At 41.7% G+C, this 576,716-nt stretch overlaps 4 protein-coding genes, 2 long non-coding RNA genes and 6 pseudogenes across 28 annotated transcripts; 5 read left to right on the top strand and 7 right to left on the bottom strand.

The window, feature by feature from the left end:
- Nucleotides 1-55,144: 55,144 nt before the first annotated feature.
- LOC101708560 (large ribosomal subunit protein uL6 pseudogene) lies at nucleotides 55,145-55,728 on the top strand (annotated as a pseudogene).
- A 37,597-nt stretch (nucleotides 55,729-93,325) lies between these two features.
- On the top strand, nucleotides 93,326-458,965 carry Pld5 (phospholipase D family member 5). 5 transcript variants are annotated; one of them, XM_087194271.1, is made up of 12 exons: nucleotides 161,365-164,840; nucleotides 180,621-180,787; nucleotides 254,628-254,764; nucleotides 309,460-309,628; nucleotides 333,028-333,139; nucleotides 368,960-369,087; nucleotides 371,527-371,607; nucleotides 427,667-427,864; nucleotides 436,653-436,789; nucleotides 441,843-442,011; nucleotides 445,830-445,944; nucleotides 451,859-458,965. In XM_087194271.1, exons 3-12 carry the CDS (start codon nucleotides 254,712-254,714, stop codon nucleotides 452,104-452,106), a joined length of 1,410 nt encoding a protein of 469 aa, XP_087050397.1. In that variant the 5' UTR covers nucleotides 161,365-164,840; nucleotides 180,621-180,787; nucleotides 254,628-254,711; the 3' UTR covers nucleotides 452,107-458,965. The 5 variants fall into 5 exon arrangements, with proteins under 5 accessions (XP_087050395.1, XP_004853577.1, XP_087050397.1 ...); XM_087194269.1 differs by lacking the exons at nucleotides 161,365-164,840; nucleotides 180,621-180,787 and adding an exon at nucleotides 93,326-93,694; XM_087194270.1 differs by lacking the exon at nucleotides 180,621-180,787.
- LOC101704473 (uncharacterized protein C9orf85 homolog) lies at nucleotides 115,714-116,844 on the bottom strand (annotated as a pseudogene).
- LOC147823062 (uncharacterized) lies at nucleotides 120,291-135,836 on the top strand. The gene is made up of 3 exons (XR_015444505.1): nucleotides 120,291-120,498; nucleotides 124,003-124,536; nucleotides 125,187-135,836. It is a non-coding gene; the product is annotated as an uncharacterized LOC147823062 (long non-coding RNA).
- On the bottom strand, nucleotides 208,002-208,932 carry LOC106010065 (cyclin-G1 pseudogene; annotated as a pseudogene).
- On the bottom strand, nucleotides 253,011-255,295 carry LOC106010084 (uncharacterized). Its single transcript, XR_001184030.3, has 3 exons — nucleotides 254,952-255,295; nucleotides 254,604-254,700; nucleotides 253,011-253,213 (listed from the first exon to the last, which is right to left on the bottom strand). It is a non-coding gene; the product is annotated as an uncharacterized LOC106010084 (long non-coding RNA).
- On the bottom strand, nucleotides 296,941-304,395 carry LOC110350888 (eukaryotic translation initiation factor 2A pseudogene; annotated as a pseudogene).
- On the bottom strand, nucleotides 356,132-358,547 carry LOC101704118 (eukaryotic translation initiation factor 1A, X-chromosomal). Its single transcript, XM_013075402.3, has one exon. The coding sequence runs from the start codon at nucleotides 358,136-358,138 to the stop codon at nucleotides 357,704-357,706; it is 435 nt and encodes a 144-aa protein (XP_012930856.1). The 5' UTR covers nucleotides 358,139-358,547; the 3' UTR covers nucleotides 356,132-357,703.
- A 7,040-nt stretch (nucleotides 458,966-466,005) lies between the features above and the next one.
- Map1lc3c (microtubule associated protein 1 light chain 3 gamma) lies at nucleotides 466,006-514,148 on the top strand. 3 transcript variants are annotated; one of them, XM_087194266.1, is made up of 6 exons: nucleotides 466,006-466,109; nucleotides 510,061-510,149; nucleotides 510,253-510,308; nucleotides 510,385-510,491; nucleotides 511,613-511,735; nucleotides 511,910-514,148. In XM_087194266.1, the coding sequence occupies exons 2-6, from the start codon at nucleotides 510,089-510,091 to the stop codon at nucleotides 512,166-512,168; spliced, it is 606 nt and encodes a 201-aa protein (XP_087050392.1). In that variant the 5' UTR covers nucleotides 466,006-466,109; nucleotides 510,061-510,088; the 3' UTR covers nucleotides 512,169-514,148. The 3 variants fall into 3 exon arrangements, with proteins under 3 accessions (XP_087050392.1, XP_087050394.1, XP_087050393.1); XM_087194268.1 differs by lacking the exons at nucleotides 466,006-466,109; nucleotides 511,613-511,735 and having other exon boundaries at nucleotides 510,004-510,149; XM_087194267.1 differs by lacking the exon at nucleotides 466,006-466,109 and having other exon boundaries at nucleotides 510,004-510,149; nucleotides 511,613-514,141.
- Nucleotides 471,699-472,996, top strand: LOC101708914 (large ribosomal subunit protein uL4-like; annotated as a pseudogene).
- Nucleotides 514,149-532,829: 18,681 nt separating the features above from the next.
- On the bottom strand, nucleotides 532,830-555,023 carry Psen2 (presenilin 2). Of its 17 annotated transcripts, none has more exons than XM_087194256.1 (12): nucleotides 554,952-555,023; nucleotides 554,550-554,683; nucleotides 545,921-546,085; nucleotides 543,971-544,185; nucleotides 543,262-543,451; nucleotides 541,536-541,603; nucleotides 540,637-540,857; nucleotides 539,971-540,069; nucleotides 537,007-537,090; nucleotides 536,573-536,674; nucleotides 534,295-534,413; nucleotides 532,830-533,499 (listed from the first exon to the last, which is right to left on the bottom strand). In XM_087194256.1, exons 3-12 carry the CDS (start codon nucleotides 546,059-546,061, stop codon nucleotides 533,344-533,346), a joined length of 1,395 nt encoding a protein of 464 aa, XP_087050382.1. In that variant the 5' UTR covers nucleotides 546,062-546,085; nucleotides 554,550-554,683; nucleotides 554,952-555,023; the 3' UTR covers nucleotides 532,830-533,343. The 17 variants fall into 17 exon arrangements, 15 of the variants coding, with proteins under 15 accessions (XP_087050382.1, XP_087050386.1, XP_087050383.1 ...); XM_087194260.1 differs by having other exon boundaries at nucleotides 543,262-543,403; XM_087194257.1 differs by lacking the exon at nucleotides 554,952-555,023 and adding an exon at nucleotides 550,535-553,538 and having other exon boundaries at nucleotides 554,550-554,798.
- Nucleotides 555,024-568,530: 13,507 nt separating this feature from the next.
- LOC101706044 (large ribosomal subunit protein eL39 pseudogene) lies at nucleotides 568,531-568,792 on the bottom strand (annotated as a pseudogene).
- Between the last annotated feature and the right edge of the window lie 7,924 nt (nucleotides 568,793-576,716).

Genomic DNA, 576,716 nt, shown 5'->3' with positions numbered 1-576,716 from the left:
TGCGGAAAGTAGGTAGAGAACAGGGCTAGAAAAACCTTGTAGAGGCTTGTAGGGCATCAGGACTGTATGGATAAGAAGAGAAGAAAGAACTAAGATAAGTTCGATCCATGACTTAAGGGAACTGAATTACAAAATAGAAAGCCTGAATTGTTGTCTAGTCCACAAGGAGAAGGTAGGACTTGAGGTGAAAGATCAAATGAAATCCCAGAACTAGAACAAGAACAAAGTCAAGAGCTATGAAAAAGGGCAGATGAAATGCTTTTTTTGAGTGGAGTTGGGGCTGAGATTCATTTATTCATTTATACTGAGCATCTTGGGGCCTCTTAGATGCCCAGGGACACCTGAACTAAGCACCCAATAAAATCCAAAATTAAGATAAGCCAAAACAAATGAAAATAATGATGTATGTTAAGTGCTTAGAATCTAATCTCTCTTCCAATATTTTAACAAAAATTAATGCAATGTATATAATATTTACAGAATGATTATAAATTTCACTTAAAAACAATCACCCAAATCTGAATCTGGAGCCCCTCATGCAGGTAAGGAGTGGGCAAACTGACTGCCCTGCCTCCTCACCCCACCAAGAGAGCCCTGGCTTCCTGCTGTGTGGCGTTAGGCTGGGCCTACTTAAAGGTCGGAAGTGGAGGTAGGTAAAAGCGTGAGTGTGAGGGAAGAAGGCATTGGGAAGGATGGAGCCAGTGGAACACATGCTGTTCCTGGGCTGTGGGATCACTTAGAAAACACAGATTTGGTCACCTCCGGGGTCCTTTCTTAGATATTGTGTTTTTTTAAAAAAATTACTCAATTTATTTCTGCATTTCTTGATTTTCTCATCATAAAGTGGAGTATGCTTTAATCCCATGCTACAGCTGGGATCTGGAATGTTCCCTAAAGTCCTCTGTGTTAAGAGCTTGGTCCACAGCCCACACACTATTCTCTGTGTAAGTTGATCACCTCAGTTGATTTGTTACAGTAAAGGACAGTTGACTAATACATCTCATAAAGAAATCTCTCTATGCAAAGTGAAGCCAAGCATGGTGGCACACACTTGTAATCCCAGCATTCAAGAGGCTAAGCCAGCAGGGTCACTGCAAGTTTAAGGCCAGCCTGGGCTACATAGAGAGTCCTCGGCTCAAAATACATACATGCATGCATACATACATACATACAAACAAAAGTAAACAATGTTACTGGAATAATTGGGTGAAGAATTTCAAATTGTGTCAACTCACTTGGCAATCGAAAACTATTAATGTTTTTATCCCTCATTTTAGTTATGCATAATGAGTATCATCTCTGCCCCATAAATAATGCTTTCTACTGTATTTTCAAAATTAGGAAACATTTCAGTTGTTTCATTGAGATAGTAATTTTTCTCAGTATGTATGAGGGACAATAAGATCTTTGTGTTACATTTAAAGTGTAGGTAAAGTATCAGATGTTTCTAAAGGGCCATGCAGAATGAGTTTCCATATGTGTCCAGAACCCATTACTGTTAACCCTGGGGCTCAGATACAACAGCCTAGATGGCTTAGAAGTGAGCAGCAGCTTATTAGGCCCCCTGGAGAAATGCTGCCTTGTTTTCTAAGGCCTTTTACAAAGGACTATAAACATCTGATCATAATAGCCATGAACTTTTAAAATATGCAATGCAATATAAATGTCTCATTAATAAAATAATGTTAAACTCTACCATTATGTAAGTGATTTAAAATCTGAACTAATTGGAATAGCTAGTGAATCTCTAGATTTTTCCAAGAATATTTTAGAATTGGCATGATGTGGGGAATAAAATTTGTTTCTTTAGATCATAAATCTTTTAAGCTCCATTTGTTGACATTATCTGTGTAGTTGGAACGTATGTTCTGGTGAACACACACATATGCATACAAACACACCAGTCTGCCTCGTGCTTTCTGGCTGGTCAGTGTCGTTAACTGTCAGGATATCTTACTGTTCAACACACAGGGGTCAGTGTACTGAAACTGGTGGCCAGAAACCTTCCTGGAGCAGCCTCCTGTATGGCTTCTTGGGCTAGTTTGTTCTGGCAACAGTGATATGAGGGAAGCTTATCTTTCTTGAAGTGTAGTTCAAGGGCATTCTGCATTTTACTTGCCTTGTCGGTATGCAATCATATTAACTAAAATTTGTATCATATCTTAGAGTTGAAAAATCAGAAACTACTCATTACATTTTCTGGTCATGATAATTCTGGGCTCACTTCACATAACATTTCCTACTCCCAATTTTTCATACTGTAATTTCTAAAAATCAGGTTGAAAAATTTTAACCTTTATAGTGAATTACATAGTATTCTCATCGTCTAATCCATCCCAAGAGTACGATAGTAAATTCTCAACTCTGAATGTCTAATGCAATTCAATATCTAATGCATTCTAAGTTCTGGATAAACTGAACAGCATACTAAAGTCCATGTTTAAAGTTCATAAGGGCTCCACTTGATTAGCTTACAGAAATTCAAAGTAGTCCCCTTTGAAAGTTTAGTAAGTCTTCTACAATATAAATTTTCCAGGAAATGATAACACCAAACAGAAAAACAATGGTGATGTCTGTCGTTGTCACTTTAAGTCACCTATATAATGCAGTGAAGCTCTTTCTTTAAGTCTCAAATACTTTTCTTGGCAGTCAACGTCTAAGAGAGAGGGAAAGAGAGTGTACAAGGAAAGAGTGTACAAGAGAGTGTACAACTCAGATCAGAGGGTTGCACAGAGAACCAAATGAGGTGCCATTTGTTTAGCACTCAGCACAGTGAATGGCAGACCAAGCACTGAACCCATATTCGTTACAACACTTACCTTTTTATCCACAATAAGGATTATGAAGCCAAAATCTATCTCTCTGTAACTTCCAACCTCCCAAGAGGGTATGTGGGCACCTTGTGAAGATATATACATGGTGAGTATTCAGCTTTCTCTTGTAACTGTAACAAATACCTGAGATAATCAGTTATACAGAGAAAAGCCTTATTTGGGCTCTCAGAGGAGAAAAGTGCCCTACTGCCCTATTCAAGGGCACACCAACTTTCCCAAGGCCCTACCTTTTAGTTTTCTCCACTACCCAGGAGCACCATGGGTTGGCCACCAAGCCTTTAATGCATGAGCCTTCTGGGAACCTGCTACATCCCCTGCACTCTATCTTGTGTCCCCTAAAAGGACATTCAGTCCTCTCCTCACTAGAACACTAGGTAATTACTAGAATAAGTCAATGTGCCAGTATTTTTCACTAGTGTGTGCCAAGCACCTAGAAGAATCCTAGGAATATTATAGGTATTCAAGATGTGTCATATATATGTACCAACTTCATAAAAGGAATCTAAACATTATGTACTACAAACATGTATTATTAAATATTTTTTAAAATACTTATGGCAAGATCTCTACATTTGAGAGGCTTGCCAACAAGTTCAAACATGTAGACTATGAAGAAATAAGTTACATCAAGAAGGAATAAACCGAAAATTCAAGATTTTCACTGAATAGGCCTTTTGTTTGGGGAGAATAAGCAGCAATGTTTTAAGAGGGAGAAGAAAAAGCTCAGGAGGAAAAGGTTTATTTTGAGACCTGACAGCAGAAAAAGCCACATGGAAGATGATGATGAAGGAAGGGCTGTTTATCATGCTCTTGTGTGGTACTCAGTCACTGTATTTTTTAAATAAAATTTTATATCAAAAGAATTAGAGAATAATAATAGTTAATACATTGTGTACCATAATCTTAAAAGAAGAGTCAAGATGTTATTCAGAGTACAAGTCATAGACAAAAAAGACTCTATTACAAAGAAGAAACAAACAGATAAGAGCACAACACTTCAATGAACCAAGAGAAACTAGTAATATAAATGAAACAAAACAGCATATATATTAAAATACTTTGGAGACAACAGAGTAGATGATTTGGGGAACTATTTGGACTTCTCCCTAATATATATTACATATATTATATTATATATAATAGGAGAGAGAAAGAGAGACCATATGACATTTAAACTTATGTGTCTAACTTATTTCTTTTATATTTTTAGCTCTCCCCAGTGACTATAAGACTTGGCCAAAGTGGAGAACCAGAACCTTTGTGGAGTGAGTGTGAGTGTAATGGACTCCAGACCTAACCCTGATCACCACACCATATCAAAGAAGACTCCTAGGATTTCATGGCAATTGTTTGTAATCAGATGCAATAAAGCAAAATATAACTGTAACAACCACTACTGTTACAACCATGAAAACCAGCCCAGCCTAAAGCACAGCAGCATGGAATTCATTAGATGTGTGTTCATTGTGATAGTTAACTGATTGCGTCAATCTGAGTAAGAAACACCCAACTAAATCGGATCAGCATAGTTGAGTGTAGCTGAGGGCATTTACTGAAGAGAGAAGACCAACCTTTGTCTGGATTGTTGCCTGAATGGTGTAAAGGGGAAACTAAGAAAGAAGGCTCCCTTCTGTTTCTTCAGGGGAGCTCCAGGCTTCGCCTTCCCCTTGGATGTGGCCTCCTGGCTTCCATTGCTGAGTCTTCAGCCTTCATTGCAGACCCTTTGGCCTCCTGATACAGACTCAGTTGGGATACTACACTGAGCTCCAGGCCTTTGACTGGACCCTGTGGCTCTCCAAAGCACACACAGCCCTTTAACAGTCTCCCACACCTGACTCTGTGGGCAGCCATTATAAGCCAATCTTGTAAATTTTTATATATTTGTATGTCCTGCATTAAATCTGTTCCTCTAGTAAGCGCTAATTGATACACTCAAATATCTGTCAATACATGACCTGGTAAATCTGGGGCTCAGGTTCAAACCTGCAGTTCCCCGGGTTTCCCTTGGAGGAATCATATGGGATGACCAGTCCATATTCAGAGGCTAGATTGGAGTTGAGGCACTTTCTATGTACTTCTATATCCCCTGTGAAAGCCCTTGTTACATTTGGAAGAAAAAAAAATTCTTGTTTAATATCTAATTCTTCCATGAAGTCAACTTCCTGAAGGCAGAGTCTCTGTCTTGCTTATTCACTGCCATACTCCTAGGACTTAGCAAATGCCTGGCACTGAGAAGAAATTCAATATATGAAAAATTAATGAAGAAGTGAATAAATGGGTGGGTGAAAGGCCCCATTTATCACTCTTTCTGTTTTTAGAAATGCATTGTCAGAGTCCCAGGATCTGAACCTCCCAGGGATAGAGGTAATCCTGCCACCAGTTGTGGGATTCTGTGAAGATGTTACTAACTCTTTCAAGGGCGTGATTCCAAGTCAATAGAAAATGTAAGCCTGGCTTAAAGATAGGATGGGTCTGACTCAAGTCTATATGTTCCCTAAATATATAGCACAGTGCTTCATGCACAGTCAATATTAATATTAATAATGCCATTGAATGAATAGATGAATATAGAAGTATGTGTGTGCATCATAAATTGAAGCAGTCACAAAGAAATCTCGAAACACAAATCTCCAAAAGTGAAATTTCAGACCCTTTCCACTTGGATGTAAGAGATGCTGTGGAGGGCAAATTCATAAAGATTTATGAATCTGCCAATTTGTTCACTCAACAAGTATTTACCTACTGATAGCTGCTATGTGCCAGGCACTGCTCCACATACTTGACCTCGGTAAATGAAAAAGACAGACAGACATCCTTGTCCTTCTAGAACTTACATTTTAGAAGAAACAACAGCAGTAAGATAAGATAAATAAGTGAATTATTTAGTGTGTTTTAAGGGTATAAGTTCTCGGCAGAGCTAATGAGGAGGTCTGAATGCAAGGAACAGGGTGCTGTGGCCTAGGGGAGCTGTAGGGTGATCTCGGACTCTGTCCATGAGGACAAGGATAGTAATAATCTAGGTAGCTAGATTTGCTCAAGGAAATCTTGTGTGCCTATAAAAAGTAGCTTGAATCTACAGAACCCAAGCACCAGTTCCAAACTAAAGAGAAAGACAGAGGATAAACAATGACATGAAGTTTTAATAAATTCTATTTACAAACACTTAAAGAAATAGAGCAGAACAGAAAGAAAAAGTAATTTGTTTGGACGAATACTTGGTATAAACTTTAATCTATGTTTTGGGTAATTAGAAGTTGCCTTCATAATAAGTGATATCCATGGCGACTGAATGAATGATTAGAAAATGAGCCATTGTTAACAATATGAGTATGTGTTTGGAGACAGTCAAGGCTTCCCTGAGCTGATGGACTGAAATGAAGAGCCAGAATGGGCCAACATCTATTTTCAATAAAGAAATCCCTAGGTCCTTTTCTTTGCCAGCCCAGCAATGGGAAAAGCCTCATAGCAGTTGCAGAACTATGATATGTAAGAGCTAATCATGATACACAATTTCTCTGTGCTTCCATTTGGAAGATATTATTTAGCACTTACCTGAATGGAAAATCATTTAGTGCAATGGCTCTGAACACACTTGGTTTAGTTACTGAAACAGGTTTTAATTCAGTAAAGATACTGGGAGATATCGCCAAGATAAGGAGGAAAATGGTGCAGAACGGTTACCTGTCTGTAGCCTCAAGATGGAGTTTGTTTGGTTCATCCATGGAGTGGGCTTCCCTTGTAAGACCAAGCCATGCAGGTCCTATACTCAAGATAACATTTCAAAGAGGCCAATGATGAAAATAGTACTTAGGACCTTTGTTCTAACCAGATTGACATTGAAAGGGGATTGGTGAAGATTTCAAACAAATTTATGCAATAGAAGAAGTTTTGTAGAAATATGATGACTGGACAAAGTATTAGGATCTAATAGTGTATCTTAAAGGGAGGAGCCCAGAAAGACCTGTCTTTCCAGACTCTTCTCCAAGTCTCTATATAACACTTCTTTTTCCCATGTATTGGGTGGAACACCTCTAGAACAAGGGTCTACAAGGAAGAAGAGAGAAAAAGACCTTTTAGGATCTGTGCCTTGCCTTGGGGAAGAGGAGTTCTAGATTCTATGACCTATCTTGAGGAAGATAAATTCTAGTTTCTGTGGTTCATTTTAGAGGAGAATGAAGGAGAGGAGATGGGTGGGGTGGAGAAAGTCAGAACGAGACTTGTCTCTGAGGCTGCTTCCAACCTCCTTTAGTTCAAAGTAATCATTGTAAAGAGACATACTCTGGGATATCATTTTTCTGGTCCCCAACAGAGTAAAAACAATAAGAGAAATAGAGATGGAATAAATGGAAAAGAAAGTGCAATAAGCATTGCAGGACCAAAGGAATTCATAACAATAAGCTAAAGTGAAATATAATCAGCCACTGTCTCATAGTTAAAGACCTTATGAATTATCATATGCCTCAGAGATGTACCAAGTGCTGCTTATATAGAAAGCATAGATATGCAACTTAATTCAATGTTTGTGGAGTCTTTACAAAGTACTAGAATTTTTGGTAGGTCTTTGGGGTTCAAAGATTGGGAGGTACATGATGCTTGTCCTCAGATGATCTGGTGAAGAAACAAGCACTCCAGCAAATACAATTCAAAGGTTGTTACAGTGGAACGCTGTATAATAAAGTGCAATGGCAACCAGAAGGAGGAGCAACTAATTCTGCCTAGGTTTTTCAACAATGACCTCCCAACTCTACCTTCCATTTGAGCTACAGTCTTGCAGGTGAACAAAAATGAAGATAGTTTCATGCAGAAGCATGCATGAGTAAGTGCAAAAGAAGGGGGTGAATATACAGAGGAAGTTCAGCCTATAGAGAAAGTCTAAATGAAGATGACAGCTACAGAAGAGAATAATAATAAATAAGGCTGGCAAGGGTCAAACAGAGAAGGACAATGCCAAGTGATTTTTATTCTCATCTATTTGAATGGAGAGCTAAAGTGGACCTTTAAGTATCATGTGGTAACTGCTTTGGGCCCATGCCCAGGTCCCCTTTAGTGAGATGCTCACTTCTTGGAAGCCAGGAATCAAAGAGAATGAAAGAAACAGAACTGGTGTACATGTTGACTGACAAATGTTAAAACTGTTTCCCATCTTTAGAGAATTGTCTTTGGCAAGCCACCTTGCCAGGATAATTACTCCTACCAACACCGTGGACAATCCACAGCCTGTGATGGAATTGCCTGATGACATGTAGGCAAACTCCTTCCCTTCAGGGAAACCATCATGTTTATGCTCATGTACTGAACTACACAATGAAAGAGAAGAAACACATCTGAGAAGCAAAAACCAGCAGAGGTGAGATTGATATGTAGTACTTGGATGTGGGTCTATCAAAATAAAGTGCCTCGCACAGACTCATTGATCCTCAAGGCAGCCATGTTTATAAGTGGGAGATAGAGAAGTGACCAGATTGTGAGAATAATGTCATCAATGCATTAACCCATTGATGAATTGACAACTGAATGGGCTATTACGAGGAGGGGCCCAACTGGGGGCATGACTTTGAAGAGTGTATCTTATGTCTGGCTCCTTCTTCTATTGTTGGTTCTCTCATTCTCTCTGCTTCCTGGCTGCCAAGAGGTAAGCAGCTTTCCTCTACCATATCTTTCCACCATGATATTTCTGCCTCTTCATAGGCATAAAAGCAATGGAGCCACCTGACCATGGATCTCTGAAACTGTGAGCTGAAATCTGTTCTCCTTAAGTTGGTTATGTCAGGTATTTTGTTACAGCACCAAAAAACTGACCAACACAATTCATCATCTTAAACTGACCTGATAGGGCATCCAGAAGATGAAAGAGTGGAGGTGAGAGGGTTGGGTAGAATGTAGTTTGGATATATAATTGGCTACTAAAGCATGACCATGGGTGAGGAAGTGTGAACCATGGACAAAGCTTTGGAGACCTGATGCTTGAAAAACTATTGGAATAAGGAAAATCAGCTAGAGAGATCATTGAGGGAGAAGCAATTAAGGGAGAAGCAATTCCCAAAAAGAGCAACTGCATTTGAAGGAGAAGAGATACTGTGCACAACAGAGAGCTGAAGTCTATGAGTACCAAGAATAGGGCAATATGTTTGGCAGTTTGGAGGTTCTGGATGTCTTTGATAGAGTACTTCTGTGCAGAGGACAGAGCTAAGTGACATTTAATTCTGGGGTGAACTGGAGACAAGGTGATAGAGGCCAAATGCTCACGTTATGGCTCATGTGTTCAGAGGTGGGGCTTTGGGGAGATGATTAGATCATGAGAGTGCTAACCTTTTCAATCTGTTAATGAGTTCACTATTGATAAGTTCATAATTGAATGTGCTATTTGGAAGGGGAGCCTGATTGAAGTAGGTCACTGGGGCATAACCTGGAAGGATGTATTTTCATTCCAAACACTCTCCCCCCCCCCACCTCTCGCTCTCCTCTCTCTCTCTCACTCTCATCCACAGTCTGTTCTGGCTACTATAAGGTAAGCAACTTTCCTCAGCCATGTCCCTCCACCATGATGTTTCTGCTTTGAAACCAGTCAACTATGGACTGAAACCTCTGAAACAAGAGCCAAAATAAATCCTTCCTCCTTTAAGTTGTGTATATCAGATATTTTGTTCCAATGGCAGAATGCTAACTCATCCTGTGATTTCTTCCTCCATATTAGACACTCAAAGGTGTTTTTATTTGTTCCTTAAGCCAGTTTGTTTGGGCTGTGGAAGTGCATTGTGTACCTGTTGGAAAGCAAGTCCATCCCTCAGCTGTGAGGCACAAGAAACCTGGAAATGTTTTAAAAATGAAAAAGTGAGACCCCATCTAGCCTTCTTGCCCTGCAAACAACAACTCTACCAGGTCCTGCAAAAGCTTAAGCACATGGATTGTGTGCCTGATCCAGATGCTGGAATCACAATCAGCCTCCCAGCCTCCCAACCAGAGGCCATGGGGTAATGCCCTCCTACTCCAGGAATTAAAAGTCACAGACATTCCAGTATATGAAAAATGTATTTCCCATGAAATCAAATTGACTCAACATCTATGGGAGAATAAGCAAGAATGAGGAGACAGTAAATAGATGAAACTATGCTTCCCAAACTGCGTTTTGTTTTGTTTTTCTGTTTTTGTCTTTTAATTTCTTTCCTTTCAGGAAGACTTTCTTTGTATGTGGCTAATTCACTCTTTGTGTTCCTGATTTTGGGTTTCACCTCTGCAACATGCTGCCTAAAATATGATGATGAATAGAAAGTTCACACTGAGGATTGAACCTACGTAGGAAATAGGCATTGATATGGTCAGGATATACCACTGGACTTAGCCCATGTGCTTCCTCAGTTTTGCTGGACTCTAGTGACCTCAGAGCTTGGTCACTTGACCAGGTAAGAGCCCTAACTGTAGCCACCTGGCTTAGCTCCCCAACATCTTAGACTTTTTAAGATTTCCTGTAGAATGAGGAACAGCTGGGGCAATATCTTATCTCACATGACCTCATTTGACCAGGCAGACCATAGCTTTCCCCAAAACCTCTACATGCAGACAAAGATCCATACCACAAGACATAGGATTCTAGATTTTTAGCAAGTCTGCTGAAAGACCAGGTAATACAAACTTTGGGAGTCCATGGGGCCAAATTTCACCAGTAAAAATTGGAGATGAAAAATGCCAGCAGATATTTCTTCCACTCTGTATCTGACTGTATCTGACCACAGTGAGGCATAGTACTTCTGCAAGCCTGGCTGGAAGACCTTCCACCTGGCCAAGTCCTAGCTGTTTTTCCTGCAAAGGTATTGGCTAGCTGGGTATGGCATCCCTTTGATTCAGGTTTCCTTTATATAAAAAGAATGAAATTACAGTCCTTTCCCCCTCACATTGGCTGTCTTAAAAAGACAACTTTCAACAAAGATTTAGGAATTAAGTTTTGCCTCAAGTTTTGTTCTCTGTGGAATCCTGGCTAAGTCAGAGTCATAAACTAAGAGATACTATACAGTGGTGCCTCAGTTCATGAACTTAATTTGTTCTATGATTTTGGAAAAGATGACCTTGTTTGTGTTTGTCTGAGAATGATGGCCACAGTTGTGTCTGTCACCAAATGTAGAGCTTGCAAACAACAACCAAAATTTTGCCAAGTACTTCTGTTTGTGAACCAAATTGTTTGCAAACAAAAGCATTCAAGAACCAAGGTACTACTGTACTCAGAGTTGTAAGGGGCTTTAAAGATTATCAAATTTATAAACTACCACCCAGCAGAGGAACTCATCTTTCACATGCTTGGGCATGTTGAATGAAGGGATACCCACTTCCTGGATAGCTCCTCAATTACACTGTACAGAACACAGCATATGAACATCTCTTTATTCTTTTGGGACCAAAACTTGCACTTAAAATTGTTTTCACCCATTAGTTCTAGGATTATCCTATTAAACAAAAATTAGGAAGGCTATTGTCTTAGACTGAGCCCCTACACTAACCCCAACAGACAAGCCCAAACCAAAATAGAGCCACTCATGCTAACCTGTGGAGGATAACACGAATTTTGTCATAAAGGCACATTCTTTAGAATATTTCTATTGATTAATTATTAATTTTATGAGTTTTATTATATTAAACAATGAGTATTTAATAGGAAAAAAAATCACAAAAATAAAGTATTGAATTTTTAATATTTATTAAGTGTTTATTAAAAAAAGCACCAAAATTTTCAACATTGACTGTTTTCTGGTGCACTAAGTCTAAAAAAGAACAACCTAAGTCAATTTTTATATGTACTACAATGAAAATACCAATACCACTTTAGAAAAAAGAATCTTTACTTCAATTATCACACCTAAGGCAGTCTACACACAGGACAACAGCAAGTTTCATACATACATATTGCTTACACTGACAGCACATGTGTTTTGCTTTCCTGAGCTTTTTGTAAGACACACTTGACAGCTCACTAGTCTTGCTGTTTTATCAGAAGTTTCTTATTATATTATACAGTATGTAGTTAAAAGGAGCATAAAATATCAATAAAATAAAGTATTAAATTCTTAATAAGTATTGTGTTTTTAGAATAGATATCAACATTTTCACATCAGCTATGTACTTACCTACAAAACCTAAAAGATAACATCATAAACAAATCCTTATATGAACTACAATGAAAATACCAATAGAACTCTACAACAAAAATAAGCTTTGCTTCAATTATCACACCCAAGGCAATCTTCACACATGACAACTGTATGTTCCATGCACATATCTCTCTTACATTGACAGGAAATGTGCTTAGCTTTCCTTTCTTATGTGGCAGTTTGGTCACCACTCTTCTTGTTTTGTCAGGAGCTTCCTAATATATTGTAAAATATGCACTTAGCAGGGAAATAAAATATCAATGAAATAAAATAAAATATCAAATATGTAATGAGTGCTTAGAATAGACATCAACATTTTCACATCAGCTTTTTACTTGCTTAAAAAACCTAAGAAATAACATCAGAAATAAAAACCTATGTGAACTACAATGTAGCCACAAACAAAAGTCTGCCACAGAAACAAACAACAACCTGTCACACCCAAGGCAGTCTTCAAACTGACAATTGCATGTTTCATACACAAGTATCACTTACACTGATAGCACATGTTTTGTTTTCCTGTCCTTTCTTGTAGAACACAGTTGACATCTTTTTGGTTTTCCTGTTGTCATAGTAGGTCTTTGGGGTGCTGTGCCTGCCTGTTCACCTGTCAGTTCACCAGTATGCTTCATAAATTTTTGTGTAGTTCCCTGGGCAGAAAGATTTTGTTTTTCTTCTGCTGTAAATGATCTCTTATGAGTTCCAGTCCCAATCCTCTAAAAAAGTTTCCACATGATATTTTGCACTTGTTATTTTCTTTGTAAACTATCACAATATTTATGCCACATATGTTTAGGATTGAGTAAAACACAACCATTGGCCAATGCTTTGTGTTTCAAGTGACATCACAGTTGCCGCATAACTCATCAACAACATCTACTCCACCTTTGGTTTTGTTGTAGAAATTTTCCATCTTAGGCTTCCATTTTGTCAAAGTTTCTCTATCAAAATTTCCATCATGGTGCAATGTTGACATCAACAGTACCAATTTGTTTTTCTTTGTCATATATGAGGGCAATGTAAATCTTTCTGAAATCCAAAGATTATACTACACAATTCTCTGTTTAGAAGTTGCAACATTTCATTTGGAATTTCTGCCTTGTTCCTGTGTACAGTTCCAGTGCTGGTCAACTTGTGCTCTGTTAGCAAATGTAACATCAATTGGGTGGTAAATCCAATGGTAAATCAATTGTCAAATGTCACATTCCAGTTAGTTTGGGAGATGGGAGCAACATCTGTTTGCAACATCATTTGGTTTATTACTATATGAATAAGGACCTGATGGCTGAGTTCCAGGGTAAATATCTAAATTTAAAGTATAGTAAGTCTTCACATCTACAAGGACATAAATTTTTATGCCATATTTTTTCCCATTGTTTTTCCATAAGGCTTACATTCCTGTGATTACCATGAGAAATCCCTGCTAAGTGCAGGAGATCTATGAATGCTTTCAGTTCAGCTAGTGAGGTGTCATAATAAATACATTTTTAAATATAGGTACTAGTGCATACAGAACATTTTACTTGCATTTCAGCCTTTGCGTATTTCACAGCATCTTGCAGCATTTCATCTGTTACAATTTCCAACATTGAATGGCAGTGCTGACATTCTGTCCATTTCACCTCTGCCAAGACCCTCACTATATTTTCAGACCTAGTTCTAACATTGGATCATTCCATTTGGTTGTGTGACCATTTTACAACATCTTACAACATTTCAACTCGTCAAATATGTACTGAAACATTGCTTTTTCTTTGTCATATGAATCGAGAAAGTCTGCATTCACTGTGTCTTTATCAGTCAATTCTTGCTCCATTTCACTGTCACAGGAATTTTGGCTTATATGGCCAATGTCAAAGTCGTTGTCATCATCATCATCATCATCATCCATCCACACCACTCTTCTGTTATGAAAACATGTATTTTACCATAATGGATGATCTTCATCAACCATGCATGAATAATCTTATGATTCATTTTTTGACCTCCTCTAAAACTTGCAAAATCTGATTTTTCATGTGCCATTGTACTGAACTGGGCTACTTCTGCCAGAAAAACAAAAAGAAAACATTTTTTAACAAATCCTGGAATGGTGTGGGTCTATTGGACTCTCTGTGATGCTTGGGGAAACATATGCAAAACCAGTGGGATGGAGCATCATATGGGTAAAAATCCTGTTTGGCCACTTTTCCACATGTGCACACTCTTTGTCATTTGTCATACTAAGTAAATAAATTCATAGATTGCTTCCTGTATCCCTCAGGAAAAGGCACTGAGATGCATAGCCAGCTACTATTATCCTAGAGTACAAATTTACAGTAGAAAAGTAAGGGATGGGTCCACTGAACCCAGTGTCATACTTGGTGGTTTTACCACATAACCACACTAAAACTTTATGAAAGCAGATAGATCCCAAAACAGACTATTTTTCCTGAAAACATGAGATTCCAGTCTACCTGAGTAAGTGTCATAAAGAAGTCCCTTCAACTTTAATCCTTAAAAAAGAAATGGTAACCTAATGTTAACCATTACCTGTTTTTTCTATTGTATTATTTCTTTATCCTCATCTTATAAAACTCACTGTTCTGCTATAATACCATAAGAACTTTCATTCTGATTTGTAGAATGGAACTTGTCCAGATTTGTAAACTCTAAATGAAAGCCAATTTGATCTAAATTAAAATTGTTGTGATTGTATCTTTTGACACTTGTTTTACTTACTTGTCAGACTTTAAAGAAAACCACTGATTCCAGGGCTACCCATGTGGGAACACTAATCCTGAAAAAAAGAGACTTAAAATTACTCTGCTTCTCTTGTCTATTTTTATCCTATTTTGAAAATAGGTAGCATAACTAAAATAAATTACTTTATTTAATTCCCTAGTTAACCAATAAATGAGTGGTAATTACATCTTCCCAACCTGCATCCATCTCCCTGTCAATGTACCAAACAAAGTTTGTGTTAGTTGAATAAAAAGAAGTTATGCCATCATATAGTGCTTCTCTAGAGATGTTACCTCAAGCCTGGCTGGTCACTGAAGCAGCCACATCATTCTCCTGCAGCCACTACCTGTTCCACTCCTGTATTCCCAGTCATATTCTACCTACCTGTATCACCACAGCCTGCTCATTTTGTTACAACTCTTTCTGCTTGTCCTTCCCTCCCCACATGTAAGAACTGTCACCTTCCTACTTCTGGTCCACTCTTTGATAAAACCCAGCATCCTGTACAAAATTGTAATGCCTGGGCAAATTAATTTACTATTTCTAATCTGTGAGATAAGAGTAGAAACAGAGATCGACCTACTTCCCTGTCAATTTAGGGTGATTGTTGCTAAATGACTAAGATAAAACATCTGAAAAGTGCACAAGTTTTTCTAGAATTATAATAAAAAACATAAAGTAGAAATATTTTGACATTTCCAGTAGTGTTTTGGTAAGTGACTTAAGTAAGATTTGTTGGGGGGGAATGTTAGCTCTTAATTCACTTCCTTTCAATCTTAATTCTGTGGCTCTTCTTTGTTTCCTTGACATCAAAATTTTTTATCCTCCAAACAGACCTCTTCTTTTCCCTTCATGAAGGCTTCAGGGCCAGAACATGTAGATCATGCTGTAAAGTTTCCTGTGCAAATTGTGCTTTTCAGAAAAAAGAAAAAACAGATTGGCAATGCAAGCACAATGGTACTTTTATTTTCAACATTGCTTATCTTGACACATTTCCCAGAACTAAAGTTTTAACACAGTTATCATTTTCTCTCTTCTCTTGTAAACACGAAGTGAAGAGGCATGCTTATAGATGAAGAGCTGGTTCTTCAATTTCATTTTCTTTCCATGGTGATGGATTTCTGCCTCTCCATCCACCTTTATCATTCTTCCCTCTTGTGGTGAACAATGTACATTTATTCAAAAAGATAGCTTCACTTAAGATTGGTCTGTGACTTTGCAGTAAAGCTGAAGTTACTCCAAGGCACATTTTACCTGGCTGACATGAGGACAACTACCTGATCTAGTCTGACAAATCTTAGGTGTCTCTAAGGAAAATTCACTTTATCTCATCCAGAGCAACATTTTGGGAATATACATTTTCAAATAAAAAAGTGCTTGAGTCAGCTTTTCCTCACTGTGACAAAATATCTGCAATAATCAGCTTATAAGGAAGAAAGGTTTGTTTTGGCTCATGGTTTCAGTGATTTAAGTCCATGGTAGCTTGGCTCCATTGCTTTAGGCCTGTGGTAGCACATCATGGCTGAAGTGTGTGGTGGAGGAGCTGCTCATCTCATTGTGACCAGGAAAGAGAGAGAGAGAGAGAGAGAGAGAGAGGGAAAGGGTGGTGGAGTCCCAACATTCACTTCCAGGGCATGACCCCAGTGACATAACTATCTCCCACTAGGCCTTGCCTCTTACAGATTCTACCACTTTCCAGGAGCAACACAGGTTGGCAACAAAGCTTTCCATACATGGGCCTTTGGGAAAACATTCAAAATCCAAACTGTAGCAAACAAATACTCTTTTTAAATGCACAAACTTTCCAGCCATTAATACCTCTGTTCCTTTCACTTTATCAAATAAGCCAATAGTGCGTTTGGTCCCTAAGAGATTTGGATATAGCAGGGGCAAGAAATGTCAAGATTGTCTCTGGAGCCTGGGATAATGTTAAATAAGTAAAATCCAATGAGGTGCCACAAAAAGACCTGTGGCTATAAAATGACAGAGGGCAGCTGATTAAGGAGCATTGGATGTAAGAACAAGGTCTCTGAAGGAATTTTACAGGGATAATTACCAGCTGCCCCAGCACATTGCTTGAAACCAAGGGAAACTGAAGAAACCAAGTAAGATTAAATGTAGTATTTATTTCAGTTTGGAACTCAAGCCTAACTCTGTTCATTAGACAGGGTGTTTGTTGGGGCTGCTGGAAATATACCTGGAAACCAAAAACCACACACATATATATATAGACATGCACTCCATCACATACAACCTGGAAAAAACCCACTTAAATCATGTATTTCACGTTTAATGTCATGTGTAGTGGATAAACTATTTGCTCAGGAGTTAGTTTTTTAGATTTTAGAGTTCACTATCTTTCAACCTGTGAAGTGATGTTGAGCAAAATTCTGCATATTTTAATGTGAAGAGGCAATGAGTTTAGAGGAATGAATTCTGGTTTGTTCTGTGCTCATTTAACAGCAAGGAAAGAAAAGTGTATGGGGAAATGCTTTTTGGTCTTTGTCTCACTTTAATATGGAGCTGTGACAGCGCCCAGCACAGAGGAGGTCTCTGGGTTGGCGTGCCATGGCTCCCAGCCCAGAGGAAACTTCCAGGTCAGCGTGCCACAGCTCCCAGACAGTAGGAGGCTTCCTGATAGGTGTGCCACAGCTCCCAGCACAGTGGAGGTGAGCCGCACACACACACACACACCCCGCCCACAAGCGTAGAAAGGAGAAGACAGGTAAACAAGCCTCAGAACCAGACTTCAAGATCACCTACAGCAACCCCAAAAAGAAACGAGATGGAACACTCTGTTACTCAACTACCTGGACTACCTGAACTAGCAATGAAAGAGGATCTGGAAAAAATGAAATCAGAAATAATTTCTCAAATAGAAACAAAGATTGTGCCCATAGTGCAAGACATGATTAATAAATCTACAGAAGATACAGGTAAAAAAATAGAGGAGCTGAGGAACACGATGGAATACCAACATAGGAAACAAATCGAATCCATAAAACAGATGCAAACAGATTTCCAGGAGATTAAAAACTCCATTGAAAGCCTATGCTGCACAATGAGCCAATGTGAAGACAGAATTTCAGATATAGAAGATAAGATTGCAATTAGTGACCAGGAAAAGAAAAAATTCTTTAAAATTGTAAAGGACCATGAGAAATCAATCAAGCAGCTGCTAGATGATGCAAAGAAAAATAATACAAGACTGATTGGAGTCAATGAAGAAACAGGAGAGAGTGCAGATGACATTAAAAAACTGTTCACAGAAGTGATGACAGAAAACTTCGCAAGCAGGGAAAAAGAATTTGACATACAGACAAGTGAAGCATACTGGAATTCAAATAGCCTTGATCAAAATAAATCTACACATAGGCATATAATTGTTAAGATTCCAGAAACCTAACAGAGGAACAAAGTTCTACAAGCAGTTAGAGAAAATAAACAAATAAAATGCAAAGGAAAGCCCATCAGAATCACAGCAGACTTCTCAACACAAACCATCAAGGCAAGAAGAGCTTGGAGCTTCAATCTTTGGCAGGTTGAAATCCAGTTTTTCCAACACCATTTATTAAATAGGCTATCTTTCCTCCAATGAGGGTGGTTGGCTCCTTTGTCAAAGATGAGTTGGCTGAGCATGTCTGGAGTTGTTTCTGCATCTTCTAATCTATTCCACTGATCCTCAGGTCTGTTCCTTTGCTAGTACCATGCTGATTTTATCACAGTAGCTTTGTAGTATAGTTTCAAGTTGGGGATTGTGATACCCCCAGCCATGTCTCTGTTGCTTAGAATTGTTTTACCTATTCTAGGTCTCTTATGGTTCCAAAGGAATTTTTGGATTGTTTTCTCTAGTTCTGTGAAGTATATTGCTGGAATTTCAATTGGTATTGCATTGAATCTATATAGTAGTTTTGGAAGTATGGCCATTTTCACTATATTGGTTCTTCCTACCCGGGAGCAAGGGATGTCTTTCCATTTTCTTGTATCCTCTTCTATCTCTTTTTTCAGAGTGCTGTAGTTTTCAGTGTAGAGGTCTTTTGCTTCCTTTGTTTGATTGATTCCTAGATATTTCATTTTTTTGGATGCTATTGTAAAAAGAATTGTTTCCCTAATTTCTCTCTCAGTGAGTCTGTTATTTGTCTACAAGAAGGCTATTGTTTTTTGAGTGCTGATCTTGTATCCAGCTACTCTACTGAATCTGTCAATTAAGTCTAGAAGTCTTTTGGTGGAAATTCTTGGGTCTTCTATGTAAAGTATCATATCGTCAGCAAATAATGACAGTCTCACTTCTTTTTTTCCTATCTTTATTCCTTTTATTTCTTTCTCTTTTCTAATTGCTATGGCTAATGTTTCCAGAACTATATTGAACAGGAGTGGTGATAGTGGGCATCCTTGTCTTGTTCCTGATATTAGCGTGAAAGTTTTCAGTTTTTGACCATTTAGTATGATGTTGGCTGTTGGTTTTTCAGAGATAGCCCTAATCAGGTTAAGATAAAGCCCTTCTATTCCAATTTTCTGTAGGGTTTTTATCATGAATGGGTGCTGGATTTTACAGAATGCTTTTTCTGCATCTATTGAGATGATCATATGGTTTTTGTCCTTGACTCTCTTAATATGGTGTATTACATTTATTGATTTACAAATGTTGAACCATCCTTGCATCCCTGGGATAAATCCAACTTGGTCAGGGTGTATGATCTTCTTGATGACTCTCTGTATTCTGTTTGCCAGTATCTTGTTGATGATTTTTGCATCTATATTCATTAGGGAGTTTGGCCTGTAGTTCTCTTTTTGGGTTGGGTCTTTCCCTGGTTTCGGAATCAAAGTAACACTTGCTTCCAGGAATGAATTTGGAAGTATTGCTTCCCTTTCAATTTCCTTGATGAGTTTAAAGAGTAATGGCATTAGTTCTTCTTTAAATGTCTTGTAAAATTCAGCAGTGAAACCATCTGAACCTGGGCTTTTCTTTGCTGGTAAATATTTTATTACATTTTCAATTTCACTCATTGTAATTGGGGTGTTTAGAATTTCTATATCTTCTTCATTTAACTTTGGCAATTCGTATGTATCTAAGAATCAGCCCATTTCTTCTGTGTTTTTCATTTTATTGGAGTAGAGGTTCTTGAAGTAGGTATTGATGATCCTCTGGATTTCTGTTAGATCTGTTATGACTTCACCTTTTTCATTCTTCATTGCATGTATTTGTGCCTTTTCTTTCATTTTTTTGAAAAGGTTGGCTAAAGGTCTGTCGATTTTATTTATTCTTTCAAAAAACGAACTCTTTGATTCATTGATTTTTTTGTATTGTTCTCTTAGTCTCCATTGCATTGATTTCTGCCCTAATCTTTATAATTTCCTCCCTTGTATGAGCTTTGGATTCATTATGCTCTTCTTTTTCTAGGAGCATATCACCATGCACTAAACTAAGATTGAAGTGGATTAAAGATATAAATATTAAGACAGAAACACTAAAATTGCTGGAAGATAAGTTAGGTAGAACTCTTGAAGACATTGGCATAGGAAAAGACTTCATGAACAAAACCTCAGCATCTTGGGAACTAGCAGAAAGAATCAACAACTGGGATCTCATCTTATTAAAAAGCTTCTGCACTGCAAAAGAAACCACCAACAGAGCTAAGAGACAACCTACAATATGAGAAAAAAATTTTAGCAGCTGTTCCACAGACAAAGGACTACTATCTAGAATATATAAAGAATTGAAAAAAATCATACCCCCCAAATTCAAAGACACAATTCAAAAATGGGCATCTCAAATAAACAGACATTTCTCAGACAAGGAAGTTAAAGCAACAAACAAATACATGAAAAAATGTTCAACATCACTCATCATTCGAGAGATGCAGATGAAAGCAACACTGAGATTCCACCTCACCCCACAAAGAATGGCTGCTATCAAGAAATCAACAAATAACAAATGCTGGCAGGGTTGTGGGGAGAAAGAAACCCTTCTCCATTGCTGGTGGGAGTGCAGACTGGTGCACCCACTGCAGAAGTCAGTATGGAGATACCTCAAAGAACTAGGACTAGAGGTCCCATTTGACCCAGCTATTCCCCTGCTGGGTATCTTCCCAAAAGAATTAAAAGAATTATACCACAGTGATATATGTGCACCCATGTTCATAGTGACAGAGTTTGTAATAGCTAAAGCTTGGAAGCAGCTCAAGTGCACACCATCTGGAAACTAGATAAAGAAAATGTGTTTTTTTTTATATAATGGAGTACTACTCAGCCATAAAGAATGAGAAACTAGAGTCATTTATAGCTAAATGGATGCATATCGAGGCCGTACTCAAGTGAAATAAATAGGACACACATGTGTAAATACTGAATAATTTCACTAGTGTGAGAAACTGGTAGTGTAAACAAGAGTTAAAATGATAAAAATGAATATTCTATAATTTGAAATAGGAAAAAAAGTCCAAAGATGAAGGAGTGAAGGGAGGGGAAGGGGAAAGGAAAAGAGGGAAAGGAAAAACTATGAGAAAAGAAAAAAAATGGAAATTAAATCTATGTAAATAGGGAAGGGTGGAGAGGGGGAAGGGTGCACAGGTAATGGGGAAAAAAATAAGAACCAAGATATACCATGTACAGGTATAAGCACCCAATGATAAATGTAAACAAATTGTATACCTAAAGTGTACCAATAAAATTAATTAAAAATAAATAAATAAATAAATAAATAAAAAAGAAGAGCTTGGAGTGATGTATTTCAAGCCCTAAAGGAAGACAGCCTCCAACCTAGATTGATGTACCCTGCAAAACTATCTTTCAAAATTGATGTTGAAATAAGATACTTTCATGACAAAGAGCACCTTAGGAACTTCATGAATAACAAACCAGCACTCCAAAAAATTTTAGACAAAATCCTAGGAAAAAACAATGAGGCTCACAACCCTAGGAAGCCCAGCAAATGAATCCACCAAGCATGACAAGAAATTAAAAGCAAAGGAAGAGGCTCAAACAAAAAGAAAAATCATGACAATGATAACTCAATATGTATTAGTTATAATCATCAATGTTAATGGTCTCAACTCACCAATCAAAAGAAATAGATTTGCAGAATGGGTCAAGAAGCAAGATTCAACAATATGCTGCATATAAGAAACACAATTCAAGAAGAAACTCATAGATTGAAAGTTAAAGGGTGGAAAACAATACTCCATGCGACAGGTACCTGAAAAAAAGGAGGAGTAGCGATCCTCTTTGCAGATCAGGCGGATTTCAAACCCACACTAATTAAGAGAGACAAAGAAGGACACCACATCCTTCTAAAGGGAACAATCCAAGAGGAAGAGATGACAATCATAAATATCTATGCACCAAACACTAGTGCACCCAACTATATAAAACAAATACTATACAGACATTAAAAACCATATAAGTACTAATACAATAGTAGTGGGGGAACTCAATTCCCCATTGTCACAAATGGATAGATCAACTAGACAAAAAAAAGGAAGGAAATACTAGAACTCAAACAAACTCTTGAACATATGAACTTAACAGATGTTTACAGAGTGTTTCACCCAACAAAAGTAGAATACACATTCTTTTCAGCTACACATGGGTCATTCTCCAAAATAGACCACATGCTCACACATAGAACATGTTTAAGTAAGTGCAAAGGAACTGAAGTTATCCCCTGTATATTATCAGACCATAGTACAATGAAGTTGGAGATCAATAGCAAAAGAAACCGCAAGAATTTCATAAACACATGGAAATTGAACAACACATTTCTGAATAACCAATGAGTCACAGAGGAAATTAAAGAAGAAATTAGACAGTTCCTACCATTAAATGACAATGACAATACAACATATCGGAATCTGTGGGACACAATGAAAGCAGTCTTACGAGGGAAATTCAGAGAAGTGCATACTCATATTAGGAAAACAGAGTAAGCCCAATTAAACAACCTGATGCTGCACCTCAAGCTTCTACAAAAAGAAGAGCAGGAGAATCACAAAGCTAATACAAGGGCAGAAATTATAAAGATCAGAGCAGAAATCAATGCAATGGAGACTAAGAGAAAGATACAAAAAAGTCATTGAAGCGAAGAGTTGGTTCTTCAAATGAATAAACAAATTTGACAAACCCTTAGCCAACGTTATAAGAAAAAGGAAAGAAAAGGCCCAAATCCATGCAATTAGGAATGAAAAGTGTGAAATTATAACAGACCCAGTAGAAATCCAGAGGATCATCAATACCTACTTTGAGAACCAATATGCCAAGAAGATGGAAAACACCAAAGAAATGGACAGATTCCTAGATATACACGAATTACCAAAGTTGAACCAAGAAGACCTAAAAATTCTAAACAATCCAATATCAATTGATGAAATTGAAAACGTAATTAAAAATTTACGAACTAAGAAAAGCCCGGGTCCTGATGGCTTCAGTGCTGAATTCTACAAGATATTTAGAGAGAAACTACTGCCACTACTCTTTAAACTCTTCAATGAAATTGAAAGGGAAGAATTACTCTTGAATTCATTCTGGGAAGCAAGCATCATCTTGATCCCCAAAGTAGAGAAAGACCCAACCAAAAAAGAGAACTATAGGCCAATCTCACTAATGAGCATAGATGCAAAAATCCTTAATAAGACACTGGCAAACAGAATCCAGAAGATCATCAAGAAGATCATGCACCTTGATCAAGTGGGACTCATCCCAGGATGCAGGGATGGTTCAACATACACAGATCAATAAATGTAATACACTATATCAATAGAGCCAAGGACAAAAACCATATGATCATCTCAATAGATGCAGAAAAATCATTTGACAAAACCCAACACACATTTATGATAAAAACCCTACAAAAATTGGAATAGATGGTTTCTACCTCAATCTGATAAAAGCCATCTATGAAAAACCAGTAGCCAATATCATACGAAATGGTCAAAAACTGAAATCCTTCACACTAAAATCAGGAACAAGACAAGGATGCCCACTATCACCACTCCTGTTCAATATAGTTTTGGAAACATTAGCTACAGCTATTAGACAAGAGAAAGAATTAGGAGCAATAAAGATAGGAAATGAAGAAATCAAATTGTCATTATTTGCAGATGACATGATCCTCTATATCAAAGACCCCAAGAACTCCACCAAAAGTCTTCTAGACTTAATAACCAAATTCAGTCAAGTAGCTGGACACAAGGTCAACACACAAAAATCAACAGCTTTCCTCTATACAAACAATAGACTCAGCAAGAGAGAAATAGGGTAAACAATTCCTTTCACAATAGCATCCAAAAAACTGAAATACCTAGGAATCAACTTAACGAAATCAAAGACCTCTTCTCTGAAAACTATAGCACTTTGAAAAAAGAGATTGAAGATGATATCAGAAAATGGAAAGACATCCCTTGCTCCTGGGTAGGAAGGATCAACATAGTGAAAACGGCCACACTTCCAAAATTGCTATATAGATTCAATGTAATCTCAATTGAAATCCAGCAGCGTACTTCATGGATCTTGAGAAAACAATCCAAAAATCCATTTGGAATAAGAGACCCAGAATAGCAAAAGCAATTCTAGACAACAGAGACATGTCAAGGGTTGTATAAATCCCAACTTGAAACTATACTACAAAGCTACTGTGATAAAAACTGCACAGTATTGGCAAAGAAACAGACCTGAGGACCAGTGGAACAGATTAGAAGATGCCGAAATAACTCCAGACACACTCAACCACCCCATCTTTGACAAAGAAGTCAAACACCCTCACTGGAGGAAAGATAGCCCCTTTAATAAAAATTGGGTTTCAACTTGCCAAAGACTAAAACTAGACCTATATCTCTCACCATACACTTAACTAAAATCTAAATGGATTAAAGATCTAAATATTAAAACAGAAACACTGAACCGACTGGAACAGAGGTTAGGTAGAACTCTTGAAGACATTGGTGTAGGAAAAGACTTTATGAACAAAACCTCACTTGCCCGTGAACTAGCACAAACAATCAACAAGTGGGATCTCTTCTTATTAAAAAGCTTTTGCACAGCAAGAGAAACCACCAACAGTGTGAAAAGACAACCCACAATGTGGGAAAAATTTTCACCAGCAGTCCCTCAGACAAAGGTCTACTATCTCAAATCTATAAAGAACTTTAAAAAAATCAGACCTCCCAAATTTAAAGACCCAATCCAAAAATGGGCATCTGAAATGAACAGACATTTCTCAGACAAAGAAGTAAAAATACCAAATAAACACATGAAAAAATGTTCAACCTCACTGGTCATTCGAGAGATACAAATGAAAACAATGCTGAGATTCCACCTCACTCCAGAAAGAATGGCTGCTATCAAGCAATCAACCAATAACAAATGCTGGGAGGCTGTGGGGAAAGAGGAACCCTGCTCCACTACTGGTGAGAGTGTAGACTGGTGCAATCACTGTGGAAATCAGTATGGAGATACCTCAAAGAACTAGGACTGGAAGTCCCATTTGACCCAGCTATTCCCCTGCTGGGTTTCTTCCCAAAAGAATTAAAAGCATCATACAACAGTTATATATGTGTACCCATGTTCACAACAGCACAATTTGTAATGGCTAAAACTTGGAAGCAGCCCAATTGCCCATCTACTGGAGCCTGGATAAAGAAAATATGATTTAAAAAAAAATAAAATGTAGTACTACTCAGCCATAAAAAATGAGAAATTAGAGACATTTATAGCTAAACAGATGCACATTGAGGCGATACTCTTAAGTGAAATAAATAGGACACCCATGTGTAAATACCAAATAGTTTCTCTAGTGTGAGAAACTGAAAGTGCAAATAGGGACTGAACGGTATAATAGATAATGTGAAATAGGAAGAAAAGGGGCAAAGGGGAAGGGGAAGTAGGAGAGGTAGGGGAAAGGAAAGAAGGGAATGGAGGTAATATGAGAAAATGGAAAAATGGAAACAAAGTCTTTGTAAATAGGGAGGGATGGAGGGGTTGAAGGGAGGACAGGGGAAGGGGGAAAAAATAAGAACCAAGAGATTATGTAAAGGTGCATATCTCCTAAGATGAAGGTCATTATATTGTATGCCTAAAATGTACCAATAAAAGGATACACACACACAAAAAAAACCATGGAGCTATGCTTTACTGCAGTACTTGTGCTTAATCACAAAGTGATTGGCTGGGGGACTAGGGGAATATGATAGATAGAGTCATCCTCCTTCTATCTGTGACAGAAACCTGTACTTAGCACAAATCTGTGCACGTAAATGTGGAAAGGGCGGTTGCATGGCGGACAACATAGCTGCAAAGTGAAGGCATGTTGTAACCATTCATTTCAGTTAAGTTCTCTCCTTAAGGCAAATCTTCTATGTTCTCCCGTGGAGAAAAGATGATAGTGGAAAAGATAAAGTGGATAAAGTCCCTAACCAACATATCTTTCATGTAGATCATTAGAAGATTTCCCATAGTACCTCTGGTTACTCTTTATGATTGTAATAGTTGTTGTGATGTAACTGATGAGTTGACTGAACCCCTACCCATTTGTCTCCCTTCTTGCCCCCTTCCCTTACTAACTCCCACCCAAGGTCTAGCCAAGCAACTCTTGAGAATGAGTGGTGCACGGTTTGAAAACTTGTTCTAAAACAATTCTCCCAGCTTGCAGGCTGACTTTAGAATATGATGAAAGAGTCATCATGCCATTTAAATTTTGTTTTAATGTTTCATTTCTAGTAAGTTATGTTTAATCTAAAAACCTAGGAAGCCTAGCAAGGAAAACACGTTTACTATTCTTTCTACTACACCATTTCAGTAAGAATAGGAAAGTACCTGGGAATAAAATGCCTACATAATATATCAAAGTTAACACAGCTTACCAAAGCTTTATTCATCCCATGTGTGTACTAACTTAACCTCCTATATGGCACCATTCATGGTTTGAGACTTTGTTTTACCGCTCGACTGTCCGTTCTTTGAATTTATAGTAACTAAACTCCTGTCTTCAGAGTACAGCTGTGAGGATATGCAGATAACTCTAAAGTCATGGGGAGCATTTATTGCCATCATTATTGAACTTGAGTCATCAAAACTATAAAATGGAAACAATCATACTGTGAAACCTCAGGAGCAAAATGCTGACCAATTAATTCTGTGTATGAAAGTGGCGGATGAAATCTTCTTAATATGAACGAAAATTAATCCAGCTGTGCTCCACTCTTTGTGATATTGAGAAAAAAAATGCTAAAAAAATATGGCAAATAAACCTCCATCTTTACCAAAACTCCAGAGGCACATGAGATATTGTTTTTATACAAGCAAAATACTACTAAGCTTTGTGTGTCTGTTGCTCTGTGTAGATCTTGAAATGGCAACAATGCAGCAATATTTGTTACGATTTGCCATACACATGAGGGACTGAACTGAAATAAAAGCATTAGAATCAATCTTCTCATAATCTTGGCTTTCAGCTTCCTTATTTATAAAACGAGGTTATTAGACTAGATAAACTCTGATGACTTTAAATATTAGAAGCTTTGTGCTCACTAAAAGTCTGCTGAGGCTAATCCCAACCATAACCAACTTCTCCTTGGCATGTCCTTCATTGCACTTAAGGATGGGAAATATAATGAAACAGAATGGGGAGAAGGGAAGATGAAGTGAAGCCCAAAGCATGTCTGAAGTCAGTAACAAAAATTAGAACAGCAGCTGGCTTCGTTTCATCTGTCCCAGGGCGTGTTAGATCTCGAAGAAATATAGGATAAAATATCAAGGGCCCAAGAAGTCATTGCCTCCTTACCACTGGATATCTCTTCAACGAAATTAAACAACAGGAGAAAAGAAACCAAGGGAGGTTATCCACAAGGCTTAGTTACTTTCCTTGTCACTAGGACAAAATACTTGACACCCCACCAACAAAACTGAAAAGAAGAGGTGATTTTGGCACATGGCTTTTAGAGAGTCAGTCCCGGGTTAGCTGGCTCCAAGGCAGGAAGGGCTTGGTGGAAGGGTGTGGTAGGGGAAAGCAGCTCCTGCCATGGCAACCATGAAGCAGAGAGCGCGGGGAGGAGTCATGGAGGGAGATAAACACTTTCAGGTCACACCTTCAGACCAGGCCTGCCTCCTATCAACATATTCTGCTGATATTGAACATATCAGAGGATTAATTCACCAATAACCATAGTCACCAGCATAAGCCCATCACCTTCCAATCTCCCCCCAACATGAGGCATTTAAGGGACATTTTAGATCTAAACCATAACATCCTGCATGGCTCATAATTTGCTATGACATTCCAGTCTTGTACTTGGTCTAAACTCTGGATCAGGTTTCAATCTTTCAGTCACACTGTCCCTCATTCTTTGAATACGTAAGAGGGGCATATAGAACTTTGTGGCTTCCAATGATGTGGCTCCATCCGGCTATGTCACCCAACCTACAATGTTCTTCATAATTCTGAGGTGGGTTTCCACCAAAGGAAAGGAAAAAGCAGAGGCCAAGAAGACATGAACACATGCTTCTCCTGGTCCAAGTGCAGTCGTGGGGAACAGGCTGCAAGGCAGTCTTCCTAGGAACCAAGAGAAGGAGGAAACAGCAAGATTCCTAACCCCAAGGGGTACAGACATTATGATGCCTTGAAACTCAACTTCTTGGGGATAGACTAAGCTATGTGAGGCTCCAGAAGATGGACTATGTGAGATGAAGGATTAGGAGGAGGAGCTGATGGGGGTGACATTGACCCTTAAACAGTTGTTGGTAAGACGATTCTCTATGAGTTGGTTTTGTCACCTCTATCTGGACGCACAATGGAAAAGTTTAAAAAATGATTATTGAATATCTGCTTTTTCCTAGACACTTGGACACTGGCCTTAGGGAGCTCATACTAGTGAGGATGATAGACATGTACATGGTCACCCAAGCACTAAAGCAGACAGTAACAAGAGCTACATCAAAGACACAGCCAAGAGCTGGGGTGCAGAGAAAGGCAAGATTGATCACCTGTCCTCTTCTCTTACCTGGGGCAGGATCACCTTCCTCTCATGTCTGCTGCATTTCCTGGAATGGCCTCACCCTTTTCTATAATTCTAGTCATTTGTCTTTTCAAAACTTCATCATTGCCAAGGATCCTTTTAATGATCAACAAAGACAGAATTGACTGTCATTTCTCATTATAGGTGACATGGGATTTGCATTACTAACATAAGGAATGTTGATTGATAGAGAGAAGGTGGGAATCCCTTTCCACCAATGTTTCACCTGGACTGTGCTCCCCAGAAGCTACAGTCACTCTTATCCAAGCCACAGCCTCTTTCCTATTCCTGGTCAAAATCTGTCGGCCCTGGGCAGGAGAACGTATGAACATATGAACATATGCATATGAACATCTCATAGAAATGACTAGCTAACCCTTTAAAAGAGGAGGGTGATTTAGAGTGTAAAAAGGGAAAAGGGAGAGGAGAATATATACCCCCAAAATTGCATGCTTCTTAGTGATTATATTCAGCCCAAGTTTTATACTAAACAAATTATCTGTAACATGTGTTCCAAATTGCCCCTGCTAAGCAGAACATGTCACCACTGTCCTGCCTTTAGGGGAAGGGGAAAGCTTTGAGATGTCCATCTCAACCACTTTTGCCTCTAGTAAACATATGGAGTTTGAGGATAGCCATCCTGGATTTGAGTCACAAGTGTAACATTAATAGTAGGACACATTCCTTGTCTTAACCTCCGCATCCTTTTGCACCTCAGCATTCATCCATAGAGTGGGGATGATCGTTGTAAATATTTCATAGGGTTGCAATGAATTTTCAAGGAATCTATTTAAAATACTCAAAACAGTGCCTGGTGTATAGAAAGCACTCAGAAAATCTGAACTATGGTGATAGAGTCTGGTGTGCTTGAAGGCCCTACTCTTTTAGAGGAGAAATAATTTAGAGCAAAATAATTTCTTTAGGAGTACTTTTTCTGCCACTTTCGGGCTGCATGATTTAGAGATTAATCTTGTTAAACTTGATTTTCTTTTTCTACAAAATTAGAGTAATAACTACACCATAATGTTTATAGAAAGGATTAAGTGAGTTACTGTATGTGACTTAGCAGGCCACTTAGATAAATTGTCCAACCATTGTTTCTGCTTTACTAAGGAAAATTGTTCTTTGCACACTCCCTAGAGCAGACTGGATCTTAAGCACCCAAGTCATGTACTTTACAACAACATCATCATCTGCACTGGATTGTGACTCAAGGTAGCCATAAGTTAATTTGGTATAAAAAGAAACCTACATGAAAATGATAAGTTGAACCAACCTAAAATGTATCTTTACAGGCTGGGGATTTAGCTAAAAAAAAGAAAAAAAAACCATACCTTTACAACTTGGAGTTGGAGAATCCCAGGAGAATTAACTGTCAGCAGTGGAATAACAAAACCAGGAATGGTGATGAAATATAGTTCATGTACAGTCCATGACAGGGCATGGCAAATTTATATTATGAATAAGCTAAACCTGTAATTGTGAGAAAATATACACAAAGTAGAGCCAAGCACCGTGGTGAGAAGAGAATTGAAAAAAATTGAAGGTATGAGTTCCTTTAATGTGGAATATTTTTAAAAGATCCACAAAATTTGATCATTGCCTTCCCCAGAGCAGCTCTTGATGAGACCAGGTCAACCTCTGGTTTCTATTCTTGGTTTCTCACATCTATGTTCCTAGACTTTATCTACCACGCTCCTTGTCCTCTTCCCATGCCCTTCCTCTCACCAGCTAGTTTACAGGAGCCTGTCTCCCTGGCAGGTGGAAGAGCCTAACTGAAACACATGCACACAAGGGACCCTCACAAAACAATGCCTATTATCACTACCATGGAAAAGTGTGAGCCTCTGAGAGATAAACCAGCGAAACCAGCAAGAGGAGGAAATGGGATATGACTGCATAACTGAAGGAGAATTGCAAAAGACTGTGTTTAAATATGTATCTTAAGAGTTTAGGAGCAAACTCCAGGGACAGTGAGGTAAAATGAGATTGCCATTTCTTTACCGGAAACACCATTATAAATTACCTCATTTGGAGCAAGAGTATATGAACAGAAGGTGTGGCTTGTCGGCATAGAAAGGAAAGGTCAAAACCTGATCCCGGCTATGTTCACTTAGTACCATCCGGAAAGAGAGAGAGAGTAAACTCTGGAAAACGCATGTTGCAGTTACTGAAGAAATGAACTTTGACCGAGCAACGTGATTCTCTGGGTCTAATTCTGTGCTCACCAAGCAGTCTTTTGATGGCTATTTTGGCATCCCAGGTATTCTGATGTTGGAAAATGGTATCAAAATGGAAGACATGAGCATCCAGTGACAAGAAAAGAAAAGGTTCCTGCAAATTAGTATGCAGCTGGTCTACTTCAAATGTTTCAGCATTTGTGTCACTGGCAACAAAGTTGGTCTCTCTGATGAGAACTGGCAAGACTGAGAGACAAGATTTTTATGATGAGATAAGAATGCCCCTCCTGTTGATGTGTTTGTAGAAGTTTTGCAACCTAGTGATTGCATATGTAATATATTTGTTCTGGACCTGGTTCTGGACACAGAATCTCCTGCATGTTAAGATTACTTTTTGTCTGTTAATGAGATGACTTCTAGCAGGGGTCTAGCCTCAGAATGGAGGCAGGCCACCATGAAACCAGGCCCTGGTTACAGAGTTGGGACTTACAGCCCCTTTCTTTTTAACCCTGTAGCTTTAACAAACCTCTTCAATGGAATGCCCCAATACAAGTTTAAAGAAGACGTGTCCAAAGTGGTGCTCATTACAATTCTTTCCTTCCTAATTTTCCCACCTCCATGCTTGGTGCTCTCATCTGCTGGGCCCAAACCTCAGAATGACCCCAGACCCCACCGGTCAGCCAGTACTCTGGCTTCCTACTCTGTATGCGCATCAGCTGAGCCAGGAATACAACCGTGCAAAAATCACAGCTTTTTCTTGAAACCATTTCTATCTCCACTTGAAAAAGGGAGATGTGGTTAAATGACCAAAGGCTCCTCCACCAATTAAGCTTCTCTTTCAGACCCTCTCTCACCTCATTCTCTACAGCACAGGGTGGAAGGGCAGTTTCCATTCACCCCATTTCCGCAGCATTTCCATGGCTAGCATCAGAGAGGGGCTGCATATTAATTACAAATGCATGGCAGCAGCCCTAGTGTTTACATCTTGCATCCTGATTATTGTACTGAGGCTATCAGTTCAGTGATCAGCTTTCCCCAGGAAAGTGAACAATGGCACAAGCTGCAGAGCAGCTGGCAGCATCTCAGCTCAGCACAGGCTGCTCATTATGTATTGTGGTCACAACCCAGCCACCAACTGCGTAGGGCAGAGATTCCCTCTCCAGAAACCTTCCACGTCACCACGCACAGCAAAGCGAGGCTGCGATTTGTCAGAGCCGGCTTCTGCCGCATCGGGCTGCTCTCAGGACATTGGCATTCTCCTCAGCCTGGCAACTTTTCCCATTCCGTGTGCAGGGCACGAGGTGCCTTCTGAATGTGGCAGCAGGCTGAGGCGAGGGTGACGAAGTGGAAACGTCGCTCTGCAAATTGGAGTCCACTGAAAAATGCTCTCAGACACACATGCATGTGAGGAGGTGGGTGTCATTATAGATTTCCATTTCCTCAGATGCTCTGTTTAGTGAGACCTTGAGAGAAAACATAAAATGCACTTTATCTTCCAAAGGTTGACGAGAAATTCTTGGCAGTCCTCAAAGGGGAAAAGGTTTTGCAAAATTGTACTCTCTCAAATGCAAATGAAGTCAAATCCTTGGAGAAAATTAAGATGTATGCTGGATGTGTACAAACCTAAAAGATCTAATTCTGTGTTAAAAATCCAAATCCACAGATTTCCTCCAAAATCTCGTGTGTCTTCTTACAGATTTTTAACTCAGTCCTAAAAATAAAATCTGCTTTTCCCATAGATAATTCAGGATGCCATTTACTTCTCCATCTAAACTTGTTGCCACTTAGACATTAGTGTGAGAACACAGGAGCTTGCTCCTGGGTGTCTGCCTGCATCAGGAAGATGTATGTATGAGTGAGCAGAAGGACAAGCAGATGAGCACAAACATCGCAAGAACAAAACTCCAAAGTCAGTAGATGCTATTTTCATTTTTCAAGTACAGGACAGATCAAGTTCTAAAGGGAAAAAGATGAAGTAATGTCTTTTACGTGCTTCTTCACAAACACTCAGAAGTTATTTCCTCTGCAGTTTAGTCTTGTGTATTCATTATTCTGTCTCTTTCATCACTAGTTCTCTCTTTCTTTCCAGCGTAAGTGGAGAATTCTTCAAATAAAATGCTGACCCAGAGGGTAAATGCATACAATTCTTGCTAGATTTTCCCTAGCTCCCATAACCAATCCATGTGGTGAGTTTTAACCTAATAACTCTGTGACTTGACGAGAGAATTTTGATTGTCATTCAAGCTTCCTGTGTTAAACAGCTGAGAAGGAGGTGGGCCTCTTGGGCTGCTTAGTGTCCCAGGGACCCAGGCTGACAGAAGTTTCTACAGTCTTGGATGCCACTATCTCAACACTCAAATTTCAACAGTGAGAAGGATCTCAGGAAGAACTCAGCCTTCTAGGCTGCGTCCATGCCAACTCATGGCCCATGACCAAAACTAGTCATGTAAACCTGCTGAACGGCAAGACAGGGAGGAGATAACCTGAATATTTGGCTCCAGGATTGTGCTAGATAGATGCTCCTCAAAGAGCAATTTATAATAGAAAGGAAGAAAAGAGGAAGGGAAGGGAAGAGAGAGTAAGAAGGGAAAATGGAGGGAGGGACAGAGGAAGAAGGAAGGAAGAAAGGAAGGGAGGAAAGAGGGAAGGAAATTAGAAAGGAAAGATGAAGAGTTGATTTAGAGACTTAACAGTAGGGAAGGTTTATATATACTGTGGATTGTGCATACAAAGGGAAAGCTGCGTAATGTGACTCAGGGCATAAAGACTTGGAGTTAGTTTGCTTGGATATCAGCTCTGTTTTCTCCACTCTTTAGATACGTGAACTTAAATTTACTGTTTAGCTAGACTTTGATTTCTTCAGGCATAAAATGAGAACATTAATAATATCAACTTTATAAAGTTACTATGAAGATTCAATTTTATTTTAATTTTATTATTAATTTTATTGGTACATTTTAGGTATACAACATGACATTCATCATTGAGAATTTGCACCTTTACATAATCTCTCTTGGTTCTTATTTTTCCCCATTCCCCTGCCCTCCCTTCAATCCCTCCATCCCTCCCTATTTACAAAGACTTTGTTTCCATTTTTTCATTTTCTCATATTAATCCCATTCCCTTCTATCCTTTCCCCTAGCCCTCCCACTTCCTTCCCCTTTGTCCCTTTTCTTCCTATTTCACATTACCTATTATACATTTAGTCCTTATTTACACTTTCAGTTTCTCACACCAGAGAAACTATTTGGTATTTACACATCTGTGTCCTATTTATTTCACTTAAGAGTATTGCCTCAATGTGCATCCACTTAGCTATAAATGTCTCTAATTTCTCATTTTTATGGCTGAGTAGTACTCCATTTTATTAAAAAACACACACACATTTTCTTTATCCAGTCTCCAGTTGATGGGCATTTGGGCTGTTTCCAAGTTTTAACTATTACAAACTGTGCTGCTATGAACATGGGTGCACATATATCACTGTGGTATGATTCTTTTAATTCTTGGGGGAAGATCCCCAGCAGTGGAATAGTGGGGTCAAATGGGACTTCCAGTCCTAGTTCTTTGAGGTATCTCCATACTGATTTCCACAGTGGCTGCACCAGTCTACACTCCCACCAGCTGTGGAGCAGGGTTCCTCTTTCCCCACAGCCCCGCCAGCATTTGTTATTGGTTGATTTCATGATAGCAGCCATTCTTTCTGGAGTGAAATGGAATCTCAGCGTTGTTTTCATTTGCATCTCTCGAATGACCAGTGATGTTGAACATTTTTTCATGTATTTATTTGCTATTTCTACTTCTTTGTCTGAGAAATGTCTGTTCATTTCAGATGCCCATTTTTGGATTGGATCTTTAAATTTGAGAGGTCTGATTTTTTAAAGTTCTTTATAGATTCTAGATAGAAGATCTTTGTCTGAGGAAGAGCAGGTGAAGATTTTTTTCCCACATTGTGGGTTGTCTCTTCACATTGCTGGTGGTTTCTCTTGTTGTGGTTTTTCTTGCTGTGCAGAAGGTTTTTAATAAGAAGAGATCCCACTTATTGATTGTTTGTGCTAGTTCTTGGGCAACTGAGGGTTTTTTTCATAAAATCTCTTCCTTCACCAATGTCTTCAAGAGTTCTACCTAACTTATCTTCCAACTGGTTTAATGTTTCTGTTTTAATATTTAGATAGATATTTAATCCATTTTTATTTTAGTTAAGTACCATGAAGATTCAATTTTAAAAGGGGAATGAGCACATAGTTGGTTCTAGAAAAATATTCTTTTTTTAACCCTTACATTATGTGCAAAAACATTTACTGACATAAAGACTCAAATTATGATTCTGAGTGAAAAGAACTCTCAAAACTTTTTGTTCATTGAATTAAATGTCTGTTACTTTAAAATCACAAATAAATGCATAAGAAAATCTGTAATGTACACCAAAACATAGAAAATGTTTACCTTCAATTTATACTTTTATGAGTTTGTAAAAGCAAAGTAAAAGTTCTCTCAAAAAAGAAAAAAGAAAGAAACATAGGTTAGGTGTACAGTGTGAACTATATTGCTTGTAAATTTAAGTTTCCTCCTTCAGCTTCCTATTCCTATATAGCTCATTAAAGAGCATAGAAATGTCAATTACTCTTTCAAAAATGTGAAATTTATGTTCCAGGAAACTAGCCTTCCATACCAGCAAATACACGGATTGTGTCCAGACACCTTTGGCAAGTCTCTTGGACTATTTCAGATGGAAAACTCCATACATATAGAGAGTTGCGTCCAGTTTTCTCTTGTAATTGCAATGCTGTTCTCTACCTCTGCTGCCATTTCTTTTGCCAGCATCTCCCATAGATAGGTACTCCAGACCCTTTCATCCCTACATATATGGCTATCTCCCTTTGAAGAATCTCCTGCCTAAAAAGATTCAAGAGAAAGACATATATACCAGGGTTTCAATCATTGCATGACTCCACCACAAAAAAGATCACAAGTCCATGGCCAAATCATTAAATACTATTTCAGGCTTACCTTTAAAGTCTCCCTGTAGAAGCATGACCTCTAAGCCATTTGTATGTAAATTAAGATGCACCTCTATTTTTACAAAAGCATGCCAACTTTTCCCTGAAGCCCATTTTCATACTCTCACTGAATGAAGATGATCTAGCATTTGATATACCACTACTAACAGTACCTTGATTCTCACAGCTAACATACATGTGTTGGAAATATGCCCCCAGACTCAATTTATTGGCACAGATAAAGCACTCAGACAACAATAAATCTCAATGAAGCTTTTCACTTCTGCAGAAGGGTGGGAGCACACTCCACCGTGAGGTAGCAGGCATGCAGAGGTGCAACAGCAGGCTCCTTTCATTTCCTAATGCATGAGAAGCAGCTGACCTTCTCCCCATTGGCTAGTTTGAAGGTTCACAATCTATCTGGATTGGCTAGTTTAAGTGGCATGAGGAGAGGGCCTGAAGGGTTGCTAGGCAGGGTTGCTAGGGGAAGGAAGATTGGGGTATGGGGAACTGAAAGTCCTTGGCTGTTAAGTTATCTTTTGTGGTCAGTCATGTTCCCAGAACCTAAGCTGAGCAGTCATTTCTGTAACTCTAGTGAAAGGGGTGGGGAGGACAGTTTAGGATGGACTAGAATTTAAGATGGTGGCACTCTTGTTTATATCTTTGATACAAAAGACAGGGCTGGTTTCTCATACATGTAAGTCCATCATATCTTTTTTTCAGTATATGACTTGTTATATGAGATAAGGAGTAATAAAATGGAATGCTTTTTTCCATTTGGAAAAGGGAGTATCCATAGAACTGCACAAATATTCCTATTTTCCAAATCTAACTTCCCTATGAGCTCAGCATTGTTTTTCCTACAATACAAAATCATAACAATCTTGCAGCCTTTAGTGTCCATCAGGAAGCTGCTCATGTTAACCACTATTTGTCACTTCTCTTTTCTCTCAGTGTCTTCTTTACTATCTTGTGAAGAACTTCAATGCAACATTGGTTTTTCTTTCATGATCACCCTCTCCAGTAAGAACCTCACACTTTAGGGTAACCAAAAAATACCCACTCATCATGCGAAAGGCAGTCTGCAATAAAAAGTTTTAAAATGGGAAGGAACCCCAAGAAAGGTTAGGTGGTCCTAATCTTCAAGCATGAAATAAAATGATGTCCTATTTTTAAAGGACAAGAGGACACTATCCTGATACTATCCAGCACCACTAAAAACTAGGCATATGATCTTCAGAAAGTTATCTATTTGTGCATCTTAATTTTCTTATTAAAATTGGTGAAGTTATAAAATGATCATGAAGATTATTCCCATTTCTAAAATTCTATGATTCTACAGGCATTTGACTTCCTTAAGATTAGCTCTGAGAAGCAGGATTTAAGTTTGCATAGTAAAATCTGAGCTGAACTGACAGAGACACATTTATAGTATAATTATTATACTTAGGCTTAATATTTAAGTTTCATTGTAAAAATTGTAATGTGTTTTATTAGAGGAACTTCCCTGACACTATTGGGATTGCTATAGTGTATATATTCTATATACATTACATTATACTATACTATCTGTATCTTTATCTATATCTATATAGTGATACCTCAGTTGTTGAATGGCTCCAAGCTTGAACTTTCCACTACTCAAACCGCAAAGTTCAAAATAATCTACTCAGTGTCTATAACTTTGCTTGATAGTCTAACCGAAAAATCTGACTTGAAAAAACCTGTACAGGGCCAAGCATGTGTCTCAGCACAGACACAAAGGGGTGATGCTTCAGTCTAAGCCCACTCTCGCCCAGACAGCACATAGTGCTTGTGTTAGTGCCTTAATGTCATCGTGCTTTTTTTTTTGCACTTTACTGGCATAAAATATACAACCATGGCTCCAAAGAAGGTTAGTGATACCAGCAGTAAAGTTAAGAGGAAAACTGTAAGAACCATGATAGAGTTAAAGAAAGAAATCATTGTGAAATTTGTTAAAGTCCTGGAAAAATAAATTTATAAGTGTAATTTTGGGGTCTCAGAACCAATTATTTTGTTTTCCATTATTTCTTATGGAAAAAAATACATTCAGTTCTGGAACTTTTCAGTGTTTGAATGCAAATTTGGAATGAATTGAGTTTGAAAATCCGAGGTATCACCTTTTCTGTATTTTAAAACATATTTAGCCTCAGAATTTGGATAAGGGATTAAAACTTGATTGTCACTCTTCTAAAAATGAGGAAACTTGGCTGGGTGTGGTGGCGCATGCCTGTTATCCCAGCACTGAGGCAGGAGAATTGCCGTGAATATGAGGGGCTCCATAACGAGTTCAAACCAGCCTGGACTATATAGCAAGACCCGGTCTCAAAAAGCAAAACAAACAAACAAAAAATGAGGAAAATGAATCATAGAATCAAAAAATGTAGTTAACTTTTCCAAGATCAATCAGTTAGAAATACATGGCAGAGGAGGATTCACTCTGAGTCAGTCTAATACTAACCACCTTTCACTGCTAAATTGCTATTTTTAACAGTCATGGTGCTAGAAGTACGGTACTACAAAGCTGACAAAGCAATAATTACTTCCACATCTCACATATGTTCTCAGCTTTTGGTATAATTTGATTTATTATATTTCTGTTTACTGCAGTGTATCAGGCATCCTATGACTAATAAAGAAACAGTCCCGGTTCTCAAGATGTACGTTGCAGTGACAAGAGATAGAAAATACCTCCGCAAAAAAAAATAAGTGCATACTCTCTGCGCTAGAGAATAATAAGTTGGGTTAGGATGAGTTAGTTCAGTTAGGTCAGGTCTTCCCTTGACCTGGAGAAATCATCTTTCATAAACTGAGCGATTAGTTAGAATTGGCCATTCAATGAGCCAGAGGCAAAGTAGGTGGAGGAGAAAGCTTGACGTGCTCTAGATACAGAAGCTCCTTGGATGAGGAAACACAGAAACAAAAAAGAATGGAGTTGAAGAAGTTACAGGCCAGACCGTACAGGTATTTCAACCATGAATAGAATTTAGACTGTATTCTAAGTGCCATGGAAAGCCATGAAAAAGGTTTAAGTTGGGAAATGACATGAGCATAACTGTGCTTACAAAAAGAAAATCACTATAGTTTTCCCCTTCCATGATTAGCAGAATAGGTAATTTAGATAAACTGCCTGGACAATAAGTAAACCAAGACTTCCATGAGCTGTAGCCCAAATATAAATTATCTCAATCTGAAACTGAACTGAAGTGATTCTGGATTGCTAGTGATCCCAGAAGTTTGGCAGAAGACAATGAAAGTCCTCACTGAAAGACTGCACATTTATCCTACTCTCAAATTTTTCCTACTAATAAAATTCTAGTTACTATACCTGAGACACAAAACATACCAGGCACACTAAAAGCCATCCACACACAGTAGGAAAAAAAGGAGGTGGGGAAGGAATATAGCTCAGTGGTAGAGAACCTGCCTAGCAGGAGCAATGCCCTGGGTTCAATCCCCAGTACTGGAAAAACAAAATTTAAAAAAACAACCCATCATTGAAACCCCAGCAGTTGAAAGGCTAAGGCAAGAGGGTTCCCATGAATTCAAGACCAGCCTGGACTACATAGTGAGTGCAAAGCCAGCCTAGGCTACATAGCAAGACCCTGTCTCAAAAACCAAAAGGAGGAGAAAAAGAAGAACAGCAGCAACAACAGCCACTACTACCGGGATTCCACATATTAGAACTATATTTCACATATTTTAATTACATTTAGTATGTTCTTATCTAGGTAGAAGATTTTAACCAAGAACTAGACACATTTAAAAGTAACATAGATTTGGAAAAGAATCAAAAAGAAAATTTACATTGTAAAAAGACAGCCAAAATTTTAAAAAATGTGATGAATAAGTTCAACAGCAGATTGTAGATAGCTGAACAGAGAATTAAAGGGCTAAAATTTGAGCAGACGCAAATATCAGAATGGACCATAAGGAGTCAAAAAAAGCCCACACTCACTCATGTGTACACACATGAAAGGGTATATAGTGATGATAGTCTAATATATATAAATAGTTCCTGAGAGAAATAAGACCAAGAATAGATCAATAACAATACTTAAGAAAAGTTTTCTAAATTTTTGAAAGACAAAAGACCCAGCAACCTTTAATTGGAATGAACACACACATGCACACACACACGCACACACACAATCTACACACTTCACATCTACATAAATCACTAAACTGAACATAAGTAAAGGTAAAGAGAAAAATCTGAAAAGCAGCTAGAGCAAAACATCATATTGTCTTAGAAGGAGAAAGAGCTATCACCTGTCTCCTCAACTGAAGAAACTGTAGCCAGAAGATAAAGAAGTGTAAAACTTCAAAATGTTGGGAAAAAAATAACTGCTAATCTGGAAGAAATAATTACAGATCCTGTAGTCATTAAAACATAAGAGGTTATGAACAATGCAGATACATTTGAAACTGTAAATAAAAATAACAAATATGTGTAGAAACCCAAGGAAATAGAAAAACTTTGTATCCCTATAATGATTAAAGGCATTGCATCCATAATTAAAGTTTGGACCAGATGATTTCACTAGAGAATTCTGCTCAACATCTAAGGATTAAATAGTATGGATAACATATCATCCATCCCAGAAAAATTTTAAAAAGGGAAAAGTCCCAAGCTTGTATTATGGAGCACTAGCATGACTTCCATTCTAAAACTCAAAAGAACATAAGAATTCTAGACAAATTCCACCCATATTTTATTCATGAATGAATTTTTTAAATATCAGCAAACAGAATTTAGCAACATATAAGGATAAATCATGATCAAGTTTTGGTTAGTCCATCAGTACTTACTAGGTTGACAGAAATTTAATCAATGTAATTCTCTATATTGACAAAATAAAGAAAATATATGATTATTTTATCAGATGCAGGTAAAGTGATAAAATTCCATTTCCTTTTTGACAAAAATTCCTGTCTTGACAAACTAGGAATAGAAAATATATGATCTGATAAAGGATATTTATTTTAAAAGTTTACACAAAACATTAATGGTGATATTGAATCACTTCCTTAGAGAACAGGAAGAGTGATGGGAGTGTCTTCATTATTCATGCTACAGAAGTCCTTAAGCTCCACCTTAGAGTTGATTCTCTTTTTCGTCCCCTCAATACTAGGTATTTAAGCCAGGCCCCCTACACTAAGCTACATCTTCAGCCCTTTTCTTCTATTGTATTTTAAAATAGAGGTTTAAGTCTAAGTTGCCCAGGTTTGGCTGAGACTTGTGTCCTCCTGCCTTAGCCTCCCAGAGTCCTGGATTACAGGTGTCCATTGCCATGCCTAGCCATGAATTGATTTTTGTTAGCCCAGACTTTGTACAAGGATGGCTAGAGATTGAGTTCAACAACATCAACAGTGAATATCTCAGGCCTGCACAGTGAAGCCCCAGTAAAATTTCTGGACTCAGAAGCTCAGGGGAGACTCTTCAGTTGGAGACACTCTGTACGCATTGTCACACATGGCCAAGAGGAATTAATGGCATCCATCTATCCAGAGAGAGGGGGCAACCCGGAGCAACATACCTTCTCAGCCTCTGACTTGTGTGTCTCTTCCTTTGGGTAGTTTTAATTTGTAACCTTTTCCTTAATAAACATGACTATCAGTATAATAGCATTCAGTGAGTTCTGAGAATCTTTCTAGAAAATTTTCAAATGTAAGTTTGGTTTTAAGAAACCTCTGAACCTTTTCTTGGTGTCAGAAATCTTGAGAAAACCTGACAATTTGGAGAGCTATGTCCTTGACCTCAACTAATCACATTTGGCTAATTCCAAACATTATTCATAAATTATATGATTGTGCAGGTAGAAAAATATATAAATTGGTGAATTATTAGATTTGTAAATTTGCTAAAGTTTGTGGTTTTGAAGTCTATATAAAAATTTTATTGTATTTAATTTTAATACCATCAACAAACCTAAAATTTCAATTTAAAAAATACTATATTCAAAAACAACAAAATTTCATGTACCAAAATTTCTATGGAGAAAACTGCAAACATTTTTAAGGAACATTTTTAAATGACCTGGATATATCAAAAGACATGCTACATTTTTGGACTGAAGACTCAATATTCTTTAGATGTTGATTAGTCACAAGTTGATCTAGGGGGCCAGGGATTTAGCTCAGTGGTTCCGCTGCCTGCCTTGCTAGGACGAGGTCCGGAGTTTGATCCCTGGTACCAAAAAACAAACAAACAAACAAACAAGTTGATCTAAAAATTCAAGATAATCCCAACTAAACACCTGAAGAATTTCCTTTGTATATCTTGATCAACCTGTTTCAATTTGTAGAGGAAAATACAGAGCCCAGAGTAGCCAAACAAACAAAGAAAAACAATCTGAACTGTTGTTCTACCTGGTTACAATATTTATTAAAAGTAATTAGCCAGTCTATGATTGTCATAGACATATACAAATAAAATAATAGAACATAGTAGGAAGCCAAAGACAGGTTCACTTATACACTCATACTTTTTAGACAAATGTGGCATGGGAGAGCAATTGGGAGAAGATCACTTTGCACAATAAATGGTAGAGGAACAATCAAATGTCCATTTAGGGCTCTACTTTGCAGAAAAAAGTAAGTCCAGATCTAAGTGTAAAAAAGCAACACAAAAAATTTAGCAAATAATACCTGAGAGTATTTTTTTTATCTCATGATAAGGAAATAATTTTTAAGCAAATAACAAGTACCAAACATTAATTAAAATCAAGTACTTCTGTTAATCAAGTCATCATTAAGAGAGACAAAAGTCAAATCCACTGAATAATAGAAAATATTTGCAATATACATCACCTGTTTTAGTCTGTTTTCTGTTACTGTAAAAATATCTGAGAGTGGATAACTTATAAAAAAAAAGGTTTATTTTGGCACACAATTCTCAGGGTGAGAAGTCCAAGTTTTATAGGATCCATGAAATTAGTGTCACTTACTGCTCCAACTCATGATAGAAAAATGAAAAAGAAAGAAAGTGTATGTCAAAGAGAGGAGTGAGCTGAACTCCCACAGTAATGAACCCGTTCCCATGAGAAAAACATCAATAATTTCACAAGGACTCTGCCCCATGACCCAAACACCTCCTGGTGGACTCCACCTCCCAATACTGCCGCAACTGAAATTAAATTTCATCATGAGTTTCAGAAGGTCAAACCATACTCAATTAAAGGGCTAGTGATCTGAATATCCAATGAACTACAAAGTAACAAGAAAAGTCAGACCTCCCATTAAGAAGTCAGACAAGAGATTTGAGTAGGAGCTTCACAAAAGAGCTTCAAATGGCTAGTGATCATATGGTAAGATGTTAGTATTATATCAAGGAAAGATGAATTTAAATCATTATGAGATATCAAACATGATAAAGAAAAAAAAGACCAAAAATAGCACAGCATTGGCAAAGATGTGAACTAACTAGAGCTATCACACACTTCTGGAAGGTCAATAAATGGGGACAGCCACTTAGGAAATAACATGGCATTACCCCTTAGACGAAAATATGTTTGAAGAGTCAATTGCTCACAAGTATACACCAAACAGAAATAAATACACATATGCGCCAGGCAGTGGTGTGCTGAAACCAACTTGCACCAGCTTATGAGAGCTGTATGTACACATATCTTCCCACTCGTGTGAATCAGTGACTTCACATTGGTGGCTTGAAATCAGCATGCAGGAGAGCTTACACCATGGAAATAGGCACATGCTACAATGAGGGCTTTTATTTTTGGAAAATCACTTGTTAAATATTTACCAGCATTTCCTACAGTCTCTAGGAAAAATGGACAAGAATGCTCTTACAAACATTGCTTATAATACTCACAAACAGAAACCATTCAAGCGCCCTTCAAGGAAAGGATGGTAAATAATTTATGAATGTTAATACACAGGGATACTATATGCAGTGGAATGAATACACCAGAACCACCTAGAGCAACACAGCTAATTTCTCTCAAGTATAATATCAAATAAGAACACCAACAAAAGTGATCACAAAAGAATTTCGATGCTATGATTCCATTTATATAAGCTACAAAGCTAAAATTTTAGGAATGCAAACTAAAGATATAAAACTGAAGTAATAACCATATTTGTTGGGAGAATGTTCTATTCAGAAAATAAAAAAGGGATTTTGATTGGGAATGAGGAGTGGTGGATGTACTTCAATGAACCTAGTAATGGTCTCTTTATCTTATGTATGGTTCATATAGATGTTTGTATTTCATTAAGTTGAATATTCAGATAATTGCATATAAGGGACTGTAGTCAACAATAGCCTGCCTCCAGGATGAGGGTCTATAAATACATGAAAATTTTTGAAACATGCTTGAAATACTGTAAGCACTGACTCTAGCCAAACAAATGGTAGTAATAAAAGTAGTAGTAGTAGTATAAATAAATGGAATCTGCTCAAGGAAATGGTAATCTTGGTATAACACTAATATGGCATTCCAATCAGACATGAAAATAATAAAATATACATTTTATGTTCATATAAGTCACCTTCTTTTCTTCTCCAGTATAAACCTGATCCAGTCCTGGGAGCTGGTTCTACACATCCCCTGTCTTTGAAGCCAGAGCCTACCAAAGATAATCTGTTCACTTATTTATACATTTTTCAAATATTTGCTTGGCCTGCACTATGTACCAGGCTCTAGAGATAGAAATAACTGTCTCAAGAAATACACATGCAATCCTGGAAGCACACATAAATCAACATCTTACAACATTAATGCAATGTCATTGATAAGTGCACAGTGCAATGGAGAAAAGAACTAGCTGTGAAGCACCAGCTACATAAATGGAGAGATATTCTGAATTAACTCATTCTACCTTCCTTCTGTACTCATACTAGTTACAGATATTGAACAACTAAACATAACACTTTCAAGGACTCCCTTGCAACAGGGTTCTGAGTGCAAATCAGTCTCAATGCATTCATGAGAAGTAGAAGGTGGACTTAAGGTGGAATCATTGCAATCATTGCCCTTTCTGCTGTAAAATCAAGAAAGTGATGAGTTTCCTGCTATCCATCTTCTGTGGTCTGAATGTGGCCTCCCCCCAAATTCCTGTATTGGAAACTTAATCCTCAATGCAACAGTGCTGATAGGTGAGACCTTTAAGAGACAACGAGGTCCTGAGAACTCCCCTAGGGAGTGGGGAGTGGGTTATTTACTGTAGGAGTGGGTTCAGCCCTGTTCCCTCTCTCACCATCTGATCCTTTCTCCCAGGTTATGACACAGAAAGAAGGCTTCCACCAAATTCTGGGTCCTCAGTCTTGGACATCCCAGCCTCTAGAACTGTCAACCAAAAGCATTTCTGCTCCTTATAAATTGTCCACCCTTGTGCATTTTGTTACAGCAGCACAAAATTGACTAAGATGGTATCCGTGTGTCCATTCCCCAGTTTCTTGGGCTTTGAGAAGACAGTAGCAGTTTTGTGACCTGGCTCCCTGGGCTCTGGACTGGTCCAAATGTCCATTCTCCATCTGCCTTGTTGTTGAGAAACAGCTGAGGCAGCAGAAGCCCCCTTCTGCCAACTCTGGAGCGTCCTCCAAAGTAATAACTCCACCAGAGGTTCAGCTGGGGTTTTTTCTCTAATGTTCCTGAAGGCCACACCGAAGTCAGCCCCTTTAGCACTTCTGAGTTGGTTAGGACCTGCCTCCCTTTATTTAATCTCTGTTTTGAGTGATTTCTATTTTCTGCACAGGATTGAGGAATAATAGTACAGATTTTCTATTTACCAAAATTCATTGGAGTAAAGAAGTTTGTACATTTCTCATTATAATTGACACTAAAATAGCATCTATTGTTCTAATTACTATTTTTCTTTTGAAATTCTACAAATGCACCATCAAATATGAAACTGAATTATGTCTTTGCTTACTACCTGTATACAGAAGTACAGCTTTCCTGTTGCAAAGAACACTTTTTCCTTTGCTGAAGTTGAAGGCTGATACCTGCTATGATAGTGTCAAGAATGCTCATGTCATGCACTTTACTTCCAAAGGGTGAGTTGACTTAAATGACTGAAATGTACACTGATCAGTTTTCATATCCATTTTCAAGGATGAGTTAGATTAAACTGATAAATACAACATATACTCTAGGTCACTGTGTTTATTCAAGGATATGTGAGCATACATTGGAAATTTTCCTGGAAGAAATTTGTTTCTTGATTCCCCAGAGCTAAGAATAAACTGAATTGGCAAATCCTGATTCACCAACACATTTTCTTGCAAAGCATGGTCCCCCTGAGCACAATAAGAAATCATCCATCCAGGTAGAATTCACTTCCAGGCTTTCTAATCAGAGAGAAACATATCTCACTTGTTAACAAGGTTAGGAGTTGTCTTACTGTCTCCACACAGCTTAGAGGTACAGAATTTTTTAATGTCTTTCTTCTCTCCTTGGGTAGGATTCAGGAGAGAAAAACAAAGCATAGAACTTGTATATAGTGACCTCTCAAAAAAAAGTCTCTTGATTCAGTTATTACCCATGATCAAAAATACAAACCAGCCATCCAACCAACCATTTCCTAGCTTCTCTTGAAGGACAAGAATGCTCTCTGATTACTGAGCACCTACTATGTCAGCCCTTCTGATATATTGTGCTTAATCTAATTCTTATAGAAACCCAGCAAAATGGGTTTTATTGCAATTCCCAGTATTCAAGATAGTGATTTTTGCCTAGGAAAATAATATTTAGTTTCTTGCAAAAATTTAAAAAGTAACTATCTTATCATCCATGAATCCATCCTCTGTGCATACCTAAGCAAGTGAAACCAACACCTTGCAGAGACATCTGCACCCCTATGTTCATTCCTCTGTTATTTGCTGTTTCTTAAACCAAACAAAATTATAGTCAGTCATAGATTTAATAGCAAAGGTATCACATGACCAAGGTTAGCACCAGGAAAATAAAACAGAGTTGAGTTTCTTTAGAAGGCCACACTGCTGGGCTGTGGGAATAACAGACCTGAGATGTGAAGCCACAGGTGTGCAACCACAGCTGAGGCTCAACTTCTCTCACAGTTGTCAGACACCTCATAAAGGCTCTGGAATAGTCAGAGGCCACAGACTACTATTTCCAATAGAATCCACGTAAGGGCAGCACAAGGCCATGGCCACAGCTTGTTTGGTTTAGAAATTCAGGCTATAAGGATGCACAGAGTGAATGATGCAAGAGCTTCTGCACTGCTTTGTAGGATGAGCTTTGGCATGTGCACTGTGAGGTGGGAAGAGTGAAGTACAGGAGTAGGCATCGCAATCACCAAGTGGCTGTGCCCAGTGTGTTGAATTTAATACAGAACTGCAGTAATGCCAAAGTGAAAAATCATAACACTAACACAAATCAAGAGCTGAAATTCAAGGTTAGTCAGTTATGTCAATGAATTCTATTTTGTTAAACCACTACTTCTTTTCCCTTTAGGCACATGAATCTTACTAACTTGAAAATACCATACAAAGAGAATTTCCATGGACTAGTGAATTACATCAAATATCTGTCATCACAGCTGAAACGTTCTGAGAAACTGTCCTATTGGAGCTCATATATATCATGCTTACCCTAAGTTTGAGAACAGATATTATCAATCCATGCATACATGGAGCAACGGACTCTTATTAACTCAGCATCTATTATGTACCAGCCCTTTTCTTTTATGATGAATCATCATGGGGTACAGCAGTCATTTATCGAACTGCAGGGAAAATAAGGATTCATGGTCAGGCAAAGACTATTATGATACTTTTACAAGCTGAAGTATTATTACACATTGGAGCTTTTATTTAATTACTGTTTTTCTTAGCTCCCAGATTGTATGTGATTAATAATAAAGCATGGTCTGGGTAGGCATGACACAGCGTCCAGAGTGGAGGAGGCTTCCAGGTCAGTGTGCCATGGCTCCCAGCTCAAAGGAGGCTTTCTGGTCAGTGTGCCACAACTCCATGAACAGAGGAGGTGAGGCATGTGGGCACCAGCAGCACACACACCCCCGCCACCTGTCCAAATGAGAAGACATGTAAACAAGCCTCAGAACCAGACTTCCAGATCACCTACAGCAACCTCAAAGGGAAACAAGATGGAACATTCTGATACTCAACCACCTGGACTCCCTGAACTAGCAAAGAAAGAGGATCTGGAAAAAATGAAATCAGAAATAATTTCTGAAATAACAGCAAAGATTGTGCCCATACTGCAAGACATGATTAATAAATCTAGAGAGGACACAGACACAAAAAATAGAGGAGCTGAGAAACATAATGAAATAGGAAACAAATTGAATCCATAAAACAGATGCAAACAGATTTCCAGAAGATTAAAGACTCCATTGAAAGTCTATGCAGCACAATGAGCCAATGTGAAGACAGAATTTCAGATATAGAAGATAAGGTTGCAATTAGTGACCAGGAAAAGAAAAATTGCTTTAAAATTGTAAGGGACCGTGAGAAATCAATCCAGCAGCTGCTAGATGATGCAAAGAAGAATAACAAAAGACTGATTGAATCAAAGAAGAAAGAGGAGAGAGTGCAGATGACAAAAAAAACTGTTCACAGAAGTGATGGCAGAAAGCTTCGCAAGCAGGGGAAAAGAATATGACATACAGATAAGCGAGGCACATAGGATGCCAACTAGCCAGGATTTTTAAAAAATCTACACATAGGCATATAATTGTTAAGATTCCAGAAATCTAACAGAAGAACAAAATTCTACAAGCAATTAGAGAAAAGAAACAAATCACATACAAAGGAAAGCCCATCAGACTTCTCAATGCAAAACCTCAAGGCAAGAAGAGCTTGGAGTGATGTATTTCAAACCCTAAAGGAAGACAACCTCCAACCCAGATTGATGTACCCTGCAAAACTATCTTTCAAAATTGATGGTGAAATAAGATACTTTCACGACAAAGAGAACCTTAGGAACTTCATGAATAACAAACCATCACTCCAAAAACTTTAGACCAAAACCTAGGAAAAGACAGCAAGGATCACAACCCCAGGAAACCCAGCAGAATGAATCCATCGGGCATGACAAGAAATTAAAAGCAAAGGGGGAGAATCAAACAAAAAGAAAAGGTCATGACAATGACAACTCAATATGTATGAGTTATAAACATCAATGTTAATGGTCTCAACTCACCAATCAAAAGAAATAGATTCACAGAATGGGTCAAGAAGCAAGATCCAACAATATGCTGCATACAAGAAACACACTTACTTCAAAAAGAAACTCATAGACTGAAAGTTAAAGGGTGGAAAACAATATTCCATGCAACAGGAACCAGGAAAAAAGCTGGAGTAGCTATCCTCTTTGCAGACAAAGTGGATTTCAAATCCACACTGATTAAGAGAGACAAAGAAGGATACTACATCCTTCTAAAGGGAACAATCCAAGAGGAAGAGATGACAATCATAAATCTCTATGCACCAAACACTAGTGCACCCAACTATATAAAACAAATATTAAAGGACATGAAAAATCATATAAGAACTAATACAATAGTAATGGGGAACCTCAATACCCCCATTGTAACATATAGATATATCAATTAGACAAAAAACAAGCAATGACATACTAGAACTCAATCAAACTCTTGAACAAAGGAACTTAACAGGTGTTTACAGAGTTTTTCTCCCCCACAAAATCAGAATACACATTCTTTTCAGCTGCACAGGAGTCATTCTCCAAAATAGACCACATACTCACTCCTCGAACATATTTAGGTAAGTGCAAAGGAATTGAAGTTATCCCCTATATATTATCAGACCATAGTGCGATGAAATTGGAGATCAGTAGCAAAAGAAACCACAAAAACTTCATAAACACACGGAAATTGAACAACACACTTCTGCATAACCAATGGGTCGCAGAGGAAATTAAAGAAGAAATCAGACAGTTCCTACAATTAAATGACAATGACAGTACAACATATAAGAATCTATGGGACACAATGAAAGCAGTCTTATGAGAGAAATTCATAGTAGTGAATACCCATATTAGGAAAACAGAGTGAGCCCAATTAAACAAACTGATACTGCACCTCAAGCTTCTACAAACAGAAGAGCAGGACAAACTCAAAGCCCATAGAAAGGAGGAAATTATAAAGATCAGGGCAGAAATCACTGCATTGGAGACTAAGAGAATGATACAAAAAATCAATGAAGCCAAGAGTTGGTTCTTTGAATGAATAAACAAATTTGACAAACCCTTAGCCAACCTTATCAGAAAAAGGAAAGAAAAGGCCCAAATCCATCCAATTAGGAATGAAAAGAGTGAAATTACAACAGACCTAGTAGAAATCCAGAGGATCATCAATACCTACTTGGAGAACCTATACACCAATAATATGGAAAAGACAGAAGAAATGGACAGATTCCTAGACAGGTATGAATTACCAAAATTGAATGAAGAAGACCTAAAAATTCTACACAACCCAATATCAATCAATGAAATTGAAACTGTAATTAAAAACTTAGCAACCAAGAAAAGCTCGGGTCCTGATAGACTCACTGCTGAATTCTACAAGACATTTAGAGAGGAACTACTGCCACTACTATTTAAACTCTTTAACAAAATTGAAAGAGAAGCAATACTCCCAAATTCATTTCTGAAAGAAAGCATCACCTTGATCCCCAAAGCAGAGAAAGACCCAACCAAAAAAGAGAACTATAGGCAAATCTCACTAACGAACATAGATGCAAAAATCCTTAATAAGATACTGGCAAATAGAATGCAAAAGATCATCAAGAAGATCATACTCCAAGACCAAGTGGGATTCATTGCAGGGATGCAGGGATGGTTCAAATATGCAAATCAATAAATGTAATACACTATATCAATAGAGCCAAGGACCAAAACCATATGATCATCTCAATAGATCCAGAAAAATCCAACACTCATTTATGATAAAAACCCTACAATAAATTGGAATAGATGGTCTCTAACTCAATCTGATAAAAGCCATCTACGAAAAACCAACAGCCAATATCATATTAAATGGTCAAAAACTGAAATCCTTCACACTAAAATCAGGAACAAGACAAGGATGTCCACTGTCATCACTCTTGTTCAATATAGTTTTGGAAACATTAGCCACAGCAATTAGACAAGAGAAAGAAATAAAAGGAATAAAGATAGGAAATGAAGAAGTCAAACTGTCATTATTTGCAGATGAAATGATACTCTATATAGAAGAGTCCAAGAACTCCACCAAAAGTCTTCTACACTTAATAACCAAATTCAGTCAAGTAGCTTGATACAAGGTCAACACACAAAAATCAATAGCTTTGGGCTGGGAATTTAGCTCAATGGTTCCGTGGTCTGCCTTGCAAGCACAAGGTCCTGAGTTCAATCCCCAGTACCCAAAAAAATAATAATAAATCAATAGCTTTCCTCTACACAAAGAACAGACTCACTGAGAGAGAAATAGGGCAAACAATTCCTTTCATAATAGCATCCAAAAAACTGAAATACCTAGGAATCAACCTAAGAAAAGAAATCAAAGATCTCTTCTCTAAAAACTATAGCACTTTGAAAAAAGAGATTGAAGAGGATAGCAGAAAATGGAAAGACATCCCTTGCTCCTGGGTAGGAAAGATCAACATAGTGAAAGTGGCCATACTTCCAAAATTGCTATATAGATTCAATGTAATCTCAATTGAAATCCAGCAGCGTACTTCATGGATCTTGAGAAAACAATCCAAAAATCCATTTGGAATAAGAGACCCAGAATAGCAAAAGCAATTCTAGGTAACAGAGACATGGCAAGGGTTGTATAAATCCCAACTTGAAACTATACTACAAAGCTACTGTGATAAAAACAGCATGGTACTGGCAGAGAAACAGACTTGAGGACCAGTGGAACAGATTAGAAGATGCAGAAAGAACTCCAGACACACTCAGCCATCTCATCTTCGATAAAGGAGCAAGACAGCCTCTTTAATAAATGGTGCTGGAAAAATTGGGCTTCAACTTGCCAAAGATTAAAACTAGACCTGTATCACTCACCATGCACTAAACTAAAATCAAAATGGCTTAAAGATCTAAATATTAAAATAGAAACTCTGAACCAGTTGGAACAGAGGTTAGGTAGAACCCTTGAAGACATCAGTGTAGGAAAAGATTTTATGAACAAAACCTCAGTTGCCCGTGAACTAGCAACAACTGGGATCTCTTCTTATTAAAAGGCTTCTGCACAGCAAGAGAATCCAGCAGCAGTGTGAAGAGACAACCCACAATGTGGGAAAAAATCTTCACCTGCTCTTCCTCAGATAAAGGTCTACTATCTCGAATCTATAAAGAACTTAAAAAGATCAGACCTCCCAAATTTAAAGACCCAGTCCAAAAATGGGCATCTGAAATGAACAGACATTTCTCAGACAAAGAAGTAGAAATAGCAAATAAACACATGAAAAAATGTTCAACATCACTGGTCATTCGAGAGATGCAAATGAAAACAATGCTGAGATTCCACCTCACTCCAGAAAGAATGGTGACTATCATGAAATCAATCAATAACAAATGCTGGTGGGGCTGTGGGGAAAGAGGAACAGTGCTCCACTCCTGGTGGGAGTGTAGACTGGTGCAAGCACTGTGGAAATCAGTATGGAGATACCTCAAAGAACTAGGACTGGAAGTCCCATTTGACTCAGCTATTCTCCTGCTAGGTATCTTCCCCAAAGAATTAAAAGAATCATACCACAGTGATATATGTGCACCCATGTTCATAGCAGCACAGTTTGTAATAGCTAAAACTTGGAAGCAGCCCAAATGCCCATCAACTGGAGACTGGGTAAAGAAAATGTGGTTTTGTTAATGGAGTAATACTCAGCCATCAAAAAGGAGAAATTAGAGACATTTGTTGCTAAATGGATGCACACTGAGGCGATACTCTTAAGTGAAATAAATAGGACACACATATGTAAAAACTGAATAGTTTCTCTGTTGTGAGAAACTAAAAGTGTAAATAAGGACTAAAAGGTATAATAGATAATGTAAAATAGGAAGAAAAGGGGCAAAGGGGAAGGGGAAGTGGGAGGGGTAGGGGAAAGGAAAGAATGGAATTGAATCAATATGAGAAAATGATAAAAAGGAAACAAAGTCTTTGTAAATAGGGAGAGATGGAGGGGTTGAAGGGAGGACAGGGGAAGAGAGAAAAATAAGAACCAAGAGAGATTATATAAAGGTGCAAATTCCCAATGATAAATGTCATTATATTGTATACCTAAAATGTACCAACAAAATAAAATTTTAAAAAAGTAATAATAAAGCATGGTGAGCTCTTAATCTAACATTTATATCTAGATCAAATTAGCTCAACTTGTTATTTTGGAGTGGAACACTATGCTGGCCTCTTCTATGCTGTTGAAGACCCAGAGTCACAGGTGCTGTGGGATTCTGCAGTGTTGGGGCTCACTGGGTTACTTGCTGTCATCTATTGTAGAACATGACTGTCTGGCATGTTTTTCCATCTTCTTAATTCATGTAAAGCATGATTTGCACCTTGCGTTGCTGGAGAAAGAACCCATGTAGCAGGTGGTGGAACGTAGGGTCCTTCGGTTTATGGGCAGAAATACCAGAAGCTCAGTGCTATGGACAGAAGGTTTGTGTCCCTCCATAATTCATATGTTGGAACCCTAGCTCCCATTGGGATGGGAGGATGAAATTAGGTCATGAGGGTGGAGCCCTGAGGATGAGGTTAGAATCCCGATATGAAGAGACACAAGTGCTCCCTACCAAGGGAAGAAACAGAGAAGATGGCTATCTGCAAACCAGAAAGAGAGTCCTCATCCAACACCAAACCTACTGACACTCCGATCTTGAACCTCCCAGCCTCCGGGACTATGAGAAATGAATGTTTGTTGTTGAAGCCACCAGGCTTAGGGTATTCTGTTACAGCAACTCAATATGCCAGCATTTCCTAAATCAGAGCTTGAGAGTTAGATCAACAAGCCATATCTCTAATTAATTTTCCCTTCATCTTTTATGGAGCATATGGGCTTTACCTAGGTTTGTTGGGAGTGGGCTTCAAACAGGACAAATATAATATATTTGGGGTGAAGCTCCTTGACCTGTAAATGTAGGCTAAACCTTTGAGACAAGCTTGGGGCACAGTTTTGCTTGTTCCATTAATGTTCTTTTGTTGCTCAAAATTAAAGCTTCCAAATATTATGATAAACATAAACTGCCCTTTGTCTTTTCTGCAAGTTTCATCAAAAATTCAAAGGGCAGACACAATTATCTGCAATCAGTATGGACCACCAAAACACATCAATATTTCAACCTTGAAGGAGTAAAGGACTCATTAAAGATACCACCCAATGAAGAATTCACATCGTGGGGCAGAGCAGCCTCTCCCAGGGGAAAGACTCTTGAACCTGATCTGGAGCCATGAATGTCCCCTGTGATCAGTCTCCATCTGTACCCTGCCTCCTGCACCACACCCTGATCACATTATTGCAGCAGAGTTAACCCTAGAAGGCTGTTTGCCTTAGCAGACACCCTGGATGTACAGGTGCCATTGTTTGTCGCGCAATTTACAGTCTCTGCTTTCACCAATCTGCCAGCTCTCTTCAGTCGTCAGGAAGTGGGACATCCAGGGAACCACAGAAAAGGAAGCTGCCCCTGGCTGCACCTCCCCCAGTGGCCAGTAGCTTTTATCAATTTGTTAGAACTCATATCCATTCAAAGTCAGATTTGAGTTTAAGTTCCACCTCTAACACTAGGGCCTTGGGAAACTGAGTAGTTAGTGGATCTCGCTAAGATCACGTTAGCAACACACCTTCTCCTGGACACTCACACTGTCATACTGCCCTCCAGCCCTGCCTTCTTTGCATGGCTATGTGGAGCTGCCACGTCCTTTCATGAAGCCTTCTGTTGGGCTACACACTGATGGGGTTCAACCCCAGATCTGGAAAACTAAATTCTCATTCTGTTCAGTGACAAAGGATGTAGAACTTGGTAGCCATCAGACACCATATGTGCCACCACATGAAGGAACATAATCTGTAGTGTAACACAGTGAAAATGACATCCTGAGAAATGCTAGGAAAGTTCCCAGATGCTTTTGTGTCAATGATTATAGTTCTTAAGGCTCCAATGTATCCCTGCTGTTCCTACCATTTGGTTTTTCCGTATCTGTTGGTATCCTCTAAGATGATAAATAAACAGTCGGAGTCAGAATTGGGTCACATGAAGCCAAGAATCCTAACTGTAATAAGATCTGTTACTTACTAGCTTTGTGGCATCTACTGTGGGTATGAAGACCATTCTCAGCAGTCAGGGCGTGGATGTTCCAGAGAATGTCCACGTCACACTGAAGGGACTGTCAGTGGTTAAGGGCCCCAGGAGAACCCTGCAGAGGGACTTTGATGTGAAACTTGGGCTCCTTGGGAAGAAAAAGAAGTTCTGGGTCAACAAATGACAGGGAAATAGAAAGGAACTGGCTACTGTTCACATAATCTGTAATCACATTCTGACCATGGCCAAAGGTGTTACACATGGGTCCTTTATAAGACGCGGTCTGGACGCTTACTTCCGTCAACACTGTTACGCAGGAGAATGGGTCCCTTGTTGAAATCCAAAATGTCTCAAGTGAAAGATACATCAGTAGTGTTCAGATAATGCCAGGTGTTGCTTGTTTAGTATCACAAGCCCAGAAAGATGAATTAATCCTTGAAGGAAATGACATTGAATGCCTTTAAATCAGCTGCTTTGGTTCAGCAAGCCACAATAGTTAAAAAGAAGGATATCAGAACACTTTTGGATGGTGTCTATGTACCAAAAAGTATAGCTCAGAGGCTGACGAATGAGATCTAAGAGTTGTCTAACTACAGAAAAGAATCCTGGGTTGTCAAACCAACTTGTGATTTTGTGCAGGGGAGGGTACCGGGGATCGAACTCAGGACCTTGCACTTGTAAGGCAGGCAGTGGAACCACTGAGCTAAATCCCCAGCCCTCCAACTTACGATATTTTAACAAGGCAATAAAAGACCTCAATTGATTTGGGATTTTAAAAAAACTGCTACTTCTTGAACACCCATTTTGTTTCAGGCATGGTACCTTGTACATACTTATCACCTGGCTTTAACAACAAAAATTCAAAGCTTGAAATTATGATCCATATTTTAATGTTCAAAACTGTAAGTCACACAATGTCACAAATAACCGACTCTGTGACTTGAAGCATCAGTAACATCTTCATAGAATTTTTGAGAATCAAATTGTTTTTTGTGTGCAAAACCTCTGAAAACTGCAAAAGGAATTTTTACCGAAAATTTTAAAAAATAGTGTTGTTCGAGAGCGGTAGTTACTCTGGGCAAACTTAGGAACATCTCTTTACTGAACATGTTTCAGCAATTCCAATTCTGAGATTCTTTTCCTTTAAAACTTGCTTCTGCTCCTAGCTTTGTCAGAACAAAGAGATCAGGGTCCAAGATGCTGTTTCTCTGTCGCCAGTGTCTGCACTTCTTTCTCCCTGGTCTCAACTGCTCTTTTCTTGTACCAACTCATGGATGTCCCTTTGTGCTCTGTGATTTACTCAACACCTAGCTATCCTACTACCTGGGTGCTGATACACAGTACTCCTAGTTCTTAGAGTTGTTGGGGGAGTGGATTCTGCTGCAAGTCAGATCTGCTCTACATGCCACATCATCTCTTACAAGCTGTGTGGCCCACTGGTCACCCACTCTTTCTGTATTCCTCATTTCCTCCTCTACATTTAGGGTTAGCAGTGTTGACTTCATAGCATATCAGGAATCTAACAAATATGAAGAGCTTATTACAGACATGGCTGTTTGTTTGTTTGTATTGTGGTTTTGAGACTATTCTTTTACTTTTTGTATTACTCTTTCATTCCTTTGTACTCTTCTCATTCTCCTGTAATTTCACTTCCCTACTCTTTCTGTATTCTGTGGTCTGTATTGCAGTCTCTCTCCCCTGTTTAGTTTCTTCTTCTGTGGATTCACATTCAGTGTTCTTGCACGAAATTGCACTTGCTGTTTCTTCTGTTATATGCTACCACTGTTCCCTCTAAACTTCTACCTGGCCACTACGACTGGAGTGGGCTTCTGCTGAAGCTCCACCCACTGAATTCTGCTGCTTGCATTTTAGTTATTGAGTATTCGCCTCACAGCATGAGCAGCTATATTAGTTGTTTGCAACAGCAACATGGGGAGGGATGTGGAACATGGGGAACTTGGCACTGGAAGATACAGTACCAATGCCGGCCTCTGCTACTGACTGTGTGGAACTTAGGAAACTTGCTTAGCCTTCCTGAGTCTATGAACAAAACAGATGCTGGTCTCATCAGCTTTTATAAGAATTAAATGAGGTAGTGGATGTTCAGCATTCCGTAAAGTGGGAAAGTACCTCACATAAATGAGTTATCATCCTCTTGGAATACACTATTATTTTGGAGAAAAGAATATCATTCTGGAAGGAACCACCAAGAATTTCATATCTTTGTTAAACTTAACAACAAAAAAAAACCTTAATAGGTAGCACATTCCTGTAATCCCAGCAGTTTGGGAGGCTGAGGCAGGAGGATTGCAGATTTGAACCCAGCTAGATAACTGTCTCAAAAATTGCTTTAAAAGTGAGGATGGGGGTGTTGATTGGGGACAAAGTTCAGTGCAAAGACCCCAGTTCAATCCCCAATACTGGAAAAAAAAAACTTTTCTCACAATGTTTCCCATGATCGGATTTCAAAGTGTTTTACAACTCACAGAAAAATCATTGTATTTTCTACTTCAAAGAGTATCCTCCTGGGGCAAGAGCAAATTTGCCTTGAACCTTCTTCTGCTTTCTTCCTCTTTAGAGATTATTAGCCTAAAGTCCTTTACTGAAGCATAATATTTGCATCACTCTCTTAGGGGAACTAAAATACAGAAAAACCCATATTAATTTGAATTCATTTCTTTTGGAATTCGGAATAACCGTGGATAGTACCTAGATATAGTTTACTTTCATTCTATCTATAAGGTGCCATGTTTTCTCAGAAGATAAGTGCATATTACAGATAAATGTAGCAGCTATTTTTGCATACAAATATTGCTGAAATATTTGTTCATCAGCTCTAACAGTTATATTGAATTGATATAAGAAATTAATAATAAGGAAAATGGAGGAGGAAGAGGAGGTTTGGGGGAAGTCCCTGTACTTTGAGTTTAATTTTTCTGTCAGCCAAAAAGTGCAAGTCTGTTATCAATAATAAATATCAAGGTGAAATGTCAAGGTGAAATAAAGCATTTTAATACTTAAAAATTTAAGGTGCCATGCCCACTGCAAGAAAGACCTGTGAAAGGGAGTCGTAGCCTCATGACAGCCTCCAGCTGCAGTGTCTTTAGGAGATGCTACAGCATCCACCCAAGAACATGTGCATCTTTCCCGGACAGCTATAGCCTGGGATAAAGAGGGGATGGGGGTGGGGGAGAGGAGCTGCAGGGAGAAGGTAAGGTAGAGTCTTGCAGGCCTCGGAACAGTCTTGGATTTTATTGTGAATGAGATGCAGGGTCTCTGGGGAGTTGTGAACATAGAAGGATGATTGGCGTCCATCTGAACAGGATCTCTGGGTGCCACTCTGAGAATGGGGGATGGATGAGTAAAGCCTGAATGAGCAAAGCCCCCTCCTCTGTGGAACCTCCGTCCTGGAAATTTCTGCTAAATACTCTGCCTCCAGACACCCGCATCTTGAATGCCCATTATTTTCAGGAATTGATTCCAAAGTCATTCAGTTTGCTAATGAAAGTCTACTCAGTCCTCCTGTGCTTTGATTTGTTTCTATTTGGATGCTGGTTTAGAATGTTTCTTCAGCTTCTACAAGCCCAGAAATGTATAAGAAGTATGCCCTCCCACATACGCACCCCTAGCTGTTTTGTGTCAGGTGGACACTGCTTTAGAAGTTTCTGTATTACAGAAAGCAGAACCAAACCCCCCTCCCTGGAATTTGTTCTTTCCAAGTTTAACAATTGGAATAACTCAAGAGAGGCAGAATTTAAGCCATAAAAGGCTAAGAAAAAAAAATCAGGAAATTGAAATTGGAGAAATACGCAAGTTAAAATTTGGAATTGGAGATTGATTCAGTTATGGATCCGCAGGGCTCGACACAGGTAACTATAAAGCGGGGGGCTGTCCTGACATTTAGGGTACAACTTTTTTAGGATACAACTTTCAGAGTCAGTCTCGTTGAATCTAAATTACAGGTTGTGTGTGGCCCTGGGCAAGCTATTTTAGCTGTTGGCCTTTCAGTTTCTTCACCTATAAACTTGAGACGTTGGTCACTGTACATCTTACAGCAGGGGAGGGTTAAGCAAGGTAGCTGGGAGTACTTTGATGGCCTGGGACAGTGACACATGGAGAGTGCAGTGACAGTCAATTTCTAATTGCCTATCACTTTTAAAATGTAAAATACTCCCTCTCTGGCTTTAGACTTTATCCTTTAAGTAAATTACATTTTAATTTTAAAATTTCTATTTTAAACTCAAGTAAGTTTTAAATTGATTTCTGTCTCATGCATGCATGTATATTACGAATATTCTGTCTATAGACCTCTTTTACCTAAAATCGATATATCTTCCTTTATCTAAGAGCAGCTGACCTTTCGGTAAGGACAGCAGGACCCAGCAGATCTGAATTTTATTCCAGTTAGAGAAGAGTTTCCGGTGCTATGCCCACTGCACTACGCAAAGTCTGACATTCTTGCTCACGTGTCAGTCCAAGCTGAAAGCAGACTAAAGGCGCAGGGATTTTACTAGGGGAAAAGTCTATGGGGCGGAAGGAAGGAAGGGAGAGGAGCTGGGAGAAATGTCCAACTGCGATAGAGTCTGGTCCCGGGAGAGGAGGAAAGGTCCTGTGCTAAGGGAGGCTCCGCAAATCTCGGGAAGGTGGGCGCTCCAAGGGCGACCATCAGAGAAGTCCTCTGTCTTCCGCTCGCCTAGTTTCTGCCTTGGAGCAGGTGTTTCTGACTCGTTCAGCCATTGGCTGAGAGCCGCCAGGGGGGCGTGGCTTCCAGATGGCTTTCAGCAGTTGCTTCAGTTTAGTCAATGCCGCCCTGGGAGGCACTTTGTCCTGCGGGGTCGCCGCATCTGAACCAGGAGCAGAAAGTAGCCAACTATCCGATGCGGAGCACTGAAGCAGTCTAGCTGTCAACACTGTGTTCGGCATGTCTGTTTACCCGACTTTGTTAATTGGCTTAACCTTATTTTAACCGGGATATTTAACATTTTCATCCCTTACAAAGGTGTGCGCTATTCTAATGAGCTGATAGCTTCCCTTTAGAAACTAACAAAATGCTCTTTGCCTGAAAAGCCTTGGTCTGATTTATGAAGCCCTTGAACAAGCTCATTTATTTCACAATCAAGTGTTAAGCTCCTCCATGTGTGAGGCAGGAGCTTCAAGGGCAAAAGAGACAGCACAGTACCTGCCTTTGAAAGGGATATCGTTATGGTTCTTTTGTAAAGTCTGCAACTTTTCTCCTGAAATATGATGACCTGAGACCTCAGAAACAAATCTCTCTAGAAGTAATGTGGAATGATTATAACATGATATATTTGTAAGAATTTTTTAAAGAGCTAGTGTCACACATTCACGAATTTTATTTTTCTCACTCAAAACTCCTGGCAGAAGTGAAGGTAATCTGACCATTAGGAGCTCTGTCAGCCTCAGGCCCTGCCCAAGCTTCTGGCTTCTCTGCCAAGAATCAGTTTCTCTGGATTCCAGTTTAATTTGGTGCCAGGTTTGATGGGCCTTACAATAATATTTACACCCTTCTTGTCAAGTTCTGTGCTGCCTGATTGAAACTCAGGTCACATTTTGATTAATTTTAGCCTTTATTTATTCTGTGGACTCTCCTGGTGGAATTAATTATTTCTAGGGCCCCAAATGCCAAGACTGGCAGCACAATTGATGTGTGTACCTGGAGTCCTGAAATGGTGTGTGCTTTCCTGTGGCCCATTCCTCAAGGGATGTATTTGTCAACAGAGACAGAAATTTCTTCCCCAGATTTATGTACAAGTGATCCCCAGTAGTGCAGGAGGTAGTGAGTGCCATAAATCTGGAGAAAACTTTACATATATTTCTACCCTGGAGCTTTTAATATCTTTACACCTTCCTACTTACTAACAATATCACTCCTTATCAGTCATCCTGAGTTATGCTCTCAGATCTCAAACACCATGAGAGTAGAAGATGTGATTACCAGTCGTTTGAACTTGATAATCAAGGTTCTGAGAACCTAGATGCCCGGTGAAACCAAAATAGGTCTATTTTTCTTAGGTGTAGAAATTGAAGTCCCCTCTGCTGAATGTTGTGGAATCCTGGCAACACTCTCACATGTTGGATGCTCGATTAAAAGTACAAATGAAGTCAAGAAACCAAGGAAGATTTTCATCCTTTAAATGAGTCATACAGTAATCAATCTAAGTAGTGAACTTAGTCCTTGATGAGTCGAGTTTCATCATGAAATCCCTGGGGATAGTCACATCTGGTTGGAACCTCAGTGTGGTTAAGCCAATTATTTAAGGGAGCATTTCTCTGCCCACACCCCACAGTATACATCTTTTTTCTCACAGGACATTTCATTTATAATATGTGACAGCCTTTTATCAGAAATCAAGGACTACATTTTGGGGGCTTTCATTTACCTAGGGAGCACAAGACTTAAGGCCAGACTAATTTTTCCTTGACCATCACTATTTTTTTGACCTATGAGGATCATTTATGACAGCAGACAGTTTTACTCAAATGCTGGCCTTTGCTCGGTAGAGAGGAGTTGGTCGTAAGTGCATCTACACGGACTCAGTTCTGGGTGCCTGCCTCTAAATTCTTACAGGCAGATTTGGGATCACTGAATAGCCCTCTCATGGACAGACATGTAAGTTGGCTTAGCAGGGGGAGAAGTTAAAGGATGCTCGGTAAAGGCAAGTGTGGTCTTGCCTTAAACTGCCACAGTCTTCATGCCGAGGGAATTCCGGGAAGAACAGCAAAAGTAGTGCCCAATCTTCCCCTTGGGCAGTATTAGAAGATGCAAAGTCTGGAAGGGACCATTTGAGTCAGCTCAGTTCTGCATAATGTATAGGAGGTCTCAGAGTGAGGGGCCTTTGGTTGGAGGTGGGTGAAGTCAGACACTACTCTCAAGCTCTGGAAGGTCCTGCTGTGTGTCCTCTACACGTGCAGCTCCAGAGCCCTGGCTGCTCGGATCTCATTCCCCAACCTATACTCTTGAAGAATTGGGATCAGGGACATCAAGAACTATCCATTTTTCTTTGTTTCCTTTTTAAAATTTAACAAATAAAATTGTAAATACATATCATGTTTTAGAGATTTATCTTTTCTGAGGACAAAGGAGGCTGGGTAAAGTCAGAGCTGCATGGCCAGCCGTAGGCAAACCATTCATTTTGGATCAGCCACCTCCCTGTCCACCACTGTCTTGCTTTCTCCACTCGCATCCTTTGAGGAGGAAAGAGAGTTGATATTAAGAATTTAAGGACCTACATACTCACCTCAAATTCTACTCAACCACTGATGTCTGATATTTCTAGAAATGCGAGGAATTTTTTTTTTTTTATGGTACCGGGGAATTGAACTCGGGTCCTTGCACTTGCGAGTCAGGCAGTGGAACCACTGAGCTAAATCCTCGGCCCTGAGGAATATTTTTAAGTAATGCTTAAATCTACACTTTGTCAAATGGAGCTTAAATCAGTGGTGTCCATTTAGGTATCACATGGATCTTAGGTTAAATTTGGGCAGGAATCAACCTTCATGACCACTGGATACCTGGTAGTTTTCATCTTGCAAGGGCACTGAGTTAGGAGCTGGGTCCACACAGTCCACAGGGGTTGTGTTGGAGGAGGAAGAGGCCATAAAAAGAAGCTGGTGGTTAAAAAGGACAAAAAAAAATAGTTGATGGTGTCATTGTCTTCTTTTCTTAGCAGACATAGGACCTTGGAGAGCAGGTACCAGGACCCTCAATACAGAAAATGTCTCTCCTGAGCTGAGACAGAGGTGTCTGTTAGGGATGTAGCAACATCAGCTACCCTTGCCAAGAATTACTTCTCCATAACTTTCATTGACACAAGTCAATAGAGGCACTTTTATATTGTACTCTTCAGTGGGAACTTCCCTAGATAACACAGTAACCCTGCTTCATGGGATTATTTTTAAAGTAAATTTCATTGTGTACAATACTTTTGTTACGAAAAGTAACAAATTATATTGAATTATACCCATTTTTTATCTTTTGTTGCTTTATAACCATTCTTACTTTTAAATATTATGCTTGTGAATTTCCACTGTAGAGATGGAAAGAACAGAGCCTTTGGACAGCGATTTGAGTTTAAAAACCACAACCACTTACATTAAGAGAAGTGATTTGGAGAAGTAATTTGACTGATTTCCTCATTGCTGGCAATTGGAGTGCATGGATTCTCCTCTCAGAATGGTGGTGCTAATTCAGAGAGATTGCAGATACGAAAGTTCCAGATATGTAATGGACTCTTTATAAATGCCAATTTTCCATACCTTCATTTATCTTTTAAGTTTTATTGAAACTTCAAAGAAATAATCTTTGACCTTGGAATCTATCCACAAAGTCTAGACCATGGGTTGACAAATTAAGGCTTGACACTTCTTTTTATAAATCAAGTTTTGTTTTAACACAGACTTGCACGTTTATTTTATATCATCTGTGGCTGTTTCATGCCACAAATCTGAGTTGAGTAGTTGTATTCCAGGTTCTATGTGATCCCTACAACCAGAAATTCTATAAAATATCCATTTTTAGAAAACATTTGCAGATCCTTGTCTTAGAGCAATGGTAGGGCTAGTAGGAATTTCATTTGGTAACTGAGTGATTAACAATGTATTTCTTCTATTGATAATACTTTCCTCAATTTTTTCTTAACAGGCTACTCATATTCATACATAGATTAATTTTGTTTCTCTTCTTTCTTCTTTTCCCAAGAAGCTTAAAGTTAAAATTATTTTCAGGCAGATATTTAGATAGTTTCTTTTTATAAATGAAGATTGCTGAAATATATTTATATCTGAGATCATATTCAGAATTTGTTTCCTCATCAGAATAAAGAAGTGCATTTTGACAAGTATTTTAAGACAGAACTTTGGAAAGGTTCAGTAGAGTTTAATTTGTGGATGTATATGGTTGTAGACATGGAAGATCAAGAGCAAGACACCATCAATTTATTCATCAGTGTTGAAATTTTTCTGAATAATGCATTGTTTTCTGTAGTTTGTCACAAGGAACTGAAGATATGGAAAAAAGGAATATTAAGAGGTACAAATCTTTACTTGCCTTGATATCAGTTCTTCCTTCCTAGGTATCCCACATCCTCTTCTTTTAGCATAATTAAATTGCCATCTGCTACAATTTGGACCAAGAATGTCCCAAAGGCCAGTGCATTGAAGGCTTGTTCCCCAGAGTTATGCTATGGGAAGGTGGTGGAACCTTTAAAAGGTGGAGGCTGGTGGAAGATCTTGGGTCATTGGGCATGCACTTGAGTGGGACTGTGGGATCCTGGTCTTCTCTTTTATTCCCAACTGTGAAGTCACCAGCTTTGCTCCACCATGGGCTCTCCACCATGGTATGCTGCCTATGGGGATCAATTGACCGTGGGTTGAAACCATGAGCCAGAATAATCTCTCTTTATCAATTAATTATCTCAGGTAAGTGTTACAATAACAGAAAGTTGATGTACCATTATAACACAATAGAGGAACCGTGATTATGTCTAAAAAGCCATACAATAACCTAGATGTTTTGTAAACTTTACACCACTTAATCTTTTAATAATAGAAGTTTATTTATCATATACATATTTTTATTACTTTATTCATTTATTTATGATATGGTTGAAGAAACAAAATTTCCTCCAAAGGCACCCATCATCTAAATGACAGATCATGAGTATAAGAAGACTGGGTAACTTCAAAGCCTCATTCATTCCATGACTGTACTCAACTGGGAACCTATCCTTGAACAGGATTATCTGAAATGATGCTTCACCAGAAGCATAGAGGGCCCACCATCCTCTCACAGGATTTCACCATTCATGCTTTACTTTTGTTCGTTTTGAGTAATAAGGCATTTTTAGAGGTTACTTGGTCCAGCTACCTACACATCATAAAGATCCTCTCTACATAAACAGCCTAAGGTGCAGACCCCTGACCTCATGAGCCAACCCAATCCAATCCAGGTTGTCTTCTGGTTCCTTTTCTCCAACCCTAATAACTTCTGAGATCTCTAGTATCTCCAAATCTCTAGCACCTCAATCTCTGGTACCATGTAAGTCTATGGATTCTGTGACTCTACAGTGCCAGAGACTTTGACACATTTTCCCAATAATAGATTATATATCGTTCTTTCCTGCTAAAGACAAAGTGGGCTAATGGGAAACTTTTATTCTAGCAAGCAGTAAAGGGTGTCTTCCATAATGTACCCTGGGAGTTCAGACTCTGGCCACAATGTGTGGAAATTGGTAAAGTGTGATGACTTCAATCACTACATTTATGACACCAAATGTGTGAGCTTTCTTCCACACCAACAACTAGTTCTGCCCTTTTCCAAACACCAACTCTCGGGGTAAATTAGTGTCAGTATTAACCCCACAGGATCAAGGACTCAGTCCTACAGGACAACCCTCACCTCAGATGTCAGTTCCCACTATTGGGTGTTCAGGGGATATGCACTTCATTCTGCCTTAGCTATAAAGTCAGGGGTTCCCACAGCCGCCTCCTTTCAGGTTTGATAATTGCTAAAATGGCTCACTGAATTCAGGAAAATGCTTTGCTTGTTATTACTGGCTTACTATAAGGATACAACTCAAGAATAGCCCCATTGGGCTGGGGATTTAGCTCAGTGGTTCTGGCGCCTGCCTTGCAAGCTCAAGTTCCTGAGTTCAATCCCTGGTACCAAAAACAAAAACAAAAAAAGAATAGCCCCATGGAAGAGATGCACAGAGCAAAGTACAGGAAGGAGGTGGGGCATGGTGGGGCATGGAGCTCCTCTGCTCTCTGGGCACACTGGCCTCCAGGAAACTTGATGTATGTGTTCAGTATCCCCAAAGCTCCCAACCCCTGCAGTTCAGAGGTTTTATAGAGGTTTCCTCACAAAGGTGTGACTGATTAAGTCATCGACCATGGGTGATAATTCAATCCAACCATTCCCCTCTCCCCAGGAGGTGGAGTCTTTGTCTTCCTGGCCCCAAACCTCATCCTGAAGCTATTTAAGTTCCAGCCAGCAGTCATCTCATTTGCAAAACACTCCTCACACCAAAGATTCCAAGGGTTTTAGGATTTATGCCAAGAACCAGGGATAGAACCTGAATACTTATTTCTTATTGTATCACAACACCAAATTTATAGCTTCTCTTTCCTGGACACAGACACATCCCAATCAGATTACTCAATATGATCTATTTTTTCAGAGTTGTGACAAACTAGAGCCAAATTAAAGAATCATATTTAGAGGCCCGTGTTTTCTGAAAAGCAAGTTATTACTGTATCATGAAGCCAAACTTGTTGCAAGAATGAGTTTCCCATAATCAGAGGCAGAAGCACATTGTCTTATCCTGATACAGGTCAGTCTTGGCTTTCACTGGGGCTGCAAATGGCCTCAGATTGATGTTTTAATGGCAGACACCAGTTGGCTTTATTGGCTGTTTTAGCTGCATGTCTATCAGAATAAATTAATTTATGCTACAATCCAAACTATTTCAAAGTCATAGTGACTTATAACAATGCGCATTTATCTCTTGTTCACATTATTCATCCATCTTGAGTTAGCTGGCCTTTCTGCTACTTATCTTCTCGTGCCAAAAGTCACAGAGAAGCCACCATCGCAAATGCTGCCGGCTTCCATGGGGGAGGGACAGGACTCTGGATGGTCTTGTGGTGGCAATAAAATGCTCTGTCCTGGCAATGACACTTGTAACCTCATCACACAACTCATTGTCCAAAACTAGCCACCCTTCTCACTGTTAGCAGCTAGGCAGGTATTGCTTTTAGGGGCAAACTCATTTACTTATGGGGAAAGAGTCCCTGCCTTTTTAAATGATTGTTAACCTTTTTCCAGTCTTTCTTTTGTTTCAGATAAGGCCTTCCACAGAAAACCACAGGGAACTGGTTAAAACCAAGCAGAGCCATCCAGGCCCTCTTCTAGATGACTTACACTAAAGTTTTCTTATTATGATTTCATTACAAAATTTAATTCCCTGCCCAAGAGGGATGCTCCCATCTGGGATGTGTGTGTGTGTGTGTGTGTGTGTGTGTGTGTGTGTGTGTGTGTCTGTGGTGCTGGGAATCAAGTGCAAGGCCTTGCACAAGCTAGGCAAGCACTCTTGCTGTATCTCCACTGAGCTGTATCTGCTGTCTTTGAGTGTGTAATATGTGGAGAAACATGCTGTAGAGCTAATATGCTCAGGAATGTCCCCACTTTCACATGTGATGGTGAGCCTTTCCTATATGAATACATATGTAAGTTTTCCCAATAAAAGGCCCTTGTTTCCTTTGTTCAGGGTTGGACACTATTCTGAGAATCGTCAGTATTCTCCTTACTTGCTACAAGTCATAAGCCTTTCTTCACTCTTTCAACTCCTGGCTGTGTTTATAAGCTTTACCCTCATCAAAGGGCAAACCATTGTGTTTGGTTATACTGCCCAAGCAAAAAGGATGGAAGGGTGAACCTGTCATGCATCCAAAAGGTAGAAAGCTAGAATGCTTGGTGATTAACAATTATCACAAGTTGCAAGTGACAGAAATACAATGCAAGAAGCGGACAGAGATATTAAAGTACCTAAGGAGGTAAAAGTGACCAGATCCCAGGAACCACTAGAACCAGAAAATAAAACACTTCCCTTTACTTCTCCCTTTATCCACCCCACCCCCCTTACACATCTCTTTCATTCTCCTTTTGTCCTTTATATTCTTGCCTCTTCTAATTCTTGAGGACACATGAGGCAGATAGCCAGCATGGATCCCTAGCTTTACATCTTACGATTATTTAAACTGGCTTCTTTCTGTCAATTCCAGATGAAAGACCTTGAATGATTATGTCTAGGTCAAATGCTCACAAATAAACTGAGCAATCCTTCCATGTGTCAGGGACATTTTGAAGAAAAGCAAAAGCAACTGCACTTGGCACATGACTATGAGCAGCAGTAGTTCTTAGAAGAAGAGGCTGTTTGTAGGATTTTTTTTAATTTGAAGTTATTTAGTATAAACCTCTTTGTACATAAAACTAACAATATGAAGAAATGCTCTGTCAGCCTTAGGCATAAGAATGTAAAGGAAAAAAGATAGCTATTTAAAAAAACAGCATCTGAGCTGAGCACCTTGGTGCAGGGCATGCCTATAATTCCACCTACTTGGGAGGCTGAGGCAGGAGGATCACAACTTGAAGGTCAGCCTTGGCAACTTAGCAAAACCCTGGAGAGAGAGAGAAGGGCTGAGTGGTAGAGTCCCCCTGAGTTCCATCTTCAGTACCCACCCACCAAAAGAAAAAGAAAAAGAAAACAGTATTTGAATAGCTATGTTTTTGACCAAGTTTTCATAGTCTTTGAGGATGAAGATTTTCTATATGCTGCCACTTGCTCTACCCTCTTTGTAGTAAATATAGAAACAAATAATAAGCAATTCTTTGAATAATCATTTTCAATTTTATTTACTAATAATATGGCCTGAAAAGGCATACAACAAAATATGAACAAAACTGTAAGTAGAAACATGAAAATCAACCATTGTGGTAGAGTATTTTTAACACATTCCTCTTGATATAGGTGGAAGAGATGTAATTCCCAAACCTGCTAGGTATCCAAAACTCAAGTTTGTGTTCTCTAAAATCAAAGAATGAATTTTAGGAACACTGAAGGTTGAGAGTAGGAAAAATTTACTGAGAGAAAGAAAGCTTCTAAGAGAGACAGGAGGGGGACCAGAAAGTGGGTTGCCCGCCCACCCCACTTTTCAAACGTGTTTTATACAGCAAAGCTACGTGGTGAGGCAGGTACAAAGTGGAACAAAACTATGAGACCCAATGGAAATTGACAAGGTGGACATGAGGTGGGACAATACCATGACCAACCAATAAGATCACAAGTACAGTCACCCAGGTAATATTGATGAAATGGGGACCAAATGGGAAAACAAGTCACATACAAGGCATGTCCCATTTAGAATATCAATCACTGCTATGGATCTCTAGGGGAAGTAATGCCTCCTCTTCTTATAATGCTAAGCAGTGAATGTGCCTCAATTGTTCTCCATGTTGGCTCCTTCCTGTGTTGGCTTCTGGAGGGCTGGCGCCTTGAGAACTGGAGCCTTGGGGACTGGTCCCTTGAGAGGGCCCCTGACTAACTGCCTGAATGATATCTAATTAACTTACCTATCTACAATACTCTCATTGATTGACAGAACAAGTAGACCAAAAATCAGCACAGGCATAGAATATGTATTTATTTATGTGTGTATTTATTAACTTATCTATTTGTTTATTGCAGCACTGGGGATGGAACCCAGAGCCTTTGCACTGGACTACTTCTCCAGACCTCTGTAAAAAAAAAAAAAAAAACTTTTTAAAAATTTCAAGACAGGGGCCAGGGATTTAGCTCAGTGGTTTCACCGCCTGCTGTGCAAGCGCAAGGACCCAAGTTCGATCCCCGGTACCAAAAAAAAAAATTTCAAGACAGGGTCTCACTAAGTTGCCAGGGCTCAAACGCGATTCTCCTGCCACAGGCTCCCAGAGTGCTGGGATAATGGTCATGCTCTAGCACATGGGACTAGAATGTTTAAGCATGAAAAAACCAGAACTGACATACATATATATGTATTTCACCTCCAATTGCTGAATATATATTTTTCTCTAACCATACATAGAACAACTACAAAAATTATCTCTATATTGAACCCTCAACTTAATGTTTTAACAAAACTTCTAAGTCCCCCTCTATATTTCATTATAATGAAACCAATCAGAATTTACTGAAAAAAATAAAATTCTCATATTTTAACAATCACAATGCACACCTGTAAATAATACTTTAGAAAAAGAACAAATTTTAAGGCAAATCTGATTATATGCAAAAGTGAACAATAATTAAAATATTATTAATTTCTATAGGATGTAGCTAAAACACTAAGAAAAAATTGAATGGCTCTTAAGTGCCTAATATATAAATTTTTAAAAGATGAAAAATATGAAATAAACATTCAATTCAATGAGTTAGCAAAAGCAGCAAAATAAATCAAAATGAATTTATGGAATAAAATAATAAATACAAATGCAGGAAGTAGTAAAATACAAAATAAAATTGATAAATACAGCAAAGCTAAAACTTGTTCCTTTGAAATAACTTAAAGTAACTCTACCCAAGGATAAAAGACAATCTAAAAATAAACAAGAGGACAAAGGGAGTACACGATTGTAGATATTGTCATCGTTTAGGATATGGAAGAGGCTATTATGAATAACTTATGACAATATATTTAAACAAAATGGATAAAGCTTAGAAAAATGTGCCAGACTAAAACTGATGCAAAAAGAAATAGAAATCTTCTTGGTTTTATACCTATGTGCTAGACGTTTCCAGAAAGCATGTGTCTAACACAGGGGGCCAAGTAAAGACACCCTAATGCATTCGTTCCACGGAATAACATCACGGTGAAAACAAGGAGACTGCAGCAGACCTAGGAGCGAGGATGAAGGTCTCAAACAGTAATAACCCAGCAAAGGCACAGAAAAATGCCTAGAGTGTGATTTCATTTATACAAAGTTCATAAATAAGTAAAGCTAAGCAGTATTTGTTTAAGGATACGTAAATAGGCAATAAAACTGTAGAGCAATGTGGGAGGTGATTACCCAGGAGTAAGGTAATGACTGGCAGCAGGAGGAGAAGGTGATGTGATGGGATGTGGAATTCAAGTCAGCAGTGTTCTGTTTGTCAAAGACATTAAATCAGCAGGAAAAGAAAATCTCTCCACAAGGAAATGGCTACTGCATTTTTTTAATCAGTGAAGTCTATGTTTAAAAAGAAAGTAACTCCAGTCTTACACCAATTCTGCCAGAAAGTAGAAAAGGAAGAAAATTTACCCAACTCATTTGATGAGGCTAATCTCAATACCCAAACTGAACATGAACAAACATGAAGTTGAGAAATTAAAGTCCTATCTTATTATGAAGGGAGATGAGAAAATCACCAAAATAAATTAGTACATCAAACCCAGTAATATATAAAAATTAATGTAAGGACATTTGATTTATTAAAGGAATGGGAGGTTTATTAACAATAGTCTAAATTGGCAAATTGTCAAAAATATAAGAAAAATACAAGAAGATTGACAGAGAATATTCAATATCTAGGGCCAGGGATTTAGCTCAGTGGTTCCACCACCTGCCTCGCAGGCACAAGGTCCCTGAGTTCGATCCCTGGTACCAAAAAAAAAAAAGAACATTCAATATCTATTCCCAATTTCAAATGATCTTAAAAATTATGGACAAAGGGACATCCCTTAATGTGACAAAGGGTACATAAGACAAATATAAAAAAATTATATTTAATGACAAAACATTCATGCCATTTTCTAAGAGTCCGGGAGCAGACAAGAATGCCTACTATCATTAACTAGCATGAGAGGCTAGTCAATGTGGTTGAGAAAGAAGAAAAAACAAAGTAAACATATCAGAAATAATATGATTATGAACAGGTTACTGGATAATCTGCAAATAAATTACTAGAATTAATAAGAAAATTTACCAAATTTGTTGGTATACAATCAATATACAAAAGTACATTGGTTTTTATTTTTTATTGAGCCCAGGTCCTCACCTATGCTAGGCAAGCACTGGACCATTCAACTACATCCCCAGTGCTACATTGCATTTTTCTATGTCATATATAAAATGAGATAAGTAGAAGTAGAAGCATCAAAAAGTATGAAGTAGTTACAGGTGAATACAAGATGTGTCTCTCAGAAAGAAAAGTTATAACACTCTGGACCATCACTAATACATATCCTATGGTTTTGTATTGGAGGGAAATGTTTTAAAGACAATTCCCACCAAGCATAGATTAAGTGCAGTAACACTCAGCCAAAACACCAGTATGTATCACATCGTAGTTCTTTCTGTATCTAAAACATATCATCAGTAGGTATACAGTCTGAATACTCATTTGAAAATTAGTTGGATTAATATGTTTCTTCTGATTATTACAAATTGATCTCTAGGTTCAACTGTTTTGATTGAAGTAAATTTTAGTTTTTTAAAATCATTTTTGTCTTGTTGAATTTTAAAAATATGTAATGCATTCACATGGTTCAAAAACAAAACCAAAAAAATGTTTAAATGTAGGTAGTGCAAGAAGTCTTTTTCTATTCACCTGTAGCCATTTCCCACCCATCTCCTGGGTACGTAATTCCTGTACCTAGGAATTACTGATTGCCTTATTAAGTTTCTGATTGCCTTATTAAGTAGATACAAATAGAAAAGAAGAAAATGATTAGCACAATGGGCTGAGTAAAGAAATTGTGATATACTCACAGTATGAAATGCTATCAGCAATAAAAAGGAAGAGATTGGAGCATGGATGAATCTCACATGGATGAATCCAACACAGGAGCATGGATGAATCTCACAAACAGAATTAATAAGAATTAAGGAAGAGGGGCTGGGGATTTAGCTCAGTGGTTCACCCCTTGCCTGGCAAGTGTACGGTTCTGAGTTCGATCCCCAGTACCAAAAAAAAAAAAAAAAAAAAAAAGAATTAAAGGAGAAAGAAGCAAGTCACAGAAAAATGCCTACAGTGTGATTTCATTTATAGAAAGCCCATGAATCAGTAATACTAAGAAATATTTATTTAAGAATACACAGACAAGTGATAAAACTATAGAGCAATACAAGGGAATGATGATCACAACTTAAGGTAATGGTTGTCTTGGGTAGGGAAGGAGTTGTGTCAGTCAATTTTCTTCATTGTGACAAAATATCTGAGATAAACAACTTAAGGGAGAAAAGGTTTATTTTGGCTCCCGGTCTCAGAGGTCTCAGTCCACGGTCAGCTGGCTCTGTTGCTTTTAGGCCTATAGTGAAACAGAGGCATGACGGAGGAAGTGTGAGGCAGAGGGAAGCTGCTCACCTCACTGCATCCAGGAAGAAGAGAGGATGACACAGCCAGAGAGAGGGAGAGACTGGGGACCAGATATTCTTCTGAGGTCACATAGCCACAATCCACTTCCTTCAGCTAGGCCCCGCTTCTGTTCCCATCAATGCATTCAAATTTATCTCATTAATGGATTACACCGCCAATAAACTTAGAATTCTTATGATCAAATCATTTTTAAAAATCCACCAGCTGGCAACCAAACCTGCCACACAATGAGTTTCAAGGGGGACATTTTAGATACAGCCATAACAGAAGTGATGAGATCTCTAGATTAGTGGCAGGAGTGGTGGTTACATGGGCTTTTGGAATATATTTTACTCTTTAGAAATGTTTAGGCTTTGTTTTTTTCTTTTTGCAGTACTGAGTATTGACCCAAGAGGCACTGTACTGCTGAGCTAGAGCTCCAGCTCTTTTTTATTTTTATTTTTTATTTTGAGACAGGTCTCACTAGTTGCCCAGGCTGGCCTCAAACTTGCAATCCTTCTGCCTCAGACTTCTAAGTAGCTGAGATTACAGGCATTCATATAGACATATTTTTAAATAACTTTCATCATGTATATGTAAGGCATACAACATGTTGCAATGGAATACATATGACAATAAAATGGTTACTATCGTGAAAATTAATGTAGCCATCATCTCATACTTAACTGTGTGTGTATGAGTGTGCATGTGTGTGTGTGGGTGGGTGTCTGGCAAGAGCAACTAAAATAGACTTCATCTAGCAAAAATACTTAATATACCATATGTTCATTACCTGCAGTCCTCCTATTATACATTAGATCTCTAAATTTGTTTAATCTGTATGTGTCTTACTTTGTATCCTCCCAGGAACATTTCCTTATCTCTTCCTCCATATTACTGTCCCCTGGGAACCATGGTTTTATTCGTTATCTCTGTATATTTGACTTTTTAAAAAATACAGTCTTCTGTATGTATGACACATTTTGCAAGTTGAAAAAAATTATATCGTGGATATACTTTTTGACTGAAAAAATACGTTTCTTACTAGAAATTAAACTCAAATGTAAGCATTTTTATCATCTTTTCTGCTCCGATTACTTCTACAAATTACAATGTATTTATTGAGTATTAGCTCCCCGGTTCGTGGTGAAACTTACATTTACCAATATTAAATTGACAAGAGTGGAAATGAAAAGTTTATTTATGCCTCCTTGCTGTCCACTGGGTAGATAACCAGACACAGGTGCTCTTCTGTTCTGGGATAAAGGCAATAATCAGAGGTTTGGATAAGATTGTAAATATTTCACCATGACATTTAGGACCCGGCTAATCACATTATTTCCACCAATATGCCCAAGAAGCAGTGGTCAGATAAGAGGGGAAAGTTTTTCTTTCCTTTGATCATTTCAAGTTATTGGCTAACAAATTCATTTAACAGAAACAAACAGAGATATTCCATACAATAAAAGCAGTCTATCATCTTGATTGCACTGGGATGTGGTTTTTATTCTCAGTCCCTTCTATCTCTTGAGTACTTTAACGAATTGGTCAGCAGGAAAAGGGCCCTGAACACAGTATAGCGTGACTTAAATTGTAACGCAGTCACTGGGAGTAGGTGACCCTTACACTTGCAGAGTTATCACCGGGTCAGAAGCAATGAGATTAGGTACAAAGGACCAACCTGACACCTCATGATGATCAATCACTACCTGGAGTTGAGAGCTCCATGCACCACTCTAGCCTGAAGGTAGAGGGAGAGCAGAATTCACTGCAGGTTTCCTGTGCTTCACCACTTAGCCTCCCTATGAGCTAGGGCTCTCCCTCCAAGTGTCTTTACTTTCCATCCCAGTGTTAATAAAAGAGGAAAGTGGCAGTTGTCCACTCTCTCTCTTTCCAAGCATTAGAATAATAAAAGGCTCAGGGAACAGAAAACCAAAACACTTATCATTTCATGAATATTCTAGAGCTGGCAATGAGCATATGTTTGGGCATTAAGTATCTGTGTGCATATACACACATGTGTGAAATAGACACGTGTGCTCCATTTGTGTGTTCATGCATGCAGGTGTGTATTTACACAACCATTAGAGGCTCCTGTTTTCATAAATTCCATTCATATTGATATTGACTTCAAGGCAAATTCTGAAAGACGTGATAGCTATATTTTTAGGGAGCAAAAAGTAGTCCGGAATTTTTAAGTTGATATGTACTTCTGTATGGTTTTTTTCTTTGTTATTTTAAAAATTATGATCTTGTTGAAGAACATGCAGAAATGACAAAGTAAAAGTGAATCAGTTTGAATGAATGTGAGTGCCAGACACCAGTGATCATTAGCGTACGGTAGCATTTCCTCCAGCCTCCACCTTGACGATTTTTCTCTTCAGTACCTTTATCTTTACAACTCTTGCTTATAGTATATTAAATCAATAAAATAACTCAGTAATCTAACTGCCACTTTTAGTCCTCACTTCCTCACTCCACAGATACTAAATTCCTTGAAGCAGAAACCACATCTTATTTTCACCTTTCTGCTTCTGAATTTTGTTCCCCTCAAGGTCTCCCACAGTGACTTGTACCTACCAAATATTCAATAAGTGCTGCTGAATCACATTTTGCATGAAAATTGTAGAAGACCCAAGAATTTCTGGGCTTCAAGATTGAAGTGTCAAATGAAAGATGAGTTTTAAATTGAAGATATAGTAGTAAAAGTATCTGTGCTATTCCCAGGAGTCCAGCCCCATTCCAGAATGCACTCAGCACTCTGAACCCTCCCCAAGGTAAGAACTTTCCAATTTACTGGGTCCACTCCCAGCACCCGCCGATTCCTGTCATTCAAATCAAGTCAGCCTACAGAAATGAACTTATGCAATAGGAACATGCAAAGTAGATTTTTATTAACAAATGTCTCTGCTCAGTCTCCAAAGGAAACGGCAGAACTGCTTTCTCATGATAAAGAGGATTAACCAAAGGAAGACTTGCAGTTATTCTCTGAGAAGGCCCTGATTGTTCTTGAGTGCTCTGCTCAGAAAATAAAATTGGGGAGTCTTGATTTCACTTGAATTTTTTTCCTTGCAACTTTATTCAGTCTGCAAAATGAATTCCAAATGTGGATGTATGTGAGACAGACTGTCTTACCTTTGTCTGAAAATTTTTAATTTCAAAATGTAATAATCATACGACCACAGTAATATGAAATTTTAATAGAATTATGCTACCTTGGGCTTGTCATCTCATTGACATCTTCTCCCAATATTTAAATTTCACAGCATTAGTCTTTCAGCCTGGTCTTCATTGTTTTAAAATGTCAGGAAATTTACCCTCCCAACCCCAAATCAATATTGAAACATAGAAAGCTCTCCTTTATACTGAGCTGACACCTGTCACCCTGTACCTTCTACTCATTGATACTATTTCTAAGTGACACAGCTAATGAGACAGTTGCCCAATAAAGCCCACCTGAAGCAGGACCCCACCTCTCTGGATCCACCTGTCCTTGGGCTATCACAGAAGCCTATAGATCCTAGACATTAGCTGAGAGAGCTGGATGACAGACACAGATTTGGGGAAGGGGTGTCGGAGCTGGATAAAAGAGTTTCCTGGAAAGACAGAAAAGAACTGTACAGATAGAGCAGGATTGGACGGAGTGTGTGTATGGGGTGCAGGGAGGGGATTCATTAGAGAACAAAGGAGGAATTACAAAGCTTTGGAATCCAAGAGGATGTGACTATTGTCTGGCAACCTATGTTCGCTAGGCCTGACAGTACTTGGCATATTATTAGTACTTTTATATGTTCCTTCAAACCTGAAGCCCAGACCTGTGAAACACTTGTTGGAAGTAAAACAAAATGATGACTAAGCCAGAGGTTAGATAAGATCTGCTGGACCCCAGAGGCTAAGATCCACCGTTTCCCTCTCACTGCCCCTCTATGGTCCTGGAAGTGGCAGTGGCATAGATATGGAAGTATGTTCAGAAAATATTTAATATCAGGCAGCAAGTTCCAGTATAATCAGGCTATTAGGGGAATGGAAAGAGGTGAAAACTTACTGAGAAGCAACTATGTGCTAAGCAGAGTGCTGGAAGCTTAATAAAATAATAAATCATATAACGGATATGTAAACTAAATAACCTATCCCTTGGAAAACAAAGACTCTAGGCATATTGGAACTATAGCAGAATGATTTTCTTGAATTTCATGTACACATAAATCTTACTCTAATTTTGTGTGCTTAATATATTTATCTAATTAACAATAGGTAGTTTTTCCCTGCAAAAAGCAAAAGATGGTTAAATTGGCACTGCTTAGGAGCATCCATGGGATACTATGCTAGAGTGACTGGGGATGTGAAATGAATAAGACATAGCACCCCCTCCCTGCACACATAAGACAAGATATGTGCATGAATCTGCACAAGATGACATATGCTATGTATTACACATGAATAGACAAATGAGAAAAAATGGAGAGATGCGGGTTTTAAATAAAGGAGGAGAATAAATGAGAGCCATTTCACTGTCCTTGAATTTCAAGGCTCAGCTTTGCAAAATTGGAAAAAATAAAAATAAGACCTTTTGTTCTTGCACATAAAACAAGTCCCAAACTACCCACCACAATGACTAATGATCAGTGAGCTGCAGACGTGCTTTGGGAGCCATCTGGGAAGACCCACTGCTCATATTTGTGCCAGTGGGATTTACAAGAGGCAGAGTTGTTTGCTGGCCTTCAGAAAAACTGCAGGTTGGGAATAAAGGTTTTCCTTCACTCATAACTATGTCCTAGTGAAATAAACCTACATTGCTGTTGTCTCTGTGGCCTCCCAGTTCCCTTCAGGGGCAATTTGTTTAACTCTTAGAAGACAGATACGGTCGTATTTTCTTAAATAATTCTTAAAATATTGGTAAATTCTGATTTACTTATTCTGGCCATTCCATCCTAAGATTCTGATCTTCTGTCTCTACCATTTCCAAATGCCTTCAGATTTTCATGTAAAACAGCAAAACTGGAGTCCAGGAGCACTGCTGGAGACTGTAATGTGATACATGCTGACAAAAGAAGTGGCATCTGTGAGTCTCTGAGTTTATTTTCGATAAAAATGGACAGAGTGAAAACCAAAGTGCAAATGGTGTGAAGCGTGTTCACTGGGGTGACGGGGTTCTTGAGAAGAGGCATCTGAGTGCACACAGCGATGGGTCCCCCAGTGGGTGGTATCCAGCATCAGACCTCAGGACGCCAGGGTGGCACTGGCTGCAGCAGTCACACTTTATCCCACCCTTTCCTAGTTTTTCTTCATGGTGACAGGCAAGGTGAAAGCTATAGCTATTTGACACTTTTGTCAAAAATAATATTCCAAAGAGTCTTCTGTTCATTTTCATCAAGTAACTATTTTAGGCAGATAAACAACATACTAATCTTCACCCACATTTGTATAAAACATGACCTTTTTTAAAAATTTTGCAGTGCATCCATGTCCTTACACATGCCAAGCAAGCATTCTACCACTGAACTGCATCTCCAGCCCTGTGGCCTAATATGTTGATAAAACAGGACCATTATATCCTAATGAAGCCGAAAAACTGGGCCCTATCTGTTGTTTTCTTCTCCTTGTATAGTGGTATCTGGTAAATGTTTAACAACCAGCTCTTGGGAAGGAACTGCTGGGGAGAAGTCCTGATTTGTAGTGTTTGCTGATTCCCCTGGTGTAAATACACACATTACTATTGATTTCACCAGTCTGAAGTCACTGTACCGAGTCAGGAAGATATGTGTACTCACAATGTTATAGGCACCAGATTGGCATGACACTGCCTGTATATCAAACCCAGTGAACAAGACTCTATAAGCAAAACTTGTCTCTAGTTTTGGAAATCTAATATTCTTCATGATAGAGTCCTGACTTGGCCAGCTATTACATTCAAACTAAGATAAACTCTGACTATGATATCATTGTTACAAGTATTGAATTTTATATGCATTTCCTGTATGAGTAAACCATAACACTATGATTGACTCTAAAAATAAGTGCTATCACTTAAGGCTGACTTCATGTTACCTATATTCACACATCACTCAGTGCTTTCCTGACAAGTCACAAAATCAAATGCTTTGTGTAGCTTGTTTTGGTAAATGATGGTAATTTCTTAGGGGTCATTTGTATCCCTTGGGGGATTCTGGGATGGAAATAACATAATGTAGTAGGGAATCCCTTTTGAAGTATTTTTCCAGAGGATTCTTGCTGAGTTTCTTAAAATAATTTCATCTCCTTTTCTCTGGAGATCGAATAGTTATGCCGGAGTGTCTACAAATAGGGACAAGAAGACAGGCAGAGAAAAATAAAAAGACATGGCCTGTAAATGGAGTAAACATCTTTGAAAATGATTCTAAGCATTTGAACTTGAAGGAAACAATAAAATTCATTAGGTTTTAAATCCACAGATTTGTAAGTTAACTAATGTTCCGATACTTTGAAAAAAGGAAGGGAGGGAGAGAGAGATTTGATCTGAGAATACTCAGAGAGACTGAGAACCTTTTGATGATAAACTTCCCCCGGGCAGATGTTCTTCTCTTCATTACCTTTTCCTTTTACCCTTACAAAGCCATCTTCATCCCCTGAGCTCTTTCTAGGAAGCACAAGCAGAATCTATCCTTCTCTTTGGTTGACCTAAAATAATGTACGACATCATACGATATTAGTCATGAAATTCCATCTACTCTTTATGTACCTTTTTCTCTCTTCCTCCTCCCTTGCATCTTTTACCCTCACCAGACACAGAATAAGTCATGATTTATGCAGCTATTTAAAATAGCTGTACTGCACTCTCCCATCCCTGCCGGCTGGGACTTTACTTCCCTCCCTGTTTCTGCGCTTTAGCTCCCATGATCATTGCTTTCTCTAGTTTCTTGGTTGTAAGAGCACATGTGGAGCAGAGCAGGGAGCCAACACTGCTGGTGCATATCCATCCCGGGAAAGAAAAGAGGGGACTCAGGCAGAGACAGGCTGCATGTAACCAGGGTAGCAAAGTGGAGACAGCATATTGTAAGGAACTCAGGGGTTTTTTTTAAGATGTTGTCCTTATGTTCTTAGATTCTTGACTCATTTTTAGGCAGCTGAATTTATAATCCTGCATGTCTCATTACTGCTTCTGTAAGCATTGGAGTACAATTGTGACTTTCACTACTAGTTACACATTGCACTCTTGTTTTATTGCCCCTCCCGATCACCAAAACAATAAAGTTCCTTCCTTCCAAAGACCAAACAAGGTGATTAATGGTCACTGCTCTTTCTATTTCTAGTTCATACTTTGAAGAAATACAACAAGAAGCATAGTACTGTAAAATAAAACCAGAGGAGAACACTCTCAGGTCTTCTTTGGCAATACTTTACAGTGCCTTAAAGCCCTATGACATTCTTTGGATCTTGCACAGTGTAGTTTTTTGGTAAAAATTGACTTCTTGAATCAATGAATTAATGGATGACCAAGTAACAAAGGGTTGCATCACCTGGAACCAATTTGGGGGTTATTACACAATCTGCCTTCTCCTTTGTGCGAGAGGAGCATGCTGAAGGTAGGATCTGCTTTTCTGTGATCTCTAGATGGTGGTTATGACTTGGGTGTGATCAGCACATGGTTGTATTTTTCAAGAACTAGAAATATTTGGCAATTGTGAACCATATATTTGTTTCTTGACCCTGACATATCTGAGTATCTGCTCTTAGCCTTGCCATTTGTGATTTCATGGTGACCATGAAAGGATCAATAAACACACATCTATGGTTTTGTAACCAAGGCTGATGTGACAAAAAGAACCTTTGGTCAAGGGAATTCTCCTTAATGGACAAGAGCAAAGTCACAGTAGGATGGGGACTGTTTCCTTGCTCAGGTTTGGATTATTTGAAATTCTAAGTTGGATGGAGCTAGTGCATGGCCACAGATTTGTTCAGTGACATATGGTGGGGCCACTTGCTCCTACATGATTTGCCCAAATATTTATTTAGTATTATTGGGAAAGGGAGTTTCTAGTACATCTTATAGAGCTGCTTAATTGTGCATTCTTGAAGTGATTGGTAAAAGTCACTTTAAAATGTTGAGTTCTATTCCCATGTATGTCATTAATGACATAACTTGTAGTGATCATTGTAATAGTATATGTCCTGTGCTTCATTTGACAACTTTTCTCCTCTAATCTATTGCTGATGTTACCCGATAGCCTCTTTGACTTTTCATCTTCTGGGGCAGAGGCTGAACACAATGCTTTGGTATTTTTAACGCTCTGGTTCACAGAGTGAGAATTGAACTGATTCTCTAAATCCCAAAGCATTGATTGGAATTGAATGGAGACTACAAAACGTAAGTATGCCGTGGTACTTTCCACTTAGTATTCAAACATATTTTTGCCCTTACCAGTTGGGTAGACACTCCTGTCCTGCTCATATATTTTAAGGTCTATGCAGATTCAAGGTGTGCAGATTCTACTCCCCCTTGGCAGACTATGTAACCTTGTGAAAATTTGTTATCACAGCCAGGGAAAGGAGGGAACTGACCTTGACTTTTTCCAAAATGAGTATGCAGAGGCAAGGCCCAAAGAGTTGGGGGCAAATCATCAGATGAAAAGATACATGTCCTTGGTCAGGGAGATTGCTCAAGTTCACATCTTCAGAGAGTGACAAGTTTTTTTAAAGTGTGTGTATATATACTGTTTATTAATAAATATTATTTACATATATTTTGAAGGGATAGGAAGGCAGATGTAGTCAACACATAGGATTATGCGGAACCCATCCTACATGAAGCCTGATCACTTTCTCACACAACAGATGAGCTGTTTTTGCCACCCCAAAGGAAATCCTTTTTTTTTTTTTGAAACAGGAATTGAACTCAGGACCTTGCCCTTGTGAGGCAGGTGCAGGACCACTGAGCTAAATCCCTGGCCCTCCAAAGGAAATCTTGACATGGCTGTGGCTACTGTCTTTGTCATGTCTTTTCACAAGATTTCCAGAATCAAATAATTCCTAGCCAGAAGGTGAGAGCATTCTGTTGGATATTCAAAAGGAAAATGAGAGCACAACCAGATTTCAAGAAGAAGAATCGCTGTAGGGAAATAAAGATGGAATTGTTCAAAAGACCTCTGTGATGGCACCCACATCTGTGACAAAGAATGGCACAGCCCCTCACTTTGTCCAGCTGAAAATATCACCATAACACATTTGGATGTGATTGGTTAGAAAAATCAACATTGACACTTTTTTCTGCATTGAGTTAATGAGTTATAAAAGTGTGAAACCATTTGGGATAAATAAAGTAAAGATTAAATAGGGATTAATTACCAAAGCTAACACTCAAGGCCAGTAGTTAGCTGAAGTGTGATGCTTGTAAGAACTTCTGTTAGACCTGGATAGTAAGCAAGCAAGCAATTTGGGCCAGCCTTTGACAGCTGAGGTCCATTCTAAATCAAATAAGTGATGGCATGGCACAGACGCATCTGGGTCCTGTCCTATCGGTCACTATTTTGGAAAGATATTGTCAATCCTATAACCTCAGTTACGGCAGGGAGAGTGCTTGGGAAAAAATCTGCCTGTTGGGAGTAAATTTCCCTATTTACCATGTGTGTTCCCCTTCCCTGCTTCCTTCTTCCCTCCTCCTCCATTCCCTTCCTTTTTTCCCTCCCTTCTTTGTTTTCTCAAACTTGGGTGAGTTGTCAAGGTAGAAGGAACCTGTTATGCCATGGGTAACGTTTAAACACTCCTCTTTGCATTAGGATTACACAGGCTTTTCAGGCCAATTTCATCAGATGAGTGTGAGCCATGGTCTAATGAAACTTCATGTCAAAGGCTTAAGGTCTCAAGGCCAACGAGACCTTATCAGAGGATAATGGCATGGTATGTTAAGTACTCCTGAGATGCTAGATCACCCATATAACCACCTATTTCAAGACCAGTTTTTTCAGTATTAGCCAATCACCTAGTTCTAAACTAAATCAGAAAAGGTAGACAATTCCTTGAGAAGTTAGGATGCCAGGTGGAGAAGACTTATTTAGAAGGGATAATTTCTCCATCTATTTAATATCAAGTAAAGGAGGTTTCCAGAGAACCTAGTTTGGGAACTCAATTGGTAATCTCTTAAGCCACTAGACTTGGTAACCCCTGCATTCCTAGAGAAGTTTCTGGGTGGAAGTTCATTTTTTCCTCTTGAAGAAGAGACAGGGATACACTGGAAAGGTCTGCACATATGGAGATGGAGGGACAAAGATGTACAATCTTATGGGGCTAGAACAATTCCCAGGAGAGAATTTCTGTCATGGATCATCTCTGAGGGATCCACCCAAGGGGAGTGCTTGGAGGACAAAGTCGTTCAGCAGGGAGATGCACCTAACAAAGCAGAATGGAGGCATGTGAGAGGGACGATGTAAACAACAAGCCTGGATGCTTAAGAAGAACTGTGGAACAGTTCTTTAGTGATGGGAAGAACTCTAAGAACTTTGAAGTTCCCATGAAAGGAAAACCAGCAGCCTTGTTGGGACACCTCAAACTCCCTTTTGGCTCCCCCCCACAGGTGTTGAGCCCTATAGCATTCCTTGCACATTCATCACCGTCTCAAAATCTGCTTCTAGGGGAACCTAACCACAATGCTACTTAGCCTACACCGTACATGCAGGTTTGAAGGTCACAGTTAGCAGGTGTAGAAGAGACGGAGCTACATCCTTCCCCCTTCTGCAGGTTTCTAAGTCTGAATTGGACCTTTCAGGGAATGGGAGAACCTTTTAATCGCATGTGATTCTTTGACTGCACCTTTTAAAATTAAACAGTGACCAGAATACACTACAAAACTGGACACATGGCCTTTATGAGCAGGAAATAACAGGTCCATGGTGCATGTTTAAGAGGGGCACAGGGCATAGTTGTGTTCTGCTCATTTAATGGTCTGATTACCATAGTACATGTTATAAGAACCTGGGTTTTGAAATTAATCTGGGGTTTAACTCCCATCTTTTGTGACTTACTTTTATGTGATCTTGACTTTAACCTCTTGAAGCCACAGTCCCTAGCAATGAAATGGAGAGAACCAGTGAATGATATGAGGGTTAAATGAGAATGTTAGCTCATACCACAGCACCTGGAAGACTTGCTCCCTTTCTGAGTTGCTCTTAGGGTTTCTGTCCAGGAAGGCTCTCTTGGGGCAGCCAATTGCAGAAAGTATCTCATTTCACATACAAAGAGTTCAAGAGAGTAAACTGAAAAGAGAGTTTATATAAATCCCATTCCATCTTATTTCCCACAATAAATTATAAATAGAGACAATGATTCTTTGCAGCTTCAGTTGGCTAGGTGCAATCATACCTTTTAAAAAATTATTTCAATACACTTTGTGTTCAATTTACTGGAGTCACTTATCAGCAAAACCAGCTTTTCACCCCCAACTGATTGGTAGATTATCACCTGTTTATAAGGACCAGATTGGGATCTGAAGATTTTGTTGATTTCTTTCTGTTCATCCCTTCTTTTCCCACTTCAATTCCTGGTCTGAAGATATGTAAGTTCTCCTACCTCTCCCACACACTAAGGGACTCCTCAGTCATGTTTTCTAGATACAACTAATTCTTTGTCCATCGGACTCTGTCCCTCATTGACAATGACTCAGCTGGGATTTAGAGCTTCCCCTGTCAATCACCTAGAGATGATCTCGGTGATTTCCACTAAGTCAGGGAGCTTCCTTCTTGGAACATCTAAAACTTCAGATTGCCTTCAGTTTATGGTATGAGCACTGCCTTTGACATTTCCTGTTAAAAATTTTGGAAGTGCATCTATTTAGGGGAAATCATAGATTTTAGCAAATAGTTCACAGTAATTTGATTTCTTTGAGTCAAAAGTCAAATTATACAATCTTATGGAATAAGCCAAAGTATACTGATTGTTTAGATTATTAGAATTTTAGTATATGAATCTATAGCAGTCAAATAAGTAGTTAGGGAATTCACTAACAAATTAAGAGGTGAGAAACTGCTTGCACATTTTACTACAGTGTTAAATACAGCATATTCCTCACATGTCCATTCATAATAGATTGAACCCTGCAGAGTTTACTTAACAATTCCAAAGCTGTAGATTATAAATTATAACCCCAAATCTAGCTGAATATCGGGCTTAGCCAGTTAGTTTTGAGATGTCCAGAGCATGCATCTTATTCCATGGGGATATCTTAGCTACATCCAGTAAACTAGTATCTCTTTTCTAAAGAAAACCTTTTTATTTTATATTTGACTCAAAAACTAAGTACCAACTTCCTGTTTACAACTTACTGGCTTTTCCTGACCTCCTGGATCCACCTTCTCAAACCATGTTGTGTACCCCAAATCCTGGAAATGTATATTTTCCAACAGTATAAAATGCTCTTTTTAGAACTATTGATTTATGATTTATTTTCTGTACCATTAATCTCAACATTCAATCATTATCATATTTATGGTTTCATTAGAGTGTGTCTGTAAAACTGTAAATTTCTTTAAGTCATGTTTATGGCTTCTCAGAATTTTGAGTCCCTATGGCATTTATCAAATTCTAAGTATACTCAAAAAACTCAAATATTTGTTAAGCTGAAATTTTGAGTTTCAGTCTATCAAAGTCAAACTTTCTTGGCTAAGAGCATGTAAATCTGTAGCCATGTTTTCTTTTAGAATCGTTTCCCCATTTAAGTAATTTTCTCTGGTATTTTCCCCTGGACTTACCCTTCATCTAACCTAGTTATCCTCCTCCTGTAACTGTGCTACAACATTCACTTGTCCTTTTCTCCAACCAGATCAAGCTGAAATAATTTTTAATCTTGTTTTGTTTTATTTATCTTGTGTCTCTATGGCTCAGCACACATCAATTGCATAAATGAATGCTTTTGGAAATTAGTGAAAGTGTCTTGAGTATAATTAGAGGAGAAATGTTAAAAAAGGGAAATGACAGATATTTAATGTGCCTCTTCCAACTCTGTATATCAATTTAATACTTTTTACAACTCGGAACCTATCCATCAGTCTGACATGTTGTTAGCCAGTCTTGGTTCATGACAGATTAACTAATTCTGCATCTATTATTTATACTCTGTCTATATTTTTTAAAACATTGTAGCTTAAAGTAAAAACAAAGACCACAAAAATAGCATCAGTAAGACAAGGGTATAGAACGAGAACCGAGGACCTCATAATAGGGAGGGAGGAGGAGATCATTGGCTTAGAAAACCTAAGACTAAAGAAAGCATCAGCCACTGAGCATAAAAATGAGCTCTTGAGCTTCCTAAATTTCACTGTTGCAAAATGAAAATGCCACATTCTACCTGCAGAAGATGTTGTGGAACATATAGAAGTGATGGATAGTGAACCTGAATAAGCATTAAGATGGTATGTATTATTTACACTTGTTCAAGTGATTTACAGTAGAGCAGTTGCTCCAATTGTCAGGAATATTGAAGTTCTTAGGAGTCAGCAAATCCCTGTTTTGCACAGGTGCACAGATGGTGGATGTCAAAGATGTTCAAATAGCTTTATGACATTTACTAATTTTGTATTGTTGTCCCCAAAACAATACGTTCTTTGAAAAGAACAAGAAGTAAAAACTGTGATCACCATTACAGTCAAAGTCCATTTTTACTGGGTGCCTAAATGCAGTAAATCCACATCTTTCTCCACGTGATTTTAACTTAAAGTTAGATTTAAATCTCGAGGGATAAGAAATAAATACAATGTGGCTTATATTGTCTTCAGATGTTTTCTCTTTTACTGTTGAGTTGGACTTACTTTATACTAGGTTCCAAATTAAGTATGGAAAAGATCATCCTGGACACTGTATGAGTTTGGATGTTGAGAAGCACCCCCAAGACCTGTGTATTAAAGGCTTGGTCCTTGGGATGGCGCTGTTGGGGGGGGGCGTTTTGGAGGTACGACCCAGGGGAAGGTTCCTGGGTCACTGAAGGTGTACTCTACTCTTGAAGGGGGCTATGGGGCCCCACCCTCTTCTCTTTTTTGGGTCCCCTGGCTTGTCATGTAAGTGGTCTTGCTCCACCACTCATTGCCCGCTTATTACCATCCAGTCCAAAACAATGGGGCCACTTGGTCAAGGACCAGAAACTCCAACACTGTGAGTCAGAATAAACCTCTTTCTTCTACAATTTAATATTCTCAGGTATTTTGTTGTAGTAAGAGAAAGCTGAATCATACAATAATCAATGTGAAATGTAGGATTGGGCCACGAAGTATTCAATTAGTATTTCATAATTTTTAATCATAATTCCAAAGCTGTGGTCACAAAGGCCAGATGAAGTGGTAATTTAATCAACTGTATGATTAGTTTAATCAATCAACACTATGAGTTAGGAGAATGGAGCTTTTAGTTGTACTAAAATATCCAGGTAACTAAAACATCCAGGTACTAAAATATCCATCCTCCTGGTGTATCTATTTGCCAGTATAAACATTGTCTAGTTCTCTGCCCTGATGTGATGCATCTGTCCAATGCTTACCTCCAAAGCCACACTTGGAGGTAAGTGGTCAAACTATAACACCTTGCCAGATAAACTAGGCAAAGCAACCTGACTGAGTCTCTGCTGTTAGCAAGCTGTCCACTGAGCTGGCCCAAGAATCAGGGTGTCTAGCCCCCGGAAATCCTCCAGTGCCATGAGATTTGGTCCTTTTTGGACCCTCTGCATTACAGAATAAACTGACTCTACTAAGGTCACATCTTGGGGACAAGCTGACCTCTTCCACCACTCCTCAGCTCTCTCCAGATCACTGCAGGGACTATCAGCTCAGCAGAGCTGTCAAGAACCCAAACAAGGCCGGGCGGTTTGGTGTCAAGGAAAACAATTTGGAATTGAACCACCTTGAGTAACAGCCACAGGGGCACCTCTTATACTACAGTGGTGTCTCTTGGCCGGTTAGTCTTTCAAAGTTTTTATTTTCTCATCTGTAACAGTGCTGTGGTTTTCATGTATCTTCCAAATTCAGATGTTGGAAGCTTGGTCCACTTACCAGTGATGTTGGGAGGTGGGGTCCATGGAGAGGTGATCGAGTCATGAGGGTGGAGCCCCCAGAAACGGGCTCATCTTTACCCCGGAGTAGGTTGATTATCAGGAGAAAGAGTTCTTATAAGAGCAATTTTATGTCTCCTGCTTTCTCTTTTGCATTCAATTTTATCTTTTACCCCGTTATGATACAGCTTGAAACTCCTGCCAGATGTGGCCTTTATGCCCTCAGACTTCCCGGCCTCCAGAACCAGGAGTTCAGTAAACTTCTTCTCTGGATAAATGCCAGAGTCTGTGGCATTCTCTTATAACAGCAGAAGACAGGCTAAAATACACGGGGATGATTGTGGGGGGTTTTTTGTTTTGTTTTGTTTTGGTTTTGGTTTTGGTACCGGGGATCGAACTTGGGTCTTTGAGCTTGCGCAGCAGGCGGTGAAACCACTGAGCTAAATCCCCAGCCAAACTATGCTTACTTTGCAAGATTTTTGTAAGATCAGCCAACACTGTGACCAGCACAGAGCAGGTGCTCAAAAAACAAGAATTATTAATCTAAAATAAGTTTGTGGTCCACTTTGTTAGTAATGTAACATATCTTAAAAACTCTCTTCATCTTATAACTGATCAATAATTAAATATTTGGGTAAAGGAAATAATGTAGCATAAAAGATCCTTCTTCCTGACTAATGTACCAGATGAATATTTTGTACATCCTTTCAGAACACATTTTAAATCTGAGTCTGCTTTAATTTTGTTCAAATGATATTACTTTATTCAAACTGTCTACAGGATAGTCTTATCATTCACACATACACTTACAAACATATGCTATTTTAAGCTGTTACATCTGCTTCTTGACAACAAAGGATAGAGTCATTCTTGGGTCAGTGTTTTAATATGGCCTTGCACAGTGGAAGGCTAATTAGGGAGGACAGAACATGTACCATCATGGAAGATCTAATTATTGACATGTTTTATTCATCAGTAATGAACCTTGACAGAACCCAGTAATACTTGGTAAAAGTACATATGTGAAAAATAAAACATATAAGAACTAAAAAGTGTTCACTTGGGGTTTTTTGATCTGAAGTGGTAGAAAAAAATATCTTTTATTTAGAGCCAATGAGTCTGGTTTCAGACTACATACTCCATAACTTAGAAGACATTGGATTTGGGTGGGTCATTTAATCTCCATGAACTTTGGTTTCTTCCTTTGGAAATGTGGAACTGGTAGCAAATCCTATTTTCAGATGAATTTCTATGAAGGAAACTGATAAAGAGGATAAACACGTGCTACAAAGATAAATATTATGGAAATACAAGATATTACTGATATGCAAGCTTTAATAAGATACTCCCAATCACTTCTTGATACTCTCAGTCTTAGAGTTCATGCCATGCAAATGCCTAATTCAGATAATATTAACAATTCTTGATCAATGATGTCTGTAAAGTTTACTGTGAAATCAACAGATAAATATTTCATTTGAATATTCTGTATAGTTTGCCTTGCATAACATACCAATAGCAACTTAGGTAAAGTATTTCTAGAAAAAATATAAACATTAATGAGATGTAAATTTGTGACTAAGTGCAGTTTCCATAATTAATTATAAGTAGTCAAGATTAATTAAGTGATATAAATGTTGATGAAAAAGACAACTTATCATTACAATAATGTAAAGAATATTCCTGGGCTTGAAAATTCTAAAAATAATAACAGAGTTCTACAGTTTACACAGTGTTTTCTCCTGTATTATATAATGTTATCCCTACTGGTTGTTCCCCTATTATGGTGTGAATAAGTGCTTCCCAAAGACTCATGTGTTTAAAAGATGGGTCCCCAGCCTGTGACAATATTGGTAGACAGTGGAAACTCAAAGAGATAGGGCCTAGTGGGACATCTCCTGGTCATTAGATGTGAGCCCTTATAGCAGATATTGGGACTAGCCTCTTTCAGATCTTCTCTTTGCTTTCTCACTCTGATCCTAGCAGTTTGTTCTTCAGCCTGCCTCTTGCCATGATGTGCTGCTTCACCACAGCCCCAACAACACTGTGGCCAATTAATCAATCAGATTGAAAAATCAAAAACTGTGAGCCAAAATAAACCTTTTCTCTTTATAAGTTTGTTACATATTTGTTACAGTATCGGAAAGCTGACCAGCACATTTCCATTTATAAGATGAACTTGAAACCAATGGAAATCAAATGAAAACAAGAGAAGTATAATTTAGGCATAAAAGGATCTGCTACTAAAATCTGGATATTTTAATGTCAAGTCTAGTGATCTTGAAGATAAAGAAGCAAAGTAGATGCTGAAATTTTAGCATCCATCCAGTATTTTTATTCACCATGATTTATTGTAATTCACAAAGAATCTGGCATGGGTCTGGCTCCCAGAAGCCAATGGGTCAGAAGGATTGTGCCCAAAACCTATGCTGCACCCAGACAGTGTAACGGCTATGAAAATGTTCAGGAACAGGTGCCATGGGAGTTTAAAAATTCAATAATTTTAAACATTTCAGTAATAATTTTGGTGCCACAGTCACATATTATAATTGATCACCTTCAGAAGTACTTTTCTTCCTTCCAATAGTTTGAATTGAGTTCAGTTTTATATAAAATGTTGTTTTGAAGGCCAACCAGCAAGTCCCACGTTACTGTTTCAAACAATGACCTTAGACGAGAATCCAAGATAGAAAAGGGATTGTGAATAAGGATGCACCCAGACTTATTTGAATTTGTGAGTTCACCTTAATATCTGTCACACTGTACTAAGTGGTTAAGTACGAAATAGTAAAAATTTATGCTTTGCTTGTTATTTTCTGACCATGTTAAGTATTATCTATGAATTGATTATAAAGCTCAATTAAGTAGATTCTTGTAATATATATACTATCTTTGAACTCTTTGCAAAAGAGCTGGCAGAAACTACCACTGTGTTTTCTCTGGTACAAATATAATTTAAAAAGTCAATTCAATTTGAAAACTTAGCTTGATATAAGAACCATTTGTTTAAATTCTTCAAAGTAGAACACCTCATTATTACTCTGAATTGAGGACCTATCACATGTCAAGGTTTGGATATATCAATTAGCTTCTATATAATCTCATAACATAAAAGAAGTATTCTTTGCAGAAGGGCAATTAAGTTTTTCTAACATAAATATCACAAAAGACCATATAATTGTAGTTATTTAAATTGTGTGTTTATACTTAAAAAGCCAAAGGCTATAAAGGCTAAATTACAACAGTAAAAACAGGCAGACAATGAATAGTAGTGTCTTAGTTATTCTCTTGTGGCTGGAACAAAATACTCAACATCCATAAGTTAAAGGAGGAAAGATTTATTTTGGCTCATAGTTTGTAGAAGTTTCAGTCCATGGTCAACTGGCTCCAAGGCAGGGCGCCATGGCAGAGGAGAAACAGCTCATGGCATGGCAGGAAGGAAGCAGGGGCAAGTTCTAGAGGCATATATACCATTCCAGGCCACACCCACAGTGACCCACCTCTTCCCACCAGGCCTTACCTCCCCACATCACACCCAGCTCTAAACCCCTCAGTGGACTAATCCAGTATCACACACCCAAGATCCAGTATCATGTATCTATCATCCAGTCACCTCCCCAAGGCCCCACCTATGACCACTTGAGGCTTTGGGGAAACAGCTACATTGGAGCCATAACAATTAGAGTAATTGTAATAGTATAAAATGGCAGATACTGTACAATGGAATGCCTGATGTTAGCAGCCTTTTAAAGCTGGTTGGAATCTTTGCTTGGCAGTGTAGTTTCTGCTTTGGCCTCAGTTCTCTCACTGAAAAATGGGGTTAAGAGCATTTATCTTCCAGAATAGCTGTGAGACTTAAGAGATAACCTCCTGGTCAGGGTAGATAGTACACAATTCAGGTTCTAGGAAAACCAAACTAGTACAACCAAAACTGTGCATGTGCCCGCACACGTGTGTGTGTATGTTTGTATTTAGTTGCTTTAGCCTCATACTGACTGCTCATGGGATTTTATTCAACCAATATTTTTATGATATCATGTTCTCTTTCTTTTCTTATTAATTTGTTCAAGAGGGGATGGGACTCAGGACACTTTCTTTACCACTCAGCCACACACCCAGCCAATACTATCTTTTAATATGGAGACTGAAGAGCTATGAGACACAATTCCTGACCTCACTGAAGTCTGTGAATCCAACCTGGAGTTTGTCTGACAAGGTCATCCAAGCAGGAGAGTTAGTTCAGTTTGCCCTCAGCGGCTCCCTTCAAAATCTCCAGTAAGCTTCTCAAACTATGCACTTTCCCAAGCCTTTAAATGAACCTGACAAATCCTTAACACCAGTTATGCTTCAGCTTTTTGATAGAAATGTTTTGAGATGCTGATTTCAAAGACAGCAAAATTAAATTATGAACAGATGACCTTTTTCCTAATAGTCTTTTGCTTGGTTGTTTCAGATTGGAGCAAGAAAGGAGAGCAGATACACAAGCCTCTGGCAGAGTAAAACCTGGCCGCGGGGGCCTAGATACGGAAAAGAAAAACTGCACCGAGCTCGCGCCACAGACACCTATGAAGCCTGTCCACGCAGTATAGAGGGGCGCGGGATCACTTTCCAGCATCCACTGGGGGGGGCCCCTGGGAGCCCCGTCCAGCTGGACCTTTAAGGCTGGAAGCAGCAGGTCCAGCCAACCTGGCCCCGGGGCCGTACCCTGGGATGAAAGTACAAAGCGTGGTTTCAGAAAACACAAGTCCATTTCCTGGGGGTTCTGGGTTGGGTGGAATGGGCTCCCGAGGTAGGAAGTTAGTGAACTTCCAGAATGGGGGCGTGCAAAGCCCGGGCCAGTCAGCGGGCGAGGGGCGCCCCGGGGCGGGAGGCGCGGGGGTGGCGTCCCCGTGCTGCGGAGCAGGGGAGGCAGGAGCAGCCAGCGCTCACCACGCTCCTCGGCACAGCGGCGAGGGCGCGGCCAGGGGCGCGGGAGGCGGGTCCGCAGCGGGAGCGCCCCGGCCCGGGCCGCGCGGGAGGAGCGGTGGCAGCTCACTGCGCCAACCTGCGGGCGCGGGTGCGGGTGCGGGCCCCTCCCAGCGCACCCACCCCCGCCGCCGCGCCCCGGCCCGCCGGGTCCCAGTCGGTGCCGCAAGCCGCCTGCGAGCGGAGCGCCCGCCCCGGGGCCACTTCCGCCGGAGCCATCCCGGCCTCCGCACCCCCGCGACCCCGGAGCGCGCGCCCCCTCCGCCCAGGCTCCCTTTGTCCCACCCGCCCCTCCCCCTCCGGCCCCGCCCCCGCCTTCCGAGCCCGTCCCCGCCTCCCGAGCCCGCCCCCTCCCGCCCGGCAGTGCACGCTCCCTGCCGGCGCCCGGCACCCCGCGCCCCGCTGCCCGCTCCTTCTCCGCTTCCCGCTGGGCCTCTTGTCCCCGCGCGCCCGGCCCCATCCCGAGTCCTCTGTGCGCCGGCCGCCGCCTGGTCATGTCAGGATGGAGATCCGGCAGCACGAGTGGCTCTCGGCCTCCCCCCACGAGGGCTTCGAGCAGATGAAGCTCAAAAGCCGCCCCAAGGAGCCGTCGCCGAGCCTGACCCGAGTGGGCGCGAACTTCTACAGCAGCGTCAAGCAGCAGGACTACAGCGCCAGCGTCTGGCTCCGGAGGAAAGACAAGCTAGAGCACGTAAGGGCGGCTCGCTCCGGGGTCTCGGCCAGCACCTGCTCCCCTACCCCTTCCCGCGGAGGTGGCCGGAGCGCGCGGGGCGGGGGGCGGGGCGCGGGGCAGGTGGCCCGCCGCGGCGGAGGGAGCGTGCGCGTCCGCCGCTGCCCGGGGGCTTCGCCTTCTGTAGTTTGCTGCCTTCCTGATCTGGCAGCGGGAGGGAGAGGGGAGGTCTTCTTTCCGGCACAGCTGCCCCCGCGCACCCAGACTCCCCGCGGGTCCTCCCTGTAGGATTCATTTGCACTGTGTTCTTGGGGGCATCTGCGAGGTGAGCTCAAAGTAGAAGTGACACAAATGTGGCTCCCAGGAACTCGGGCATTGCACTGTAAGGGATTGTAGAGGGGCGTTTACTCGGGTCTTTGGAGCTATTTCACTCTGTCCAGAAACTACAAATTAATGAAACTGAAGTTGTGCTACTGGCAACGCAGCTCGGGTTTGCGCACAAGCCATTTAGAGTTTCCTGCAGAGTGTACGCTGGGATGAGCAGTTGGCGATCGCTACTTGAGCCCAGCCAGGGAGAGATTTGCGGGTTGCAAGGAGAAAGGGGGGGAAGAAGCGGGTCGCCCTGCACCCCAGAAACTGGCCAGTCTACGTGTGGGAGCCTGCGAGTGAGGAGCCCCGCTCCCAGTGCGTGCTGGCTTCACGCAAAGTGTTATTAGCTCTGGGGTCAAGCCCCTGAGGCTGGCCATTCTGAAAGAAAAAAAGTCCTTCTCATAAGGCGTTTCGTGGACCCACAGATGCAAATCTGACCCATCAGCATCTTCTAAAACCAAATGTTAAAATGAAACCGAGAGAATTATCTCGAGTGCAGCACCACTAGGTAAGAAGAACTACTTTTCCCGCGGAGCTGCAGGATTCAAATTGAGTGTGATAATGGAATGTGGAGGTTCCCTTATATTTGGGTCGCGACGCTAATAGTGATAGAAAGATAAAACCCAAAACTCCCGGAACTCACACATCTCCAACTGCTGCGCCAACCTGAACACTGCCTGCTTTTCGTGGGCATTGCAACACCACGGGCTCTCGGAGGAAGCGTGTAAAGGGGTTTTTCCTCTGTTACAGTCTGAGAGTCTTTGCTCACCCAGGTTCTGATTAAGTCATTGAAATGAGTAATTCCAAAGCTCGAATTTAAAGCTTTGAGTTGAGTGACAGGCTCAGTCTTGTGTTTAGAGAGCCTTTTGCTGATGCCGGAAGGATGCCTCGATTCTTAAGGCTGTGTAAGGAAGGAGCCAAAGGAGATTTCCAGGAGGGCAAGTTGTTTGTTTGAAAGGCAACAGCAACACTGATTTAAAGTGTATGCTTCAGAATAAATAAAGGGACCCGTGATGTTTTGAGTTGGTGAGGGGGGTAGCATCTTCTTGTAATTTGGTTCTTGATGCTGTAGATTTCAGTGCCAGGGAAAAGTGGCCCAGCCTTTGCATGGTGATAGAACATGTTTTCATTTCAGCTCCACTTCGAATGTGTGTTCATTTGCAGCTTGTGCTTTTAGCTGATCTATTTCCTTTATTCTCTTAGTGAAAATCAATAGTGCAACCTTCTATGACTGGCTTCTTGAGGCACAGATCCTGCGTGCATCTTCACTGCTTTTTCACTTTTAGCTTTTCACCGAAAGTAAGCAGGTCTACCATGTGGCCATGACGGCCTTGCCTTTCTACCTGAGGATGGGATGCCAGGGCACTCTGGAGGGTTAGAGACCACACAAAAACAGATCTGGTTGTTTGAAAACATGTATGCATCTGTGCTTTCTTCTTCACTCAGATGCGTCAAAAGAGAGCATTGCCTTCACTTTTTAAAAAAATGAATCAGCTCATTTGTTATTTATATTGGTATACCAGTTGTTTAGCTTTCTTAACTACAGTTCATGAGAGATGTGTATTCCAATGTTTTCCTCTGTACTCACTTTTAATTAGAGATTGGGCTTTGCTTCAAATGAATTTTGTTATATTCTCTTGGCCCTTTGAAATACCCATATTTCTAATGAGTTAATATTTGTGAAAAGCTATAAAAATGAAAGTCAGAAGACATAAATTTCATTTGAATTCAAGTTCTCAGTATTTATATGTCATGTTTCATATGCCATGATTGTTTATTTCTAACTCAGTACTCAGTATTTCTAACTCAGTAAGTCTCAGTACTTGAGATTTAAAAACCTGTCATAAATGTAACTAGGTATATGGTTGCTACACAAAGCATGAAAATGTCATGTTAACTTCATTATAGACAATGTTTTGAACCTACGTGGTGCTTTCTGGTTTGGTGCTGCAGGGATTAGGATGAGTGTGTTGTAGAAGTTCAAAAGTGACGTATGGTGGTTTTAAAAACTCCTTTCCAATCTATCTAATCAAGTGGATGACCACCATTTTTATTAGGATGAGAAAAATGAATTAATTATGATGGAGATCATATGCCTGAAAACAGCCTACTCAGTTATTTTTGCTGGTGCTTTAAAAGCCAGTCTAAGTATTAAAGGAATAAATAAATTATGGCTTCAAATGACACACGTATTTAGTCATCACAGTAACGGGATTCCCTGAGATGAAATGTGGCAGTATGTGGATTCCATCCAGACTTCAGAGTCCTGGCTTAATGTGAAAGTCAATAACAAGATGTAAAGTGACAGCTAAAGAATATATTTCCACCCGCTTTGCTAAAAGTGAGAATAATTTATCACTGCTTTCTTTTTTTTCTGGTTTAAAGGCTACTGGATGAATCCCTGGGTTGGATAAGAGGAAAAGGACTGGTTGAGGATTGTAGTACTTCCAGTAGATCCTTAGGTACTGTTTGTATTATTGGTTGGTTGATGTTCAAGATGAACAGCTATTAAGAAATGAATGTATGTAAGAAATTCTTCCATTCCTAAGTTATGATCAGAAGGTACAAGGAAATTGTGTTCTGTTCCTTGAATTTTAGACCCTGAACTTACTTGAACATGTTAGGAAAAAATAAAATTGCTGGCTACACGCAGAATGTTGTCTTGTTAGCTACAAATAATGCTTTTGGTTCCTAGAGTCTTTTGCTTCCGGTTCTGTGTCACAATGCCTACGGCTTTAGGAGGCCTTAGGCTTGGGAAGTAATGAAAGCTGTATTCTTTGTAGAATCCAAAGTTTACATTAGGTATAATGTACAAGTGAAGACTTATGTTGTAACAAAAAAAGCGAAAAGGGCAAGGTACTACTCCTGAGCCCCCAATCACTTGGTCCTGGCTGGGCCACTTTGGGATAACAGGATTTGACCATCTTAGAGAACTGCACGACATTAGGCTGGTGGCCGTTTGCACTATATGCCCCTTTTGAACTTTTTATTTTTATAATTTTTTATGTTTTAGAAAGCAGTAGAGATGCAGAAACTAAGCTACTTGGTTCCCTGGTTTTATGCCACCTGTGGGTGTAAAGGTTTCCTGGTGCAGCTTATGGAGATCAGGATGCTCTATTTTCTTTCCTGTATATTCAGTTGGCTTTTGCTAACATGTGGTTAAACGTTAGGGGTTCTGGTTAGACAGACTTTCATTTAGACTTTGATTCTATTTCGTGTTAACTTTGTAACCTTAGGCAAAGGACTCACAGTCACCAAAATGCACATTCTCAGTTCTCTTTAAAGAAATAGGAGGTTTGCTGTGATGATTCAGTGAGACAATCCACATCTGTATTGCAGGAGTAACCGTCCCCAAATGTCAGGTACCCAACACCACAGAAGTGTGTTTCCCTTGCGCTTCTCCTCTGTGTGGGTTGGTGGCATGGCTCTCCTCTTCTTCATTGGCCTGCTGGAGGGAAGCTCCATCCAGATGCCTACTTTCAAGGTTACCAGGGCCGCTCAAGGTAAATTGGTGGTTCAAGTGATGGGTCTTGGTGCTTCCACCTAGGGGTGATCCATCCATATGGTTGGTCCTTATTGACCAAAGAAAGTTTTATGGCTAGGGCTCATTTCCAAAGGGATGGGAAAGGGCAATCCAGCTGAGGCCCACAGGAAGAGAAAGAGCACATGTTGCTAGCCCTCACTAGGACTGCCAAAGCATGTATGCTCTCAGTGCTGTTGAGCTCATAAAAATGCTCAACAGAGGTGCCTGTAGGTGTAATTCCTTCTCAGTTTTGCCTGTCTCTCTCCCTGAACCCTCTCTCTCACTCCACCCAGAAAGATCCCAGACTTCACTTCTGAGATGAGTATTATATATATATTTGAGAGCTGTATTGTAGTCCTAGATCCACAGCTCCTTTGAGTGAGAATGCCAGCTCACTCACTGTACAGGGCCTGTTAAGCTGGCTCTTTGTCTGGTTTCCACCCATCCATCCTCTGGTGATCGGCCTCCTCCTGGACAGTGGCCTTTTGCTGACTCCTTCCCTGGTCATCTTGAGGCTGCATCTTCTGGTCCTCATGCTCTCTGCTGGCCTCTACAAGGAAGCCTAGCTTTTTGCCCTGTCCTCAACCTCTGTCTTCGCTCCCAGCCTGCACTGGTGGAACTAAATTGAGCAGTATTTGTTTAATCTAGAAAATAGCTGAGAGCCTGTTTAAAATGGAGAGAGAACGCCGAAAGGAGATTTGGTAAAGAGTAGACACTCAAATTCTTTTTTTTTTTTTTGGTACCGGGAATCAAACTGGGGACCTTGCACCTGCAACACAGGCACCAGAACCACTGAGCTAAATCCCCGGCCCAACACTCAAATTCTTAATGTGAGCCATAGTGATGTCTTGGTTTAGTAAGTGTGTTACACTTAGAGCATAGTTTTCTCTAAGTGTGATTTTTGTACCTACTTTATTTGAGTTTAGGTTACCAGTGCATAGTAAATAAATGCCAAATACACACTCGCCTCCTGGAATAAATTATTCACATGATGATCGAAGAATAAAGAGCTGCGATTGTTTCAGCTTATGTTATATAATGCCATTTATGTCCCACAGAGCAGATCCATGAGAGTAGTATACCCCACAGAGCAGATCAGCAAAGCATGGAAAGACAAAGTTCAACCTAAGGGAATGAATCTTTAAAGTGCTCCATTAGAAAGCAAAAGAACAGTCTGGCAAACACTTAAGAACAGTAACATTGACCACGATTATTTCCTGTGATTTTTAGATAAACAAAACAGACAGTTCTATACAGGGCAGTATTTTTAGCTTCTCTAAGTCGTCAGTGGAGAAATGAACGTTTACCTTTCTCCTGAGTATCATCTAATGGATCCCAGTGTTGTGTCTGTTTATTGCACTTGTCACTAGGGCAGTTAACATGTATTTGCCCACTAACAGCCTCCTCTCACTGTGGGCTAATTCAGTAGTCTATTTTGAAGAAGCTTTGGCTTCTTTGAACTCTATTGGGTGAGGCTCATTGACTTATTTTAATATAATTAGAGTCGGTGACATCAGATTCAATGTATTTAATTTGAGAAGCTCAAGATTATGGGATTTAAGATGTTATTTTCCTTCTCCGATTCCATATAGTAATCACATACCTGTTTCTGGCTAGTTTTTCTAAGAGCTTCTACTTCTCTTTACACATTTCTGTGTGTAGCTCAGGCTTAAAGCTACATAGCATTTCTCAGTGTTTCTATTTCAGCTGTACAGATCAAGAAATCTGATGCATTTTTTGAACTTCTATTAATGGCAGTAGCTATAACATGTTCTCATACCTACTTCACAGAGAGATGACAGCGTTAGACAGGTGGCTCTGTGTTAAGATCTCACACCAGAAAGGTTGTTTAAACTGTGTTTACTGGGGCATTAAAGATACCTAATTGCCTAAGAATCATATATGCACAGATTATGGTGTGAGAGCTTAAGGTACAACATAAATGTTGAGGTGATGTCAAACTGTGATAGTTCAAGAGACAGACTTTTTAGCCAAAGAAAGTACATTCTGGTTTTTCTGAGAAACGTGGAAGAATAAGCCCAATTTAAAAAATCACAAATCCAGCTCTTAAGGAAGGATTTAAATGAAGAACGTGGCATGCTTTCCTAGGTACACTGGCCTGTGTTGGAAAGTCACACTGTTGCCTGGCATCCAAGTTGAAATACCTGCCTGGGTATCTTGGAACTGGGATTGGTGACTTTGGGTGATGGATATGTTTCTTTATTCTCCGAGTAGACAGTGAACCTTGTGAACGCAGTGTGTCTCTGAAATGTGGTATTATTGTGTTCCTACCAATAAGATTCAGAGTAACATGAGGAGTTCAGCTGAGATGAGATTCACTGACATCAAACAGACAGTACCACTAGTTGGCAAACTCACCAGTTGACAGATTTGGTGAGCGCGTCTTTTTTGTGAAAGGCACTGTTAGGAGGACTATGAGTTTAATTCAGTAAGCGTTTATCTGATATATACTGTGTTCCATGCATTGGAGAATATGCTAAGACCACAGGCCCTTTTCCCTTAAGATGTTCAAAGTTTTATAAATGCAGTTACAATATGATCATTTTACAATATTATATTATACATATTATATTATGTAAAATTATGATTAAAATGCAATATGTATTATTTTGTACATACTGCATATGTATTACATGTGTATTACATTGTACACATTACATATTATATTACATACAATAGTATATTATACATAATACAGACAAAAGCAAAATAGTATAAGAATACTACTTTCAAGAATCTCATTGGGCTGGGGATTTAGCTCAGTGGTTCTGCTGCCTCCTTCGAAAGCGCAAGGTCCCAAGTTCAATCCTCGGTACCAAAAAAAAAGTCCCATTGTTTAGACAAAGAGAAAGTACAGTTACAAGTAAATAATGAATACTGTCCTATATAATGCTAATCTGTCATAACAAATTTGAATTTTTTCTAGCAATGTAAAGTTGATGCAAAATTTTTAAATCAATAGTAATTTATCAATTGCAATTTATCATGTTAACAGACTAGTTTGCTATCTATAGTTAGATGAAGGAGCATTTGATTATTTGATGAAGCCCTGTACCATGCATGATAAACTTTTCAGTGAACTAGAAATAAAAGCAACCTTTAGTATTCTGATAAAATATTTCTTTGAAAAGGACAAGTAGTGGTGAAATATTGAAAAATCATCTTCATAGATTATGAGTGGGAAAAAGATATCCAGCATCATCACTATTATTCATTATTGTATAGGAAGTCATAGACAATGCAATAAGGCAAGATAAAAAATATTGAATTTTAAAAGGGAGCAATGAAATTGTATATCAAATTGCCATATGATGAGACTGCGTACATTTGAAAATCCAGCATTAACTACAGATACACTAGATAAATTAATTTCACTGAATTTGTCAGAGAACTGAATACAAAGTCAATATGTAAAATTAAGTTAGTAAAACAAATTCCACAATAAAAATAAAGACATTATCATTTATATTAGCATAAAATAACAAATATTATACTAGGAATGTAGCTATTAAAAGCTGATAAGACTACTTTTTTATTCTAACCCTGACTGATCTACAGAGCAGAACTAAGTCCAGTTAAAAACTCAACAAATTTGTAAATGTATATATGTGTATTACAAACGGATTCAAACATTTATGTGAAAAGCAAAGGGCAAAAACCAGCCAAGAAAATCTTGAAGAAGAGCATGGCTAAAGGACTGCTTCCAGATACCACAGCTGTTATAAAGTTAGATTGGTTGAAGTTGTGTGGATGTAGTGCAGAATAAACAAATCAGTTGATAAAGTAGAGAGTGCATAAACAGATCTGTGCATAGTTAGATACTAGATTTATGACAGAAGTGACACTAAAATACAGTGGGAATGCGATGGTATTTTTTTAAAAAACAAGGGGGCTGGGTCAGTTGTGTATTTATTATTAAAAATTCATTGTGATTTTTCTTTCACACCATCCACACAAATAAGTTTAGCTTGAATGATAGACCTACATTGTAAAGTCAAACAATGAAACCTCTAGAGAATAATATACTAAAAAATTATTCACTAACTTGGCAGGGAAAAGTTCTTAAGCAGTATTAATGATCCCAACTTATTACAGTTAATAAACTAGACAGATGTGAAATCATGTGCACCAAACACATGTACACAAATGTTTATTCGAGTGTGTGTGTGAAAACACAGTAGTACATCAATGAGCATGAGCACTTTGAAAACATCAAGCTTTATACTGTAAGTAAAGAAGAGATATATGAATAGGTGCTTTATTCAAAAAGTCCAGGTTTCAAAAGACAGTGCTGGCATGCAGTGTTGAGGAATGAGAGCCTGCAACTGGAGAGACCAGCGGAGAGCCAGCCTTTATTAGTGGCCCAGGTGAGACTAATGGAGGAAATGACAAGAAGGCAGTGAAAGTAGAAAAAGTGAGAAGGCACAGATCCAAGATGTATTATGAAATGAGAAGTCCTAGGACTTGGTGCTAGAATGGGTGTAGAAAGTGTGCACAGTCTCATCTATTAAGCAAACATTTATTGAGTGCCAAGGATGTGTCACAAATTTCCATTGGCACGATGGCTACAAGAATGAACAGGGAAAATTTCAAAAGCTCCTTGAGAGTTGGAAGTCTGCCCTGTTCATCTTTGTATCTTGGACCCAAGCCATTATTATTGTCTGGAACTGTATTATCAATATCATTGTGATCATAATTAACATTAACATTCTAACATTTCCTCTCTACAATAAACTGAGAGCTTCAGGCTTTGGAAAATTCAAATATATAGGATTGGACCTTTGACCTCAGCTTGGTTATGATCTAGTTGTCTTTCGGGACTCAGATTACATTTTGTCATCTCTAAACCCAAGCATGATTGGGTGTCCTTCCTGTGTAGTAGTGTTTTTTTTTAATTGCTCAAAGTAATTGTCTGTCTTCTGCCCTCAGTGGAAGGCTTGAGGACTGTGATGTCTTAGTCACAACAATGTGCAGTACTCTTAATGCCCAGCGTGGTGCCTGGTTGACACGCAACACTGATTAACTTCACTATTGAAAGAGTGAATTGATGAGCAAATATGTGCTTAGTGAGGCAGAACTCATACACGTGAGTTAAAGAATAGGTGGCTTATTCTGCTTACCAGGTAAATAGTATAGATGTTAAATACAACATGAATTCAGTAGGAACATCAGAAATGCCATGAAAAATATAGTTGTGATTAAATGCAAGAAGATAATTGACGAGGCTGTATTCAAACCATTGTGCAGGTTGAAATTCCACTCATTGTTTTAATACTTGGGAAAGAAAGGTTTCATAGCCACTTTAGAAATATTTCTATTACTGTTTATGAGTGGACTATTTTCTTTTCTTTTCTTTTCTATGTATCTCAATTTTAATTACTCAAGAGGCAACATTAACTTTTAAATTTTTCTCCCAGTACTTTCCTCTGACTTCTTGCTCTGCCTGACTCTGCTGGTTTGTTATTTAGCTCCCATCCTGTTTTGACTGAATATGCTTGATCAGAGACCCAGAGACACTGCAGCAGGAAATGTGTCAAAACTGCCCAGATCTCTTTAAAGACATGCCAGTGTTGATCATTAAGATTCTCCTTTGATTTCCAGACACCAGTATTTTCAAACATTTTTCATTCCCTAAAGTCTTCATGCTTTAATCCGTGATGTTGCAAGCCTTCTTAAATCTATCCCATAGATTCTTGATAATCTTTAAAATAAGCTTTTCATTTTGGAATAACTTTACAGATTTACCGGAAAGAGTTGTAAAGATAAGTATTTCCTGTACACGTCTCACTCAATTTCAGTTTTCCCTAATTCGTGCATCTTGATTCCAGACTTTACTCAAATTTCACTAGTTTTTAAATGAATGTCTTTTTTCTGTTCCAAGACCCATCCAGGACACCATATTGTCGGTAGTTGTCCTGTGTGCTTAGTCACCTCTGTTTGGTCTGTGACAGTTTCTCAGCCTTTCCTCATTTTTCATGACACTGGCAAGATACTCTGTAGAATGTTCCTCATTTTGAGTTTGCTGCATTCTTTTCTTGATGATTCAACTGGGATGGTGGGTTTAAAAACAAATACCAGAGATGACCTGCCCTTGTTACGTTATCATTGCAAGATGTACACGCTAGCCACATGCCAAGACTGTCGCTCTTGACTACTTGGTTAAATTAGTGTGATAGCTTTCTTCACTGTAAAGTTACTGTTTTTTCCTTTCTACACTCTAATTGTTGAAAATTAAGTCTCACATCCCGGCATTCAGCAACATCTAGGCCAAAAAAAACTCCATTTGTCATTATTAAGATTTATCTCTTCTTCCCCAATAATTATTTATCCAATGGTTTATTTATATCAGTAGAACTCTTAAATATTTGTTTTATTATGTGGATATAATCTGACTAATTTTGTTCGTTGAGGTGTTTCCTGCTTTGGCTCCTGAGAGCTCTTTCAGGTAGATTCTTGCGGGCCTAGGACAGGCTCGAATGCTTTTAATTTGGGGGAACTTCCTTTCTTTCTGATACTACAGAATCCTCTAGGCTCATCTTGTATGTTTCCTACCCTTTCTTTTTTTTTAAATTAATTTTATTGGTACATTTTAGGTATACAATATAATGACATTCATCATCAGAAATTTGCACCTTTACATAATCTCTCTTTGGTTCTTATTTTTCCCCCCTTCCCCTGCCCTCCCTTCAACCCCTCCATCCCTCCCTATTTACAAAGACTTTGTTTCCATTTTTTCATTTTCTCATGTTAATTCCATTCCCTTCTTTCCTTTCCCCTAGCCCTCCCACTTCCCCTTCCCCTTTGGACCTTTTCTTCCTATTTCACATTATCTATTATACCTTTTAGTCCTTATTTGCACTTTCAGTTTCTCACAGTAGAGAAATGGTTTGGTATTTACACAAGTGTGTCCTGTTTATTTCACTTGAGAGTATTGCCTCAATGTGCATCCATTTAGCTATAAATGTCTCTAATTTCTCATTTTAATGGCTGAGTAGTACTCCATTTTATAAAAAAACACACACACACATTTTCTTGATCCAGTCTCCAGTTGATGGGCAGTTGGGCTACTTCCAAATTTTAGCTACTACAAATTGTGCTGCTGTGAACATAGGTGCACATATGTCACTGTGGTATGATTCTTTTAATTCTTTGGGGAAGATCCCCAGCAGAGGAATAGCTGGATCAAATGGGACTTCCAGTCCTAGTTCTTTGAGGTATCGCCATACTGATTACCACAGTGGTTGCACCAGTCTACACTCCCACCAGCAGTGGAGCAGGGTTCCTCTTTCCCCACAGCCCCGCCAGCATTTGTTATTGGTTGATTTCATGATAGCAGCCATTCTTTCTGGGGTGAGGTGGAATCTCAGTGTTATTTTCATCTGCATCTCTCAAATGACCAGTGATGTTGAACATTTTTTCATATGTTTCTTTGCTTTTTCTACTTTTTTGTCTGAGAAATGTCTGTTCATTTCAGATGCCCATTTTTGGATTGGGTCTTTAAATTTGGGAGGTCTGATTTTTAAAAGTTCTTTATAGATTCTAGATAGAAGACCTTTGTCTGAGGAAGAGCAGGTGAAGATTTTTACCCACATTGTGGGTTGTCTCTTCACATTGTTGGTGGTTTCTCTTGTTGTGGCTTTTCTTGCTGTGCAGAAACTTTTTTTCTTTTTGGTAGCAGGGATCGAACTTGGGTTCTTCTGTGTGTGAGCCAGGCAGCGGAACCACTGAGCTAAATCCTAGGCCCTACAGAAGCTTTTTAATAAGAAGAGATCCCACCTGTTAATTGTTTGTGCTACTTCACAGGCAACTAAGGTTTGTTCATGAAATCTTTTCCTATGCCAATGTCTTCAAGAGTTCTACCTAACCTCTGTTCCAGCCGGCTCAGTGTTTCTGTTTTAATATTTAGATTGTTAATCCATTTTGATTTTAGTTTAGTGCATGGTGAGAGATATAGGTCTAGTTTTAATCTTTGGCAAGTTGAAGCCCAATTTTTCCAGCACCATTTATTAAAGAGGCTATCTTTCCTGCAATGAGGGTGTTTGACACCTTTGTCAAAGATGAGGTGGCTGACTGTGTCTGGAGTTATTTCTGCATCTTCTAATCTGTTCCACCGGTCCTCAAGTCTGTTTCTTTGCCAGTACCATAGTGTTTGTATCACATTAGCTTTGTAGTATAGTTCAAAGTTGCCTGGCCATGTCTCTGTTGCCTAGAATTGCTTTTGCTATTCTGGGTCTCTTCTTGTTCCCAATGAACTTTTGGATAGTTTTTTCAGGGTCTGTGAAGAATGTCGCTGGAATTTCAATTGGGATTGCATTGAATCTATATAGCAGTTTTGGAAGTATGGCCATTTTCACCATGTTGATTCTTTCTACCCAGGAGCAAGAGATGTCTTTCCATTTTCTGATAACATCTTCAATGTCACTTTTCAGAGTGCTATAGTTTTCAGAGAAGAGATCTTTGATTTCTTTTGTTAGGTTGGTTCCTAGGTATTTCAGTTTTTTGGATGCTATTGTAAAAGGAATCATTTGCCCTATTTCTCTCTCAGTGAGTCTGTTCTTTGTGTAGAGGAAAGCTGTTGATTTTTGTGTATTGACCTTGTATCCAGCTACTTGACTGAATTTGGTTATTAAGTCTAGAAGACTTTTGGTAGAGTTCTTGGGGTCTTCTATATAGAGAATCATGTCATCTGCAAATAATGACAATTTGACTTCGTCATTTCCTGTCCTTACTCCTTTTATTTCTTTCTCTTGTCTAATTGCTGTGGCTAATGTTACCAAGACTATATTGAACAAGAGTGGTGATAGTGGACATTCTTGTCTTGTTCGTGATTTTAGTTGAAGGATTTTAGTTTTTGACCATTTAGTATGGTACTGGCTAATGGTTTTTCATAGATGGTTTTTATCAGTTTGAGGTAGAGGCCATCTATTCCAATTTTTGTAGGGTTTTTATCATAAATACATGTTGGATTTTGTCAAATGATTTTTCTGCATCTATTGAGATGATCATATGGTTTTTGTCTTTGGCTCTATTGATATAGTGCATTACATTGATTGATTTCTGGATGTTGAACCATCCCTGCATCCCTGGGATGAATCCCCCTTGGTCAGGGTGTGTATCTTCTTGATGATCTTCTGCATTCTGTTTGCCAGTATCTTAGTAAGGATTTTTGCATCTATGTTCATTAGTGAGATTGGCCTTTAGTTCTCCTTTTTGGTTGGGTCTTTCTCTGCTTTGGGGATCAAGGTGATGCTTGCTTCCAGGAATGAATTTGGGAGTATTGCTTCCCTTTCAGTTTCATTGAAGAGTTTAAATAGTAGTGGCAGTAGTTCCTCTCTAAATGTCTTGTAGAATTCCACAGTGAAGCCATCAGGACCCAGGCTTTTCTTAGTTGGTATGTTTTTAATTGCAGTGTCAGTTTCATTGATTGATATTGGGTTGTGTAGAATTTTTAGGTCTTCTTCGTTCAACTGTGGTAATTCATACATATCTAGGAATCTGTCCATTTCTTCTCTGTTTTCCATATTATTGGCATATAGGTTCTCCAAGTAGGTATTGATGATTCTCTGGCTTTCTGCTGGGTCTGTTTTAGTTTCATCCTTTTCATTCCTAATTGCATGGATTTGGGCCTTTTGTTTCCTTTTTCTGATAAGGTTGGCTAAGGGTTTGTCAAATTTGTTTATTCATTCAAAGAACCAACTCTTGGCTTCATTGATTTTTTTTTTGTATCATTCTCTTAGTCTCCATTGCATTGATTTCTGCTCTGCTCTTTCTAATTTCCTCCCTTGTATGAGCTTTGGGTTTGTCCTGCTCTTCTGTTTGTAGAAGCTTGAGGTTCAGCGTTAGGTTGTTTAATTGGGCTCACTCTGTTTTCCCGATATGAGTATTCACTGCTATGAATTTCTCTCACAAGACTGCTTTCATTGTATCCCATAGATTCTGATATGTTGTACTGTCATTGTATTTAATGGTAAGGAACTGTCTGATTTCTTCTTTAATTTCCTCTGTGACCCATTGGTTATTCAGAAGTGTGTTCTTCAATTTCCATGTGTTTCGGAAATTCTTGCAGTTTCTTTTGCTGTTGATCTCCAATTTCATTGCACTATGATCTGATAATATACTGAGGATAACTTCAATTCCTTTGCACTTACTTAAACATGTTCTATGAGTGAATACGTGGGTCTGTTTTGGAGAATGACCTGTGTACAGCTGAAAAGAATGTGTATTCTGATTTTGTGGGGTGGAACATTCTGTAAACATCTGTTAAGTTCATTTGTTCAAGAGTTTGATTGACTTCTAGTATTTTGTTGCTTATTTTTTTCTAGTTGATCTGTGTATTTGTGACAGTGGGGTATAGAGGTCCCCCAGTACTAGTGTATTAGTCCTTATTTGATTTTTCAGGTCTGTTACTATTTGTTTTGTATAGTTGGGCACACTAGTGTTTGGTGCATATATGCTTATGATTGTCATCTCTTCCTCTTGGATTGTTCCCTTTCCAAGGATGTAGTGTCCTTCTTTGTCTCTCTTAATCAGTGTTGATTTGAAGTCCACTTGATCTGTAAAGAGGATAGCTACTCCTGCTTTTTTTCAGGTTTCTGTCATATGGAGTATCGTTTTCCACCCTTTAACTTTCAGTCTCTGAGTTTCTTTTTGAATGAAGTGTGGTTCTTGCATGCAACGTATTGTTGGATGTTGCTTCTTGACCCATTCTGGCATCCTATTTTTTTTTTGACTGGTGATTTGAGACCATTAACATTGATGGATATAACTGTACGTATTGACTTAACATTGTCAGGACTTTTTCTTTTTCTTTTTGTTGGATTCTCCCCCTTTGCTTTAATTTCTTGTCATGCCTGATGGATTCATTCTGCTGGCCTTCTTGGGATTGTGATCTTCTTTGTCTTTGCGTAGGATATTGTGTAAAATGTTTTGGAGTGGTTGTTTGGTATTCATGAAGTTCCTAAAGTGCTCTTTCTCATGAAAGTATCGTATTTCTCCCATCAATTTTGAAACATAGTTTTACAGGGTACATCAATCTGGGTTGGAGGCTGTTTTCTTTTAGGGGTTGAAATATGTCACTCCAAGCTCTTCTTGCCCTGAGGGTTTGGGTTGAGAAGTCTGCTGTGATTCTGATGGGCTTTCCTTTGTATGTGATTTGTTTCTTTTCTCTAACTGCTTGTAGAATTTTGTTTTTCTGTTCAGTTTCTGGAATCTTAACTATTATATGCCTATGTGTAGATGTTTTTTGATCCAGGCTAGTTGGAGTCCTATATGCCTCCCTTATCTGTATGTCAAGTTCTTTTCCCCTGCTTGGGAAGTTTTCTGCCATCACTTCTGTGAACAGTTTTTTTATGTCATCTGAACTCTCTTCTGTTTCTTCATTGACTTCGATCAGTGTTTAATTATTCTTCTTTGCATCATGTAGCAGCTGCTGCATTGATGTCACGTGGTCCCTTACTATTTTAAATAAATTTTTCTTTTTCTGGTCACTAATTGCAATCTTATCTTCTATATCTGAAATTCTGTCCTCACATTGGCTCATTCTGCTGTGTAAACTTTCAGTGGAGTTTTTAATCTCCTGGAAATCTGTTTGCATCTGTTTGATGGATTCCATTTGTTTCCCATGTTGGGATTCCATCATGTTCCTCAGCTCCCCTATTTTTTTTCTGTGTCCTCTCTAGATTCATTAATCATGTCTTGCAGTATGGGCACAATCTCTGCTGTTATGTGAGAAATTATTTCTGATTTCATTTTTTTCCAGATCCTCTTTTGTTGCCAGTTCAGGGAGTCCAGGTGGTTGAGTATCAGATTGTTCCATCTTGTTTCCCTTTGGGGTTGCTTTCGGTGATCTGGAAGTCTGTTTTTGTGACTTGTTGACATGTCTTCTCATTTCTACGGGGGTGGGGAGGTGAGTGGGAGGGAGATTTGTGCTGCTGGAGCCTGCGAGGCTCACCACCTCGGCACTGGGGGCGGTGGTATGGCACCTGGGAATGTTCACCTCCTCTCTTCTACCCTTTCTTACTATGTTCTTAAAGATGTTTTTCTCAAGTTTTCTCATCCCCAGGTGAATGTGTTCTTAAAAGGCTCTGGTAAGAGAAGTAGTCATTTAATATATCGAATACAAACTCAATACACATAGCTTGATGAAAATAAAATTTTCATTTAAACTTGCTTTAAAACTCCTGAAATATCCTTAATTATAATCCTAGCTTATAAACTCTCATTCACATGGTGGCAAGAAGCTTTCAAAGCAAACAATAAGTCATGCTAAGTGGAACAATGACTTTATATCATACCATCCTGTAGTGTGCACGTGTGGGTGTGTGTGTATGCTTGTGCTTGCATACAGGTACCCCCATTCCTGTTTTTCCAGCATCAGTGTCTGTCGTGAGAGATCAGGTTCTGCACTTCACTATTAACTCGATCCATACTCCCTGATTACTAATTTGAAAGTATTTTCCAACCTCTTTTTTTCATGCTTGGAATATTTGGTTTATATATAAAAAGAGGGTCTTCAGTGATCAGCGATCATGGTTTCATCTTTTCTGAGCCACAATCCTGTCCCTGAGGCTTCCAATCCTGTATGAAAACACACTTGGGAACTTTTCAGCATCATTCCATTCATATTAAGAAAACATCTCCAAAGAGAACCAGAAAACCTGAGTACAGTGAGAAGAGAGCATTTTGAGTTAGTCATTAAACTGATGACAAAGCACCGCACTCAAGGTGTGCACTGACCTTCGATGGGGCGCTGCAGCAGGGGGAAAATGTGAAGAAGATATGTTTGTGTCTGGAGCCTGCCTATCTCTCTTTTCAGGATGCTTCTCTTCCTCCATGTAGCCTGCACACTGGGTGTGTTGTTCTGATAGGCTGCCAAGTAACCTGTTTTCTTGTCCTTCTAACTGTCTACGTGTGTAGGCATATTGGGTGCTTGCTTGTAAGTGTATCCTATAAACCAAAAAATGAAATCAACTATCATTATGCAGTGGCTTTTTTTCACTCTAGGAAATACTATGAAAATGAAATAATGGTAAGGCAATTCCCAGGGCTTTGGTGAAAGTGGCTTGTGCAAAGGAGTGCTTTCCTACTGCCCTGCCCATTTCCTTCAGCAAAAAGCAGAGGTGAGTTGGAAGTGCGTCCTCTGAGTGTAAAGGACAACGTCAGAGTGGCAGATGCTCAGGAACCACGTGAAACAGAGCAGTCCACTGCCAGATGATGGCGACCATATCGAAGGCACTCAAAAGAGCCAATGTTTGCCCTGTGAGCCTGTTACACTGCTTTTTTATTTTATGAGGTGAATTTTTTTTGTTTGATTCCCTCACTTTGCTTCATTTGCACTGGGTTTAGAATAACTGTGGTAGTGAGGACAGTGATGGAAAGCTGAAATCCTTGAACAAAATGCAAGTGTTGGAGAGAACACATTCATGCAGAAAGGTTTGGGGGGAGGTGAGTTAATAGGTGTGGAGAACTTAGTAGCCTTAGTACTTCTTGAAGGAACAGAGCATGGTAAAAAGCTCCTCAGTGTAACAACTTCACTAATCTCTGGGCTTCTGATTACAAACTTTGATGATACACTTGGTCATTTTTAGTTGTTTACCTAACAGAAGTTTTGGAAGATAAACACCCATTTCTTCAGCTTATTAGCCAGCTGTTGGTGGAAGGCTATCTGAAGAAGATTGCTGGTCAACACTGAAAAAGAAAACAGACTAAAAGTCTTCATCAATGAAATTACCAAGAAGGGAATATTTAATGTCTTTCATGGAAAGAATAATTCCTTTAACTGCTCATTAAATTTAATTCGCATTGAAATAAATAGGCAGTACCTAGCCCAGCACCTATTCTGAATCCCTTGCTTACATGTTTCCACACTAAAATACAGCAAGATAAATGGGCTTTAGGATAAACTGTTGAGTTGTTGTTTGCACTATTAATCTACAAAGACATTTTCCTTCTGAGTGGAGATTTCTAGTTATGTCTGGAATTGTTTTTTAGCCAATGGCCTTGTTCAAAGGAGAAAGAGACAACATAATAATTGCTAGATGTAATTTCAAGATTAGTTGTCCCGTTTGAGAAGGATATTAGGTGGACAGATTTATCTTTGCATTAATATTTATACCTACAGCTCAGAGTAGTCAACAACAAGGTATGTGACCAAATGAATGATTTGACATTTTATTCCCTGTCACTACAGCTGTAGTGAAGGGATCATCATTCTAACCAGGAAGGGTTTTCTTGGTATAGCACTCCCTAAATAGAGCTGAGGGTTCCAGGAAAACTGCATTGAAATGCTGAGGGGCTGGGTGGCCAGCTATCTTTGCTCACTCCTGCACAACACCCACGATTCAAATTTGTGTCTAAAACTATACATTATTACATTTATAGCTTTAAAATACTGCATGAATTTCAGGGTTCATTGTAAAAAAAAGATTTTTTAACCAACTATATTAGATTGATAAATACCAAAGACCTGTTGTTCTTATAGCTTTCTAAAACCAGAAACAAAATTGTTTGATTATTCAGATTTGTAGTGATTAGGGATCAAAAGAATTTCTAGACTTTAGCTTTGCTAAAGATCACTCTTCTAAAGTAGCTTAGCTGGCTGGGGAGAGATAACGAACCCCAGAGGTAGGCTCTTAAATCTAGGAACGGTGCCCTTGCCCAGGGTACAGCTTCCTGCTGCCCACAGACTGCTGCACCCCCTCCCTGCTCCTGAGGATGGTAGTCCCTCTGGGATCCCTTTGCCTCTGGGGCTGCCTGCTAACAGGAAGAATCTGTTTCCACCCAGTAGCGAGCACCACAGCTCCCTCTTGCTTACAGGGTACTGCTGCTTTATGCTTCCAGAGCCTGTGAGATTGTCTGTGGAAGCCAACTTTACTGTTCCCTGCTCCTTTATGGAGACAAAGCTTTAGGACAGAACTCCCAGATAAGAAATGTTGTTCCTCTCCTCCAGTGTCCAGGGCTTACTGGGTATCTTATTTTTTCTTTCAGGGTGAATTCCTTCCTCTGAAGCTCATTATTCCTCATGCTTCAGCCCTTGGCCCTGCCCTGCAGTGTATGAGTTAAGCAGTCTGCTGGGCTCCCTCCTGGACCCCTCCTGTCTCTGCCTGGGAAGTTTATCTTCTTCCTTAACTTAAATCCTCACTGACAGCAGAGGTGGATGGCTCAGTAAAGTGAGAGCATCACAGTCCAATTGTCCTGCACCCAGGCGTTTTAAAAATAGCCAATAGATAGCATGTAATTTAGAGTTAATTTCTTCAGTATAGATCATTAAAATCTCTATAGGCTTCTTATTAATTGAAATCAGCTTGTCATTATACTGTGAAGAGGAGGGGAATATTATCTTGTCAAAGAAAGTATTGAAGTACCAGAAGTCATCCCATCTTAAAATTCTACATGTAAGTGCCTGACACATACTAATTGTTGAGCAAATGATCCTAACATATACCAGAACTTTACTACTTTTGTACCATTGGTAACAGCATTGCTTATAAATTCTCAAGGAAAGTGGGAACTTTTATACTGTCTCTAGAAAGTTCTGTTTATTTGTTTTTTGTATACCGTGTTTTATTAAGGGCTCTTTACTACTCTAGTTTTTGACTCCTGCCCTTGTAATTCGCACTACTCTTTGGACACCATCATTCTGCCTAGAATTGCTGGTGGCTGAAAGGTGAGAAGGCAGTGATTTCCCAGCAGACCAGTTTGCCTGTGAGTGTGGGTGTGACTGGGCAGTAACTGTAGGGAGAATAACTACGCCCATCACCTCCGAATGCCTCTGGCACCTTGAGATCTGCCCTTGTCTTTCATTTAGAGGTCTGAAGATGCTATTTTAAATTTGTAGTTTAAACAGTACGTCTCCCTTCCTCTGATCCATTACATGGAACCTTAGCTGCGATGAGATGATACCACTGGATCTTGTATTCTATTGCAGAATACAATAGAATCAGGAGAGTGTGAAGAAACTGTGCCCATCACAGCCTGTCTGAGAAGTCCATGCTTACTTTCTTTATCGCTTTATTTGTTGATGAGCACATGGGTTGATTTCATATTTTGACCACTGTGAAGGATGCTGCAGTAAACAGAGTATGCTTCATAAATATGTACAATTATGATATTTCAGGTTTCAGTTAAAAAAAAAAAGAAATGTATCCTTATTTAGAAATCTCCACTGGATGTCTAATAAATCTTTATTGTTACAGATAAACCATTTACCCATTGTTCTGACCTCTTTAGAGAAGTGTGTTGTGGCTAGAATCTTAAATGGCCCGGAAAGGGGCATATGCTGAAGCTTGGTCACCAGTTTGTTGGTGCTACTTGGAGAAGGTAGAATCTTTAGGAGGTGGGTCCTAGTGGGAGGAACTTAGGTCCCCAGGGACACAGAAGGGTATTGGGACCCTGGCCCCTTCCTGTCTCCCTCCCTCCCACTCCCTTTCTTTCTCTCCCTCTCCCGCCATCTGCCATCTCTCCAGTGAGTGCGTCCATCATGATGTACTGTACCACCACAGACCCACAAATGACAGAGCCAAGTGTCCGTGGACTAAAACCTCCCAAACTGTGAGCCAACATAATTCTTTTATTAAGATGATTTTTCTTAGGCGTTTTTTACAGTGACAGGAGGCTGACCATTATGAACCCAATAAAAAGTATGGCTCTGTTGATAGTTTTTTAGGGGAAGCACCTTCAACACATGAGTTTAACTTTGTAGTAATATTAATTTTCTAATCTAAAATCATATATATTAGCCTGTATTTCAATGGAGTGATGATTTGCAACAAAGTTTTTAAAGTTCAGAATATTTTTTAAAAACTAGCTTTTTAGGAAAAAAAAATCTTTGGGGTAGAATTATATTTTACCTAGCAGTAAAAAGCCTTTTCCTTAAATATTAAAAATAGATCTTTTGGAGTTTCTTTTTTTTTTTTCAATCTCCCAAACTTTATAAAAATGAAAAAGAGACAAAATAATATAAGTAATATAAGTCTGTTCATATAAATTTCAAAACCAATGCTTTAAATAGTTCAGCATATAAAATACCCATCTGTAGGGCTATAAAGCAAGTGTGACAAAATGCTAACAACTGGGAATTGAGGTGAAGAGCATGAAAAGGTTCATTTTACTTCTTTGCTACTTTCCTTCAGGTTTGAGATTTTTCAAAATAGAAGAGTAGGAAAGGGTTAAAAATCAGCTAAAGCTAATGTACACTGCTTTGGAGTAGTTTGGGTCCTAAATGATAAAGAAAATCATCATCAAGATTCGGCACAGGACAGACTGGGGAAGAAGGATGAAGCAGTGTTGACAGAGAGCCTGGTGGGCGCCTCTGGTGCTGGCCGTTTCTTCCTCCCCGTGTAAATGCTATGCATTTCCTTTATAATTAATTACTTATTAAACTATACATATACATTCTATGCATTTTAGATGTATATTTCACAAGAGGAAAAACGTAAAGCCTGAGAAAAATTGCTATACATTTGATCAACATTATTTTTAAAGAATAAACTTTTTGCTTTGTAACAAGTAAACATTAAGTAAGGAGGCTTTGGCCAAGTGGATCTTTCTGTACTTGAGGATCAATCATTAAAAGGTACTTTCCATGGACTAATTTTTTAAGGCTAATTAAAATCATGTCTCTTAGTTTTATATTAGTTTGTTTTTTGAGACAGGGTCTTGCTGTGTACTTCAGGCTGGCCTTGAATTCACTGTGTAGCCCAGGGTGGCATTGAACTTGTAGCAATCCTCCTGCCTCAGCCTCCTGAGTGCTGGGATTATAGGCATGTGCCATCACACCTGGCTTAGTTCTTATACAAGCATGAATTCTGAATCTTACAAAATTTGATATTAGGTAATACATTCTTCTAAGTAATTCCCATGAACTGCAGCATGACACCCTGATTTTATCTGCTTTTTGGCAGGTATCCTAGTATATGCAACTTAAAATTTTCTTAAGACAACTCTAGATAAAAGTTTTACAATTATGTAAATATCATGCCTATTCATATTGTTCATGTGACTTGCTTATTTTCTATAGCTTTTTCTGATTCCTCATTGGGATTTAACAGTATTTTTTTGTGTGACACTGTCAAAGGCAAAAAGTGATCAGAATTTCACATTCCTAGACTGACTTTTAATGTATATTACATTAATCCACTTGATTTTCACCTGTGTCATCAGAATCATTATCAGTATCTAAGTCATCATGATATAGGGGAAGAGATATAACTCCCAAACCTACTAGATATCCCGAACTCGAGTTCGTGTTCTCTAAAATGGAAGAATGAATTCTAGAAACAATGGAGGTTAAGAATAGGAAAAATTTATTGAGAGAAAGAAAGCTTCTAAGAGAGATAGAAGGAGGACTAGAAAGTGGGTTGCCCACCCACCCCACGGTTCAAAGATGTTTTATACAGCAAAGCTACGTGGTGAGGCGGGTACAAAGTGGGACAAAACTATGAGACCCAATGGAAATTGACAAGGTGGACATGAGCCGGGACAATACCGTGACCAACCAATAAGATCACAAGTACAGTCACCCAGGTAATATTGATGAAATGGGGGTAAAATCAGGGAGCAAGTCATATAGCAAGTGTACAAGGATTTTCAGTAAGGGTGGGTCAGGGGTATTTCCTGGAAAGGCTGGATTAAGACCTTGGTCCTCCACCCAGGTGATTGATACCTATTTAGAATATCAATCACTGTTATTCATCCTACTTGGGTGTGGTGGTTTCTCTTTTACAATTTTGGCCTTCAGTGAATATGTCTTCACTGTCCTCCATGTTGGCTCCTCCTGGGCTGGCACCTTAAGGGAGGCCCTGTCTACCTGCCAACAAGATATCTGATTAACTTACCTATCTATAATAATCATCACTTTCTTCATTCCTTTTGCAGCTTCTTCTATGATTGGATCTTTGATTACTTTCAGTATTTTCTATCTTTTCTGATTCTTTATTAAACGGAATAACAACGTCTTCTTTCCACATTTTGCACAAACTTCAAGTTCACAGGCACATGGTCTACACGTTATATGGTAAGACTCCCTCATGGTCTTCTGTAAACATTTAACGCATTTTTTAGGTTTTGATAATGGTTTATATTTGCTGTATTTTACCCGCCATTCAAGAACTTCTTCACAACATTGACATACTCTATCATGAAGTTTTGCATTAGTTTTCTTGGTCTGAACACTCTTAGCAAACTTGTCATTTTTGGAGGTAAACGTATTCTGGTGCTTCTGCGGCCTGGAAGAAGCCACAATGCCTTTCTGGGAGCTCATTGTCGAAGTCGAAGTCGCCACCAGCCTGCACCAGGTGCAGTGAAAGGGTCTCAGGGGAGAGGGAGGAGCTGGCCCTGAGGTGCGGACCCACAGGCAGTGACCCCGGAAGGTTCTTTTGGAGTTTCTGAAGTAGAGATAAATAAATATGTAAGCTAAAGAGTAGATGTACATTATAAGATCATTTTTGGGTGACTTTAGAATTTACTGTTAGAAGTCGCAGGACAAAAATGCTTGGAAGAAGCAGTAATTGGAAAAGATCACTCTGCTAATGATTGCCCTGTGATTGAAGATTCAGTTTGTCTGTTTAAAAATGAGCTGAAGAGTCTCCTTGGCTTTGTTCCAGGATGATTACTCCAAAGTGAGCCCGGTAGATGTAAAAGTCTGGGAGATTGGAATCTCAAGCAGTTTAACAGGACCTTGAATGACAGTAGTTAGTACTTCTGTTTGTCTGTTTTGTCATAGGAGAGCCCCAAGAATAAGTCAGCTGAAGACAAATCACCTACCTGCTTTTGACAGAACTCTCAGGACTGCAATGATTGGAGCAGTCCCTTTTGAGAGGTGCTTTAAGCTTAAGCATGCAGCTCCTTTGGTCTTTTTCTTTAAGTGAGCTGGACCCTCTTCTCTCATCATTAGGGTGTTAAACTCTGATTGTCTTAAATCTAGAAGGGCTAAAATATGTAAAAATTATTTTCTGCAGCTCTCTCTTATGAGAAAAGAAAGGACAAACGTATTTTTGTACTGTGAAAGTAATACAAACTAAAAAAACACTAAAGTTTATTAAGTCTTTCTCAATTCTGATACACTTAACCTTAACTAAGAGAATACTCGTGTCAGAATGTTTTAAATAGTAAGAAAACTTTTGAACTCATAAAAAATCTGTTGGACTGTTTAATTCCGAAGCTCTACAGTGCGGTCAAGGTCCCTGGGTTCTTTCTATCTTTCTGCTCTGCAACCTCAGCTTCTAGCTTCTGTCTCAGGTGACAAAATGGCATCGTCAGTTCTAGGCAAATTTTTTAAAAATTCAAGTGCTGGGACAGAGCACTTAACCTTATTTCCTTTCTTAAGAGTGGTGAAATATTTTCCAAAAGCTCCTTCCCATTGGCTTTAGCTCATGACTCACGGCCAGAGTTCCACAGGGCGGTTCCTAAAGCAGGTGCTGGCAAGGAAAATAGAAAACTTCCATCCTGAGGCCAAGGTGATCTGAACCACAGGGCTGCTTATAATTCACCAGAACTGGGAGCCCCTGATACAGGTGGCAGAGGGGAGTGGGATGGAGTGTTTGTTAGAAAGAATATCAGAACTGCAGCATAGCTCTTGGTCCTCCATCTTTATTGTCTTTTCCCCATCTTAAATTGGTTTCCAGAAGTCAGTGCACACACAGGCACACGTAGCAGATGCTTGCAAACACTCATGCATGCAACATGCACAAGCACCCAAGGATGTGCAGTGTGTATGATTTGATGATAATTTTCTTTTTTCTTTTTTTTTTTTGGTACTGGAGATCGAACTTGGGACCTTGCGCTTTTGAAGCAGGAGTCGGAACCACTGAGCTAAATCCCCGGCCCTTGATGATAATTTTCTTGGGACTTTTCTTACATAATAAAAAAGTAGAAGAAAGATTACCTTATATTTAAGCAGTTTTGTGTTTTGTTGTACTCTAATTATTTGAAAATTAGCAGTTTTAGTAACTGTCAACTAGAATAGGTATTTGATTATATAATCCTGTTCTGTTACTATTCTGCATAACCCAGAGTTTATTAAATATATGTGTTACACGAATTCCTTAAAAGAGGCAATGTGTTCTTGGTTCTGTTAGACCTGGGAAGTAATCAAGAGGATCAGTCCTGTATCACTCAGTTTTCTCCGCTGCTTCCTACATGGGGATCACCAGCATCATAAACCTAGAGGAAGGACGGGGTTTGAGGGGAAGATGATGAGTTATATTTTGAATGTGTTAAATTTGAGGTTATTGTGAAACATCAAGATAGAGACATCCAACAGAGAGCCAGATGTTTGTCTAAAGTTTAGGAAGACATAGTTAGGAGCAATCAGTATATGTTGTTGGCTACAATCAGGACAAAGATGAGATTAAAAACTGAACTTTGCCTCTTAGACTACTTCTGCATCCAGACTTCTGTTCTGACCCTCCTTTGCATGATGTCTTTAAAGTTACTATGTCTTAATTTCAGAGGGAGGAAGTGAAGATCTTAGGAAAATTAATGAGATTTTTAATGATAGTAATAATAATATTATTTCTGAAATGGTACAAAGGCGTGTGCATTGTAGGCAGATGTAATCCAGTGCAGCTACTTTGCTCTGTGTTCAGTTTTGAAGGTCTGAGATTTCTGAAAGCACTTGTGGTGAGTGAGTTTAAGAGGTACAGATATGTTGTAGTGTAATGTGGATCCCCTAATGAACAAGCAGTTTCTTCTTTAACTCTCTTCTGATCCTGCCTGTGTAGTGAAGGGGAAATCTCAGTTTAGTGCTAGTGAGTCTAACAACTATCTACCACTAACTTCCCCTTTAGAAGGATTGGAGGAGGGAAGGATGGGGGGAGAGAGGTATACTAGCCTTCGTGTATAGTACTGATACGAACATTCTTTTTCTTTTTTATATAAATATTCACTTGGACCTGTATGTCTGTGAGTTCTGTATCATGAATTCACCCAATTTTAAATCAAAACATTTATTTTAAAAATTGCATCAGTACTGAACATATTTTCTTGTTGTTGACCCCTAAACAACATAGTGTAACAAATCCTTACAGAGCATGCACATTGTGTGGTGTTGTAAGTAGTCTAGAGGTGGGTAGAGGGGAGGATGTGCATAGGTTAGATGCAAATATGTGCCATTCCATATAAGGGACTTGAGCATCTGTGGGCTTTGAAATTGGAGGGCATCCTGGAATGAATCTGCTGTGGATGATAAGGGATGACTGTACTTAAGTTTAAAAACAAAAAATGAATTTTTAAAATTAATAAATACTACTACTATATGTGATATGTGGATTTGGCTCCTAGTGGCTGTTCCTAACCTCCAGTCTTCCCTGTTTCGTCATGCAAAGGCTGACATTTAGTCATTATAAACATAGCTTCTTTATAAATATTTTTAATAACCTCTCTTGAATGGAGTCGGGCTTCGTCTTCATTGTTGATCCTCTGTCTGGCTAGCCTTAAGACTGACAACATCCCAGTCTACCCGTCCAGCTTTACCTGCTCCAGGGCCCCATATCCTTGCTCATTCCTCTCTTCCTTGCTTCCCTGACCACCTCACTACAGGAACTAGATCCCAAATTCCACCCACACTGTCCAAGTGAGGCTCCAGTGCCAAGACCTCGGACTGCCCCAGCCATCGCCACTTCCTTGCTTTTATGAATTTCTGTTGCATCTTGGACCATTTAGCATAGTTAAGCACTTAGTTGCATTCCCATTGTTTCAGGTATTTTTCTGAAGTCTGCTAAGCTGTAGGCTGTGAATATGGTATGGCAAATGTTATGCTATGTGCTGTGCAAGATTTGGTCATCAAAGATCGAGCGGCTTTGAAAACATTATCGTTGGAGCTCTGAGTGACAATTTGAGAAGTATGACTGCCTTGTTACCACCATGCTGTGAGGAAGCCCAAGCTGTATAGACAGGTCATATGGAAGAACTCCAGGTAACTGTTTCAGCTGGGCCCAGAGTTTGATCCTTCCAACCAAGGTTCTAGACAGGTGATGGAAAGCATCTAGATGATCCCTGTTTCTGTGTTCAGCCTTTTGAGTCTTCCCCAGTGGAGGCTCTGAACAAACTTAAGCAAAGGTAAACCTTTCCTACTATGTCCTGCCCAGGTCCCTGACCTGCGGAATCCATGCACATTATCAAGTGGTTCTTGCTTTATTTTACCGAGTTTTAGGATAAATTGTTTCACAGCTACAAGTAAATGGAATATTTTCTCTAAAAAGGGTTCTTCATAGTTAATCCCCAGTAAATCCATCTTATTGTTAGTCACAATTATACTAAAACAAACAAATGAACAAAAGACAAGGAAACAAAACAAAATATAAAATAAGGAAAGGAGACTATCTCAGAAGAAAAGAAGGGGAAAAGTGGCAGAAAGCAATGACCAAAGATATAGATAATATAGTACATATAGATATATAAATAGATATACATAAATATAGACATAGCTAATACTCAGATACACTATTAGCATTACTATTATTAGATTTTACTTACTAATTCTTTGTAACACTACATCTACTTACAGACTTTTGCTGCAATTCTTTCTGCTAAGTTTTGCTTGTCCATGGTACCTACCTACTACATATTAAAAGCTGAGAAAAAGAGACTGTGTTCAAACTTTTCTTTTAATATTTTTTTCTCAGATATTAATGAGCAATAACACATGGAAATGGCTAATTTATGATAACCAAAGAGTTGAAAATCACCAGATAATAAAACTTTTAATATTTTTAAAATAATAATACTAAATACTAAAGATGATGCAGAGAAATGGGCTCTTTCTCTTTTAGTGAAAGTATATTAGAAAATCCTTTGTTGAGTACTTTAACAATTTACATCAAAAGAGTAAACACTGTTTAAAACTGTCAAAAGAGTTAATACTCTTTGACCTGGGATTTTTTTCTTTAATGCATTTGTTTTAAGGAAGTTGTTGTCTATGCATAAAATTTTATTTGAGAATGTTTATTGCAATATTAACCCTTGTTCATTCATTCAATGAATATTTATTGGCCAGGCTGTATGCCAGGTTGTGTTCTTGACCGTAGAGATACTCTAATGGAGAAGCCAAAGTTAGTGGTTGTGTTGGGCTTCATTTCTGGTGGTATAATAAGCAATAAACCCATCCACTTATGGTTTAATTTTAAAGTTTTAAATGAAATGAAGGAAAGAAGGAGGGAACATTTTTTTGGAGAGGAAATTATTTTAGAGACAGCAGAAAAAGCTTCTCTAAGAAAATACCACTAAACAAGTATTAATTTTAATAGAAAAAAAGAGAGAACAGGAAACAACACTGAAATATCCCAAAATAGTGATTGTTGAATAGATTCTGGTTCATACAAACAAGGAAATATTATACAGCAATTGAAATGTTAATGATGTACATACAAATTTTTTCATGAAATTAAAGTAGGAAAGAAGATTAAAATATACTATATTTGGATGTTTTCTATAGCCTTTACATTTATAATATGATTAGATACTATAAAGATAAAATGAAAGATTGGAGACATATACTCCCAAATATTAACAGTGGTTATTTCTGAGTGGTAGGATTAGGAATATTTTTAATCTTTACTTGCTTATCTGTATTTCCTAAAAGCTTGGTAGTCAGCATGTATTGCTTCATAAAAAGAAATTTAAAAATTTAAATCAAGATGTTCATTCAAACTACTTGCCCTCTGCTTCTACTGTATTCCTTTACTATTTCCCAAGAATGCTCAGTGAGAGCAGTCATCTCCTTCTGAATTATTTACTTTCTTTTCCAATATTAGTATAGTACCTGGTACATAGTATAACCTTAATGAATAAATCCATGACAGGAAAGAAAGCAGATTTATTAGGCACTCTTACATATCAAGTTCACTGTTATATACTTTAAATATGCTATACCAATTAATTTCTGCTGCAACAGTATGAGAGAAGGATGAAAACTTCTTCATGACTAGGAAACAGGTTTATAGAAGATAAACAGTTTGCTTAAATATTGAAATAGGGGAATGGTTATTTTTGCCCAGTTACAGTGAACAGCTAAAATCTATTGGATGCCTAAGTCTCCATTTTATTGCCTCTTGTATCCTATGACCTTTTTGTGCTCCCGTTACATGGACAGGCGTGCACACACGTACACACACACACACAAACACACACACACGCATGCATTGTGACTCATGAAGAAAATATAGAGGAAAAGAAAAAGAAAAAATCTTTTTAGAAAGGTGCTTTACATTTGAAAATTATTTTCTCCTTCATTAGTAAAAATGTAAGTATTGTTAGCTTTCTGTTATTGTAACAAAACAATTGAGATAAACTAAAAGGAAGACATATTTAGGCTTACGCTTTCAGGGCCATCAGTCCATGGATGTTTAGCCCTGTGCTTTGTGCCTATGGTGACACAGTATATCATGGTGGGAGCTTATGGCAGAGGATGCCAGTTCACCTCCTGGCAGCCAGGAAAAAGACAAGTCAGGGGGAAACACCAGTGTCCCAATATTTCCTTCAAGGGCACACCTTAGTGACTTGAAGACCCACTAGGTCCCACCTCTTAAATGTTCCATTACCTTCCAGTAGTGCCACAGTCTGGGGACCAAGCCTTCAACACATGGGCCTTTGGGGGACATTTTAGATAAAAACCATGGTGATAAGCAAGAAAGAATGAGGTCTAATTGGACCTTGGCTATAGCAAAATATTAAGATATTAATATTTTTTAAAATACAGCAACAATATTTTTAAAAATTTACCAACTGTTTAATAAGACTATCTGCCTAAATTGAAGGAACATCAGATTTTGTGAGATTAACAGGCCTTGGCTTACCTCTAGCCATTTCCTCATCTGTGATATCTTTGTGCACTAGTTATAATTTTTACTGCATGTAATAGAGCTTCTGAAATAGAACTGGTAGTTTGTTTCCCTTTTACATGAAAATTCAGATATATAGACAGCTCATGGGTTTATGTGAAGTCCCTGTCACCTGGGATCCCTTCAGTTGTCACTCTGGCCTCTGTAATGCATGGTTCTCTTGCTCAGAGACCAGTTTACTTTCTCACCTTCAGGATGGAGGAAGGGTGAGAAGGGGCATCTCCTTCCTTTAGAACATATCATAGAAATTACACCATCACAGCCACCCATCCTGTTGTCTAAAACCGAACATACTGTACCTAGCTGCAAGGGAGGCTGACACACCAGACCTTGTTCTGGGCAGCCATGTGACCAGCCAGCATCCACAGATGTTCTGAGAGAGCAGATATTGACGAACTCTTAGAAATCTATGTCACATTCTCTTACAGACTGAAATAGAACTTTTTAATTCCTTAGCTATCTCCAAGAACACTAGTTTTATAAATTAGTTTGGTATATGTGTGTGTTGTGTATATGCGGGGCAGGGGGGGATAAAAGAATTATAAATGATAATGTTAATTTTAAAATTGTCATTCACTCAGTTTTCTCATAGAAACAATCTCCCAAAGTCTGATGAAGTAAAAAGATTGTGAATCCATCCAGAAATGCTTTTTTAAAAACAGCCAGTAAGAACATAATCGAGTGATGTTTGATAAGACTGCAGTAGAAGCTATTAAATCCTTACCTTATATGACATTAAATAGCAGAAACCTCCATTAAAAAAATTACTGAAAAGGATGTCAATCTGTGCCTACTGAAGTTTAAACTGGCTTTTTAAAGAGTAATTGTATGGAGTATTTTCTTCAAAGCTGCCTTCCATCTAAGGAGAGCAAAACTTCAAGCAACACAGCCTTCCTTCACCCTGGCTTTATCTACCTTACATAGTTTAAAAGAGAATTAAACTTATTTTAGTTCTCTGATTATTTTTTTCCGTTCCAAGAATTTTTTGGTAGAGATGTGTAATTCAGTGTTGTGAGATATTACTGGTCTGAGAAGTGTCCCTGGTTGTACAGCAGAGACACTGAAGAAAAATGCTTTCCTTGTCAAAACCACAGAAACTAAAGGAATATCTGAATGTAAGTGCTGGCAGTAATTTCTTCTTTACTTATATTAGTTTGATGCCAAAAATTAATGAGAGCATTATGGTTATACAGTTGAGCATAAAACATGACAAAATGTGGAAGGTTAGGACCTAATGCTAACTCTTCTAGATTTTATAATACATTAAGTTATCTTAGGGGTCTGGTTATAAATGGCATATTTGGTGCCTTGGTAGCTTCTAACATTTGAATAAATAATCAAAAACACTGCTGCTTTAAGTCAGCATTCACTAAGCCACAAGAAGACTAAGTGCAGATGAGGCTGGGTTGGATTTTTAACCAGTGATTGTTAGGATTGCAAATCAAACTAATCCAATTTAACCTCCAGATCTTTTCTTGTTCACATCTTCCTTTTTTTCCATTTTTATTCTTCACCCACTTATTCATTCAGCAATTTTCCTTGAACGCTAATATGTCTGTAACAAAATTATGTTAAAGATATTCTAAAGTAGAAGTAACAGCTGAGTAATACTGAACATTATATTTCCCTTCTAATTTTAGAAGGGTTGCTATGTCTTTGCTTATGTTTCTCCCTGGGATACTGTTTGTATCCTGGGTTTTCTTGGCTATTTTCATTTATGGATTTGTTTGGAATTCAATTCTGGAACTTTTTTTTTTCTTCTTAGAAAAGAAAAAAAAAAAATCAATGAACTCCCTGATGGAAGAAGTGGACTCCGTACAGTATAGCTGACAGCCCTCAGCTAGCCTGTGGGTGCACCATGTGGTGAAGAAGCATTTGTTGAACATCTGCAAGCTTCACAGCCAGGGCTAATGGGGGAGACTTAAGAGGGGCTCAGAGATTTGGTAAGATAGAGATTCAGTTCCTGCTTCTAGAGGCGAGAGATAAAATTCAGTTCTTATCATTTTCTGCTAAGTCTGTCCTTCGGTGGAGGCAGAAGTGTCTGTTTGACTTGGCTAAGAACATGTTCGTAAGTGTGAACATTTCTTAAATTAGTTGGAATTGTTGCACAAATTTCTCCTGTCTCTTAGGAATGGGGTTACTTGATAATACAGGCTCCCGTTTTCGAAGTGAAGGGTCTTGGGAAACCACTGCGTGACACGATTCAGGGAGAGAAGACTGACAGAGGACACAGCCAACTCAAGGATGCAGCAGTGTGGCAAGGACTGGCCACCAAGAGGCACCAAGAGGAGGCCCTTCATCCTCCAGCTGTTCTTACTTCAGCCTTGGCAGAGTTGTAAAATAAGTCACAGCTCAGCGGGAGTTAATATAAACCACAGTAAAAGATTGAAGTAATAAAAACAGGCAAGTCAGGAAAACTTGGATATATTTACCAACAAAAGCAAAAAAAAAAAAAGAAAATTTATGATTGTATTAACTGATTTTCAGATACAGATTGTCCTTGACTTGTGGTAAGGTTACATCCTGATCAGCTTATCCTAAATTGAAAATACAGGAAGTTGGAAATGTATTTCCTGGCCCTGTCCTCTGGACATCCTAGCTTAGCTCCATAACCTGTGGGAGGAGGCCAGTTCTTTCCCCCTCATGACCATGTTGCTGACTGGGAGCTGTGGTTGCTACTAATGCTGAGCTTCACAAAAGAGGATTGTACCATGTATCACTAGTATGAGGAAAGATCAGAATTCAGAATTTGAAGTATGGTTTCTGCTGAACCTGTATCACTTTTGCACTGTCATAAAACCAAGACATTGTTCGAAACCATCATAAGTCAGAAACCATCTGTAGTCCCATAAAAGGAAGATTTGCAGAAAGAAATGGAGACGATGAGACTTGGAGATTATGTAAGAAGTCTCATGTTGAAATAATTGGTGATGATCAGGTGATGCTCTTTTTCTGTTACTTAGATTCCCTGGATAAGAGAGTCAGAAGTGAGTTTGGGGCAGTTTATGGCCATTTAGGGACATGAAGTAAACCTTGGCTGGGGTTTGAGGTCATAGGCAGCAAGTAATTCCAGACAACAGCCATTTCTGTTATGTAAAGCCTGATGCAGAGCAGCCCTGCTGGCCGGAGATGTGCTGTGCAAAGGTTCACGGTGTACACGGTAAATAAACAGTAATCCCTGTGATAGGGACAGATGCAGGCAGAAGCAATGGGAAACCTGTGTCCACAGGACCTGGGGTGAAGCTTCTGCTTCAGTCTGTTAGCTGCAAGTTAAGGGTGCAGACCTGCGTGTGGCAGGCAGTTCGTGTAGCTCTGTGGAGCATTTAAATAGGGGCTGTCACACGCCTAAGTGTGTCAGATGTACAGAAGAGGGCTCTGTAGGGCACACGGTAGAAATAGCATCTTGCATAATCTGTGGAAAGGGTGTGCGAGTGTCATTTGTCCCAAATTGGGAAGGAAGAAAAGTCAGGAAGGGCACCTAACCTTAGAATCCAGCGGGAAAAAATAGGAGGTGCATGGATACAAAGGCAGATGTACTTATTAGAGGTGATGAAGGATAAAAGGGGAGTTTTCTAAAGTGCTTGGGTTCACTCTTAAGGATCGCATTGTAAGTTTAAAAAAATTCATTGCTTAGTTCCTTTTTGGCAGGGCTTAGCTATGAGAAAAGACTTCACAGGTAGGAATGCTAAGAAGGAAGCTGTAGGGGGTATGATTTTGAATACTTTGGATTACTGGGCTCCTCTCCACTGGAGCACAGCTCCTTGGTCTGGCACCTTGGGGAAGGTGCCCTGCCTGGCACTGCAAGCACAGCTTCCTTCTCCCTGCCCCTAAAGGAGGCTGAGCAGGAGTGGTCTGTAATTGGCAGATGCCACAGGCTTCTGAGGGGTGGACCGATGAGGCAGAGCTCTGGGTCCCACAGGGCCCGTCCTGGCTGATACCTGGATCCGCCTTGCCAGAGAGGTGGCCTCTCTCCCCAGCCACCTTGGAGGGACATGTGGCAGCCTCCAGCTTTGGAGGTGGAGAAGGGAGTGTGATTGCTCCTGCCTGGCCAAGGTATCTCATTTGTTCTGGGCTTCCCATTCCCTGATCTGAAAATTTCCCTCTGATGCTTAAAACTGACACATTGAGAAGCACAATCCCATACCCACCTGTCCTCCTTCTGCCCTGAGCCTTGATGCTTGGCCTGAGCTAGGATTTGCTGTGTACCTACCCTCTGTATTTGTGACACTAGATAAGAACTTTAGGAGGAGAGAGGGTCAACCTTCATTCCTGAGGGTTTTCTCAACTTTTCTTTTTCCCTCCTCAGGTCCATAGGTTGCTTTTCTCATTTCAAGAAGTCAGTGGGGTGTGACTAGGGTCACTGTGTGTATGATAATAATGGTAACTGGCCAAGTAAGACATTTTGAATACATTGCAGGAAAATTGCTACCTCTTAAGGTAACATTGATGTACCCTAAGGTAGTGTGTTTGTCAGCTTTCCATTGTTGTAACATGCCAAAAATAAATTAAATTAAAAGAAAAAAGGTTTATGGTGGCTCACAGTTTTAGAGGTTGCAGTTCATGGTCACTCAGCCCTGCTACTCTGGGCTTGTGGTGGCATGGTGTGTCATGGTGTCTGCAAAGCAAGGGAGAGAAATGGAAAAGGATGGGGTTCCAGTATCCCCTCAGGGCACCCTCCAGCGACCTAACTTCTTTCCAGTAGGTGTCGCCTTCCAAAGGCTTCACAAGCCTTTAGCATGTGAGCCCTTGGGGGAGCATCCAAGATCCAAACTGTAGCAGATAGTGGAAACTGAAATATTTCTAACTTCTTTTCTTCTAGTGAGCCTTAGCTAGAAATGTGTATTTCCAGGTTTGTAAACTAGAAAGTGTCCATACCAGACACTGGATCCAGTGGTGCCTTGGTCTTGGACTTCTTTGCCTGCAGAACTGTGAATAAAAAGTGTTTGTTATTAAAGCTACCCAGTCTATAGTCATCTGCTTTAGCAACCTGAGGTATATGGTAAACATGTGGTTTGCTTTGCAAATCCATCAGAACATGGTGTTGTTATACTTTGTGGTCCTATACTGTGCAATACCATAGCAACAAAACATTGTGTACATTATCACTATATTGTACTATGCTTTTACACTGAGGGCTGAGGAGAGACAGGGCATCAGAGGAGAGTGAGGTGTGTTCATGGAGCTCTCAGCTGTATGCATGAGCAGTAGACAGCCTCACAAGAGACTGTTTGGTGCATTGAAAATCTGTAGACTATGAAGATAGTAAGAAATAAGTAAACATGTTGAGCTTGATAAGATGATAGTGATTAGCAAAGAAATAGGTTGTGAATTTCAAACCTGTGATAAGTATCTAGAACTCTTGAGCACCTAGGTCAATAATATTTAATAATTTCAGATCTATAAAAATTAAGGTAGAAAGTAAAGACACAAATGAGCCAAGTTTTAAGAATGTGGGTGGAAACTTACTCCCACAGTTTCATGGAGTCAAAGTCCCATTGACATCAAGGGGGAGCATTGGATGGAGGTTAATGGGGTCAAATGATGGCCTCAAGTTCATTGTCAAAATTGAGAGCACAGTGCCACGGAATGAGGATGAATAAAACCCTGAAGTTAGTTTCTGGAATAAGAATAAGGCAACATGCAGTTGAGAAGTAAGAGTAGAGAAGGTTGAGAACAAAATAAAGCAACAAAATGTCTGGAAAATTTCTTGGTGGAACAGAGCCCAATTCATGGAATATCTTAAATATCTGAAGTACTTAGATATAGTATATGACTACTGCTTTTTATTGTTTCACCATTTTATAGAGTTGAATTTTGTGTCTAATGGAGCTGGACTATATCCAGTGTATTTGCCTTGTGAAAATTTGACCATCTTTGATGCTTTCTTTCTTTTTTTTTTTTTTGGTACTGGGGATCGAACTTGGGTCCTTGCGCTTGCCCGGCAGGTGGCGAAACCACTGGGCTAAATCCCCGGCCCTTTGATGCTTTCTTAAGCAGCTCTGTGTGTACATGCAGAACCATTTCTGTGTGTATCTATGTATACTTCTCTGTGTACCTCTGACTATCATCTTTCATCTGTCTGCCTATAAATAGTATAGAAGAGAGGAGAAAATTTCAATTTCCCTTGTAGATTTATAATTGACAATTTAGGAAAGTGTTTTAAAAAAATAATGATCTAAAAACAGAGTGAGTATGGATTTCAAAGTACTAATAGAGAAAACGATGGTCTGTATGTAAGCATACTGAACTAAGATACAAAAATAAAAGAATATTAAAGGCAGGGAAGATGGCAAGAAGCTGTAAACATGTTAGATTAGCAGTGGGAATTAGGAATATAACTTAGATCAGTTGAACCTGAGAAATCTCCTAGTCAAGGGCAATGTGATAAATGAAGGGAAGACTATCATGGCCCAAAGGTATATGTAGGGACAAAATCAGTCTGGTGGGCATGCAGTTCTTGCTCAGCTCTGCTATTTAAGATGTCTTCAATAAGGAGGCAATCTGAGCATCTTGTGGGACATCTTGATAGAAATGCAGGACCTAAGCTGCCTTCTCCCACTTGACTGAATCAGGATCTGCTGGCACCAAGATCACCAGGTGATTTGAGGGAACGTTACAAGTGGAGAAGCACTGTTCTTAGGATGCTGAATAGCAGTAGGTTTGCTGGGCATAGTTTTTGGAGGATATTGAAATCCTCAAAATTAAAGAGGAGATGAGCAGTGAGAAAATTCCATAAAGCGGATATGGGTTCATTACAAAGGGTTGCTGAGAACTGAGGCTTTGCCATTGTTCCCAGTATTGAGTGTTTTAGAAATAACGTTTGTACAATAAACCAGTAATGAAGCCAGACTATCAGTTAAAGAGAAGAATATTGTACAGCTCTTTGTTAAGAAAAATGAACAAAACTGAAGAGGGCCAGGTGTAGTTAGTAATCTTATGCCCAAGTTATGGTTTTAAAGTTTTGTTTTTAAAAAAGCTAAAGGAAAATCTTTATGTACATACATAATTGCAACACAAGAAAGAATGATGCTTGGTTTATTTTAGAACACTTTAGCCAAGCAGGATCTCTAAGGAGCCATGAAACAGCTTGCTGAGTTTGAATTTCTGAGTTCATTACAAATGAATATGTAAAGCCTCGAGGTAAGAGGTGGACTTCTTGGAACAGATGGTGCAGAATCACCAACTGAGACCATTTCAGAAGTCATGGTTCCCACATCACTGCTTCATCTCATGGTGGTGCTGGAACTCCAGACTTCACAATTCCTGTGCAAAGGAAGCTGCAGGCAGAATTTTTCGCAGAATGGACGGCAGCCACTCTGTTCTGGTGCATCCCTTCCAAAACTTCTCAGCCGGAAGTCCCCCCACTGCTGCTGCCCTGAAAGATCCACTTAAGGGAAACCTTTGTTGCTCCTTTGGTCAGAAATCAAGTGACAGAGAAGCCTCATCTTTTCCATTTCGCAACCTGAATGTTCAGTGTTAAGCCCATTTCTGCAGATTTACCAGTACCTCCTTCCGCACACGCTTTTGCGGAACTTACTCCTTCTCTGCTATCTTTTGTGAAGTCCTGTGTGACTCCCCCTTCTGGACAAAGTGGCTCAATGACTTCTCTTTCCTGCTCGCCCTTTCGTTTCATCTTAACAATGGTATGGTTATTGCTTTTTCGATAACGATATTTTTACTGAATACACCTTCAGTATCAAAGGATGGAAATAACAGAAAAGTCTTCAAGAGAAAAGAGCAATGATCTATAATTTACTTCCTAAAGTAATTATTACTAATATTTCATTGTAATGTATTTAGTCCTCTCTCTGCCTCTCTCTTTTTCTCTTCCTTTTCACTGTCTGGCTAGAACTTCTGTTTTTCCCACTCTGGTTGTTGAAATATCAAATATGTCACAGTATATGATCTACATTCAACAAAACACATCCATTTCTAGTGTACAGTTAGGTGAGTTCTGACAGACATGATGCCCATGTGACCAACACCTTGATCAAGGTGGACAACGTCTCCCTCATCCCTAAAACTCATGGGTGATGGGAATCCCTTACCCTCCCCAGCTCCTGCCCCACTCCTCTGGCTCCTCCCACCGGAGACCAGTTTGCCTGCTTTAGGATTTGGGGAAATGGAACACTACAGCATGCACTCTTTTGTGCCTGGGTTCTTTCACTCAGCGTAATATTTTTAAAATACATCATATTTTTGCAGATGTCAACAGTTCATTCCTTTGTTTCTAAAGGAGTTTCGCTTTCACAAATATTTGATTGCTTTCATATTCTAATTCCTATTAGAATTCATTTTGAAATTTTTATCATCAGTGGTATTTTTAAATTTCTTTTTTTTTTTTCCTCCTTCAGTGCTGGGGATTGAAACCAGGGCCCCACACCGCTAGGCAAGTGCTCTACTACTGAGCTATACTCCCAGCCCAATGGACTTATTTTCTAAGCCAGTTTGAGGTTCACAGAAGAATTGAGCAGAAAGTACAGAAAGTTCCCAAATGCTCCCTCCTCTTCCAACAGTTTCCCCTATTCTTGCTTCAGTGTGTTACATTTGTTATCCTTGATGAACCAATTTTGATAGTGTTGTTAGCTAACTTTACACTTTACTTAAGGTTTACTCACTGTTCTGACATTCTGTAGGTTTTGACAAATTTATGATGGCATACAGTCATCATTATAGTGTCATACACAATAGTTTTACTCCCCTAAATACCTCCCTGGTTTCTCTCACTCCTTCCCCTTCCCTGAGCCTTTGCAAGCAGTGATTGATCTTTGTACTGTCTCCTTAGTTTCACCTTTTCTGGAAATGTCATATGGTTGGAATCATTTAGTAAGTACCACCCCTTTTGGACTGGCTTCTTTGCTTTACCAATATGTATTTAAGGAGCTTCCGTGTCTTTTTGTGGGATGATAACTTACTTCATTTTAGCACTGAATAATGGTGAGTTTTATAAGAAACTGCCAGTCTTCCAAAGTGGCTGTACCATTTTGCAGTTCTACCAATAATAAATAAGAGTTCCTGTTGTTGTACATCCTAGTGAGTATTTGGTATTGGCAGTGCTTTGGATTTTAGTCACTCTAATAGGTGTCTGGTGCCATCTCACTGTTGTTTTAATTAGCAATTCCCTGAAGACATATCACAAAGAGCATCTTTTCATATGGTTATTTTCCATCTGTATATCTTCTTTAATAATGTGTCTGTTCAGATCTTTTGCCTATTTTTTAACCTGGTTTGTTATTTCTTATGGTTGCATTGTAAGAGTTTTTCATGTATTTTGAGTATTAGTCCTTCATCAGTTACATTTTGCAAAGATTTTTTTTCCCCATCTGCGGCTCGTGTTTGCATTCTCTTGATAGTATCTTTCATGGAACAGAAGATTTTAGCTTTAATGAAGTCTATCTTGCCAATTACTTCTTTCTTGCCAAACCACGGGCACCTCAGTTATCTTCTAGGAGTTTTATAGATTTTGTTTTACATTTAGACCTATGATCCATTTTTAGTTAATTTTTATGAAAGGTAGAAGATCTGGTCTAAATTCCTATTTTTGTTTTGGGAGTATTTTATTTTGTGTGTATGGCATTTACTCCTTTTTTGGCCAATAAGTATTACCAAATAACATTTTCTGGTATTAATATTGCTACATTTTGCTTACTATTTGTCTGTTGGTAGTCGTTCTCATTTTTTGTCTGTTATTAATAAATGCTAATAAATCCTTATGCCAGTACCGGCTTGCTTACTGTGGACATTCCTATAGAAGTCTTTATATGGACATGTTATTGAAGTTGAAAACCTAGGATTAGAGTAACCTACTAAGTGTACTTTTATTTTATTAAAAAACACAAAACATCTGCCAAACTATTATTGGCAGTTGTATTATTTTAAGCCTTCCACTATCTGTGTAGGAGAATATTATTTTCTCCATATCCATGCCAATACTTAGTACATTAAACCATCATTACTTTTAGACATTCTAATGTGTGTAGTTGCAGTTTATTGTGGTTTTAATTTGCATTTGCCATATAGCTAATGACATTGAACATCACCAGTGCTTATGGACTGTTCAGATACCTATTTTTGCAAAGTATCTGTTCAGATTTTTCTGCACATTTTTATAGATTGCTTGCTTTTTTCATTAGCTTTAAGAGATCTTTATATTTGCATATACATTTTTTGTCAGCTATAGGTTGTGTGAATATTTTCTCCAGCTCTGTGATTTGCATATTCATTTTCTTAATGTTGCTTGTAAGGCAGAAATTTTCCATTTTGATAACATCCATTTTGTTTCAGTTAGGATAGTGGTGTTTGGGTCTTACTATTTTCGCTTAATGTTGCACAGATTATCTTCATTATTTTCTTCTTGGAGGTAATATTAGCGCTTAGAGGGTTTAGAGCTGTAATTTGTTTTGAGTTATCTTGACTATGGCGTAAGATAGGGGTCGAAGATCATTTCTTTTATCAATACTGCTGTCCACTTATTCCAGCACTATTTTTTGAAAGGGCTAACTACATACTGTTAAATTTTCTTGGCTCTGTTATAAGAAAATAAATTCACCATGTTTGTGTTGGTCTGTTTCTCAACTCTGTTCTGGTCCATTGATCTGTCGGCTATCTTTATGCCAATACTGCACTATCTTCATTACTTCTATGTTTTAGTAAGTCTTGAAATCAGATTATGTAAGCTTTTTATCCATGTTCCTTACCTTCAGAGTTGTTTCGGCTATTCTAGGTTATTTTCATTTTATATGTACTGCTGGGTTTTGAATAGGATTGTGTTAAATCTGTGAGACAATATTGGGAGAATCCATATCTTAACAGTTTCCACTTCTCAATCTATGAACATAGTATATTCCTCCATTTATTTAATTTCTTTCATATCTTTAATTTATTTCAGCAGTGTTCTTTGATTTACACTGAAAAAGTCTTGGTAAGTTTATCCTAAATGGTGTGTTTCAGTGGTCCTATCAGTTGTTTTATTTGCGTTTGTCAGATGTTCATTGCTTGCGTATATAGAAACACAGTTCATTTTTGTATGCTAATCTGTAGTTCATGACTTTGCGAAATTTACTAAATAGTTCTAGTGGCTTTTTGGTAGATTCCTCATGATTTTTCTGTAGACATTGTTATGGTTTAGATCAAGAATGACCTCCATAGGCCTCATGCACTCATAGGTGAGGTCTGGTTGGAAGGGACAGGTCACTAGGAGTGTGACCTGGAATGTTCTATCTCTCCTCTGCTGCTCTCTTCTCTGCTTCCAGGTCACCATGATGTGGCAGCTTTCCCTGCCCAGCCCTTCCATCATTCCGCTTCCATTCTTAAGTTCGCCTACCATAGACCGAAACTTATAAAACTGCGAGCCAACATAAACCTCTCCTCCTTTAATTTGGGGGGGTGCCAGATATTATGTCTTAGCAATGAGAAAGTAACTAAGACAGTAATGTCAACTGTGATTAGACAGTTTTGCTGCTTCCACAACATGGTGAATGTTTAAATACAAAAGTACAGAAATTATTATGGTAAAAAACACATTGCCATTAATCCCCTCATAATATTCTCCCTCACATCGAACATACTTATCCTATCATTCCCATTGCTTCTTGGCCTTTTGGCTAAGATCAAGTGTATCTTATCATTCCTACCGCTTTCTGAAGCAGTTGTGGAAGTCCTCTTTTCATGAGTGTCTTAGAAAGTTGTGATTAAAAAAAAATACAGGCAATGCTATTACTTGATGCCATGCCACAGAAAGGCGGGCTCATAAAAACATGACACTGTTCTGTTCCTCAAACAAAGATCTGCTATCTAGAATCTATAAAGAACTTTAAAAGAATCAGACCTCCCAAATTTAAAGACCCAATCCAAAAATGACCATCTGAAATGAACAGACATTTCTCGGACAAAGAAGTAGAGATAGCAAATAGACATATGAAAAAATGTTCAACATCATTGGTCATTTGAGAGATGCAAATCAAAACAGCTGAGATTCCACCTCACCCCAGAAAGAATGGCTGCTATCATGAAATCAACCAATAACAAATGCTGGAGGGGCTCTGGGGAAAGAGGAACACTGCCCCACTGTTGGTAGGAGTGCAGACTGGTGCAACCACTGTGGAAATCAGTATGGAGATTCCTCAAACAACTAGGATTAGAGGTCCCATTGGACCCAGCTGTTCCCCTGCTGGGTATCTTCCCAAAAGAATTAAAAGAATCGTACCACAGGCATATATGTGCACCCGTGTTTAGTTTGTAATAGCCAAAACTTGGAAACAGCCCAATTGCCCATCAACTGGAGACTGGATAAAGAAAATGTATAATCGATAATGTGAAATAGGAAGAAAAGGTCCAAAGGGAAAGGGAAAGTGGGAGGCATAAGGGAAAGGAATAAATATGAGAAAAGGAAAAAAAATGGAAACAAACTTTTTGTAAATTGGGAGGGGTGGAGGGGTTGAGGGGGGAGGGCAGGGGAATGGGGAAAAAATAAGAACCAAAATATATCATGTAAAGGTACAGATTCCCAGTGATGAATGTCATTGTATTGTATACCTAAAATGTACTGATAAACTTAATAAAAAACAAAATATGACACTGTATTCTCATCCACTATTCACCTCCTGTGGCACCACACAACCTCTGGCCCTTCCTCAAAGTCCAAATGACCATGACAAGTAAATGTTTTTAATTGATTCATGACACTGAGGCAGACCCAACAGCACAGCAAAAGACACTGGTGAGAAAGAACTTCCAGAACCTCTTCAGAAATGGCAAGAACCGTAGGACAAGTGTGTTTGAAGTGAGGGGTGTGTTTGAGGGGAGTTAAAGGCAATGTGTCTCTCAATAATTTAAAACAATTTCAGCATTCACTGTATTTTTTGAGCACATCTCCTATGTCTAACCAGTACTGTGCCATTGCGTTTCTTGCCTCCTTTGCTGTGCTGCCTGTGGTCCAGTGTCTGAAAATAAATCTTCTATAATTTGCTCAGTTTCCTGAGGAAATATAATGGGAGGTCTAATCTGCTACAATAATTCATCAGAGCCAGAAGATGGACTGAGTTATCTTATTCCAAGTATCTTATTTTATTTTCTATGCTATTTTTTCATTAAACATTGTCATTAGCATTTCCTTATGTCATTAACAAAGCTTCTACTTAATGGCTATCTGATACTCTACCTTATGAATCTTTTGTAATTTATTCAATTACTGTTTCATTGTGAAACCATTAGGTTACTCTTATTTAAATATTTCTTTTTTTTTTTTTGGTATGGAGGATCGAACTCGGGACCTTGCGCTTGCAAGGCAGGCGCTGGAACCACTGAGCTAAATCCCCAGCCCTATTTAAATATTTCTATCAAATATTTTTACATCGATTTTTGCATTTCTTATACTTGTACTTATTTGTGGTATAGTAATACTCTCACTGCATTATACAGTTTTTTTCATGAACTTCTGTCTGAGAAGAACAATGGATTACAAGTCTTTACACTGCTCCTTACCTAGTACTCCATGGAACATAATAAAAACTAAGTTTCCAGGAAATAGGTGGGACTTAATGCTCCTTGAGAACTGATAGTGCTGAAGAAATCTTTTCATTTCTGTAAGCTTAGACCTTTTCAAGAAATGTAACTGTGTTAGTCAGCTTTTTATTACTCTTAACAAATAACCTGAGATAATCAACTTATAAAAAGAAAAGATTGATTTTGGCTCATCTGGAAGTTTCAGTTCATGATTTATTGGCCTCGTTGCTTTGGGGCCTGAGGTGAGGCAGTGCATCATGGCAGGAGTAGGTGGCAGAGCAAAACTAACTCACCTCATGGCCAGAAAATGAAAGAGCGAAAGAGTAAAGGTGCAGAGTCCCATAGTCCCCTCAAGGGTGTGCCCCCAATAACCTAAAGAGCTCCGGCTAGGCCCCATCTCTTAAAGGTTCCACCATCTCCCCCCATAGCGCCAAACTGGGTGCAAGCCTTTAACACGGCTTTTAGGAACATTTCATATCCAAGCTATAGCACCTACTGTCTAAGAGAAGTTAGATTTCAGCACCACTCTATGGTAGAAGCGATCGTGTGTGCTGAGACACAGAGAAGTAGGAAGTAAGGCCAGCGAGCTCCTTGCTGTCAGCAACAGGATGTAGGTCTCATGCTCTTTTTGCTCTGCCTTTTCTACCAGCTAGGTATGGGTATTTGAGCCAAGCCTGCCACCCATATGTCTTCTGAATTTCTGTATTCCTGTTCTACATGTTTCCCAGTGAGCCAGCGGCCTTCCTATAACATAGCCTTCCTTTGGGAATTTGGCCTAGGGGCCGGGCCCTTCTGGAGAGCCCTCAGTTGCAATTAGTGGAAATGCTCCAGCTGCCCTTGAACATCTTCAGACCCACACTTTTCTGTCATCTTCCATTTGGCAGTGAGCCCAGATCTTACAGCATTTCATGGGAGTTGCTCTCTAAGTATACGCTTTGAAATGTGCTGTAAAGAACATATTCTTAATGTAGAGCTTTTGCCTGGTCAATGTCCCCAGATGTCACCAGCTGTGAATGCCAGTAAGGACACCTACCTGGCTCAATCCACTGGGTTAAAACCCAATGCCTGGAGCTTTTACTGTTCACCCACACAGCAGAGGGAACACAGACCTCATTTCCACATTCCTCAAGTGTTTTCATAGCGGTCTGTACTCAAGGTCTGCTCCGCGGCTCCTGGAACAGATTGTTCCTGGGTTCCATTCATACTGCTCTCCCTTTGCTCCAGGCTTATCTGCAGCTCCTGCAGCCCCAATCTTCACCCGTACGAACCCTGATGTCCTGAACCTGGGCCCACGCTGCCCCCTATAGTGCTCTGGAACTCTAGTTAATGATGCTGGACTAACAGTTGCTCAGCTTGGACAGTCACTGTCCTTCATACTCTGCTACCTCCTCCATAGCCCTCAACTATGTTCTGATACTTTTCCCCTCCAGGATGCTGTTCTATTGCGCTCTGCTTTGCCTGTGGGTGTAGCTCCGCACTCTGGGGATATGCTGTGTAGAATAATCTTTCCCAAAGGGATTGGCAAATTATACCTGTACTGCACTCCTTGCCTTGCCTTGGCCCTGTGCATGTTGCTAGGTCTGAAAGTGGTGCAGAAATAGCAAGGCAACTTTACTGACCTTACGTGTGTCCTGCTTTGTGCATGATATTAGTATAATCAGTGAGCAAAGCTGTGTTCATAGGACTCAACTAAGAAGCACAGTGCAGTACCCAGAGCCAAAGCTTCCCATCACACTTTGGTCCTAACTACATTGTCTTTCTTAGGGGTTCTTCATTCCTGCCTTAGGGTATTTATTCTGTTGTTTCCCTCACATAGTCCATGCCACGTTTCCACATCTGTGCGTGTATGGTGGGCAGCTGTGACTTCCTCCCCCAGAAGTCTTTTGACCTGTATATTATCAAGGGAGGAAGATAAATCTGGGAGAGGAGGAAACAGGAAGGGAGGTCAAAATGCCAGAATTCCACTTTTGGACTCTGCCATCCTGTGTCTGTTTAAATGTAGTCATCACCTAAGATACTGGTCTCTTGAGAAGATGTTTTGAGCTCTTCAAGGCAGTCTTGATCCTATCTGCAATTGGACATCCTTTCAGGAGGAATGTCTTTTTTAATGATCATAGGTTATTTTATTAAGGCTAGAAAGCACCATGAAGGTTAACTAATCCTGGGTGTTAGTCCTTCATTATTCTGTGCCAGACTAGAGTAATCCTAGAGACAATGATTATGATTTCTTTCCCATCTGCCAGCCTTTTGGATACTTGAAGACAGTCCTCATACACTGCACAAATGTGCATTATTATGCAAGGGCATGACAAAATACCACAGAGTGCATAGCTAAACAACAGAAATTTAGTTTCTCACCATTCTGGAGGTTGAGAATCCAGGGTCAAGATGCTGGTGGTGCTGATTTCCTCTGAGGGCTGAGGGAAAGCTGTTCCATACCTGTCCTCTTGGCTTGCAGGTGACCCCTCGTGCTGCTCCGTCACAGGGTGATGTTTGAGCATGCACTAACCTGGGGTCCTTTCCTTCCATGAGCACCAGCCTCATTTTAACTTAGTCATCCTTTAAAGAACTGACCTCCAGCTATGATCACATCCCGAAGTACTGGAGTTTGAAGTGTGAATCTGGAGAAAGGACACAGTTGAGCTGGTGACAGTGTTTAGAGTCCCCTTGCAGTTCTGTTTATTGTCCACTGGAGGTGCTCTTGTGAGCTGCCTTGGGCAGGATACCTTGGGAAACAGGGATCAGTAATTTGAGGCACAGGTTTTATTTTTAAAATTATTGGTATCTACTTCCATTTTTCTCTCAATATGGAGCCTCACTTTTATTGTTTTCTTGATCTTCTTTCCACCTCATTTCTGTTGTGTTTGTGTATGTGCATGTGTGTACGTGTGTGCATGTGTGCATGTACATACATACATTTTTATCTGTCATTTGGGCATAAAGGAAGATTTCCCTCTCCTTTGACACCAAGGGAAACAGCTGGCCTCTCCTTCCATAGTGGCTCAAGCTTTTCAATTCACACTCATTTCTTGAGTGCTATTTTTGCTAGGCACTGTGCTAAACATGAGAGGCACACAAGTAAATAAGCAGTGCTGCCTTCTGAGCTCATAAATTATGGGACGATTTACATATAAATGCATATTTATAAAGCAGCATGCTAGAAGCAGTAAAAGAATTTGGAGCAAACTACAGGGGTAGCACAGAGAATGTTGAAATCAACAAAGAGCGGGTAGAGAAGACTTCTCCCAGAAGGCAGTTTCAGACTTGGGTTTTGAAAGACAATTAGGGTGGTATCTGATGGTTGCACTAGCAACTATATAATGTATTCCAAGAATGATGATATTTATGGATATAAATGGAAGATGAGAGGTGGCCGAAGTGATGCTATTCAGAGAAAGGAAGGAGCTGGATCGAGATGTATGCTGTGCTTTCATTAAAGGATTTTCAGCAAAGGAATAACTTAACGAGGTTCCGTATTTATTTTTCATCCATATTCCAGGATGATAGCTTTGTGACAAAGGGGTAAGGGATATAGAGGAAAATGGCAGAGAACTCAGTGAGGCTATATTGTAATATTTTTGATAAGGGATGATGAGAAGCTAAGTTAAAACCATGGCAGTGGAAATTTAGGGGAAAGGGTCATGATTGGAGAGTAGTGAAGAAGGGATTTTGCAGGGACTTGGTGCCCCATTGGGTGGGTACGACCAGGGAAAGAGGAGCTGAGAGGGAGCCCAGCATCTCTCTGACTTCTCAGCTCAGATTTTCTTCCCGGAAGATGCCCAGTCTAGAACAGTGTCTTCTTGGAATTATTTCTGTAATGCCTATGTGACAGAGCTATTATCACATAGCTTAACAGTCCATTTGGTGCTGGGTTTATTTGTATTTTAGACTCAACAGATTTACAGGTAATTACATTCTACAAAATTGTTGTCTTGGGAAATGGAATATTCTCCAGTAGTTGAAACTCATTTTTAAAAAGACTAAACAACACTCATTAGTTTCTGTGGTTGCATTTTTTAAGTTCTTACTATTTTGAGGGGTGTTTATTAGCACTTTGATGCAATACTAACTTGTATTAGCCCAGTAAATCCTTTTAAAGCACACAGCAACTTTTTATTTTCTTCTCTTGATGTTTTCAGGAAGATTATAGACATTCTTGCTGGTACCCTAATTACTAGAGTTAATCTATGGCTTTTGGTAACCATCTTTCATGTATGTACGCTACAAGATTATTTTACTTTTGAGGAGAAAAACTTTTATATGACTTCTGTCTATATCTTTTTCAGTAGACTTCCTGCTGTCTTGTAGAACGCACCTATATTCTTAGTAACACTGGAAATAAAGATCGAGTTGTTTTTTAGTAGCGTTAGTGTTACTACTAGCCTATGTCATGTTGATCTACTTTTACATTTTTTGTACGTACTGTGTATTGTCTCATTTATCTTCACACTGGCACTGGGAAAGAGAATAAGTGTCATTCACCTTTGAAAATTGAATCCAAATGGAGCAGTCGCACTGGACTCAAGGATGCACTGCAAATTTGTATTGAGTCAGAGCCTGGACTCCAGTTTCTTTTGTCTTCCCAATTCTATTTCTAGCTCCTTGTTTTAAATTCCTCTACCATTTTTGGTTATTTTTAACCTAGAGGAGTGATATCTTAGTCTTTAAATCTAGGCTTGGAAACTCCAACAGGATGGAGATGTATTGCTAATCGGAATGTGCTTTGGGGACATTATTGGGGACCTCTTAATTGGTCACCATTGTACCGCTGAACACCAACATTCTGTTTAAGACTTATATTTTACCTTATATTCTTGCTTCTTTATATCTTCTCCTGTCTCTCTTCTCTATCTTGTCCTTTCTCTTTTCTTATTAAATCTCAAGGTGTTGAGAACCTAACATAGAACATTTTCTTTTTTCATTGAGTTTCTTTCTTAGGACATTCTTCAAAGCTCAAACGATTCCACTGTTTTGAAGCCAAGCTTTGAGCTTGGATACATGTAAATTGTTCATCTGATGGACTCTGCAATCTGAAATCATGCCCGTTTGGAACACATAGATTTGATAAAGTGGAGAATTGACCAGGAAAAATAAACAGCTTTGTTGTCATTTTATTTTTTAATTTTTAATTAGGTAAATTTATGTGTAACTCTTACATGAAAAACACAGAAATTGTGCATATTAGTGGGGTTTCATGTGATGTTTTGATACATGTATATTACATTTTGCAGTGCTTAAATCAGATTAAACATACCCATCTCCTCAAACATTTATTACTTCTTTATTGTGAAAACATTTAAAAGTTTTTCTTTTAACACTGGGAAAAATACAGTGTGATATTGGTACTGTGGTCACCCTACTATACAGTAGTACACCAGAGCTTCCTAACTTAGTGACCATTGTTCAGCCTTTCTCCATTCAGTCTCCCTCTCTCTCTCTCTCGCTAAAAATAGTTGCAGATTTAATCACTTGATCAGGTAAAGTCACAGATAAATTCTATTCAAGCCAAAGAAACTGTTCCATTTAACAAGTTAATCTAATATTTAATTGAGAATCCAAGTGTACGGCATCATACTTTGATTCCAGCTTTACACACTTGAAAAGAGCTGCATCTTAATTCTGACAGCCATGTGAATGAAAATTCACTTGTATACAACAAGGTGTAATCAGACCTTGCCGCATCTGGCCGCAGAGACAGACATGGAAGACCAGTTCTGGGATTCATCTCAGACTCAGAGGGTTGAAGAGCAGGGTTCACCTTCTGCTCTGTCACCCCAGATTGACATGAACCAGACTGAACCTGGTCATTCAGACACATCCAAAGGCAACCAAGCGAACAAGCGTGCTCCTGATGCTTGGCCATCTGAGAATATTTTTGGAAACTGTGAGGTTATGGAGCCCCTACATCCTTGGTTCACCAAGATTCCACTAAGCCCCAAGTGGTTTAGCAGCGGGAAATGAATACAGTCTCCATTCTGGTCTGTAAACATGCCCAATTTAAATATGAACTCCTGCCCATCCATGAACAAATCAGTAATGCTTTCTCTTCTTTTTCTGTGATTTTAAGTTCAAAATGCTCAGATAGTTTTGCAACACCAAGGAAAATACACAGTATTTTTTTGTTGTTGTTTGTTTGTTTTTTGTTGGTACCTGGGATTGAACTCGGGTCCTTGTGCTTGCACAGCAGGTGGTGAAACCACTGAGCTAAAGCCCCAGCCCTAAAATACACAATCTTGTGGGTTATTAAAATCCAACAAGTTGGCCTCTCAGAGGCCTTGAATTTCAAAAAGGATGGATTGTGAAAGCAGCTTAGGAAGTAATTCGCTTTCAGATACTCCATGAACTGGGATAATTAACGGCAGGAATGAGAAGAAAAATTGAAATCTTGAATTTTCTTCAGCCAGTTATTTGACAAACTTGATTGGCTTCAAAGTTTGGAATACATTTTGTTTTTAATGCATGCCACCACCAAAACAGTCAGAATTCATATAAACTATTTTACAATTTTGTCTGGTGTCATCGTTTATTGTAATGCAGATATCTGGTTCTGTGGTAGTAGATCCAGAAGAATGACTGAAACTGAAATCTCCAGCAAGGAAGGTAACATTTTATTCCGCTTTGCTCAGGTTTAACTCCTTAAGCTCCAAAGTGAGTCACAGTCACGGAAGTCACCTCCTTCACTTTCTGCTGCCTTGTTTGCAAGTGGAAAAGGGTAGGATCCTCGTTAGCTATCTAGATCTGGAGAATTCAGTCTCTTGTAAAATGAGAAGAGGAAAAGGTATTCTAGAGTGACTGGCATTGTGTTTTCCTGAAATAATTTCATATATCCTGTAATAAAAAAGACACATGAACAGGGTAGAGGTAGACTTGCGGGCTGAGTACAGAAATTGAGAGGTCTAAGGTGGGGTAGATGCCCTGGGGTGGGAAGGTGACAGACATATTCTCGTGGGGTCTGAGGAGACGAAAGTGGAGATTCCAGGCCAGCTCCACACTGGAGCCCTCGGGTGAGTTTAATCCCATGTCACAATGGCACTCGGACTTCCTCACCATTTAAAGAACCACCTTCGGTTTGAGAGAACAGGTCGTACTGTCTTGGAGAAGGAATGTTGGTGGAGGAGCCTGCCAGGCTCAAAGGAGAGCAGTTAAATCTGTGGCCAACACCGAAAGATACGAGCAAGCCAGACTAGGGCTCTGAGCACAGCTGAGACGCCTGGATGTGGAAAGAGAATGCAGGGGGTAGATAGGGAAGACCTAGACTGCTTACTCACTGGATAGGTTGGGTTAGCCACGAAGGGGTTTCTTAATCCACAACTAAATGAGCAAAGCTTGCCATATCAGTTACTTTGGGCAAGTTGGAATTTCTACTTCCTCAATCACCACCACCAAGAGTAACCGTAATATTGTTAATAGTAGTGGTGATATTATTATTGAGTACCAGTAATTGGATACATGTTATGTGGCAGAGTCTAATTAAAGCTTATGGATATTTTCCTGGATTATTTGAACTCTGCATGGTAGTTTTTTTGATTCCTGTTCTAGGAGATTGGTGGTAGGAAAAAGTAATCAAATGGCCCAGAACCATCAGCAAAGTAAGTGATGACTCCAGAATTCAAACCCAGGCCGGTCTGCTTCTGCATCTTCTCTGAGATATTTTGAGAAAGCATCTGGCTTGCTTTTCCTGGCACATCATGTTGAGTCCTTTAATAATACTGCAACACAGGGCAGGTCATGAGCTGTAGCCTTGATAAACATTCTGTCTATTAAGCAGGTGACTTTGCGCTGGAGAAGCAACCGTGACTTCAGGAGCTCTGTGCACAGTTCTTTCCTCTGGACCTACACAGGAGCCTGTTTGGATTGTGCAGCTGCAGCTCCAAGTGCTAGTGGGGGGTAAGGCAGGGCTTCCTGCATGTTCACTAGATGACCAGGCACATACAGAAAAGAACTACTACAAATCCATAAAAGAAGATAACTCAATAGAGTAATAGGTCAAGGGATCAGAAGACAGATTGAGATGGGAGAGGCCAGTAAGTATTAGAAATACTGCTCAAACTGACCAGTGGAGCTATGCAAATTAAACATTGTGATGCTATTTTAGCTTATCAGATTATCAACAGAAAAATGATTCTAGGGGCAACGTAGGTAGATAAAGCTGCCCTGGAGGTCAATTTGGCATGATATCTACCACGAACTTTTTGAATACCCGTGTATGCAATCATGCTTCTAGAGAGGTACTTTCAAAAACAATATTTATTTGTATGATATTTATTGTGGTCTTAAATAGTAAACATTCCAAATGTCCATTTCCAAGGAGAAGGATGTTTACAGCATAATCACTCACATGTGGTATTTGAGATGATGAACTTTGGTACCAGATGCCTGAGTCTGCATCACAGCACCACCTCTTACCACCTCATGACCTTAAGGAAGTTATTTATCAGCTCTCCCTCTCAGTCCTGCCTTCTGCAACTGCAGTGATAAATTGTAGCTCTCCTATGAGGTGATTGTAATGAGTGAATGAAAACATGTAGAGCCTTGGAGTCTGACAGGCAGTAGGCATTCTAGAAGGACAGCAGTCCCACCTTATCTGCAGTGTGGCTGTCTGTGGGTTCCCTTACCCATGGCCAACCTCAAACAGAAAATAGTAAATGGACAATTCCAGAAATAAATGATTCATAATTTTCAAATGACTTCTACTGCAGTATTTTGTTATAATTGTTCTTTCTTAGTAGTATTGCCATTCATCTCATACTGTGCTTAATTTATAAATTGCACATTGTAATAGGTATGTATGTGTGGTATAGGAAAAAATATATTAAGATTTGGGGCCCCTCTCAGCACCTAGGAGCAGAACCATCCCCAGCACTGAGGAGGAGCCTTCTGGGGCACCATACCACCACCCCCAGTGCCAAGGAGCAGAGCCACTCCAGCGCCAGCAGCACACACGCACAATCCCAGCCCCCACTGCAATGAGAGGACATGTAAACAAACTTCAAAACTAGACTTCCAGATCACCTGAAGCAACCCTGAAGGGAAATGAGATGGAACAATCTGATACTCAACAACCTAGACTCCCTGAACTGGCAACAAAAGAGGATCTGGAAAAAATGAAATCAGAAATAATTTCTCACATAACAGTAGAAATTGTGCCCATAATGCAAGACATGATTAATAAATCAAGAGAGGACGCAGATATAAAAATAGAGATGCTGAGGAACATGATGGAATACCAACACAAGAAACAAATGGAATCCATAAAACAGATGCAAACATTTTCAAGAGATTAAAAAATCCACTGAAAGTTTACACAGCAGAATGAGCCAATGTGAGGACAGAATTTCAGATATAGAAGATAAGATTGCAATTAGTGACCAGGAAAAGAAAAATTTCTTTAATAAAATACTAAGGAACCACAAGAAAGAAATCCAGCAGCTGCTAGACTATGTAAAGAAGAATAACATAAGAATGATCAGAGTCTATGAAGAAACTTGAGAGAGAGTGCAGACAGCATAAAAAAACTGTTCACAGGAATGATGGGAGAAAACTTCCCAAACAAGGGAAAAGAACTTGACATACAGATAAGTGAGGCATAGAGGACTCCAACTAGCCTGGATCAAAAAAATCTACACATAGGTATATAATAGTTAAGATTCCAGAAACCAAACAGAAGAACAAAATTCTACAAGCAGTTAGAGAAAAGAAACAAATCACATACAAAGGAAAGCCTATCAGAATCACAGTAGACTTCTCAAGGGAAACCCTCAAGGCAAGAAGAGCTTGGAGTGACATATTCCAAGCCCTAAAGGAAGATAACCTCCAACCCAGATTGATGTACCCTGCAAAACCATCTTTCAAAATTGATGGAGAAATAAGACACTTGCATGACAAAGAGCACCTTTGGAACTTCATGAATACCAAACCAGCACTCCAAAACATTTTAGACAATACCCTAGGAAAAGACAATGAGGATCACAACCCCAGGAAGCCCAGCAGAATGAATCCATCAGGCATGACAAGAAATTAAATGCAAAGGGGGAGAATCCAACAAAAAGAAAAAGTCATGACAATGATAAGTCAATATGTATCAGTTACAACCATCAATATTAATGGTCTCAATTCACCAATCAAAAGAAACAGACTGGCAGAATGAGTCAAGAAGCAGGATCCAACAATATGCTGCATACAAGAAACACATTTAATTCAAAAAGAAACTCATAGCCTGAAAGTTAAAGGGTGGAAAACAATATTCCATGTGATAGGAACCAGAAAAAAAGCAGGAGTAGCTATCCTCTTTGCAGATCAAGTGGATTTCGAACCAACACTGATTAAGAGAGACAAAGAAGGGCACTACATCCTTGTAAAGGGAACAACCCAAGAGGAAGACATGACAATCACAAATATATGTGCACCAAACACTAGTGCACCCAACTATATAAAACAGATACTAACAGACATGAAAAATCAAACAATGACTAATACAGTAGTAGTGGGGAACCTCAGTATGCCACTGTCACAAATAGATAGATCAACTAGACAAAATATAAGCAACAAAATACTAGAACTCAATCAAACTCTTGAACAAATGAACTTAAGATGTTAAGAGAGTGTTCCACCCCACAAAATCGGGATACACATTCTTTTCAGCAGCACACAGGTCATTCTTCAAAATAGACCACATACTCATTCGTAGAAGATGTTTAAGTAAGTGCAAAGGAATTGAAGTTATCCCCTGTATGTTATCAGACCATAGTGCAATGAAATTGGAGATCAATAGCAAAAGAAACTGCAAAAATTTCATAAACACATGGAAATTGAACAACACATTTTTGAATAACCAATGAGTTATAGAGGAAATTAAAGAAGAAATCAGACTTCCTACCATTAAATGACAATGACAATACAACATATCAGAATCTGTGAGACACAATGAAAGCAGTCTTACGAGGGAAATTCATAGCAGTGGATACTCATATTAGGAAAACAGAGTAAGCCCAATTAAACAACCTGATGCTGAACCTCAAGCTTCTACAAAAAGAAGAGCAGGAGAAACACAAAGCTCATACAAGGGAGGAAATTATAAAGATCAGAGCAGAAATCAACGCAATGGAGACTAAGAGAACGATACAAAAAAAATCATTGAAGCCAAGAGTTGGTTCTTCAAATGAATAAACAAATTTGACAAACCCTTAGCCAACCTTATCAGAAGAAGGAAAGCAAAGGCCCAAATCCATCCAATTAGGAATGAAAAGGGTGAAATTAAAATGGACCCAGCAGAAATCTAGAGGATCATCAATACCTACTTGGAGAACCTATATGCCACTAAGATGGACAACACAGAAAAAGTTGACAGATTCCTAGACACATATGAATTACCAAAGTTGAACAAAGAAGACCTAAAAGTTCTAAATGTAACCCATTATCAATCAGTGAAACTGAAAACATAATTAAAAACTTACCAACTAAGAAAAGCCCAGGTCCTGATGGCTTCGCTGTGGAATTCTACAAGACAGGTGGAGAGGAACTACTGCCACTACTGCTTAAACTCGTCAATGAAATTGAAAGGGAAGCAATACTCCCAGATTCATTCCTGGAAGCAAGCATCACCTTGATCCCCAAAGCAGAGAAAGACCCAGCTGAAAAAGAGAACTATAGGCCAATCTCACTAATGAACATAGATGCAAAAATCCTAAATAAGATACTGGCAAGTAGAATGCAGAAGATCATACACCCTGACCAAGTGGAATTCATCCCAGGGATGCAGGGATGGCTCAACATATGCAAATAAATCAGTGTAATGCACTGTATCAATAGAGTCAAAGATGAAAAAACCATATGATCATCTCAATAGATGCAGAAAAGGCGTTCAACAAAATCCAACATGCATTTATGATAAAAAACCCTACAAAAAATTGGAATAGGGCTGGGGATTTAGCTCAGTCATTCCATCGCTTGCCTCACAAGCGCAAGGACCCGTGTTTGATCCCCCGGTACCAAAACAAAAACAAAGACAAAAAAAAATGGAATAGATGGTCTCTACCTCAATCTGATAAAAGCCATCTATGAAAAACCAGTAGCCAATATCATATTAAATGGTCAAAAACTGAAATCCTTCACACTAAAATCAGGAACAAGACAAGTTTATCCACTATCACCACTCCTGTTCAATATAGTCTTGGTAACATTAGCCACAGCAATTAGACAAGAGAAAGAAATAAAAGGAATAAAAATAAGAAATGAAGAAGTCAAATTGTCATTATTTGCAGATGACATGATACTCTATATAGAAGACTCCAAGAACTCTACCAAAAGTCTTCTAGACTTAATAACCAAATTCAGTAAAGTAGCTGGATACAAGGTCAACACACAAAAATCAATAGCTTTCCTCTACATGAGAAACAGACTCACTGAGACAGAAACAGCAAACAATTCCTTTCACAATAGCATCCAAAAAACTGAAATACCTAGGAATCAACCTAACAAAAGAAATCAAAGACCTCTTCTCTGAAAATTATAGCACTTTGAAAAAAGATATTGAAGGGGTATCAGAAAATGGACAGACATCCTTTGGTTCTGGGTAGGAAGAATCAACATAATGAAAATGGCCATACTTCCAAAACTGCTATATAGATTCAATGCAATTCCAATTGAAATTCCAGCAGCATACTTCATGGACCTTGAGAAAATAATTCAAAAATTCATTTGGAAAAACCAGAGAGATAGAATGGCAAAAGCAATTCTAGGCAACAGAGACATGACAGGGGGTATAACAACCCCCAACTTCAAACTATACTACAAAGCTACTGGAATAAAAACAGCATGGTACTGGGAAAGAAACAGACCTGAGGACCAGTGGAACAGATTAGAAGATGCAGAAACAACTCCAGACACACCCAGCCACCTCATCTTTGACAAAGATGCCAAACTCCCTCACTGGAGGAAAGATAGCCTTTTTAATAAATGGTTCTGGAAAAATTGGGTTTCAACTTGCCAAAGATTAAAACTAGACATATTTCTCATCATGCACTAAACTAAGATCAAAATGGATTAAAGATCTAAATATTAAAACAGAAATGCTGAACTGGCTGAAATGAAAGTTAGGTAGAACTCTTGAAGACATTGGTGTAGGAAAAGATTTTATGAACAAAACTTCATTTGCCTGTGAACTAGCAGAAAGAATCAACAGTGGGATCTCTTCTTATTGAAAAGCTTCTGCACAGCAAGAGAAACCACCAACAGTGTGAAGAGACAACCCACAATGTGGGAAAAAAATCTTCACCTGCTGTTCCTCAGACAAAGGTCTCCTACCTAGAATCTATAAAGAACTTTAAAAACTCAAACCTCCCAAATTTAGAGACCCAATCCAAAAATGGGCATCTGAAATGAACAGTAATTTCTTGGACAAAGAAGTAGAAATAGCAAACATATGAAAAAATGTTCAACATCATGGGTCATTCCAGAGATACAAATGAAAACAATGCTGAGACTCCACTTCACCCCAGAAAGATTGGCTGCTATCATGAAATCAACCTATAGCAAATGCTGGCGGGGCTGTGGGGAAAGAGCAACAGTGCTCCACTGCTGGTGGGAGTGCAGACTGGTGCAACCACCATGGAAATCAGTATGGAGCTACCTCGAGGAACTAGGACTGGGAGTCCCATTTGACCCAGCTATTGCCCTGCTGGGTATCTTCCCCAAAGAATTAAAAGAATCATACCACAGTGATATATGTGTGCCCATGTTTATAGCAGCACAATTTGTAATAGCTAAAACTTGGAAACAGCCCAATTGCCCATCAACTGGAGACTGGATAAAGAAAATGTTTTTTTAAATAAAATGGTGTACTTTTCAGCCATAAAAATTGAGAAATTAGAGACATTTATAGCTAAATGGATGCACATTGAGGCGATACTCTTAAGTGAAATGAATAGGACACACATATGTAAAAACTGAATAGTTTCTCTGTTGTGAGAAACTAAAAGTGTACATAAGGACTAAAATGTATAATAGATAATGTGAAATAGGAAGAAAAGGGGCCAAGGGAAAGGGGTAGTGGGAGGGGTAGGGGAAAGGAAAGAAGAGAATGGAATTAGTTTGAAAAAATGGAAACAAAGTCTGTGTAAATAGGGAGGGGTAGAGGGGTTGAAGGAAGGGCAGGGGAATGGGGAAAAATAAACCAAGAGAGATTATGTAAAGGTGCAATTTTCTAATGATGAATGTCATTATGTTGTATAGCTAAAATGTACCAATAAAATTGATTTTAAAAAAAGATTTGTTCCTCTTGGTGGTTTTAGATATCACTAGGGGCCCGAGGGACTTCTACATAAGTAGTAGTAGTCTGTGAAATACTGGATTAATCATCTTTCTGTCACTGTAGCAAATTTACTTGCTGCGGGCTTCTTTAAGAGAGGTGAATTTGGCTCACATCTTGGGAGTTTTAAAATCCAAGATTGGGCAGCCCCATTGGTTTGGCCTCAGAGGAGGGCAGCTGATGTAGACCCATTGTGGCAGATGCGCTTGTAGAAGTGGATCACATCTCAAAGGAGGAGGAAGAGAGGGGAAGGGGGAGGGAGGGGGGAGGAGGACAATGAAGCCCTCCCACAATGCTCCAGGTTTGAGAAGTCCACAGTGCCTCCCTCTGGACCAGGCCTCCAATGACAGTTGACCCTGGGACAATGCTCAATTAAATGGTGTTCAAACCATAGCGGATGCCATTCAGTCACTGAAGAGAGTGATGCATCTGGACCCCTCTACCATAAACATGTTAAATGAAGAGAAGGCCATTTAGAACAATGTGTAGGCAGCATCCTACTTACTAACATGAAAAATAAAATAACTTTAAAAAAAGGTCTACAAATATATGCACAAAACAGTTCACAGTAATTTCAGAAGTTATTGAAGTAATTAGAGAAGTGGCACAAAGTAAGGTGAAACAAAACTATCACATTTTATTTTGTACAGTGCATACTGTAAGCTGTGTCCTTTTGAAATGAAAAATAAAGACCATTGAGCTACCTGGCCGGCATATTATAAGCAGGTTACATACGATCAATCGCAGTACTGGAAATGCTGTCTAATATTTCCCAGCACAGCTTAAAAATGGATGTGTTTAGAAATTGGTTAGGTTGGAGCTCATGGCAAATGCCTGAGGTCAGTAAATCTCTATGAAAACTACCACTTGGGAACTTGAGCTGTTTTAGAACTCATAATTCTTTGGCTAAATTAAAAGGCCTTGTTATGAAAATAACAGATTTTCATTTCCTCTCTAATTTTGTACCTCTTGGCAGTACAACCTTTGTTTTGCTGTAAAATGTTTGAAAAGGAAATCCATGTACACACTGAGTTTTACTTTCCAAAATGAGTACAATTTTTATTTTGCCTAGAGATTGTAGGACTCTGAGACATCGGGATATTTTGGGAAGGGACCTTCGGGGCGTGTGCAGAGGGTCTTTGGAGCTCCCGCCGTAAACACCTAAGTCACTCACTGGAGTAGCTTGCTCACAGTCGTAGAGCAGGATCTTTAGTGGCGGACACGCGGGAGCCCCGGTCCATATTCGCGACACTCGTACACGCGCGCCACCTCGTGGGCCCTGCCGGTAACTTCAGCGATTGTGCTAGCTACGTTGCAACTTGGATTGTGAACAGGGCCTATTAAGGAACAGTACAGTATGTATCGCAGCTCTGCTGGTTCCTTTCTCCAGTGAGGAGAAAGGGGTGAGGCTGTTGCCAAAGGGCTGTATTTGGTCAAGAGAAGGGGTTTTTACTGGAATTCTTAAAAGACTACTTTTGTTCTTTTTGAAGGAACAAAGGAGTGTTGTTGCTATAAAAATCATACCTTTCCCCTCTTGACTGTCTTTAAATTTTTTGAGACATTTAAGCAATGCAAAGAAGTGTACGGATTACTATAAACACCCCCTAAAGAATATCCAAAATTGACAAGCATTAACATACTGTAATTATTAGGGGCCAAGGATTTAGCTCAGTGGCACTGCGCCTGCTTTGCAAGCAAAAGGTCCAGAGTTTGATCCCTGGTACCGCAAAAAAAAATTGTAATTACTGCATAGACATTAACATAATACTTCATACTTTTTAACTAAAAGAAAAAAACCTAAAGATGAAGTTCTTTTAAAATTGTTTATTTAAACATTTTTACTTTTAATTAGCAGGTGGTAATTGTGTATATTTATGGGGTATGATTTGATGTTTTGATATATGCCTGTATTGTGGAATGATAACATAAAAGCTACTTATCCTAGCCATCATTGTCACATACTTGTTTTTTGTGGTGAAAACCCCCTTAAAATCTTTTTTCCCAAGTCTGAAACATACAATACAGTATTATTAGTGATAGTCACCACGGTGTGTGTGGGGGGGGGGTGGCAAGGGATCTCTGAAGGGAATTTCTTCTGTCTAAATGAAACTGTGTCCTTTGAACTAATCTCCCTGTCTCTTTCCCAACAGCCCTCAGCCCCTGCAAGCCACCACAAGACTCTCCATTTCTGGGAGTTTGACATCTTAGGTCCCACATATAATAAGTGAGATCATGCAGTATTTGTGGCTGGATTATCATATTTAGCAAATTCTTTTCTAGGTTCATCCATGCTGTTGCACATAATAACAAATTTTTCTTCTTTTTAAAGTCTGAGCTGTATTTCCTGGTGTATGTCTACCATATTTTGTTTGTTCATTAATGAAGCTTCTTTGAACCTATCTCTGACCTAATGGCTCTTCCTAATTTCTCACTGTGATTAATTTGGTGAATATTCTTATGATCCATTTGGAATATTTTGAATTTTATTAAGGATTACTGAATACCTCCTGTGTGCCAGGTACTGGGTTACACATCTGTGATACATCAGGGAACAAAATGGACAAAAACTATTTCTCTTTATGAAGCTTACATCCTAACAGGGGGAGACAAATAACACTTGCGTTTCTATTAGAAGAGTTCTATGGGAAGGAGTTTAGAGTGGGATAAGAGAAACCAGAATGGTGTGTGTGGCGTGGGAAGTTTTCAGTATAAAATGGGCCATTGGGATAAACCTCTGACAAGATGAGACAGCAAAGACTCCAAGGAGGGAAAGGACCCGGCTTTGTGGTTTTCACAAGGAACAGTGTCCAGTGCTACACACAGTCCACCTGGCGCTGCTGCTCAGCAGAGGCCGGTGTGGGTGCACTGGAGGGAAGGAAGTGGGACAATCAGAGAGGAGTCTGAAGAGGGGATGAGGCAGTGGGGGGCCCAGGACCCTGGATCATGTGGAACCTCCTGGACCATTGTCACGACTTTGGCTAAGAAAAATGGGAAACTTGCAGGGTTTGGAGGAGACAAATGGCCCCATCTGACCAGCGCAGCACTGAGAGTTCATCCTGGGGAGGCAGCAGCAGCGTGAGGGAGAGCAAGGAGGAGGCTACTGTGATAATCCAGGCCTGGGCGGAGAACTGCTCGGGTTCGAAAGGAAAGCCAGAACGATACTCTGGCAGATTAAATTGGGAGTAGCAGGAAAAGAAAGGAGTCGTGGAAGATTCTTTCATTATTGTTCCTGAGGTGAAATTCGCAGAGCATAAAATGAGCCATTTTAATATTTGCGACTCCGTGACTGTCTTGTACATGCACAGTGATGTGCAGCTGTCACTTCTGTCTGGCTCCAAAATATTTTCATTCCCCCTAAGGAAATTCCATGCCCGTAAGTAGTCAGCAAGTAGTCACTTACCATTGCCTCATTTCCCAAGCATCTGGCAGCCACCGATCAACTTTCTGTCCCTTCAGATGTATTCGTTCTGGTATTTCATGTAATCATGGAATCATACAGCAGGTGATCTTTTGTGCCTGGCTTCTTTCAGTTAGGATAAGGCTGTCAAAGTTCAACTATGTTGTAGCATGTGTGGTGGCATGTAGCCTTTTTATGGCTGAGCACCGCTTCACTTCACGGATGTACACCGTGTTGTGTGTATTCATTCATCCACGGATGGATGTTTGGGTTGTTTCCATCTTTGGCCTTTGTGGTAGTATTGCTGTGTATTTACATCTAAGTATTTGTTTAAGTACCTGTTTTCAGATCTTTTGGAAATACACCTAGGGGTGGAATGCTGGGTCCTGTCGTGAGTCTGCGTCAGAGGCCGGACCATTTTGCATACTTAGCAGCAGTGTCTGAGGGGCCCAGATTCTCTACATTCTTGCCAACTCTTCTCATTTTCTGTTCTGTTTTTAAGTTTTTATTATAGCAGCCCTGGTGAGTATGCTTTCAAAGGTTTTAGCTCCCAGTTGTCATAACTAGGAGAAGAAAGGCTGGGGGTGAAATAGAATAGGTTGGGATGATGAAGAAGAAAGTAAGTGGAGGAGGAGGAATGAGTGACTGAAAGGTTCTCGAAGATGCAGGACAGCGTGGAGAGCACAGGCAGCTCGCTGGGAACAGCGACATGGAGTCCGGCTTCACCACGTTCCAGATTCTGTCACAGAGGGAGAAAAGGGGCAGCGGGTGATGGGGAAATAAGAAGCCTTTTTTATTTCCTTGTTTTATTTTTTATTTGGGAGAAATGATAGTGTTTTTTATATATGGAGAGGGGGTGGTTACTGAAGAGATGTCTTCGGGTAGACGGGAGGGAGGCGGGTGTACGTGTCCAGGTGGAGGGACCGCCTTTAAATCCAAGTGTGGCTACTTCATCCTTGGCAGTGGAAGGGACGGCAGCGCTGTGCAGTCCGATCCCGAAAAATGAGAAGACGGGCTCTGGGGGTGTGGAAGTGGAGGAGGAAGAAGCCCTTAGCCGAGGGGAGCCCGAGGTGGAAGGCGTGGGAAGCGTGGGGAGAGGCCAGGAGGACGGGGCGGCCACTAGGGCAGGGAAGAGGGGAATGAGGGCTTGGAGCACGGGGACCCACGCGCGAGGCAGGCGTGAACTTGACGCTTGCTTTTCCCCAGCCCCACTTAACCGCGCGCGCGCGCGAAGTATGGGAGTTTGGAGGGCTGGAGGACGAGCGGGCGCGAGAGAGGGGTTGACCCAGATCGCTCTGATGGGGAGGCGCCGCTGGGCTGGATCTCATCTCCATCTCGGCGCCTCACTCGAGCTAGGCATGTGCTCCTCCACTGGGCTACATCCCAGCCCGTCTTGGACGGAAGAAAGAAACAGCCTCGGGGATGGAATCTAGTGATGGTGGTTACCGGGACCCACGGATTGCAGATCCCTGTAGGGGCAAGCAGTGGTTCCAAGCGTGAGAAGAAAGACGCTTGTGGCCGAGAGTGGGGGGCGAGGAATTGAGGCTGCGGAGAGTCTGGGGCTCGAGGCTGAGCAGGGGGTTCAAGGACCTGAGCCCCAGTGTGCCCGGGAAGGTGGGGTGTGTCTGTGTCGACAAGTAGCACTGGAGGCAGTGACAGCGAGAGAAACGGAGCTGAGCTGGGGGACAGGAGGTAATCGGGGGACTGAGGCATATTGGATGATCGGTATGATGACACCGGATGGAAGCTGGAGACTTTGAAAAAGGGAAGGGAACTGAAGGGCCTCACAGCGGCAGCGGGAGCAGGAGGCACACCTACGCCAGTCTCCTCTTCCAGGGGCACCCGGTCTAAGGGAGAGAAAACGGCTTCCCCCGCAGAGGACTGCAGCGGCCCCCAAGGGCAGCCCGGGTGCTGTCGGGGCGAGCATGGGGAGCCTGAGGCATAGGTCCTCAGGCACACACTGCGGTGTTGTTTCGTGTGTATGCAGCTTTCTAAAACGCCCATGCAGTGTCTCAAACCAGACTCTTCCCCCATGATCGCAGTTCTCTTCCTGAGCATAACGACCCGTGCCCTAAGAGGATCAACTGCCGCATGCTAAGTGCAGCTGCAGCAGAGTCCTAGCACACGAAAGGCGTTCAGGACCTGTTTGTTGAATAAATTAATATAAATATTATTGTCAGGTTGAGATCAAGAGGATGTGGCAGAGGCTTAGAGCTTTGAAGGGGATATTCTGTTCCCCATGAGGGCTCTCTTATTCCGTCCAACAAATATTTATTGAGAACTGAGTACCAGCTCCCTGCTGGCGTTGAACAGGAACGATGATGCAGTTCATGCTTTATTTGTGGAGATTAAATGTAAACGGGTACAATTCATTGGCAGGAGACTAGATTTTGAAATGAAGAGACTTATGGATGATTGAGAGTATTTGCATTAGGCTCCAAATACTATGGAAAATCTTATTCTGAAGGGGACTCATTCTTATTTAGGCACAGCTAGGCCTTTTTTCAGTCCCATCACACTGGAGGAAAGTGTGTGTGTGTGTGTGTGTGTGTTGTTTAGATGTTTGTGTATGGATGAGTGGAGTGGGAGAGGAACACTTCTTCCCACTAAGGTTGAAAGCCTAGTATGTTGAGTATGAAATTATGGAAAAGTATGACGCTTTCTTACTAAGTATGAACTACCTTATTTTGTAATTCACTAATTCCATTCCTATAGACCAAGGAGTACCATTTGGATAAGCGAATTATGGAGTTTATCTGTTTAAGGAACAAAGAATAAACAAGAATGTTCTAGGTGTCCTTAGTGAGGTTTTGGTATTGCTTTTCTGTGAAACAATCTAGAGACTATTTTGTTTCTCATTCAAAAGTGTCTGCAGGAGAAATGAGCAGGTAACTGTTGGACTTGGAGACTGGTGGGGATCTGGGTGAGCTGCAGGGACACCAGCTCCTGGGCTCCATCTCTGGGCTCTAGTGCCGAGTGCAGTCCTGGAAGGGCCAGGTCTTTGGATTTTTCAAATCAGAAAACTAGATTTTAACATCCTATTTTTTTAAATGTTGAAAACTAATTGCACCATGTGTTCAACACAACAGAAGACATAAGTATTCATCCTGCAGGCGGCTAGTTTTATAGATCATCACCAAACACATGATACCATTTATGATGTCTAATAACAGTCAGAGCACTTGAGACCTGAATCGCACATATGCAAGCTAACCTGCTGATTTGTGCACTTGTATGCAGTTGCTCCAATCTTCCCATCTTACGCTTTCTCTGTTCAAAGCCTCCCAAGGCAGCACCTTCCAATACAACATCCTGCAAGGATGGCGGAGATAGAAATGGGACCATCGGGGACTTCCAGTGCAGCTGATGTGACCAAGGAACTAGATGTTAAATTGTATTTAATTGGAATAGACTTAAATTTAAAAGATCACATGTAAGCAGTGTTTACTAAGCCTTACCTGCAGGTCTCTGCATAATTCTCATCACCACAGAAACCCAAACAAGCATTAGTGAATTATTGAACCAAACCAATGTATGCCTTTGATTATCCAGTGGAGTGAGAAGGGAACACATTCACCTCAACCTTGGTGGGGCCCGTGACAAAATTTCCTAGCTAAATATTTGGAACTTATGAATAAAACTGACCTACCCTGAAACAAAACACGGTCATCCTCATATCTCTTACCCTGTGAAGTATTCCTTCAGAGTGGCTAAAAGGCCAGGTTCAGATTTAGCTTTCCTGGACTCACAGGTGTCTGCCCTGGAACATGGTGTTGGGAGGGGCCTTCTGTCCCCACCCTGCCTCCACCAGGCCCCACACATAGCCTTGTGCCTATGCCTGGAAAGAGTAGGACTTGCAGAACTGGAACTCAGGACCACTTAGGGGACACTTCCCTTGATCCTATGGTGCTCTACCTTTCTCCTTTCTCCCAAGGGGCTGTAACTGCATTTGACTTTGAGACATCTTGCACAGCTTTGTAGAGTTGCCACATAAGGTGAGCTCCTGTGTTGATTTGAGCATAAAGCTCCCCTCTGGGACCAGCACTGTGTTTGGTTGATGCCTCCTGGGACCCTGTGTGAGTGCCTGCCTTGTTGTCTACAAATTGAAGGATAATCACTTTTCTAAGTAGGCTGTGCTGAACACTTCAGAGGCAAATTAGAACTGAATTTGGCTGCTGCTTTTAAAGTATTAAAGAGCCTAAGTAAGGAATGGGTACAGATGTGACTTTGGCCAAAGGTTAATGAGGAGAGTTACTTCATTAAACTGCTTGTTTGGCATCACTAAACTGTTCTCTTCAATAGGCCTCGGAAGACTCTGGGCTCTGAGTAATCATTTATGCCAAAAAAATTAGAGAGTGGAAGATAAATTACAGATTGCTTTTAATCCATGTAAAAATCAATCCAATGAGTTCTCCGTGATTAAAGTCATTAGTTAAAAAAAGTCAAACATTTTAATGCTTAGAATGTGTATTGGGATTATCTTCATTTTGGTGAAACTTTTCAAATATTTTGTGCATTCTGATATTAAGGAAGAGAAAAGAAAAAGCCCAGTAGCCATGCTTTATGCACATATATATGTCGGGGGGATTTGAACAGTCTCAGCTGGAGGACAGCCTCTGAAGCTCATTTTGAGCATTTGATTTATCACATTTTTTTCTGGTTGGAGGCATTCACTCCAGTTACTGTCACTGGTGATAAAAGTCATTTTGTTACCACTTAAAAGAGTTGAGAACTACCCTCATGCCTCAGCTCCCTCTTGTGGTGAGAAAGAAGAACAGGAACATAGGTAGTTGGTGGAAGGGAAGAAATACAGTCTGGGGTGTAGACCTGCAAAGATGGAGGTCTTTTTTTCAGTTCTCTCTGCAGCTCAGGATAGTCTGGGAAATGGGTTCCGTGTTTTCTGCTAGATCTTTTAGATCCTGCAGAGCACTCTGATGACCACTTCTACTTAAGGGCACTCACATTTTACTGCTGTCTCCTTACATTCCTCCCTGTTGGAGCCACCTGTCATGGTTTAAAAGTATCTCGTTTGATTTTGTGCCTCAACAATAACACTATAATTGGAATTAATGTAAATATCTTACTTCTGAAATAGGTTTTCCCATATCACTCTTTTCATAAATTCAAATGCTTGGCAAACTTGGGGGAAGTTTTAGGAAGTGATAGTTTCTTACTCTCAGCGCTTTGACCTAATTTTGCCTCTGCCATCATCAATTTAAGTCTATGGACAGAGAAACCTTTGAAATGTTATTAGAAACCGAAGGCCATCCCTACATGCTTTAGATTCTTAGACGAAGTGTGCTGGAGATTAAACTGAATGTACATGTTCCTAAGGGACTCTGCATCGCTGGCCCATGCTGAGCTCCCCCAGCGCTGCTGCCCCCTGAATTGGCTGCAGAGGTGTGGCGGGATGGGTGGCTGAGGCTGACCATCTCCAGCGTGGGAGAAGACAGAGGCGCAGCACAGGCAGATGGGATTTGGGCTTAAAACTAGAGGTGAGAGGGCCGCTGTGTGGCTCAGTGATCCAGTGCTTGGTCCAGCATGTGTGAGGTTTGATCCCCATTTTGTTTGCAAAAACAAAATGCAAAAGTGGAAATGGGAGAGACAGGGAGAGGTGAGCAGCTCTCAGTGGTTCCCTCTGTTCTGTTTTGTGGGGTACAGAGTATGGATGTTATTTTGCTGCTATGGAATAATTAAAAGTCTACTTTTTTTCATTTCCTCCACATTTTAAATATTTTTTAGAAATGTGATAAAGATATCATTGAAAAAATAAAATAGGTTTGCTTGTAAGAAAAACCTAGATGAAATAGTTGCTTTTCATATGTATTTTTCTCTTAGCTCATTCTGGCTGCTATAACAAAGATACTGTTAAATTGAGTGGCTTATAAATAACAGAAATTTCTGGTTCACAGTATTAGAGGCTCAGTAGTCCAAGATCAAGGCACGGACAGATTAGGTTCCCATGCGACATTGGGCCTGGCTTCGTAGATGGCACCTTCTCACTATAGGTGCACGCGGTGGAAGGGCAAGCTCCTTGGGTCTCGTGTATAAGGGCACATGGCCTTGTCATGACCCAAAGGCCTGCACTCCTAATACCATGTCAATGGGGCATTAGGTTTCAACGTGTGGATTTGGAGGCGAATGTAAACATTCAGACCACGGAACATTTGCAAAGGATTTCTCTTTCCTTGAACCTCAAAGCAGCAGCTCTTCTGAGTTTCTTACTCCTTTGGACTCAGGCATTTTACTGCTGTACCTGTTAGTGTGTGTGGAGGAAGAGCGCCCTGGTGGTTCAGAGGAAAGCACTGGCTTTTTGGATATCTACATTTGTTTTTACAAAAATATATGAACTACTACTTTATAGAAAATTCTACCTTTTTTCTATTTCCCTCTCAAGAAATTCTTAATATTCTCCTGATGATGTCTGGATGTAGGTGTCATTGAGGTGGCTGTGATTCAGTGGGTTTCTTATCAAATCAAGCTGAGAACTCCAACAATTTCATTTAACGCAATTGTCTGAAGAATTTTTTACATCCATAGAATTCTGATTCAGTCAACGGGCAAGTGATTATTCATGGGACTTTGCATGGTCCCATAATGTTTCTACTAGGTTAATTTATTTGAGAAAAAGTCATACTTTTTTAGGGGGAAAATGCCAATGCACTTTTTGATCACTTCTCATTTCAGAAAAAGCATGGATTCTAAATCTATTTGAGTTTGTGCAAGACAATGAGAGGAGGCTATTCATCAACATTTAATATACCTGCTACCTCCAGCTTGTCAATCAATCCTTCAAGGAGGATGAAGGGAGACAGCACAGAGAGTGAGGATTGACCAGGAACTCCAAGAGGATATGATAACAACTGTTCCTGAAAAAGAGTACTTTGTGTACAAAGGCCTGGAAGCATGAGTGGGCTCAGTATATTGGATGCACTGCAAAAAGCTCTTTGCAAATAAAGCAGAAGATGTGGGAGAAGAAACTTCATGGAGCCCTGATGTGTTGGTTCAGCCTGATTGTGTCAACTTGGTTGGCTTGTGAGCTGTCAAGGGTATTGGTGGAGCGCACTTCTGGGTGTGTCAGGATGGGTCATGTAGACACAGCCTTGGGTACTGTATCTGGTGCCTCACCCCTTTCTCTCTGGTGCTGTTTTCCCACACTGCATCCTAGCCATCTTGAACTAAACAGCTTTGCTTTCTCATGCCCTTCTACTACGATGTTTCTACCTTGGAGCCAGTGACCATGGGCTGAAAGGGTGAAGATGTGGGATTGAAGCCAAAGAGAGACCCCAGGAAGTTGGAGATGCCAGGAATATGGACTGTCTGAAAATGAAAGCTGCAGTCTCTGAGCAAAGCCATCCCAAGAGAGAGGTGGTGTGGGCTACAAACCAGCAAGACCATGTAGGTGGAGGCTGCCCAAGCTCTGTGGAACTCAGCTCTCACCACTCAGTGCCTTGGATGCAGACATGGAGCTACAGGATTTAATGCTTGACCTCCTAAGATTTGGTCTTGCTTTGGTCTTATTCATTGGTATCCCCTATTCCTCCTTTTTGGAATGGGAATGTTTACCCTGTGCTGTTGTAACTTGGCATTATGTACCTTGTTTTTTGTTTTACAGAGGTTCATAGTTAAGACTTTGCCTTGAGTCTCACAAGAGACTTGGATTTGAAGTTTTGAAAAATCCTGGAACTGTTGAGTCTGTGAAGAAGGGATTATTGCATTTTTCCTTGCATCTCTAATAATTGTATTGTGTTAGGCAGAATTAATGACTTCATGTTTATTGGTTTAAGGAGATATGTTTGGGTATCATGTTGACAAGGAGTGAGATTTGATGATTAAGCTCGATTGTGTCAACTGACTGGTGAGCTACCCAGAGGATTGGTGAAGCACATGTTTAGGTATGTCTGGTGGATTGTGGAGGCATAGTGTATCCAGAAATGGAAATGCTGACTCTTGTACCCTGTATGGAGAACATTAATGCCATGGTCTTACTTTTATCCTACAGTGAGAGGAATGCCACTGATGAGTTTTAGAAGGAACTGAAGGTGCAGCTCAGTGGTAGAGGACCTACCTGGGATATGCAGGGCCCTGAGTTCCATTCCCAGCATATGAGAGAAAGAGGGAGAGGAAGAGAGGAACAGGGGAGAGGGAAAGAGTAAATTTTAAAACAGAAGTAATGTGTTTACAGTGTGGCTAGATGGTAAAATATACCTAAAAAAATTTTTAAAAGCCAATGGCATCAAGAAGTGTCAGAAGACGACATATAATTAAATGCTAAATCCTTGAATGCTAAATGGTTAGTGCAGAGATGAGTAAGAGAGAGCAGAAAAATTGTGATGGGCTGAAGCTATCAGAGGCATCTTCCTGAAGAGGAAAATATTGTTGCACTTTGAAGAACAGGTGGAAGAAAAAGAAGATGCCTCATTGATATTTAGTAGGGGGTTTTCATCGTTCGCAAAGACGGAGGCTAGTGGGAAATGGCAGTGAAGTCATCTTCCTGGTCAGGCTGCACCATCTCATTCCATATGAGGAGATGTAACTGGGCACCAGGGACAATTGAAGCAGTATGTCTTGAGTACCCTTGAGAAAGGATGTAGGGATAGAATCCTGAAATGAGACCCCAAATTAGGCCACATTGGCTCATCCCAGCCTGGAGAGATGAGCCTGATACCCTTGAGCTCCACAGCAGTCCATTAAGGGGCTTTGTGAATCCACTAAGTGTCTAGAACCTACTCTGCACAAGCAATGGCTGCACCTTCCAGGCGTTGTGGTTTCTGGGCTCCTGGTTTGCATGCCATATCTGCTGCTCTGTTTTAAAAGGCCAATGCCCACAGGGAGTAAAAATGTGAGTGGTTTTCTTGGACTCTCTTGATTCACAGCTACCTTTTGATGCTATCAAGCCTGATAAATGCCTTGGAGTCTTCTGACAAGTCAGATCCCTTGGATGTCAGCATGAATTTTATTCCTTGGGTTCACTTAGCTCTGGAACAAGCATTTAGCTTTGCTGGAAGTTATTTCTGCCCTTTCTAGACCTAATCATATGAGGGAATATAAATGTTACCTTTTTTATAAGTGGAAAATCAGTCATGAAAGGAACTCAGTCTAAGCCTAGAACACATTAGACTCCAAACAAAAGGAATTTTACTAATTTGTGGGACTTTGCCAACATTTCCAACCACTGTGAGATAATAATGAATTAGCACAACTAGAAAATATCTCAGAATGGAAAAAACGCTGCACTGGGGATACAGCAGTGAACAAAACAGACATAGTAACTGCCTTGTTAACTTACAAACTGGGTAGAGAAGGCAGGTAAACAAGGTGGCCACTGTTTTTGTTTATCGTACTGTTATTCTGAAGAGCCGGGTTCTGCTCTTTGGATGAGGTCCATTTCTTGTTCTATGCTAGTTGTGTGATTAAATCTTTTCTGAGTTAAAAAAAAATTTAAGCAATAAAATGTGGTAACGCATAGAAAAAGCAAAGAGCCCAAATAGTTTAATACAAAAGCACAGACTTGATTTAATGCATCTAAGAAAACAGTATCCTGCATTTGAAAAACTTCAAGTTTATTCCATGCTCCATAGACCACAGCGATACACAAAGAACTTCTCTTCCCACCTGTTCAGATTTCTTGGCACTGCACCAAATGATTTAGTCTGGACTTTGCAAACACCTACTGATGACCGAGCTGCTGTTACCATGGAGTGCGCAGCAGCCCTGTCCCTCTTTCTCCCTCTGTTTAGGCAGGATTCTTTTCCTTTGGCTGGAAAGCAGCCTTCTCTGTGCAGGTTGGATGCATATGGACATCTTTCCTGTGCCTGCAGCCCCAGGGTCAGCTTGAACTCTCACTGTAATTTCAACCCACAAGCAATACAACTCATCTTGTTTGGAAAAGAAAAGAGAGATAAACAGCTGAACATAGCTGTCCTCCTCGGTGTTGGCTACAATGCTCAATGAGGGGCCCACGTTTTTAAGGGCACATACTTGGGGAAATTCTGACACTGCAAGCTGCAGCCCTTTCTCTTCGCGCTTGACTTGGCTGATTTCCAAAGCACCGAGGCCAGCAATTGAGGGACTGAAATGTAATCGGTGGCAGTACATTTACACCACATGAAACCTTCTCTGCCTCCAAAGGCTCCAGAGGCTGTGGGAAGCAGCATACCAGCAACAGCTCCCAGCCACAGGACTCGTACAGGAGGGAAGATTTTATCGCAATGGTAAGAAACTCTGGAGTTTTCTGCAGACTTCATTTGTTACCTGGGAACGGACAGTTAGCATCTGTGGGTGAAAATGGCTGTTGGTACTGGGAGACTGAACAGCCACTTGAGCTCTGGGACGCTCGATTTTTCACTAGAAGAAAGAGAACATCTTTGCCAGCCAGAGCACTGATTTTTGAAAAATGATTTTGTGTAGGGTCTGTGGTGCCTTGTAATTAATAAGGACCATTTGCTGAGCTCTGCCAGGGAAGGACAGTCCCATGGTGACCTCAGACGCAAACCCTGATTAATGCAGTCTCTGAAGTGCACTCTTTCCTCAGAACGTAACTGTAATTTCCATTAGACTTCTTCAAAGAAATAATTGGCTGTTTCCTTGATATTTCCATGTGGGGGTATAAACCCATTCATGCTAAGGCAGCTTTCTTTACTGGCTGATGAGCTATTTCCTGGAAGCATTAGACATTACTGGAGCAAACTCTTAAGTGCTTTTTATATTTCTCCTTAAAACTATCATGTGCAGAGTGACAACAGGAGCCCACAGTTTAAAAAGGAAGTGATGTGTGACTTTGGAGGTTGTTTGATTCACTCCAGCGAAGCAGACATTGCCAGGGTGAGATGCACCTTCATGTAAATATGAGCTCTTCGGAAGAGGCTGTAAATTTCTCTACTGTCTGAGTGTCTTTTCCCAGTGCCTGTGCTCAGTCATCCATCCATGGTATAAGGGGGAGAGGGGAGACTGCAGGTAGAAGGAAGAACTGCTAACAATCGCACCCCTGAATGTTTTCTCTAAAGAATTAATGGTTGAAGGAATTTGGTAATAATAAGATTATGTAACATTTCAAAGAAAATAAAACCTATTATTGCATAGAGGGGATGTGTGAAATACTGTACTCTTCTTGGACTGCACAGCTGATGTGTGGGAAATAGTTCTCCTGTTTCTAATCCAGATGAATGAAGCCACTGCTGCTGAAGTGTGGGAATGTTTAGAAGTGGGTCTGCCTTTCCAACAGCTCAGGAAAGGGGAAATGGGGTTTCTAAGACTCTTTCCCTTCTCTTCCTGCCCTCACTCTCTGACCCTAGATCACTCGAGAGCACACAGACCCTAGAAAGAAAGCTGCAATGCCAAGATGAGGTGTTTCCCTCCTTTGTGCACATCCAGTGCCATGTATCATCCAGTACATTTTAGCGGCTCCAGCTCATTGAGAACTACAGACCTCACCTATTTCTCCTCAGCCAATGGAATAGATTAAAAAAACAATCAGCATGTGCAGCCTGAGGATGAAATTGTACCCTTTGTCCTTTGGCATGTTCGCCTGAATCCTTGAGGCATAGTAATTCGTTTCTTTTCTGATTAGCCTGAGCGCATTCCTGCATGGATTACCAAGGACCAGGGTGATCAGATAGAGTCCCCTACCAGCACCCTTTGCTCATGCACACACATAAACACTGTGACAGCCCTGTGCGATATTGACATTCAGAGAAAAGAAGGACCCGGCCAGGGCTGAGATTATCGAAATGTAGCAGTGCAACTGAAGAATGAAAGTAGCTAGGGCTCCAGAGAAAGAGGACTTTCCTTTGGAGTTGGGGAGCACTGTGATGTGGAGTGTGACTACAAGCTGTTTGCATCCAAGTCAGCCTCTGGAAATACTGACTAATTACTCCTTAGAGAGTTGGAAAGAAATACCCAGTTATACATTAAAATAAGAGCTCAGGCCTAAACAAGCTCTTCTTAATGACAGACACCAAAATGGTTAACTCTTTTACAGGGAAGAGATCCTAACCAGCTAGCTTTCTCATAAGGGACCCTAGTTCATCTTTCATTTTAGTAGGGACTCAGTAGGAGAGCATCGGGTTGGAAAAACAGTCTTTGATTGGAACAGGGGAGTGAATATATACATTAGCTTTTCATTAAGTCCCTTCCATGATGAAAAAAACCAATCATGTTTCTCATCATGCAAATGTGATCAAATAGCTCACTGTCAAGAGAAAAGACACTCTGTTCAAAACGCTCTCCTTGACCTCATTAGAATCAGGAGCATGTCAGCACTTGCTGGGTTTAAACCAAATAAGGCAGCCCTGCCAGAGTTCTGGCCTCTGATTACTTTTTTGTTGTTATTTATAAATGTAAAGGAAATGTAAATAATTAAATCTAGCCCACATGATTGCAAACAACTTTAAGTTATTTCAAAGCAAGGAAATGTGTGGATGTTCTCAAATAACATTTCACAAATATTAAGCTGCATGCCGTGTGTTTTTAAAACAGTAATTCTCATCATTGCCTTTGAGTAGATATTTTTAAATGATTGTCCTCCTTGTATCCAGGTAAGATGCACAGGAGTTAAGTGCTTTCTGGAGGTCACAAAGCTAGTAAGAGGGAGTGGCAGGGTGGGAACAAATGTAAGATGGCTCAGGAGGAGGGACCTGTTCCTTACAGCACCTCATTGTACACCTGAGACCCATATGGAGGAGGAGAGAGCCAGCCTAGACAAACGGTGCCCCCATGTCATGGAAACCTTCAGTGACCCAGCTCCAAACTTTAACTAACCTTGGACGTTTCCCTTCTGTTCTTTCTTTTAGTGTCACCATTTTTCTCTTCCTGTCACTTGCATACTGTATTTGTCTATCTTTGTTACTATAATGAAGTCCCTGAAGCAGGCTGACTTTGGAAAGGAGGCTTACTTATCGCTCAGTTCTGAAGGTTCAAGGTCATGGCGCTGGTGAGACCCATGTGGTGGATGACACCATAGTGGCAAAAAGCACTTGTGGAAAGGGAGATCACATTGCCAAGCAGGAAGCTGGAGGGCTATTCAGGGTCAGGCTCAGGCTTTTATAATAACTTGCTTTTGTAAGAACTAACTCAGGGTCCCTGGAGAGCTACCTTGATCCCTCCTGAGGGAAGTCCCCTTCCTGCCAGGGCGCACTTCTTAGCTTTGCCACACTGAGGACCCAACTTGCAATACGGGAACCCTTGAGGGAAAAACTGCACCCAGCCCGCAGCACTTACCAACACCACATGTTGGTGTTGTTCCTGTTCTGGCCACTCGCCCCTAAATAGATGTTTAACTGGGAGATAATCTAATTTTATGGAAAGATGGGTTAAATTTAATGGGTTAAATGTCTGTGTCACCTCCCATTATTGGATGATTTGGGACACTATTTTTATTAAACTCTCCTACCTTTCTTATCTGAAAGATAGGACTAACGATTCTTACTCCAGTGGATCATTGTGAGGATTCCATTAATATGTTGGGTAAAGGAAGACATTTAATTAGGCCGGAGACCATGTCAGGCACATGAAGTAGAAGAGAGCTTTTGAAATTATCTAGATACAAGATGCTAAAGATGTAAATTAGGATCCTGGAGAGAAAATTTAAAAGGAAATAAAAACAGAAGATGATGTGAAGGAAAAATTCATCTGTAATGGCCACTGATTGGATGAGAAATATGAAAGAGAAAAGCAAAGACTGACATTTGAAGCAAGTAGCTAAAGAAAAGGGAATAAAATTCTCATTATAATTCCTACATTACCAGGCATGGGCGCCTGGCTTGGTCTATTCAGACTGCAATAACAAGACTCCTTCTCCTGGATATCTTACCAACAGCAGACATTTATTTCTTACTGTTCCAGAGGCTGGGAAGTCCAACATGGAGGCTCTAGAACAGTTGGTTTCTGGTGAGGTCTCCCCGTGCTTCCTAGATGGCACCTGCTAGCCATGTGTATTTATGCTGGAAGGGCCTGATATGCTCTCTGAGGTCCTTTACAACAGCAGTAATCCCTGCATGAGGGCCAACCCCTGGGGACCTCATTAGGGTTCAATGTAAGAATTTTTAAAGAAACCAAAACTCAGACCTTGGGTTATATGAGGTCTAACATATAGGTAACATGAGGTGAAACATAATAATGAATGTTTAAATTTTTAAAAATTATTACAGGAAAAGACACATTGCCATTAATCCCCTCAAAACACTCCTGTCTGCTTCGAACACAATTATCCTATCATTCTTGCCACTTTCCAAAGCAGTTCTGGAAGTCTTTTTGCATGGGTATCTTTAGTTGTGCTGTTATGGCTGCCTCAGTGTCCTGAATCTGTTCAGAACGTGTACCTTTCATGGTCTTGTTGACTAGGAAGGAGCCCAAAGTCACACTGTGCCAGTCTGGTGAATAAGGCAGACACACTGAGGTTTTTACGAGTCATTCCATTGGATTACACTCCATGGATGGCACTTGGAAGCAGCATTCATCGTGTTTGGTAACTGCTCATAAAGATCATGAAAAGGTTTTGTGTAGTATTAAATAATAAAGGTATAAGTTAAGGAAGAGAAATTCTGGGAGTCTATACAGCATATATGTATGTTATGCATAACATGCATTTATGTAACTTATATGACATCACATATCTGTATAATATATAATAGCAAGGCCATAGGGCTCATCTCATATAGTATATATGTGTGAAATACAATAATGTATGTTACCACATTTCTGTTTCTCTGTCTCTGTTTCTCTCTCTCTCTCTCTCTCTCTCTCTCTCTCACACACACACACACACACACACACACACACACACACACACACACAACCCTAAGTAAGAGATTAGACCTATGGCTCCATCTTACCCAAAATCCAATAAAGTGTTTCTGAGTGACAATGTAGTGTGTTCTGGGAGGACAGCATTGGCTCTAGATGTGAAGTTGCCCCTTGATTATGTTCCCAAAGATAAGATCTACAGGCTCAGAGGAGGTTACCATGAACTATATTCCTATGTCCACAGGTTTGAAAGCAAACTGTAGAGGACAAATTGGATATAACTAAAAATTACTAATAGCTTACAGTGCCATTTCTTAATATTAACTGGTAGCCACATTAATAAGACATGGAGGAAGAATAGTTGAAAGACATGAAGGAGAATAGGTACATACAAAATCCTCCTCTGCCCCCTGCAAACCAAAGTGTATATGATAAAAGTATGAGTGATCATATGAATAGGATGGATAAGATACTGACTGTTGGGAAAAGGGAATCGAAGTGTTGATTGACTTTGAATTTCTTCTTAAAGATGGTGTCACCACCATTAAAAATTATAAACTACACCGATCAAAAGCATAATGATGCATAATCTCTCTCCTTTGTTTTCCTGTGGTTTCCTGTGAAGGAAGCAGTTATGGGGGCAAGAGAAGGGAAGAGCTACAGTGAGCTTCGTTTAAATCTTCATCTTGTGGGTCAGCCTCAGTATTGATACTCACTGTGGAGGCTACACCAGTTCCGGCAGGTGAAAAGAGAAAAGAACCACGATACATGAGATGCTGGAGAAAATGCCATTCAGATATTGATGATTAACCCTAATATTGATCGTAAAATCAGTGTGGTAGATAGAAGACCCAGAATAAAGACACTAAATAGCTGGATAGCCTGGAAATGAAACGGGCTTGAGATGGATGAAATCGCTGGAGAGATGCTCAGAGGATTGCAAGAGGATGGTTCATATTTCTAGCATTCAGTGCAGCTTTAAACTCCTCCCTGTAGGTGTGGACACGAGGATCACAGAAAAACCCTCATTAGAAACCTCGGGGCTGGGGTTGTAGCTTGGTGGTAGAGTACTTGCCTAGCATATGTGAAGCCTTGAGTTTAACCCTCAGTACCACAAAGAGAAAAACAAGTTTTCCTTAGACTTGATACCATTGAAGAAAAACGAATATCCACTTATCCAATCTAGGTCTTAGAAGAATTGCCTGTTAAGTTTGTGTGAAAGTGGATTAACAAATAATGGATTTTTTTTAAGATGCTGAAAATTAAATACTGGATAAAAATGGATTTCATTGGTTCGAGGATTATATGTTTCTTCTGTCAAATGTTCATTTATTTGGAGTGTTGACTTAACCAAAGGATTTTAAGTAAAACAGATTAACATGACACAACTGAAAAAGTGCTTAAATCATCAAGTGTACAATTCACATTTTTGCAGAATGAGCAGTCTTATAGTGAGCTCCCTGTTCAAAGAACAGAGCATTGCTGGCTCCTCCCTGAAGCCCTCATGCAGCAACTCAGAATCCTGATTTATAACCCTAAATTGAGACCTGCTTATTTTAAAGCTTTACATACCCGTCTTCAATTTTTATTTTAAAATAGAACCAAATGATCCCATGTATGTAAAATTACATCAGTAGTTCACTATATATACATGGAGAGAGATAAGAAGTGTGCTCACTGTGTTACTGACAGTGGTAGAATGTGGGGGATGTTTTAGAATTTTCTTCTTAGTTTTCTTCGTTATTTAAATAATGCTCCTATGATAATGACTATGTGCCTTGAGAAAAAAAAATCACATATGCATTGTTACCCATACTGTTCAGAATAAGGCCTGGGAATGTTTTTGGATGGGCAGTGCCCAGGGCATCCTTCAAATCACTGAAGGGTGAAGCTCTTTGATACTTTGTGTCCTTTGTGGGGAAAAGTCAGGATCTCTAAATTGTCAGCAAGAGGAGGCAGCTGGAGTCCTTCCCTCATATTGGAGCTCTAGGTTTAGCTGCTAAAAGCAATGGAGACCGTTCTAAATACCAGAGGTAGATTATAAAATATCTGTATGTTTTTGCAAAGGCTTAGAAATAGTCTTTGAAGACTTTACTATTAAGATGTAACCATTGCTTCAGCTTTAGCAGAGAATTGATTATAAAAAAATTGCCAAGAATGATTGTCATTCCCTTGGGCCCCAGCAGAAAGTGAGTTCCCCTGCTTTGGATGCAACCTTGTCTCCTGGGCAAGGATGTCTGCCAGACTACTCCTGTCTCAAACCTTTCTAATACTGCTACTTTCAAATGTGTAGAAATAATATATCCCTATGCATGCTAAAGTCAGGAAATATTGATTCTTGTTTTGCCTTAAGGGAGGATGCAAAAGAGCTGGTTACTATAAATCTACAGTTAGCCTGACATACAACATATGAAGAAATAAGATAAACTTTAGGCCTAAGAAATGTTTTTAAAAAGAGTTTTTATCTGATTACCAAAGACATGGGATTTCTTTGATTCACAATTTGCTGGAAAAAAAAAAGTGAGATCATTTTTCTTCAGTTTTATACTCATAATATCCTGCATTTTACTTCATACCCCTTTCAAATTGTATTATATACCCCTTTTAATTTATTTACACTACTAGTTGATTAACATCTACCTTCTCAATTGACTATAAGCTCTCCTGGGTAAGAATCAGGTTCCCTATCATAATCTTAATGACAAGGACATTACTTGCATGTTAAATATTTGTTGAAAGAAAAATAACAAAATGAATATGATGCATACTGTTTAGCTCTGATTTTTAAAAATAAATAATTAAAATAAATAATTTGTGTTTTAACATAACACAGAAACTGAAAAAGCACTTAAATTGTTAAGTGTAAAATTAACATTTTTGCAAAATGAGCATTGTCTTACAATGAGCTCTATGTTCAAAGTAGAGAACATTGCTGGCTCCTCCCTGAACCCTTCGTGTAGCAACAGCGCATCAAGTTGGCTTTCTGTGACAGTAGAGCTGGACTGTTAACTTGATTGGCCTGGGAGCTATCCAGAGGATTAGTAAAGCATACTTCTGGGTGTGTTTGGGTGGGTTAATGGAATAGCATTGGGTTCTGTATCTTGTCCCTTGCCTCTTCTTCTCTGGCACTGTTCCCCTGCTCTGCTTCTCAGCAGCCATGAACTAAACACCTTTGCTCTGCCATGCCCTCCACCATGATATTTCTGCCTTGGAGCCAGCTGACAATGGACTGAATCTCCTGAAACCATGAGTCAGATTCAACCTGTCCTCCTTTAAGTTGTATCAGGTATTATGTCCCAGTGACAGGAAAGCTGAGTAATGTACTATCATTTCATGCCAATAAATATAGCTTTCTATCATCATTTTGATGCACATGAGATTTTCCAAATTTCTATCAAAGTTATCTATGATATCAAAGTTATCTATGATAAAGCTAACTGAGCATATTTATACATACAAGTTTAAGCAATTGCCCACACTGGTTCTTTTGATATCTTACTCATAAAACATCAAGGAAGTAAATGACCTAATTTTAAAAAGTATTAAGTAAAAGAATGGGCAGAGAAGGACAGGAAGTGATGAGATAGTGTTCTGAGATTAATATGGACCGTGTTTGGTCTGTGAGTTAAGAGGAGGCCTGGAAAGCTGAGCAAGAGCAGCATGTGGGAGAGCCCAACAAAGCTGGCTCTCAGATAGCTGTGGTTTAAACATCTGTGGTTCTGAAGTGGGGCCACCTTGACATGCAAAGGACTTCCTTGTCCGACTTTGCTCTTCATTTGGTTCTGTTGGACCTTGAACTTGGTCAAATGCATACAATTTTATAAATGGCTTATAGTCCTGACTTGGTCAGGGTTTCCATACAGTCATCTTTGTGTGAGTAATAGTCATTCTTTGATCATTCCACATCAAGCACTGATGACTTAGGGACAACACTCAGGTGGGGTATATCTTGCCCTAACTCAGAATGGAAGGTGTCATTCCGGTCCACCCACTCAAGACAACATAACTGGCTGGTCCCAATCAATTCTTGTGACCAGTGCCCAGTTTCCTATTCAAAAATATGCTACTGCCTGTAACTGGATATGTGAAAATATCTCAAAATAAAAATTCTTTCTAAAAGGCATCCTTCATGAAATTGTGACTTGTGTAGGTAATCTCAGACTGAACTATGTACTGGAACTAATTTTTTGCTAATATCTTTGGAAAGGAACCCTATTTTAAATGGTTAGTGCTTCCAATAATTGTTTTCAGGGATATCTGAAGGATTGAAATAAATCCAGAACACACAGTGCTGGTCCCAGCATGTAGTAGGTATTCAAGACCTTGTGATGTGGAGCTTCCCAGACTGAACCATATTCCATGGAGAATTTTCAGCTGTTTGGGGATTCTACTATCTTTTTCCCATTCTCTTAATATTTATGGAACAGAAGGCTTGCACTTTGTTCTCTTTTTCCCAAACATGTATTTAGCATTTATTGCAGGCATGACCTTATTTTAGGAAGCCAGAGTTTAAGCAAAGAAAGCTGCAGATTTTATGGAATTTGCAGCCTGCAGAAGATATGGCAGCCACACGCTAACACCTGCAATTCATGTTGTGTACTTTATAGCCAGTTGGGTACTGTAGGAATTCCAATCGTAAATATCCCTCAAAAGCCCCTATCTTGAAGGCTTAGTTCTCATTTGGGCACTGGTGGGAGGTGATGGGACCTTTAAGAGGTGGGGTCTAGTGAGAGGTCTCTTTCCTCATTGGGCAAATGACCTCCAAGGAGATCATGAGACTCAAGCCCCTCTCACCCTCTTTCTTTCAGTTTTTGGCCGTGAGATGGGAGCTTTGCCATTTGTGGTCTTACCACAGCCCCAGAGCAACGGAGCCAACTGTGCACTGAAACTTCTAAAAACTGCGAGCCAACATGAACTTTCTCTGTTAATATGTTGATGATCTCAGGTATTTTTTGGAGTGACAAGAATCTGGCTGACAGATGGTCAGATAGGGCAGCCGTTTATATTCCCTGTGTTATAATAGGAAAAGTCTTCCTTCTTCCTTCATTCTCTCTCCTCTACCAGATGTCTGCAGACTGCTAGCTGCTCTCCAGCTCCCACGCTCTTTGCTCTTTTCCTGCACATACATCTGACCTGTGTTTCCCTTGATTTCGTGCACACACACACACACCCCTGCCTCTTTGCTGTGGCTGAGATTGGGCCACTTGCCTGGGAGCTACTCCAAGCCTGCCATAAACACCTCCCATGCTTTCATCTGCCTCTTGTTCCTTTTCTGCTGACCAAACGCTACTGGCCAGGGTTACTTGGAAGCCACATGTTGTTGAAGATGGCAAAGATATCATCAGCCTCATCTCTGAATGACTCAGTTGAGTGATGAGCCTTTCTTCTTCCCCACATGCAGCTGACTTGAATTCTACTTGAGCAAAAAGTAAACTTTGCTTGGTTTTGAGTCATTCTCATTTTGCTCTTTTGTGAAAGCAATGAGCTAGCTGTTCTAATTTTACCGAGTTCCTACTGTGTTTTAGCTCTCTGCTACATGATGAAGATCCATCGGTGGCCAAGAAAGACAAGTTCCCTGGGCCCTGCTTAGGTCTTAATGAAGGAGAATAACAATTAACAATATGAACAGATAAACCAGAAATTCACATAGGGAGATAAATGCGTGAAGGGTGGGCAGATGGCTGTGAACTGGGCTTTGAATCAAGGGTGGTCCTTGGGTATTAAAGGAAGATGTAGAAAAATCAAAGAAACCTAGAACAACAGCCCAGGATTCCCTTCAAAACCCGTTAGTAAGAAATGATAAGAAAATTCCAAACAACTCCAAGGCTCATGTTGTTCTGATTAACCAAAGAGGACCATTTACCTTGAGTCAGGATGTGTCGGTTCAGGAGAGTGTCCTTGAGTTCTTTTAAAGATCACAAAGGCAGAGAGATTTGTGCTTAATGGCTCCAAAGGACATTGTATTGATTTTTGTCCCTTTTGATGCCTTTAATGATCAAAGGAAAAATGTCCTTGAATGAGGAACTCTAAGGGATTGCGGTAGAGTTTGAATGACCTCTTGGGAAGTGGGAAATATGAAGGGGTAATTCTTTTTTTCTTAATGGCCTTCAGAGTATGGTAAACATAAGGAATTTGACTTTTTGCTAAAATTACAAACTTACCTATGTTATAGGTTAGACTCTTATTCCTGGATATTTTTTGTATCTAAGACACAGAAACATACTTAAGTTGGGCTAAGTTAAAACTTGTTTTTATTATAAGCAACCAGGGGATCCTAAAGACCAAGAGTCTTCAGAGATAAATGGGAGAATGGACTGGACATCGTTAAGCAGGGATGTGGAGAGAGCCTTGGCCATGATGCTGGACCTGACTACGGAGGCTTCCCGGAATCAAGTGACCCCTCCGCCCTCACCCTCCACATCTCTGCTTCACAGTGTCCGGTCCAGTCTCCCATTTATCCCTGAAGACTCCTGGTCACAGCTTCTTCATTTATATGATGAGACATAAGCCTGTCCCCCACTGGACTCTCCCAAATGCCTGGCTAACCCCAGTGGCTGAAGAGTCTGCACACCACTTCCAGATTCCCAGGCATGAGTGTCAGAATGCACACCTCAGCCCTTCTCGCTGCTGTGACCCCGACTCAGCGACGTCCAGCAGTGCAGCACACACGACTGAACTTCCACCTAATGTGGGCTGTGTGAGGACCATCGGAGAACATAGGGCATCAGCACAAACACAAGCATCACATTCCTGCACCCAGCACCTACTCTCCTTGCCATGCACACAATGCAAAACATACCCTCTTGGCCCAACCTTACTAGTAATGCCCAGCAACCCTCTATGCCATCACTCCTCCCCGCCTGGAGGTTACGCGAGGGGACTACAGATACGTCATGCGTCCAGACGAGAATTGGGGATCTTTTACAAATTCCTTGTTAGTATGGAGCACCAAAGCCAAAGATGTCTATCAGTACTCCAAAATGCACGCCACTCTTCGCTATTTTGCAACTAACAGAATAAGTGATAAGCTCCCCTAAAGTTAAAACAAATTGGGAGGAGGAGAAAGAAGTGCAGTTTTAAAATGAAGGAGGTAATACTACTCCGTGATGACATCATACACAGGTTAACAAATCCAGAGACATACAGCAGAATAGTGGTTCGGGCGTGAACTCCAGATTTGAATCTCTCTTCTGCCGATCGCTTAGTTTATGATTTCGGGTCCGTTACTTAACTTCTCTGCCTTTCTTCATAATCATAACTACCTCATAGGGTGAAATGATAATTATATGAGTTAATATTTATGAAATACTTAGAATAAGAAGCTGACACACAGTAAGTACTTACATAGATGTAGGTGAGCTGCATTTTTACAGATAAGAGAGAATTCCGGTGATGAGAACAAGTGAATTACAGGACATTGGTTTTCTGAGATTCTGAATTCTGCCAACAAGGGGGTGCCATGGCCTTAAAAACTGCTCTACCTTCTGCCCACTGGGGAGACAGTGCAAGGTGCTTTTCTCCAGTATCATCCTTTGCCATTCGAAGAGGGACAAGGAAGATTTCCTATGTGTGGGGTTGCCTTAAGTCATTATTTGTTCTGAGGACTGCTCCGGAGGCTAGAACTCCAAACCCTGCATGCTGTAATAAAAAACCAAAGATTTGTTCTTTGTCTGTGGTTCCTGGCACAAGATCCTAAAACTCTTGAATCTCCCTAGCGATAGGCATGTCTTTGGTATTCATAATGAGTTCCTTTCCACAGTACCTGACTTTATGCTAATGTAGTGATTCAGGGCAGTCCCTAGATAGCTGTAGGAGGTGGGGTGGTCGCCAGAAAGACCAAGCATTAGATTACAGTGTTAAGATTGGTCAGCCACCCACTCCTAGTGCCTCTGGGAAGAAGAGAAGGACTAGAAGTTCAGTTCTGTCACCAGTGGCCAATTATTTGCTCATTTATGCCTGTGTAATGAAACTGCAGTAAAACCCTGTGAAACCAGGAGACTAAGGGAGCCTCCAGGTTGGTGAACACATGCATGTGCTAAAAAGGTGACACACCTGGGGAGGGCGTGGACCAATAACCCCTCTCTCATTGCACGTCCTAGGGATCTCTTCCGTTTCACTATTCTTGAGTTGTATCCTGCATAATGAAATTTTAATTGCAAATACAGTGTTTTTTGTGTTCTTTGGGTCATTTCAGAGAATTATCAACGTGGAGGAAGAAAGTCATGGGAACGCAAGTCGGGCACAAGTGCGGGTGATCTGATAACCTCATTTTGTGCTGATGTCTGCACAACAGGGGAAGTCTTGTGGGGCTCTTATCCTAGTGGTCTGTAGGAACTCTGGGTAGTTCATGTGAGGATTGACAGACCCTGGTGCAGTCTGCAGTAACGATAGTATCAGAATTGAACTGAATTATAGGACATTCAGGCAGCACTGGAGAGCTGGTGTTGGAATAATGGGTTGAGGTTGTTGTAAAAGAACACAATGTCTTATTTGAGGCAAGCCTAGAATTCATCTCTAGACTTGAGGTGTGGGACCTTATGTCCTGCAGGGCACTTGGTGGACCCTATGGAGAGGCATGTATGGGACATGCAGATAAGAGTATCTTATCTACCCATTTAATTTAGATTTGAACAACTGTGTGATTTGTGCCACTTCTGATCTGTACTTACACACTGTGCTCACTATAAACACAGAATTTTGAAGCAGTAGAGATCTTAGAGATCATCTGGTGCCTCCTCTTCATGAGGACATTTAGATTCCACAAGGTCATGTGACTAATTGGAGGCCACACATAACTTTCTATAAAGGAGTCCAATTTCAGGACTCCTACCTGGATTGATACCCTGATTCTGCTTACTCTTGTGGCTTCATAACACAAAAAGGCTTCTCTTCTTTGTTCTTTTAAATTCCTAGACTCATTTTTAGAAAATTTCTTAGAATCATTATTCAATGTCCTAGAAATATTTGACCTGGAGTGGTGGTTCGAGCATGACCTAACCTCCTGAGGGTCAAGATTTATGTTTTTTTTCAAACATTGAACAAAAGATTTTTTTCAAAAAGTTTCTTTTTTTTTTTTAGCCCAAAAGTTAAAAAGACAATGACAAGACACATTGCCGATTAGGACTTAAAACAATGGCACCTGAGCTTTGACCCAGATTGCCAGACCCCAAAGTGAGTAGAAGTTCAATAAAGATCAAATCTCTTTATAAGTATCTTGCATTTATAGGTCGATTGTCTTCAGTTTTAATTTATATTTTTTGTTTCTTTTGGATTACAAGCCTTTTCTGTCTGCACTTGAGCTATCGTCTTCAATAATTAACCTGGCTTTGCTATAAATACATTTTTATTTTAAAGTGAATCCTTATGTTGAAGGATCAGGATAACAATTATTAATACAGTTGCTAATGGAGGTTTTAATATGAAACGATCCTAGCAGATACACATTTATGACAAGTGTATGGGCTATGGAAGCAGCAAGATGGAAATTGCAGTTGTGAATAGATTTTTTTTAACAGGGTAAAAGATGGCGTGACTGTCCATGTTTCAAAGCAGAATGAATGCCATTCAGATGATCAAAGGATGGAAAATAAGACCTAAGAAAGAAATTTTAAAGTGAATGGTAATATTTTACTTGGAGACTGGATAAACACCAAGTTATTTAATACGTGTTTGAGAATATGTAAGATTGTTACAACAGAAGCACATGATCATCAGGTTTCCATTACTATGACGAAGACAGAGTGGATAGAGTTTTAGCTGGGTTGGGAAGGGTTTTTTTGGTTTTTTTGGTACCGGGGATCAAACTCAGGACCTTGCGCTTGCAAGGCAGGCGCTGGAACCACTGAGCTAAATCCCCGGCCCTGGGTTGGGAATTTTAAGACACATGGATACTTTTCTGACAGGGAAAGCTTTTTGTAGCCCCATGGGTTTGCAGAGCTGTTAGTTGGCGTCAGTTTTTTGAGTCCAGTGTGTGCAGCTAAATTATTGCACCTGTTAACGGAAGACTTTTCCCCTTTCTCTACTGCCACTTCTTCAAATGGGTCACAGCTCTCTCTTTCTCGATTTGTTTTCTTAAAGCATAGAATAGCAGTAGATGATGTCTGTAAGTAAATTCAGTCTTATGGTTCCTATGTCAAGGGTAGAAAACAATTAAAAGCCAGTAAGTTGAAGTCTCATTATTTGCCACGTTAATGGTCTGTAAAGTGACCAGGGACACTGAATTAGTGCATACTGACCCATTGCTTCTTTGGGAAATGTAGGGTTCATTCAGTTCCTGCAAGTCTCTGGTCACAGCATTTTCTTCAGTCAGTCACTACATACAATTATTTAGTGTGTGTTTTGGTTTAAAGTCACTATATATCATATATGTTGATTCATTAACAGCACTCTTAATTCATGCTAGAATGAAGTGTACCTAACATGCATATTTTCTCTGCAAGGCACATCACAAACTTCTTACCTTTAGGAACACTAGACAGCATTTCAGCACTTGGGCCATTTTAAACAGTAAAATCACCAGCAAAAACACAAAAATGTAAAAAGTGTAACACTAGAAAGATCACAAGAAAGGTACTTCTTTATATTTCAAGAGCCAAAACAAGAAGAGAGAGTGTCATCTTGTTTGACCTCAGCTGGGAACATATGCATCAGGAACTCGAAGCTGTAACCATTCTACACATGACTGTGAATGGCCATGAAAGCCAGAAAAGCGGCACTGATTTTAGGATCACAGATATGGAATCCACAAGTAATGAAGATAAACTGTACAATGTATTTGGACTTTTTTCTCAAAGCAGTTCTCATTTCAATTTAATATTAAAAATTTGTCATCGTGCAGCTACTTAAAAAGAACAAGGGAAGTCTAAATAGATGGTGTGACCCCACTTTAGATGCATGTCTCAACACCGTCAGTGTGCTGACAGCTCCATCTACAGCCTCTCTCCACTCTCTCCATCCCGGAGACTGGTATCTCTTGTGGTACCCTTGACATTTCCATCTGTGGGTCTTACCTGAATTCTAACCTTGCCTGGTTTAAACTCAATGTCTTCCTCTCCTTTCCCAGCCCTGCACCTTCCATTTAAGTCATGGAAGCTCCTTCTTTACAATTACTCAGGGCAGAAATCAAATCTTCTCTTCTTTTCCACTGCCCATCTGCAGTCAATCCATCAGTACCTCCTGGAAGCCCAGCATTCACGGTGTATCTGGAACCCAACCACCATCTGCCATTTTCTCTGCTCCCCGCCCTGCTCCAGGTTGGCACCACCCTTTGCCTGGACTATTGTGAGACTCCCAGTGGTTCTCCTTGTTTCCAGCCATGCTGCCTGCAGCTCCTCAGCAGAGCAGTTAGAGCAACCATTCCAAAATGCACATCTGATGGGTCCCTCCTCCTCTTGAGACTTGCCATCCCACTTGGACTAAGGTAAATATTTGGCCACAAACTAAAAGAATTTACGTAATCTGGCCATACTCTTCATTCTCTGACCTCATTTCCTGTCTCTCCCTTGCTTGCTTTAGTGGCCTTGCTGACCTCCCAGTGCTCCTTAAATGTAATAATCACACATCTGTCTCAGGACCTTCGCATCTATCTGAATAGATATTCCTGATAACCACATGATCTCTTGAGGTCACTACAGAACTGTCCTCACATAAAGCCACTATCAATCACTCTGTCTTCAAACCCTGCTTTAATTTTTTTAAATAATGCTCTTTGCCATCTGATATAGTGTACTGGACACTAATTAGTTCTGTGATTTCCTCTACTAAACATAAGCACCATTTGTTTGTCCATTGCTGTACTGACCCTGTGAATAGTGGGTGTTCAATAAATATTTTTTGAATGAATGAATAAATGTAAGAACAGTATTCTCAATATAGTAAGTGGAAAGGAAAAAAAGAACAATATGTTTAGATCGCACTGTTTGTATAAAAAGAGGGAAGACGACACAACCATGTATGTATCTGTATCCTAGATGATTTTCTGGAGACGGACAAAAATCAGGTAAGAATGGTTGCTTTTGAGGAGAGGAACTCTCTCAAGGGTGAGACACACACCTGCTTTGCTTTTCACTACACACTCATGCACATTTTACAGTTGCATCGACATCTTCCCTGAAACAAAGCAACTTAACAAGTGAGAGAGAATGGTACTTTCAGCCACTGCACTGAACAGAAGCTGTATTTTGTGCAAGAGTCAGACCTCTATTGTATCTCTCCATTATCTGTATCTCTCTATTCCTGCAGAAGAAGGGCTCCCAGGCGGTGTCTGTGATTTTTTTTCTCCCATGTTTTGTGTTTATTTGATAGCTTCTCTTTATTATAAGAAAAAAAGGATTGACATTTTTGGGTCATTTTGCGCCTTGCCATCTGCCATGGAAATTTTTACACAGGGAAGAGATAGGCACCATGTCAAGTTGGCAGCATTTAGAGCGTCATTTTTCATCTGAAAAATCCATACCGTGCCTCTCAGACTCATTTTACATGGTCACAGTTTCCTGCAAAAGTCTGCCTTTTGTCTTTTTGACATTTTTTCTGTTCCTGTGGCTTTTCCCCTATGGTTCTCCATTTAGGTTTCTTGCTCCAAAAATTTAATTGGGAAAATGGACAGAAATGCTCAGGAAGGTGGCCTTTGTTAGCCCAATTCCCCCTTTTGCCATCATGCCCACCCTTGTGACTTCAAATACTCAGCAACCTACCAGGCTTTATGCCAAGCAGTCTTCCTGGGCAAAAATAGGAGAAATTCATTTGCTCCTTTGTGGTTGTACTTAAACTTGCATGCCTTAAGGATAAATCTGTCCATGGCCTTAACCTTCAGCTTTAGATGACAAATTTCTTAAGACATGCCCACTTAGGAACATGGTGGGGGAGTGAAGACCCCTCCTATGTTATGAGGTGGTACCTCAGACCTCAAGGAAATCCCTTACCTTGGCAGCTTCCACTGTGGCCTTGTCTATAACAAAATAATGTTCCCCTTTGGTTTCCAGTAGGACTGAATAGCTTCTTTCTAATATTTATCCTGTGTGATGTTAAAATTTCCCAATAATGCTTTTCAATTTCCTTCCTCTTGTCCCTTCTAGTCATCTCTGGAGTCTTTGAATTTGTGTATATTGTAGATTAAAAGCATAAAACAAAAATATTGTGATACAGTCACCACTGTAGTTCTCCATAGTGTGTTACACATAGAAAACAGTCCCATAGACCATAATGCAGAACTAATTAGCACATGTAGTTTGATCACTTTCAAAATTTTATGTACATTCCCCCTTTCCACTTCCACTATACTCCCCTTTTTTAAAATTAATTTTTAAATTTTTATTAGTGCATGTTTGCAGTACATAATGATTACATTCATCATGGAGACCTGGAACACGTACACAACACATCTGAATTCCTTTTACTTCCCCTTCCCTTTCCCTTACTTCCCTTCTCTTTAAAAAAAGGTCTATCTCCCTCTTTCTTATGATCAGCCTTTTCTTTAGCTCTTTACTTTATTTATGCTTTGTGTTTCTCATGTAAGAGAAAGCATGAGATATTTAAGCTTTTATATCTGATTTATTTCATCTAATATTGTCTCAAGGTGCATCCATTTTCCTACACGTGACTCAAATTTATTCTTTTCTGTGGCAGAGTCCTACTCCATGTGTATAACTATCACATTTTCTTTATCCACTAATCTGGTGGTGGACAGCGGATATATAGGATACCTCCAAAATTTAGCCATTATGAATTGTGCTGCTATAAAATGGGTATAGATGTATCACTGTTAAACAGTGTCTTCAACTCTTTTGGGAAGATACCTAGGAGAGGAATAGCTGGATCAAATGGAATTTCTATTTTTAGTTTTTTGAGGAATCTCCATACTGATTGCCGTAGTGGTTGTACTAATTTACTTTCCTACCGGCAATGTAGAAGGTTTCCTTTTAACCACAGCCTCACTAGGATTTGTTATTGATTTCTTGATGATGGCCACTCTTTCTGGAATAAGATGAAATCTCAGTGTTGTTTTAATTTACATTTCTTTAATGGCCAGAGATGTTTAACATTTTTAATGTATTTATTGGCCAGTTTTACTTCTGACAGGTGTGTGTTCATTTCAGTTCCTGTTTCTTGATTCTTTTATTTTTGTTGGTCTAATTTTTTGAGTTCTTTATATATTCTAGATATTAGGGCTCTGCCTGAGGAGTAGATGGCAGTTATTTCTCGTGTGCTATAGGTCAGTGGTGGTGAACCAGTGGCATTCATGTTATTGTAATTTATTTTATAGACAAAATATGTTAAAGTAGAGTTTTTAAAAACTAAAACTTCAGAATTCAGATTTAATTGCAGTGTTGGCACTTTGCAATAAATAAGTGGGTTTGGGATTGCAGTTTGGCTCTCGGTCTCTTAAAGGTCTCTTCTGTTTCCATATGAACTTTAGGATTATTTTCTCTAATTCTATGAGGAATGCTGTTGGTATTTTAATTGGGATCTCAGTAAATCTGTGTATCAGTTTTGGTGGTATGGCCATTTTGACAGTATTGGTTTTGCCTATCCAGGAACAGGGGATATCTTTCCATTTTCCAATGTCTTTGCTCCTTTATCCGAGTACTGTAGTTTTCATTATAGAGATCTTTTACTACCTTTGTTAGGTTAATTCCTAAATATTTAATTTTCTTGGAAGTTATTGTGAATGGTATCGCTTTCCTAATTTCTTTCCCAGTTGGTTCATTATTGGTGTACAGTAATGCTATTGATTTTTGTCTGTTGATTTTGTACCCTGCTACCTTACTGAATCTGTTTATTGGTTCTAGGAGTCTTTCAGTGGAATTTTAGGGTCTTCTATGTAGAGGATCCTGTCACCTATGAATAAGGATATTGTAGTTTGTCTTCTTCCTTTTTCTATATCTTTTATTTCTTTCTTTTGTCTGATTGCTCTGGCTGAAGTTTTGAGTACTATGTTGAATAGTAATGGTGGTACTGGACATCCATGTTTTGTTCCTGATTTTAGAGGAAAAGCTTTCATTTTTTAACCATTTAATATAATGTTGACAGTAGATTTTTTATAAATGTTTTTATCAGATTGAGATAAAGTACTTCTATGCCTATTTTCCTCCATATTTTAATGATGAATAGATGTTAAATTTTGTCAAAGGTTTTTGTTGCATCTATTGAGATGATCATGTGATCTTTGACCTTCCTTCTGTTTATGTGATGTATTACATTTATTGATTTGTGTATGTCGAACCATCTTTGTATTCCTGGGATGAAGCCTTCTTGGTCACAGTGTATGGTCTTTTTAATGATTTGTTGTATTCTTTTTGCCAGTATGTATGTTATTGAGGATTTTCATATCTATATTCTTTAAAGAAATTGGCCCTGTCTGGTTTTGGAATCAAGCTAATGCTGTCTTCCAGGAATGAGTTTGGTGCCAGTACTCCTTCCCTTTCAATTTCATTAAAGACTTTGAGGAGCATTGATGTTAGATCATCCTTGAAGGTCATGTAGAATTCAATGGTGAATCCATAGGGACCTGGGCTTTTCTTAGTTGGTAGGTTTTTTTGTTATGGTCTCAATTTCATTGCCCATTACTGGATTATCTGGGAGTTATTTAGATTTTATTTTTATCAATTTTTGTATTTTTAGCCCATATTTGTAGTAATGATTACATTCCTTGTAGAGAGTTAGTACATGTAGATGACACATCTTCATTCTTTTCTCATCCCCTTCCTCTCCCTCCCATCCATCTCCTGGTTCTCTGCTCATTTGCAAGAGACCTGCCTCTCTGCTTCCTGTTATCTGTATTTTATTTTGCTCTTTATTTATATTTTCGATTTCTCATATATGAGAAACCATGTGACATTTAAGCTTTCTTCACTTTGGGTAATTTATATGTATCTAGAAATCTATCTTTCTCTTCTGGATTCTCCAATTTACTGGATTACAAGTTTTTGAAGTAGTCACTAATAATCTTCTGGATTTTGATGGTGTCCATTATGGATTTCACCTTTTTCATTTCTAATTGCACTGATATGGGTCTTTTCCTTCCTCTTTATTGGTAAGATTGGCTAAAGCTTTGTCTATTTTGTTTGTTTTTTCCAAGAACCAGCTCTTCAATTCATTGATTTTATATATATATATATATATATATATATATATATATACATATATATATATGTGTGTATATATATATATATATATTTTTTTTTTTTTGGTCTAAATTTCAACTTCTGTTCTAATCTTCATGATTTCCTTCCTTGTACTTGGCTTTAGAGTCAGATTGTTCTGTTTTTCTAGGACCTTGAGGTTCATCTTTAGGTTATTTGGGCTCACTCTCTTGTTCTAATGTGGGCATTCACAGTTATAAACTTCCCTCTTTCAATTGTTTTCATTGTGTCCCATAAGTTCTGGAATGTTGTGCTGCCATTGTCATTTGATTCTAGGAACTAATTTATTCCTTAACTTCTTTAGTGACCCATTGACTATTCAAAAGTCTATTGTTTAATTTCATATGTTTGCATTATTTCTGTGGTTCTTTTGCCATTGCTTTCTGGTTTCATTGTGCTATGATCTGATAACAGGCATGGCATTATTTTGATTCATTAGTATTTTTAAGCATCCGTGGCTCTTTTATATTGCTGGTAACATTGGATCCTTTCAGTTTAGCTTCAGATTGCATTGTAGGATTCTTGTGACTATAGTTGACTTACTTTTGAGGATGAGATTTGGATACTTAGCATCAGCAAGCAGAGGTGTAAAGAGCTCCCCTGACCCTACTAACTTGCAGCTCCTCTCCCTTCATCCTCTAACACAGTTGTGACTTTGCAGTCCAGTTTTCATTCGCGCAGATTGTAAAAAGAATTCTGAAGACATCTGATCCTATTGGAGCCTCAGTTAAGACAGATAAAGGGATAAAGGGAACCTCTGAAATAACCACATGATTCACTGTTTCAATATTTGTGACTTTAATAGAGTATTAGCCCGTTGGCAAAGTTGAATCTGTTAGACAGGTCACACACAGATGGAGTTCATAAATGTTGTTTTCCTTGTGTTTGTTTCCTCTTAAAGGTGCTGAAAGAAAAGATTTGTAAATAAATCACAAATGAGCAGGACCATTATTATGGTCCTCATGTGGTCATAGGTGGCATTTTTTCAGATGTGGCTTAATCTAGGGTGTGTGCTGCTGAATCAAGGATATGCTACTGGGTGTGATGCTAGGATTAAGGCTGCCCCATCATGGGTGTGGATGCTAGCCACCTTAAGGGTGGGTAGCTTGGATGGGATAGAAGGGACAGAAAGAAGGTTGCTGCTTGCTGCCTTCTGCTTGCTGCCTGCCATGGACTGTTTCTCCTCTGTGATGCCCCTCTACCACGCCACTCTGCCTTGGAGCCAGCCAATTACAAACTGTGAGCCAAATAAGCCTTTCCTCCTCTAACTTTGGGTGTCTGGTATTTTGTCTCAGCAACAAGAAAAGAACCATAGTGTACTTTGAGCGGGTACCACACAAACCACACATTAATCATTTGAGATCTTAGTGGCAGTGAAATAGGAGGACCTTGGTTGGGATGGAAGAGTCACCTACCATATGGAGTTGATTCAACTCTAATCTTAATTCCCTAGAAAAGTTTTTTCTAATTCTGTGAGGAATGCTGTTGGTATCTTAATCGGGATTGCAGTAAATCGGCACATCAATTTTGGCAGTATAGTCATTTTGACAGTCCTGGTTTTGCCCATCCAGGAATAGGGAATATCTTTCCATTTTCTGATGTCTTCTTTGATCTCCTTTATCAGAGTACTATGGCTTTCATTATAGAGGTCACTTTAAAAGAGATTGTATCTGCATAAACTCTTAAATATCTGTTCTTCAAAGCCTATGGGTTGAACCAGGCTTGTTTTATGCAGCAACTTTAAATCAAAATCATGTATCTTTGGGGTAAGGAGGAAACAGTGAATTCTTTTTTTTAACCTGTGTTTATTTTTATTTAATGAATTATTTTTTCCCCCATTAAGTTTATTGGTACATTTTAGGTATAAAATACAGTTACATTCATCATTGGGATCTTGTACCTTTACAGGAGTATCTTGGTTCTTATTTTTTTCCCCTTCCCCTACCCTCCCTTCACCCCCTCCACCCTTCCCTATTTGCAAAGACCTTGTTTCCATTTTTTTTCCTCTTTTCATATTTTTTCCTTTCCCTTTTGTCCCTTCCCCTACCCCTCCCAATTCCCCTGGTCTTTTAGACCTTTTCTTCCTATTACACAGTATCAGTTATACATTTTTTAAATTACAGTATTAAGATCTAGGAGACATTACCACAGATTTTACAGAATTTAAAAGGATATAGAAAGCATATTACAAAAACCTTTCTTGAAATAAATTTGACAACTTCTAAGAAGTACCTTAGAAGACAAATTAATGAAACTAACTCTGAAGGAAATATAAAATTTGAATAGCACCTCTTAAAGAAAGTATATTCCTACCTTGAAAACCTACCTATATGACAACAGCAGGCTCATAAACATTTTAACTGATAAATTATATCAAACAATTAAAGCAGAAAAAAGAAGGAACACTTTTCTCCTCATTTTAGGAACTCAACATTGTGCTAATCCTAAAACTAGATAAAGATAATAGAAGAAAAAAGTATGAACATAGATAGAAATTTGTTTAACAAAACAAACCCTTGGAAGTCAGATCTGGCAGGATGTAGAAAGTGGTTTTATTATAGGGATGGCAGTGTTGGTTCAGCGTTGGAAGACCCACCCCCAAAAGTCATCATTTTAACACAGGAAAGGAAAAAGCCATATGATCCTGTCACTAGTTGGAGAAAAAGTATTGGACTAAATTCTACAGCTGTTCATGGTAAAAGCTATCAGGAGCCTAGAAGTAGAACAGAAACTCCTCAACAGATTAAAGACATGTACTCCATACTTACAGGGAGAACACCTTATATGAATGGAGAAGATACAATGCTTTCTCCTTAAGGTGGGGAACAAGGGCAGATATACTTTTTATCTGTATATTAAACTTTGAAACCTAGGCCCCACCAAAATAGTCTGGCAATAAAATGACACAATTATGATAGGATTGGCATGGCAGAAGCAAAATCTTTATATGTAGATGAAATGATCATCTCCAGAGAAAATACTAAGAAATCTCTAGGAGCCCCTAGAACTTGTACTTGAATTTAGCAGGATTAGAAAACACAAGGTATATATAAAAATTCAGGTCTGTGTATACTTGCTATAAATGAAGAATTGGATATTGAAATTTAAAAGTTATGTAGGAGTACAAAGGTCCTAGAAAAGTTAAAAAACAAAAACAAAAACAGTGTTGTAAGATGTTTAGTACCTAATTTTAAGACTTCTTCTAAAGCTACAGTAATCAAGGCAGTGTTGGTGTAAGGAAAGACATATAGATCATTGGAATAAAACAGAGAATCTAGAAATAGAACCACAGCTACATGGTCCACTGAGTTTTGAAATATTATTTAACATTAGCATTTTATAGAATAGAAACTCAATTCAAGAGCCAAGGAAGAGATAGTGTTTGCAGCAAATGGCACTAGAACACCTGGTATCTGTATATAAAAAATTAACCTTAACCCTTTATTTCCATACATGAAAATAACTTGAAGGGATTTATGAACCTAAATAAGAAAGCCTAAAAGTATAAAACTTTAAGAAGAAATTATAAGGGAAAATATTTATGAATTCAGGGTAGGCAAGAACTACCTAGGATACAAAAATAATGATGTATAAAAGAAAAAAAAATGATAAATGGGATTCCATCAAAATTTAGAACTTTAAATGACATCATTAAAATGAAAAGTAGTCCTTAAACAGACCATATTTACAATCCATACAACCTATGAGCAGAATATATAAAGAATTCTTAGAGCTCATTAATAGACAACCCAATTAAAATGTAGACATAAGATGATAAATAGCCAGTATAGCACAAGGAAAGGTGTGCAACTCTAGGATCAGAAAAATACTAATCAGTACAATAATAAGATTGAATTATACACTCATTAGGGAGATGAAGTTAAAAGTTTTAAAAGCCTGTCATGACTTTTTCTTTTTGTTGGATTCTCCCACTTTGCGTTTAATTTGTCACGCCCAATGGATTCATTCTTCTGGGTTTCCTGGGGTTGTGATCCTCATTGTCTTTTCCTAGGGTATTGTCTAAAATTTTTTGGACTGCTGGTTTGGTTTTCATGAAGTTCCTGAGGTGCTCTTTATCATGAAAGTATCTTATTTCTCCATCAATTTTGAAAGATAGTTTTGCAGGGTACATCAATCTGGGTTGGAGGCTGTTTTCCTTTAGTGCTTGAAATACATCACTCCAAGCTCTTCTTGCCTTGAGGGTTTGCATTGAGAAGTGTGCTGTGATTCTGATGGGCTTTCCTTTGTATGTGATTTGTTTCTTTTCTCTAACTGCTTGTAGAATTTTGTTCTTCTGTTGGATTTCTGGAATCCTAACTATTATATGCCTATGTGTAGATTTTTTTTGATTAAGGCTAGCTGGAGTCCTGTATGCCTCACTTATCTGTATGTCAAGTTCTTTTCCTCTCCTTGGGAAGTTTTCTGCCATCACTTCAGTGAACAGTTTTTTTATGTCATCTGCACTCTCTCCTGTTTCTTCATTGACTCCAATCAGTCTTATATTATTCTTCTTTGCATCATCTAGCAGCTGCTGGATTGATTTCTCATGTTCCCTTACAATTTTAAAGCAATTTTTCTTTTCCTCCTCACTAATTGCAATCTTATCTTCTATATGTGAAATTCTGTCCTCACATTGGTTCATTCTGCTGCACAGACTTTCGATGGAGTTTTTAATCTCTTGGAAATCTGTTTGTATCTGTTTTATGGATTCCATTTGTTTCCTATGTTGGGATTCCATCATGTTCCTCAGATCCTCTGTTTTTTTTAATCTGTGTCCTCTCTAGATTTATGAATCATGTCTTACACCATGAGCAAAATCTTTGCTGTTATCTGAGTAATTATTTCTGATTTTATTTTTCCCAGATCCTCTTTTGTTGCCGGTTCAGAGAGTCCAGGTGGTTGAGTATCAGATTGTTCCATCTCGTTTCCCTTTGGGGTTGCTGTAGATGATCCAGAAGTCTGTTTTTGAGACTTGTTTACGTGTCTTCTCATTTCCACTGGAGGGGGTGCTTCTGGCACCTACATGGCTCCTCTGCCCTAGGAGCTTGGGATGCCAGCGGGGGAGCTTCCTTCCAGGTTCTGGGAATAGCTCAGCTTCTCTGCCCTAGGAGCTTGGGATGGTGGTGGGGGAGCTTCCTTCTGGGTGCTGGGACCGCCTGAGCTTCTGTGCCCTAGGAGCCTGGGATGGAGGCTGGGAGCTTCCTTCCGGGTGCTGGGACCTGCTCACCTTCTCTGCCCTAGGAGCCTGGGATGGCAGCGGGGGAGCTTCCTTCTGGGTGCTGGGACCGGCTGAGATTCTCTGCCCTAGAAGCCTGGGATGGGGGCGGAGCTTCCGGGTGCCTATTTAATGAATTATTGTGCTGCTAGGGATCAAACCCAGGGTATTGTTCATACTAAGCAAGCACTGTACCACAGAGTTACACTGTGCATAGAGCTACACCTCCTGTAACACATACAAGGTTACAGTTTTTCAGGATGAATAGAGTTCCAGATCATGGTGAGGGTTGTACAACATTGTAGATGTAGTTGATACCACTAAGCTGTATGCTAACAGTTTAGGTGGCATCGTGTTCGTCATGTATATTTTACCACAGTTTTCCAAAAACTCATTTCATTAGAGACATGTAGAGTGACTCGGGCTTGGACAAGAGGCTTGTGGTTAGCTTGAGGGAAGGTAAGGAAGTCAGAGCAAGAAAGTTCTACATTCAGGATCAACTCTGCCACCTGAGACAGAGCAGATGATGAGAAATGAGACAGGGACCCAGGTTCAGAGGCTCACTCTAAAGGTGCTGTGTGGCAGGCGGGTGCTGTGATGCTCATGGAACCAGCCACTTTGGAGTTCATCTAGATCTAATGTTTGATGAGAACACAGTGGTGGGAGACCCAGTACTAGACTCCGAACCTGAGCAAGCAAGTTAGACGTGTGCTTTGGGCGACCACCTCACCAGCTGGGCTCAAGCCTTAGGCAGAGGAGGCAGAACAGCAGGAGAAAGATGGCATCGTGGCCTAGGCAGCTCAGGACAGAGATCTTATTTTAGGAAGGGACAGATGCTACACAGAGAAACTAGCCAGCCACTAAATGTAGGAAAGGGGTGGGAGTATATGGCAAGTGCATGGGTCATTTGTGGTCATTCTGGGTGTGATGGACTTGAATGTTTGTGTCCCCTCCACATGTACATCTTGAAACGGGGCAGGGGTAAGAACGTAGTGTGATGATATTTGGAGACAGGGCTTTGGAGGAATAATTATATTTTGATGATGTAACGGGGACGGGAGGAAGAGAGGCAAGGAGGCCTTTTGCAAGCCAGGAAGAGGGCTCTCATCTAGGAACTGAATTGGCTGGGACTTGATCTTGGTCCACTCAGGCCAGAATTGTGAGAAATAAATTTCTGCTGTTTAGGGTGTTTTGTCACAGCAGCCCGAGCACACTAGGACACTGAGGATGTTCTGTGCTGGCCAAATGTCCTGCAGGAGACAGGGAACCACATGAGCTTGCAGTGTTGCTTCTGGCTTTCTGCTCCCTGAGAGACTTAATGAATTCTAAAGTGGCACACAGGCCACTAACATGCTGTCTAGGCAGCCTGGCTTGGGGCGCAGCTAATGCTTTCTGTAGTCAAGTTGGGGATCAGAGAAGAGAAACTTTGTGTCATTGTGCGTTGAGGGCAGCCAAAAAAAATAGTGGTGGTTGTGATGATTGAGTAGCAAAACTACTTTAAAATGAATCTGGGAGAGAGAATTTTTGAAAAAAGAAGGAAACCAAGAAATGGAGGGAGAAGGGAGGGAAAGGAGGTGATGAGGCTGAAAAAGAATTGAGGTGTGTGTTGTTCGTGTACCGACTCCCAGCAAGGAATGCAATCATTGTGCACTGCAAACATGTACCAGTACAGAAATGAAAATTGAAAAACTGAATTTTGAATTTGCTAGAGAAAGAAAATTGCATCTGAAACATGAATATTTTCACTTCCTAGATTACTGCATCTATAAATGTTATTTGGAGGAACAATGGGGTCATGAACATTTTAATCTATGCATTCATGTTTCTTCTTGTACTTTATGGTCAGAGCCTTTGGTGATTTAAACATACAAAAGCAACCATTCATCTTGATTATAGGAAGGAAAGAATGATTTGTGAATGTATGCATGATAAGAAGTAAAAATGATAATCAGAAAACTGGTTGACACATATCATGCAGTTTTCCAGGCTGTTGCTGATGTTGAGAGCCATGTGATAAATGCATGAAGAATATTCTGTTATTGTTCACAGCCTCCACCCTTACATTTGATTTGCTTTTCTGTGGGTTATTTCTGGAAAGCTTTCATTCTCGATCCTAAGAAATGCATAAGTCTCTTGCCAAGCTGAAGTTAAATGGCTTTTGACAGATTTTGAAGTTGGATCAGCATCCAAAGAAATTCTGTTTGGCTTGGAGCGTTATTTTCAAGATCAAGTCCTTCTTTTCATTTTAATGTTCTTTGTGACAACTGATTTCCCATCAAATGACTTTTTCATAGCCTTTCGCCTTTGAACTGTAGCTTGCTATTCACAGGACCATGGCATCATAAGGCTTGAAGGGGCTTCGGATGTCATCCAGGACCGCATCCATCTTGGAGAGGGTTGGCTGCCTGCGCCTGAGACAGAGCTGAGAACCTCTGTCTGTGTCCCCATCACTGAGGAATAGGATCACTGACCCTGTGAAATGGACAACTTTGTCACCTTTCTGCACCCTTTTCACCAGCATTAATGATTATCATTGGATCTTGAATGTTCTCTAAAAGCTTGGGTTTCCACTTGTGGTGCTGATGGGAGGTGTGCAGCCTAGTGGGAGGAAGTTAGGTCATTGGGGACGTGCTCGTGAAAGGGAGGGTGCGATGCTGTCTTCTTCCCCCTTCCTCTGTTTCCTTCCTGCCACTGTGAGGTGAGCAGCCTCCTCCACAATGTGCTCCTGCCACGACACACTGGGCTTCCATAGGCATAGAGGAACAGGGCCAAGAAACCATGAACTGAAACCATGAGCTGAAGTAAACCTTTCTTATTTTTTATTTTCTCAGGTATAGGTCATAGCAGTGGAAAGCTGATTAACACCATCATCATGGTTTCTTCTCTCCTGCCTCTTTTCCACTGCTGCTGCTTCTAACCGTAAAATTACTACCATGAAAAATTTGTCCTACAAAGGCTTTTTTTCCCAATACAGAGTCACAGTATGTGCTTATAAAGCACTAGGAAAATATAGGATAGGCAGCTTTGGATTGGGTTGTGGAAACAGCTGCTTAGGTTAAATATGACATTAAATGAATAAATAAACTGCAGCTGAGAGCTGAGCTAATTGAGTCCATGGATTATGCTGTTGAACTTTAAAGATAACCTGGCACTTTGCGAAGATTAGAGACTTAGTTGGTTAACTAGTTTAAGACATTTCTGTATTAGGGCTGAAACATTAGCCACTTTTTCCGAGACACTCTTCGCTGGTAACTATGTACTGAGTAAGCTAATTTTTGTTTTATAATAAATATTGGGAGAGTGGTTGAGCTATTTTTCTAGCCAGAGAATAAATATTTCCTCATATAAAACAAAACTGAGACTCTGCAATTGGTTTATAAGCCAAGGCAGTCGAAGGCAAAATAGGAAGTGACTTTGGCTTTCATTTCTGTCGCCCACCAGATTTCAGTGAAGTGCATTTTCATTTATTTTAAACGCTTACTGTACCAAAAAGTCTAAACAGTTGCTTCTTGGAGGAGGCTTTGGCAGCACCCTGTTCTTCCCAGCAATCTGTTGGAACTCGGTGTTTCTGCTGAAAAGGCAGACGACAAGCTGATAGAGCCTGCAGCCATAGCACTCTGAGCAGGCCCGACCTCGTCTGATCTTGGAAGCTAAGCAGGGTCGGGCCTGGTTAGTGCTTGTATGGGAGACAATAAGCTGGTAGAAAAAAATAGCAGCTATACAGAAGCGTATTTGGAAGTTTCCGAAAATTTTGTAGCATGAAGCTTCTACCATTTTAGCTCTAGAGAAGCTCATACGGGATCCAGTTCTCTTTGAGTCTGATGACAGTTTTTTCCCCTTGGTCCTCCCATTTTTATAGCCAGTTTTGCTGTGTAGACTAGACAAGCACTATTAAGAACATTGAAGTGGGCCGGGGATTTAGCTCAGTGGTTCCGGGCTCCTGCCTCGCAAGTAAAAGGTCCTGAGTTCGAGCCTCAATACCAAAAACTAACTAAATAAACAAACAAACAAATAAATAAATAAAAAGAACACTGAAGAAAGTTTGTTAATTGGATCAACTCTATAGAATGAGTGAAAAAGATTGCAGCACATATCCCTTTCTGATATATGTTGGCCGTTAAAGTCACTTTTCAAATGCTCTCTGCTATCTATTGGTTCCAGTAGACAAGATGAGACAATTTTGTCAGCTAATCATCAGTCTGCTCAAAGGAATGTGCACACTGGGCTAAGAATAAATACATTAAAAAGGAAAGCAATTAGCTTTCCATATGGGATGATAAAGTCTCCACTTTGTAAAATTTCCGAGAGTTAAAGACCTGCTGATTCAAAAGTACTAAGATGAACTGGAAAGCCTTGCTTGCTGCCTTCTGCCACCATTGTTCTTTTCACTTTTCCTGTAGTTAACATGCAGTGAAAGTGGTTACTGAGTCACTGCAGAATGAACTGTGACAAGATTTCTGTGGTTGTAAATACATCCGACACATACTAGTTGGGATAATACATACAACACACAGTGATGCCTCCCCTTAATAAATGGCTTAATGCACTGGCTAATTCATAGATGTAGTTCAGGACTGCATGTTAACTGGAGTCATTTCAGTTGTAACAATTCACGTACCTATGAGTTTAAACAATGGAGGATTTCTTTGCGCAGCTGAAGTTCAAAGCGTGTTGACCAGAGGCAAGTGGCTTTCCTGTGAGCAGTGACTCAAGGGCATTCTGCTGTCACCTTCACCACGTGCCTTCCAAGACGCTGATGATCCTTAAGCCAAAGCATGGAAAGGTGAAAGCACGGAGCATTGCTCATGGAAGTTCTCATCGGTGAGGCCTGCTGCTATGGTGCCTGTCACTTCTGCCGAACTCAGGAACAGGTCACACTCTGCCTACTGACCAGGAAGGCCGGAAACACAGCTCCCCTGTGTTCCCAGGCAGAGGAGATGCTTTGATTAATGATTAGTCTCAACCCTAACCATCTAAGAATAAAGTTATGTTAGCTGTATACAAGTAGTTTTTGTTGTTATTAGGTTTATTCCATTTCCTAAGCTTTCAATAAAAGGAGTTTGCCACACAGTTATACTTAAAATGATGGGAAATCTTTTGCTCAGTGAGTTGGGTTTTTTTTATATATACTATTGATAAAACAGATCAAAAGAAGAGACGGGGCTGGGGATTTAGCTCAGTGGTTCCCCCGCCTGCCTCGAAGGCACAAGGACCCGAGTTTGATCCCCAGTACCAAAAAAGGAAAAAGAAAAGAGAAGACGTCTCCGAGCTACTGTACAAATATCCTGAAGCAAGGAACTTATTGTACAAGATTTTGGAAAGAAGTTAGCAATTACGTCCTCTAAACCAAGTTAGCACTAGTGGGTCTGAGAGAGGAAACCCAATTTGAGAGAAATTTATCAGGTGCGAAAAGACAGGATGTGTCGTCTCAGTAGATGAAGTGCCAGTGAGAGAAGAGTCAAGGATCCTTGTGATTTATTGTTTTACTTGGGGGGAGCAAATTTGGGATAAATTTGGAAACTGGAGAAAGTGGAATAAACTCAGCTTTATACATATGAAATCTGAGGTGGCTGGAGGAAATGTTCTGGAAACATTTAGAAATTACAAATGTGATTTGGGGCAGATAAAGGGCTTGGGTCATCTGAATATCAGTCAGAGTTTTGAAGCCATGGGTTTGATGCAGTTCACCCAGAAACGTGTGAAAGGACCTTGCTGTAGAGACCTCAGGCAGATAGATGACTGAACAGAACCACTGGGTTTAGCATTTAGAAGAGACCCAGTGACATTTTCGGTAGAACAGGGGAGGGCAGAAGTCATACTGAGGAGGATTATAAAGTGAATGAAAAATAGGAAGGAGGTGAGGGGAAGCAGATGCTGTTGGAAAGGGAACGTGTACACCTATCCTCATTCTCAGGCTCAAGAAGAAGGCAAAAGTTTGGCTGAGTGCTGCTTTTTACCTAGGCAGGAACACACAGTAAGGAGTTTGTTGGCCTTAATTCTGTTCAAGGAAGGAATATTTAAACTCTGCCTGCCTAGGTAAGGTTTTAGCAGGCAGATGGTGATGCAAGTGTGAGAAAAAAACCATGTCACTTCTATGATGGGGTAACTTTTACCAGCCCCATTTTGCCCACAGTCATTGAGCTGTGGTCCTGTGCTGGTCACTCTGCCAGGTCTATGCCCTTCTCAGGGAGCCTGGCATTCCAAGAATTGGTGGGAACGTTGAGGTGGAAAAGGAGGCTTTCTGTCAGAGCATTCACACACAGTGTGCTATAGATACCAACTTCTGGTGAGACAGCTGGTGGGTTTATTCCCACTTTATAAATGAAGAAACTGAGACTCAAATAGCCTGAAAAGGGTTTCAGCGTTACTAATTCATTAGAAACGCACTATGGAGCAGATATTCAAACGAGGCTTCCTGCTCTTCCACCATGCACAACTTTTATCTACACATCCTGTTTCACCTTGCAGAATTTCACAAGACTTTCCACCGCCCAGACGCCTTCTTTAGCTCTTATTTTTCAATGCATTTATCGTATGCCATACACAGCCATTCTTTTTTATTTTACTTCCTTTCTTTTGATCGGTGATTTTGCAGATTTTAGCCTTTCGCAGATACTCTTGGTTAATACTTGTTTTAACCTATGCTTTATCTGCCTGCCGAGACTGTCAGCTCATTTTGGGAAGGAACTTCACCTTTTCCTTCTTTTTTTCTGTAGTGCTCAGTACAGGAAGGCAGAAACTTGGGTTATACTTTATGCTTAGACTTTCTGTGGCACTATTATCTAGTTAAATATTCTAGTTGCAATTTAGAGACTAATAATATGATATACAGATTATGGGTATTTGAAATATACTTTGAAAATCCTGCCGTTACTGGGAAATTTACCTTATAATAGTTTGTTTGGCATATTCATTTTTTATAAAAATATATTTTCCAAGCTGTCTTGCTCAGAGTAGTGAGCCGTGTTTTCTCTCCTCGTCCCAGGAAGATGAACCAGAAAGCCAGCATTACACAGGAGGCAGCTTTCTGATAATGGGAAACACCAGCCAAATGCTTCTTGCCATGAATTTGGCAGTTGGCTTAGCAGCAGATGTTGTCTTTCTGTGCGTGCTCTTCCCCTCCTGCCCTCCCTCCTCATGGTAAATATGTTGGGAACAGTACATATATATTTAGTGCTTTTCATTTATCTGGGCCAAGACTAGTGCCTTGCATGAAAACTAAGTGTCTCCAGCAAAAAAAAGGAACAGACTGGCTCATAAAAATACTTAGGAAGCAGACTGAAAAATGAGGACTTTCTAGGACCTGCCTAAATTAGAACATATCTGAGAATTGGACCCTGATTTTTTTCAAATCCATCCCATTACCACCTTTCCCTCTAGCTGGGCTGTATTGTGTTTGCACAAACAAGATGGCGTGTGCCCTGCTTTAGGCAAACAAGGTATCACCAGACGGGCTGCAAAACACATGCTGTGGAAGAAAATATTTGCATCTTGCAAGGATTCCCCATTTCATCAGATTTTCGTGTTGCCTTTAAAGCTGAGTTCCTTTAGTACATTCAAAATATATTTAAATTTACCGAAAGCAAAATCATCAGTGAGAAAATTACACACTTGTGACCTGTGCAGGAATTTGCACTTAACACTAAATCAGTCACAAGTAGAACTAGTGCTCAGGGACCTCATCCAGAGCACTGCCAACGAGGTTTCCAGATGTCGCCAACTTCATTTCTGTTTTTTTCTTTTTTCTTTTTATTTTGCTTAAATTCTTTTATTGGTACATTTTAGGTATACAATACATTTACATTTATCATTGGGTGCTTGTATCTGTATGTGATGTATCTTGGTTCTTATTTTTTCCCCATTCCCTGTGCTCCCTTCCCTATTTACAAGGACTTTGTTTCCATTTTTTTTCTTTTCACATAATTTTTCCTTTCCCTTCTTTCCTTTCCCCTTCCCCTCCCACTTCCCTTACCCCTTTGGACCTTTTTTTTCCTATTTCAAATTATCAGTTATTCATTTTAATCATTTTCATCCTTATTTACACTTTCAGTTTCTCACACTAGAGAAACTATCTGGTATTTACACATGTGTGTTCTATTTATTTCACTTAAGAGCATGGCCCAATGTGCATCCATTTAGCTAAAAATGTCTCTAGTTTCTTGTTCTTTATGGCTGAGTAGTACTCCATTTTATAAAAAAACCCACATCTTCTTTATCCAGTCTCCAGTTGATGGGCACTTGGGCTGTTTCCAAGCTTTAGCTATTACATATTGTGCCACTACAAACATGGGTGCACATATATCACTGTGGTATGATTCTTTTAATTCTTTTGGAAGATACCCAGCAGGGAAATAGCTGGGTCGAATGGGACCTCTAGCCCTAGTTCTTTGAGATATCTCCACACTTATTTCCACAGTGGTTGCACCAGTCTGCACTCCCACCAACAATGGAGAAGGGTTCCTTTCTCCCCACACCCCCACCAGCATTTGTTATTGGTTGATTTCTTGATAGCAGCCATTCTTTGTGGGGTGAGGTGGAATCTCAGTGTTGTTTTCAACTGCATCTCTCGAATGACCAGTGAAATGGGCATCTGAAATGAACAGACATTTCTCAGACAAAGAAGTAAAAGCAGCAAGTAAGCATATGCCAACTTCCATTTCTACGGTGGGCCAGGACTGCTTGATTGTTCCTTCTACCAACTTTCCTGTCAGCTCCCTATCAGGAACCTCAGTAGTTTGTCACCCCGCACACCAGAGGGCCATGTCCTGACAGGAGTTGTTCTTTGAGCCTCAGTACCAGAAAAAGAAGATGCTTGCAACAGATGCAAACCAACCTGCAACCCAGAGTATCTATTTATGTATTCAATAAATCTTTAGGAAATGCCCTGGCAAGGTGATACAGTGATAAACAAAAAGTATCTTTATTCTCATTCAGCTGAGAATTCAGTAATTTAAAACATCCTTTTTGATACTAAACATAGCTGAATAATATCGGATGCAAAATGGATGTGAATTCTTTTTAAAGATAAAAGTACTAGAGTGCTGAGAACAACCATCACTGGGATGGTCTCTTCCCAACAAACTGCCCAAGCTGCCAAGATACATAAGGTTGCATTTATTTCAGTAGCAAAGTTGGGATGCTTTGACTGGCAGATACCAGAATGAGATTAGGATAGGGTGATTCCTGAACCCAGGAATGCACAAGTAGGAAAAAATTGGGAAAATTGGAACAATTAGAGTATATATACATATAACAATCATCGATTCTTACAATTCTTCCAGTGCTGAAATTGATTTATCCATACTAGAGAAAGAATCATAGAAGGCAGTAAAGCTTCCATCCAGTTGTATCCGAAGTGGATGAGGAAGTAATTTGGGAGTGGGTATTTATTATTAAAATATGTGTTCTTAAAGATACTTTTCATATCAATAGAAAGTTAATAACAGCAATAAGAAATCATATAACATCACATTTGCTGTGTAATCCGATTGTAGAGTTTGGGACTGTAAGAATGTAGTACCAATTTTCATCACAAGAAACTCGTCCTAACAGCAGAAGTGATGGAATGACTGACAGCGAGGGCTCTGGAGGCCCAGTATCAGGGTTCTGGTCCTGTCTCTAGGGCTTAGCAACTGAGAGCTGGAACAAGTACTTAATCTTTTAAAGTCTCAGTTTTCTCACACATATGATGTATCCACCTCACAAAGCCTTTGCAGGTATTAATGGCATTATGCACATAAACCATTTGGAATGGTGCCTTGTAAGTGCTCCATACAAGGTAGTATTATCTTCAACTGCAAAACAAGGGCTAGAAGATCCTCTGCAAAGGAAGCAGGGAGCCCACATGCAACAAGTTTACTGAAGGGTTTTGTAAGAGTCCATGATAGTCTTAGTTGTAGGTCTGAGATTCCTTAACCTGAGGACCTTTTTAATGGACATTTAAAAATTTCTCTTTATCATCAAAACGTCCCATAAAGTAGTTGGATTTCTTGAACAGTTTTTGTATTGTTCTTCCATTTGCTGGTTACCACCGGTTCTTTCTATAGCACTCATATGCATACAGGCTTCCCACATCACATCTTCATAGAGCTTTTTTGGGGGTGGATTCAGCAAGCCCATTCTGCCTTGGTAAAGTTCACAGCTACATCCTCAAAGGTCACAGTCTCCATTGCGTGGCTTGTGGGTCCCCCAGGAACCTTTCAATTCAGCTAACATCCAGTAGAAAATAGAGAAAAATGTGGTAGCTGAGGACTCTCAGCAAACCTGTCACGGTGTACACTTGGCCGCCATGATACAGGAAGGCCCATAAAGTAGTTGGAATCTGTAAGTCTTGGATTAAAAGCTGGTTGATATAATTAGATGCTAATACAGTGGTATGAGGTGGGCCACTGGAGCTGTGTTTGAAATATAGGAGCGTAGTTAGTTTTTCACTGCATTTTGAAGGGCTGTAAACAGCTTTGTACTTGGGCAGCCCACGCCATGTATTTCTGTTTGTTTGTAATAAGATTCAGGATCACAGTTAACTTGTGCCATATAATGGCTCAGTCCTGGGACAGCTTAAGACCACAAGTCACATGACTGGTCTTTTCACTGTGTTCCTTGCTGGTCACAAGGGAAATCCCCTGCTTTCCTGACGTTATGAGAAGTGTCCTGCAGGAGATGTGAATACTCCACCCACCTGTCATTTCCACTTTGGGCACAAACCCAACTCGATGGAGATGTGAGAGTCTAACTGCTCTCTGGTTCCAAATCATCCCTTTTCTTCCTCAGGAGTACCACAGGAAGTGATATGAAACCTGGCTTGAGCTTTATCTGTGCTCCGTGATTCCATGTCTCTGAATGAAGTCTCTCTTATTTAGAAGAGTAAGAACATGCTTCTACTCCAGTCCCAGAAGGAATCTTTTCTACTCAGAGATCATTATTCCAAATTTTTTTTTTTGTTACCGGGGATCAAACTTGGGACCTTGAGCTTGCGAGGCAGATGGTGGATTGAGCTAAATCCTGGGCCCATTATTCCAAATATTATTTGATATTGACATTGCCTCTTTACACTGTCAGTCGAGAACCTGTGGCCAAGCTTCATACACGGCAGAGGTGTTACGGGATGTGGTGGACCACAGGGTACAGTCAGGTGTGGAGGCTGAAGGAGTATTGAGTTCATTTGGCCATGAAATTGTGTAAAGAGATTGAGTATGACTCAGGCCACACGGTGCCCAGTGCCATTTCACCTACTCTACTGGCAGCATTTGAATCTGATACTACAGTGGCTCAGCCCTTGTCCCAGAAGCACTTTCCTTGCTGATTTCTGAGATTCCTCGTTCTCTTGGCTTTTGTGCTCTTGGTTGCTAATTTTACCTCTTTCTGAGGACTAGTGATGTGCCTAGGACACTCCATTTGATGGAAGCCCGTCTCGGTAAATTCCATTTACACACTGATACCTCTGACATTTCTGCCTTTAGTCTAGACCTCGCCCTTGAACTCCAGACTCAACCTAACTTCCTAGCCCTTTGAGGACACCGAATCTGTGTGTGTAGTGGGGACCTCAAACCTAGCACATCTGGACCACAACTCCTGATCTTCCTTCCTAAATTGAGTTCTCCTGCCCTTGTTGCTCATATCATTAGTGGAAATTCCGTCCTCCCAGTTGCTTGGGCTAAAAACTTCAGAGCTTTGCTTGGCTCTTGTCTTTTCTCTTAGATTGCAGATCTAAGTCTATAAATAAGTACTGTAGTGTCTACTTTCAAAATGTGTTCAGAGTCTGACCACTTGTTTTGGGCCATTTCTTTTCCTTCCCATACCAGGGCTTGAACTCAGGACCTTGTGCTTGTGAGGCAGGCACGACACCACTGAGCTACATCCCCAGGCCCTGTTTTGGCCACATCTCATAATGCATTCTAGTTTTCAAGCTCCCGTTCTGATGCTCCCCTGGATAGTGGCAAAAGCTGCCTGTTTCCACTCTCATCCCCCCAGGGTGTCCTCAGCACTGCAGCCTGTCTCTTTGGTGACTGTGTTACGTCAGTCACTTTTCTGCCACTTGTCCTTCCCTCAGTGGTCAGTTTCCTGTTTCACTCAGTCAAGTTGAAGTCCATGCAGTGGTGCACAAGGTCCTGCAGGATGTGCCCCTTTATAGCCTCACTCACCATTTTTCCTCTCCCTCCCTCCCTCTCTCTCTCTCTCTCTCTCTCTCTCTCTCTCTGTCTCTCTCCCCCCCCATCTCCCCACACCCTCTGCCTCTCTCTGGTTGCACTTACATCCATCTGAAATACAGTGAATTTTATTGACTTTTTGCGACTATCGTTTCCATCTCCCATGAGAAGGGGCAGACATTTTTGTCTGTTGAACTCACTGCTGAGTGTCTAGTGTCTGACGTACAACAGGAGCCCCAGTAATTAAAGACTGACCGAGTGCAGGAACATCTGTGAATGTTAGTGGTGGTGTGGATGGAGACACTGACATCTTGGCTTGGAGAGCAAACTGCTTAGAAAAGAAATGATCAGGGTAATCTGTTGAATCAGTGCTTTATTCACAAATGGAAACTTTTGTTTGCATCCAGTGGAACAAAGTTTTTTTCTTCGTTTTGCTTTTGAAAGTGATATGTTTAATTTAGCTGAAGGTATTTGGTTTCAGGGCTGTCAAAGCTGTAGCTTGTTAAGAAGCCATATAGGAATCTGACTAGAATGAAAAGAGGATAAATTATTGGCCTGTTTCAAACTGTTAAAGGTATAAGTTACCTTCTGTAAATACATATGAAATTTCCTCTAGCTCAAGAATCTCTTCCTATACCGGATTTTGTGATGTAACAACATAGGCCGTAGTGCAAGTGAAACAGCAGTTTGGAACCAATGACCAGGAAGCTAAGATTTGTTTTTTGAGTTTTTTTCCCCTTTACCAGTGATCAAACCAAGGGATGCTCTACCCTGGAACTCTCCCACCAGCGCTTTTTACTTTTTACTTCAAAACAGGGTCTTGCTAAGTTGCTCAGGCAGGACTGGAACTGGAACTTGTGATCTCATGTCTCAGCCTCCCTCAGAGCTGGGATTACAGTTATGTGCCACCATACCTGCCTAAGAAGTTGCTCTTTTTTAGCAGAAGGAGGGTAAATATTCCCTGTAGGGTAATAATATTTATTTTGCCAAGTTTTAAGTTAGTGTTATTAGCTGAGTTTGTTAAATTCTTGCAGTTTGTGACCTGCTGATTATAGATGCTGTATTAAGAGATCTTAGCCTTCCTTTAGACTTCAGCTGGAAGGGTCATACTACACATCCTGTGTCATATGACATACCTGAATCACCTTAAAACACCTGTAGAAAATTATACTTCCTCCAGGGGTGATAGTGTCTTTTCATTTTTAATATTAATCTCATAGACAAAACAACTATACTTTGATGTATTTCTAATTTGAATTTCTCTTAGTCTGAGCAAAACCTAACTTTTTTTATATAATTGTCTTAGTTTCTCTTTCTCTTTGCTGAGATAAAATACCTAACACCAAAGTTAAGGGAAGAGAGGTTTATTGTAGCTCACGGTTTTTGGCTGTTTCAGTCCATAATCGGCTGGGTCCAAGGCAAGGTGACATGCCAGAGGGGCATTGCAGAGGAGAAGCAGTCCATGGCAGGCAGAAGGCAGTAAAGTAGCAAGCGAAGTGACAGCAGCAAGCAACAGCAGCACCCCACTTTCTGTGCCTTATATTCTATCCAGAATGGGACACCCTTATTCCTAACATCACACCATGAATCAGTCCAGCATCACATCCCTGATTCCAGCATCACTCAATCGAGATCCAGCCACCTCAGAAAAGTGCCACCTGTGACCGCACAAGGCTTTGGGGGGACATCTGGACCCAAGCTATAACAATAGTTAAGAGATATTTACACTTCTTTGTGTGTGAACTGTCTTCTTCAGCCCAATTTCCTACAGAGTGGTTGTTTTCTCCCTTTCCTATTTTATTATCTCATCATTTGTGATACAGGTAGAAAAAAATTCCCTCAATTCATCACTAGTCTTTTACTTTGCTTATTATGTTTTTTATCAATAATAGTTTTTAATATTAAGTATTTTATGTAATTCATCTATTATTTTCCTATTCCTTCTGGATTTAGAGACACAGAGAAGTTCCTTCTCTTAGATTATAAAGAGATGCATACATTTTCTTGTAGTTTTATGATAAATATATTTATACCAAAATCCTGTACCATTGTATTCAGTAAAGAAAACAACTAACCATTTTCCACACAGTTTTCTTCTGTCCTAACACTATTCATTACAGTTTTCCACTCCCCACAACTGACTTGAAAATGCGGCCTTTATTGTATCATAAATTTGCATTTGTAATTTAATAGTCCTTTATAATGCTTATTAACTCAAAAATTATTCACCTACCTGACCTATATTATGTATGCATCTACTAGAGAGATTTCCTTTGGGAAAAATGAAGATGTGACTACAATCTTTAATTTGGTACTTTTCCATATGAGTAAAAGTCAGAGTCAGATTTCCCTTTAGTTTTAATAATCCCAAACTTAAATTGCTCCTTCTAAGATCTCTTTCTTCTGTCCTTGTAACCTTTAAACAATCAAATATTTAATCCTATGTTTCTTAAGTCATATTTCCTTGTCAAATATACTTCTTTCTTCACTTCTCACAAAGTCAGTACCCAGTCATGATTTCTGTCTCTGAATTATTTCTTAAGAGCCTTTCCATGCCTTCCTTCCTTTGTTTTCAACCCAAGCACATCTCAGATGGACAATTACAGTAGCTTTGACCTGATAACTCTTCTCAGTCTTGTTCCTCTCAGGTTCCTCTTCCCCACAACTACCAAAGAGGCCTGTTTTGCATAGAAAGCTGAACTGCCTGGCTCTGGCTTCATGCCCCGTTATCTGCAGGACAGAATCCCCATTCCTTAACAAGTCCGAAGATGCCTCCCCATTTCTTCTCCTACCTTATCCTCCGCCTTTTGTCCCTCATGAGTTAGGCTTCAGCAATCCCACACCACTTGTAGGTCAAGTGATGCTCCTGATTGCTTCAGATCATTCAGACTTGCACTCCTGTGCCCAGCTAATCCCACAGCTTGGGATGCCTGCCTCTGCCTACCTTTCCATCCAAAGGCCTCTCTTGCTCACAGCTCTCCCTTCCCTGACCCCATTCCAGCCCACAACTCTACACTCCATGCTATCACTATGTCTTTTAATTCTATGTTGAAGAACTTACTCTTCATTTGACTGCACATATTGTGAAAGGGAATCAAATATTTGTGAATGATAAAGTTGGTCCTCAATGGCCAATACCCATCATATTGATTATTGTTGGTATATAGCTCTATAAATAACACTTACTATGTTGTAGAGCGTAGAGTGGTTCATCTTGAGATGGAACCTTATTTCCTTATTTTATTTGTCTGTATTTTCCCAAGCCTATGACAGAGTCTGTCATCTGTAGAAGGACCTAAAGAAAGATAATTTGTTTTGTGAAAAAGAGGCTATGATAACAAAGGGGTTGCAAAACATGATTTTGCAGAAATAATTGGATTGAGAATGCCAACCTCAGGAAGGAGAACATGCTTGAGAGAGGGAGAGAGGGGTGTTGACACAGAGAGGGTATGGGGCTCCTGACAGCAGAATGGGGCCAGGTCAGGGATATTATCAAGGGGCAGATCTCGGTCTCATACAGCATAAGTGGAAGGCTTCCTTGGGAACCTGTGAGGTTTACGTCACTGGAGGTTTCAGGAAAGTCCTAATGAAAATGCCTAAAATAAAAAATAATGAAAATATCAATTGCTGGAGAGGATGCAGAGAAACTGGTCACTCAGATATTGCTTTTGGGGAATATAAAATGACATAGCCCCTTTAAAACTAAATATGCTATTAATGTACAGCCCAGAAATTGTATGCTTGAACATTTATCCCAGAGGGATGAGGACTTATGTGCACACAAACCCTGTACACACAGTTACAGCTTCTTTATTTGTTGTAAAAACCAAAAACTCGAAATCATCTCAGAACAAGTGAATGACTACACAAATTATAGTACATTCAGCTATACTCATCACCATTACCACTGAGCAGTAAAAAGAAACACTTAACACAAGCAACAGTCCGGAATTTTTTTTCCACCTTTTCAGGCTTGCATTAAGTGTTTCACGTTTATTCTTTTAGCTTTACAGATGAATTCACATCTAAACAATCCTATTGCAGCGTTATATTAATTACGCAGTTTTCCCAAGATGGAGAACATCATACTAATCTAGTTGTGATGTTTTAATGGTTTATAACTTAAATCCATTATAACATTATGGAATCCATAGTTCAGGGTTGTTGAGAAAGGCTTCAGAGAAATTTTTTATTGCTGAAGTAATACTATTTATGTAAAGAACAAAACCCCCCAATTTATCAAAAGTTTATCTAAATATTACTACCCATTAAAAATAAATTTTTCATACCTAAGTTTCATAATCATATGCAGATGTGTTAAATGTTACCATTTAGTTTTGAGTAGAAAAACATAAATCATTACTGTAAGTTAATAAATTTAGATGGCAAGAACATACAGAATATATGAGTGACTGAATTTACATTTTTTATGAATATAATTACTTTCTAGTATTCCAATTGCAATAGCAGTATGTTGAGACATATTGGCAATTTTCAGAAACCCAGAAGAGATCGTCTGCTTTGTATTACTTTTTCTTTACGAGTAACATTCAAGTTCATAATGCTTCTGCTTGTAAGCTAACAGTCTCAAATTAGTTCATATATGGATCAAACTTTTGGTCCTATTATAACTTTAAATGAGCTAGAGCTTGGGGATACATTTAGCAAAATGTGTAATTAAAAAAAACATTACTTCAGCACTACTTTAAAAATTCAGGTTATTAAAGAGGATGTTGTTTTCTAAACTGCTAATTTAATGAAATGATTAACATAAATCAGACATTGGACATTCCTAAGGGTATTTTTTTAAATCATTTCTGAGACAGGGTCTACTGTGTGGTTCAAGCTGAACTTGAACTCGCTATGTAGCCCAGGCTGGCCTCAAACTCATGGCAATCCTCCTGCTTCAGCCTCCCAAGTGCTAGGATTACAGGCATGTGCCACCATGCCCAGCCCTTAGGGTGTTGTACCTTATATATAGCAAATGCCTTCAAGAGTTAGCTGACTAGATTGGTGATACCTGTTTTTCCCTTTTGCTATTCCAAGTCCAGTTGGTTTATCTTGAAGATAATATTTCAAACTTCAATTGTAGAAGAAAATTATGCAATTTTCTCTATACAGAGAATTTACCAATTAAGAAACCGTTTCAGGAATTGTTGGAAGGTGAGTTATTCTGTAGTAACTGTACTTCAGGTGCTGTGCAGTATGCTCAGAAACAATCCACTTCAACTTCTGAACATTCACTTTGGAACACTTGTTAGATGAATATTCAGTTAAACATTTGGATACAAGCTCTTGCCAGGAGGTCAGATCTCTGCTATTAATCTTGGAATATTTCTGAAGGCATTCTACTCCTTCTGTTAACTCTACACACTTCTGTGCTTGGATCTTCAATGCAGTGATAGATAAGGCCAACACAAGAAGGCTTTGCTTTAGAAAATATGATCCTGCAGTGACATGCCTTAAGCTGAGCTCCTAGTCTTGCCAAATTTAGGCTATTTTTCCTTTGAAATGGCAAGCTCTCTTGAATGAATGAATAAAAGAGTTGTAGAAATTGAAAGGCAGTGGTAGCTTTGACTTTCCAACACAATTTCTCCAATAAAATCTTTTCCATTGGCATCAAGTCTGAAACCGTGAACTGATACTGACTTATTCAGATCAAGTCAGTTGCCAATGGGACATTTCTTTCCTCTTCTGTTGATTTTACAGCCAAACAAAAGCACCTCAGTCCAATACACCCAAGGTGTTTGGGCTGTACTTTCATTTTAGACAGGAATCTGTCCAGTAAATTCACAGCTAAAGTGTCTCCATATCAAAGCCAAAGAACTGAGTTAGACTAAGAAGATCTTTCACTTCAAAGTCCCTCAGTCTTGCAGTCATTCTAAGGCCATTGTCATGTGCAGATTCAATTAGTTTCAAGCCACAGACCCTTGGCTGACATCTAGCCTCCTGTTCCCATAGGGTATTCAGCTGGTGTGGCAGTTTCTGGGAGTCAGTTGTCAGGACTTCTGTCATCTTGGTAGAGACTGCGGCTCCTCAGTGTGACCGCCCTCCCAGACCTGCTCTCACCTCACCCCACGATATCGGATAGGAGAGGCCTAGGAGGCGAGGACACTCGAGGGCGGGAGGGGAGAGGCCCAGGGAGGGAGAACTGTCCTGGGTGAAGATCTCCGAAGCACACCTGGGTGTATACCGCCCTCCTCCCAGTCAGACCGCAGCGAAGCCACCTGGAAATTTTTTGATGCAATTGTATTGAGGATAAGAAATCTAACCCCAAGATAGGACATACTCTATGCTTTCATTTGTATATTTTTGAAATGATAATTCAAAATTAGGAACTCTTCAGTATTTTGATTTTGGTGGTGAATACATGAATCAACAAAGATGATAAAGTGGTAATAAAGTCACAAATGACTACAAATAAAGCTGGGGAAATCTGAATATGATTGGTGGATCATATCAATCTTGATACCTTGTTACTGATACTGTACTATAATTTTTGTAAGATGTTACCAAGGGAGGAGCAGAGCATTCAATCTACATTTGTAGATTACAGATTATTTCATTAAAAATTTCACTTGAAACATTGCACATGGTCAACAGTGGTAAATTATGTTGTAAAATTCCTGAAATAATTCATAAAATGTGCTGTACAGAATTGGTGCTCCGTGTTTGGGCCTGAAATTTAGACTCATTCAAACACAATGCTCAAAGTTGGACAAACTGACAAACAAGAAACACAAGCTAAGCAGTCCTTTCTCAGGGACCCTGTAGAGAGAGGTCATGCATCAGTTACTGTTTGTCTTAGTTATTTTCTCATTGCTGAGACAAAATGCCCGACAACCAGAGTTAAAAGAGGAAAGGTTTATTACAGTTCACAGTTCACAGAGTTTTTAATGCATAGTTGGTTGTCTCCAAGGCAAGGTGGCATGGCAGAGGGGCATCACAGAGGAGAAACAGTCCATGGCAAGCAGAAGGCGGCAGACAAGCAACAAGGGGCAAGCGACAAGCAACAGCAGCCCTCTTTCTGTCCCATATTTTATCCAGGCTACCAGCTCTTTAGAGGGTGGTACCACTCACACCCCTAATCCTAGCATCCACAGTGAGCCGATCACAGCATCACATTCTTGATCCCAGCATCACACACCCTAGCCACCTCCAAAAAGCCCCACCTTTAACTGCATGAGACCTTGGAGGGACATCTAGACACAAGCCATAACATTACCTGAGTGTGTAACCCTCAAGTGTCTTACTATTTAAAGAATGTATTACTTTTTGATTGTATTAATTGTAATCTATTCCCCTTATTTACCAAAGTCATACTGGATCATTATTTTCTCTTAAAAAATATTAGCCCACACTATTTCTATCTGGAATAATTTGCATCTCTCAATCATCTTTTAAGAATATATGTTTTTTATTATTGGTAAAATTGGTGTCGGTCACACACAGCACAACACTCCCACTTGTCCACTGAATTCTATTCTCTGTTGGTTAGTAGAACTTGACCCCTAACTTTTGCCACTGGATCATAGAAGCTCAGCATCACAGGGCTGGGGCTGTAGCTCAGTGGTAGAGCATTTGTCTAGCATGCATTAGGCCTTAGTTTGATCCCCAACACTGCAAAAACAAATAGAGAAATGAATAAATAAATTTTAGCATCACAGAAGACAACAACAGTTCTTGAATTCAGCATTCAAGCCATCTGAATCAGATTTCTATAATTTACTGATGAATATTTAGTGGGATTTATTTGATTCCCTTTAGTTCCTGAGGGAGGGTGGTAATTGCATATTAGTATAACAATTTTTAAAACTCTTTCGATAGTAGCTTTCTTACCACCTTTTCTTCTACCATGCTAGTTAGTGGTGTTTGCTTTCCCTTTGCCCCTTTGAGATATGATGGAATGAGCCACATAGCAATACCTCAAGATTTGGAAACAATGACACTATATTACAGGTAATAAATTCTATAAAGTAAGTGGGCTTTTCACTTGGGACTGTCCGAGAAGACCTACTTATGTCACTGTAGAATCCCTTATGTGTTAGTCGGTTTTCCATTGCCTTAACAAATACCCAAGATAAATCACCTTATAAGGAGGTAAGGATAATTTTGGCCCAAGTTTCAGGCCATGGATGCTTGGCCCAGTTGTTTTGTGCCTGTGGTAGCACAACATGTGGCGGGGAGGAGATGGCAGGGATGGATGACTGTTCATGTCATGGTGGCCAGAAACAAAAAAGAGAGATGGGAAGAGACCAGAGCCCTGATGTCCCTGACGACCTAACTTCCCTCTGTCAGTCTCACCTCCTCCCAGTAGCACCAGAGCCTGGCAATGAAGCCCTGGACACATGAGCCTTTTGGAGACTGTAGCACGGTGGATGGTGATTTGGAGTGGCCCTTATAGTACCTTGGATGACCCTCAGCTGCCTGTTCTTGCCTTGGGTCCCTCAGCTGGTTGCTTAGCTGCCACGAGTTCTGAAGGTGGCTTTGGATCTCAGGCTTGTGTGTCTCTTGAATGCTTTCACTTTGTGCTTGCACTAGTGACACAAGCTGAACAACTTTTCATTACGTCATAAAAACGTGAGAAAGGAAGGTCTTCCTCTTTAATTACTGTTGGGTTTGCCATTATCGTAAATGAAATGCACTGTAAGAATCATCTAGTTCAATTTATTGCCACCAAAATTTAAGTCTGTAGGGCAATTCCTATGTCTTTGAAGTATGTATTGATATGTAGAGAGTGACCAAGATAAATAATGGATAAACAGGCCAGTTGCATTGAGCTGAAGACTGGTAGGTGAGCAGACAAAACCAGGTCTAGAACCGATGGCTGGAGTCATCCTCCACGTGAGCTTAGATGGAAAGATACGTTGTCTAAAATGTTCAAAGAACAGGAATAACAGTTTTTCTGATTAGTCTACAAAATTATTAATCATTTTTCTCTGTCAGAAAATCTTGACTTCAGAATTTAAACCATCCTCCCTTCTACTTACTCTGGAATTAGGCTGAGGATCATTCTACTAAATAATCCTTCACTAAGGCATGTTATTCCTCTTTTAATAAAAATAAGATCTTTAGTTTCCACACAATGTGTGGTTTTGAATAAATTTACAGGAAAACTTAGTCTTTGGAGAATGTTCATTTTCAATGTTTTGATCATTAAAAGAAATTGTGAGCATCAATCATATGCTACGGAATAGTCTTCAGCTACTAAAAGAATTTTTTAAAATGCTGTGTGTAACTGGGGATTTAGGTCAGTGGTTCCACCGCCTCCCTTGCAAGTGCAAGGTTCTGAGTTCGATCCCCAGTACCAAAAAAACAAACAAGAAAAGCTATGTGTAATGGTGTAGAAGATTCTAAAAACTTATTAGATGAAGCAAAGTTGCAAAAATAGATATTCTTTAGTTTGATTATGTTTATCAAGCATAATTGAACAAAATGAATATATATGTATATATGTAAGTATAAAGATGCATGGAGATCTCTGCAGAAATATAGCAAACTTCTAGCTATGATTATTCCTAGAGAAGAAATAGTAATGAGAATAGGAGCAATTTTACTATAGATTACATTTAGTCCTGTGTTTAAAAATAGAAAAGTATTGATATATTACTTGAAAAATTTTAAGTCATTGTAGGACCCAAAAGTAGGCACCCTCACAAACAAACAAAAAAACCCCAAAAATCTTAACCATAGCTCACAAAACACATACCCCTGTTAAATACCTGTTCCATGTTGGAAGTCCTTTTACAGTCCACTGATGGCTAATTGAAGGCTCTGTTCTTTGTTAGCCAACTACAAGCCACTTCAGCGTCTTCTTCTAATCCTAGTTCCAATATCCCCAGTTACACTTTATGAAGTAGAATCTTATTTTTAAGTTTCATTCAGTTCTCACTTTGGAAATACTTTTGAACACTTGTGCAGAAAGTCTTTGTTCAAAATCTTTATGAAACTGAGCATATCTCTCAAAACTAAAATCAAAGGGTTGAGAGTTCAGTGGTAGAGAAAGCCCTTGCATCTGTGAAGCCTGTGTACAATCTCCAGCACCAGAAAATAGGCAAAACAAGACAAACAAAAAGCATATTACATCAGAGTAGGTTTCTCTGAATTTTCTCAGATTTTTCTAGTTTTTTATCAAACACTTCCTTGGCAATCAGCAAGAAACACAAAGCATAGATGGTTGGTTTTATTCTGCTTAACACATATCTAGTGGTGCATTAACATTTGGGGATCCACAAAAATCTCTGGCTCTCTCTATATAAATAAATGTTTCACTAGCCTTTGGAAAATGCTAATTATTTTTCTTCACTATAATTACATTGGAAGACATTTCTTAGTGACTAAGGGTCACTCTCTCAGTGGAGAAATGGAAGCAATTGGAAATGAGAATAGGCAATTTTGTTCTTTTAGTTATTCTTTACATTGTAATTTATGGAGCAGTTCCTACCTGCCAGACGGTGGACTGAGCTCTGGGTAGACAGTCAGTGGGGCTGTGATTCCTGGCAACGAGTCTCTCCTTGCTCAGCTCTGACATCAGCTGTCCTTAGGAAACAGAAGTGTCAGGAATGGATGCCGCGGGAGCACAAAGGACGTACACAAAGGCTTCTATGTCATGATTGCCACTCATGGTAGGGCTGTTTGGAAGGTGAAACTCACTCTTAAGTTTTGAAGATAGGAGAAAGCACTAAGAGTGGAGTGGATTTTAGATGGAAGAAACACAGTTACTCTCGAGAAACCAAACCCTATTGAATCATGAAAGCATGAACTTGCTGGGGGTTTGAGGTCAAAATTGTCACATATCGGCAACTTCCTGTGAAGCAGCTAAATAGTTCTCTGTGACTGGAGGAAAGAGTGCTGGGATGCAGTAGCCAAAGGTGAGTGGAGACTGATGAGTAGGCCCAGCTGCAGAAGAGCCACATCCACCCTGTTGACACTTTGAGCCAGATGCTGTCTGTCATGAGGGCCATTCTGTGCATTGTAGGATATTTAGTGGCATCCCTGGCCTCTACCCATGGATTTCAGTACTTTCTTCACCAATTGTAACAACGAAAAAGTCTCAGATGTTGCCTGATATCTCACAGGGAAGGGTGTGAAATCTCACCAGTTTGGGAATACCGAGAAAAATGATTTGAACATAACCTTGAAAACATGGAAAAGCATGGAAGCAGTTCATGAAGAGTATTAGATTTGCTCTGGCAGAAACTAAGTTGGCAGGAATCAGGAGATGTGGGCACATGTAGAGCTCTTTCCCTCATCCAAGGAAGAAAGATGGGAGATACTGAAACATCAGGAACAGAGGTTATGCAAGTTTGGAAACTGAAACTATAGGAGTGTGGGAGAGAAGTAGGGGTAGGGGTGTGAATGAAAGGAAGGATTCCGTCATGATTCCAAAACAAAACATAAGATGGTGAGAATAATGGAAGCTCTTGAGAGGCCAGCACTATGAGGATGGGGAAGGAATCTCTGGAAGTGTTCTCCTTGAAGCTCGGGAATACTTACTTCCTACCTCCTATCAGGTGGACTGGCTGTCTGCGGAAACCACCTATAGACCTTCCATTGTTAATTGCTGACATTGTCAGGTTTTGCATTTCCGTGTGGATTGAGAGTCATTCGTTTCCTGATACCATGAATGTGTTATGCTTTTTCCATGCCAGATCATCTCAAGGGCGATCCTTCTACCAGTAAGCTCTTCCTACCTCACTTCATCCACTCATTTCCTTAAAGTCTTAAAAATAACTTCACCAAGAAGACATTCCATGACCTCTGTCTACACCCTGAGGCTGGGCTAGGTATCCCAGTTTTATTCTTTCATAGTACCTGGTAATTAATGGTGGTACTTCACTCCTGTCCAGTTGTTCCCTCAGGATGACCACTGTTTCTTTACTGTACCTCTCCCTGTAGGCGGGAAGCTCAGTGAGGGCAAGGACTTTCTTGTCTGTCACCATGTTCTCTGCAGTCCCTGGCATACAGCCTGCCATTTATGGGCAGTTAACATACAAGTTTCACCAGCCATCCCAGTTTTGAGGTTGGGGATACTCAAAATTGAGTGGACACCAGATTATCACATCTGAAATGTGGCTTCCATATATGTTTTTATAGTCTCAAGTTGTGTCTATTTAGCTAGAAATGTCTTGTTTGTCCTTCTTTATGGCTGAATAGTACTCCTTGTTTAAAAAAACCCCCACATATTCTTTATCCATTTATGGATTAATAGTAATTTGGGCTGTTTCCAAGATTTAGCTATTACAAATTGTGCCACTATAAATATGGGTGTGCATATATCACTGTGGTATGATGTTTTTAATTCTTTCAGCAAGATACTAAGAGGAGGAATAGCTAGGTCAAATGGAACCTCTAGTTTTAGTTTTTTCAGGAATCTCCACAGTGGTTGCCCCAGTCTATGCTCCCACCAACAATGGAGGAGAGTTCCTTATTCCCCACAGCCCCGCCAGCATTTGTTATTGGCTCATTTCTTGATAGCAGCCATTCTTTCTGTAGTGAAGTGGAATCTCAGCATTGTTATAATTTACATCTCTTGAATGACCAGTGATGTTGAACATTTTTTCATATATTTATTTCCTGTTTCTACTTTTTCATCTGAGAAGTGTCTATTCATTTCAGATGCCTATTTTGGGATTGGGTCTTTAAATTTGGAGGGTCTGATTTTTTTTTTTTAGTTCTTTATATATTTTAGATATTAGTCCTTTGTCTTTCACTTAAGGCCATACTCTTAAGTAAAATAAATTGGACACACATGTGTAAATATTACATTGCTTCTCTGGTGTTAACCAAAATTGTGGGCCCGGTATTTAGCTCAGTGGTTCTGCTGGCTGCCTCACAAGCACAAGGTCCTGAGTTCGATCCCTGGTACCAAAAGAAAAAAGAACCAAAAGTGTAAAGAAGGACCAAAATGTATACTATATATTGTGAAATAGGAAGAAAATGCTCAAATGGGAAGGGGAACTAGGGCAGAGGGAGGGAGAAAGGAAGGAAGGGCAAAGAAAAAAAGAGAAAAGAAGGAAAAAATGGCAACAAAGCTTTTGTAAATAAGGGGAAAAAGGGTTGAAGGTAGGGGAATGGGAAAAAAAGAGGAATCAAAGATATATCATGTACAGGTGCAAACTCTCTGTGATGAATGTTGTCATTATGTATATCTAAAATGTACCAATAGACTTAATTAATACATATATGTTCTTTTACTTATTTTTTTTTTTAATTCTTTTACTGGTACATTTTAGGTATACAACACATTTACATTTCTCATTGGGAACTTGTACCTTTACATGATGCATCTTGGTTCCTATTTTTTCCCCTTCCCCTGCCCTCCCTTCACACTCTCCACCCTTCCCTATTTACAAAGACTTTGTTTCCATCTTTCCCATTTCTCATCATTTTTCCTTTCCCTTCTTTCCTTTCCCCTGCCCCTACCACTATCCCTACCCCTTTGGACCTTTTCTTCCTATTTTGCATTATCAATTATTCATTCTAATCATTGGTACATTTTAGGTATACAACATAATGACATTCATCATTGGAAATTTGCACCTTTACATAATCTCTCTTGGTTCTTACTACATATATATTCTTATAACACATAGAATTGGAAGGAACCTCAGAGTTCATTTCGTTCCGACTCCCACTGAGTGAGTGAGGGACTGATGCGAAGGGGAACAGGACCGAAGGAAGAAAAGCCCACACAGGGTATGTTATTGGAGGGCCAGGGATTTAGCTCAGTGGTTCCGCAGCCTGCCTTGCAAGCAGCAAAGTCCCCAGTTTGATACCCGGTACCAAAGAAAAAGTACAGAGTATGTTGTTGGGGTTCTCCTTGTGGGTGGATGGAAGCCACTCCCACCTCTCAAAATGGCCTGTGCAAGGACTGACAGGGAAGAGCCTGAAGCACTGCCTCCTGTCTCGTTGGTGGGGAGCTTCCCTGGGTGTTAATGCCCACCTGATTGGGGCTCATACCTGTGTGCTCGCTGGCCAGGCTCTCTGGGGTGGAGGGAGAAGCCACCTGGTATGCCAAAGGAGACCTGCTGTCAGCCAGAAGGGAGTGAAAGACCTCAACAGCCACAGCCACAGAGACTCTGAGGGCCCTGGAGACCTGTAGTACGTCCACACCCCGGGGAAACGGCCTTCTAGCCTGGGAAGCGTCAGTTGCTAAACCTCCCGGGCCAGCGCCTTACTTTCCCCCAGACGGGATTAAGCATATTTCAGAGGGAAAAATCAGCCTCTCCTTGGCTTCTCTTTCTCAGGCTGCTGCTACAAGGACTGGGTAGGTAAATTGGGAGGAGGTTTCCAAAAGGGAACACTATAGACAGGGTGGGGAATGGAGCTTCTGGTTTTTTCCCCTATTATTTTTATTTATCACTGTAGTAAATTGTTTGTAGCTCCTGGAATTATTATTGGATCTTAAGGATGTGTACCTCCATTTACTAATCACAGTATAGCTTGATTAATTCATACAAGAATTAGATTCACCCTCAGAATTTCCAGTTTCCCTCATATTCACTGCATACTAGATGCAATGCTATTTTTCAGTTTTAATGGGAACTTTCTCTTGAATGCTCTGTTATTATAAGGAAAAAATGAGCTTGAACATTGTGGAACAAAATGTTTTGATTCATAGGGAAAAATTATCTCATGTGGCCATAGTAAATAAAAATCTATCTTCCATGAACACATTAAGTCTATATGTTATAGAATAGTGCCATATATATGTGGATATATATGGATAGACATATCCATAGCTACCTAAGTAATAAGTTAAAACTAAAGCTTCCAATAAATTAGAAAGTGTTATATAAAATAGAGCTATAATTTTTTTATTCACATTTTAAATTATTTCCTTAGTATTTCATAGAGCTACTTTGATGTAATCATTTTCTTTATAATTCTAATTTTGTCTTTTTACAATGCATAAAGTATCTTAAATTTAAACAATAGCTCTTTGGAAAAGTTGATTAATGCAATGAAGGTCAGTGTGGTAAAGATTTTTGAGAAAAAATGTGTCGTACTGGTATTGTTTTGTTTTTATTATAGGAGATATAAAACTATGCATAATCTTATTTATTCCATTTATTTTCTAGTTTTTATAAATTATGTCCGACAGTTATCCTGTCATAAACATAACTGACTAACCTTGTGCCTGCAATGTATTCCATACCATTCTCTCAGCATGAATAGGCTTGAAATCTTTTAGTCATTTTCTCAGCAACCCTGATGGTAAGGAGAGTGCTAAAGCACTGGAGAAGAATAGAAGTATAACAAAGACTGAAGCCTGTGTAGGAGGATATTCTATGTGGAAAACAAGAATGTTCCTTTCCCTTTACCTTAGAATCAGATTCCAACCTCATTCATTCACCTCTCTACCTATTTATTCTTTCAGCAAATTTTTCCTGACTGCCCTTATGTGCCAGAACTGCTCTACACATTGAGAATACAGAGGTGCATGGGACAGGCAGGTCCCTGCTCTCAAGGGGTCTATGAGCAGGAGAACAGGGGTGGGTGGATGGAAAAATGTCAGCATTCAAATCAACAGCTAGCATGGAGGAAACAAAGCAGCTCAAGGAGAAAGAGTCCAGGGACATCTTCTTGGATAGGACTGTGAAGGGGGCTTCTCTGAAGAGGTGACATGTAAGCAGGGATCAGAATGATGACATTCAAGGCTCTGAAAGGACAGCATTCCAAGACATGATGTGCAGAGGGCTGACAAGGTACTGTAGTGTCTAGGTGGAATCACATCCTCCATGTGGCTGGAGTGTCCTAAGGAGAGGAACATCATAGGACACGAAGTTGGAGAGACAGTAAAAATCAGATCGTGGTGGCCGTCCCAAGCCATAGCAAGGAACCTGTGTCTTATCTCAAGAGTGCTGAGAAGTCTGGAGGGAGCAGCGGGATGGACACGATCCTGTCTAAGTTTGGCTGATGGGTGGCTAAGACCATGGGGAGAAGAGTGGACATGGATGAGTGTTGCAGTTCTGTGGGAAGGAGGTGAGGGTGACTTGGATGAGCCCACCATTGGTGGGACTGGAGAGGTGTTCCAGTCCTGGAGTGAATTCTGGGGTACCACTGAAAGGGATCAGTTATGGAATCCATGCAGTGGAAGCGACAGCAGAGACTCAGGGATCACCCCCAGGTTTGGGGCTTGGGCAGGGTGAGTGCTGTCACTGTTAACTGGGATGGTGACAGTGAGGGAAAGAGCAGACCTGTTTCACACCTGTATTTGAGATGCTTGCTGGACATTGGCTTAGAGATGTCAGGTGGGCAGGTAAAGATCGCGGTGTGGAGCTCAGGGACAAGCATGCAGATATTTATTGTTACGGGGTTGGTTCTGCAAATTCCAGGATTTCCTTCTGCACCATGAAAAGGGATTCCCTCATGTTTTTTCTAGGTCTTTTTTCCCAGTAATCTTTGCAGAATAGGCTCCTGTACATGGAGGCCTCTTTAACAGAAGCTTTCGGGGAGCATGGGAGGACATGCTGGTGCTAGGGTGATCCTGAGATTTAGAACCAGAGAATATTGGCTTTCAGTTCTTGCCTGGCCACTCCCTTCTCAACCTTCAAATTCCTGATCTGAAAAGCAATGATAATGATAATGATAGCAGTCAGCTCGTGGGATGACATGAGACTTCTGTATATAAATATAATTGTGTTGTTTCATAATCAGATATATCCCAAGAGGTGCATCATTGTGCAGACATCATAGATTGTACTTACACAACCTCAGTGGTACACATCTACCACTCAATATGGCCCCTGATGCAATCAAGAGATCTGGTGGTGAACATGAGATTTATGAGGCTGCTGCCTACATAACACAGCAAACTGCTTTACTGTAAACATGTTTTTCTAGTAAGTAGGAGTATACTCTAAAACAATAATAAACAGTACAGTATAGTAAATGCATAAACCATAACATGCCATGTATTTTGTACTAGACTTTTGTATGACTGGCAGTGTAGTAGGTTTGTTTACACCAGCATCACCACAAACACTTGAGTAAGGCATTGTGTTGTCGCTCAATGATAGGAATTTTCAGCTTGGTTAAAAATCTTGCAGAACCTTTGTAGCATATGTGGCCTATCACTGACCAAAACATTATGTAGTGCATGGTGGTATATAAATATATTTGGTATACAGTAGGTTCTTAATAAAGGTAATTAAAGCTGTATTTTAATCTATATACAGAGCGAAGATGGGAAACTGCATTTAACCTTTTTACATCTGAAGCCTTTTAAAAAGCTTGCTTTTTATCAGAAGTTTTTGGGACTATAGAGTTTCTTCATTTATTTCTCATTAAACCTGAATAGTTGGGTGTTCAGACTCAAACCACAATAATGAATTAGTATTTTTTATATATTTACTCTCTGTTGCCCTCCTCACAAGTCTTAGAGGCAGTAGTTTAATCAATAAGAATCCTTTCTGTTTTCCAATGATTAAAAAATGTTTTGAAATCAAATATGGTGTATTCTTTCTCTAGCAGCAGCGCAGCTACTTCTAGGAAAGAATGAAAAGACTCAGCTAAATAAGTTTACATAGCCAGCATTTCTTAATTGTTGTCATGTGTTTGTGTCCAGAATGCATTTAATTTGGAAGCATTCCCAAGACATGTAAAAGTGAATGCCAACATTTTTCAGGCACAAATTGGACTTAATAATGTTTGTATCGAATGCAGGCATTTGGGGGGTTTTTTTCACAGAAATTCTCTCTGCACATGCTGAGAATACGTCTGGTACAGTGACGCTTATTAAAGCTTTTCTCAGTCAATTAACCTCCATTTATTGAGCCCCTACTATGTGTAAAACATAGAACTAAGTGTGTGAGGAATGTAGATAAGAACCATGCATGGTCCTAATGTCTAGCTTGCAGACTCATTATTGAGAGAAAAGAAAATCCTCACAGAAACTTCGTGCTACAAGGAACCTGGGCTGCTATCTCCGTGCTTCTTGTTCAACCAACGTGGCCTTTTCTCTAGCTTCCCCTTGTGGTGTTGTCTTCCTGGGCCTGATCCCTGTTGGTGAGGGACTTTCTAAATCCATGGATCTCATGTTAAAACTTGAGACAACTTTGAACCTTAAAATTTTATCCTAGTATTATACAGAGATCTCTGCAGCTTCTACCTAACCTTTCCATTCTATTCCATGTCTATAAAAATTGGAAGATCTCCATAGTCTTATGTCTGAATAACTAACATTTATGCAGTGCTGGAAGTTTTCTAAGGGCTTTTGCATATTTTCTCGTTTCAGTATTCATGGCAGGTGAGTTAGTGAACTTTCTGTCACTATAACAACATACCTGAGATAATCAGCTTAGAAAGAGGAAAGGTTTGTCTTGGCTCACAGTATTGGAGATTTCAGCCCATAGCCAATTACCCTTGATGCTTTTGGGCCTGTGGTGAGGCAGCACATCACGACAGGAGCTTGTGCTAAAACCCTTCAGCTCATTTCTGAGAAGTGAGAAGAGAGAGGATGAGACCAGAATCCCACAATCCCGCTTGAGGCCCTACCTCTTAAAGGTTTCAACGATTCTTATGAGTGCCAGAAACTGGGCGTCTAACCTTTAATACATAAGCCTTTGGGGAACACCAAATCCCAGCAAGGACTGAGTCTTATTCTCCCTGCTTTAAAGATGAGGGTGCTAGGTCTTAGAGTTAAGTGGGGTAAGCTCAAGATGGCCAGTTAATGTAATAAAAATTTTAGCCTTAAAGTTAAAACTCAAAGATCCATGTTCTTTCCACATCATTAGCTAAATACTATCTTCTCTTTAGACTTTTTGAGTGAAGATGATTATAGGGAAAGACAGCAACACAAACTGGAAGTGGACACGAGGTTTGGTGGAAAAGGATAAACACATTTTTTCTTGTTGTGGACTATGTGATCTCAGTGGAATTTTTTTTTCCCAACAGATGCCAATATTTTCAACAGAAAAGGATGATTGAACAATAGGAAGTTTTTCCAGAGAAACACAGTCCTTACAAAGTTAGTATAGGATAGCTGGGTTAGCTCTATGGAGTGGAATGCTCATTTTCCCTCTCAGCCTTCATCTAATGATCTGCATTTCCGGGTTGTACGTGCAAGTGCTATATTGTAGGGCTTCTGTGGCTCCATGGTAAAAACACAGAAGAGGTTTTCAGATGCTATCCGCCCCCCATGATATTTAGATTTTGGGGGGGGGGTCTGGCTATTATTTATCACTATTTCCTTTGAATCTGTTTTTGTTGTTTGTGATTAATAGGGAAGCTGAAAAATACATTACCAAGAGCTTTCTCCAGAAAGGTTTTTGAGGTTAAATATATCTAGATTTGGAACTTTATTTTCATTTCTCATTTAGCTTCTCAATCCATTTTTGAGCCTCTAGAATGGCTTAAATACAATATCCGAAGCATTGGCTAACTCATACTTCTCGATATATTTGTTGTTCTTTAGTGGATATTTGTGTACATTCCTGCTGTGTTCCTGGAACTCAGAGAAATGTTAAGATGCCAAATAAAATGCTCAGAGAAGAATTCACAAAGAAAAGGACATGAAAATAGTCTTAAAGGATCTAGATAGTGAATGCATTGTTTTGGAAAGACATTCTCTCTCCTAGCATCTGCCCTGACTATGAGCAAGACCTCCATCCTTCTCTGACCTCCTGTTGAAACGAGAGTACATATCATGGATGGTTTGCATCTGTTGGCCCGTAAGGGTATTATTGTCCATAGTTTCTTTATCTGACATGTGTGATAACTTGATGCTTTGTGTTTCTTCTCTAATAATGGAGATTAGGACCAGGTTGATAACATTCTAGGTCATGCAAAAATGTTGAATTCTGAGTGTAATTAAAGTTAGAACACTCAGGACTCTGCCAAAAGTCAAGTGACTGTAGATATTTGGGTTTACCTCTAGAATGTCTATTCTGTCCCATTGGTCTGTGTGTGTTTTATCCAAGTGCTATGCTGTTTTTGTTACTACAGCTTTGCACTGTGTTGTAGTCAAGTAGTTAATGTTTCCTGTTTTGTTCTTTTTGCTCAAGATGGCTTTGTTTATCTAGGTTCTTTATGGTTCCACATAAAATTTAGAGTTGTTTTTTTCAAGTTCCATGAAGAATGTCACTGGATTTTGAGAGGATTGCATTGATCTATAAATTGCTCTGAGTGGTATGGATATTTTATTTTATTTTATTTTCATTTTCTCACTTTACTGAGTCTTTGGCATTAGGGTTCTTCTAGTTATTTACCTCATCAGTATAAGATCCACCCATTATTTTCTCAGCCGTAGCACTAGGGTCCCCGAGTTCCCCGTGTTCAGGACTCCAAGTGCTTCATCTCTAGGAATATTTCAAACACAGAGACAAAGGAGTTGCTTCTACACATTAACTAGTTCCCAGAAACTACAGCAAAAAGAGACTTTCTTTTGGAAGATAAATGCACTAAATTTGTTGACACTAACTTACAGCAGGGATTGTTCCAGGACTTGGATAGCAGTGATTCAATGTCTTCCACATGGCCAAGAACAGTATGTTGTTCATTCCTAGTTGTTCTTGATTCTTCACATTAGAATGTCAACAAAAGGACTAGATTGCAAAGTAGCTCCCATGTCCTTTGAGCCTAGGATAGATGTGGAATTTCATATTCAAGAAAGGCTTTCAGGGCTGGGAATTTAGCTCAGTGGCACCACATCTGCCTAACAAGCGCAAGGTCCTGAGTATTATCTCCTTGGGGGGCTTTAATTCATCTTTTCCTTTGGACATACCTGAAAGGGGGGGGGGATGTAAATTTTTTCTTTGAGTTCTTCATGAATTCTTAGTTGGAATGGACCCCCAGTAACATGCCTAGAGTGTCCGGTTCTTAGAGCCTGGCTTCCCTGGGGGAGCTCTAGAAGGATCAGCCCCGCCCATGGGTGGTCCCAGAGTCTGGTATGGATATTTTAACAATATTAATCCTTCCAAACCACGAACATGGGATATTTAATATTTCTCCACTTTTTTGGTCTCCTGAATTTCTTTCATCAATGTTTTATTATTTTCATCATAGAGATCATCCATGACTTTGTTTAAATCTATTCTTAAGATTCATTTGCCATATAGCAAGTTTACTGATAGTTTTGTATGTTGATTTTGCATCCTGCAGTTTTGCTGAAATCATTTATCAGTTCTGATAGAATTGGGGGGGTTTGTATATCAGATCATATTTTCTGGAGATGACAGTTTGATTTCTTCCTTTCCAGTTTGGATACCCTAGTTCTCACCAGGACATCCAGCACTAAGTTGAATAAAAGTGGTGAAAATGGGCAACTTTGTCTCATCCCAGACCTTAGAGAGAAAGCTTTCAGCCTTTCCTCATTCAGTATGTCAGCTGTTAATTTATTCCAAATAACCTGTAGTATGGGAGAAGATCAGGAGCATGCTGTCTTCAAAGCTAACTAAAGACAAATTTTACAGGAGTAGGAAATGGTGTCATTGATGGGTCAAGTAAGATGAAAACTGAGAGCTCATCTGGCAGCATAGGTTGTTGATAAGTCTCCTGTTGATAACCTTGACCATCCTCCCATGAAATGGGAATTGGAGGCAGTAAATATACACAAATATTCCTAAGTAGTTACTGTAAAGGAAAAAAGGATGGAGATGTTAACTGGAAGAGAAAGTAGAGTCAAGAGGACATTTCTTTTATAATATTTACTCTTTGTAAATATTTCTGTTATTGACTCTCAGAAAACAACTTTTCTCTTTTCCCACTCATTAGAAATTATGTGCTATATTAGTTATTTTAGTAACTTTTTCTTTATCCAATCAGTTCACTTTACCTTCTGTGTTAACCATAATCTCCTTTCTCTAGGTTCTCAGGTTACATCTCTTTATGTTCTGTCGTCCCATTAGCCACTATCTTTCTTGTCTTATCACTTAAAACTTAAGACTTTTTGCCTGCCTGCCTCTCTCTCTCTTTCCTTCTTTCCTTCCTTTCTCTTTCCCCTTTTTCCCCAGCCCTCTAAGCCTTGTAGTATCTCTAACTTGTAGTAATATTATTTATTTATCATCAATTTCTACCTGTAGACGCTTGCACATATCTCTCTCCTATTTCTTGTTACCTGATTCTTTGATGAGTCTTTAGAAAAAAAGAAAGTAGCTATATATTATGACAGAGTTTCCTCCATGTTTCAGTTAAATTGTAGTTAGCATGTACTTATGCAAGAAGAAATGGAATCTATCTTTCAAACGGGAAGAAACACCAGAAAACAAATTATTAGTAGAGGATGGGAATAAGATGTAGATGGAAATTAAGGTCATTCTATGTGAAGTGAATACATCAGGCACTGAAAGATAAAATGCTGCATTATCTCACTTAAGTGAAATCTAAAAAACCTGACCTTGGGATGGGGATTTAGCTCAGTGGTTCCACTGCCTGCGTCACAAGCGCAAGGACCTGACTTTGATCCCCAGTACCAAAAAAAAAAAACAAACCTGACCTTGTTCACATTAAGAATACAATATTGGTTACCAGACACTGGAGAAAATTGGGTGGATGGAGGAGAGAGAGACATTGACCATTGACCAACCAATATAATATTATTGTTTGATAGGAGGAATGAGTTCTGGTGTTCTATGGCAGAGTGAATATAATTAACAATAATCCATTATATATCTCAGAATAGTTAAAGGAATTTGAATGTACCCCCCATAAAGGAATGATAGAATTTAGGTACTGGATATCCTAATTATCTCATGTGATCACTACTGAATGCATACATGAATCCAAGCACCACATTGGGATTAAGAGTGTAGCTCAGCCATAGAGCACTTGTTGCATGGTCCGGTGTTTGGTACCTAGCACTGCCAAAAATCAAAATAAAAGCATTGCCTTGTACCTCATAAATATATGTAAATATTATGTGTCAATCAAAAACTACTAATTAATTTTAAAAAGGAAATCATACCTACATGCCAAGTTGAACATATTGAAAGCGAATTGCCACCTATGAAGGAAAATTTTAAGAATTAGTTTTGGAATTATATAAATGAAAATACATATCTCGGTGTCAAAGATGTTATTTTGGACTTATTTCTATGAGCACATTTTTATCACTCACCTTGTGCGACAGCTGTTTAATTCCTTCACTGTAAATCTCAAGTTAAGTAGAGAAAAAAGACACAAAGTGTCCCAAAAGCTTATGTTTTCAAACTTCTCTGACAGAATCCCTCACTACTCAAACTCGCCAAGCGATTTCCTGTTTTACGCACATCCCTTCTTGCCCTCTTTTCTACCCACTATGGGCTTCCAGCCCTGAGAGATGAGGGTCTGGTCAGCAGAGACACTTTCAGGGCAGGCTGCCTTGAGAGCTCGGACCCATGGGGCATGAAGAGTGGCGGCCATGTGCCTGTCCCATCCAGACTCAGTCCCTCTGAGTGGCAGTTCAGCCCTGGACTGGGGTGACTGACAGTTCTCACCACAGACAGAGCTCTTGTGCAAGGCTGCTTCTAACCCAGGTCACGAGAGATGCCGCAGTCAGCATAAAGAGGACGCTGTTGCAAGCTGGAACTGGAACTCTGATGGTTGCCTTTGGCATGTCTTCAGAGTCCCTTGCATGGCATTGTCCTTTGACAGCAAGCAGTGTTCCTCCCCAGCTGCTCCCTAAAACATGGCCCAAGGCAGAGCTAAGTATGCCATGAGCGCCCTTGCAGCTGATTACTATTTGTTAATACCCACATTAAATTTCCCTTTCCAGGGGGAGGAGGGTAGGTGGAGAGGGGAAGGGGAATAAAAATGAATCCAGATGTGTTGTGTACACGCATCTACTCCCTAACATGAATGTAAACTTCATGTACTGCAAACACATACTAATAACATTTTTTAAAAATTTCCCTTTCATAAGGTAGATTTCCTAGCTCTAGGATAAACCAATACTGAGAAAGTATCGGAAAACCCTGTGGAAAGCTTTGTGGTCAAATTATTTTTTGATTATTGACAGTCTTTGCTTGTGTGGTTAAAAGAATGTAAACCTTTCTACAATTAACAACTTGATGCCTACCTGTGCTCTTGCAAGATAAATCCCTTCTCCAAATAATTCTTCATCATTGTCCTCACTTTAACATCTTTCATGTTTTAAAATTTTTCTTAGTTTTTAACAATCAGTCCTTAAAAATAATTTCCATTTGTCCTCCCTGTTTTCTGCTTGTATTAGTTTGCTGCATACTAACAGTGAAATAATGATCACTCTATTACAATAATCCTTCATACAAAACTGTAAAAGAATCTGCCACCAATGCCTTCTTCTAAAGGCCTTGACACAAATATGATGGCCAAGCGCCAATGTTGGATCACCATAGAAATGGCAGCACTACCCTTTGCTTAGCATTCCGGGTATGGCCATCCTTCCTGTCACTTCTCAGGGTCTTCTGCATGAGGAACTGAAATTGTCTCTTGTTGGGATGGACAGGACAGCCCTACAGGCTAAGCCAGCCATGCCTCTCCTGCGTGCAGTTGAGGGCTGACTTTGCAGCAGGTTGCATGCTGAGTTGCAGAAGCTGTATTGCTGTGACAGTACCAATATGGAATCAGATGTTTTTATTCTGTTACTTTATCTGTCAGCTGTGTCCATCATCTCTATTATTCTCGACCTTTCAGTAATCAAAATAAACAATTACATCAGGGCCATTTCAACCTTGGCATCAAATAAGGTATGCTTTGTACAGTTTTGCTCATGGAATGTTTTAAAAGGGTATTCTTTTATGTGCCACTGGGATAGAGAAGACATAAGATTGAATCTAAGAATTGAGGGAGAGTTGAAAAAATTCAAGAAGACAACCAGGGAAGAACTAGAGGTCTTTAGTTTGTCTCTTGCTTCTGTCTGACTAATTCCAATTTAAGCAGCACTGCTTTAAAGTTTTTTTCAGTTGACTTGGGGTCTGTCCTTATCTAGACAGGTTATATAAGCCGCACCTTTAATCATTTGTATGGTTTTGGTACATGCTAGCGATGGTATACAATAGAGTCTAAGAGTATCCTGTAGAATCCCAAACTTGTCCTGTCGATAAAATTATATGACCTCCTTAGCTCATAAAAAGGAAAGCTGCCTACATCCAGGTTCAGTGAGTTCTACATGCCTGCCTGCTCCTTGAAGCTGTTAAAGGATGCTTAAATACATTATGGTCCTGCCATTTATTAATCTCCCTTGAAACATAACTGGGGTCATTATGGAGAGACTGCTGGTGCCAGTGGCTATTCTTTGAGCCAGTTTGGCCTTTCTTTTGTGATTTTACATTGCCTGATGAAGGGTATAGGATCCCTAAGTGGCATATTTATTTCTAGATTGATTGAACAGACACAGGCGAGAAAATCTTAAATAGATATTTTTCCCTCAAAGAATATTTAAGAGATGGTTTATTCTAGCACAGCGAGGTATCCATCACTCTTTGGGGATTTTATTTGACATTGTTTTAGATGCCATGGGTGACAATGCCTGCATCATAAATAATATCTAAGCAGGGTACTTTGTGCGTGTATCGAAACAGATATAATTTCTTATGTTGACGACCCAACTTCTGCAAATTATTATAGATAATTGAAACCTTTTGAGACTCTTTGCAATTAGACATATATTAAATTGAAAATCTTCATATTAATTAGAAAATTATCTAGAAAGCAATTTGTACATCAGGGGCTGGTATTTAAAATTTATGAATAATTACATTTTCAAACTTGAAAATATTGGGTGTCTATGAGGAAATGCAGCCACACATGGAAACTTCCTTATTACTTGGTAGGTGTAGGAGAGAAGAATACAACGTAACGATGCCTTTTCTTCCAACTCAGAACCAGGAAAACCATGTTTATCAATCAGCACTTAAAACTGTGAAAAGACTGGAGTTCCTGGGAAGATTGTGAAGATAAAATGAAATGCAAACATAAATTCTATATTGCAAAGTGGAATTGTAAAATCCATGGCAGGAAATAGCCATTCCTGAAATAAATCTGGTTTTGCAGTCGATTCCACTAGCAGTGCATCCTGTGGGAGACAGCCCCTGTCACAACGTCAAGCTCTGAGATTATTTTCCTGAAAGAATCATTCATCAGTTTCCTTTGCATTTTAACAAAAAAAAAAAAGCAATAAAAATAGTTCCTTGAGCTGAGGGAGAAACCTCAGAAAAATGCAGTGCATCTCTCCATAAGTTTTCCTGATCCAGGCACAGATATGCTTGAAAAGCAAATGAGAGGGGTTTCTTGTGTCATAGGTTTAAGATTATACAAAGTGTAATGCAGCCTCATCTTCCAAATAAAGAATCTTGATTTTTCTAGGCTTGGCAAGATTTTGCCCTCCTGAAGGTATCCAAAATGCTAGAAGTAAGGGGAAAGGAGTTTGCAGATTTTGTGTCTATGGATATTAACACAGACAGCTTCTACTGAAAGATGAATCTAAACTAAAGTTTAGGTGGAAGCTTCCAGAGCAGCAAAGAAAAGAAAAAAATAAATAGAAAATGAAAGGCAAAATAAACAGAAAATCAAAGCTTGGTCTAAGCAGAAGCCCAAAAAAGATTTTTAAAAAAGAAGAGAATAAATAAATGAAAAACAATAGGAAAGGAGACTTTGATGTAAAGAATGAGGACATAAAGGAACTTCTTAAAGATGCTGAGGTCTTCAAAGTTAAAAAATAAATTGAATTAATGAAGGAAATTATTTGACAATTGCTTGCTATTGACTGGAAGGAGAAAATTCAAGGTAAAAAATATAGGTCTCAGAACTGAGAGACAATTGCTGATTCCATTTCAGTAGCTGGTGCGCATGAGAGAACAGGAAAGTGTAAGAGAAAGATGTGCTAGACCCACATTTGCTAGACGGCTGACATTTATTTCTACTGCAAATCAAAACTACGAAGAAGCTAATTCTGTTCTGAAAGCTAGCACTTCAAACCGAAGAGAAATAATTTCAGGCCTGTGACTGTTTGGCTAAAAACATATCCATCTTTGAAGAAACTTAACAGAGATTTAAAACCTATCTGAATGTAATAAACAAACGTCCATAATAATTTTGATGAAACATTTATAAATAAAGCTCTTATTTTCCTGAAAAAGCTTTATGCCTATGTTGATGTGTATTTAGAAAAACTAAATATTTTCTGGACTACTTTATGTGTTTTCAACCAAGAATGTTTCTCCTTGTAAGTTGCTCTCCATATTATCAGAGAAAATATCTCTAATTCACTTTTCAGTGCCCTTCAACCACCCTTATCGCACCAGTAAAAATGTTTTTACTGAGGTTTTCCCAATAGTCACCAGGAAGCCCAATCCATAGGCGCTTCTCTTTCTTGACCTACTGGATGTGTCAGAAACTTTGGACATGGCTAAATGTTCCCTCACACTTGAAATGCTCTCTTGGATTCCAGGACATCATTGTCTCTTGATTACATTCCCGCCTCACAGCTTCCCCTCTGTCTTTTTGCTGTTGGCTCTTCCTCCTCTGTCCTACTCTCCATGAACGAAAATTTAAGTCTTGGCCTCATGTTTCCTTTTCATTTTTTATCCTTAGAATTTCCTGGGCTGTTTCTTTTAGTTCCATGCAATTAAATGCCATGTTCAGTGCTATCATGATAATATGCCACTGCTTACGTGGCATTACCTGTTAGAGATTAGCAGGAATCTTAAAAAAACAAACAAACTCCATAGTACTACTCTTAGTAACTTACCTTTCACCTAAAACCTTTTCTGTTCTCAGTTTTTCTTTTCTTTGTTAACATTTCCACCATTCTTTCCCCAGTTGAACTCTGGAAAACGTGCATCATGCCTCGTCTTTCCCCACACCCTCACCCCTCAGCCACTTGTCCAGCTCTACTTCAGGCGTTTGGATTCTTCCACTCATTTTTATCTCTTGCCATTTATCTTCTCCAAACTGGTGCATCAGTGGCCTGACTGCACTCTTGTCTCTTAAAATCTCCGAGGTGTGATTGATAAATACAATGAATCGTTAAATTTTAAATTTTTTGTTATAGTAATAATCTCCTCAAAATACACCTTTCTTTTTGAATATACTCATCCCATCATTCTTGCCATCTTTCTGAACCAGTTCTGGAAGCCCTCTTTTGTGAGTCTCTGTAGTTTGTGCTGTCATGGCTGCCTCACTGCTTTGAATCAATTCTAAATGTTTACTTTTCATGTCAATTCGGCTCTGAGGAAGAAAAATCCACCGAAGTCACACAGTGCTAGACCCAGTGGATAAAGCAGATGAAGACACACTCAGGCTTTCAGGACCCTGATTTTTACTTTAATAATGTTTGACGGCGGCGCTCACCATATTTTTGATCACATCTTTTTATTCTCATAATGACACTCATGAAAGAGGATTTCCAGAACTGCTTGAGAAAGTGGCAAGAATGACGGGATGAATGTGTTCGAAGTGGGGGGGGGTGGATTCTGAGGGCAGTTAACAGTAATGTCTTTCACTGTAATAAAGTTTTTAACTGTAAACATTCATTATGTACTTTGACTACCTCTTGCATTCTCTACCAACAGCTGGACAAATTGTTTTGAAAATATTATATTTCTTTCTTTAGTACTTTTTGGAGACACTGTCAGGTTTGGAGCTAAGAGAAGAAACTGAGGGTCAGACAGGCAGGGTTGAGAGATGAGTTACATAACATTCAGGCTGTGGCATGAGTACTGCTGACTGCTTTTAACAAGATTTAAAGTGAGAATCAGGCAAACATCTTTAAAACTTGCAGTTTGGCAAGAAAAAAGTATGTGTACAGTTGCAGGCAAGGAAAGTGGTTACAAAGATTAAAAAGAAGCCAAATACTTTGCACTGGGACAATTAAAAAAAGATGGCTTGAGGGCATCTCAGGAATTGGCCAAACAATCCATCACAAGGTCAAAGATGTAAAAGTGTAAACTCTTGTAAAGACTTTGGGAAGAGAATCTCAGGTCACTGTTCATTCAGGGCTGCCTAAGGAAGTGTTTCTCCAAGTTCACCCGTCTAGGCACTCAGAGGCCACAGCATCCATGGTCCAAGGGGCCCCAGTCACTATTACACATGGGCCTTGGCATCATCCAGATGATGCTGGTTTGGCAGGCATTCAGAATACAAGAGTTATGAGGTCACAGGGTCTTCCACCCAGATTTCAAGGAAAGATCTGAGAAGCTAAGCACAAGGTCACAGGGTTGGAGTCCGTTCCAGGAGCCCCTAAGAGGGTATGATGCTGTGAGAATGAAGACCCGTGAAAGTTGGAGATACCGGAAATGTGGAACATCTGCTAAGGAAGGCTGCAGGCAGTATGCAGAGTCAGCCCAAGAGAGGCTATGTGAGTTGCAGCCACAAAGCCATAGGGGCAGAGCTGCCCAAGCCTTTTGGGTTCACATTCAGTACCGTATGCCCTAGATGCTGGACATGGAGCTACAAGAGTTGATCTTTTCCCTTCTGGGTTTCAGTCTTGCTTTAGTCCAGGTCCTTTCTAGTTACTTTTCTCCCTTTTGGAATGGGGACAATTACCCTGTGCCATTTCATCATGGAGGTATGTGACTTCCTTTTTAAAAAAAATATTTATAGAGGCTCAAAGCGAAGAGTTGCCTTGAGTCTTAGAAAATACTTTGGACTTGAACTTTTAAGAAATGATGAAATTTCAGAAACCCTTAGGGATGGACTAAATAAATTTTGCATAATGAGATGGACATGAGCCTTTGGGAGTCAGGGGAGAAATGTTGTGGTTTAAATAAAAGTGTGCCCCAAAAGGTTTATGTGTTCAGAGACGGAGATTTTGGAACGTGATTAGATCATGGGGTCACTAACCTTATCAGGGGGTTAATCCATTGATGAGCTCATAGCTGAATGTGCCATTAGGCAGTGGGGCCCAAATGGAGGAAGCTGATCACTAGAAGTATACGTTGAACATGTACACCCCATTCCCAGTCTTCTCCTTTCTCCTAAGCTCTTCTCCCCAGTCTCTGCTTTCTGCCTATCATGAGCTGAGCAGCTTTCCTTCACCACACTCTTCTACCATGATGTTCATGCCCTGGAGCCCAGTGCCCATAGACTGCAACCTCTGAAACTATGAGCCAAAATCAACTTTTCTCCTTTAAGTTGTATATGCCGGATTCTTGGTCCCAGAGAAATACAGCTACAAAAGAAAATGTGACTTGATAGTGGAGAAATCTGGCAGACACCACCTTAATGAAGTCATTAAACATCCTCAGGAATGAGGCAAATAAAAACTATATCACTTCTGATAGAATGCAGTGAAAGAAATGCAGCATCACTTGTGTGATTCTCCCAGAAATGCATAACCTGAGCCTATTCATAAAGAAACATCAGACAAATCCATTTTGAGGGACATTCCACTAAATAGCCTGTAATTTTCAGAAATAATGAGGTTATGATGGTCAAGTAAAGGCTCAGAAAATGTTTTGGATTGAAGGAAACCGGGGAGATGTAATAAGTAGGTCCAATACATTATTATCCTGAATCGGATCTGTTTGCTGTAAATTAGCAAAATTTGAATGAGCTCTGTAGAGTATGTGATACTATTGTTATTAATTTTCTGCTTTTAATAATTGCGCTATGCTTATGTAGTATGGCTGAATAGGGGAGTGTTACTGTTTTTCAGAATCATGCACTAAAATACTTAAGGACAATGGGACTTAAAGTCTGCAACTTATTTGCAAATGGTTCATAGCTGAATGTAAAAGCAAGTTATAGTACATCATATCAGTTTCCTTCCATAAACAGTTCAAATTTCCTTTTACTAAGAATAAACTGCTAATCATTAGCTGTTATGGTTTGGATCTAAAATACACCCCACAAGGTTCTTGTGTTTAGACATAGAGCTCCTAGAATGTGATCGGATCGTGGGTGTGCTATTCTTATTAGTGGATTAAGGTAGTAAAGAATTCAGAGCTGTATATGCTGTTAGCTGGGGCCTGGCCCCTCAAGGGTGACCTGGAATGATATATCTCCCTCCTTAGCTTCTCCTTTCTCTCATTCTCTCTGCTTTCTGGCCACATGACATGAACAGTTTTTCATTCACATGGCCCTTTGTTATGACCTTTCTGCTTTGGAGCCAGCTGACCATAGACTGACACTGTGAGCCAAAATAAACCTCTCTCCTCCTTTAAATGTGTGTGTTGGGCATTCTGTCCCAGTGAGGAGAAAATGGCTGACATTAGCCATGGCATAGACAGTTCTTATGTTCTAACCCTGCTTCATCAATGGTCTTATGTGTGGAATTCCAGGATAGCACATTTCTATCTAAAGTTCTTCACACCTGCTGTTTCCACTCCCTGGACTCTCCCTTTTGACTTCACTTGATTCCTTCAGTTCTCAGATAAAAGGTCAGTGCTTCAAGGAGGGCCCCCTTAACCATCCTCCGCAAAGTGCCCAGTCCCCAGTCACTGTCAGCCGGCATACATTCTTTCTATATATGCTACATCAAATACTATTTACCTATTTATTTGCTTGTCCATTTACCATTTGTCTTTCTTCCTAGAATGGAAACTCTAAGAGGAAAGAACAGATCAGTTTTTTGTACCACTAAATCTCTAGGGCCTAAGATACGGTTCAAGATTGGTATATTCTGAATAAACATTTGATTCACAAATGAATGTCTTCCACCTCTGCATCTTAATTATTAGACAGTCAGGGTAATGCAAAACCTACATTCTAAAATATGTCTATGTCAATTATCCTATTAAGTATGACTTAATTAGTTTCTATGCTGGGGAACTGAATATACGCAAACATTTCATTCATTGTTTTACTGTTCCTTTTTGCTAAGACAAGTTCTTATCCATGGACCTGCTTATGATGAAATGATTAACGACATCGTTAAAAGGCTCCAACTCTTTACTGGACCTTGGCTGGGAAGAGAGGTTCTTTCCTGTTAATGACCCTTTCTGGGCTTTATTTGTTTGTTTGTTTGTTTTGTGATAGTGTGAATTGAGCTCGTGTTTTTCTCACTGAGCTACATCCCAGAACTTTTTCAGATGTTTTAAAATTTTGAGAAAGGGTATCGCAAAGTTGCTAAGTTGCCCAAGCTGGGCTTGAACTTTTGATCCTCCTGCCTCAGGCTCCCAGAGTGCTAGGGCTATAGGCTGTACTACTACACCCAGCTCCCATTCTGTTTCTTGTACATTCCCAGCATCCAATGACCAAAAGTAAACTAATAGTTTTGATATCAGTTCTGTGAAGAACATAATATTTAAATAATTATTTTTCAACTCAGTATAATTAGGCAAAATTCTTTTACTTGTGAGTGCATCACTCAATGTTGAATATATTATAAAAGATACTACAAAATATTTGTTGGTCAACAAGATAATACATAACTCAAACCTCTGGCTTTGGCCATTTCATCATAATTTTGGCATAGAGAATTACATCATTCCATGTAAATTGGATTCTAATGCCAGTGTTTTTTCTTCTTAATAAAAGAAAGTTTTTGCTGTCATTATGATGCATTATCCTTTCCATGGTGATCTGTGTGTGTGTGTGTGTGTGTGCTCATGCACATGTGTTTGTGTGTGTGTGTGTGTGTATTTATAAGCCATAAACCATGGAACTGTGGACCCAGTGGGACTTATTAGTTAACACTCTTTTGTCTATACTACTTATTTCTGAAATAGGTAAATATGTCATAATATTATTATAGTAATCATATTTTTTGATGCCTTGACATGTTAAAGGCCTTGCTAGTCCTAGAGACTGCATCTCTATGGATTAATTTCTAGACATAGAAAACTTGTTTACAGACATGTCTTTCCTGTGTAAACCAGCCAACCCAAACCCATCTCCTGACCACCTTCTTTTTATTTATTTATATATTTATTGGTACATTTTAGGCATACAATACATTTACATTTATCATTGGGTCTTTGTACCTGAACATGCTGTACCTTAGCTCTTATTTTTTCTCCCATTACCTGTGCACCCTTCACCCCCTCCACCTTTCCCTATATACACAGACTTTGATTCCATTTTTTTTTCTCTTTCATAATTTTTCCTTTACCTTCTTCCCTTTCCCATTCCCCTCCCACCACCCCAAACCCTTGGACCTTTTCCTCTTTCAAATTGTCAGTTATTCATTTTAATCATTTTCATCCTTATTTACACTTTCAGTTTCTAGCACTAGAGAAACTATTTAGTATTTACACATGTGTGTCCTATTTATTTCACTTAAGAGCATGGCCTCAGTATGCATCCATTTAGCTATAAATGTCTCTAGTTTCTCATTCTTTATGGCTGAGTAGTACTCCATTTTATAAAAAAAACCCACATCTTCTTTATCCAGTTTCCAGTCGATGGGCACTTGGGCCATTTCCAAGCTTTAGCTATTACAAACTGTGCCGCTATGAACATAGGTGCACATATATCGCTGTGGTATGATTCTTTTAATTCTTTGGGGAAGATACCCAGCAGGGGAACAGCTGGGTCAAATGGGACCTCTAGTCCTAGTTCTTTGAGGTATCTCCATACTGACTTCCACAGTGGTTGCACCAGTCTACATTCCCACCAAAAATGGGGAAGGGTTCCTTTCTCCCCACATCCCCACCAGCATTTGTTATTGGTTGATTTCTTGATAGCAGCCATTCTTCCTGGGGTGAGGTGGAATCTCAGTGTTGTTTTCTTCTGCATGTCTCAAATGACCAGTGATGTTGAACATTTTTTCATATATTTATTTGCTGTTTTTACTTTTTTGTCTGAGAAATGTCTGTTCATTTCAGATGCCCATTTTTGAATTGGGTCTTTGAATTTGGGGGGTCTGATTTTTTTCAGTTCTTTATATAGTCTCGATAGTAGACCTTTGTCTGAGGTACAGCTGCTAAAAATTTCTTCCCACATTGTAGGTTATCTCTTAGCTCTGTTGGTAGTTTCTCTTGCAGTGCAGAAGCTTTTCAATACGATGAGATCCCAGTTGTTGATTCTTTTTGCTAGCTCCAGTGCTACTGAGGATTTGTTCATAAAGTCTTTTCCTCTCCCAATGTCATCAAGAGTTTTGCCTAACTTATCTTCCAGCAAGTTTAGTGTTTCTGTCTTAATATTTAGATCTTTAATCCACTTCGATCTTAGTTTATAGTGCATGGTGATAGGTATGGGTCTAGTTTTAATCTTTGGCAAGTTGAAATCCAGTTTTTCCAACACCATTTATTAAATAGGCTATCTTTCCTCCAGTGAGGGTGGTTGGTTCCTTTGTCAAAGATGAGGTGGCTGAGTATGTCTGAAGTTGTTTCTGCATCTTCTAATCTATTCCACTGATCTTCGGGTCTATTTCTTTGCCAGTACCATGCTGTTTTTATCACAGTAGCTTTGTAGTATAGTTTTAAGTTGGGGATTGTGATACTCCCAGCCATGTCTCTGTTGCCTAGAATTGCTTTTGCTATTCTAGGTTTCTTCTGCTTCCAAATGAATTTTTGGATTGTTTTCTCTAGTTCTGTGAAGTATATTGTGAGAATTTCAATCATTGCATTAAATCTATATAGTAGTTTTGGAAGTATGGCCATTTTCACTATATTGATTCTTCCTACCCAGGAACAAGGGTATCTTTCCATTTTCTTATATCCTCTTCGATCTCCTTCTTCATAGTGCTGTAGTTTTCAGTGTAGAGCTGACCACCTTTTTTATATCATTGTCTTCATTACTTTCTTGTTGCTAATACATAATACCCAATACTCGCCCCCCTGTGGGGAAGAAAGGTTTATTTTGGCTCATAGTTTGCAGAGGGTTCAGTCCAGAGTCAGCTGGCTCCAAGGCAGGGCACCATGGCAGAGAGGCATCATAGAGGAGAAATAGCTCATGGCATGGTGGCAGGAAGCAGAGAGAGATCAGAGGAGTAGGGAGAGAGATAGACCCTTCCAGGCCACACCCCTAGCGACCTCCTCAGACCAGTCTCCACCTCCCAGCACCACATTTAGCCATAAACTCATCAGTGGACCAATCCACACCCCCATGATCCAGTCACCCCCAAAAGCCCCACCCATGGTTACATGAGGCTTTGAGGGGACATCTAGGTGTAAACCATAAAAATAATTCTCACACATCACCAATATGTCTCCTGCTGTAAATCACCTCTGGGGCAGGTACCAGACCACTGGAGACTGGTCTGTAGCCCATAATCCAGCAACATTATTCAAACTATCCGATCTTAAACTCGCTTGAACTGCCTCACTCATTCCTTCCCACAACAGAAGCTCTGGTCCATGCTTCCCCTTCTCTCTTGTGTCTCCTGGCTGACTCTGCTACAATCCCACATGGTTACTACAGCATGAGATGCCCCTTTTTTAGGGAACTATAAGCAGTGAATTTTCTCAAGGCAATACTCTCTATGCCTGTTGACTTACCATACCAGATAAAGCAAATCCTGGTTATATTTTGAAACCATTCTACAGCACAGAGAAATAAAGTACTTTTCAACCCATGATCAGAATCTCCAAAAACATCTGTTGTTACTGTTGTTTAACACTCCCAGTAGCATACAGAAACTCTCTCCCTTTCTCATTCTTTGTTGTTCATTATTTTTCTCCTTTTGTGCAAATTCATACAGAGCCCTGAGCTTTGGCTGGCAATAGGATTTGATTGTATTGTAACCTCCAGAGGGATGTTATTCTCCAGTTCACACACACCTGGAGTTCAACAGGGAACACAGATATTTGTGTACAAGCAAGCCCATGACTCGTATGCCAAGGCCGTGGAATATAATTTGTTTGGGAAATAAAGCAGATCAATTGGAGGTACAGAATATATTTCTTTCCCAAAAGCGGTAAGAATGCAGTCCCTGAGGATTTCATTGAATATGATTATAGAAAGTGTATTTTTAACAAAGGTTTGAGTTTTGAAAAGTGTTATGGAATACCAGATAGCAGGAGTGAAAGGAATTACATTAAAAGATTCTCAAGTGAATGTTTCCCAAGGTACGTTGAACACAGATAGGGTAAAAATTTTTTAATGAATTAATGTGCTTCAGTCTCAAGAGCTAAAGATCAAAATTGTTCAGAGGTTAGCTAGGCTTCAATACAAAGTGTAATCAAAATATATGGTGAGTGCTTAAGTAAACAAATTATAACAATAAAAGACACATTGCCATGAATCCCCATCAAAGCACTCTTCCTCGGTAAAAGCAGCAAACAAATATATGAAAAAATGTTCAACATCGCTCGTCATTCGAGAGTTGCAGATGAAAACAACACTGAGATTCCACCTCACCCCAGAAAGAATGGCTGCTATCAAGAAATCAACAAATAACAAATGCTGGCGGGATTGTGGGGAGAAAGAAACCCTTCTCCATTGCTGGTGGGAGTGCAGACTGGTGCAACCACTGTGGAAGTCAGTATGGAGATACCTCAAAGAACTAGGATGAGAGGTCCCATTTGACCCAGCTATTCCCCTGCTGGGTATCTTCCCAAAAGAATTAAAAGAATCATACCACAGCGATATATGTGCACCCATGTTCATAGTGGCATAGTTTGTGATAGCTAAAGCTCGGAAGCAGCCCAAGTGCCCATCAACTGGAAACTGGGTAAAGAAAATGTGGATTTTTATAAAATGGAATGCTACTCAGCCATAAAGAATGAAAAACTAGAGACATTTATAGCTAAATGGATGCATATCGAGGTCATACTCTTTTAAGTGAAATAAATAGGACACACATGTGTAAATACCAAATAGTTTCACTAGTGTGAGAAACTGATAGTGTAAACAAGGGTTAAAATGATTAAAATGAATATTTGATAATTTGAAATAGGAAAAAAGGTCCAAAGACGAAGGAGTGAAGGGAGGGGAAGGGGAAAGGAAAAGAGGGAAAGGAAAAACTATGAGAAAAGAAAAAATATGGAAATGAAATCCATGTAAATAGGGAAGGGCAGAGGGGGTGAAGGGTGCACAGGTAGTGGGGAAAAAAATAACCAAGATACATCATGTACAGGTGCAAACACCCAATGATAAATGTAAATGAATTGTATACCTAAAATATACCAATAAAAGAACTAAAAAAAAAACACCACTCTTCCTCACTTTGAACATACTTGTCCCATCATTCTTGCTACTTTCTGAAGTAGCAACTCTGAAAGTCCTCTTTCATGAGTGTCTTTATAAAGTGTGATAAAAAGTGCAACGAATGGTACCACTGAGTGCCAACCAACACAAGTCAGGCTCATAAAATCATGAGGGTATGTTCACATCTGCATTGTTCATCGGATCTGGCACTGTGTGACTTCTAGCTCTTCTCCAGAGTCAAAATGACCATCAAAGGTAAATGCTTGGAATTGATTCATGACATCGAGGCAACCACAACAGCACAACTAAAGACACCCATGGGAGACAACTTCCAGAACTGCTTCAGAAAGTGGTGAGAATAAGTGTGTTCAAAGTGAGGAGGTATTATTGGGGGGGGGGGATTAAAGGCAATGTGTGTGTGTGTGTGTGTGTTTTACTTAATGAATTTAATTTAAAAAATTTGTTGTATGTTTTCCACCATACTTCATAAGCAATGTAGAATTTGGATAAAGAAATGTATAGGCTGGAGTGGACTCTGGAATGGTGGGATAAAGTAAAGAGGGAGGAAGAACGTTCCAGGAAGGGAATTCCAGAAGGGAGCTCTTGGTGCCTCTGGGGTTTTATCTGAGGATATTGCCACTGGGCTCTGGCTCCATGAGCTTGCTGTTTTGGGTTTGCATTCAAGTTCTGCCCCTTTCCAGAGGCACATCCCTGGCTAATTACTCCTTCCTTGCTCACTTCCTAATCTGTGAGTGGGACAGTGACTAAGCAGTGGTGTGGAAAGGGATACATTTTCCATTGAAATCCTCCAAAGGCAGAAAAGAGCACATGTCCCTCCCAGCAGCTTACAGATCTAGCCACTGTACATGGGAAATGTCTTAGTCATCTCATATCTTATCTGAAATACATATGAAAAGTTTACTCGGCACCATATTTGGAGCAGTGAGGACATTCAATGAATGCTATCTGAGAAACTTCATCTCCTGTGTCTTCCAGAGAACCCCAGGTACTCCCCTAAAAGGATAGCCAGGAAGGCCACAGATAATAAGTGAAGTATGTTGTATAAACTTGTTAACATACATTAATGTGGTGGTGAGGAGTTGTGTGTTTTGTAAAAATTGATGAGATGGAATTGTACATCGTAAGTTGGATGGATGCAGATTAAAAGCAGATGTTTGGGGCAATAAACAAAGCAGAAATAAAAAAGGAACTACTACTCCTGTATGGTCAGTGACCAGAGGAAACCTTGTGGCGTAGTTATGCTTTGTTCAGATTTTTTTCCAGTGCTGTGGATGAAAGCCAGGGCTGGCAGCATGCTAGGCATGTGCTGTACCGCTGAGCTACACCCCTGCCCCAGATACTCTTACACTCTCTGGCTTCTCAAAGCAGTGCCCTTATAGATCTAGATATATAGACCTTTCGGTGGGTGGCCAGAGCTATGCTGTGTGCATGGCTTATGGTGAGTTTCTGCCTGAGTCTTTGAAAAAGAAAGTTGGTAAGTGAATGGTGAAGAGGCAGAGGATTTGGTATCTCCAGGAGCACCAGGCTGCATTTATCCCTACATTGATGTTAATTGGATGAGATTCCCTACATCTGTTAAAATGTACTGAAATGTTTAACCGTGCCTTTTCTCCTGGTAGTAGTGACCACACTGGTACCTATTATAAAACTGCATTTCTTTATCCATTGCTTTGGGATATTATCATTTTATCTGTGGACCCTTTGTAACAGGACAAGCCCCACACAGCTCAGTTGTGGATTGGGAGTCTCAGCTCAAGGAGGTTGGGGTAAGGAAGCAGCACTGGGAGATCTGAATGGGAAAAGGGCAGTGGCTATTCTGGAAAGGTGAAGGGATAAGGGAGAGAGGAAGGTTCAAGAGAGAGATAAAGGAGGGACAAGGACCAGGGTGGGCAGGAGACAGCCCAAAGTAAGTTAGGACAGGAATGAAGCCCTACGTGCTTCTGTTCATTGAATATCTTCCCATGTCAATTAGGATATTGTTAAAGTTAGCACTGTCTTGTGAACCAGTAGCTTTGGTAGCTAGAAATGTCCAAGCCGAAAAGAATGGCAATGCCCGCCATGGGTACCGAAGGGAAAGGTCCCTGCGATGACCATAAAGCTGGATTTGATGGCTTAAAGCTGCCCTCCCTCCCCATCTCTAAGGTTCTCTAAATGCACTCTTATAAAAGTATCTGTACTCTGTGTGTGTTTGTGTGTGTGTGTGTGTGTGTTTCCTTTTTAAGGTAAAGAGGAAACTGATCACCAGGGATACCAAAGAGAAATGTTTTTTTACTTGCTTCATTGTTATACCCAAAATCAACTTTGACTTTTTCTTTACTTTTTGATTAGTTTAAAGATTATTGAGTTTTTAAAGATTATTGAGTTATTGTCAACAGTGTTTTTCTCCCCATCAATTGGTTGAAATATCAGCCTTTTCAGTGACCAGGAGACAAATAACTTTAAAAGAAACATAAAACAGTTGCAACTCACTACTTCAGAATAAATCTCCCATTGCAGTAAGCTGAAAGAACTTGGACTTATTGTGATATATTGAAAGATTCAAAGCTTTTTTTCCAGCTTATTGAAAGCAGAAGGTAGACTAAGAGTTGCCAAAATGGTCCTCAGCTTATCAAATACGAACTGGCAATTTCTTGTCATTTTTTGTTCACTTTTATCTATAGTGTGGTGGAGAGAGAACATGAAAGTATAGCGTTTTTGCTGCTGAGTATTGACCCTGACAGAGTGTTCTTGTTCATTCACTGATTTTCAAAATAACTGGTTTTATAATGACTGCAGAGGAAACCCTTATTTCTGTATTATAGGAAAGGTCTTCATGAAAGGGAAGATGGGAGGCTCCGGAAATGGAGTCTTCTGCGCCCCTTCTGTGGAATGGATCACTAACCCACCCCTCCCTCCAGCTCAGCCTTACAACCTTGCAATGGTGCGTCCATCTTTGCAACACGCGCGTGCGCATGCGCACACTCACGCCCTCAACTATGGGGCTCTTAAGGGCAGAGGCTTCCTTAAGAACCAGGCTGCGTTTCTGAAGTGCCAGTGTTATGACCGTGTGGGGGCGATAAATGCACATTAAGTAGTTTTAAATTGAGTGAAACACATTTTTCCTTCCTTGCCCAATGCCACAAGTGACTGCGGGGCTAGCAAGGCCCTTGAGAAGTCCATTGCGCCTCTGGGGACCCCCTCACCCAGCTCTGCTGCAGTGTGCCACGGCGCTCACCCCCAAGTCACACCTCTTTTTGGCTATGCATTTTCCCTCTTGCTGGCTGGTATGTCCCTCAGTTAATCAGGCAGTGACAGAGAAAGGGGTGTAAAACGGGGCCACAAGGTCCTACTTCCAGAAGTTCCCTTACCCAGAAAAGGATAAAATGGCGGTTAGACTAGGTGATCTCCAGGTACAGACATTCCTTGCTTAACCACCTACCCGTTTAACAACTGTTCGGATTTACGACCAAGGTGTGCTGTTCAGATTTATAACCTGCCACTCCGACTTAAAACCTGTCTTTTTCTTTTTTTTGTACAGTTCTGTACATCTTGTCTTTTCTTCAGTGTCTTTTCATGTGCAGTACACTTGACTTTTACAGTATTGTAATTTCTGCTGATTGTAGTGTACAGAATAACATTGTAGTTTTATGCTCCATTATGCATTACAGTAGTGCACGTATGGGTTATGCAAATAAAAGCAACGTCATCAAGTTGCAGTTTCCTTTAACCATTTGTTCTGAATATTGTAATGTGCATACTAGGTACCATTCCTCATTTAGTGACCAATTCATTTCACGACCTCAGGACCAGAACTCGGTGGTTAAAAATAAGGAATGTCTGTATTCTTTGTGTTCAAAGTTCCGTGATTCTCCAGTTGTCCTCTGTGCTGTGTGAGATTTGGGATAGTATCTGTTCTCTGCTTAATAACTTAAAGTGCTTTAAGTAAATATAAACAATACAGGGGTAGGAGCTGATGATACTCAGTTGGGAAAATTGACCTGTAGATAAATAACTTGCCTTGAGGTGGAAACAGTCCAGTGCATAACTGTCTTCCTCATTGCTGTAGGAAACGATTCAGAACTCCTAGAAAATATCCATATAATACAGTAAAAATGCAAAGTGAATTCTCAGCACCTCTAACCCTGTAACCCATATGACCTGACAAAATTTCTTCCTTCCTGATTGTTAAACACTGCAGAAGTCCCCATGGAATCTTTCTGTGTCCCTTTACAAACATACATCCTACTGTATGTATTCTATACCCTGCAGCCTTTATGTATGAATAGATTATCTCCCCCATTTTATTTCTTTTTAAATAATGCTCTAGTGAACGTCCTTATTGTTACATCTCTGTGCATGGGTATAAACTTGGGGTATAAACATGGGTATAAACTCATTTCTGTAAGTCTTGCAAGTGGATTTTAGGATTCAAGGATATGTACATTTTAAATTATGATAAAGCTATTATAAAAGCTGCCAAAATCCCATCCAAACAAGCTCTGCCAGACTGCCTTTTTGAGCAGTAGTGGCCTTTCCAGTCAGCACCAGTTAGTTGTCAGTTTCTTCAATGGTTTCCAAATTTATGTGCAAAGACATGCACAGTACTTATTTGGCAGAAATACAGTTTAGCTGTTAAAGTCTCTCTTTCCCTGTTTCTTTGATTATTTACAGCTGCACATTCTCACTACTCTTTAATTGAAGAGCCTTGATCTAGTGGGTACTGGCTTTCCTGGATGTATTCTCTGTTTCTCTTGAATTTTGTCCTGTGCATATTAAGATTTGCAAGATAAAAAAAAAAAAGATTTGCAAGATAAACTGAGGCACATTAAATATTTAACAATCATGTGAATAAACTGTGATTTCTGAATTGAGCAGCTCCAGAATGCAGTTGATTCTTTACTATTTCCTTTCCTTTGCTTATTTTGAAATTAATCTATTTTTCCTTTCTGCATTCTTTAAAATGTATGTTGAGGTCATTTAAGACCACAGGTGTTTAGTCCTATAAATTTCACTGTAAGTATTTCTTTTGCTAAATCAAACACATTTTGTGTCTTTATTTTCATTAAGTTAAAAATTCTCATTTTCGGGGAAAGTGGCGGATGGAGAGGCAGGAGAGGAGAAGCCTGAGAAGCAGAGCTGCCTGAGGAAGAAGGAGAAAAACCTGTGAAAGCTAAGACTGCTTCTTCCAGTAATGGAGGGCAAAGTTCCAGTCGCAGCGCTGAGAAGCCATTAGCTGAAGAAGCTGCAGGCCTCCCAACAAAGCCCACAAATATCTCCACTTTTGGATTTGCCACTAGGTAGTCAGACAACAAAGAAAGCATCAGCTATATCCGTCAAACTTGAATCAAGTAGTGAACCAGAGGAGATGCCTCCAGAACAAAGAGGAGGATGAAGAATATTGGAAGGGATACACCAACATCAGCTGGACCAAACTCTTTCAATAAAGAAAAGCATGGGTTTTCTGAAAACCAGAGTCTGTGGGAACGAAATATAAAATCTCGGCTTGGAAATGTCCATGACCAAGACAATTAAATGACATGTTCTGAATTGGGGTGTGGTGTGGGTGTAAAGTTAAAAGGAACAGTTTCCTTTTTTAAAGAATGGTATAAGACTATCTTTAGAGCCGCTTTTCATTTTCTTTTTCTTTGTTTTTTAAGATTGAGTGGTACACTAATAAGTGAGAGTTTGAAATTACAGGTAATTTATGTTTTATACACAGATTTCAAGACATTTGCTAATTTTGTGGTTTCATGTGATGAGTTTCCAAAGGTTACAGATAATAAAGAAAGCAGAAATGATACCTTTTTAAGAATTGTGTGTTTTTTTAAACAAAATTATTAGTACATTAAGAGGGAAGTAAAAATTAACTGTCTATTTAAAACTGTCAGCAGTAACTCCTAAATTAACTCCCTCATGACCTAAACTGACTGTCTGGCTCACAGGAACAGGCTTACAGAGAAAGGGGAAGTATTGTACTGGAAGGAAAATGTTGCTGGACTATTGACTGAAAGTAAATTTAGATAAAATTAAAATAGAGGTTTTTTCCTTATGGGCATTTGTTTTGTTATCATATTATTAGGTATTGCATTGCTATCAGTGGATACAGCTGCTTAGCTTTTACTAAAAATAATTTTTAAAAAAAATTTCTATGTGAAGCATCGTATTTGAAACAGCCCATTTCTCTTTAATGGGCTCATCTCCCTTCATTAGTCTTCAAAGAACAGCCATTTGCTGCCAAAGTAAATCAGTATTTTCAATGTGCTTCTCTTGGTTTTTGTTTATTAGCTAGTTCTTATAAGCATTTCCACCAGAACTTGAGGCGAATCATAAGGAAGCTGTTTCTTTTAAAATACAAACCACCACCAAAAATTTAAATGTACATACTGCTTAAGTATTTGACTGGTTTTTATTTTTTAAAAGGTATAAACACCAAAAAAATTTTAACATTATAGAAGATGGAAGACAATAAGATGCATTTTCTGTAACTTTGTCTACACATTTACATTACTAAGTTGTTAAATCCAATTTGAATTGAACTCATTACAGGATTTCTTATTAGAACAATTATATGGTTTAAGTGTATACATACTGCCCAGGGGCCTGGGCATATTGTAGGGACTGAAAATGAAAGAAAATTCATCTTCAAACACATTTTATGGAATTGTTCATCACATACACTGTTAGATTTGTGTACTGTAGGGTGTTTTGTTTTGTATTTTTGTATTGTATATGGGCTTTTTTAATGTGACAGTTAAACATATCTTTGAAAGCATAGTCACAGACCAAAAAGAAAAAAAAGATACAGTGATTTCCTACAGTGTTAAATTTGGAGGCAGCTTCAGACTATTTTATTGGTGGTAGTTACTTGCTGATCTTTTTTAATAGTAACTCCGAGAAGAAACCTGCACATATGCCTAATAAGTTGTTCTCTTACATTAAAGCTTAGATTAAGCCCCAAGTAAAACAATGGAAATATATATAGAACTATTAGTTCTTACATGATTTAATTATACCAAGATACATGAATTTAACTTTAACTTTACTTTTATGTAGGCAAACTATTCATTTTTGTCCATTTTACTGTTTGTTAAAATAACATCCCTCTCCTACATAGTTTTGTTTTTTTTTTTTCCCTTTGGTACCAGGGATCGAACTCCGGTCCTTGCGCTTGTGCAACAGGCAGCAAACCACTGAGCTAAATCCCCAGCACTACATACTGTCTTCTTGACCCAAATGAAATACTAATCTAAAGTCAAGATGAGGAGAGAAACCACTGAGATGAATGTCTTTACTAAAACAACCAATAAATTTTGTCAAACACAAAAGAAATTCTAATTCTTTTTTAGTTTTTTCTTTGACCTGTGGACAATGCAATTTTGTTTTTGTTTTGTTTTGTTTGGGGGGGGTTGGTACTGGGGATCGAACTCGGGTCCTTGCACTTGCACAGCAGGTGGCGAAACCACTGAGCTAAATCCCTGGCCCAATGGAATTTTGTTTTTAAGTTTCCAAATATTGTAGGATTTTTCAATATCTTTCTATTGATTTCTAATTTTATTCTATTTTAGCCAGTGAACACACTTTTTATGTCTGGAATTCTTCTAACTTTATTGAATTTTGTTAGTTAGCCCAGAACATGATCTGTTTTTGTGAATGTTGTATGAGCTTTCAAATAAAAGATAAATTTTGCAGGCCCGGGGATATAGCTCAGTGGCACCACGCCTGCCTAGCAAGTGCAAGGTCCTGAGTTCAATCCCCAGTATTGCAAAAAATAAATAAATATAAATAAATAAATAAATTCTGCATTTTTCAGTGGAATAGTCCATAAGGGTGACTTCCGTGAAGTTGGTGAATAGTTGATAGTGTTGCTGAGTTTTCTACATACATATTGATTTCTTGTCTACTGGTTCTACCCGTTAATGAGAATAAGGTTTGAAATCACTGAATAATTGAAGAGTTTTAATTTTTCTTTAAGTTCTATTAGTTTTCCTTTATTTATTTGAGGTTCTCTTATCAGGTGCATAAATGTTTACTGTTAGTCTGTCCTTTTGATTAATTTACCCTTTTATTGTTTTGGAATGACTCTGTTACACCTTCTTCAGATTTTAACAAATTTTTTTACCTTTTTTCCAAATATTATTTTCCCCTCTTCTCCTTCAGGGGCCCCAAGAACATGACAGTGCACTTCTTGAATTGTCACTGATATTCAGTTCAGTTTTTGTACTGTTTTTCCCTCTGTTTCCATAGAGTTCACTAATCTTTTTTTATGTTGAATCTAATTTACTCTTAAGCTCATCCAATGGATTTTTCATTTCTAAAATTTGGATGTGTATCTATGTTATATCTTATCTCTCTTTAGCATTCTTATTTTCTTGAACATATGCAATATAGGTTATATTTGTTTTAATCCCTGTGTCTACTGATTCAATCATGTGTTTGATTTCTCAGTTGAGATTGCTTATTCTACTCATGGCTTCTTGTTTCTTGGCATGTCTGGTAATTTTTACTAGATTCTAGATAGTGTGAGTTTTATTTTCTTGTATGCTGGACATTAATGGTACTTTTACAAATATTTTTTAGTTTTGTTCTCAGATATAGTTCCTTACAAATAGCTTGGGTTTGCTAAGGATTCCCATTTATGATTTTTTTTTTCGGCGTGACCAAAGCAGCCTTCAGCCTAGGACTAACTTTTCCCATTTGAATTTTCTAGACCATACCCTTACAAGTACTCTACATGATGCCCCATGTGTTACAAGATTGTTTTAACTCTGTGTATTGGGAGCACTAACTGTTCCTCACCTTGTGTGGGTCAGGGACTATTTCACCTGTTCCGTTCAGATAGTTATTTCCCAGGCTACAGGAAGGTTTGTCACATATGCATGCTGATTGGTGCTCAGCTAAACAATACGAAGATCACAAGATCTCTTTCTCTTTGGTGCTCTCTCTTTCTCTTTCTCCCTCCCTCCTTCCCTCCCTCCCTCCCTCCCCTCACTCTAGATTCTGTAGCTGTGTTGATTTTTTCTAAAACTGTACCTTTCTCTCCTCATCTTAGACTGGTGGACCCTTCCAGTGCTCCCCTTTTCTATACCTTGGCGTGGATGCTTATTCAGTGTAGTCTGGTTCTCAGCAGGATACTCTGGGCTCTTGAGATATGTCATGTAAGCCAGTAAAGCTATACATCTCTCAAGAAGGGGATGCTTAGTGAGAAGAGGAAAGTTCTAAGATAGATTCTTAAGGAATATGAAAGTGAAGTGATAATTATAAAGATTTCCAGAGAAAAGCTCTTAAGCAACTTGCCGTACAGATTTCTTTCATTTGATTTCAGAGTATCTGTTATCCTGAAGCTTGATAGATCATGAGATGAGATTACTCTGATTTACTGGGTGGACTGTTTAGAACTCAAGAGAGCATCATATCCAGAATCATAGGAAAATCCCACGGGCCCTGGAATGCCACATATCTGCAGCACATGGACAACTATTCAACCTTAATTTCTACACTAATGTACCATGATGGGGATTTGTTAACTAAAACTAACAATAAGAAAAAAATAAACATAGTTGAGATTAAGCAGAAAATAAAGAAACAAAAAAGAAAATCATAAAGAGAAATACTTGAATCTATAAAATATATCTAGAGATCTTTTGGGATTTAGAGTCCTGAATTAAATACCCAAACTGTTTCCAACTGGTTGGATCACCTTGGACTGCTCAGGAATCAAATATCTTTGAGGCTTAGTGTATATGTCTCTCCTACAGAGAATAATTGTACCAGGACTTCTGGCTTTGTAGAGATTATGAGCTGTACTCAGGAAACAGGTCATGGGCCAGGGATTTAGCTCAGTGGCACTGTGCCTACCTTGCAAGTGCAAGGTCCTGAGTTCGATCTCTGGTACAATAAACAACAAAAACACGTTGTGTGTTTAAGACTGCTGTGGTTTTGTTTTTTTAAAAAAAATTGCCATTTCGTTTAAAAGAACTTCTAAAAAAATGAAAAAGAATATGAATAATTTTAAGTTTTGGTCTTTTTTTGCACATTTACATTTTACCTTTAGGTACGTGGTGTAAACTCACAAGAGTTTGTTAAATGGTATAAAACCCCAGATTAAAATATATAGTACTTCTGATTTTCAAGTTTAATATTCTTTCTCTAGTCAGGAATAATATGTCCTACATCTTATTTGAAGTAAAATGTATTTGGTAAAGAAATGACATTACAGACATTTTAAATGTTAGAATAATTTCATTTATTTCTTCATGAAGAAAGCAATTCTTTTCAGTTTCTTTGTAAACACAGTTAAAAGTAAAGAGTCACTGATGCTAGATATTGTCAGTACAGATTTTATTTTCTTAATGTGTTGAGCTCACCAATGAATTTTGAATTTTAGTTATGTTTATTGGTTCTCCTTAAAGTCTTACTTTCCTTGATGCAATTCAATAAAAACAGAAACGTGATTGAAATTGATCTCTGGAATGATCTGTTAAGGACTTGAAAATGAGTAAGTCTCCTGGTAACCTGAAGTTTAGTCTTATTAGGCTCTTATAGTATCATTTGAATAGAATCTTTCACTGTAGGCAAGTTAGAAATTAAATGAGACCAAGAAATTAATGATATGACTTTATATTGATAGAGTACATTGTTCCATGAAGTCATTTTAAAAATGAAACCAGAGTCTGAATTTCTCATCTTTGCCAAATTAAAATGAAAATAGTAACTTAGCTGTTTTTAATAAAGTGTAATAATATAGAAATAAATTATTAGATGTTAATGGAAAATTGTAAAGGTTGCAGCATCGAAGTACTTACAACAGCACAGAATTATCTAGTATTCTCTTTTACTATTTACCGTAACATTCAGAATAAAAGGGAGCTGGGGATTTAGCTCAGTGGTTCCGCGACCTGCCTGGCAAATGCGAGGACCCAAGTTCGATCCCCAGTACCAAAACAAAACAGAATAAAGGGAAACAAGTCAATATTGCTGAAGCTTAAGCATAGTATGAACTTCACTAGGACCATTCACTGAGTACCTGCCGTGTACCCGCCATCACATATTTAAACTGCTGACTTCAGGATTCTTTTTGAGATAATGCTGAATTATATTGTCCTGGATTAGAGTCTCTTTTGGACATGAGTAATATAAATATCATTACATTACTTTATACCTCCCCCAAAAGCTTTTATTTTTGTTTCTGTTCATAGTTTCTAGGGAAAATAGATAAAATGAAAAAAAAGTTTAATAATGTTTTTTGTTAGAAAATGAGTACCTTTTTGCTTTAGATTTCTAAAGGAGTCAATAATGTGTTCCTGTAGTGAAAAGCTATGCAACAACTCAAAATATGCTTTAAAAGAACATTTAATGACTTAAAACATAATCAAGAGCCAAAAGCAGAGTATAAAACCTTGTATAAAACTTGATATAATCTTACCACATTGTTCGAGGGCAGATGTAATGCGGGAAAGAGTTAATATAAAAATTAATATCAGTTAGGTCTCAGTAAGATTGTGAGTTGTTCTACTTTTTTATATTATATATTTTTAAAGAGTTAGCATTTTCTGATTATTCAAATAATAAATGTTATTAAAAATTTTAAAGGCTAGGGGGAAACTCATAATGAAATACATACATATTTAAAATTATTTTTAAACCATCACAAAGAAGATCAATTACAAGATTTATATTTAAATTACTGCATTTATTTTCATCCCTTTAATGCTTGAAATGAGCTAGCAAAGGCAGGTGGGTTCCAAGGATGAACATGTATTAAGCAGAATTTATTAGAGATCATATACAGTACTCCCCCTTATCCACAGCTGCACTTTCGGCAGTTTCCCTTATCTGCAGTTAACTGTGGTCAGAAAGTATCAAATGGAAAATTCCAATTTTAAATTGCACGCCCTTCTAGGTACTGTGATGAGTATCACACACATCTTGCTTCATCACTCCAAGGACATGAATCATCCCTTTGTCCAGTGGATCCGTACTGTATACACTACCTGCCCTTTGGTCACTGAGTAGCCTTCTCAGTTATCACATCACCTGTTAAGGTATTGCACTGCTCCTGTTCTATTAACACTAATTTTACTTTAAAATGGCTCCAAACTTCAAGAGTAGTGATGCTGGAAATTTTATTACAGTTCTTATTTTTCTCTAAATTTTTATATTGTCATTAGATATTGGTGTAATCTTTTATTGTGTCTAATTTATAATTTAAGCTTCATCATAGGTATGTACAGTATGGGAAGAAACATAGTATATACGGGGCTTGTTACTATCCATGATGTACCCTTCAGGGATGGACAGGGAGGTGAGGAGGCCCTGAACCTCAGTGTAACCTCAGATATAAACATCTCATGGGAACTTGTTGCAGTGCACAACCTTGGGTCCCACCCTAGAACAAGTGAATCAGAAACTCTGGAACTGGATCCCAGCAATGCGTATTTTAAGAAGGCCTCCAGATGCATGCTGAGGAGATACTACTTTAGGATTCTAAGTATTAAAACAAAGCTAGAACAATTTCTCAAAAATTTTGTCCTAGAAATTTTCCATCTAGTATTCCCTCTCTTTCTATTTCATTTCTTTCAGTCCTGTTTCTCACTCTCTCTCTGCTTCTCTGTCACACATGATGACGGTTTTGTTCTTTCTTGAGGCAGCTTATAAGGTGCACAAAATACAATATACTAGCAGAAACAGCCATGAAGTCCAGTTAGTGTTTTAAGTATTTTACCTACAGTATCTCATTCACTGGGAAGCAGTTATTACTGTTATCCCCACTTTGCAGGCAGGGAACCAGAAGCACAAAGGTAATGAACTTGTCCATAGGCATGGAATCAGTAAGTGGCAGAATCCAAGCACTTTGATTGCAGAGGTCAGAGCCCTCCACCATTTCACCGTGTTGCTTCTTAAAAACAAAACGAGTGAGGAATAAAGGGTGCATGAAAAATCAAGGGGCAAGACAAATGTACAGTCCATTCTGTAGTTTTACGTCGTTGCTAAATATGGCCCATGATTTTGCCTCTGCCCCCAGGAAAGAGTGAAAAAGAATAACTCCAAAATTTACCTTCATAATAATATGGAAACACATCAATTTTCAAGAAAGGCACAGTTGAGTCTTGAAAAGAACATTTTGTATGACCACATTCTCAGACAAAAACATTGTAATTTCCATTTCATTCATTTTTAATTGATAATACTATAATTATTTCTTGAGCACCTTCTATTTGTTAGGCATTGTGCTGGTTGCTTAGGGATAAAAAGAGCAAAACATAATTGATGCCCTTAAAGATAATCAGAGTCTCGGATGAAAGAACAATGATGCGTCTTCCTTTGACCTTCACCTTCTTCATCTTTGAGTGTGGAATAAAAGAAATACATAGTGACAGGCAGGAATGGAACAAGGCCATAGCAGGAAATCAGACCTGAGGGAGGATTGGAAAGCACAGAATGAGAGCACTCACCAGGGATGATGATGCCTGGGCACAGAAATGCTGATTCTTTTGGTTAACATTTTGTGTGTGTGTGTGTGTGTGTATAACCTGTAGTTTGAAGCTGCTTCTTGGAAGAACTGGACTCTGAGCATGGGAGGCTGCTTGGAGTCTTCAGAGATTCCATGACTGTAGCAAGAAAGGGCAGGAGGTCGTAGGAGAAGGCAAAATCAACAAATTCTGAAAGCATATGTGCATGTGCATGTGTGTGTGTGTGCACTCACGCATATATTTATCCCATCACCAAGGTGGTATCCCTGGCCACCTGGTCAAAGATCACACTTTCTCCTCTGTAAATAACCTGTAGTTTCACATCGATTTTTAAAAATTACTTTCTCTTTTCCCCATTCTCATTTATCTAATAAAGAATAACTTAATTCTTTTGGGCTGCTACAGCAAAATACCGTAAAGTAAATGGCTTTTTGACAAGAGAAATTTATTTCTCACAGTCTGGAGGCTGCAAAGTTTGAGATCGGAGCACTCGCTCACAGGTTAGGTGTGTGGTGAGGGCTCAGTTCCTAGTTCACAGACGGCGCCTTCAGCTCCATCCTCACATGGTAGAAGGGAAACAGGAGCTCTCTAAGGCCTCTTGTAGTAAAGACCACCAGTCCTATTAATAAGGACTCTGCCTTATCGCCTAATCATCTTCTAAAAGACACCACCTCCTAATTTCATCACCTAAAGGGTTAAGGTTTTAACATCAGATTGAGAGTTGGGTGCACGAAAGGTTCAGACCACAGCAGAGAGAAAGCAGACAAAACTCTTTGTCCCAGTGGTCACAGCTCCTACCAGTTAACATGGCCTTATCTTCTGCCAACTTCAGCCGTGGGCCCCTGGAAACAAGGGTGTCTCCAGTTATAACATTTGGGCCAGAAGATAAGGACATGAGTGGTTTTAACCATCTGGGCTTTGGCTTGATTTTCTAAGTGAAAATCAAGAGTATGAATGTTGTTCATGCTTCTGCTCAATATTTTGAAATAAACCATGTCAGTTACATTATGTCCTGATGCTAGCATCTGTATTTCATTTTGAATTCGAAACAATAGATCTTATGGCAATGTTTTTCTGGACTACTTTTGATCAAAAAGAGGAAGAGAAAGTGGTTCAGAAGTCTGAATATCACACTTGAATTATTTAACAGAGTCAAACCAGTCCGTGGGGTTTGAAGTCTGTGTTGAGGAACATGCCAAAGGTCCTGGGTAATTTCACCCACAGCACTGCCCTTCTCTAGAAGTGATAAAAGTAATGATGCCCCAAAAGTACTCCCTGGGATTTGCAAAAACTGTCTGCTGTTCAGTTTGCTTAGTGACAGTGCCCAACTTACATGTGTCCCCTTCTTTCTCTTCAGTCCCAGCAGAAGTGCATCGTGATCTTCGCCCTGGTCTGCTGCTTTGCTATTCTCGTCGCATTGATATTTTCAGCTGTGGACATCATGGGAGAGGATGAGGATGGACTCTCAGAAAAAAATTGTCAAAATAAATGTCGGTAAGAGGTAACAAACAAAAATTATCTTTTAGGGGGTGGGCAAGAAAGGCAAGGAGGGCCCTGGACGTTGAAGAGAAATACACCATAAACAGTGATCATCCGACTTTCCTTGGCATGATTCTGCCCATGGCTCCTCTTGCTTTTGGACCATGGTGGTGAACATGAGCAATGATTTAATTTGGCTTACCATTGCTCCATGTTCTTCACAGAGGGGTGACAACTTTTAACAGTCTGCATTTCTGGAGTCCTCTGTGCATAAAGTTTTGGGTTGTTCCCAATGAGCCAGGCAAAAGCAAGTGCCCTGTGGACAAAGGACATTGTGCTAATTGTTATGTCACATGGACATTAGCACAGACACCTCAGGAAAATTTCCAACTTCAAGTTAAAGATTAAATAAGTCTATGAGGAGACAGAGGCCGTCCTCATTCAGCCCCAGCTTAGCATACAGTTTCTTTTTAATCTAGAAATTATGACAACTTTATCATCATGTGTAGACATGGGCCACATAATGATATTTTGGTCACCAGTGGACCAAATTTATGACAGTGGTCCAATGAGATTATGTTGCCTAGTGACGTGACAGCATAGCCATGTAAGTCCTGTGATGTCACACAGTGACTAAATCCACTAAGGATGCATTTATCATAACAGGTCCCCATCGTGACTGTACTCTGCATTTCAGTTAGATTAGATGGCATTTCCCTGGGTCATTCCTGACTGGCAGAGACATCATGCATGGTTTCAAACCCATGAATCTCTTCATCCAGTGCTTCCCTGAGCTGCTGCTTTTTTTTTTTTTCAGTTGGGGGAAGATGTAGAAAAGTATAAGAGGGGTAGGTAAAGTGGTCTATTTTTAAATATTATCGCTGCAAAGCTGAAATGAGGCCACAAAATTATGACAGTAATTATGAATTAGAGCATATGATGTATTTAAATTGTAGTTTTTCCCATGGAAAGCATTAGTCTAAATGCCCATCTTTTCTAGCTTAAAATCAACTGCAACCTGGTAATGTGTACAGGAGATTTTATTCTGGATATGTTGCCTTGAGGTTGAAGGTTCCAGCGCAGGAAATGCCCTAAGATACATGACTTTTTCTTTCACCCATTATTCATTATAATCCAGTTACCAGGAAACAAGTGCAGTATTCAGAGCCCAGCATATAAGAAATAAATCAGCATACATTTTGAATTTTATTCCTTTGTGTTGGAAAGGTGTTTCATAAGCATATTTACTTCTCAGACTGAATCTTGAAGAAAAATTATACTGGGATTGTTGTAAGAACAACAGTAGAACAATAGCGTTGCTGTCATCTTCTGCTATTGCTATTTGTTACAACGTCAAGGTGGACAGGAAGCCAGTGACTCATATTTATTGAGTGGAATCTCTGCCTCACTCTTTCACCCCACCTTATAATGAAGACTGCTGGGTACTATAAATGCAAATACCAGCACCTACAGAGCAATTTTATAGAGGGCAAACCATAACAACTTCTTAAGATAAAACATTTATGACTTTTCGATCCCCATTACCAGATACTCCCAGGTTTCAGCAAAAGAAAAAAAGAGTGCCTTCTTTGAGTGCTAACTCTTTTCACATAGGGAAAGCTATTATTTACTCAGATTTTTAGTTTTTACTCAAGTGAGTGGAAATTTGGTCTGGTGATTTCTTCTATCTTAATCAAGAACTGAATTCTGATGACTCAACACTGCTTCTTCCTCCATCCAAAAAATATTCTAATTCTCACCAGTCTTTTGCTTCCTTTTCCATGGGTGGCTGGAATTACTACCTAGTTATTAGTTATTAGATCCTGGATGCAGACATTTTTTTCCAGAACTTTCCAGCCCCCTCTAGATCTTTCTCTATTCTGTGGCCTCTTTCCTGAGCCCCATGTTTCTGTTCTGCATGCTCAGCCATTTTACTCAGTGTTCTTTGTCTGTCTGTCCTGGAACAGGCATCTGACTTCTTCCTATCTCCCTGGGAGCCTTCTCTTTTTCTTCCTTTTTCCAATGTGCAGCATGAGGAGGTAGAGTATCTGAGGTGCCTTATATCACAATCTATTTCTGTACCATTATTCTATTCTCATTTTAATTTAATGACTGTTCTTATAGCATTCATCCCCCCGCTTTATCATCCTAGGCAACATCATCTACTTTCCAGGATTCTCTCTCAACTTTTTTTGTGCTTTACTAACAGACCTCCTGGTCATTAGCCTCATCCATTGCCAACATCTTTAGTAACTTGAAAATGTGCTACCCAGCTCCCCAGCCTTACCATGTTTTCAGTGCCCCAAATCAATGAATTTAATGTCCACATCACCTTTGCACCTACCTGGCAGCACACAGCTCCTCCTCCAGGTTTGCCTGTTGTGGTGAAGAACTATGGTCTTTGATACCAGAAAGATCTAAGTTCAGACCTCCTTTCCTCACACATTCTAAATTTGTAAATTTGGAAAGGACATTAATTGAATTATTTCATCAGCTACCAGCAGAGAACCAAGAGATTGAACGAGGAGTCACAGTACCATTAAGGAGATGGCTGTGACAATGTACCAGGGTCAGAACTACAGTGGGGGATGTTAGGGGGCACTGGGAGAGTAACTTGACATGATAAAAATAAATAAATCTGTCCTTGGATTCTGCTCCACCTTAGACAGATTACAAAGGCTACTTTAGTTTCATTTCCATTAAAAATGATGGATTAAAAAATCTATCTCACAAGATTTATGAGGATTCAGCAAGTTATGTAAATCCATAGCAAAGCATCAGGAAACAACAGATAATGGATCCCTCTTCTGTATTCATGGCTAACTTTGCACTTCCTCACTGGTACTGAGTCTACTCTTTATCCTGATTTGAGTCTTTGCTTTTGTGGAAATAGATGAAGGCCAACCACGTGGAACAGAGGGCATTTATTCAGAGACGCCTGTAGCAAGGGAGTCAACCACCATGGGTTGTGTTTTGCAGAGACTCAAAGGCAGGCAGAACAATGGCAGCGCTGCCTCACCATGGGAGAATGGGAGGCTCCAGGAATGATCTGACTGAGGCTGTTTATAGGGAAGTTGGAAGTGGCAAGCTAGAAGTGTGTGCTGTGTGATTGGTTAGGGAAGCATATCTGGCTTTCTCTAGTTGGTTCTCAGTTGAAAGAGGAGGTAAAAATTAGGGAAGCCAGCAGTTATTTATCAAGTCCCATCCATCTGGGACCAATTGTGATAGCAGTTATTATTTAGCTCCCTGGGTTGTTATGAGAGATAGCAGTCTGATTTCCTTCAAGTCTGACAAAGCAGGCTAGCTTCCTGGGCTGGTGACTAGAGCTAAGGAGTTGGTTTCCTGGGCAGGTTGCTCCAAGCTATGAGTCATAAGTCTACTTTGTATGTGTGATCTCACCATTGTCCATTTTTATATTCATTCTTCCATTCTCAAACCTCTTCCTGTGTTATCAGTCCCTTCTGCCTTAATTTTCTTTATCCATTTGCGAGAACATGACTGCCATGTCTCACTGCCTCCCACAGCACCACGTCAGACTTGAGCCCTTGGATCTCTTATCTCAAGCATGCTGCCTTGTGTTAAACTGGTTCCACCCATCCTTGTCCTCAAAGCACCCTTGGCCATTGCCTTACACCTTCAACAGCCTGCAGAGGAGAGTAAGATCCACTGTTCTTCACTCGAGGTTCTGCAGGCCAGGTGCCCCTGGTGAAAAAGATGAGGCTTTTCAGAGATGTGGTATACTCTTGGGGTATACTGGTGCTGATGTAGACCAGCAGGAGACAACCCTTCTGGCTTACAGATATTCTCCAGCCTGTCTGTCTCAACTTCACCCTTCTGTACAAAATTCCAGGCTACCCTTCATGACTTCATCCTTCCCCTGTCTCCAACCTCCCAGCATCCTTCCCCAACTGTATCTCAAGATGGCACCCACTAGACCAGCATCCTTCCCAAACTGTGTCTCAAGATGGTGCCCACTAGACCAGCCTCCTTCCCAAACTGTATCTCAAGATGGCGCCCACTAGACCAGACTCCTTCCCAAACTGTGTCTCAAGATGGCGCCCACTAGACCAGCATCCTTCCCAAACTGTATCTCAAAATGGTGCCCACTAGACCAGAATCCTTTCCAAACTGTCTCAAGATGGCGCCCACTAGACCAGCATCCTTCCCCAACTGTGTCTTAAAATGGTGTCTACTAGACCATGGGATGCCCAGCTCCCAGTGACTCCATTTCACTTGAGTTTCCTCGTTGAGCTTTTCTCCTCCAGGTGTCCATATCATAAAAAGTGCTACATGCTCAGCTCAACCTTTGCTGAGATCTTATTACTTGGTAGTTTAGCTCCCTCTGTGTTTGCAGCTTTCTTCACTCCTGGAAGTTGAAAAGATCCCAGCCATTCTGGAGCCTGTCAGTCTTCTCACTGTTATGACAGTCTCTTCCCTGGCCTGTGCACTCTTTTCTAAATGTATTACTTTAATTCATCTTATTTTATCTCTACTAACTAACCTTTCTATCATCTGATAGATTTGTACACTGAATCATACCACCCACTCAATGTTTCCCCCTCTTATATGTCTTGCTAAATGATGTTTTCTCCCTATAAAAAATTCTAAAGTTTTTTTCTTTCCCTCGTATTATTTTGTTGCTATATTACTGTACTAAAAGTAGATAATGATACCCTCATTTATCATAATTTTCCACCCAAATCTATAAAATGCCAACTACCTCAAAGTTAACTTCCAAGTGCTTTTTTTTTTTGAGATAGGCCTTACTGTGTTGCTCAGGCTGGCTCCAAACTCCTGGGCTCAACTGATTTGGCCAATCCTTCTGCTTCAGCCTCACAAATAGCTAAAATGATGGGCACACATCACTGTGCCAGGCTTCCAAATATCTTTTAACCAACCTCAACTGCTAGGCCCACAAATAAGATTTTTGACCTCACTAAATGACTCTGACCTATTTCTTGACTCTGAGTCAGATTTCTGGGCACTTCCACCATTTATTAATGTGTTGATTCGGCCCCTATTACTTTAAAACCTGCTTGTTCCTTGACTACCTGAGACAGTGAAAAGCAAATGTTCTAGGAAAGTACTCATCATCAGTGGGCTCGGCATCACTGGCTAAGCACAGAACACTTATACTGCTAATGCAGAGTGCGTACATCTCATGACTTGGCCACTTCTTGTTTCACTGGTACCCTTAACTCTCACTGCACTCCATTTTTGCAAGAGATGACTTCCTGCTGTGAGTCTGCCCAGGGACAAGCAGAGGCATTGGAACCATCCTCCAGGGTTGCTCCTGTGCAGGTGCCCTGCCATCACATGGGACCCAACCTTTCAGAGGAGAGCCTCCATTTTGTGTGTGTGGCTGTGTGTGCCTCACACCCTGGAGCCACCCGAAGTCAGTTATGTCCGGTTACTGCTCCCTCACTTGCCAGAGACACCATTAGATGCTGCTGGCAGAGAGCTTTCATCCACACCTTTCTGCTAAGTGCACACAGAACCAGCCAGCATCCTGCTGCTCCTCTCCCTCAGGCTCGGTTCCCTTGACAACAAGCTGAGTAGAAATGAAATCATTAGGGCCAGGGATTTAGCTCAGTGGTTCCACCACCTGCCTCGCAAACGCAAGGTCCCGAGTTCTATCCCCGGTACCAAAAAAACCCACAAAGAAATGAAATCATTAGTGGGCTAACATCGCCTATCACGAAGACAGGCCTGTGTCACCCGTTTTATCCAGTCATTATGCAACACCTGTCCCTGGACCTCACTCTTCGCAGGCAGCCCCATCCTGGTGACTACTGTCCAGCTCCGCTCACTCTTGCCCATAAATCTGCACAGCCATTTAGCCTGGGCCCTTGTCCGGATGCACAAAGGGACAGATCAACTCAGTCTTCATGTAGTTTCTGTAAAGCTGAATATTTTAATGCAGGCACTTGTCACAAAATGTCATCTGACAAATGTTCAGTAAATGTAGGCTGTCATTCTTCTGTAGTAAGCAACATACGTTCATTGCCAGTGTTTGTGTTTTCCTAAGTTTCACTTTTCTTTGCTACTAAAAAAAGGAAGAATCTGGAATCATTTTCCACGTTTTTCTTAAACTATAAACTTTATCCTTTCTCGGTGTTAACTTTGATCTACCGTGCTTTATATTGACAAATCCAACCATGTTTTTAAATTAGAGTGTTATCCCAAACTTAGAAGATTCTGTTTGGTTTGGGGCTCCTTCCTTCATCTTTGAGCACTTTTCCCTGTAAAGAGAAAGAAAAGCTTAAATTTATACTCACCTCCACCCATAGAAAAACACCCAAGAATTCAGAAGCCGAGCACACCTGATTCAAACAGACTTGTAATGCACTAACTGGTAATAACGATGAGAGATGAGTATAAAGGCAAAGACTGGCTCTGGTGACTTCTGGGTTACCACCTCGCCCAGTTTCTTCACTTGAGCCCACAATGAGCCTATTTCTTTGATAATTTTGATGAATTTTTCCTTTTTGTCAGTACCAGTGTCTATTTCTTCCAGAATCGTTGAGCATATGAAGACAGAAGGAAGCATTCATGTTTAACCTGTCATATGAAACATAAGTGAGTCATTTGATCCATTTATTTGTGGTCTCCTCTGGTCTTTTCCCAGTTCCAAACTCTTTGCTCTTTTCTACAACGCTGAGTTTCCTCCTCCTGGGTTTCTGTTTAGAGGTGAGAACGTGGTGTCCACCTGATATAACTCAATTCCTTCTGCTTTCTTTCCAATTCAGAATCCCTGAATGTTATCACTCATCCTTCCCTCCTGTCAGGCGTGTCTCATAGGAAGACCTGTCACTTGTCAACTCTTCTGTCTTTGGGGGGAGGGGGAGACTAAGGTTTGAATCCAGGGCCTTCCCATTAGGTCGTCCTGCCTCAGCTTCCCAGAGCACTGGGATTACAGGCATGTGTAACCACAACAGGGTTCGTTGTACTTTTTACCTGCATTTGTCTGCTCTCTTTCCCTTCTGAGATTCTAAAACTGTAAGGACATTTCATTCTCACGCTCCCAAGAGACTGAGCTCAAGAACTTTAACCTGCTTTGATTCTACATCCCTTGCCTTCTTCCTACAGATTCCAGGCTCTTCCTGCAATGGGAACCTCAGCTTTCTGTTGCTGTTATCAGCATTTTGGTCCTTTCATTGTTTCTCTAACTGCATCAAAAATTCTCCGAAAACAAGAAACCTGTCTTACGCAAAACTTCATGCTTCAGAACTAAGCAGCTCCTGTTTTTTAAGGAGCAATAATTTTCATATAAGACTAGTATAAATTAAAGGGATAGTACTGTTCATATCCTACCTTAGCAGAATTTGCTTTTGAGGGTAAAAACTGAGGATTACGAGAGACTGAAGTTTATAGATTATGTACCTAACGGCTATCATATGGAAATGCATTAGAAACATTTTAAAGAACTGCCAGAATGAAATAACACTAATATTTTCTAACTAGCATTAAATAGGTAACTTTTAATAATACTTAGAAGGTAGAAGCTTAACATTATGAAGGAGAAGAGGAGTCCCCAAGCACATTTACATACAGATATTTTTATGCTCTGGATTCTACTCTCATGAAATGGCACAAAACAACGTTATCATTCCACCACTGAGTCCAGTCAAATTCACATTTCCTGAATTATGAGAGAATTCATTACCCCCATGCCCACCAAGTATTGTCTATAGTTCCATGGCTAAAAATAGTAAAGACTACTTTAAAAATAATGTTTTCTCTTTAGCATTTAATGTGTAAAGGAGGAAATCTGCGTGATACTTCCTGATGGTCTATAATTACTACTTGGGGGAGCAGCAGAGCTAATTATTTTGAAGTTTTGATTTTAATGGTTCTTAATATAAGACTAATGATGTTGACATTTCCTGTTGCCAGGCTTGCTCTCCAAAAAGATTATTTGAATGTGGCGTATATTTCTCAAAAAGTTCATTGAACCCTTGTAGGCAAGTCGTATCAGTTAATCATAACTAATGTTAGGAACAGAAAGTACAAATGTCTTTTTGACATGCAGCCTATTTCAGCCACCTTATCAGGAAGGTACCTGTCTGTGTACAATCATCCTCACAGCCATAGCAACAGGAGAGGCATTAGGAACATGGACCAACATGGCAGCCTGAGGAGAAAAATAAAAGAAGAAAACTTGGGTTGCTGCTTTTTTATAGATCTGACATTAGAAACTTTCAATTTGGAGCTTTCAGTTAAAGCAGTCGCCCTAATCACAAAAACTGTCTTGAGAAAAAAAAACAAAAGTTTTTTAACAGAAAAATATGTCAAAGAATTCACTGGAATTCAACTTCCAAAACTTCAGACTTTTGAAACTGAGAACAGCTTGCCAGTTTGGAATGCAGTGTTTAAGAAGGGAGTCCTGTTTCAGAGTAGGAACTTTGAACTGGGAATCTGAAAGTCATGACTGCAAGCAGCCAGAGATTCTGCAAAGAAACACACTGCAGACCTAAAGGTGGCTTCAGATGTTCCCCACAGTCAGTGTAGTTACATGCTAGGAACAGAAGTCAGCTTCAGATGACCAGGGTCGGTCTCTTATTTGCCCCTTCAAGCTGAGGAAGTCATCTAAACCCATCCACGGCATCTCATTGGTAATGATAACGTTCCTTCCGTGCCATTGTGAGATAAAAATAATGCATGTATAGAAAATTGCAAAGCACTTGACAAAGTGAAGTTATGTGATTCGCTTACTTTTTTATCCACACTCACAAAGACCCAGCATACAGTGCCAGAAACGTCACTTTTTATATAAACCACAGCCTCATGAGGCTTATGCTTTTACCAAAATGGAAACTGGTTGGCCAGAGTCATAACAAGGCATTGCGAGGCTTTGGTGTCCAGGCCCTCGCTGGATATCAGAGGTCAAGATGTAGTGAGTGAGCAGTGCCCCAGAGCAGGCCCAGCTGGGCACCTGTGAGACTGGACTTGGGTCTCAGCTCGGCCTCCTACGGGTGCAAACTGGTCATGTGACCTGCCTGGGCTCTGTGCAGAATGACGGCAAAGAAAACAGTATACAGTCCTCAGAAACCAAGTGAGCTAAACTCTGTAACTTGTTTGACTAAAAGGGGGAAAAGGTCAGAAAGTTCTTCACTCATGGTTAATCCATAAAATTTATCATCTTAGATGTAATTACTGCATTCGATTTTGCTTTACTACACTTGTATTTCTAAGCTAGCCTATTAAACCCTTGCCTTTTTAAACATGTAACTGTTTATGCATCTGAAAAACTATTATATATGTTACAAAAATGTCAACAGTGTGGCATTAGTAATCCCTCTGCTGTGGCAGATCCTGGATATGCTAGCCCACAGCAAACACCATCAACGCATTCTTGTATATCCTTCCAGAAATGTTATTTTTCTACGTGTGTTGTGTATGAGTATGTTCATAGCTTTCCTCTCACAAATGGGAGCATATCAACATGGCTTTGTACTTTGAGCATTGTTTTCCTCAGGCATCTTACAGATATATTGATCTGTAGATATATAGAGCCATGGCTGCTTAGCAGTCATTGTATAAATATAACCTAAGTAATTTAACCAGTCTTCTAGTGATTTGAAGGACATTTTTGTTTTCTGAGGATTTTGTTGTTGCTGTTTCTTTTTGTTGTTGTTACTGTAGCAAGTAATGCCCCAATGCATATCTTACATGAATACATTTAGCCATATGTAGTAGAATACCTTTAAATTCCTAGCAATGGAATTTTTATGCCAAAGGCTAATACTTTTCAAGTTCAGATACCTAGGACAAATTGTATTCTAAAGAGTCTGAATCACTAATATGTAAAATTACTTGTTTCTTCTATTCTTGACAACATTTTATATAATCCAATTATCTTTTGCTAATGTGATAAAAGAAAACTAATAATATTTTATTGTTTTTTAATTATAAGTACTGTTGAAATCTTTTCACATGTTTATGAGTCATATCTATCTTCATCTGTGGCATGCCTGTTTGTGTCCTTTGGCCAACAGAGACAGGTGCAGTATGACTTATTAGAAGATCCGGTAAAATATAGCAGCATTTCTGAGACAAATACAATAATCATAATCATAATTGCATCAGCAACAGAAGTGACATCAGACACAGAGCAAATTAATTTATCAGAAAGGTATAATGAAATTGTTGAGCCTGTCTTTTCTGTTAAGTTAGAATATCAAATTATAGGACATAGTCACAGTTAATTATTAATGTGTTTTACTTCTACAGAGCAATGAAAATTGATCACTTGTGCATCTATAAGGTGAATTTTCACTGTGATCGCTTTGCTTTGATAATTATTACATTTATTGTTTAAAACAGACCAGTCCTATCTCTTGTTAACAGTGCTCAGAATAACATTTGAAAATATTGCCTGAAGAGTCTGGGGATAGATCTCCAGGTGGAAGTGGACTGTGACATTTGTCTATAACAAATGACCGGTTTTAAGATATTATTTGGTGTTAGAATTGCTGTCATTCATTGTGCATCTTTAACTTGCCAGATGCCACATAAGGCACCTTAAGTTATTTTGCTGATTCTTACTTACAGTAAGTAGGCATTGTTATCCTCATTGTGGAAATGGTAGGTTTAAAGTGATTAAATTTTCTACCCAGCTAGTAAGGGATCAAGCTGGTTCTGTGGGGAAGGAAAACCTCTTTCCTCTACTCTTGTAGATTCAGTTTCGAGGGCCCTGAAATTAAAATGGCAGAAGACAAATTAACAGAGGGAAAAAAAGGTTTATTTCATATGCTTATGAGAACAAACTCACAGAGATTAAATGAAAACCCTAAAGAGGTGGTCAGACTTGAAGCCTTTGAAGCCTTATATAAGCACTTAACAAAAGGGCCACGGGTTTGTGAAGAAGTGCCAAGGTAAAACAAAAGGATTTAGAGTTCTTAAGGCGGTACATGTGGAAAGCTAAATATGTGGGAGAAACTCATGGAAGATAAAGCTTATTTAGCAAATTCCTTTCTATAAGCCTGTCTCAATACTGACTTGCTCTGTTATTTATGGCCATAAAATTCCCCCAGCGAGGGGATTTGTGGCCGTCCCCATTCTCAGACATGTCTGCCCTTAGATAAGGGAAGCTCCAGGGTCTCTCTCTGCATCTGTTAATTCCCAGTGACCTTCTGCTCAGAACAGTCACTGTGCCAGAGTGGCATATTTGGGGCTGGCACATTCTAACCCCCTTCCACTCAAATCCAGTCGGACTGAGCCTTGCCTTACTTCTATGTGCTGAGGCTCACGTCAGGACTGCTGGGATGAAAGTGGCCCACAGAAGGGGAGGAGGCTATTCCAGCATCTGTTCCATTATCCAGCACACCCCACCCCGTCGGTCCAGCTGGACCTCAGCTGTTGATGCAGACCCTGTCTTCATTTCCTGAACCTTCTAGGAGAGCACAAACATGTGCAGTACGCTTTGATTAATATTTTATAACTAAAGCAGGGCATGGTAGTTGCCACCAGAAGTCCCAGCTTCAGGGAAGCTGAGGAAGGAGGATTGGACCATTTGAGCCCAAGAGTTCAAAGTCAGCCTGGGCAACATACTATCTCTTAAAAAGTATTATTACTGTAGACCAGGTGTAGACTGTCCCTGAAGTGAGCTTCAGAAAGATGTGTCCGTTCTCAATCTCCGTAGCCCGGCGGCATGGAGCTCGCAGTTTCATGCTGTGTTCTAGTCCATGGCAGTGGGCCTTCTCGCTGGCCTTCCCACCTGCAAACCTTCCCCAACCAGACCCTGGTCTACTCCTGCCTCTTCTAGCCTGGAGACCAGGGTCCTGAGGTCCAAGCATGCTTTCCCCAGGACTCACCCTGCCCAGAGGGCTGAGGCTATTTTGATGCACACATCGCTGACTGTTAGAAGTCTCCATTGATTTTATTACTCTAAAACATTTTTAGTCTGTTTCTGAATTTTTCAAGCCTTTAAGATATAACACACAAATTTATGAATGGTCCATATTTTCTTAAAAAGATATAAATTTTTATACTGCCTACTTTTTCTCTTAGCCCAAACTTCATCTGAAAGATTATATCAGATTTTTTTTTTCACTCAAAGTAGAAGTTGGCTTTCTTTGAAATCCTGAGGGAGTTCATTGCTGAATTTTGTGCCAGATTCTGTTACACGTGAGTCTTAAGTTCCCTGCCATCCTGGCCAGCTCCATCTTCCTTCTTTATCAACTTCCATGTAAGACTGTGGTCGGTCCAGATGGTTTCCTGGGCCCTAGAAGCACGAAGCTCTCCGAGCCTCAGTGCCTTGGTGCCTGCTGCTTTGGGTGCTGGGCACAGCCTTCCTCTGCCTCCATCTCTTGGGCTGCACTGGAGCAGTCTCCCCTCCAGGAGTAAGCACTGGCCACCTGTGTCCCTGGGAGGTCCCTGTGCCGTGTGTTGCCGTGCTCTGCTACAATTCTCATTATCCACTGGTGAACAGGGATTAGTTTTTCCAGTAATTTAGCCAGTCTCTTTAGGAGTCTTAATGTACAAAGTAACTATCTTGAAGTCCTTGGGAATTCTCCTTAGATATATGGACTATTAACTCTCTCTTATATGACAAACCCAAAGTATAAATAAATTAATGAGCAAGATAAAAGATGATAGGAAAAAAGGAGATAGGTCTTTTGCAAAAAGGGAAGGAGACCAGGGTGGGGGAGGATGAAAAAAGAATTAAAATGTGTTATGTACATGTACCAACGCCCCATGAGGAACATAATCATTATGCACTGCAAACATGTAGTAATAAAAATAAAGTTAAAAATAAAACAAAGTAAAATCTCCTCAGTTTAACTCGGTCCATCATATTGAGCTGAGCTGCTTTATACACATACTCTTTGTGAGTTTGTTTCTTCTTGCCTTTTGTGTAAATAAAAATGTAGCGTAGTTATATGGGACTTTCTCCTGTAGCTCTAACATATTAGCAATATTGGACAAAGGACATTCTAGTATTCCAAAAGTATTACATCAATTGTCATATATTTTTCAAAATATTCTTAAATAAATGAATTCTAAGTTTGGACTTCGATTTATCATTAATGAAACCTAAGATTCACTCAGTTTATGTGTGAGTCAGCCTAGTCTAGAAATGTAATATTGCAGATTGATTATGTTGCTTTGTACCTGCCATGTCTCTTTTCAGGAGTAGGTTTCAGTAATTATATCCTCGGCAGCTACAATTTTTATTCTCTCTCAGCAGTCAGGGGATATTAAGAGGTCTTCTTTAGAGATCACCTTTCTCTGGCATTTCTACGACAGGTGAGTTAGGACAAGCTTTCTTATGTATGTGTTCTATTATCTTTCTTTTTATTTACCTTTTGGTCTCCATTACAAATTTGTTAAATAAGGGATAGGTGTCATTTGTCCCTTGTATACATTATTGACAATTTTTTATTCCACGTGTAATCCCAAGTATGTCATAGAGCTAGGTTATTTACCATGTCAAGGAGTGTCCATTTGCTTATGCTAGTAATGCAAATACTTGGGACACTAGATCTTACTCACTGCATACTAACTTGTCTTCTCTGCTAGACTACAAGCTTGCTGGGGTTGGAAACTCTCATCTTATTAATATTTGCATATTTGGCATCTGGCACAAGGACAGGCATCTTGAGGACTCACCTGCTGATGACAGTGGACATGAAGAAATACCATGCTGAGCTAATATGTCTGTTCCAGTAGTGCCCCAGTTAGAGTGGATAGGCAAATAAATTATAGAGTAGACTAAAGGATCAGTGAAGAAGTGGTAAGAAGAGAAGGAAGAACTGGATAAGGGAAAGAACATTTGCAATTCTCCACTGAACCCCTAAATAGACTTGGGAAAGCCATCTCATTCTTTTTGGCTTATATTTTCCCATCTGTAAAATAAGATCATCCAAGATGACCTCCAAAATCCATTCTTCCCCTAAACATTACATTAATCTTTGAAATGCTGAAAGATTAAGATAGTTGGAGAGAAGCTGAGCCGGTCCCAGCACCTGGAAGGAAGCTCCCCCACTGCCATCCCAAGCTCCTAGGACAGAGAAGCTGAGCTGGTCCCAGCACCTGGAAGGAAGCTTCCCCGCCGCCAGCCCAGGCTCCTAGGGCAGAGAAGGTGAGCAGCACGGGCACTAGAGGCACACCCCACCCCCCGTGGAAATGAGAAGACATGTAAACAAGCCTGAAAAACAGACTTCCAGATCACCTAGAGCAACCCCAAAGGGAAACAAGATGGAACAATCTGATACTCGACCACATGGACTCTCTAAACTGGCAACAAAAGAGGATCTGGGAAAAATGAAATCAAAAATAATTACTCAGATAACAGCAAAGATTGTGCTTATGGTGCAAGACATGATTCATAAATCTAGAGAGGACACAGATAAAAAAATAGGGGATCTAAGGAACATGATGGAATCCCAACATAGGAAACAAATGGAATCCATAAAACAGATACAAACAGATTTCCAAGAGATTAAAAACTCCATTGAAAGTCTGCACAGCAGAATGAACCAATGTGAGGATAGAATTTCAGATATAGAAGATAAGATTGCAATTAGTGAGGAGGAAAAGAAAAATTGCTTTAAAATTGTAAGGGAACACAAGAAATCAATCCAGCAGCTGCTAGACGATGCAAAGAAGAATAACATAAGACTGATTGGAGTCAATGAAGAAACAGGAGAGAGTGCAGATTACATAAAAAACTGTCCACAGAAGTGATGGCAGAAAACTTCCCAAGGAGAGGAAAAGAACTTGACATACAGATAAGTGAGGCATATAGGAATCCAGCTAGCCTTAATCAAAAAAAATCTACACATAGGCATATAATAGTTAGGATTCCAGAAAACCAACAGAAGAACAAAATTCTACAAACAGTGAGAGAAAAAAATAAATCACACACAAAGGAAAGCCCATCAGAATCACAGCAGACTTCTCAATGCAAACCTCAAGGCAAAAAGAGCTTGGAGTGATGTATTTCAAGCCCTAAAGGAAAACAGCCTCCAACCCAAATTGATGTACCCTGCAAAACTATTTTTCAAAATTGATGGAGAAATAAGATACTTTCATGACAAAGAGCACCTCAGGAACTTCATGAATACCAAACCAGCACTCCAAAACATTTTAGACAATACCCTAGGAAAAGACAATGAGGATCACAACCCCAGGAAACCCAGCAGAATGAATCCATTGGGTGTGACAAATTAAACGCAAAGGGGGAGAATCCAACAAAAAGAAAAAGTCATGACAAGCCTTCTAAAACTTTTAACTTCATCTCTCTAATGAGTGAATAATTCAGTCTTCTTCTTGTACTGATTAATATTTTTCTGATTCTAGAGTTGCACACCTTTCCTTGTGCTATACTGGCTATTTATCATGTCTACATTTTAATTGGGTTGTCTATTAATGAGCTCTAAGAATTCTTGATTTATTCTGGTCATAGGTTATATGCATTGGAAATATGGTCTGGTTAAGGACTACTTTTCATTTTAATGATGTCATTTAAAGTTCTAAATTTTGATGGAATCTCATTTATCAATTTTTTTCTTTTATACATCATGTTTTTTGTATCCTAGGTAGTTCTTGCCTACCCTGAATTCATAAATATTTTCCCTTATAATTTCTTCTTAAATTTTCATACTTTTAGGCTTTCTTATTTAGGTTCATAGATCCCTTCAAGTTATTTTCATGTATGGAAATAAAGGGTTGAGGTTAATTTTCTATATACGGATACCAGGTGTTCCAGTGCCATTTGCTGAAAACACTATCTCTTCCTTGGCTCTTGAATTGAGTTTCTATTCTATAAAATGCTAATGTTAAATAATCTTTCAAAACTCAGTGGACCATGTAGCTGTGATTCTATTTCTAGATTCTCTGTTTTATTCCAATGATCTATATGTCTTTCCTTACACCAACACTGCCTTGATTACTGTAGCTTTAGAAGAAGTCTTAAAATTAGGTACTAAATGTCTTCCAACACTGTTTTTGTTTTTGTTTTTAACTTTTCTAGGACCTTTGTACTCCTACATAACTTTTAAATTTCAATATCCAATTCTTCATTTATAGCAAGTATACACAGGCCTGAATTTTTATATATACCTTGTGTTTTCTAATCCTGCTAAATTCAAGTACAAGTTCTAGGGGCTCCTAGAGATTTCTTAGTATTTTCTCTGGAAATGATCATTTCATCTACATATAAAGATTTTACTTCTACCTTGCCAATCCTATCCTAATTGTGTCTTTTTATTGCCAGACTATTTTGGTGGGGCCTAGGTTTCAAAGTTTAATGGACAGATGAAGAGCAGGTATATCTGCCCTTGTTCCCCACCTTAAGGAGAAAGCATTGTATCTTCTCCATTCATATAAGGCATTCTTGCTCGAAATATGGAGTACATGTCTTTAATCTGTTGAGAAGGTTCTGTTCTACTTCTAGGCTCCTGATAGCTTTTACCAGGAACAGCTGTAGAATTTGGTCCAATACTTTTTCTCCAACTAGTGACAGGATCATATGGCTTTTTCCTTTCCTCTGTTAAAATGATGACTTTTAGGGGTGGATCTTCCAATGCTGAACCAACACTGCCATCCCTATAACAAAACCACTTTCTACATCCTGCCAGATCTGACTTCCAATAGTTTGTTTTGTTAAACAAATTTCTATCTATGTTCATACTTTTTTCTTCTATTATCTTTATCCAGTTTTAGGATTAGCACAATGTTAAGTTCCTAAAATGAGGGGAGAAGTCTTCCTTCTTTTTTCTGCTTTAATTGTTTGATATAATTTATCAGTTAAAATGTATATGAGCCTGTTGTCATATAGGTAGGTTTTCAAGCTGGGAATATACTTTCTTTAAGAGATGCTATTCAAATTTTATATTTCCTCCAGAGTTAGTTTCATTAATTTATCTTCCAAGATATTTCTTAGAAGTTGTCAAATTTATTTCAAAAAAGATTTTTGTAATATGCTTTCTATATCCTTTTAAATTCTGTAAAATCTGTGGTAATGTCTCCTAGATCTTAATATTGTAATTTAAAAAATGTATAACTGATATTGTGTAACAGGAAGAAAAGGTCTAAAGGAGCAGGGGAAGTGGGAGGGGTAGGGGAAAGGGAAAAAGGGAAAAGAAAAAATATGAGAAGAGGAAAAAAATGGAAACAAGGTCTTTGCAAATAGGGAAGGGTTTAGTGGGTGAAGGGAGGGCTGGGGAAGGGGAAAAAAAATAAGAACCAAGATGCATCATGTAATGGTACAAGATCCCAATGATGAACGTAACTGTATTTTATACCAAAAATGTACCAATAAACTTAATGGGGAAAAAAACTAAAGATAGTTGATGATCGTTAGCAAATGAATCATGCCCAAATGTAGCCACAGAATTTTTAAGTTCTTAGGATTATCTAAAAAGTTTGATGGGTTCTTTTTATTTTCAATGAGTCAGTATCTAATAAAGGTCTAATTAGTATCGGGACTGTGTTAAATTGGAAGACCCAATGAGGAATTTCATCAATTTCTACGATTAAGAATATTTAAGAGGCCGGGGATTTAGCTCAGTGGTTTTGTCGCCTGGTGTGCAAGTGCAAGGACTGAGTTCGATCCCCGGTACCAAAAAATAAAAATAAAAGAATATTTAAGAATAATTAACAAACATATGCAGCACTATGTAAAAATGCTAACATGATGGATGTCCCTACTATCACAGAAGGGAGTTGATGACTCTCGGGGAATGACAGGACATAAGGTAAAGAATTCCAGGATCTCTAAACAAGAGCCACAGCATATGTAAAGACTTGAAGATATGAAAAGATATGACTTTGTCACAGTAGAGCTAGCATTTGACTCCATGTGGCTGGAGAACAGAGCATCAGTGAGAAAGATGGGAGACAGAGTAAAAAAGATAGGCCTAGGGCCAGGGAATTAGCTCAGTGGTTTCGCCACCTGCTATGCAGGTGCAAGGACCTGAAAAAAAGATAGGCCTGCCCCCGTGAATTCCATACACACCAGGGTCTGGGACCTAGACTTTATTTTAGAACTAATTAGGAGTCAGTTAACAAGACTGTGGGCATGATTCTATTTCCATTTCCTAGAAAAATGTTAAAATTAGTATGCCAGTGAAGTAACCAGTTATTTCTCAAAGCATATTCCTAGATCCCTGCTTTAGAATCTTCTAGATGCTTATTTAAATCCACATTCCTGGTCTGAATCTACTCCAGTTCTGTGTGTATGGCTTAGAAATTTATGTTTAAAAAATACCCTCTTACAATTTATGCAGCTGAAAGTATGGGCACCACTAGGTAACGGAAGTTAGTTGTAGGAACCTCAGGAGAGCATAGATTTTGTTTACCTAAGTAAACATTGGGTCTCAGCTGTGTCCCTTAGTTCCTGCTTCACTTTAACCAAGTTACTCAGCATCTCCAAGACAGAGTTGTTCTATCAGTGGGTTTAAGAGTGCCTGCCTCAGAGGATTGTGGTTAGGATTAACTGAGATAATGCAGGGAAGACACCTAACATGGTATGTACTAGGTTTGGAGATGTGTTGCAATCATGTGGAAAAGCTATTCAAACCCTGTGCTCCCCAATGTGCATCCATAAAATACAAAGGACTCAAGATTTAACTTCTAGATGATCTGGATTACAAGCAAACAGGAATCACACAAAAATGTTGGCTCTTGCTACAGTTTGGGTTTTAAGTGTCCACCAAAAAGCCTATATATTGAAGCCTTGGTCCTTAGCTGTGGCACTATTGGGAGATGACATAGTCCCTAGGAGGTGGAGCCTAGTGGGAGGAAGTTGGGTCACTGGGGGCACACCCTCGGAGAGGATATTGAAATTCAACCTCTCTGTCTATCTCTCCCCTCACCCCTGCAATCAGGGGAACGGTTTCTTTCACTACATGCTGCTCCCCCATGATATACTGCTTTGCCACAGGCTCAAACAACAGCACCAAGTAACCATGGACTGAAACTTCCAAAACCATTAACCAAAATAAACCTTTTCTCTTTTTAAGTTGATTTATCTCAGGTGTTTGTTACAGTGATGGAAAGCTGACTAACACGTCTCCCATTCTTCTAAGGCAATGGAAGTGAAGCTGTTAAATGGGGAGTAAATTTGAGATTTACAACAGACTATCAAATTCCTATGTGACTCTTCAGGTTTTAATGACAGGCTGTGTCAAAACTCAGAATGCAGTTCTGCTTGGAACAGTGATATCTTTGGGTCATCTAAATGGAAATATCCAGATGCTAGTGCTAAAGGGTGGGCAAGAGTGTCAGGAAGAACCCTGCAGTGGTGATAAACGTGGTAACATGCCTGCAGCGGGGTATCGCATAGTAACAGAAAAAGGCATAGTCTCCCAGGGTCAAGATGGAGAAAAAGAAAAGGACTCATGCCTCACCTTACATTTTGAAGTTTTTCAAGAAAATTCAGGAAAACGAAAAGAAATACAAGTCTAAAAAAATCGCAGAAGATTTTTAGTTGAGAAACACAAAAAAGTGGCTGCCTAATGCCACTGTAAAGTCAAATGAGCCGGAAATACTTTAAAGCAGAAAGCCTGTCTCGCCAATGGGCACTTGACCATGGTAGTGTCACTGAGCAAGGAGGACTCATTACCTCACACACTAAGACACCAGTTCCCTGGCACCTGGATTTTGCATAGAGCAAAAGCTGTATTGTGCAGTCCAACAGCAAAGAGGTCAAAGCTTAAATCTGACTCATACATTGTTAATAGTGCAGGATTTATTGGAAGGAAGAGGGGAGACACTGCTTATTGGCTGGATGACAAGGAAAAGGCATGTATTCCCGGGGTAGTTATGGTCTGCACAGGGGATTTTGAGCTTCTGGCATCATTGGATGGATGACCTGGCTACTTCTGCTCATTTCCATTCTTAAAAAGCCAGATCCAAACTCTAAGAAGCATTAGTGAAATGCCTGAAGGCTTTTCCTGGAAGACACTTAGGTTAATGAATTTATGTCAGGGTGTGTACAGGCCTCAGTTGATTTCAATTGTTGGGGGTGCAGTAGAAAGATTCTGCAACTACGTGGTTATCTTTGGCTTTATACTCTTAACTGAAATACCTGATAAAGTCTCAGAGGAAAAAACTAATTTACTACTCTATGGGAATAATACTTCAAGCATCTATTGCTCTCTGGAAATATTTTATATAAAGAGTTGACATCATGGGTAACCTTGAAAAGGTTGAGTCCTCTGGAGAATCATGATGATAGAATCATGATACACAAAACAGTACTCACTCCTAATGGATACCTCTCTAGTTGTTATTAATAATTTTATTATCCACCTTACCTGTTACTCTTTAATAGAATTTGGAGTGTGGGTGCTGGGGATTGAACCCAGGGCCTCACACATGCTAGGCAAGTGCTCTACTCCAGAAACACACCCCCAGCCCATTGATAGAATTTTAATATGAGAGGAGGGAAGCACATGTTGGGATGAAGAAATTCACATTGCAAAAATTAAAAATTCGAAGTACTCTGAACTCTGTGTAAGTAGCTGACAATTACACCATACACCAAAATTCATCACTTTGTATATTAAGGACAATCTTTTTTGCCTCCTATTTAATTTAAAGTGTGCAGTTTTGTCACCGTATTTTCAAGGAGTCATTTACCTGAAGTTCTCTATCTTGAGTTTTATTATTCTAAGTTAGCAACATTTAAAACTGTTAACAAATACTGATGGGCTGCTAAGCAGCTTGTGCTATTCCAGTGCTCAGACCAAGAATCCCAGCTCATACTTCAAATTTGGAGCAGTAGGTGCTAAGGAAATCAAGTTTATATTGTGAAAAGATTACTTAGTGCGGAGTGTGGTGGGGCATGTGTGTGATTCCAGTTATTTTGAGACTGAGGCAGGAGGATTACAAATTCAAGGTGAACTAGAGCAACCCCATCTCAAAAAAAGAAAGAAATAGATTATATAATTCACTCACTTACTCATTAAAAAATACTTACATTAAACAGGCTAATACAGATGTAATTTTTGAAGATTGTTATAAGAGATACCTAATAACCAAAAATGTAAGCAAGTACAACATAGTTTTAAAATGCATATTTCAAGCAGACAAAAGGCAGTATTTTTCATTTAAGTTTTTCTAAACCAGAAGGAATGAGAAGGATCTAACTTCTAAGTTGGATCTTATCAAAGAATCAAATGTTTGTACGTCAGGAATTTTAAGTGAACAGCATCTTCTCACACTCCAGTTAGTAACTTTCCCACATGGGAACAGGAGACAGCTGCAGGGCGGAGAGCCCAGGCCCCTGCTCAGGACTCTGGCATCACTTATGGTTCTCCCCAAAGGCAGAACAGTCCTGGACAACCGCATTTGTATCTTTATGCTTAACAGATAGTTTGGACTTTAAGAAACCAGAAACACATCCTTTTGCACTAATGTAAGGGGAAAAGGCATAACATTTATTAAGGTGGCTAAACATGGGACAAAGTGTGGGGCACAACAAAAGCAAAGATGGCTGAAGCCTAAATGCCATTTTCACAGGAGAGGGGGAAATGGGTAGGTGCTGGAGGCCATTTTAGAAGACAGTCAGTGATTGTAGGAAGAATGAATGGGCTGGAAAGACGTAAATCAACTTGGCAGCAATGCTCTTTGGAATTTGGATGAGCCCCAAAAGCAGGCATGGTTAGGTACGGTTACATTTTTCAGCCGCCTTTTCTTTGATAGATAACAAGGTGGAGTGGAAGGCTTTCATGCTGTCTTTGGGGGGGTCCTAAATCAGATAAGGAAATTCTAGAGAGAACCCCTGAACCCCTCCCTTCCTGTGCTCAAGAGTAGGAGAGAAACAGGACAAGGTTAGAGGAACCTTGATTCTGAGGCAGCTTCTGAAGCAACTCTGCATGTCAAAGCATTGGAATAGTATTCTGAGCCCCAAACATAGTGGCTAACACTTCTGCAAAGCAGGACACAAACAACATCAATATGCATAATTTTGTGTCTGATCAGAAATGCTCTATGACTGACTTGTGCTAGTGACATTTCATTTTTTCAGAACTGGGTATTGAACCCAGGGCCTTCACAATAAGCTACATCCCCAGCCCCTTTTTTGGTATTCATTTTAAGACAGGGTGTCACACTAAGTCAGTAGTTAGTGACCAGTGCCCAGGCTGGAATCCTGCTGCCTCAGCCTCCCAGGGTGCTGAGATTTCCGGCGTGTACCTCGGGGCCTGGCCTCACCAGGTGATATTGGAAGGGTTTCCGGTAAGTCCTGAGAGCTTCGGGTTCCTCGGGGAGAAGGGAGAGCTCTGGGGCGGCTGTTGGGTGTTTGTTCAGCCCACTGGTCTCTGTGTCACTCTGATACCCCTGCTCCCCACAAAGCCTTGAGTCTGAGGGCCTGAGGTTCTCCCAACAGACTGGATCCAGTTACCCACCTCCGTCAGGAGTAAGGGAAAAAGTGATGGAGCAAAAATGAATGTATTCACAGTTTGGCCCAAGCAGCAGCTCTGTCTTCTTTTAACCCACAATAGTCTTTAAATTTTATACAGTGAAAACAAAAGCCAGAAAATACGCATAGCAGGTCACACGTCTGGTTTGTAAATCTAATTCTTCTTTTTGTTCACTGGTACCAGGAGTTTGGAGCATGTTCTGTTCATACCGTGAGATACTGCTGGTGAGGGGAAAAAAATTTAAAAGCACAGGTTCCCAAACTGTCCTGAAAAGTCTAGTTTGGGGGCTTCTTTTAAATCTTTCAAGTTTAAAGGGGACCCTGTAACAACTCTCGTTACTGCAGGTGCCGAAAGCTTTCAGGGTCCAGACTTGAGGAACTACGTTAGCTATGTAGTGCAGAGGACTGGGGTTTGTGGGGGCCAGTGTTCGTTCTTGCAGGTGTGAAGAGATCCAGGTTCTTTTTTTTTTTAAGCACTTGCAAGCCCAAAGTCCTTGTCTGTGGAGTCGGCTGGCACACCATCACTTAGACCTTCACTTTACTTTCATAGCTGGCTGGTATGGAAGAGAGCAAACTCAGAATGTTGAGAAAGCTGGAAAATATTCAACAAGAACTTGCACTTTTTTTAAATGGAGGACTCAGGAGAACTTTCTAGAGATGTAGGATGTTTTCAAGCTTTATGCCCAACAAATATTTTGTCAGCACCAATATATTCTCCACAAATTTACTTGCTCTGTTTTTAGCAAAGAGTGATTCTGATTTGCTGCTTTTGCTTAAAGTACAACTTAGTTTTTGTCCACTGAAATGTAGTGCCAGCTTTGATCATTCTAATGAAGCCATCTTGCTTTTTACTTACCTGATATGACAGTATCTGGATTTATTCTTACATCTTCGGCTTGGACTCAGGGCCCTTTTCCATGTTAACCAGCTCTCATTTGCCTAAACAAAGTCCTGAGGGTTGCCTCTTCAAATGCAGTTACAACAGATTGCTTTGTCTCTCTGTGTCAAATTTTTATTTTCCGTATTATGCATCTGGTGAAGATAAAGAGTTTAACACTTGACTGCCAAGATTCAACTTGGCAGAAATTGCCTCCTCTCTTTGTTGAAAATATAGTGATTTCCCAGTATCCTGTCTTAAGCACACTACATTTGTCAACTTTATTTCATTTCCTATCAAGTCACTCTCTAGCTTTCCTGCTTCCTCCTTGCCTAAATAATCAACTTCTGACCATCTGGGAAACTTCTGATCCTAGATGCTCAATCCATTTAAATGTTTTAGTACTAGAAGAGTGGAAAACTTGTAAAACTGGAAAATATTTTTTCTGCTGTTACATTGGGAGCAGAAATAAATTAGTGCACTTCCTTGCTGAGTAAGGCTTTTGTCCGAACTGTGAGCAGCAGCAGCAGTTCCAACACACCTAGAGAATTCGAGAATGGGTTAGAGCCACTGGCATCAAAACGATCTGTTGTGTTCATTTACTGTCAAAACTCCTGACAAACATTAGAGAGCCACATTAACTGTTGAAGGCAGAGAAACGTCCTAAATACATTTAGGCGCAAGTCTGGGAATAGGCTTCTATTTTAAAGACATGCCATTAGCCCCTGTGACGTCTGATTCCAGTCGATAAATTGAGGGAGGTAGCAATCAGGTATCCCCTTCAGTAATTACAAAACTCCATCAACTTAAAGGGAGGCCAGTGAAGATACTTGAAGGCTCAAATCAACCAGCTTCGGATTTCAAGCCACAGTTGTGGCCTTCATATTTCCATGAAGTAAAAAGCCCATAATTTTGTGATGACAAATCAAATACCACCTGAAGGGGACTTTTTCCCCCCTTTCCCTCTTTTTCAATTTTCCCCTTCATCTGGTTTGTCTTCTTTTAGTTAAACAGAGAATAATGCCTTTCTTTTTTAGCACAAAAAATGATTTGTGTTAATCAAAATAGTAAAAAACATAATTTGTTGTAGTATTACCAAATCTTTTTGTTGCTCTTGTTCATTCAACAAATGTTTATTGAGTACTTACTGAATGCTAAGCATGGTTGATCATTGTTCAGACAGAGAGATGCCTGGCCTGTGGGGTTACAATCTAAAGTGGAGATAATAAGCAATAATCTAGTAGATTCACAGACAGATGGATTCATAAATGTTAGAGAGGGAAGAATGCTGTGGAAGAAAGAAAATGTCATGCAGTGAAAGCAATAAAGAATGTGAGAGGGAGAGGTGGTGACAGTGAATGGAATGGTCTTCCCCGTATCCCTGAGGCATATGTTCCACAGCCCCCAGTGGATGCCTGAAACTACAGCAGTACCTAACTCTGTAATTTCATCCCATCCCTTTTTTATCTTAAATAAGTACTTATTCACTGTAGTTTAACTTTTGCAGTTTAAAATGCAAGAACAAAACTAGCACAGATTTCTTTTTCCTCCTCACGATTTCACTGATAGATTTGACCTCAGCACCCTTAGCATAGTTAATTTATTTCCTTATTAAGGAACACAGTACATTGGGGCAGGACTGTGTGGTGGAAGAGGCTGCTCACCTCATGGTAGCCAGGAAGCAAAGTGAGAGAGAGGAAGGGACCAGGGTCCCATTATCCCACTCCAGGGCTCAGTGACCTACAGACCTCTCCCAAGGCACCACCTTTTGAAGGTTCCACAACCTTCCAGTAGTACCACAGGCTGAATACCAAGCCTTTAGGACATGGCCCTTTGGGGAACATCTAAGATCCAAGGTATAATTAATTGTCCTCAGGATCTTTATGACATTGACATTTGGTGTGACTTTGCCTGCATCTATGGCCCTAATGATGTTATTTTGCATTGCACAAGCTATCTCACTGCTACTGGGAAGAGCAAGATGTCTTTCTATTAATCACTCTGAATTTAGAGAATGTTTAAATGGCTGTATATGGAATGTTTTGTTCCACTCCAAGTAGTTTGCAAATTAATCATTTTAAGGATCTCTGATGAGGGAATTTTTTCTGAAGTCTTTTCTCAGCTCTTTAGTTATTCTCAACTTGGCTGTACATTAGATTCAACTGAAGAACACTTTAAGTCCTGCTACCAAAACCCCATCACAAACCAGTTAAATCCCAGCTGGTATAGGTGGAGCCAGGCATTTTATTTCACATGTTCCAGAAGATTCCACTGAGCTATCAGTAATGAGAACCCCTGTTCAAGGGACCTGCCTGAAAATGATCGCCAAGCTCCATATAAATTTGGCGATTATGTTTATTTTTGTCTTATGATACATTAGCAGCACCCTCCCCTACATATCATCATGTCTCCAAAGGTCTGACAATTTTAACACTGTCTGCCTGCAATATTTCTCCATCTTTTCATCACAACTTAATTTGTTTTACCAATTCCAGACGCAGAACCAAGTCTGGCTCATGACCAAGCTTTCACCTGTGTGTAGCATCCTTCCCACACTTTTGGGTTGGGTAACAATTCTCCAGATGTAGTTCTGAGGGGCTCTGAAAGCAGAGCACATGCTGCTGCACCCTCATTCCTGAGATCTTGGACAGCTCTTCCTGGCCACCTCCACTGCTTTCTTCATATTATATATAATGCTTATATTTTCATCTGTAAACCCATGTGCATATATAGATTTAAAATGTGCCTAAGCAAAAGGTCCACAAGTTAGATATTAGAACTGTACTTCATGGTCCGTTGTTCAACATGAATCTCCATGTGATAGTCAGCTTATCATTACTGTGACAAAATATCTGATATAAATCAACTTGTAAGGGAAAAGATTTATTTTGGTTTGTGGTTTCAGAGGATTAAGTTCATGGTCACTTGGTCCTATTGGTCTGGTCCTGTGGCAGTACAGTACATGATGGTGGGAATGTTGACAGGGGATGTTTATTCACCCTATAAAAGAAACAAAGAAAGAGATCCATAAAAGGGGCTGAGTTCCAATACCCCTTCAAGGACATGCCCCCAGTGACATAACTTCCTTCCACTAGGCCCCATGTCCTAGAACTTCCACCACCTCCTAATAGCACCACAGGTGGGGGACCAATTCTTTTAACACGTGGGCTTTTGGGAGGACATTCCAGATCCAAGGTATAGTACCGTGGCAGATCTTTGTATGATTTTTTTTTAAATAGCTTACAATAAGTAGAATGTTAAATTTCTGTATTTACATCTGAAACAAACATATCCATACATAACGGTGTATAAGCACATACATAATCATTTTTATATATTCATATATACCATTACGTATATATATTTATATGTCAGTATATATTTACATAACCATTAGAAATATAACCAGTCTGAAAGTCAGCTGACCTTTATTCAGGAAGATTATTTTTATCCTGGGATTTTATTTATTGAGGTAAGGAGTGTTAAAATAATGTTACATTGATGATATTACCAATGAGGATGTGGGATTTTTTTTTTCCCTTAGCAAAATAAGAAATGAGTGTGTTCTTGAGGTCATTTTTCTTTAATTTTATTAGTTCATGATTAAAAGGACAAAAAACATCCTGAGAACTTCAGGTTACGGCTGTTAACATCTATATCCCAGGAGTTTACTCTGCAGGCTTTCCTGTCCCTGCTCAGCTCATAGTCTGATTCCTTGGAGATATCCTTTGGGACTCAGCTCAGCAAGACAAACTCACTCACTTCCACCCCGGTTCCCAGGGACATTCCAGCACTAGGTGAGATGTCACAGCTTAATCTCCCCGGCTTCTATGACAGAAAACTACTTTTCTTTATCTTTTTCAAACCCTTCTTCTCTTCCAGATAGCAAATTTCCCTTTTCTAATTAAAGCCAAGATTCCCACAATTAAAACATTTTTTATCCCTCTTTCTTTACCAGTTGTGATAGTTCTGTGGTGTCAACTTGAATAAGAAATGTCCAGTGGATTAGTTTTGCATAGTTCCAAGTATGTCTAGATGATGGACTTACTGAAGAGGGAAGACCCACCCTGGATATGGGTGGCACCAACCAATCGGTGTGAAGCCTGGGTGACTAAAAAGGGAAAGAAGAGGGAAGTCTGCCCTTTTCTTCTTCAGAGGAGCTCCAGTCTTTGCCTTTGCCTTTGAACTTTCCTTCAGGCTTCCAGTGCAGATCCTTCAGCTTTCCAACACAGACCCTTTGGCTTTCTGACACAGACTCACACTGGTGACTCTGCAGTGAGCTCCAGGCCTTCGACTTTCGACCAGGTCCACTAGCTCTCCAGGACATAGACAGCCCTTTTGCGTTCTTCCACCCCTGACTCTGCAGGTGGCCACTATAAGCCTACTTTGTAAATCCTTCATATACCATCTATATATTTTTTTGTTCTTTTATTGGTACGTTTTAGGTATACAATTCATTTACATTTATCATTGGGTGTTTGTACCTGTACATGATATATCTTCGTTCTTTTTTTTGCCCCATTAGCTGTGCACCCTTCACCCGCTCCGCCCTTCCCTATTTACATAGATTTCATTTCCATTTTTGTTTCTTTTCTCATAGTTTTTCCTTTCCCTCTTTTCCTTTCCCCTTCCCCTCCCTTCACTCCTTCATCTTTGGACCTTTTTTCCGATTTCAAATTATCAATTATTCATTTTAATCATTTTAACCCTTGTTTACACTGTCAGTTTCTCACACTAGAGAAACTATTCAGTATTTACACATAAGTGTCCTATTTATTTCACTTATGGCCTCGATATGCATCCATTTAGCTATAAATGACTAGTTTTTCGTTCTTTATGGCTGAGTAGTACTGCATTTTATAAAAAAACCACATTTTCTTTATCCAGTTTCCACTTGATGGGCACTTGGGCTGCTTCCAAGCTTTAGCTATCACAAACTGTGCCACTATGAACATGGGTGCACATATATCACTGTGGTATGATTCTTTTAATTGTTTTGGGAAGATACCCAGCAGGGGAATAGCTGGGTCAAATGGGACCTCTAGTCCTAGTTCTTTGAGGTATCTCCGTACTGATTTCCGTAGTGGTTGCACCAGTCTGCACTCCCACCAGCAATGGAGAAGGGTTCCTTTCTCCCCACAACCCCGCCAGCATTTGTTGATTTGTTGATTTGTTGATTGTTATTTGTTGATTTCTTGATAGCCATTCTTTCTGGGGTGAGGTGGAATCTCAATGTTGTTTTCATCTGCATCTCTCGAATGACAAGTGATGTTGAACATTTTTTCATATATTTATTTGCTGCTTTGACTTCCTTGTCTGAGAAATGCCTGTTCATTTCAGATGCCCATTTTTGAATTGGGTCTTTGAATTTGGGGGGGGTCTGAATTTTTTCAATTCTTTATATATTCTAGATAGTAGTCCTTTGTCTGAGGTACAGCTGCTAAAACTTTTTTCCATGTATATTTTATTAAATCTTTTCCTCTAGTGAACCCTAACTGATACACCAATGCATTTAACATTTCCCCATGTCAGGCTTCCCACAGTCCCATTTGCGATCCACAGTGTACAGAATAGTTCCATGTGAACCAAAATGCAAAATAATGAGCCACGTGGTCTAACAGAGTGTGGGGCCATTAGTGGTTGAGACTTTTCCTTCTGCCCCTTGGCACACATGTTTGGGAAATGGCCCACATGTGTCTGGCTCTTGGCATTGCCCACTGGGAGATGTGGCAGCAGAAGAATCCGAAAACTAGCAAAGCTGACCTCTGCTTCCCTACAAGGAGTACAGTGGAACTCCGGATACTGGCATTGAGAAGAACATACACTGCACACCACCCTGCCCTGCACCTCTATCATCCGGGCCAAGGACTGTTTGTAAACCTGGCCTATCTGAGTACTACCCTGTCTTCCTGGCTCACAGTCTCCTCCACAGCCAGGGGACATCATTTTGTGCTACCTTACTGCCTCTGTTACTCCTTTTTTGTTTTTCTTAGGTAAGCCACTTTTCTAGACTATTCCAACGTCTTTATTTCAACATTCCTCCTTCCAACAGGCAAATAAAGACACCATAAGCAAAGCATTTGTATGCCTCCTTGGCCAGGTATCCAGTCTCTGTTCCCATTAACAGCAGTGCTCAGAGGCATTGGGAAGGAGGGAGAGGGAGTTTTCCCTGATCTTCCCTCAAAGGCGGATGGCTTGGTCAGGTGGTCATCCTACTTGGCCTTTCTTCTTGGCCACGAAACATTTCTTTGGCACTTTTTTCTCAGAAACCTCATGATTGCCCTGAAATAGAGAATAGAATTTATTTTGAATGTGAAACACAGCCAAGTTTTTAAACATGAAATTCTTAGCTATGGACCTATTTCGTTTTTAACTACCTCCTTCTGACCTAGTTCATAATATTATCAGGGAAACAGAACTAACACAGAGCTTCATTCTTGCTTCCTGAGTCTGAAACACTAATAGGACCTCAAAGTTTTAAGAGCAAAGTACAGCTTATTCCGAGATGATAGAGCTGGCCTGAGCTTTGTTATAATTGTTAGAATCAAAGAAGCAGGAAGAAGAAATGATAATATTTTTCTGGAGAAGAAGGGTTTAACATATTCTTGGATATTCCTCAACCATAGATTCTTTATAATAATGACTCAAAATTGATATGTCAAATGATTCATAATTATTAAGCGATAATAATTTAAAGTTTACATGATACCTCAATGTTAATAATAGCTAATAGCATTACCAACTATAGACGAAGGTAAGCCATGAAGTGAAAAAAAAAAAAATAGTAGAAGGGATATTTCAAAGTCACGTCATCGAAACTTCCCCCGAGGGCAGGTCTGTCGCCCTAGCCTCAACCAAAATCCCTGAATGTCCACTGGGTCATCTCCAGTGATAAAGCAGTTTCCCGGGAAAGCCAATGTGTGTTACAATATGGAAATCTCAATTGAGAAGCTGTTTGGCCAAATTATGCAGGAGTACAATAAGGAAAATGCATAGCTCTTCTGTGTGTTCTTTCTGATTGCACTTAATTTGCAGAAATTTGGAAGAAGTTTAGGCTGAAGAGGTAACGCAGTGCTTCAGTGTTTTTTTTTTAATTAAAATCAAATCCTTCCTTAAAAATGAAGCTTTGTATCTGTTGACATATAATAGAGGCTAATAAAGTCACTCTGGTCACTTAGAAAAAAATCTTGTCAGCGTTGAAATAGTCTAAATGAGTAGCCAAAAAAAAAAAAAAAATGAGTAGCCATCAAAGCAGAGTTATTACATGATTAGAATTTCAGACTGGAAATTGTGTCTTACTAGGAAAAAAAATAGAAGAGAAGAGACAGAAAGGGAGTCAGTGTACTGCAGAAATACAGAAGAGGCACAAAGACAAACGCTGTTTCACAGAGGGAGTTTCCTAGGAGAAACCCTGTTAATAAGTTGGTTGTTTTAATGAGTAAGATGATATAACTACCTTAGAAGAGAAACACACTTGGAAATCAATGATCCTTTATTTTCCTTGACTCCATTCTCAAATTAAATGTGGGATGCTTTAGCTTCCAAGTAGTCTGTCAACAGTGAGAGTGTTAAGATTTTATTGTATGCAGTCTGTTCTCTTATGTATGTTATCTTAATTTATTATCTCAGCAACCCTGTGAAGTATTAGCACTCTAAGGAACTAAAGCTTAAGGAAAAGTTTAAGGAGAATCACAACAAGATGGTAGAGTAGGAAACTCTAGGCCGTTTTTCTCCTCAGGGAAACAAACTACAGACTGTTGAAGTCTTTTACAGGAGCTCTGAAATCTACAGGAGCTCTGAAATCTTTTACAGGAGCTCAAATGGAGCAACCAAGTGATATCCAATCAAGAAAATTCAAAAGCACAATAGGAGGACATTTTGCAGTGTTTTTAACCCTGGCCTCATTTCAGCGTGGCATGGTTTGGGGATGTTGTGGGCTGCTTCCTAGTTCCCTTCTACAAACTGGAGAATTGGACCAAATTTGCAGGCTTCTATCAGTATGGAGGAAGCTGGAGATTTGGTGTCTGTGTTGCCTAACAAGGACCACTGGCAAGCGGAGGAAGCTACGTAATGCAGCAGACCTTCAAAGGGCAAGAAATTTTTATTTAAGGGACAGGAAAGGCCCCCAGAAGAAACAAGGGTGAGACTCTTATTGAAATTGAAACATTTAATATCAGCTGTGTGTGCACAAGCATCACAATTAGACTCACAGAGGCCCAAGGAAGATGCCTACTGTCTCAGTGACTTTCTCATCCCTGGGACACAATACCTGATACCACAACTCAAAGGAGGACAGGTTTATTTTGGTTCGTGTTTTTCAAAGGCATCAGTCCCAAGTCAGCTGGATCTCAAGCATAAATGGCATGGTGGAGGAAAGCTGCTCACCTCATAGTAGGCAGGAAGCAGAGAAGGGAAGACCTGGGGAGGGAGATTTTCCAGGTCATGCTCCCAGTGACCCGCCTATAACCAGACCCACCTCCCAGCAGGCTGCTGAACTCATGAATGGATGATTCCACTGATATCAAGGGTGCAGTGCCCCCCTTGATCCTGTCACCTTCGAAACACATGAGGCTTTGGGGGACACTCCAGATCCAAACCTTAGCACATTCTCAGAAGAAGCCTCAGAACATGTTAACCTTCTACACAGGGAAGACAGTGAAGGTCCTCCGCTGCCTGGGCCTGGGCTTCAAAGACTAGAAGAGGTGGCTGCGTGTTTTTCAAATACCCAATTTTCAGTTAAAGATAACAAGACATACAAAGCCACAGGAAAACACAATGTATTCAAAAGAACAAAATAGACCTCCAGAAGCTATCCTTGAAGAAACACAGGAATCAGACTTACTACATGTAGGGTTTGAAAATACTCTCTTAAATATGTTCAAAGAGAAAAAGAGAATCATTAAAATTATATATAAACAAAATGAGACTATCAACAGAGATGAAATTAATAAAAATAGAAGTACTATAGCTGAAAATACAATAAAGGGGCACAATGACTGACTTGAATAGGCAGAAAGAATCAGTGAACATAAAGGCAAGTCACTGAAAATCATACAGTCTGAAGACTAGAAAGAAAAAAGAGAATGAAGAAAAGTAAATATAGCCTAAGGTACTTGTGGGACCCTGCCCCATCAAGTAGAACAATATATGCATTCTGGGAATTCCAAAAGTTGAGAGAAAGAGGCAGAACAACTATTTGAAGAATCAACTTAAAGAATCAAGATGTCCCAAATCTGAGAAGAGATAGGGATATATAAATGTAAGAAGCTTAAAGAACTACAAATAAGACAAATGCAAAGATATCCATACCAAGATATGTTAGATTCAAACTGTCAAAAAAAAAAAGAAAATGAAAACAGTAAAAGTAACTTGTCACACATAAGGGATCCCAGTTGGATGATCAGAGGTCTTTCTCAGCAGAAATTATGTAATTTGCCTGGAATCAAACAGTTAAGAAATAGGTTTGAACACCAGTCTCATCAGTCCAAGGTGGCTTATGCTCTTAACTACTGGTTCTCAAAGTTTGGTCCCTAGGTAGTAGTGTCAGTGTCACCTGGGAACTGGTTAGGAATGAAAATTCTCAAGCACTGTCATTGATGTCCTGAATCAGATGGGAGAGAAATGCAGCAATCTGTCTTTTAATGACGCCTCTAGATATGTGACTTGCTTTTAACTATCAAGTTACAGTGACTTTAGTGCTTTATAATGCTTGAGGTTTTTATTTTCCCTACTCAGAAAGGAAGCATAGCTGTATTGGAGGAGAATCCATTATCTTCATATATTGTAAAAATCCAGAAACCTCCAAATACACATGCATGCACGCACACACACTCATGTGTGCGCAAAACCTTTGTAAAAATCATTTGTGGTGACAAAAATCGTATTTAAACTAACTTAGGGTCTTAATTATCCTGATCAGTGTGAATATTAATGATATTAATGTATTTCATTGTAATGAATATTTATAGAGTGTTGCCTCAGAGTCTGGAGAGCATTTCTTTGTTTACAGTGTATAAGCTATACATTGGTCAGTTTCTCTGTTGCTGGATCCAAGTATTCAACACCTGCAACTTAAAGGAGGAAGGGTTTCCTTAGCTCACAGCTTCAGAGGATTTAATCCATGGCCAGCTGTCTCCAGGACATCGTGTTCCACATGATGATGAAAAGGTAGTGGCCAAGTTCATGGTGGTTCAAAAGCACCACAGGTGGGAAAGAGCTTTCATGACCTCACAGCTCTTCCAATCTGCATATCTGAGCTACTAGCATCATGCGAGTTACATCAAGGTCTGCTGCCAGTGGGAGAAGTAGCCAGCCCCACCCACACCATGGCTACAGTGCCCTGGGAATGCCTGAATGCCTGAGCATGATGAAATGAAGCCTGTGGAACTAAGTACCTAGTTGGCCCTTCTTGAGCAAGGAGACCAGAGGCTCCCTTCTCAAAATAAAGTTTACAGGCCCAGGGATTTAGCTCAGTGGTTTCACCGCCTGCTGCGCAAGTGCAAGGACCCGAGTTTGATCCCCAGTACCAAAAAATTAAAAAAAAATAAAGTTTACATTTTGTACACCCTTGAACCTGTGATGGGGGAGGGGTACTCTTCATTCTTGAGATACCCTCGAGGCATCTTATTTCTTGTCCCAGTACAAAGATGTTGGTATCTTTTTAACAGTACTAATCTCTTCAGCAGCAACACTTCCTTGGATCCCAATTTCACATATTATTCTTTTCAGGCCAAAATTTATTTTAAAATCTTTCTGCTCTACTTTTTGGCCCTGATTCTAACTATAAATCTAGCTAAAGGCAGCTACAAGTACTCATGCCAAAGCCTGAACATTGAGCTGCCTTGAAATTTCCACCACTTGATCAATTAGTCTGCCATCCTTAAACTCAACCTCCTATAGTGTCTCAAGACATGGGCAAAATGTAGACAGATTTTTTTCCAGTGTAATAGACATGGCCTCTAGTCTAATTTGGAACAGAATCCTCATTCCTATCTGAAACCTCATCTGGCCTTTACTGTCTACATTGCTATCAGCATTCTGGTCTTCTGACCACTAACCAGAATTGGCCATTAAATTCTACTTAAAATATTCTAGAATCTCTCTAACCTGTATTCCAAACTTTTCCAGTCTCATTCCACAAACTATTTCCAGAGGCTTCTGACCCACATGGTTTACTATAGTTAAATGTCCCTACTTCCCTGGTGACAAATTTCCTGTGTTAGTAAGCTTTCCCATTGATGAACAAAATACCCAACACACATAACTTAGTAGAGGAGAGGTTTGTTTGACTCACAGTTTTGGAGAATTCAGTCTATGACTGGCTGGCCCCAAGACGGGAACATCATGGTTGAAGGGTAGGGCAGAGCAAAATTTCTTAGTTTGTGGTGGTCTGGAAGCAGAGTGAGTGAGAAAAAAACACAAACAAGAGGTGTACTCTCCAAAAGCATGCCCCCAGTGGCCTACCTCCAACTCGCCCCACCTCCTAACGGCACATTCAGCTTTTAAGATCAATGGACTAGTCTGCTGATGAGTAAGAGACCTCTCCAGGAGTCTCTTAATTCTTTTAAGTTGACAATTAATGGTAAGAGGCACACACTATCAACACACGTTGGACCCTAGGAGTTTCACATGAAGAATTATGGATTAGGGCTGGGAATGTAGCTCAGTGGTGCCGCACCTGCCTCACAACCACAAGGTCCTGAGTTTGATGCCCAGTACCGAAAAAAAAAAAGAATTATGGATCAGTTCAGTAAATGTGAACTGCAGGGCTTTGATCCTGGAAGGCTGAGTTCAAACTAGACCTAGCTCTACCACTTGCTGGCCTTGCTACCTTGAAAAGCAATGATTTTCTTTATTCCACTATCTTCTCTGTTAAACTAGGGGTTGAAGTAGCCAGTCTCCATCTCCTCTAGCCATACTTATTAATGAGGACTGCATCTGGAGCACAGATCCATGGCACTTCCTTGTCCTAATATTTTAGCTGGCAATTTCTTCTTCACCTGCCCCTGTGTACCTACCTCTCCTTCACTTGGTGACAGAAGGTGAATATTCTGACCACTTGCAAACTGAAAAAAAGGAAATTTTCACCCCTACCCCTTTACAGAAATTCAATTATTAAAACTGTGTTACGGAACCTAAAAGACAAATGGACAATTCTTTTAACAGCACTGTTGCTACCCACTAAGATCGGGGTAATTTGGGTTCCATTTAGTATCCTGGAAGAGAAACACGAGGATTTCACTGGTCTTTCTGGGAAGATACTCAGGATCCAGGAGTCGCATATGCCTGCCCGCAGCCTGCCGAAGGAAGGAGTGAGAGTGAGCCAGTGCTGCAACTGTGGACGCTCGGTTCACACGTGTATGGTTACGGAGCACAGGACCAGGCTCAAATGCTGCTTGCAGTGGAGTCTCTAAGTCCTGACTACATCTTGTTGCCATTGGTGCTGTTGATTTGTGCCCCAGCCAACAAGAATGCTTTTAGTTTAGAGCCCCCGCTGAGGGTGAGATTTTGATGAAAAAATTCTCCAATAACCAAGAAAGCTTTGCCATTTAAGTGTAGACACGGGAAGAATTGTTGAGCGAGCTATTACCCTAATTCACACTTCACACAGAACATTTTGACTTTCACTGTGCAAGGTGTTCTTTTTGACCTTCTCCAGGTAAAATATGTTTTCAGCCGGGGGTTTAGCTCAGTGGTTTCGCCGCCTGCTGCGCAAGCTCAAGGACCAGAGTTCGATCCCCGGTACCAAACAAACAAACAAAAAAATATATATATATGTTTCCATACTCTAAGAATAAAAATCCCAATAAATTATTCCATTCAGACAAGAGCTTGTTCAACATACTGACACTGAGCAATTATAAAAGCCCTGGAAATTTCCATTTTTTTATCCTTAAATTTAATCAAAAAATGACTGATTGAATTCCAATTAGGGAATCATGGAGGGAAGAATGTTGGAGGTATTTCCTGTAATAAAGCTTGAATTAGAGAAAAAGAGTTTACATATTCTCTATAGACTATTCCTTAATGTAGCATTTCCCTCAGTTGATGATTCCAATTGCTAAATGTCCTCTGCTCTCATGGAGGTGCCAGTTTTCATTTGATTTCTCATACTTATTTTCTCTTCTTGCCTTAGGCTATATTCTCATCCCTTTCTCTCCTTCTTTGCCTTCCTCACTCCTCCAAATCCCCACATAACAAGATAACATGGCATGTGCAGGCTGCAGGGTGGTGGTCAGGATTAAGTAGGAAGAAAAGAGAATCATTCTTTTATTTTCTTATACTTTAGTAATTAGGACAATTACTGTTTCCTTATAGGATAGATAGTAAGGGAAATATTAAAGAGTTTCTAAATACTTTAATTGGGTGACTCCCAGTAGTGGTCAAGTGACAATGGCAAGCTATTTAGAATTTAATGGGTTTTTTTCTCATTTCATGTATTTTAAGCTGGAAGCATATAGCTCACATTTAACTGTGGTTTTATTATGAGCAAGTTATTTCTGATACTTTATATTATAACTATATATATTTGCACACATGCATGTTATCAATAGATACACAAGATATACACCTTGATTTGTAATCATTTTAATGAGTTTAAAAATGTATACTTTTTCACATTATTATAATTTACTATTATTTACCTTTTTACATCACATAGAAGGGACCTTGAAGTGTCTCTTGTACCCTCATCATTTTATAGGTGAGTAAAGTTGTTTGCAAAGAAATAATTTGAGCAGGACACAGACGATGGCCCAGAATCACATTCCTGCAACTCCTAATTCAGCATTCCTTTTACTAGATCCTAATGTCCCCTACAGTGATTTTAATTTTATCTTATGAATTTTTAAACTTCCAAGATTAGAGAACTGCAGGATTGAGGTTTTTCACAGCCTTGTTGTAATGAGAGCAAATAGAAATTAAAGGGTGATTGGAAGTGAATCAGGAGCCCAAATTTATAGCTTCTAGGATGCTACTTAAATTAAAAAGTTAATTATAATGTGAATATGAATGAAAGGTTTATTGCTCATTATTTAAAATATTTACATATTTATAAGAAACTTCATAGAAAGCACTTGGAGGTTAATTTTTCTTGTATCTGAAATGCCTAATAACTATCATATTGTATAATAGAGTTCATAAGTTTTAAAATATATTGAAATCCATTGAGACGTTAAGTAGAGAATTATACTCCTCGGAGCACTGAACACTCTTTTGAAGGATTGATAACAGCTGTTGGAGAAAATTGAAGCTAGATTTGGCTAATTAATTTGGTGCTTGCAGCATTAAAAATTCATCATGTATTAATGGAATATAGACCATTGTTGGTAGAGGTGATAAATATGTTTTATTATATAGCGCACACACACACACAAAACGAAGAAGCCTGGCTCACAGATGTCCCTTAGTGTTAATACCCACACTGTTAGCCTCACTCAGTCTGCACCAGGACTGGTTTTGCAGCTGTTGTCCTAACATGGTCAAATACACACACACAACCAAGGAAGTTTTCAGGGGAGAAGATGTTGTTGAATGAGGCAGATTTTGATGCCAGAGAGCATGAGATTTCAGAACTAGTTCTTTCTACTAATAGCTTGTGATTCAGAACCAATCCTATTATACTGTGATCTGCCAGCCTTACTACTGGCATATACATCCAAAGGAAATAGAGTCAGTATTGTAAGAGACACCTGCACCCCTATGTTTATTTTAGCACTATTCATGATAGCCAAGACATGGAAACAACCTAAATGTTCATCCGCCACCACTGAATGGATAAAGAAAACGTAGTACATGTGTACAATGGAATACTATTTATCCATAACAAAGAATGAAATCCTGTCATTTGCAACAACATGGATGGAACTAGATCATTAGGTTAAGTGAGTTAAGCCAGGCAGAAGAAGACAAGTGCTTTGTGATCTCCCTCACATATACAATCTAACCAAGTTGATCTTATAGAAGTTGAGAGTAAATGGTGCTTACCAGAGGCTGAGGAGAGCAGGAGGAAGTAGGGATGGGCAGAAGTTGCCAAGGAGTGCTAGGTTATACTAAGGGTGAGAAGTTCTGGTGCACTAATGAGCAGGAGGATATGTATAGGCAATGATTATGTATTGTATATTTCAAAAAGCTAGAAGAAAGGCTAGGAGAATGTTTTCATCATAAATGATAAATGTGTGAGGATATAAATATATTTAACCCAGTTTAAACATTACACAATGTATTCATGTACCAAATCATCAGACAGTTCCCTATTCGTAAGTATACTTTTTCTATTTTTATATATCAGGTAAATAAAGAAAAACGGGAAAGCTATTTTTAAAAGTAAGGGTACATAGGTATTTCTGTGCCTTTTCAAGTAGTTTCTAATTTCAGGAGTTTGCACATTTCCTAATTCTCCCTTGCTGTAGGTTGAGCAGCAGCATCCTATAAGGCACAGATCAGTTACTGGAAGCTTCTTTGGGCCAGTAGAGTGTGCATGCTGCTAAAATAGTTAAAGCAGAAGAGGACTCAACTTACTGTCCTGTGTCCAGACCATGAGCACCATTGGTACCTAGAGCTTTTCTTTCCCGTAACATTTTGAATCTCTCACCAGCAACAAATAAGCCACTGAATGAAACTTTGCTCCATAAACCGATAATGCGACAGGAGCAAATGCCCCCAGCTCAAGGCACAAGTCTCTAACTTCCTTTGAGTCCTCCGCTGGGAAGCTTAATGTAACTTCTCTATCAAAAATTAATGGCAAATACAACTTCCTGGCAATGGAGTTGGTGTATTGATGTCATGTTAAGGGTTTCATGGGATGAGTTGAGGTTTACATGGATTTCCTATATTTAGTCTGCACCTGAAAATAGTTTGTGTGCTTGTGTGTGTGTGTGTGTGTGTGTTTTAAGAAGTTCATATTCCTCTTTCAGTGTGATATTCCTTTGTAATATGTGTGAGGGTTTCAATTTTTTGCATGATGCTGAGTTGTTTTATTTTGGGGAGAACTATGAATTTTCACTGGGCATAGTAGTGCCTGTCTGTTGTCCCAGCTACTGAGGAGACTGAAGCAGAATTTGGGGGACTGACTGGGTATTATATAGCATGAACCCATCTCTTTTTGAAGAAAAAATTATGAACTTTAATTTTTATGTTCTTTTTTTTTTTTGTCTTAGGAACAAATTTTGTCTTAGGAACAAATTTTGTCTTAGGAACAAATGATCTTCCGTGCAAGCAGACAAGCGTAGGTTATGCTAAAAATAACAGCAGTTAGAGGCCACCACTTCTTTCTTCGGAGCACCTTCAGGGCTTGACCTCCAGTCTCTGCCAGGATGCACTATTGCAGCCAGAGGTTGTTCCATAGGAAGCGCGGGGCATTCCCTGATCATAGCTCAGCAGTCTGGAGCACCAGAGGGAAATTTCACATGATACATATTATCATCTGACCATCGTAGGAAGACCAAAGACAGTATTTGTGTAGTGATTGTGAATATTAACCCCCCAAACTCCACTCACTGGAAATTCCAGTAACTGTCTATAAATCTTCCTAAATCAGACTCCGGTGTTCTTAAGTGAGGCTGATGACGGGTGGGAATTCATTCTCAAGCCTGGCTGCCTGCGGTTGTACAGAATCCTGGGGCTTTCCCAGCAGCAGTCACTGAGGCTCCTCTGGGTACGAATGCTCTTCCACACTGGCTCCCACTACAATCCGTCAACACAGCACCTGTCCCTTCTTGTGAGAGTTTGCCTTCTTCCGGCTTTGGGTGTGGAACTGTGCCTCTCCTGGGGTCCTGTCTTCCTCCAGATGAATAAATGAAAGGAATGCACGTTTTAATAAAGTATCCCACATGCTTTGAAAGATCCAAACACAGAAAGCAGATAAAGTAATGAATGTGCATGCAGAGAATGCCTCCATTGCAGAAAATAGCAGCTGGTAACAGTAGTTGACCCTGGGCCAGGAATTGTACCACACAGCAACCAGAGTGAGTTTACACCAGGAATCATCTGTACTTGAATTCTCTTAACCCGGGCATGTAATATTTCCTAAAAGTATAAAGACATTTTCTTGAATCTTAAAAAAAATGGGTTAATAGTTTTAAATCAGAATGATTTCCATTACCAAAAGAGTTGTGTAGTAGGAATATTTGGTGAAGACATTTGAGACAAAGCTCTTTGAGGTTTTCCCTCGATTTTTGTTTTTATTTCGAGTTTTTTGGGGGGAGCTAGTACTGAGAATCGAACTCAAGGCCTCATGCTTGCCAAGCAGGCTCTGTGCTGCAGAGCTACATCCGAAGCCCCTATTTTGTTTTTGAGACAGTCTGTTTTGCCCAAGCTGGTCCTAAACTCCGAGCTCAAGTGATCCTCCTGCCTCAGCCTCCCCAGTGCTGGGATTACAGGCTAGAGTCACCACACCTGGCTTTTGTGCTACCTGCCCTTAGGGTCTGCAGGTGAATAACACTGAAGTTCATTTGGTCATCCAGCAAAATCCAGTCCTCACAAAATTGTCCCATTCCCTTTCTCTGTCAACTCAGAAGAAACTTAAGCCATATGCAGACTGTGAAAAGGCACATTTAGAAAAGCTATTTTAAAACTCTGGAAATGTACATGTTCTGCTAGATGGTGCTTATCGTCCTTGGTGGACTTGAAATAAAGCCACCAAAATTGTCTTCTGTCCCAAGGGCTATGTCCCTAGGGGAGGGTTCATGAGAGCGCCTTTGCTGTACAAGTCCCCCGTTCCTCCTGGGACACTGAGTTGACACTTTTTCTACTTTTTCCAGCATCACTTTTTAGTTCCTGAAGTATGTAAAACTGTCCTGAGGTTTCTTCCTAGATCTGGCTTCAGTCTAGTTTTGATGAGTCTTACGGAGTCAAGGAGAATTCACACCAAGTAGCAGGTTAGGCCTGTCAGGTGTCAGTGGAGTACATGTCATGGATATAACTCACGTTGGTGGTCAAAAGGAGTTTGTCACATCATGGGATTTTTTAAAGTTGCCCTCAAATTCTGGGAATTGCTGAGATTCAAGACAAGGGAAGAAGAAGAAAAAGGGGAAAAAACCACCTTGTAGTATATTCCTCTTAGGCAGTCATACCTACCAGCAGTCCTAGCAGTGACAGAGTAGACTTACTGCCTTGTGGGTACTGGGTAAGGACTTGAATCTGCTCTACTCATGTTTTTGCCCCTTACTTTGAAAACGGTTGCCAGTAGTAGCAATAACTGATAACAGGTCCTCGATTCCTAAAAATTTCACCCTGCTGTAATTTATATCAGAGACAACCTGAATCCCAAAAAGATTAGTCAACATTTCATTTAAAATAAACAAATAAATCCAGGAATAAGTCTCTGGAACAACGAGATGGACCCACCTCCCATCTCTTTCTGTGTCCTCCAGGGGAAGTTTGGAGGTCCTTACCTCAGCAGATCTTCTGCATCTCCCCACTTTTCTCCATCCTTGGCATTCATGCCCCTGTTATTTTTACCTCCGTGCTTTATTTATTCACCCATTTATTCCACCTGGTGCTGGGCATTGAACTCAGGGCCTCACGATCTGGGGTACATCCCCACCCTAATTGGTCTCCTGCTGTCACTATTGTCCCCCTGCACTTCTGCAGGTCTTCATTTCCTTTCTGGGCCAGTACTTGGACATAGGAAACCAAGAAAAGTGTGTCTTCCTGTTGCTGTAGATTCCCTGGCCATCATGGTGGCAGGGTGGCCTTAGGGTGAGAGGGGTGCAGAGGGAATCACTTTCCCCTTTTTCCAGACAATGCCAGTATCTCAGCCCAAGGTGACCTTGTGCTTTATGGCGGCAGCCTCTGCTCTCTGCGTCACTCTGCTCATTTCCTCCTAGACCAGAGTGCACCTGTGGCAAACTCCTGGGCTAGCACCGAATCTAGTGTTATCGCATTGCTCTCAAGCTCAAACAAGCACGAGTTACAAACCCTGCCTCTGTAGCATTCTCTCTAGCCGGAAGACACTTGGAGACTGGGACACTTGCTCTCTTCATCTCCAAAACTAGGATCACTGCTCGGGATGATATGTAATGATGTGTTCAAAAGGACTTTGAGACTGTTGGGTGCAAACAGAGTCATAGCTGCAGTCAAACGTCCTCTACTGCCACACTGCCTAATTCCTGAAACAAAACAAAACATGCGTAAACAAACAAAAACTCTATAACTGTTCTTCACTTAAAACAGTAGCCTTGGAATTAATGTGACTTTCATCTCCCTAAATTATCTACATGTATAGAAGCAGGCATCTGCTGTTGCCAACTCAAACTCACTGTCATGTTCATTGCAATTCCTGTCTTTTTTGAAAGTTAACTCTTCCGCTGACAATAAATACAACAGTTTGGGCATCGTAGTAAACAACAGCAGTAATAGTTTGAATTTTTAAAAAACTAGTATTAAAACTAATTAAAAAATAATTTTATAAAAACAAAAAAAGGTGATTTTACAGAAGAGTTCCTGCTAAAAAATATGGAAAAATAATGATTCAATTCTTGTCCAGTTCAGTATTTTGAGCAGAATCGTGAAGAGAATTGAGTTCATGAAGCGAGGTGCCTCTGTATACAGCAGTGGTCCTTGTGTCAGGTTAAGAATCATCAGGACATTGTTAGATAGGCCTTGCTGCTCTCCTGCACCATCTTTCAGAAGTAAATTCACACTGACTCAGATCCTCAGAGTAAATGAAACCTATCTATGAGCTGAGTTCAAGTGATCTCACTTGGTCTGGGTCAACTATTTCTAGGTCCAGGTGTCAGTGAATCTGCCCCACAGGTAGCAGATCATCTGTGTCAAAGTCAGAGATCCCAGTGTCCTTTCGAGGTTCACCTTTGTCTTCTCAGTCATGGGCTTTGATTGCAACCAAACCACCACCATGGGGCACATAACCTTGAGTGCAAATCGAATTGTTTTGAGGAACCAATGCCATGTGCCAGCTTCCTGACTAATGCCACCAGAGAACCAAGATGTAAGGAATGAAGGTCAGTGAACTGACTGCCAACCACCAATGGAGATCAGGTCGTAATAAGTGGTTCATAGCATGGCGAACCTATGGCACTGCTGTGTGCTGCAGCAGGCAGTTTGTATCATTAAAAGTTCTAAAAGGTTCTCCATCACTGCACTAGACAATGAAAAGAAACTCACTTTCCCTTTGCAAATACCACACACGTTCTGGTCTGTAACACTGCTTTTAGCCAAAATATGTGGAACCTTTATCGTAACTACGTTATATTAATTTGAAAACCTGGAAAAACTTTTTTAAATTATAACTTTTCATATTATAAGTTGCACTTACAAATAATGTCCTTTATTTTGTGCTTACTAGGAAGCAGGCACTGAGCAAAGTATCTTACATAGATTCTCTCCTCTAATCCTTATCTTACCTTTTATCTTTTCAGAAGTGGAAACAAATTGAAAGAAGTTAGTAACTTGTTAAAATTCACATAGCTCATAACTGGCAAAACTGTTTTAACTACATTATTTCTAATTCTTTTCTTCTAAATATTTCTCTGCAATAAATAATACCAAAATAATGGTGAAAAAAATAATGGTGAAATGTAATATTTTGTAAAAAAGCTTGTAGTTACCAGCAGAGAGAGAGAAGCTAGCAAAAAAGGACTTATTTTTTCCTAGTTTATAAAAGAAAGAACTATAATTATTTCTTTGAGAAATAATTGGATTAAAAAGAAATTTTGATGACTACACTGAGTTTGAAGAATAAACACATACTATTAATAAAGATAGTTAGAATTCTATTTTAAAGCTATAGGCTTTTCCTCATATTTCTTCCACCTAGCTCCCTAGACTCACAGTTCAAATCATTTACAGTTTATTTGCAAGAAAAGAAGCATAAAGAGATTTTGGCTCTATTGTTTCCTGCATTCTTAGCTTTCCTCCTGGTTATTTGGTGGCGTAACAGTGGTAGGGCCTATGGATAGAAATGGAAAGCACACATTCCAGGGATTTGCCCAAAGGTGAATTTTAATGAGATCTGCCTACTTCTTTCTTTTCTTGAAGGAGAAGGAAGACTATAGCAAGGGTTGTCATGGCACCTGAATGAGTCCTGTGCATATACTAATTAGCTAAGGCCCCTGGTGAGTAGCCAGCTTTTGGTTGTTAAAGGAAATAAAATGACAGGTCACAGAAAGAAGGCATTTCAATGCTGATTTCTGCAGACCTTTTCTAGCAGGGTATAGGAAGCCGGTGCTGTGTCACACAAGGAGCAATCACTGCCTTCAGGTAAAGTGAGAGAGGGCACAAGCCAGGAGGAAATCAGGACCTTCATTCCGGGGCTTTTCCCCTCAGAATTCATTATCCACACGAAAGTGTTCTCCCCAGACCTTGACTGCTGGTTCTGTTTTTATTTTTACTACGAATTCATGATTTATTTTGACACACAATAAAAGCCAGCAGTAACAATGGTGATGAAGTTGGTCTTCCTTGCTTTCCAGGGACTCTCACGCTCCTCTTCGTTGCTCTGGAAATTCCTTGCCTGTCTTCCTCACTTGCTCCACTTTCTCCACCACCCAAAAATGATCAGACACTTCCTGTCTGTCTTTGACCCAATTCTTGTCTCTTGAAAATCTCTCTTGATAATCTTACCCATTGCCAGGCCTTCGGTCACTAAGGAAAAGGAAAACAGAGGTGTGAAATAGAAGAAAAAGGACAACTGACAAAGTCTCTGCATCCACCCTTGAAAAGTAGTTGCAGATGCAAAAGTCAAAATACAAAGGACTGCAAAGGAAATCAGTAATGGTGAAATAAAGTTATTAGAATATTTTTTAAAAAACAAATTCATGACAAAACCAAATTCATGACAAGGGAGTATATATCTTGCACTGCATCTTCATGAAATGATCATGTCTGATCAGTTTTAAGCAGTGCTGGAGGCTTGGAGATGTTGGCAATAACTGGACCACTGTATGAAAACTCTGCTCTTTTATAGAATTTAAAACATCTTTATTCATTTACATGGTAAATACTATCCTGTACTAAAATTTATCCTTCAATCTGTCAACCTTAACTGAAAAAAACTCATGTATCTCTTTTTTTTTCATGTACTCATATGATATAGGATGTAGAAACTCAATTTCATAGATACACTTAAATAATTTCGCACAAGTCAGCATGGTGGTGCATGCCTGTAATCCCGCCTACTTGGGAGGCCCAGACAGGATTGATTACAAGTGCAAAGCCAGCCTGGGCAATTTAGAGAGACGGCCTTAACGCAAAAAAATAAACAGGGCTGGGGGTGAAGCTCCGTGGTAGAGTGCCCTGAGATTCACCCCTGCCCCGAACAGCGACAACAAAAATCATACATGTATATTTAATGGTTAAAATTATAGATCAGGATCAATTGTGAGCCCATCTCCTATTATGTGTACATCAGTGGGTTTAATAGAGGTGTTCACACTAATTTCTAGTAACCAACTTACCGTGTGTGAATTTTTACCCCGTTCTGACTCTACTCAATTCCAAATCTTCCAACTTGCAGACAAAGGCTTTCCTCTTCATGAATGTTCACCAGCTGATTTTTTTCTAGCTCTTTTCTAGTTATTGCTTGTTCTTGCAGTTGTTTGTTTGTTTCCACTTTTTTCTTTGCCTTCTCCTCCTCTCCCTCCTTTTCCCCTCCTCTTCCTCTCTTCTGCCTCCTGCTCCTCCTCCTCCCTCTTTGCTTTTTTGGTCTCTCTTGTTAAGGTCTTCAGAAGTTGACTCTGAGGTACTTTTGCATGGTGTCTGTAGAGCAGGAATAGCTGCCCAGTTGTCCTTCTTTTTTTTTTCTTTTTAACTAATTGCTTTGGTGCATTTTAGGTATACAGTATAATGACATTCATCATCCAAAATTTGCACCTTTACATAATCTCTCTTGGCTCTTATTTTTCCCCCTTCCCCTGCCCTCCCTTCAACCCCTCCATCCTTCCCTATTTACAAAGACTGTTTCCATTTTTTCATTTTCTCATATTAATTCCATTCCCTTCTTTCCTTTCCCCTACCCCTCCCACTTCTGCTTCCCCTTTGCCCCTTTTCTTCCTATTTCACATTATCTATTATACCTTTTAGTCCTTATTTACACTTTCAGTTTCTCACACTAGACAAACCATTCGGTATTTACACATGTGTGTCCTATTTATTTCCTTAAGAGTATCGCCTCAATATGCATCCATTTAGTTATAAATGTTTCTAATTTTTCATTTTTTATGGCTGAGTAGTACTCCATTTTATTAAAAAATCCCACATTATCTTTATCCAGTCTCCAGTTGACGGGCATTTGGGCTGTTTTGTTGCTTATTTTTTGTCTAGTTGATCTGTGTATTTGTGACAGTGGGGTATTGAGGTCCCCCACTACTATCGTACTAGTGCTCATTTGATTTTTCATGTCCATTAGTATTTGTTTTATATAGTTGGGCACCCTAGTGTTTGGTGCATATGTGTTTATGATTGTCATCTCTTCCTCTTGGATTGTTCCCTTTACAAGGATGTAGTGTCCTTCTTTGTCTCTCTTAATCAGTGTTGGTTTGAAATCCACTTCATCTGCAAAGAGGATAGCTACTCCTGCTTTTTTTCGGGTTCCTGTCACATGGAGTATCGTTTTCCACCCTTTAACTTTCAGTCTAGGAGTTTCTTTTTGAATTAAGTGTGTTTCTTATATGCAGCAGAATGTTGGATCTTGCTTCTTGACCCATTCTGCCAGTCTATTTCTTTTGATAGGTGAGTTGAGACCATTAACCTTGATGGTTATAACTGATACGTATTGACTTATCATTGTCATGACTTTTTCTTTTTGTTGGATTCTCCCCCTTTGCATTTGATTTCTTGTCATGCCTGATGGATTCATTCTGCTGAGCTTCCTGGGATTGTGATCCTGTTCTCTTTTCCTAGGATATTGTCTAAAATTTTTTGGAGTGCTGGTTTGGTAATCATGAAATTCCTAAGGTGCTCCTTGTCATGAAAGTATTTTATTTCTCCATCCATTTTGAAAGATAGTTTTGCAGGGTGCATCAATCTGGTTTGGAGGCTGTTTTCCTTTAGGGCTTGAAGTATGTGACTCCAAGCTCTTCTTGCTTTGAGGGTTTGGGTTGAGAAGTCTGCTGTGATTCTGATGGGCTTTCCTTTGTATGTGATTTGTTTCTTTTCTCTAACTGCTTGTAGAATTTTGTTCTTCTATTGGCTTTCTGGAATCTTAACTATTATATGCCTATATGTAGATATTTTTTTGATCATGGCTAATCCTATATGCTTCCCTTATCTATATGTCACATTCTTTTCCCCTGCTTGGGAAATTATCTGCCATCACTTCTGTGAACAGTTTTTTATGTCATCTGCACTCTTTCCTGTTTCTTCATAGACTCTGATCAGTCTTATGTTATTGTTCTTTTCATCATCTAGCAGCTGTTGGATTGATTTCTCATGGTCCCTTACTATTTTAAAGCAATTTTTCTTTTCCTGGTCACTAATTTCAATCTTATCTTCTGTATTTGAAATTCTGTCCTCACATTGGCTCCTTCTGCTGCATAAACTTTCAATGGAGTTTTTTTTATCTCCTGGAAATCTGTTTGCAACTGTTTTATGGATTCAATTTGTTTCCTATGTTGGGATTCCATCATGTTCCTCAGCTCCTCTATTTTTTTATCTGTATCCACTCTAAATTTATTAATCACGTCTTGCACTATGGGCACAATCTCTACTGATATGTGAGAAATTATTTCTGATTTCATTTTTCCAGATCATCTTTTGTTGCCAGTTCAGGGAGTGCAGGTGGTTGATTATCAGATTGCTCCATCTCGTTTCCCTTTGGGGTTGCTTTAGGTGATCTGGAAGTCTCGTTTTGAGACCTGTTTATGTGTCTTCTCATTTTAAGGGGAGGGGGTGGGAAGGGAGGGGGAATGTGTGCTCCTGGTGCCTCCTTGCACTGGGGCAGTGGTATGGCATCCTGGAAGGCTCACCTCCTCTTTGCTGGGGTCACCTCTGGTCCTCTGCACTGGGGGTGGTGGTATGGTGGCCCGGAAGGTTCACCTCCTCTGCACTGGGGGCACCTCTGTCCCTCTGTTGATCTAGATTTTTTTTTTTTTGTACCAGGGATTGAACTCAGGACCTTGTGCTTGTGAGGCAGGCAGTGGAACCACTGAGCTAAATCCCTGGCTCTTGTCACTTCTTGCTTCCTGCTTTACAGCTTGCTTAGCTTCATGCTTTCTTTGACTTTGAAGGTCTGCTCATGATAATGACTAAATATTTCCTCGTTGTGGCTTCCTATTTCAAGATGGTTCTTTTTTGCAATTAGTGCTTAGTTTGTTTCTTAAAGCTGGAGATCTATAAGCTGTTACAACTTTAACTCTTTACTTGGTAAGTTACTGTTTCAGCTGGAAATATTCCATCTAAAAATGAAAGCCAGAAATCCTGCCACAGCACTGCATTTGATTGCAAATCATACATGCATAAGATAGAGTCAGTGCAATGCCAAGTCTTGTACCCATTATTAAAACATAATCTGAGAACCCACATGGCTGCTCAGAAATGTTCACCATCTGGATACCAACAGAATAAATCTGAAGCCACTGGTTTAGAAATAAGTTTGTAGTCTTTAACATCCCACATTCCATTTGTTCTCTTAGATTTCTAAATCTAGCTAATACTAATATATGTCTGTGAGGGCTGCCACAGGCTTATTACAAGGACCAGCTCCAAACTGAAACATAGAATTACATTTCAATTTGAAGACTGTCATTTTGACAGGTGTAAAACCATAAACAGTACAAAATTTAGTAGGACTAGAATTCCAAACTATATCATAAGTGGGACACTGTTTTGGTAATCACTGTTATAACATTTTCTCCATTTGTTTCAGTGTAGTACCTGTGTTTGTTCCCTGTTGTAGGAAGCTCCTATCTTGTCTACATTTGCTCCAGCTGTGACCAACAAAATAGTAGCATTATCACCTTATTATCCTTAAGGAAACTTACAGGCTAAAGCTGCATGAGGTCTACTGAAAGAAGGGAATGATATAATCTAACAAATGGAGATGCAGCTTTACTCCCTGAAACATAGACACCATGTATGTTGAGGGCCAGGTGATAGCACAAAATCATTAGTTCATTGAAAATGTAATTTATTTGTAATTGTGCTAAAATTGGTATTTTTCAGAGAAGTAAGCTTCACTGTTAACATTTCAGGCACTGATAATTTAATGACCAAGATGGGCACCAATTCTGCATTTTTTCCCTGTATGAAAGATTATGTACTGGTTTCTACATCACAAAGTTATAGGCTGAGTGTCCCAGCTGTGCCATATTAATAAATTGTGTAAGGCTGCCATGTTGCCAGGGCAGTGTTTTTTGGAGAGAATTTATGGCAAACTACTTTGGGGAGGTTGAATAGTCCATAGTCCAGTAGTCCAGTTGAATAGTTGCAGTAGTCCATTGTCAGTAAATTGATAATATTTGCCTTTTTTCTCCATTGACTCTGGCAAACAACATCCAATATTACTAGAAGTATTAACTCTGAAATTCACCTGATTCTCTGCTGTCATTCCTTATATTGAGAAGGCTGAAGTATTTCAACATGGAGACTGTGGATAGTGTCCCAGACCACCATGGAAACACTGTCCTTTCTATAAAACATGGCTGCCTACTTTTTCTGTATAGTTCTTCTCCACAGACTGTTAAGGTCAGTGTAAATGATGCCATCCTGTTTCAGGAAAAAAATGAAAAATCTTACTAGTGCCAAAAATGAGATTCTGCTAATATTCGTACAGTTTATTGCCTGTGCTCATAAGAGATTAGGCAAAATAAAATAAAAATCTAGGTTTGTAGATACCCATGCATTCAACCCAGAGATCCCAGATTAAGAACATCTAGTGTAAAACGAGAAATTAGAGACATTTATTGCTAAAAGGCTGCACATTGAGGCGATACTCTTAAGTGAAATAAACAAAACACACATGTGTAAAGACCGAATAGTTTCTCTAGTGTGAGAAACTGAAAGTGTAAATAAGGACTAAAAGGTATAGATAACGTGAAATAGGAAGAAAAGGGGCAAAGGGGAAGCAGAAGTGGGAGGGGTAGGGGAAAGGAAAGAAGGGAATGGAATTAATATGAGAAAAGGAAAAAATGGAAACAAAGTCTTTGTAAATAGGGAAGGATGGAGGGGTTGAAGGGAGGGCAGGGGAATGGGGAAAAATAAGAACCAAGAGAGATTATGTAAAGGTGCATATCTCTAATGATGAATGTCATTATATTGTATACCTAAAATGTACCAATAAAAGGATTAAAAAAAAAACTATCTAGTGTAAAGATTTCCAAGGAGCTCAGAGTCCTGACTCATTTGTTTGCCTAGCAGAAGCCAAGGAGATGAAAAGGGATGGTATGGAGCCATCCACAGTTGTATACTTATCTATATCCCTTATTTAATCTATTTTTCTGGGTTTCTTGAGTTTCCTTATGCCTCTATCAGTATGTCTTTTATGTCAAAGAAAGATGAAAACTAGGCCGTTCTGTTTGTTTGGCAGCTGTTGTATTTTCGTTTTTTCAGGGGATTCTTTTTTTGGTTGCTGGATTGTTTTTAAATATATTCAATTGTAGGGGAAACTGAAACGGCTGATTATTTTGAGTCATTTATTCATACTATGTCTAGCTTCTTTTAACAGATAATTAGGCTTTAAATGTGGATAGAATTTTTATCTTCAACCTCTGTCTACTGCCTTTGAAGCTTTTGAAGTAAGTAGATTTTAACCCTCTCTCACCTTTACTTCTAGAACACTGCTTTCTCCACATCCTCTCTTGTCCTCCTGCTTCTTAAATGGTCCCTTCTGAATGTTCTTGTCTGTTTCACGTTCTGCCAACCAGGGACTCCTCCATATTAGGCTGTGGGTTGATTTTCTTTTCACCTTTTCTACATTGATGTATTAGTTAGGGTTCTCTAAAGGAATAAAACCATTCAAAAATGTATGTATAAAAATGCAAAGAGGGGGCCGGGGATTTAGCTCAGTGGTTCTGCCCCCTGCCTCGCAAGCGCAAGGACCCGAGTTTGATCCCTGATACCAAATATAATATAATATAATATAATAATAATAATAATAATGCAAAGAGATTTATAGGTACGCTTACAGGATAGATGGGAGATCCACAATGGCTGTTTGTAGGATCAGAGGCAGAATAACCCACAGTGGCTGTCTATGTGCTGGAAAACTGGGGGATCCAGTAGCTCCTCAGCCCAAGAAGATGGAAGAACAAGATGCAGAGCAAGAGAGGTTGAAGATACAGCACCAGTCCAAGGTCAAAGGCCTGGAAGCTCACAGTAGAGTCACTGGTGTGAGTCTACATAGGAAGGCTGAAACTCAAGACTCACTTCCAAAGGCAATGGTGACGATTGGAACTTCCAAAATGAGAACATTTCATTCTCCTTTCCCTTTTTATTCCTTCTAATCTATAAGCCTGTTGGCTGGTTCCACCCAAATCCAGGGTGGGTCTTCTTTCCTCGGTTTGCTCATCTACAGTCAGTCATTCACAGACCCACGGGGAACTGTACTATACCAATCTGTTAGGTATTTCTTAATACACTCAAGTTGATATATGAGGATTAATGGTCACAATTGATAATCTCTCCTAATCCCCAATTTATATTCTTTCCCATATTCCTTGTTAACTTTAATAGCCCCCCCACTCCCCCACTCTTCCCAGTTGTTCAGATTTTAATACAACAAAACACATATTCTTTGGACACCTTCACTGCCGTGTGTTAGGCACTAAGGATACAAACCTGGACCAAGGAGCAGGTTCCTGCCTCCACACACCCTACAGTCCATCAAGGAAAGCATCTTGAACAAGTGATTTTAAGAGTTATAAGTAAGATGAAAGGGAAATGCAAGTTGCTATGGGAGTTGATAATAAGAAGATGTCATCTACTTTGGGGACATAAGGAAACCTAACAGAGGAAGTAATTTAAATTAGAATTTTGAGGGTTTGCTGAGAGAAATCTCAATGACCAGTGTAGAACCTGGAATTGGGAAAATTCACTTAAAATGCCAGTATCTAGAAGGACTAGTAGAGGGCCAGGGATTTAGCTCAGTGGTTCTGTCGCTTGCCTAGCAAGCACAAGGACCCAAGTTCGATCCCTGGTACCAAAAAAAACAAAACAAACAAACAAAAAAACAAATAGAAGGACTAGTAGAGAAGGCAGACAAAAATGTCAGGTGTGCCCATGGTGTAAAACTCAGAGAGTATTTGAGTCCAGTAAAGTTACAGAAAAGCAAATGGACTTGGAAATACTTTCCAAACCTGTTAGCCTGGGGTGAGGACAATGGCATCCGGGGACAAGTAGGGAAGTCCAGAGAAAGGGTAATTAGGAGGAGTGTTTGGTTTACATGTTTTAAAGATTAATCCAACTATGATGGAAAATGATTTGGAGAAGGGCAAGGATCCAAGTATGGAGATCACCAGAAGTGGTTCTAGAGCCCAGGTCAGAGACACTATGTTGATTGCAGGAAAATCTGAGTCATCATTGACCATTTCTCCTGCACCTACTCCTCACACACATCAATCCAGTACACCTTTGAGATTTGGTTCTAAAAATTCCATTGTGTGCCTCTTTTGATACCCACTCAGCCAATGCAAACTCCCTGTTTTTCTTTCCAGAACTATTTCAACAGCCTCTCCTGTTTTCAGACTTGTCATCTTCTACTTTCTCTTTACTCCATTCCAGCAGTGTGCAGATGTCCTGCCATAGTTACCCTGTGTAACATAGCTGCCGCCACATGCATCAAAATTAAATCCAGACTCCTCTTCCTGATTTACAGCCTCTGCGGTGTTGGCCCAGTAGATGCTGCCACTTTTCTCCACCATGCCAGCTCCTCCCAGAACTCTCCTACCTCACTTACCTTGGCTACCAATTCACAAATAGATGCAGCTCCTCACTTTACCTAAAGTATCTTTCCCTTCCAGCTTACTCTTATAAAAATCTATTTTGGAGACTTCCTCCAATTCTAGATATCCCCATTCAGAATTGATTTTTTTCTTCCTGCCCATGTTCCTGGTATCCATTTAATTAGACTTCTTACTCTCATTTCACAATTTACTAGAGTCTGCTTCCTGTTTGAATAAGAATGTGTGAGGCAGGCTGACCCACAGATTATAAATCTCTGAGGACAGGGTAGATTTGTCATAGCCATTTCTGAATTGTGTATAGTGATCCCTGTCCTTACGAGGGATCAACCAGCGTTAAAGAAGCCTGCCTGTGGTAGTGGATGATTGGATCCCAAAAACGTGAGTGACTCTGGCCCACACACTGGAACCTCATTCTGGCTGGAATATTCTAGGTTTATCAAATACAAAAGTACATTTTAGTATTGATTTTGTTTCTGAAGCTGGCTAAATTAAAAAAAGTCTCAAAAGCATAACAGTTGTGTTTTTTTTTTGCGAAGTTCTGAAATCTGTGTTGAAAGCTGAAAATTCTGTGTATACGGATTGAGCTCCAATTGTGGGGTTTTGTTGTTGTTTTGATCTTGTGTGTCATAAGCATGTCCTCTGCCACTGAGCTACTCCCTCTGCCCCACCTGTGTGTCTAACTGGGGACCTGCAGCTATGAATGAAATAGACCCCTGTTCTGGAAGCACTTAACAGACATCTTCATAAAGTTGGGGGTTTCTCCATAAAGAATTGCAGAAGGAATCGAGAATTTGCTAAACTGGAAAATTGTATTCATTCTTTTATTAAGAAGTTGTGTGTCACCTAACTCAGAAGTGAAAAAAAAAAAAAAAACAGCCTCAGGTACACCACCAGGAGAGGTAGTCACAGTGGATATGTTGCCAATATATAAAAAAATGGAAAGAAAAAAATTTACTATAATACTGCTGATTGTGTTTTATTTGGGGCTTGATTATTACTGTCATTTTATACATCCCTTATTGCCTGATTTTAAGAAAACCTTGCACCAAGCAGTTTTTATTACTTTCTTGTCAGTGTTACTTTACATCTTAGGCTGGGAAGTATCAGTAGAAGTGTTAAGCAGTAATAATCACATTTGCTGAATTCTAACTATGCCCAATATCATATTAGAAACTGAAGATGTGCAAAACTTAATTTGTGGTCTCAAGTGGCTTGCAGAAGTAGTGCACAAGAACTGCATTCCTTATAATTGCATTGCTGCAGGGACAAATTAGGAATATATTACTAGAATTACTAGAATAAGATGTTCATGTAGCTCTGGGTTTTTTCAAGGCTGGTTTGAAACTGCACGTTGGGGACCTATACTATGATTTTCTGAAAAATAAGTGTTAACTATGGAAAAATAGCATAAATTCTCAACACAGATTAGGATAGTGGAAGCATAAGAGGGCTTTGGTGGGAAAAAGATGTACATTGTGAGCAAAGTATACATTCAGAAAGATAAAAGAATATTTTCCAGATGTCTTTGTATGCATATGTGAAGAAAGATCGATGGCTTCAAATTTGACTAGCTTTTGTTTGTTTTTTCAAAATCTTTTCTAAGAATTGCCCTGGTGGAAAATATTCCTGAAGGCCTTAACTATTCAGAAAATGCGCCTTTCCACTTACCACTTTTCCAAGGCTGGATGAATTTACTCAACATGGCCAAAAAGTCTGTTGACATAGTGTCTTCCCATTGGGATCTCAACCACACTCATCCATCAGCATGTCAGGTAAGCTTCATCCTGTATGTGCGTGATGATTTTACTGATGTGCACTCTACACTCTTTAGTATTCTTGTCTTCCATGCCTCTAGCTCAGCTCATTTTTTAAATTCCACCTTCACCCAGAGTACATGTACATCACTGCATTTATGTTTATGCACTGTTGTTCAGCATATGTCACTCAGCTCCTACTAGCACCCCAGGATTTCAAGGGCAAAACCATAGCTCATCTCTTTTCCTGCCTTCAATAGGCTGTCTACACAGTATCCCTGTGCTGCATGACTTCCGGCGTTTCATTCACACCACAGTACCTGTCAACAGGAAGGCCCAGAGTTCTGCCTTGCACAGCCTGCGTGTGTGCAGTTCTAATTCTGTCAACTCCTTGGTGGGACGTGTATTTGGTCAGTCTGTGTCATGATTCACCTTTAGGCCCCAGAGCCACCTTTTTTTAACAGAGTAGAGTCAAATTTCCCAAAGTAGTTGTTGATCCTTAATGCTGTCATATTTGGGTGAGTGGGAAAAAGAAAGGTGCTTATAACAGAGAACAACCTTTAGAAAACTACCTGACTTAAATGATGTCTGAATTAAGTCTTTTGGGTTTAAGAAATGATTGCTTTGAGTGTATTTTTCTTTATATTGGTACAACCATGATAGTCTGCACAAAGCTGTCCAAGCATATCAACCCTAGCCTATATGTCCTCTCTGGAGCAAGGGTAAAATCATATCTCTTTGCATACAAAAAGTATGGTCAGTAAGCCTATAATCATTACATAATTATGGGTGCTTTGAAATCTAGTCTTCAGTTATATTGTTTTAATGTCAAAAGTTATCACAAGGTAGATAAAAATAAACAAAACCACAAAGTTCATACTAAAGAATAATTGAATAAATTTACAAAAGTTAGTACAAGTGCAGTATGTTCAGCACATTTCCACTTTTATTTAAACAGTTCAGGTGTTTATTGTTGCATAATGCCTCGTCCCTAAACTTAGTGGGTTAAAAACTAACATCCATTTATTGATTCATGATTTCGAGCAGGGCTTGTCTGAGAGGACTCAGCTGATCCACACGGTGTTTGTTGGGGTGTCTTGCCTGGGGCTAGAGGAGCCTCAATGGGTCACACACATCCGGTATCTTAAACCAGATTGCTTGTGGGTGGCTGGATCTCTCTCGGCATGTCTCTTGTCATCCCATAAACTGGCTTGTGCTCTTTGCACTCTGGTTGGATCCTGAGAGGGCAAAAGCAGAAGGTCTGAGGCTGAGACCTGGGCTCTGGTATCCTAGAATGTTGTGTCCACCATGTCCCACTGGGTAAACCAACTCAAAGTCCAGGATGGGAGACGTCTCATCCGGAAGAGAACTGGCATCAGCCATCTTTGGAAATGAAATACCACAGCCCACTCTCTAGGCATGGAAACCCATGTGTCTTCCACATGCAAAATACACTCACCTCACCCCTCAAAGCTTGAGTGAATTCCATTATGTGAAAGGCTCCCATCTCTTCTTCTGCATCGGCAGCTGCCTGACCCTGCCCATGTCCTGAGAGAGGCAATGTGAACAATAAGAAGGAGGAGGGGTGAGAGCAGTGTTTGGAGGGCTCCTGCTTCAGCAAGGCAGGGGGTGTTCTCCCCTTCCGCTGGTCTGTTGCTGGCCAAGTGGTTGACCTCGCGGACTGTTATGCATGTCTGTGGTTCGCACTGCCTGGGGGCCAGGCATGGATGGTAGTCTTTAAAGAGAGGGCAAAGCATGCAGAATGCAAGGTGTTCTGAGCCTGATTTGTTCCTATCTCCTCTCCCCATCCACTTCCCTCAGCCCCTAAAGCAGTGTTCACAATGGGGCTTAGACTAAAAGAACTTATCTGCATATCACGTCTTTGTGGCATCGAAAGCTATTTTTTAAAGAAACTGGTTCCTTTTCTTCCTTCCCTCTCACTGCATAAATGAGGAAATAAGTGGCCAGTGATCACGAATGGACAAAGGAAAGTGGTTCTGATTGCCAACCTTTTCTCTTTAGGTGCAGGCCTGAAGGCCTCTGTATCTTTTCTCTTCGGGCCACCAAGTTTGACTGCTCCCCCCAAAAAGAAGGCCTAGTTGAAAGCCCATTTGATTTTAGCTGATTTTACCTTCCCAATGAAAAAAGAAGTTCAAGACTTACTCTACATATCAGACTTTGGGCAGCAGACATTGGACTCATCAGTACATTTTTATTTTTGCCAAGACCTTATAAATACTGAGAGATCATTACTGACTGGTTTATCGCACACAAAAGAGCGAGGACATTCCCTTATTACTCAAGTGAGACTAATTTAAATTGTCTTTAAGATGTTCTGGTTTGTTCACAGATGTGTGATAACAAACATTTGCTGAGATTCAGTTTATTTTTTTAATGTCGTAAATTTTTATTAGTACATGTTTACAGTACGTAATAATTACTTTCATCGTGGTACAAGTGCATACCACATCTTAATTCTTTTTACTCAGTTTCATAATTTATTGTCTCTCTTTACATGTATAATAAATATATAAGATATATATATACACTTCTTTTTTAAAGAAAATATCTTTTATTTGGGGAGAAAAGTCAAACGTAGCATTTACCTGAGAAGTCCTCAATGAGACCATAAATGGCACATAGATAAACAGTAAGTACAACTCAAAGCAGCCCATCTATTTATTATAACGCAGCAGTAAGCAAAACGCACCAGGAAACAGTGTAGCTAGTGGCAGGCAGGCTCAGCTCAGCAGAAAACAGACACAAATTAATATGGCACATGATATCTGTCTTCCCGGGATGAGTAGCAATTTCTCAGGGCTGTGATGGTTGTTATTAAACAAAATGATGAATGCCTGTGCTTTCTTTTTATTTGCATGGAAATAGGCACATTGATTAAAAATGTTTTTTTATCTGTGTCTCCAAAGAATTGCTGTTTTGATTCCCACCTGAAAAACCAGCCCATTTTGTCTTTCTAGACTCTCACTGGGTGCTGCTTATTGCTTTGTGTCTATTTCCTTCCGTGCTAGCAGAAACAGGCCGGTGCCCTTACACTGTACCACAGCCATGCGAAGGGTTAGGGAGGTCTCCAGTTCCATGGTAACCATATTTTACTGTTTCATGAAAAGACACGGCCAGGCAAAGGGTTTCTGTTTCTTTCTGACAGGATAATGAATTTAGCCAATAAAATATTGAAATTTACGAGACATTTGGATTGCTAATTTGTAAGATAGAATGATAGGAATTTATTAAATCAGGACTATTCAGAAAAAGGCAGGAAATGTTACTACAGAAGTCTTTTGGGGAGAGCTACCTGATTGATTCCTTGGGCAAAAACATCCCTCTCTTTATGAGTTCACTGTAAGGAACCAAATAAGATAATTAATGAGCTATAACAACTGAATCTTGAAGAGATACATTTGTGTGAAATCAATTGGATACCAGCTTCCCAGTGAGCTGTGATTGCCAACGGATGATATATCAGTTGTTTGATTTTTGAAACATTATGATTTTTTTAAATTGAACAAGATTTGTTCAAGTTCATTAATAGCTTGTATGAAAGCTCAGAGATTGAGGAGGTGGTTTTGGAAACTGTAAGTCCAGGTCCTCTCTCTATACAGTAAGTGGCCGGCAGATCTTAGAAAGATGGTCGAAATGAACTAGGATAGTAATTTCAGTTTCTTTTATCTCCTTATCAGCTGTGTGACCTTGAACAAGATGCTGAACACTCTGTATCTCAATTTCTTCATCATCAAAATTAGTGATCTAGATTTCTGTGTAAATTAAATTAGCTAATACATGTTAACATAGTATACAAATGATCGTTTTAATGTCTATACAAGTACTTATATTGTCATGAATATTGTTGCCATTCACTTATCTGTGTACACATTGCAAGTCTAGTTCAAGTTAGTTAATTCTGTTAACCAGTGGTGAGCCTTTCTGAAGGACATTAAACGGTGCTAGACCATGCCGTGATGTCTTATTCACTTTCTTATTGCTGAGACACAATACCCAACATCCACCTTAAAGGAAGAGAGGTTTATTTGGGCTCATGGTTACAGTCTGCAGTCGGCCAGCTCCAAGGCAGAAAAAGAATAGTGAAAGGGTCTTGGGTGGAGGAAACCTGCTCACATCATGGCGGCCAGGGAGCAGAGAGGCATGTCCATCACACCCCAGAGACCCACCTCTTCCTACCAGGCCCCACCTCCTAACAGCAAGTCGGCCACAGTGCTCTCAGGATCCAGTCACCTTCCCGAAGCCCCACCTCTGAGAGCAGAGGCTGTGGCGGACATTCTGGAGCTAAACCATCACAGGTGGTTACCACATACAGTTAAAAGGGAGTTACAGTTTCTTCAACTGTGAGATCCAGGGCAGATACGGGGGGTTGGGCAAATTATCATGATATGTGGAATTCTGGCTTTGGTTTGGTTTATTAGTTACAAATCTTTATTACACGTACACACTCAGACACCCACATACACACAGTCCGGCTGTCACTCACTTGCTCATCCTTCCTTACATAAAGCACATATTGAGAAGCAGGGACCTTCTTCAGCTCTGGTAAACATATAAAAGGGCTCATCTCTCCCAAAAACCTCAAGAATTTTACAAGCTAGGGCCAGGGATTTAGCTCAGTGTTTCCACCGCCTGCCTTGCAAGCTCCAGCTCCTGAGTTCCATCCCCGGTAGAAAAACAAAAAAAGAATTTTACAAGCTTACGAATACCTTTTTACCCTTCCATTTGTTGATCAGTCACTATCTGGAAAAGACTTTATCTGCTGAAATTTTGATATATTTTATTTTAGAACAGTATCATTCAATAGAAAATAACCCAAGACCAGAGTCTGTACTGGTTGAGATTAATAACAGAACAAGACCTATATGTGTATCCCTGTGGACAGCTGCCATCTTGAATCGAGTACACAGGAGGTAACGTGGTCTTCTTCAGCTTAGAGTGGTTAGTTGGTTGGGGTTTTGCTCTCTGTTGTTTTTGTTTGAAATTCAGTGCTCTTCCTGTAATGTTGGCAGGATGCCCCTTGCCACAGTGTCGCATGCACCTGCATCCACGTGTGGCTGGGGTCTCCAAATGCTGCCTCAGAGCCACATGTGCTCTCCTTGCAGCCTTCTTCTTCTTTATGCATTTTCTTGTTTGTTTTTTGAGACAGTGTCTTGCTATGTAGTTCAAGCTGGCCTTGAACTCACTATGTAGCCCAGGCTGGCCTTAAACTCATAGCAATCCACCTGCCTCAGCCTCCGAAGTGCTGGGATTACAGGCGTGGGCCCCCACACCCAGCTTGCAGCCTTCTTCTTAACTGTCAGTGTAGCTCAACCAATAGATGCAGGCTGCTCTTTCCTCCAACTTATGTAACCCTTCCTTGCCATGTTTGTTTAGCCACCATCCTTGTGACTTCATAAATGATATTACTAACATTTTCTATTACGTAATGCTTCTTTCCTGTCCTGGGGAGTCCCACGGTGTGGGGAAACCCTCAATGGGGCCTGTATTTCAACACCCCTCATTCTCCATCTTCAGTGACTCTGCGAGCCTACTCCTCCTTTCTTGCCCATTCCTGCTGTCCAGGGTAGGTAGGTCTCCATCCCTCTTCAGGTCTTGAAGCAGACTCTTCATTCCCCCACCATGCAAGCAGTCAGCATCTACTTTGCAACACAGTGGTATTTCTCGATCCGGAAGAATTGTTTTTATTAGAATCTGTATATTTATTATCGCTTAGATTTTTTAACTTTTTTGATGAACACATACTATTTGTACTTATTAGGAGGCACAATAAGATATTGGGAACTGATCAACTCAGAGTAATTACCACAGCCATTTCTGCTATCCTTTCTTCATGGGGAGTACACACAAATTCTTCCCTCCTAACTCCATGGAGAAGTATAGTGCATTGTTATTAATTATATTCACCTGCTGGGCCATAGAACAGCAGATCTCATTCCTCCCATCAAACAGTATTAATACCCACTGGTCAAGCCCTCCTCCTCACCTACCTGTCCTTCTTAGTCTTTCCAGTCTCTGGTAGCTTTTGTTTCACTCTCAACTTCTATGAGATCAGCTCTTTTAGATTCCACCTGAGTGAGGCCATGCAATGTTTGTCTTTCTGCATTTGCCTTACCTCACTTAACATAAAGATCCCCAGATCCATCTCTGTTGTCACAAATGACAGGATTTCATGCTTTTTTTCCAATGAATAATATTTCATTATGTAACTATATCAAAAATATATACCAACTTTTCTTTACCCATGCATCCATCAACAAGAATCCTGCTTTGATCATGTCACTCTCACATAATAGTCTGATAAAAATATCCAATAATCTTGTGACCTAGTCATGAAATATTTAATTGAAATGATTCTTAGTGTTTTTTTCAATCCAAGAAAAATAACATCATGGCATTTCCTGTGTTTCCTTTTGCCTGATAGGAGATAAGTATAGTTGGTAGAGACAAGAGTCTTTAAAGGAAAAAAATGTTTTTGGTGGAACTGAGAATGAACTCAAGGCCTTTACATTGAGCTTATCCTTGGCCATTTTTTTAGTTCTTATTTTAAGACAAAGTCTTGCTAAGTCAATAAGTTGCCCAAGCTGGCCTCAAATTTGCGATTCTCCTACCTCAGTTTCCCAGCATCCTGGGATTACAGTTTTGCATCACTTAACAGCTAAATGAAATTTCTGAACACATTATAATTTGTTGAACGGAATCAGCAGAATGTTCTGACACAGCAGGAAAACATGGATTTCATCTTTTATTTCGATGAATCTTCTAAGAGCTGATACAGCTTTTTACAATGACAAACTTACTACTACGGGCTCTTTTATCCTTTTTTTAAGTGAGGATATTGTTAAAAACAAAACATGTAAAGAAAGCACAACTACCACACATGCTAATACTCTTCTGTTAATTAGCTCAATTTAGAATGTTATTTTCTTAATATTATGCTCACAGAGCTGTGAGAGATACATATATATATAGCAAACTAGCTCAGTTATTCAGGAGTCCCAAAGTACGATGGGAAACCATAGGTATTAATTACATCGACTCACTCTCATGGCATTAAACAAAGGACCTGAAACAACTAACTTAGCAAGAGAAAAGTGGTTGTGTGGCTCACAGTTTAGGAGGTCTCAGTCCATGATCAAGTGGCCCCATAGCTTGGGGTCTCTAGCCAGGCAGCAGTCATGGCAGGAGTACACAGTGGAACCAATCACTCACCAACGAGCCAGGAAGTAGAAGAAAAAGAGGAAAATCCAACTCCTGCAGTCCCTGATCTGCACACTCCCCTGGATCTCAGGACCTCCCACCTGGCCACACCTCTGAAAGGTTCCACCGCCTGCTGTAGCCATTGTGGGGACCAAGCCCTTATCACAAGGACCATTGGAGGAGGAGTTTAGTCACACTGTAGCTGTGGGGTTGGGAACATTTGATGAAGCTGACAGTTTAGGAGTTGTGGTCACACTGAACAAATGTTAAAGCTTCTTTGATCCTCAATTTCTTCATCTATAAAACATCGTAATAATGCCTAGATCATATTGCTTTGGGAATTTGATTAATGTTTATAAAACTATAAAAAATTGAAGCTAGTCATGGTGATCCAAGCCTGTAATCCTAGCACTCTGGGAGCCCGAGTCAGGAAGATCACAAATTCAAGTGACGTAGCTAACTTAGTAACATAGAAAGACCCTGTCTCAAAATTAAAAGTTCAAAAAGGGCCGGGGATGTAGTTCAGAGTGAAAGCCCCAAGTTCATTCTCCAGTACCACAAGATAGATAGATAGATAGATAGATAGATAGATAGATAGATAGATAGATAGATAGATACTCATAAAAGATAGTTGCCATTTTCATTTTTAAAAAATTTTTTATCTAGTAAAGGATATTAAATTTAAGACATTCAACTCTCTATAAATCATGGAACAGGAAGAACATTAAACTATCCAAGATTTCAACTTCTGTGAAATGAGTTTAAGATAATTCTACCTAGAAAACAAATCCAAATTTTTCTTCAGGGTTTACATGAAGAAAGGACAAAGGAAAACATGCATGTTTTTAAGTAGCTTCTCAACCTACACTCCTGATACCATAGTTTCCAACCATGACTGCCAGACAAAATCGCCTGGGGAACCCATCCTCAGTTCATGAAATCAGAATATTTGGAGTGAAGCCGGGCTTCCACGTTTGTAAAATATGACTAGACTATTCCACTGGGCAGAGAGGATGGAGAATTGCAGCTTGAAACCATTCAAGTCTAATAAACATCTTTTGATTTTTCTAGGTTTCAAGGCAGGGTCGGGTTGGTCTCTTCCCCACTCCATTTGTCAGCCTAGTTTTGCCTGCTGCAATGTGATCCTGTCTATTGCATTTGTTCTCCCGTAATAATATAAATGATAGGAGCTTATATCTGAATACTCCACATTTTCTCAGACCCCAGCCTCTGTCGTGTTTGTCCTTGTGGCTGTATTGTCTAGTGCGTGGCCGGGGAGAGGAGGCAGCTCCTTGAGAGCTTGCTGGTTTGAAACAGTAGATGACTCTTGAGCCTTCTCATCACCGGCCAAATACGATTTCAGTAGAAAGCCTGGTGCAGAGTCAGCATAAATCTAGCAGAACCTTCTGGAAGGAGTGTCCCTTTGTTTCAAAATAGCGTCTTTTCCACGCTGCCCAAAATCAACACTCAGCAAATGCATATTTATAAATTAGCATTCTCCCATTTGAAATGTGGCAACAACATGATTTCAGATGTGGCTTTAATATACATTTATCAAGGTGTTCTTTGCTGAGGCTACAAAGCCAATAAGCAATGGCCCCAGCCACTGCAGACCCCGAGTGTCCTGGGGGAGACACAAAAGCCTCTATAGGAATACAGAACAGAGGAGCAGCGATGAGCCACTCAAGCGAGTGGGAAGGTCTGGCTGCTCTGCACAGGCATAGCTCACAGGTCCCTGTGGGTTCCCTTTCTCTCCTGGCCCTATTCTTTCCTGATAGATTCCTGGCGCTTCTCCGTGCTTCCATTTCTCCATCTGTTGAGTAATTCTCATTACACTCTTCCTTGCTCACCAGTAGATTTCCAGGGGAAATCATTATTCTGATACAAACTCCTAGGCAGCATCATTAGCCAGACTTTAACCTCTGTGATTCCTTTTAAATCTAGTCATATAGGCATGAATAAGTCATGAACCTAAAGATAGTTTTTCCAAACCCTTCCCTTAAATAATGATGTTGTTTAAGATTGTTTTATCTGAATTTTGCTTGCATGTATGCTTGTTTTCTCTGTTTATTTTTATCCTGCATCTCCTAAGAAGTTTTTGACAGTTTGATATCTTATGCATAATTTAGCTTCATATGCTAATATTATATAGAGAAATGTATATCTTAATTTTGAATTCACCATTATACCTAAGCATGTTTCATCTTATTAGAAATACTGGTAAGCAATTTTTCATTCGCTACATAACATGCAATGGAGTGGATTCACCAGATTAGGTTCATTAACTGTTTCTATTATTGCACACTAATGTTCATCCTGTTTTCCTTTTTCTGAAAAGAGCTGTTGCAGTAAATATCTTTGTGCAAAATAATTTTTTTACTCATGAGTTGCAAAGTGGTTCTGAGAGGTAAAGATGGAGGGGTAAGGCACCTGAGCTGCTTTTCTTAGGACCCTGGATTTGGGGGAGCACATAAGGTACCCTGAGTTAATCTGTGCAGTCTCTCCAGGGGGCAGATTTGAAGGATTTTGCCTCAGGTCCATGTACAGCCCTCTGGCCCACTCAGAACAAGTGGTTGTGGCAGAGCCACTGTGCGTAGCACGTCCTGTGTTGCTGCTTCCAGTCAACCCTCTACAGCAAGGGATGGTGCCAGGCTGGGGATGCCATGGCCTTCCAGCCACCGATAAATAGCAGTGCCAAGGTAACACCTGTTGACTCCTTGAAGCTAGAGCAGACAAGGGAACCACCCCAGTAGCTTCTGTAGGATTCTAGCTGCTATGGCCCTGTTATCTACATGCTGCTCCTGATATTAATTCCTTGCAATTTCCTAGCCCATTATTGGCATGATGAGCTTCTTCATCTCTCTTCATCTGCCTCTGACAAGGTGGCTGTGTTTGTACTCACAGGATGCATAATTGAGATAACTGTCATTAGGCAGAGCCTTGATGATTAACTGTTCTGGATAATTAAGTCCCGCAATGCCATGGAGCCTGTTGCTAATGAGTGGATGGGCAGCCTGCTCGCCTCCAGAGCACATACTGTGCCGATACCCAGTGGGTAATCCTTGTCACTCATTGCCAAAAAATGGGCACTCTCAACCCAGCAGCTGGGCCTGTGGCACTGTCTGAGCTCCTGAAGCTCTGGCTGATCCACGATCTCAGGTCTTTTGAGAAGAGATGCCGTGGTCACTACCATGTGCCTTGGTTTGGAGAAATCCATATTTCCAACTGACAGCTCCTGAATGCTGCTGGTGAGGGGCCATCAGCCCCAACTCCACTATCTCCCTCAAGCCCCAGGCCTGCTCAGCAAGTTCATCACTGTCTCTCAAATACAGTACCTGGGTCCTTCCAGTTATTTTTTGGAATTGCCATTGGCACTGCTTTATCTCAGGCCACGTTATCTCTCATGAAACTGTGCACCAGCCTTCTAATGGCTTATTCAGGCCCTGTACCAATCGTTCTCGAACTTGCAGTCAGAGTAGTCTTTCAGAGTTAAAATAATTGGAGGAGATGGTGCTAGAGATTGAACTCAGGACCTTGCTCATGGTAGACACTCAATATACCGCTGAGCTACACTGCCCAGCCTAGAGCAGAAACTTGATTGTAACTGTGTCCTTCTCTGCCTAAACTACTTCGGAGGCCAGTGTTGCTTTCCAGATGTGGTCACAGTACTTCCATCTGTTTTATAAGACCATTCAGCCTCCTTCTTACCTCTCTAGCCTTGTGCTCTGCCTGCTTTCTGAACTCTGCCTCTGGTCTCCACCTGGAATTTTCTTGCTTTCCTTTCTTCTCTGGGAAACTTTCCGAGTGCTTTAGGCTGAATTGCTAGACCTCTACGATGTTTTCCCCTAATACTTCCTCTGTCTTGGAATTTGACTCAGTGCTCTGTATTTGCTTATTTATCATCTTTTCTTCTGCTCACTGTCTCCCACATTTATCAGGGCTTATCAAGAACCAGAAAATGTGTTGAGTGAATTTGTTTTCAAGATGCTTGGTCCTGTCATCTGCATTTGAGAATAAAAATTGACACTGACTACCATTAACTAATCTGTTACTCTTCTTGTTCCTGGCAAATTCTGTGTATCTTACTAATTGAAAAATTTAGTAAAACATATGTAAATAATTAAAAATTCTAATTTATAGCTAATTGAACTAATTGGTAAAATTAATGAAAGGATCCAGAGAGGATCCATATATATATATGTATGTATGTGTTTATATATATATATATATGTATATATGTATATGTATATATATATATATGTCCTCTTTAGTCAAAATTTGAGAAAGATAAAGGCAAGTATAATACTGCCAGAGACTCCTGCAGTAAGTCTGTAGTCCCCCCCTGCCCAGTATATGATTCAGGCCTGAGCAAAAAGTACACTAAGAGACAGAACTAGGAGAGAAAAAGTGGAGGCCAGGACAACCAATGCTGATGCAACTACCAAAGGCCCTGGCCAGTCCCAGGCACTGACTTTTACTGGCAATCAGTTGTGGTAAAGACGAGCTACATGCGAGTGGTTTCTATGGAAATTAATGTAAACAAGACTCATAAAGGACAAGAAAAGCATTCTCAAATTAGGAAGAGAATAGACAGAATGGACCCCCGCCAGCACAGGAGAGGTGAGCTACGCTGGTGCCATCAGCACCCCCCTCCCCGCCACAATGAAATGAGAAGACACGTACACAAGTTTCAAAATCAGACTTACAGATCACCTAAAACAACCCCAAAGGGAAACGAGATGGAACACTGTGATACTCAACCACCTGGACTCCCTGAACTGGCAACAAAAGGGGATCTGGAAAAAATGAAATCAGAAATAATTTCTCAGATAACAGCAGATTGTGCCCATAGTGCAAGACATGATTAATAAATCTAGAGAGGACAAAAAAATAGAGGAGCTGAGGAACATGATGGAATCCCAACGTAGGAAACAAATGGAATCCATAAAAGAGATGCAAACAGATTTCCAGGAGATTAAAACCTCCATTGAAAGTTTATGGAGCAGAATGACCCAATGTGAGGACAGAATTTCAGACAGAAGGTAAGATTGCAGTTAGTGACCAGGAAAAGAAAAATTTCTTTAAAATTGTAAGGGACCACAAGAAATCAATCCAACAGCTGCTAGATGATGCAAAGAAGAATAACGTAAAACTGATTGGAGTCAAAGAAGAAACAGGAGAGAGTGCAGATGACATAAAAAAAAACCGTTCACAGAAGTGATGGCAGAAAACTTCCCAAGGAGGGGAAAAGAACTTGACATACAGATAAGTGAGGCATATAGGACTCCAAGTAGCTGTGATCAAAAAAAAAATCTACACATAGGTATATAGTAGTTAAGATTCCAGAAAGCCAATAGAAGAACAAATTTCTACAAGCAGTTAGAGAAAAGAAACAAATCACATACAAAGGAAAGCCCATTAGAATCACAGCAGACTTCTCAATGCAAACCCTCAAGGCAAGAAGAGCTTGGAGTGATGTATTTCAAGCTCTAAAAGAAAACAGCCTCCAACCCAGATTGATGTACCCTGCAAAATTATCTCTCAAAATTGATGGAGAAATAAGATACTTTCATGACAAACAGCACCTTAGGAGCTTCATCAATACCAAACCAGCACTTCAAAAAATTTTAGACAATACCCTAGGAAAAGACAATGAGGGTCACAACCCCAGGAAGCCCAGCAAAATGAATCCACTGGGCATGACAAGAAATTAAACGCAAAGGGGGAGAATCCCACAAACAGAAAAAGTCATGACAAGGATAAGTCAATATGTATGAGTTATAACCATCAATGTTAATGGTCTCAATTCACCAATCAAAAGAAATAGACTAGCAGAGTGGGTCAGAAAGCAAGATCCAACAATGTACTACATGCAAGAAACATATTTAATTCAAAAAGAAACCCGTAGTGTGCATGTTAAAGGGTGGAAAACAATACTCCATGCGACAGGAACCCGAAAAAAAAGCAGGAGTAGCCATCCTCTTTGCAGATCAAGTGGATTTCAAACGAAAATCTGAAACACTCTGGTCCCAAGAATTTCAGATAAGGGACAGTTAACTTGTATGTACAAATCTATTGTGAATATGTGTTTTCATTCCTCTCAAGTAAAAACTTAAGAACAGGACTGTTGGTTCTTAACAGCAATACAAGAAATTTCTATATTGTTTTCCAAACTGATTTTATCATTTTACATTCACATTAGCAGTTTTAAAAGTTCTAACTGGTTCATACCTAAGCTGACATTTGTTCTTGTAAAACTTTTAAATTCATCTCCCTAATGAGTGTATAATTCAATCTTGTTATTGTACTAATTAGTATTTTTCTGATTCTAGTGTTGCATACCTTTCCTTGTGCTGTACTGGCTATTTATCATCTTCTTGTGTCTACTTTTTAATTGGGTTGTCTATTAATGAACTGTAAGAGTTCTTTATATATTCTGGTCATAGGTTATATGCATTGTAAATATTGTCTGTTTAAGGACAACTTTTCATTTCCTTCACGATGTCACTTAAAGTTCTAAATTTTGATAGAATCTCATTTATCAATTTATTTTTTATATATCATGTTTTTTATATCCTAGGAAATTCTTGCCTACCCTAAATTCATAAACATTTTCCCTTATAATTTCTTCTTAAAGTTTTATAGTTTTAGTCTTTCATATTTAGGTTCATAGATCCTTTCAAGTTATTTTTATGTATGGAAATAAAGGGTTGAGGTTAATTTTTTATATACAGATACCAGGTGTTCTAGTGCCATTTGCTAAAAGCACTATCTTTTCCTCTGCTCTTGAATTGTCTATGTTCTATAAAATGTTAATATTAAATAATCTTTCAAAACTCAGTGGACCATATATGTGTGATTCTATTTCTAGATTCTGTTTTATTCCAATGATTTATATGCCCTTCCTTACACCAAAACTGCCTCGATTACTGTAATTTTAGAGGAAGTCTTAAAATTAGGTAATAAATGTCTTCCAACACTGTTATTTATTTTTCTTTTTACTTTTCTAGGTCCTTTCTACTCCTACATAACTTTCAAATTTCAATATCCAATTCTTCATTTATAGCAGGTATACATAGACCTGAATTTTTATATATACCTTGTGTTTTCTAATTCTGCTAAATTCAAATACAAGTTCTAGGGGCTCCTAGAGATTTCTTAGTATTTTCTCTGTAGATGATCATTTCATCTACATATAAAGATTTTACTTCTACCTTGCCAATCCTATCCTAATTGTGTCGTTTTATTGCAGACTATTTTGGTTTGGGCCTATGTTTCAAAGATTAATGGACAGATGAAGAATAGGCATATCTGCCCTTGTTCTCCACCTTAGGGAGAAAGCACTGTATCTTCTCCATTCATATAAGGCATTTTTGCTGGAGGTATGGAGTACATGTCTTTAATCTGTTGAGAAGGTTCTGTTCTACTTCTAGTCTCCTTATAGCTTTTACCATGAACAGCTGTAGAATTTAGTCCAATACTTTTTCTGCAACTAGTGACAGGATCATATGGCTTTTTCCTTTCCTCTGTTAAAATGATGACTTTTCGGGGTGGACCTTCCAATCCTGAACCAACACTGCTATCCTTGTAATAAAACCACTTTCTACATACTACCAGATCTGACTTCTAATAGTTTGTTTTGTTAAACAAATTTTTATCTATGTTCATACTTTTTTCTTCTATTATCTTTATCTAGTTTTAGGATTAGCACAATGTTGAGTTCCTAAAATGAGGGGAGAAGTGTTCCTTCTTTTTTCTCCTTTAAATGTTTGATATAATTTATCAGTTAAAATGTATATGAGCCTGTTGTTGTCATATTGGCAGCTTTTCAAGCTAGGAATATGCTTTTTTTAATAGTGCTATTCAAATTTTATATTTCCTCCAGAGTCAGTTTCATTAATTTGTCTTCCAAGGTATTTCTTAGAAGTTGTCAAATTTATTTCAAAAAAGATCTTTGTAATGTGCTTTCTATATCCTTTTAAATTCTGTAAAATCTGTGGTAATGTCTTCTAGATCTTGATATTGTAATTTTAAAAATGCATAACTGATATTGTGTAATAGGAAGAAAAGGTCTAAAGGAGCAGGGGAAGTGGGAGGGGTAGGGGAAAGGAAAGAAGGGAAAAGAAAAAACATGAGAAAAGGAAAAAAATAGAAACAAAGTCTTTGCAAATAGGGAAGGGCAGAGGGGGTTAAGGGAGGGCAGGGGAACGGGAAAAAAATAAGAATCAAGATACTCATGTAAAGGTGCAAATTTCCAATGATGAATGTAACTGTATTTTATACCTAAAATGTACCAATAAACTTAATGGAAAAAAAATAAAATAAAATAAGGATTAAAAAAAAAGAATAGACAGACTGTATGGTTGTAACTAGAATATTGTCCTTCTAGTTAGAAGGTTTTAGTTGTGGGAACGGAATTTGGGTGCGAGTTACTCTGACCTCAGCACATAAGGCTTCAGCCAGACTCACTTCACAAAACAAGCCAATTGTGGGGTTAACTCTTCACAGCATTTTTCGGGCATAATCAGTATTACAGTCCTCTGCATTTTACTTCAGAAGAACACTATAGCTTAAAATAAATCCTGAATTTTTTTCTCATGACTGTATCGGCAAATGAGTAGCATATTTAATTGGTCATATTTCCTTTTATGTTTTGATTTAAACTTTCTTTAAATACACAGTTTATACACTGCATGCATATTTGTGTGTGTGGTCTATTTAAATGCACTGAGAGAAAGAAGGGCAGTAGCACACACAAGTCAAATAACCACACATCAAGATTAACCCTTCTGCATTCCCCGTGTTCATATAATCATCCACATGCACACGCACATGCACACAGACTGTGCTTTTGTTTCTTTGGGACACATTTTTAGGTATAAGATGTGGGTGGGAGGAAACAATATGTTAGAATATCTTTTCCCTAAATCGCTGATTTACTTTATGTTGATATTCTTTATTTTTTTCTATCACTTTGAGTGCAAAGCTGTGTTCTAGGCCTCCCTCACTACACAGCCTCCTTTCTAGATTCTGTTGCGCGCATAGGCTGATTGCCTTGGTCATGTCTGTTCTAATACTTTACCCTGTCTTTTCTTAGATGGTTGACCTTACCTTATTTATTTTGAATATATTTTATAGAGTATAGTTATTCATGCTTCATCTCTCTTTTGCATAACAAGTATGTATCCCAAATTTATTGGTTTTCATTAACTTTGTGTGTCATTTGCTGTACATATTTTTAAAATTTTGCCTCTATTTTCTTGTACTGCTTCCACATATTTAGTTTGTATACCGATTTTTGTGTGTGTGTTGTGTGTGGCCACTGTAACAAATTATCACAGACTTTGTGTTTTAAAGCAATAAAAATATATTTTCTTACAGTTCTGGAGGCTAGAAATCTGAAATCAGTTTCACTGGGCTTCCAATAAGGTTTCAGGGGACTCTGACCCTTCTAGAGGCTGTAGAGAAAAATCCATTCTGGGCGTCTTTCAGCCCCTGGTGGCTCCTCATTGGGGGCTTGCTGCTACCCCTCATCTTCTGAGGCAGCATGTTCAGATCTCTCTCAGATCCCCATTCACATCAGCTTTTCTTTTAATTGAGTCAAGACCTCGTCTGTGTCTGTCTTACAGTAATTTAAGTTGAGGTATAGATAATGCGTTTGGGACTGTCCTCAGACAACCTAGGACAATCTACCAATTAACAGACCTTTATTTAATCACTTCTGCAAAGATGCTACTTCCAAAGAAGCTAACACATTGGCAGGTTCCAGAGATTAGAACCTGGTATCTTTGGGGCCCATTATTTGGCCTATTACAATTTGGCTAAGGTTTCTGCAGCTCTAAGACTGTACGTGTACTTACCTAGATTTTTCTTCGAAGCATTAGTATTCATTGTGCCTGAGGACATATTTTTACCGGTAGTATACTAAAGGGGTCTTTTCATTGTGCCAGATTAAACCATTTTATCCTTTACAGATTGAATTAGAACATCATCTTTGTTGTTGATGAAAATCTTGTGCATGCCATTTAATTTTCATATATATTTATCCATAATATTTTCTTCTTTATAGTATAGTAGATATTTATGGTTATCAATTTCTCTCTGACAGCAGACACTGTTTCATTTCATGGATTTGCTATGAAGTATTTACCTATTCATAGCTTTCTAGAGAATACATGCATTTATTCTTCTCATAGCTTTCTAGGGGAAATCCATGCATTTATTCTTTTCTCATTGGGCGTTAGGATAATCTAAGAGTGAGTTGTTCAATTTACAAGTAGGTCAGATTTATTTATGAGTTACTTGTTAAAGTTGTTTCTCATTTTTGTCAGATATGAGCAGAGGATGAAGTATAAAAACTACATCATAACTTTTATTCAGGCTTACTTATGACAGTTACAGGACAGATTTTTGACAAATGTTTCATAAACATTGTTCTGTGGTGGTTTGATTTATAGAATGAGAAATATAAAAATGTATACACACAATCAATTTTGTTAATAGTATTATTTACTATTCCTATATCTCCATTTATTTTCTTTTAGATCTGCCTGATTTGAAGTATCACGTATCATATTATGGTAATCTTTTCCCTTTTCTTTTTTTTTTTTTTTTTCCAGTACTGGAGATTTTTTTCCAGGGCCTTTGCACTGAGCTACATCCTGAGCTTTTTTAAATTTTTTTAATTTTGAGATAAGGTCTTGCTAAATCTGTGAATTGCCCTGGCTGGGCTTAACTTGTGCTCTTCCTGCCTCCGCTTTGCAGAGTGCTGAGATTATATGCATGTGCCACCATGCCTGGCCTGTGGTACAGTTTCCATTGTGCTTCTGTTAATATTTGCTTTCTGTATTAGCTGCAGTGCCATTTGAAGCTTCTCGGTCCATTAGTGTCACAGCTCTATAAGTTGCATCACTGGATAATAATGGCCCACTTTTCCCATCTCCTGCTTTTAAGTCCTCCCTTGATCTTTCTCCTGAAATCATTTATCTTGTTGGTTGCAGATAAGTGTCTCTCAACCTTTTTCTCATTGTCATCTTACTTAGAAGGCTTTTAAGGCCTTTTTCCCCTTAATCTCTTCTCCTCATGAAATTTTAATACAATAGATTCATTGTATATGTATTGTGTTTATACCTGTGTTTTAACATTTTTAAACAGTAAGATTCTCTCGCCTCACTCAAGAACCAGCTCTCAACCCCTTTGGAGGTGCACAGAATAGATTCTTGGTAGACCTATATAACGTGTGCCTTCTATTAAGTCTCCTTCTTTAGCAAGTGTGTCAAACACTTATACACTATTTCCCATCATGCATTTCTTCTCCTTTCCACTCTCTTTGATGGTATTAATACTTATTATTTGATTATCCTTTCCTTAAATCCGTTCCTCATACGGGATATGGAAGCGCTGTAGTCTCAAAATCTGTGGGTATCTGTAATGCTTCTTTTTCTCCCTTTAGCAGGTGAAGTAGAAGAATAGATTTTCTCGGGCTTGAGTCTTTGTCTACCATGGAGCTCCTGGTGGTGCACATGATTAGCTCAAGTCTCTTTCTCTTGATAGGTAACTTTATGTTTCTTTTGGCCAGAAAATTATAGGAGTTTCTTTATCCTTTGTGTTCAGTTATTGTATAGAATATGCCTCTCAATATGTCCCTCTACCTTAAATGTTCCTCGATCTTCAGATGTCTTGTCAACTTTTCTTAGATTTAGATCTTTCCTCCACTTGGACAATTTTGTCCTATTATTTAATAGTTACTTTTTGCCTATTTTTCTTTTCTAATACACTGATTATCCACATGTTATGTCTTCTTGATGTATTTATCAACCTTCCCCCATCCTCTGTGTGTGCGTGTGTGCATGTGTACATGCACATGGATGCTTTGAGATATTTCTTTTATTTTGTCCTCAGGCCACCAGCTGAGGCCCCTGCCAATGGCCAGCCTGCCCTTTCTTTCTTTTTTTTTTTTTTAGGTACCGGGGATTGAACCCTGGTCCTTGGGCTTGCACAGCAGGCGGCAAAATCACTGAGCTAAATCCCCGGCCCTAGCCTGCCCTTTCTTTACTCCTCATAGTGAGTTCATAGAGTGTTAGTCCCAGCCACGCGTGACTGTCCCTGAGGCTCATTCTGTGTTTTAGCTCCAGTTCCGTCTGCATCATCAGGTACCCACTGTGTTTGTGTTGCTCAGCTTTCCTTCACTGTAATCAACTTGTAAAGAGAAAATGGCTCATAGTTTTGGAGTTTTCAGTCCTTGACTGACTGGCTTTTGGCCCAGTGGCAGGCAGCACATCATGGTGGAAGCATGTAGAGAAAACCACTCACCTTATGGTGAAGAAGCAAAGAGAGAAGGAAGAAGGGGCCCAGGTCCCACAATCCCCTCCAAGGGCACCACCCAGTGACCGGAAAACCCCCACCACCCCCCTCTGAGAGGCTCCACCACCTCCCAATAGTGCCATGCTGGGCACCGAGCCTGTGACACAAGGATTTTTGAGGGACACTTAAAATCCAAACTATGGTGCAAGCAGCATTCGAGCATCTTCTCTTGTTGCCGGGTCCCCTTAAATGCATTGATATTTAATTTTATCAGGTGATTGGTGGCTTCTTCCTTTGAGGTGAAGGAAGGTAGAATGGAAGTGTAACATGAAATGGTTACCAGTGCCCCATTGGAGAGCACCTCCCCCCCTCAATACCTCATTCTCCTGGCCCCAGGCCGAGGGAGGCTGCCTGGGCTCCTGCCTGGCCTCCTGGAGTTTCTGTTAGAAGCTCTTGTGGGGCAGAGAACCATTCTTCAGGACCCTGTCCTCCCCAGAACTTGACTTGGGGTAACTGATTGCCCTTCCACTCCCGCACTGCATGGCTTACTAGTGTGAAAGGGAGCCTAAATTAGAATGGAAGGAGTGATGGAGACTTGGGAGTTATTTACTTTCCGGAGTGCGCCTTCCTTTTCCAGCTTTAACCTAACAAAATGGTCATGTGGAGAGAACTACACAGAATCAGGAGAAGAGACATAGGTGCTAGGCCTAACTTGCCTGTATTAAGCTGTGTGACCATCAGCAAATCACTTGATTTTCCTATACATCTCTGTCCTTATTTATAAAGATAAGGAGATTGGGTATCTATTGACCTCTGAGACTCACTCTCATTTTGAAAGTTACAGCATACTTTACAATGATCAGGTGGGGGTGGCTTTCCAGTTGTATTCTCTGCAACCTGGGAATTCCATAAAGGAAAGCAGAAATGTCAGGCTTAAGTTTTCATTTGAGCAAAGAATTCAACTGCTGATGCATGTTTGAAAACCACCACCATGTTCTCCATAATCCCTAGAAGTCATTTTATCAAGCAGGACTTTCTTCTTATCTCTTTTTGATATTTGTGCTTTTTCCCTTCACATTACATTGAGCGCACTACTTTCTCCAGCAATTGTTTTGAGTCAACAGAAACAGGCAGCATTTATACCCTTCCACTTTCTTGGAATTGAAAGGATAAGAATACGCACCCTAAAATATGCCTCTCTGGCATATACATTATTTTGAGATAAAAGCAGTTGAAAACAAGCACATACAAGAAGCACTTTTTACCGCTCCCTAACTGCCTAACAATAGAGTATGTATTTCCCCTTTTTAAGGGAAATTTGCATTCATAAGGGAAATTTCCATTTGTAAAAGGTGTCTCCATCTTAGGAAGAAAGCTATTCCTACTGACAGCTCCTATCACTTGAGAAACTCAGGAGTCTTATCTCACTGGGGGGTAGCAGGACAGCCCTAAATTCCAGTGCATTTCCTCTCACCTGGCTTTCTCTGTCTAGAAGCCTGAGACCCCTTTCACTGTTCAGACTCAAATGGTTAGAAGCCTCTGTCACTGGGCGCCTCCTTGAACCTCATTTCTTCCTGGGCTCCCATACCTGTGCGTGCGTGCGTGCGTTCGTGCGTGCGTGTGTGTGTGTGATTTAAATTTAACATTGTTCTCTCATTAATCTGTCTTTTATCAGTTTGATTCATGAGAACAGCCAGTGAGCTGGGAGGTTCACTGGGGTGGAGGAAAAAGTTTGTCTCCCCACATGGGCTTGCACGGGTCACTAAGCACCCTCTCTGAAGTCACCAAAGGCCTGAGCTGGGTCTCTATCCTTGGGGCATACCTTCCTACCCGGACCGACTGTGCATCATAAGGGTTTTGCAGGCTCATAAAAAAACTTGACTTAAAATAGGTCGGCATGCTGGAGCCACTGTCTTTGAGATGATTTAAGCTTGAGATGTTGGCTAATGTTTTTCACCAGAAAGGGCAAGAGTTTAAATTGCTGATGTTTAAAAGCTAAGGGGGCTTTTGCTATTTCTTTATTAAAAAATGATGAGTGAGCTTAAGTTAGAGAGCACTAAGCCTCAGTGCAGAGCTGTGCGGAGCAGGTATCTCATACCTCTGGACGTTATTACATTCTGAATGTGGGAGCCAAAATGACAGACTGAAGACGGGAGATTTAATAGAGCTTTCACCTCAAGCCTCCGTACAGGAGTTCTGCCACCATTACGATTACATTTGTAAAGATTTCTTGGTGTAAGCAATCAGCACATAGGAGCAAAACTAAGTGGCTTTGTTGAAGAATGCTGGCCCACAGTCACCCCGGACATAACAGAGTCTGTGTGAATGGGAGGAATACAACTCCTATAAATGTGAATTGTCTGGGCTGTGCAGACTTCAGCCTGAGCAGTGAGTGCCAGGAGTGAGGGGACTCCTGGGAGAAGACCAGAGCTAACCAAAGGGGCCGCGTTGGTGGGGACCCTGAAGAGCCATGGAGCCCCAAAGTGGAGCAGGAGCCGAGGCTCTCCCTGCTCAATCCCTCACCTCTGCCTAATCACTGTGAAACTCACTCTGACCCTGAAATCACCAAAGCCTTGTCCTTCTCTGTCCTTTTTCTGTCTCTCTGTGTGCCTCTCTGTCTTCTCCTTTCCCCTCCCCACTCCTGCCTCTTTCACCTTCTTGGAGAAGGTGTGTCTAACTGCCAGGTGCGCTCACGCAGGGGTACCTGGTTTGGGGTGAGGCTGCCTCCTGGCTCTGGGATGCGGAGTAATTTAGTTGCCTGTGATGAGCCCCACTTTGGGCAGTCTTAGTTTCTGTCAACAGGATGCATGGCATAGGGTTCAGCTCCAGCTCTGTCCTCCAACACCCCAGGTACACGGACTTCGGCCCAGGGGGCTGCTCCTCCTGATATCCAAAGCTTTAGGCTCTAATCTTTGGCTCTTCTCCTTCCTAAGGCTGACTTGCAGGACTCACTGGTCACATCTGCATTTTGTCCATTCTGTCTTCCTAGTCAACTAATCCTTCATAAATAACCATTATCAGCAACCCATTTTTATCAAAGTAAGTTAAGATTTTGCCACCTGGGAGCCATTAAGACCCAACCATTACCTATCTGGTCCTTGAAGGTATTTGTGTTTATGGTGCAATAGCAAAAAAAAAAAAAAAAAAGTCAATAAAGGAAGACCATTTCCCTTTTATGATGAGGAGAGAGACTCGATAAAAACACAGACAGGAAATTAAGTGGGGTAATATTGCAATCCCTTCCCGGAGGTAAGGTAATGTGTGCGGACCTACCATTATTGCCAGTCTCCTCGAGATTGAGATTTATTATAAAATTTATAAGCTTGTGAAATTTTATAAGAAAAACCTCCATTTTTATTTTGTTATTTCAGTTATTTTTAGCCAGAATATTAGTTGAATTCAGTAAAACAACTTTTAAATGAGAATGAATTCTGGTAAATCACTGATTATTAACCATAATTCCCCCATAATAGCTGACACTTAAAAGATATTTGTAACTAAGTTTTAATCTCATAAAACCTTTTAAAATAAATATTATCATCATCTACATTTTGGAGAGAAAAAACTTGAGGTTAGTGAGGTTAAGAAACATAACTTGTAGGGCTGGGGGTGTAGTGTAGCTCAGCAGTACCGCTCCTGCCTGACAAGCACAAGGTCCTGAGTTTGATCCCTGGTACCAGAAAAACAAAAGAAACATAATACGTAACTTGGAAAACCAGCTGAATCTAGTTCTTTCTGAAACTCTTCAGTGTTTTCTACTGCCTCTTTATGTGTAAATAACTACAGATTTAAAAAGTAAAAGAAGGGTAGATTTGCATTATAGCCCTGAATCTATTATTGCATTGATTTGCTAAATTGTTTTCTGACTTTCTTTGTCTTTGAATATTTTCTTCCAGGGTCAACGTCTTTTTGAAAAGTTGCTCCAACTGACATCACAAAATATTGAAATCAAGCTAGTGAGTGATGTGACAGCCGATTCAAAGGTATTAGAAGCCTTGAAATTAAAGGGTAAGACCAAGGTTGATATGCTACTCTGCCACTGGCTTTTCTGTTTAAAAACCTTGAGATTTTTAAATAATATATAATTTATATAATTAAATAACATGATTTCTTCATAATAAGTACATGTGATTTAGTACACTTCTTATTTCTCCTTTGAAAAATAGCTAGATTCAGGAAGGAACTAATTAACTGATACTACTGGGATTTTTTCAAAAACTAAAATGCCAAAGAATCTACTTGTCATTAAATGATAATTATTTAGAAAGAAGAATCTTTTTTTTCTCTGAACACTTCAGTGATGTGATTCGAAAGAAGAACAACTTCTCATTAGAACAAACAATGGATTTTGTTTTTCTCTTGCCCATCAAATGAAAATTCTCTTCATCCTCCTTGTTCTTTAAAATAATCTAGCCTTGGGCCAGGGATTTAGCTCAGTGGTGCCGCCACCTGCCTCACAAGTGCAAGGTCCTGAGTTCAATCCTCGGTACCAAAAAAAAAAAAATAATAACAATAGTAATAATAATCTAGTCTTTTCAACCAGTATTCTATAGAAAATTCAGTTTAGAAACCCTGAACTTTAATAAGTTAAATTAAATTAAAACTGACCATTCCTGATAGAGAGGTAAACTGTAAACCAAACCTCTTAAAACTGCTTCTCAGTAGAGCAGTAATCATACTTGATGTGAATGGAAATTCAGAGAATTCAGGTTATACTGTATTAGCTTAAAAACCATGAAGATGTCTTTAACAGAACCTTTGATAGCTAGTGCATTCATTAATGGGAAGTGTTCCTGTCCAAAGGAAGTAAATAAATAAATAAACAAAAAAGTTGTATTACCTGAAATAGGAAGGGATTATGCAAATTAGTTTTACGTGTAATTTCTAAAGGAAATCAAAACCTGAATGATGCTGGAGAAGAATGTTTGGAGTAGGCAGAGAGGATATCAGAAACCGTATGCTTAGGTGTGCAGCATGATAAAATTGCAACCCGAATGGAAGGAAGCAGTAGCTGTAACATGGCGTGAAAAGGTCAGATGATTCGTCCTTCTGACCTTGTGTGCCAAGAGGTAGTGAGCTCACCTCTCACTGGTGGCTTAAACTCTCACTAGGTGCTGTTTGGTATTTTTCAAATTTTTTTACATATTTCTTTTCATTGAAAATAAATGTAAATATATACATATATATATATGTATGTATGTATTTGTCATGTATAACATGTTTTGAACTATGTGTTCATTCTGGAATGCCTAAATTGACCCAAAGAAACATGCATTATTCCATATATTTATCTTTTTGTGTGTAGAGAGAACATTCAAAATCTACTTAGCAATCTTCAGGAACATAAACATTGTTACTAACTGTAGTCACTCGGCTGCACAGAGCTCTCCCTTTTTTTCCGGAGCTCAGTCCAGTTGCACAGCCGCAGAATCAAAGTCATCCAGGAGCTGGGGCTGGGGATCTGCATGCTGAACCTCCACGCTGTGCCTCCTTCTGATGCTACAGTGCTCAGAGGCTCAGGAGCTTAGCTCAGTCTCACAAGTGTTCGTTCATTTGTTAGACTCAAACATGCGTCTTCCTCCCCACCCTTCTTTTCTGCACATAAGCCCACCAGTGATTAAACCTAGAGCTGAGTGTGTGCTGCACAGATCCACTTTATGGCATGTTTAAGGAATTGGTAGAGAACTATTTCATGAGGTTTGGTTTGGCCAAAGCATTCATGTGTCAGATTTGGAATTGACAGATAGGTAGGTAGGTAGGTAGGTAGATAGATAGATAAATAGATAGATAGATATGTAGATAGATAGACAGACAAGTAGAAAGATAAACTAGAAATAGATGCATAGATGAAAAGTAGGTATATAGATAAAACAAGTAGAGATGATAGATGATAAGTAGATAGATGAAGATAAATACAGATGATAGAAAAATATAGATGATAAATACAGATGACATACATGGATAAAAGTAGGCATAAAAATATAAGATATAGATGATACATACATATAGGTGGTAAGTAGGTAAAGATAGATACAGATGATACATAGATATAGATGATAAGATTGTAGATCTTCAAAGTTAAAATAAAAGTTCTAGGTTTTTCTATCTTTTGAACAATATTGTCTCATTTCTTTTGTTTGTTTGATTGGCTGGTTTTCGTTTGTGAAGAGACAAGTCTTGCCATGTTGCCCGCGCTAGTACCAAACTCCTAAGGTCATGCATTCCTCCTGCCTCAGCCTCCCTGTAGCTGGGACTACAGGAGTGAGAATCTGCAATCAGAAATGTTGTCACATTTCTGTTACCCTTTGTTCGTGAAGACAATACAAAACACCCTGGAGTGGCCTCTCCACCTCTGTGACATGCGCAGCCATCCACCCCCTCCATGTCTTCTCACGTGCCCCCTTGTGACTAAGTCATACATTTGCTGGGTGATGGACTCAGACTCAGTCTGGGATTTGAGTAAAATGACATTTGGGACTCCCCCTCACTAGCACTGCATGGCAGGCAAGGAGCTAATTAGAGCCTCTTCCGTGTTGCCTAATAATCAATAGCCACAGGGTCCTAATGAGCATCTTCAGCAGCAGACAGTTAATTGATGCTTACTTGTGACCATATTTTATTCACGTAAAACATAACTTTAATATTTGAAATAAGTCTACAAACTTTTCACTCATTGTAAAAACACAGGCTGAGGTGGGAGGATCGCTTGAGACCAAGAGTTCAAGACCAGCCCAGGCAGCACAGTGAGACTACAGCTCAAAAAACAAGCAAAACAAAACAGAAAACAGGGAAAAAACATAAAAGGAAAGTATGTTTCAGCATAGGAGTTGTACAGACTTTATAATTTAATACAAGCTGCTCCAGTTTCCAACTTGAACATTTTACAACATGATTTTTGAACTATTTACTCCAAATCAGTGGAGTATAATTTGAGATTTTATGCTTATTGGGGTTTTTTTTTCCTTAATACTTGGGTCTCACTGCTTTATGATTATTCTGAAGTCTAAATCTATAAGAAGCTACACACATATATTATTTTAATGTAAGCATTAAGAAGTATATGTTGGTAATTTTCCTGGAGTAAACTGTGTTTCTGACAGTTAAGGTGGACTGTCAACCTGATTGGCTTGGGAGCCACCCGGGGGATTAGTAAAGGACATTTCTGGGGGTGACTGGGTGGGTCATGGGGACATGACTTTTTTGACATCTGGTCCGTGCTCTGGCACTGTTCCCCTGCTCTGCTTCCTGGCCACCTGCTCCGCCACACCCTTCCACCATGATGTTCCTGTCCTGGAGCCAGGTGACCACAGCCTGAATCCCAGGAACCTTGACCCAAGCTATCCCCAAGCTAGTGCCATGTATTGTGTCCCAGGAACCAGGAAGGCTAATGCAATGTTATTCCAACGCCTTTCGTTCCCCTGCCTCAAGTGCCGTGGTGAAGGAGCCCAGCCTTTTCCTTGGGCTTCTGTCATCCTGGTGAAGGGCCATCAAGAGCATGGACTCCCCCAGGCAAGAGACTGATGTGGCCGCCTTCTAGTAACTCTGCTCTGGCAGTGGCAAAGACAAAGGTCAGGGTGCCCATGCTACTACGAAGGCCCAGTCCCCTGTCCATCTCCACCTTCATTCCACTCCTTCTCAGCGGGAGAGCTGGCTGGGCTCCTGCCAGAGAGCACTGAGGCACATGCCCTTCTTCTTCTGCAGCAGTCAGAGTTCACTGCAAGGAATTCCACCCTCCTCCTTTCTCTTTGCAGCACACCACGGTAGTCAGCAGCAGCGCGGGTGCTGCTCAACCTGCACGCTTTTGAATATGTTCTGCTTTCGTGATATTTAGCAGCGTAATTAGCGTAACATCTAGAAGCAGGCACTTAGGTGTCCTATAGCTTTGTGCTGTAATTGTAGACCTGTCAATGCTATGTGATGCAACCTGAGGCAAGTTACTTTCTCTGAGCCTGGTGTCCTTTTCAGTAAAATGGTGATAAGAATAGCCTCCCCAAGGGCTATGGGAATTAAATTAGGTAATATATTAAAAGCATCTGGTGATAAACTGCTAGTAAATGACATCCATGGTAGCCATTGTTATAATTTAGCCAGAGGTGTTATTTTTGAATCTGATTGTCAGCACACCTTAGTAAAGATTGGATTCACTTCCGCCTACAGCACATGCCTAGCTCTGTGATTTCCTAGTGAAAGAAAGACCTGCTTCTGTTGTGTGCTGCAGAGCATCCTGGGGAAGCCAGCTGGTTCATCCGCCCTTGTGGCTGTGCCGTCGCTCCTGAGTCTCCACTGTATGGTGGGAACCGGCCAGCCGGCCACACTGGTCCCACTCCATCTGTGTTTCCAGTCTCTGTTCTAGGAGCCCCCCAAGTTACGTTTGCAATTTGATGTGTTTAAACTTCCAGAAGAGTGCATCTGATACATGTAAGACAGTCGTGCCAGTCATCCGTTTGCTTTAAAACACAGAATCTCGTGCCAGAAGTTCTGTTTTTATCTATGATACGTAAGAGCCTTGGCAGGTTTGGCATTTTCAAGGAAACGATACGCACTTCTGCAAGGGAAGTTTAAACTGTTCAAGCTAGTGGCGGCTTTGTGCATTTCCATTTGGAGGTGCTTAAGAGCATGTCCTTTAAGAGGTAAAGAGGAATAAAGGTATACACTTAATAAAGGAATAAGTAATAACTTTTTCCTGAAAGCTTCCAAGGTTCCTAGGGATCTTGTGGCCACCATTTTTAGCTACTGGTTTCTTGCTTTCTTGCTGTTAAGTTCTGTGAGACCTTCCCACACCCGGGTTCTGATGGGGACTATTTTGCAGGCGTTGGGAAGTTCCTGCCTCACTTGGTGTAGCCACCCTGAGAACACTCATCGTGTGCACAAGTTAATGAGCGCTCTCACTTCTGTGACTAAGTCCCTGTTTTCCAGGTGGGCACCTTAATTGCACCTGCTTTTTTAATCAGTGCTGGAAGAACTGGTGTGAGCTCAGATGCCAAGCTCTGTTTCTCTCATCAACAGCAGGCTGCCCTAATATCTCTGTGCCCTCTTTTTTCCATACTGTATTTTATCTTCTTTAAAAAACTAACTTCCTCATTCTTATGCTTGATCATTCTAATAACTTCCTCTCCCTTCATCCCCAGCAATAGCCATCCCAGTAACTCACAGCTACCCTACCAAGTCTCCTAACCAGCATCATTCCTTCTTCCTAAGATTCTGTCTTTTACTCACTAAGAAAAACAAGCGGCCTAGAGGACAGCAGACTAGGACATGTCCAGCACAGTACTTCATGCCTGCATGCGTGTTGTCTGTCCAGCCCCGTGTCCAGCTCCTCTCCTTCGGCCCCAAAGGCCATCTGTGGTTCTCTCCAAGGCTGATCCTTCCACCTGAGGCAGCCAGTCACACTTTCTCTGGGATCACACTCAGATTTCCTCTTTCTTACCTCAAGGTACACTCTGCCTTTTAAATCTCTCTCTCGGGTGTGGTGGCCCGTACCTGTAATCCTGGCACTCTGGGAGACTGGGACAGGGGAGTACACACTTGAGCCCAGCCTGGGCAACTTGGTGACTTAGTGAAACCCTGTCTGAAAGAAAAAAAAAATTAAGGGTTGGGGATTTAATTCAGCACGAAGGCCCTGGGCTCAATCCCCAGTAAGAAAAAAAATATCTATCTCCCCTCAATCCATAAACATACTCAGTCACCTGGGGGAAAGAAGAAGACCCAGGAGCATCCGTCCTAGATCCTCCTGGCTGCTCCTCCTCTCCCCCATCTTCTCCTGTTCGGCTTCACCCTCTGTTGCCTCCATTTTCTCTTCCCCATCCCTGTGCAGTCATGAAGCAACAGCAGCTGCTTCTGCCCCGACTCCACTGAAAATACTCTGTCTAGACCACTGGGGCCTTCTGGTGTGAAACTCCTAGGAGACATTGCAGACCTCGTATCCCAGGATCCCTCTGCAGCTCAGAAAGCTGCATTCTGCACTTTTCTTCTCCTCCAGACTGTCCAGTCCTTGGATTTTCGTGATACTGTTCATTCTAGTTATCTCTCCTGTGTCTCTGTCCATGGCTTCTCGCTCTCTTCTGCTGATTTTGAATATTCTATCTTTTCCTTAAATGCGAGGTTCATCTGCTTTTTCTTTGCCTTTTCCATTCCATTCTCTTTACTTTTTATACTCTTTCTACATCGATTGTTTCAGTCATCACCTACATGTAGCCTGCATGTTGTTTTCCCCGAGCTCCAGACATAAATATTCAGTGACAAGCTTAACGTTTCCACTTGGCTATCCATGAAATACTTCAGAATCAATGTTACAAGATCAAAGACCCACTCCATCCTCTATGCCTTAGTGTTTTTACTCCTTTAAGGTCTATGTCAGCCAATAGCATGGCCACCCTTCCACTTGCCCCCAAGAGAAACCTAGAGCTGCCCTGACTCCTTTCGTCCCCTCCAGCTCTGAAGCAAAATAGTCTCCAGTCTTGTAGACATGCAGTCTCACCACCTCTGGAAATGGGTCCCTTTTCCCCTCCCAAACAGTTCAACTCTAACCTAGGCCTTTATCATTTCTCTGTTGAATGATCACAAATGATGTCCTAACCATTACCCCTAACTCCTCCAGTCTTGCTATGTTCTTTTCTTTGCACATAAGGATGCTCCTAAAAATTAGCAAATTCTCCTATACATTCTTTTCCTTAACATTTTTCAGTTGCTTGTGGTCACCATTAAAGTGCGCTCCAACATGATGTCCTTATGCCATGGGGATTGTGTGAGCTGATTTTAGCTCATCTTGGATATGTTTAGAAATTTGAACATATTATTTTAATATGTATTAAGATAAAATAACTAGTACATCAGACACACCATTAATATATAGCATAAAGCTGGGTTTTTTAAGGAGTGGGTTTTAATTTGATTGAAATATAATTAGGTAAATAATAACATAGGTATAAGATAGGATTGATTAAAAAACAAAAACACTATGATATGCACCTGTAGTCCCAGCTACCCCAAAGGCTGAGGCAGGAGGATCACCTGAGCTCAGATTTGAGTCCAGCCTGGGCAACTTCACAAGCATCCATCTCAAAGAAACAAACAAGACACCATGAAACTCAAACAGTAGATGAGAGAAGACATTCCAAGTGCTTCATCAGGGCCTGGGCCCTCCCTTGTCTCTCTAGCCCCCAGGACTCTCCTCCCTCGGAACTTTCACCACATTTCTACTTCTGGACGTTGACCTTAAGGAGCGGCCAGATGAAGATCTGGTCCTGGCATGTGCAGCCTGTAAAGAAGCGTTTTACAAGTAAACAACTCGAGCTTCCACTGTGTGAGGTGTCATAGACAGCACCTCTCAGATCTCCCGGATATCAAATTGAGTCTTGATTTTCATAAAACTGAATTCTATTTTCCTATTAAATTGACCATGCCAGGTGGCATGTTGTTAAATTTAAAATGGGAAGACTTGGGAGAGTTGAACAATTTTGTCCAACATTGTATAGACCTAGAAGGTGGCAAATGGATAGCTTCCTCTGTACTAAGAGAACTGTACCAAAAAGAAATTTCCTTATATTTCAAGTTTAGAATGGTTCTCAAATGTTTTACTAATGGATGAGTGATGGACAAACATTTTGAAAGTATAAAATGCTGTATAGTTTGAATGTTGGAAACCCCACAAAGGCCCATCTATTATGGACTGGAACCTACAGAACTGTAAGGCAAAATAAAACTTTCTCTTTATAACCTGGTTGTCTAGGGTATTTGCTATAGTCACAGAAAGCTAATACAAATGCTTGTTTTCCATAGGATTTTACATAGTGCCTTTCTCCTAATGGAAAGTAACATGCCATTTGAAGGTTTGACAACTCAAACTACTTTGATTCGAACTTCCGTTCCTTTAATATGCTTCTGTGAAGATCGCAGATAGGAAATTAGTCTGAATGTGCCTTTCCACTTGGGCATTGGCCCATTTGGAGGATGGGTAAGGAATCCTGTGGCTCTTAGAGTAGCCTGCATGGTTTCCCAAGGTATGGCAAGCTCCTCATTCATCCATAGAGCAAATTAACCCAGACAAGCACAGGCACTAAGTGGTTTCCTTCTCAATAAAAAGTTAGGAGTCCTGGGCAGAGGATTTAGCTCAGTAGTGTCACTGCCTGTGTTCAATCCCTGGTACCAAAAAAAGAAAAAGTTAAGAATCCTAATGTGTGCCTACCTCTTGTAGTTGGCTGTTTAGCTCTCTTTGAATTTAAGAGAATTTAAAGCCATTTAGCCTGTTTTGAGCTGCGATAACAGAGTATGTGAGAATGAGAAGTTTATAAAGCACAGAAATTTATTTCTCAAGTTGGGAGGCTGGGAAGTCCAGGATTAAGGTGCTGGTAGCTGGTGAAGGCTTTCTTGCTGCATCATCTCATGGCAGGAAGTGGGAAGACCAAGGAGAGGAGCGATCCCCTTCACCAAGCCTCTTTTTAAGAGCCTTCATTCCAATGTGCTAGCAAGCTTTTTGTCACTGTGACAAAACACATATGAATGACAACATAAAGAAGGAAAGATATATTTGGCACACGGTTTCAGAGGTTTGAGTCCATGGTTGGCTGGCTCCATTGTGGATGGGCAAAACGTCATGGCAGAAGGGAATGGCAGAAGAAAGCTGCTCACCTCCTGGCAGACAAGAAGCAGAAAGACAGAGCCAGAGAGAAAGAATCCAGGACCAGAGAGATGCCTAAAGTCATGTTCCCGCGGTTCACCTCCTTCAACTAGGAACCCCTCTTGCTCTCCACCTCCCAATAATGCCACCATATTGGAAAATAACTACTACATATAAAATCACTGTATGAGAACCATTAGTCAGTTTTCTGTCATTGTGACAAAATCTCTGTGATAGCTTAAAAGGAGGAAAGATGTGGCTCAGGGTTGCAGAGGTCTCAGTCCATGGTGGGCTGGCTCTTTTGCTTTCAGGCCTGTGGTGGGCAGATCATGGCATGATGGAGCCTAGCTGCTCCCCTCAAGGTGGCTGGGAGCTGGAGAGGGAGAGGAAGGGGCCAGGGACAGAATATGCCCTTCAAGCCCAGGCCTCGAGAGACCTACTTCAACTAGGCGCCACCTCCTAGGTTTTTACCACTTCCCAATACCCATGAAGCCATGAATCCCTCCGTAGATTCATCTAGGGATGAGACTGTAGGGCTCATGATCGAGTTACCTCCCAGAGGCCCCACCTACGAATACTGTTTCGTTGGGAACTAAGCCTTCAACACATAAGGTTTTGAGGACATTTCAGACCCAAACCATAACTATAAACTTATATGTGACAAAGACAACAGTAGTTCAATATTCCTTAAATAACAGCTGTGCCATCCTGAAAAGAGGCAGCAAGACCAGAGGTGCTGGGAGTTGGGCGGGCTGTGTGCATTGGTGGTCCTGACCTCAGTGGAGACAGGACCCACTTGGGGGCGACCAATCCCTTACTCCCAGGACTTTCACCCTCAGATTGCCACAGGAGCACACAAAGACTGTGTGCCAGGATGTGTATGACATCACAGCCCCTAAGTACGCAGTGGAACAGCCACATGATGTAGAGGTTCAGTCATCCTCCGGAAAGCACACTGAGAGAGAGCGTAGCTAGGCTATTGCTTAGTGAAAAACAAGAGTCTCCAAAAGCAGAGCCACTGTATTAGTCCATCTTTGTTCCAGCATAATCTAATTTTATCTAAGTGAAAAGGTCTGCTCCCAAATGTTAATAGGGGTTGCCTTTTGGTGACAAGATTGCAGCTGGTTTTGTTCTATTGTCTGTTCACATATGTACATGTATGTGTGCATGTGTGTGTGCATGCACTTGCACATGCATATGTGTATGTGTAGTGTTTGTGTGTGTGTGTGTGTGCATGGTATCTTTTCCATATAGGCCAAAAGCTCAGATTCCAGGTTGGGAATATGTCCCTGGCCTTGCCACTTGTGTGACTTCTGTGAGTTATTTAACTTCTCAAAAACTTCAATCTTCTGATTTCTACAGTGGGCTAATAATAGTAGCTATTGCATAGGTTGTTCTCATACACTCCATTTAAGTATTTAAAACAGTACCTTTCCTGGCACACACACAAAAAAATCGAGCTCCTTTTATAAAGGTGGGAATGCTCAGAAGGAAAGAACAAAGGAGAAAGAAATGAGAAGGGAAAGTTAGTTCACTCCATAAATGCAGCCTTAAGATGCAAGCCCACAGCAGGGTCTGCGTGGTGAGACCCTGAGCCCTCGGTGCCAGCCCAGATGTCCTTGCTCAGTAACTCTGTACTTGAGACAGTGACCCACAGAACAACTCTCCATCTACCCGCTCTGCCAGGAAAATCCCCTCCTTTGCATCCCAAAGGGCTTCGCAGCTGAAAACGCCAACACATGGATATTGGATGAGAATGAGTTAAAACTACCACTGCAGACTAAATCTTTCACTTGCCTCGGAAGAGGAGGAGCACAGAGATAGGGCCTAACTCATCCTGGCAGGCTTCCGGTGGGTCTGAGCTGCCCAGGAGGCCTGACTTCAGCTTTGGGCCCTGGCCCACCCCAGAGCCCCTGTTGTTCCAGACAGGCAGGCCCCTGATGAAAGGCTGCTGCAGTCCAAAAAGGAGCTGAGAATGAGTCCAGTTATGCACAAAGCAAAGCCAACCTGTGAAATGAAGCCGGGGTGGCTATGTTCCCTTCAGTGACTGTCCCAGGGCCCTGCCTGAGGGAGGATTGGGAAAGGTGAGATGGACAGAGCTTCTGGAGCACCTTGATTCTCATCTTACTTTTCCTTGAATGCAGATTATACTTATTTTTAAATTAACCTTCTCTGAAAGGCTTCTTTGTTTTCTTTTCCCTAATTCACACAAGTCAGTGTTTTAGTGGGTTCAGTTTTGAACCACAGGACTGTTTTATATGTCACTGGAAAACAACAGCATGGTGATGGTAATAATTTTTGAGGTTCCCCAGAATAATCAGTATTGACAAAATTTGTTTATAAGCTGAATGGACTTTCTTGTGACCTAGATTTTTTAAATTCTTCCCTCATTATTTTTATTACATTTTTAAAATGTGACACATAGTAATTGTATGTATTTATGGGGTACAGTATGGGCTTTCAATACATGTATACAGTATGAGATCAGATCGAGGCAATATGTATATTCATCACCTCAGACGTATATTGCTTTTCTTGAGTTGGGAACATTCAAAATCTCTATTAGCTCTTATGAAATATTCCATTAACTGTTGTCACCCATAGTTACCCTGCCGTATTATAAATATGCCTAGAATCCAGCCACACTTGGATATCCACTAACTGTCCTCTCCCCGCCCCCTCTGGCCACACAGTGGTGATTGTGTTTATGCGTATAAATAACTCAGTAACGTGTTGGAGGGCGTATGGGTTCACTATGGTCCTGGGTTCCATTTAAATTTCTGAGTTTGGCATTCTTCTTAGTCTGATCTGCAAACTCACCTGGGACTTTCTTTTCTGATTGGTTGTTTCTGAGATCACACTTGAGAAAAACAAATCCCTTTGTAGAACTAGTCATAGTATTACCAAGGAGAAACCTAAATAAACCAGCTTCACTTGCTCTTAGTTGACTTACCAAAAAAAAAAAAAAAATCACCACTTTTGGAAGCCACGAAGTCGCATAGCTGAGCAGCACATCATTAGTCTCCCACCAGCCTTGCCTCAGATGACACCTCTGACGAAAGCAAACTGCTCTCCAGGGAATGTTCCTAGACCCTGTCCTGCAGGGAAGTTACTGCTCTCTATATCCACACCTCCTACCTCTGTCCTCCAAGGAAAGCAGCTTCCCACCATCCTCCCATTCTCTAGGGAAAAGATGATTAGATTATTGAATCTAATAATCGACTGCAGAATCAACTATTCCTGGGTAAAAGAATTAAAAAGAAGTGAAGAGCGAGACTTTCTCATGAGTGACTCATTCTTTAGATTTATAGACCCCAAAACCTCTTGTTGCCAAATGTGGTACTGCACACCTGTGATCTGAGCACTCCAGAGGCTGAGGCAGGAGGATCGCCATGAGTTCAGCCGGAACTACATAATAAGACCCTGACTCAAAAAGCATCAACAAAAAGAACTTCTTGCAAGCTGCAGACAATAGCAGCTGTGCCTCGACAAAGCAGGTCACCCAGATTTGTAGCTGTGTGGAATTTGAATCTACCCTGGTACCCCCCTCTCTGAAATTCCGCCCGCACAGCTCTATATAAGCCTTGCACAAGCAACCCCTGAACAGGCTGGTCTTTGTGGCCAGTAGCCTCCACCTTCTTTGGTTTGCTAGCTTTCCAAATAAATTCTTTTTCTGCCCCAGTAACTTGTCCTGGAGTCACTGGCTTTCCAAACTTGGATTCACAGTTAAAACGGCTCAGAAGTTTATAGACACTGAGCAGACACCAGTTGACCAACTACTTTATAAGCAAAGAAGTTGTGATCCTGACCCCTGACATCTCAGAACAACGGTGAGCTACACGAAATTTTCAGCAGTGTATTTTCCAAAAGGAAGCAACACCTTACTTAGTCCCTAATAGAGGTCGACAGTTGCACCCTCCCCAGTTGTCTCTGAGGCCCTGGCCCTGCAGGAGACCGATGTGGATCCACTCTCACATAGAGCCAGTCCTTGGCAGAGTCTGTGCTCCGTGGCTCAAGAACCCCGTGAGTTTTTCCCTAGTACGAATTCCTGTCTGTGTCTAAGCTGCATCACACTTTCTACAACTTAGCCAGACGCTGGTTTATTTTGTCTCCTTGTTGTCCCCATGTGCATCTCCAGTTCCCAGGAGCAGAGGTCAGGTCCTCCTGGATCACTCCTGCCATCTCATTTGGAAATGGAGGCGGCTTCGGTGCCTGCTGGTGAGGCCCCTCTGCCAGGTACATCATTGTATTAAACTGCAAGTGAGGTGGCTGCATTGGCACATGCCTGTCATCTCAGATACGTGGGAGGCTGAGGCAGGAGGAGGCGGGAGCCTGTGAGTTTGAGGCCAGCCTGGGCAACACAGCCAAACCATATCTCAAAACAAACAAAAAAACCCAAAAAACAACTACATGTTAGGTAGATGCAAATGAAATGGATCTCCGGATTTCCCATACTATCATAAAGAATGACTGGGGTAGGCGTTTTCTCTAATTCCCTGCCCTGTGACAGGCTGATATCATTATTTGTACCATATCGGGTATATTTCATTAACTGGGAAACATTCATTCTGAATTTGTTGTGAGGCTTGAAAAAGGTGCAGAAAACCTCAGAGTCTTAAGGAACAGAGAAGAGGTGGTCCAATGCTTCCTAAATTGCATCACCCCAAGGAATAGGTGAATACCGGCTACTGCTCAAAAAGACGGTTTCGAAGAACTTACAGATTAGTCTTACATTCCAGGAAGCACCTGCGATTTGGATAGATACGATACCGCAGTGCTCTGATTAAAAAGCAGAACCTTCCCAGGAACCCTGCCGGGGCTGCTCATCACTGCTGCCCACAGTGCCACGGCAGAGGAGGAAGCCCCTGGAGCTCCGACACGTGCACCTCAACTGTGCATTCTGCGGGCGTCAGAGAAACTGCCATCCGTAGAAGACCTAAGAGAAGTTACCCGGGCCCCTCTCCCGTCTTCCTTTCCACGGTAACTTGGAGAGAAGGTGCTGTTGGTGGAATGCATCGAACTCCCTGCTATGTACATAATGCTATCGGTGTTCAACAAATATTACTGATTTGAATTTCCAGCCAAAAGTGATTTTCTAAACTGAGTGGGCTGCTCTGATAAGAACCTTCTCTTCTTGGATTATGCACTCATTTGCTCTCAGGTTCAGCTGTAGGCTCTTCTCAGCGTGGAGCCTGTGTCTCCACAGCAGCAGTCCAACCCCACCTTGTTTGTGCTTTTCCCACCCAAGCCCAACCCCCCCCCCCCCGCACTCCAGGCACAGCAAGCTGTCTCGGCAGCACCACACGCGCCTCCTTTCCAGTTTCCCACTGTTTAATGACTCAGATAGAATCGCCTGGGAAGCCTTTTCTGTCACATTTATGTTGATTCTGTGCTGGGGTGAAGGAGGATAAAACCAGCTTTTAAGGGGCTCCAGAGAGAAAGAGTTGAGACCCGAACTCTCTAATGGTGAAAATCACCTGTGACCACCAGGAAAGAACAGCAGTCAGCTTGCTGTGCCGTCTCCTAGTTAGGGGGCAGTAATGTGATTTACCAGAAGTTCTTTTATTTATCAAAAGATTCACTAAGAAAATAAATAAAAAGTAGCTTCAGTGCACTAGCAATATAACTGTAGTTAATAATGACGTTTGCAACTAACAAGCATTATTCTACAAACTTCACCTGTATTCTTAATCTTCAGCCATCTCTAATGGATGCTATTATATCCTTTATATATTATTATATTCATAGATTTTGTTATTTTGTTACAGATAAGGAGGCTTAGACACCGAAAGGCAAAATTATGTGTCTAAGGCCCAATGATTAGTAAATGACCAAAGATATCTTTTGTGCTGCTTCTTGGCAGATTACCCCAGACATGTGATTTTGCCCATTATTACTGAGTTTTGAAAATTATTTGTTTAGTAAAGGCCTTAAAAAATGACAAAAACATCTACCCTCTTCTGCCTAGCACCCTTCAAATTGTGCTGAAAATTGAAGAAATGTGTGTATGTCCCTGCTATGTCTGCATAATTATTTTATAATGTCTGTTTTGAAATTGGGCAAAGCACAGTTGTTGGCACTCAGTTCACAGTTGAACTAAATAAGAGCAACATCCTGAGTCCTGGGTGAGGCTGCATAGTCTGAGGAAATAACACAGCTCCGTTTACAGTTCTAGCTTTAGAACCTTCAGCAAACTCCTTGTTCATTCATCAGTTCCTTCACTCATTCATTTAACAAATATTTTACTGGGCTCTTACAATGGACCAGATGGAAATGGCTTGATCTGAATTGGATTTTTTGAGGACTGTCTTGGCTGTGTGTTGAGAAAGTAGTAGAGTGGAGTTGAGGTGGGGGAGCCAGCTGTTGGGGTGCCCCATGTAAAAATAAAGGTGGCTTGGACTTGTGAATACAGAAGGAAATAAACATATTCAAAATATATTTTGGAGATAGGACTTACAACTTAATAGCACATTAGCTGTGAAATGGGGCAGAGGGAAAGAGACCAATTGAAGATGGTCCCCAGGGTTTGCTATGAACAACTGAATAGAAGATGCCATCATTTACTGTGGTGAGAAATCTAAGCAGAGAAATGAGCTTGGCATTTGGGGAAAATAAAGAGCTGTGTTTTGGGTATTATGAGCTCTGGTTTACGCTGATTATATATCCACCAAAGACCTTACTTTAGGTCTGACTTCTATGAGTCTACAACTCAAACAGGTCAGGCTTTAGATATGGTTTGGGAAGTCACAGTTCTGGGTATGACTCTCACAGGAGTGAGAATAGGTACAGAACAAAACCTAGGATCAACCCCAAGGAGTTTCCAGGCTTTCAGGGGTTTTGTAGGAATGGAGACACTAGAAAATGAGACTGGGAAGGAGGAATGAGTGAAGGAACAAGTCAAGGGGAAAGAGAACCTTACTGAGAAGTAGTCAGGTCAAAACAGAGATGGATCCACTGGCTTTGGCAGCAGAGTTCTTTGTTGAGCTGAGGAGGAGCAGCATGAGTCACACTGAGATCCGCTGAAAAGTGAATGGTCGGGTGAAGGAGCAGAGAGGAGTACAGGTAACACATTCCAGATCTGCTATGAAGTGAAACAAAAAATGGAAAGGTGGCTATGGGCAGAATAGAAACCAAACTGATTAGAGAAACTAAAGGTACTGTATAGCAGTGTCAGTGTTAACTAGAGATTTCAGATGATAATTTTAAATTGGAATGAGTCACCATAATTACAAAGTTTCTTTAGTAATCTTTAACTGTGAAAGTATAGAGAAGGCAAAAGGTTAGATTCATCAAAATATCATATTTTGCCAGGAGAATGTTACAGAGAGAGAATAAGCATGAAATATAAGCTTGATGAAGAATTGTGGGATACAAAGAAATGATAAATGCTAAGGAGATAGATATACTAGTTATCCTAGTTTGATCATTATGCATTGTACAATGTGTGTAATTATTACATGTACACCATAAATGTGTATATTTATTATGTGTCAATTTTAAAAAGAAATGTCTGGGAGGATAATAAAAAAGAATTGGTTTAACATTGTGAAAGTCAAACTTTTTTTAGCATACTTCCATAAAATGTGATATTTTAAATGAAAATGGTAAACACCTACTACCATAATAAAAAATTGATAGTTTTTTATGGATAACAGACCAAGTCTGATTGAGTTTGCTGGCCTTTTGTAAAGGTGACTGGGTTAAAAACTAACAAACAAAAACATCCCACCATTCCCAGAGTCTTGCAGGTATCATCTGTTGCAAAGGTGAATTGTGGTTGTTACACTGAACTCAGCACCACAAAATATTGCAAATAATTTTTTTAAGAAATGAGAGTGAAAGGATGGTAAGGACAGTGATTTTAAAATGTTGATGAAGTCAAAGTGAGATCCAAAAGCCAGTGAGCTGGAGGAGGAAATGGAGGTCAGAAACTAAGAACGTTAAAATCAGCATTTCAAGTCTACAGTTACTGGTAATAACAAAGTCTAGGATAACGTGGGAATGGGCTGCCAAAGAGAGAAGGAAGATGGGAATCTGTGCAGGTGTGAGGGCAAGGAAAATGATCCTCTGTGTCAGCAAAGTAAGGAAGGGCGGAGTGAAAAACAGTAGAAAGGGGGAATATGTGTAAGTGCATACTGACCATACAACACAATAGTGTAATGTCTTCTGAGATTAAAATATATACAGAGTTAAAACACATGCAAAAAATAGCACAAAAAGCATAAGGGAATAAGTGAAGTTGGAATGTGTCAGCTCTTTGTACTGTCCAGGATGGGATAGAAGTACTAATTTAAGGTAGTAACTCAAGGAAACAGTTATGAAGTTCATGATAACCACTAAAAAAAATAGATTAGATAAATTAAAAAACAATTACAAGATAGCACCACCCCAGAGCACCGAGGTGAGCCTCTCGGACCTCTGTACCACTGCTCCATATAGCACTGAGGAGGTGAGCCACAAGGGCGCCAGCACACCATCCCCCAAGCTGTGCCAAGCCATTACCTAGATCCACACCTGAGAGTTGCAGGGGTCATAAAGGACATTGTTCTGACCTTGAGAAGATAGAGTAGAAGTGAACAACAGAAAGAGGGCCTCTCTGAGGCCCCTTGATGAAAATTAAAGCCCACTGGAAAAGTGAAGAAAATCTCTGCAATAAAGGCACCACCAGACGACCTTAGTTGAGAGAGCAGTGGTGTGGACCAGAGCAGCATGGATGCAAGCAGACCCCAGCAAGGGCTCTGCCCCAACCCCAGAGGCTGGGGGGCACCAGACAAAGCCAAGGGCCAGCCTGGAAAAGAGCTGCACAGGCACACAAGCAACAGCCAGAGGTCTGCCCCAATACCATCAGTAAGTGCACGAGAACCTAGCCGGAAGCTTGCTCACACAACAGGAACTGGGATGCACAGCCCCCAGCCAAAGGCCCTCCCAGACAACAGCTACATAGGGGCCCTAGCAAGTGGCACACCTAGATACCATCCCAAATGTGCACAGGCCCCAGGCAGAAGCCCACCTTAGACAACAGGTGAGCTCAGGGATCCAGAAGGCCACCATTCTGAACCCAGGAATTAGTGTACTGGTGAGCAGCAAAGAAAAGGCAGCTCTGTGGCTTGCTGAGAATTGAAGACTACTGGGTGAGCAAAAAGTTGCCTCAACAAAGACACAGCAGGCTGCATCTGTTGAAATGAGAAGACATGTAAAGACAAGCCTCAAAACCAGACTTCCAAATCACCTACAGCAACCCTAAAGGGAAACAGGATGGAACAACTCAACCACCTGAATTCCCTGAACTGGCAACAAAAGAGGATCTGGAAAAAATGAAATCAGAAATAATTTCTCAGATAACAGCAAAGATTGTGCCCATAGTGCAAGACATGATTAATAAATCTAGAGAGGACACAGATAAAAAAAATAGAGAAGTTGAACATGATGGAATCCCAACATAGGAAATGAATAGAATCCATAAAACAGATTACAAACAGATTTCCAGGAGATTAAAAACTCCATTGAAAGTTTATGCAACAGAATGACCCAATATGAGGACAGAATTTCAGAGATAAAAGATAAGATTGCAATTAGTGACCAGGAAAAGAAAAATTGCATTAAAATAGTAAGGGACCATGAGAAATCAGTCCATCAGCTGCTAGATGATGCAAAGAATAACATAAGACTGATTGGAGTCAATGAAGAAACAGGAGAGAGTGCAGATGACATAAAAAAACTGTTCACAGAAGTGATGGTAGAAAACTTCCCAAAGGGCCGGGGATTTAGCTCAGTGGTTTCACTGCCTGCTGTGCAAACGCAAGGACCTGAGTTTGATCCCCTGGTAACCAAAAAAAAAAAACCTTCTCCATTTTTGGCCTGGGATTTCGCTCAGCGGTTTCACCTCTTCCTGCACAAGCGCAACGACCCGAGTTTGATACCCAGTACCAAAAAAAAAGAAAACTTCCCAAATAGGGAAAAAGAACTTGACATACAGATAAGTGAGGCATATAGGACTCCAAATAGCCATGAATTAAAAAAAAAAAAAATCTACATATAGGCATATAATTGTTAAGATTCCAGAAACCCAATAGAAGAACAAAATTCTACAAGCAGTTAGAGGAAAGAAACAAATCAAAGGAAACAAAGGAAAGCCCATCAGAATCACAGCAGACTTCTCAATGCAAACCCTCAAGGCAGGAAGAGCTTGGAATGACATATTTCAAGCCCTAAAGGAAAACAGCCTCCAACCCAGATTGATGTACCCTAAAAAACTATCTTTCGAAATGGATGGAGAAATAAGATACTTTCATGACAAAGAGCACCTTAGGAACTTCATGAATACCAAACCAGCACTCCAAAGAATTTTAGACAATATCCTAGGAAAAGTCAACGAGGATCACAACCCCAGGAAGCACAGCAGAATGAATCCATCGGGCATGACAAATTAAACACAAATGGGGAGAATCCAACAAAAAGAAAAAGTCATGACAATGATAAGTCAATACATACCAGTTACAACTATCAATGTTAATGGTCTCAATTCACCAATCAAAAGAAATAAGCTGGGAGAATGGGTCAAGAAGCAAGATCCAACAGTATGCTGCATTCAAGAAACACCCTTAATTTGAAAAGAAACTCATAGACAGAAAGTTAAAGGGTGGAAAACAATACTCCATGTGACAGGAACCCCCTCCCCCCCCCAAAAAAGCAGGAGTAGCTATCCTCATTGCAGATCAAGTGGATTTCAAAATCTGAAACACTTCTGGTCCCAAGAATTTCAGATAAGGGACAGTCAACCTGTATGTACAAATCTATTTTGAACATCTGTTTTCCTTTCTCTTAAGTAAAAACTTAAGAACTGCTGGTTCTTAACAGTAATAAAAAATTTCTATATTGTTTTCCAAAATGGTTTTATCATTTTACATTCACATTAGCAGTATTAAAAGTTCTAACTGGTTCATACCTAAGCTGACATTTGTTCTTGTAAAACTTTTAACTTCATCTCCCTAATGAGTGTATAATTCAATCTTCTTCTTGTACTGATTAGTATATTTCTGATTCTAGTGTTGCACACCTTTCCTTGTGCTGTACTAGCTATTTATCATCTTCTTGTGTCTGGTTTTTAATTGGGTTGTCTATTAATGAGCTGTAAGAGTTCTTTATATATTCTGGTCATAGGTTATATGCATTGGAAATATGGTCTTTTTAAGGACTACTTTTCATTTTCTTAACGATGTCATTTAAAGTTCTAAATTTTGATGGAATCTCATTTATCATTTTTTTTTATACCTCATGTTTTTTATATCCTAGGAAATTCTTGCCTACCCTAAATTCATAAACATTTTCCCTTATAATTTCTTCTTAAAGTTTTATAGTTTTAGTCTTTCATATTTAGGTTCATAGATCCTTTCAAGTTATTTTTATGTATGGAAATAAAAGGTTGAGGTTAATTTTTTATATATGGATACCAGGTATTCTAGTGCCACTTGCTGAAAACACTATCTTATCCTCTGCTCTTGAATTGAGTTTATGTTCTATAAAATGTTAATGTTAATCTTTCAGAACTCAGTGGACCATGTATGTGTGGTTCTATTTCTAGATTCTGTTTTATTCCAATGATCTATGTGTCTTTCCTTATACCAACACTGCCTTGATTACTGTAGCTTTAGAAGAAGTCTTAAAATTAGGTAATAAATGTCTTCCAACACTGTTTTTATTTTTCTTTTTACTTTCCAGTTCCTTTCTACTACTACATAACTTTTAAATTTCAATATCCAATTCATTTATAGCAAGTATACATAGACCTGAATATTTATATACCTTGTGTTTTCTAATCCTGCTAAAATCAATTACAAGTTCTAGGGGCTCCTAGAGATTTCTCAGTATTTTCTCTGTAGATGATCATTTCATCTACATATAAAGATTTTACTTTGACCTTGACAATCCTGTGCTATTTGTTTATCTTTATTGCCAGACTATTTTGGTTTGGGCCCATGTTTCAAAGTTTAATGGACAGATGAAGAGTAGGTATATCTGCCCTTGTTCCCCACCTTAGGGAGAAAGCATTGTATCTTTTCCATTCATATGTGTTTTTGCTGGAAGTATAGAGTACCTGTCTTTTATCTGTTGAGAAGTTTCTGTTCTACTTCTAGTCTCCTTATACCTTTTGCCATGAACAGCTGTAGAATTTAGTCCAATACTTTTTCTCCAGCTGATAGGATCATATGGCTTTTTCCTTTCCTCTGTAAAAATGACTTATGAGGGTGGATCTTCCAATGCTGAACCAAAACTGCCATCCCTATAATAAAACCACTTACATTCTGCCTGCTCTGACTTCTCATAGTTTCTTTTGTTAAACAAATTTTTACTTATGTTCATACTTTTCTATTATCTTTATCCAGTTTTAGTATTAGCACAATGTTGATTTCCTAAAATGAGGGGAGACGTGTTCTTTTTTCTGCTTTAAATGTTTGATATAATTCATCAGTTAAAATGTATATGAGTCTGTTGTCATATAGGTAGGTTTTCAAGTTAGGAATATACTTTAATAGGTGCTATTCAAATTTCATATTTCTTCCAGTTTCATTAATTTGTCTTCCAAGGTACTTCTTAGAAGTTGTCAATTTCAAAAAAGACTTTTGTAATATGCTTTCTATATCCTTTTAAATTCTGTAAAATCTGTGGTAATGTCCTCTAAATCTTGATATTATAATTTAAAAAATGTATAATTGATACTGTGTAATAGGAAGAAAAGGTCTAAAGGAGTACAGGAAATGGGAGGGGTAGGGAAAAGGAAAGGGAAAAGAAAAAATATGAGAAAAGGAAAAAAATGGAAACAAAATCTTTGTAAATAGGGAAGGGTGGAGGGGGTGAAGGGAGGGCAGGGGAACGGGGAAAAAATTTAAGAACCAAGATACGTTATGTAAAGGTACAAGATCCCAATGATGAATGTAACTGTATTTTATACCTAAAATGTACCAATAAACTTAGTGGAAAAAAAAAATGCAAGATGATATTTTAAACCCAAATATATTAGCAATTATACTAAATGTAAATTATCTAAATTCTCCAACTAAAAGACAAAATATCAGGCCACAGCAGGTTTGACAATAAAGATAGGAATGATAATTTCTTTCATGCTATATTAGCCAAAAGAAAATTGTTATAGCTATACTATTAACAGAAGTCTTTCATACAGGAAGAATTAGCAGAGATAAAGATAGTGATTTCATGATAATCTGAAAATTAATAGAACAGGAAGTTATAACTGTATTTTTTGTGGAGCCAGAAACAGTCCAAACTATGAAAACCAAAAACTGGCAGAGCTAAAGAAAAAACATTTCTACTCACAGTTAGAGATTTGAACGTTAAGAAAGCAACACAACAAGCACATGAGAAAAATAAAAATAGGAGATGTAAGTAATTAATAATGGTGACCTAACTAACATATCCAGAACATGGCAACTAAAAGAATGTGTCCTCTTTCCAAGTGGAATGTAAACTAAATAGCTGGTCCATTAAACAAATCTCAACACATTTCAGAGAATTTAAATTTTACAGCATATGATTTCTGACTACAGAAATCAACATCAAGCTAGAAATCAGCATCAAAAAGATAACTAGAAAACCTCCAAATGACTGGAAATGAAGCATTTTGTTACTTAAGTAAATTAGGTCAACAAAGAAATCACAATGGAAATAAGGAACTAAAAACTCCTTCACAATACAAAATACCAAAGTGTGTAGGGTACAGATGAAGTAGTACTGAGGGAAAATATAGTCTAAATGCATATGTTAAGAAAGAAGAAAAATGAAAAACAACCACCTATGCATCCTTCTCAAGAAAAATTTAATCCCAAGAAAGCAGAAAAGACAAAATCTCAGGAATGAAAAAGGAATATCATGCAAAGATACTAGATATGAGAGATATCTGAAAGACAGTAAGATATTATGAACAAGTTTGTGTCAAAAAATGTGAAAATTTAGATGCAATGGACAAATACCTTGGAATTACTTAAACGGACCTAGGAAGGAATAGTGTTGTGAGCTTGTTGTGGGAATTGGAAGGTAATACATGTGAAACACGTGGCACTGAGATTGGCATATATTCAGCTCCTGGTAGGTGGCTGTTATTATTGGAATCATTATGAATAGTGGAAAGAGGCTCCAGGAATCCCTGTAAAACAGTTATCAGTAGAGTAGTTCAAGGCTCCTGGCATCGTTTTGTGAGTCTCAAGGGAAGTAGCAGCCATCCTGTGGGATGCAGAGGCTGAAGCACAGCCCCTAGAGTTAGTTGCCACCTGTGACAAACAGTTGTATGGGTGATCAGGTTGGTTACCATGTTCCCTGTCCACTAAAATGTCACAATTACATGAAAACATAGAACAAAATACATGAGGTAATCAACTAAAAAGGGGAATACTTTATTTTGGCTCATGATTTCAGAACCTGGTTGGGTGGCTTCCTTCCCCCTTGATCCTGTGATGAAGCAATACATCAAATTGGGGGGCATCCAGCAGAGCAAAGCTGCATACCTCATGGTGACCAGGAAGCAGACAACAAAAAAGGAGAAGCCAGAGTCCCAGAATCTCTTTCAAGGGGACATCCCCAATGACCTAACTTCCTCCCGCTAGGCCCCCCCCTTTTTTTTTTTGGTTCCAGAGATCGAACTCAGGTCTTTGGGCTTGCGAGGCAGGTGGCAAAACCACAGAGCTAAATCCCTGGCCCTTTTTTTTTTTTTTTTGGACAAGGTTTCTCTAGCTCAGGCTGAGCTTAAACTCACAGCAGTCTTCCTGCCTCAGCCTGCCAAGTGCTGGGATTATAGGGGTGCACCACCATGCCCAGCAAGGCCCTACCTCTTAAAGCACCCCCCACCATAGTGCCAAGGGCTGAGCCTTTAATACACAGGCTTTTTGGAGGACACTCATCCAAACAAAAGCAGCTGTGTCCGGGCGTTAGTCTGTGAGATGCCTTCCTGACATCAGAGTACTGAGGCGCCTGACCAATAGCTTCAGAGGAAAACCCAAACCCTTGTATAGAAAAGTTTAGTGAGATTTGGCATTGTGGAAAATACTAATTCCTGGCTCAGTCTAAAGCAGTGCCTTCAAGAATCCCTTTTCCTTCTCTTTTTTAATGAGTCCAAGTCAATTATTAAATATCACTGCCAATCATACTCCTCCGAATCTGTGCTGTGTCTAACATTTCCTTTGTAATTACACCTATTGTAGCTGCTCAGTTCCCTTCCCAGACTGACTCATGTCTTTTATTAAGCTGAGCTGGAACTCAACACAGGCCCTGAAGTGCTCCCCAGATACAGTCTCAGCCTCTGGGGTGACTGAAGGGAGGGCAGAGCTGTTTTAATTAACTTTTGTCCTTCTGTCTTTATCACCAAGCCCTTCATGCCCTCTGCTTCCACCCTCACCTTGAACATTCTTTTGTTTTTCTTGGTTACATTTTCCCTCCATTCTTCAGGCAGAGATTTTCCATTTCCTGTGTCAGAACAGAAAGTCCCACCTTTCTTACATACTCATTCCAACCTTTAAAGAGCCCTGTATCTTTGAGTGGGAAGGGAAAAAACTCCACAAGCTTCCTTTACCAAAACTAAAATGGAGGCCATTTTAGCATCTGCATGACTTACAAAGCGTCAACCCAATTCTGAGGTCATTACATTCACCTTTTTTTTTAATTCAAAACACCCATTTACTTAACTGGGAGTGGTCAGAGCAGGAAAGGCAGTAATGCACTATTTTTGAAATACATGTGGTCTACCCGTGAGCTCCATTACAGCAAAAGAATGAAGTGGGCTTAACATTTAACAGTTTTTACAGAAACAGATACCTTAGAACGAAATCAAACTGCCTTAATAAATTACAGTCATGCTAATGAAAACTTCTTCTTGGAGGGTGGGTTATGGCCAAAATCCATACTGTAGGACAATCTTCTGAAAAACTGGAATGTAGAATGTTGGGTTCAATTTAGATATCATCGATGTCTTCATCATCATCCCCGATGTCATCAAACTGAATTTCATCGTCATCTCCAGGACCAAATGTATCAGTTTCATTGATCTTAGCATGCTCAGGAAGCTCGCCATATGCTTTTAGACTTCTTGCTTCATCTGCATTGTATTTTAGAATCACATCAGCTTTGTTATCCTGGTAGTCTCGGAGACCAACCAATATGATGTCTGAGGTATTTATCCAAACCTTTTTTCTCAGTTTCCCTCTGATGTGACACAATCTCTTCACACCATCAAAACACATCGCTTCTAATCGTCCATTTCCCAACATCTTGATTACCTGGGCATATTCTTGCCCATCCTCTTTGAACACCAGTTCTCTTTTTTCAGATTCGTTCTCATTCTTCCCCCTGCGTCTATTTTTACCTCCTTTGCCTTTATTCTTCGGCATGGCGGTTACGACGGCCGCGCGGCTTCTCTGACTTCCCGGGAGGCTCCGGCGACCGCGACTCCTCTGAGGGCCGCGGCGGGGGCTGGGAAGCGCGTGGGACTAAGCTTGCGCTGGAGGCCGAGGTGCGCGCGCAGCTTCTCTGACTTCTTCCCGGGTGGCTCCGGCGACCGCGACTCCTCGGAGGGCCGCGGCGGGGGCTGGGAAGCTCGTGGGACTAAGCTTGCGCTGGAGGCCGAGGTGCGAGCAGCTTCTCGGACTTCCCGGGTGGCTCCGGCGACCGCGACTCCTTCGAGGGGCGCGGCGGGGGCTGGGAAGCGCGTGGGACTAAGCTTGCGCTGGAGGCCGAGAGGCGCGCGCGGCACAGTCTCGCGACCCGGCTCTACCCAGAACCGCCTGCGCCCACGCTCAGCAGCAGCATACGGCGTCGCGGCTGCTTACGTAGCTTTTCCCCGCCTCCCGCCGTCCGTGAGGCCCGACCTCTTCCCGGCTCCCCCACCCTACCAGCCTGCCCCATTGCATTCGCTTTTGAGTGATTCACAAGTCATGAACTGCCCAGCCTGTGTCGTTCCAGCACAGATTCTGAAGGAGCTAAAAATGATAAATCATGAACAACGCTAAGGAAAAATGTTTGGGGAAACTAGTGAGGATGGAAAATTCAACCAAACAGTAGAGCAGCTGACCCGGATGGGGCCACGAGTCAGGGGCTGGTGCCATGGGGGAGACAGGTGCTCTAGGCGGGGTACTGGGGATCCAGGGGAGAGGCCTGTGAGCCAGGGCGGAAGCATCTCTGAACCAGAGTTCTGGCCTCCTGCCGTGTGCAGAGTAGGGCCAGGGAGCCTGATGGCCAGCGACGGAAGTCCTGCGGACGCCGACGGTTACCAGCAGTGCAGTGAAGGACACTTCCACCTTGAGACCGTAATGCTAAGTGAGATAAATCTGACACGCAAGCTTGAACATCTCATGGTTTTCTTCATATGAGAAACCCAAAGTATAAATAATGAAAAGAGCAAAATGAAAGTGATATAACAGGAACCGGAGATAGATGTTTTTTGCAAGTGGGACGGAGAACAAGAGATGAAGGAAGGGAGGAAGGAAAGGGGGAAGGAAGTAAAAAGAACTAAGATGCGATCTGTACATGCTCCAACTCCCCACCGAGGAATGCAATCATGTACGGAAGACATGTACTAATAAAATTTTTTAGATTTTTTTTTAAATCACATAGAAGAAAGTTTCTCATCTAATCGCCATGAACAAAACGTGGAAAGCTGCATGTAGCCCCAGAGAGTAGTGCCAATGCAGAGCCCCCACGGTGCCCTCCCATCTGCTCCTACAAGAGCCGCCCGTGACGCCCATCACTGCCCCTGCGGTCCCTGCCTGACCTTCCCTGGCACCCAGAGGTGCTGCTCCTTCACGTGGCTCCATAACTTTACACAGCCTGATGGTTCCACTTCCCCACATGCTCATGTTTCTTTACTGTTAGGATTCTGTGACCTAAAAACGTTTGACTTTTTTAGACAACTCTCAAAGGGAATTCCTCAGATGTTGGCTTCTTACACAAAATGTTTATAAATTGCTACTACACATGAAAACTTATTCTTTCCCCAGCCAACTGCAGAAGGGGTTTCTTTGCCCATTTTATAAAGTCCCTTCCTTTGATCTAAAATATAAATCAAAATCATGCACAATTTCCACAGGCTAATAAAAAAGAGATAGCATACTATCTCTGATATTTCTACAGGATCGTGGAATTTGGTAACTACGTCTTTGAACTCCTTGTTATTTTCTTTCTTCAGTCATTTTAAAGAAAAAAATTGAGAGAAGTAGTTTAAGAGAAATCCCTGGAGTTGCATCTCATAACACTCTTACACATGCATTCTGCTCCATGGTTAGTGGAGAGAACAGAGGAATTTATTCACTGCTTGTCGGCTGTGAAAAGAACAATAATAAAAACGTCTCAGTATTCTGGATTCTTTCTAATTTTAAAGTGGGGTATTAAAGTTATCAGCTTGAAAATTCAATTGGTTGTGAGTCAAATTCTTGGTGGCCTTCACTCCAGGGCATATTTTGGAAGTGTGTTACATTTTCTAATGAAGGTATTATAAATGGAAGAATTGTGAAGTTGAAAAGGAATCACCACTTGAACATATGTGTCATCAGCTTAGCCAAATCTTCCCCCTTCCCCTACCCATGAAGAGCCCGTATTTTTAGAAGATGATGATTCTCCCCCACCCAGGAATTGTATCTTTGAAATTGAAGTTTTTAAAAAAAAATCTATTCAGAAATTCTGTTTTGTGTTAGAACAAAATGTTTCCCATGATGTAAACCTCCCTTTGAACACCTTGATAGTACTTAAATTTCACTGACCTCTAAATATAAGGCTTATAAATTAGATTTTCTTTTATATATTGTTTTTGTTTTTCTTTTCCCGAAAGCAAAAGTAATTCCTGCCAGACACTGGGGAGAAACTACTCATATTCTTGACTAGATGACTTTGATATTTTAAAAGTTACATAAAAAGCTGGGGGTGTAGCTCAGTGGTAGAGTACTTGCCCTGGGTTCAGTCTCCAGAACTGCCATACATAAAATTTCAGGCCAAATTATATATACATTTTCAGGATATACTGTAGCTTCTGGGAGCTCTTGTTCACATTAGACCCCTCTGAAACATTGCTCTTAACCCAGTGTTAGTCTGTTCGGGTTACTATAACAAAATGCCACAGAATGGGTAGCTTATAAATAACACAAATTTATTTCCACAGTTCAGGAAGCCAGAAAGTCAACAATCAAGGTACCATCAGATTCAGTGAACCCATTTTTTCCCATTTTCTGGTTCATAAATAGTGCTTCCTTGCCATGCCCTCACACGGAAGAGGAGGGAGGTCCCTCAGGCCTTTTTTATAAGGGCACTAATCTCATTCACCAGGGGTCACATTCAGATCAGAGCCTCCACAACAGTTCCTTATGTGCATGTTAGAAACATGTGCACCCTGAACATCATGATTATGAAAAATGAAAGCTTGGGTTAAATACTTTCCTCCATGCAAATCAGTCTACATGGATGCAGTGGGGGTTTTCTGGAGAATTACTTCCCAGAGTTCTTTCCAGGAGCCCTAAGGGGAACTGGATTAAAATACTTTGCAGGTCTACACACTGGATTTTCTGCTGCATATTCTGCACCACCAGTTAATCATGAAGAATTTAATTTTAAAACATGAACATGTCCTCCTGGTTATATAATATGATTGATTTCCCCTGTGAGTATCAAGGGAGTTTGATTGCTGCCCTCATGGGGCTTATAATCCAGCAGGGAAGACAAATGGTAAATAAGACTCGTGAGAGGCTGCTTAGAAAGGGTGGCTGCACAGGGCTCGCATCTCTGAGCACTTCCCTCCTACAAGTGCCTTCATCCATGAACATGTGCTGAGTCCACCTCCATCAGATGAGTCCCCTCTTACTTCATCTCTATTTTGCAGAGGAGAAACCTGAAGCACAGGAAGCCAAATGACATGTTCGGGGCTTTCAGCTGCTGAGTGATACAAGCAGAATTTGAACCAGGGAGTCTGACTTCTAGGCCTTCAAGTCTACACCAGGGATTGACTAAAGACATGTACCCTAGAATTTTTCTTCTGGAGACTTCTTCTCACTTCCTCCTTCCCCTCCTGTTATCTCCATTCCCATCCCATTACATACATTGGTGGAATTGGGAGCAGAGCAAAGAACAAAGCTGAGGAGGAAATGGAGCGTATCAGGTGCCAGCACATCTATAGAGGAGAAGCACTTCCACTCTGTGCCACCAAGAATCAGGAAGACCTCAGAGGGCCAGGGGATTCCCAGCAGGTGCATCTTGAGGTTTTAGGTTGGACCACCCATACCTTGTGTCCTCATGTTGGCTCTGTCATCTGCCTCCCCATGGGCATGGCTACTCTGGGTGATTCTTGGTGACACCAGGAATTACCTCTTCACCCTTCCTTGTCTCGTGTGTGGTATAACTTTTATCCGTTGCTTCCTCAGAAAGAATTTCAATGTCATTGTTCTTGCAGTGCCTCAAAAGTTTGATGGAACAGTGATATGATGACTATTGATCAAGCTGGTAAAATGTTGGGCTCCTGAAGTTTTAACAAATGCTCATGCAAACTTTAGTTTGTTAAGCTGTGAAATCTCCCAGCATTGAATACACAGTTGGCTCCGTGGGATATTGGGAAGAAACTTTCCCTCTTTTCCCTCCTCCGAGTTCTGTGATAAACTAATAAAGAAACGAATACCATCTCATTGGCAATGGACGACAATGTTGTAATTTTTTTCTGGAAGAAGAATAAATGTGGAAGCTATTAGTTCTCAAAGGAAGGAACAATTGATGTGTCAACATTTGGGAGTTTTGTTTAAATCATGTTAGTCAAGTTCTGTCTAAGAGCCTAATTTTTTCTTTTGTTGTGAAATTTGGCTTGGAATGGAACTATCTTTAAAGTTTAATTTCACTGTGCCTCCCACATAAAAGTATTGTTCTGATTTATTTATTTCACAATGCTGAGTCCTTTACTGCTTTAGTATGTTTCCTCTGATTGCACGAGAGGCTATGTGATGTCCTTCATCATTTATTCATTGTCTTTCTTTTCGTGTTAATTGGGGCTCCTAATACGTGACCAGCACCAAGCTACTTGGTGGAGTTAATGCACAAAGCTCAGTCTCTCAAGGAGCATGCATGGTCCCCACTTCCTACTGCTCTTTCTCCTCCCCTTTCTTTCTTGTTTTTCCTTTACCCTTTGTCAAGGAAGAATATTAAATGTGGGTCTCATTAGAAATCAGTCTCTTCTAATAGATTTAGGAATCACCGCTTACCCAAGTAACAGGCTGATAGATGTCAGGATACTGCTGATAGCTGTGCAGTTCTGAACAGGAGACGAGGAATCCTGAATTCACAGTAGAAACCCTTGGGTCTCAGCTCACTTCATTGCTGTGGGCATTAGGCCAGTCATTTCTTTCCCCAGAGACTCAGTCCCTTATGTCTGTCATGGTAAAACCAGAGAATAAGTGAATTCTCTGTAATTCGTTAACATTCTTGTTATGTTTAAAGTACTGCACAAATATAAAGGTATAACGTTTTTAATCATTTGATGATTCTTTTTCTTTTGATAAATGAGGTTGAACAAGCCCTTAAAAAACTTAAGATCTGGTTTTTCCACCTTCAAATACACATATTCCAAAAGAAAATAAAACATAATGGCTATACATACTTTAAGTTCTTGATTAATATTTCCTTCATTAAAATACATAACCTCAAAATTGCCTAGGTATTTAGACACTACCACCACATTTGTAAGTGGTTTTTTAAAATTTGACCATTCCTTGGAGGAATTTGTACTTTGTTAGGAAACACAAAAATGTTTTTTATTTTTACCTCCAAATTTGCTAGATATACAAATTTCATTCCCTTCCACTGTTTTTCAGTTTTTATTGTTACATTAAAAAATCTAGTATAACCTAGATTTATTTTTTTTATCATTTGTTATCATTTTTATTTGATCACTTCACTCTGACAGTTTTTAGAATTGCTGTTTATTTCTAGTATTCTGAAAACTTACTGTGGTACATGCATGAGTCTTTTTTTATTTCATTCTAGGAATTGATAGGCTTTTAAATTTAGAAAGTACATCCTTCAGTTCTTGGAAATTTTCTTTTATTATTTACTTTGTGATTTCTTCTCCTCTGATTTTCTCTCTAGAATTGCTAAAATAGGATTTTGAGTATCTTAGTGAAACCCTGGTATTTCTTACCTTCTTTTTTGCTTACATTTATCATGTTTTTCTTTTCTTTTCTTCCTATTTCTGGTGAGGTCTGTTTTTCTTCCTTTAAGACATTGATTGATACATTAACTCCCCTAGATTTCTCTTCCATGCATCAATTTTTCAATCACTGTGTCAACCTCTTTGTGTTCACTCTGTATTGTAAGTAAATTACTTTAATTGAACTTCTGGATCATCATTTCAGTTTTCAGTGTTGCCAATCATGTAGTAGATTGCCTTGATTGAATTTTTTAATTTGTAAGGATATTGCTATGCTAATCACATTTTCACCACTGTGATAAAATACCTGATAAGAACAATTTATAAGAAGAAACTAGTATTTATTTTGGCTCCCAGTTTCAGAGGCTTCAGTTCATGGTGTATTAGTTAGTCTCATTTCTTTTGGGCCTGTGATGAGGCAGCACATCGTGGTAGAAGCGTGTGGTAGAGCACTGCTGCTCATCTCATAGTGGTCAGGAAGCAAAGAGAGAGAGGGGTGGTCTAAGGTCCCAGTATCCCCATCCAGGATCCCCCCAGTGACCTAACATTCTCCCACTTCCTGAAGGTCCCACCAGCTCCCACTAGTGCCACATGCTGGGGACCAAGCCTTTAACACATGCACCTTCCAGGGACATTGAGGGTCCAAACTGTAACACTTGCCTTAGATGATTCATTTGAAATATCTCTGTGACTGTCCCAAAGAATTCCAGTGTCTTCCATTTAATCTGATTAGTGGCAGCCATATGCTTTTCTACTTGATGAGCTTCCTTTAGGCTGCTGATGTAGTAGACAAGTCATCTTACACAATGTAATCAGGTGTGTCACCTCAGAATCCTGGAAGGCTACTGGCTCTATTGAACAGCAAATGGGAAGGAAAACAGAACAATGTGGGCTCAAACCCACAAACCTTCTCCACTACTCCTGGGTCACCCAGCAGCAGTGGTAGCTCTGAGAGGCTGCCTTCTTCTAGAGACCTTTGGAACCAGTGCAGAAGCCTGGGAAGTGCCCCTCATCCCCATCTCAGTGGCTATGTCAATTGCTGGGTGACCTCAACAGGAAGGGAAAAGAAGTCATAAGCGTGAGCTCTGTCCTCCAACCTCCCAGACCTGTCATTTTCTAATAGAACTAGCGAGCCACTGTAGAGTGTTTTTTCTGAGCTGTTCTGAGTGCAGTTTTCTTATTATTTTGTGATGGTGGTCCATGGACCCGTGGTCTCAGCCTTGCTCTCTACCATTGAGCCTGCCTTCCAGCCCGTTAGCTTATTTTTAGGCATAATTGAAGAAGTCTTTTAATTAAATTTCACTTTTAAGGTTAAGTTCATTATTCTTTTTAAGCGTAATTTTTATTTTTAAGCCTAATGATTCCTGAAATCAACTATTTCTATAAGAGGCTTAACAGTCAGTTGGTCTAGAATCTAATAATCAAATGCAGTATTTCCATAGAAACAGAATATCCTAATTGTAAGAAAAATGTGTGGGAAGAAAGAGACAACTCCAGGAAACTACCTTTGTGAGTCCAGACCCATAGATTAAAGAGAAAATATCAAAGGCAACCTATAAAAAATTCTACAGCATACTTTTGACAACATTTGGAAGATATGCTAAAATTAAAAATGCAGGGTGCTCTTATGGCTTGCTAAATGCTTTGATTAAACTGCACTGGCTAATAAAAATTAAAGCTCCTGAGCCAGGGATTTAGCTCAGTGGTTACGCCGCCTGCCTTGCAAGCGAAAGAACCCGAGTTCGATCCCCAGCACCAAAAAATAAAAAATTAAAAAAAAAATTAAAGCTCCCAAGAACTTTCAAACTATGACCTTTTTCCTTGTTCATGCAAATTAATATATTGAGAAGAAGAGATTAATTAATTAATTAATAGATGTCTGTTGCAAACCTTGCTTTCAGGAAACCTGTAAAAGCCTTTCTATAAACCTATCATTAATAACTAAGGCATTTCCTTTTGACATGCTTTGGAGACTCAATAATCTGTTCAAAAGGTAGTGATAAACTCATTTTTGTGTTATTATGTATATACATATGTGGTAAAATATATTTTAGAAACAAAGTGGTGAACACTGAATTTGGGATCATAGTTGCATCCTAGGAAAGTGATAGGGCTATGGGATAAGGCATAAACATGCAGACTCATTTAATGAGGGTTTCTCATCCATGGGACTGTCATTGTGTTGGACTAGGTAACTGTTGTGGTTGACTGTTTTGTGCACTGTAGGACATTCAGTAGTATCCCTGCCTCTACCCACTGAATACTAATAGCAGCCCCCTCATGCCTGTCACCACCACCAACAACAAAAATAACTCCAGACCTTGCTATGGTTCCCTCAGGGGAGGGAGTGGTAGAGGCCTGAATCCACCCAATATTAGTCAGCTTTCCCGTTGCTGGACAAAATACCTGACATTTACAACTTAAAGGAGGGGAGGTTTAATAGGCTCACAGATTCAAAAGATTCAGCCCATGCTTGGCTGGACCCAAGGCAGGAACATCATAGTAGAGGGTGTGGCAGAGCAAAGCTGCTTAGTTCATGGTGGCAAGAAGCAGAGCAGGGGAACAGTGCTGGAGAGGAAAGGGTGGAGGACCGGATGTAGACCCGAAAGTCACATCTCCACGCCCCGCTGGAAACACACACCCTCAGGTGTGCTTTGCTCATCCCTTGGGCAGCTCTCAAGCCAGCCAAGTTGACAGTCCGCCTTAACCACCAAGAACTTCAGTTGAGAAGCACTGTGTTAATCATGTTGGTAAAGTAATCCTAGTGTTCAGTAAAGTGGAAGGTTCACAAATGTCCACTGTATTATTGTGCTTTATAGTTTTTTATAAGTTGCATATTTTTTTTTCTTTTTCTTTTTTTGTACCAGGGATCGAACTAAGGACCTTGCGTTTTCAAGGCAGGTAGTGGCACCACTGAGCGAAATCCTCAGCCCTAGTTGTATTTTTTTTTTTTTTTGGTACCAGGGATCGAACTCGGGTCCTTGGGCTTGCAAGGCAGGCAGTGGAACCACAGAGCTAAATCCCTGGCCCACTTGTATATATTTTTAATGTACCTTATATTATATGACATAAAAGTTGCTGGCAACATGCATTCAGCAGGGATTCTCTGGACATAAACATGGAGATAGAGTCTTATTTCTATCATGGACATCCGTGAGGAATATGAAACTTTATTTTACCAGTGTACTTATTCTCTTTTATGTCATTCTGATGAGTATTTGGAGACTGTTTATTTTAGATCTTCACATTTTTAAATCATTTAATCATGCAACTAGAACTTTACTTTTAAAAATTTGTATAAGTTTTTAGGCCAAAACAGAATATTTTGGTCAAATACAAAAATATTCATATAAAGATTGTAGGACCTTTAAAACTATATGTGCACACAATAAAGACAATATTATCTGTTATTCATAAGAAAAACTTATCGAATAAAAAGGATCCTTCTAAAGCCAGCTAAAATATCATATAATTTATTCTAATGATTTAGAAGAATTCAGAGTAAAAAGTAGAACTGGTCTAAGGGATCATTGTCTTTTTAGCCTATTCTAAAACCTCTCTGTCTCTCTCTCTCTGTCTCTCTCTGTCTCTCTCTCTCTCTCCAGTGCTGAATTTTGAACCCAGGACCTTCTGCATTCTAGGCAAATGCTTTGCCACTACTCAGTTACACCTCCTATCCTTTATATAACATACCTTATGTTTTTCCCAGGAGTTAGAGGTTATGTTCATGGTGTAAATATCTCTCCCTCCTTTCTAATACCCTAGTACGCATCCTTATACATACAGTATTGTGTATTCCTGGTAATGAAGATTCTGACAATGAGATGTGCCACTGGAATATATTATCATCATTAATATTGAATGTCTGAAGACAGAATCACTTAGTTCATTGTGAGCATATGCACATAGATTTGCTCTCTTAAAAAGAATGGACTGGCAGCAGAAATATTTTTATATCATCCTGAATTGAATGGACTAATGCTTCTTTTCAGAGGTTCTAAATGCATTTAAGGGGGCAATGCTTAAAAGTTTGACAGTGGATTCTGCCACATTCTTATTAAAATGGTCAAATTCAGCTCTTTAAATGTATTTTTGGTTTTTACAAGAGTCTCAGTGATTTAGTTAACCATTAGTAGAACTTGACTAATCCTTGCTTAAACTAAAAACTACTAAATAGAGAAAGGCCATGAAGAGACCAAATCTAAAATAATAAAGGGGAAAATGAAGAGGTAAAGGCAAGTGTATGGCTGGAATCCAATATGCACCCTCAAAAAGCTCATTGTTTTGAAGGCTGGGTTGCCTTTAGGAAGTGATTGGGTCAGGAGAGTTCTAACTTCTTCTGTGGCTCCTTCCTCTCTGGCTCTTTCCTCTTCCTCTCTCAGCTTCCCAGTTGCCATGAGGTGAGCAGTTTCTTCCACCTCGCCCTTACGCTGTGGTACTCCTGCCTTGGCACCAACTGACTATGGACTAAAACTCCTGCAATCATGAACCAAAATCAATCTTTCTTTCTTTAAGTTGTTTTTCTCAGGTATTTGGTCACAGAAATGCAAAGCTAACATAAGAAATGAAAGGATAAAAGGGTGAAATAATATATAGAAAGTGTAAGTCCAGTTTCTTTATTGGCAGAGTTGTAATACTGAAGAAAACAAGTCCTTCTATTGACTGCAAAGCTGTAGTTAAGTGTATTAGAAAAGAAAAATAACGAGAGTGTGTGGTACACCTCTTTCACCATCTAGATGGGAAGTGTCAGGGTAGGAATTTTATACAGATCTGGGTGACTTGAGAAGCCAAGGCCTATCATAGGTACAGAGCCTTCCCTGTATATACACAGGAAGAATCCTTTGGAGGTTGTGTACTCTTCTCATGGGTAACAAAATAGTACCTTGAGGGGTCTTTGCTGTACCTACCTAATGTGACTGTTTGGCTTCTCCAAATCACAATTGGGCTCTATGGCAGATCATGAATGTTGCTGCTGGTCAATAATTGATTGCCTTGCAAAGCCTTGAAGCAAAGGCTGACTGAGATCTCCTTGAACTCCTAGGGGCTGAGGTGACGTACATGAACATGACTGCCTACAACAAGGGCCGGCTGCAGTCCTCCTTCTGGATTGTGGACAAACAGCACGTTTATATTGGCAGCGCCGGTTTGGACTGGCAGTCCCTGGGACAGGTAATCTTTCCACATTATCTAAACTCAAAGCTCTGTCAGCATCAGAACATCCACTCCATCAAGCACTCAGCTGCCTCTGTCCACAGTGGTTGAGGGAACTAAAACCTACAGCATTTTAAAATTTTTTATTACTCATTTGTGGTGCTGATGATCGAACTAAGGGTCTTGTTCATGCAAAGCACACCATCAACCACTAAGTTACACCCCAGCCATAGTGTTTATTATTTTTAACGTAGTTTGAAGAGGTTCACCAGTGTTTACTATGAAATAATAAACCTTCCTCATCAAAATTATTTCACCAAAAAGGAACTGACAAAATTATTGCCACTGCTTTGATGCTTTTTTTATTCAAATGCTACTTGCAGATTCTTTGTAGTATGTAATTTACATTACCCAAACCAAAGTCTTTGGGATGTATCACACAATCCATGAGAAAGAGGAAAACATACCAACCCAGGATAAGATAGTATGTCAGTTATTATTTTAATATATCTTAACATGCCAGTGTTATATCTTACTCTTTGCAAATGATTAACCTTAACTATATCAAATATACCTACATTGACAATCATGTACTTTTCATATTTTTATTCTTGCCAGAGACAATCCGTAGAAGATTACAAAATCTCCACCTTTCCTTTGGGCAACCATGCCAGAGGCCTGGCCAATCAGCCTTGTGTCCCAGAGTGTCCACGCCCCTCATTTTAACTCCCCTCTTTGACATGAAGATCACTAATTCCACCAAGGGAGTTACACTGTACATCAGTTTATTTCTTATGAGAAAGAAAGCATTGAGGTGCAGGAGATCCCTGACTGTGACAGCATCACACGGGGCAATGAGAGAAGGGAACATCGCCGTCCATTCTGTCAGTTCTGCACATTCACCCTTCTGCCTCCCGATTCCCACCATTCTGTTTTCCTTCTTAAACTGCTGCCTTCCGCACTTACTTGCTCCATCCGTTTTTCCACTTTTATGGTGAAACATGTAAACATGCTCAGGGGTAAAAGAAATAAACCATGGGCCAAATAAATGTCAACAATCCAATTGTTTCCCTCTCCACCGAATGAATGGCATACAGCAAAGGGAAAATTTACCCAAGGTGTTTTTTCTAGTTTTGAATTTAAAGGATAGCCAAAGGAATCCAGGCTCTGGGATTGCTTTTTTCTGGTAAGAGAGTTCTCCAATCCAATCAATGAAATTTCATGGTTCTTTTGAGATGAAGACACCATGAAAGATAGAGAAAACACTGTGTATGTTACATTTGCTTAAAAAATTAGAAGGTGCTGTCTACAGATTTACAAATGTCTCTGAACAAAATAAGAACAATAATAAACATTGTGGCATATATTAAGTGCCACATGTTTTCGGAGCTACTCAAATAGATATTTACTTTAACTCTCACAGTATTCTTAGGAGATGAATACTATTATTGTGTCTATTTTATTGCTTTAAACTGAGGTTCAATATTGAATCTTAAGCTTGCTCTTCCAGTAGTAATTTTGAGATGCAAAGTATAATCTTGATTCTATAAGTTTCTTGTCAACACACATATAAAAATCCGGATTAAAACAACAATGACTTCAGAAATGAGAAATAAGGCAATAGTGTAAATTTAGAGTATTTAGGAGGAGCTGGTCAAACTTATGGAAATATCTCAGTTTATGTTTTGCTTTCTTTGTATTTACAAAATACTAATCAATAAACATCTGCCCAATAATTTGCAGTCGGATCTCCTATAAGATACGCATAATCTTGGCTCAATGACAATATTGATTATTCATAAATTCTTCTACTAAGTGGTTTTTAACTTGAGCATAGCTTGCTTGCTTATTTTTCCCACCACCAAATGTGCTTACCCACCACCAAAGTTTATTTCTTTTGTTATTAACTGTTATTAATTGATAAGTTGTGAAGTTTTGTGGATTTTGTTTGAATGAGTTTTGAATGACTGAGGTTTAGGGAAGGTGTCTTTATTTTCACTATATTACCTCCTTAAACAGATGGATATATGGTTTCTCTGCTTGAAGACTACCACTTTGTTTTGGTTATTGTTGTTTGTTTCATAGAAAAATAAATTGATCTTTAAGGCATTCATCCTTTACCTATACAGTTATTTGAATATCATTTCCTTTTCAAATAGATCGTCACATGAAATGTGAAAATTTCCCTGTTTTAACCATAGTAAACTCAGTGTAAGGATAAATTGCAAGTGATTTCTTGTTATTCAAATGAATCAAAGCCATATACAATCTTTCCTAGCTTACATGTTGCCAGGCAGTACTTAGTTTCCCTCCATATTACAGAGAAGAGCAAAGTGGTCCATGAATATTCTGCAAAAGTCAGAAAGCATCATGACCTGTTTCTCAGCTCACAGCCACCTCAGCTCCTTTCCTGAGGCCCTGTCAGCTCCTTGATTCATCTAATGTCATTCTCAATAGGAACTAGAGCATTGCTCTCTCTTATGCTGCTGCGTGGAGCTGTGCCTGTGGATCTGTCTGAGGAAGTGTCACTCTGACCAGGTCGTATGGTTTATTCGTTCTTAGCTTCTAAGCCATGCAATGAGAGGCAGAATAAACAGAGTGGATTTTTTTAGATTTGTCTCCCTTAGCTTGAATATAGCCATAAAGTTATTCTTTAAAAACCTGGTATTTAAGTACAGAGTAAATATAATGTAGGGATTAAAGATGAATGCATTTTATGACCTACCGGAAATTCACAGATAGGAAAGCCATGGAAACGTGCTGAGCACTTCCAACATCCTGCTGAAGGGGGGCAGGGGAAGAGTCATTCTCACCAGCTAAGCCTGGGGTAGAGCAGCCTTGGGCTGGCTGGAGAAAGGCAGCAAGAGTGCATAAAAAGTAAATGTTGTGGGAAATGTTTAAGCCATAGTGATTTCAAGCCATATGGGACTTGCCATATGAACTTCTTTTGTGGAAATCTGTGTTCTTTTGGCTGTGAATTTGATAGCAGGTTAGTCTCCTTGGAGGTCAGGGAAGTGGAACAAGGTAGGTGAAAGAAATCTTTTCCAAAATTACTATTCATATGCCAGCCACTGCTTGTGTGTGTATGTGCGTGTGTGTGTGTGTATCACTTTCTTTCATGATCATGCCATGATACTTATAGATTTCCTCTCTCTTGTGCTTTTCTCTAAGAAAAATTAGCAACACTATTCATTAGGAAATCCTTTGCTCATTCACCTCTTTCCCACTGTAAACCCTTGATGACATGGTGGCCATGGAATAAGAGCTACTCCCGCTCACGACTTGAGGTCTACAAACTCACTTAATCTGAGTTGAATTTCAAAGACGAAGGTCCCCTGTGTTTGCCTCTGTACTTCTCACCTCCTGTTGATCCATCAGGGCCTCCCTTAGAATTCTTAGCTGCAGGGAGCCCTGTGGAAAGAAAGAGAAAGCTTCCTAAAGCTTCCCACCCAGGCATCTGGAGTTCTGCATCTCAGGAGTGTGGCAGAACACCAAGGAGGAAAGGAAAAACACAAAGCAAACAAAAGACTAACCAGCATGTGAAGCTGAAAGGAAAGTACACACACTTCAAACCACAGGGCTCCGGAGGTGGGATGCTGAATAGGAGAAGCTGGGAACGAAAAGGTGAAATTCACACTTTTAGAAAAAGTTGCACTGATAATATTTGGAACAAACCTTCTTAGATTAGCTATTAGCCTGGAGTTGAAGGTGGGATGTAATAGGTTCCTTCGTCAGTAGAACCAAGTAGCTCTGCAGAAGGGAGAGTTTTGAACAGTGTACATATAATTACAACAAACAAGAATGGGCCTCTTTCAACTCTGTGAATGTGAAAAGAAGTAAAAGACATATGTGAAATCAGCAGAGCATGTGGGAGCAGTAAGAGACCGGTGACTGAGCCATGTAGCAGTGTGGGGCAGGTGGTGCCAGGCGCGGCAGTCTGCACAGATCTGCTCCCATCATAGGAGTGAGGAACACACCAACCAGCCCAGGGTCTGCTTGGTGTCTGCAGTCACTGAAACATTTAACTCTGGAGCTGGAGATTACATCAGAGAATAAGACCAGTGTAGTGTTTTCCAATGGCGTGCTTTATGAAATGTTGTTTCGGTGAGATAGTCGCAATTACTACTGGAGAAGCGGACTCTGCTCAACCTAAGATTGAGAAACTGTGGGCTTCATTTAAATAGGTTTCTTCATTCTGGGACTCCTGGGTGTTTAACATGCCTGTGGGCTGTGTGGATCTCTAAGACGGCAGAGAGTATGCAGCATCTGTCAAGCCTACTTGACCATAAAACTCTTTCCACAGTTCACTTTATGGATCAAGTGTTCCCGAAGCCTACTAATTTACACAAATGCTGCTCTACACAGCCTCTCACCATCAGATGGGATCACTGAGGCAAGGGGCCAGGGCCAGCGGGCTGTTCGGTCACTTACCCTATATGCAGCCTCCATGGATCCCAGCAACCTCAGTTCCAGAATACTCAAAAAATATCTCATCTGTATTGATCATATGCAGGTTTTCTTCTTGTCATTGTTCCCTAAACAATACAGTGTAGCACCTATGTATGTAACATTTATTGGGTATTCCAAATAAACTGGAGATGATTCAGAGTACACAGGAGGATGTATGTAAATGATACGTAAGTGCCAGGGCATTGGATGTGAGGGACTGGAGCTTCTGCAGCTTTTACTGTCCATGAAGTTTCTTAGACTCAATCCCCAGGGGATACCGGGAGATGATATATGTCCTATTGGTGCCATTTCTCTGGAGATCCCTGACTAAGATTGTGACTATGAGAAGTGGAAGGAGGATGTGACAGGAGAGGCCTGGCAGAGCTGTCACAGTGACTTGTGGGCTGTGAGGAGCCCGAGGGAGCTGGAGGCATTGCTTCCAGAACCTAGGACTGGACCAGCTGGGAGAGGGACCACACCATCGGTAAAAACAGAGATTGTCATCAGGATGAGCGCTGGTGTCCAGTGGGCTGCTGGAAAGACAGCTCAGGTACCTGGACAGTGATGGTTCTTCTCTGGACCCAAGGCTAGTGATTTCATTCCAGCTACTCTTTCTAACAGTAATCCTTTCGTGGGCCGGTGATGCGAGTCACACTTCCTCTGCCTCATGAAGTCTCGTCTCTTCTTTCTGGCCTCCGTAGGGACTGAGATTGTACCCTGACAATAATAATGAGAGTGAACACCAAGACTTCAGGTGTCTGTGATTCCCTCTTCTTGTTCCCTTTACTTTCAATTAAACGCAGAAGCACTGCGATGGAGTCCTGAAGACCTGGTGTGGCTGCCAGTGGGCAGGAGGTCACTGTCACGGAGCCCACACTGTTGATCCTGTTCAGTGCTAGTGCTGAGCTGACACTTTCCTCAGAACTTAATGAGCTGCAAGGACCTCTTAGCTCCTAGGAAAGTGGTGCCTTTGTTACTAGAATCAAAATGGAAAAGAAACAAAGCAAAAGGGAATTCAACGACAAATACAGCAGAGAATAATTAATATTCCTTAGGAACCATGGAATGACAGAAAACAAATGATTAATTCTCCCTTTATTGATTTAAAAGATTACCTCTGCCACTCAGAAAGATCATCTTTGTTTGCATATGCACTCTACAATAAATGAGGGAGTGGAAGCTCCATTTTTAATAAAATAACTATGTTAGCAGACTGCATTTTCAGTAACAAAATCATACATATTTTGTACAATTTTTAAAATGATGGGGCCAGGGATTTAGCTCAGTGGTTCTGCCGCCTGCCTTGCAAGTGCAAGGTCCCAAGTTCGATCCTTGGTACCAAAAATAAAAAATAAAAATAAAAATAAAATGACAATTTGGCAAATAATATTATTCCAAAAGAACATAAGTAGGAAGTCCTTTTCCTTATTCTTCTACTGGAAACATTCTTACAAAACCAGTTTATTGTCTGATGTAGTTTCAATATACACAATTACATGAAAAAATAAGAGCATCATTTGCCCTCTTCTTTTGCCCTTCCTGAGATTTAGTCAGTAGGTCGTTCATAAGTGAAATTTATTTCTGAGATTTTTCCTCATATGTCCTTCCAACCTCTGGTTCCTGAATATGTTCTGAGTGACATGTTGGCCCGAGCTGTCTTCCTCCTCCTCCTCCCCCTCCTCCTCCTCTTCCTCCTCTTCCTCTTCCTCCTCTTCCTCCTCTTCTCCTTCTTCTCTTTCACCTGCCCCCAATCCCTTCTCTCCCCCCTACCCCCGCCCCTTCCTTCTTCTTTTTCTTCTTCCTCCCCCCTTACCTTCTCCTCTTCTTCCTCCTCCTCCTCCTTCTCCCTCTGTAGTTATAATATATCTAGCTAAACTCCCTCTTAAATATGTTGCCCAAGATTCAAATATACTTCAAAAGCAGCCTCCCCATTGCTTGTTGTATTAGTTACTTTACTGTCATTGCTGAGACAAAATACCCAAGACCCAAAGTTAGAAGGGAAGGGGTTTATTTGGCTTACAGTTCATAGAGGTTTCAGTCCATCATAGGCTGGCTCCAAGGCAGGGTGAATGGCAGACAGGCATTGCAGAGGAGAAACAACATGGTGTGTACAAGGCAGCAAAGGCAACAAGGAACCTTAACAGGATCTCCCTGCCCCTTTTATCCTACTCAGACCACTTAGGATGGGTAGCACTCACGCCCTTAATTCCAGTTCCCTTGAGCCTAGCATTACAGCATGAATCAGTTCCAGCTTCACATACTCTAGATCAAGCCTATGACCACAGGAGGCTTTGGGGGGACATCCAAACCCAAACCATAACACCTGTACTCCGACAGGCACTGTATTTCGGAAAACAGAGGCTGACTCCAGATTTGCTGTTTTGCTAGATTCATTATTTTAGGTGCCTATTACTAGGCTTGCTTTTTGGCCGTGTAACCCACTGATTGGAGTCAGAATTTAAATTGAAATTTTTTCTAGCTCTTATATGACCCAAAGCAAGTTATCATTCATCCCTGAGTTCCCATTTATTCATTTCTACAAATTAAACTAATAATAATGACCTCATGCAATTGATAGGGGGACCAAATAGGATAAAGAAATGCACCTAGCACCACACCTGCATCAGGTTATCGCTCAATGCAATGTAGCCGTAGAGTTGACGACAAGGAAACAATAAGTTTTCCAGGTCAGAAGAACAGGGGATGCCAAGGGCACTGGTGCTTATTTCTTGCCTTTGGCAGAGATGTCATAAATCCCCCTAGGTTTGCTCATAAACATACGTCCTAGTTCGAAGTTCAGCAAGGAGGGCAGTGGCACCCAAAGGGCAGGGACTAGTGACTGTGATCTTTGCAGGGAGATCGTTATGTCTTGCCATAGGGCTTTATGCTGTGTCCTGGAGACATGGACTAGTTACACATTTAACTCTTGCTGTTCAAGGTTATTATCAGTGGTGATACCTAGTGGCCAATTAACCGAATTTGTAAGTGGTACAAATCTGGGACACATAGCTAAAACATTGGTTTTTAGAAACAAGACTGAGGGTTTCAACAAGTTAATCAGAACAGGAGGAAATTAAACAGAGTGTGGAAATAATGAAGACCACTCATGTGAAAATAAGAAAAGGCTGTGGCAGGCACTCCAAGGCAGGCAGAGGGGACCTGGGATGTGGCTCAGTGGTAGAGCACTTGCCTGGCATGTGCAAGATTCTGAATTGTTTATCCCAACATTTTGGAGGAAAGGAAAAAAGCATTTGAAGTGGGTGCAGTGGAAACTACTTAGGAGGCTGAGGCAGAAGGCTCTCTTGAGTTGAAGACCTATCTGGAAACAAAGCAAGACTTTGTCTCAAAATTTAAAAAAAATTTTTTTAATTTAAAAAAAGCAAAGGCAGGGGAGTGGGAAAGCTTCTTCATGGTGGAAAAAAGTCTTCAAGTAAGCTCTTAGCAGGTAGATTGCATATGAGCAAAGTAGAAGCAGGGCATCCTTGTGACTAGTGAGTAGATAAGAGGAGCATATTTGCTTTCTCTGGTTTATCCTAAGGTGCAAAAATTAGGGAAACTGGCAATTATTAGTCAAGTCCTGTCTGTTTAGGGCTGATTGCTACTGGATGATTGTTTGGCTCCCTGGAATGATTGCTGCAGATAACGGGTTGGTTTCCTGGATCTGCCACTGCGGGTTGTGGGTGAAAGTTCTGTTTATGTATATGGGCTGGCTATTCTACATCTGTGTATTCAGTCTCTCAGGGATAACACCACCCTTCTTTTAAACCCCCAACCCCACTTCCTGCCTCCCCACACACTGGTTTTAAAGCCCCTCAGGTGTGTCTAGGAACCCATATAGAGAATCAGGATGGGGTATCATCTGACTATGGATTAATTACGTGAAATCCCAGCACCTACTTGAGTGCCTGGCATAATTAGATGCTTAAAAGACAGTATTAAATGGATGCATGTATTCACAAACTACAGTGTATTTAGCCATCAAGTCTTAAAAGTCTTACCATATGAGAACTGGAATAATGATTGGAAATTACAGGGGAAGGGATTTCCATCAATGCAAGCAAGAATTTTCTGACACTAAAACTGTCCATCTGTGGTCAGGACAGCCCTGTGAAGAAGTTACTTCCTGGGGTCATCTCTCCAGTAACTGGAAATAGTTTGGCATGGGCTACATGTATGATGGAGGAAGGGTGGGCAGAGTGAAAGTAGTTGTAGGGAACAGGGAAAGGGGATGTTACTAGAACCTCTGAAGTAAGTCCTAGTCTCTTGCAAGCCATGGCAGCACAAGGTGAATTAACATAATATACAAGAAAGGTAGAAAAAATGAGACTTGGATAAGAAGCTGAGCTTTGGGCTTGATCAGTGCTGCTCTGGGCAGCAAAGACGAAAGGCTCCAGCTTACCACACCTTTTATTCAGTACATAAGGATAAACCAAGTGTAACAAGTGACTTGCAGAGAGTTCAGTACATCGGGATAAACAAAGTGTAACAGTCCAAGAACAATGGGGAACTGAGTAGATGAAGATTTTGTTCCTCCAAGGATGTCTTCAGCTGGTGTAATCTTGTCCTGGAGCATCACAGCATCACCAGATCATTGAAGTCTCAGTTGTGACCGAAGGACAAAATGGAATTATGTCTCAAAATGCCATAGCTGGCCTGTAGGCCGGAGAACTAGGCCTAATCAAATGATTTTCCCCTAAAATTATGTAGCATTGCTCCCAAAAAGTAGTGTAGTTTCTTCATCAAAACTTACACATGTAAGTTCAGTAATGTGAGCTGATATCATTGTCATCACCATTATTTTTCACAACCTACTAGCGCATGTAGGGAGAACTTAGTATACCTCTGTTTCCTCACCTGAACTTAGGAGCCATGGGGCAGATGAGTTACACCCCAAAACCTGGTCACAAACACTCATTCTTTATGGTAGGCTTGGTCACAGAGCAAGCTTTCCCCAAGGTGGTCCACACCGATTTAGTAATATTTCTGACACTACCCTCATGGTGGTTGAAAATATGCCATTGATTATGAAAATAATGCAGAAAAATTCCACTTTGAACCATGGAGGGTTGCTTCTGGTTTTGTTTTTTCATAAGGTAAAATTCTAATTGGCAAAGCTTGTTGATTATGTACATACAGATTTTGTGTCCTTTAACCAAATTTTTAAATGTTGCACTGAAAATGTTTCTTGGAGGGCTTAGTCATACCTAGGAAATGTGTTTAACAACTGTATTAACAAAGATTCACTTAGGTGAATTTTATAGCCCTATTTTTCTTACTTCCTGGCTTTCATATTTTAATTGAAAAAAAGTGGATTGTAGTTCTTGACAAAATGACTTCCAATAGTACTAGTCTTAGGCAGATCCTGGTGAGCAGTGGTGTGGACCACAGCCACTCGGCTGCAGGCAGATCCCAGCCAGGGCCCGGCCCAGACACCAGTGACATGGACACAAGAGCCCAAGCCAAAGGGCAGCCCAGAAAAGAGCTGCACAGGTGCACAAGCTTCATCCAGAGGTCCTCCCCCTATCATTGGTAAATGCATGGAGACCCTAGCCAGAAACCTGCTCAGACGCCATGGTCTGGGGTGCATATCTCTGAGCCAAAAACCCTCCCAGACAACAGCTACATAGAGGGGCAGGCCCTAGCCAGAGGCACACCCAGATACCATCCCAACTGGGCACAGGCCCCAGCCAGAACCCTGTCCAAACAATAGGTCAGCTCAGGGACCCAGAAGCCAACCATTCTGAACCCAGGAATTGGTACACTGGTGAGCAGCAGAGAAAAGGTTGTTCAGTGGCTGGCTGAGAATTGAAGATCACTGGTTGAGCAAAAAGTTGCCTCAACAAAGGCACAGCAGGATGCATCAATTGAAATGAGAAGACATGTAAATAAGTCTCAAAACCAGACTTCCAGGTCACCTAAAGCAACCCAAAAGGGAAACGAGATGGAACAATCTGATACTCAACCACCTGGACTCTCTGTACTGGCAACAAAAGAGGATCTGGAAAAAATAAAATCAGAAATAATTTCTCAGATAACAACAGAGATTGTGCTCATAGTGCAAGACATGATTAATAAATCTAGAGAGGACACAGATTAAAAAAAAATACAGGAGCTGAGGAACATGATGAAATCCCACCATAGGAAACAAATGGAATCCATATAACAAACCTTTCCAAGAGATTAAAACATTCCATGGAAAGTTTACAGAGCAGAATGAGTGAGTGTGAGGATAGAATTTCAGATATAGAAAATAGGAGGATTGCAATTACTGACCAGGAAAAGAAAAATTTCTCAAAAAAAGTAAGGGACCATGAGAAATCAATCAAGCAGCTGGTAGAGGATGCAAAGAAGAATAATATAGACTGATCGGAGTCAATGAAGAAAAAGAAGAGGGTTTAGATAACATTAAAAAATTGAATATAGAAGTAATGGTAAAAAACTTCCCAAGTAGGGGGAAAGAACTTGACATACAGATAACTGAGGCATACAGGACTCCAACAGCCTTGATCAAAAAAATCTACACTGAAGCATATAAGAGTTAAGATTCCAGAAACCCAACAGAAGAACAAAATTCTACTAGCAGTTAGAGAAAAGAAACATATCACATACAAAGGAAAGCCCATCACAGTCACAGAAGACTTCTCAGCACAAACGCTCAAGGCAAGAAGAGCTTAGAGTGACGTATTTCAAGCTCTAAAGGAAAACAGCCTCCAACCCAGATTGATATACCCTAAAAAACTATCTTTCAAAATTGATGGAGAAATAAGATACTTTCATGACAGAGAGCACCTTAGGAAATTCATGAATACCAAACCAGCACTCCAAAGAATTTTAAACAATATCCTAGGAAAAGACAATGAGAATCACAACCCCAGGAAGCCCAGCAGAATGAATCCATTAGGCACGACAAGAAATTAAACCCAAAATGGGAGAATCTACCATAAAGAAAAAGTCATGACAATGATAAGTCAATACATATCAGGTATAACCATCAATGTTAATGGTCTCAATTCACCAATCAAAAGAAATAGACTGGAAGAATGGGTCAAGAAGCAAAATCCAACAATATGCTGCATACAAGAAACATACTTAATTCAAAAAGAAACTCAAAGACTGAAAGTTGAAGGGTGGAAAACAATACTCCATGCGACAGGAACCTGAAAAAGAGGAAGAGTAGCTATACTCTTTGCAGAACAAGTGGATTTCTAACCAGCACTGATCAAGGGAGACAAAGAAGGACACTACATCCTTATAAAAGGAACAATCCAAGAGAAAGAAATGACAATAATATATATGCACCAAACACTAGTGCGCCCAACTATATAAAACAAATACTAATGGACATGGAAAATGAAATAAGCACTAATACAGTTGTAGTGGGAGAGGTCAACACCCCACTATCACAAATATATAGATCAACTAGACAAAAAACAAACAACAAAATACTAGAACTCAAACTCTTGAGCAAATGAATTTAACAGATGTTTAAAGAGTGTTCACCCCACAAACTCAGAATAAACATTCTTTCCATCTGCACATGGTTCCTTCTCCAGAATAGACCACATACTCGCTCATAAAACATGTTTAAGTAAGTGCAAAGGAATTGAAGTTATCCCATGTATATGATCAGACCATAGTGTGATGAAATTGGAGATCAATAGCAAAAGAAACCACAAGAATTTCATAAACACATGGAAATTGAACAACACACTTGTGAATAACTAATGGGTCACAGAGGAAATTAAAGAAGAAATCAGACAGTTCCTACAATTAAATGACAATGCCAATACAACATATCAGTATCTATGGGACACAGTGAAAGCAGTCTTAGGAAAATTCATAGCACTGAATACTCATATTAGAAAAACAGAGTGAGCCCAATTAAACAACCTGATGCTGAACCTCAAGCTTCTAGAAAAAGAAGAGAACAAACCCAAAGCTCATACAAGGGAGGAAATTATAAAGATCAGAGCAGAAATCAATGCAATGGAGACTGGGAGAACAATACAAAAAATCAGTGAAGCAAAGAATTGGTTCTTCGAAAGAATGAACAAATTTGACAAACCCTTAGCCAACCTTATCAAAAAAAAGGAATGAAAAGCCCCAAATCCATACAATTAAGAATGAAAAGGAGAGAAGCTCAGCCGGTCCCAGCACCCGGAAGGAAGCTCTCCACCTCCATCCCAGGCTCCTAGGGCAGAGAAGGTGAGCTGGTTCCAGAAGCTGGAAGGAAGCTCCCCCGCTGCCATCCTAAGCTCCTAGGGCAGAGAAGGTGAGCTGCGTGGGTACCAGAAGCACCCCCCACCCCGTGGAAATGAGAAAACACACAAACAAGCCTCAAAAACAGACTTCCAGATCACCTACAGCAACCCCAAAGGGAAACGAAATGGAACAATCTGATACTCAACCACCTGGACTCACTGAACTGGAAACAAAAGAGGATCTGGGAAAGATGAAATCAGAAATAATTACTCAGATAACAGCAAAGATTTTTCTCATGGTGCAAGACATGATTAATAAATCTAGAGAGGACACAGATAAAAAAAATAGAGGATCTGAGGAACATGATGGAATCCCAACATAGGAAACAAATGGAATCCATAAAACAGATACAAACAGATTTCCAAGAGACTAAAAACTCCATTGAAAGTCTGCACAGCAGAATGAACCAATGTGAGGATAGAATTTCACATATGGAAGATAAGATTGCAATTAGTGAGGAGGAAAAGAAAAATTGCTTTAAAATTGTAAGGGAACATGAGAAATCAATCCAGCAGCTGCTAGATGATGCAAAGAAGAATAACATAAGACTGATTGGAGTCAATGAAGAAAGAGGAGAGAGTGCAGATGACATAAAAAACTGTTCACAGAAGTGATGGCAGAAAACTTCCCAAGGAGGGGAAAAGAACTTGACATACAGATAAGTGAGGCATATAGGACTCCAGCTAGCCTTAATCAAAAAAAATCTACACATAGGCATATAATAGTTAGGATTCCAGAAATCCAACAGAAGAACAAAATTCTACAAGCAGTGAGAAAAAAGAAACATATCACATACAAAGGAAAGCCCATCAGAATCACAGCAGACTTCTCAATGCAAACCCTCGAGGCAAGAAGAGCTTGGAGTGATGTATTTCAAGCCCTAAAGGAAAACAGCCTCCAACCCAGATTGATGTACCCTGCAAAACTGTCTTTCAAAATTGATGGAGAAATAAGATACTTTCATGATAAAGAGCACCTCAGGAGCTTCATGAATACCAAACCAGCACTCCAAAACATTTTAGACAATACCCTAGGAAAAGACAATGAGGATCACAACCCCAGGAAACCCAGCAGAATGAATCCATTGGGTGTGACAAATTCAACACAAAGGGGGAGAATCCAACAAAAAGAAAAAGTCATGACAAGGCTTTTAAAACTTTTAACTTCATCTCCCTAATGAGTGTATAACTCAGTCTTACTATTGTACTGATTAGTATTTTTCTGATTCTAGAGTTGCACACCTTTCCTTGTGCTATACTGGCTATTTATCATCTTACATCTACATTTTAATTGGGTTGTTTATTAATGAGCTGTAAGAGTTCTTTATATATTCTGGTCATAGGTTATATGCATTGGAAATATGGTCTGTTTAAGGACTACTTTTCATTTTAATGATATCATTTAAAGTTCTAAATTTTGATGGAATCTCATTTATCAAATTTTTTCTTTTATACATCATGTCTTTTGTATACTAGGTAGTTCCTGCCTACCCTGAATTCATAAATATTTTCCCTTATAATTTCTTCTTAAATTTTCATACTTTTAGGCTTTCTTATTTAGGTTCATAGATCCCTTCAAGTTATTTTCATGTATGGAAATAAAAGGTTGAGGTTAATTTTTTATATATGGATACCAGGTGTTCTAGTGCCATTTGCTGAAAACACTATCTCTTCCTCAGCTCTTGAGTTGAGTTTATATTCTATAAAATGCTAATGTTAAATAATCTTTCAAAACTCAGTGGACCATATATGTGTGGTTCTATTTCTAGATTCTCTATTTTATTCAAATGATCTATATGTCTTTCCTTACACCCACACTGCCTTGATTACTGTAGCTTTAGAAGAAGTCTTAAAATTAGGTACTAAACATCTTACAACACTGTTTTTGTTTTTGTTTTTAACTTTTGTAGGTCCTTTGTACTCCTACATAACTTTTAAATTTCAATATCCAATTCTTCATTTATAGCAAGTATACACAGACCTGAATTTTTATATATACCTTGTGTTTTCTCATTCTGCTAAATTCAAGTACAAGTTCTAGGGGCTCCTAGAGATTTCTTAGTATTTTCTTGGTAGATGATCATTTCATCTACATATAAAGATTTTGCTTCTGCCGTGCCAATCCTATCCTAGTTGTGTCATTTTATTGCTAGACTCTTTTGATGGGGCCTAAGTTTCAAAGTTTAATGGACAGATAAAGATTAAGCATATGTGCCCTTGTTCCCCACCTTAAGGAAAAAGCATTGTATCTTCTCCATTCATATAAGGTGTTCTCCCTGTAAGTATGGAGTACATGTCTTTAATCTGTTGAGAAGGTTCTGTTCTACCTCTAGTCTCCTTATAGCTTTTACCATGAACAGCTGTAGAATTTAGTCCAATACTTTTTCTGCAACTAGTGACAGGATCATATGGCTTTTTCCTTTCCTCTGTTAAAATGATGACTTTTGGGGATGGATCTTCCAATGCTGAACCAACACTGCCATTCCTATAACAAAACCACTTTCTACATCCTGCCAGATCTGACTTCTAACAGTTTGTTTTGTTAAACAAATTTCTATCTATGTTCATACTTTTTCTTGTACTATCTTTAGCCAGTTTTAGAATTAGCACAATGTTGAGTTCCTAAAATGAGGGGAGAAGTCTTCCTTCTTTTTTCTACTTTAATTGTTTGATATAATTTATCAGTTAAAATGTTTATGAGCCTGCTGTTGTCATATAGGTAGGTTTTCAAGCTAGGAATATACTTTCTTTAATAGGTGCTATTCAAATTTTATATTTCCTCCAGAGTTAGTTTCATTAATTTGTCTTCCAAGGTACTTCTTAGAAGTTGTCAAATTTATTTCAAAAAAGATTTTTGTAATATGCTTTCTATATCCTTTTAAATTCTGTAAAATCTGTGGTAATGTCTCCTAGATCTTAATATTGTAATTTTAAAAATGTATAACTGATATTGTGTAACAGGAAGAAAAGGGGAAAAAGAGCAGGGGAATTGGGAGGGGTAGGGGAAGGGAAAAAAGGGAAAGGAAAAAATATGAGAAGAGGAAAAAAATGGAAACAAGGTCTTTGCAAATAGGGAAGGGTGGAGGGGGTGAAGGGAGGGCAAGGGAAGGGGAAAAAAATAAGAACCAAGAGACTCATGTAATGGTACAAGATCCCAATGATGAATGTAACTGTATTTTATACCTAAAATGTACCAATAAAGTTAATGGGGTAAAAAAAATAAATAAAAGAAAAATTAAAAAAATTAAAAAAGAATGAAAAGGATGAAATTACAATGGACCCAGGCCGCCATGCCACCGCTCGTAGGGCAGAGGAGGTGAGCCAATCCCAGCTCCCAAGAGGAGGCTCCCCACTGCCATTCCACTGCTCCTTGGGCAGAGGAAGTGAGCCAATCCCAGCGCCCAGGAGGAGGCTCCCCACATTCCACTGCTCCTTGGGCAGAGGAGGTGAGCCCTGCGGGCACTGGCAGTACCATGCCTGCCCCCCGTGGAAATGAGAAGACACATAAACAAGCCTCAAAAACAGACTTCCAGATCACCTACAGCAACCCCAAAGGGAAAGGAGATGAAACAATCTGATACTCAACCACCTGGACTCCCTGAACTGGAAACAAAAGAAGATCTGGAAAAAAATGAAATCAAAAATAATTTCTCAGATAACAGCAAAGATTGTGCCCATAGTGCAAGACATGATTAATAAATCTGGAGAGGACACAGATTAAAAAAATAGAGAATCTGAGGATCATGATGGAATCCCAACATAGGAAACAAATAGAATCCATAAAACAGATTACAAACAGATTTACAGGAGATTAAAAACTCCATTGAAAGTCTACACAGCAGAATGAACCAATGTGAGGACAGAATTTCAGATATAGAAGATAAGATTACAATTAGTGACCAGGAAAAGAAAAATTGCTTTAAAATTGTAAGGGACCACAAGAAAGCAATCCAGCAGCTGCTAGACGATGCAAAGAAGAATAACATAAGACTGATTGGAGTCAGTGAAGAAACAGGAGAGAGTACAAATGACTTTAAAAAGCTGTTCACTGAAGTTATGGCAGAAAACTTCCCAAGGAGGGGAAAAGAACTTGACATACAGATAAGTGAGGTATATAGGACTCCAACTAGCCTTGATCAAAAAAATCTACACATAGGCATATTATAGTTAGGATTCCAGAAACTCAACAGAAGAACAAAATTCTACAAGCAGTTAGAGAAAAGAAACATATCACATACAAAGGAAAGCCCATCAGAATCACAGCAGACTTCTCAATGCAAACCCTCAAGGCAAGAAGAGCTTGGAGTGATGTATTGCAAGCCCTAAAAGAAAACAGCCTCCAACCCAGATTGATGTACCCTGCAAAACTGTCTTTCAAAATTGATGGAGAAATAAGATACTTTCATGATAAAGAGCACCTCAGGAGCTTCATGAATACCAAACCAGCACTCCAAAAACTTTTAGACAATATCCTAGGAAAAGGCAATGAGGATCACAACCCCAGGAAACCCAGCAGAATGAATCCATTGGGTGTGACAAATTCAACAGAAAGGGGGAGAATCTAACAAAAAGAAAAAGTCATGACAAGGCTTTTAAAACTTTTAACTTCATCTCCCTAGTGAGTGTATAATTCAATCTTCTTCTTGTACTGATTAGTATTTTTCTGATTCTAGTGTTGCACACCTTTCCTTGTGCTATACTAGCTGTTTATCATCTTCTTGTGTCTACTTTTTAACTGGGTTGTCTATTAATGAGCTGTAAGTGTTCTTTATATATTCTGGTCATAGGTTATATGCATTGGAAATATGGTCTATTTAAGGACTACTTTTCATTTTCTTAGCGATGTCATTTAAAGTTCTAAATTTTGATGGAATCTCATTTATCAATTTTTTTCTTTTATATATCATGTTTTTTGTATCCTAGGAAGTTCTTGCCTACCCTAAATTCGTAAATATTTTCCCTTATAATTTCTTCTTAAAGTTTTATAGTTTTAGTCTTTCATATTTAGGTTCATAGATCCTTTCAAGTTATTTTTATGTATGGAAATAAAGGTTTGAGGTTAATTTTTTATATACAGATACCAGGTGTTCTAGTGCCATTTGCTGAAAGCACTACCTTTTCCTCAGCTCTTGAATTGAGTTTATATTCTGTAAAATGTTAATGTTAAATAATCTCAAAACTCAGTGGACCATATATGTGTGATTCTATTACTAGATTCTCTGTTTTATTGCAATGATCTATATGTCTTTCCTTACACCAACACTGCCTTGATTGCTATAGCTTTAGAAGAAGTCTTAAAATTAGGTACTAAACATCTTCCAAACTGTTTTTTTTCTTTTTACTTTTCTAGGTCCTTTGTACTTCTACATAACTTTTAAATTTCAATATCCAATTCTTCATTTATAGCAAGTATTCATAGATCTGAATTTTTATATATACCTTGTGTTTTCTAATTCTGCTAAATTCAAATACAAGTTCTAGGGGCTCTTAGAGATTTCTTAGTATTTTTTCTGTAGATGATCATTTCATCTACATATAAAGATTTTGCTTCTACCTTGCCAATCCTATCCCAATTGTGTCATTTTATTGCCAGACTCTTTTGGTTTAGGCCTATGTTTCCAACTTTAATGGACAGATGAATAGTAGGCATATATGCCCTTGTTCCCCACCTTAGGGAGAAAGCATTGTATCTTCTCCATTCATATAAGGCATTTTTGCTGGAAGTATGGAGTACATGTCCTTAATCTGTTGAGAAGGTTCTGTTCTACTTCTAGTCTCCTTATAGCTTTTACCATGAACAGCTGTAGAATTTAGTCCAATACTTTTTCTGCAACTAGTGACAGGATCATTTGGCTTTTTCCTTTTCTCTGTTAAAATGATGACTTTTGGGGGTGGATCTTCCAATGCTGAACCAACACTGCCATCCCTATAATAAAACCACTTTCTACATCCTGCCAGATCTGACTTCCAATAGTTTGTTTCGTTAAACAAATTTTTATCTATGTTCATACTTTTTTCTTCATTATCTTTAATCCAATTTTAGGATTAGCACAGTGTTGATTTCCTAAAATGAGGGGAGAAGTGTTCCTCTTTTTTTCTGCTTTAAATGTTTGATATAATTTATCAGTTAAAATGCATACGAGGCTGTTGTCACATAGGTAGGTTTTCAAGGTAGGAATATACTTTCTTTAATAGGAGCTATTCACATTTATACTTCCTCCAGAGTTAGTTTCATTAATTTGTCTTCCAAGGTACTTCTTAGAAGTTGTCAAATTTATTTCAAAACAGATTTTTTTTGGGGGGTGGGTACCGGAGAATGAAGTCAGGTCCTTGCACTTGTGCAGCAGGCGGCAAAACCACTGAGCTAAATCCCTGGCCCACAAAACAGATTTTTGTAATATGCTTTCCATATCCTTTTAAATTATGTAAAATCTGTGGTAATGTCTCCTAGATCTTGATATTGTAATTTTTAAAATGTATAATTGATATTGTGTAATAGGAAATAAAGGTCTAAAGGAGCAGGGGAAGTGGGAGGGGTATGGGAAAGGAAAGAAGGGAAAAGAAAAAATGTGAGAAAAGGAAAAAAATGGAAACAAAGTCTTTGCAAATAGGGAAGGGAGAAGGGGGTGAAGGGGAAAAAAATAAGAACCAAGATACTCACATAAAGGTACAAGATCCCAGTGATGTATATAACCATATTTTATACCTAAAATGTACCAATAAACTTTTTTTTATTAAATTCTTTTATTGGTACATTGTAGGTATACAACACAATTACATTTCTCATTGGGAATTGTACCTTTACATAATGCATCTTGGTTCTTATTTTTTCCCCATTCCTAGCCCTCCCTTCATGCCCTCCACCCTTCCCTATTTACAAAGACTTTATTTCCGTTTTTTCCATTTCTCATCATTTTTCCTTTCCCTTCTTTCCTTTCTCCTGCCCCTCCCACTAACCCTATCCCTTTGGACCTCTTCTTCCTATTTTACATTTTCGATTATTCATTCTAATCATTTGTACCAATAAACTTAATGGGGGAAAAAAAAAAGAAACCAATGAACCCAGCAGAAATCCAGAGGATCATCAATACCTACTTGGAGAACCTATACACCAATAAGATGGAAAACACAGAAGAAATGGACAGATTCCTAGATATGTATGAATTACCAAAGTTGAACCAAGAAGACCTAAACTTTCTAAACAACCCAATATCAATCAATGAAATTAAAAACATAACTAAAAGCTTACCAACTAAGAAAAGCCCAGGTCTAGATGGCTTCACTGCTGAATTCTGCAATTCATTTAGAGAGGAACTACTGCCACTACTGTTAAAACTCTTCAATGAAATTGAAAGGGAAGCAATACTCCCAAATTCATTCCTGGAAGCAAGCATCACCTTGATCCCCAAAGCAGAGAAAGACCTACCAAAAAAGAAAACTATAGGCCAATCTCACTAATGAACATAGATGCAAAAATCCTTAATAAGATACTGGCAAATAGAATGCAGATGATCATCAAGAAGATCATACACCCTGACCAAGTGGGATTCATTCCAGGGATGCAGGGATGGTTCAACATATGCAAATCAATCAGTGTAATGCACTATATCAATAGAGCCAAGGACAAAAACCATATGATCATCTCAATAGATGCAGAAAAAGCATTTGCACCATTGCTTTAGGCCTGTAGCAGGCAATACATCACGGTTGAAATGCATGGCAGAGCAAAAGCACTCATCTTATGGGTGGGAAATGAGAAGCCCAGACAAAGGAGCTGTCTTATGGATATCAAAAAGGAATAAACAAGGTGCTGTGATAAATGATAATGTGCAGAGAGGGCCAGAGATCACTTTTACCTGTGGTGATTGAGATCTCACCGAGGGTGTGGTAAGTATTAAAACCTAGAAACTGGAAAGGTCAGCTAGGAGAGAGAATAGGTTTCCAGTCCAGGCAGAGCAGGAACCCCAGGAAAGAGAGGGGGCCTGTGGGGACACCAGACCACCTTCCAGCTTGGCTTGTCATGAACTGCTAGAAAAGACTCCTGTACCCCTTCAGCTCCTCAAGCTGAAGTCCCTGCCCTGTCTTCTCTCGCTTCCTAATTCCACCTAAAAATCTGCCTCTGTCTCAAAAAAAAAAGAAAAGAAAAAGAAAGCCTCGTGTAACTAAGACCAGCGCATTAGCTGGAGAGAAGGGGAGTCACCGCCAGCGCCCCCTCTGCTGAGCTGTCCAACTTCCCATCCTCCCCAGGGCTTCAGCACTTTAGCGGACCTAGGTACCCGCCCTCCCTGTTCCACCAGCTGTTCCTGTCTGCATCACCTGGCTTAGGAGCTTCTCCCCTACAGATGCAGGGATGTGACAGAGCAGGAGCTTATCAGTGCTGTGGTCCCCCTGAAGCATCCTTCTTGGGGCTTACACTGGAATGCAGCAAAGGCCCCTGGCCAGCAGAAAGAAGTGTCCTGGTAAAATCAGGTGGTAGCTCTGGCCTCTGCCTGGGGCCAGGGATCCGAGGCAGGTGTGAGCTGGGGGAGCTGGCAGCCTGTGGGAGCCAGACTCGGTTTGCAGCCCCACCCGGAGGCAGCCTTAGAGAGACCTGCTGAAGCGGCTGGCTTGGGCTGCAGAAGCCTTGCGTGACAGCGGGGTCATCGCCACAGATCAGGGAACTAGGGGCAGGCCCGGGTTTGAGATGCCTAAAAGGAACCCAGGTGGCAGCACCCGCTAAGGCAGGTATATGCACGGGTGGAGCGGAGAGCTGAGGTCCCTGTGAGGACAGCCACCGGGGCTGCTTGCTCACCCGCCCAGCCTCTGTGGCAGCTGAAGCCCTTCCGTGTGTCTGAAGTACTGGTTGCCAGTATGGGTCCTTCTTTTCTTCCTCACTCTTTCTGTTTCCTTTCCGTGTGACTCTGTTATCCCAACCCATGGTCTTCAGTCTCTGTGACTATCTCTCTGTCTCTGTTTCTCTCTCTCTCTCCCTCCCTCCCTCCCTCCTTCCTTCTGTCCAGCTTTGTTCCTTGTTCCACCACTATTTCACTTCTTTCCTCCTTTTTAAATTTTTTCTCCGAACTTTCTTGAACTTGTAAGCTGTCTTTTCAGTTTCCTCATCTTAACTGTAAAAAGCAGCTGAGTGGAATGTTCACAATTTCCCCTAAGAAAAAGTCAGTGTGGTTCACTCGGCCTCGGAGTCTTCCCGGGCCCAAGCTGGTGCATCCTATTCCAGTCCCTTGTCCCGTGCACTTCCCCGTGGGTTATGTCGCCTGTCCCTTTTTCAGCTCCGTGGGCAGCTCACAGACCACACACGAAGGCAGGTCCAAAGCAGCTGCCTGTGATTAAACCCATGAAAACGCAACAGAAGACAAAGCTCCTGACTGGCTTATTGCTAAGCTACTAATAGAAGCTCCCTCTGGGTCCTGTGTTGTCCCCTAACAACAAACATGAACAGCTATCTTTTGTCTTTTCATTTTTAAAGTGCATAAAGGACATGTTCATTCAGTGGGCATAGGGTAAATGTTGGTAATGGGCGGGGCACTATGCTTGCGCTAGGGCGAGGTGAGCGGGGGGCTCTCCCCACCCACCCTGCAGCAGGAACCAGGCCCAGGGGAACGTGGTGCAGGAGGAAGTGGCGGCCACCACCGGGGACACCGGAAAGGCTGTGTGTGGGACGCCCTTTGAGTTTTGCATTGAATTCTCACAGCGTACCACATCCGCGCAGCTTCTGGCCCCGGCCATCCCTTTTGACCTTTCGTCGGCGTTCACCGCATCCCTGGGGCACCGCCCTTCTTCCCGCACCCTGACCTTGTCCAGCCTGCCCGCTGCTCGGGGCCTGGCACTGCCGTTCCTCCTGCTGGCAGAGCCCTCGTCCGCACGCCCCGTCGCTGATACTGGCCCAGGGCCACCCCGGGACAGCCTGCCCACCGGCCACTCTCCGCCACACCGCCCGATTTTTATCTTCCCAGCGTGCTTCTGCGCCTGAAATTATCATGTGCAGTTGTTTATTGCGTGTTTTCCTCGTCCGTAACAAAAGGCTTATTTTCATTATTTTGTCTAACTTAGTATAGCTAGTATAACTTATGTTGGAAAATTAAAAGAGAAACCCATCAAGGTTCTAATTAAGGGATTTAAGAAGCCCTGAAGGGGGTTATGAATATGAGTTCCTGACAGATACAGTTCTCCTATGATAGCTCTCTGCCCCAGGCGAGCCGTGTGGTGCTGCCTTACCATCCTTCATGTCTTATCTGAAAATGAAACAGAATTGTTCTTATGATCATGTAGAAGATAGCTGTAGTTCAGTTCTTCCTCCTACAAAATCCAGCTGCTTGATTGACTTTCTGCCTTGCTCAATTCCACAGCCCCAAGTACCTAGCAAGGTGCTCAGTAAATACTTATTGACTGGCTACTGAACATTCCACCTCCATCTGGATAGAACCCTAAAATTCTGTGCCCTCTTCCTTTCTCTTCTGCTGGCGACTTACCATAAACTGTCAAGCCGCTCGACCTCTCTTCTCCCTTCTCTGCCTCATTCCCTTCCCTTCCCTTTTCTTCTTCCTCTTTCTCTTCCTCCTTATTCTTTCTTCTCCTTCTCTTTCTCCTTCCCCTTCTTCTTTGTCTTCTTCCTCTTCCTCCCCTCTTCCTCCTCCTTCTTCTCTTCCTTCTTTTTTCCTTCTTCCTTCTGTCTCACTCCTTTTCTTACAACTTTCAGAATTCAAACTGGCACCTTCAGTATGTCGGAATTGTCGAGTATTCCACAACCCGTATCAAAATCACTAGGTGCTGTGTGCACAGTGTCCCGTCACCTTCAGGCCACTGCTCCCTGCAGGCGGCCACCAGTCCTCATCTTCTGGGACCACCCAGCTGTAGTCTGCGGTGACAGCATCCTCCCACCTGCAGCCACTGCCCCTTAGGGCCTTCAGCCCTCACTCCCCTCTCCGTAGCGCCTTGGCCCTCACATCAGTGCCTCAACTTCAAGTCTCATCTCCATGCCTATGAGGTCTTACACATTCAACATCTCTCTGCCCACATCGTTCCCAGCTCGGGGTTCAGTTTGTAAACACAGACCTTTACTCTCTTCATACTCTGTCTTATCTGTCCTAAAACTAAACATGATACAATTTCTCCTTTTGCCCTGCCCTGAGGAGTCCTTACTTCATCATCTCCAATGTTTCTGTAAAATGACTCACTGTTGTTCTTCAGCCACTTTATAACAAAACTACAACCACGTTTAACCTCTCTCTCTCCCTCCCTCTTCCCATTTCATGCATCCATGTAATCGATGTGTAAGTGATAAAGATTCAGTGTTCACTGTGCATCCCACAAACAACCATCCTCCCACTATGTGCATGCTGGGGGTGCCCCCGTCATCTACCCCAAGACTGATGAGCCCCCAGTGACATCTTCCTGTTCCTGTTGTCATTAATCATGAGCTCCCCTCTCACATGCACGTTCCCAAATTACTGGCCTCCTACCCCCAGCTCTTGGAAACCCGAAGTACCTCTCCCCATCCAACATCCAAAGCTTCCCTGGATCCCCCTCCCACCTGCCTTTCCAACCACACCTTCTGTGGTCCCATCTGCCAGCCAAATCACATTCCCAACCCTTCCCTGGACAAGGTGTGTTTTTCTCATCTCTTCCAAGGAATGCTTTTCCCTCTTCCTGTCTGTTGACATAGCTATCATCACATACTCAGAGATGTAAACAGTGATATATTTACGAAGGTGTATTCACAATATCTATAAAGGAATGAAAGAAGAATATCCTAACATAGAATTCCAAAATAAATCATGCTAAATTTACACAATGAAACATCATGGAGCCATTAAATGTTGTCTTCAAGAAGTATTTAGTGAAAAAAAAATGTTTCAAAGTCCTGTATAATCAGAAAGATCTATATAAAATAATAACATTAGTAGTGCACATATAGTTATGAATATGTTTGGCTGCAGATGGCAACAGCAGAGCTAATGATGGCTCCAATAAATCACAGCTTGGTTGCTGAATCCAGCAGGAAGTCCAAGGGGAAACAGGGCTGACACAGTGGCTCAATGGCACCATCAAAGACCCTCCATCCTTGTCTTGAGCTTTTCCCTCTGGTTTGTTGCATCATGGTGAAAAAGTAGCTGAAAGCGCATGTTCTGGGAAACACAGCGGCACACCAGGCAGAAAGGCAAGGGATTTCCCTCTGTCCTCAGTCACTTCTCTCCACCTTGTGACCATCCTGACTGGAGAGGGGAGGTCGTGGCCGAACACTGTGTCAACCAAAAGACAGTGTTGCTGCAGTAGACACACCCAGAGAACTAAGTTAGGGACTGACTTGAATCTCCTGTGGTACTAGAGTAATATACATGGTAACTTCTATGAGTGAAAAATAGGGAAAAAAGTGAAATTTAAATTTTTAAGAAGTTGCTCACCATCATATTTCATTACAAATGTCGCCTCATTGTTAAAGCCTTCATTTCAATAAGTGGGTGACATTTGTGTGTGTTTACCTCAACCAGCAGGTAGAAAGAGGGTAGGTTTTAGCATGGGAAAACCAGGAGTTCAAATCCTTTTATGTTCATGATTATATCTTAGAGAAACCTCAGGTTCCTGATCTGTAATATTATCTTATGGAGCTTTTGTGAAGAATATATAGAATTCAGTGAGGAAATATGGAGAAGATGTAATAACTTTAATAACTAGTTCTTTCTTCATTCTTAAAATTTATAAAATATTATATATATATATGTATATCATGTTACCTCTATTCTGCCTTCTATTTTACCTGTTTGTGTAGTTTGTCAGTGACTGTACTTTATTTTTTTAATACAATTTCTTACAGAATAGGGCCTAGCCTATTGTAGATGACCAACCACTGTATTAAAACTGAGTTGCTATTTTACTAAAATATACTTGAATTCCCCATCGCAGGATCACTGCCAGGAAAGTGATGGCATCGCTTTTCCTCTGCACTGAAGTTATGATGTGGGTAATGAACTGGGACTGTCGCCAAGCACCTATTTAGGGGCCTGGGACAGATGCTGCTTCCGCAGCAGTCATCAAGGAGCCACAGGGGTCTAGGATCTTCTGGAACACTGTCAACACCCCGGGCTGCGATGCTTTCTCATTCTTTCCAAGAGAGAAAAAAGTAAAACACTCAAGTTAAATTTAAAATGCAAACTTAGAAATAAAAAATTAGCCAACTTCTACTGTTTTCAGGGACACAGCCAGAATAATCTACATTAGAAAAATGAAAAGCGGCCCATAATTTGTTCTATTTAGGGAAGGTAAGAGACCCTCAAAGCGAGCATGAAAATGATTCTCTGACAAATAAACACTTTCCCTTCAATAATAGCTGTGTGCCCCTGGCAGCTTCATGGTGCTGTCTTATCTGAAAATATAGCAGAATGTTGTTTGTGGCCACCTAGAAAATATCTACCATTATTTTTCTTCCTTTCCCCCCCAAAAAAATCAAAATTATAAAAAAATACACATTGCTGAGTTTTATTAGTATTCCCAATCATAAGTCTCCCAAATAATATGTGTATCTAATTATTCCGTGCTGGTAGTTTCCATTCAGATGCACCAGTAGTTGCTCTTACCCAGTCTTTCCCTCCTGTAGCTGTCTTCAGCCCCTCGGTTTCCAGAAGCGCCCCTATGTGTTCCCGAAGCTTCTGGCTGCGCCTGGCAAGTGAGGCCTGGCGCACGACAGTAGCAGCGTGGAGCTGGGCTGCTCTGGCCGTAGGAGGCCAGTGGGGATGGAGCGTCATTCTTCTGTGATGTGTGACAAATGGATGGGTTCCTGGGTGGATCCCCAGGGACAAAACCACACAGCTGTCTTAGTAAGTCATTGTTTGGTGCAGGGTGAGGTAAGTCAGCTGAGCCACCTTGGTTAGAAGCCTGTCACAAGGTGGGAAAAAGGTGAAAATTGAGGAAGGGAGCCCCGGGCTTGCTAGGGAGTTCTGGAGGCCTCCAGGGTTCTGACCCTTAATCTCAGGAATTCATTTCTCCCCACTGCCCGAAGGAAAAATAGCAAAATACAAAAATGCTCTCTGGTCTTCCACGCGCAGCCCCAGTCTTTCCTAATCCACCTGTTCTTCTCTGATAGTCCCACCAATGGAAAGTACAGCATTTCAAGTTCTTTGGAATTTTAATGTCTGAGTCGGGAGATAATGCAGAGACATGATTCCCAAACTGTTCCCTAAGGCACCCTGGGATACTGCAGCAAATTCCCAGAGGTGCTGTGGGATATTTAACATTTCCCAAGCAAGCACAGCAAGATGTGATGCTCCAGTCACCACAGAAGCTACTGTCTTGAAGTAGGTCGTCATCTCAGCATTGCTTGGGAGGCTAGGATGTTGGTGGTTACTGTAATAAAAAGCAGATACATCATAGCAGCCTTTGTGGAACAGGAAGGGAGCAGTGTCCAGTCTGACTCCAGGGTTTGAGAAGTTGCTCGGTGCCCAATAGGAACACTCCTGCCATCAGTCAGGAAGATTATATATGGCCAGCTGTGGCGCAGTATAGAATCATAGCTAGCATTTGCTGAGCACCTCCCAAGCCTTAGCCCCACGTTGGATTTTTTTCCACATATTCCCTCCCACCCTCTTCCACCGCGCTGCAAGGTAGGCAGGAACATCCACGCTTCACCAGATGAGGCGCCCTGGCCTCCCAGAAGCTGCATCTGGTCAGTGACAGAGCCAGGATCCAATCCAGCTCATCAGTCACCAAGCAGTCACCAAGCAGTCACCAAGCTGCTTACCACTCTGCTAAGTTTAAATAATTTAAATAAAAGCAAAAGCAATTGAGATTCAAATAGTGGGACTGGTGTTTGATGATATTAAACATTAAAAGGAGCTCCTAGATTAAATATTCTCAGTCTCACTCTTCCCCCTGCCACACACACACACCACTTAATCCCACGCACAGGCACAGATGACGATGGTGTGGAAGAAGGCAGAGGTCACACGGGTTTCACTCTCTTCCCAGCAGGCCAGTGGGGCTCAGCGTAAGGGAGTAAGAGATGGGGGTGAGTGACATCGAGACCCCACTTGTCAAACAAGATCATTTCAAAGTTATTGTTGGTACAATAAGAACAGACTGAATTTCTGTCAAGTTTAATATTTTTAATTTCCCTGCAGGCAAAGCATCCTCTCCCTGCTTTTCAGTATCACAACAAAGTATATTTGTGCTGGAGTTAAAAACTCAAAGCAAGCTATTTTTCTGAATTATTAATTTATGTGTCTTCTCCACATATGTTGAGATCAGTGCCTTCTTGATGGGGACCAATTTAGTACCAACTTTTGTTTTATTCTCTGACAACCCAGATTCTGCAACATGGCAGCAGCTTGTAATTCTGTGGAGATCACATTGTTAATTACAGCATTCATAGCTGGCAACAAAATATGAACATCCTACTCACTACACAGAGAGACTCATTAAAATGACGCCATGTTGTCTTGTCTTATGAGTGAAAAGAGTCTGGAAATTCAACACCAGAGTAGTGCTAGGGAAGTTCCTAGGAAGAAGAGAGGGCATTCAAGTGGGTTCATGAAGAAAAATTCCTGTTTTGTGGGCTTCATTTCTTTCTAGGACGTAATGATGACCTCATAGATAAGAGTAACACAAAAGTATTGTGCTAGGACTTCGAGAGTTGTGGTAAATGAGAAAGACTCCACTTTGCCTCTAGCTGATCAATGGAAGTTGACACATGAGCCAGTGGACACTGGGTAAGCTTTGACTGGAGCTTACCCAAGGCTGGTTCAAAACATTGGTAAGCTTAGGAAATATACTTGTCCTTGCTTTTTTATGAATTTATTTGGCAATACTGGAGATCGAACCTAGGGCCTTACACATGCTAGGCAAGCACACTATCACTGAGCTACATCCTCAGGCTTTATATTTATCTTACATTAGTGCATCTCATCTAGACGCAAACAGTTGATTGCCACCTCTTTCAAGTGGGTTCCAGCTCAGTGACAGCTAGCTATCTCAATCTTGTCTGGCTCCCAGCCTCCAGATCATAATTTGTATCTGACCCTTCCAATCCCTGCCTTGCCCTCTGGACTGTCTGCAGACATCTTAGAAGGTTGTATGGTAACTCACTGCCAAAGGACTTTGGGACTCAGGAGTGGTGAAAATCAAGGGGAACCCTTCCATTGGTCTTTCTCTGGAGTCCTCTGTCTCCAGTCCTCATTAGCTGCTGGAATTTGAATCCTAGCAGAGGGGCTCTAGGATATTCTTTAAATAAATAAGATACACAAGCTTAAATTTGCATGGTTTCTCCTATATGAAAAACTTGAATTATAAATAAAGAGCAAAATAAAAGATAGATAATAGAAACTAGAGAGATAGATTTTTCTCAAATGGCCAGATGGAGAGAGGGGGAGGGGAGAAGAGGGGATGAAAAAAGGAATTGAGATCTGTTCTGTACATGTACCAGCTCCACACAAGGAAGGTAAATATCATGTACTGCAAACATGTACTAGTAAAACATATCTTAAAATAAAGGAATATTTATTCATAAATTATATGGAAGATTCTGGGATTTTCAAGAGTCTCCAGTCTTAAAAGATAAAGCCAGTTACAATTTAGTTGACCTACTGTAGTTTAACCATTTAGTTGGAATTGTTTTCATGTGTTTTTTGGAGCTACTAATGGTTGGACAAGAAAGACGGCCTTACTATGTACTAGGCAAATCCTTCCAGTATTGATGTCTATTGCCCATGAGGGAATTAGAATACTCCCAACCATATGGAACGGTCTGAAATTCCTTCTTTATTATTTTGTGATCTAAATTCATTAGGGCCTCTTCTCTTCTCCTCTTTTTTAAAGAGAAACAGAGACCCAGAAGTTCATTCTAGGAAACTTAATTCAAAACTATTTCAGAGAAACTCTGTAAATGAGTGAAGTCTGATGTACAGAATACATTTAAAGAAATGCTGTTTTATTACTTTTAAGTGCGTATATCATCATCACATCAAACCAGCCACACATGCAATTTTCCAGCAGATGTTCAGCAGCAGATTGTTGTTTTACTGAACCAATAACTCATTTGTAACCGGCCTGGCTTGCTCACCAGCAGTGGTGCTCCAAATACACTGATTAAAATACATTTAGATTAACGATGCAGTCCCAATAACCCTTAAAATCCTCACTTCATAAGTAGTGCAAAAGTATACTGTCATTCCAGTCCAATTACTACAATTTTAAGTTTCTGTTGTTTAAAATTAATAAAAAATTATTCTCATTTTAAACATGGACTTGAGAAATGTGATCATTCCCAAGAATCCTCGGGCCAACCCTTTCTGCCTTCTCCCCTCTGCCCAGACTACAGTGAAGTCATTAAGCTTTCAGAGTACTTCTTCCCATCCGCTTTAATGTGGTGACAGTTACAAACTATATTCTTCGCAAACAGTATTCATTAAGTGAAAAACCAAAATTTGGAGTTTCTGTTCTTCAGAGAAATCCTCATGTTACCTTGGTATAAAGATATGTAGTTGATCTGTTGGCCTAATTAATACATTCTTTGTGTCAACCAAAGGTCTTCCTTACAGGCCACTGGCTGGTTATCCATAGCAATAACATATATTTACAAACATCTATAAGATTATTAAAAGACCAGCAGCTCTTAATTAAGAGCAGTGTTATTGCTGGGTGTGTGTGTTTGTAAATGCTAGCGAGGGCTTCCACGGAGCTGGGGTCGCACCTAGCCCGTGCATTTGGGAAATGCTGGCCCAGGCTCTTTCATGATGCAGCCTCATGAAGAAACACCTCTTCCTCAAGCCAGCAGTCCACATCTGTATGTATCACATCGACCCCAGTGAACGGTACCTCCTTCTGCTTACTAACGACTGAGTCAATAATTAATCAAAATGTTTCCAAGGTAAATTGCAGATCAGCCAAAAAGCAGAAGCAACTTCCTACCTCAATCTTTGCATAAATGGGTGTTGAATCTGTGCCAAATGATTTGGTTTGTTTTTGTGTCTCCCGTGGTACACTTCTCAGATCAGCCTCTCATAGGCAGTTCATGCTCCTGGGTGTGTTCACTGGATGTGTGATTTGGGGTAAGCTCTGCCCCGCTCTGTGCCTGGGTCACCTCATTCTTAAAATGGGTAAGAAAGTCAGGGGTCTACCTCACTGTGCTTCTGTGGGGCACTTAGAGCTCTGCCATGCAGTTGCTAAGGGTTACATTAAAATTACATCTGCGCCAAACAAATGAGGGCCACTGCACTGGCACTGCTGCCCCCCGGGAGCCCACTGTGGCCAGTTAGAGTACTGTATGGCCACTTTTCTCGCTGCCTCTGGCTCTCAAAGGGCTACCAGCAAGCAAGAGAGTGGCTGACTTTACGGTAAAGACCATCATAAATCCACTCTAGTTTATAAAACCAAAATATGCTTCAGTCTTTGGCTCTTCATTTTATCAGTAACAGAATGATATGTACAACTAAGAGCTCAGTGAGCCGTGCCAGCATCACAGACCACACTGACCACAGAAACTCATAAAATACATCCGTTGTCTGTTAATTTGTAGGAAGGGTGAATTCTTCCATTTTCCCCAAGCCAGCTTCCTTCCTAAATGTGCTATCAGCCAGTACTGTACCCCTTTAGTCAATAACCTTGACTACAATGTGGTCAATTCCTTGAGGAAGCCTTATTAATTTTCTCTCTCCACTGGAAAAGAAAATGGGGAAAGATTTCAAGTTCCTCTAGTAAGGCACTGAAAATAAAAATAAACAAGTAGGATTGTATCAAAGTAAGAAGCTTCTGCACAGCAAAGAAAGTAATCCACAAAGTTAAGAAGCAGCCTAAAGAGTAGGATAAAATATTTGCAAATTACTCATCTGACAACGATTAATATCTAGAATATATAAGGAACTCAAAAAGTGAAACACCAAAAACAAATAATCCAATTTTAAAATGAGCTAAAGATCTGAATAGATATGTTTCAAAGGAAGACTTCCAAATGACCAGCTTCATAACTTTCATTTCTGAAAAAATGCTCAACCTCACTATCAGGGAAACAAATCAAAACCACAGTGAGATATCATGGCTACTATCAAAAAGACAAAAAATGACTAACATTGGCAAGAATACAGGGGAAGGGACTGTGTATACACTGTTATTAGGAATGTGAATTAGTATAGCCATTATGCAAACAGATGTAGATTCCTCAAAAAATGAAAAATAGAACTACCATTGGTAAAAACAATCTTTGATTTATTCCAGAATGACTGAAGATTATGCTGTGTCCAACACATAAAAGTGATTAACCTTTGAAGATACAGAATGATTTATTACCTGATTGGATCATTACATAAATCAGATTGCCATAATGTACCCCATAAAGATGTGCAAATGTTATATCTCAATTTTTAAAAACTACCATAACTAAAGAAGTAGAAAATCACTTGCTGAATAAAATCAGTGTCTTGATATGTTCACTTTTAATAATCTTAGAGTTTGTATGGGAAATGGGGATTCAGTTCCACTTCTGTACCAAAGAAAAATCCTATGCGTGGTCAGTGGCCCACCGGGACCTACACGTGCACACATACATGTGTTTGTGTGTGTGCACATGTATTCGTGTGTGCACACACTCAAAGGTGAGTAGAGGCCAAGTGTGTGCTAAAGTAGCATTTGCTTTCATCTTTTCCTTAATCACACGTTGGTCAGGTAATGAGGGTTTCTTGTTGGGTTTCCCATCGTGAAGACATGAAAGACGCTTTTTGCAGTCTGTATTTCACATCCAGATGGTTGCTGGCAGTAGTTGCTTGCTTTAAATCCACCACATCCTGTTTATCCAATTAGGGATGTGAACAGGCTTTTCCTAATTGTCCATAAGTAAAAGTTGTAACCTATACTGGAGAAAATGGCTTCTTGCAAAAGGTCATGAACTTCAAGATAGTGTAAACAGGTTGTCCTAGAAATATTGCTGCAAAGTGGGAAACATGATGCAGGCCAAAGCCACTTATTTTTTATGTTTAAGTAAAACATTGAGCCTTGTTCTTACACTCTTTCAAGAGAAAAAAAAAATACTGCTTCCATGAAAGAAGCATAAATAAAGAAGAGAATGAAAAGCGTGAGGCGGGAAGATAGCTCACCTGAGACATCTCACCCCTAGCAATTGTTCCCCTGGGGAGTTTTTCTTTTCCTTGGCAAGGAAAAGCCCTGTGGAGGATGAGAAATTTTTTATGAAGGTTAGGTTGATCCTGGCAGGTGGGAAAACAGACGTGTGGGCTGTGAATGATAGAAGCAGAATTTGCATCTAGTCAGAGCAGCAGGAACTCCATAAAAGAAAAGAGCCCTTAGACATTTACAAGGAACGTGTAAATATTGGAATCGTATATAAACCAAGTATAGCAGTGCTAAGCAGCTACCTGATAAGTTGTAGAAATAATTGGAGGCTCAACTGAGGTAGCTCAGGAAGGGCTTCCAAAAGTAGCATGAGGAAGGTATTGAAAGTAGAAAGCACTGCAGAGGTGAGAGGAACATTCCTTCTGACATCCATCCTGGTTGCCAAACAGATGTGCTAACCCACTGAGTGCTTGATCTGTTTCTACATTAAAAACAGAAAGTGAATTTGAATTTGGGCTCTCTAAAAAGCCACTTCAAAAATTCCATTTCTTTGTTTTTGTGTCTTTCTCTTGCCCTGAATCCCCTTGCAAATAAAATATCCATATACATTGACATAGCTAAATATTTGCAAGACATCAATGAATTGGAGAACAGACCTCAAGAGCAGTGCCACAGATTGATCTTAAAGTCTTAAAACATTTGGTGACTCACTGGAAAAATATGACAGAACCTTCCAGGGGTATATAGCTTCATTCGCATAAAGTAAAGAAAAGTTTCATCTACCAAATTGTCTTAACAATCACTTCCCTCACATTCACTTGGATATTTAACATCCAGTGGGGTTGAGGATAATTTGATTTCCAAGACCAGATGGGGGTTTTTAAATACTTTCCTTCATTGCTTATAATTACACCATTTCTTTTTTCTGCTTTCAAATAAATGGCCAACGCCTGGGTATTAGAAGTCATACTTCCCTTACCCAAATCCCTCTTTAAATAATAACAATGATGGCTTTCACAAATAATCACATATCCCCTGCATATATAGAGTCTTCTAAAAACTCAAATTTTGCCAACATTTAGAAATTGAAGTAGGAATTTACTTGTAGATAGCTGGGGGTTTATTTACATCTGTTAGAATATAGATAGATATTACAGATAAATAATATTAGAAATACATGCTATATACATGTATGTATATTTTTAGAAGACCTCAAAAGAAATAAAGTTGAAAGACATTATGTCTTTTCTCAGATGGAGAGAATTGGCCTTCCATCCTTCTCTCCCTATTCTTCTAGCTCTTTGGTCATCTGTTTCCTTCTCTCTTCTTTCTTCTTCTTTCATCTTTTTTATTAGTGGATGTTTGCAGTACATAATGTTTGCATTCCTTGCATGGAGTTGGCACATGTACATAATACAGCTTAATTCCTTTTTTATCTCCTTTCACTTTTTCTTCTCTCTCCTCCTCCTCCATCTCTTCATCCCCTTCTTAATGGAGAAAGATCTGTCTCCCTATTTCCTGTTCTCTATCTTTTATTTTGCTCTTTATTTCTGTTTTGGGTTTCTCATATAAGAGAAATCATATGATATTTAAGCTTGTGTGTTTGATTTATTTTACTTAATATTATGGTCTCAAGGCGCATCCATTTTTCCACAAATGACTCAGTAGCACTCCATTGTGTGTAAATACCACATTTTCTTTATCTCTTCATCTGTTGGTGGACATATAGGCTGCTTCCAAGATTTAGCTATTGTAAATTTTCTTTCTCTCCTCCCTTAGTGTTGGAGAATGCAAATTCAACCTAGCCAAAGTTCTTACAGTGCAAAAAGCCAGGGAGAAAGAATGAATGGACAGCTGGTTTCACATTATGTATGTTCTAAGAGTTAATGACTGTTATATTGGTGTTCAGATGTCCCCCCAAGGCCTCATGCGGCCATGAGTAGGGCTTTTTCAGAGATGGCTCGATGTAGAGCGTGTGATGCTAGGATTAAGGGTGTGTGTTACTAAATCAGCCCAGTGATTGGTTTGGCCCCCAACCTAAGCCTGGTAGCCTAGATAGAATATGAAAGGGGCAAAAAGAAGCTGCGAAAGCCCCTTGCTTGGATATGCTGTCTTCCGCTTACCATGAGCTGTTCCTCCTCTGCGATGTTCCTCTGCCGTGACACCCTGCCTTGGAGCCAGCTGACTATGGGCTGAAACCTCATCAAACTAAGTTAAATAAACCTTTGCTCCTTTAACTTTGAGTGTTGAGTATTTTGTTTCAGCAATGAGAAAAGTAACTAAGACAGTGACCTGTGTCAAAGTGGAAATTTATGAAAAAGGGTTTCAGTAGTTTTCTGGCATCCTTACCGCCGGTCCTTCCTTCCTTGCTTCCTCTTTCTTTCCTTCCTTCCTCCCTCCTTCCTTCTCCCCCTCCATTTTTTGCATCTTTGAATTCTAATTCAATGAAAATAAAATACATAGTACCTCTGTCTTCTAATAAGAATTAAGACTTGAGGAAAGTTTTTCCCTCATTCCTTTTCTTTACATCTATTTTCAAAGATTCCTTAACTCTTTGCATAGTCAAGTGTTCATGGCATCCACAACCAAAACACACTGATGAAACACCAGCAGATAAATACATCTGAGGAGCAGAACAGGCTGGGCCAGAAGGCTGCAGGGTCTCCCCCTCTGCTCTGGGGAGGCCGACACTGAACATTGCTAACATGTTTCTTTTCACTGGTTAGACTGTGTCCTTCTGTACGCAGAACATAAATGAGGGGAGCAACAATGCCCCTTTGCAGCTTACCAGTGTGGAGGTATTTTGATGCCGCGCTGAAATCTAACTCCCGTTGCAGATACTTTCTACATGCGAGCGATGCCACACTTCCTGATCCGGGCTGCCTTGAGCTGTGTGTTCTAATGTACCAGGGACCTGTTTTGCACAGTAAATTAATTTAAATGAGCCAGAGTGCAGCTCCTCGTGGCTTTGTAATGCTGCACCCTCGAAGCTAGAACTAAATGTTTGTTGGAAATACCAAATAAGTGCACAGGAATATTCTGTGAGACTAACTGCTAGAGTCTCGTATCTGGGGGAATAATTTAACTCATTAAAATTGCCCAGAGGACTAAGAACAGAAAACAGATAAGGCTAGGAAATAATGGGCACTGCCTTCCTGGGGATTTAGGAGTGGACAATTTTCTTCGTACTTTAGGTTTCTCAGTTACAGAGTGACAATAATCATATTGACCTGCTTCCCAGGTAATAGGTGTAGTCATTGCATGTGGGCTTTTCATCTGATAAATAAGCAACCAGCCTAGGGGAGCAGTTAATGGAGTGTAACAATGAGGAAGCTCTTCAGCACTGACAACACTCAGCAAAAAGCATCCAGTTTATTCAGAGGAGAAAGAATTGCTCCTTCTTTGAATAAATAACAAAGGTCCTGCTTCTAGTGCTCCTGGCTCTTTCATTCTCTGATGGCAGTCTTGGGAAATTTTAATTGGAAATTCAATTTTGTATAAGATTCAAAGGAGAATTTTGCTTTGAATCAAATGTTCTCATCTTTTGAGTGCAGTTTTATTTTATTTTTTTTAAATAGGCCAAACATTTATTTCTTGCCCACCAAGTAGGGGGCGGGCAGCCTTGGAAACATCCAGAAGATGGCAATGCCCATTCCCAAGGACGAGCCACAGTGTAGGTGGCCCTGTGATGTTCAGATTGCAGGGATTTGTGGGAAAAAACAGATAGGGTCTGTCCTTTGTTGTGACTGCCTCTGTTCTCCCTGTGGTTGTAATGTCAGTGTTCTGTGTCTTGAGATCACCAAGATTTCCAAATATATTTCTGATATTTTTTTCTAATTTGTGCATTTTTGTTGTATGAATTAATGAGTTTCATCTTGGCAGATTCATACCTGCATATAACATACTCTGATCATTTTTAACCCCATCATTCCCTTACCCCACTTCATATTTTGAGGTGCATTCAATGAATATAATATATTTTGTTTCAATGCATATAATATATTTTGGCCATGTGCATCTCCCTTATTACAAGCCCTTCTACTACCTTCCACATATATTTCTACTAACCCTTGCTAGAAGTTCATAATCTCTTTCTGGATGGTGCTTATGAAAGAGAGTTTTTCCACCTGTGCTGGGGATTGAATCCAGGGCCTCACATACACTAGGCAAGTGCTCTACCACTGAGCTCCACGCCCAGCTCAGGGAAGAGAGCTGAACCACTACAGTGAGCAGAGCAAACAAAAGTAAACAAGGAGAGTGACATCTTCCAAAGAAGGACCCCCAGCTCCGATTGTGTCCACTCATTCTTGCTGCAGCACACAGTCCATTGCGTTTCACAAATGCAGGGCAGGACTTCTGGACACACCCTAAGGAAGGTATCTTCAAATTCACAATGAGTATCCCCCTCCAGTGATGTTTGTTTTTATAATATGGAAAAGTGCACAGAGGAAAAATACAGCCAAAATCCGACCATTTTCATACTGTCATTTTTTTTCCTGTTCTCACCAATCATTGTCCGTAGGTACATATACTTTTATATAAGCTGTAAATAGAGTTTTCCTAAAATGCACAAAATTATCCATTTAATTTTTTTCTTGCATAAAATACAACGAACATTATTGTAGCAAATTAAAAAATACTGATAAAGGTAGATATTAAACCCCCTCCCAGATTCATTTCCATTTCTACTTTTTACAGTGAAAAGCAATCATACTACATGTAGTATTTTATATTTTATTTATACTTTAACTATGAAATGCATATTTTTCTAGTATGAATGAATACTTTGTTTTCCATATAAAGAAAAACTCAACAAGTTATGCACTTATATGGACATAATGTAGTTTATTTAATAACATTTTAGTGGCCAATGAGGTTTTCTGTTTTTCCAGAACAACTCAGTGACTGTTGAGCTAGGGGTATGATCTCTCTGCATCTTGAATTCTAGTCTTTCAAATGAGAAGTTGGAATCATTATTTCTAAGGAAACTCCTGATTTTCTGTAAAGTGCTATACTCCAGAAAGAATGGTTATCATAAAGAAATCAAATGCTGATGAGGCTGCAGGCAAAAAGGAACCCTTCTGCACTGTTGGTGGAATGCAAACAAGTACAGCCACTGTGGAAGTCAGTATGGAGATTCCTCAAAAGCTGAAGCTTGGAAGTCCATTTGACCCAGTTATTCCCCTTCTAGGTATCATGGCCCAAAGAGCTGAAGACATCATATTACAGTGATACATGGGTACCCATGTTTATAGCAGCACAATTCATGATAGCTAAATCTTGGAAGCAGCCTCTATGTCCATCAGTAGATGAATGGATAAAGGTGTATCCATTTTCCTAAAAATAACTTGAGTTTATCTTTCTTTATGGCTACATGATGTATCAAAAATCTAAGAACTGTGTGCTAGAAGGGTGATTTTAACATATTCAATTCTACCTTAATAATGGAAACTAATTTCCTTTAAATCTGTGATTTTATAATAGTATTGACCTTAAAACTGTCAGTAAACCAAATAATAGTTTTGATCATAGCAAAGTCTGTTAGTTCCAACAATCTTAAATAAACACAAGATTGTAGAAAGGGGTTCATGTAGGTCCATGATTCCTCTAGAGAACATGAAACCAGCAAGAAGACAAAAGTGACTGGCTCTCAACACCCTGTTTGTGTTTGCTTGGGTAAACTTGGTGAATATTGATCAACCATTCTCATAAATCAATTCCATGTTTGATACACATGGCTCTTGCTGCCATAACATAGAAATCTTTCAATATGTAAAACCCCTACTTGAGGGATCATAAAAGCAAGTGGCAAAAAAGCTAAAGGGTTCCTGTTAGTGCTTCTAATATTTTAGAAGTATGTAATATGTTCTTTTACATATGTATATACTTAAAACATACATTTTATATATATATATATATATGGAATTTTTTGAGAAGGAGAAATTGAAGTCACAGCTATAAAAAAATCAAGGTAGGATTTTATAAATAAATGAAGACCCGTGATTTATATACTATTATATTGTCTGCATTTATATAAATATAATTCACCAAAAATACAAAACTTACTCTGCCCTTTAACGTAAATGTCAAGGCATATACTAGTTTCCTAGTTGAATTATCTTTGTTTAAATTTCAACTGTAATTCACAAATAAAAAGGCTCTGTGCAATCAGAAGCGAAATCTGTTAGACTGTTAAGAACTGAGAGAATGGAAGTGTTTCATCACAGAAGGAAAAGAAACCAAATTGTGGGAAAGAGATAAAGCACAAACCATCTCTCTTGGGCCTGGTAAGCAACCTTGATGACAATGTCGTCACGATCAGTCAGCTTGATTGATCAATTCACCTGGGACTCCCCATTTATTACCCAGCCTCTGCTCAACCGCCTTTTAGAGGAGCCTCTCAGAAATAGAAACAGAAAACTTACCTATCTCTTTAAAGTTATGAGGGAAGGAATTTTCCAGTTGGCAATACAACAACATAAAATGATGAACTCTTTAATTATTCATCTTAATTACTCAGTCTTCTTGAAACCTCCTTTTTTAATTAAAAAAAACCTTCTGTGACACTGTATCTTTTGGTTCATTCCCACTTCTTTGGTTTGCCCTTTTTTGTCTTTAATCTTTGACTCCTTTTTCTTAAATACTGACTGTTTTTTCCTGAAATAAGCGTTCCCTTGGATTTCATTCATTCGTTCAACAAACATCTGTTACATGGTTGGAAATGAAAATACAGCGGCCAACAATGGGAACAAAACTATTGTTCTCACAAGGGGTAAGGTAAATAGACAAAAGCACTGATTGTGTAATCCCTCCCGAGCAGCCTACCCATTCTTCCTGAGGGAATCATCGACAGCCATCATGGTGACAGCCATCATTTCTGTGGCCATAGTTCTCACAGTTATGTCCCTCTCTGGAGTCCCCAGGCTCAGTCACCAACCTATCAGAGAAGAGACACACAGTAGCCAGGTGCGTGTAGCCAGGTGTGTGTAGCCAGGTGTGTGGATCCGGCAGCCACTCTGTGTTCAAATGCCACTTTCCCTCCTTACTAAATTGATAGTCCTAACTGCTCTGCTCCTCAGTTCTTCCATGTGTTAAAAGGGTATAATAATAACACCTACCTGGAACCCTTATTCTGAAGACTAAGGGAGTTAATACATGTAAAAGTCATAGAAGAAAAAGAGCTCAGGAAAAGCTGTTTCTACTGTCCTTAATAATAATACCACCACTTGAATTCTCCACATGTACTTTAGACTCACCATGTCTGTGTCGGACTTACCATGCCCACTGTCACTCGGGTCACCCACTTTAGGAGTCAGCCATGTCTCCTTCTCTTCCCTATCCCCATGTCTTAGCCACTTTCCCACTACTAGGGCAAAATACCCAACACGCCCAATGTAAAGGAAGAGAGGTTTGTTTTGGCTCATGGTTTCAGACTGTCGTCTGCTTGCTCCAAGACAGAAACAGGAAGGCAAGGGACAAGACAGAGAAAAAGGTGCTCAACCATGGCAGCCAAGAAGCAAAGAGAGCGACAGCCTTGCATGTCACACCCACAGTGATCCGCCTCTTTCTACAGGTCCCTACCTCCAAACAACAGTCAGCTGGGAACTCACAAATGAACCAGCTAATCCACTAATGGATACAGTGTTCCAGCCATCCAGACTCCTTCCAAACACAGGAGGCTTTGGGGGGACACATTTTATATCTAAACCACATCACCCATATTCCCAGTCTTTCCCCGGGGCCTTCCACGATTATCTCCTGTCCTGGGCTTCAGGACTTCACTTCTTGGCCATGTCTGTAACTTAGCCACAGAGATTCATGCCACTTTGCTTCATTAATACCCCAAGCAGACACTGGGCTGAGGGCCAACCCAACCTGCGGATATTTTGGTTTAGAGAGCAATTTTCAAAAATAAATTGAATTTGTGTGTCATTATGTGAAGTATATGTTCTGCATTTCCGTCTCTGTCCCCTCTTTTCATAGCTTTTACACACAATTACGTTACATGTCTGTTCTGGCCACCAAGGCAGTTGGTGCCAACCCCTAACCTGCAGGGTAAGGCTGACTCCTCCGTGTACCTGCCTCTGAGGTGTGAGCCCATCACTCCACCAGACATCCTCTCCTGCCACTCGGTCTCCCAGATGACCCTGACATCTCTGCCTCCTGGCCGTGGTCCACGCTGGTTCTTCTCTTGGACCTGTCCTTCCAACTCTCCTTCTGAAACTTGAGGTGCAATTTTACGATTCTGTAAGATCTTTTAAAATTTTACCACTTCCGTGGTCTTAGCAGTCTTCTACCAATGGAGGTATTAGCTATTTTAATCAAATAATACCTTGTAGATCATTGGAATAAAACAGAGAATCTAGAAATAGAACCACACATATATGGTCCACTGAGTTTTGAAAGACTATTTAACATTAACATTTTATAGAACAAAGCACAAGGACTGGAGTTCAATCCCCAGTACCAAAAAAAAAAAAAAAACAACATTTTATAGAACATAAACTCAACTCAAGAGTAGAGGAAAAGATAGTGTTTTCAGCAAATGGTACTAGAACACCTGGTATCTGTATGTAAAAAATTAACCTCAACCCTGTATTTCCATACATAAAAATAACTTTGAAAGGATCTATGAATCTAAATATGAAAGACTAAACTATAAAACTTTAAGAAGAAATTATAAGGGAAAATGTTCACAAATTTAGGGTAGGCAAGAATTTCCTAGGATACAAAAAACATGATGTATAAATGAAAACAAATTGATAAATGAGATTCCATCAAAATTTAGAACTTTAAATGACATCATTAAGAAAATGGTAAGTAGTCCTTAAACAGATCATATTTATAATCCATATAACCTATGACCAGAATATATAAAGAACACTTACAGTTCATTAATAGACAACCCAATTAAAAAGTAGACACAAGAAGATGATAAATAGCCAGTACAGCACAAGGAAAGGTGTGCAACACTAGAATCAGAAAAATACTAATCAGTACAATAACAAGATCGTGTTATACACTCATTAGGGAGGTTAAGTTAAAAGTTTTACAAGAACAAATGTCAGCTTCGGTGTGAACCAGTTAGAATTTTCTAATACTGCTAATGTAAATGTAAAATGATAAAACCATTTCCTTATGCTAACCATTGCCTTGACTACTGAAGCTTTAGAGGAAGTCTTAAAATTAGGTAATAAATGTCTTCCAACACTTTTTTTCTACTTTTTTTTCTTTTTACTTTTCTAGGTTCCTTTGTACTCCTGCATAACTTTCAAATTTCAATATCCAATTCTTCATTTATAGCAAGTATACATAGACCTGAATTTTTATATATACCTTGTGTTTTCTAATCCTGCTAAATTCAAATACAAGTTCTAGGGGCTCCTAGAGATTTCTTAGCATTTTCTCTGTAGATGATTATTTCATCTACATATAAAGATTTTACTTCTACCTTGCCAATCCTATCCTAATTGTGTCTTTTTATTGCCAGACTATTTTGGTGGGGCTTAGGTTTCAAAGGTCAATGGACAGATGAAGAGCAGGTATATCTGCCCTTGTTCCCCACCTTAGGGAGAAAGCATTGTATCATCTCCATTCATATAAGGTGTTTTTGCTTGAAGTATGGAGTACATGTCTTATCTGTTAAGAAGGTTCTGTTCTACTTCTAGTCTCCTTATAGCTTTTACCATGAACAGCTGTAGAATTTAGTCCAATACTTTTTCTGCAACTAGTGACAGGATCATATGGCTTTTTCCTTTCCTCTGTTAAAATGATGACTTTTGGGGGTGGCTCTTCCAATGCTGAACCAACACTGCCATCCCTATAACAAAACCACTTTCTACATCCTGCCAGATCTGACTTCTAATAGTTTGTTTTGTTAAACAAATGTCTATTTATGTTCATACTTTTTTCTTCTATTATCTTTATCCTGTTTTAGGATTAGCACAATGTTGAGTTCCTAAAATGAGGGGAGAAGTGTTCCTTCTTTTTTCTGCTTTAAATGTTTGATATAATTCATCACTTAAAATGTATATGAGCCTGTTGTTGTCGTATAGGTAGGTTTTCAAACTAGGAATATTCTCTCTTTAATAGGTGCTATTCAAATTTTATATTTCCTCCAGAATCAGTTTCATTAATTTGTCATCCAAGGTACTTCTTAGAAGTTGTCAAATTTACTTCAAAAAAGATTTTTGTAATATGCTTTCTATATCCTTTTAAATTCTGTAAAATCTGTGGTAATGTCCTCTAAATTTTGATATTGTAATTTAAAAATGTATAATTGATATTGTGTAATAGGAAGAAAAGGTCTAAAGGAGTAGGGGGAGTGGGAGGGGTAGGGGAAAGGAAAGAAGGGAAAAGAAAAGAAATGGAAACAAAGTCTTTGCAAAAAGGGAAGGGTGGAGGGGATGAAGGGAGGGCAGCAGAAGGGGAAAAAAATAAGAACCAAGAGACTCATGCAATGGGACAAGATCCCAATGATGAAGGTAACTGTATTTCATACTTAAAATGTACCAATAACCTTAATGGGTGGAAAAATAATAATAATACCTTGTAAAACCCTAAGGAGTCTCTCCTTCAAATCATACAGATCCACGCTACATCTGCTGAAATCTATGCTTGGTCTAGAGGTTAAAAACCTCTTCTAATCTAATATTTCCCTTACTTGAATCCTACAGAATGATGATATCTTCCTTGAGCCACTTATATTCTGCCTTGTTCATTGTGTGTTTGTTTGTTTCTTTCCCAATTCCCATCAGTCCTTCGTACCCCAGCCATGCCCACACACCTGCTTACACGTTGGGGATCTGGGTTTGCTTCTAAGTTTGTCATTTCTGCCTAGCACAGCATATTGTACATAAGAAGTGCTAAAAATTTAATCACTGGATCAAATTGAATTATTTATAAATCCTAGATACCAGTCTATGAGCTGACCAAGTAGTTGTCAGCTTTCTGCAAAAATTGAAATAATAGGTCTGAAGTAATTGTAATTTTGTATTTGTACTTGGAACAAATACACCTTTCTGGGATTGTTTGATTGCCAGATTGTTTTCTTTGCTGTAACTGTGCGTTGGACATCCCTAGTTCATTTGAATTATTGATGGCAGTCATGTCATAGTAACCTAAAATCACAGGGAAAAAATAAATGATTCCACTTTCACTGGGGCCCCAAATGAGAATTTGGAAATTGGCAGACAAAGCACCTGCCCCTACACATCCCTAGTGGCACAGGGGCCCTGCTTTCATTTCCCCTGTCAGGTGATGCTTATTAACAGGATTTCTCTGCCATTGGCATTTGCTGTCTCTGTAGTTTTGACACATTTTTAAAGATGGTCTCAGGCCAGGTCCATGGCCAATCGGATCCTGTTGCTCTTCCACACATGATGGTTCTAACATTTAAGAGTCTTGCCTGGTTAAGTCACGTTATATTGGCTAGTGAATAATCCTCAAGCCACTTCCTCTTATAAAATGATTAGAAATATTTCCACCTCATAAGATTGCTGTTCTAGTTCCAAATAAGAGAACTCTAAACCCTGTTTTATGTTATAGTTGCTTCTTAAGACAATGTTGGTTATATTCACAGGGAAACAAAATATTTACAGTAAATTTTCTCAGTTCCACACACCTATCCATATTGAAGATCAGGGAAATTTTTTTTGCAGTAGTAGGGATTAAATCCAGGGTCTTCATATTGAGCTACATTCCCAGCCAACCCTTCCACCTTCTTTTAAATTTTGAGACAGTGTCTCACTAAATCACTAAGTTGTCCAGGCTGGGTTTGAACTTGCCATCCTTCAGCCTCAGCCTCCCAGAGTGCTAGGATTATGGGCATGCACCACCACACCTGGCTGAAATGTCTTCTGTTTCATAGCCTTGGACCAACCAGTTCCGAAGCAGCTGTTGGATTGCTGCCCATCTGTTTAGAGTCTTCCCATTCCAGAGCCTTAAGACAATGGCATTGTCCTGTGAGCTGAAAAATTGATAACACTATGCAAATGTGAAATTGTTAAGTGATGAGGTTCTGAATTTTAATTACTCTATGGCTGTTGGGATATTGATACTTTCTCTAGCATTTCCATCCCAAACTTGAGATAAAATGTTGATTGGTTATGTAGTAAAAGGCATTGGAAACACCCCAGGGACCCAAACCCAATAGCACAGCCTCAGCGGAGCAGTGCTTTGGGTATTTGGTGGGAGTTAAGCTGTAGGTACCAACTGAAGTATCAGACAAGGATTTGGTTTATCTCAAACATGTTTTTTATAATCTAACCCATGGTTTATCTTTGCCAGTAGGATGAGGATTTACTAAGCAATGTTAGAGCTTCATGAGCAGTTGCTCTATGCAAAGCACTGTAATAAAGACCAAGCCAGGTCACTTGCTGCCGTGCTGCCTTCTGCCTGCCATGAACTGTTTCTCCTCTGTGATACCCCTCTGACACGCCGCCCTGCTTTGGAGCCAATCAACTGACACTTCTACAAACTGTCCTGAGTCGCACGGAAGAGGGCAAATCACCTCACTGCAGACAGGCAGGTCTGTGCTTGCCCTACCAAGGTCCTGAGTCACGCGGAAGATGCCTAATCACCCCACTGCAGACAGGCAGGTCTAACCATACCCTACCGAGGTCTTGAGTTGAATAGAATAGGCCAAATCAGCCCACTCCAGACAGGCAGGTCTGTGCACGCCCTACCGAGGTCCTGAGTTGTGCAGAAGACACCGAATCACCCTGCTGCAGACAGGCAGCCACCTGATTCCCCACTACAAAGACGCAGAGGACACCAGACCACCAGACCAAGGTACTGAGTCCCACTGTTCCCAGCCCAGAGGTAGGAGCTTCTGAGCTGTTGTCCCACTCCTCCTGGTCCAGAGGAAGGGGCTTCCCAGTCACCATCCCTCCCGCTGCTCCCAGCCCAGAGGAAAGGGCTTTGGGGCCACCTTCTGTCCCGCTGCTCCTGGCCCAGAGGAAGGGGCTTCCGGGCCACCATCCCTCCCACCGCTCCCAGCCCAGAGGGAGGGGCTTCTGAGCCACCATCCCATTGCTCCTGGTCCAGAGGAAGGGGTTTCCAGGCTACCATCCCTCTGGCTGCTCCCAGCCCACAGGAAAGGGCTTTTGGGTCACCATCCCTAACGCTGCTCCCAGCCCCTGTCCCACCTCACCCAGCTCAGAGGAGGTAATCCGTGCAGGCACAAATAGCCCCCCACCCAAGATGAAATGAGAAAACACGTAAATAAGTCTCAAAACCAGACTTCCAGATCACCTACAGCAACCCCAAAGGGAAATGAGATGGAACACTCTGATACTCAACCACCTGGACCCACTGAACTGGCAACAAAAGGGGATCTGGAAAAAAGGAAATCAGAAATAATTTCTCAGATAACAGGAGAAATTGTGCCCCTAGTGCAAGACATGATTAATAAATCTAGAGAGGAGCTGAGGAACATGATGGAATCCCAACATAAGAAACAAATGGAATCCATAAAAGAGATGCAAATAGATTTACAGGACATGAAAACTCCACTGAAAGTCTACACAGCAGAATGAGCCAATGTAAGGACAGAATTTCAGATAGAGAAGATAAGATTGCAATTAGTGACCAGCAAAAGAAAAATTGCTTCAAAATTATAAGGGAACATGAGAAATCAATCCAGCAGCTGCTAGATGATGCAAAAAAGAATAACATAAGACTGATTTGGCTCAAAGAAGAAACAGGAGAGAGTGGAGATGACATAAAAAATCTCTTCACAGAAATAATGGCAGAAAACTTCCCAAGCAGGGGAAAAGAACTTGACATACAGATAAGTGAGGCATATAGGACTCCAAATAGCCTTGATCAAAAAAAATCTACACATAGGCATATAATTGTTAAGATTCCAAAAACACAACAGAAGAACAAAGTTCTACAAGCAGTCAGAGAAAAGAAACAAATCACATACAAAGGAAAGCCCATCAGAATCACAGCAGACTTCTCAACACAAACCATCAAGGCAAGAAGAGCTTGGAGTGACATATTCCAAGCCCTAAAAGAAAACAGCCTCCAACCCAGATTGATGTACCCTCCAAAACTATCTTTCAAAATGGATGGAGAAATAAGATACTTTCATGACAAAGAGCACCTTAAGAACTTCATGAATACCAAACCAGCACTCCAAAGAATTTTACACGGTATCCTAGGAACAGACATTGAGGATCACAACCCCAGGAAGCAAAGCAGAATGAACCCATCTGGCATGACAAGAAATTAAATGTAAAGGGGGAGAACCCAATAAAAAGAAAAAGTCATGGCAATGACAAGTCAGTACGTTTCAGTTATAACCATCAATGTTAATGGTCTCAGTTCACCAATCAAAAGAAATAGACTGGCAGAATGGGTCAAGAAGCAAAATCCAACAATATGCTGCATACAAAAAACACACTTAATTCAAAAGGAAACTCATAGACTGAAAGTTAAAGGGTGGAAAACAATACTGCATGTGACAGGATCCCGAAAAAAAGCAGGAGTAGCTATCCTCTTGGCAGATCAAGTAGATTTCAAACCAACACTGATGAAGAGAGATGAAGAAGGACACTACATCCTTGTAAAGGGAAGAATCCAAGAGGAAGAGATGACAATCATAAATATCTATGCACCAAACACTAGTGCACCCAACTATATAAAACAAATACTAACGGATATGGAAAGTCATATATGCACTAATACAATTGTAGTGGGGAACCTCAACACCCCACTGTCACAAATAGATCAACTAGACTAAAACTAAGTAATGAAATACTAGAACTCAATTGAACTCTTGAACAAAGGAACTTAACAGATGTTTACAGAGTCTTCCACCCCACAAAATCAGAATACACATTCTTCTCAGCTACACATGGGTCATTCTGCAAAATAGACCACATACTCACACATAGAACATGTTTAAGTAAGTGCAAAGGAATTGAAGTTATCCCCTGTATATTACCAGACCATAATGCGATGAAATTGGAGATCCATAGCAAAAGAAACTCAAAAAATTTCATAAACACGTGGAAATTGAACAACACACTTCTGAATAACCAATGGGTCACAGAGCAAATTAAAGAAGAAATCAGACAGTTCCTACAATTAAATGACAATGACAATACAACATATCAGAATCTGTGGGACACAATGAAAGCAGTCTTAGGGAAATTCATAGCAGTGAATACGCATATTAGGAAAACAAAGTGAGCCCAATTAAACAACCTGATCCTGAACCTCAAGCTTCTAGAAAAAGAAGAGCAGGACAACCCCAAAGCTCATACAAGGGAGGAAATTATAAAGATCAGAGCAGAAATCAATGCAATGGAGACTAAGAGAATGATACAAAAAATCAATGAAGCCAAGAGTTGGTTCTTGGAAAGAATCAACAAAATTGACAAACCCTTAGCCAATGTTATCAGAAAAAGGAAAGAAAAGGCCCAAATCCATGCAATTAGGAATGAAAGGGGTAAAATTACAACAGACCCAGCAGAAATCCAGAGGATCATCAATACCTACTTCCAGAACCTATACGCCAATAAGATGGACAACACAGAAGAAATGGACAGATTCCTAGATACATATGAATTACCAAAGTTGAACGAAGAAGACCTAAAAATTCTGAACAACCCAATATCAACCAATGAAATTGAAAATGTAATTAAAAACTTATCAACTAAGAAAAGCCCGGGCCCTGATGGCTTCACTGCTGAATTCTACAAGACATTTAGAGAGGAACTGCTGCCACTACTGTTGAAACTCTTCAATGAAATTGAAAGGGAGGCAATACTCCCAAATTCATTCCTGGAAGCAAGCATCACCTTGATCCCCAAAGCAGAGAAAGACCCAACTGAAAAAGAGAACTATAGGCCAATCTCACTAATGAACATAGATGCAAAAATCCTTAATAAGATACTGGCAAACAGAATGCAGAAGATCATCAAGAAGATCATACACCCTGATCAAGTGGGATTCATCCCAGGGATGCAGGGATGGTTCAATATATGCAAATCAATTAATGTAATACCCTATATCAATAGAGCCAAGGACAAAAACCATAGGATTATCTCCATTGACGCAGAAAAAGCATTTGACAAAATCCAACATGCATTTACGATAAAAACCCTACAAAAAATTGGAATAGATGGTCTCTACCTCAAACTGATAGATGCCATCTATGAAAAACCAACAGCCAATATCATACTAAATGGTCACAAACTGAAATCCTTCACAGTAAAATCAGGAACAAGACAAGGATGTCCACTATCACCACTCTTGTTCAATATAGTTCTGGAAACATTAGCCATGGCAATTAGACAAGAGAAAGAAATAAAAGGAATAAAGATAGGTAATGAAGAAGTCAAATTGTCATTATTTGCAGATGACATGATACTCTATATAGAAGACCCCAAGAACTCCACCAAAAGTCTTCTAGACTTAATAACCAAATTCAGTCAAGTAGCTGGTTACAAGGTCAACACACAAAAATCAATAGCTTTCCTCTACACCAATGACAGACTCACTGAGAGAGAAATAGGGCAAATAATTCCTTTTACAATAGCATCCAAAAAACTGAAATACCTAGGAATCATCCTAAAGAAAGAAATCAAAGACCTCTTCTCTGAAAACTATGGCACTCTGAAAAGAGAGATTGAAGATGATATCAGAAAATGGACAGACATCCCCTGCTCCCGGGTAGGAAGGATTAATAGAGTGAAAATGGCCATACTTCCAAAACTGCTATATAGATTTAATGCAATTCCAATTGAGATCCCAGCAGCATACTTCATAGACCTCGAGAAAACAATCCAAAAATTCATTTGGAGCAAGAAGAGACCCAGAATATCAAAAGCAATTCTAGGTAACAGAGACATGGCAGGGGGTATCACAATCCCCAACCTGCAACTATACTACAAAGCTACTTGATAAAAACAGCATGGTACTGGCAGAGAAACAGACTTGAGGACCAGTGGAACAGATTAGAAGATGCAGAAACAACTCCAGACACACTCAGCCATCTCATCTTTGATAAAGGAGCCAAAGACCCTCACTGGAGGAAAGATAGCCTCTTTAATAAATGGTGCTGGAAAAATTGGGCTTCAACTTGCCAAAGATTAAAACTAGAGCTATATCTCTCACCATGCACTAAACTAAAATCAAAATGGATTAAAGATCTAAATATTAAAATAGAAACACTGAACCAGTTGGAACAGAGGTTAGGTAGAACTCTTGAAGACATCAGTGTAGGAAACGATTTTATGAACAAAACCTCAGTTGCCCATGAACTAGCACAAGAAATCAACAAATGGGATCTCTTCTTATTAAAAAGCTTTTGCACAACAAGAGAAACCACCAGCAGTGTGAAGAGACAACCCACAATGTGGGAAAAAATCTTCACCTGCTCTTCCTCAGACAAAGGTCTACTATCTTGAATCTATAAAGAACTTAAAAAGATCAGACCTCCCAAATTTAAAGACCCAGTCCCAAAATGGGCATCTGAAATGAACAGACATTTCTCAGACAAAGAAGTAGAAATAGCAAATAAATACATGAAAAAATGTTCAATATCACTGGTCATTCGAGCAATGCAAATGAAAACAATGCTGAGATTCCACTTCACTCCAGAAAGAATGGCTGCTATCATGAAATCAACCAATAACAAATGCTGGCGGGGCTGTGGGGAAAGAGGAACCCTGCTCCACTGCTGGTGGGAGTGTAGACTGGTGCAAGCACTGTGGAAATCAGTATGGAGATACCTCCAAGAACTAGGACTGGAAGTCCCATTTGACCCCACTATTCCACTGCTGGGGATCTTCCCCAAAGAATTAAAAGAATCATACCACAGTGATATATGTGCACCCATGTTCATAGCAGCACAGTTTGTAATAGCTAAAACTTGGAAACAGCCCAAATGCCCATCAACTGGAGACTGGATAAAGAAAATGGGTTTTTTTTAAAAATGGAGTACTACTCAGCCATAAACAATGAGAAATTAGAGACATTTATAGCTAAGTGGATGCACATTGAGGCAATACTCATAAGTGAAATAAATAGGACACACATATGTAAATACCGAATAGTTTCTCTGGTGTGAGAAACTGAAAGTGTAAATAAGGACTAAATGTATAATAGATAATGTGAAATAGGAAGAAAAGGGACAAAGTGGAAGGAAGTGGGAGGGGTAGGGGAAAGGATAGAAGGGAATGGGATTAATATGAGAAAATGGAAAAATAGGAACAAAATCTTTGTAAATAGGGAGAACTGGAGAGGTTGAAGGGAGGGCTGGGCAAGGGTGAAAAATAAGAACCAAGAGAGACTATGTAAAGGTGCAAATTTCCAATGATGAATGTCATTATATTGTATACCTAAAATGTACCAATGATTAGAATGAATAATCGATAATGTAAAATAGGAAGAAAAGGTCCAAAGGGGTAGGGGTAGTGGGAGGGGCAGGGGAAAGGAAAGAAGGGAAAGAAAAAAATGATGAGAAACGGAAATAAAGTCTTTGTAAATAGGGAAGGGTGGAGGGCGTGAAGGGAGGGCTAGGAATGGGGAAAAAATAAGAACCAAGATGCATTATATAAAGGTACAATTCCCAATGAGAAATGTAATTGTATGGTATACCTACAATGTACCAATAAAAGAATTTAATACAAAAAAAAGACTAAGCCAGCCCTATAAGCAACAGGGGAAAACCAAGAATGCTTTGGGACACAACACAAAGACAAATGGTATCTTTTTTCAAATTCCAGCTGAGTGCTTTGCTCACAGAGGAGAAGGTGAAAGTTGCTTATAGTGCTCAAAGCAAATTCAAATCCATCAGAGTGGCCACAGGACAAATGAGCCAAGAGAATTAGATGTGGGAACTCATTCGTGAGCTCTTAGGAAACCAATAAATAACATTCTTCTCTTACCTTTGTGAGTTCCACACCATTTTTAAAAATACTTGTAGAGCCAGGCATGGTGGCACATGCTTGTAATCCCAGCACTCGGGAGGCAGAGGCAGGAGGATCACTATGAGTTCAAGGCCAGCCTGAACTACATAACCCAGACCCTGTCTCAAAAATAAATAAATAATAAAAATACTTCTAGAAATCAAAAGATGGTTTTCATGATTTTCAGTACTTTCAAAAAGGAGGACACTCTTAATCTTTTTACCAAAGCCAGGCAAGGCAGGAGACCTAAAAAGGAAAAGGATGTGCTCCAAGTCACAATGAGAACAAGCAGGACCAGGTCACAGTGGAAGGCTGTGCACAGAGAGTTGTCATGATTTGTGTTTTGTGCAGCCTTATTACCGATCCACATTAGTTTTATGTTAATGACCCATCATAATGCACATAAGGATATCTTTACATCTCTAGCATGTTTCCCTCAATCACATTATAAATATTTCCTCAGTTTCTTGTTTTATTAGCTGGCAATAATGATACTCTAAAAAAGTAGAAAATATGTCAGTGCGCAAGTTTCCTACTGACATTAGGGAGGAGGGAAGGCTGAGTCAGGCAGCAGCAGAGTGTGGCAAGTGCTTTGTCATTTCATGCAGAAGATGCAGCAGGTCACTTCTGGCCTGCAAGCCTCTTCCTGAAGAGCAGAGATGTGGAAGAAGGGTGTGATCAAGCCACTAATAATTTGGCACAATCCCTGTGGTAATGATGATGGTGACAAGGACAACAGCAAATACCTGTGATCCTATTTGGTAAACAGTGTCCTAAGTAGATTATACATACATGTGTGTATGTTGATGGCTGTGTTGTGTGTGTGCATGTATGTATACATAATGCACATATGTGTGCATATATAGAGTTTCGTCATTACAACAACCCCGTGGGAATTCTTACTGGCCCATTTTACAGAGAGATTGAGGAACTTGTCAGTTACAGGCACCCGAAAGCAATAAGGAGGTAAAGCTAGAGTTCAAATCTGACTCCTTGCTCTCTCCCCACAGCAGCCAAAGCCCCTGGATGTGCAGCCAACACACTCAGAGTTGCAGGCTCGTCCAGTGGTGGCCCAGACCGGGGGGGAGCACTGGTCCAGCTTGTCACTCAGAAGTTTCTAGAGCAAAGTGGACAGAGAGGGATGAGGGCCAGAGGGCTGGGAACCTAGCATCATGCTGCTTTCCGGGAGTCTCCCTGCCCTGCTGTGCTAATGCAGCGGAGCTGTGGCGGCCCAGAGACAGTGCTGAGGGAGGTGGGGAGCCTGCTGTCTGGATTGCAAAGGAAGGAACCAGAGGCAACACAGAGAAACGAAAACTTCCTCTGCAACAAGAGGGATCCATTATCTCTGAAAACTCAGAGCATTTCTGTGCTTCACGGTCTCTCAAACTAGAGTTTGAGGATTAGTTTTATGAATTAATTACAAATGGAAACTCATTAGGTTCTTTCCACTGTTCCGTTCTTCCTATTATATGATGACTTATCTGCAAAGAAAAGTAGTATAAGGTTTCTACATTTTCAATTTGCTTGGAGAAAAAAAACTCCGATTCTAGATTCCTTAATCACTTTTATTTTCATGAGCAAGAAGCTAAATGACTAATATCCATATCACTGTTAATATTCTAGTGCATAAGTAGGGTGGGGTGTTTATTGTATAAACCTGAAGGGGGAATGCAGTTCAGGTCTGGCTCAGTGTTTTATCAGGAAAGAGTAGATCCTTAGAGGGCTTTGAAAAGGTCATCAAATACAGTCCATCGAAACTGGGAGAGTTCAACTTCCTCGTTGTTCACTAAGACAAGAAGACAAAAGCAGGGATGACAGGAGGAGCTGTGTGGCATTGTGGAATCATTTTCAACTCTTCCACAGAAGCCAGAGGAAATTACAGTACTCCAAAAAGTAACTGAAATGGCTTTCCAGTGTTGTTTAGTCCCATTCAACTCTCCAGCCTCATTCCTTTAAGGTTCCTCTCATGAACATCCTCCAGTTACCCTAGCCAAGGTCTTCTCTATTTGTTTCTCTTTGCCCAGATAAAGGCAAGAAATTGTTGTGTCAAATCCTCACAGCAAAAATCAAAGATGCCAGATAAATAATGGTGCTTTAGAAAGTCTTCAGATCCTTATAAAGGATGAAGCATTGATTAGTGTAGAAAGAAGGAAGGAAAAGAAGGAAAGGAGGGAGGGAGGGAGGATGGGAGGACAGGTGTCACATAGGCACTGAGCAAAATGACACACTTTTCCTTTATCCTACAAATGAACCTAGTACAGTACTTGCCCAGTACTACTGGACAAAGGAGCCCAAGACCCAAAATCACAGGTCGTGATTCTATGATGTCACTTCCCCTTCTGGGTCCTTAAGATCCTTAATTTTGACATAAGGTTGAACTAGCTGTTCTCCAAAATTCTGAATCCTCTCCTATCTCTTCAGTTAGTTGTGTTCCTTCTGCAAGAATTATTATTCCCACTTGGTAGACACAGAAAATAAGACATCAGTAAGGTAAATGGGATAAGCCATCCATGGGGGCAGTGAAAGGGCAGGAACGCAAGTACATTTCTGAGCAGGAGGCCGCCTTTGAGCTCCCAGGATTCAATGCTTTATTTTTTTTATTCCCAGTAACAAAATTTTCACCTTGAGGGCAGAAATAAAATGAAGTTAGAGCTCTTCATAATTAAATTTCCTGCAGAAACTCAGAATATAAATCAGCAGCTAACTGGATGCGCTTTAAGTTGCTCACCGTTGCAGGTCCTTTTGTCTTTGTCAAGAAAATTAAAGAAATGCTTGTCCGCATTTCTATAAAATCAGGAAAACAACAGACTGGACATCTGCGAATGATAAATTGAGCTGTGGTTAAGCCAAGTTGTATTAATTATCCTGAATTACAGCAAAGAATGATGCTAATGCTTCTCCTCTTCCCACTCAGCTGACAAGAGCATCCATCAGACAGACGCCTGCTCTGGCTTCTGCTTCCCCAATAAAACGCATCAAATCTTGCCTGCCCTTTTTTGTGCTGCCTTCATGTGCTGGCTAAAAGAGACCCCTCTCTTCTGGTCACCCCATTCCCTGTGTTAACCACCTTCCACTGTTTTTGAGAAAATGATAAATGGAAATATTTCTAGTGCAATTACATGGTTTCCCTAATTCTTATTTTGTTCTGATACTCAAAACATCTAGTAGAAGAGGGCATAGACAGAAACAGCAAGGCGTGGGCCTTACCCACTGAAAACATCTTCACTTTGCTTCGCTTTGTCAATAATTCTTCCTGAAAACACAACGTGAAATTTGCCTTTGAGTATCGTATCCCCAGCTTCCTTGCTTACTAGCTGTGTATGTGTGAAAGTCCCTTAATGTCTCCATAGCTTGGCTTCTTTGCCTGTGAGTGGGTTGTTGTGAGGTCTGAAGATTGCAGACCTGGAAAGCATTGAAACCAGCACAAAGTACGTGGTGAGCACTATCATTAATTAGTGTCATTCCTATCGTGATTTCTCCGAGCCGGAGGTTGATGTTATCTCCTGGATTATATAAAAGCCTGTCCTTGCCAGAGTCTCCTGCACTTTCTAATGTCCTAGTACAAAGGACATGAAGGAACAAACCACTGGTACAATTCGAGTTTTCAACAGAATAATTGTGCCGAGAGCTGCTTCCTGGCAGGGAGCTGCAGTTGTTTGAGGCCTGGAGCTTCTCTCAGATCCATGGGTTCCACACTAACATTTTGCCCACTTCGTGGGGAAAGAATCGATCTCTTGCTAAGAATTTTTCTCTTCCAAAGAATAATTAGCTGATAAACTGCAAGCTTTCTCAAGATACTTTTATTCCTATCAGGTGGACCATTTAACCTGTCAGTCTCACCCCTGTCTGACTGCATGGATCAGCTGTGTGTTTTCTCTGAGAAGTCAGGACGACCCTTGGGGAAGGCCATGTCATGTGGCTGGCTCTCGAGGCTGGGCAGGGTTGGGCAGCCGGCCACCAGCCAGACAGCAGATCAGGGCCACACAGGTTGTCTTAGCACTGAGACAACAGTAAGAATGTTTCTACTCGCCAGACTTTTCACTTTTTCCCTTGTGATAGTCTACATGTGGAAACTCCTCAGAAGCCCAGATCTCTTATTTTTCACACTATCAGCATTTTAAGAAGGTTTGCTCCCAAACCTGTTCAGAATCTTTGCTCTGGGTGAAAACTCTAGAAAACAAAAGCCAGGTCCATTCCTCCATCTTCAACAGCAGCCTGAATCAAAAACGTATAACCGGTAGTGTGCCTGACGCGTTTGGGGCTGAGAGGGAGATACTCGGAGGGAGTTTGGTTCTCCTTACCTCTCTAAGGGCCGGGCTTGGCTTCTTTGCGTTCCGATTCCAAGCTGTGAGTTAGCCATGGAGCAGAATGCTGTCATCCACTGCAGACAAAATCTCACAAGTGAGTCGCTTAGATTACTCAGCCGGGGAAAGGGAACACTCAGTCTTTCTTCAGAATACAGTTATTAGAAATATTAGTAGCTGGAGAAAAACCTAGAGAGAAGGCTCAGAAAAAGAGGGTCTGCTTGTGCCTTGATAATGACAAATGGTGTGTGCAGAGCATCGTGGGGACTAAGCATGTTCATAACTACGCCTCCCTCCAGCTGATTATGCCTGGAAGGACAAGCAGCACTCATAATCATAGTGTCATTAAATAAACACTTTTATTTTATACTTCTGGTTTTTCCATTAGTTTTTTTTGTTTTGTTTTGTTTTGGTTTTTTGGTACCAGGGATTGAACTCAGGACCTTGCACTTTCAAGGCAGGCTGTGGAACCACTGAGCTAAATCCCTGGCCCAAATTTTTTTTTTTTTTTTGGTATCAGGGATTGAACTCAGGACCTTGCACTTTCAAGGCAGGCAGTGGAACTACTGAGCTAAATCCCTGGCCCAAATTTTTTTTTTTTTTGGTACCAGGGATCGAACTCGGATCCTTGTCCTTGCAAGGCAGGTAGCGGAACCACTGAGTGAAATCCCCAGCCCTCCATTAGTTTTTAAAGATTCAGGTCACTGGATTTCTAGATTAAAGTATGCCATAGTAAATGTCCAAAATGAGCTCTACAGTGGAAGTGGAGACCAGAGGACAAAACAATGCTTAAAACAGTTCAAGAAACTGTTCAGATTTAGGGTCTCCTAGGAAAAGCCTCATCCCAAAGCACAGTTCTTTATTCCTGTCCATAGATGTCATTATTGCCTTTACTCAATTATCCCCCTAAAGTATCGCTTGTTTGTTGCCTAGGCAACTTCTTGATGTATTTGGAATAGTACTGAGTACTTAGTCTCTCTGTCTGAAAAGCAGCTAAGGATAGAGCTAAGTCCATAAATTGAGCGTCGGTGACTATGTGTTGTTACACTGTGACACTGGAATAGAATGAAGTGTTGTCATTGCCCTCCCACTGAAGGACAGGAAGACTGGAAAACTAAACACCTGCTGGTTGGGACAAGGGAGAAGTAACACCATGGCAAGGTGTGGGGTATCTCGGGAAGCTGGTTTAGGACATGTTACGGGATCCAGGCTTTTGTTAGATATTGAGGGGAGGGTTTAAGGATTAGGGCTCTGTTCTAAACTGGACACTGTTCGGAAGCAGGGACAATTCTATGACTGGGTATCTTAATCAATTCATTTGTAGTGGGGTAAGAATGAAGTGCAGCTGAGCTGCAGTTAGTAAAGAAGCAGTCGTGCCTGTGAGTCAGGCCTGAGATGTCTGGCCATTAAGGTAGCTTGAGTAGCACTTGTTTTGTGTGTGTCCAGTCATGGTTACCACGTGGTCTTGTTTCTGTCTCAAGCCATCATGGAGGGTCGGAGAGTGAGCCTGTGTGATGTCAGCGTTCTGTGGAATGATCAAACAGGAAGTTCAGACCGAGCTGTGTGTGGCATGCCAGATCCTGGAAGCACAAGACACAATTAAGAGTTAGGTTCCAGCTACCGGGTGTCAGGAGCCGCTTCTTGCTTCTTCGGTGGAGAAAAGCTGAGGAGATTGTCCAAAGTCATGCAGCTGAGGACTTGGCAAGCCGTTATGATAATGCAACTCTAAATGGTCCCCAAACCCAGTCACTTGGTGATTCAGCCTCATGAAATGGGAGCCAAATGAAACCCATGCATTTATGTTTATGGGTACTTTTGACTGGGAATGAGAAAAGCTACATTCAATCTTTCTGTACCACAGAAACTTGTACTTGTATTTTTACTTATCTATGTGAGTTTTACTTCCCTCATGTGTGCACTGAGGGAAGTGTACGGAATCATCTCTTAATCTGTTCTATTGGTCTTTTACCCTTGAGGTGTGTGCAATGTTAGTAAGAATAATAATTGCCATGTTTTTGTGATAGGCACTGTTCTAAGCCCCACATGATAGGCACTGTTCTAAGCCTTTTATGTATATTAACCATCTTAAGTCTCAAAATAACTGTATGGAATAAATGCTTTTATCTTCAGTTTATAGAAAAAGCCACTGAGGTTCAGAGATTAAATAGGTTGTCCAAAGTTGCATGGCTGGAAATTTGTCAAGCTGGAGCCTAATTCCAGGCAGTGTGACCAGAAGCCATGACTGTAACCATTCTGTTATGCTGCAATTAATGGTCAACCTTTGTCTTGCTGCATGATTTAAGGATCCATACAAAAAAACACTGGTGCTAAAGAAACAAATCTGAAGAACCAATGTGAAAAAATTTAGATGAATACATCTACATGGGGAGCTAATCTGTAAGAACCTAATACAAAAAGCAAGCAAAACTTCTACTTAAAAATTTTAACATATCACTTCTGTATACCATAATGTGATTATAGCTGCGTACTTCAGTGTAATAACAAATGCAAGAAAAAAAGATGTCACTAGTACTGCTTTCTTATGCATTTTTTTTCCTGAAATTAACGCCATCAGATGCACATGACATTGATGCTTTCAATTTTAATTTCACAGATGAAAGAGCTTGGCGTCATCTTCTACAACTGCAGCTGCCTGGTCCTAGATTTACAAAGGATATTTGCTTTATACAGTTCATTAAAATTCAAGAGCAGAGTACCTCAGACCTGGTCCAAGAGACTCTATGGAGTCTATGACAATGAAAAGAAATTGCAACTTCAGTTGAACGAAACCAAATCTCAAGCATTTGTGTCGGTGAGTGCCTGCCTCTTCCTCCTACCCTCCCTGCCGTTGCAGTGTTTCAGTGTGTGCTTGTGCTGAGCAAAACAGAATTAGATAGATTGATTCTATCCCATCCCCAGAAGAGTTAAAATGTGTCCTCTCTTGTGCTCACCTGTGTGCTGTCCCCAGCGATAACCTGGTTTGATCCCCACAATCACCTTGTAAGGTGTGCAGGGGATTGCAGCCGTTCTACAAATGAAGATACCGAAACTTTTCTACTAATACAAAGTCCATAGCATAGGAAGTGCAAAGAAAGTCACCACTGTCCAGGTCTTTTGACACCAGTGATGATTCGCCCATCTTCTGTGCCCTATATCGATGATTTCCAGGTGTTTCTAGCAGTGCATTTCTTTGATGAGACATGTCTGGGGGAATCCGAGTATAGGAAACAGGCCTCTGCAAAACTACTCTATCTGTGCGGGGCCCTCAGGCAAAGGTCCTCCACCAGACAAGGCTCCCCGAACTGAGCTCCCCAGCCTCTGACTCCACTGAAATCCAGCAACCCCTGCCCGCCCTCATTTCCTGGTCCCCACACCCCGGGCTTCTCGCAGGTACTGGGAAGAGGCAGCCCCAGCCTTCAAACTTCAGTACCAGAACACCAGCTGGGGAGTCTGTTCAGATGCAGATTCACAATCCTCCCTCCCAGCCATCCCGCCTGGGATTTGATCTGCTGCATCAGGGGTGAGACCTGAGGAGTCTGACCGGAATGGAATTAAACTTCTAGATTGACCTGGGTCTCAGAGAAACTTCTCTAAACTATGCTCCTACCTTACTATTGCTATTTCTCTTTTGGTTGGTATCAGTGCTCTTGGGCCAACAACTTTTCTGTCGCTAAAGAGCATCATAGCAAAGAATGAATTGTATGCGTCTCTTTTTTGCCTGTTCACAGGAAAGCACAATCTGAACATTTAGCAGTACTAGAGGTAGAAAAGCAAGTTGAAGTTGTTTGTCTTAAATAACAAATTCACATCAATGTGAAAGCACAAAGTGGACTATGAAGGATTTTCATCAAATAGAACTTTGAGAAGTCTTTTTTTAATATAAATTTTTAAAGTGTGGCCAAGAATGCAGTAGCAAGTAGCACATTGCAGTGGCCTTTTATTAACAAAAATTATGTCATACATACATTTTCATTGCATCATGAGACAATCTGTAATACCAGAAGCCCAATAGTATTTCCGGTTTGTATATGAGCAGCAATAGAAAACGGAGTAACATGATGTCCCAAGCAAGGGGTATAGCAGAGGAGCCCAGAAGCAGCAAGAAGCAGATGAATTGGAGCTGAGGATATAGATCAGTGACAGTGATTGCCTAGGGTGTGCAAGGCCCTGGGCCTCATCCCAGTGCCACAAAAATGAGAAGGGAGAAGGGAAGAAGGGGAAGGAGAAAAGGAGGAAGAGGAAGAAGGAAGGAAGCTGGGAGGGAGGAAGGGAGGAAAGGAGGGAAGGTATTAATGAGCAAAGTTTGGATAATCACTGGATTTTGAATTTAAGGTTTTAATCTTAGAAGTAAATGAATGAGGTTGTTGCATAATTTTAAATTCTGACACTTAAAAAAATCAGCATATCTACCACCAAGAGAGGTCTCAGGCCTTTGGTAAAATCCACTAAACTGTATGGTCTTTGCTGTATTCTAGGGCGATTTCAAACTTGCTTTTTATCAAGGAGATAACTACAAAATGTGTTGCAAAACATTTATTCAGTATTCTCTTATACTGTGTGATGCTTTTGTTTTCTTTTTATTTATTTTAATTTATTATTTTATTTTCTATTTCTTGTGAATAATAGTAAGCCTGCCTTTAAATTTCAATGCAACAGATATTAATTGAAAACCATTTTTGAAAAGTTGTAAAATCCTAAATAAAAGTCAGAAAACTCTTGCTACTGGAATTGAGCTCCTTGCTCTACCTCTATTCTCACATTTCTCACATTTTTTATAACTATTTGTTCATAATCATCTTTCTGACTATTCTCTAAGGCTCTGACGATCGTATACCATGTTCTTTTCATCGCTGGTATGCCCAGCACCTCATTCACTCAGTCTCTCTAACAGCAGCCATAAATGTTGGGCTGAATTTATTGGCAGTAATATTAATGGAAAGTTCCAAGATGCAGATCATTTTTTTTCAGTAATATAAGCCAAACAAATACCAAGACAAATTTATTTAAATTTAATATATTTGTTGTATATCATCATGAAATAGTATTTTTTATAAGCTGAGAGTCTGAAGACAAAGTTAAACACAAAAAGAACATTTGGAAAACACACAAAAAAATTTGAAAACCTTAAAAATAACAAGTTCCAAAATTAATTTTAGATCATTGAGAATACCATAGCTCAATATAAAGTTCAAGCTATGGTATAAATATAGATTATTTCTCATTTTCTCATAGACCACAAATAGGTACTTGGATAGATTTAACTATGTGATAGCAACTTGGAGTCAGATAGTTCTAATGTTTTTGCATTTTCCATTGAAAGTGAAGATAAGAATGATAGTTTTTGTAATGTAAATTTCTTTTCAGAGCCCTTAAGAGTATGCCCTTGAAAAAACATGTGTCATGCCTTGCTTTCAGGAACAAAGACTAGTAGTTCAAGGTCTATTTTTATTGATGTGGGTGCTAGACAGGTTCCATTCTCGTTGTTTATTATTCAGTTAATTCACTCATCAGTCGTGTACACTGCGGTATATTTAGTGAGGGAGTAGACATCCCGCAGAGCTTGGAACTGCTGTGGAAGAAGACACCACATTACATTCCTCTTTAGGACTTCCAGTGTGTGTTATTAATTACATTTTCAACACCTCTATTGACACATAATTTATTCATCATAAAATGAACCCTATTTGAAACTATCAACTTCAGTGGGTCTGAGTGTAGTCACAGAGCTTTTCAGTCACCTCCACCATCTAACTGCAGGATATTTTCTTCACCACCAAGAAGACCTCCAGCGTCTCTCACCATCACTGCCCATTCTCCCTTCCCCTGCCCCTGACAGCCACTAATTCACTTCCTCAGTGTGGCTTTGCCTTTTCTGGACATTTCATCTATGTGAAATAATAGAATATGTAATCTTGTGACTGGCTTCTTTCATGTAATGCTTTCGAAGTTCATCCAGGTTGTACCATGTGTCACTGCTTCCTGCATTTCTTTCTCTCCCGTGAGTGTGTGTGTGTGTGTAACTACAGAAATAGTGATTGAACCCAGGGCCTGGTGCTTGCAAATACTCTACCAATGACCTACATCTAAGTCCCTTGTTATTTCTTTATTTTGAGACAGGGTCTTCACTAAGTTGCCCACATTGGCCTCCAATTTGTGATCCTCCTGCCTCAGCCTCCAGAGTAGCTGGAATTACAGATGTGTCACCATCCTCAGCTCTTCCTTCATTTCTTTTTATGGCGCAGTAGTATTCCCCATGTACAGATATGCCACATGTCGTCTATGTGCCTGCCAGTTGGGGCTATCTGGATGTTTCTACCTTCTGACTATGTGAATGTTGTCACTAAGAACATTCATGCACATGTTTTTATTTGAACACTATTTTCATTTCTTTTGGGTTTGTACTTAGGAGAATTACTGATACTATTGTACTCCACGCTGGAAGTTTTGGGAAACTATCAAGCTGCTTTCCAAATTGGCCACACCATTTTAAAATCCCACCAGCAGTATTTGAAAGCTTTATTTTCTCCACATCCTTGCCAACGCTTGTTATGTTCCACTTTATTTTAGCCCTGCTAGTGAGTATAAAATGAATTTCATTGTAGTCTTAATTTGCTTGTTTTAATGTACTCACTGGCCATTTGTATGTCTTCTTTGGAGAAATATCTATCAAGTACTTTGCCTGATTTTAAATTAGGGTTTTCAAGCGGCACAGTTCTTAATAGCTAAAACTTAGAAACAGCCCAAGTGCCCATCAACTGGAAACTGGATAAAGAAAATGTGGGTTTTTTATAAAATGGAGTACTACTCAGCCATAAAGAACAAGAAACTAGAGACATTTATAGCTAAATGGATGCATATTCAGACCATACTCTTAAGTGAAATAAATAGGACACATGTGTAAATACTGAATAGTTTCTCTAGTGTGAGAAACTGAAAGTGTAAATAAGGATTAAAACAAATAATGGATAATTTGAAATAGGAAGAAAAGGTCCAAAGGGGTAGGAGAAGTGGGAGGAGAAGGGGAAAGGAAAGAAGGGAAAGGAAAAATTATGAGAAAAGAAAAAAATGGAAATGAAATCTACACAAATAGGGAAGGGTGGAGGGGGTGAAGGGCACACAGGGAATGGGGAAAAAATAAGAACCAAGATACATCATGTACAGGTACAAGCACCCAATGATAAATGTAAACATACTGTATATCTAAAATGTACCAATAAAAGAATTTAAGCAAAAATAAATAAATTAGGGTTTTCTAAAACATTGAATTAAAAATGCTTTCTACGTTTTAGATGGGAGGCTTTTATCAGATATATGATATCCAAGTATTTTCTCCCATTTTGGTTGTCTTTTCATGTTTAATTACATTTTAATGTTAACATTCTGCAATTAGAGTTTAGACTTTTTAAAAATAGGAAATCATTAAATAAAATAAGAAATCATTAAATAAAACATGCTAAGGTCTTTATTTTTTAAATTAATTTTATTGGTACATTTTAGGTGTACAATATAATGACAGTCATTGTTGGAAATTTGCACCTTTACATAATCTCTCCTGGTTCTTATTTTTCCCTCTTCCCCTGCCCTCCCTTCAACCCCTCCACCCCTCCCTATTTACAAAGACTTTGTTTCCATTTTTTCCTTTTCTCATATTAATTCCATTCCCTTCTTTCCTTTCCCCTACCCCTCCCACTTCCCCTTCCCCTTTGCCCCTTTTCTTCCTATTTCACATTATCTACTATACCTTTAATCCTTATTTACACATTCAGTTTCTCACACTAGACAAACTATTTGGTATTTACACATGTAAATAGAGTATCAATAGAGTATCGCCTCAATGTGCATCCATTTAGCTATAAATGTCTCTAATTTCTCATTTTTTATGGCTGAGTAGTACTCCATTTTATTTTTTTAAAACCACATTTTCTTTATCTAGTCTCCAGTTGATGGGCACTTGGGCTGGTTTCTAAGTTTTAGCTATTACAAACTGTGCAGCTATGTATATTGGTGCACATATATCACTGTGGTATGATTCTTTTAATTCTTTTGAGAAGATAACCCAGCAGGGGAATAGCTGGGTCAAATGGGACCTCTAGTCCTAGTTCTTTGAGGTATCTCCATACTGATTTCCACAGTGCTTGCACCAGTCTACACTCCCACCAGCAGTGGAGCAGGGTTCCTCTTTCCCCACAGCCCCGCCCATGCTAAGGTCTTTAAAAGGCGAGTATTGAGTGAGTATGCAAAACACATTCCATGCACATAAAAGGCACTTAGTCATCTAAGAGAATAACCTAGATTAGCCCAGAAATGGGGTGCCTCAAAAGTTTTTGATTGCTAAAAGATTATCACAGAGCTGAAATATAGAATAGGATCTTTATTTTCCTTCTCCTACTTTACTGTGAAACAAAGAATGCACCTTGCCAGGGTCAAGAAATTACAGTAGCGTGCAAAGAAGGAACTTAACAGCCTTCTCTCTCATTATACACCTGAAACTAGTTAATTTTATTTATTTCATAATGATTTCCTATTTTTAAAAAATCCTGTGCCAGAGTAGTAGATCATTCTCCTATGTTGTAATTTATTCATTTATATCTTGAACAAACATGTATATGACACTACTGCAGACAGGCGCTGTTTGTAAAGGTCGAGGGTCTGGAACACACAGGAGGTGACTGACAAGCCCCCCGGGGAAGGACACTGCTGTGAGTAAACGTTCGTTCTCTGTAAACACACGGAGCAGATGCCAAGTTCTAGGCATTGTGTTAGGCAGTGGGACCATAGGAAACAATAAGGTGGATAAATGCTGATAAACATCTCTTCATACATGTTTGGAAATACCTAGAATAAAGCAACTCCAACTGGGTTTGGAGTGTGGTGTCAGACAAACCCTCAACATTTATTAATGTGTGAAACGCTTTCACATTCACTCGACAAATACTGAGCACATGTATGTGTATGGTACAAGGTGCAGGGGCACAGACAACCAAACAGCTCATGAACTAGAAGATAAGGATGTAGGCAAAGAGCACAACAGCATGTGACGTGTGCTAGCACAAAGCTCCACAAAATAGGGACCCAGTCTCGATCAGTCACCGCATGCCAGGTACCCGTGTGGTCCAAGAGGATGGCAGGACTTGGAAACCCTTCTGATGGAACAGAAGCAAGCTCAGAAGAGGGGCACAGGATCCAGCAAGGGCACAAACCGTGCTCTTAAGAAGCCTCAGAGTAAACCAGTGTGAGCAGCAGGTCACTGTTACTGGCCCCATTAAGAAGCAGAGACTCGGAGTGTAAGGGACCACCCAAGACGGACATCTCAGGCTGTAAGGGCTAGAATGGGACCTGTGTCACCAAAGCTCTGCTCTTTCCTCTAGACTACTGCTTGTGAGATGATAGCAAATGTAAAGAGCCCACCAATAAATAAAATCCCTTCTGGGATCATGTGATGAAATTCAGGATGTTCTCCATTGGAATAAAAACATGGGTACTTAGACACATTTTGGAGTTAGCCTGGGAGCCTGTCCAGAGATAAAATCCTTAGCTTCTCTATGGTATCCTGAAACATGTTTAAAGTAGACCCAGCAGGCTGAGGAAATTAAGTGATTTCGATCTTTAATTTTTAATGAATGTAAGAAAATGAATAAAATAATGTCGGGGGATTTAGCTCAGTGGTTCCGCCACCTGCCTCAAAAGTGCAAGGACCCAAGTTCAATCCGCAGTAACAAAAAGATAAAAAATTTTTAAAATATATTTTAAAAATTCATCCACAAATTAAAAAAAAAAAAAAGAAAATGAATGAAATAAGGTTCCTAAAATCAAACTAGAAACAATGTAGTTGAGGAGGGGAGACAATTACAAGTAATTATAGTATAAATTTGAATATGCTAAATAAGGTAAGTAAATTCTGCAGATGGCTGGTGGCAATGGTTGAACAACACTGTGAATGTATTTAGTGTCATTGAACCGTACACCAACAGGACGGTAAAAAAATAAATACATAGTATGGGAGTACAGAGGTGGGAGAGGCAATGTGCGGTTGAGTTTCTAAAGAAAAGTCTCGTGGAGGAGATAATATTTGAGTTGGAATTTAGACAACAGGGCCAATAGGACCTTTGGTGGCCAAAAATGTTTTCATCAGCTGGAGGGACCAGCTGAGCAAACGGCCAGAGGCCGATACGATAAGAACAGAGCCATGGGGTGGTGAGTGTTTCATTCTAGGGACTCAGATAGCATGGTAGCCAGCAAATAAGGAAAAGTAGAGCAAAAGCCATGGGTACACCCCTCCCAGGCCGCATTCCTGGAGACCAGAACACGTTGGGTAGTGGATTAGGAAACTGTTACAAAGCCCGCTGAACAGCACTGGTGGCGGCATGAGAGAACTGGCCATCAGAAGGAAGAGGGAGGGACCACTCCCAGAAGCCCTAGAGAGGCAGGTGCTGTCTGTTTTGGTGACAAATGGGTGCCTGCACATCTGTGTGCTGGGGAGGGAGCACAGGACTAGCAATGTTGTTGTTATTTGAATGTATATTGTTGCTATTGTTGAAATTGGAAGCTTGTCTCCATTCCAAAAGAAAAAATAAGGTATCAAAAACACACCATGCTCCTCACCTGCCAGGAGAATTTCCTGGACAGTGATGCCTGGAGGGAGGGCCACCTTCAGCATCCTCCTTTCTTACCACATGTATCTGTTTCAGGAACCCCATCTCATGAACCTCTGGGCTGGGGTGGGGATTACTACCGATGCGGAACAGGACTTGTAACCGGAAGTGACTTACAGATTTCAACTGCCAGTGGTCTCATTTATTCTGAGCAGTCCCAGATACCATCTCTTCAGCCTTTAGGTGTCCAACTCCTTGAGTTATTTGTGCTTCTAGACTTGCTGTAGTGTACTGCTTGTCCAAGAAAGACAGGAACTGTAGGGAATACTATCTGCAATTCTGTCCAGTGAAAAAATAATGAAAAAAAAAAAGCACAGCTTTCCCTTGCTATAGAAACTGCATCTAAAAACATCATATTTTTTTAAGATGGAAACTTCAAGCAACATGAAAAAATACCACAAGCACAGTTTGCTTCTTTTTTCATTTTGCTGAAGTCTGGCAGAATATCCTTCTTCTTTGGGTGGATTGATGAACTTGGGCATCTTCATAACTCACTCAGTTTCTCCTGTGGGCTTATGGATGATCTTCATATACAATCAACACTACTCTTCCTGAACGAGTCAGGGGAAAAAATAACAAGTTTTGATTCTATATCTCTTATTTTCATGGCCACATCAACCCTTCGGTGAAATGATATCTAGAATAATTTGCTTGCTGTAGAGAAAATGAATAGCTATGGATGATGGGGGCATAACCTGGAATCTACAAGGTCGAGGCTGGAGTGTGTGTAATGAAAACAAAGATTCTGTCTTGAAACAGTCTAAAAGGACAGACTAAAGACCCATCCCACCTAAGCTTCATGTCTTCATGCCTCAACATCAGTAAGACAAAAATAGCTTCACCTAATCTGATCAGGAAGCAGAAAGTAGGTTTGCAATAATTTGGTTCCAAGCCCAGTCTCATGCCAACAATTAATGCTCCAATATTTTGGTCTTTGTGTCTTCACAGAATTCTCCCAAACTCTTTTGCCCTAAAAACAGAAGCTTTGACATAGATGCCATCTACAGTGTGATAGACGATGCCAAGCAGTACGTGTACATCGCCGTCATGGACTACCTGCCCATCTCCAGCACGAGCACCAAAAGGTCAGTGAGCGCCCCGCTCCTAATGAGCACGCAGCCTCTGAGCCAGGGCACCACAGGGGAACCCACCTGAACACTGAGGCACTACCAGGTTGCATCAGGAAGACAGCACGGTTCAAGTACACCTGTGTGCACCTGCAGTTCACCCATGATGCATCTCCTCCCCAGATGTCCAGTTTAAGGACAAGGGATCTCATCCTTCTGAAGTCCCTCAGTCGTTTACACTGTAGGCACGATAGCAATTTCAGAAGGAAGGTTGGGTTGTTCTCACTTTGAAAGTTACCTGGGAAGAAAAATAAAGTAAAATACTAAATAAAACCCAAAAAAAGGCTGGGGGTATAGCTCAGCAACAGACACTTGCCTAGCATTTGTGAAGCTCTGGGTTTGACCTCCAGTGGTTATTTTGCCTCCAGTGGCAAAATATATAAAATAAAATAAAACAAAATGAAATGAAATGAAATGAAAATATTTTTGAGATTTTATTATTTTAAAATTAATGAGGATGTACCTGAAGAGCATGCTAAATGAAACTTAAGGGTCATTGCTTTCTTGTATTCATGGCAATCTTCATTAAATGCTAATCTCTCACATATTTTCTCAATGTAAAGGAGAAATTCAAGGACATTTATAATGTAGATATTTTCAGCCAGTGCATTACTCTGAGAAAGGTATCAGCATTGTTTTCAGTAGCTCAGGATTGTAAAGTATGCAGGTACCTGGAGTAGACTGAGGGACAGACTTGCATGTTTAAATGCATGCCCACCCTCAGGTAATCCCACCTTTGCCCTCTTGCTGGGATTACGGCTATTTGGGTGCTTGTCAGTGTTTCAAATAATTAGTTTCAATGCAGGAAATGTTTCCAAAATGCACATTTCTAGGAGTGCAACCCAAGACCTTTTTAATTTGGAAAATGACAAATTCAAAATCACATTCCTGAGGTTAAATGTGTGTTAAGTGTGTCCCATATTGCTTGAATAATTTTCGGATTTGCAACCCACATATGAATAATATGTAACTTCTTTATGCACATAACTGTCAATTTGCAAAAGGAGTCTGCCAGGAAATGAGCATCCCTGATGACAGTCAGTGAAAAGCATTTTAAGCTTCAAGATGCATGTTATTAAAATGCTTTTACTTTAAAATATTTCGCATCCTGTGAACATTCATAGATTTTTTTCCCACACACATGTTCACATCTTTTCTCTCTGTTTTTTATATTTCTCCCATGTGTTGCTTAGTTGGTTTTAGACTTCAGCTTCACTTTGGGAAGCAGTTTAAATACAACAGATTTTCCCTCTTTTTCCTGTTATTGAGAAGAAGTCAAGTTCATGTAGTTACATGTTAGGATAGGATGATGCATGCTCAGGTTTGACAAAACCTCTATTCCATGAAGTCCCATGGAACAAAGGAAAAGGAATTAACATGGATCTAAGACCTAAGATATAAGATCTAATATATCTTAGAAATATAAGAGAGAAAATTAAAAGAATGTCAAAGAATTTGACAGTCACTAAAATTTTGCATCTTCTTTAGTTTTTGGTTGTTGTTCAAAAGATACTTCTTTTAGAGTATTTTTAAAATTTCAAACCTATACTTGAAGCTTTCTAAACAAAAAGATCACCAGAGAGAAATAAGTAGTCCAAACAGCCAGCTTATAATTAAATTCTTCTCAATCATATAAAGAAATTTTTTAAAAGTCTATTTACTCATTTTTACATAGTCCTAGAAAAGTTTTTCAAGAGTGAATTCAATTTTATTTTAAAAAAATACATACTACCATGTTTGTGTGTTCATGGAGTTAATGAATATCTTAGAGAATTAACTTTTAGTCTACTGCCAAATATCCAAATGAAAGAAAAAAATTCACACACTCCCAAGTGAGAAGTGATTGACAGCCTGTTAAAAAAGATTCTCCAGACCTCAAAGAACTAGGACTGGAAGTCCCATTTGACCCAGCTATTCCCTTGCTGGGTATCGTCTCCAAAGAATTAAAAGAATCATACCACAGTGATATATATGCACCCATGTTCATGAGCAGCACAGTTTGTAATAGCTAAAACTTGGAAACAGCCCAAATGCCCATCAACTGGAGACTGGATCAAGAAAATGTGGGATTTTTTTATAAAATGGAGTACTACTCAGCCATAAAAAATGAAAAATTAGAAACATTTATAACTAAATGGATGCATATTGAGGCGATACTCTTAAGGAAATAAATAGGACACACATGTGTAAATACCGAATAGTTTGTCTAGTGTGAGAAACTGAAAGTGTAAATAAGGACTAAAAGGTATAATAGATAATGTGAAATAGGACGAAAAGGGGCAAAGGGGAAGGGGAAGTGGGAGGGGGAGGGGAAAGGAAAGAAGGGAATGGAATTAATATGAGAAAAGGAAAAAATGGAAACAAAGTCTTTGTAAATAGGGAGGGATGGAGGGATTGAAGGGAGGGCAGGGGAAGGGGGAAAAAAAAGAACCAAGAGAGATTATGTAAAGGTGCAAATTTCCAATGATGAATGTCATTATATTGTATACCTAAAAGGTACCAATAAAATAAAAAAATTTTTTAAAAAGATTCTCCATCATTTACTGATAGTGTTAGAATTTCTACTTTCCCAGGTATTTCAAAGTTAATGGAACAATGATGTATGATTAAATAAATCCTGCAATAAAGAGTTACTTCCTCCTGGTAGAGCAATGAAGCTCTTTAAGCAGCTCACTTCATTATTTAGTCTCAGTTTCATGCTGTTCATGATGTGTTTCCTCAGCCACATGAAATGTGTTTTTCAGAAGGAAATCAGTAAATGTACAGAGAACCAGCCTGATTAGTCTTTGAGGTTCAGTTGTCCCTCCTGATCTGCAGTTTTGCCTTCTGGGATTTGAGTTATCTGCAGGTTAGCTGTAGTTTAAAACTGCTGAATGGGAATTTCCAGAAATAAATAATTCATAAATTTCAAATAACTTTTATTATCGTCTATTGCTGTAATTGTTCTATTTCATTATTAGCTACTATTATTCCTCTCTTGTTATTCCTAATGTATAAATTACGCCTTAACATAGATAATGTGTTATGTAGTATGTATGTATGTATAGGAAAAGACATAGTCTAGATAGGGTGCAGTGCCATACATAGTTTCCGGCATCCACCAGGTCTTGGAATGAATTTCCCAAGGATAAAGAAGGACTGCTTGTATTAATAACTTTCATTTCCTTATCCATTCAACAAATGTGTGTTGAGTATGTGCACTTAGGGTTGTGGCATGAACAGTTTATGGTCCATCTGATAGGGGCAAGTGGACCCAGGTGAGATTATCAAAGCACGGTGGTGAGAAGGGGATTAGGTTTGTGTACAGAATATTGGAGGCGCTCATGAAAGGACACTCCGGTGCAGGCCCAGGGTTAGAGGAAGTTTGTTGGAGGAGACGCTACCTGAATTACATTTTAAAGTAGTCGCGAAATGGTCAGAAAAGAGTGAGGAAGTTTTCCAAGGTCAGAAGAACAGCTTGAGCAAAGGTTCAGATGGAAAGCTTGACAAGTTCTGGGCCAGCTGAAACAGCCCAAAGTAGGGCGGTGAGGGGTCAAATTGGAGGGAGGGCAGGGCCCAGGGACTGGGGGGCTGACTGCTAGGGAGTCTGGTGACTCTAGCACCCTCTACTTTTTTCAGTCAAGGAGCAGATATGACCGGATCTGCTGCAGACGGATCACGTAGGTGGCCTGGAAGGTGCACTCGACAGGGGAAGAGTGGAGGCAGAAACCAGTGTGGAGCATAAGGCTGAGATGATTTTTTTCTCAGTAGTTCTCAGCATCGTGGGCATAGAAACAGACAAAGAGAACTGTAACACAAGCCACGGTTTAAAACGGTTTTCCTCTAAGGGAGAGGAAGGTAGAGGGGCAAGTGCCCTCCTGCAGGTGATCAGAACTGGAATTAGGCTGGGCAGGTAAGAAGAGCAAGAGGAGGCAAAGGAGCAGGGACACTGGAGGGGCCCCCAGATCTCTGGTCTCACGGGGTGAAAGGGCAGGTCCAGGATGAGTAAGAGAGTGGGGACTGGACGGGCAGGAACCCAGGGTCAATACAAAGGGGGGACCGACCTTTGGAGGTGCAATGATGGTGACCCTGACAGGCTAAGCTTTGGGATAGTGTGTCATGTGTCCAGTGGGTTGGTCCAGAATTAGACTGAGATTGGAATGCGTAAGGAGAAGTCCCACACATTCAGGGTGTATGGGAGGTACAGTGATCTAACACCTAGTCCTTGAGATAGAGAAAGGGTTTCTTGATTTAATGTGAGAACTAAGAGGCAGTTCTGGAAGTGACACTGTGTAAGACTGCGTAGAGCAGGAGGCTCCCCCACATCTCAAACAAGAGGCCAAGTAGCAGTAGAAGAATATATGGCAAGACTTTAGGAGAAGCTATGGCCGCTGGGAAAAATCAGGATGTAGGTAAGGCAGAAGCCAAGGATTTGTGGAAGAAGTTGAGGCTGCAGAGGAAGCTTTTTGCCTGATGGAGGAGTCCAGGTGCTCAGCCCAGAGTGGGCCACAGGGAAGTTAGGGTGAGGGTGGAAGGTAGTGAGGAGAGACTTTGCTAAGGACAGTCTGGAAATAAGTGTGGAAAAGTTCAGATAACCAGGGCAGAAGTTCATTTTAGTACAGTGTCCCAAGAAGGGAGGTAGTAGTGGCATTTGGAGACAGAGTGCAAGGTTCCGGCTGGGACTTCTGGCTGGGCAGAGTTGACTTGTAGTGTATGTGTGCACTCAGGCCCATGTAGCCCAGGAGGTGCAGTGAGAGAAGCCACAGCCAGTCTGTCTGCTCCAGAGGGCCCCCAGCTGGGCCCTGGGGCAGAAGACCCCCTTTTAGGCAGACGCAGGTCCCAGGAAACTTCATTTCTTGGTATCTAACCCAAAAGTCTTGCATTTTTTTCAGCCAATCCTACAAGGTTCTTTATGTATCACAGAATAATGTAGTGATCAGAGTAATATAAACATGCTCTGTCACCTAGTAAATTTTTTTCCCAAAACAAACTTTGTTGTTTATTTTTATCTATGTGGAAATTACTTCTGTAGGACTTACTGGCCAGACTTGGACGGGAAAATAAGAGAAGCACTGGTTTTGCGAAGCGTTAAAGTGCGGCTCCTGATAAGCTTCTGGAAGGAAACCGACCCCCTGACATTTAACTTCATTTCATCTCTTAAGGCTATTTGCATGGAAATAGCCAACTGCAGCTTGAAAGTTGTAAGTATTACACTGACTGTTATGAAATAAAACTCATTCACTCCCTTTGCATGTCCCAGTGTCATAAGCATTCACATACGTGTAAACTTCCAGTAAGAATCATAATAACAATCTTTTTTTTTTTTTTTGGTACTGGGGATCGAACTTGGGTCCTTGCGCTTGCGCAGCAGGTGGCAAAACCACTGAGCTAAATCCCCGGCCCCAGAATAACAATCTTTGGTACTGAAAACTTCTTGAAGAGGCAGGACAAGTTCTTTTTCAAAACAATCACACTCATAAAAAAGAAAGTAGAACCCAAGTTTCCTCAGTCTGGCCTTCTTCAAACACACATGCTGTTGCATCTGCTCCATTTTGCTTGAACTGCTTTATTTCCTTCCCATTCTCTCTAGTAAGACTGTGACTCAACATTGGAAACCAGCACAGATCCCCGCAGCCCGAAAGTCCCCTTAGCCTGGATCCCTTGGGCCACATGCTAATCCATCTCTGAACTGCTTGCAGAAGGCAAAAGGGGGGATTGGTGATGCTCCCAAGGTACTAGCTCTCTAGCTCATAGTGGACCTTCCCCCAGCCACCCCAGGGCCTTTGTACATGCTGTTCTCGCTGCCTACCCCACTTCGTCTCTGTGCTTCTCCTGACTCATGGCCCCTGATCCTTTAGCTCCCAGCTTTTCCCAGCCCTCTGTGCAGTCATTCACAGCCACGCTACTGTGAGCCAGGCCCTCTTGTAGATGATGGGGCTGTGTTTCTTGTGGCATTTGGGGACACAGGATGGCAGAGACCCTGAAGTATCAGTTTTGACGCAGGTCATTCGGGATTCCCCTGGCCCCCAATACCCTAAGGCCATGCTGGAGAAGTGGGTGGGAGACTGTGGGTTAGGCCCAGAGTGGGTGAACTTGCTTTTAGCCTCCATTCCAATGCCCAAACATCATTCTCATGGTCACGCAGTAGACGGGAGGCTAATGAGTGTGCTCCAGAGGGGAGCTGTGTTCCCAAGGGGACAAAGGGACAAGTTTGAGAATCATCACTGTGTGACATTCTGCCCATTATATGCTCTTCCCACATAGACAGTCCTCAACCTTCCATCTCAGTACAGGGGCAAATGGGAAGTTTTATCCATCTCTGCCCAGCTCTCTGTTTAACTGGTCTGTGTAAACCAAGGCAGCCAAGCTGATGTCAGTGTAGGTACCAGGAATGAAAGCAGATCTGTACTTACCACCAGCAAATGGAATAACTTGGTGTTGGATCAAAGCACCAACCTGGGTTTGGAGTCAGACATGGGAGCTCGGAGGACAAGCTGCTGCAGCCCCGGAAGCCAGGCAGAGACACTGGAGGACCGAGTTCCATTGTGTTTAGTGCCTTTTCACAGACAAGAAAATGAGTGGCATTGTTTCAGCTCCAGGAGTCTTATCTGGATAACTGAAGTCACGTGCAGGGATCCAGGGAAAATCTGTTGAGACAAAGAGCAGGTGTCTAAGCACCGTGGAATTCCCAGCTCCCGGCGCGATACCTGTTCAAACACATGTGCAGAGAGTGCGAATGCTGGACAAATGAAGTCAAGGAAAGGCAGGAACAAAGGGAGAGCGATGGGAAAGGCCCTACACACCATTGACGGAGCCATGCCCCGGGCAGAGCCCGTCCAAGGCGTGGTTAGCCATCTGTCTGCAGGCCTGTGCTGCCAGAGCACTCAGCCCTCTGGAGGTCAGCCTGGGTCGTCACCGGCTGTCACACCATAGTCACATTTAGGAGGCTTGGCAGGGGCAGACCGGACAGCACGCAGCCCTGTGCGATGCCTTTGCCTCCACCTTCCCTCTCAGCTTCCTTCAGGCCAAGTCAGGGGTCTCTGCCACCCCTCAACACACTGCCACCGAATCTCCCCAGCAGCGACACTCTAAGTGTTCCCACTGAAGACTTCTGAGAAAGAAATGGCGGGAGAGTAAGAGTCCCTCCATCACTGTGACTTCTCCTGTACTTCCTCAGCTTCGTGGTTTTGACACGGATGGTTATGTTTCTTGGACACACCGCACATCACTAGCTCACTGCTAGCCATTTCATGAAACAGAGGCCATGCCAGTCAAAGTGCCCAGACGAGCCTGGGTGGGAAGGAAGTTTATGGCCCTGCCATCTAGAGCCCAGATGGCTGAGAAGCTCCTCCAGGAAAAGCAGGCGTTGGAACCCTCTTGTGGTCCATCTTGAGGCGCTGCAGAGCACTCAGAAAGCAGTGGCTGGGAACCAGGCAGGGAGCTCTGTCCTCGGGCGGGATGCCACCCCGTGCCTACCCCACCCCTAGCCCCCATCCTCACCCGCACCCAGATGTGGCTCTGCATCCATGAAGAGCTTATGGAAAGAGACTTCAACTCATAGGTTGTCCCAGGTGCCTGAGTTTTTATTTTTTACTAAATTAACCAACCATGTTTTAAATGTCTTTGCTGTCCTCTTACAACATATTAAGGCATCTATTAATGTCTGTGAATAAGGTCTGATTTCTGCTATGCTGTTAGTCTCCAAGAGGGCCATCATACTGAGTTTCTCAAGAAAGGGTTCTCGCTGAAAACCTCAAGCTGTGAATCTATCCTTGATTTAACTTAGACTGTATATTTTATTCCTCTTCAAATCCATCTCCACTCTACAGTAATATCTTTCTCTGAAGGAAACGGAGCAGTGTTTTTGACAAGTTAGTGATGGAATATCTACGTGAGACAAGTGCTGGCTGTTACCCACTGATGACACCTTCGTCCTCACGGATTTCATGAATTTATCAGGGTGGCTTTAAAGCACTCACCTGTTAAGTCGAATTGAAGATATGGAAGGCAGCAATGAGGAAATCAGGTGGACCAGGGAGCATTGCTATAACCACGGGGATGCAGCCCAGAGAGAACTCACCTCCGTGCTGTGGAATACCCAGTTCTCGGGTGGTAGATTTTGATCTGTGCACCATGGATTTTAGAGGTTTTACCAAAAACCCGTGTAGGATTTTCAGGGCCAGAAGTGATCAGCTAGGCCACTCCTTCCCCACCCGGGACACAGGGAAAGACCAACTCTCACTAAGTCCCCAAACCAAATGTGAATACAGGCAGATCTGAAACTATAAATGGCAGCTCCTCTTCTGGTTGTTCATCTCATGTTTGTCTCTGCCCCTTCTTTCCTTCCAATACATAGGCTTCTATAGCTGGGAGACACTGGAGAAAGAACCTGTGTGTTCTGAAAATGTTCCTTTCCCAACACAAAGAGACCTGAGACCTCTGTATTTGACAGGGGTCCTACTCTGAGCTCAGAGTGAACTGTGATGCTGCTTTTTGGGTCAATTCAGATTCATGACTTGAAGTTATGATTTTTATTTTGAGTTGCCCCTTGTAAGAGCTTGTAGACTTAGGTGTTTGGATGGAAAAGGTTTGTACCTGTGGCAAAATCTCTTTTGACCTTTGCGGATCCCTGGTTGAGTCAGCCAGTCACTGTCACCAAGCGTGCATGGCATAAGAATATTCATTCAGCTCCTTGGCACGCTTGAGGGGAAGCCCCCTGAGGCAGGCTTCAAAGCCACTGCGCCCTGATGAACAAGACAATGAGAATTAAACAACTTCTGCCCCTCACCCTGCTGAAAGGATGAATTTTGTGTTCATTTTGTAGTTTAAAAATGTTAATTATGGACCTAGTTGAGCATGCTAATTTTCTCTCTTGTTGCTGATACAGATTTGAGAACAAAAATAGATTCTGCAACACAAAGTAACTAGAGTGTGGTTTTAATAACCCAGTGTGAGGTCTTGAAGGAGACCAGTACATTCTCTATTCACCTGCTTTGTTTTTTCTTTTTTGGTCTTACAGAAATTTTTCGACCTGGAAAGAGAGAATGCTTGTGAAACAAAAGAACAAAAGAATCTCCCCTTTCCTAAGTTAAACCGCAACAAGTACATGGTGACCGATGGAGCCGCTTATATTGGTAGGTGCGGGGGTCACCAGGCACCAGGCCCCAGCTGTGCTCAGCAGCACCCTGTGCTAAGGACAAAGCCCCTTGGGAGCCATGGCCGGCAACTGGGGACTTGGTGAGGAAGCACGAGGGGGAGGCAAACACTCCTCAGCCACGTGTCCTGTGTAGCTTGATTCGTGTACTCAGAGATGCTTTGCAGACATTCTCTGGTCCAAGGCCAGGAGGCGCCTGGCTCATCAGAGGGGTGTCCAGGCACGAGGCCCACGCTCCTGCCCATCACAGCCAGGCTGCCACCAGCCATGGTGACACAGACACTGGGGCTGTTCAGTGCCAGATCTTGCACTGTCCAACACTAATTTCATCCCCACTGTTTTCTAAGCATCTGGCTTTGGACAGTTCATGTGAACTCTCTAAGCCTCAGTTTTCTCATCTGTAAAATGGGGCTAATGACAATTTCTTCTTCCTTGGGTAAAGTTTAGGTGAGATAATAGATCCAAAGCTTCTGACACATAGATAAACCCATTTCGTGTCAGCTGTTATTTTAATTTAATAATGTTCTAGATGCAGAAATCATTATATTGGTAGAATTGTTTCCTAATGTATCAAGTGTATTCAAATATTCCACAATGTGTATGAGTCCAAGGTAACCCCAAAGCTAGAACCATCACGGGTAGAGTTGAAATTACCTATTTTTAAAGCGGGCACAGAAAAAAAAAAAAAAGAGGGCACAGAAACCAAAATCTAGCAGTGTAGCTATTGCATTGTGCAGAAGAACTAGCTGTCTCACAGGAGGAAAATTGGAACTGTAAGAATATGAGATCCACATCGAGTGTTTTTCCTAAATTCAGTGGGGGAGTACAAAATACAGCATCTTCACTTCGTAAAGCACTTCATCCTACTTGATACTCTTAGCAACACTGCCTAAGGAGAGGGCAGCGTTTATTCATCTGCAGTTTAGAAATGAAGACGCTGGGCTGTCAGACGAGAAGTGAGCAGCAGCCTGCAGGGATGGCGAGGCGTGGGCCTGGAGGACCCCGCACAGACCCTGCCAGGGACCTGCGAGGACTTCCTGACTCCTGCCTACGGAGCAGATGTTCTGCCCTCTTCCATTCTAATATGGAACCACTTTATGGGATCGCTTTATTAAAACAGAGTGTCAGCATTTTTTTTTTTGGTATCAGGAATCGAACTCAGGGCCCTGTACTTGCCAGGCAGGCACTGCATCCCCGGCTATTAGAATATTTTTAAATGGATGTCATTTTGGCTGTCCTGGTATATAACCATATTATCTTATTCTTGTCCCTCTTAGGGGCTTCATTTGTGATTCTTTGGATTTTCTTATATTTATCGGCTATTTTATGGAAGATAAAATGAAATCCGCTTCTTTTTAAACAAGTGACCAAAAATTCTCAAAATTATTTAGTTAAAAAAAACTCCAACTTTTGACTCAATTATTAGGAAACCTAGGGATGGATGAAGTTTCAGGCTTAGTAGCTTTAGAAATTCCAATCTAGGTATTGTGGGGTTTGCATTCGGTAGTAACTTGCACTGATAATCTCAGTGCTCTTTGATGCATTAAATAACTGTTTTATAATCAGACAAACTATATGTGAATTGCAGCACTGATTCTCCCAAGCTGGAAGATGGTAGAAAGTCATATAATATCTAGTAAGCCGCTGTCTCTTTATCTACAAAATGGGGATAGCAACACCCACTCATTGGCAGTGATATGAAAATTAAATGAGGTAACATATAAATAGCTCCAGACACTGTCTCTGATCTATCTAGATCCTTAGTAAACATGATTTTTTTTTTAATCCTTTCTCTGTGGCATCTTTTTTTTTTTTTTTTGGTACCAGGGATCGAACTCAGTTCCTTGCGCTTGCATAGCAGATGGCGAAACCACTGAGCTAAATCCCTGGCCTGTTCTTTCTCTTCTTCCCTATCTAAGGCATTTTAAAGTGAGTTCGTTTTACCTACAACATTTTGGCAAAACATTAATTCCCTGGAGTGCACCCTAGTTCTAGTATAAAAATATTCAAGGAACATCAAGAGAGATAATTCGTTGATAATTTAAGTAATTACCAGCCTGCTCTGGAAATCTCCTAAGTCATAGTCATCATTCAGACACTTGGTGAGAATGCAGAAGTAAGAAAGAGTGACACCAGGGCCTTGCATGCAATTACAGCTCTGTTAAGTTTTCAGGAGACTTCAGAAGGACTCTTGAGCTGTGTCATCTTCTGCAGGGTAGATGGGAGTGGAGCTCCACAGACTTGTCTGCGAGGTGTGGAATGAACGTGGGGCCGACAGGGGAGTCAGTGGGGGGTTGACTGAAGCCATCTAAAAGGCTCCCGCCGCCCAGATGCCTCCCAGGGGAGCTCATGAACACCCTGGATGTCGCTTTCCTTAGGGTGATGCTGCATTTCTGGCCACCAGGTCCTGAGCGTGCTTTTGGAAGCAGAAATGGCAGTCTCAGGAAAAGACTGGTGACACTGCATCCTAATTAAATATATATATATGTGTATATAGTGAGGCATACTTTGAAGGTCAGCCAAACCATCAGGAAGTAAAAGGTAGAAGAACACAATCACACTGGTGTAGGAATTCTTCTTCCTGGAGCTCTATTTCCCAAGAAGAATGTACTTGAAACATTTGAGGATCAGTGAAGATGCTGGACCCATTGTATAAGAAGGAGAAGGGCAGATTCATGAAGTAGCTTCAGAACCTTTTGCCCTCCTGGGTTCCCTCTGCCCATGCTGCCCACAGCACATATGCCCTTTTGAGAGCCATCTGCCAATGAACAGAGCAGAAATCTCAGTGTGGCTGTGATGCCCGAACCCTGGCAGCCACACAGTGGGTGCCTTCCGGGTCAGAGATGGCCTGGCATAGAAGTGTGGGCTGTAGAGTTAGACTTAGCTTTCAGCCTCAGCTCTGATACTGTGCTACTCTTGCCTTGAGCAAATTCCTTAACCTTTCTGTGCCTTGATTTCCTCACTAGTACAATGGAGTTAGTTTTTCACCACGTAGGACTGAAGTGAATATCGAAGGAGACAATGTCACATGATTGCGTTTTACTGTGTTTGTGGCCGTGCCAAAACTCCACAGGAGGCCCTGCGTGGGACCATAGCTGTAGGGCTGAGATTTTAGTGTCTCATCTAAAAGTCTATGAAAGTCACAAAAGAGCAAAGAAGCCTTTTGCTTAGGAAATGCAGAAGCATCACTGTCACCAGCAGATTTCTGGGTGGCCCTGCGTCCCCAGTTTAGAGATCCAAGCACTGAGTGTCTGCATGGAACCGTGGCCTCTGAGTGTGGCCATGAGTCTGAGAGCAAAAGTCAGGAACATAGCATGGCAGAGGAGGTCTGTGTGCAGTCTCTGACACGATCTTACGCACCGTGAGTAGGACGGTGAGTCGCTTTATAGCACCCTTCTTCTTCTCACAAAGCCACTGACAGCATCGTTGTGGCATTTATGGGGCAGCAGGTAGTGAGTTAGGACTGGTGGAGAGCAGATTCTTACTATGCTCATATTTGAGGTAGGGACTTGGTATTCTTAGGCTGTAAGGAGTGAACTTATGGAGTAAAATGGAGGACAAAGGAAACCCCTTCTGGTATTCCAGTGGGTGCTGTATGGAATGGGGCATTGACCGGGGCACTCCAGAGAGCAGAGCAGGGACCAAAGGATGAAACTATAAAGGGCCAGGCACTGGCTCTGCCTACACATGTGCCTTCTGTGGGCACTTCTCCACTGATGGCTCCAGGGCACTGGGTCACCGATGCCCAAAGGCTGTGATCTTGCTTCTGTAGAGAGCCTTAGATGGCCACCTTGGAAATGAGAACCCAGGGTGGACACTTAAAAAGGCATCAGCTCCCTTCAAGGAAGCAGCTCTTAACCAAACAGGAGAACAACAGTAAAAGCTTCGATCATACCTGGGCTGGTGGTCATTTATAAACTGAATTCTTGGTTTGTGATACTGTGGGTTACTCACAGAGGCTGGAGACTCAGGTGCACCATTCAGTGGCCATGAGACACTGGGTAGATTTCTTCACCTTTTTGAGCCCCTCATCCCCATCATTAAAGTGGAGGTAAATCATACCACTCATATGAAATGATGTACACAAATACCAAGTACAGTTCTCTGCTCATAGTAAGCAGTTACACATGACAGTCCCTTTACCCTCAGATTCCCTTAGATCCTGACCTCAAGCTCAGCTTCCTCGATACCCTCATCATTTTTCTGTGCACAAGATGCCACCCTCCCTCTGGGGTGTGACTTTCTCTTGCCCTAGTTAAATTTCGACCCACCGCCCCTTACTCAGTGAAATGCTCCTTTCCTGACACACTGGGCAGAGTTAGAATTCGCTTTTCTGCTGTGCTCTTGACATCATGTGCATACTTCTCTTGTACCATTGCATACCCTTTGTGTGATAACTACTGCGTTTCCCTCCTGCATTCCTTGAAGGCAGGGGTTGTAATTTTCAGTCTTATTTTTATTGCTTCTAACAATATAGTACCTGGTAGACATTCAACACTCAATTAATATGCATTAAAGAAAGGGCAAAAAAGATCACAGATATATGGTATGGTCCCCTCATGTGGAGAACTTCTGTTCCGCTGAAACCCTCTCCCCACTGGAGAGATTCACACAGGAGTTTTGGGTTGCCCAGCCTGCAGATCGGCCTGCCTTGAAGGTGGACTGCACAGGAATAGCATAAACATTATAGACTCTTCTGAGGCTGATCACAGCCTTGCTACCTAGAATGAGCAGAATTGTGACCCCTCAAAATTTGCAGCTAGGAGTCCTAAGCCCCAGTACATCAGAATACAATCTTATTTGGAAATACGGTCTTTTCAGAGTTAATCAATTTAAAATGATATGTTTAAGGTGGCCACTAATCTAATATGGCCAGTGTCCTCCTGAAAAGGGACATTTGCCAGGCATGGTGGCTTATGCCTGTAATCCTAGCTACTCAGGAGGCTGAGGCAGGAGGATGTTCAAAGCCATCCTGGGCAGCTCAAATCAAATCAAATCAAAATCAAATAGAAAGGGTTGGGGATAAAGCTGAGTGGTAGAGCACTGACTGGTATGGCACGGGTAGAAGCCCTGAGTTCATCCCCAGCACTGCATAAATAAATAATTAAATATATAACTAAGTGGGGAGATTTGGACACCGATATGCATAGGGGGAAGTCAATATGAAGGGGCTGAAGGAGGACACAGCAATCTAAAGTCCAAGGAGAGAGGCTTGGGACAGGTCCTCCCCTCAGCCCTCAGGAGGAGCCTGTTTGGCAGACATGTTGATTTTGTTTCTAGAAGTGTGAAAAAAATCCCTTTCTGTTGTTTAAACCCCTCAGTTTGTGAGACTTCAAGAGAGCAGCCTGGGAAGCCAGTGCCCTGTCTGACACCAGACAGGCACAGGCAGAGCTGGTGCTCACAGCACCTGTGTGTGGGGGCGGGGGGGGCAGGATGGCTCTGCTTCCGCCTTCCCTTTGATGGGGAGGCTCCTCGCAGTATGATGTGTTTGTACATATGGATTTGATGTTGTCTCTTTGAGAAGGTAGTAATTGTTCACAAGATTTTTAAGTGTATTCCTATATGTTTTAAATGTTGCTGTATTTAGTGTGTCTTGTGAACGTCAATAAGAAATAACATTGACAAAAAAGAACAGCAGATTCCTTGTTTTGAGTTTCAACTTGAGCAAAGCTGAAGAAAATGCCAAAATAATATGCAAATATTAATATGCCATATGTAAGGCTTGCTTCTTGGGATTTTTTTTTTTTTTTTTTTTTTTGGAACTGTCAGCACACAATTCTTCCTCCCTGTCAGTATTCCTGAGTAGTTTGGATCTTTTAAATAGAATCCAATCTGTATTTCATCATTCCCAATGGATCCTAACTCTTCACCATTGTGCCTTTGTTTGTTGACAGGAAACTTTGATTGGGTAGGGAATGATTTTACCCAGAATGCCGGCACGGGCCTTGTCATCAACCAAGCAGACGTGAGGAACAACAGAAGTATCATTAAGCAACTTAAAGACGTGTTCGAGAGGGACTGGTATTCACCTTATGCCAAAACCTTACAGCCCACCAAGCAGTCAAACTGCTCCGGCCTGTTCGAACCCAGAGCCCCTGCCAACAAAACTGCCAAGGATGCCCAACACGACGAAATAAACTGATCGTCGGCATTCGCGTTTCCTATTTATACCCCAAGGACTTGAGGAGAGAAGAACAATTTAATATGTCTTTTTTAGGAGAAAAAAAGCACACAGTAAAAAAAATTGAACGACATGTAGTATCTCCAGCTAACAATATCTTAGCGCCTTGTACTCGCAATTTAAGACTTTCGTATTTGTTACTTCTGACAGAGAATGTCATTCTGGCTTGGACGTTCGTTTTTATGTTTGCATACAAAATTTAAGACTTTGATTTGTGTTTCCTGTTCCTTTCTGGCTTTAGGGCCTCTTCTGCTGACCACTGGTTAGTTCTTAAGAAGCTTAGCATGAGGTGAGCTCTTTTCCTTAGCACCATTCTGAGCCCCGCTGATTGGGAGAGGAAGGTGAGGATTTCACCATGGAGAAGACACTGATAACACCAAGGATTTGCCTTTGTAACCCATCTCCAAGACCTATCCGAGCCCCTAAATATACATAGCTTACATCTTATGCCACCCTTCAACACTTTGGAAAAATACCCTTTTTTATGTCCTTGTTCAGCATCTTCTTAATATCATAGGTTTTATTTTATCATTTTATCTTCTCACTAAATGTCCTTATTATATAGTATCCCTATAGTCACCTCAATATTAGTTCCAAGTATGGTAACATCTTTTGAAAATGAATGGATTCCTCAACATGAATACAAAATGGAAATAACAGTCTTTAATTTTCACCTCTCAACTACATTCTTTCCCCTACCGAATCGGTTATTTAAAGACCGCAGCCAGCAATAGGTACCCTTTCTCTCAAGCTCAGAAAAATGATGTAGCCACCTGCTAATATCCAGCAAGCTACTAAGTCTGCATTTTGAGAACAAAGTAGTTTTCCACATTTTTTGTTTAGTTTACAGTATTATAAAGGAAAGGTATTTATGCGTGAGTGGGTTTAAATTTCTTTAGAATCATTATGTTGTTAAGAGTATGCCAGCAAAAGTTTATAGAGCTATTTAATATACCTTCTGCTATTTAATATACCAAATGCTTTTCAGAGAAACGCAATTTAAATACTGTGCTTAACATATTTTACTAAGAAACAGAAATATTGGATTATTGTCCTATGATGTCATTATGTGTTGTTTTATATCTATACAGTATATAACCCTGTGTTAATGGAGACTGTTGCTACATAAGAGCCCAGGTAGGTAGCCAGGACACCCACAGCCAGTGTGGCTCCTGTCCGTGGGGCTCAGAACAGAGCCTACACACCTTGCCCTGGGGTTTCTATCACTAATGTAGAGACAGTAATACTCACCTACCTCGCAGGGATGTTGTCATGGTAGGAGATATTTATAACTTGTTTTGAAATCAAAAGAACCTATATAAATGCTAAGCATTATAATGTTTAATCTTTTTCTTGAAATAATCTTTGCGGTATCCTGATATAATCAAGACCAAGTCCTCCTCAAGGACCCAGAAGGGAAAACAAATCTACAGCTTGCAAAAATGGATGGCAACAATGCAGCGACACAAAACCCCTGGTGGAGACCTGGATTGTCAACATCTGGATGGAATGTTTTTGTTGGGTCACTTTGGCATAAATAATATCAACACAAAACTAGACATTGTGCTTGGGTCATTCTTTAGGACCAACATATCCATGTGTTTTCAGAGCAAGGACAAAACCAATTTCAACCATTGTTTTTCATTTCTAGAGACTTGATTTAGTGAAGAAGGGTGATGGTGGAAGCTATGAAGCTTGCCTAGTGGAGTCACTCCAGGTAGAATGGCTTCTGTTGGTTAACTAGTGGTCACATTACTTCCTTTCTGTTTCCAAGTATTGCTTCACTGGATCCTTAACCAGTCAATTCAGAAAGCTGGAAAGAAGCTGTATGGTTAAGAATAGCGGTTTTTTATGGCTTTGGGGGGATTCTCAATGGAATTGTTCATTAGTAATGGCCAATACCTAAGACTCTCAATATGCACCATATGCATAGTCCTTGTTTGAGTAGGGAGTTATCCTCCAGTAATCTAGTAATGGTGGCTTTAGTAATGGTTTTAAAAAGAAAGAGTGGAGTGTAGATAAGCAAACCTACCAAGTTCACCCTGGGACAAACAAAAAGGTTGGATTTGAAAAAGAACATCTAAAGGGAAAGAAAATAGTTACTTCCTTGTTGATTCCTAAGTTGTCTACTAGAATACTGGTCCACAGCCAACTGTAGGTCTAGAAAAATGGCCTATACTTTTGCATCCATGTGGTAGGAGAAGAGGATGTCATCTTTTAGGAAATGACCATAGTTGCTTTTTTCTTTCTGAGCCCCACCAAATGGTGTATCTGCCAGGTGCTGGCAGCTTCAGGGCTCTGCAGGACAGCAACACACCTCACCAGGGACAACAGGGTGGTGGAGGCAATGGTGGCCTTCTGCAGCAGCCAGGAAAATGGTCCCTGTGCTGAGAACATCATAGATGAGTCTGTCTCCCCAGAGAACATTCTATTCTGTAGAATTTTCTCTTTCATATGGACGCTCTGTTTCCTCTCTTTGCATCTGTGCTAAATACATTACTTACTTCCATCCCTCCTGCCCCCAACATCCCAGGAAATATTTCCCAAGAGGAAAAGAACACAAAACAAAAACACTTTAATTTGAGATTATCAGGTAGATGTCCATGGCAGGGAATATAAGGAGGATGGTGACTACTAACCTTGCATTTTCTCCATAAACATTTCAGAAGTTATTTCCCTAGGGGGAGGAAAAAGAAAACCAAATACAATTTGAGACCAAATCATATTTTGGATTCCTCTGTCACTAACGCTAACCTAGTGCCTTATCCATTTTGAAGTATTGGTTTTAAACAGTGGTTCACTATGTGAGGACACTCTTACTCCAGAGTCTAATATGAACTTCTGCTGGACCAGCCTGTTTGAAACTTAGGCACGAGCATCAACAGTTTTTATGCAGCCTGCTTCCTTCCCACCCCAAAGAATTTATCTCCCTGAAATCAAATCATTGAAACATATTGCCAAATATCAATACTGTTGGCATCAATTGCATTGTCACTGGCCACTGGTATATCACAGAATCGGATCACAGCTTATCAGTCCATGGCAGAGGAAGCAGAGCCTTCTGAGAGTCTACCTGTGCTCTGTAACCACCACATGTTGGGTTCCTGGCAATGACAGAAGGGATGCACACTGAAAATGTCTGCTGTCTTTAAGGAACCTTGTAAAGAGAAACATCATAGACTCCCAAGGTCCTGTGGAACATATGTAAAATGAAAGCTAGAGTCTTTAAAAAGTCAAAGTAGGCTCAGTTCAAGAAATAAAAGGTCTGTGGGAGGAAAACCTTTGCATTTGGATAGCTTTGAGCACCACTTTCTCCAGACTCTGTGCTGTGGTTTGTCTCATGTCTGATTTGGTTCTTAGTGAGATGGGTCGGGTCTCGTTTTGGGCTGATCTTACCCTTTGAAAATGTGTTGTATTAATGTGTTTCTGGTTTGTTAAAAGTGCCTCGATGAACCCAGGACTGACAGAAGCTCATTTCCCAGCAGCCTGTGGTTATTCTCAAGTGACTGATTCATTCTGAGAGTTCTGTTTGTGGAAACTTTTATTGAACTAAATTCCAGAGGGAAATTAAAAGACTATAAGAATTTCTTGATAGAGTCAGATCCAGGATCAGCCTGTCTCAGGAATTCTACCCTAGAATCTGCTCCCCCCCGCCCCGTACATATGACCCATTTGTATGTGTTTCTCAGTGCAAAATTCATTCTATTATTTCTAACATTTAAGGAACATAAAAAGCTGCCAATATCTGTAATAGAACAGTCAGCTCCTGTAATGAAAGATACTTTGCTATTGGATATTCAAATTCAGTCCCTATAAACAGCTCCATCCATTGTGGATATCAAGTCTTCCCCCCCACCCCGTATTTCTTCCCAGTATACTGGTGCAATTTATTATAAACCTTTGAAGGAGAAACTCTCCTTCAAACTCTCCTTTGGCCTAAGATAGATTGAATAAGTTAATCCACAGTCAAACATTTTCCTGGGCCGGGGATTGAGCTCAGTGGTTCTGGCACCTACCTCGGAAGCGGTAGGATCCGAGTTTGATCCCTGGTACCAAAAAAAAACAAAACAAATTTCCTATTTGCTATAAATTAACTTCTTTCCTTTTTTTTTATATGTTGTTAACCAAATAGCTGCTTACTATTTTTACTTTGCTGACTTTAATCAATGTGGGTTTTTCACTAGCCCTGAAGTGGACTCCATTTAGGCTTAATCTTTTCCATTTGAGAGAATTCCCATCTTTGGCTGAATTATGAAAATACTGCTTTGTATGGTGACTAGATAGGTATCCTTCAGAAGTTTCTTCAGCTTGTAAAAACCTACTTTTCTTTTTTTTGACCCATTCTTGTACTTACAGAATTATAAAAGACCACTGATTACCTAGACTTCTTTTGGGAACCTGACTAAAAAGAAATGTGAAATTTAACAGGCCATTATGTATTTTCTTTTGCTGTGTTTAACTACTAACCTTCTAATCCTGTTGCAAAGGATCTCTTGGAATTTTTAATGTACCTTTATATAAATAGGATAAATGTGTACTGGGCATATCTATATTATTAACATTCTGATCCCTAAATAATTTGATGTGATATAGGGTTGAATTTGTAGGGAATCATTAAAATGATCAAATCTTTCTTATAATCAAATGCTCAATTATTTCCAGAAGTAAATTTATAAGGCTTGTTCATACTGTGAGATGAAGCATTTCTTTTTCTCCTCAGCTTGATCTCAGAAATAAACTTGCTCTTCTACTATTATAAGTGACAAAGTAAATGTAACTGGCCCAACAGGCTGTGGGCCCACAGTTTTATGTATTCACCCAACAGTCAGTTTCTAAACCTATTCCTTCCCTCTATAAAGTTTGTTCCTAGTATTGTTGATTTGGAGTAAATAAGTGATCTTTCCTAGTGAAGAAACAATTATAGATACCATGAGGTACACTGTGGTCTTTTGACAGAAAAAGTGTTTGCGGATACAAGGTCAGATGCCTCTCATATTCATTGCTCTCTTATCTAGGTGTAAATCCATAATCATAGACACTTGTGTCTTCTCAGCAGGCCTATTTGATTGGTATATTTTTACAGTGCTGGGGATCAAACCTAGAGCCTCCTAGGCAAGAGCCTACCAGTAAATTACACCCCCAGGGGCTGGGAATTTAGCTGAATGGAGCCACGCCTGCCTCACAAGCAAGGTCCTGAGTTCGATCTCCGGTACCAGGAAAAAAAAAAAAAAAAAACTACACCCCCAGGCCCCAACAAACTCATTCTGAATCTGAGATTCAGAGCTTACCTTGAAAAACATCTAAGACAACTCCTTCAAAGGTACAGTCCCCTTCTCATTTGGCCACTCAGAGGATCCACTCAAACCCATTTGGACAGTGTACCACTGCCTTTTGTAGGGCCCATATTCGATAATGTTTGGTTGATTTGCTATAGTAATTTAGGTTTGAGCCAAAGATTGATCTCTGAAAGAATATGCATTGTATGTGCATATACTAATACCCTTTTTAGAAAGAGAAGAAATCTGCAGAGGTGGACTTTTTTTTAAAGCTGTCATTTGAGAGTTTAGCAAAGATTTAATACAGTGAACTTTCTGAATCTGCAATAGTCAATAATTTGATTGGATTGGAAGTTTCTGAGTCTTATAATTTCATGTTTTTAATTGGGTTAATAATAATTTTATGAGACAACCATGTGCAAGAGGCCCAATTAAATCATAGCAAAGGTGAAAATTATTTGTGGTTTATTTTCACTTCACATGACAGACTAATTACTAAGGAGAAAAGTTATTTTTTGTAAAGTGGACGTCTGGCTCTAAAATTCATTCACCTGGGCCTCAGACACCTTGAAATATTAATTCCCATCTAGATCCTCCTATTTTCCATAGGTTGAAAGTTCTGAGGAATAGCTGAGAAATTCTGAGCTCCTTGAAAGACACAAATGCAGACAAATCCTGTTTCTAGTTTACAGTGTTCTCATAAAGGTACACAACTGATCTTGGGAATATGACCTCATTTTCCAGGACTCAAAATATTGAAATTATATGTGACTTTCCAATTCAAATGAAGGATGAAGATTTTTAAAGACAACTCAGAAAATATGATCCAACAATATTCACGTGGATCAGAGATTATTCTATGATTTCATTTACTTTTACTTAAAAGTGAAGATTATCTGCTTCTTTCTGAAAGGCAACATCCAAAAACGTAATAAAAGAATGACAGCACCATAGTTTCAGAAAAGTATTGATAGAGCACGTTGAAAATCCTGTGTGGCAAAGTGTCCTTGAGAAAAAAAACAAGTTTTGTCCCCAGAAATAAAGCCATATGTTATTATTCATATTTCATAGGTGGACGTATGGTTTTCCTAGTGTCCCTGAGAGATCATGCCCATACCTTCTGTACAAGCAGATCATGTTTCTTATCGTATGAGCTCTCCATACTGGTCAGTTGATTATATCAAGATTCAAGACCTGAGTCCAAGTGACTCCTTTTCAGGCCATGAGGTGGCCTAAGGGAAGAAAACCCAGAAATACTTGGCCCAACCCATTTGAGTCTGACTATGAGAGATAGAAAGTAAATGAGTAGCAGCAAGAGCAACCAAGATAGACACAGTCACCATAATATGGCCACCTTGGAGCAGGAATGGCAATGACTTTTGCCACCAAGTCTAGAGGTCTTTTTGATTCACCATTTCTGCTTTTGGGTTACTGGAGAAATGACTGATTCCTGAACAATGAGTCTGGAGTTTGTGGTTACTGGGTTGCTTTCATATCTTCCTGCCTTTCTTATGTATTGACATAAATAAACTCACATTAACTGAGATAGTCTGATTCATGTTTGTTCTTTGCAATCTAGAGATGCTGATCTAACAACAACTCAATGAAGTGCAAGTTGTCCTCACTTAAGTAGCTTGGAAGAGGAAGGAAAACAAATGCTGTAGTACACCCTGTGTTATAGTTGTATTGAGATTGTCTCCCAGAACTCTCATGTGCTCAGAGGTGGGGCTTTTGGAAGGAGACTGGATCATGGGGGTGCTATACTCACCAGCGGTCCATCCACTACTGAGCTCAGCTGTTAGAAGGTGGAGCCTGGCTAGAGGTGGGTCACTAGGGGCATGAGCTGGGAGGGTTTATCTGCCTCCTGGCCACCATGACTTGAGCAGCTTCTCTCCAGACCCTTCCACCCTGTCCTTCCTATCTTGGAGCCACCCAACCACAGACTGAAACCTCTAAAAACTAGAGCTAAAATGAACCTCTCATTATTTAAGTTATGGGTGTCAGAAATTGTGTCTCAGTGGTGAGGAAAGTGACTCACATCTAAGCATGAGCGTCTCCATGGTGATCCACATAGACTCACTCCATCCATGTTAAATATCAAATCAATAGTAATCTCATATACTAGACTCATAAAGATGAGTCAGAAGCATTGAGAAGAGAAATAAAGTGTGAACACACACACATGCACACAGGCACACACTCATTTAGGAAATAACTATGTGATAAATGCAGAGATTGTTGGTGATAGTAGAGAAATTAGAAGTCTTGAAGCCCAGACCCATTATTTTTCTGTATAAGGAAAATGAAACATAGAACACACACTGAGTTAATAAAGACAGCTGTGTTATATATTTAGATAATGTTTTAAATATACATTCTAATGATCGACTTAATAAATGCAAAAGTTGCTAAGAATATGCTGAATACTTGGTGAAAACAAGTAGTTGACAGGGATTTGTGGAAGACAGAAGTGAGACCACTCCTAAGAGGCCTGACAAGAAGATGAGTCTTTGAGACACCAGAGGAGGATTGGAAAGAAATGTAAGTGGAGTCAAGACACATTTAGCTTGGCGTTGCCACCAACTTAATTTGGATAGAAGTTGGTAATAGTATTTTTAAATAATAATTTATAATTATGTATTTTAACATATAGCCCATCGTGAACAATCATTCAAACGTGAAAAGAATTCCACAGACTACCATTTAATTTATGAGTTAAAAGAAAATTCCAAGCAGGGTGCGGTGGCGTACGCCTGTAATCCCAACACTGGGGAAGCTGAGGCAGGAGGATCACAAGTTCAAGGGCAGCCTCAGCTACACAGTGAGTTCAAGGCCAGTGTGGAATACAAAGCAAGACCCTGCCTCAAAAAAAATAAGTAGAGAAGAAAATTCCATATTTGGAGTTTGTCACCTAGTTCATTGAGAATTCTTTGTACAAAAAGGGTGCACAAGAGAGAATATTTAAGAAGTCTAAGGTATGCTGACAATAATATATGGCTAAATCATTACTGCATTCAGATAATTATAGTAACCTATTTCTGCTATGACATAGTTTGATGGTCAGTCGTATGTGTCAATTTGGTTAAGCTACTGTCCTGTTATTCAATAATACACTAACATTGGTGTTGCTATGAAAACATTTTGTGGATGTTTTTAATGTTTATACTCATTTTTTTAAGTAAGGAGGATTATCCTCAATAATCTGTGTGGGCTTGAACTGATCAATTGAAAGTACTTAAGAGCAGAACTTCCTGAAGAAAACATTGTACCTGTGGACTGAATGTCAGCTCCTGCATGAGGATTCCAGCCTGCTCATCCTGACAGATTTCACACTTGCCTAGCAGCTCCCAGGGTCACATACACTATGGTGGATTAACTGATGGTCAACTTAGATGGAAATGCCCCCTAAACGAGTGAGCATGGTTCTGGGCACAGAAGACCCACCTGAGGCCTGTTGCCAATGGCATGCTATTGACTTTCCTGGAGAAGTTTGCCATGGCTGTTTTTCCTGACACAAACTCAGCTGTTCTTGTTCTCAAAGGAGCTTGGGTCCTTCCTGCCACCAGGGATGGCTGCTGTTCTCTTCCAAGGAGCTCTGGTCTTCACCTTGAGCATCACTTCCCGGCCCTAGTGCAGATCCCTCAGCCTTCTAGCACAAATCTCCAGTGCAGACTTTAGCTTCCACCACTGGCCTCTGAGCCATCATGGTGCAGATCCTTGATACAGACTTGCATGAGACATTGCCGGGAGCCCTAGGCCTCTGGCTGGACTCCTGTGGGATCCAAGCCCTCTGCTGGATTCTTTGGGTCTCTAGCACATGCACAGCATTTGACTTTTTGGGTGAATATTATTAAATACTCCTATAAATTTATGTGTCCTGTATCAAATCTATTTCCTTGGAAACCAGTAACTACAACATACCCCAATTCCTTTCAATGACTCCGTCTCTGTGGGTACAGATGTGTATGTGTACATATGGGTTCTGTTTCTATGATGGAGCCTGGATATAAGCAGCAATAACAAGCAGTCCCCAAATCCTAGTGGCTCAAAGCCACAAAAGTTTGTTTACTCATACCATGTATTCATCTTGGGTCAGCAGGGTGCTCTTCTTGTCATCTCATTCAAGGACCCATGGCAACAGAGCGAATGTCACTGTTACCACGTAAGAGGGAAAAGAGTTTGCTAAAGGGTCTTATTTCATCCATGAAATTCTCTAACTAGGAAGTAACACTTGTCACAATACAATAACCAGAACTGGTCACATGATCTCACCCAGCCTAATGCTAAGATTTAGAATCCTACTGGCATTTCTGGAATGGTGGAGAATCTGAAATATCTAGTGGATAGCATTAATGACTGACACAGCTAACTACAAGAACACAAATTTATTGATGAATTCTCATTTGGAGTGAGGACAAATTCATAAGGACAAAAATCAAGGAATTTTTAAGAGTGATAAATATAAAGTTCTATAAATAATATAAAAATTCTTCAGAATGACTTTCTGAAGAAGGATAAATAGAACTGAAATACCTGGGCATGGTGGTGTGCACCTGTTATCCCAGCTACTTGGAAGGTTAGCAAGTTTGAGGATCCAAAGTTTGAGGCTAGTCTAGGTGATGCAGCAAGACCCTGCCTCAAAAACCAAAATGAGCGCCAGGGATTTAGCTCAGTGGTTTTGCCACCTACTGAGCAAGCGCAAGGACCTGAGTTCGATCCCTGGTACCAAAAAAAAAAAAAAAAAGAACTGAAACAGGTTATCTGAACGTTTGGTGTCAGTATCCCTTAAAAACAATGAGAAAGCAAAATTAATCATGAATGTAAGGGGTTCAATTAGTTTTCTTTAATGTGGTCCTGAGTTCTAGATAGCTGCTTAGGTAGACTCAGTATCAGCAAACATCTAAAATAACACAAAAAGAACATGAGCAAAAAGAGAAGGGTATATTCAGCTGAGCTTTGTGAGGGTATTGAAAATCTTCCTACATGAAGAGCCTTGGTTTCTCTTTGACTTTCATGAATTCATCTTTCAATATGAAGCATTTCCTTTTACTGCGTATGTTTATTGCACTAATCTTTATCTCCTTATCTTAATCAAATAAACCCTTCTACTCATTTAATTAGCATAGTTTTCCCCTCCCCTTTTAAATAAATATGTTCCATTTTGTATATTGCTAATTTTTCTTAAAATTATAGCCCAGGAGGCCAAAGAATCTTTCAATAAGATGTCATTTGTTTTCATTTTCATATAAGGGATATGAACACAACATAAGCTGTGTTTTATGTGCAAAATAACACACAGGGGAAAACTATTCAGTGTAACTCGCATTTATTAAGCATTCATTCTACAATACTGGCACTGCTGCTGCAAAACAGAGTAATGAATGAGACTTTCCCTGTCCTCAAGGGACCTTATGACCTGGCACAGAGAGAAGACCAAACACAGGTCCAGCCAGTATGATGAAATAATTTTTGACTATTTGCTTACTGCTGTGTATTAACCAATTTTATCAGTAGAAGTGTAGTTTAAAACAATCCAGTTCAGATAAATATGTCTCCAAGGTCCAGTATAGAAACAATTGGGGAAATGAAGTAGGCCAGAGCCAACAGACACACACATGGCATGGACACAGCCCCTTCCATAAGCTCAGATGCATGGTTCTCACCCAACCCTTGACCTTCCTCCACTGTCACAAGCACTGGCACATCAATGATTAGGCCCAGGAAGTGGGGGTGTCTCTATAGACTGCAGACTCTAGGGTACATTTTATGTTGAGAATTTAAACACAGTGAAATAACTAACTAAATGTCATCTGCTTTTTATATCATGCATTAGCAATTCTAATTAACACTAGTAATAGAATACTCCTCCTTAGGGAAAATAATTATTTGCTGGTCTAAATTCTAAGCGGTTGATTCCACCCAGGATGGACAGGTCCTCTTGCCCTGTCCATGGTATACTCATGTTCATGAATGACATTGTTTTCAATTTCTGGTATGGGGTGAAAAAATAACATTCACTGCTACCAATTTCAAATAAAAGCTGCATTCATTCCTTTATCCTGTAAATATATAAAAATCATGTATTATAACACATTCAAGTCCTATTCTGAGTGCACATGATGAATAAGAAAGCCTCTCCTTGCTAGACATGGTTACACACACCTGCAATCCCAGTTACTTGGAATGTTGAGGCAGGATGATCACAAGTATGAAGCCATAATGAGCAATTATCAAGACCCTGACTCAAAATAAAAACTTTTTAAAGTGCTGGGCATGTAGCCTGTACAAGCCTTGGATTCAGTCCCTAGTACCACACACACACACACACACACACACACACACACACAGTCTCTCCTTTCAGATTGGTGATGCACGCCTGTAATCCCAGCACTCTGGGAGGCTGAGGCAGGAGGACTGCAAGTTTCAAAATAGCTCAGGCAACTTAGCAACTTGATGAGTTGTTTCAGAATGAAAAGTTTTAAAGGGTTAGGGATGTAGCTCAGTGCAAAGACCCTGGGTTCAATTCCCAGTACAAGGCAGGGAGGAGGAAGGAAGGAAGGAAGCAAGCAAGCAAATGTCACGCTATAAACTTTTTTCCCTCCCTACCATAATGCAGTAGGTAGTTCTGATTAATCCATCTACAGAAAAGCAGGCTAAAATGTGTTAATACCACATTTGTTTGCACACATCAGAGATACACTGGGGCCGGAAAAGATGTGTCAAGAATTTGCAGCCCCCTCTCATCAGGGCTGCCTGCTCCTTTCAAAAGCACAGATGTTGCCTGAAGGAGACAGAAGCACAATCTTGGAGATCAGATCCACTAAGGAGGGTTGGCCCTATCAGCTCCTAGGTTTCGGGTGGGCCACTGAAGCACAGGCTACGAGGAGGAAGAGGGAACTGGAAACAAGCAAGCCTGACAGGGAGCTTCCAATCATCGACATCTCCACTTTAGCTAAATGATCTGGCATTGTTATTGCTCCTTGCATATCTGTGTGCCAGAAATGAACAAATATTCTCTCTGGAAAAATATAACATTCAGAGACATATGCATTGTTTGGTATAGTGTTTAGTATTCCATGAAAAATCACCAGGCATACAAAGAGGCAATACCATGTGCAGAAAACATGAGAGAAACAAGTGCAGTGGCCCCTCGAGTTACGACCAGACTGACATATGAACAACTTGGTTTACAACCAGAATTTCAGTTTTAACTTTTGACCAAAGTCTTGAGTTACAACCCAAATGCCAGCCACTTGTGCTTCCAGATGGTCTCAGATACAGATTTAACCCTTAAAGAGTTCTGGAAGGGACCTTACAACATCCTTTCCTGTGTGGCCTTGAGACATCCCGGCCAGTGTCTCTCTAAGGACACTGAGATCTGCCTGTATTTAAGAGAGAAACTTTGAAGACCATGTAGAGGACCCTGAGCATTCAATTGACCAACTTGAGTTAGAATCAGCCCTGAGAAATGAATTGAGTTCGTAAGTCAAGTGTCCACTGTAATAAGAATAGTCCTAAAGGTATTCAAAACAAAAGATAAACCATACACAGGCTTTTAAATAGCTCTGCTTAATGTGCTGGAGGGACTAAAAGATAATACTGAGAATTTTGGCAGAAAATAGAAAACTGTGCCAGAAAACTGAAATTCTAGAATGTAAAAATGGAGAAACTAAAAATAAAACTCAACTGATGAATTTAGCAACAGATAAGATATAAAACAAAAAGAAAATTAATAAATGGAATACACATCAGAAAATCATACTGAATAATGAAAAGACATACCTAACCCTCGGCTACTTTAAGAAGAGTTGCCTTAAATACAAGGACAGAGAAGTTGAAAATAAACACTGAGGCATCTTTTTTGTTTTTGTTTTTCTTTAAGTTTCTGAAAAGCATATTGTACATAGTTACTCATCCCCTTGGGACTCTGGAGAACACCAAGTCTGGAATAAACTAGGCTTAGCCCTAAACCTAAGGTGAGAACTTCAGCCAGAAAACATTTCAACACCTCAAATGTTAAAAGTACGTGAGTGACCAAAATACAAGAAATAAAATATGAGCATTTTGGCAAAGACAACACACGAGGACCACCCACTCTGGAGAAGAGGGTATAAAATAAATGGTTGTAGGAATGACTAAGCCAAATCTCAGGTTGTATTTCCAACTAGCCTTCAACCCAGCTGTGGTTGGCTTTAAATAAAAATATACACCATTTTTACCGAAGGGAGCATCCTTTGCCCTGCCTGACACAATTAAAGTAGCTCATTTGTGAAGTCAGACGTTGCCACTCCCATGGACTTGATTTACAAAAGCAAACGAGGTGACATTTTAAAAAACTAACATACAAAGCTGTGAAATGTTCCATAATTCCTTCCCATAAATCTTGAAAATCTGCATTTGGTTCCCAGGACTTTTTCAGGAAAATAGGTCTTCCGGTTTACATCTAGATGTCCCCCAAGAGCGCATGCGCTCACAAACCGACTTTTGGAAGGTGATTGGGTTACGAGGGCTAGCGTTTGATTGGCCTAGAGGGGCGGTCCTAGGGGCGTGGCCCCAAGTGTTTATCTCCCTCCCCAGCTCCTCCCTTCGCTGTCTGCTTCCGGGTTGCTGTGCTGAGAGCAGGTCTCCACTGCTGGGTCCCTGTGCCCTGCCGTCCTGCCTCGGAGCCAGCCTTAGGTGCCCTAAAACGTAAGCCGAAATAAACCCCTGCGTTAAGTTGTGGGTGTTGGGTGTTGTGTCCCAGCAATGAAGAAAGTAACTAAGACAGTAGCTTTCTGGGTAAACTACAGATTCAGATCAAGTCTGCAGAGGAGCCCACTGGGATAGCTCAGTGATTGAGCGTGTGCTTAGCGTGCACCGCCCTGGGTTTGATCCCAGCCCGAAGAATCAGTAACTGCCTCACGACATGATCCCCCGTCCATTCCCTTCCATCTTGAGTAAAGGGTAGATGCCAGATGGAACTCTGACTCCATTCATGGGAAGACATGATAAGCAGGAGGTCTAGTCCGTGGGGTCCAGTCCAATTTTGCCGCGCTGGGGGTGGAACCAGGGCCTGTGCGTGCTAGGTAATCACCTGTCACTGAGCTACCCCTGGCCCAGCAGTGGTTGAGTGTATGAATGAATAAGTGGCTTCATTAACATTTTGTTCTCCAGGCCATTTTATGACAAGGAACTTAAAGGACATGCCCTTGTACTGTCCATAGACAAACCTGCCTGGTAAGTCAGTGTGTGGTTTTAGAGACTTAATCCACTTAGGTGCACTTAGGAGAGACGATTGTCGAATTCTACATATTCCTGATCAGCTAAGATGTGAAGCCCACAGCAGTACCTTTTAACAGGCCTTGTTAGCAATCAGGAGTCTTTGCTCCCAGTGAAACCTCCTGGTGGGACGTGGTGACTTCTGCCATAGCGTGTGGTGCCCGCAGATTTTCCTAGTTCCACTGCTTTAGCCTCAGTGTTGTGAAACCAATAGGGAGTAGAAAGACCAGCTGGCTACCATAATCGAGCTTCCATCAGGGTTCTGATCCACTTGTTAGGACATCCTAAAGTGATTGGGCTTGAGGAGGAAGTACTCCAAATCACGAAACTCAAATTATTCATGTATAATCATGTAATCAATAATTATTATATATTGTAATTATTATAATATATTATACTATAATTATTATATGATTGATATTATAATCATGTAACCAATAATTTACAGTAGAAAGCCAATGTCCCCAAAGGTCCATGTGCAAAAGACTGGGTCCCCAGCCTGTGCCATTATTGGGAAGGGAGGGAACATTTAAAAGGTTTGGTCTAGTGGAAGATAGTTAGGTTTTGGCCACATGCCCTTAGAGGGATATTTAGGACCCCAGTCTCTTGAAGTCTCTTTGCTTCCTGGCTACCATGAGGTGAGCAAGCCTCCACGCCCATGTGCGTCCACCATAATATCTGATGTTAAATACCCAGTTGACAGTTGGGGTTTTTCACACACTGAAAATATATCATGGGACAAGTATATGCTTTCCACTGATATATGAACTATTCCATATTGACAAACCTTTATACAAATGCTGAAGTAATATACAGGATTAAATATGATTTTGAAATGCTGCAATTTTTGTTAGCTTTATTATTTTTAAATGCCACATTTCTAAAGTATGACAGACCACAACGCTATTTTTGTGTCCATGCAGGAACTGGGCCAGTATCCTCACACTATATTTTAATAACCTACTGTATAATAGTTGCTAAAATCTATTACTGAATTTGTTCTGATGAAAAGTTTTTTTAGAAATGTGTTTCAAGAAAAAAATTTCTATTTGCTTCTCTGAGAGGGAAGGAAGGATTTTCTTATCTTAGCAATGCTTCTATCATAAAAGTATTTGGACATCTCGTTCTTCTCATGGAACAAAGCCTACTGGAAACAACTTTGCCAAAGGGCGCATACATAAGGCAAGGTAATTCAAAATCCTGTAATAGGAAAATCTGGACTATTCTCCATGGCTTTAAGATAGTATAAATTTATTTCTTGACCAAGAATAATAACCCATTACATAGGGCCAGGGATATAGCTCAGCAGCACAGTACCTGCCTGGCAAGTGCAAGGCCCTGAGTTCGGTTTCCAGTACCAAAAAAATAACCCATTACAAGTGTTTCTCTTGTGTTCCTTTGACCTTCCTCTGGGTCCTTGGAATTCTGCCTGTTCTTAAAGTAGACAGAGAAAAAGAGGTTCACTTACGGAGGAGACAGACCTAGACATGATACAGATCTCAGAGATGCAGCCTCTCTTCATTTAGAAATCAAACCTAAATGCACGCCCAAGAGGAAAAGGGAATGTGTTTGAGGACACATATCAGTATGTATTTCAATGAGTGATAGATATGGTTAAATATGCACCAGTAATTCAGAAGCAACGAACTAGATTAGAAGGTTGCCTTAATACATTTGGGCTGCTGTAACAAAAGGATAGTTTATAAATAACAGGACTTAATTTCTTATAGTTCTGGAGCCTGGGAATTCAATCACAGCACTGGAAGATTTGCTGTCTGATGAGGGCCTGTTTTCTGGTTCATGGAAATTTGCCTGCTCGCTGTGTCCTTACACGGCAGAAAGGGCAAGGGGGTGATCTGTGACTTTTTTATAAGAGCACTAAAGACCACTCAAAGGATTAGTTGCTGCTGTAACTTGGATCATGAATGGCTCCTAGCAGCCAAGGCATTAAAGGCTTGGTCCACAGGGAGGAACTGTTTGGAGGAGACAGAGCTTTTCAGGAGGGCTGGTGAAGGTGTTTAGGTCATGGAGCCATGCCCTTGAAGAGGATCCTGGGGCCCCAGTCTCCTCTTTCTTTCTCTTTTGCTCTCAACCTGAGGTGAACATTTCTGCTTTGCCATATGCTCTTTGCCATTGTCACCAAGCACCTCCCTCAGAGACCTAGAAGCAATGGTCTGCCTACCCATGGACTGGCACTTCTAAAACTGTGAGCCAAAGTAGACCTTTCTTGTTCTAAGTGACACAGCATTCAGACCACAGCAGAGAAGTAGAAACTCAGTGTCACAGGCTGTCCCTAGCTGTCTGTTGGTGGAATTCCAATTCCACTGAATGTTGAGTGGTAATGGGCTAATGAATCACATGTACTTTTTTTTTTTTTTTTTGGTACCAGGGATAGAACTCAGGTCCTTGCGCCTGCACAGCAGGCGGCGAAACCACTGAGCTAAATCCCCGGCCCCACAGGTACTTTTTAAATTGTGGCTGTTTAGATAGTAAATTTTACCATTTTAACATGGTTAAGGACTGTACACAATCCAGTGGTTTTAACTATATTCACATCTTTATGCAACCGTCACTACTATCCATCTCCAGAACTTTTCTGTCATCTGACTGAAACTAACCCATTAAACAGTAACTCATTTCCCCTCTCACCGGACCCTGGCACTTCTGCTTTATTTTTCTATGAATGTGATTACTCTGGATACCACGTATGAGTGAAATCATACAATACTTTGTTTGTGTCAGGCTTATTCCACCTCGCATAATGTTTCGGGTACACTTTTTAATAGCTTCTGGCTGTAGTAGACCACCATCAAAACAGGGAAGTCAGTTCATGGTTCCTGAACTGCCAAGTCTGCCCAAGATTTGTGACCCCCCAAATATAAGGAGTTAGGGTCTGCTGTAAACTGAACTATTGCCTTGTAAATCCATATGTTAAATGTGATTGTATCAGAGTTAGGGCACTTAAGGACATAACAGTGAAATGAGATCTGTGTCAATCAGTGCTCATTAGAGAAAGAGATTATATAATTTACAAGGTAGGCTTACACTGGCCACTTGCAGAGTCAGATGTGGTAGAGTGCAGAAGGGCTGTCTGCACTGGAGATCCAAAGGACCCAGCCAACGGTTGAAGGCTGGGAGCTCAGCGCAGAGTCCTGTGCAAGTCCATATCAGGAATCTGAATGGTCTGGTAGAAGCCAGGAGATGGATCCCCAGGGCAAAGGCAAAGATGGCAGTTCCTCTGAAGAAGCAGAAGCCAGCCTTCCTTCTTCTTCCCCTTTTTATTCCATCCAGGCTACAACCCTATTGGCTGGTGCCAACCACACCCAAGCTGGGTCTTTTGATCTTCAGTGAACCCATTCAGTCACACCCACAACTGTGCTAAGCCAATCAGTTGGGCGTTCCCTACTCAAGATGACAGAACAGTTACCTATCACAAGGGAATCAGGGTGGAATCCTGATCTATAGAAATCTTCATAAAATAGAAAAAGATACCAGGAACGTGTTTCTCTAACATGTGAGGTGACACTCAGAGGACAGCTTTGTGCAAGCGGGAAGAGAACCCTACCAGCACCTTGATCTTGGACTTCCAGCTTCCAGAAATAAAAGACATAAATAAATTTCTGTGGTTTGAGCCAGCTAATATGCAGTATTTAGTTTGACAGTCTAAGCAGCCTCAGCATCCAAACACAAAGGTAGAGAGAAGAATTTACACAAAACCACCCTTCTAACTAACTCCACTCAGACTGTGGCCCAAACCACCTTCAGATTTGGTGATTCACTAGAAGGACTCAGAGAACCTAACAGAAGCTGTTATACTCGTGCTATTGCCTCATACAGGGGAAGGAGTAAGTCTGGAGTAAAGGAGTAAGTCTGGAGTAAAGTCTGATAAATGAAGGGACGTATGGGGCAGTAAAGTTTCTCTTGTCCCAAGGACTGGTTACCCTTCTGGAGGGACATGTAACAACAGGCTTGGAACTCACCAGGGTGTAATGTTACAGAATGAGAAATTGTTCAGGCATCAAAAAGGGAATTGTTAATTCATTTTCTGGTAAAGGATTGTACCATGGTCAGATTTTAAATTATTTTCAATTTTTGTGAATTGTTGTGACTATGTCATTGGTGAAAGAATTATGTGCATTCTAATAAACAGTTTCTAAGACCTTAAATTTATTTCCAGATAACCTGCTTGTGATTGTGTGGAAAGCTTGATAGCAGGAGGTTTTATTTCTCAAGGATACAGATATTGATTCCCTGACTTTCAAAGTCATTCCAGTGATGACTTTCACTAGTGTTTGTGGCTGGAAAACTCATTCACATGCAGCAGAGCCTGCATCCAAGTCAACACGGTGTAGATCTGAAATCTGAGAATAAAAGAGACAGAAAGGAAACGTTTTTATTCCCCTTTGCATCATTTGGTTTATTATAACAGGTGTGTATGATATCCACCCCCAACACTTTGTTTAAAAACAAAAGCCTCCGACCTGTAAGATGCTGATTGAACAGAAGGAAGCGCCAACTATGCTCTGTGGCTTTTAGCATGACATTCTCCATCACCAGCACATCAAATTATTATTAGCTATTCTCCTGGAAGATTGTCTCCACTGCTCAATGGTGTGTAGCAGCTGTTTGCTGAGAGTGACTAGAAGACAAACGAGGGAAGAGAACCTGGTTGTCAGATATGACAGATTCCTACAAGAAACGCCTTTCCCTATCATCCACCTATACTGGGCAGGGTTTGCACACCACACGTGTAGGACAAAGCGTATTGACTTAGCTGTGAGTGCCCCAGAAGGCTGAGTCTCCTCAGTGCACAGACATACTATATGGGGGGTAAAGAGACTGGAAATAACACTGCCATACATTCTCCATCTTGCATAAATTCCACGTATTTTATCTCAGTTGGTCTCACAGCAATCTGTGTCATGCATTTAGTGGAAGATATTACCATTAGCATTAGCCTTACAATTTTGTAGATTAAGACCAGGAATCTTGAGAAGACCATAGCCTTCTCTCCTCGTCATGCCCTGTGCTTGTCCTCTGATATTGATGTACCCTAAAAAGAGTCATCTGGCAAAAATGTCACCTGGCCCTCTGAGTTCAAAGTTCCCATTTGACCAGATACTATGAATTTGGGTCACACCAGCTTGCATAAAAATAACAGGCATCCCTATGCTGTTAGTGAGTCAGTGGGTCATGGATCAGTTCTGAGTCTTCGGGCACCAGCAGAGCTCTGGCTCAAATTCCCAGCTCCAAGGTGGTAGGACCCCACCAGCCTGGCTAGGGTGCCTTTTGAACTGTGTCTGGGAAGACTTATGTTTGCACCAACCCAAACCTGGCATTGCTGGCGCTGTAGGGGGAGCACATCCCAAAAGCAAGATGCCACCTGCTCTGCCCTGGCTGCCTCAGCCTCACCAGCACTTGTCATGTCTAAAAGTCATTGTATTAAAGAAGTTCCTGAACTTCCTTTGGTGATCAAAGCTAAAGTTGAAGTTTACAAGAAGACCAAGGAGGATGTTTTGCTTCTTAAGACACGTAAGGTCTAGAATGATATCAAAAGAGAATAGAAGTCTAGAATGATATCTTACTCTCAAGTGAATAAGAGTTGGAAAGGCCAAAATGATCTGTCATTGTGTCCAGCACATTATAGCACATCTCTGTAATGGAGATGATGGCATCATCAGATATTTCAGAAACATCCCAGCATCACTGCTTAATGTGAGCAAACTGAGCATCGTGAAACTTACTCCTGGTGGCCATGCAGGATATCCTGCATTTGGACTAAAAGTGCTTAGATGAATTGTATGGTACTTGGTATAAAGCTCCTTCCCTCAAGCGTAATTATGACCTAGCCAGGCGTGGTGACACACACCTGGAATCCAGCACTCTACAAGGCTGAGGCAGGAGGATTGCAAGTTCAAGCCCAGCCTGCGCAACTTTAGTGACTTAGGAGACAATGTCTCCAAATAAAAAGTATCAAAGAGCTGGGGATGCAGCTCAGTGCAAAGGTTCTAGGTTCAACTATAACCTGACCATACATAAGACGATCAAATCAAACCTCTGTAGTCTTACAAAGTCCAGAGATCCAAAGAACCCTCTGAGTACCACACAGGAAGAGGCACTGTAGAGTCCTGAAAAAGAATCCACTGAAAACCTGAGAATCATGTTGAAGCTAAAGCCACAGCCAAAGACCGTGAACCAGAACCCCTCCTTGCCAGGCCAGGAGTTGCACACTGCAGGTGATTGAATCAGCAGCTGCAGCCAAAGCAGATGAGAAGAGGGTTACACGTGAGAAGCTTGTGGCAGGGAGGAAAGGATAGAAGCCTGCTGCTGATGGTAAGCAGAAGGCTTGGAGGGGACAAAAACAGCAGCTACCAAGGCACCAGAGGCTGAAAAGAAACCTAGTGCAGAAGAAAAGAAGCCTGTGTGTAAAGGCTTAAACTGTATGAACTCTGTTCGTCCTGTAAACGCACTTAACTTTGGACAGTTTACTTTGAAGAAAACCCTGATCAAAGACGCAGAAAGGGGAAAAAAGAGGGCAGGTCTCAGAAGTTAAATAAGATGGCTGGGGATGTAGCTCAGCAGTGCAGCACCTGCCTGGCAAGTGGAAGGCCATGAGTTCGATTCCTGATACCAAAAGAAAAAGAAGTTAAGAAGAAGAATGTTGGAATTTTTTGTAACACTATTCACTCTTGAGTAAATCATATTCAGAGACACACATGTGTGCAGCAACAAAGAAATGATCTTACAATTTGTTCTGCTACAAAACAGTCTCACAGTATGAAGTCTGATAGCTGCCTTCTATCAAACACTTGCTATATGCCAGACACTGCACCTGCATTATCTTTGCCTTCAAGGTGGACGCGATTTGTTCCCATTTACAGACAAAGGAAGTAAGTTTCTGAATGGTTTGCCACTGTTGCCCATGGTTACAGTTTGCAATGCTAGTGTATTCACTTTGCATCATCAAAACAAAATACCTGAGATGATCAACTTAGGAAGGGAAAAAGTTCCTTTTGACTCACAGTTTCAAAGGTTCCAGCACATGGTCAGTTGCCCCATCACTTTGGGCCCGTGGGGTAACACAATGAGAGCATATGGTGGAGAAAATCAGCTCATAACCTGAGCAGAGATCAGAAAGGACAAGGAAAGGCCTGTGGTTCCACAGTTCCCTTCCAGGCCATGCCCCCTAATGACCTCATTTACTTCCATGTGGCCCCACCTCTTAAAGGGTCCACTTCCTCCCAATGACACCTTCCTTGGGACAGAGCCTTTAACATACAAGGGCCTTGGGGGACATCCAAGATCCAAACTGTAGCAGCTGACTTCAAATCCAGCATTAACTTCCAAGACTGTTTTCTTCCCTACAGTAGTTTCCTGCCACGCATCCCCTTACTACTACTGGGATCGGGCACTGCAGAAGGAAACATCCATCCCAAGTGCCATCGTATTCAGCCCCTGATCTGGGTTTCAGTGAGATTGAACTGGCTCTACCCGCCATTGTCTGAATTTCACCTTTGAACAGCACCAGCACAACTCTTCTGTCAAGTCTCAAACAGCTGCTCTCAAATTCATTTCTTTCCAGACCACAGCACAGGTTTCCAAAGTGGAATTCAAATTGAGTCTTGAGGTTATACTGCATTGATTTTTTTTCATCTAATAACCATCCATCCCACCTACTCATTGCACTCTGGGTACATCAATACTCATTATGTTATTTAGAGAAAAAAATTTTTGAGCAGAAACAATTTATGATGTCTTGCCTGCTCGCTAACAAAGATGGATGAGACAGAGGCCAATATATGAGGGCTGGCACACAGAAGTTTAAAATGCACTTGGCTTCTGTACAGAGTCTCCATGCTGTAGGTGGCCATGAAATGCTGTGGGGTCCATGTGACACACCGCCAGTGTTTGGTGAAATACAGATCCTAAACTCTGCCAGTATTGGTCAGTGTTGCCCCAGAAAAGCCATTATTTAGGAAATGGTTAACTGAGGGAAAGATCCTCCTACTTATTCCCTTCACTGTAATATCCCTGAAAAACAAAACCTTAAAGCAGAGTCTGCAGAATTTGGTGGACTTCTTGTGAATTTTAGAGAGGAGAGCTAGAGAACCCTAAATATCAAAGCAAACAGCACATGAGCATTACTCCACTGTAGTAAAAGTCAAGGGATCCTAGGATCCCATGAAATCATTAAAATTAAGTAATGGGGATTGCAAGGCCAAGTCCCTCCTGAGCAATTTAGCAAGACCCTGTCTCAAAATAAAAAGTTTAAAAGGGGACTGGGGATGTAACAATGATAGAGCATCCCTGGGTTTGACCCCAGGATCACAAAACAAAACAACGGAATTGTGAAATAGAAGCTCTGAAACCAACAGACAACCTGCAACAGTGGAAAGACGGGAAGCTGTGGGGCACAAGATTCACGTTGCTGCTACTGCTGTTGTTGTTTGGTGAGGGGAAGTTGAGACAGGGTCTCACTGTGTAGCCCAGACTGGCCTGGAACTCACAGCGATCCTCCTGCCTCAGCCTCCTGAGTGCTGGGATTGCAGGCATGCACCACCACACCCGACACAAGATTCCCTTTTGAGGTTTGTGATTATGATGCTGAGACCAAGTTTTCTCAGTGGAAATCACCCAGGTGGCCTTGTGTGAGAAAAGCGCATCAGTCAAGATACAGCATCAAGGTGATACTGTATTTTTCAACCTTGATGGAATTGTGGGATTTGAGTTTGTAACCAGGAACCTTGTATATTCCAAGAGCTTATTAGAACATTTACAAAATGATGTGTGAAGAAGGAAGCCTGAGAAATGGGCATACAGTTTTATCCTCCCTCATTACGACGATCCATGTCATGTATCCCTTGATACAGCAATTTCTGTTTCTACCTTATCAGATCTGACACTGCAAGTTCTTGCTCTTCCCCAAAGTCAAAATGACCATGAAAGGTAAACATTTTCGATAGATTCAGATTATCAAGGTAGCCAACACAGTTCAAGTAAAGACACAAAAGAGAACTGCTTCAGGGTCTCGCTGAGTTACCCAGGCTGGGCTGCATGCCATTCGTCTCCTCTTTTTTAAACAGCCATATAAACTAAAAAGTCTGCTATTCCACTATCAAAGACTGGAATCACCCAATAATTAGTCAAATTCTTTTGTCACCCCAGGTATGTTACTTAACCTGTGACAGTTGGCTACTCATGACCCATTGGTGCCCATTGACCTCTATAAGGAATTTTTCTTTTTTGGTACCGGGGATTAAACTCAGGACCTTGGGCTTGCGAGTCTATAAGGAATTTAAGGCACTGGGGACAGGCAGGCCAATTAAAAGGTGGGAGCAGGGCTCCTGGCCTTTGCCTCAACCTCCAGCACCCCAAAAAGTCCTGCCAAATTGAAATTTCTCATATTTGGCTTTTTCTACCATTCTCAAGGAGATGGTGGTTTCCAAGCAAAACTAGCCATGTTTTTAAATCAATAAATTGCACATGAACTATAAAAAAATAAAGAAAAAAAAAGATTGCTTTTTGAAGCCAGCCTTGCTGCTTTACCGCCTGGATGTCATTGAGCAAGTCAATTCTCCCTCCTCCTCCCACTCTCCTACTCTTCTTCCTTCTTCTAATTCTTTTCCTCTTAATATGTGTTTGCAGTACATAATGTTTACATGCATCTTAGAGGATAGGTGCATGTACTTCAATATCTTAATTTTTATTCCCCTTTCCCTGCCCCATCTCTAGATCCTCTTCTCATTTGCAAAATATCTAGTTCCCTGTTTTCTACTGACTTTTATTTTATTTTTTAAGTAACTTATACTTCAGATTTCTCATATAAGAGAAATTATGTATATTTAAGCTTGTGTGTCTGATTTATTTCACGTAACATCATGGTCTCATGCATCCTTTTTCCTACATATGACTTAAATTTATCATCCTTAATGGCAAAGTAGTACTCCATTATGTAAGCTAGCACTACCCTGATTCCAAAACCAGACTGAAAAAGAAAAATACAAGCCAATCCCTTAAATGAACAGAGATGCAAAAATCCTAAACAAGATACTGACAAACAGAATGGCACAAATCATCAAGAAGCTCATATACCATGACCAAATAGGCTTTATCCTGGAGATGCAAGGATGGTTCGACATATGCAAATCAATAAATGCAATACTACATCACACAGACCGAAGCAAGGGCAAAAATCACATGATCATCTCAATAGATGCAGAAAAAGCATTTGACAAAAAATAACATCTATTCATGATGAAAAAAAACCCTGAAGGGAATTCTTTTTGAAGCCTGCTCACCTCACTCTAGGTTACTTATAATACCTAATCCAATGTGAGAACTGTGTAAATAGCTGTATTGTGTAGGGAATAATGACAAGGAAAAACAAACAAAGACTGTGCTATTTAATGTGGGTGCAAATTATTCCCAAATGTTTTTGATTCATGATTGGTTGAATCCTCAAAAGCAGAACCTATGGATATGGTGGGAGCGTGACAGTAATGTATTTGAATATGTGATATAAGTGTTATTTATCATTAACCTGAAAGAGGCTGTCATTTATACAGAGGCCCAGGAGGACAGAACAGTCACATTCTCCACACAGATGATGAATGTGGTTTTTACTCCTGAGCAGGCCTCAGCTAGATGTGGCTGGAATATTTATCGATCCTGAGTGGGGTGTTTAGTCTTTTTCAGAATTATGCCTCAGGATGAATAGCATATTAGCACCTGGGGCCAGAATTTCTCTTGCTGAGGGAGCCACTTTCGTTTTGGGAAATGCTTCCTTCATGAGCAGCAGGGAAGTGGAAGGTGAAACTCTGATGACACAGGACTGCAGGAGTTGAGGCTATAAAGGAGTGCTGATGGGCCGGGGATTTATCTCAGTGGCACTGACTGCCTCACAAGCGCAAGATCCTGAGTTCAGTCCCCAGAAGCAGAAAATAAAAAAGCCCTGATGAGCTGGAATTTGCAAGTGAGAGGGACACCTAAGAGAAGAGGCCTGAACCACACAGAACTTGGCAAGGGCTACGATTTCAGAAGTGGTGAAGGATTTCTGAAGAGAAAGAGCTAACAGTGTACTTTCAGTCATTTGAGTTGAATATAAATCTCCCTGCTGTCTTCAGTTTTCAGTAAACCATTGCTCTCACACATGAATGTGCTGAGACTGCCTAGTTCAGCAAAAGCAGGATCTGGAAGCCAGAGGTCACCTTCAGAACATGAGCTCCTTGGGAAGTCAGGGAATCTTAGCACTCTGAAAGGGCTGCATCAATTGGGAAGATAAAGGCACCGACCCCTGCTGGCCCCTGAGTTATCACACTTTCCTGGCTCTGGCTCAGTTCTGTCCACTGTTGTCTTGGAAGGACTTTGCAATGCACCAAGAAAGCAAAGAAAATACTCATGTTTTCAATACTTAGTTACTTTCTTATTGCTAGAACACAATACTCAACACTCACAAGTTAAAGGAAGAGAGGTTTATTTTGGCTCACAGTTTGTAGAACTTTCATTCCATAGTCAGCTAGCTCCAAGGCAGAGGCCCATGGTAGAGAGGCCTGGCAGGGGAGAAACAGTCCATGGCATGGCAGGCAGGAAGCAGAGCCTTCCTTCTTTCCCTTTTTATTTCATCCAGGCTGCAAGCCTATTGGATGGTGCCACCCACACTCAGGGTGGGTCTTCCATCATCCATACCCAGAACTATGGTAAACCAGTCAGTAAACTAATCCTGTATCACACACTTATAATCCAGTATCACACACCCATGATCCAGTCAGTCCTAAAAGCCCCACCTGGGGCTTTCAGCTCAGTGGTTCCACCACCTGCCCCTAAAAGCCCCACCTATGAGTTCATGAGGCTTTGGGGGGACATCTAGATATAAGCCATAACACAGTGTGCTGAGCTGTATGTTCATGTCCTACCCAAACTCATGCTGAACCCTGCCTGTCAGTAGGATGGCATGAGGAGGTGGGGCCTTGGGGTAGATGAGGTAATGAGGGTGGAGTTTGTGTCCTTGTAGGAAGAGAAAGGGACTAGAACCCCCACCCACTCTGTGTGTGTGTGTGTGTGTGTGTGTGTGTGTGTGTGCCGTGGAAGGCCATCTGAGACTATAACTAGGAAGAAAACCTTCACCAAAACCCTAACTATGCTGGCAATTTTTTATTCCTTTACTCCCACCTCCCCATCCTCTCTCCTCCCCCTTCCTTTTGATCCCCTTCTGTATCTCCAGTGAGTCTGACTTTGTTTTCTACCACCTCTCCTTTGTGTAACTCTTATTTATTTATGTTTTAGGTTTCTCATATCAGAGGTCTCAAGTTCCATCCATTTTCCTGCAAAGGTCATGACTTGACTCCTTATTATAGCTAAATAGTATTCCATTGTGTATATGCACTACAATTTAGACTTTAACATGACCCTAAAGGCCATTCGAGATCTGGCCTCTACTACCTCGCCTGTCTCTTTCCACCCTCCTGGATTCTCTTCCCATGCAATGGGTCTTATTCTTTCTTGTTTCTCTGTTACCAGGTGCATAGTCTTCCATATGATAGATGTGCTGTTTACATTTATTGAATTTCCAAGTTTAATCATGAGGTACTTTGGGTTAAGCTTCCCCCTGCTCAATCAGGCAAACAGACTGTAGGTGTATCAATTTCTTAGGGCTGCTACAATGCAGAACCACAGAATGGGTGGCTTACATGACAGAAATAAATTCTTTTACAGTTCTGGAAGCCAGGAGTCCAAACTCCAAGTGCTGATGGGTGGCTCTGAAGGTAAATCTGTTCCATGCCTCTTTCCTACCTCTTGCTGGTGTCAGCATTTTTCTTCTGCTTGTTTTAATTTTTATTGTTGTTAGTGAATATTTGTTATACGTAATTACATTCATCATGAGAAGTTGAGGTCTTCTCATGATGTACATAACACATCTTAATTCTTTCTATATCACCTTCCCCTCCTCTCTTTCCCTCCACCCTGTCTCTAGGTCCCCTTCCCATTTGCAAAACATTCATCTTCCTGTTTCCTATTGTCTATCTTTTATTTTGTTTTTTAAGTTATTTATACTTTGGATTTCTCATATAAGAGAAATTATACAGTATTTAAGCTTTTGTGTCTGATTTATTTAAATGAATATTATGATCTCAAGGTGCACCCATTTTCCTACAAATGGCTCAAATTTATTCTTCCATATAGCAGACTAGTACTCCATTGTATACAAAAACCATATTTTCTTTATTCATTCATCTGTTGATGGACATCTAGGCCACTTCCAAGGTTGAACTATTATGAGTTGTGCGGCTATAAACATGGCCATGCATGTGTCAGTGTAATATGATGTCTTTAACTCTTTCAGGAAGATGCCTAGAAATGGATCGAGTAGAATTTCTAGTTTGGGTTTTCTGAGGAATCTCTGTACTGATTTCCATAGTGATTGCACTAGTTTTCAGTCCCACCAACAATGTGGAAGGGTTCCTTTTCCTCCTACAGCCTTACCAGCATGTTATTATTTGTGATCTTGATGATAGCCATTCTTTCTAGAGTAAGATGGAATATTAGCATTGTTATAATTTGCATTTCTGTAGTGGCCAGGATGTTGAACATTTTTCCATGTATTTATTGGCCATTTGTACTTCTGAGAAGTGTCTATTCATTTCAGTCGCTCATATTTTGATTGGGTCTTTAAATTTTGGGGGGGGTCTGTTTTTTTGAGTTCTTTATATATTCTATTAGTCCTCTGTCTGGGGAATAGCTGGCAAAATCTTTTCCCAATCTGTAGATTGTCTTTTCACTCTGTTGGTGGTTTCCACTGTTGTGCAGAAGTCTTTCAACTTAACATAATCCTATTTATTGATCCTGGGTGCTTTTTCATTTGCAATTGGGATTCTGTTCAAAAAGTCCTTGCCTATGCCTATGTCTTCAGGAGTTTTTACTATTTTATCTTACAGGAGATTAAATTTTTCTCTTTTAATATTTAGATCTTTGATATATTTTGATTTTAGTTTAATACATGGTAAGAGATATGGGTCTAGAGTCAATCTTCTGCATGTGGACAGCCAGTTTTCCCAGTACTATTTATTAAAGAGGCTGTCTTTCCTCCAGCGTATGATTTTTTGTTCCCTTTATCAGAGATCCAATGGCTGAAGGTACCTGGGTTTTTTCTACATCCTCTATTCATTCTGTTATTCCACATGTGTGTTTTGATCCACCATGCTGTTTGTATCACTGTAGCTTCATAATACAATTTGAAATCTGAGATTGTGATGTTTCTGCTATGCCCTTGTTGCCTGGGATTGCTTTTGCTGTTCTTGGTCTCTTCTGGTTCCATGTGAATTTTAGGATTATTTTCTCTAGTTCTGTGAGGAATGCTGTTGGTATTTTGATTGAGATTGCATTAAACTCCTATGTCAGTTTTGGAAATATGGCCATGTTGACAATGTTGGTTCTGCCCATCCGGAAACAGGAGACATCTTTCCGTTTTCTGTTGTCCTCTTCTGTCTCCTTTGAGAGAATTGTAGTTTTCATTATGGAAGCCTTTCATTTCCTTTGTGAGGTTAACTCCAAAGTAATTTAAATTTCTTGATGCTGTTGTGAATGGTATTATTTTCTTAATTTCCTTTTTGGTTGATTCATTATCAGTGTCCCGGAATGCTACTGATTTTTGAGTGTTGATTTTTTTATCCCACTACCTTACTAAATTTGTTTACTAGTTCTAGGAGTTTTCTGGTGAAATTTTCAGGTCTTTATGTGAAGAATCATATCATCTGTGAATAAGGATAGTTTAACTTCTTCCTTTCCTGTTCATATCCCTTTTTCCCGTCTCTTTCTGATTGCTCTGGCTGAAGTTTTGAGTACTATATTGAATAGGAGTGTAGACAGTAGACATCCTTGTCTTGTTCCTAATTTTACAGTAAAAGCTTTTCAGTTTTCTCCCCATTTAATATGATATTGGCAATAAACTGGTCATAAATAGCTTTTGTCAGATTGAGATAATGTCCTTCTATACCTGTTTTCTTCAGGTTTTCTTTTCTTTTTTTCTGGTACAGGGGATTGTACTCAGGATCTTACCAGTGCAAGGTAGGCTCGGTGCCACTGAGCTAAATCCCTGGCCCCAGTTGTTGTTTTTTTAATCATGAACAGGCTTTGCATTTTATCAAAGGCCTTTTTCTGCATCAATTGAGATGTTCCTATGATTTTCGTCTTTATTCTACTTATGTAATGTATCGTATTTATTGACTTGCATATGTTGAACCATCTTTAAAGTACTCTTTGCCAAAGAAAGACTGTTCTTCTACAATTTTGAAAGATAATTTCTATAATTTTGAAAGAAGTCGGGGTCAGAAGTTGTTTCCTTACAGGGCTTGAAAAACTTCATTCCGAGCCTTCTTGGCCTTTATTTAAGGTTTGTGTTGAGAATCGGCTGTAATTCTAGTGAATTTACCTGTATTTGTTGCATTTCTCTAACAGCTTTTAAGATTCCGTCTTTGTGTTGGACTTCTATTTGATGTTCTATATGCCTCACTTATGTGTACATTAAATTCTTTCCCCATAGCTGGAAATTTTTCTGTTACTAGTTCTGTAAACAGGTTTCTAATCCCAACTAATCTTAGATTTCTCAGCAATTCTTGATGCTCTTTGTCTTATGGATACATAACTTTAGTCTCTGCTTATCTTCAGATGGTCTTTCTCCCGAATCTCTGCCTGCCCCCCGCTTTCCTTGTTAAGGGCCCTGTCACTGAATTTGGGGCCCACTGTAAACTAGGATGATCCTATCTCAATATCCTTCTTAATTACATCTGGAAAGACTCTTACTCAAAAGAAGCTCAAGGGCCAGGGATTTAGCTCAGTGGTTCTGCCACCTGCCTTGCAAGCACAAGGTCCCAAGTTCAGTCCCCAGTACTCCCCCCCAAAAAGGTCAAGTTCTGAGGTCTTTTGAGGGGCATACCCAAACCCACACTGTAGGAGAGTTGGAGTGAATCCTTTTGTCCAGTTATAGCTCCAGAGTGCCTGTTATGATTGGATCTTGAAGTCCCCCAAACACCGTGTGTTGAAGGCTTGGTCCCCACCCTGTGGCACTACTGGGATGTGGTGGGATGTTTAAAAGGCGAGGCCTAGTGGAAGGAATTGGGTCACTGGGGGTGTGCCCTGGAAGGGAAGATTGTGAAGCCTGCCCCTTCCACTCTCTCTTTACCTTCTGTCCACCATGAAGTGAGTGGTCTCCTCCACTGTTCGCTTCAGCCCTGATGTACTGCTTCATTTCAGGACCATAGAGGGTCATGTGGCCATAGACCAAAATCTCTGAAACTACAAACCAAAATAAACCTTTCTTCTTTAAGATGATTGTTTCAGGTATTTTGTCATAGTGACAGAAAGCCAACAGTGCCTTCATTATATTTTGATTTTTAAAATTCTTAAAAATCTTTGTCAGCCAGGCATGCTGGCACACACCTGTAATGCTAGAACACAGGAGGCCGAGACAGGAGGATCTAGAGTCCAAGGCCAGCCATGGCTACCCTGTCTCAAACAACAACAAAAAAGTCTTTGTCAATTTGTCAGAAATTTAGTCTTATTTTTAAATTTTAATTTCGCATGTTTTATTGTTAATGTATTACTTGTATTTCCTTGTCTATTCACCATGTATTTGCTCATCTGTGAATAATCTATTTCTATGCTTAGCATTTGTAAAGAGTTTAATATTTTTCTCATCAATATGTAGAGGCTCGAGGTTCTTCATATATTAAGGCTACTGACATTTGTGGCAGTATTTTCCCCTACCTTTTGGTTTCTCTCTCCTTCCTATTTTTTTTCTAGATAAAATCTCAGACATTTTTTGTTTGTACTTGAGACTAAACCGGGGCCTTTGCACTGAGCTACACTCATAGCCCTTTTCTTTTATTTTGGGACAAGATCTCACTAAGTCACTAAGTTGCTCAGGCCAAGCTCAAACTTGTGATTGGCCTGCTTCAGTCTTGATCGCTGGGATTACAGGTGTGTGTTATCCTGCCCAGCTTCAGGTCCCAGGTTTAAAGCAACAAGGAATCCACAGGTATTTTAGATTGCCAATCCATGCAGCTCTCAGATAACTCCTCATGGATCCCGAGACCTTGTTGTGTGGAGGGACTCGGTGCAGAGAGCCACTGTGGTCAGTAATGAGACATGGGACTGGCCTCCCCACCTCCAAGATGTGCAGCTGTGTGAGGCCCTTTGTTTTCTAAACTCTGGCTTATTTGTGTGTAGAACAGAAACCATATCTTGCCCTCAGTGGGAATAGGAAGATTGAGATGGTTATAAAAGTGCCTCGGACTGGGAATGCTGCTTGGTGTAGAGCACCTGCTTAGCATTCACAATGACCTGAGTTTGATCCTCAGCACCAAAAATAGAACAAAAGGAAAAAAATGCCCAGCTAGAGCAGCAACTGATGTTGGCTGCTCAACATCAGTTCCATTCCCTTTACTCCACCAGGGTCAGACGTACACTCTAACATGAAGTTTGTAACAGATGATCCCTTCCACTTCTAAGAAATTGTTAAAGCTGAGTGGCTGGCTCATGCCTGCACTCTGAGAGGCTGAGGCAGGAGGACTGCAAATTTGAGCCCAGCCTGAGCAACTTTTTAAAAAAAAAAAAAAAGAGCTGAGGATATAGCTCAGAGTGAAGGACCTGGACTGAATCTCAAAAACAAAAAAAAATTTAACACTCAACAACTGAAATCTAGCTGGGGGTGATGGCACACACCGGTAATCTCAGCACTCGGGAGGCTGAGGCAGGAAAATCTAAGTTCAAGGTCAGTCTGGGAAACTTAGTGACTTAGCGAGATCCTGTCTCCAAAAATAGAAAAACCTGGGGATATAGCTCAGTACAGAGGTACTGAGTTTAATCCCCAGTACCACAAAACAAGAGCAAGCAAACAGCTGAGGAAGAAAGGGGGTCATAGGGGAAGGGGGGAAGTGAATTTGGATTTATTAATCAGCAAATAGATGTGTTTGCAAAAATAGTCAAATTATTAAATTAATAAATGCAATTTAGAATGATTAACCAATACTCCTAAACTGAGAAACTTAGCAATTTAGTGAAACTGGCTCAAAATAATTTTTTTTTAAAAGATTGGGAATGTAACTCAGAGCAAAGGCCTTGAGTTTAATCCCAAGGAACCAAAAAGAAAAAAGAGCTAAATATTAGTAATTTCAGGCCAGCCCCACCCTCACTCCACCTAATGTGTCATACCCCAGCGCTCACAAACACACCCACATGCATAGTGACCAGAGACCACGAAAAGAGCAAACAGGCTGGAAACGTTACCTGATAAATTCCACAGTCCCCTTCAAATGCCCCCCCCCCCGCCCCGAATAAATGAGTACGTACTAGGAGCCGGGGATTTGGCTCAGCGGTTCCAGCGCCTGCCTTGCAAGCGTAAGGTCCCTAGTTCAATCCCTGGGAGAAAAAAAAAAAATGTTAGAGTACGTACTTCAAAGTGGACACCAGCTCCAAATAAAGCCAAGCGAATACTTCGTGGCCTGCCAAGGTTCCCTTCTCTACTGACATCGGTGAGACTCCAGGGAGAGCGGGTCGGGAATTTGACTTCGAGCGTGGTGCGACATCTAGTGGTCAAGCTCCCGATCACGTTTTCCTTTTCCGCTTGATTTAGCGGAGCTGGAGACGCACCGTGTCTCCAAAGCCTGTGAATGTCAGGCGACAGCTGTGTGCAGAGCGCCAAACTGGGGACTGGGGCTGGGGATCTCAGAATGAAAACCATGAGGTTTCTGCTCCCCTCCAGTTCGCAGACTCCGTAAACGGGGAAGAGGAGGCTGAGAATCGGATCCGGGATGGGGTTGCGTGCCGAGGCGCTGCCGCTGGCGCTCGGTAAGAGCTCAGTAAGTGTTTACTACTAATCAGAAGCATTCCATCAAAAATACCAAATGCTGCGACGGCAGAGAGGACCACAAGGACCCACGTGCAACAATACAGTGTTAAATCACAGATGCCTGTAAATACACATTTGGTTATGACCATCAGAGGCAAGCTTTGGGAGTTTCTAACATTCTAACCTGCGAGAGCTCAACTACTGTGAGAGCTTGCCTAACTGGAAAACAAGATAAACTCTGTGTACGTCAAGTGAGATACTGTGTGAAAAACAGAGTTTCACCTATGTGCTGTGGCACACACTTGTAATCCCAGCTACTTGGGATGCTGAAGCAGGAGGATTGCCAGAATGAGTGCAGCCTGGGCAAATTAGCGAGACCCTGTCTCAATATAAAAAACGAAAGAGGCTAGGATGTAGCCCAGCTGTAGGGCGCTTGCCTACCACGTGTGGGGCCCTGCTTCAGTCTCCAGCATTGCAAAATTTTAAAGGGGGGGATTTAACCCTAAAACACTCCGCTCCTATGAAGGGTTTGTATAGGTGAGGGCAGCGGCCACTTTGTGCAAGGAAACTGTGTGCACACTTCAGCCCCACCCTGCACTGGGGCGGCAGGAAGATGGTCTTGGTCAATTTGCTAAAGATATAAATTCACCAAAAATGGCTTTATTGCTTGTCAGTTTGTATAGGTAATGATAGGGACTTCTTGCTGAACTTTTAATATATTTTGTAAATTCGCCATTTCAGGTGAAAATTTTTCTTGACTTTTCCCCATTTTTCTTAATTCATGTATAACTTCTAATTTGGTGGTACTTAGGCAGTTTTTTAATGTGTGCTTTGGGTTTAAATCATTTAACTTTCCAATTCTTCTCGTAATCCTATGATCATACCATTGCTTTTCAAATCTGAGCTACCACTCATTGAATTTTTATCATTATAATCCTTCCCTTCGTGCTTCTTTGACTATTTTTGCTGCATCCTGACTGGGCTGGACTGCTGTGTGCTTCCTGTTTGAAGTCAGTTTCAGCTCTTTATAAAGAGAGTTCTGGCAAATTTCTGACTTGTTTTCCTGAAATTTTTGAGTCTAACTTAATTGAATTGGAATTCAGTTTAATTTAAATCCTTTAGGACTTGCAAATGAAAATGTAAAGCTTAATTCATTTAAATTAAATATAATTTAAGTAATCAAAATACAGTTTTTATTTGAATATATTCTAAATTTTAGTTTGAATGTACTATTAAAATGATTGTTTAAAATTGAGTGTGGTGGAACAGGCCTATGATCCTAGCACTCAAGAGGCTGAGGCAGGAAGATCCCCAAGAGTTCAAGGCCAGCCTGGGCTACATTGTGAGTTCAAGTCCAACCTGAACTACATGATGAGACCCTGTCTCAAAAAAACAAAACAAATTTTGGTTTTACTGTAAATGGTATTGCTGAAAATTTTCTAAATATATGTCTAACCTATCATTTGAGAATCTGACAAAACAATACAAAAAATGTTTGTGTTCTGAAAAAAAAATCTAGGGCCTTACATATGCAAAGCACATGCTTTACCACTGAGCTACACTCCCAGCAGAAATAACATTTTGAAAATTCCTAAAGAATTCAGATAATCTGGAATCAATATTATCACATAGAACACAAAAATTTAGGTCAAAAAATGTAGTGGAAATGTCTCATACAAGTTTCTGCTTTGAATTTTTAGCCATGTTTGGGGAGATTTTTTGATGTTTCATTAACTTGAGTTAATGCTCAGACTCTCATCTTTACTAAGTGAAATCAAACATTTTTGTCAATGTCATTGAGAGCAGTCAGGAACTCTAGTAAAGGTGGTGGTTTTGATTAAGCAGTAATACAGAACAGGGCAAGCCTTTGCCACCATCCCCGTGCTTTTTTCCATAAAATGTTCTGTTCCTGAAATATAACTGTATTACACTGTTCCTGCCCAGTGCATCAAAATGTTCTGTAACTGTTTGTGTTGCACAGTGTACCTGCCCAATGTATCAAAAGTGTTTGTGTGGATAAATCTGCCCCAAGTGGTTCCCACTTCTAGCTATATCTCTGCCCTAAAAGGTTCCTTTCAACTTCCTTTCCCCAACTGTATATATACTGACTCTCACTGCAACTCAGTGTTCCGAATTCAGAATGGACAAACTCCTCTGAGTCAGCTGGCTAATAAAAGTTTTTCTCCATCTCTTTGAGTAACTCAGATTCTTGAGTCTTCAGATTGCTGTAGCTATAAGCACTTGAGCCATAGCACTGGAGCTGTAGCACTTGGCTGTAGCACTAGCTGTTCCACTTTGCCACATTTCGTTCCCTGACCAGGAATCCAATCGTGCTGGCCCTTTGAGCCACCGTTTGGAGTCAGAGAGTGGCCACCAGGAACCAACTCTGGAGATGGTGCACCTGTCCGGTGGTTCCTCCTTCATTAGGTGAGGGTGACTGATGACCGCTTGCTTCTACTGACTGGACTTGAGAGAAGAGGTGAACTAAAAACCCCTTCAGGACTTCAGGATAAGGTAAAGCCCCGGGGCCCAGTTCAAACCCAGTCAGGCCTGTCCCAGTGGACAGAAGGAGAAGCTGATCACCTCTCACAGTCTCAAGTCAGAGATTTTAGCCAGGGATCTCCCTAAGGCAGGAAGGAATGTTTCAACCTCAGAATGACTGTTTGAGTGTGGGAGTGAATGTAACTGGGCATTGTCCTCAATGACTGGCCTTGTGGCTCCACGGCCTGGGCTACAGCGTCAATTGGGTCCTAACCTGTGGTAACACAGTGGCATAACGATGACTCACCTACTGTAATGGGAGGTTGACCAGCCAAAACACGCCTAAGCTCCCACGAGGGATGCAGCCAGCTGGACACCTGTGTGGCCTCCATTAGGAGGCAGCCTTCCTTTGTTGCGGCACCATTCAAGGGCACCACATACACCATGAGTAACAACCATAGTAAACCCACTCTCTTGGACTGCATGGTAAAAAATTTTAGGAAGTTACTTAGTGGGGAATATGGACTTAAGCTAAAGCCCGCAAAGTTGCAGACCCTCTGAGAAATAGATTGGCCCTGGTTTAATGTAGGGTGGCCCCCTGAAGGAACACTGGATGTCCAGACTGTGTGTGCAGTCTGGAGATTTGTCGCTTTGATTCTTGGTTAGAGGTTGCACAGACCCTACTACCCTGGGTCCAATTCTGCATTGGTAGGAAGGGGCAGAGTCAGGTCTTTGCAGAATTGTGGCCACCTCTCCAAGACCCGAAAAAAGCCAATTCATCAGAGCCCAGCAGAAGACTTTCAGTCACTGCCTTATCTCCTGACCCACCGTCTGTGCCTCCACCACCAGCTCCTGTTCTTCCTGAGAACCCACCGCCAGAAAGTACCTCAAGCTCCGGCTCCCACTGGCCAAGATCCAGCAGATTGGGCCAAGGAGATGGTTCCCAAGACCAGGCCACAGTGGAACTTTCACACCACAGGGGGACAAGAGGCCCTAGAGAGATACTGTGAGGGGTCCAGGGGCTGCCAAAAAGCCAACTAACATGTCCAAGACAGAAGCCAGACGAGTGACTTCTATGAGTGACTCTTTGAGGCATTCTGCATCTTCGCACCCTTTTGACCTCGAGACTCCTGAAAACCAACCCATGGTCAAAGCTGCCTTTGTGGCCCAGTCCACTCCTGACATCCGCCGAAAACTCTAAAAGCTCACGGGGTTCACCAGCATGAACGCTACCCAGCTGCTTGAGGTCACCACAAAAGTCTGCTCACTGGGACTGCAAAGCCCAATGACAGGCAGAAAAATAAAACAAAAGGTTTCACTCTTGGTGGGTGTGCTCAGAAAACCAGATCCAACTTATAGGCCAGGACCATTGCAAAGGAGGGGACATCAACTACAGACCCCATTGTGCCTGGACCAATGTGCCTATTGTCAAGAAATCTGACACTGGAAAATGAATGCCCTGACCAAAAGCAAAGGGCCCCAAGCCAAAAGCTCTGACTTCACCAGCTCAGACCAGCAACCCAAGCCTCTGGGACTGATCAGCAAGCTGCCAACCACACTGGTTCTCATTACCAGCGTGAGCCGCCAATGCCTGATTGGACTTGTGAGACTGAGTCAGATTAGGAAAGACCAGGATCCCTCACTCTGGGCCCCCGGGACCCCACGGTCAAAATGACAGTTGGGGGCCAACCTATAACTTTCATGGTCGACACAGGAGCTGAACATTCTGTGGTGACCACCCCACTAGCCCCCTTCACCAAGAGGGACGCCACCATCATGGGAGCCCCTGGAGCTCAGATAGCATGGCCATTTTACCAACATGGACCTGCCAATTAGGAGTGGTCCATGAGTTCCTGTATCTACCTGAGTGCCTTGTTCCTCTCCTCAGAAGAGACCTGTTGACTAAACTTGGGGCACACATAACATTTACCCCCGAGGGACCTGCTAACCTGACCCTAGATCCACGAAAAGGACCCATACTGTCTGTAACTGTCCCCAGAGAGGATGAATGGAAACTGCACACTGCAGATTGGGAAGAAATAAAGCCCCCTGGACTTGCTAGAGACATTTCCAGAGGTGTGGGCTGAGAAGTCCCCACCTGGGATGGCCAAGGAGTAGCCCCCAATCCTGGTAGAACTTAAACGAGGGACAAAGCCGTCAGAGAGGCAAGACTTGGGATCCAGGAACACATCAGCTGGCTGAGGCATTCAGGGATCCTAAAAGAATTCCAGTGCCCTTGGAACATGCCACTGCTGCCAGTTAAAGAGCCAGGCAGAAATGGATACCGACCAGTACAGGATCTCTGGGCAATCAACAATGCCACAGTTACTCTGCATCCAGTAGTTCCAAACCCCTCCACCCTGCTGAGTCTGCTCCCGCCTCGAGCAGCCTGGTTCACCTGACTGGATCTTAAAGGTGCCTTCTTCTGCCTTCGGCTAGCCCCCCCTAAGCCAGCCACTATTCATTTGCAAATGGGAAGACCCCAGTACAGAACAAAGGACCCAGTTAACCTGGACGAGACTTCCTTGAGGCTTCAGAAACTCGCCCATGATGTTCGGGGAAGCTCTAGCTGCCGCTCTGGCTGCTTTCCCTGGGGAAAGACTGAACTGCACTCTGCTACAATATGTAGATGACCTCTTGTTAGCAAGTAAGAACCAAAGAAGACTACTGCCAAGGAACTTTAGCCCTCCTCCAATTGCTTCTAGATGCTGGCTACAAAGTGTCCTGAGAAAGGCCCAAATATGTCAGCCTTCTGTCCAGTATCTAGGATTCATCATCACCAATAACCTGATGTTGCTGTTGGTCTCCATACTGACAGCCTTGGGACATGATGGCCCAGACTCAACACCTCCTTACCTTTCTAACATCCTAGAGCTGGTACATGCTTCCTAAACCTGACTTGCCTCAGTCTTGCAGAGGACTGCTGGTTATGGGTTTCCATTTCCTCAGCCTCCATGGAGGCCACCCCTGTCTCACCCCAGTTTGAGCATTGTCCACATCAGCATATCATCCTACTGTAGATCTTAAAAACCCTCCTTTTAGCAGCACAGGCATGCAGGCAACAGCCAAGAGGTCTGCTCAGATACCATCAGTAAGTGCACACAGATCCCAAGCAAGAATCCCACATGGACCAAAGTGGCATGGGTGCACAGCCCCAGCCAGAGGCCCTCCCAGACAACAGCTACTCAAGTGGGCAGGCCCCAGCTGGAGACATTCCCAGGTACCATCCCAAGTGTGCGCAGGCCCCAGCCAGAACCCCGCCTAGACAACAACGAAGTGCAGGAATCCAGAAGGCCACCGTTCTGAATCCAGGAATTGGCGCAGTGGTGAGCAGCAGAATTGAAGGCCACTGGGCAAGCAAAAAGTCACCTCAGCAAAGGTGCAACAGGCTGCATCTGTTGAAATGAGAAGACACATAAACAAGTCTCAAAACCAGACTTCCAGATCACCTAAGGCAACCCCAAGGAGCAACAAGATGGAACAATCTGATACTCAACCACCTGGACTCCCTGAACTGGCAATCAAAGAGGATCTGGAAAAAATGAAATCAGAAATAATTTCTCAGATAACAACTGAGATTGTGTCCATAGTGAAAGACATGATTAATAACTCTAAAGCAGACACTGATAAAAACATAGAGAAGCTGAGGAACATGATGGAATCCCAACATAGGAAACAAATGAAATCCACAAAACAGAAGCATACATATATCCAGGAGATTAAAAACTCCATTGAAAGTTTATACAGCAGAATGAGCCAATGTGAGGACAGAATTTCAGATATAGAAGACAGGATTGCAATTAGTGACCAGGAAAAGAAAAATTGCTTTAAAAATAGTAAACGACCACAAGAAATCAATCCAGCATCTGCTAGATGATCCAAAGAAGAATAGCATGACTGATAGGAGTCAATGAAGAAACAGGAGAAAGTGCAAACAACATTTAAAAACTGTTCACAGAAGGAATGGCAGAAAACTTCCCAAGCAGGGGAAAAGAATTAGACATACAGATAAGTGAGGCATATAGGACTCCAACTAGCCATGATCAAAAAAACTCTACACCTAGGCATAATACCGTTTAGATTCTTCAGTGAAATGGAAAGGGAAGCAATACTCCCAAATTCATTACTGGAAGCAAGCATCACCTTGATCCCAAAAGCAGAGAAAGTCCCAAACCAAAAAGAAAACTACAGGCCAATCTCACTAATGAACATAGACGCAAAATCTTCAAAAAGATACTGGCAAACAGAATGCAGAAGATCATCAAGAAGATCATACATGTGCTCACTTTGGCAGCACATATACTAAGAAGATCATACACCCTGACCAAGTGGGATTCATCCCAGGGATGCAGGGATGGTTCAACATATGCAAATCAGTAAATGTAATACACTATATTAATAGAGCCAAGGACAAAAAATATATGATCATCTCAATAGATGCAGCAAAATCATTCAACAAAATCCAACACACATTCAAGATAAAAAAAAAAACCTTACAGAAAATTGGAATAGACATTCTCTATCTCAACCTGATAAATGCCATCTATGAAAAACCAACAGCCAATATCATACTAAATGGTCAAACACTGAAATCCTTCACACTAAAATCAGGAACAAGACAAGGATGTCCACTGTCACCACTCCTGTTCATTATACTTCTGGAAACAATTAATTCATTAACATTAATTAATTGCCACAGCAATTAGACAAGAGAAAGAAATAAAAGGAATAAAGATAGGAAATGAAGAAGTTAAATTGTCATTATTTGCAGATGAAATGATACTCTATGTAGAAGACCCCAAGAACTCTACCAAAAGTCTTCTAGGCTTAATAACCAAATTCAGTAGAGTAGCTGAACACAACATCAACACACAAAAATCAATAGCCTTCCTGTACATGAACAACAGACCCACTGAGAGAGGAACTGGAGAAACAACACAATAGCAACCAAAAAAATGAAATGCCTATGAATCAACCTAACAAAAGAAATCAAAGACCTCTACTCTGAAACTATAGCACTCTGAAAAAAGAGATTGAAGAGGATATCAGAAAATGGAAGGACATCCCTTGCTCTTGGGTAGGAAGAACCAATATAGTGAAAATGGCTATACTTCCAAAACTGCAATATAGATTCAATCCAATCCCAATTGAAATTCCAACAGCACACTTCACAGACCTTGAGAAAACAATTTTAAAATTCATTTGGCACAAGAAAACACCTAGAATAGCAAAAGCAATTCTAGGCAACAGAGACATGGCTGAGGGTATCACAATCCCCAATTTGAAACTATACTACAAAGCTACTGTGATAAAAATAGCATGGTACTGGCAAATACCTGACAATTAGTGGACCCTATTAGAAGATGAAGAAACAACTCCAGACATACTCAGCCACCTCCTCTTTGACAAAGGAGCCAAACACCCTCACTAGAGGAAAGATAGCCTCTTTAATAAGTGATCCTGGAAAAATTGGGTTTCAGTGTGCCAAAGATTAAAACTAAACCTGTATCTCTCACCATGGTCTAAACTAAAATCAAAATGGATTAAGATCTAAATATTAAAACAGAAGCACTAAACCAGCTAGAAGAGTGATTAGTGGCATAGGAAAAGATTTCATGAACAAAACCTTCGTCACATGTGAACTAGCACAAAGAATCAACAAATGGGATCTCTTCTTATTAAAAAGCTTCTGCACAGCAAGAGAAACCAACAGCATGAAGAGACAACCCACAATGTGGGAAAAAATTTTACCAGCTGTTCCTCAAACAAAGGTCTACTATCTAGAATATATAAAGAACTTTTAAAAAAGTCAGACCTCCCATATTTAAAGACCCAACCCAAAAATGAGCATCTGAAATGAACAGACATTTCTCAGACAAAGAAGTAGAAATATGAAATAAACATACGAAAAAATGTTCAACATCACTGGTCATTTGAGAAGTGCAAATGAAAACAACACTGAGGTTCCACCTCACCCAAGAAAGAATGGCTGCTATCATGAAATCAGCCAATAACAAACGCTAGAGGGACTGTGAAAAACCCTTCTCCACTGTTGGTGGGAGTGTAGACTGCTGCAACCGCTGTGGAAATCAGTATGGAAATACCTCAGAAAACTAGAATTAGAGGTCCCATTTGACCCAGCTATTCCCCCGCTGGGTATCTTCCCAAAAGAATTAAAAGAATTATACCACAGTGATATACGTGCACCTATATTCATAGTGGCACAGTTTGTAATAGCTAAAGCTTGGAAACAGCCCAATTGCCCATCAACTGGAGACTGGATAAAGAAAATGTGATGTTTTTTAATAAAAGGAAGTACTACTCAGCCATAATGAGAAACTAGAGACATTGTTAGCTAAATGGATGCACACTGAGGTGATATTCTCAAGTGAAATAAATAGGACACACACGTGTAAATACCGAATAGTTTCTCTGGTGTGAGAAACTGAATGAGTAAATAAGGATCAAAATGTATAATAGATAATGTAAAATAGGAAGAAAAGGCCCAAAGGGGAAGGGGAAGTGGGAGGGGTAGGGGAAAGGAAAGAAAGGAAAGGAAAGGAATAAATATGAGAAAAGGAGAAAATGGAAACAAAGCCTGTGTAAATAGAGAGGGGTGGAGGAGTTGAAGGGAGGGCAGGGGAATGGGAAAAAAAATAAGAACCAAGAGAGATTATGTAAAGGTACAATTCCCAGTAATGAATGTCAACATATTGTATACTTAACATGTACCAATAAAATTAATGGGGAAAAACCCCTCCTTTCGCTAAGGTCACTGCTTCACTCAAAGAGGACTTCTACAGGAAAAGTCAGGCCACAGCAAAGCAACTAGTGATACCTATGAGGCTACACCTAAATATGGCCATCAAGTGGGGGAAATGATAAAGCAATAATACACAATAGGGCAAGCCTTTACCAGAAATGTAACCGTTTGTGCTGCATGGTGTTCCTGCCCAGTGGATCAAAATGCTGTAACTTTTTGCGCTCCATAATGTACTTACTCAATGTATAAAGTGTTTGTTCTGTTAATTCTGCCCAGAGCATCCCACTTCTAGCTATGTCTCTGCCCTAAAAGGTTTCTTTCAGTTTCCTTTCCCCAATTGTATGTATACTAACTCTCGCCGCAACTCAGTGCTCAGAATTCAGAGTGGATAAACCCCCTCTCAGCCAGCTGACTAATAAAGGTTTTTCTCTTGAGTAACTTTCGGATTCATGAGTCTTCAGATTGCTGTAGCCTTAAGCACTTGAGCTGTAACACTGAGCTGTTCCACTTTGCCACAGCAGTTTGTTATTTGGTAAATTTGGAGAACTGGTCTCACAAACTGACATGCAAATATGTGATGTGGCCACTGGAACAGCAGAGGGCGACAAAGAGTCAACGTCCCCAGCCCAGCCTCATTTTATCTGTATACAGGGGAGCTTAGCATTGATATATTTCAGTACTATCATTTTTTGTTGTTATTAATGAATAACATCATCAAATTTCAGTGCAATTCAAGTTTTTAATCTAGATTATTACTCCCAAGTACATTGTTATCTTAATTTTACTTGCTAAAAATATAAAGTGATGAGCTGGGGATTTAGCTCAGTGGTTCCACCGCCTGCCTCGAAAGTGCAAGGTCCTGAGTACGGTCCCTGGTACCAAAAAAAAAAAGTAAAAATATAAAGCGAAACTAAGACTCTGAAGAGAGAATTTAAAGGAGGATGGGCAGCCTGGGCATTTTTAAGCTCACTCTACTACAGGACATGAATCACTCTCTAATGTTCCCCACCTCCAGAGGAACTCTCTCAGCTGTATTCTTGGCCTGATCCATGCTCCTGGGGCTGGAGGCACAGAGAAAAAATAACCTAGTCTGACCCAGCAAAGATGTTGTGTCAAGCACATCTTTTCTCTCCATTGATTCTCATTTATAATTGCTGTTGAGGAAAAGCCAATTCCATTCCTGTTTACTGAGCCCATGAGTCCATTCACAGCTAAACGTCGGTGTGTATCTGGGGACTAGAATTCTAGGAAAAATTTTAGGAGAAAAGATTCTTTGAACAAGGTTGAGGTGAGAAGGGAAAGAAATACACCAAGAGCATTCAAGACACAGGAATAAAATACAAGAGCCGAAAAAGAAAGTTGGCATGCTCACCAGTGGAGCAGGGAGGGCCTGGCTGGGCTGGTTGGGGACAGCAACCTGAGCATGGGGTCCTGACTGGGTCTAATGTGAGCCTGGATGGAAGGGGCATATTCGAGGCTCTGCATCTCCTCAGGTTCCCCTCCTTCCTCTACCCAGCCACCATGGGGCCAGTTACTTTGTGTGTCAGTTGGGAAGGCAAACACATTGATGGCCTGGACTGAGTAGAGAACATCTTTTTTAAGTGTAAATTCTTAACAGCGCATGTTTGCAGTACACCATGATTACAGGCATCATGGGGAGCTGGCACATGTACATAACACATCTCAATTCATTTTACGTCCCCTTCTCCTCCCCTTCCTCCCTCAGCCTGTTTCAAGGATGGAAATAGCTCTGTGATTTTTTTTTTTAACTTTTTTGAGACAGGGTCTTGCTATGTGCTTCAGGCTGGTCTTGAACTCACTATATAGCCCAGGCTGGCCTCAAACTCATGGTGATCCTCCTGCCTCATCCTCCTGAGTGTTGGGATTACAGCTGTATGCCACCATACCCAACAAGGATGGAAATATCTCTGAATCTCTCCATTCCTCTTTATATTTAGTTCTTTTTTTATCATGGACTCTCCGGGATTCCCATAGAGCTGGACAAGGCCAACCAAGATGGTGGAGAGTATATCAACAAGGGAAAGGAAAACCTTCCCCACTTCCTGCCTGCCCCTTCTCTCCTTTCCTGATTCCCTTCTAGTCTGCACATCACAGTCTGCACATCCAGAGCCTCTCCATCACTTTAGGAAAGGGTCCACAGCAACATAAGGGAGTTAAACAGTTGCCAGGTCATGGGACCCTCAGGAAATGGTGTGAAGCCACCATATCGGGCCACAGGTGAGCCAGGTGGGAGACCTCTTGCCTAGTGTAGGGGATGCCCTGGGTTTCAGCCATGATACCCCCAAAACAAAGCCCATCATGCTTAGAATGCTTTCTAAAAAATTATTAAATCATTTATTTTACCATTAATGTTGAATACTGTTGAGGCAATCAATGATATGAAGTTTCTTTTCAAAGTAAGTGTCCCTATGATTTTAAAAATTGAATAAATTACTCGAATTCAATCCTCGGTACCAAAAAAAAAAAAAAATTGAGTAAATTTGAGCTGGCCATGGTGGTGCATGGCTGTAATCCCAGAACTCAGGAGACTAAGGCCAAAGGATCACTGTGAGTTCAAGGCCAGCCTGAACCACAAAGTGAGACCCTGTCTCAAGAAACAAACAAAATATGCAGTAAATTTAAAGAAAAAATTAAATAAATATTAGATGAAATCAGGCATGTTCAGGGTAGGATGACCATAGACATAAATAAATATTAGGAGGCTACCATAGATATTCTACTTTTATTTTTTTTGAGACAGGGTCTTGCTATGTAGTTCAAGCTGGCCTTGAGCTCACTATGTACCCCAGACTGGCCTTGAATTCATGGTGATCCTCCTGCCTCAGCCTCCCAAGTGCTGGGATTACAGGTGTGTGCCACCACATCCAGCCTACTATAGATATTTTTAAATTTTGTTTAAATTTATTTCTACATGTTTGCAGTTTATGTAGTTTACAGTCATCTTGGGGAGTGGTTACGTGTACATAGTACAGCATGTTTCTTTCTCCTTTTTCATCCCTTCCCTCCCTCTCCCCTCCCTCCTCTTCCAGTTCCCCTATGCTAGTTTTCATTCCTATTGATATCATTTGTCCTAGCTCATGTTATGGCCTATAATGTTCACATTGATTGGGGTAATTAGGTTCCTATTCATGGCACATATTTATTCTTCTTTCTCCTTCCCCCTCTCCTCACCCCTCACCCTTTTTCCCTTGGACCACTTCCCTACTGCAAGAGATCCATCTCCTTATCCCTTTCTGTTCATCCTTTATCATTCTCTTTGTTTGTATTTTGCCTCACTCAAATGAGAGATACCATATGACATTTAAGCTTGTGTGTCTGTTTATTTCACTCAGTACTATATTTTCCAGGTACATCCATTTTCCTACAAAGGCCTCAAATTGCTCATTCTTTCTTTTTTAAATTTTATTTTATTGGTACATTTTAGGTATACAATATAATGACATTCATCATTGGAAATTTGCACCTTTACATCATCTCTCTTAGTTCTTATTTTTCCCCCTTCCCCTGCCCTCCCTTCAACCCCTCCATCCCTCCCTATTTACAAAGAGTTTGTTTCCATTTTTTTCATTTTCTCCTATAGCAATTTTGGAAGTATGGCCATTTTCACTATGTTGATCCTTCCTACCCAGGAGCAGGGGATGTCCTTTCATTTTCTGATATCCTCTTCAATCTCTTTTTTCAGAGTGCTATAGTTTCAGAGTAGAGGTCTTTGATTTCTTTTGTTAGGTTGATTCCTAGGTATTTCAATTTTTTGGATGCTATTGTGAAAGGAATTGTTTGCCCTATTTCTGTCTCAGTGAGTCTGTTGTTCATGTAGAGGAAAGCTATTGATTTTTGTGTGTTAACTTTGTATCCAGCTAGTTTACTAAATTTGGTGATTAAGTCTAGAAGACTTTTGGTGGCGTTCTTTTGGTCTTCTATATAGAGTACCATGTCATCTGCTAATAATGACAATTTGACTTCTTCATTTCCTATCTTTATTCCTTTTATTTCTTTCTCTTATCTAATTGCTGTGGCTAATGTTTTCGAAACTATATTGAACAAGAGTGGTGATAATGAACATCCTTGTCTTGTCCCTGATTTTAGTGTGAAAGATTTCAGTTTTTGACCATTTAGTATGATATTGGCTGTTGGTTTTTCATAGATGGCTTTTATCAGATTGAGGTAGAAACTGTCTATTCCAATTTTTTGTAGGGTTTTTATCCTAAATGCATGTTGGATTTTGTCAAATGCTTTTTCTGCGTCTATGGAGATAATCCTATGGTTTTTGTCCTTGGCTCTATTGATATAGTGTATTACATTAATTGATTTTTGTATATTGAACCATCCCTGCATCCCTGGGATGAATCCTACTTGCTCAGGGTGTATGATCTTCTTGATGACCTTCTGCATTCTGTTTGCCAGTATCTTATTAAGGATTTTTGCATCTATGTTCATTAGTGAGATTGGCCTATAGTTCTCTTTTTCGGTTGCGTCTTTCTGTGCTTTGGGGATTAAGGTGATGCTTGCTTCCAGGAATGAATTTGGGAGTATTGCTTCTCTTTCAATTTCATTGAAGAGTTTAAACAGTAGTGGCAGTAGTTCCTCTCTAAATGTCTTATAGAATTCCACAGTGAAGTCATTAGAGCCTGGACTTTTCTTAGTTGGTAAGTTTTTAATTACATTTTCAATTTCATCAATTGATATTAGGTTGTTTAGAATTTTTAGGTCTTCTTGGTTAAACTTTGGTAATTCATACGTATCTAGGAATCTGTCCATTTCTTCTGTGTTTTCCATCTTATTGGCGTATAGGTTCTGGAAGTAGGTACTGATGATCCCCTGGATTTCTGCTGGGTTTGTTGTAATTTCACCCTTTTCATTCCTAATTGCATGGATTTGGGCCCTTTCTTTCCTTTTTCTGATAAGGTTGGCTAAGGGTTTGTCAATTTTGTTTATTCATTCAAAGAACCAACTCTTGGCTTCACTGATTTTTTGTATCATTCTCTTAGTCTCCACTGAATTGATTTCTGTTCTCATCTTTATAATTTCCTCCCTTGTATGAGCTTTGGGTTTGTCCTGCTCTTCTTTTTCTAGAAGCTTGAGGTTCAGCATCAGGTTGTTTAATCGGGCTCACTTTGTTTTCCTAATACGAGTATTCACTGCCATGAATTTCCCTCATAAGACTGCTTTCATTGTGTCCCATAGATTCCAATATGTTGTATTGTCATTGTCATTTAATTGTAGGAACTGTCTGATTTCTTCTTTAATTTGCTCTGTGACCCATTGGTTATTCAGAAGTGTGTTGTTCAATTTCCATGTGTTTATGAAATATTTGCAGTTTCTTTTGCTATTGATCTCCAATTTCATCACACTATGGCCTGACAATATACAGGGGATAACTTCATTTCCTTTGCACTTACTTGAACATGTTTTTTGAGCAAGTATGTGGTCTGTTTTGGAGAATGATTTGTGTGCAGCTGAAAAGAATGTGCATTCTGATTTTGTGGGGTGGAACACTCTGTAAACATCTGTTAAGTTCATTTGTTCAAGAGTTTGATTGAGTTCTAATATTTCATTGCTTATTTTTTGTCTAGTTGATCTATTTGTGACAGTGGGGTATTGAGGTCCTCCCCCACTACTATTGTACTAGTGCTCATTTGATTTTTCATGTCCATTAGTATTTGTTTTATATAGTTGGGCACACTAGTGTTTGGTGCATATATGTTTATGATTGTCATCTCTTCCTCTTGGATTGTTCCATTTGCAAAGATGTAGTGTCCTTCTTTGTCTCTTTTAATCAGTGGTGGTTTGAAATCCACTTGTCTGCAAAGAGGATAGCTGCCCCTGCTTTTTTTCGGGTTCCTGTCGCATGGAGTACTGTTTTCCACCCTTTAACTTTCAGTCTATGAGTTTATTTTTTAATTAAGTGTGTTTCTTGTATGCAGCATATTGTTGGATCTTGCTTCTTGACCCATTCTGCCAGTATATTTCTTTTGATTGATGAATTGAGACCATTAACATTGATGGTTATAACTGATATGTATTGACTTATCATTGTCATCCCTTTTTCTTTTTGTTGAGTTCTCCCCCTTTGCATTTAATTTATTGTCATGCCCAACAGATTCATTCTGCTGTACTACTTCCTGGGGTTGTGATCCTCACTGTCTGTTCCTAAGATATTGTCTAAAATTTTTTGAAGTGCTGGTTTGGTATTCATGAAGTTCCTAAGGTGGCCTTTTTCATGGAAATATCTTATTTCTCCATCAATTTTGAAAGATAGTTTTGCATGGTACATCAATCTTGGTTGGAGGCTGTTTTCCTTTAGGGCTTGAAATACATCACTCCAAGCTCTTCTTGCCTTGAAGGTTTGCGTTGAGAAGTCTGCTGTGATTCTGATAGGCTTTCCTTTGTATGTGATTTGTTTCTTTTCTCTAACTGCTTGTAGTACGTTTTTCTTCTGTTGGGTTTCTGGAATCTTAACAATTATATGCCTATGTGTAAATTTTTTTTTGATCAAGGCTAGTTGGAGTCCTATATGCTTCACTTATCTGTATGTGAAATTCTTTTCTCCTGCTTGGGAAGTTTTCTGCCATTATTTCTATGAACAGTTTTTTTTATGTCATCTGCATTCTCTCATGTTTCTTCATTGACTCCAATCAGTCTTATGTTATTCTTCTTTCCATCATCTAGCAGCTGCTGGACTTGTTTCTCATGGTCCCTTACTATTTTAATGAAATTTTTCTTTTCCTGGTCACTAGTTGCAATCTTATCTTCTGTATCTGAAATTCTGTCCTCACATTGGCTCATTCTACTGTGTAGGCTTCCAGTGGACTTTTTAATCTACTAGAAATCTGTTTGCATCTGTTTATGGATTCCATTTGCTTCCTCTGTTGGGATTCCATCATGTTCCTCAGCTCTTCTCTAGATTTATTAATCATGTCTTGCACTATGAGCACAATCTCTGCTGTTAACTGAGAAATTATTTCTGATTTCATTTTTTCCAGATCCTCTTTTGTTGCCAGTTCAGGGAGTCCAGGTGTTTCAGTATCAGATTGTTCCATCTCGTTTCCCTTTGGGGTTGCTGTAGGTGATCTGGAAGTCTGGTTTTGAAACTTGTTTAAGTGTTTTCTCATTTCAGCAGGTTGGGGGGTGGGGCACGTGCTGCTCACCTCCTCTGCATTGGGAGTGGTGGTACTGTGGTCCAGAAGCCTCCTCCTCTGTGCTGGGAGTGGTGATACGGTGGCTGTGAAGCTTCCTTCTCTGCACAGGGAGTGGTGCCACACCATTCCAGAAGCCTCTTCCTCTGCAGGGGTGGGAGGGAGCGGTGGTACAGTGGCCCAGAAGCCTCCTCCTCTGTGCTGGGAACCTCAACTTTGTGCATGCATCTTCTTCATTACTGAGATACCTGAGAGCCATCTGCTCAGGTTCCCAGGGCTCAACTCTACAGGGCCTGTGTCCCCTGTCCCCAGAGTTAAGTGTAAAGTCATCTGGTTATCCTGAACTGAGCTCTTATCCTAGTGACCACAGGGAGGAAAATTTGTCATTCTTTATAGGCAAGTAGTATTCCATTATATACAGAATCCACATTTCCTTTATCTAATCATCTGTTTATGGTATACAGGCCACTTCCAGGATTTAGCTATTACCAGTTGTGCTGCTATAAACATTGGTATGCATGTATTGCTGTAGTAAGATGAAATAAGCTCTTTAGGGAAGATACCTACCAGGGAGATTTCTGGGTCATATGGAATTTCTCATTTCAGTTCTTTGAGAAATCTCCATACTGATTTCCACAATATTTGTACTAGTTTGCACCCCCACCAACAATGAAGGAGGGTTCCTTTTCCATCATGGCCTCACCAGCATTTTGTATTGTTTGATTTCTTAATGACTGGCATTCTCCCTGGAGTAAGAAGGAATCATAGCATTGTTTTAATTTGCATTTCTCTAATGGCCAGAGATGTTGAACATTTTTTTCCTGTATCTGTTGACTATTTGTATTTCTTCCTCTGTGAAGTGCCTGTTCATTTTTCTTGCCCATTTCTTGACTGAGTTTTTAATTTTAGGTGGTTTAAGTTTTTTTTTTGTGGTTGTATATTCTAGATATTAGTCCTTTGTCTGAGGTGTAGCTGGCAAATTTTTTTTTCCCACTCTATAGTTGTCTGTTTGCTACAGATATTCTTAAGGTGCTGTAGGAATGACTGAGGTTTAGGATGCCATGCCCGCTGCATTTGGCCTCGAGCACCTCTCCACCCTGGTAACTCACACCAAGGGCTCTGTGGCCTGTGTGTGCCAGAGGCCAGGGTGACTCCTCTCCTCCCAGCCCTGCCTCAGCAGCCCTGCTCCAAGCTCACAGGTGGCTTCCATCACAGCTTGCTGTCTGGCCTCTCACTCACCTCACAGATCACTTCTGTCTCCTTGGCAGGCTGGTCCTCTTCCCCACCCTCTGTGTGTGTGTGTGTGTGTGTGTACATATGTGGGTGGTACTGGAGATTGAATCCAGGGCCTTTGCATGGAGCTATATCCCCATACCTTTTTATTTTAGGGTCTCACTAAGTACCTCAGTTGTCCAGGTGAGGAACTGGTGATCCTCCTGCCTCAGCCTCCCAGAGTCCTGGGATCAGAGGTGTGCGCCACCATGCCCGGCTCTCCTTGCTCTGTTCATCATCAGAATTGCTCTACGTCCAGCCCCAAGACTCCTCTTTCCTTACTGTCTTACCCCAGTCCTCTTCTCCCATGACCACAACCCTTCTCCAGCAGGGCTTCCACCCTGTGTCTGCCACTGTCGCCTCTGCTTGGAGACCTTACTGCCCTCCCCTAGTCTCACCCTGCCCAACCCTGGCTTCTGTGTCAGTCTGTAGAACTCTGCTCATCCAACTGTTCAGGCCAGAAACTCAGTGTCCGGATCAGTATTCCACTTTCCGTAGACGCTTAGCTCATAGCCAGTTACTACGTTCTCCCAGTTTCCGCCCATGTCCAGAATTTCAGTTTTGCCCTGACCTTCATAAGCTAAACTTCTGACTCAGCCCACTGCCCCGCTCTGCCGCCCCTTCTCCAGATAGCCCCTGAGCAGAGCAGCGTGTGTGCTGCAGACTGCAGTCTGTGTCCTCACATCCCCAGGACCTGCTGTGTCCTTGGGACCCTGCTGCTCGGCTTCTCCTGAGTGTCCAGCGCCAGGCCACAGCATCCGGCTCTGCTAACACAGCATGTGTGCCTCCTGTCACCCCAAAACCTCCTGCCCCATTCCTGGTGCTGCTACCTCCCTTCGCCTACTCAACACCTGCTCAGCCTTTGAACAGGAGCTCAAATAGCAGTTCCTCAGGAAGCTGCATGTCTGATGCAGGTGCCCTAATGTCATCTCCTGTCCTAGTTGCCTACTCCCTGGTCCTCTGCTGCTTCCCTAAACTGCAGGCTCCCAGACCAGCTAAGACTCTGGTTACTTCTATGTCTCTGCTGTTCTGCCGGCTTTGGGGGGGTTGTTTTGTTTTGTTTTGCTTTGTTTTTTGAGACAGGGTCTTGCTATGTAGCCCAGGCTGCCCTTGAACTCTCAGCGATCCTTCTGCATCAGCCTCCTGAGTACTACTCTTTGCTCTCTAGTTGTTAAATCACAGTGTGCTTCCCGCCACCGTTCACTGCCCACTGCAATGACCCCTGGGCTGGGGGAAAAGGGCTTCAATCCTGGACAGGGCATCCAGGCCCTCCTTTTTTATAAACAGAAATCTGTAGCTCAGGGACAAGAAATAACCCCAGAGTCGGAAAACTGAGAGGGGCCTGACTCAGGATGCAAAGGCTGCACGGTGAGGTCAGCTGGGTGAATCCCCAGGCCCCAGAGCACCGGAGCTCCATGAGAGGCCACTGTGGCAGCCTCCCCCAACCTCCAAAGATGCCAAGCGCAGCCTCCTGGGAAACCACAGCGCCCAGCCCCGCCCCCTTGAGAGTCAGCAGACTCCGTGTGCAGCCGATACTGGAAACAGCAGAAATTTTTAGCTCTTGAACAAAGAAGTTTGATTCCAGTCAGGCTGTGTGGTCATGCACGTCTGCCATCCCAGTATTCTGGGAGGCTGAGGCAAGAGGATCGCAAATTTGTGTCCAGCCTGGGCTGGGCAACCTAACCACCTAACAAGATCCTGCCTCTGAATAAAAAAGAAAAGGGTGCTGGGGAGACTGGGGATTCCCTTCACCCTGGGGTTCAGTGTGAAGGCCCTGGGTTCAATCCTCATTGCCCGTTTTAAAAATACTTAATTCTCCCTTTTGGCTGCTTCCAGGATGGCGGGCCAGTTTTCAGACACATTAGATTGTTTCTCACTCTGCTCGGTGTGGAAGACATTAGTAAGCCCACAGCTGCTGCTGAGGACCAGGCCTAGCTTCCACCCCGGGGCAGGGTGGGTGGAAGCCAAGCAGCACCTGTAGGTTGCGTCAGGGGTGGAGGAGCCAGGCCCCTGGGCGGGTGGGTCACAGCTCACTTCTCCTGGCAGCCAGAGACCTGGAAACAGCTGCTTGGCTGAAGTCTGAGCCACTTGGCCTTCATATCCCGGGCTGCAGCGTGAGAACAGGCGCTGGGAACTGGCCTCCTGTCTGGAGAAACCTCAGGCTGTTTTGATGGGAACTTGGGGATCCTTCAGCAGAGGGAGTCTGTGCTCTGACCGCCCCACCCAGGAGCTGGTCGGGCAAGGCTTCAGGAAGTGCGTTCCCCATGGCAGCCATGGTTCTGTTTGAAACAAACTTTCTGGAATGGAAAGCTTTGTATCATAGTGGGTTAGCATGAGGTCCTAGGCTCAGCGCTCACCAGCCGTGTGATCCCCAGCAGGCCACTAACTCTGAGCTTCCCGTATCCATTTTTCTCCCAGAAGTATTAAGTAAGAAAGCAGATGAACAGTCCCAGTCCCTGCGTGTGTACAGGCTCCAGGGATGTCAGCTCAGTGACTTGCACATGATAAACTTCACAAGTACAGACCATATGACGATGATGGAGGTTGTGGTGATGCCTGGTTTCAGGGCCTGGGTGCCCTGTCCAGGACTGAAGCCCTTCTTCCCCAGCCCTGGGGTCACTGCAGTGGGCGGTGAATGGTGGCAGAAAGCACACTGTGGATTAAGAACTAAAGAGCAAAGAGTAGCACTCAGGAGGCTGAGGCAGGAGGATCGCTGAGGGTTCAAGGCCAGCCTGGGCTACATAGTGAAACCCTGTCTCAAAAAATGAAAAAAACCAATCACTTCCCATATTAATTAAGCATATTGTGAGCGCGCTCTCTCTCTCTCTTTCTCCCCTCTGTCTCATTCGAGGGATGGAACCCAGAGAGTCCTGCATGTTCAGCCAATGCTCTACCTCTGAGCTATGCCCTCAGCTCAAGTAACTTCCTAATTCAGTGGCTCCTTTGGAACCGGGAACTAAATAGAAACTAAATTTCCTTTGATGTTCTGACTTCTGGATAGTGTTTTCATCCTGTGTTATTCGGACAGACAGGACTTACTGGTAAGCAGCATCATAAAGGACATGTGATGATACAGACAAAAATAAAGTAAGTAGGTGTGGTGGTGCCAGCCTGTAATCCCAGCACTGGGGAGGCTGAGGCAGGAGGATCAGGAGTATGAAGCCAGCTTGGACATCGTAGCAAAACTCAAACAAACAAAAATAAACAAAAGAATGAAATAAAGTGTGGATTTCAGCTTTCTTCCTCGACCTTGTGAGCGTTGCCTTCCTTTTAGCCTGGGTCGGTTTTATCCCGACTAGGGTTACAGCAGAAGTCTCCTCTGTCACACACCTCCCATGTCCCCGCCGACCCCTGGGAAGCCACCGAGACCTGGGAAGGTGTCCCAGAGGAGTCAGGCAATATTCTGTGGTAACCCTGAGGATCCTCTGTGAAATGGAAACACTTTTTCCAGTACCGGAGGTTGAACCCAGGGGATTTGCACTGAGCAGCTTCCGCAGCCCTTTCTCATTCTGGGATTCAGACTTTCGCCACACCTGGCTGGCGGGGAAACACGGGGGAAGGCTTCCTTCTGCTCAGCCCTCCACCCTGCAGACGCCTCCCCTTTGGGGCCACATTGGCTTCCTCGGGGCCACGCTATCTCAGGCCAGGTTCACTCGGTCATTAGCACTTCCAGCCAGCAAGGATGGATGGCAGCAGCACAGGGAGCAAACCCACCCCTCCCAGGCACCCTGTGTGCTGAGGGGAGCCCGTTTTCAGTCACACTGGAGAAATCCAGCCCTGGGGGCTCATCCTGAAGCTGTATGCACAGCAAGCCCGTGCTCTCCAGTGAGGTCGCACACCACAGACGAAGCAGGAGGCTTCCTGCAGGTTTCTGCTGCAGTCTCCCAAGAATCAGAAGTCGTCTCAAAGGAGTTGTGAAGCAGGCTGTCTTGGGGATCCTCAGAAGTAAGCAGCTCAGCAAAGGTGGGACAGGCATGTGGCACTGGGAAGGAAGGCAGGAGAAGGGCAGCAGAACCCAAGGAACGTGGCACCCTGGCATCCAGAAGATGAGTTTTCAGAAGACGAAGGATGATGGTTCAATTGTGGGGGGCAAGAGAAGGGCTGAGAAGAGGTGCTTGTGTGCATGATTGTGGACCTTCGGAGAGCGACTCAAAGCAGGGTCTCAGGAGCCCAGAGCTGGGCAGAGACCTGGCTGCAGCCCCGGGGACAAGCAGTGTGGCAGCTGGAGCTCCTATTCCTGGGGCTCTGCGCTGCTTCCTGGAGGTTCATGCGCCATGCAGACCCCCGTGGCTCGGCCTCGCGTTACACCAGACACAAGTGCGTGCAGACCTGCCTTGCCGGTGAGGTCCAAAGAGGTTAACTTGCTAGTGAGCCCAGCTGGGATCCAGGTCTGTTTCCAAAGTGCTCTTTATGACAGTCACATGCCACGTGGAGTCAAGGAAAGGTTGACTGGTTCTTATTTTAAGAAGAGCGACTTAGGCATTCAGCGTGTTTATTGGTGGAAGGAAATAAATATGCAGGCCCTCTTCCAAGCCTCCCTTTCTCTGCCCGCTCTTATTGCACCAACTCAATCTCTAGTCCCTGGACTCCAAATGTCTTTTCTCCTTTTCTTTTTGGTTTTTTGAGACAGGGTCTCACTATGTAGTTCAGGCTGGCCTTGAACTCACTATGTAGCCCAGGCTGGCCTTGAACTCACAGCGATCCTCCTGCCTCAGCCTCCTGAGTGCCGGGATTGCAGCTGTGTGCCACCATGCCTGGCCTGACGGTAAGGTTGGGAGCCTGTGGGACCATTGGGAAGAAGGTGTGAGGAGGCGGAGCTTGGGTCATGGGAGCGTTCTTGGGAGGGGCCACTGGGACCCCAGCCCTTTCTGGACTCTCTCTTCCTCTTTGCATCTTGGTCACTGTGAGGCAAGCCGCTTAGCCCACCTGCACATCCACCACACACGCTGCCTCGACACAGACCCGAGACCACGGACGGAACACGATGCCATAGTGACCCAAGCTGAATCCTCCTCCTCCTAAACTACTTTTCTCTGGGATTTCATCACAGTGGTGGAAAGCTGCCTCGCACAATTGGTTTATTAAAATATCCCCGGACTGGACTCCAATCAAGGGTCCACACCCTGGCCAACTGTTTTGCACAGGGCCATCCCTGTCCACTACCCCAGGATCTCTTATGGGCTTGGGTCCCACCCCACACAGGGCCCAAGGAGCCCAGCCAGGCATGCAGTGGCACCACATGGTATGCAGACACCCTACTCCCATCAAAGGCTACTCCAAGAGGAAAACAGTCCAGCCCATTCCTCTGCCCAAATGCTATGCACTCCAGGAACATTGCTACATTTTATTTTTTCCATGCCCTTTATTCTGGTCCCCCTCCTCCCTGTTCCATCCTAAGAGATGGAGTGTCTGGGCCCAGCCGGGAAAGCCAAGCCCCTGCGATAATTGGCCAAATACTACAGCTGGGGTTTATTTTCCACTGGTCCCAACCCAGCACTATTTCCTTCTAGCCCTGCCTCAGCCTGCAGACCAGAGTTCAGGGAGTTTCCTCGGAGAGTAGAGGCCTTGGGGCAGCACAACTTGGGAAATGGAGGGAAAGATTCACCTCGTATGCAGAGGACATGTGGTGCAGGGCACTGTGCTGACTGCTTTACCTAAGCCTCACACACCAACTCCTTTCTTTGTAGTTGAGGCACAATACCTGATACACATAAGATAAAGGAGGAGAGGTTTATTTTGGCTCACATTTTGTAGAGGTTTCAGTCCACAGCCAGCTGGCTCCAAGACAGGGTGGCATGGCAGAGGGACATCACAGAGGAGAAACAGTCCATGGCATGGTGTCAGGAAGCAGAGAGATCAAGGGAGGAGGAGGGGGATAGACCCTTCCAGGGTACCCTGCCAGTGACCTCAGACCAGGCTCCACCTCCCAACATCGATTTAGCTGTAAACTCATCAGTGGACTGCCAGGTGTGGTGGAGCACACCTGTAATCCCAGCCCTTGGGAGGCTGAGTCAGGAGGATTCCTGCAAGTTCAAGTTCGAGGCCAGCCTCAGCTACATAGTGATTCCAAGGTCAGCCTGAACTGCCCTGTCTCAAAAAAAAAAAAAAAAAAAATCCCGTCAGTGGACTAATCCACAGGTGAATATCCAACCCACGTGATCCAGTCACCTCTCAAAACCCCCACCTATGAACCCATGAGGCTTTGGAGGACATTAGATATAAACTGTAACATTCCACCCCTGGCCCCCAAAACTCACACACTCCCTTTATGCAAAGTGTATTTGGTCCGTCTCTAAGAGTTTCCAGAGTTCTAACAGTTTCAGCATTGCTGGAAAGTCCAAGTCTAAAGTCTCTTCTATGATTTAAGGCAAACTCTTTTCTGTTTGCCCCAGAAAAATGAAAAGAAAGCTAAACACCGCTGACCTGCAGAGGTATGGGGTAAATGTTTCCATTCCAAAAGGGAGAAATAAGGGATGGAAAGGAATGGGACCCAAACCAGCCCAAAATCCATCAGGGAAAACATTAAATCCTGTAGTTCCACATTCAGCACTGGCTTCGCCTCTTCAAAGTCCTCAGCACAGACCTCAGCTGTGGGAGTTCTAGCCAATAATTTTATTATGAATCCTGATTTATTTAGCAAAAACACATCTTGAACTGGTCATGAGCAAAGTGGCTTCTCTGACCAGGAATCAGGTGGCTATTCCATCTCTGCCGCAGCACTGACCCCCTGCTGCCCAGGCAGGGGAGGGGCGACCTGATGTCACTCAGCCCTACATAAGGGCCCTGTGGGCTCCCGAAGGCAGTCTGGGAGCGGCTGGAGGAGCGAGTTCGCTTGTGGCTGAGGGATTTCTTTTTCCTTCTCCAAAGGCAGACACAGACCTAGCTGAGGGGTCTGATGTCGTCCCCACAGCCAGCTCCAAGGACCCTCATGCCTTTCAAGCAGAGGAAGAGCTTGGGTAAAGTTTCTGGGGGTGCAGGGTACTAGAGGAGGAGGAGGAAGAGGGGAGGATGCACCCCTCTGGCTGGCTACTTACTCTCCTATACTTGAACCCTTCACAGCAACCAGGCAAGAGGAAGTGGCTGGAATCCAGGCCAAGTTCCCAAACAAGATCCCGGTAAGACCTGGCGCCTCCCTTGAAAGAGCCCAGACCCCGGGCAGGAGCTGGGCCTAAAGGCTGTCCCTCTTGACAGATGATACTGGAGCGCAACCCGCATGAGCAGTCTCTGCCCCTGCTGGACAAAACCAAGTTCCTGGTCCCACAGGAGCTGACTGTGAGCCAGTTACTGGATGTCATCCGGTAGGTGATGCTGGGTGACAGGCACATGTGTTCAGAGCAGACCTGGGCTTGTCCTGCTTTACTGATTGTTTCATTGGGGAATGGAGCCCTTTCAGGAGGAGACAGACTTGTGTGTATGTGTGTGTGTGTGTGTGTGTGTGTGTGTGTGTGTTTCAGTTTTAGATTCTGTAGTGCCCTGAAAAGATGCTCTTAGGGCTACTTTATTTTATTCTATTTTAAAAAATTATTTTGTTTTGGTTTTATTTTGAAAGAAGGTCTCACTGTGCAGTTCAGACTGGCCTCGAACTTGCTATGTAGCCCAGGCTGTCTTAGAACTAACTCATGGTGATGGTCTTGCCTCAGCCTCCTGAGTGCTGGAATTACAGGCAAACAACACCATGCATGGCAAAGTTACTTTATTTTAAATAGGTGAGATCCGAGTATGGTGACATATGGCTGTAATCTTTGCACTTGGGGGGCTGAGGCAGGAGGATTCCCTAGCACATGTGAGGCCCTGGGTTTCACCCCCAGCGTGCAGCTCCTATGTCAGGGTTGGCTTGGGGGAAACAAATAAATCCACCACCTGCTGCAGAGGGCTTGGCCCACCTAAAGGCTACGGGCCGAGGGTGGGATGCTGGGCTGTGCCTGCTTCTCCAGTTACAGCAAACAGAAGCGTGCTGGCCTCCTTCCAGGGGAGACTGGGCCCTCCTGTCGGGCATCTGCGTGGTCTCAACGCCACCCACTGCTGGGTGATTAAGAACTCATGTGCCCTGGGCATCTAATGCCCATCCAGCCAAACCTTCCTGCCGCCCTGTGGGTGCAGAAGCCTTGGCGGGTGGGCACTGGGCATGCTCCAGGCACCCTCTAAGTGCCACCCGAGGCTGCCGCCAGTGGAATGTCACACAGTGTGTGTGCCGCCTTTGTGCCTTGCACCTCAGTGGCCTGGGCTCGTTTGCGCTGTTCCTGAGCTGGCAGTCTCCTTCCTCATTAGCAGTGAGACCCTGTGCACCTGGCGACGGGAGGGCTGTGGCTCCTACATCTCGGGAAGGTGCAGGGAGCTCTTCCATTATCCTGAGTGCCCTGGTCCTGCAGATTCTGGGCTGCTCCCCACCTCGGCCCCTCCCCACCTCCTCCCTGCCCAGGAGCCGCATGGCCCTGAGGGCCACGGAAGCCTTTTACTTGCTGGTGAACAACAAGACCCTGGTCAGCACAAGTGTGACCATGGCGGAGGTCTACAGGGACTACAAGGATGAGGACGGCTTCGTGTACGTGACCTACGCCTCCCAGGAGACGTTTGGCTGCCTGACAGCGGCAGCCAGGGGTGGGCGTGGGCCTGGGCCTGGGGACAGAGCCAGGTCCTGTCGAGCCCAGGTCAGGAAGAACTCCTCCTCTGACGGGGCGGAAGGGACCCTGTGACTTGTCCCTTGGGTCCTCCGCAGGCTCAGGACGCAGGGAGCTGGGGCCAGGGGCCCCACCAGGGACAGCGAGGCTGCAGCCCTTCCTGCTTTCCTTCCTCCGTCCTCCGCGCTCCTGTGGTCTCTGCTAAGAAGAGTGGGGCTGCCCTGGAAATGCTGTCAACAGCAGGCTGCTCTGCCTAGCGGTGAGCTCGGGCTGGAGGCAGCAGGGTGGATGTCACCTGCAGGAGGGCAGGAGGAGCCCCAGGCCGGCAGGCACTCGGGAGCCTGGTCAGCACCCTAGGAGCATCCTCAATGTCATTAGACGGGTTCGTGTGCTCGGCATCCATTCTCAGTTATTTCCTCTGATTTCCCTTTGTCTACACCACACGTCCTTGTCAAAGTTGTCATTTCTCAATATGAAGCCATTAAAACCATGCAAGTGTGAGAAGCTTTATTCTGAGCTCCTTCTTACAACTCTGTGATGAATTCCTGTCATGAATGAACAGAGGGGGAAACTGAGGCCTGGAAAACCCAAGAATGGGTTCAGATTCACACGACACCATCTAGCAGGACTCAGGGCCAGGGAGTTGGAGCTTCGAGGCCAGGCACCTTGAGCTCGGCCAGGTTCCCCTAGTGTGGTTGGTCTCTCTACCCCATGAACAGCTGCTGGGCCCATGAGCTAAAAATGCCAAGTGATCCTGGGGTGGCCACAGGGGACACAGGTATCACCTAGAGGGTGATGGGCTCCACAGATGCGTAGATGGCTGTTTCACTCAGCAGCAATTCAACACGACGAATCCTCCAGAGGTGCTCGGGGGGCATTGGTCACGGAAGGTTTTATAGGGAATTGGGTTTGAGCTGGGCTTTGAAGCATCGATAAGAGTTTGTGTAGGGATGGGCACAGTGGTGCATGCCTATAATCCCAGCACTTGGTAGGCTGAGGCAGGATGATCCCCCCAAGTCTGAGGCCAGCCTAGCTTACATGGTGAATTCAAGGCAAGCCTGAACTGCATAGCAAGACCCTATCTCAAAAGAAGAGTTTGTGTAGGATGGCCAGGCATGGTGGCACACACTTGCCGTCCCAGCTCTCTAGGAGGCTGAGACAGGAGGGTTGCCAATTTGAGCCCAGCCTGGACTGGGCTTACTGATTTTGCAGGACCCTCTCTCAAAGAATAAAAAAAGGGCTGGGGATGTAGCTCAGTGCGAAGGCTCTAGGTTCAGTCCCCACACTGCAAGACTAAATAAATAGTTTGTCTAGGAAGGACTTTTATTTATTCATCAGCGAACACTGAGAGCACTGGGACCCACTGAGCACTATTCTAAGTCTTGGAGAGACTGACAGCACACCAGACAGCAAGACCCACTTCTCACGATGCTCACTTTAATTCCAGCAAAGAAGGAAAGATGATATCCAGACACTCACAAGTACATTAAAGAAGAAAGAAATCAGGATGGCTGGCAGAGGGAGCCCATCATCTAGGTGCTCAGAGAGGGGATGGCTTTCACGTGGACGGACTACTAAGGAGGCGACAGTGACAGTGTTTAGGAAGCAGAGACCACAGAAAGTGGGGTCTCCCCAAGGTTTCCCCAGCACTGGGGCTGGCTGTGTCCCCACTCCCTCCGGCGTCTCCTGGCCCCTGCTCCAGGCTGCTGTCCACCCACAGCTCCCTCCACACCTGGCTGCCAGGCCAGTCGGTCACTCCTGCACGCTACCTTCAAACCACCCTCACCATGTATTTGCCCTCCAGATGTGTCTTTCCAGTGAGTGTTCTTCTCAGCATCTGGGAGGCTGAGGCAGGAAGACCTCAAGCTTGAGCCCAGCCCAGGCAACCTAGCAAGACCCTGCTCAGATGTTTCCAAAACTTGTTGTTTAAAAAGCATGGTGGATGAAGCTGGGAATGGTGATGCAACTATAATTATCATCCCAGTACTTGGGAGGCTGAGGCAAGAGGATTGCCATGAGTTCGAGGCCAGCCTGAACTACGTAGGGAGATCCTGTCTCAACAAACCAAAAAAAATTTTTTAATTAAAAAAAATAATAAAAATTTTTAAAAGGATGGCAATGTTGTTCAGTGTGAAGCCCTTGAGTTCAATCTCCAATACCCCAAACTAAAACAAACATCAAAAAACTTCCCCAGTGAATCTGCTCACTGTAAGTGTGCTTCTGGTAGGCTTGAGCCCTGGACACACCCATCTGACCATGGCAGACTCTGCTCCTCCTGAGGTCAGCCTTCCCCACTTCCTGGTCTCTTGTGGATCAGGACATCCCGACTGTCTCCATTCTGCAAGTCCAAGGTCCTCCTCTGGGCTCGTGCTGGGCTCTGGGACCCTCCCTGGGGCAGCATCCGCTTCCAAGGGACCTGGGACCGAGGTCACTGCATGGGCTGTTCAGGACGGCTCCGGCCAGCCTGCATGGGGCCAGCTTTGCTCAGGCCTCAGCCAAACCCAGGGCCAAAGGCCACCACTCAGTCCCAAGGAGTCCGTGTGCCCAAGGGGTTTCAGAAAGCACAGGACCAGTGACCTGACTGTGCCAGGATCCAGGATCCAGAAGCTGAGCCAGCACTGACCCAGCCACAGGGGCGGATTTCACCCAGCTTCAGCAGGGCGTTCTCACTGTCGACACAGGAACTGAAAGTCAATTGGCAATTTGTACTCTGAGTTGTGACCACTTTTCTTTTAGTTATTACTCTCTGCTAAGTTTTGTTAGCTGCCTAACTCATCAAACGCCATGTATGTTCCAAATAATTACCCAGTTCTTTTTTGGTACCAGCACTCGAACTCAGAACCTCATTCTTGCCAGGCAGGCACAGCGCCTCTGAGCTACAACCCCAGCCGGCAGTTTTTCTAGATCTTCATTATGGCTGATTTTATCGCTTGCATGTCTTTTGTTTCCATGTGATCTTTTCCTTTGTGACATCTGAGGTACATGTTTGTAAATACTCTTTCAACCCCAAGATTATAAAATAAAACACACTCATCCCATATTCTCACACTATGCTTACATTGTGCTTACACTTAAGTATTTGAACCAACTGTAAGTTATTTTGCTAACAGAAGAACATACCAGATTCCATTTTTCCCAAATGCCTGACCAGTTTTCACATAGGAATATAATGAATAATCTCTCCATGGGTGTTTGACTTTGCTGTGACTGTTTCTGTCTTAGCACCATGATAACACTATGAAAATTCCTTAAGAATATGGACTGTAAGGGGCTGGGGATTTAGCTCAGTGGTTCCGGCGCCTGCCGCTCGAGTGCAAGGTCCCGAGTTCGTTCCCCAGTACTAAAAAAAAAAAGAATATGGACTGTAAACTAGGCATGGTGGCACTTACCTGTAATCCTGGCACTCGGGAGGCTGAGGCAGGAGAATCACTGTGAGTTCGAAGCCAGCCTGGGCTATGTAGCAAGACCCGGTCTCAAAACAAACCAAAAAAAGCAAGAAACAAACAAAAAACATGGACCAAAACTATTGGAGGAAGAGTTCCCTCACGATTCACAGCAATGCTAAGTACATGTTACATAGTAAATTAGTTCTTTGAGGTAAATTAGAGAAACACAGTGTCAGCTTCATAGAGAGAGAACAGAACTGTTGAGTTTTGATACAAGCAGCTATTTTCACAGTGACTGAGTTTCACAGAGGCTGAGAAACAGTTCTTAACTTGAATAGTTTTTAATTTTGAGGGAGGGGAGGTCTCCTATTCCAGTGCACTAGTCACCTCTTCACACTCATGAAATAGACGGCGGCAAATAGAAAATGCAGTTGCTCATTTCTCCACACACACGGGAACTACCACGGATTCCAGATGCACCTGAGATCCCACACCAGAAATCCACACATTCCTGTCCACTGCCCTGGACCTGGGTCTGTGTGTGTCCATAATGCACAGTCGGAATGGAGCCCAGCCCGGATGCTGTCTCTGCCCCACCCCGGATGCTGTCTCTGGCTGCTTCTGTGCTACAGTAGACGCCTGAGCAGGTGCAGTGGGGAGCACAAAACTGGCAGGCCCTAAAATGCTCCTGGTCTGAGCCCTTATGGAAAGCACGGTGGACAGTAAAAGTCTATCATCAGGGTATCCTCGGGGGACTGGGGTGCAGCCCCGTGCTAGAGCGCTTGCCTGGCCTGTGCAAGGCCCTGGGTTCCAACCCTGGCACCGCAAAAAGCAGCGCTGGGAGAGAAATGCCAACAGAGCGCCTTCCTGGTTGCACCAGCCCTGCAGCGGGTGAGAAGCGGGGCTCCCCGTGGCTCTGCCCAGCCTTCACCTTTGCCTTGGGGCTGAGCACGGCTGTGTGCAGAGCTCTTCACAGGTCAAAAGGCGGCTCAGTCCTCCCCACTCCCCACCCTTCGTGAGCCCTAAATAGGTCTGGAAGATTTCTGAGTGTGTGTCATTTCCTTTCACAGACACAAGGAGCCCGTGGCACCTGTTTGCCAGAAATCTCCTTCCAGGTGAGAGGACCCGAGCTTCTCCCAGCAGTGAGAGCCGGATCCTGGGTCTCCCGGCCTTTGCCCAAGGACATGAACACAAGTCCTTCTTCGCGGTGGTCCCAGGAGAACTGGCCTTTGCCACCAGGCAGACCTGGGTCCTAAACAAGGTTCTGTGCTGTGGGTCTCGAGCAGTCATCGCTGTGCCTGTTGTCTCTTCTGAAAAATCAACACTAGTCCAGGACTCAGAACATGAAGACCCTCTGAACAGGCTATTTGCAAAGATCGGTACTCTTCCCCCACCCCAGTACTGGGGACTGAACCCAGGACCTTTGCATGATCGACATTCCCAGCCTTTATTTACTTTTTATTTTGAGACAGGGTCTTTCTAATTCGCTTTCCTCATCCTCCCAGAGGGCTGGGATTAGAGGCATGCGCCACACGCCTGGAAAGATCGGTACTCTTAGCTTCAGAGTTTCCAGTCACTTCTGTGTTGCTCACATGTGATGAAATCCCCAGGCAGCGAGTGTCCCGCTGACAGAATCCACGTGGGACTGCTTTCTCCGCCTGACCTCCAGCGGTTCAGACCTCAGGGTTTCCCTTCACATTTAAATCGCAGCTGACAACTTCCACCAGGTGGCGCCAACTTTGCTCCTTTGAGTTGAGCTAAACCAATTGGTTACCAACGTAAATCTTCCGATTTTAAAAGTCTTGATGGGTTTATTTAAACTTCTGAAAAGGCTGGTTCGAGCCAGAGGGCAGATCCGATATAAATGCTGAGAGGAGAACACTAAGTGTGCCTCCTTCCAGGAATGCCAGCCAGCCCACAGGGAGGAACTGCTGAGACCTCTAAAGGAGCAGACACAGGAAGAAGAGCTGCCTTCCCAGCACCTGGTGCTGCCATGGCAACTGGTGCTCACAGATGATGTCATCATGACTGGCTGTGTGCAGGTGCGTCATGGGAAAAAGTTTGCGTGTGTGAATAAATAAATGCATGAATGAAGAGGCCATTATTAAGACAGTGAACAAGATGGGAGTGGTGGTAAACACCTGTAATCCTAGCACTCCGGGAGGCTGAAGGAAGAGGATTGCCCCCGAGTTCAAGGCCATCCTGGGCTACATAGACCTTGTCTCAGAAAAACACACACAAAAAACCTTTTTTTGTAGATACTGAAATTTGACTTGAAGTGATTTTTACATGTCCTGAAATAATACTCTTCTTTTGATTTTTCCAAGCCACTTGAAAATGTAAGAAATATTCTTAGATTTTATTTGAATATTATTTTACTTTATTGCAGTACTGGAGATTAAACCCATGGCAGACTGCGCCCAAAGCCTTTGCACTGAGCTACAGCCTCAGCCTTTTTTTACTTTTCATCTTGAGCCAGGGTGTCACTAAGTCATTAAGTGGCCTAGGCTGGGCTTCGGCCTTCAGTCCTCCTGCCTCAGCCTCCGAGACTGCTGGGATTACACGCGTGCACCGTCATGCCCTGCTTATTCTCAACACTTACACCAAAGTAAGTGGTAGCCAGGTGCAGTGAGACGAGCCTGTGGTCCCAGCTACTTGGAAGGCTGAAGGAGGAGGTTTTGGCTTAAAGCCAGGATTTCCATACCTGTCTTGGGGCAAGATAGCAAACCCCGTCTCAAAAAAAGAAAAAAATCGATTGCAGTCGGGGTTTGTCCCCCCCCGCCAGAGCCTGCTGACCTGGCTCAGTGACTGCGATCCCATGGCACCGTGGACCTCCCGTGGAGTGCGGATCACAGTCCTGGCCTGGCTCCCAGGGCTCTGAGTCACGGTCTGGGCTGCGAAGCGACCGGTCTGACCAGTTCCCTGGGCTCCGGGCTGCAGGCCAGGCCGCCCCACTTGGAGAGCCGCTGCCCAGACCCTCGCCGAGTCCCCTCGCCCCAGTCACGAGCAGCGGCGCAGCCTCGGGGACAGTCACGGCCGCGCCTGGATCCGCCGTGGCTGGTGGAGACAGACAGGGCAGGGCTCCGGCAAGGGGCCTGCCGCAGAAAGAGGCAGGCAGGGGGAGGCTGCACAGCAGGGCCAGGGAGCGGGGAGGAGCGGGCAGGGAGAGCTCCCAGGAGGCTGATGTGAGCGCGGCTGACCCGGCTGGGTCCCCTGGCCTCTGCGGAGACTTCCTTCACCGGTGACGAGAGAAACCGGGGTGGTCCGGAATTCAGGGTGTCAGGCCTTGGCCCTTGGGGCAGCCTTGGGGACAAGCCGCGCACCGGGGGTCTGGGCAGGGAAGCGCTACCCCACCAGGAGGAAAAGCATCGCGCGGGAGTTGACGGGAAAGGGTTGAAACTTGGAGCAGACGTGAGAACGCGTGTGCCATTTACTACAGAAGCGATGGGAAGGCTACAGAGTGCTGGAGAAGGGAGGACAGAGACTGGGAAGCAGGCGGGAAACTAGGGGCGGGCGCAGAAGCTCAGCTCAGCTCAGCTCAGCTCGGGCGGGGCCAGGAGCAGGGGTGAGGGGCAGGGGTGATGTCACGAGGGGAAGTCGAGGCCCCGGTTTGGGGCCGGGCGAGGGAGGGCAGAGCTCTTCCTGCATTTTTGACTTCTTCATTGTTTTCAACTCCAAATAATCCTTCAGCCAAAGCGGCATCTTCCGGGGCGGCACCTACTGATCCCTCACTACCCCCACCTGCCGGGTGCCCCCGCCACTACTCTGGGACTTGGGTTAAGATTGGGCCTCAGAGTCCGGTTGGCAGAGACTCAGTGAGGTCACTGAGTTAGTGCGCCGTGCGAGCTTAAAGTCACACCTGGGACAGACTAAGCACTAAGTAAGCAGTACTAGCGGTCGGCACTTAGCATACACGGGGCTCCCGTGCCTGCGGCTCACGCACACGGCTGTACTAGGACCCAATGCACTCCAGGCAAGTGTTCTGCCCGGAGCTGCACTCCCAGCCTTTTATGGGTTTTTAATGATCCATCTTTATTTTATTTACATTTTGTTTGGTTAGGTTTTTTTGAGACAGGGTCTCGCTATGTAGTCCAGGATGGCTTTAGACTCACTGTATAGCCCCAGTTGGCCTCAAATTGTGGCAATCCTCCTGCCTCAGCCTCCCGAGTGCCAAGATCAGTCATGCACTGCCATGCCCGACTATCTTTATTTTCTCTCAGATTTAAAAATTCCATCTGTGGGACCAAAATGACTCCATTTTGGAGCCGTCTCCTTTGTTCTCTCAAATTTGTGCTTAAACTAGGAATTCACCACTTGAAATTCCTGAGTTTATTACCCAACCACCTGTGTACCCGGGGAGAGAGCGTTCCAGGCACACTATCTGTAGGAAAAGCAGTTAATGAGCTGACTGTCCACACAAGATAGATGCGGCCATTAGTGGGTCTGCTAACGATCAGTATGTAACAACCGGCCGTTAATCTTTGCCCCTTTTCTCCCTCACAAAAACCAATACGTAATCCCCTTCGACCCCCAAAGCCTAGCCAACCAAAACCCTACACTTCATATGTATTGAGTATTAACCAATCACCTGGCTACTAATAACCAAAGCTTGTTGTATTCTCAATAAAAACCCTGCTAGTTAGGGACTCAGGGCTCTCAATCTCGATCCGCTGTGTCGGTGACAGTTGAGAGTCCCTGCTTAAGCTTGAATAAACGACCCTTGTGTGCTTACATCGGAAACGGCCTCCTGTTGGTCTCTGGGACTTCACAATCTGGGCACAACACATCTCCGTTCCTTCAGAGGGAGCAGCAGTAAGAGTATTTGGAAAGAACTCAGGGCCTTGAGAAGAGCTTGAGAGAGAGTCCATGCAGGCCGCTGCCCAGGCCGGTCTCAGGCTGCTCACGTGCCCAGAAAGTGGAATCAGGATCTCAAAGACTCTCTGCACTTCCACATTCATACCTGAGGGCCCATCGCGTGTGACTCAATAAAGGAAACATAGTAGATATGTGCATAAACATACACAAGGGGATATTATGCAGCCTTTAAAAAGGAGAGCTGGGTGCCTGGCACAGTGGTGCTTGCCTATGATCCCAGCACTCAGGAGGCCGAGGCAGGAGGATCACTGCAAGTCTGAGTGAAATCAGATTCCTAAATCATGTTTACCGAACAACGTCAGGCAGCCTAAGTGCATGTGGATGATGGGGGAGCCCTGGGGTGGCTGCTGGCGCTGCGTTCTTCTGAGGGAGGCCGCCCCCAACTCCTGCAAGAACAGTGAGAAGGGCAGAAGGCCTCTTCAGCCCTCAGCCCTGTTTATCTCCATGCCCGCCTCGGGCAGCCTCCATGCAGGACGCGACAGGCGTGGACTGAGAGTCGCGCTGACCCGTCTGCGAGGGCCTCGCCGCGCCGCACCCCTCTGCCTGGTGGACATTGAGGCGGATGCCCCGCGCCTGCCCCCGGCCCGCGGAGGGAAGAGGCCGGAGACGACGCGGCGCCTGCACCTCCAGATGGCCGCGCGGGACCTCGGCTGCAGCCGGACTGGGGCCGGGGCGCCGGCTTCTCCCACGCATCCGCGGAGCCGTGGCCGCAGCTGCCCCCCCACCGGTGCCCCCGCGTGGGTCGCTGGTGCCTCTCGGACACTTCCTCGCTGGCTCGGTGGCCCTCGGCGAGGGCTTCTGATGCCAGGAGGGCGGAGCCTGTGCCCGGGGTGGGGCTCTGTCCTCTCCCCTTCCCCACACTTCCCTGACTGCCGCACCCTCCCTGCCCCAGGGCCCTGGATGAGAAGCTTGTGGTCTGCACTGCCTAGAATCAGGAGTCCCCCAGGGCTCGAGCTGGGGTCTTCACTGTGGCCAGGACCACCACCCCCAACACACACACTCAGTTTATTTAACAGTCACCTGAAAAATAAAAAACTCTTTTTCTTCTAAATCATTATAGTAATAATTGTGGACTGGGGAGGGGAGCTGGGCGTGGTGGTGCACGCTTGTAATCTATCCACTTGGGAGGCTGAGGCAGGAGGACCGCAACTTTGAGGCCAGCCTGGGCAATTTAGTGAGACCCTGTCTCAAAATAAAAAAAAATAAAATAAAATGTGCTGAAGATATAGCTCAGTGGTAGAGCACTTAGCATGCGTGGAGCCCTGGGTTCAATCCTCAGTAACAAAAATGAAAAAGGACGCAGGGGGTGCGATTCTGCCATTTGTGACAACATGGATGACAGCATTATGCTGAGTAAAATACCCAGGCGGAGAAGTAAAAGTACTGCATGATTTTTCTTATATGTGGCATGGAAGCCAGCCTGGTGCGTTCGAGAGAGCAGTCAGAGAGGAGGGGGCGAGGTGGCCGGTGGGCAGCACCCATGCTCCCAGCTACTCGGGAGGCTGAGGCAGGAAGGTCACTTAAGCGCAGGACTGCAAGGCCAACCTGGGCAACACAGCGAGACCCCATCTCAATAACAAAACAAAAGCAAACAAAACAAAAACCAAGGTTAGAGAAATTCTGGTGAAGAAGAATTTAGGGGTTCAGATAAGTGACGGCTCCGTAGCCGCCGGCTGCTGCGGAACATCCCGCTCACACCTCCGTGTCACGAGCCACTGCCCAGATCGCCTGCAAAACCGGGTGACCGCACCTCAGCGTGGTGCCAGGGGAATGAACTAACGGTACGGAGTTTTAATAATGTCTGGGGAAAGACATCGTGCGGAAATAGAGCAGACTTGCTCTCTTCTCCGGTTTCTGACGGCACCAGCTGGGGCCGGTTGTGTCGCAGATCAGCGAGGAATTTGCCTGCTGGGCCCCCGCTCCCCTCGCGTGGGCGCTGCGCGCTCCCCAGCCTGCCCGCCTGCGCCTGCGCCCAGCTGCCGCCGCCCGGGTCAGCCTGTGAGCCGTCGCCATGGCAGCGGGCGGGTTTGGAGCCTGTTTTCCCTCCCGAAGCTCCCCCTGGCCTCCCTCCAGCAGTTCCTCCTTTGGAGGCGGCTTAAGGTCCTCTTTTAGTTTCCTAGCAACTTTCCATCCAGCACTTATCTAATCCGGAAAGGCAGGCAGCAGGGGCCCGGGGGCTCTGCTCTCCCTGTACTCCGAGGAAAGTGGGGCCCTGGAGATAAACTATGCCCTGCTGCAAGCAGGATTCCTTCCAGCTTTCCACCCAGAGCTACAGAGCATGCGTTACAAGAAGGTTGGGGTGGTTTGGGGTTTGGTTTGGTTTTTGCACTGCTGAGGACTGACCCTAAGACCTTTGCATGAAGCTACAGCCCCACCCGTTTTGTTATTTCTTGTTTTGAGACTGGATCTTGCTAAGTAGCTAAATTGCCTGTGCTGGACTCCGACTGTGGGTCCTCCTGCCTCAGCCTCCCAGAGTGCTGGACTACAGGCGTGCACTGCCACGCCCAGGGTAGAAGGTTTTAAGTGACAAAGTCCAGAGGCTTTACACACTTCTCTGTGGGGATATTTATGCTAAAGGTTGCTCCCATGTAAGATCCACACAGATTCTGACAGTGCACCCAAGACCTTGATGGTCACGGAAAAATCAGAATCACCCTAATTCCCCAAATTGCTCAGTGGGGCTGAAACCGCTGGAAGGGAGGCGTCGGTGATGGTTCGTGGGCAGCTCCTCAGGCCTGTGATCAGCCTGTTCTTTCCCACTCAGGAATGAATGCGGAATGAACAAATCCATCTTTATGTAGCAGACATGACTTGCATAGTTCCGTGCGCTATAAAATTCAGGAGAATCAATGGAGACACCCTCAGGATAGCTCCTACCCAGCCACCCTCCTCCCTGAGCCGAGCATGAGGTCACACCTTCCCAGCCAGCCCCATGGCCGGCCGAGGCAGAAACCTCGCTGCCATCTTTTGTCCTGTCCACAGCCCCTGCCAAGTCAGTTCTCCCTCTGAAGCACGGCCGGGTTTCCCCCCCTCCCTGCAGATCTCCAGCACAGCCTCTGTCCCCATTCCTTGGCCCGTGGTCAGCTTGCTGTCACCTCCCAGGCCGAGTATCCCCTCCTGAGAACACGCTCTTCCCAGGGCCTCTGGTCCCAAGACATCGGTGCCCACCTGCCTTTCCGAGGGTCCCTGCTCTGCCTGTCCCCTGGTCACTGTGCTCCAGAGCGCTGACCTCCTAAGCTATGAAGCATTCGGTCACAAACTCTGATGCCCCACACCCTTCCCAATGGAAGATGCCCCCAGCCCCGGAGACTGTCAATTCTGATTTCTACGAGTGCCACATTTTCAGATTTTTCTTAAATCAGAAATTCAGGTTTTGAAAAATCAATCATGCAAACAATATTAGTGCAGAATTCTAATTCATGGGGGGCGGGGCATAAAAAGAATTGAGATGTATCCTGTACCTATGCTAACTCTTCATGATGAAGGGAATCGTGATACCCTGCAAATATGCACTCATAAAAATAAAAATGTGTAAAAAGAAATCCAATTCGTTTTAAAACACAAATGTAAGCCAAAAGACACCTTTTGGAAGGCTACCTGTGTCTCACCACGCGATGGCATATGGAGGGGAGGTGACTCAGGCAGTAGAAAGAATTTAGCAAAAAAGAACACAGAGAAGACAAGATTTATTTAGGTCAGGATACACCATCAAGAGGGACAGCAGGGGACTTTCCCAGAGAGGAGTTGCACAGTGAAGGTGAGAGATGACTTTTTATTTTGTTTTGTCTCTTGAGACAGGGTCTTGCTATGTAACCCAGGCTGGCCTTGAACTATCTGTGTAGCCCAGGCTGGCCTTGAACTCACAGCGATCCTCCTGCCTCAGCCTCCCTGAAGCAGGAAACTTTGGGGACCCTGGACAGACCACCCTTAGCATGAAGATGGAAACAAAAAGTGGCTTTTAGTGCCGGCAGCTCAGCAAATGACTGTCAGTCTTGAGACAACCCCCCTCCAACCCGAATAGAAGCTTGCCCTTCTTTATATACCTCTTTTTACATCAATGAAGCTTAATTCCACTGGAGTTTCCCTGGGAATATAGCCAGCAGGATTTCACAAGGCAGAGCAGTGCAAAGAGTTCAGGTGGGACTTTCTGAGTCCTTTAGCTCCTTTGGTGACAGAATACAGTTGCCATGGCTACTCAGGTGCATTTTACAAGGAGCACAGTTACCTCGTTAACCCATAGTTGCCTGATTCCATATGGAGGGGAGGTCTCCTCTCTCATCGGACAGCCGGGATTACAGGTACCCCCCACACCCAGCAGAGAAGGGGCTTTATAAGGGATCGAAGCTGAGGGACAGGGTCTCCATTTGCAAATCTACGCCTCTCTGGGATGATTGTCCCAGGACCTTCAGGACACCGATTACAGCTCTATACGAAAGTGGCACACGGCCAAGGCCTCTCACCCGGGCCCTTCAGGCTTAGACAAGGGCACCTGTGTGTTCTCACCTCCGGGGAAGGACCAGCCCTCAGCTGCCGGGAAGGAAGGACGGTGTTTGGGTGTGCTCTTATCTTGTGCTGTCTCCAGTTGGCTCGGTGCAGGCCTCCTGGCGCCTGGTCCGTGCTGGGCAGGATTGTGATGGGGGAGAAATTTGGGTGCTGGGAACTGTAATCCTCTGTCACCACGCAGCTGTCAAAATCCCTCTGTCTCGCAGCCCCCGCCATGCTGAGCTCTTTCCTTCGTCAGTCTCACTGGAGGGTGCCACCGGCCGGCTGCCACCTAGGTCGGAGCTGTGTGGCTGAGCGCTGGCTCGAAAATGTTTGCTTATGGGTTTGTGGCAAGAAAGGAACAAAAAAATTAAAAAAAGTTTCTTAAAATAACAAAGGTTAAGTGTAGGTCTCATAGAAATTTGACAATTAATTTATGTCTCTCAAATCTGAAAATCAAACCTTAGGGGTTGGATTTAGCATACGGGCAGAAGACGTTTTCTTTGAAGACCAGATGGCACGCGTTTGAGGCGGTTGTCACTCAGTCTCTGTCACAGCCATTCCACACAAAAACGGGCCTGACAGACACGGGAGCGCACCTGTGTGCTCGTGAACATTATTTCTTGAAGCTGGAATTTGAATTTCACTTTTTTTTTGCAGTACTGGGGCTTGAACCCAGAGCCTTCACACTGAGCTGTATCCCTCTCCCTTTTTTCAAATTTTCTACTTTGAGACAAGGTCTTGCTAAATTTCCCAGGTGGGTCTGGAACTTGCAGTCCTCCTGTCTCAGCCTTCCAGACGTTTGGGATTACAGGCACGTGTCGCCACCTCCAGCTTTCCATCATTTTTGTTGTTGTTTTCTTTTGGAGACAGAGTCTTACTATGCAGTCTATGCCCCAGGTTGAACTCGCGGTGCAGCTCAGGCTGGACTCAAACTCAGACCTTCTTGCCTCAGCCTCTTGAGCGCTGGGCTGCATAATTTTTATATCATGAAATATTCTTGTTTTCCCAATCATTTACATATGTGAAAAAGTCTTAGCTTATGAGTCTTATACAAACAGATGGAGGACCTGACTTGGCCCGTAGCCCAGAGTTTGCCAACATCTATTCTATATAAATTTCAAACTTTGGTTTGAAGTAATTGCTTTTGCTCATCCGTATCAGGGTCTCACTATGGAACCTCAGCTGGCCTTGAACTCACAATCCTCCCGCCTCGGTCTCCAAAGTGCTAGGGTTGTAGGTGTGCACCACCACGCCCATCTTCCTCATACTTTTTGACTGAATAAAAAGGATGATAAAACTCCAAGCAGCAGTGAGCAGTTGACTTGGTAAACTGAAAGGCAAGTTGGAAAGACGTCCACTGAGGAGAAAGGATTTGGTGTGGTTAGTACTGAGGCGCAGCTGACAAGCTAGGTGTGGTGGCGCAGATCTGTCATCCCAGCACTCTGGAAGGCTGAGCAATTGTCATGAGTTTGAGGCCAGCCTGGACTACATAGCAAGTCCCTGTCGAAGAAGAAGAAGAAGAAGGAGAAGAAGGAGAAGAAGGGGGAGGGGGAGGGGAGGGGGAGGGGAGAGGGAGAGGGGGAGGGAGAAGAAAGAAAGAAGAAGGAAGAGGAAGAAGAAGAGGAAGGAGGAGGAGGAGGAGGAGGGCAGGACCAGCTCTGTTTTTCAGGAACAAGCCAAGTACCCTTGGACTGTTCCTATTTTATTTTTAATCTTCAGTGTTAAAATGTTAACAAGAGCTTAGAAAAGATCCAGTCCAATATTACTTTAAACTATAGTACTCTCTTAGTTTTGTGTAATGTATTTGAAATTTTTATGATAACCACAATCCTTTGCCTTTCTGAAGGTTACAAGTGTTCTTAGCTGACAGTTCTGGTTTCCACCTCATTTTTGAAGCAAATTACAGTCATTGTTGTATTTTTTTCTATTTGTTTTGTTGTTTATTTTTTATTGCATCAATTTTCAAATGCACAATAAGTAGAGATGAAGTAATGAATCCTCACAGCCAATCACCAGCTTCAGTGCTGGCCAACTCTACCATGTGTCTGTTTTTTTTGTGTGTGTGTGGTACTGAGAATTGAACCCAGAACCTTCAGACTGAGTACAACCCCACCCCATCTAAAGATGGGCCTCAGGAATTTCCCTGACTGGACTCGAACCCACACCCTCCAGGCCCAGACCCCTGTGCTGCCAGGGCCATAGGCATGCACTTTTAGATAGTCCCCCCCCCAACTTTTCATATTTGTCCATAAAAAATCCAAGACATGGTATAAATATTGTCCTTTAAATGGTGACAAAAATAATAGGGAAGTTTTACTTGATTTTTTTCAAATTCGGAGGGAAAAATTAGTTTTAAGACCTAGAAAATCTAAGAGGACATTGATGCTTTTGTTTCCTCTTCCTGGGTCGTTTCTTGTTTTGCTTTGTCTGATTTTTTTTTTTTTTTTTTTTTGGATACTGGGGATTGAACTCGGGTCCTTGTGCTTCCATACCAGGCAACAAAACCACTGAGCTAAATCCCCAGCCTGCATTTTGTTCGCTTTTGAAACAAGCCTTGCTAAGGAGGCTGGCCCAGCCTTGAACTCACGATGTATTATAGCCCGGACACCCCGCAGCATGAGCCGGAATCTTGCCGCCCCATTCCAGCAAGCGCGCTCTGTTCAGAAGACGAAAGATGCTTCTCTTTCAGATCCACTGGGAGGCTCCAGATCTCGGTAAAGGAGACTGAAGCACGAAAGCCCCAGCCCTTCGCCCTGGAGAGGCACTCACAGCGTGACAGAGGGGTCGTCAACCCTAAGGACGGGGCCACCCGGCTTCATTAGGGCAGACCTTCCCGTAGTAGGTAAAGAAAACAAATCCACACAGTCTGTGGGATTTTCAGCCAAGGAAATGCAATCAAATCCAGGAAAAGTCAAGCTTATAATTTGATTTATCCAGAAAATCCCATTGGATTCGGTCAATTCTTTTTTCCCCCTTTGAGACAGGGTCTCTCAATGTAGTTCGGGCTGATCTTGAACTCACTATGTGGCCCAGGCTGGCCTTGAACTGGCAGTGATCCTCCTGCTTCAGCCTCCAGAGTGCTGGGATTATTGGCATGTGCTACCATACCTGGCTCAAATTCTGTCAGTTCTTCTACTGTTTTTCTTTATTTGTTTGTTTGTTTTCAGGAAAACGTTCTCTTATTTTGTTTTCATCTCAGTAAATGTTCTCATTTAGCAGCTGCCACATCAAACCAATAGACCTGGGCGGCTGCACTATAGGAGCGGCTGTTCTTTGGCTCCTCAGGGAGGCCGAAATCTGTCTCAGGTGCGCTACTGATGCTGGCCACGAGGTGGCAGCGAGTCCTTGAAACTCCAACCTCATAGCACAGGAAGCTGAGAGAGGCGCCGTGGAGGAGGGGACCTGACTCCCTTAATGCCCGAGGCAGCCCTGAGCTTCGCGTCAGCCTGCGCCAGGGGGCGCCGTTGGAGCCATACCTAGGGCGGACCCCGGACGCCCCCCTGGTCCTGGCTCTGCTGGTGCCGGCATCTGCGCGGGACCGAAGCCCATTGACGAACTGAAAACCTCACACCCCTGCTCTCGCACAACTTCAGTATTAGTAAGGATTTTGAGTTTGAGGCCAGCATAGGCTACATAGCAAGAATCTGTCTTTTAAAAAATAATAAAATAGGGCCGGGGATTTAGCTCAGTGGTTTCGCCGCCTGCTGCGTAAGCGCAAGGACCAGAGTTCGATCCCTGGTACCAAAAAATAATAATAAAATAGCCACCAAATGACCCACGGGATCATCACATTCTCTCCCTGGAAAGCACTTCATTTGAGAAGCCAGGTGACAATGGTCTCATTGCTGGATGAATAGAGAGAAAACAAGACAATTACACAACACAGTGTTATGCCCCTGAGGTAACAGCTTCGAGAATTCTTCCCAAGAGCAGAGTCTGAACTCCCGAGAGGGCGGAGGTCGCACTGCGCCTGTCCTCTGCCCAGGGCGGGGAAGGTGGCATCAGTCGCTTGGCCTTTTCTCTCCTTTCCTCACCTCCCCCTAAACTAGAATTCTCCAAATTGCACACGTGAAATTTGTGAGTATATTGTGTGTACTGGGGAAAGATCTCATTCAATTTGATGAACTTTATTATTTATTTACTTATTTATTTTTGGTACCGGAGATTGAACTCAGGACCTTGCGCTTTCGAGGCAGGCACAGTGCCACTGAGCTAAATCCCCGACCCCTAACATATGTAACTGTTAATAATCATTAATGTATAAGGTGCATTATGACTAATGCACTATAAGTTCACGACCAGCCTGACATACCAACAACTTGGGTTACAACCAGAATTTTAATTTTAACTTATGACCAAAGTATCGAGTTATAACCTGAATGCTGGCTGCTTGTGCTTCCAGATGGTCTCAGATACAGATTCCACCCTTAGAGAGTTCTGGAAGGAACATGACAGCTTCCTTTTCTGTGTGCAGTTGACAGAGAAATCCTGGGCCAGTGTCTCTCTAAGGACACTGAGATCCGCCTGTGTACAGGAGAGACTGTGAAGGCTGTGTGGAGGAGCCTGAGCCTTCAACTGACCAACCTGAGTTACAACCAGGCCTCACAAATGAATTGAGTTCGTAAATCAAGGGTCCACTGTATAACTTTATCAATTAAAAATCAATTCCAATTTAAAAAATACTCAGACCATCCTGCCTTGCAGTGCAAGGTCCTGAGTTTGATCCCCGTACCAAAAAAAAAAAAAAAACTCAGACCAACATAGGCTCACATGTATGTGTAAATTTACATTTCCAATAGTTACAGTACATTCAGTGCATTGTTCAGTTGTCTTTTTCATGATATAGCTTGGACATCTTTTGTTATGTTTTTGTTTTGTTTTGGACTAAGGTCATGCTACCACTGAGCTACATCCCCAGCCTTTTTATCTTTTGTGACTTTCTCACTGAATTGCTCAGGCTAAAACTAAACTTGCAATCCTCCTGCCTCAGCCTCCCTATTAGCTGGGATTATGGCACAAGACACTATGGCCAGCTTCATGTCGCACTTCTACACTGGCAAAAGTTTTGTTAACCACAGCCCAGGATTCAATTCCTAGTACTACAAGAAGAAAAACATGAAAACAGTTTTCATAAACTTAAAATTATCTTGTTTTCTAAAACAAATGAGAAACTATACGAAATAAGCCAGAGGTTGCAAAATACAAATGTGGCCCATAAACTGAGCTACATCCCCAGTCCTTTTTTATTTTGAACAGGGTCTCACTTAGTTGCCAAGTTTCACAGGCTGAGTTTGAATTTGAGATCCTCCTGCTTCAGCCTCCCAGTACCATAAATCTGTCAGTTTGGGGAGTATGGGCATTTTGCCAATATTGGTTTTGGCTATTGGGAGCAGGAGAATCGGTCCATTTTCTGATATCGATCCAGGTATCTTATATTTATATATCACTTTAAAAAGGAAAAAAATGCTTACATTACAGAAATAGATCTACTTTGAAGGAGGGATTCCCAAATGTTTAAATACTTACATTTAAGATGAAATCGTGAGGTTGATTCCATGTTTAAGCTCTAGTCACCAGTCATTTAGCTTTAACTGGCTTTCCTCCCATCTATTTGACCTCTGTCAGTCTGTTCTTTCTCCGACACCATTTGGGCCCATCCTGCCCATGGACTACAGTGGGACCTAACCTTCTGGTCTTGTGCATCTGAATGAGACCATCCGTGCTGGCCTCCAGCACTGGACCTGACTCAGGAGAAGCAACACTAGTGGTGTGAAGGTGCTTTCCCCAGACACTGCAGTGACCTTTGGTCTCTTTATTCTGCGACCATGAAAAGTACTACCTATACCCCCTTTTTACATTTACTCTCCTATTTTACATACTGTCGTTTTAGGGCCATGATGAAATTGTAGTGTCCTTGATAGCGAATACGAAACTTGTTGAATGGGATTGAAAAATCAGCATCTGCTCCTCGTACAAGTGATCTGGTCTTCATTCTGATTTTTTTCTCAACAGACAAAGAAAACATGAGCAGAAAAGAGGAGCTCACCATCTCTTCTCGGGGATGAAGCCCTCGAAAAACAGTGTGGTCTCAGGTAAGCGCAAAGCCGAGCGCATGTCTGCCGTGTGCTGGGAACCTGATATTCGAGGAGGAGTTTTTCAGATCGTGTGCTCTCTTGGGTGGAGGTGATAGCACCGAACTCCTTCCTTGACTTCCACTGGGATTACTGAACCCTCTAGAGCTGGGACATGTGCTCTGTTGCTTTAAAAGTGATTCAAAAGTCAGTCCTACAAGCCGGGCGCACACCTGTGACCCCAGGACTCGGGAGGATCACCAGGAGTTGAAGGCCGGCCTGGGCTACATAGTGAGGTTTTATCTCAAGAAACAAAACAAAAAACCAAACCCAGTCGAGAGAGACGGCTCACCTGAGAGCCCTGTGCAGCCCCACCTGGGCCACCTGGGGCCTGGTCACCACTGCACCCAAGAGGAGCAGCCACTCCGCAGCCAGTGCTGGTCACCAGTTGGTGGAAAAGAAGTAAATGAGAGACAGCAGTGGAAGAGCTTTCACGTGAGCAGGGTGTGGAGCAACAGTACACTAGAAATTAGACTGCACTGACTGCATGTCCCAGAAACCTGAGTACAGAGGGGTTTATCTTTATACACAACAAGAAGCCTTTGGGCAGTGAGGGCCGCTGCTCAAGGAAGTCATTAAGCCCCCAACCTCCTTGCAGCTATGTGTGCTTTGCCTGTGGCATTTATCCTCTTGGTCACAAAGTGGCTGTGACACCTCCAAGTGTCACATCTGTGTCCCACACAGGCAGAAAAAAGGAGGAGACATCACCACCAACTGGGCATCTCTGAAAGGAAATAGCTTTTCGGGAAGACCCGCCAGATTTCCGCTTCCCTCTCACTGATCAGGACTGAGGCGTGTTCCCACAGTGCACTGGGGTCTGGGAGATGAGCAACACTAACTACAGGGCCACTTGGGCACCCCGGGTTCTGTTGGTGAGGAAGGCAACAGATCGGAGGGTCATACACGGGACTCCAGAACCCAGAAGTTTCATTTCTAAGAGCAAATCTTCGGCAAACATGGGAAGGCATTAAAGCAGCGGACTGCTTACACGGGGAGTCGAGGGTTTACACTCCTACTCTGCTTGTGTCAGGATCCCCGAGTTCTATCTTGTACACTCCTCCTCCCTCCTGGTGATGTCCTGCGTTCCCCCGTCTGCTTGTGCCCTGGGTCCCCAAGGCCGAATCTCTTCGGCGTCTCCCCTCCAGGCCCCTTGCATGTGTTTGTTCCCGGCCCTCACACTTGAGCCTTGGCCACCGGGCCTCCGTGCCCTGCTTTACCTCCCACCCGAAGCCCATGGCCAGGCCTTGCACCAAGTCCTCTTCAACCTGTGAGAATCAGAACATCCACCTGGCGGAATGTGTAGGAACCATGCCCTGACCCTTTCCAGGATAAACACCGCCACGATCACGTATGCAGTGGACCTTTCACGGCTTTTCCCACCCTCCTGAGAGCTGTTATCCTCAAGGGCCACCCTCGCCTCTTTAGCCGCTCTGCTTTGACTGTGTGACCCACGCTGCCACCCCTGGCTGCTGACTCTGTCATCAGCCGGCTGCCAGCACTGAGAGCCGCTGCCCAGGGCCAGCAGCGCAAGGCCTCCTGCCCCTCCCTCCCGCTCCCTTCCTAGTTCCCTGGCAGGGACAGCACAGGGCAGAGAGAGCGCCCGTCCCACACCCTGAGGCAGCATCCGTTTACTTCTCCACAGCACTTGCATCTGAACAACAAACACACACCTGCATCTTCTCAGCAGTGCCAGGAAGAGAGAAGTCCGCTCCGCGTGTCACAGGCCTGGGTCCCCACCAGAGCCGTCCCGACGGGCACCCGTGTCTGCTGTCAGCCGAAGGGCAGAGCCTCCCTGTCCTCTCCTCTCCACCGTGCCCGGGTGACGCCAGAGGGGAGCAGCTTTCTCAGTGGGTTCCTGCTGGGGACCGACCTGGCCTGAAGGACTGCTTGGGATCACCTTGCGCTGCGGGACTGAGGCCGGGACCTGCTCCGCTCGGGCCCCAGCCCGCACCACCGAGCCCTGGCCATGAAGCCTCCCAGCCACACTCCACTCCGCTCAGCCTAGGAGGCTGTGACTGAAGAAATGAGGGAGGCCGGTGGGAGCTTCTCCCCTTCCCCTCCCGTGCCCAGGGCACACATTCCCAGGAGAGCCTGGGAGTCCCAGGGAGCGCACACCCGGACAGACAGAGCCACTGCCAGCATCGCGACTGGAGGCATCGATTTATTGATGTTCACAGGAAGCCACGTCCCAGCAGGAAGGAAGTACAGGACTCAGTTTCTACAGGTAATAAAATAACAAGGACACCACAGAGAAAGCACTGGGCCCGCGCCTGACGGGGACCTGGCTTTTGTTCTCGGCCAGAGCGAGCCGGTGCCTGGGGCTTTTCCCTCCTGTGCCCTTGAGGTTTCCAGTCCTTGACAGGAGGGGGACAGGCGTCCTGCTCCAGGCCCCCACACCATGCGACCTTCCCAGTTCACAAGGATGAGCTTGCTGTGTCCTGTCAGTGACACAAGGCGCACACGCGAGTGAGGCAGAGTCTGGTGGCAGAACAGCTAGCACCAAAAGCGGCTTCTACTTCCTCGTCACGAAGTAAACACAGTATCTTTTTATCTTTTTAAGGAAAGAAAAGTCTTAAAAATATATGGCACTAGAGTGTAAAACTATACAGCTGCGTCCCGTGAGGCTGTCCCAGGCTGCGGCCGGGCCCCAGCCTGTCAGATGTAGAGCTGGTGGGAGGCCAGGGTGTCCATGAAGGGGCGCACCAGGTTGTCGGTGGAGAAGTAGAAGATGAGCCCGAAGGTGATGGAGATGGGCAGCGCGGGCAGCGCTTTCTTGAACACGGCGAGCAGCAGGAGGGTCAGACACAAGCCCTGCAGACACCAAGGGGAGGGACGCCGGTGACCACCGTGTGGACAGGGACGCGTGCTGGCCTGGTCCTGGGCACAGGTCTCGAGGACTGGACTCCTATCTGGTCACTGCTGGGGACAACAGTCCCACAGGACTCCCCAAAGGCACGATGAGAGAAAACGGTCTGAGACACCAGCGAGGATCTCAGTGGGCCACATGAAGGGAACCACTGGTGCAGTGTGACCTGTCCCCTCGTGGGCCTGGCTGCCCCTGCCCCAGGCATCCAGGGTGAGGACAGGGAGCCAGAATGCCTTCCTGACCTTGAGGCCAGTGGAGGGGAGGCGTCTGGGGCCCACGATGCCCTCCCTGACACACATGGGGCACCAGCCTTCACCACGAGCCCTGCGTGACATCCTGGTGCTCCAGCGAGTGCGTCCTGTGCACGAGACTCCGCCTCTTCTCTCATCTAAATGGAAGCCTCTGCACGGTGACAGCTTAGGATGGCCCCTCCCCAGGACTGCATTGGGCCAGATGGCACTGCCAGACCCACTCGAGCCCCGGCAGGCTCCTGGGCTCAGCGCCTGCACACCCCGTGGCCTGAAGAGGATCAGCAGCTCCGGAACGGGAGCGGCGTCCTCCCTGGGCTAGCTCTGTGCCTGTGGCCCTTAAACCGCTTCCCCTCTGCAAATCTCAAGAGTCACAGAAGCAGGCACCAGGTGTCACAGGACAAACCCACAAAGCCTCAGCCGGGCCCCGGCACCGAGGTCCCCTCAGAGGGAAGACAGCAGCTGGAGACCCCCAGGGGACCCCACACTCACGATGAGGATGGCGACGAAGCAGGCGAGGGTGGTGTTCCAGTCCCCACTGCCCGCGGCTGCCGCCTTGCCCACCAGCACGCTGTAGAAGATGAAATCACCCAGGCCGAGCTTCACACCCCCTGTGGGGAGGCAGAGGCCCGGGGTCAGTCCCGGAGCCAACAGGAAGCGGGGAGAAAACAGGAGGCGAAGGACAGGGGACACCACCAAGGAAGCCCGGCCAAGGGGGCCCCTGGGCCTGGGACTCAAGCAGCAGCCACACCCACGGGGGCACAGGTAGGCAGCTCTGAAAGGCAGCCACAAGGGGAGGTGGGGACCCAGGCCTGGGTCACCTAGGACCTGGGCGAGAAGCCCCGGCCACTCTGCAGTTCAGGAGGAGCCGGCGCCACGTGCTCAGCGGGGAGCAAATAAACACACGCTGCCAGCCAGCGGGCGCGTGTGGCCCAGGCCAAGGTGAACTGCAGGCACTTAGGAGGTGCGGTTTCACTCCCTGCAAGGACTCGGATAATAATGGGACGGGGCCTTCTGGAGGCTGTTTCCCCATAAAATAAGAAAAATGTCACTGGGGATTAGTTCGCCCATTATTGGTAGGGAAGCTGAGGTCTCGAAGGCCTTCCGGTTCGGTTTATGGAGAGCAGCGGCCCTGAAGAAAGAGGACGCTGTGGTGCCGGGCAGATCACCAGACCCCCGCGCCCGCCCGCTGCCCCAGCCCCCACTTGCTCTTTCCTCTTCCCACCACGCTTCCCTTGCGGTCCGGACCAGGCCACACTGCGAATCCAGAGGCACCAGGGGCTCCGGTCAAGCCCCCACAGGGACACTGGCAGCCCCCGGGGCCTCTGTCTGTCCCTGTGCCCTCCGGGTCCTCCTCAGGGTCCTCTCCCAGCACCCTCCCCTCTATCTGTGAAACTGCCGGCTGTTCCTCTTGGGCCGCAGCCTGGACAACATGGACCCAGGGTCGGCTCCTCCTCCTGTACTTGGCTGACTCTTGGTGACCCAGGTCCACTGGGGTGTCCTGCAGGGCCTCGGTCCTCCCCAGCTGGTGAGGGAGCCGCTGGCTCCAAGTCCCCACACCAACAAAGGCTCTGTCCCGTCTGCTCTCAGCTCTTCTCACCAAGGGACAGGGGAAGAGTCCAGGCCCAGAAAGTGGCTCTGCTCACAGGTTCCCCACCAGCACCAGGGAAGAACCCTGAGGTCTGGCGGTGGCCTCCCGACAGCCTGTCCCACAGCCGTGGCCCGGCCGCGCCACCCAGCCAGGGAGCCCAACTCATTCAAGCAAGCTCTTGGCTGCCCAGATTTGTGGGCAGCTGGCCAGGGGCGCAGAGTCCTGCAGACGCCCAGGGTCTGTGGCTGATGGGGGACGGGGGGATGCGCCCTTCCACATCCGGTCTCTGTGGACCGAGCTTGGCACACAGGCGGCGCTGGGAGGACGCCTTCCCTATCTGTGCCCGGCAGACCGGGTGGACCTTCTTGCCCACAGGACGAGGACAACATCTGATGGGTGACGACCAGGGGTCTCTAGGGGGTGTAGCCCCGCTCCTGAGGTCCACCTGAGCCCCCTCCTCCACCTGGAGGCCCAGGGCCCGGCAGCTCCCTCTGCCTTTGCTTCTCAGGCTCTGCTCCTAGGGGTGCTGCAGCCTGTGTCTAGTGTCCCCCAAAGCCTCATGGGCATGAGGTGGAGCTTTCTCAGAGGTGGCTGCATCTGGAGTGTGTGACTGAAGCAGGGCGCAGTGCTAGGCCTGAGGGCACTAGGATTAAGGGCGTGAGTGCTGCCCGCCTAACCAGCTGAATAAGGTGGAAGGGGCAGCTTCTGCTGTCTTCTATCGCCATCAACTGTTGGCCCTGGGCCACGTGTGCCCCTGCCTTGGAGCCAGCCGATTATGGACTGAAACCTCTAAAAACTGTGAGCTAAATAAACCTTTCCTCCTTTGAGTGTCAGGTATTTTGTCTCAGCAACGAGAGAAAAGTGACTAACACAGCAGGAGATGCCCCGCCACCTCCAGTGCTCAGCCAGAACTCACGGACTTGGGACACTGGCTAAGCCCTCTGAGCAGGCAGGAGCCCCATCCCCCACTCTCCTGGAGCCCCCCAGTCTCCTTTATGTCCTCAGTGCAGTCTCAGTGTTGAAGAGGCCCAGCCTAGCACCAGCTGGCTCTGCTGGGTCCCCCTCAGGATTCAGAAAGTCACCTCTGCCGGAAACGCTTCTCCCCTTGCTGCTCCTCCACCCAGACTTCGGGGAGCCCCACCCTACCCCGCAGCACACCACCCGAACGTGGCACCTTACTTTCCTCCTCTTCCTCCAGCTCCTCCCCAGGGTAGCCGGGCAGAGAGGGCTCAAAGACATCAGGGTACGAGGGCTCCCCAAAACTGTCGTAGGAGTCTTCTTCTGGGAGTCCAGGAAGAGCAGGCCACCGTCAGCACCGCGAGGAGGGGGCGAGGGAGAGACAGAAGCTGTTCAGAGGGCTCCCCAGGAACAGGGAGGCTCCCACCCAGCATGGCTGCCAGACCCCAAGGCAACCCCGGTCCCCAGCCACCAGACCCCAGGCAGAGATGAACCAGGCCAGGGCAGGGGGACTGTCAGCCTCGCCCGGTCCACACCAGTTCCTAGGAGGGCTGGCTTTCAGGGAACACAGCCTCTGCCTCTCAGAGAGACCAGGGCAAGCGGGGTGCAGGGGGAAGGTGACCCCGGTGATGACAGGCTGTCACCCCGATACTCACCCATCTCCGGGTCGTAGGGGAGCTGCAGGGCTCCCTGCGAGGGCGGGTCCAGCTTTGCCATGCCCACTGTCCACACCATGGCGGCTGGGGAAGGAGACGGGGTGACACTTGGAGCTGCCCGTGGGACCCCACCCGTGGTACTGGTTCACGGTCCATCCTAGGGGCCGCTGCAGGAGGGGTCCGGGCAGAGGCAGACAGCACCATTCTTTTTTTACCCTCCTCATAAATCAGTACAGCAGATGATGATAATAAGAGTGAGCCGTTTGGTGAAAAAATGGTGATTCAAAAATTCTGGTTAAAAACACACACAAGGTACCACCTTATCCATTTTTGTTCTGCTTTGTTTTGTGGTACAGGGGATTGAACCCAGGGAGTGCTGAGCTACACACATGGCCCTTTTTATTTTATTTTATTTTTGAGATGAGGTCCCGGTAAATTGCCCAAGGTAGAACTGCAATCCTCCTGCCTGCCTCAGCAGCAGCTGCAATTATAGCCATGTTACCACCAAGCCCAGCCATTTGAACCATTTTTAAGTGTGCAGTTCACTAGTACTCGGTGTATGCACACTGCCATGTAAAGATCACACTTTTCCATCCTGCAAAACTGAAACTCAGTACCCATTAAAGGTAGCAAATCTGTATCCAAAAAAAGATAGAAAAAACTCCTAAAATTCATAAGGGATCACAAGAGACCGAGACTAGCCAAACATCCTGAGTTTTAAAAAATGCCAGCAACACCACAATACCTGACTTCAAAACACACTACAAAGCCATAGTAAATAGGATGGTAACGGCATGAGATCGACACACACCAGCAGAGCAGAAGAGCGAGCAAGGAAGGAATCTGCCTTCAGAGAGACACAGGTCTCTGACAGAGGGCCCACGAGCACACAGCAGAGAAACGAGTCTCTCCAATAAGGGGTGCTGGCGTCATGGAGAGGAATAAAGCTGGCGCTGCCCCAAACTATACGCAAAAATCAACTCAAAGTGGATCACAGACCTAAGTGAAAAACCTGAAACCATGAAATTACTACAAGAAAACACAAGGACAATACTGCTAGGCACTGCATAAGCCAGTGACCTTTGGGCGGGACTCTAAAGGCACAGGCAACAAAAACAGGAATAGACAAATGGATTTAACAAACTAAGGAGCTTCTGCCCTGCAAGGGAAACAAGCGGAAGAATTAGGAGACAACTTACAGAATAGGAGAAAATGTTAGCAGACCATTGTACAAAGGATTGATAAACAGGATATATAAGGAACTGAAGAAGTTGAACACCAAAGAAGCAAACAATCCAATTGAAAAATGGATGAAAGAACCATGTGGTGTTTCTCCAAAGAAGACACATGAATGGCCAACGAGTACCTGAAGATACGGCTGGTTTCACTCATCATCAGGGAAATGCAACTCAAAACCACCACGCGGGTGTCACCTACCACAGAAAGCATGACCACCACCAAGAGGACAAACTCAGTGAACGCTGGTCACTTACGGTGGGAATACCATGAGTACAGCCACTGTGGGGAAACTGGATGGAGACTCCTGAAAAACTAAAGCATGGGCCAGGGATTTAGCTCAGTGGCACCGCACCTGGCTCAAAAGCGCAAGGTCCTGAGTTTGATCCCCAGTACCAAAAAAAAGACTAAAGCAGAGCTACCACAAGATCCAGCAATCCCACACTGAGTCTATATCCAGAGATGTGATCATCATAACTCAGGGTTATCTGCACTCCTACGGTTATTACGGCACTATTCAAAGTAGCCAGGACACGGCATCAACCCAGGCGCCCTTCAGGATAAAGAATGTGGTGGATGCACACAGTGGAACAGTATTCAGCCATAAAAAGAAATCCTGCCACGTGCAGCAACATGGGTGGAAACGGAGGCCGTGGGTGAAACAAGCCAGATGCAGAAGATGCAGCCGGGGATTTAGCTCAGTGGTTCCGGCACCTGCCTTGCAAGCACGAGATCCTGAGTTTGATGCCCGGTACCAAAAAAGCAGACAGACACCATGCGCTCTCATGCATGTGTGAGCACCAGCAAGTCACTTACAGAAAAGAGGATAGAACAGGGATCACTGGAGGCTGGAAAGGCCAGGGGAAGGGATGGAAAGACATCCAACAAGGGACAGGGACGCATAGGAGAGTGGAGGAATTCCTCCTGGTTCTTCTTTGGCCCAGCAGGGTAACCATCGGTCAAAACAATCGAGATGTACTTCAAAATGACTAGAAGATTACGAAGTTCCAAACACATGAAAATGACTACATTTGAAGGGATGGAAATGCCCTGATTTGATTACAACACGTTTTATATATGCATTGAATTACCATAATGAACCTGAGAAAGATGTACAAATGAGTCCATTAAAAAAAATGTAAAAAAAGAACTTCCTTTGTCCCCCAGGCGGAATGCTCTGTGGGCTGCTTCCACCTCCTGCCGCTGTGAACATGAGTGTGCGGAGTGTCCCCGTGTTACACGTGACACTTCCACGGCCCGCCTGCCTCTCAGCCCAACCCAACCGTGCTGAGCTTTGAGAACAGGACCCCTGGAGCAGGCTCAGAGTGGCCCGACAGCAAGACCACCACCCACCCTGCGAAGTCCCTTTCCCAGGTCACCTTCAGAGCCCGGTCAGAGCAGGGCTGGCCGAGGACTCCGAAGGCCGTGGCTCTGGAGATGAGGTCTGCACCCACTGCAGGCCACTGGACAGGACGAGGAGCAGTCGCGGGGCTGCCCTGCGCCCTCCCATGTCACCGCCCCTCTGACCTTGCCGGCTCCCTCTGTGATGGCTGGGCACAGCTCACCGTGGGTATGGAAGGTGCACTACCCTGGGGGCACCAGGCTGGCTCTTCCTTTGGCCGGGGAAAGAGTCAGCGCCCCCTGTTAGCTCTGAAAGCCACTGCTGGCTCCTCGCCCCCACCCAGGCACGGCTGACCCCACAGCCAGGCAGAGGCACCGGCCACTCACAGGAGTATATGAGGGCGGGAAAGATGGGCTCGTTCCTCTCCTGGGCGGTCTCCACCAGCATCCTCAGCGGCCCTTTGGGACACAGCACAGCCACGAGATCTGGGCAAACAGAGGCATCTTTGTGTGTCAAAAAAGACATTTGTTCCTGAGCAGCCCTGGAGCGGGGAGCCAGCCCGCTATCGCCAGGAGCCCCAGCTGCGGCTCTCAGCATGTGCCCAGATGCTGGGCTGTTTCCGGCCACAGTGTACAGTGTGCACTGCGGGAGCCCAGAGTGGGACCCGCGCTGCAGCAGCCAACAGGAAGTGCTTGGGAGCCAAAGGAGCCTGAAGTGCTTATCCTTGAAACGGGGTAGCAATACTGACAGTGGTGCTAACGGGAGCTAAACAGTAGCTAACATTGCAGGTTGTTTGTGGGCATCAGACCCAGTCACCGTGGGCTGCACTGAGTGACACACAGCTCACTGTGCCCGGCACTCACCAGTGCACACACTCAGCAGCCTGACAGTGATCACGCCTGACTACGGTTTCCTTCTACACCGCGAAGTCCACGGGGCTGGTTTCACGAAAGGGAGTCTCCCAGAGGCCTCCTCAGGATGGGAGGTCCCGGCCTCTGTGCTGCAGGGCAGTGACCATAACTCAGTCCTGCACCCCGCCCCACCCCGCCTACCATACACGGAGATGGCGCCCAGGATGACCCACGCGGACCACTCCGGGAGGTACTTGATGAACACCAGGGCCATGAGGGCACTGATCATGATGAGGTAGGCCTGCTGCAGCACCAGGGGGCCCTTCCAGTGGATGCACACCATGCCCACTGCCCCGAAGTTCCACACAGTCAGGAAGAGCGTGGGGTAGTCCATGGCCACGTTGTAGGTCTTGAGCACTTCCCTGTGGGCCGAGGCGGAGGCGTGGGAGGTCAGTGGGAATGTCCCAGCCCGAACTGTTTCGCAGCCTCTGCTTTTTAGCTGTGAATCCCAACCCAAGTTTTCCAATCAGTCTCTGCCTGTGGCCCCTTTTTGTGCGCCTACAATGCCACTGGAAATGTTTTCTAAAACCAGGTGGGGGGTAAACCGAAGGTGCATGCTGGGGAGGTTCACTGCAACTGCCCCAGGGCCTCCTGCAAGACTCTGTGCCCAGGGGAAAGTCCTCGGCAGTTTCCCTCCTGCCCCTCCAGCCTCTTCGGGCTCCTGGCCCAGGATGAGATCCCAAATGAAAAGGCAATAGGGCAGGAGTTTTCCCCACAAGCCAGGATGTTCCCAGGCCTGGCCCGAGAAGGCAGTGTGATTTGAGAGCGGGTTCCATACCCCCAACACCCCGTGCTCAGGGTCCACAGACAGTGTCTTCCACGGTGGCGCTGAGTTTCACATCAGGGGCCAGGACAGATGCGTGGCCCACTTCAGACCGCCCGCCCCAACCCGTCTCAAGGACCGGTGCAGGGGGCCTGGAGGCCTGGGCTCTGGGAGCAGCTGACACTGGGCTCAGTGGCCGCCCTTCCCTGCCGAGGTCCCTCATAGCCACTCACAGGAGAGGGGCCCAGGAACCCTGATGCTCTCAGGCACCACTCACCCGAGGTAGATGTAGGTGAACAGGAACAGCAACATCAGGGAGGACATGATCAGCCAGCCGTGGATGAACTGGACAACAGAAACAGGAGGCTGTCACCAGGCCCCAGGCCCCAGGACTGCGGCTCCAGCCTGAGTGTCTTCTGACCACAGGAGAGGCGTCGGGTGGCCACTTACAGATAAGGAGGACCCAGACACTCGAGGGGCTCTCTCCCCCCGGCCCCCGCAATGGTCTGAAAGCATCGAGACCCCTGCAGGGCTCCTGACCCTGGCCTTGTGCCCTGCCCCCCAGCCCGTTCACTTAGTGCTCAGGGTAGCTCCTAGGGGCCAGCAGCAACAGTGCAGCACCATTGATTTGCTAGTTCGTCCATTCAAGGCTCTGGAGAGAGAGTTAGCAAAGGGTCTGCCAGGAGCAGTTCCGGGGGGGGGAAACAGACAATGCCCCAGCAGGTGGTGATGTGGCAGGACAACTCACTGAGGTGCTACTTCAGAGTGAGCGGTCAGGACAGGCCTCCCGAGGGCTGCATCTCATAGAGACTACTCAGGAAGTCCCCTCCCACCCAAGGGTCTACAGAAAGACCTGTCCCCCTCCCTGGCCAAGCATGGATGGGTCAAGGTCAAGGGTGGGCTGCTGGCCAGCCTCCTGGGGCAGTGTGCTGACCCCTCTGAGGACTGACCCACCAGTCTCCAGCTTGGGCACCGGGACGCCAGCCGGGACTCGGTCCCTGGAGCAAAAGTGGCCACTGAGGCTGGGCAGCAGAGGGGAAGGGGCTCCACTGCAGCTGGACAGTGCTCCCCTTCCTCACCCTGCCCACCCTGCCCCAAGGGGCCACTGTCAGGCCCCACCTGTGTCACAGACTCTCCCAGTGAGCCTTCCCCGAGAGGCTGGACCAGCCACCTGACCCCTGCCGACCAGGGCAGGGCAGGGCCAGCTCCGCCATCCCCGAGCTATTTCTAGCTGTCTGCAAGTGTGAACCTCCTGCTTCAGACAAGCTGCCTTGCTCCCTGCGCCTCCCTTGCCTCCCTGTCCCTTCCACACTGAAGCCCGGCCTCACTCAGGGAACGCATGGCCTACTCCCTCCCTGCAACCCCTGGCCTGGAACTCTGCCTTCTCCCTGCTCACGAACAGCAGCTACCCAGACAAACAGCCCTGCGCCACACTGCTGAGCACTGCCAGTAGGAAGCACCTGGCTTCACTTCCTTCAGTCCTCAGGGTTTCAAAGCCTTCAGCCCGGGGCCACTCTCCATAAGCTGGGGGCGTCTTCGGGGACAGATGATGCCCATGACCCAGCCTCAGCTCCTCCACTGCTCCCTGGGCAGCTGGGGGCAAGGCCGACCCAACACCCCCAGGCAGGGAGATCTCAGCACAGCATCTGAACAGCCCTGTCCAGAAGGGGAAGGGAAAACTAAAAACCAACCTGGAGGGGAAGAACTGAGGTGAAGGGAGCCTGAGATAGAACCCAGAAGAAGTCAAATTAAGGCAACCTCTCCCTGGGACAAGCGACGTGTGGAACATAGCAATGGGCGGCTAGGACATGGGGCCAAGAGGCAGGCTGGAGACACAGCATTAGGCTGTCCACCCCGGGGGCAGAGGAGGGTGAGAATAAGTACCCAACTCCGCCTATTTTGCAGACAACCCCACTAGTTTTTTCTGAGGCACTGCTTCTAGGCAGGGGCCCTGGCGAGCGCCACACGGAGGAAGGAGAGGCAGGCGAGGGCTGCAGCCGCACCTTGTAGCAGCGGTACTTGTACAGCACCACCAGGAAGATGGTCATGACCACGATGACGCTGATCATGATGAGCGTGTTCAGCAAGGAGTTGAGGAGGCGCTGGCCCACAGAGGGCGTGTCCTCGGTGAAGGGCGTGTAGATGCTGAGAAGGTCCAGAGAGGGGTCACAGGGCCTGCAGCTCCGAAACACCCTTCCCCGAGGGACCCTCAGTCCCATCTTGGCGCCCCCTGGCGCCCCCCCCCCCCCCGACCTGGCCCGGCTCTGGCGCTGGCTGGGCCTGGTGACGCACAGCACCATCCCGTGAGCGGCCCAGGCTTCTGGTCCTGCCCTGGCCAGGACGTGGCTCACAGCCTGTGGGGCACAGACTGGAAGGACTCTCAAGGCCTCCCCTTCCCACCTGCGTTAACCTCTCCCACCCGGGCACCTCTCTGCCCACTCTGCTTCTCATGGGCCCTACCGGCTGGGCGGCGCCCCACGCCCACTTCTCCATCAGCCACCATGCCTAGGACTCCCCACCCAGTGGAGCCCCGTAAGCTCAGGAAGCCGTAAGCTCAGGCAAGCCGCACAGCCAGGAGGCAGGGTCAGGGCGAGACGCCGGGCCTCCCTTTGTCCCTGTCGGGAGCTGCAGCTGCAGGTGTTGTGGCGGAGGCTGCCGCCCCCCAGGCCCGTTCCCCCGCCCCCCACCCGGTTGCCCAGGCCCCCCACTCACAGCTGCCCGTTCTTCTCCGTGTAGAAGCGCACGGACTTGATGGTGGCCACCACCACGACCATGCACAGCGTGACGGGCACAAACAGCATGATCACGTGCTTCGCCCCGTACTTCAGGGTCAGCTCCTCCTCCAGGCCTGGGGGCCGCCCGGGCACCCCACTGCAGATGTAGCGGTCAGGGTCGTCCTCGCAGTCTTCCTCACTCTCCTGGCTCCTCTGTGGGAAACCACGTGGTAAGGGCCACAGCCAGGCCCACGGCCATCTACCGGGCAGCGCACCGATCCGGGAAACCAGAAGGGAGCTGCTGCTTGCTAGAGCTAAGAACCACTGTCCAAGCTGTAGTGTGGATCGGGAGATACTGGCATTTTAGGACCTAGGGAAAGCTTAGGAGGGCAAGATGCAGAGTCCAGTCACTACAAAGGGAGGAGAAGGCGGGCGCATCTCAGGCCCACGACTCTCACGGATCTGGAGGACATCAAAGGACCTTTCTCCCTCCTAAGAGCAGGGACACAGGTTCCACTCAGTTCTGTTCACATAGCTTCCTGAGCTGGGAGGGACAGCTGGGTCGGTGGTAGGAGGACAACAGACCAAACCTTCAGTTGACAACCCACTAACCGAACACAGGGCATTCTCCCAGACTGTAAATAAGACTTGGGAACTGGCAGCAGGAGAAATTACTTTGAACTTTCTGCCTCCTGAAATGAAGCAAGTAAATTTGTAGCTCTGAACTCGAGGCTGAGTGGGCACCAGGCATCAGGAGCACCCAGCTGTGTGCGGGCAGGAAAGCACCAGGGGGCGAGGGAGCAGCACGGGAGGGAGGACAGCAGTGAGGCATACGCGGGCTGTCGGGAGCTGTGCTGCTGCAGGGACTCGCTTTGGAACCCTGGCAACTCAGGGTCACTGGGTGCCTTGTTAGCAGCCAAATGAAATGAAGATTTTTTAAAAGCCACTGCTTCAGTACGGGTTCTTTGCCGAGACAGTTCCAGGCTAGGGGTCAGCTGAGAAAGTTAATGGGCAGGAACCAAAATAACAAAATGCACGAGCACTCCTGGAGATAAAAGAAGACAGGAGCAAGAAAGGGCTGGGCAGTGACCTTGAACTAGTGGGGTTTCACGGGGACTCAGCGGACAGCAGGCTCTGCTCATGGAGAATGTAGAAAAATGAATTCAGATTTCAGCAACAGGGATGAAGGCTAGCCAAAGAGGGAGTCCACACGGAGTTTTCTAACTACTGTAACAAGCAAAGCGGAGACAGGGAGCAGGAAGATTCGGATGCTGTGCTGACCGACAGGGAGGGAGATGGCACCGCTGACTGGCTCTCCTCCTGGGCACATGTGCCTGGCCAGCCACCCGCATGCCTTTCCCTTCCGCTAGCTTTTCCTCCTGTCACCCTACAGTGCCCGTTTCACCTATCCCAGCATCCAGGCATCCACGGGCACTCGTATCACCATGGAAACTGGCTGGCACTAACTAGAAAGGTAAACCTGAGGCTGGGCTCACTGCAGAGCGGACTTGACTCATGGGCAGTCTACTCAGAAAGCCCTCGAGGGTGGAAGACCTGCCCGGAGGATGGTCCAACCCTTTGCTGAGCCCCTTTTCCTCCCCCGTCAGAGAAGGTCCGGTTTTCATCCACGCAGTGGCTCCCATCAGGTGGCAAACACCTGAGGTAAATCAACTGACCCAGGGAAAGAGCTTATTTCTAGCTATAGTTTTGGAGGGGCCACTTCATGACCGACGGGCCCTACTGCTCCAGGACTGTGCAGCCAGGTCATGAAAGGGGAGAGGAAAGGGTAGGGCCCCATGTCCCCTTCAAGAGACCCCCAGGGACCTGCAGACCCCTCTGGGCCGATCCCATAAAGGCTCTACCACCTCCAGACACACGGGCCTATGGGGACAGGGAGAGCCAACCTGAGCCGCACTCAGAGCACAGCCCGCCCGCAGGTGCCACCTACCCACTGGGCAGCGCTGTCCCCGTCCTCCTCGCCCTGCTGGCCCTCCTGGCAGGAGCGCGGTAAGGGGCTCTCGGCTGACATCAGGGATGTCCGCTCATCGCACACTTCTTCCTCGCTGTCAGAGGCCATGAACGTGAGCATGACCTTGCTCGGGAGGCGGCGTACCTGCAAAGGAGCACAGGGACCCTGCTGCTGTCCAGGGAAGGCCAGGGAGGGCTGCAAAGAGCTTGAAGACCCGGACACAGGTCCTGCCTCCGCAAGCTTCAGAGGCACAGGCATCAAAGGCCTGCTGTAAAGCAGGGGTCCCTATGAGCTACCCTGGAGGCTGGGGTAGCCTGAGACTTGTGCCATCCAACCAGAAAAGTCAGAGCCACCCTGAACTGTCGGCACGTGTCAGCATGTTCACTCACTCATCCACAAATATCTATGGAGGGATTACTGTGTGTCAGAGACCGCGCTAGGCTCGAGGGAGAGAAAGGTGAGTAAGGAATGCCCCCGTCCTGTTAAAGATGAAGCAGCATCCCTGTGACAGGTAAGGTAGCCCAGGTGTTGGTCAACAGGCACAGAAACACAATCTCAGGGAGTAGGGCTGTTCCCCGAGAAGGTGACATTTGCTGGAGATGGGCAGAGGGCAGAGGCTGGGCCAGGGCTGCAGAGGGGTGGAGGGTCCCACGTGCAACACTGAGGTGGCCTACGTCATCTCAAGGACGCCTGAGCGATCTGTGGTTGCAGGGCTCATTTTGGCCACTGACTGCAAAGCAGTGGAACAGATCCACGGGTGAGCAGGGCACCTGATGTGGGTGTAAAACGACACCTAGGGTGGCAGCCATGCTGGACTAAGACGGGGGAAAAGGAGACGCAAGTTTCTGGGGGAAGACCATGGCTGCCACTCTTTTTGGAGAGAGCTACCCTGGCTGGCCTGGGTTATTTCTAGGGACTTTAACTCTATCCCACAGTGAAAGCCACTGCCCCAAAGCAAAAGGCGCTGGATTTCCAAATGAGTCAGCTCCTCAGCCTATGAACCTTCCACAAAGGGCCTCAGACAGGAGTAAGAACAATGCCGAGCAAAGTAAGATGGGCACCAGGAAGTGGGTTTGAGGGACCAGACACCTCTGGAGGTTAGAGGAGAGGATCTGCCAGCCAGGAGGACTGGATGCTCCATCTCAAGGACAGGAAGTGGCCTCAAATGTTAGGAACATTTACCAAGCAAATGCTAACATCTGAAGGAGGTGGGTCATCCTGGAAAGAGGTAACCACTGAGGCTAGCGAATGAGATGGGAACATACGGGGCCTATCCCGACAATGGTGAGCAATCTGGTGTGGAACATCCCCGGGAGGGGCTGGGGCCTCGTGGAGGAGCAGGTGCTTAGCTGAGCAGAGAGGGCGCCCCGGTTTCCCGCAGGAGGCTGTGGAAGAAGTGCACTGTGTCACAACAGTGACAGCCACTCCCTGGGAAAATGTGGGCGCCCCTCACCCTTTCACTTGGACTCCCCAAGACCAGGCTCAGCCCAGGGCCACAGGAGGCTGGGAACGAGCAGCCTACTCACCAGAGCCCAGGGTGAGGGCACATGGCTTGCCGTGAGACCCAGGAAGCTCTTAGCCTCAGGTCCCTCCTCTGCAAATGAGAGGAAGCAGCAGGCCGGGGTCCAGGAGAGGCAGTGTCAGAGGCCTGGCCTCTGTGAACGCATCCTAAATGAGCACCTGGTCACCAGCTCCTACGAAGACAGTGACCAGGGCCAGAGGGGGAGCTGTGAACAGTACTTGCTTAGCCCAAGCAAGGCTCTAGGTTGTTCCCCATCACCACAAAATAAAAGGGGGCTGCAATTCTTTCAAGCTAAATTGTAATCCCATTTGGAAGAGCACCGTAGATAGGGTATGAAGCCACGGCAGTTTCTGCCTCTCATTAGCCCGCAGTGCTGTTTGTTCTGGGTGTAAGTTCATCGGTGTCCATCTCCCTCCTGTGCTCCCCACGCCTCTGGGTGCCTGTGATTTATCTCTGGGGTCACTGGACGGGGTGGGGCAGATCTGGGTCCTCGTATCTGAAGTCTCACGGACTGCAGCCCCACCCCACCCCAGGACGGTCAAGTTCGCCCTTCAAACCTGAAGGACTACAGTGTCCCCATCAGAGGCAGCCCCTTCTAGACTCCCACGTAGCAACTTCCCAGAGAAGTGGATAAACAGAGAGCAAGGCCGCTAACAGGAAGGACCGAGGCCCAAACACGAAGGACAGTGGGCACAGAACGGCAGGGCACCTGGGACCGTGTCCCCATTCAGCAGCAACAGCTAACAAGACGCTTCCCAGAAAGCACTCCTGCCTCAGTTTCCCTGCCAGCGGTGAAGGACGCACGGGAGGGCGACACGGCACTGGTCATCGGTGACCACTGCCACTGTCATTCACCCTCACTGGCCCGTTACACGAGCCTGCACTCAGGACCTGACAGCCCTTGGGGCAGGAACACTAGGAATCCCACAGATCCGCCCATCACCCACGAAGCAGGACTCACACACATGGCTTCCTCACCAGAAACACCCTGCTGCCCGGGCAGACTCCTCCTTCCCACTCCTGAAGAACCCAAAAGCCTCCCAGCTGGGGCCAGGACAGGGAGGGCAGGAGGGCAAGGGCACCACGGGATTGCAGCCCGCCAGCCTGCTGGGCATGGGGCGACAGGAGGGAGGACCTCGCTGAGTTCCCAGTGTGGGAAACACGGGGTCCCTCAGGGTCACGGTCTTCCCCGGGGTTGGGCACTGAGGGGCTATGGTGGGCACCACCTGTGGAGCCCTTAGCAGGCACCGAGCACAAGAACTTCAGCCGCGTGCGACTGTTCTCTTGTTTTACAGATGCGGAAACAAAGGTTTAAAAAGAAATCAAACTTTTTTTGGTGGTGGTGCTGAGGACCCAACTCAGGGCCTTGGGTACACGGGTTCCATCCTCAGCACTGCAAAAAATAGAAGTAACCAATTTGAGGTTACCCTTGGGCCTAGATATTCCTTTTCCAGCTCCTGAACACTATGCTAGGTTGTGTGTGTGTGTGTGTGTGTGTGTGTGTGTGTGTGTGTGTGCGCGTGTATTTTTTTTTTTTCTTTGTTGCCAGGGATTGAACTCAGGTCCTTATGCTTGCAGGGCAGGCAGCGGAATCAGAGCTAAATCCCCAGCCCTAGGTTGTGTATTAAAAATGCAGAGGGCTGGGCATGGTGATGTACACCTGTAATCCCAGGACCCAGGAGGCTGAGGCAGGAGGATCGCCCCCGGGGAGAGTTCAAGGCCAGCCCCTGAACTACTTAGCAAGACCCTGTCTCCAAAAAAACCAAAACAAAAAACAGAATGCAGATCCCTGAGCTCCAGGATCTGCATTTGACAAGGTCCCTAAGGATTCTGCTGTGTGGGGCCGCCCAGGCCGCACCCTTGCTCTGAGGCAAGACATCCTCAATGCTCCATTGCCAGGCACCCCGGAGCCAGGCACCCCGAGGCTGCTGGAGAGGGGAGTGAAAGGATGAACAGCCCTCTCCCCTGAGCACTCAGCTCAGATGGCAGCTGAGGAGGAGGAAGAGGTGAAGATTCTGAGTAGCAAGGCTCTTGAGCTAAAAAAAAGTCCCCAAACAATGCCCGCTATGATGAAGCAGGTAGAGGACCTGACTGAAAGCACAAAATCAAAACCTGAAGCCAGTCATCCCTTCTGATCCCAAAATGCTACTTCTCAGGATCTGTCCTAGAAAACAGTAACAGATTCATGCAAAAATGTGTGTTGCCATTCCCAAACAACTGTGAAAGAAACATGGAAATGGCTGAGATGTTTAACCCTACAGGACAAGAAGGAATCGTCCTTTCTCTGCAGTCTCGCTTCCTGCCATTTTTGGGTACCTGTGGTCAAGTGCAGGCCAGAAGTATTCAGTGGAAAATTCCAGAAAGAAGCGTACTGTAATAAAGCATCATTTGTTGCGGTGTATTGTTGTAATTGTTCTATTTTATTTTATTTTTGGTACCAGGGATTGAACTCGGGACCTTGAACTTGCAAGGCAGGCGGTGGAACCATTGAGCTAAATCCCCAGCCCTGTTCTATTTTATTATTAAACAATAAATGGACATGGACATGCAGGGAAAAGCACACTACATATGAGGTTTGTGTTTTCCATGGCCAGGCACCCTCCAGGGTCTGGGGATGCACCTTGCTCAGTCAAATGGAGGCCCTGGTACATCCATCTGATAGGGACCACAAATTATTTCAAATAGTATTTAACAAGATTAAAAAACCCACAGTGTTAAGTTTAACAGAATATAAAACTTCACATAATCATCTGAATTTTTTTTTAAATGTATGTACACAAAAGAGTTGCAAGAAATACTACAAAATATTAAAGGTGGTTATCTTTGGATTGGGAGGCCTGCAGACGATTTTTACTTTGTACTTTTCAGCATTTCTCAATGATTTTATACTAAAGATGGATTGCATGTTCAGTTTTTTTTAAAGCTACTAATTCTTAAAGGGAAAATCTGAATATCAACTCTCGGTTTTCTTCTACCCCTGACTTTTTTTCCCTGAATGCCCCGTTGGACTGGGGGACAAGTGGATGTCCTCCAGCCACTCTGACATTTCCTCCCCAGCCCCTGCCATTTACCAGGCTCCAGAAGGGCGCTGGGACAGATCCGTTAGCTTCCCTTTAGAATTCCTAAGACCAGGCTCTGCAAGGCTTCTCAGTCGCTACTGAAGCTCGATGGCGCTGAAATCCTCGAGGGAAAAAATCACCAGCCAAATGTGTGCAGTAAACAACCCTGCTGGATGTGTGTCCACATCCCAGGCCCGGTGACGCAAAGGTCTCCCGCTGGAGCCCAAGCCAGCAGGTGGGGCGGGGCCGGGCGCCTCTCAGGCTGATGTGGAATGAATCCTGTCAGCAGCGGCAGCCAGCTCTCCCATGCCACCCTCCTCCCCTGAGGGAGACACAGAGGGGTTGACAGGGACAGCACAACGCAGCTGGCTGAAGGCTGCCTCCGACTAGGAAGCACAAACATTCAGAGAACCTCTGCCTGCCCTCACATAGCTGAATGGGATGGAAAAACACTGGTGGGCCGGCCCTGGGACTGGGACCCTGAGAAGTTCCCCAGCCCGCTGGCGTCAGCAGTTCCCGCCATTATTAGAGACCTGGTGACCCCATTTCCTCGACCTTCCTTCACCGCAGGGGAAAGCAAAGGTTTGACCTTGACACTGAAGGCCAGCTGAGCTGGGTAGGAAATGGATTTAAAATGCTACAGCAAACCCCAGTGCCTCCTGGGAAATGCTGGTCCGAAAGCAAACTGGAAGTGAATGACTGCTTTTGCCACAAACACTTGGAGCTGCAGAGAAACGTCTGAGACTGGGACACCGATTTGCTTTCTCACAGCAGGGCCAACTGAGCAGTGTAGCCCAGCTTCCACAGAGGGTGGCGGTGGTTTTCAGCAGGTCACATCCATGGTCACGGTCATGGCTACTCCCCAGCGCTGCCACGACTCCTGAGCAGTCCCACAGTCTTCCTCTAACTAAGGAAGGCTTGCTGAGGTCAGGGATACCCTGAGAAATCCCACAGCTTCCCGAGCCACCTGTTGCCCAGCCCTGCGCACCATCAGGTACGTGGCCCTCGCTGACCGCCATGGCTCCATCCATTCAGCCCCTATGGTGGCCCTGACCCAGCACTGGCGCATGGCTCTCCCCAGCCCCGGGCGGTGACCTCAGCCTGAGGCGATGATGCCCAAGTCCCAGGCAGTCCCACAGGTATCACTGCCTTCCTCAAACCACAGGCCCCAGGGATCGGGTATGGGGCCTTTGGCACCTTGGCCAGGCTTGTAAAGCTCCATGGCTCCTTCCTACTCAGAAGCCTGAGCTTGGGGCAACTCCTGAAGGAGCCTGGGAAAAAGGCAGTTTGGGGAGAAAGAGGCAGAGGGAGCCCTAGCACACCAGCCCCATGCAGGAGCCAAAGTGTTTCTTATTTTTAAATAAGGGGTTAAAAACAAAGGCTCTGGAGACTAGCAGGGTTGAAGTCACCTCCTTGTGTGACTTGAACCACACACTCTCTGGTGGCACGGCCTGGCCTGGGACCATTTCCTCTTCAGTGAAAAGCCGAACAGGCACATGGCAAAATGACTGTGGCAACTAGAGACACTGTCAAGAGAGCGGGAGTTATGGAGGCTGCTGACTGACGCCCCTTAGAAAGCCGGCGCCTGCGGAGCCACCAGACACAGGACCCAGCTTGGGCCGGGCCGGGCCGGGCCGGGCCCCAGGGAGGGATCCTGTTTCCCTCCGGTCCATCCCACCATTCTAAGGACAGGGCATTGCCACAAGACAAGGTCAAAGTGAGCAAAGACCTTAAAGGCCACCTGGTCAGCGCCCTATTTTACAGTCCAGAAAACTGCAGCCCAGAGGCCTTTATTGTGAAGGTCCCGTGACCAAAAGGTCTTGTCTCCAAATTGCTCAGGGGAGCCGTCCCTGCCTGCTCAGCCCTGTGAGCCTCACACAGGCAGTGGCCAGGCTCTGTCCTGCAGGTCACCGCATCACACATTCCTGTTTGCAAGGCCATGGGCAGGCAGTGTCTACGAGCCCCCAGTCCATGCCACCCAAAGTCTCTCCTGCCCCCCACCTGCCCTCCCTGTGCTGCAGGTCTGTGTGGCACACGGGAAGGGAGGAGCCCACATGTGGCCAGGCATGAGCAGCAGGGTACTGTGTGTCTGTGTGTGACACATCAGAGTACCAGCCTGTGGTGAGCAAAACTGCTCACCTCATGGCCAGAAAGTGAAAGTGAAAGACTCAAAGAGGAAGGGGCCTCCCACTGGCCCTCTTAAAACTTTCCACCCCCACCCCCAATGGCCCAGCTCTGCAGAACAAGCCCTTCCCACCAGGGCCTTCAGGGACACTTCAGAGCAAACCACCGCGTCAGCACACTCACTGAGGGCAACTCTTATCGTTAGCAGAAAACACCAGGATGCTTCATCTACAGCTCTCCCATTTCTGTTAATGGACAAAGATATGCATGTGCCGGGAAAGCAAGGGCTGGGGGAAATAAAAAGTGATTATCTATGAGCTGAGGGCTAACAGATGGCTTTTTAAATTTTTCCTGGCATTTTTAGAATAAACATATATGATTTTTATTATTTAAAAAAAAAAGTAAGTTTCTGGCTGAGGCAGAGCAGAAAATTGAGCACCCTTTAAATTTTTCTTCCTCTGTTACAATTTTAGAAAAGATGAACAGCAACCTACTATCTCAATAAAGAGGCTACCAAACAAACAAAAGACGTGGGCTTTCCTAAGGATAGACCTGAAATTGTTCTTTTCCCCAGACATTCACGAGGCAGTGACAGTGGAGTGACAGTGATCCATCTCCAAGCAGGGCCAACATTTGGTGTACAAGGCCTGAAGCCCTAAGGACCAGAGGGCTGAGGGCCAGTAGCGATTGCTCTCTTGTCCCTAACTCAACAGCGTCCCAAACTCAGGGCAGCAGCTGAAAAGCAGCCCAAGATGTTAGAAACAAGCATGTGACCTAAGCACACGGCTTCGGCTTCTTTAGAAAAAAAAGCGATCATTTTGTCTTCTTCGGGTTTCTCAGGAAGTTGCTCATGGAGACGGCACAGCAACTTTCTGGGCAGCAGGGTGGAGACCTGGGTGTAGGTGAGTACAGAAAGCTTGGGCAAAAACTGAAGAGAGAACACAGACAACACGGCCAGCTCTGTTCCAAGCCTGGGCTCACAGGCACTGAGGCCACATAACTGAGCTGCTTAACCCCACAAGCCTCAGTTTCCCCTTCTGCAAAAGGGTAGTAGTAATTCTTATTCCTGAGGTTCGTGTGATAACTATGTACAAAAGGGCTTTTAACTGTATACAGCCAACTCCTCAGACAAGGTACTCTCATGCAGTTATTAATGCCAGCCTTGGATCGAGGGCACGGCAGCTAAGAGTCTCTCGTGTGGTAACTGCAGTGGGGCAGGGGCAGCCAGCGAGGACTGTGGGAAGGGGTGCCGGGCTGACCACCTGCTCCTGCCATCAGGGCCAGTGGACAGCTGCCTCTGGCCAGGGCTCTGCTTTCTCACACACACAGCAAACAAGTGGACTCCTGACACTCTAACACCAAAGAGCACAGTTTTCCTGCAAAGCCTGAACCAACCTCCACCCCACCCTGCAGGGCCATCTATCCCTGGGCCCCGTCCAGGCCCTGTCCGGAAGCCAATACGTGAATCAGGGTGGCCAGCTCCAGCCTGAACCCGGGACCCCTGACCTCTTTAGCAGCCGGGCTCAGAGCACACAGGGTGAGTTTCTCAGGCTCCCACCTGGCCACCTGCAGGCAGGGGTAACCCGAGGCCTACACACCTGAGGCAGCTTAAGCAGAGCTCTTAATTACGGCCAGAGGCGTGGCGGCCGGCCTAGGGGCTCGGGTGTCTACAGAAGGGACGCCTAACTCGAGGCATCCGTCCTGGAGGCTGGTCTGCAGGTGCTCTAGGAGGGCTGCTCCTCCATCGGCAAATGGGGACGCAGTTACTCTACCACCATCAGTTTGCATCTCTAAAAGGGAACTAAGCCACAGGCAGGGTCATTCATTCAGCTACCAAACGGCTGCGGTGTGGACAGCACAGGCCAGGACACCAGGTTCTAAGCCCGGCTTTGCTATCCCCTACCTGGGCGACCTTGGGCTATGTCACTTTAGCTCTGTGGGCTCAGTTTCTTCATCAGTAAAATGCGGAATGGGGTCCCGCTTCTGTTTTCGGGCTCCTTCAGCCTCCAGCGCTGGAGTCCTGGCGTCTCCGCACAGCTGCAAACCCCAGATAAAACAGCCGTACCGGGCAGCGAGCACAGCCGGCCGCAGGCCCTGCTCCCCTCGGCACCGAGAAGGCGGCGGGCGCCCGCGAGGGTCCGCGCGCCCCCGAGACCACGTGCGCGGCCCCTTGAACCGCGCCCCGCCCACCTCGCCGGGTCACCGCCCGTCCCCGCGCGCGCCCGCGCAGGGTTGAGGCCGCAGCCCGAGCCTGGCGCGCGGAGGTCGCCCCTCCACCCCGGGCCCCGCCGCCCCCCGCGCTCACCTGCCCGGCCCGAGCCCCGCTGCGCCCGGCGCCGCGCAGGCCCCGCCTCGCCCCGCCCCGTGGGCGCCGCCGCGGCCCCGCCGGGATCCCGGGCGCGCGGACGGGAGCGGGGGACGCGCTGCGGGAGCGGAAGGGCCGGGCCTGCGTCGCCTCGCGTCGCGCCGGCGACAGCGTTCACCTGTCGCTGGCTGCGCCGTGGCCTTCCTCCCCCGGGCCGGTCGGGCCTTAGCTTTCTGCGCTCTGTGCTGGGGGTTTGGGGTCCCGTCCTCCTCGCCCCGCGGGCTTTACGGCTTCCGGGGACCCTTCGTGGCCTGGGGTGCGCCAACCAGGGAGAATGTCCCCATCCGCCCGTCCCCTGGGGAGCTTCAGGGCCGCTAGGCGCTCCGGATAAAACTGGACAGGAATAAAATGGTTACCTGACCGACACTTGGACCAGGAGGTTGGGATTTCAGGATTTAGGGTTGAAATTGTCGGTAATTTGACATTGTGTGCGTAGCTTTACTTTTTTCCCCGTTAATTATGGTGAAATTCATATAATGTACATTAAAATGAGCCATTATAAAGTATGCAATTCAGTGCCGTTTAGTGCATTCACAGTGTTGTGCAGTGACCGCCTCTGTCTAGTTCCAAAACGTTTGCATCGCTCCAAAAATAATAAAATAAGGCAGTGGTACCCAGAGATGGTTCTCCCCAACCCCCTGTTAAACACCTTCCTGCATCTGTCTCCATGGACCTAACGCTTCTGGATATCTCATATAAATGGAATTATACAATACGAGTCATTTTGTGTCTGGCTTCTTTGCTTAGCGTGTTTTCAAGGTTCATCTGCACTGTAACATGTGCCCCACTGCATTTCCTTCTCATGACTAATATTCCACCGCGTGCATGCACCACAATTTGCTCATCCCTTCATCCGTTCCAAGGACTTCTGGGCTCTTTTTTGCCTTCTGGCTGCGATGAATAATGGTGCTGTGGATATGCAGGAACGCGTATTTGAGTACTTGTTTTCATTTTTGAGGGGTGCAGACCTAGAAGCTGGATTACTGGGTCACACAAACATACAATGTGCAACTTTTCAAGCCATTGAACAGTTTTCACAGGGGCCAAACCAGTCTGGATTCCCACAGCAAGGTGAGGATTCCGGTCTCTCCACGCCCTCATCAACACTATTTTTTGTTTTGATTATTACAGCCATCCGAGTGGACATAGCTCATTCTGGTCTTCTTGGCAGCTCCATAATAACTAATTATTTGAGCATCTTTGCATATGCTGTTGCCTTCTTTGAAGAATGTCCATTTTAAAATCTTTTGCCCATTTTTCAATTGAGTGTCTTTGTATTGTTGAATTGTAAGAGCACTTTGCATATTCAGAATCCTAGGCTTTTATCAGTATATATTTTGCAAATATTTGCTCTCCTGTAGGTTATGTTTAGGCTTATGTCCTTTGCCACATGCAAGACTTTAATTTTGATGAGGTCCTGCTCATCTGTCTTTTCTTTTGTTGCTTATGTATTCACTGTCCTATCTATGATTCCATTGTCAAGTTCAAGGTCATAGAGACTAACACCGATGTTTTCTTCCAAGAGTTTTCTGGCTTTAGCGCTTCCATTTAGGCTGTTGGTTCATTTTTAATTTTTTTTTCAGTACCAGGATCCAACTCTGGACCTCGCCCTTGCAAGGCAGGGGCAGTGCCACTGAGCTAAATCCTGGCCCTATTTGATTCATTTTTAAGTCTTACATCTGCTACAAGGTCAGGTCCAACTTCATTCTTTTCCACCTGACTGTCCAGGTATTGCAGTATGGTTTGGAAGGTACTCTCTTGTTCCCACTCCACAGTCTTGGAGCCTTGTCAGAAAATCAATGGTCCTTAGCTGTATGGGGAAATCTGTTCAAATGCAAATTAACCCAAGGTGGACAAGGACTAGGCCAGCATTTGAGTAGATAAAATAATGGTCCAAATAATGATCTTTGACAAATTAGAGATGAATTACAATTGACTGAAAATGATATAAAAACAATATTGTCTTTAATATGTTAATGGGTGACTGGTGGCCATGTAGTTTCAGAACAGGGAGAGATAGTCCCAAAGACCCAGCATGATTACAGGGTTGAGACTTTTAGCCCTGCAGCTTGGTCTCCAAGGAAGTCCCTAAATCACTAGCGCCCAGTGACTTAACCAGTGGTGCCTTTTAATAAAACCTTCCCCAGGGCTGGGGATGTAGCTCAGTGGCATACAGCCTACCTCACAAGCACAAGGTCCTGAGTTTGAACCCTGCTACCAAAAAAATAATAATAATAAAAATAAAAAATAAAATCTGCCCTAAGTGGCCAGGCTTGGAAAGCTTCCAGTTCGAACACACTGGGTTGTTGCGAAGCTGGTGAGCCTGGAACAGGCATGAAAACCTGCAACGCCCCGACCACCCACACGTAGCCCTGTGTGTCTCTTCCACTTGGCTCTTCCTGAGTTATGTCCTTTGCAATAAACTGGGAACAGTAAATGAAGAGCTTTCTTGAGCTCTGTTAGCCACTTAGCATGGGAGCAAGCCTGGCCAGGGGGTCATCAGAGGCCCTGAATCCAGAACAGGTGGCCCTGGACTTGCGGCGGGCTGCAATGTGGGGACAGTGCTGTGAGGCCTTTGCCCTGAGGCATCTGGGGCTGGAAGCGAATGGGCTTGAAAGACAGCAGTTGATGTCCAGAGAATCAGAAAATTGCTTTTGGGGGTGGAACAAAAGCCACGCACATTTGGTGTCAGAAATGTGAGTAAAAGCAGTTCAGAGAAATGTTCCCTCCTCTCCTGTTTCCTGATAGGCCTTGAGAAGGGCTCAGCATCCGTCTGTTGGTGTCATTTCCACCCTTGTTTTTGTAGGCTGTATTCTTTACTGGCTGTAGACACCAAGGTCTCTGTCCTGTTGTCTCTGTGCTCAGTCTCTGAGGTGACACTGATTTCCTTCAACCTCTGAAGACTCTGTACCGAAAACACAGCAAAACAGGCCTGCCCTTGCAGACCAGCTCTGACCTCAGAACTCATCTGATGCTTACTGGAGCCTGAGACTACCTCCCGATCCCGATCTCCACATTCCCAAGATCAGCCAGAGGTGTAGACCTAGGGTCTTTGTAGGTCTGTTCCCAGCTGTGCCTGGCCGTGGATGTGTGCATTTGGATTCCCAGCACCTCTGCAGCCCTTCACAGCCCTCAGTCCCCCAACCTCTTCCTTCCCAGCCTCCTCCTTCTGGGGGTTTCTTCTGTCTGGTGCTGAGCCACCTGCCATCACCGTGGGTAGTGTATGTCTGTGAATGCTTTTGAAGAAGAAGAAAAGCCAGGCATGGCAGAGGCAGGAGTTCGAGAGTTCAAGGCCAGCCTGGGCAGGACAGTAGTACACACAGAGCAGGGACTTAGCTCAGTGGCAGAGTGCTCACCTAGCCCTGGGTTTGATCCCCAGCATTGCACAAGAAAAGGAAAAAGCACAAACACAGTGATTTGCAAACAGGGTCTGTAGTGCCAACCCTCAGACGAAGAAGCCATAGCCAGAAGCCGTCATCTCCTGGGCTGCTACTGACCCAGCAGGCAGCGGGATGGCAGCCAGGTAAGCAACGATGCTGCCACACCACTGAAGTTTAGCGGACTCTTCCCTCATCAGGTGCACCTCTGGCTGCTACATGTTTTTAAAATTAGATTCCAGAATTTTTTTTGAAAGCTGACTATTCAGTTTTTCCAGCTTAGTGGTTGTTGAGGAAGGGAGTGGATTGCTTGTTTGTTTCTTTGTTTTTTGACACAAGGTCTCACTATGTGTTTCAGGCTGGCATTGAACTCACTATGTAGCCTAGGCTGGCCCAAAACTCAGAGATCTTCCTGCTTCAGCCTCACGCCTAGCACGAAGAGGTGGATTCTTGAAGCTTCCTCGCCTGTCATTTTCCCTGACTTTGCTCCCGAGGAGCTTCCTTTTATTATGGGCAGTTTCTCCTTGACCCTGTGTACTCCTTTCTTTCCTTCATCATGGGCTTCAGCTCTGCTGCTCACTGTTGGTTCAAGGCACGGTGAGTTCTGTCCTCACTGTGCCTGCTCCCTTGGAAGAACTGCCCGAGCTTCGAAGACAAATCTCCACCTTAGTCCTCTCCCCAGAGCCCCAGACATGTGGCTAACTGCCCATGAAATGCCCCACCAAAGTCCCTCAGACCACTCTAAATGAAGCTATCTAATAAGTTCTGGCTCACTGGACCAAAGAAGAAGGGGCACCTCCTTCTTGTCACTCTGCTTGCTGTACAGAGTATGGAAAATGATAGCTGGAGCTCAGGCAGCCATCTTAGACCATGAGGTCCCTGAGGATGGTGAAGCAAAGCTTATTTCGTACACAAGAACTTTCTAGCCCCTTTTGCCCTGCAGAATCCACTCTCTGTGACGCTGAGCTCCCTACAGCCTCTCCATGCTGTTTCACTGTGAAGATTTCCTGCTGACAGTCGGGGAGTCTCCTTTCTTGTCTCCTCACTACGCTTGATGTCTCTAGAGCAGAGACAACAGCTTTCTTGGCCTTCTCTCCCGGGATCAGTTAAGGTAGACAGAGAAGTGACCATTACGTGTGCTTTGCATGTGGTCTTATTTTGGCTTTGGGGGCAACACTGGGACAGCAGAGCATTATCATGGCTCCTTTAGCTGCGGGGAGATGGAGGTTTCTAAGGACAGAGCCATTTCCCAGGGAGGCCTGGGCAGCCCCTCCACCTGCCCTGATGCAGCTCTCCCTGCCCTTCATCCTGGTCAGCACAGGGCGGGTGGCAGGTGACCTGTGATGAATTCCTTCCCTTTGCAGCTGTCCTTTGCAGTCGTGGCTCTCAGCTGCCTTCCCCGTGCTGCCTCATGGCTTGGTGAGTCAGCCCAGCCCGTGAGTCCCAGGTGGAAGGGAGGGAGGGCTTCAGCATCGGGCACTGAGTGCTGCCTGATCTCACGGGAGACGCTGGCCCAGTGGACAGCATGGGCCACAACACCCGAGATTCGGGTCTCAAATCTACCTTTTCTCTGTCTTCACTGTGAGACCCAGGACAATGGCTTGTCCTGCTGGGCCTCAGTTTCCCTTCTGGGGAAGAAGAGTGTGACATCCCTCTGAGGATGGTGCAGATGGCAGCGGAAGTGCCGTGTGACAACAAAATGGCACAGGCTGTGGCTATAAACAGCACAGACTGCTCGGGGTCCTGAAGGCTGAGAGGGCCAGGCCAAGACCCCAGCACTGTGTCCTCATGTGGTGGAGGGGTGAGCGGCTCTCCAGGGGCCTCTTACCAGGGCAGGAATGCCATTTCTATAGAATTAAATATTTTAGATAAAAAATATTATATATACGCTACAAGATAATAAAATGAAACTGAATATTTGCTTAAGCCATAAAACGGTTAAGAAATGATTCAAGTTATAATCGAAGGAATGTAAATATAAATCTGTATAAAGATATCTTCCAAATAAAATTCCAATAAAAGACTACATTTTTAAAGATTTTATATAATGAATACTGAATAAATTATCTCCAGTTAACATGTCTTTACTTCAGTGCCATAAAAGCCACAACAAATTTGAATTTTTGAGACAGGGTCTCACTGTGTAGCCCAGGCTGGCCTCGAACTCAAACTCACAGCAATCCTCCTGCCTCAGCCTCCCAAGTGCCCGGATTACAGGTGTGCACCACCACACCCAGCCAACAGATTTGATGAACAGATGTTGGTCCTCTTCTAGATGAGTTCTACAGTGTGGAATGTTAGTTCAGAACTATGCGAAAGTCCTAAAACACTGGAGAGGGACAGTGAAGTCCCTGGGTACAGCTAGAAGGGAAAAGCAATGCAAAGGCCCAGGTAGAGGGAGCTGCGGCCAGCCGGCCGGGACTTTTGTTTTCAAAGCTCTCCCTGGGAGAGAAATCCCAGCAGGGCTTGCGGTTTGAGCTCAGCCTTTCTTCTTGACCTTGCGACCCCCAGCCGAGGCACTTGGAGTACTTGAGAGGGGAAAACGCACGCATTCAATTTTACTTTTGCTAGATGTTGAGCTAGAAATCCAGCTAGGAGAATACAACCAACACAGAAATAAAACTTAGAGTTTCCAGTAAGGAGCTGTACACACCAAGAGGTTCTGCTGTTAGTGGAGAGGGGGAATGAGATCGAGTTTAGGTTCGGCACAGAGGTGACTGGCAGGGAGGGGAGAGGAGGGAGGGGAGAGGAGGAAGGGGACAGCGCTGGCCCAGGAGGAGCCGAGGTAGGGGAGGAGCTCACGGGGGCAAGGGCGCCTCTATTTCACAGAGAATGCATGGGGCCAAACGGGGGGCGCGACCCGCAGCCTCCTCAACTCATGCCGTGCACCCACTCCAGACGCCAGGTCGCTGTTCCCAAGACCGGAAGGCCGCCTGCCTGCGCTGCGCATAGCTCCGCAGCGAAGCCAAAGGTCACCGATGACCGCCGCTGCCTCCTGGAGGAGGCAGCAATGTCACACCACCATATTTTATTTTTTAAATATTTCATCAGGATCTCAGGACACCTCGCTTTCTGTTTTCCACATGTGCGAGGTGGTGTTTCCTTTGAAGCATCCCTGCGTGCAGCCCTTTCTGCTCTGGGAGCCTCAATCTGGGCTCCTATGGCTGTGGACCCACAGGAGTGTCCGCCCCGGGCCCTTCCTCCTGCTGTGACTGAAAGTTGTGTGACACTGCCCGGCCCGTGGACCCCTGGAATGCAGCAGGTGGTCGCTGGATGTGCAGTCTTTTCTGGGGTCTCTTCTTTGAAAGGGGGAAAAATATATCGATAAAATACTGTAAGTGGTTAAGATAATTTTTGATATCCTTGAAAAATGTGAAACTATGCTATTTCACTTTGAAACTGCTATCCCTGATACCGAAGTATTTGCCTTTTCTGTTGTATGGAGTCGGGATCTTTGGTTTACACACATTTTTTTTTTTTAAAAAAGCAATGACTTGATACTTGCTAAAACTCAGAAATTATACCCAAAGGACAAAAGGTAACTTATGGATACCATTGCCTCCAGAATGCTTATTCCTGCCTACCAGGCAGGCAGTCGAATGAGAATGAACTTAAACCAATTGAGGGCCGGGATGTAGCTCAGCAGTGCCATGATTCCGGTACTGAAGTTTGATTCCTGGCACCGAAAAAAATAAAATCAAAATAAACCAGTTGTGTCAAGGGTGTGTGTAATTATAGAGGTAAGGCAGGTAGGTACAAAGGTGTCTTCAGCAATAAGACTATTCTTGTTTTAAATATTTTAGACTTCACAGAAAAATCTGTGAAACACAGTAAATGGAAGAAAAGTCACTTGCTAATATTTTCATTTTTCATGCTGTCTCTTTTCCTAGTATCATTTCAAGAACTTTTTTTTCAGTACTAAGGATTGAATACAGGCTCTTGGCACCGAGATACATTTGTCACCCTTTTCAACTCCTTCTTCTTTTCTTTTTTTTTTAAGACAGCTTCTTGCTAAGTCACTAAACTATCCAGGCTGGCCTCAAACTTGCGATCTTCCTGTCTCAGCTTCCCAACTGCTGGGATGACAAGTATGCACCATGACGCTCAGCTGGTTTCACAACCTGTACATTTTCTTAAAACAATCTGAGGACTTCAAAAGCTGTTGTTTATGAGGTTACATCTACCAATCTATCTGCTTGCCATATGAGAAATTAAAACTGAAATACAAGTTAAAACATACTTATTTAAAAGTAAGAATAAACTGGGTGTGGTGGCACGCGCCTGTAATCCCAACACTCAGCTGGCTGAGGCAGAAGGATTGTCAAGAGTTTGAGGCCAGCCTGGGCTACACAGTGAGTTCAAGGCCAGGCTCATGGTCCCCATAGCCATCTTCACTGCCAGCAGCGCAGTCTTCAAATCCTCTGTCCTCACAGCAGCTTTTCTTCTGTCTCTGTAACTAAGTACTTCTCCGTCTCTCTCTCTCTCCCTCCCTCCCTCTCTCTCTCTCTCTCTCTCTCTCTCTCTCTCTCTCTCTCTCTGCTCCCAATTGCAACCAGGAGCTACATCCCCAGTCCTTTTTTATTTTGCAACAGGGTCTTGCTAAGTGGCTAATTTGTCCTGGCTGGGCTTGAACTTGCAATCCTCCTGCCTCAGCCTCCCAGAGTGGTAGGATCACAGGGGTGTGCCACCCACCTAACTCTGCCTTCCTCTTATAAGGACATTTGTGATCACATTCAGGGCCCAGTTGCATTCCAGGGGATCTCCCGTCTCAGGACCCTTAATCACATCTGCAAAGTCTGTGTCACCACACAGGATGCTTAATTCTACATGTCAAATTGAGTAGGCCACAGTGGGCCTGACGTTTCCAGATGTTTCTGTGAAAGTATTTGTAGGTGAGATTAACATTTAAGTCAGTAAATTTTTACCAAAGCAGATTATTCTCTTTAATTCAATCGTGACCGCTTTAAAAGAAGGAAGATTGCCCTCCCCCAGGAAAGAGATGCAGGCCTCACACCACACTGCACCCCCTTCCCGGTCCACACCCCACCTCGAAGAGGCTGGAGTCACCAGCTGCCACGATCCCACGAGCTGATCTCTTGCTCTCTCCCTGTCTGGGCCTCTCTCTCTCTCTCTCTCTCTCTCTCTCTCTCTCTCTCTCACTCACACACACACACACACACACACACACACACACGTGCACTATTGATACTGTGTCTCTGGAGAATCCTAACTAACACATCATATAAAGCAACGTTTGTGCTTTAGCGATTAGGACCTATGACTATCTGGGGCCATTGGTGAGTCTACTGCAAACCTTTTCAAGTACACATGGAGTGTTTACCAAATACGAAGCCATATGCTAATATATGTATGCCATACCCTAATATCTATCCCATCTCCTAACATATACCCCACATACTAGTATATATGCCACATACTTATATACATGCCATGTCGTAATATATAAACCATGTACCTTATACTAGGCCATAAAAGAAGTCTCAAGCTTACAGGATGTGTTCTCTTGTGACAACAGAAGTTAAAAATCAGTAATGATAAGATAATTAAAAAGCCCCACACAGAGGAAAATCAATCAGCATCCATGGGACAGGGAGAAATTATCAGGGAAATCGGGAAATACTTGAAGGTGGAGGAAAACACAGTACAGAAGACTTGGAGAGATGAAGCAAAGCACTGCCTAGAGTGGAATGGACCATACCCAGTGTCCCACAACGTCCTGGTTTGGATCTCCAGTGCCCCCCAAGCCCCTGTGCTAGATGAAGGCCTGGTCACAGCCTACTGCACTTCTGGGAGTGGTGGGCTCTGCAGGAGGAGTGGCCTGGAGGGAGGAAGCTGGGTCACTCAGAAGGGAACACGGGGATGGGGCCCCATTCCTCCTCCTCTGCTTCCCAGCTGACCTAAACTGAGCAGAGCTCCTCCTCATGTGTCCCCACCATGGGGCCTGTGCTGCCACAGGCCCAAAGCAACACAGCTGAGTGACCATGGGCTGAACCTCTGAAACTGTGAGCCAAAATAAACCTTTCTTCTTTGTAAATTGATTTTCTCAGCTATTCTGTGATAGTGACAGAAAGCTAACGAATATACACAGTGTAATGGAGGAAGACATGTTTAAAACTAATTACCTAAGTTTCACTTCAAGAGCTAGAAAAGAAGAGCAAATTAATCCTAAAATAAGTAGCAGAAATAATAAGGGTAAGAAAGGGAATTAACAAATACCCCAAAAAAGATAGAGTAAATTAACAAATGCAAAAGTTAGTTCACTGAAAAGATTAATAAAATAGATGAACTTCTGTAAGACTGATTAAAGAAAAGAGAGAAAAAAATCAGTTATCAGTACCAGAAATGAAAGAAAGGTGTCATCACAGAGCTTACACACATTAAAAAGATAATAAATTAATCTTATAAATAACATCATGCCATGAAGTTCAACAACTTACATAAAATAAGAAAATTTCTTGAAAAGTTCAAATCATCAAAATGGACACAAAGTAAACATGAAATTTAAGTGGAATTCTTATAAATATTATCTATAACAGTATTGAACTCCTAAATCAACCCTTCCCTCAAAGAAAACTAGACTCCGATAGATTCACTGGTAAATCATATCAAACATTTAAGGACAAGATAATACCAATATTACATGAACCATTTCAGAAAAACAAGGAGGAAGGAATAGTTTCCATTTTGCTTGATGCAACCAACAATAAATAATCTTGAAACCAAAATATAACAGTGATGCTACAAGAAAAAAAAAGTATATACCTGTGCTTTTCATAAATGTGGATATACAAGTCTTAACAAAATATTAGTAAATTGAATCCAGAAATATATAAAAAGAATAATACAAGAAGTACAAGTGAAGTTTTCTCTGGAGTACAAGTTTGTTTTACTTTGGAAATCAGTCAATATAATTCACTGTGTGAACAGAATAAAGAGGAAAAAATTTGATTTCTCAGTAGTTGTACAAAGAGTTTGACAAAATTCCACACCCAGTGATAATAAAAGTTCTCAGAAAACTAAGACTACAAGGAAGTTTCCTCATTCTTATTAACTATTTATGAAAAATTTATAGTTCACATCACACTTAAGGGTGAAATATTAAATATATTCCCCCTGGGGGAAAAAAAGCAAGAATTTCTGTCCTCACAACTATTCAACACTGCACTGTAACTCCTAACAATAGCAATCAGGCAAAGAAAAATAAATAAAAGGCATAATGATTGGAAAGAAGGGGAAGAAAAACCTGCCTTCATTTGCATCTGGCGTAACCATCTATAAGGTAAGCATAACACTAAAAAGTGAATTCAGTATTTTCACAGAATGCAAATTTGATATTAAAAATTAAGTGTATTTCTATGTACTAGAAGGAAACAATTTGAAAATGAGTGCTTAAAATCTCCTTTAATAGGGCCGGGGATTTAGCTCAGTGGTTCCACCGCCTGCTTGGCAAGCACAAGGTCCCGAGTTTGATCCCCAATACCAAACAAACAAACAAACAAACCAGACAAATAGCATTAGAAACAAAAACACACTTAGGAAAATTTTTCAAAAGACATACAACATGAAAACTATATGAAATCATGAGGAAATTCAAGAAAACCTAAATAAATGGAGAAAAATACATGTTTATAGGTTTAAAATGTCATTCCTCTTTGTATGTATCTATAAATTCAATGTCATCCCAATTAAAACCTCAAAGTGTTTGTGGTAGAAATTGGCAAGTTGATTGAAAATTTGTGATGCAAATGTAAAGAACCTACAATAGCCAAAACAGTCTTGAAATGTTGGTTTTGAGACTATATAAAGCAAGACAGTACAGTATGATAGGTAAATAGATATAGGATGAAAAGAATCCATAGATAGGGCCGGGGATTTAGCTCAGTGGTTCTGTTGCTTGCCTTGCAAGCGCAAGGACCGGAGTTTGATCCCTAGTACCAAAAAAACAAAAAACAAGAAACAAAAGAATACATAGATAGATGGTCAAGGATGCTAGAGTAATTTAATGAGAAAAGGGAAGTATTCGTCACAAACTACTGAATAAATGTGTGAAAAAAATAAAATTGCTCCCTATCTCATTAATCTAAGTGTAAATATTGGCACTGTAATTTTCCTGGGAAAATTTAGATGCATAGCTTATAACCTTGGGACAGGGAAAGTTTTCTTATAACAGATGCAATAAAACATAAATATAAAATTTTAAGTAGGTAAATCTGATGTTTCCGGCCAACTCAGAATTTAAATCTTCTATGTATTAAAAGATACTACTAATAAAACAAAAAGGCATTACAAAATATTTGCAATGACATATAAGGCAAATCTTGTGCCTGAGTATATAAATAGCTCTTCCAAATAAATAACGAAGACAAACCACCCAATTTTTAAAGACAGAAGACCCGAACAGATATTTTGAAAAAAAAAGATATATAGGTTGCTAAAAGAGACACAAAAGGATGTTTAACAGGGAAACACAAATTAAAGCCACAATGAAGTATAATTTCTCACCCTCTAAACAAAACTACCAGCTATGTCAGATAAGTGGAACTCTCCTTCCAGAAGGAATACAAAATGATATGATCCCTTTGGAAAACCATTACACACACACCTGTCTTACGACCCAGCAGTTCTGCTCATTGGTTTTTATACAAGAGAAATAACACAGACGGTCCATAAAAAGTCTTGAATAAGAATCTTCTCAGCAATGTGATTCATAATGGCTAAAATCTGAAAACAAGCCCAGGGTCTGTCAGTAGGAAACCAGGTAAACTGTGGCATACTTATCCAACATCATAGTCCCTGACAAGGAATACTGAACTCCTCATCTATGTGTAGTGAGCGCTTAGAATTTTGCCTTGCCTTCACCTCCGTTTAAAACACAAGTTGGACTTTCTCATGTGACATCTCCATGGTTGAGCCACACGTCTGCCCCCTGGTGGCCACAGCATTGTGGGACAGCTAGATGCTGCCTACCCAGCAGTCTGTGCTGCCCCTCACTCCCAGCATGCACTGGCTGTCGCTCAGGCAGAGTGACCTCCTCGCACTTGGGCCTATGTTCAACACCCTCCCCATGAAGACTCCTCATGGGATACCTGTTGGGATAATTCCCTGGACTCAAAAAGAGCTTGACAGCTTGTTCTCCCTCCTCCTCCCCTTTCCCCTCCCCCTCCCTCCCCCTCCCCTCCCCCCTCTCCCTCCCTCTATCCCTCCCCCTCCCTTCTTCCCCTCCTCCCTAACCCTCTTCCTCTCCCCCTTCCCACATGCCCCTCTCCTCCATATGTGTGACCCTCAAGTGTGTGGTGTACCCAACACGACTTGTGAGAAAGTCCTTATTTCCATTTCATGTCTCTCCTGATCAGGGAAGGGTTACTCTCCATCTTAAGACTCTAAATTAAAACACATGCAACAATCCAAGGACAAAAACAAACAAACAAAACAATCCAAGGACATCTCACACATTCTATGCTAAAAAATTGACACAAAAGAATATCTATAGGCTGGGCTGGAGCTCCGCGGTAGAGCAAGCACTTGGTATAACACAAGGCTCTGGGTTTGATCCTGATCCCCAGCACCCTCTTTCAAATTCTATAGACATGAAGTTTTTTGTTTTTTGTTTTTTGTCCCAGGGATCGAACTCGGGTCCTTGAGCTTGCGGGGCAGGCGACAAAACCACTGAGCTAAATCCCGGCCCGACATGAAGATTTTTTGGTAAGTACTGAGGATTTAACCCAGGGCTTCACTTGTGCTGGGCAAACTCTTTACCACTGAGCTACATCCCCAGGCCTTATATGAAGCCTAGGAACAGGCAAAATTAATCTACATGACCGAAATGAGAACGGTGGTTTCCTGGTGGGGGCGAATATTAACCCTAAGGAGCCCACAGAAAATTTTTGAGTGATACAGGGGCATATTTTGTCAGGATAGAAGTTACGTGGGTATCTACACTCATACAAATTCATTGAAATGTATTCTTTTTTTTTTAATTTTTAAATTTCAAAACATTTATTGTTGACTCAGTGTGATCACAGAACAAGATTCCTGATTAAGCACGTTCAACTGTCCAGCCAATCATATTTAAGCTTGATATGGTAATGTAATCTCGACCATGATAAAGAATGTATCACTGTGTGACTCCGGGGAGAGAAACATGCTACATCTCATGTTCAATTCTTTACAGTCCCAGCTTGGTCCTCCTCCAGTGTCTCCTCTTGGAGTTGTACCTGATTTTATTACCAGTCTTCATCCGAATCCATTGAGGAATGGGACGATTCTGCTTTTGCTTCTTGGCCAGGAATCGCTTGATTCTGAAAGTCTTGTGAGAAGACGTGGTTAGGCTCGGAGGCAAGCGCATGCACGCGATGGCGGACAGAAGCAGAAGAGCCATTGAAATGGATTCTTAAGACTTGTGTATTTTACTGTATGCAGATTCTAATTTACTGCAGATATTAGACATAATATATATTTAGATTTGTGACAGGTAATTCAACAACTGAAAAATAAATGCTACCGAAGGTGAAGATCAAAAGCAAAATAAAATACATTTAACTGAGTTTTTTTCTCTCCTAATCTCTTGCCCATAATAAACACATAATACCTTAAATTAAAATAAGCAATAAAGATTTTTAAATGTTTTATCTTTTCTATCATGTTGCCTCTGAACAATCTAGAAGAGTTTCTGCCCAGCTAGAAATTTTGGGGAAAAAAATTATTTAGCTTGTTCTTTTTTGTTGTCCTATTTTTTTTTCTGTTCTCTTTACTCCATTCAGAATCGGTTTGGTGAGGAGGCTACTTGCTTTCATGGACACAGAAAGCTCTCTTCTCCCCTCGAATTCCCTCCCCTGAGCTTCAGGCTGCTGGATTTCTGCTCCTCTGCCCCGGGAGAACTGAGAGCAAAGCCTGAGAGAGCACTTCCGGTGGGAGCCAGAGAGGGTGTCTATCTGACCACAAGAGGGCGCTCGGGCCTTTTCTGAACCCATCTTTCTCTAAGTGTCTTTATTTTTCTGATTAATACAGCTTGAAATCGGTCTTCCTTGAAATTAAACAGACTATTACCTCGCCTGCCCGGCAAGCGCCAAGGTCCTGAGTTCGAACCCTGGTACCGAAAAAATAAATAAATAAAACAAATTATCTACCTTGAAAAGCTCAAAAGAAGGCAAAGCAAAGATAGTCACCTGAAATAATAGGAAAATCCTCCAATTGGACCAGTGCAATCACCTATGATACCTAGGAAATGTCGTACACTGACACCTAGGAACCTGGGGAAAATGGTGAGAGGGTGATTGGCTTTGGTATTTGATACAGAAATGGGGAACTGGGGTGGGGGCAGGGATTTAGCTCAGTGGTTCCGCTGCCTGCCTCGCAAGCGCAAGGACCTGAGTTCGATCCCTGGTACCACAAAAAAAAGAAAGAAAGGAAGGAAGGAACAGGGGGCAGCTGGAAGTCTATGCAGTAAGAAGTGCCTGTGTCTGACTCATGTGGTTACCTAAGTGCTAGGCTTAGTGATTCTTACGCTTTATCCCCGGGCTAAATTAGAACCACTGTCTCGGCATAAGGTGGGAGAATATCGATGTCCCAGAGCCTTTGGAAAGCCAGTCTCCACGACAAGCATGGCTTGGTCTGGGCCTGGAGAGTCCCCACAGCCTACTGTTGAAGGTTGGTGCTCAGCTTGCTGTGATTGGGGGCCAGTGACACTTTCAGGAGTTGGGGCTCGGGGGAGGAAGCTGGTCACTGAGACCATGCTCTGGAGGGGGCATTGAGACCCCAGCCCTTCCTGTTTTTCTTTTCTTTCTTCCTGGGTACCATGAACTGAGCAGTTCCTTCTGCCACATCCTCCTCACCATGATGTACTACTGTGCCTCTGCAGGCCCAAAGCAACAGGGCTAAGTGACTGACACTGGAGCCCAAATAAACCTTTTGTCCTTTTAAGTTGATTCTTTTGGGTATTTTGTCACAGTGGTGTAAAGCTAACTGATGCAACCACTGTAAGCAATAGCAACAACTTCAAACACAAAAAGCAGCTGGATGGTTGTTATTTTTCATAGAACTTCATGGCACTTATTTAGAGTTACCTGGAATTTGTGAATGCCCCAAAGTGTGATAAGATAAAGCTATTTGAAAAGCTGTCTACAACTCACAAAGCTACTGGACTGTTATCTCCTCCATTTCATCTACACAGGAGACTCTCCTAGTGCCTGGATTAGAACATTTTTAAAATTTTGTCTGTTAAAACTGCTGTCAGAACCACATATAATACACATAGAGAAAATCAGCTACATTTTCTTAATTCACAGAAGTTGGTTCTGAATAACTTTTGGCTGTTTCTAGAAACCAATCCACTCAGAAAGCACAAAGATTTGTCAGCAGTGAAGATGTTCAGGAGAATGTGTTGCACACTCTTGATATTTAGCCAGCAGAGCTGCAGACACACTTTAGGGTTAGGGCTTAGTGGTAGCACTTGGGGTTAGGATTAGGGTTGCGGTTAGGGTTAGGGTTAGGGTTAGTGTTAGGGTTAGGGTTAGGGTATTGTCGGTATTAGCAAAGTCCTTTGCTTGTCCAAACTTTGGTCAGGCTCCCAAACCTTCTCCTTGGTCCACCGTGCCTTTGCTTGTAAAGTCCAGTTTAGCAAGGAAGCTTGCAAATTAGTTTAGCAAGACCCCCCCCCTCCATGTCGTCACCTCGGTATCTAACGTTGCTCCTCCTCCTCCACTCTGTCCTTCGGAGGGCTGTCTGGTCTATCTTCAGTAGGAATCCTGTTGGGTCAGTGTGGTATTGTGAGTCGCATCACCTGTCACTTTGGTCACATGGCATGTGGGTCATTTCTGGCATGTCATGTGTGTCACTTTTACTATTCCACTCTGCTTCTCTCCAGGTTGCATGTTTTCTGACCAGAACTCCACTCTAATTCTTCTTGTTATAGCTTTTAGATGTTGGAGTCATTTTTCTCCCTCTGGTTACTCTCAAGATTTTCTCCATTTTCTTTAATTTTTCAGCAGTCTGAAGATGACATCTGAGTTCTTAGTATGCACCCTCACCCTGAGCTTCCTGAATCTGGGGGAGCAGGGGCCGAAGAGCCACCCAGCCTTCCTTGCTAGCCAGGGCTGGGCTGCACTGGGCAGGGGGCCCAAGCTCCCAGGCACTCGGTGTCTTCTGCAGAGCGAAGCAGAAACCACACAGCTGGGACAGGGAGAACGCAGAGACTGCCCTTGGGACTCTGGATCTGGCAGTAACTCCCACAGCCCTGCAGGGCTTGAAAGGAAAGGCTGGGTGCTTCCTCCCGGTGACCAGGGGCCCCGAGCAAGGGTGAAACTAGAATCAGAGAAAGAGCCCAATGTGAGATTGGTGGACAGGAATCCAAAGTATTTTCTGAGGGTTTATGGGGGGTGGGGGTAGAGGAGATAGAAAAAAATGTTTTGAAGTTTCCCAAAGAATAGATGAGGGAACCTGGGGATTTAGCTGAGTGGCACCTGTGCCTGCCTCACAAGTACAAGGTCCTGAGTTCGATCTCCAGTACCACACACACACACACACACACACACACACAGATAAGGAAACTGAAGCACAGCAATGGACATGCTTGAAGTAAATACTGAGTGAGAAACAGGACCAGCCTCGAGGTCCGTCTGCCCGGCCTCCACCTTGTTCGCCCGCCCACGGTACCTCCACACACCAGCGAGTGTCCGGGCCACGGCCCAGACCCCGCCACTTGGTCTGCACATCACTGGGCTGGCGACAGTGGGGTCAGGGCTGGGTCTCAGAAGGGAATGCGGAGGAACAAAGCCAACTCCCCATCAGCCCACAGGCCTTCGGGGCCTCCCCAGTCGGGGGCAGGGGCGCAGCAGAACTGGGCCACACTCGATCGCCACCCGGCTCTGGGGACATTCCGGGTGCATGTGTGTCTGTCCTGGGGCGAGGGGAATGGGGAGAGAGGGGGTTGTCGCGGGCTCCAAACGGACTGAGCATCGTAATGTACCCAGCTCTGCCGTGTATTTACACACATGGAGAATTCCCTGGGAATCGGAGAGGTCAGGAGGCTCAGCCACGGTCATGGAGCTAGAAAGCGACAAAGCCAGGCCTCCCTGCTCCCACAGTATCTTTCCTCTGCTCTGTGCTGCTCTCCCTTTGTGGGGCTTGGGAAACATGTGTTTGGTTGGGTTGTTTTATGAGTGAGGGTCTCTATATGTATTCACTGTGCAGCCCAGGCTAACCTCAAGCTCAACATCCTCCTGTCTCAGCCTCCTGGGTGCTGGAATTACAGGTGTGTACCACCACGCTTGGCACAAGAAACATGCATTAGAGGAGGCTACCGTGTCACTGCTAAGGACCAAAATGCACATTGGGCCACCTAAATTCAAATGTGGCCTTACTGCTTGCCAGCTACATGAGTATTACTATTATTATTATTATTATTATGGTACTGAAGATTGAGCCTAGGGCCTTCTCAGTGAGCTACCCCCCCAGCCTTTTTTTGAATTTTATTTTTATTTTAAGACAGACTTTCACTAAGTTGCCCAGGCAGGACTAGAACTTAAAATCCTCCTGCCTCAGCGTCCTAAAGTAGTAAGGTAATAGGCATGAGCCACTGCACCCAGCCCAGGCAAACTGTTCAGTCTCTTGTACCTGTCAGTCTCCTGTTCATTGGCCCCTGTAGGGCAGTATAGGAACTGAATAAAATCCTGCACAGAAAGCACTTACCTGGGCATCCGGAGCGTGAGAGCCGAGCCTCTGCTGTGAGATTCCATCCTGAACACAGCTGCCTGGGTGGCTGAAAGACTCTTCTAGCTGGGGAGAGGAACAGATGCAATGGAGGGAAGAGAAGCCGAGGACTGACCCCTCAGAACCAGTCCTTCCAACTCCATAGACCTTGTCACTGGGAATAAAACCAGTCACAACGCACTCTGCAGCATCTTTCCTTATCCTCTGCAAACACGTCTTCAAAGAGTTGTCCTTTCAGCCCCATGGCAACCCTGCCTGGTGCGTACCTCATTCCCACTGCAGCCGGGGAGATGGAAGCTCCCTTAGGTCCTCCCAGGTGGGGCAGAGCAGCAGAGTGGGAATTCCAGGGGTTGACAGATTGACGCCTTATTCCAATGGTTCTCCAACTGGAGCATGCTGGGAATGCCCTGCACAGCTTAGTGGGGTGGGGGTGGGGGGGCAGATTGCTGGGCCCCTCGCTTGACTCAGCATGCCTGGGGGTGGGAGTTGGTCTCTCTCAGCATTCTCTAATTGTGAGCAACAGCGACATCTGGTGGTGAGGACTGGCAGGAACCTCAGCCACTAGCCAGCCCGGGGTGACACGGCCCACAAGTGGGGCCTAGGAGCCTGCCCTGCCCCGCCAGGGTACAGGAGAGAGAGGCTCACAGGCCCCTGTGTGACTCACTACCCTAGGCACTGGCAAACCTAACCTTGAGCTGCAGAACGTGTATCTTTATTTCAGAATACAGTGGACCCTCAAGTGACGACTGGCCTGACATACGAACAACTTGTTAATTAGGTTAATGGAAGATTCATCTGCCTCTTGTTAGCTACAGCATGTACCCAGGTAGGCATCCAGATCTCAGCTGTACTGACTTACAACCAACTTGAGTTAAAACCAGCCCTTGGGAACCGATTGAGTTTGAAAGTCAAGGATCCACGGTACCATGTTGATTCTCATTTTTGTGAATCAGTTCCTCCCCTGGTGTGGAAAGCCCTGAAAGACTGAGGTCTGTGAACCAAAGCCTGGAAGTGTCCAGCTGGGGATGGTTTGGCGCTTGAGCCAGGAGCCAGAAGTCAGGCTCAGGAACCGGGCATCTGCCCGAAGGAGCGTTTTCAGCATAGACTGTTACCCTTGTCCGCTCTACATCTGCCCTGACACGATTTCCTTACCGACAGGGCGTGGGGAGTGATTTGTGGGCAGGCAGAGAAACAAGCGGTGATTCCTGTCGGCCACGATGGTGCCACCTGAAGCAGATGTGGAATCAGCAGAGGGGGTGACAGTGTCCCAGGATTTAGGAGGTGGTGGGCCGACATGAGCTTGTAGCTGGTGCCCAGGTTTGGTCCCTGCTCTGCCCATCTGTGAAATGGGCATGAGGACGTTGGTCCCTGACATGACCACGCCCCAGAGTGCAGGGCATTTGCTGGGGAGGCCAAACACGTGGCACCGCCCGGTGCACCTTGGGCACCCAGAGCAGGGCTGAGGGCGCCAAAGGAGACGAAAGTTCATGGCCAAGTCCTTTCCTGTCCAGGTGCCACTGAGGACCTGGCATGACTTTTGCCCCTGACTGACGTGTTCCCAAGGGCCCGGCGGGGCAGTCTCCTGCCAGGAGGGGAGTTAATCATTACTCTCTAGGCTAATGGGCAGGTGGGGGCTGGGGCTGCTGTGCCCCCTGCTGAGTCACCCACCGAGGGCCGCCACCCCTCAGTCTCCACCCTCTCAGGGATAGCCTTGGGGCTGCTGGGCAGCAGGCTGGGGTTCCTCGGAGAGGGGCCTGGGGGAGGTCAGAGCCTGCCCAAAGCCATAAACCTTCCCCGCTGAGATCACACACACACACACACACACACACACACACACACACACACATGCCCTGTTCAAAAAGAACCTGGGAGGTTATTCAGGGCATCAAGAGCAGGAGGCCCAGCCCTGTCTGGGAAAGGTCTGATAATGAATCGACAGTAATCCCAGCACTCCAAGAGGCTGAGGCAGGAAGGTCACAAGGTTGAGCCCAGTTGAGGCACCTGAGTTAGACCCTGAAAATGAATAAATAAAAAAGGGTTTGGGATTTAGCTCAAGGCAGAGGTGCTAGGTTCAATCCTAGTACCAGAAAAGAAGGAGAAGAAAAAAAACCCACAAAGAAGAATGTGTAAAAAAGAATACTGGGAATGTTCTTGGGCTGGGGCGTCACTCAGGGCTGGAGGTGTAGCACAGCCCGGCATCTGCAAGGCCCTGGGGTTGATCCCCAGTGCTGAAAAAACAACTTGCCTGGAACATGGCAATCCTCCTCTGTGCCACCAGAAAGGTCACCAAGGTCCCTGTGGGTGCCCTGCAAGGGCACTGCCAATGTGCACTCACTTGAGCCCCTGGCCTGCTGCAGGGGAGGAGAGGGAGGCCGAGGCAGGGGAGGGTTCGTGCTGCACAGTGCAGGAAGTAAAAAGCCCAGGGATGGTGGCTGTTTCCCCCCTGCAACCTCCCCAGGCCCTGTGACCTCACTGCTGGGCCCAGTTTCTCCCCACAGCTCCTGGGATGGTTGAGCAGGGTGTGACTCACCCGTAACCCACCCGCATCTGCTCAGCCAGGTGTGGGCTCTGGGCTCTGTCTCCTCAGGTTCTCGCGCCTGTCTCCCTCCGCCCCTCTCTACCTGCTTGGCCACACACGGTGGGTAAGGAATGGAGGGCCCTGGGTGCCAGCTTTGCTTGATGGTGGCTTCCAGGGAGATGAGGGGCTGAGCCACTCCCGGGTGCAGTGGCTCAGGAGCTGGGACGGCAGAAGAAGGAGATGACAGAGTGGCAAAGGGAAGCAGAGCCAGTTCGGTCAAAGCTAAACTAACTCCTACGGAGGAACTCACCGTGCTGTCCTGACAGAGGCTGACACGTCAGCCTGATGCCCCCAAATATAAGGCTGATTCCTCCGTCTTCCCACCTTAAATGCTCCCACCAGGCTGGGAACCTCATCTTGCGTCCACCTTGCACCTGTGCAGGAGGTGCGCTCCTTAGAGCTGAGTCAGGGCCCAGGGCCAGCCCACTGGAATGGGAACGAGGCCAGCTCAGCCAGTCCAGCCCTGGTTCTACTGGTTACCAAGCGGGGCTTCCTGGGCATGGTGTGTCCGGGAAGCTCGATTTTCCATGCACTTAGCAGACATCACTTTCCCCTTCCTCGTCGCCCCCTGAGACAGGTCAGGGCCCAGTTTTCCTCTCCCCAGATGTGAGGAGGAGGCTGCTGCCAGGTGGAGTGGAGGGTTCTGTGGCTGACGCCACTCTCCACTGCAGAGGAAAGGAGGAGAGAGAGGAGGGCATCTCTGCTGAGGGAAACGCAGGGGCAAGGGCACTGTAGCTTCAAGCCAGGAACAAAGCAAAGGCCAGTGTGGCCAAGAGCAGAAGGGGAGACTTAGCATCATTTGGGGCAGAAACGTGGGAAGTCAGGGGCATGAGTTTCGTCTTTATCCTGAGAACAAAGGGAAGCCATCAAAGTCTCCCCTGGTGGGCATGTGTGTGGCAGGACTGGATCTCTGCTCTGTAAAGGCCAAGGGACAGGCCTGAGTTCCATCCCAGCACGCCAAATAAGACAAATGTGCAGAGTGGGAGCAACCTTTGCAATATCCCAAAGGAGATATCAAGTAGG

The sequence above is a fragment of the Heterocephalus glaber genome, unplaced genomic scaffold (genome assembly GCF_053883595.1).
Source record: "Heterocephalus glaber isolate CG9 unplaced genomic scaffold, H.glaber_assembly_v1.0 deba00001600, whole genome shotgun sequence".
Classification (NCBI taxonomy): domain Eukaryota; kingdom Metazoa; phylum Chordata; class Mammalia; order Rodentia; family Bathyergidae; genus Heterocephalus; species Heterocephalus glaber.
Note: the sequence above shows the minus strand (reverse complement) of the source record. Positions and strands in the feature narration are given on the sequence as shown.

Excerpts from the sequence above, each read along its gene's own strand:
- Pld5 (XM_087194269.1), top strand. The coding sequence starts at position 93,506 with ATGGAGATCCGGCAGCACGAGTGGCTCTCGGCCTCCCCCCACGAGGGC. Across the intron at positions 333,140-368,959 it reads AGAAGCCTTGAAATTAAAGG|GGGCTGAGGTGACGTACATG; the intron begins GTAAGACCAAGG and ends TTGAACTCCTAG. Across the intron at positions 442,012-445,829 it reads CCAACTGCAGCTTGAAAGTT|AAATTTTTCGACCTGGAAAG; the intron begins GTAAGTATTACA and ends TTGGTCTTACAG.
- LOC101704118 (XM_013075402.3), bottom strand. The coding sequence starts at position 358,138 with ATGCCGAAGAATAAAGGCAAAGGAGGTAAAAATAGACGCAGGGGGAAG.
- Map1lc3c (XM_087194266.1), top strand. The coding sequence starts at position 510,089 with ATGTCGTCCCCACAGCCAGCTCCAAGGACCCTCATGCCTTTCAAGCAG. Across the intron at positions 510,309-510,384 it reads AGTTCCCAAACAAGATCCCG|ATGATACTGGAGCGCAACCC; the intron begins GTAAGACCTGGC and ends CCCTCTTGACAG. Across the intron at positions 510,492-511,612 it reads CAGTTACTGGATGTCATCCG|GAGCCGCATGGCCCTGAGGG; the intron begins GTAGGTGATGCT and ends CTCCCTGCCCAG.
- Psen2 (XM_087194256.1), bottom strand. The coding sequence starts at position 546,061 with ATGCTCACGTTCATGGCCTCTGACAGCGAGGAAGAAGTGTGCGATGAG. Across the intron at positions 541,604-543,261 it reads ACAAGTACCGCTGCTACAAG|TTCATCCACGGCTGGCTGAT; the intron begins GTGCGGCTGCAG and ends TCTGTTGTCCAG. Across the intron at positions 536,675-537,006 it reads CCCCTACGACCCGGAGATGG|AAGAAGACTCCTACGACAGT; the intron begins GTGAGTATCGGG and ends CTGGACTCCCAG.